Genomic DNA, 576,716 nt, shown 5'->3' on the forward strand with positions numbered 1-576,716 from the left:
AGCTGCTGGCGTGCCTGGGCAGGAACTACATTTACCCAGTGGGCCGTAAAGGAAATATATTGTCCTTGACTATAGTTATAGCTCCACACGTTGGTGCTGCCATGAACTGTACCAGACACCGCCAGGCTCAAGGACTGGCCCACCTTCTGCTGTATTTATGTATGCAGTGCTGGTACAGCATTTTTAGAGTTATGAAGGCTTGGAACTTTCCACCTTCGATCAGCAGAAGCAATTAATTTTCTGAAATGTACAGAGTCAACCACATGGAAAGGGAGGGAATGTAGTACCAGTAATTTGGCCAGAAGCACGTTTAGCTTCTGTGCCATTGGAGGAGTGCACTCATGTTGTTGTCTTTTTGTAATTGCCTCGGTGATTGATTGCTGGCGAAACACGTGACGAGGAGTAGGAGGAGGAGCATCAGGAGCAATAGACGAAGGAAAGAAACGGCAGCTTCCTTCTCTTGAGGTTAAAGATCCCTGACTGCTAGAAAAGTGGTGTAGGCCACTGGGAGATGCAGCAGTTGCTGCGTCAGGCTGTACCATTACATTAGAGCCAAAGTTTTCCCATGTGCTCCACATGTTGACGCAGGACTGTGGTGCCGAAAATAGCACCCTGGCCGTACTTCACCTTCTTCCCATAGATCCTGCATACTGTCATGTTAACGTCCTCCAACAACTTGATTAAAAATTCCAACACTGGCGAGTATAGCGTTTTACCACCACCACTGGCTGTGATGACTGCCTGCCGCCGCCTCTATGAAGCCATGCACCGCTAGTTGTTTCTGGACAGATAGTCTCCTGAGAAGCAGACGATTTATCCAAAGCATGTTTGGCTCCAGATCTCACACTGTTGCCACCCTGCTGTCTCACGGCAATGTTTGAACCCTGTTAACTCAGCAGAATGCTGCCACCTTCCCGCTGTCTCACGGGCAAGCTGCTACCCTCACCCCCTGATGGTGATGAAACCCCATCTTCACCCAGCTCCCACGTGCGATCAGCTACATTATCATCCACTACTGTCTAGTCATCACTTATGTCACTCTCACCAGTCTCATGGCCAGGTTCCTGACTGCCCACAACACCTGCTCCCATGCGACTGTCATTATCGCTACTTGCACGTCTATGGGAGGATGCAGAGGACTTCTCTTCCAATTCTGGGCTGGTCTGTAGCTGCTGACCATCCTCACTAAGCTCGTCCTTGCTGAAAAGCAGAGCAGCAGAGGAAAGAGGCAGGTTCAGAACAGGGAAGGACACAGAGCTTATTCCTGTGCCATGTCAACTAAGTGTGGTGTCAGAGGAAGCCACCAACTCTTGGCTGTGGGTGTCTGATATCAGTTGAGATGATGTTGAAGACTGAGTCAAACATTCCAGGACAGTGAAATTGGTTGTCAAAACATGACAACTGGATGACAGTGGCAGCTCTGGCCTATTGTTGCAGCGCCTGCTACTTGTGTCAGCTACTGCAAAATTTTTGCCACATTCCCTTTATTTTGGAGGGCCCTGGCAACTGTCTGTTGGACATACTGTGCAGTAACACTAACTGTATATGTAAAAAAAAAAACATTTTTCAATGTCAGTGTGGAAACCCCAACAACAGTAGAACAAGACAGTTTATTCATCCCAATTTGAGAATCAAGACGTAATAGAATTGTATATCCATTAAACAGGGTGGACTCCCCCATAACAGTAGAAAAAGACAAGTCATTCACCCCAATTTGATAAACAAGGCCTAAGAGAATTGCATATCTATTAAACAAGGTCGACACCCCAATAACAGTTGGAGACAGGTTATTCACCACTTTTTTTTTAATCAAGGCCTAATGGAATTATATATGTATTAAATAAGCTTATACACCCCAAAAACAACAGACCAACACAAGTTATGCACCCCAATTTGAGAATCAGGGCGTAATAAAATTGTTTATCTATTAAACAAGGTGGACACCCCAATAACAGTTTAAGGAGACGGGTTATTTTCCCAAATTTGAGAATCAAGGCCTAATAGAATTGATTATCTATTAAACTATGTGGACACCCTAATAACAGTAGCACAAGACAAGTTATACACTCTAATTTGAGAATGAAGGCCTAATGGAATTGTTTACCTATTAAACAAGATGGACGTTCCAATAACAGTTGAAGGAGACTGATTATTCACCCAAATTTGAGAATCAAGGCCTAATAGATTTGTTAATCTATTAAACAAGATGGGCACCTCAATAACAGTTTAATGAATGGTTATTCACCCAAATTTGGGAATGAAGACTTATTAGAATTGTTTATGTATTAAACAAGGTGGACACCCCAATAACATTAGAATGAGATAGGTTATCCACCCCAATTTCGGAATCAGGACCCAAAAGAATTGTTTTTCTATTATTCACTGTGGACACTGTTCAATTAGATATCTCTGTGCCCTACCCCGAGATTGATTCAGACTGCACTGTCTCCTATGCATCCCTTTAGCCTTAGATTACAGTCCCTGCACTATCCCTGGGCTGTCCCTTTCACCCTGGCAATTCAGTATTTACTTTTTCTACAGATTGTCAGCACTACTATCCCTAGCTCAACAGAGCTTCCACGCCTCTCCCTATGCTCAGCTCACAGTGAAATGGCAGAGATCGCACGGGATGAGGCTTTTAAAGGGCTGTGACATCACAGGGGGTGGCTATCTGCGGGTTTGCATTATAATCTTGTGTTCCCAGGCTTCTTACTTTCACTTTGTAATACGTGTAACACAAAAAAAAAACTGATTCATTACCATGAAGCATGAGAAAATTCGGAATTTTTCCTAAACTTCAGATTAAATTCCACATTGGATACTTTGATTCACTCAACACTAGTTACCACAAAGCGCTAGGGAATTCGGATTCGTGCCAAATCAAAAATTTTCTGGAAAATTTGGATTGAATTCCACTTTGTTAACTTCGTTCGTTCAACAGTAGTAACTACTATATTAAAACCATACAAACTAAAATCTAAAGATAAAATACATAATAAATGCCACATATAGGGATGGTTGAATAGTAACAATCTCTTGTATCACAGAGTAACTGGTATAAGTGTAACCAACTGAAGAGTTGTTAGTAATGATGCGCTTCACTGTCCCGTGCGCACATTGGAATAGTCCATGAGTTTGCTAACTCGTATGTGCTGCTCCAGTGTTCATATGACAATTAAGCAAATGAGTCAAACAGTTCCTGCTCCTATACGGACACGTACCTCGGTGTCCTAGGGTACCGGTAATACAATCAAATTGCCATGCGCATTCAGATGGTATGCCTCATCGCATACAATTTGCAGGTATAATATTCCTACCTTCCACTCAAATCTCATGGACGCCTCTATGGACGTGTGCGGTGGATAGGCGGCGTGGAACAGTTCCGGCGTCTGGCTTGTAGCTGCCTGAAGTTCGCTGTTCCCGGATCTCGCGGGATTTCGGAAGCATTGTGTATCCTGGACAACACAGAGCACTACTTGGCAGATTCTGTACTCGGCGTCCTGGAAATTTAGATTCTTCCGATTATGGTGATATTTGCATGGCCATGCATAAGGTGCGGAGATATTTCTGTCACAGGTGTGCGGCCCAGACGCGTTTCGGGAACTCTTTCCCTTCGTCAGTGGAAGGTAGGAATATTATACCTGCAAATTGTATGCGATGAGGCATACCATCTGAATGTGCATGGCAATTTGATTGTATTACCGGTACCCGTATAGGAGCAGGAACTGTTTGACTCATTTGCTTAATTGTCATATGAACACTGGAGCAGCACATACGAGTTAGCAAACTCATGGACTATTCCAATGTGCGCACGGGATAGTGAAGCGCATCATTACGGGATGAGGCTTTTAAAGGGCTGTGACATCACAGGGGGTGGCTATCTGCGGGTTTGCATTATAATCTTGTGTTCCCAGGCTTCTTACTTTCACTTTGTAATACGTGTAACACAAAAAAAAAACTGATTCATTACCATGAAGCATGAGAAAATTCGGAATTTTTCCTAAACTTCAGATTAAATTCCACATTGGATACTTTGATTCACTCAACACTAGTTACCACAAAGCGCTAGGGAATTCGGATTCGTGCCAAATCAAAAATTTTCTGGAAAATTTGGATTGAATTCCATTTCGTTAACTTCGTTCGTTCAACAGTAGTAACTACTATATTAAAACCAAACAAACTAAAATCTAAAGATAAAATACATAATAAATGCCACATATAGGGATGGTTGAATAGTAACAATCTCTTGTATCACAGAGTAACTGGTATAAGTAGGGTTGTCCCGATACCACTTTTTTAGGACCGAGTACAAGTACCGATACTTTTTTTCAAGTAGTCACCGATACCGAATACCGATACTTTTTTTAAATGTCATGTGACCGTTTTGGGGGATCTGTGGATCTGTGGATGTCACGGCTGAGGATGGGGGAAATCCTCAGCCGTGTGGAGCCCGGTGATGTTACGGCTGCTTGGCCATGAAGACAGGATTAGGGAGCAGGTCACCTCCTAAACGCATCCCTAACCTGACCCTGGCTCCTAGCTACATGAGCCAACCTTGATGGTAGGAGGGCCCATGCTCCGGAACCTAAAAGTCCCTGCTAGCCCTCAAGATGACCCTCACCTAGGAGCTGAGTAAGACAAGCCCACTCCTCCTAGACACGGAGGAGCAGGAGTCTCAACGGCCAAGCTGCAGGAAAAGGGGAGACATAAACAGCTCTATGGATATGGCAGGTGAACAAAGAGTTCCACCTACCTGCCACAGCCTTGGATCCCTGTGTTAGCAGGGTGCAGATCACAAACGCATCCCCACACAGGGACCCAGATCCATAGCTGCACAAAATCACATATAAAACATCACACGGACATCACACATAACTAGAAATAACTTAAAGCGACATTATGGTTATGACATTAAGGTTTATGACCACAGGGGTGGCTCTTACTGGCAGGTAATAAATACATGAGGCTGCTCTCAGCTAAGCATGGCTGAAGCAACCTGAAGGCCTGCAAAAGCAGTGAGGCTTTATAGGCCAAGAAGCCACACCCCACAGTCGGACACACCCAGTGCACACACACACTAGGAAGGAGATTAACCCTTCCAACACCAGGGAAGGGAAAACACCACTTAAAGGGAACGTGCACACAATAACATAAAACACAGTGCACACATCCACACATCACACACAAAACCGCATGCGCAGCGTAGCGAGCTGCATGGCACAGCTCAGCCTGCTACGCTGCCACATACATACTGTTGCCAGCGGCAACCACAGGTGAGGCCAATACCACAGCCCTCACCTGTGATTGAACACCAATGAAAACCGCTGACAACCGCATGCGGTTCAGAAGTCACGGTCATAGCCATGGCCGTGACAGTGGATGACGCACTGTCATGTGGGGGATCTGTGGATGGCACTGTTATGGGGGACCTGTGGATGGCACTGTTATGGGGGATCTGTGGATGGCACTGTTATGGGGGATCTGTGGATGGCACTGTTATGGGGGATCTGTGGATGGCGCTGTTATGGGGGATCTGTGGATGGCACTGTTATGGGGGATCTGTGGATGGCACTGTTATGGGGATCTGTGGATGGCACTGTTATGGGGGATCTGTGGATGGCACTGTTATGGGGGATCTGTGGATGGCACTGTTATGGGGGATCTGTGGATGGCACTGTTATGGGGATCTGTGGATGGCACTGTTATGGGGGATCTGTGGATGGCACTGTTATGGGGGATCTGTGGATGGCACTGTTATGGGGGATCTGTGGATGGCACTGTTATGGGGATTTGTGGATGGCACTGTTATGGGGATCTGTGGATGGTACTGCTATGGGGTGGGATATCTGTGGATGGCATTGTTATGGGGATCTGTGGATGGCACTGTTATGGGGGATCTGTGGATGGCACTGTTATGGGGGATCTGTGGATGGCACTGTTATGGGGATTTGTGGATGGCACTGTTATGGGGATCTGTGGATGGTACTGCTATGGGGTGGGATATCTGTGGATGGCATTGTTATGGGGTGGGGGGATCTGAGGATGGCATTGTTATTTGGTGGGGGATCTGTGGATGGTGCTGTTATAGGGGATCTGTGGATGGAACTGTTATGGGGAGGATCTGTGGATGACACTGCTATATGTCATCCACAGATCCCCCTCATAACAGTGTCCCCCAATACACCGGGCCCCGCCGCTCACCGAAGTATTTATAAACGTGAATCCTTATCCTGTTATTAAGTTGAACTAACGCTGCCCTCTCCCATGTTCCCCTGTATCCCCCTGTATCCCCACAGCACTTACTTAAGCTTCCATAGCAGGCAGAGCGGACGGCACCAGTAACGTCACTCACTGACGTCGCGCGTCTGCTCCGCCTGCTTCATTCATAAAGTGGGCGGAGCAGGCGCTCTACGTCAGTGAGTGACGTTACTGCTGCCGTCTGCTCTGCCTGCTATGGAAGCTTAAGTAAGTGCTGTGGGGATACAGGGGGATACAGGGGAACATGGGAGAGGGCAGCGTTAGTTCAACTTAATAACAGGATAAGGATTCACGTTTATAAATACTTTGGTGAGCGGCGGGGCCCGGTGTAAGAGTACAGTGACTGCACCGGGCCCCGCCCATAGTTACGGACTCCAGCCCCTCCTCTCTCCCGATGCTGCATCTTTGCCGGGCCGCAAAAATATTCATTGCGGGAAAAAAAAAAAGTATTCTATTTATGTATCGGGGCGGGGTATCGGCGGCTGAGTACCGCCGAGAAAACTCGGAATCGGTCCCGATACCGATACTAGTATCGGTATCGGGACAACCCTAGGTATAAGTGTAACCAACTGAAGAGTTGTTAGTAATGATGCGCTTCACTGTCCCGTGCGCACATTGGAATAGTCCATGAGTTTGCTAACTCGTATGTGCTGCTCCAGTGTTCATATGACAATTAAGCAAATGAGTCAAACAGTTCCTGCTCCTATACGGGTACCGGTAATACAATCAAATTGCCATGCACATTCAGATGGTATGCCTCATCGCATACAATTTGCAGGTATAATATTCCTACCTTCCACTGACGAAGGGAAAGAGTTCCCGAAACGCGTCTGGGCCGCACACCTGTGACAGAAATATCTCCGCACCTTATGCATGGCCATGCAAATATCACCATAATCGGAAGAATCTAAATTTCCAGGACGCCGAGTACAGAATCTGCCAAGTAGTGCTCTGTGTTGTCCAGGATACACAATGCTTCCGAAATCCCGCGAGATCCGGGAACAGCGAACTTCAGGCAGCTACAAGCCAGACGCCGGAACTGTTCCACGCCGCCTATCCACCGCACACGTCCATAGAGGCGTCCATGAGATTTGAGTGGAAGGTAGGAATATTATACCTGCAAATTGTATGCGATGAGGCATATCATCTGAATGTGCATGGCAATTTGATTGTATTACCGGTACCCTAGGACACCGAGGTACGTGTCCGTATAGGAGCAGGAACTGTTTGACTCATTTGCTTAATTGTCATATGAACACTGGAGCAGCACATACGAGTTAGCAAACTCATGGACTATTCCAATGTGCGCACGGGACAGTGAAGCGCATCATTACTAACAACTCTTCAGTTGGTTACACTTATACCAGTTACTCTGTGATACAAGAGATTGTTACTATTCAACCATCCCTATATGTGGCATTTATTATGTATTTTATCTTTAGATTTTAGTTTGTATGGTTTTATTATACACGTGAGATATATTGTGATTTAATAAAAATTTTAAAAATATTTTATTTACCATCAATTTTGTCAAGTGTTGAGTGCTCGCCCTAACTTTGATTTTAGCTATATTTACTACTAGAGGAGGGGTGTTCCTCTATATTGGGCTAGAAGCACCTAATCCAGAACCCCGCCTGAGGTGAGCCACCATTTTGAATCTATAGTAACTACTATATACTGTAAAGTAGTCATTTTGTTGTTTAGTTACCAAATAGTCTTTTGAGAGCAGCTTTATATGGTAATTTTGTAATAGTCTAAGTAACTGTAACTATCGTTGTGTACTAGTCTGTCTGTTTGTAATATTTATTTATTTGATGTTCCACGATATCTCAATATATACTCAGAAATAATAATATTTGTAATATACATTTTTCCACACTGTACAATATACAGATGTAGCCAAGCTAAAATTGACTCTGATTAATTCTCATAACACGTCAGTGATATCTCATGCCATCTTGTGACAAAAGCCATGGAAATACATAGAAGAGTTGGTTAACCTTTTTGTACAATTTTTTACTTAATGTGTTAACTATCAAGTTTAGCTCGGCTGCATTTGTACATACGGATGGAGTAGAGTTAACACTCCTGTTTTCTGATATTTTGAGTTGTGTTATCTAATCTAAGCAAACACCTTCAATTGCTTTCAATGGCTTTTGTCTCAAGATAACGTGATGAGTTAAGAAATTTGAGTTAAGAGCTGGAGTGCTAACCCTGCTCCATCTGTACCTTTTATAATCTCACTCTTGTGTCCCATTTATGACATACAATTTAAATAATCAGACTCAATAAGAGGGTATATTTTATATAGTATATACAGTATGTAATAAATGTTTATAAATAATAATTTCTTACACCCATAGCTATAGTATGTATGTCAGTGTCACTCAGACATGATTTACTATTGCTGTCGTTGCATTCAAAAGCTTGAAAAGAGGGGTAGAAAAAGAAAAAGTTAATTAAAAAGTAATGAATAGAGATAACATGTTTTCCTAAAAAGAAAGAGACCAAGTAGACTCATGAGTGTTATACCAATAAATATACCAATTTCCAGAGGAATTGGAGCCAATTTGGTTTGGCCTGAACGATTTGGGTCCAAACAGAATTTTTAAAAAATTTGGCTAACCTGAAGTTCCTGAACCGCACCTCGACAGGTTTGCTTATCTCTAATTCTTTATACTTTAAGACGTTTAATTATCCTGTTGCCTGGTTACTATTTAAAGTGCCTACAACTTATCCTTAAATAGGTTATTCCATGTGCGCTAATAGCAGCTGTGCCAGTGAGGGAGTTTTACAGGATCCTGAGCCCCAGCTATGGTAAAAGCAGTTGCTGAAAGCTACTGCTCATGCCGGCGGCTGTTCAATAAGTTTAAATGGAGCTGTAGTGAGGGGCTGGAACGGGAGAGGCTGAGCATGTGTGAATATGCAGGCTCCCGTGTACCCGGCCGGCCAGCCGACACAGAAAAAGAAGAAGACACCACACAAGCGCAGCCACCACTGTGGTATCACTGCGGTGGCCGTAACCAATGACAATTATGTGTAAACACAGCTCAGGAAAAGTAACAAATATGTAGAAAAAGAGGAGAAATCGATAATTACATGTAATGAGTAAGTTGAAAGTTGTGGTATAAGGAATGCCATAAATGCTACTTGACAAGATGGGACTTTTAAAGCGGTTTTACAAGACTTTATAACTGATGAACTCTCCTCTGGAAAGGTCATCAGTATCGCATTGGTGAAGGTATGACATCCGGGACCCCTGTTGTTGTAAATGGGTCTGAGCGTGATGTTAAGAAAAGCCGCTGTACAATGTACGATCCTGTGCTTTGTGAGCTGAGAGATGGCCACGGTGCTCTCAGGAACACTGGTGCCTTCTCAAACAGCTAATTGTGAGGGTCCCGGGTGTCAAACTCCCAATGATCAGATACTGATGACCTATTCAGAGGATCATCTCACTCCTTCATATTCTACTAAGATTGATGGGTCCTAAATAAGGATGAGCAAACCAGTTCGGACAGAATTGGGTTCAGTCAGAACTTTGCTATTTTTCAGATGCCAGATGAACCCGAATCATTTCAGGTTAGTCTCAGACAAATCCACAAAAACAGCGCATTGCGCCATTTTAGTGCACATGTCTGTGGGAGGAAGAAAGCACTAGGGAGGAAGAAGAAGAATGCTCACATGACCCTGAGAGGAAGTGTGAGGGGGGCTTGCCCTGATTGGCTCTCAGGCTGACAGACAGCCTGGATGAGCCAATCAGTGTTGCAGAAAGAAGGAAGGTGCCCTAACAGAATAAGCAGAAAGTCATTCTGTGCTGGGCTATGAATGAGGTTGGCTTACAATGTCAGGAAACCAATCTTAGGGAGTCATGGAGAGGGAAAAAAACAATCTGGAACATCTCAGAAATCAATTAAGCTTGTATTCTACTGCCAGGGAGAGTGAAAGGAAAGGTTAAAATTGCAAAAAGTAAGAAAAATTGTGTGTGTAGCACAAGCAGGGAAGTTGTCAGCCAGAAGGAAGGAGTGAGGAGCTGTGGCTGCTGTGCATCCTAGCAGAACTGCAGCTGCCGCAAAACTCAAAAGCAGCTACCTGCAAGTAAATCCTTTAATTTATTTTCCCCATTTTCACAGAAATTCTATTTTTCTGGGGGTGGAATAGGTGGAAACTGCACAACATGTGTGCTACCATCAATGTAGCATAGCATGTAGAATACTAGTGTCAGATCATCCCACATAATTAATAAAAATAAAAAAAAGTTTTTTGTTTGAAAAACCACATAGATCAGTGATTGAGAATGAAATATTAGGGCTAAATATGTTTATTATCTCCACACATAGACACAGTTCAGTTCCAATTTTTCTTTATGGGGGGTATTGAATTTAGTGAAAACAGCATATAGGTGATCAGTACACCAATACACACTAGGGTAACAATTTACCAGTGACTGTTAATGCGATATTAACGGTCAGGCCTCAATCATCTGTTTCCATTGTAGGAAGGCGCAAGAGTCCGTCATTGACGGAAGGTACGTGTCACCGAGGTTCCTGGCCTCGGTGAGATGAGAACCGGTTATTTTATGTGTCAGCCGCAGCTAGTGCTTGCTGACACTGTTTATTCTTAGTGTGGCTGAAAAGCTGATTCGGGCCGGTTCTTATTGGGAGCAGCCAAAGAGCAGGGTGGGTGGCTGTTCCCCACGTCCAGGCCAGGTTTTGGGCTGGGGTTTAAAAACCCAGCCAGCAGCTCAGCTGGGGGTGGATTATCCTCCATGGCAGAGGAGCTGAGGAGTCTGTGGTTTGAGACACTGAGGCGTTTGTTTGTGAGAGCCATAGGCTTGGGAAACAGGCCTCTAAAGCCTGCAGCGGACTGTGGGTGAAAATCATCTGCTGACAAGGTGAAGTCTTTTTGCACTGTGAACTTTGTGTGGTGTGAACAGGCACCAAAAAATGAACACTTACTTTTGGCTTGTTTTCTTTCTGTGTGAGAATAAACACTGAACTTTGATTTACAACCTTGTTTTTGCCTCTGTACTGCGTCCGCTTACCCTGCCTACCAGAGCGAATCCCCACAATTGGTGGCTTGGAGCGGGCAAGCGCAGTGAGGCTGGCGTGAACGCCAAAATTTTATTTTTTCTCTCACGGTTGTATGTCATTTATCAAACCGGCTAGATTCAAACCGGTGTCAAGAGACAAAATGGAGGCTGTTATGAAGGCCCTCGTGGAGGCTAACCTGCAACAATGCGAGGCTAATAAGCAGCAGCAGGAGACCAACCAGTTGCTGCTACAACATCTAATGGCGTTACAGTCAGCAGGAGCAACCCCAAGCGTACACGATGCCCGGAAAGCAGTACGTGCAGCGATCCCTAAAATGACCCCCGCAGACGACATCGAGACCTACCTGGCGATGTATGAAAAAGTGGCCACCAGGGAAAAGCTGCCCCAAGACCAGTGGGCTGAGATCGTCGCTCCTTTTCTGACATCAGAGTCCCAGCGGGTGTTTTTCGACTTGCCTGATGATCAAGCGGCCGACTACCCAAAGGTAAAGGGGGAGATTTTGGCAAGACTGGGGGTGAATGTGCTGGTCCGGGCCCAGCGGGTGCATCAGTGGGGGTTCAACCCGGCGGAGCCTGTGAGACCCCAGTATTATGACCTGCTTAACCTGTTACAAAAGTGGCTACAACCTGATGTGTTGAGCCCCACAACTATGTTGGACCGGTTATTAGCAGACAGGTTCTGGAGGGCTCTGCCACCCCCTCTCCAGCAATGGATTGGCCAGGTCTCCCCAGGGAATGCTCTGGAGATGGTCGACCTGGTGGAGCGCTATGAGGCTATCTGGAACTTACAGGGGGGTTCTGTTGGGAGGGGGGCAGTCAGATCCCGTAACTCTCCACCCCGGACCCAACAACCGGTGCCCATCAAACCTGCCCGGGATATAACCCCTGTGGACCCCGCTCCAATAATCTGCTGGCGGTGTCGAGAGCCAGGCCATGTTCGAGCGGACTGTCCATGTCAGGGGGAACCCATGGACACAAACTGTGGCTTCCGTCAGTCCTTATATGCCAGGAAACTGTGTGCAGTGGGTGCTCCGGAGTCTCTGAACCACCTGTGCCAGGTTGAGGTGGGAGACACTCCAGCGGAGGCTCTGTTGGACTCAGGAAGTCTGGTGACCCTGGTAAGGGCTTCCCTAGTACGCTCCACTGAGTACACCGGCCGTAAGGTTGGAGTCATGTGTATCCATGGGGACTTGAAAGACTATCCTACTGCTATAGTGTCTCTGTCTACGGTTTCCGGCAGGTGGATCCACGAGGTGGCTGTTGCAACCCACCTCCACTATGAACTTATAGTAGGGAGAGACTTCCCGGGTTTCACGGCACTGTGGCCGGTTCCGAGAGTGACTGATACGCATGATACAGGTGTAACCCTAGCAGAATGGCCCGGCTCAGGGGGGAGACCAGAACTCTGGGAACCTGAGTCTGAAGGTCCCGCGGTAGGGGTGACCGCCACTTTGGTGGAAGAGGGGGAAACAACCCCGCTAAGTGTAATGGTGGGAGACATGGAAGACTCGCCACCGGGGCCTGAGCTGGCAGACCTCAATGTCTCAGGGGATAATTTTGGTACCGCACAACACCGGGATCCAACCTTATCCCGAGCCTGGGAAAATGTACTAATAATAGATGGTGAACCACAACATCCAGGGGCAGAATCAGTGTTTCCCCGTTTTGTGGTTCATCAGGATATGTTGTATCGGGTAAATCAGCTGCGAGGTGAATCCGTTGAACAGTTGGTGGTGCCCCAGGCTTATCGCAAACTCGTGTTAGAGTTAGCCCACCAGCATGTTCTTGGGGGTCATCTGGGAATGCAGAAAACACAGGACCGGATACTACAACGGTTTTACTGGCCCAGTGTGTTTAAAGAGGTGGACGAGTTCTGTAAGTCTTGCCCGACCTGCCAGGCAACTAGCCCCCAGCACCTTTTCCGCAGTCCCTTGGTACCCCTCCCGATCATTGAGGTACCGTTTGAGCGAATCGCTATGGACCTAGTAGGTCCTGTACCAAAGTCTGCTAGGGGACACCAACACATCTTGGTTGTCCTTGATTACGCTACTCGGTACCCGGAGGCAGTGCCACTGCGACATACTTCAGCAAAACTTATAGCTAAAGAGCTAATGGAGATGTTCTCCCGAGTGGGGCTACCTAAAGAGGTCCTGACTGATCAGGGGACCCCTTTTATGTCCAAGGTCATGAGGGAACTCTGCAAGTTGCTGTGTATAAAACAGTTACGGACGTCCGTGTATCATCCACAAACGGACGGACTGGTGGAAAGGTTTAATAAAACTCTAAAAACCATGTTAAAAAGGGTGGTGACCAAAGATGGGAAGGATTGGGACCTTCTTCTGCCCTATCTCATGTTCGCAGTGCGAGAGGTGCCCCAGGCCTCTACTCGGTTCTCGCCCTTCGAATTGCTATATGGCAGACATCCTCGTGGCTTGTTGGATGTAGCCAAAGAGGCGTGGGAACAACAACCCACTCCGCATAAAAGCGTCCTGGAATATGTTACTAAGATGCAACAGCGGATAGAGACCGTTTTGCCTCTTGTCAAGGAACATATGGAGGCCGCTCAGCGAGCCCAGAGTCGGATCTATAATCGTCAGGCTCGGGTCCGGAACTTTAACCCGGGTGATCGGGTTTTGGTTCTGGTGCCGACAGTGGACAGTAAGTTCCTAGCCAGGTGGCAGGGGCCCTACGAGGTACGTGAAAAAATAGGAGAAGTAAATTACAAAGTACACCAGCCGGGGAGGCGAAAACCGGAGCAGGTTTACCATGTTAATTTGCTAAAACCTTGGAAGGATAGGGAAACCTGTACGGAAGACAGTCCGCGGCCGGGCTTTCTTGGACAAGAGATTCCGGCTCCTAGGTCTGATGCGAGGGAAGCGGTTGCCAACATAAAAATTGCTGACAGCCTCTCCTCTAAACAGGCTCAGGAAACCAGGGAGTTCGTTAGTCGGAACACGAATGTGTTCTCAGACCTCCCTGGACGCACTTCCGTAATCCAACATGACATTGTCACTGAGCCTCAGGCAAAAATCCAGTTAAAGCCATACCGAGTACCCGAGGCTCGGCGAAAAGCCATCTCGGAGGAAGTGCAACTCATGTTGCGGCTGGATGTCATTGAGGAGTCTAAAAGTGAGTGGGCTAGTCCTATAGTCTTAATTCCCAAGCCAGACGGGTCGTTACGATTTTGTAACGATTTTCGGAAATTAAACGAGATATCAAAGTTTGATGTATATCCAATGCCTCGGGTGGATGAACTAATTGAGAAATTAGGTCAAGCCAGGTATTTTTCTGTTCTGGACCTCACCAAAGGGTACTGGCAGGTACCCTTGACGGAGGCTGCCAAAGAGAAAACTGCCTTCATTACACCAGAGGGGCTGTACCAGTATAAAGTCTTACCCTTTGGCCTGCATGGCGCCCCCGCCACTTTCCAACGTCTAATGGACATTGTACTTCGTCCACATCGGCGGTACGCCTCGGCTTACCTGGACGATATTATCATCCACAGTACAGACTGGGAAAGTCACCTAACCAAAGTACAGGCCGTAGTGGACTCCCTTCGAAAGGCGGGGCTAACGGCTAACCCAAAGAAATGTGCGATAGGGTTAGAGGAGACTAAATACCTTGGGTATGTCATTGGACGCGGAGTCATAAAACCCCAAGTGAGCAAGATAGAGGCGATACAGAATTGGCCCCGACCTGCCACCTCTAGACAAATAAAGTCGTTCCTGGGAATGGTGGGCTATTACATGAGGTTTGTCCCCCATTTTGCCACTTTAGCGGCTCCGTTGACAGGGCTCTTAAAGGGACGTAAGTCCGTGATAGTCCGCTGGAATGACCAGGCGGAAGAGGCTTTCTCCGCTTTGAAGTCGGCACTGTGTGGGTCCCCGGTTTTGGTGACGCCCGACTTCAAGAGGGAATTTGTGGTACAGACTGATGCCTCCGAAGTGGGCCTCGGTGCGGTACTGTCTCAGGAAGTCAACGGGGAGGAGCATCCCGTTGTCTTCCTCAGCCGTAAGCTCACTCCAGCGGGGACCCGGTACAGTATAGTGGAGAGAGAGTGCCTGGCCATCAAGTGGGCACTCGAGTCTCTCCGCTATTATCTGTTGGGGAGGAAATTCCGTCTGGTGACCGATTACTCCCCTCTTAAGTGGATGAGCCAGGCCAAAGAGAGGAATGCTCGGGTCACCAGGTGGTTCTTATAGCTGCAAAACTTTAAGTTCACAGTAGAACACAGGGCAGGCCGGTTACAGGGAAACGCGGATGCCCTGTCCCGAGTACACTGTCTGGCGTGTGTTCACCCCCTCAGGGTTGAACAAAGGGGGGAGGTATGTAGGAAGGCGCAAGGGTCCGTCATTGACGGAAGGTACGTGTCACCGAGGTTCCTGGCCTCGGTGAGATAAGAACCGGTTATTTTATGTGTCAGCCGCAGCTAGTGCTTGCTGACACTGTTTATTCTTAGTGTGGCTGAAAAGCTGATCCGGGCCGGTTCTTATTGGGAGCAGCCAAAGAGCAGGGTGGGTGGCTGTTCCCCACGTCCAGGCCAGGTTTTGGGCTGGGGTTTAAAAACCCAGCCAGCAGCTCAGCTGGGGGTGGATTATCCTCCATGGCAGAGGAGCTGAGGAGTCTGTGGTTTGAGACACTGAGGCGTTTGTTTGTGAGAGCCATAGGCTTGGGAAACAGGCCTCTAAAGCCTGCTGCGGACTGTGGGTGAAAATCATCTGCTGACCAGGTGAAGTCTTTTTGCACTGTGAACTTTGTGTGGTGTGAACAGGCACCAAAAAATTAACACTTACTTTTTGGCTTGTTTTCTTTCTGTGTGAGAATAAACACTGAACTTTGATTTACAACCTTGTTTTTGCCTCTGTACTGCGTCCGCTTACCCTGCCTACCAGAGCGAATCCCCACACCATATATTCAGTTTCCACACGGTTGGAATTATATAATTTTTCAGGATGCTATAGTACCATTGTAGCAGCGCCTTGTACTCTTACATGGCAGAGAATGTGGGCCACTCCTTGCGATACTCGCTGTGCGGCAAGCTTCACTCCACAGTGGACACCTGGAGCAGCTGTTACGGCTAGGGACAGGACATATCTTTCACGGCCCACTTAGTCAATGTTTTTTTGCTGAAGTGGAAAGGCAGCAGCCCAGCAAAATGACCAGGTCCTTTTGACTCCCTCCCACCCACCATACCATGGGGCTGGCTCCCACAGCAGGCACTTATCTGCCTTCTCCACCTCCTCCTCCATGGACACAGTCCCATGACTAACAGCAGCAGGGAGGAGTGTCGCTCGCACTACCCCTCCTTCCTAGCAGATATGTTAAGTTAAGCATTGCCACGTCGTGTTGGAAGTGATCAGCTTGGGTGAGTTAAGCCACACTGGCAAGCAGTTGCAGTCATAGCACATTAAGCAACAAACATCCTGCTGGCTGTCACCCTCTCTCAGCGACAATGGGTGCAACATCCTGGCCGCCCTGAACCTGAGAGAAATAACACATGCTTTCTACATGGCCTTTTTTTAAAGGTACTGGCAATGTCCCTTTTTCCAGACTTTCTTACATGGTGAGGCATGTTCTCCTGGATTTGCAGCAACAGAAAATTCTGTAGCTACACAGTTTAATCTGCGATGTTCCAACTCGCTGAAGTTCAAGATTTCACATGCTCGATTATCTGTACAAACAGCGGAAAATCATGAACGTTTTGGTCATGCACAATACCGCTTCAGCAGAGAGCATATGTTGTTTCCAGGTCAGGCAGTGGCATCTCATGCCGTTCATGCTACAGCTGTCCATCATCAAGCTCATATGTATTTTTGAAGAGACGCTGATGCTCATCCAATAGGTGGAGATGAAGAAGGAGGAAGAACAGCTAACACATCTTGCTGTCCACCCTGTCGTTGTTGGGGACCCACAATGAGAAACTTCCATGGGGAGGAGGAGGAAGATGAATCGGAGTTGGAGTAGAATAAGAATGATGATGGTGACACCGGCTACACATTTTAAAATTGCCTACCTTTAGTAACATAGTATATTAGTTGGATATCAATAAAAGTTAAAGGGGTAATCCAATCTTGCTACTTCATCCTCAATTTCTGCCAGCTAGCTGTTCACTTCCTGATTTTCTGCTGCTAAGGCTGGGCGGGCTTAGGAAGTTTGAGTGAAGGCCGGCCACTTCTCCTTATGACATCACACTGAGAACTCAGTCCTTGCGTGCTAGTTCATGTGAAGAGTATGACTCATCAGTCTGGCAGCCTGCAGTGTCTGTGAGGCCCCTCCCCCTGCTGGGGAATCATCAGAGAGCCATGTGAAGTGAGCTCAGTGCACAGTAACAAGTGGCTGTTCTGCAGTTTTACACACAGAATCTCTGTCTGATCTTTTACAAACCCATTCTGTGCATCAAAAACTATAATTCCATAGTATACATTAGCTCAAAAGCTTGACCAACCCCCACCCACCAGCACTGATGCAGATTTGTTTCCATTACAGCTGTACTCTAGTTGTGTAGAAACCTTACACTATGTATCTTTATAGATGCATATACAGCTCAGCTACATGTGTCTTCTCCAGTCCCCTAACAACGCTGAATGGCTTCCTATACAGCCCTGCTACATCTTTATTCCACTCCCCCACTAGCACTGTGTCTGAAAAGCTTAATATATAGCTCTGCTACATCTGTCTGTTTATCTCTTCAACCAGCACTGTGTCAGAACAGCCGCCTATTCAGCTCTGCTACATCTGTTTATCTCATCCACCAGCATTGATGCTGACCCGCCACATATACAGCTCTGCTACATCTGTCTATTCCCTTCCCCATTAGAACTGTGTCTGAACAGCAGCGTATTCAGCTCTGCTACATCAGTTTCTCTCTTCCACCAGCATTGATGCTGACCCGCCACATATACAGCTCTGCTACATCTGTTTCTCTCTTCCACCAGCATTGATTTTGACTCGCCACATATACAGCTCTGCTACATCTGTCTATTCCCTTCCGCATTAGAACTATGGCTGACAGCAGCATATTCAGCTCTACTACATCCATCAGCCCCCCATATGCCTCCATCAGCCCAAGTGCCTCCATCAGCCCCCATGTGCCTCCAACAGCCCCCCATATGCCTCCATCAGACCCCCATATGCCTCCATCAGCCCCCAAGTGCCTCCATCAGCCCCCAAGTGCCTCCATCAGACCCCAAGTGCCTCCATCAGCCCCATGTGCCTCCATAAGCCCCCATATGCCTCCATAAGCCCCCATATGCCTCCAACTGCCTCCAACATGCCTCCAACTGCCCCCAATATGCCTCTATCAGCCCCCCATGTGCCTCCATAAGCCCCCATATGCCTCCATAATCCCCCATATGCCTCCATCAGCCCTCCATATGCCTCCAACAGCCTCCCATATGCCTCCATAAGCCCCCCATATGCCTCCATCAACCCAAGTGCCTCCATCAGCCCCCATGTGCCTCCAACAGCCCCCATATGCCTCCATCAGCCTCCCATATGCTTCCATAAGCCCCCAAGTGCCTTCATCAGCTCAAGGGCCTCCATCAGCCCCCCATATGCCTCCATCAGCCTCCATATGCCTCCAACAGCCCCCCATATGCCTCTAACAGCCCCCCATATGCCTCTAACAGCCCCCCATATGCCTCCATCAGCACCCCAAGGGCCTCCATCAGCCCCCCATATGCCTCCATCATCACCCCATATGCCTCCATCATCCCAAGTGCCTCCATCAGCCCCCATGTGCTTCCAAAAGCCCTCTTATGCCTCCATTAGCCCCCAAGTGCCTCCATCAACCCAAGTGCCTCCATCAGCCCCCATGTGCCTCCAACAGCCCCCCATATGCCTCCATCACCCCTTTATGCCTCCAACAGCCCCCCATATGCCTCCAACAGCCCCCCATATGCCTCCATAAGCCCCCATATGCCTCCATCAGCCCAAGTGCGTCCATCAGCCCAAGTGCCTCCATAAGACCCCATGTGCCTCCAACAGCCCTCATATGGCTCCAACAGCCCCCAAGTGCCTCCATCAGCCCCCAAGTGCCTCCACCAGCCCCATGTGCCTCCAACAGCCCGCCATATGCCTCCAACAGCCCGCCATATGCCTCCAACAGCCCCCCATATGCCTCCATCAGCCCCCCCAAGTGCCTCCATCAGCCCCCTAAGTGCCTCCATCAGCCCCCCAAGTGCCTCCATCAGCCCCCAATCGTGGGTGGAATTTGTGGTGCACGTAGAAATAATACTCACCCACCGCTTATGTCCTCCGACCCTGTCCGCACTGTCTCTTCCCTGCACGAACTGTTCGGGCAGCCACGCATGAGCAGAACTATATTAGACGCGGCTCAAAAGAATATGGATCCGCACATGCACGGCCGGCCGGCGATGTGCGCGCTCACAGTGTGAGTGAGAGGCCAGCCGCAGCATCGCAAGGGAGACCACTGCGCAAGTGCGGCGCATGGATGCGCCCGGCGAGCGGTGGCCGTATCTATGGGCAGCGAAAATCAACAATGGATAGTGACAATTCAATTTGAAAGAGAACAGTTCGATTTTTTTAATCATATATATTTAGAAAAAAGTTCAATGGGGGATTAATTATTTTATCAAATATCATTAAGAAGATGGGAATACCCCTTTAAGTCTTAGGTAGTACAAAGGTGTAGGATTAAGAGGTGTGATTATAGTCTAAAGGACAACAGTGGTGTTAGTACACCGGCCACAACACCCAATTGACTGCCGCCAGTGTGTCTGAAAGGGAGGCCCCTCTCCTCCCCCCTGCAGAGTCACCCCCCTCCCACGGCCACGGGCAGCAGGAGCCACAGCAACAGTAGCAGCAGCCATTTCAGTCTCCTCAACATGATGGAGCAGTTTTTCCACATGCAGCGCCAGGCTAAGGTCAGTCAGCAAGCAGACTGCTCCCATCTCAATCCCCCTATATAAACTCTGTCAAGTCTCTGGTGCATACCCTATTCTCTGATCCCATGGATCTCTGGGCAGGAAGACTGGAACAGTGGCATCAACTAAGAAAGCATGTTATCTTTTTTCTTTCTTGCCCACTGTCCAGTGTCCTCTCGGAGAGGGCTTTCAGCGCCACAGGGGGCATGGTCCACTGCCATCAAGTCACTGTTGCGACCTGCCTGCCATCATGTTTTGTATGGCTGCTGCTGCCGCCTCCATCATGACATTCCTGTGACCTTCCTACCATCACATTCTGTGCGACTGCTAAAGCTGCCTCCATCATGACAACTGCTGCAACTTGCCTACCATCACATTCTGTATGGCTCCTACTGCTGCCTCCATCATGCCACTGCTGTGACCTGCCTACCTGTCACAGTCCCCAAGTGACTGATGTCAGGAAATCAAGAAGATTGGCTGAGCGTGGAGTAATCTAACAGCCTCCTTGATTTCTCTTGATTCAGTGTTGATAGGGTTAATGACCGCTTCCCTTTTCTCAGCTGTTGCTCACCACTCATCACTTCTAACCTTTATAGTCTCACCACACCCTTCTGACTATGCGGTAGATAGCTTCATTTGGGTTTTGCTGAGCTGGTGAGTGATCCTCTCTGGTGTTCCGGTTCTTCCATCTCTACAGAAGTTAAGTGTCACATTTGTTTGTTTGCATTTGTTATATTCCCTGTTGTATCTTGGCCTGAGACAGAGACTTCCATTCATCCATCTTGGGAGGAATGGGTTGTCTCTGGTCCTATACTTATTCCAGGGCTTTATAGGGAAATCAGGGCCTAGGTATCCTGCTTATGAATATTCCTACCTTCAAGGTCTATTTATATTGATAGGTAGTGTGAGACAGTGACAGGCAGAGTGATAGATGGCAGATATTTTTCCCCCAGAATCCTGTCATATGCAGCTTAAGCTCCAGGGAATGCCCAGCATGTAGTGGAAAGCCCAAGCTTTCCTGAGGTGGCTTTGTGAAAAAGCCGGTATAGGGCCTGGAGTTTGGATTGGGGAAGAGTTGGGCGGGTTTCCCAGTCCGCAGTCCACTTCTGGTAAGTGTGCTAGCCTGCTGTCTCTGATTAGCTGCACCTGCAACACTTGCATAAAGAGAACCCGGGCAGAGAGTCTAGGCCTGAGAGCTGGATTATATCGTCAGGGCCGTCAGGGTAGCGTCAGGGCCATTGCCGGCGTGGGGGCGGCCGCTGGGGGGCCGCCAGCTTCGAGTACACCCACGGTGGTCTCATGTGGGACTTCGGCGTCCGTTCAGACGCAGGTAGGTGGGTCTGATCAGGAGGATGTAATGCGGTTAGACGATAGGGCTAAGGGGGAAGTTTATGTTTGTTTCGAGGGCCCGTTGGGGGCACATTTGAAGCAGGAGGTTAGGGAGCGCATTTGGAAAGGGGAGTATGTGGATATATTTTCCTTACTCCCTTTGGACAGGTTCAATTTGGATAGGGCGCGAAAGGATGAGGGTAAGAGGGAGGACGAGGAGAAGCGTAGGCACCGACTGATACCGCGGACGTTCCCTAACTGGTTGCAGGCGTTCGCGATATTGGCCAGTGTGATAGGGGAGAAGGCGCCGGAGTGCTGCTCCGCGCTTTTTTGTTGGATGCTATTGGGGAAGCTTACCGGGTGTATGGGGGTATGGCCTGGCTGCGTTACGACGAACAGTTTAGGCAGCGGAAGGCGGTACGCCCTAGCATCAAATGGGACCACAAGGATATCGCTTTGTGGCTCAAAGTGACGGCGCCGGTTCGGTCGGGTCAGCCCTTTCGGAGCGAATCAGGGGCGGGGGGACAATCCGGATTCGCGGCAGCATCTGCGAAGGGGTTGTATTTTTTATTCAATGAAGGGGGGTGTAAATTTGGAGCCAAGTGCAAATTTAAGCACGAATGTTCCACCTGTGGCGGGTCTCACGGAGCCACGCGCTGCTTTAGAAGGGCAAGACAGAAGGGGGGCGAGAGTTCTGGGAAAGGGGGAGACGCCAGTGCGTCTGGAAGAGATGGACCGGTTTCTCGCTAGATATCCGGATAGGGGGGCTGCGCAATTGTTGCGGGAAGGTTTTTCGGGGGGGTTTAAAATTCTGTTTGTTCCATCGGGGCCCGTGTTGCTTAAGAAGAATTTGCAGTCGGCAAGGGAGCACCCTGATGTGGTGACCAAAAAGTTAGAGAAGGAAGTTAGACTGGGAAGGATGGCTGGCCCGTTTTTGGAACCACCTTTGCAGAACTTGCGTGTGTCGCCTCTGGGGGTGGTCCCAAAAAAGGAGGCGAATACGTTTCGCCTGATTCAACATCTATCCTTTCCTAAGGGATCGTCGGTCAACGATGGTATTGACCCGACGCTGTGCTCGGTAGTCTATACCTCGTTTGATGCGGCAGTGAAGTGGGTTAGGAAGTTTGGGAGGGTGCATTGATGGCGAAAACAGATATTGAGTCAGCATTTAGGTTGTTGCCGGTGCACCCAGAGAGCCTGCATTTGTTGGGAGGGTAAGTTTTTTGTTGATCGTTGTTTGGCAATGGGGTGTTCGTTGTCCTGCGCGTATTTTGAGAAGTTCAGCTCTTTTCTAGAATGGGCGGTAGTGGATTCTTCCGGATGTGAATCACTTATTCACTATCTGGACGATTTCTTATGTATTGGCCCTCCGGGATCCAGGGTGTGCTCTTTACTGTTGCACACGATGGAGGCGTTGTTTGATTCCTTCGGGGTTCCCTTGGCGGCAGGGAAAACGGTGGGGCCGACCACGGAATTGAGCTTCCTAGGCATAGTGATTGACTCAGTGAAGATGGAATGTAGGCTGCCCTTGGACAAGGTTGAGGATTTGAAAATGGAGGTCGACAGGGCGAGGCGACTGCAGAAAATCCAATTGCGGAGCCTACAGTCACTCCTGGGGAAGCTGAATTTCGCCTGTAGGATTATCCCCATGGGTAGGGTATTTAGTAGGCGTTTGGCGGCGGCAACGGCAGGGGTGGCGGCGCCGCACCATTTTATTAGATTGGGGAAAGAACTTAGGGCGGATTTGCAAGTTTGGGCATCGTTTCTGGAGTGTTATAATGGCAGAGGTCTGTTTATGGGTGAGGCGGTAGACTCCTTTGATTTTGACCTTTTCTCTGACGAGGCGGGGGGAGGCGGTTTTGGGGTCTATTGTGGGGGGCAGTGGTGTGCAGGGGGTTGGCCTGATACCTGGGTGGAGAGAGGCTGGGTCAAGAATTTAGCGTTGCTGGAATTGTTCCCCATTGTGGTGGCAGTAATGTTATGGGGGGAGGAGTTTAGGAACAAGAAGGTTCGTTTCCATTGTGACAACTTGGGGGTGGTGCAAGCGATTAACGGGCTGTCGGCTTCTTCACCGTTGGTGGTGCGTCTATTGCAGAGGCTGGTGCTGGAGTGCTTGTCACTCAATGCTTGGGTGGTAGCAGCGCATGTACCAGGGGTTGATAACTGTATTGCTGATGCTCTCTCTCGTTCACAGTGGGAGCGTTTCCGCCAGCTAGCCCCGGGGGCAGAGGAGCGCGGGCTGGACTGCCCGAGTTGCCTGTGGGAACTTCTGGAGACACCGTAGCGGGTCTCATACGGGCTTCACTTGCACCCGGTACGTGGGAGACATACGATAGTGCATGGCAATGCTGGGAGGATTGGAAGACCAGGTTGGCTGTTGTGTCGGATGACTTTGAGATTCCCTTGCTATTGTTCATTGGGCATTGTAGAGAGGAGGGGTGGTCTGTCTCTAGGATTAATAGTTGTGTTTCAGGATTGGCTTTCGGTTTTCGTCTTAGGAATCTGCCGGACGTCACCAAGTCTTTTCTGGTGGTGAGGGCTTTAAAGGGTTGGCGGCGTTCTCAGTCAGGGCAGGATGACCGTAGGCCGGTGTCTTTTGCTTTGCTGTTGAGGTTGGGGGATCAACTAGTTGACGTTTGTGCCTCGCCGTGGGAGTTACGTTTGTTTCGGTTGGCTTTTTCACTGGCATTTTTTGGGGCCTTGCGTTTGGGCGAGTTGGTTTCTCCGTCGGTTAAGAGACAGGGTGGTTTGTTTAGGGACGATGTAGACCTTTTTCAGGACAGGGTGGAGTTTCGTATTAGGTGGTCTAAAACTGATGTGGAAGGGAGAGGTCGGAAGGTTGTTTTGTTTGCGGTCCCGGGTTGCGCAATGTGTCCGGTATGTTGCTTGAGGGAGTACGGGGTTGCGGTGGTGGGGACGAATTCCCCTCTCTTAGTGCATGCGGACGGGTCTTTCCTTTCCCGTTTCCAGTTCCCGGCGGTCTTTAAGCGGTGTCTAGGGCAGTTGGGCTTAGCGCTTGGGGGTTACTCTAGCCATTCTTTCAGAATCGGGGCAGCGACGGAGGCGGCCAGACGCGGGTTGAGGCAGGACGTGATCATGCGGATAGGAAGGTGGGAATCGATTCGCTTTAGATCATATATTCGTCTAGATCGGTTGGGATATCGCATTGTATTCTGTCTCATCCCGCACGGTATGCTTTTGTTATTGTTATTTCGTTGCAGGTTTGGACCCAGCGCTAATCTGGATAATGGGTCACTCCTATGTTTTCTGGGGAGCCATCCGGGCAGCGGTTCGGCCGGATGGACAACAGTTGGGGATTGACCGGTCGGTAGCGGTGGTAAGATGGTTGGGGCGTAGGGGAATGGTGTGGGGGGGCGTGTTACCTGAGGTTCACAAGTTTGTTAGGTTGGATAGGGTGCCGGATGTGTTGGTGTTGCACGTGGGGGGCAACGATTTGGGGGCGCGGCCGTTGCGGGAATTGGTGAAGGACGTTAAATTCGACCTACTCCGGTTGTGGGCGCTGTTCCCGCGTCTTATTTCCGTTTGGTCGGACATTGTTCCCCGCAAAGTGTGGAGGGGGGCGCGTTCGGTGGAGGGGATAAATAAGGCTAGGATAAAAGCTAACCGGGCCATAGGGCGGTTTATGGCAAGGAATGGTGCAGTGGTAGTACGGCATACCGAACTGGAAAAAGGGGTTGGAGCTTTTTGGCGGTCTGACGGCGTTCACTTGAACGCAGTGGGGATTGACATGTGGTGTCTGGCAATACAGGAGGGCATTGAGACAGCTTTGCGGATGTGGAGGGACGCACAGGCTTAAGGTGTCAAGCATGTGCGTTCGTGCCGGTGGGAGGTCCTTGAAGTTGGAGAGATTCAGGTGACGAGGATGGGAGGGCTCCACGGTTGGGGCTGGACTCCTATGGCTGGTGGTCGGTTGTGGCGGAATTTGGGCGAGCCGTCAGTGGTGCCTCCGAGCTGGAGCTTAACGGCTGGGGGCAAGTCGGCTCAAAAAAGGATACTGGGAAAATTCCGAGGTTTGGGGCTTCCAGGACCTCCCCCGTGTTACTCAGGTGAATTAAGTTGGTTATATCTTATGGGGACGTTTTGTGGGAAATAAAAGGTTAATTATTCATGTATATGTTTTCAATAAACGGCTGCTGTGGCCGATATAATCCAACTTGGTGTCCGTGTCTTATTGGGGTTCTGATAGGGCCAGTTTAGAAGGTTAGGGCTTGTGGTAAGTGAGTCAAGGGTTAGTAAGTGACTGATCATGAGGGGCAAGCGGGTAATAACCAATACCCCGTCATGCGAAAGTGGCTACAACCAGAGGAGTCAACCCCTGCACAGATCGTGGAGAAAGTGATGCTGGACAAGTACATCAGTTCCTTACAACCAAGGATCCAGTGCTGGGTCGGTCAAGGAGACCCAACAGACGCCAATCAGCTGGTCAACCTTCTGGAAAGATACAGAGCGACTGAGGATCTACTCCAAGAAGTGCCTGCTGGTCACACTAACCCTCGGAACAGCAAAACGCACGGACCACCCGGTAAGACTGTTCCTTTTCATAAAGGGGTAAAAAGTGCCATTAAGGGAGGTGGCTCTGAGGGGGAATTACTGATTGAAGGTTCCAGAGGGACCCCGATTACTAGAACAGGTTCTAAATTTGGGGACCAGGGCAGCATACAGTGCTGACAGTGTCTTGGACATGGTCATATTGCTGTAAACTGTCCCCTGACTACTGAGCCCATGGAGTGTGATACAGCCACATGACTGTCTTTGTTTGCACGTCCGGTTTGCTCTGCTGAAACTGTTTCTGAGACTGAACCGCAAATGCATGCCTTAACAGTGAATGGATGTACTGTTAATGCTCTACTGGACTCTGGAAGTTTAGTTACCCTAGTGCATGGCAGTCTGGTAGACCCGGGGGTTCATTGGATTGGGGTTTTGTGTATTCATGGGGACACAAAAGAATACCCCACAGCCTTGGTCACACTAGAGACTGAATGTGGTACTGCCTGTCATAAGGTGGGCGTGGTCAAGTCTCTGATGCACAGTGTGATCCTGGGGAGAGACTTTCCATTGTTCTGGAACTTGTGGGGATGAAAAGTGTGTGCTCCACTGTGATGGTCCCTGAGGACAATAATGTGTGCCCTGTGATAAGCCCTGTGCCCTTTGACAAGGATGCTGAGGTGCCAGCAGTAGGGGCAAACACCGAACCCAATAATTTTCCCTTAGAGGTTCTTGCTGGTGAAACAGAGGAGCCGGAGAAAAGGATAGATATGCCGGATTTAGAGGTATTCCGAGATAATTTTGGCATGGCGCAACTCAGAGATCCCACACTATTAAAGGCCAGGGAAAATGTTAAGGTCATAAATGGTGTGCCGCAATTTCCAGGGGCTGATAAAATGTTCCCCCACATGGCCATTAAACAAGAAATGTTGTACCAGGTTGATACAATACGTGGGGAAGTTGTTGAGCAGCTTGTGGTGCCACAGCCATACTGTAGAATGGTAATAGATCTAGCTCATAAGCATGTGCTTGGGTGACTCCTAGGCTGTGAAAAAAACAGAGAGCTCATTTTCCAGAGATTTTTCTGGCTTGGTGTGTATACTGAGGTACAAAGGTACTGTGAGTTCTGCCCTGAGGGCCAGCTGACTGCGCCTATGCCAAATTTTAGGAGTCCACTGATTCCTCTAACTATCATAGAGGTTCCTTTTGACAGGATCGCCATGGATTTGGTTGGCCCTTTAGTAAAGTCCGTTAGGGGGCATCAGTATATCCTGGTGGTGTTAGATTACGCCACCCGCTATCCTGAGGCATTCCCGCTATGAAACTCCTCGTCCAAGACCATAGCATGAGAATTGTTTAACATGTTTACCCGTAATGGTATACCGAAAGCGATACTTACCAACCAGGGCAGCCCCTTTATGTCCAGAGTCATGAAGCAGTTGTGTAAACTGTTAAAAATTAAACCCATACGTTCATCTGTGTATCACCCACAAACTGACGGTCTCGTAGAAAGATTTAATAAGACACTAAAAAGTATGTTACGGAAGGTGGTCAGTAGGGATGATAAGTATTGGGACTGTCTTTTACCATATCTTATGTTTGCCATCCGTGAAGCTCCTCAGTCATCCACAGGTTTTTATCCCTTTGAACTGGTGTATGGCAGACATCCACGTGGTCTCCTTGATATAGCAAAGGCTCAAAAGGCCCAAAGCAGGGTATATAACAGGTCCACTAGAATAAGAACCTTTGACCCAGGGGACCGAGTGTTAGTTTTAGTGCCCACGGTAGACAGCAAATTTCTCGCTAGATGGCAGGGGCCTTATGAGATAATTGAGCGAGTGGATGAGATAAACTATAGGGTGTACCAGCCTGGTAAAAGAAAGCCATGTGAACCTCATCAAACCCCGGTAATAAAGAGAGGCTAGGTCAGGTGTGAGTTCCCCCTGCAGTGGAACTCCTGAAGTGCATGTGTCAGACTCCTTGTCAAAGTCACAGAGACAGGAGGCCAAGGAGTTTGTGCAGAGGAACACTGACGTCTTTTCAGAGTTGACAGGGCGGACAAACATCATTAGGCATGACATTGTCACCAATCCACATGTACGGGTCCATTTAAAACCTTACAGGGTCCCTGAAGCCTGCTGACAGGCCATATCTGAAGAGGTCAAGAAAAGGTTAGCCCTGGGTGTGATTGAAGAATCAAAAAGTGAGTGGTCCAGTCCCATAGTGTTAATTCCTAAACCCGATGGCACATTACACTTTTGTAATGAGTTCCGTAAGTTGAATGAGGTGTCAAAGTTTGACGCATATCCTATGCCACGAGTTGATGAACTCATTGAGAGACTCGGTCAGGCTAGATATTCCTCCACTCTTGACCTAACCAAGGGCTATTGGCAAGTTCCTCTCACTGATAGTGCCAAAGAGAAAACTGCATTTGTTACCCCAGATGGGCTCTACCATTATGTCTGCTTATCCTTCGGGTTACATAGGGCTCCAGTGACCTTTCAAAGATTAATGGACATAGTCCTTAAACCCCATCCTCGGTATGCTTCAGCATATTTGGACGACATATTTATCTTTAGTGATGATTGGGAGAGCCACTTATCGAAAGTACAAGCGGTAGTAGATTCTCTCCGAGCGGCAGGGTTAACAGCCAACCCTAAAAAGTGTACTTTGGGCCAGGAGGAAGCAAGTTACCTGGGGTACATAATTGGCAGGGGAGTGGTAAAGCCTCAGATAAATAAAGTTGAGGCTATCCAGCAGTGGCCACGTCCTTTAACCAAAAAGCAGGTGAAAGCTTTTTTAGGAATTGTGGGATACTACCGCAGGTTTATTCCTCACTTTGCCAGTACAGCAGCCCTGTTAACAGTCCTTACTAGGGGAAGTAAGTCTGTCATGGTCCAATGGAGTGCCAAGGCTGAAAAGGCGTTCCAAGAATTAAAGAGGCTCTATGTAAACAGCCGATCCTAGTCACATTAGACTTCAGAAAGCAGTTTGTCATCCGGACTGATGCATCTGATGTAGGGCTAGGTGCTGTCCTGTCACAGAAGATTGGCGGTGAGGAGCATCCTGTGACATATCTGAGCAGGAAGCTTACTCCCGCTGAGAAAAATTACAGCATTGTCGAATGAGAATGCTTAGCAATCAAGTGGGCCTTGGAATCTCTTAAGTACTACCTGTTGGGGTGCCACTTTAGGTGGTTTCTCGCTTTACAAAATTATAATTTTTCCGTTGAGCTCAGAGCACGGAAGCTGCAAGGAAATGCAGATGCTCTGTCTAGGACACATTATCTTATAGCTAAAAGTGTCCGACCTCACAGGTTTGATAAGAGGGGGAGGGTATGTGAGATAGTGACAGGCAGAGTGATTGATGGCAGGTAGAGATGTCCTTGCAGTTCGCCCTGCGGTCTTTTCGCGGTGAACTTTGCTTGCTCGCTGTTTGCCAAACGGACGAACATATGGCGATATTCGCGCCCGCCATATTCTTTTACATTATGAAGACCTTTGACCCATGACACATCCATCAGGTGGTACAGGACAGCCAATTGAGATGTTTCAGCACATGGACATACCCCCTACCTTATAAATAAACCTGATCTGGGCGCCATTTTACATTCAGTCTTTTGCCAGTGTAGGGAGAGGTTGCTGTGTGGAGCAGGGATAGACTGTTAGGGACACAAAATGCTAGCTAATATGGCCACAAAAGTCCTTTTAAGGACTGGTATAGGTGTGCTATTGATACTGAGGGGTGTCATATACTTATAATATACTTTCTAACATATAATGTATATCATAGTGCAATTGTATTGTGCAGCAGTTGTGTGCGGTTCTGCTGCATTACCGCATCTACACAGAGTGAAAAACACTGTTTTAAGAAATAATTTCTATTGGTGTGATTTACCAGTTGCCCTCCCCCCCCCCCCCAAAAAAAAAAAAATGATTGAAGCAGGGGTGCTATATACCAATAATAAACTTTCTATATAGTGCATTTAGTTACTGCAGCATTTGTTTTTGTTTTTTTGTTTTTTTTCGTTACTGCATCTACACAGAGTGAAAAACACTATTTGAAGAAATAATTTCTACTGGTGTGATTAACCAGTTGCCCCCCAAAATAACTGATTGAAGCAGGGGTGTTATATACCAATATTATACTTTCTATATAGTGCATTTAGGTAGTGCAGCATTTGTCTGCGGTTTTGCTGCGTTACCGCATCTACACAGAGTGGAAAAAACACTATTTGAAGAAATTATTTCTACTGGTGTGATTTACCAGTTGCCCCCCCAAAAAACTGATTGAAGCAGGGGTGTGATATACCAATAATATACTTTTTATATAGTTTATTTGGGTAGTGCAGCATTTGTTTGCGATTTAGCTGCGTTACCTCAGCTACACGGAGTGACAAACGCCATTGGAACAAATAATTTCTACTAGTGTGATTAACGAGTTGCCCCCCAAAAAAACTGATTGAAGCAGGGGTGTTATTTACGCTAAAATCATTTGCAGTCATTTCTTGTCAAAAAGCATAGGGTGGTATTTCAGTAATACAAAAAACATTTAAGCGCACTGCACGGTTGCATTCATTTCTGGTGAAAGAGTAAAGGGGCTTATTTCATTAAAAAAAAAAAAATACATACGCACTGCTGGTGAAAGCGTACAGTGGCCTATTTCAGTCCTAGAAGAAATATATATTTTTAGTTCACTTTTGCAGTTATTTCTGTTGAAAGCGTATAGGGACGTATTTCAGTAAACAAAGAAAAATATATTCTCAGTTCACTTCTGCAGTTATTTCTGGTGAAAGTGTATAGGGGCAAGTTTCAGATTCTTGGGAGTTCATATTAGTCAGGACCTATCATGGATAAAAAACACAACAGAAATTACCAAAAAAAGGCCTTCAGAGGCTTTATTTTCTGAGGAGTCTGAAGAAAGCACAACTCTCAAAACAGCTGCTAGTCAATTTTTACAGGTGCACCATCTGTTATCACATACTGCATTACAGTGTGGTACTCCGGCTGCTCTTCTGAGGACAAGAAGACCCTCAAGCGCATTATCAGAATGGCTGGCAGAATCACTGGTACTCAGTTACCATCACTGGATGACATCTTCACTGCTCGCTGCAGCAACAGGGCAAAAATTATCGGCGGGGATCCAACTCACCCCGGCCACAGCCTTTTCATTCCCCTACCCTCTGGTAGGCGTCTTAGAGCCCTACATGCCCGCACCACTAGGCTGAAGAACAGCTTTTACCTCAAAACAATCAGTCTCCTAAATGCTCGGAGATTATTGCCCCTTCCTAGGATAGAAACTACCACAGACTGAAAGTGACTGCTGCATTCATGAACCCATGATGATCTCTTGTCTGCAGTGGTGTCTGAATCGGTGTGTATATATACTCATAAGCACTTCCTACTTTGCTCTTGCTATATATATGCTGTGAACTGTGAATAGTAATGCTTTCTAGTGCAATGTTTTGTTATTTCTAGTGTAATGCTTTAGTTTAAATGTCAGTTCTTGTTCCTCTGTCCATGGCATCTAGGATTGCTCCAAACAACATTTCATTGTATTGTACATTGTATTGTACATGTTATTACATTGTATTGTACAGTGACAATAAAAGCATCTTATCTTATCTTCAGTACTACAAGAAAAATATATTCTCAGTTCACTGTTCGCCATTCGCTGGTGCACTTATATGTAGAAAAACCTATATTGACGTATATCAGTAGAAAAATAAGTATACATTTGCCATTCGCTGCTGCACTTATATCTTGAAAAACATTTATTGACGTATATCAGTAGAAAAATAAAATATATTCAGCTTTCACTGTTGCAGTTATATGAGGTAAAGCCTTTAGTGGTGTATTTCTGTACAAAAATAAAGATATATTCAGCATTCAGCGCTGCAGTTATATGTGGGAAAGTCCTTTTTGCGGTATTGACTGAATTACGTTGTGTTAAAATTTTGTATTTACCTTTCACACACTGCACACTTACGTGACGACGTCCATAAGAGTGGCGCACCGATACAGGTGAATACACTATGCACTAACCCTGCACAAAAATGCAAACTAATTCACACCAGCCCGCATCTATCTACAGTATTGCTTACTAGACACTACGGGGACTTTTATGCAGCACAGAAACCGCACAAGATCCACATCTCGCTCTAAAAAAAAACTTGTATTCGGCATTAAGCGCTGCACTGATTTGCGCTAAAATCTCTTTTGAAATATTTGGGTGGCAAAAAATCTTGTATTCAGCGTTAAGCGCTGCACTGATATGCGCTAAAATCTCTTTTGAAATATTTGGTTGGAAAAAAACCTTTCTGTATTCTGCATTAAGCTCTGCACTTACATGCGGTAATATCTTTTGTGAATTATTTCGGTGGAAATAAAAATTTCCACCTCCTCCATTAACTTCCTAATCTCTTCATTAACATCAGACACACTAACTTTACACCCCCCCCCCCCCCCCCAGCTATATATCTAGGTGGTTCCTGCACCACCTAGGAGCGAATAAAGGTAAATTATACTGCCTGCCTGCTAAAGGGAACTACAGCATGATACCACAGTACATTTGATATGACATTAAGCAAGAGTTTAAAGTGCCAACATATAGCACATAGCGGGAAACTGCATCAAGATGGATCAGCCAAGATTTCAACACACCACTGCCTGATGCATCAGACTAGATCATCCACACTAGCATTTTGACAAAAGAGACAGTTTTCTTCTGGCTACCTGCCTCAGCTACTATTCTGATGCTGTTACCCGCCTGATGCCAAACATCTGATGCCAAGTGCTCCTTCTTTCACCCACCATCTTCAGTGAGTACTAGTATTGCCACCCATCTCCAAACTGTCACCTTGCCACTCTGTGGCCTACTGATGCTGCCATGTCCACACTATGTCACCTTGCCACTATGTGGCCTCCTGGTGCTGCCATGTTTACACTATGTCACCATATCACTCTGTTGTATCATGCTGCTGCTGCTGCCATGTCCACACTATGTCACAGTGCCACTCTGTTTTATCATGCTGCTGCTGCCATCTCCACACTATGTAACCTGGCCACTCGCTGGTCTCCACATACTGCTGCCAACTACATACTCTGTGATTGTGCCACTCTGTGGCCTCCTCATACTTCTGCCACCTCCACACTGTCATTGTGCCACTCTGTGGCCTTCTGATGCTGCCACCACCTCCAGACTTTGTCATTGGGCCACTGTGTGGTCTCCTCATGCTGCTTCCACCTCACCACTCTGTTATAGGGACACTCTGTGGACTTCACATGCAGTTCAAACTCCCCACTTCATGACTGTGCCACTATTTTTGCCTGGCTGACATCAACAGATCCTGTCTGTTTAGCAGCTGTAAGGCCTGTATGGTCCCATCAGAATAGGCTTATGATCTGGTAGACAAAAGCAGGAGTAGGTACAAAACACAGAAGACATGCAAATATTCCATTCACGTGTCATCTCTGTTTTAGATCCACGCCTGTTTTAATTGGCATTAGCAATACTGAGCAAATGCTGACCGAGTAAAGGCGTATGCTCCAAAGACAGGATCCGTTTTTTGTGGGTTATTGTTCTGACGGATCAGAGGAAGGGCGAATTAATCAGTGACGTCAACACAAACTTACTGCTGACACCCTCTCCACTCTGTCAGGGGGGCTCTACTTGTATAAGTGTGTAATAGAACAGGTTCTGTAGACATCTATGTGGAATCAGCTGTCAAGGGTGTAAAAGGAGTGCACTTCTTCTTGACACTAACATCGACCTATAAGGCAGAGTTCATACTTGAGTTATTAGGCCAGGTTTGGCAAATTTAAGTATACTTTCTTATAATTTTAATCAAGTTTTGGTTTAATAAAATGAATGTTAAAATATTTAATAAATTGAATAATAAAAATGTAATGTTGCGTAAGACAGGAGAGAATCGGACAGTCTGCTGTCTTTTTCGTAAAAGTTTGGGTTCGGTGTTCGGCGCTTTCTTGGAGCCTTTTGAAAGGCTGCACAGCAGCCAATCAACAAGCGGTTAACTGTCTGACCTTAGAAGCCATCACTGCCATGCCTACTAATGGCATGGCTGTGATTGGCCAGAGCAGCATGTGACCCAGGCTCTATATAAGCTTGAGTCATGTAGCGCTGCACGTCACTCTGCTGTTACAAGTGTAGGGAGAGGATGCTGCTGGACTTGTGATTTCAGGGAGAGAATAGGAGAGAATCTAACTCAGCGATCTATAGAGAAATAGTTGTGTGGGTGCAGGACACAATCGTTTTACCCTGCCCTAAAACTTTTATAATTCTGTTAGTTAGGTGGGTGGCGGCGGCGGCCATTTTATGCAAGCTCAGTGCACCAGCACTGCATCTGAGCTTTTGGGACATTGCAAAGTCACAATTTTTTGGGCAAACTACAACATCTGGATTAGTCAGTGTGCAATTTAAGCTAGAAATACACCCATCATTTTCTGGGGTTTTGAAAACACACCATTTTTTTCAAAAAACTGTATTTTCAAGATCTGCAAGTGTTAAATTCACGTTTCAAATATACAGCTTTCATATTCTGTTACCAAAAAAAGACTTTTTGGGCAATCTACAACATCTGGATTAGTCATTGTGCAATTTAAGCTTGAAATACACCCATCATTTTCTGTGGTTTGAAAAACACACTTTTTTTTAAAATACAGCCATTTGAAATACAGCCATTTTGTGCAAAGGAATATTTACTTCGGGCCTACACTGGTTTAGGCCCTGTGAGATACACCCTCTACATACAGGGGTTTGAAACAGGCATTTGAAATACAGCCATTTAGGGCAAATAAATATTTAGTTCAGGCTATCATGTTTCTCATGATAGCTCTACTTGGAATAGAAAGGAACTGTACAAAAAAGATGGTTTGCATCTTTCTCTCAAAGGAACAAATGTACTTAGTGAACAACTCCAAGAATTTGCGAAAGAGTATTTAAACTAGGAAGGGGGGGCAAAAGAGTGAAAATAAAAGAGTCCATTTGCCCCCCGAAACAATGCCAGAACAGGTCAGAAGCACAGAGGTTAAGAAATGATAAGCTCAGAGTCCTGTCTACAAATGCTCGCAGTTTAGGTAAAAAAAATCAATGAACTTGATTCAATAATGGCATCTGAGAATGTAGATTTAGTGGCTGTTACGGAGACATGGTTTAATGAAAGAAATGACTGGGACATAACCATACCAGGGTACTCTTTATACAGAAGAGACAGAGAAGGCAAGAAAGGAGGAGGAGTGGCCCTGTATGTGAAAGATAGCATTAAATCTAACCTAATACAAGTTGGTGAGGCCAACATAGAGTCAGTTTGGGTTACGTTGCAGTTTGCTAACCATGCAGTAACTCGTGTAGGTGTGATATATAGACCACCTGGTCAAGTTAAAGAACTAGATGATCTACTAGTTGAAGAAATAGCTAAAATGACAATGAAAGGAGAAGTTATCATTATGGGAGATTTCAATCTCCCAGATATAAACTGGAAAACCAAAATAGCAAGTTCTACCAGGAGTACAGATATTCTAAATTCCCTACTGGGGTTATCTCTACAACAAGTGGTTGAGGAGCCAACCCGGAGGGAGGCCATTTTGGATTTGGTATTCACAAACGGGGATTCGGTATATGATGTCATTGTAGGCGAAATCTTGGGAACTAGTGATCACCAGTCAGTGTGGTTTAATATAAGAACTGTGAAAGAGTCCCACCACACAAAAACAAAAGTTTTAGATTTTAGAAAAACAGACTTTTCAAAAATGAAATTAGTCATAAATGAGTCCTTATCAGACTGGAACGGATTACATGGAGTCCAGGAGAAATGGGACTACTTAAAAGGTGCATTATTGAAGGCAACAGAAAATTGCATTAGACTTGTCAGTAAAAGCAAAAAAAGGAGGAGACCACTGTGGTACTCAGCAGAAGTGGCCCAAATCATTAAAAATAAAAAGCTAGCATTTTGTAATTATAAAAAAACCCAGAGCAATGAAGATAAGGAAATCTACAAGATTAGGCAGATAGAGGCCAAGCAAGTTATAAGAACATCTAAAGCGCAGGCAGAAGAAAAACTAGCTCAGTCTATGAAAAAAGGGGATAAGACATTCTTCAGATATATAAATGAAAAAAGGAAATTAAAACAAGGAATAACTAAATTAAAAACAAAGGACGGAAGGTATGTAGAAGAGAATAAAGGGCTAGCCGACTACCTTAATGAATACTTCTGTTCAGTTTTTACAAAAGAAAAAGGAGAAGGACCTCCACTAGAAACAATGACTAATAAATCGTTTGATGCATGTATCTTTACAGAGGAAGATGTTTTAAGTTTGCTGTCTAAGGTGAAGACAAATAACTCACAGGGGCCTGATGAAATACACCCAAAATTATTAAAAGAGCTTAGTGGTGAGCTGGCAAAACCGTTAACAGATTTATTTAACCAATCATTAGTAACAGGAGTCGTCCCGGAAGATTGGAAATTGGCTAATGTCGTGCCCATTCACAAGAAAGGTAGTAGGGAGGAATCGAGCAACTATAGACCAGTGAGTCTGACATCAATAGTAGGCAAATTAATGGAAACCCTATTAAAGGATAGGATTGTGGAACATCTAAAATCCCATGGATTGCAAGATGAAAAACAACATGGGTTTACTTCAGGAAGATCATGTCAAACAAATCTTATAGATTTTTTTGACTGGGTGAATAAAATAATAGACGGTGGAGGTGCAGTAGACATCGCATATCTAGATTTTAGTAAGGCTTTTGACACTGTCCCACATAGAAGACTTATCAATAAACTGCAGTCATTGAGCATGGACTCCCATATTGTTGAGTGGATTAGGCAGTGGCTGAGTGACAGACAACAGAGGGTGGTAGTCAATGGAGAACATTCAAAACAAGGTCATGTTACCAGTGGGGTTCCACAGGGATCTGTACTGGGACCGATTTTGTTTAATATCTTCATAAGTGATATTGCAAAAAGCCTCGCTGGTAAGGTTTGTCTTTTTGCTGATGACACAAAGATAGGTAACAGGGTTGATGTTCCTGGAGGGAAACGCCAAATGGAAAAGGATTTAGGAAAACTAGAAGAATGGTCAGAACTCTGGAAACTGAAATTTAATGTGGATAAGTGCAAGATAATGCACCTGGGGCGTAAAAACCCAAGGGCAGAATATAGAATATTTGACACAGTCCTGACCTCAGTATCTGAGGAAAGGGATTTAGGAGTAATTATTTCAGAAGACTTAAAGGTGGGAAGACAATGTAATAGAGCAGCACGAAATGCCAGCAGAATGCTTGGATGTATAGGGAGAGGTATAAGCAGTAGAAAGAGTGAAGTGCTTATGCCGCTGTACAGAACACTGGTGAGACCTCACTTGGAGTATTGTGCGCAGTACTGGAGGCCATATCTCCAGAAGGATATAGGTACTCTAGAGAGAGTTCAGAGAAGAGCTACTAAACTAGTACATGGATTGCAGGATAAAACTTACCAGGAAAGGTTAAAGGACCTTAATATGTATAGCTTGGAAGAAAGAAGAGACAGAGGGGATATGATAGAAACTTTTAAATACATAAAGGGAATCAACTCGGTAAAGGAAGAGAGCATATTTAAAAGAAGAAAATACTACCACAAGAGGACACAGTTTTAAATTAGAGGGGCAAAGGTTTAAAAGTAATATAAGGAAGTATTACTTTACTGAGAGAGTAGTGGATGCATGGAATAGCCTTCCTGCAGAAGTGGTAGCTGCAAATACAGTGAAGGGGTTTAAGCATGCATGGGATAGGCACAAGGCCATCCTTCATATAAGATAGGGCCGGGGGCTATCCATAGTATTCAGTATATTGGGCAGACTAGATGGGCCAAATGGTTCTTATCTGCCGACACATTTTATGTTTCTATGTTTCTATGTTTCTACACTGTAGATTGGGTTGCTGACAGTGGATCCAGTTCCTTCACATTGTCTCCCACCCAGTCTCCTGCTGAAAGACCACAGTTGGCACCTGCAGCTGATGTCCATCAGTCTTTCACTTCCCCCCCTTGCAAATCAGCCAAGCAGTCTGAGCCCCAAGTCATGCAGCAGTCTATTCTGCTTTTTGATGACTCTGTTAGCAGGGTTTCCCAGGGCCATCCACCAGCCCTGCCCCAGAAGTGGAATTGATTGAGTGCACCGATGCCCAACCACTTATCTTTCAAGATGAGTACATGGTAGGACCATCGCAGAATGTCGCGGATGATGATGAAACACAAGTGGCAACTGCTGGGGCTTTCGAAAGTGTGCAGACCGACAAGGAAGGCAGAGGTGAAGACTGGGTGGAAGATGATGTGGAGGACGATGAGGTCCTCGACCCCACATGGAATCAAGGTCATGCGAGTTACCTAAGTAGTTCGGAGGAAGAGGCGGTGGTCGCACAGAGCCACCAGCACATCAGAAGAGGGAGCAGGGTGCAAAAGCGGAGCGGCCGTCCTCTAAACAGTACGCCTGCTACTGCCCACCGCAGCAAGGGACCGAGCACACCAAAGACAGCTCCAAGGAGTTCCCTGGCGTGGCAGTTCTTCAGACAATGTGCTGACGACAAGACATGAGTGGTTTGCACGCTGTGCAATCAGAGCCTGAAACGAGGCATAAACATTCTCAACCTGAGCACAACCTGCATGACCAGGCATTTAAGTGCAAAGCACGAGCTGCAGTGGAGTAGACACCTCAAAAACAAAGAAATGTCTCTGGCTCCTCCTGCTTCCTCTTCTGCTGCAGTCGCGGCCTCTTCATCCACCTCTAGAGTGACAGTGCCACCTGCCACCCCACAAACAGAGGATCTGCCAGCAACACCAACACCTGGGTCACCAAGCATCTCCACAATGTCCCACGGAAGCGTTCATCTCCCAAATGCTGGAGAGGAAGAGGAAGTACCCCCCTACCCACCCGCGATCCCTAGCCCTGAATGCCAGCATTTCTAAATTACTGGCCTTTGAAATGCTTTCATTCCGTCTGGTGGAGACGGATAGTTTTAAAGGCTTTATGGCGGTGGCTGTCCGACAGTACGTCGTGCCCAGCCGCCACTACTTCTCAAGGCGAGCCATCCCTTCCCTTCACAACCAAGAAAGGGACAAAATCAGGTGTGCACTGCGCAACGCCATCTGTGGCAAGGTGCACCTGACTATGGATACGTGGACCAGTAAGCACGGTCAGGGCCGTTATATCTCCATAACAGCACACTGGGTAAATGCAGTGGCGGCTGGGCCTGAGGCGGATAGCAGTTTGGAGCATGTCCTTCCACCACCCAGGATTGCAAGTCGCTTCAGTATGCCTCCTGTTGCTTCCTCCTCCTACTCTGCTTCCTCATCCTCTACCAGCTCCTCATCCGGTCAGCGTAACACATTCACCACCAACTTCAGCACAGCCAGGGGTAAGCGACAGCAGGCTGTTTTAAAACTTATCTGTTTGGAGCTGTGGACGGGCCTTGGACAACAGACCGATGAGTGGTTTGTGCCAGCGAGCCTCAAGCCCGGCCTGGTGGTGTGCGATACAGGGTGAAATCTCGTAGCAGCTCTGGGACTAGCCGGTTTGACGCACATCCCTTGCCTGGCGCATGTGCTGAATATGGTGATGCAGAGATTCCTTAAAACTTTCCCCGATATGTTAGAGCTGCTGCATAAAGTGCGGGCCGTCTGTGCGTGCTCTCGGCGTTCTCACCCTGCTGCAGCTCGCCTGTTAGCGCTGCAGCGTAACTTCGGCCTTCCCGCTCACCGCCTCATATGCGACGTGGCCCAAGAGGTGGAACTCCACCTTGCACATGCTGGCCAGACTGTGCGAGCAGCAGCAGGCGATAGTGGATTTTCAGCTGCAGCACGCATGGGTGAGTCGCTCGGCGGAACAGCACCACTTCACCACCACTGACTGGGCCTCCATGCGAGACCTGTGTTCCTTGTTGCACTGTTTAGAGTACTCCACCAACATGGCCAGTGCCGATAACGCCGTTCTCAGCGTTACTATCCCACTTCTATGCCTCCTTGAGAAAACGCTCCTGGCGATGATGGAAGAGGATGTGGCACAGGAGGAGGAGGAGGAAGAGGGATCATTTTCGTAGGGTTTCCGGTCAGTCATTCACAAGTGGCTCCGAGGGTGGGTTCCTGCACCCACAAACACAAGGTACACAATTGTACAGCCAGGGCACAGTTCTGGAGGATGAGGAGGTGGAGGAGGAGGAACCATGTTCACAGCAGGATGGCACCCAGACCAGCTCATGGCCATCACTGGTGCGTGGATCGGGGGATACAGAGGACACAGACGATACACCTCCCACAGAGGACAGCTTTTCGTTGCCTCTGGGCAGCCTGGCACACATGAGCGATTACATGCTGCAGTGTCTCCGCAACGACCGCCGAGTCGCCCACATTCTAACTTGTGCTGATTACTGGGTGGCCACGCTGCTGGATCCCCGTTACAAGTGTAACATCCTGAAGTATGTCACTAAACTTCTTTCACCCTGCCTCATAATGTTAGGTGTACATGTGCATTTCCATCTGGTGTGATATACCTGTGCATTGCCATGATATGTATTTCTATGCCTGTTTTATATATTTGCTGTAATTCTCAATGTACACCAGCAGGTGGCAGCAGTATGAAACAGGATCATAGCTAGTTAAGTATTCCTAGACTGGAATAGACCATTCCAGGCTAGCTTCCCCCTATCTGAGGAGGAGTGGGATGTTCCCACATCCTACTTCAGGGGATGAAGGAAAGTTCTAGTCAGGGTAACCAGCCCCCCTGCTGGGGTAGGCTGTGTTAGTAGGAGCTCCCAGAAACAGGGATCCCAACCTAGGATCCAAGCCTCGGCTGAGGCCCAAGATCAACCTTCCCAGCCTGAGTCCCTTACCTCAGCTGGTGGACAAAGAAAGCAGCTCTTCACAGACATATAGATTTCCAGGAAGACAAGACCATTCCCTGCGAGCAGTTCTGTAAGTACAGATCCAAAGACAAAGAGAAGATAAGTACCTCTTCAGCTAGTCAGACCCAAACTAAGCAGACTAAAGACAGAGCAGAAGATATATACCTGCCAGATTCTACTAGGCGTATGTATAAGAAGCAGAATACATATAAATTCCTGCCACATATTGCCATTACCTGCTGGGACCCTAGACTATTGCTGTACACTGTATGGATCAAAGCTGCATAACACCAAGTAAAGACAAGTTGGACCCTATTATCTGTGTGGATTTCCATCATTCCTTAATTACTCCTATTAACAACACTCATTTTGTTGCATGTGAGCCGGGATACAGGAGTCCAGCCGTACCAAGGTAGGAGACACCGTTGACACTACCATATCTGCTACACAGAGACATTATCCCCCTCTGGCATTCCTCACCTGGTACGTGAGTTATAACATCTTAAAGGGCCCTGCTATAGTACCTGCGCAAGCTGCAACTGGCGTCACGAACTTATACACATATAAACTGACCCACTGCATAGCATTCCCACTGACCCAGTGTCCTGCTCATTGCACAAGGACAACGTACCGTCCTTAATTCCGTCACTGGAGCGTTATCGTAAGATGCGTGAGTACAGATGCGCTGCTGGTGGCAATCCCACCTGACAGCAGGGGCACAGTGGGAGCACAAGGCGAAGGCAGAGGACAAGGAAGAGGTCGCCAACGCAGCTGGGGCACCGCCAGCACCTCAGAAGGCAGAGTTAGCATGGCCGAAATGTGGAAAAGCTTTGTCAGCACGCCACAACAACCAGCACCACCAGCTGATATGGAACGTCTTAGCAGGAGGCAGCATTTCACCAACATGGTGGAGCAGTATGTGTGCACACGCCTGCAGGTACTGAATGACGGGTCTGCCCCCTTCAATTTCTGGGTCTCCAAATTGGGCACATGGCCTGAGCTTGACCTTTACGCCTTGGAGGTGCTGGCCTGCCCTGCAGCCAGTGTATTATCTGAACGTGTGTTTAGCACGGCAGGGGGCGTCATCACAGACAAGCGCAGCCGCCTTTCCACAGCCAATGTGGACAAGCTCACGTTCATTAAAATGAACCAGGCATGGATCCCTCAGGACTTGTCTGTACCTTGTGCAGAATAGACATGTATACCGGCACTAAGCAGCTATTTTTATACTGCAGCGCAATTGCTCATGTTTGTATTTTGGATATTTCACACTCTTTTGGAGTGTACCTTAGTTTTACAAAATTAAATTAAAACCAAAAACCTGTGTTGGCTATTTCGTCCTCCTCCAACGCCGCTTCCACCTACTCCGCTATGTCCACCGCCTCCTCTAACTCCTACTCTATATGGAACTCCACCTCATAAATCCATTTCTTTTTTTGTACGTGTTTTATTTTATATCATTTCACTACTTTGTAATTTACATTTTCGGGTAAAATTCACAAATTTTTGGGTGTACTGTATAGTATCACTGCTATACCTAGTAGGACGGTTAAAAAAAAAAATTGTCATTAACATTTTCTGGTAAAATTAACAAATTTTTGGGTTTATAGTACCACTGCTATACCTAGTAGGCCGCTTAAAAAAAAAATTCTCATTAACATTTTCGGGTGAAATTCACCAATTTTTGGTTCTATAGTACCACTGCTATACCTAGTAGACCGGTAAAAAAATATATAAAAATTGTCACTTACATTTTCTGGTGAAATAAACAAATTCTGGGGTTTATAGTACCACTGCTATACCTAGTAGACCGGTAAAAAAAAATATAAAAATTGTCATTTACATTTTCGGGTGAAATTAACCAATATTTGAGTGTATAGTACCACTGCTATACCTATTAGACCGGTAAAAAAAAATACAAAAAAATTGTCAGTTACATTTTCGGGTGAAATTCACAAATTTTTCGGTGTGATGTACTACTGCTATACTGAGTAGACAGGTAAAAAAATAATAATAATTTGTCTGTTAAATTTTTTGGTGAAATTCACCAATTTTTGGGTGTAATATACCCTTCCTCTACCTAGTTGACAGCTTAATAAAATACATTCTTGGGTTGACAGGGAATAATATTTTATATATTATTCAGTAATTAATGCACGCCACATCCTTTCATTCAATGCTTAAACTTTGAAAAGTTGTCACACTTTTACGCTTTAATAATTTTTCCCATATTTCAACTCTATAATTTAAAATTTTAAAAAATGAATCCTACCTTGGATGTGGTCTCTCTTTCTCACGCTCCCTCTCTGGCCTGGAACCCTGATTCCCCGCCAACCGTGATCACCATGGTAGGCGCATAAAAGAACATCGAAAGTTGATAGAGCTGATATCAAATTGGATAGTGAACATCACGGGGACGTGCAACATGGTGGGGCACTAAGTGTGCACACACCTACATGAACTGACTGACAGGGGTCAGCCCCTGCAACTTCTGGGTTTCCAAATTGGGCACATGGCCTGAGCTTGCCCTTTACCCCTTGGAGGTGCTGGCCTGCCCTGCAGCCAGTGTATTGTCTGAACGTGTGTTTAGCATGACTGGAGGGGGTTATCACAGGTTATATTTCCTAATGTTTTGGGGTGTACCCAATTTTAAAAATAAAATTTAAAACCAAAAACCAGTGTAGGCTACCTCCTCCTCCTCCACCGCCGCTTCCACCTACACCGCCACATCCACCGCTTCCTCAACCTCCTACTCCATATGGACCTGGTCCTCCTAGATCAAGATTATTATTTTTTATTTTTACGTATTGTATGTTATTTTAAGTCATTTCCCTATCCACATTTGTTTGCAGAGCACTTGCCATGCTCTTAAGCACATTTTGACGCCATTTGCAGCCCTCTAGCCCTTTACATGACATTTTTACAGCCATTTTAGTGCTCAAAAGTTGGGAAGGAGGGCATCCTTATTATATTTAATAAATTTTATAATAAAATTTTGAATACATTTTATAATAAAAATTAAATTTTTCCTAACACTGGAGGAGGAGGACATCCTGTGGTACACAGAGATGGAGATGGTATTCGTATTCCCACACAGACGTCTCAGAAATGAACCTCGGCTTCCAAAAGCAGCTCCTGGGAAGATCTTGGAGCGTCCAGATCATCCGTCATATATTCGCCCCACTTTATTTTGCAAGTGTGTAGAACCTGTGTGGGACCCCCACGCTGCAGATTGATCATGGAGACACCGAATTTTATAATATATATTTAATTAATTTCATAATAAAATGTTTAATAAATTTAATAATAACATTAAATTTTTTTCTTAGGAGAGAATCGGCCAGTCTTCAGGTTATTCAACGACGTGGAGGGTGTTGCGATGGAGAAAGCATTCCAAAAAAACTATTCCTCTACACCTGGAGCCGAATCCTGTCAAGATTGATGCAAGTGCGGTATTGGCTGCTCATCCAGCAAGATATTTCTGGGGTACAGTGTTCATTTTAGGACATGGTCAGATATCATAGTCAAGTATCAAAATAATGCCAATCTGACACCTGACCCTGACACTAGTGTTGAACGCGAATATTCGAAAAGCAAATTTTTTTCGCGAATATCGCAATTTCGCGATTTCGCGAATATTTCGAATATAGTGCTATATATTCGTAAAAACGAATATTCTTTTTTTTTGTTTGTTTTTTTTTTCCACAAAATTACAGTACACATATAATTGATTGTTTCCCAAAGGTCCAAAAACTCAGATCTTACTCACATTGCCGAGAAAGTGATTGAGGTGCGAATGTTCGTAATGCGATTATATTAGCGCACATGCGAATATCTGCACTTGTCCCAGAACAGAGGCAAAGGGCTTTGCATTCATACAATTGAGTTGCGAATCCTCGTAAGGCGATTATATTAGCGCACAGGCGAATATCTGCACTTGTCCCCAGAACAGAGAGGCAAAGGCCTGTGCATTCATATAGTATAGCACCATATTCGCGAATATTTAGAACTTCGAAAAATTCGATTTACGAATATTTGTATTTTTTATTTTAGTTTCCACCGTACAGATTACATTGATCTGTACTCTGTCAACTACTGTCATCACCCCCCACTGTATCTCGATTGATTCCCAAAAGTCCAAAAGCTCAGATCTTACTCACATTGCCTAGAAAGTGATTGTGGTGCGAATCTTCGTAAGGCGATTATATTAGCGCATAGGCGAATATCTGCACTTGTCCCAGAACAGAGGCAAAGGGCTTTGCATTCATACAATTGAGTTGCGAATCCTCGTAAGGCGATTATATTAGCGCACAGGCGAATATCTGCACTTGTCCCCAGAACAGAGAGGCAAAGGCCTGTGCATTCATATAGTATAGCACCATATTCGCGAATATTTAGAACTTCGAAAAATTCGATTTACGAATATTCATATTTTTTATTTTAGTTTCCACCGTATAGATTACATTGATCTGTACTCTGTCAACTACTGTCATCACTCTCGATTGATTCCCAAAAGTCCAAAAGCTCAGATCTTACTCACATTGCCTAGAAAGTGATTGAAGCGCAAATTTTCGTAAAGCGATTTTATTAGCGCACATGCGAATATCGGCTCTTCGTGAGGACACTAATCCCTCCCTCATTTTAGATTGTGGGCCAATGAGAAGGAATCCAACAGGTTAGCAACATCCCTAGCAACCAATCAGAAAGTTGCCCACCCCATTACTATATAAGAGTTTGTCACGGCAGCCATTTTGTGCAGTTTCATGTGGTGGTGATTGAGAGAGGAGCTTGGAACTGTGCAGTGCTTTGCTTTTTTAAAAGCAAATTCTAAATCAAATTAATTGTTGAATCTGATAGTTTTAGATAGGGTAGGTTAGTGTAGCTGATAGGTTAAAGATTAGGGTACAGAGTTAGGAGAAAAATAATCATTTATTTAGGTTAGTGAATAGATTAGTGTAGCTGATAGTTTCTAGTGCAGGGTGCAGTGTAGGGCCTAGTTAGGAGAAAAATAATCATTTGTTTAGATTAGTGAATAGATTAGGGCTCTTTCACACTTGCGTTCTTGTCTTCCGGCATAGAGTTCCGTCGTCGGGGCTCTATGCCGGAAGAATCCTGATCAGGATTATCCTAATGCATTCTGAATGGAGAGAAATCCGTTCAGGATGCATCAGGATGTCTTCAGTTCCAGAATGGAACGTTTTTTGGCCGGAGAAAATACCGCAGCATGCTGCGCTTTTTGCTCCGGCCAAAAATCCGGAACACTTGCCGCAAGGCCGGATCCGGAATTAATGCCCATTGAAAGGCATTGATCCGGATCCGGCCTTAAGCTAAACGTCGTTTCGGCGCATTGCCGGAGCCGACATTTAGCTTTTTCAGAGTGGTTACCATGGCTGCCGGGACGCTAAAGTCCTGGCAGCCATGGTAAAGTGTAGCGGGGAGCGGGGGAGCAGTGTACTTACCGTCCGTGCGGCTCCCCGGGCGCTCCAGAGTGACGTCAGGGCGCCCCAAGCGCATGGATCATGTGATCACATGGATCACGTCATCCATGCGCATGGGGCGCTCTGACGTCATTCTGGAGCGCCCCGGGAGCCGCACGGACTGTAAGTATACCGCTCCCCCGCTCCCCGCTCCTACTATGGCAACCAGGACTTTAATAGCGTCCTGGGTGCCATAGTAACACTGAACGCATTTGGAAGACGGTTCCGTCTTCAAATGCTTTCAGTACACTTGCGTTTTTCCGGATCCGGCGTGTAATTCCGGCAAGTGGAGTACACGCCGGATCCGGACAACGCAAGTGTGAAAGAGGCCTTAGCTGATAGTTTCTAGTGCAGGGTGCAGTGTAGGGCCTAGTTAGGAGAAAAATAATCATTTGTTTAGATTAGTGAATAGATTAGCTGATAGTTTCTAGTGCAGGGTGCAGTGTAGGGCATAGTTAGGAGAAATATAATTATTTAGGTTAGTGAATAGATTAGTTAGCTGATAGTTTCTAGTGCAGTGTGTAGTGTAGTTATAGGTTTTAGTTGTTTTTTTTAGTTTTCTAGTTTAGTTTAGTGTCTGTAATAAAAAAAAAAAAAGTTTATTAGTTTTCCTTTATTACTGTTTAGTTTGTGTCGTGTCAGTGTCTACGTCCTTTGTTAGTTAAAAAAAAAAAAAGACAAAAAAAAGTTTATTAGTTTGTGTTTTTCTTTTACTGGTTATTCGGTGTATTGTCCGCGTCAGTGTCTACGTCCTTTGTTAGTTAAAAAAAAAAAAAAAAAGGCAAAAAAAAGTTTATTCGTTTTCGTTTATTACTGTTTAGTTTGTGTCGTGTCAGTGTCTACGTCCTTTGTTAGTTCAAAAAAAAAAAAAGACAAAAAAAAAAGTTTATTAGTTTTAGTGTTTTTCTTTTACTGCTTATTCGGTGTATTCCCTTACGTCCTACCAACAGCACAGATGGGGTTAACTACCCCTGTGGACTGGTAGGACCGGCGGAATTTTAATGAGCCCAAGAACCAATAAACGATCTTCAGCTCCCTGAAAGGGAGGAGATCACCCCCCAGCCCACCGTGTTTTTTTCTGTCCTCTGGAAGGGTGGACTGGCGTGTCGCTCCCCCTCAGGGAGCTGAAGAGTGCTTAGGGGCTCTTTTTTCCTTAATCTAAAAGATCGCCCCTTCTTGGCTGTCATTGCCTTTATTATAGGCCTTATCGCAGCGCTTTTTGTCTCTGGGGTACCGTCGGGGAGAGGGGTGTCCCCTCCCCTCTTCTTCCAACTCGGTTGCGGTGTCCTGTCTCTCCATTGCCGCATGTGTGCGGCGCTATGGGCGCCGCCATCTTCCGGAAGTGACACGCACTAGGTGCGCTACGTCACTTCCGGTTTTCCGTACCGATGCGGTGAGGTTTCTAAACCTCACCACTTCTATTAGATCTGTCTCCCTATAAACATCCTGGGATCCAGGATTAATCGGGGGAGACACATAGGGCAAGCTGAGCCAGTATAGGCTCTGTTATCTCTCTGGGCTAGTCAAGATCGAGGGCCCGCCCAGGGGGCGGGGCTTCCTCCTTTTAAGCGCCCAGAGCCTGTCAGTCAGTGCTCTGGTTGCATCGCTTTCACAAGCTAGCTCCAGAGTTCCCTGTGCCTTGAGATATTCTTGTAGTATTGCTTGGCTTGGGTTTGTTGTTCCTCTTTCACAGCTCTAATTTCTTCTAGTGCTGGTGGGCCCCCATAAGGTCTTGTTTCACCACCTCCAGGTATTTGTAGGTGTCATGACCTGTTTTCTTTCTAATTACAGACTATGGCTTCCCCTAAGGATCCGGATCAGCGGAAGGCTGGGGCCAAGAGGAAGCATTTGGCGTGTTACGAGTGTAACACACCCTTAGACGACAGCTGTCCTTACTCTAGATGTGAGAGTTGTCGCACGGCATCCACGGAACCCACGATGCAAGAAATGTTTCAGTGGATGAAGACATACGTGGATGATTCAATTAAGGGAGTGGTGCGGCTGCTTAATGAGAGGCTACCAGGATCCTCTCAGACTCCCATGGATGTGGTCGCACCGGTCGAGAGACCTACCCCCTGTTCTGTGGGGTCTTCTTCTGAGGAAGAAGAATTTACTTCTTGCTTTTTTCCTCCAGAAAAGACGCAGAAGTTACTCAAGTCCATCAGGTCGGGGGACCAGGATGTTGACATGGGGGAGTCCTCCGATCCCGCCGGACGGACACAGCGTGTCTTTAGAGCGGATGAGACCCTTCTCTCTGTGATGCGCACAGAGTGGAGAAAGCCTGAGAAAGGTCCAGTTCTCACCAGAAAATTCAAGCTCATGTACCCGATAGCTAAACCCTTGGTGGAATCGTGGGGTTCCGTTCCCAAGGTGGACATGGCTATAGCCAAGTTGTCCCGGCGCACTCTAGTCCCTGCAGACGATGGGTCTAGTCTGCAGGACCCTCTAGACCGGAGGGCAGAGTGCATCCTTAGAAGGGGTTACGCGGCGGCCGCTGCCTCCGCATCAGCTTCAATTGCGGCCACTGAGGTAGCCTCCTATTTACGCTCTAAGCTCAACCTGATCCAGACGGACGTGGACCAGAGCGTTTCAAAAGATGATATCCTGGCAGCCTTCAAATCAGCCAATCTGGCTATGGACTTCCTGGTCGATTCCACCCAGATACAGCTGAAGCTGGCCGCCAAAACTATGGCCCTAGTTTCAGCTGCCCGCAGACCACTTTGGCTGAAACCTTGGATCGCGGACAACGCGTCCAAGTTCAATTTTTGTGGGCTCCCCTTCAAAACGGATAGGCTATTCGGGTCCGAATTGGACAAGATAATGGAGGGGCTCTCCGATAAAAAGGGGAAGAGCCTCCCCCAGCAGCCCTTTCAGGGACGCCCCAGACAAGAGAAGAAAGGCGGAGGTCGTCCAGGTCAGCAGTCTAGGCGCAGAGATTGGGGGGGACCGTCTCGTAAATATTCGAGACGCTCCCGCAAACCCACCAGGGAGGCAAAACCCTCCTGACTATGGGCCTCCTCGAGGCTCTTGGATAAGCCCTGCTGCCCCTGCAGTGTCTCCTCTAGATTTTCCCGTACCCCTCCTTCAGATCCCCGTGGGGGGCCGTCTCTCCCATTTTAAAGACTCTTGGAGCCGGTTGATTGCAGACCCCTGGGTTCAGGACATAGTTTCCGTCGGATACCGGGTAGATCTTATCTCTCTCCCCCCAGAGAGATTCATCGCCACACGAAACTTCGGGTCTGCCAAACAAGTGGTCCTAGAATCTTACATTCAGGACTATATCTCCAAGGGAACCCTAGAGGAGGTGCCGGCAGGGGAGAGAGGCCTAGGGATTTATTCTCCAGTGTTCCTGGTTCTCAAGAAGACAGGAGATTTCCGGATGATCATCTCAATCGATTTATAAGGAAAACAAGGTTTCGCATGGAAACCATAAGGTCAGTCAGCCATATCGTCAACCTTGGGGATGTCATGGCTACTCTGGACCTCAAAGATGCGTATCTTCACATTCCGATCCATTCCGCTTCCCGGAAACTCCTCAGGATCGCGGTCCAGTTTCTAGGGGTTTGCAGGCACTTTCAGTTCACCGCGCTTCCCTTTGGAATCTCTTCCGCCCCCCTTATCTTCACCAAGGTGGTGGCGTCGGTGGTGGCGGCTTTGAGACTTCAAGGACTGACTATTATTCCTTATCTGGACGATTGGCTCTTCATAGCCTCTTCAGTTCCGGTCCTTACCCACCATCTTCAGATCGCAATCTCCTTTCTACTCCGGCTGGGCTGGATTATCAACTGGCAGAAGTCGAATGTGAGCCCATCGACTTCAATCCATTATTTAGGATTCGTGGTCGACTCTGTGGAGATGTCCCTCCGGTTGACTCTAGAAAGGAGAACACGGATTCAGGACCTCGCAAGAGTCCTTTTTGTCCCTCGTCGAGTCTCTATTCGGACTCTCATGAAGATGCTGGGGCTCATGTCAGCGGCTGCGGACGCAGTCCCTTGGGCGCTATGGCACCTCCACCCTCTTCAGTCGGAGGTCTTACACCTATGGAACGGCAGCCCTGCGGGGCTAGATTCCCTGTGCTCCCTGTCCGGTCAAACCAGGAATTCCCTCAGATGGTGGTTTCAGCTACCAGCAGGGAAGTCTATGACCCAACCAGCTTGGGTCATATTGACTACAGACGCGTCCCTTGTAGGCTGGGGCGCTCACCTGGACGGATCCCCAGTACAGGGATCTTGGTCCCCCCTGGAGCGCCGTCTTTCTTCCAATCTTCGCGAGATGCGAGCTATCCGGCTAGCCCTCCTTCACTTCGCCCCTCAGATCCGGGGCAAAGCAGTGAAAGTCCAGTCAGACAATATGACTGCGGTTCTCTATATAAACAAGCAGGGAGGCACAAGATCATTGCCCCTTCTGTCAGAGATCGGGGTGATTCTCCGGTGGGCAGAGACAAACCTTTCCCATCTATCTGCCATTCATATTCGAGGCTCCCTCAATATGATAGCGGACCGCTTAAGTCGAGGATTACCGACCATGGAGTGGTCTCTGCATCCGGAGATCTTCAGGCAGCTAGTTCACAGATGGGGTATGCCAGAGGTGGATCTCATGGCGACCAGGTTCAACGCCAAGGTGCTGAGGTTCTGTTCCCTGTACAGGGAAGACAACCCCCTGGCGATAGATGCTCTGTCGATACCGTGGAGGTTCAGGCTGGCTTACATCTTCCCTCCGTTTTCCATGATACCGAGGGTATTGATGAAAATCCGTCAGGATCAGGCCTCGGTAATAGCCATCATACCGTTCTGGCCTAGGAGATCCTGGCTTACCCAGCTCATTCAGATGAGTCGGGGACAATACTGGAGACTCCCCCCGGAGCAGACCCTGGTGTCGTGGGACACTCACCTCTGCCCAGATCTGCACAGGTTCAACCTGACAGCCTGGAGGTTGATCATTCCCTTCCCAACATAGAAGGGCTTTCCGAGTCGGTCCTGAGAACTTTGTCGCATTCCCGAGCAGAGTCTACAAAGAAGGCCTACTCCAGGATCATGAGAATCTTCGTGGCATGGTGTGATTCCAAACAGGTGGCGTCCGCAGATCCGCCCCTTCCTGCGATACTACAATTTCTTCAAGATGGATTAGATAGAGGCCTATCTCCAGCTACTTTGAAGGTACAGGTTTGTGCCATCTCGGCCTGTCTCAACAGGCCACATTCTCGGGACCCACTCATTAAACGCTTCCTGAAGGGAGCGGAAAGACTAAAGCCTACTATACTGAAACCTATCCCCCAGTGGGATCTTTCAGTAGTGCTCAGGGGGCTAGCATCTCCCCCCTTCAAGCCCTTGGAGGAGGTAGATTTCAAACTTTTGACTTTAAAAATGGTCTTTCTTCTGGCTATAGCTTCAGCCAAAAGAATCTCTGAATTGCAGGCTTTCTCTGCAATTCACCCGTACATTATTTTCTTACAGGATAGAGTACTCCTGAAGTTTTTACCATACTTCAGACCTAAGGTGCCTACCTTCCAAAATATCAATCAGGTAATCTCTTTACCAGTTTTGTTTACAGCCTCCTCCTCTGATACTCCAGCTAGAGACCCGCTGGATGTTTCAAGATGCCTCCAGATCTATGTGGATAGATCTAGAGAGTTCAGGATAGATGAGAATCTCCTTATCCTGTTTGCCGGTAAGTCTAAAGGCCGCAAAGCGTCTAAAGCTACCATTAGTCGCTGGATCAAGGAGGCCATTAGGGAAGCTTTCGTCTCCCAATCCCTAGATCCTCCTGAGTTTGTGAGAGCCCATTCCACTAGGGCGGTCTCCACCTCGGTTGCGGAGAGAAGACTTCTCCCCTTAGAGTTGATCTGTAAGGCGGCCTCCTGGAGCTCTGAGTCAACCTTCATCTCCCATTATAGGATAGATGCTAGGATGGCAGAGTTTTCGGCTTTTGGGCAGACAGTTCTTAGTTCTGCCAGGCATGAGGACCCTCCCTAGGGGATTCTTCTTGCTATCTCCCCATCTGTGCTGCTGGTAGGACGTAAGGGAATCGTTAATTTCTAACGATAATTTGTTTTCCCTTAGTCCTAACAGCAGCACACAAATATCCCACCCTAGATACATTATGCTTGTTAAAAACACGGTGGGCTGGGGGGTGATCTCCTCCCTTTCAGGGAGCTGAAGATCGTTTATTGGTTCTTGGGCTCATTAAAATTCCGCCGGTCCTACCAGTCCACAGGGGCAGTTAACCCCATCTGTGCTGCTGTTAGGACTAAGGAAAAACAAATTATCGTTAGAAATTAACGATTGTCCGCGTCAGTGTCTACGTCCTTTGTTAGTTTAAAAAAAATATATATTTTCGTTGATTTATTATATATAAATTTGGTTTTCTTTATTGTACGACAGTCCCCATCTCAATAAACTTTTTCCCTAAATCACATTATATAATTTAATTTTTGTATAAATAAAAAAAAATAATAATGAGGTCTTCACGATCGATCAGCAGGGGTAGGAGAGTAGTTGGTCCCAGTGCTGGACAGCTGCTAGCACGGGGCCGCTCCTCTACCCACCGAGGTGCGGACACAGGTGTCAGGGGCGTCCGCCTTATTCGTGATTTTTTTGGCACTGGCAGCAGGAGAATTACCTAACAGGATGCCGAGGAAGTTATGTCTCTCGTGGCACAAGCCAGTGCCACAGAGTCCTCTGCCCCGGCTCCGAGCAGCAGCTGCAGTTCGTCTCCTGTAGGACCAACCCCCAGCCCCCAAGAATCGTCCCTGCTCCTGTTTGACAGCGACAGTGAGAGGGACACCTTGGGGGAGGTAATGCAGGAGGCTGATTTTCACTTCAGTCCTGAGGGTCAGGACCTTATGGAAGGGATGGAGGAGGAGATGGAGGGGGTACCACCTGTATGTACCCCAGTGACATCCCTTCCAACAGGTGCGGGCGGTTTCAGCCAGCGAAACCCCACACCTAGTCAGACCCAGGCGTCAGCGAGGGGACAGAGGAGCCAGGTCAGGGGCCCCACGTCTGCTGTTCCCCTCAGTCCACCACTGGTTGGCCCTGTGTCTGACATATCGGGGGACGAAGAGGAGGGTGATAGAGAATGGGTGCCACCTCCCTTGTCAGGCATCAGCAGCACTGATGAGGAGGAAGGTAGGCACCACAGGCAAATGGTGCGACAGGTTGCTAGTGAGCCCAGAGTCAGGGGCTCGACTGGTAATGGCAGTAGGAGGAGGCAGCAGCAGCCACCTCCACCTGTCCGCACCGAGCCCAAGCAGGCGCAAGTCAGCACCACCCCATCTGACAGGAGGGTGGTGCGTAAGTCGCCTGTTTGGGCTTATTTCACCCTGGCACCAGATGATGCCACAATTGGCATTTGTAATCTGTGCCATGCCAGGGTCTGCGGCTCGGCTGGGTACCACTGCCCTCACCCAGCACAAACGAGTCAACCACCGGCGGGAGTGGGAACAGATGCGGGGTGGTCACAGCAGTGGCGCCACCAGCAGTGCGCAGGGGACAGCAGCTCCTGCCACTGTTCTGCAGCCACCCCAACCACTTCCAACAAGGCGTTCCCACTCCTCCTCTCCCTCTCCTAGAGGTACTGGTACCGGCAGCCAGACCTCTGCCTCCACCGCACCCTCCTCTATGTCCTCCACTGCCGTCCGGCGCCAGCCCACGGTTGCTGACCTTTTTGAACGCACCGCGCCCTATGCCCCCGGGGACCGACGCGTGCGTTCACTCAATGGGCTCCTGGCAAGGGTTATCGCCCAACATCTGCTGCCCTTCAATCTTGTGGACAGCAATCCATTCCGGCAGATGTTGGAGCAGGCACAACCCAGATGGCGTGTCCCCAGCCGCCATTTCTTTGCCAGGACTGGCGTCCCTGCCCTACACCAGCACATTGTGCAGAATGTATCCCTGTCGCTGGATCATGCTGTCAGTGACAGGGTGCATCTGACAATGGATGCTTGGACCAGCAGGCATGGGCAGGGATGCTATATCAGCTTTACTGCCCATTGGGTTTCCCTCCGAGGCGCCGGGGAGGGAACGGCGGCATCTGACTTTGTGGTGCCGCCCCGGGGTGTCCAGGGGAGAACTGCTGCTCTCCCCTCACAAGCCACTGTCTCCACTGCTGCTAAGCCCCCCAGCAAGCGTCCCCGTAGCTACGCAAGTGTGGTGCACGTCCGCTGCCAGGCCGTGCTCCAGCTTGTGAGCTTAGGGGAACGGAGACACACTGGACCTGATGTTCTGGCCGCACTACAGGCTCAGGTCCAGAAGTGGCTGACACCCCGAAGGCTCCAGGCAGGTATGGTTGTCTGTGACAACGGCAGCAACCTCCTCGCCGCCCTCCATGCTGGCAGTCTTACCCACGTACCCTGCATGGCACATGTCCTCAACCTAGTTGTGCAGAAATTCCTCAGAACATACGAAGGGTTGAGTGACATTGTGCCAAGGGTACAGAGGATTGCCAGCCACTTTAGACGCTCCCCAACTGCTGCCGCGTCCCTGTCCAGACTGCAGCGGGACAACAGCCTGCCACCTCACAGGCTGATTGTCGACAGCGTGACGTGGTGAAACTCCACCCTCCACATGCTGGAGAGGTTGTGGGAGCAGCGAAGGGCGGTGAGGGAATACCTGCTGGACCAAGGCACTCCAGGACCAACCCACACACTCCCATACATCACTAATGCGGAGTGGGGGCAGATACAGCAGGTCTGCCACGTGTTGGCCCCATTTGAGCAGGCGACCAAGATGGTCAGCGGGGAGCATGTCGGCCCCAATGACGTGCTCCCCATAGTGTTCCTGCTGGACAGGACACTAGGTCACCTGCTTGAGGCTGGGGAGAGTGCCTTGGTGGAGCAAGAGGAGGCAATGCTTCACCAGGACCAGGACGAGGAGGAGGAGGATGATGATGTGGACGTCCAGGAGTCTGGGCCTGGTCAGGAGGGAGAGACGGTGTTGGGGGCACCGTTAGTCCGGGGGTGGGGCAGCTCCGACCGGGAGCATCAGCAACAGCAGCAGGAGGACCAAGAGGTCATGGTCCTGGACAGCCATGAACAGTCACAGCGGGCTGTCCTCTTCCCTATGGCTGCCCACATGCTGCGATGCCTCCGGAGGGACCCCCGGATCAAGAGAATCAAGGAGAGGGAAGATTATTGGTTGGCCACCCTTTTAGACCCTCGCTGCAAGGGGAAACTGGAGCAGTTCATCCCAGCCAGCCGTAGACAGGCCCGGATGGATCAACTGCGGGCCTGTCTGATCAAGCGGCTGGAGCAGGCCAACCCTCGGCCTCACGCTCCAGTTATCCCCGCCCATTTCACCCAGCAGGTGGCTGGCACTAGCAGCACCAGCCGAGCAGGTGACCTTATGGGTGAGATGCGGTCGTTCTACCAGTCTGCGCGACCCAGTAGCAGCAGCAGCAGCAGTCACCACCAGCGGCTGGCCCGCATGGTGGCAGACTACATGGGGTCCGTTGGTGCTTCCGACAGCATGAGCACCGACGACCCCATGGAGTACTGGGTCGCCAGGCAGGACACCTGCCGCGAGCTCGCTCAGTATGCGCTGGAGTTACTATGTTGCCACCCCTCCAGCGTACTGTCTGAGCGGACTTTCAGCGCGGCAGGTGGGGTGGTCACGGACAAGCGGACCCGTCTTTCCACAGACTCAGTGGACAGACTTACATTCATTAAAATGAACGAGTCCTGGATCGGCAGTGACTTCTTGGCCCCCACTGTCGGTTCAGGCCGTTGAAGGGTCCCTTGTCCATCCCTCTCCTTGTCTCTCCCTCCTAAACTATGTTGTTTTTTAAAAATTTTAAAAATATTTATTTATATATTTACTTATTTATATATTAGAAATTTTTAATTATGAAATTTGTCTAATTTGTATTTATTGTTGTGTCTGAATTATGAATTATTAAATTATTGATGAATTATTAAATCTTATTATTGATGTATATATTACTTTTTAATTAAAGCTTTTATTTTAATATTATTTATTTTAATGATTTGATATATTATTAGATTAATTTATTTACTTAATGTAATTTGACTTAAATTGATTGATAAATTAAGTAGACACGACGCATGCATCGGTAGTCAACAATTTATTCTTTAAAGCATATTGAGTCAGTATCAGAACACTGCGGCTACACAGCCAGCCTAACCGTGTGATGATTCCTACACGCCAGAGGGCACTAGTAGTGATGGTGTTTATCAGCGGCTATCTCATCCTCCTTTTGTCTGTGAGGAGTAATGGGTACGGCCGCTCTCCACACCCATACATGATCTTCACTGCAAACACGCTGTGCTCCAGGCCCACGACAGGACCTATCCATCCTGTACCCGTATGAGCACAGAAGGCACAGATGAGGCAGCTCTCCTGGGCCAGGGTCTTGAAGTGTCCCCTGCTCATGCGCCTGGATTAGTTCACCTTCTCATCATCGAAGACTCAGCTGTGTTCCCCTGGCTGCTGTGGGTATCACAGGCGTTTGGGTTCAATGCGCATCCTGGATGAACTATTGCACGTCATGGTGCAGAATAAGACTTAAAATGTGAGGCTGAATGTATTGAATTTATCAATAATTTTTGGTGTGGAAGCAAAATCTTAATATAATCAAAATAATCATTCATTATTATGCATGTCATCGCATTTCCTCAGCACACTGAATACCTGCTGCTGTCAGAGTTGCATTTTTCTTTAAGTTATGGGATAACGATGGCCTGTTGGTTTCCCATTCAGGAGTACATATTGCTGCTGCCAACTTTTAACGTGCTGCTGTCTGACATGTCATATTTTATTTATGGGCTTACCATGGCCTGTTGGTTTCCCATTCAGGAGTACATATTGCTGCTGCCAACTTTGAACGTGCTGCTGTCTGACATGTCATATTTTATTTATGGGCTTACCATGGCCTGTTGGTTTCCCATTCAGGATTACATATTACTGCTGCCAACTTTGAACGTGCTGCTGTCCGACATGTCATATTTTATTTATGGGCTTACCATGGCCTGTTGGTTTCCCATTCAGGAGTACGGACGCGGATGCGGACATGGTCGTGGTGGTGTTAGTGGACCCTCTGGTGCTGGGAGAGGACGTGGCCGTTCTGCCACAGCCACACGTCCTAGTGAACCAACTACCTCAGGTCCTAGTAGCCAGCAGAATTTACAGCGATATTTGGTGGTGCCCATTGCCGTTCTAAGGATGGTAAGGCCTGAGCAGGTCCAGGCACTAGTCAATTGGGTGGCCGACAGTGGATCAAGCACGTTCACATTATCTCCCACCCAGTCTTCTGCAGAAAGCGCACAGATGGCGCATGAAAACCAAGCCCATCAGTCTGTCACATCACCGCCATGCATATCAGGGAAACTGTTTGAGCCTCAAGTTATGCAGCAGTCTCTTATGCTGTTTGAAGACTCTGCTGGCATGGTTTCCCAAGGGCATCCACCTAGCCCTTCCCCAGGGGTGGAAGAGATAGAATGCACTAACGCACAACCACTTATGTTTCCTGATGATGAGGACATGGGAATACTACCTCAGCACGTCTCTGATGATGACGAAACACAGGTGCCAACTGCTGCGTCTTTCTGCAGTGTGCAGACTGAACAGGAGGTCAGGGAGGAAGACGATGCAGGGGACGATGAGGTCCTAGACCCCACATGGAATGAAGTTCGTGCCACTGACTTTCAGAATTCGGAGGAAGAGGCAGTGGTGAGACCGAGCCAACAGCGTAGCAAAAGAGGGAGCAGTGGGCAAAAGCAGAACACCCGCCGCCAAGAGAGTCCGTCTGCTATTTGCCACCGCCATCTGAGACCCAGCACCCCAAAGGCAGCTTCAAGGAGTTCCCTGGCGTGGCAGTTCTTAAAACAATGTGCTGACGACAAGACCCGAGTGGTTTGCACGCTGTGCCATCAGAGCCTGAAGCGAGGCATTAACGTTCTGAACCTTAGCACAACCTGCATGACCAGGCACCTGCATGCAAAGCATGAACTGCAGTGGAGTAAACACCTTAAAAACAAGGAACTCACTCAAGCTCCCCCTGCTACCTCTTCTGCTGCTGCCACCGCCTCCTCGGCCTCTTCCTCCGCCTCTGGAGGAACGTTGGCACCTGCCGCCCAGCAAACAGAGGATGTACCACCAACACCACCACCACCTCCATCACCAAGCATCTCAACCATGTCACACGGCAGCGTTCAGCTCTCCATCTCACAAACATTTGAGAGAAAGCGTAAATTCCCACCTAGCCACCCTCGATCCCTGGCCCTGAATGCCAGCATTTCTAAACTACTGGCCTATGAAATGCTGTCATTCAGGCTGGTGGACACAGACAGCTTCAAACAGCTCATGTCGCTTGCTGTCCCACAGTATGTTGTTCCCAGCCGCCACTTCTTCTCCAAGAGAGCCGTGCCTTCCCTGCACAACCAAGTATCCGATAAAATCAAGTGTGCACTGCGCAACGCCATTTGTGGCAAGGTCCACCTAACCACAGATACGTGGACCAGTAAGCACGGCCAGGGACGCTATATCTCCCTAACTGCAAAACTGGGTAAATGTAGTGGCGGCTGGGCCCCAGGCGAAGAGCTGTTTGGCGCACGTCCTTCCGCCGTCAAGGATCGCAGGGCAACATTCTTTGCCTCCTGTTGCCTCCTCCTCCTACTCTGCTTCCTCCTCCTCTTCTTCCACCTGCTCATCCAGTCAGCCACACACCTTCACCACCAACTTCAGCACAGCCCGGGGTAAACGTCAGCAGGCCATTCTGAAACTCATATGTTTGGGGGACATGCCCCACACCGCACAGGAGTTGTGGCGGGGTATAGAACAACAGACCGATGAGTGGTTGCTGCCGGTGAGCCTCAAGCCCGGCCTGGTGGTGTGCGATAATGGGCGAAATCTCGTTGCAGCTCTGGGACTAGCCGGTTTGACGCACATCCCTTGCCTGGCGCATGTGCTGAATTTGGTGGTGCAGAAGTTCATTCACAACTACCCCGACATGTCAGAGCTGCTGCATAAAGTGCGTGCCGTCTGTGCGCGCCTCCGGCATTCACATCCTGCCGCTGCTCGCCTGTCTGCGCTACTGCGTAACTTCGGCCTTCCCGCTCACCGCCTCATATGCGACGTGCCCACCAGGTGGAACTCCACCTTGCACATCCTGGACAGACTGTTCGAGCAGCAGCAGGCCATAGTGAAGTTTCAGCTGCAGCACGCACGGGTCAGTCGCACTGCGGAACAGCACCACTTCACCACCAATGACTGGGCCTCCATGCGAGACCTGTGTGCACTGTTGCGCTGTTTAGAGTACTCCACCAACATGGCCAGTGGCGATGACGCCGTTATCAGCGTTACAATACCACTTCTATGTCTCCTTGAGAAAACACTTAGGGCGATGATGGAAGAGGAGGTGGCCCAGGAGGAGGAGGAGGAGGAAGAGGGGTCATTTTTAGCACTTTCAGGCCAGTCTCTTCGAAGTGACTCAGAGCAACAGCAGAGGCCAGGTACAAATGTGGCCAGACAGGGCCCACTACTGGAGGACGAGGGGGACGAGGATGAGGAGGAGGTGGAGGAGGATGAGGATGAAGCATGTTCACAGCGGGGTGGCACCCAACGCAGCTCGGGCCCATCACTGGTGCGTGGCTGGGGGGAAACGCAGGACGATGACGATATGCCTCCCACAGAGGACAGCTTGTTCTTACCTCTGGGGAGCCTGGCACACATGAGCGACTACATGCTGCAGTGCCTGCGCAACGACAGCAGAGTTGCCCACATTTTAACGTGTGCGGACTACTGGGTTGCCACCCTGCTGGATCCCCGGTACAAAGACAATGTGCCCACCTTACTTCCTGCACTGGAGCGTGATAGGAAGATGTGCGAGTACAAGCGCACGTTGGTAGACGCGCTACTGAGAGCATTCCCAAATGTCACAGGGGAACAAGTGGAAGCCCAAGGCGAAGGCAGAGGAGGAGCAAGAGGTCGCCAACGCAGCTGTGTCACGGCCAGCTCCTCTGAGGGCAGGGTTAGCATGACAGAGATGTGTAAAAGTTTTGTCACCACGCCACAGCTAACTGCACCACCACCTGATACGGAACGTGTTAGCAGGAGGCAACATTTCACTAACATGGTGGAACAGTACCTGTGCACACCCCTCCACGTACTGACTGATGGTTCGGCCCCATTCAACTTCTGGGTCTCCAAATTGTCCACGTGGCCAGAGCTAGCCTTTTATGCCTTGGAGGTGCTGGCCTGCCCGGCGGCCAGCGTTTTGTCTGAACGTGTATTCAGCACGGCAGGGGGCGTCATTACAGACAAACGCAGCCGCCTGTCTACAGCCAATGTGGACAAGCTGACGTTCATAAAAATGAACCAAGCATGGATCCCACAGGACCTGTCCATCCCTTGTGCAGATTAGACATTTATAACTACCTCCCCTTAACCATATATTATTGTACTACAGGGCATTTCCTCATTCAATCCTATTTTTATTTTCATTTTACCATTATATTGCGGGGCAACCCAAAGTTGAATGAACCTCTCCCCTGTCTGGGTGCCAGGGCCTAAAAATATCTGACAGTGGCCTGTTCCAGTGTTGGGTGATGTGAAGCATGATTCTCTGCTATGACATGAAGCCTGATTCTCTGCTATGGGACCTCGCTCCTCTGTCTGGGTGCCAGGGCCTAAATATATGACAATGGACTGTTCCAGTTTTGGTTGACGTGAAGCCTGATTCTCTGCTATGACATGAAGACTGATTCTCTGCTGACATGAAGCCTGAATCTCTGCTATGGGACCTCTCTCCTCTGTCTGGGTGTCGGGGCCTAAATATCTGACAATGGACTGTTCCAGTTTTGGCTGACGTGAAGCCTGATTCTCTGCTGACGTGAAGCATGATTCTCTGCTATGACATGAAGCCTGAATCTCTGCTATGGGACCTCTCTCCTCTTTCTGGGTGCCGGGGCCTAAATATCTGACAATGGACTGTTCCAGTGTTGGGTGATGTGAAGACTTATTCTCTGCTATGACATGAAGACTGATTCTCTGCTGACATGAAGCCTGAATCTCTGCTATGGGACCTCTCTCCTCTGTCTGGGTGCCTGGGCCTAAATATCTGACAGTGGCCTGTTCCAGTGGTGGGTGACGTGAAGCCTGATTCTCTGCTATGACATGAAGACTGATTCTCTGCTGACATGAAGCCTGAATCTCTGTTATGGGACCTCTCTCCTCTGTCTGGGTGCCGGGGCCTAAATATGACAATGGACTGTTCCAGTTTTGGCTGACGTGAAGCCTGATTCTCTGCTATGACATGAAGACTGATTCTCTGCTGACATGAAGCCTGATTCTCTGCTATGGGACCTCTCTCCAATTGATATTGGTTAATTTTTATTTATTTAATTTTTATTTGAATTCATTTCCCTATCCACATTTGTTTGCAGGGGATTTACCTACATTTTTCTGCCTTTTGCAGCCCTCTAGCCCTTTCCTGGGCTGTTTTACAGCCTTTTTAGTGCCGAAAAGTTCGGGTCCCTATTGACTTCAATGGGGTTCGGGTTCGGGACGAAGTTCGGGTCGGGTTCGGATCCCGAACCCGAACATTTCCGGGAAGTTCGGCCGAACTTCTCGAACCCGAACATCCAGGTGTTCGCTCAACTCTAGTCCTTACACTAAATCATTAGATTTAAATGTTGATTATGCATTTCCTACTGAGTTGTGCCAAGTTATGTGTAGACCTTATGTAGACCTTGTTGATGCTGAATCTGTCAGTCCTGAACATGTAGTTATAATTACTCTTTATTCTCAAATTTTAACATTACATTAAGATGCTGCCTGTCCTGCAGGGTTAGGCAAACTTGGTGTAGACCTTTTACTATGGTGTTTACATTTACCTGCTTTTGTATGCCCTGTTCCTGCAGAGTTTAATTTAGCTATGTGTGTCCTTTAGACAACAGATTTTTCTATTTTAATGGTAGTTTCAGTAGTTATCCTTTATTGTTTGGGCCTTTGATTTGTATGCCTTCTACTGTTGCGTTACTATTTTACTGCTACTGTCTGGCCTAATGCTGCAAAGTAATGTGTCTGAAATATAGTAAATTATTAAAATCTAACTGTGGAATTTTTTTGTTGAGATCATGCAAAGGAGAACTAGCATGGAGCACTTATTAGCCCTTGTAATATGACAAGTATTGAGTATTATTATTTTCATAAAATGGTGTTCATGTTTAATATTTGCGAATGTGCACTATTCATCGTATATTGTCAAGAATTTGATTTGAATATATATTGAATAAAAACGTTTTCATTTAATAAATTCATGTGGTTTTACGCTTCATTCACCAAAATAATTTATTTAGTTTTTTTTTTAATTTAATTTTGCTTTAATTGGGTTTTTGGCGTCCATGTTGTGATTTAAATTAGCATTAAAGTAAAAATGGGCATGGGGTACAGAGGGTTAATGTTTCTAAATATGTGATGTATACATAATTAGAATGATGTGTGCACATATTTACCCTCCTGTTGCGGGGTGGTAACTAATGCCTCCTCCTCTTCATCCGGAGCTGGGGTGGGGATATCCTCCTCTGCAGGAGCTGGCACAGATGTTTTCGGCCCTTCTGAGGGTCCTGGCTCATCAGCTGCCACCTCCACATCATTCCCCACATCAGGTGGGTTGGTGGCACCTACATGACTGTGGGAGGGGCCCGCCTGCTCATCCTCCTCTGCGGAGACCTCCACCACATCTAAATCCGCCGTCGTGATACGTCGGCAGACCGTTGGCACTGGAAGCCCTGTAGTCACACAACGATACAAGGATTATTAATAAATATCATCCAAAACAAAGCAAAAAGTATTTGTTAGAGGGTGGAAATATTATATTTAAGGTTCACGTTATAAGATCAAATGGTTTTCCTGTTGTATGTGTGTGGGGTCTGAGCAATAGGATATTGGCCAGCTGAGCAGAGATGTACCTGTCTAGTGAAGTGACGGTACGGTATGGGGTGTACATCTGGTTCGCCTCCCCGTGGTGCACCCTGGGTAACGCTAAATGAACCAGCAAATAATGACAGGAAGAAATTTTTATTTTTTCTCCAGACCAACAAGACATAAACTCTAATATATAGACCATGTGTTTGTGTTTGCGTGTGCTATACAGTGTGTGGTATACAGTGTGTGGTATACAGTGTGTGGCAGGAAAATGTATATGCAATGTGCATGTGCTTGATATTTCTTTGCTGTCCATACATACATACTTGCTACAGAAAAAGTGCTGTGATGGCAAAACAATACTTATTACAACAATGATGAATATCTAATCAGACATCATAAAAGATGAAGTTATATTTAGTGCAAAAATATATTCGTTCTTTTTTTTTTAAGAACTGAAATGTGGACCCAGAAGTGCGGGTCCGCTCTTCTGGAGACGGGACGCACATCGCGCGGCCCCCTTAGAGATGAATGGGTCCTCAAGTCAGTTCAGAAAAATAAATTATGAAATTGAGCACGTGTGAATGGGCCCTTAGAGAAACAAGTCAGAACTAATAAGAAATGCTAAGTAAGGCTATTTTCACAATAGCAGCAGAGAGCCCAGGATCCTTGGATCCGTCCTGCCGCTAGTGTACGTGTGTCTCCAGAATACCGCTCCGGACCCATTGACTGTAGTGGGAACGGGGCATCATACAAAGGCTGCAACTATAAAACATGACGAGAGGTGCACAGAATAAAACTACAACACGTCGTCATGGTTTTCAGATGTTCATGCCCAGGAATAACGCCACGATCCCTTGAAAGTCAATGGTGATGGAGCTGTAGTATGGGGCCACACGTACACTAGCGGCAGGACGGATCAAGCTGTTCACACATGACGGAACAGCCTGGCGACGTCCATGCCGCTATTTTGAAACTAACCTAAGTAGGGGATGTATGTAATGTAATGATGGATGGGGACTTTTGTTGTAAGGCTCCTTTCACACAAGCGAGTTTTCCGCGCGGGTGCAATGCGTGACGTGAACGAATAGCACCCACACTGAATCCTGACCCATTCATTTCAATGGGTCTGTGTACATGAGCGTTGTTTTTCACGTATCAGTTCTGCGTTGCATGAAAATCGTAGCATGTTCTATATTCTGCGTTTTTCAAGCAGCCCTGGCCCCATAGAAGTGAATAGGGCTGCGTGAAAAACGCATTGCATCCGCAAGCAAGTGCAGGTGCGATGCGTTTTTCACTGATGGTTTCTAAGAGATGTGGTTTGTAAACCTTAAGTTTTTTATCTCGCGCATGAAAAACGCTTTAAAACGCATTGCACCCGTGTGTAAAAAAACTGAACGCAATCGCAGATAAAACTGAGTCAACTTTCTTAGGCCTCTTTCACACTTGCGTTGTTGGGATCCGGCATGCACTTCCGTTGCCGGAGGTGCCCGCCGGATCCGGAAAAACGCAAGTGTACTGAAAGCATTTGAAGACGGAACCGTCTTCCAAATGCTTTCAGTGTTACTATGGCAGCCAGGACGCTATTAAAGTCCTGGTTGCCATAGTAGGAGCGGGGAGCGGGGGAGCGGTATACTTACAGTCCGTGCGGCTCCCCGGGCGCTCCAGAATGACGTCAGAGCGCCCCATGCGCATGGATGACGTGATCCATGCGATCACGTGATCCATGCTCTTGGGGCGCACTGACGTCACTCTGGAGCGCCCGGGGAGCCGCACGGACGGTAAGTACACTGCTCCCCCGCTCCCCACTACACTTACCATGGCTGCCAGGACTTTAGCGTCCCGGCAGCCATGGTAACCATTCAGAAAAAGCTAAATGTCGGCTCTGGCAATGCGCCGAAACGACGTTTAGCTTAAGGCCAGATCCGGATCAATGCCTTCCAATGGGCATTAATTCCGGATCCGGCCTTGCGGCAAGTGTTCAGGATTTTTGGCCGGAGCAAAAAGCGCAGCATGCTGCGGTATTTTCTCCGGCCAAAAAACGTTCCGTTCCGGAACTGAAGACATCCTGATGCATCCTGAACGGATTTCTCTCCATTCAGAATGCATTAGGATAATCCTGATCAGGATTCTTCCGGCATAGAGCCCCGACGACGGAACTCTATGCCGGAAGACAATAACGCAGGTGTGAAAGAGCCCTTACAAATAAGTGCGAGTTTCACTGAACGCACCCTGGACGTATCTGGACCTAATCCGTCCATGTGAAAGGGGCCTAAGGGCTGTTTCACATGAGTGGATGCCGTGCGTGACATCCGCTCCGTGAATGACAGCCAAGACCCGATGCGGACAGCAGAAGCACGGAGCATTAACATGATTGATAATGCTCCGTGCCTCTCTGTGATCTCTATACTACGAAATCACAATGACAACTTTATCTCACTGTGATTTCGTAGTATAGAGATCACAGAGAGGCACGAAGCATTATCAATCATGTTAATGCTCCGTGCTTCTGCTGTCCGCATCGGGTCTTGGCTGTCATTCACGGAGCGGATCTCAAGCACGGCATCCGCTCATGTGAAACAGCCCTAATACAGATTGATGATTGCTGTTTATCTAGATATACACACACACATATATTTATTATTATGTGTGTGTGCAAAGTACAAAATCAGCCGGTTACATCATACATCACTACCGCGCTGTGTGGATAAATATATATATATATATAAATATATATATATTTATGGGAGAGGCTTAACTGTGATGAGTGGGTGAAGCGCTTCCCCTGACCTAGCTGGCTGTGTTGTGCCGGAAGCCAGGAGCGAGGGTAAGCCTAGTAGTGGGCGTACCCTAAAGGGAGTGTTTGAGAACAGGGGGGGTGGGTGGGTGTGAACAGAAGCGCCCTGAGGAGCTGGGGGCTGGAGCTTAAAAAGGTAAGATGCCCCTCCCACAAATTCAGGCTGACTTTTCAGCCTTCCACATATATATACACTCACAGCGAGGGAGAGATGTATGAGGTAAAGGGATGATTTGCTATGTTTCACAACAGGTAAAAATAAGTAATAATTTGTAACGGGTGATAAAAAAAAAAAGTACCAGGGCAGACTCTGTGACTGATCTCATCGACCCAGTCCGGGTGCCTCCGTTTCAAATCAGACCACTTCTTCACAATCTGCAATTCGTCGTGGCTACGTCCAAATTTTTTTTTTAACACCTTGACGACCCCCAAGATGATCGCCCTCTTCTCAGCCTGCTTCCGGGTCCGATCATAACCCTTCTTCAACATGCGCTGCAGGATAAAGATGCAAACATGTATTACAAAATTTAGGAAATACAAGGATTATTAATAAATATCATCCAAAACACAGCAAAAAGTATTTGTTAGGGCTCTTTCACACTTGCGTTGTTGGGATCCAGCGTGCACTTCCGTTGCCGGAGGTGCCTGCCGGATCCGTAACACCGCAAGTGAACTGAAAGCATTTGAAGACTGATCAGTCTTCAAAATGCGTTCAGTGTTACTATGGCAGCCAGGACGCTATTAAAGTCCTGGTTGCCATGGTAGTGGTGGGGAGCGGGGGAGCAGTGTGCTTGCCGCCCATGCGGCCCCTGGGGCGCTCGGGGTGGCGTCGGGGCACCCCATGCGCATGGATTGCGTGATCCATGCGATTGCGTGGTCCATGCGCGTGGGGTGCCCTGGCGTCGCTCTGGGGCGCCCCGGGGGCCACGCGGACGGTGGGTGTGCTGCTTCCCCGCTCCCCACTACACTTTACCGTGGCAGACAGGACTTTAGCGTCCTGGCAGCCATGGTAACCATTCAGAAAAAGCTGAACGTTGGATCCGGTAATGCGCCGAAACAACATTTAGCTTAAGGTCGGAACCGGATTAATGCCTTTCAATGGGCATTAATTTCGGATCCGGCCTTGCGGCAAGTGTTCAGGATTTTTGCCCAGAGCTGCGGTATTTTCTCCAGCCAAAAAACATTCCGGTCCTGAACTGAAGACATCCTGAATGGATTTCTCTCCATTCAGAATGCATGGGGATAAAACTGATCCGGATTTTTCCGGCATAGAGCCCCGACGACGGAACTCTATGCCGGAAAAGAACAAGTGTGAAAGAGCCCTTAGAAGGTGGAAATATAATATTTAATGTTCACGTTATAACATCAAATTGTTTTCCTGTTGTATGTGTGTGGGGTCTGAGCAATCGGATATTGGCCAGCAGAGCTGAGATGTACCTGTCTAGTGAAGTGACGGTACGGTATGGGGTGTACATCTGGTTCGCCTCCCCGTGGTGCACCCTGGGTAACGCTAAATGAACCAGCAAATAATGGCAGGAAGAAATGTTTAATTTTTCTCCAGACCAATAAGACATGGGGCCAGATTTATCATTAGCTCAAGTCAGAATATTTGAGTGAAAAAGTCTCAAGAAAATGCGCAAACGCTAAAACTGCGCACAAATTTGCGACTTTTTTCTGCTCTGCGCTATGCTCGCCAGTTTTCTGAAAGTGGGCGTGTTTTCTTATGTAAATGAATCTCTAAACACGTTTACTATTGGGACTATTTAAAAAGTGGCAAAAAAGTGGCAACAAAAATGCGCTAGTTCACTCCAGTGAGGACCATGCTTATCTTATGAGAGTTTTTAATAGTACATGCGAGTTTTTCGTAAGGACGTGCGACTTTTGTAAAGCTGCTTACTGACGGATAAACTGCTACCGTCAAAGCACATTTATTACAGTCTTAAATGGCCGATCATAAATCTGACTTTGCTAAAACTGACTTTAGACATATGTGAAAGTGGAGTGAGCTGTCAGAGTAATGATAAATCTGGCCCGTTTGTGTTTGCGTGTGGTATGCAGTGTGTGGTATGCAGTGTGTGGTATGCAGTGTGTGGCAGGAAAATGTATATGCAATGTGTGTTGTACTTACAGTGTTGTACTTACAGTTAGCAGGAGTTCATCCTCTTCATCGTGGAATTTGCTGCCCACCATTTTCTCTGGTCAAGATTCACTCTTAAAATGGATCTGACGCACTCGCGATAAACCGCGCCTATAATGCGTGCGCGCGTGCGTGCGCACGTGCGCGCGCACGCATCACACTATTATTAACTTGGGTGGTGTTATGTAGCGATACTAGCGAATAAACGAATAAGCGAATATAAGAAATAGGCGAATATTTGAAAAATACTATTAACCCTGTCACAGTAGTTAAAATATACCGTCGGAACTTAGTTTTCACGAACGTATGGAAAACTCAGATCCGATGGTATATTCTAACCACACAGTGAAGTGACGCTTGTCGGGGAGGAGTATGTTAAATGCATCTAAATTCTAATTATCGCATATGCGATAAATTATCGCATATGCGATAAAATAGCGAATTCGAATATTCGCGAATATTTGATGAATATTCTTTCGAATATTCGTGAAATATCGCGAATTCGAATATGGGACATGCCGCTCAACACTAACAGTGAGAAGGTCGCGCCGCTGCCTTCTCAAACAGCTGATCGGCGGGGGTCCTGGGTGTCGGACCCCCGCCGATCAGATGCTGATGATCTATCCAGAGGATAGATTATCAGTTAAAACAAAGTGCAGAACCCCTTTAACTTTAATAATTTAATTTATTTTCATTTTGAGGGATATCTTTTCCATTCACACGTCCGCAAAATGGGTCCGCATCCGTTCCGCAATTTTGCGGAACGGGTGCAGACCCATTCATGTTCAATGGGGGCCAGAATGTGCTGTCCGCATCCGCATTTGCGGATCCGCATCTGCATTTGCGGATCCGCACTTCCGCATCTGTGCTTCCGTTTCCGGAAAAAAATAGAACATGTCTTATTCTTGTCCGCAATTGCAGACAAGATTAGGCATTTTCTATCATAGTGCCGGCGATGTGCGGTCCACAAATTGCGGAATGCACATTTCCGGTGTCCATGTTTTGTGGATCCGCAAAACACTTACGGACGTGTGAATGGACCCTCATAGTAAAATTATTAAAGGTTACTTTTTTTTCTTTATGTATATTCTAATGGATTGCCTTCCTTGTACAATGTTATAATATACTTTCTATGTTAGAAAGTATATTATAGTGCATTTGTATTGTGCGGCAGTTGTGTGCGGTTCTGCTGCGATACTGCAGCTATATAGAGGGACAAGCGTTATTGGAACAAATTATTTCTACTGGTGTGATATACCAGTCACCCCCCAAAAAAATGATTGAAGCGGGGTGTTATATACCAATATACTTTCTTTATAGTGCATTTGGGCACTGTATAGTGCATTTGCGCATGCGTGTACGCGAAAAATATATTGCCGATATTTTGCATTGAAAAAAATAATAAATGGAGATCGCAAATTCGAATAATACATCTGGTATGTCACTGTCCATGTTGTGGGACTATTTGTGCACTTCTAGTAATTATTTCTTGTCTGCAAATATGAGCTGAAGGTTTTTCAGGTTCGCCTGCCTTTAAAATGAATGGGACCCGCCACGAACTTGCTGTTCGCGAACATTTGATCGTGTCTGAGCGATCGCGTTCGCGAACCGTCCCGGCAGATGTTCATCCATCACTAGTTACATTCTTGGGTGATATTTTATCATTTTTGCTGTGAATAAACCCCTGCTCTGCATAGGTGACAGAGACCTAATTTTTGTAAAATCGTCTGTTCAATTGGTGGGTGACAGGAATACAGTTTTGCCATGCATAAACCCCTGCTTTGCATAGTTGATAGGGATCAAAATTTTAAAAAATCGATTGATCCATTGGTGGGTGACATTATCCCATTTTTGCCAATGAAAAACCCCTGCTCTGCATAGGTGACAGAGACTTAAATTTCTAAAATGTGTCTTTAATTGACGCACGCCACTTTATTTCATTCGATCCTTCCACTTTAACAACTTGACCCACATTTCTGCTCGATCACATTTCAGCCATCGACCTCCCTTGGATGTGGTATCCCTTTCTCACACTCCCTCTCCGGCGTGGAACCCTGATTCGCCGCTAACCGTGATCAACATGGTAGGCACAGAAAAGAACATCGAAAGTTGATAGAGAAGATATCCAATTGGATCGTGGACGTCACGGGGACGTGCGATCAAGCAGAAGTTATCTAGAGTCAACAAAGCGTCAGCAGGGCCTCTTCTGTCTAACGTTTCCAAATCCAAAATACCCCAGCGACATTCCTTATAATTTTTTATTAATCATTCCAATAACAGGGCATCTTAAGAGTCCTGTATTGTTATTTATCATCACTACCTCCCCGAGTCGGGAATGGGTAATTGCCACGCGCCCCCTCCTTTACTTAGAAGCTTCGGCTTCAATAATTTGTCCCACATTTCTGCTCGATCACATTTAATTTCATCCATTGACCTCCCTTGGATGTGGTATCCCTTTCTCATGCTCCCTCTCTGGCGTGGAACCCTGATTCGCCGCTAACCGTGATCAACATGGTAGGCACAGAAAAGAACATCAAAAGTTGATAGAGAAGATATCCAATTGGATCGTGGACATCACGGGGACGTGCGACATTGTGGAGCAGTATGTGTGCACACGCCTACACGTACTGACTGATGGGTCTGCCCCGTCAACTTCTGGGTCTCCAAATTGGGCACATGGACTGAGCTTGCCCTCTATGCCTTGGAGGTGCTGGCCTGCCCTGCAGCCAGTGTATTGTCGGAATGTTTGTTTAGCATGGCTAGAGGGGGTTATTACAGGTAATATTTCCCGATTTTTTGGGGTCTACAAAAATAAATAAAAAATAATAAAATAAAATAAAAAACAAAACCAAAAACCAGTGTTGGCTACCTCCTCCTCCACCCCTGCTTCCACCTACACCGCCACATCCACCGCCTCCTCAACCTGCTACTCCTTATGGACCTCATCCTCCTAGATCAAGATTATTATTTTTTTATTTTTACGTATTTTATGTTATTTTAAGTAATTTCCCTATCCACATTTGTTTGCAGAGCACTTGCCATGCTCTTAACCACATTATGCTGCCATTTGCAGCTCTCTAGCCCTTTCCATTACTTGTTTAGAGCCATTTTAGTGCTCAAAAGTTCGGGTCCCCATTGACTTCAATGGGGTGCGGGGTGGAGTTTGGGTCAAGTTCGGGTCCCGAACTAGAAACTTTTTTGTGAAGTTCGGTCGAACCGGAACATCTAGGTGTCTGATCAACTCTAATTTTTATCCATTACAGAATAAAGGATTCAATATATTCCAAATCAATGCTAGCACTTGCAGGCCAGCATTCTAATAGTATATAAGGCTAAAAAAAGACATGTGTCTATTCAGTTTGGCCTGTTATCCTGCAAGTTAATCCAGAGGGAGGCAAAAAAGAAACTATGAGGTAGAAGCCAATTTTCCCCACTTAAGGGGAAAAAAATTCCTTCCCGACTCCAATCAGGCAATCAGAATAACTCCCTGGATCAACGACCCATCTCTAGTAGCTATAGCATGTAATATTATTACACTCTAGAAATACATACAGGCCCCTCTTGAACTCTTTTAGTGAACTTACTATCATCACCTCCTCAGGCAGAGCGTTCCATAGTCTCACTGCTCTTACTGTAAAGAATCCTCTTCTGTGTTTGTGTAAAAACCTTATTTTCTCCTGTACAAACCTTCTTTCCGTGTAGTAATAGACCTGGAAGCCTTGTACAGGCTCAAACCTATTACTACTATGGAATGCCTTTGCCAATCTAAGCAAGTGGGAGATGTTCCAGGTCATGAAGCGCTTGGCTTCCATTTTTAACACTATCAGATGCAATAGTCACATTTGACCGTGGCATCTGATCAGCATTATCAACAATCACACACATTAGCTCCTGATATTTTAAAATGACGCCCGCTCACGAGTGCAGTGGGCACTATAGCCGCTGGGTCTCTTTTGTCCTTAAAGGGGTATTCCACAGATATGGTTGGACAATCATCTATTGTGAATGGTGGATCCTGTCTTATCTATACACAGAGATGATATTTCCTTATCATTACAGCCAGGTTTAGAATAATATATAACTGCAGTAAAGTGATCTGTTCAAACCAACAAGTGGCCCATCTATTATACTTAGTGGCCAGTGTGAAAACTGCAGGATTTTATGGCTTTTGTTTACATATAGATATTGACATGGAAAATTAAAAATTACATTATCAAAAACTCCTCCTGAGAAAGCGATCACACGCGAAACGCGCGTCGAGGAGCGCCACCACCTTGTCTTCATTTCTCTCTTTATTGGTATGTTGCCATTCATGCTGCATGTGTAATTTAGCAAGTAAAACTTGTTAGTTATTTTGCTGCTCGTATTATGCACAGGTCACTTTCTGGCATACTTACCAATGCATACGCACTTTATATATATATGACCGTTTTCACCCTGTATATGGGATATGTTATTTACATCTTCAGAGGTCGTTTTTCATTGCTGCTAATTGCTATAGTCTAGAGGCTATTATCGAGGTGGTGTGCCACTGTGTTTTTGTGCCTGCTTCTTCACAAGTTTGTATTGTGGATAATATTTTTATCATTGTTATTAATAAATATAAAATTTTATCATTCATTTATGGTGTGTTTTTGCACTCCTTTCTGTTGTTATTAATTTATGTATCGGGAGTGTACCGTTCAATTGAGACCGTTTGGTGATTTAATTATCAAAAACTATTTAAAAATATGTTACATAAATCACATAAACAATAGGTCATTTTCTGATGACCTTTAAATGTGCTATCACAGTGGCTTAGATTGTATGATACATTTTACATATCTACATGTAGGCTTAAGCCGAGTTTTAGTTGTCTTGTTTTCTTTCAGATTTTTATGCCAGAAATGGATGCATTTTGGAATGAAAAAAATAGCATTTTAAGCCATGCTAAACAACGCCCCCTTGTTAAAAAAAAAATCTCGAAAACAGATGGTCAAAATGAAACACATTTCTAGACAAAATTGAGGCTCAGGGTCAATAATGAATCTGGGCCATTGATTCCATATTTGTTGAATTATCTGAATAGTACTAAACAGTAAGATATACATAATGTAAAACAGGGTCTCAAGCTTTTGAATATATAGAAACACCCAAAACACAATAATAATGTTTAGGTGGTGTGTGACCCTTCATATGTAGGGATTAGCGAACCCGTGAAAGTTTGAGTTTGCCGGGTTCATCCGAACTTCAGGTTAAAGTTCAGGTTGAGGACCCGAGCTTGACCCTGAAACCCATTGAAGCCATCGCGCACATCGCAGGTCCGTTGGCAGGTGCTGCTAAATGAAGGTATAAGAGACTGCTGCAGTGTGATCAAGTGGATGAGGAGATTTTTTTTTAAACCCGTAAATGGCCATATTATTTTGCATTCTGTCTTAAGAATGCTATTATTTTCCAATATAAGGGTAGGTTCACACTAGCGTTATAGAGTCCGCTATGGCTTTCTGTTATAACAGGGGTATAACTGAACATAACGGAATCCATAGGATGAAATGTAAAATGGAAGCCTTTAAGAGGCATTCCGTTTTGCTCTGTCCTAATAGAAGTCTATGGGAAAACATAACGGATCCGTCTGGGTCCTGTTATGCAAGACGGAAAACAAAGTCCTGTTGACAGAACTTTGTTTTCAGTCTTGCATAACGGGAACCAGACGGATCCATTTTGATTCCCATATACTTCTATTAGGACGGAGAGCAAACAGAATGCCTTTTAAAGGCGTCCGTTTTGCATTCCGTCATAATGCAAGTCTATGGGCAGCAAAACGGATCAGCCCTTCCGTCTTATGGATTCCGTTATGTTCCGTTATAACCCTGTTATAACGGAAAGCCATAATGGACTCCATAATGCTAGTGTGAACCCACCCTAACCATGTTATAACGGAAAATAATAAAATCACCCGAACACCAAACCCGGACATCAGTGAAAAACTCTGGGTTTGGGTCCGGGTACCCGAACTTGTAGTTCGGGTTCACTCATCACTATTTATATGTTTACTTTTTTCCAAGAACAAACACAAATCTGGATGCTTGTGGTATCAGAGCATACTATATTTTGATGGAAGAATTAAAAATACACTGCTACAATATATTAATGTAAAAGTATAAAAATAAAGGTTTACATTTTTTATCGATTGAAGGAAGCCTTTATTATCATTATATTTCTATAAGTTAGCATTTTGGCATTTATTGCAAATATCACTTTGCCAGAATGGAGCAACTGTATAGTACAGAAAATAGCAAAAATGTAATGACTCTTTTTCTTTTTCCATCATGTCCTGCGAGAATGGTAAATAATGAACTACATGCTTCATTCTTTTGGAAATTATAATGGTAATTAAATCATCATAATTTATATTATGAATTGATACTCTACTGCTATAGGAGAGAATACTGCTTTTACCAACTCAGTGCTTCCATTAGCATCCAAAAGCTACTAATTATTTTTCTTCCTTAATGGACTGTAACTTTAATTAATAGGATTAACAGTCTAATAGGAAAGTCTTTAGCTATATTTAGGTCAATGAGCAGTCACATTTTATCTTTAATAAGAGGTTTGCAGTAAATGTTTCTTTACCAATGTTTTCAATATTTTTCATTCCAGGACTATATAATTTTTTACAAAGCTGTATAGTTATGATTGAAATATATTAAAGACATTCTTTGTGCAAGACATTGTATGTTATATAATTACTAGCAGAAGGACCCGGCTTCGCACGGGTATATTTTATCTATTTCATTTTATGTTTCCGTGTGTCGTAAAAAAAATCAACAGTTTAACTGTGACTTTCACAGAGACCGCCCCTTTAACAGTGACCGCCCGTTTAACAGTGACTGTCACAGTGACCGCCCTTCAACAGTGACTTTCACAGTGACCGCCCCCTTAGCAGTGACTTTCACAGTGACCGCCCCCTTAGCAGTGACTTTCACAGTGGCCGCCCCTTTAACTGTGACTTTCAAAGTGACCGCCCCTTTAACTCTGACTTTTACAGTGACCGCCCCTTTAACTGTGACTTTCACAGTGACTGCCCCTTTAACTGTGACTTTCACAGTGACCGCCCCTTTAACTGTGACTTTTACTGGGACCGCCCCTTTGACTATGACTTTCACTGTGACCGCCCCTTTAACTGTGACTTTCACAGTGACTGCCCCTTTAACTGTGACTTTCACAGTGACCGCCCCTTTAACTGTGACTTTTACTGGGACCGCCCCTTTGACTATGACTTTCACTGTGACCGCCCCTTTAACTGTGATCGCCCCTTTAACTGTCACTTTCACCGCCCCTTTAACTTTCACTGTGACTGCCCCTTTAACTGTGACTTTCACTGTGACCGTCCATTTTACTGTGGCTTTCACTGTGACCGCCCCTTTAACTGTGACTTTTGCAGTGACCGCCCCTTTAACTGTGATTTTCACAGTGACCGCCCCTTTAAATGTCACTTTCACTGTGACCGCCCCTTTAACTGTCACGTTCACTTTCACCGCCCAATTTAACTGTGACTTTCACAGTGACCGCCCCTTTAACTGTGACTTTCACTGTGACCGCCCCTTTAACTGTGACTTTCACTGTGACCGCTACTTTAACTGTGACTTTCACTGTGATCGCCCCTTTAACTGTGACCGCCCCTTTAACTATCACTTTCACCGCCCCTTTAACTTTCACTGTGACCGCCCCTTTAACTGTGACTTTCACTGTGACCGTCCATTTTATTGTGGATTTCACTGTGACCGCCCTTTTAACTGTGACTTTCACAGTGACCGCCCCTTTAACTGTGACTTTCACAGTGACCACCCCTTTAAATGTCACTTTCACTGTGACCGCCCCTTTAACCACCTCCGGACCGCCTAACGCAGGATCGCGTTCCGGAGGTGGCAGCGCTGCGCAGAGTCACGCATATACGCGTCATCTCGCGAGGCATGCGCATCGCGGGCCGGCAAAAGTTAAAGAACAAGTTCGTCACCAGCCTGCCAGCAACGATCATTGGCTGGCAGGCTGGCGATTTTCAAAAAATCCAATCACAAGCCATATAACAGATCATATTAGTAAATATGATCTGTTATATGGCTTCTCTGCTCCTCTGCTGGTCCTTTTCGTCGGTTGGATCCAGCAGAGGAGCAGACTGAACTGTGAGTACACCAAACACTTCACTGTAGCCCCAGATCACCCCAGTGCACCCCAATTAACCCTTTGATCGCCCCTGTCAATCACTAGTGAAAGACAAAAAGTGATCAGTGTAAACTGTCACTTTTTTTTTTCACTAGTATTGGCTGTTAGGTTTTAGGGATAGTTTAGGCCCCTTGGTTAGGTAGTTAGCGTCAGTTAGCGCCCACCCCACCGCAGTCACTTTTATTCGCTGATTAGCGTATCGCTAATCAGCATTTGTACTTTTATAGTATCTGTAAGTGATCAAAACTGATCACGGTCAGATCTATAATTGTATTAGTGTCACCTTAGCTCGCCCTCCACTCAAAACGCAGTGTTTGCCCGATCAGGCCTGATCGGTCGCCCACACGTGCGTTCACCCACGCCCGCCCCACCGCAGTGACAAAAAATTATTATTTTTTGATCACTGCACATTCACTTTACACGCACTGCGGCGATAAAAAAAATCAGTTTTGATATTTTTTATCAACCGCAGCGGCCTCCGGTACTTAGCTAGCCTCCCCTTTGTAAGACAGGCTTGCTTTTTTTCTTGGGTAGTCTCAGGGAATACCCCTAAATTTAGTAGTCCAAAATGTCAAACAGGGGGTATTCTTCTGAAGAGGCCTACAGGATTCTGACCCAGTCGGATGAGGAGTGGGAACCCTCATCTGACGAATCTAGAGGGTCAGAATATGAACCTGTGGAAAGCAGTGGCTCTCTGACCCAAAGTTCGGACGAGGAGGTGGAGGTCCCTGATAGCACCAAGCGTACCAGGCCCCGTGTCGCTAGACCACAGGTTGCGCAGGATCCGCTTTAAGAGCAGCAGAGTGGGGCTGTCGCTGCCGGATCACGTGGTGAGGCATACACCAGCAGCGCAGCCCTTCCTGGACCTAGTACCAGCACTGCTGTACAACCTGGTGAAGTAGCGAGCACCAGAAGGGCAGTTGAAGCTGGTACGGTGGCACGTGCAATAGTTACCCCGTCGCAGCCACTGCACAGACAGGCCCGTAGAGCCCCTAGAATCCCTGAGGTGCTGGCAAACCCTGATTGGCAGTCACCAACTTCAGCCGCACCAGTAGTTCCCCCTTTCACCGCCCAGTCTGGAGTTCGGGTTGAGACGGCTCAAATCGGTTCGGCCCTGGGATTTTTTGAGCTGTTCTTGACTGCGGAGCTCTTGGACTTAGTCGTGGCAGAGACAAACCGGTATGCCACACAATTTATAACCGCAAACCCGGGAAGCTATTATGCCCAGCCTTTCCGGTGGAAACCAGTCCAAGTTTCCGAACTTAAAATTTTTCTGGGCCTTCTCCTCAACATGGGCCTGACAAAAAAGCATGAATTGCGGTCATATTGGTCCACGCACCCGATTCATCACATGCCCATGTTCTCTGCTGCTATGTCCTGGACACGATTTGAGACCATCCTGCGTTTTCTACATTTTAGCGACAACACCACCTCCCGTCCCAGAGGCCACCCTGCTTTTGACCGGCTCCACAAAATTCGGCCCCTCATAGACCATTTCAACCAGAAATTTGCAGATTTGTATACCCCTGAGCAAAACATCTGCGTAGACGAGTCCCTAATACATTTTACCGGGCGCCTTGGCTTCAAACAATACATCCCAAGCAAGCGTGCCCGGTATGGGGTCAAATTGTATAAGCTCTGTGAAAGGGCCACAGGCTATACCCACAAATTTCGGATCTATGAGGGAAAAGATCAGACCCTGGAGCCGGTCGGTTGCCCTGACTACCTGGGGAGCAGTGGGAAGACAGTCTGGGACTTGGTGTCACCCTTATTCGGCAAGGGGTACCATCTTTATGTAGACAATTTCTACACAAGTGTGGCCCTCTTTAGGCATTTGTTTCTAGAACGGATTTGCGCCTGTGGCACCGCGCGATCTAGTCGCGTGGGCTTCCCCCAACGGCTTGAAACCACCCGTCTTGCAAGGGGGGAGAGGGCTGCCTTGTGTAACGAAGAACTGCTCGCGGTGAAATGGAGAGACAAGCGTGACGTTTACTTGCTCTCCTCCATTCACGCAGACACGACAATCCAAATTGAGCGAGCAACCCGTGTCATTGAAAAGCCCCTCTGTGTCCACGACTATAATGCGCTCATGGGAGGGGTGGACTTCAATGACCAGATGTTGTCTCCGTATTTAGTTTCCCGCAGAACCAGACGCTGGTATAAGAAGGTGTCTGTATATTTAATTCAATTGGCGCTGTATAATAGTTTTGTTCTCTACAGTAAGGCTGGGAGAACACGATCCTTCCTCAAATTCCAGGAAGAGATCATCGAGAACCTCCTGTATCCAGAAGGTTCCGTGGCCCCATCCACCAGTGTAGTTAGCCGTCTACACGAGCGACATTTCCCCAGTGTCGTTCCTGGTACCTCAACCCAACCGTCACCCCGAAAAAGATGTCGTGTCTGTAGCAGGAGTGGAATAAGGCGTGACACCCGCTATTTCTGTCCTGACTGTGCTGACCACCCTGCCTTATGCTATGGAGAGTGTTTCCGGAAGTACCACACACAGGTACACTTAGCATAGGGATTGCTTTTCACAGGACAGGCACACAGGGCTATTAGGGCCCTTTTACTCACAGCTGCTGCAAACCTCTCCTTTCACCTGGGATAAAGTGCATAACGTACTTTGCCACATCTTTGGGCGATTTGCGCTTTGCACATTGTCCCATGGGGAAGGAGAGGTTTGTTCTATAAAGGTAAAAAAAAACTAAACAAAAAAAAAATTACCGGTAAGTAAAAAAGTTAAAAAAGTTAATATGTTCTGTTCTAAAGTTAATAAAGTTATTGCGTTGCGGCCTGGTTTTTTCTTTTTTGTTTTGTTTTTTTTTCCTTCCAGGTGGACCAACCGATCGACTAGCTGCAGCACTGATGTGCATTCGGACAGAAGCATTGCGCTGCTGTCAGATTACACGCAAGTCGGTGTATGCGGCGCTGCAAGACGAGATTTCTCCTCTGCAGTAAAAGATACGTTTGCCGAGGCATATGAGCTGAGGAGGTGGCGGTGTTCATATACTTTGGCAAACACTTTGTATATATAAAAAAAAAAATCCCGGCAATGATTTATTCATCCACATCGATTGATGTGAATAGAGAAATCTGGTTTGCCAGGGCATACGAGCTAAGTGGGTATGGATGTTGGGCGGAGCTCCTATGTCCTGGCAGACGACTTTCCCCTCCTTTTTTTTTTTTTGGCAGAGATTTTTTCATCCACATTGATCGATGCGAATGAAGAAATCTGTGCCGTTCATTTTTTTCTTTCAGCCCAGAGGCTGAACGGAAAATAAAAATCTCATTACCTGTATGCTCAATATAAGGAGAATAGCAGAAACTCCTAATGCTGGGCATACATGTAATGAAAGGAAAATGCCAGGGCAGTATAACTACCCCACAAGTGACCCCATTTTGGAAAGAAGACACCCTAAGGTATTCCGTGAGGGGCATGGCAAGTTCCTAGAATTTTTTATTTTTTGTCACAAGTTAGTGGAAAATGATGATTTTTTTTTTTTTTATACAAAGTCTCATATTCCACTAACTTGTGACAAAAAATAAAAACTTCCATGAACGCACTATGCCCATCAGCGAATAGCTTGGGGTCTCTTCTTTCCAAAATGGGGTCACTTGTGGGGTAGTTATACTGCCCTGGCATTCTAGGGGCCCAAATGTGTGGTAAGGAGTTTGAAATCAAATTCTGTAAAAAATGACCAGTGAAATCCGAAAGGTGCTCTTTGGAATATGGGCCCCTTTGCCCACCTAGGCTGCAAAAAAGTGTCACACATCTGGTATCTCTGTATTCAGGAGAAGTTGAGGAATGTGTTTTGGGGTGTTTTTTTACATATACCCATGCTGGGTGAGATAAATATCTTGGTCAAATGCCAACTTTGTATAAAAAAATGGAAAAAGTTGTCTTTTGCCAAGATATTTCTCTCACCCAGCATGGGTATATGTAAAATGACACCCCAAAACACATTCCCCAACTTTTCCTGAGTACGGAGATACCAGATGTGTGACACTTTTTTGCAGCCTAGGTGGGCAAAGGGGCCCATATTCCAAAGAGCACCTTTCGGATTTCACTGGTCATTTTTTACAGAATTTGATTTCAAACTCCTTACCACACATTTGGGCCCCTAGAATGCCAGGGCAGTATAACTACCCCACAAGTGACCCCATTTTGGAAAGAAGACACCCCAAGGTATTCCGTGAGGGGCATGGCGAGTTCCTAGAATTTTTTATTTTTTGTCACAAGTTAGTGGAATATGATGATTTTTTTTTTTTTTTTTCATACAAAGTCTCATATTCCACTAACTTGTGACAAAAAATAAAAACTTCCATGAACTCACTATGCCCATCAGCGAATACCTTGGGGTCTCTTCTTTCCAAAATGGGGTCACTTGTGGGGTAGTTATACTGCCCTGGCATTCTAGGGGCCCAAATGTGTGGTAAGGAGTTTGAAATCAAATTCTGTAAAAAATGACCAGTGAAATCCGAAAGGTGCTCTTTGGAATATGGGCCCCTTTGCCCACCTAGGCTGCAAAAAAGTGTCACACATCTGGTATCTCCGTACTCAGGAGAAGTTGGGGAATGTGTTTTGGGGTGTCATTTTACATATACCCATGCTGGGTGAGAGAAATATCTTGGCAAAAGACAACTTTTCCCATTTTTTTATACAAAGTTGGCATTTGACCAAGATATTTATCTCACCCAGCATGGGTATATGTAAAAAGACACCCCAAAACACATTTCTCAACTTCTCCTGAATACAGAGATACCAGGTGTGTGACACTTTTTTGCAGCCTAGGTGGGCAAAGGGACCCATATTCCAAAGAGCACCTTTCGGATTTCACTGGTCATTTTTTACAGAATTTGATTTCAAACTCCTTACCACACATTTGGGCCCCTAGAATGCCAGGGCAGTATAACTACCCCACAAGTGACCCCATTTTGGAAAGAAGACACCCCAAGGTATTCCGTGAGGGGCATGGCGAGTTCCTAGAATTTTTTATTTTTTGTCACAAGTTAGTGGAAAATGATGATTTTTTTTTTTTTTCATACAAAGTCTCATATTCCACTAACTTGTGACAAAAAATAAAAATTTCCATGAACTCACTATGCCCATCAGCGAATACCTTGGGGTCTCTTCTTTCCAAAATGGGGTCACTTGTGGGGTAGTTATACTGCCCTGGAATTCTAGGGGCCCAAATGTGTGGTAAGGAGTTTGAAATCAAATTCTGTAAAAAATGACCAGTGAAATCCGAAAGGTGCTCTTTGGAATATGGGCCCCTTTGCCCACCTAGGCTGCAAAAAAGTGTCACACATCTGGTATCTCTTCATTCAGGAGAAGTTGAGAAATGTGTTTTGGGGTGTCTTTTTACATATACCCATGCTGGGTGAGATAAATATCTTGGTCAAATGCCAACTTTGTATAAAAAAATGGGAAAAGTTGTCTTTTGCCAAGATATTTCTCTCACCCAGCATGGGTATATGTAAAAAGACACCCCAAAACACATTCCTCAACTTCTCCTGAATACAGAGATACCAGATGTGTGACACTTTTTTGCAGCCTAGGTGGGCAAAGGGGCCCATATTCCAAAGAGCACCTTTCGGATTTCACTGGTCATTTTTTACAGAATTTGATTTCAAACTCCTTACCACACATTTGGGCCCCTAGAATGCCAGGGCAGTATAACTACCCCACAAGTGACCCCATTTTGGAAAGAAGAGACCCCAAGGTATTTCGTGATGGGCATAGTGAGTTCATAGAACTTTTTATTTTTTGTCACAAGTTAGTGGAATATGAGACTTTGTAAGAAAAAAAAAAAAAAATCATCATTTTCCGCTAACTTGTGACAAAAAATAAAAAGTTCTATGAACTCACTATGCCCATCAGCGAATACCTTAGGGTGTGTACTTTCCGAAATGGGGTCATTTGTGGGGTGTTTGTACTGTCTGGGCATTGTAGAACCTCAGGAAACATGACAGGTGCTCAGAAAGTCAGAGCTACTTCAAAAAGCGGAAATTCACATTTTTGTACCATAGTTTGTAAACGCTATAACTTTTACCCAAACCATTTTTTTTTTACCCAAACATTTTTTTTTTATCAAAGACATGTAGAACAATAAATGTAGAGCAAAATTTATATATGGATCTCGTTCTTTTTGCAAAATTTTACAACTGAAAGTGAAAAATGTCATTTTTTTGCAAAAAAATCGTTACATTTCGATTAATAACAAAAAAAGTAAAAATGTCAGCAGCAATGAAATACCACCAAATGAAAGCTCTATTAGTGAGAAGATAAGGAGGTAAAATTCATTTGGGTGGTAAGTTGCATGACCGAGCAATAAACGGTGAAAGTAGTGTAGGTCAGAAGTGTAAAAAGTGGCCTGGTCTTTCAGGGTGTTTAAGCACTGGGGGCTGAGGTGGTTAACTGTGACCGCCCCTTTAACTGTCACTTTCACTTTCACCGCCCAGTTTAACTGTGACTTTCACAGTGACCGCCCCTTTAACTGTGACTTTCACTGTGACCGCCCCTTTAAGTGTGACTTTCACTGTGACCGCTACTTTAACTGTGACTTTCACTGTGATCGCCCCTTTAACTTTGACCACCCCTTTAACTATCACTTTCACCGCCCCTTTAACTTTCACTGTGACCGCCCCTTTAACTATGACTTTCACTGTGACCGTCCATTTTACTGTGGCTTTCACTGTGACCGCCCCTTTAACTGTGACTTTCGCAGTGACCGCCCCTTTAACTGTGACTTTCACTGTGACCGCCCCTTTAACTGTGACCGCCCATTTAACTGTCACTTTCACCGCCCAGTTTAACTGTGATTTTCACAGTGACCGCCCCTTTAACTGTGACTTTTACTGGGACCGCCCCTTTGACTATGACTTTCACTGTGACCGCCCCTTTAACTGTGATCGCCCCTTTAACTGTCACTTTCACCGCCCCTTTAACTTTCACTGTCACTGCTCCTTTAACTGTGACTTTCACTGTGACCGCCCCTTTAATTGTGACTTTTGCAGTGACCGCCCCTTTAACTGTGACTTTCACAGTGACCGCCCTTTTAAATGTCACTTTCACTGTGACTGCCCCTTTAACTGTCACGTGTACTTTCACCGCCCAGTTTAACTGTGACTTTCACAGTGACCGCCCCTTTAACTGTGACTTTCACTGTGACCGCCCCTTTAACTGTGACTATCACTGTGACCGCTACTTTAACTGTGACTTTCACTGTGATCGCCCCTTTAACTGTGACCGCCCCTTTAACTATCACTTTCACTTTCACCGCCACTTTAACTTTCACTGTGACCGCCCCTTTAACTGTTACTTTCACTGTGACCGTCCATTTTACTGTGGATTTCACTGTGACAGCCCCTTTAACTGTGACTTTCGCAGTGACCGCCCCTTTCACTGTGACTTTTACAGTGACCACCCCTTTAAATGTCACTTTCACTGTGACCGCCCCTTTAACTGTGACCGCCCCTTTAACTGTCACTTTCACCGCCCAGTTTAACTGTGACTTTCACAGTGACCGCCCCTTTAACTGTGACTTTCACTGTGACCGCCCCTTTAAGTGTGACTTTTTACTGTGACCGCTACTTTAACTGTGACTTTCACTGTGATCGCCCCTTTAACTTTGACCACCCCTTTAACTATCACTTTCACTTTCACCGCCCCTTTAACTTTCACTGTGACCGCCCCTTTAACTGTGATTTTCACTGTGACCGTCCATTTTACTGTGGCTTTCACTGTGACCGCCCCTTTAACTGTGACTTTCGCAGTGACCGCCCCTTTAACTGTCACTTTCACTGTGACCGCCCCTTTAACTGTCACTTTCACTGTGACCGCCCCTTTAACTGTGACCGCCCATTTAACTGTCACTTTCACTTTCACCGCTTAGTTTAACTGTGATTTTCACAGTGACCGCCCCTTTAACTGTGACTTTCACTGTGACCGCCCCTTTAACTGTGACTTTCACTGTGACCGCTACTTTAACTGTGACTTTCACTGTGATCGCCCCTTTAACTGTGACCGCCCCTTTAACTATCACTTTCACCGCCCCTTTAACTTTCACTGTGACCGCCCCTTTAACTGTGACTTTCACTGTGACCGTCCATTTTACTGTGGCTTTCACTGTGACTGCCCCTTTAACTGTGACTTTCACTGTGACCGCCCCTTTAACTGTGATTTTCACTGTGACCGCCCCTTTAACTGTGACTTTAACTGTGACCGCCCTTTTAACTGTGACTTTCATTGTGACCGCCCCTTTAACTGTGACTTTCACTGTGACCGCCCCTTTAAGCAGTAAAGAAATATGGCTGGGTTGTTATGGAAACCTGGAGTAAAACTGTGTTTATGGCAGTTGGGCTTTGAAGAGAAAGAATTGCAGGCTTGTATTTGGTGCGGGGTAATTTTTTGGGACTATCTCAGGAACGGTATGTCCTAGAGAGCTGAGACCCGGTCTAAAACCTTCCTGGACACCTGATGTACCTGTGTGCCAAATTTGGTGAAGATCGGTCCAGTCGTTTGGTCGTGCATAAAGAACGTCTAGACAGACAGACAGATAGACAGAAACTCAATTTTATATATATGTAAGAGATATAATTTTTACATTTGGATAAATTTAAAGTGACCCTCAAGTTCAAGAAAAAAAAAAAACATGACTGGAAAACAAACAAAACACTTACCTGGTGTCCTCCACATTGCTTCTCAGACTGAATCTCAATATGCATTTGGTAGCCCAATGTACTTCCTGCTGTCCTCAGATTGGTAGACCCTGCTGGCCCAATCAAAAGCAGGGCTGGACAAGCAGGAAGTGTCTTGGACTACTGATGCCTGTATGCATGAGGTAGTTGGATAATAGAAGAGGAGCTAGGAAATAGGTGAATATGAAGCTGAAAAGATGTGAGGAATTATGTAAGGGTCCATTCACACGTCCGTAAGTGTTCTTCGGATCCGCAAATTCCGGAACCGCAAAACATGGACACTGGCAATGTGCATTCCGCAATTTGCAGACCGCACATCGCCGGCACCATAATAGAAAATGCTTAATCAAATTGCGGATCCGCAAAACACGGACACAGGCAATTAAAGATGTCCCAAACTATTCGCCGGCGAACAGTCCCCGGTGAACATCGCTTGTTCGCGTTCGCCGTGGCGGGCGAACATATGCGATGTTCGGTCAGCCCCTTATACGTCATCATTGAGCAAACTTTGACCCTGTACCTCACAGTCAGCAGACACATTCCAGCCAATCAGCAGCATACCCTCCCTCCCAGACCCTCCCACCTCCTATCAAAAAGCATGGGCAGCATCCATCTTAGATTCATTCTGAAGCTGCAGTGTTAGTGAGAGGAGGGACAGTGCAGCTGCTGCTGATTTAATAGGGAAATCGTTAGCTAGGCCAGTGTTCTGTGTCCACTCCAGTCCTCAAAGACTCATCTGATCTGCTGTAAGGACAGCGTCCTGACAGCACCCCAAAAAGCCCTTTTTAGGGCTAGTAAATCAGCCTGCTTTTTTTTTTTCTCTGTAATATAATTGCAGTTGCCTGCCAGCGTGTGTGATAGGCCCACAGAGTGTACTGTGCCCACTGCCAGCACCCACCACTCATATCTGGTGGCACAGTAGCTTGCATTTAAAACAGTAAAACAATATTTTCTCTGTAATATAATTGCAGTTGCCTGCCAGCGTGTGTGATAGACCCACAGAGTGTACTGTGCCCACTGCCAGTGCCCACCACTCATATCTGGTGGCACAGTAGCTTGCATTTAAAACAGTAAAACATTTTTTTCTCTGTAATATAATTGCAGTTGCCTACCAGCGTGTGTGTCAGGCCCACAGAGTGTACTGTGCCCACTGCCAGTGCCCACCACTCATATCTGGTGGCACAGTAGCTTGCATTTAAAACAGTAAAACAATTTTTTCTCTGAAATATAATTGCAGTTGCCTGCCAGTGTGTGTGTCAGGCCCACAGAGTGTACTGTGCCCACTGCCAGTGCCCACCACTCATATCTGGTGGAACAGTAGCTTGCATTTAAGACAGTAAAACAATTTTTTCTCTGTAATATACTTGCAGTTGCCTGCCAGTGTGTGTTAGGCCACAGGGTGTACAGTGCCCACTGCCCACCATTCATATCGGGTGGCACAGTACCTTGCACGCATAGTACCACTAATCTAAAAAAAAATTACAGGCAGAGGCAGGCCACCACGCAGGGGCCGTCGTGGTCGTGGTGCTGTGATTTTGGAACTAGAATAATGCCCAGTGTTCAGAGGCCACGTACCCTGAACTCGAAAAGTTCTGAGGACATAGTTGACTGGCTAACACAGGACACCCAATCTTCTACAGCTTCCGCTCGGAACCTTGACGCACCATCCTCCTCCAGCTCAGCTTCGGGCACCTCTCAAGTTACCACTCGCCCGCCTGCCGCCATAACCAACACTAGCACCACAGCCGCTTCACTTGATCTGTCAGAGGAGTTATTTACACAGTTGGAAGAAATGAGTGATGCGCAACCATTATTGCCAAAGTAGATAACAGGGATATGTCTCAGTCCGGCAGCATTACACACATGGATGAATGGTGTGATGATGATGATGTTGTACCCGCTGCTGCTTCCTTTGCTGAGTTGTCAGATACAAGTGAAGCGGTTGATGATGACGATGTGTCCGTGGATGTCACGTGGGTGCCCGCTCGAAGAGAAGAAGAACAGGGGGAAAGTTCAGATGGGGAGAGAGAGAGGAGGAGGAGACGAGTTGGAAGCAGGGGGAGGTTGTCGCAAGGAGCTAATGGCACAGTCAGACAGCATGTATTGGCACCTGGGGTCAGCCAGACAGCACGCCAATCAACGCATGCTGTTGCCACCACCAAAATGCCGTCTTTGCAAAGCTTAGCAGTGTGCCACTTTTTTTGTGTGTCTGCCTCTGATAACAGCGATGCCATTTGCAACCTGTGCCAAAAGAAACTGAGTCGTGGGAAGTCCAACACCCACCTAGGTACAACTGCTTTGCGAAGGCACATGATCTCACATCACAAACGCCTATGGGATCAACACATGATGAGTACAAACAGCACACAAACTCAAAGCCACCATCCTCCTCCTGGTCCAGAATCTTCAGCCACGTCAACCACTGCTGTCCTCCTTGCCCCCTCTCAACCACCCACCACTCCACCTCTCACCTTCAGCAGTTCCTGCTCATCTGCCCACAGTCAGGTGTCAGTCAAGGAAATGTTTGAGCGTAAGAAGCCAATGTCACAGAGTCACCCCCTTGCCCGGCGTCTGACAGCTGGCTTGTCGGAACTCTTAGACTGCCAGCTTTTACCATACAAGCTGGTGGAGTCTGAGGCCATAAAAAATTTTTTAGCTATTGGGACACCGCAGTGGAAGGTACCCGGCCAAAAATTTTTTTTCACAAAAGGCAATCCCCAACCTGTACTCTATTGTGCAAAAGGAAGTCATGGCATGTCTGGCACACAGTGTTGGGCAAGGGTCCATCTGACCACTGATACCTATTCTGCAAAGCACGGTCAGGGCAGGTATATCACGTACACTGCGCATTGGGTAAACCTGCTGATGGCTGCCAAGCATGGAATGCGTGGCTCTGCAGAGGAGTTAATGACACCGCCACGACTTGCAGGCAGGCCTGCTGCCACCTCCTCTACTCCTCCTACTCCATCCTCTTTGCTAACCTCCTCGGCTGAGTCCTCTTCTGCTGCTGCGTCTTGCTCCACATCAACTGCACCCCCTCAGCTCCCCAGGGGCTATTCCACATCCCGGATATGACAGTGTCATGCCATCTTGGGGTTGACTTGCCTGAAAGCAGAGAGTCACACCGGACCAACACTCTTGTCCGCCCTGAAGTTAACGCACAGGTGGATCAGTGGCTGACCCCGCACCAACTGGAGATCGGCAAAGTGGTGTGTGACAATGGAAGCAATTTGTTGGCGGCATTGAATTTGGCCAAGTTCACACATGTGCCGTGCATGGCACATGTGTTGAATTTGATCGTACAGCGCTTTGTGCATAAGTACCCAGGCTTACAGGACGTCCTCAAGCAGGCCAGGAAGGTGTGTGGCCATTTCAGGCGTTCCTACACGGCCATGGCGCACTTTTCAGATATTCAGCGGCGAAACAACATGCCAGTGAGGCGTTTGATTTGTGACAGCCCGACACGTTGGAATTCAACACTCCTAATGTTCGACCGCCTGCTCCAACAAGAAAAAGCCGTCAACGAGTATTTGTATGAACGGGGTGCTAGGACAGCCTCTGCTGAGCTGGGTATTTTTTTGCCACGTTACTGGACGCACATGCGCAATGCCTGTAGGCTCATGCGTCCTTTTGAGGAGGTGACATACCTAGTCAGTCGCACCGAAGGCACCATCAGCGACATCATCCCATTTGTTTTCTTCCTGGAGTGTGCCCTGCGAAGAGTGCTGGATCAGGCCTTAGATGAGCGTGAAGAGGAAGAGGAAGAGTTGTGGTCACCATCACCACCAGAAACAGCCTTATCAGCATCGCTTGCTGGACCTGCGGCAATGCTGGAAGAGGAGTCTGAGGAAGAGGAGTCAGAGGAGGAATGTGGCTTTGAGGAGGAGGAAGACCAACCACAGCAGGCATCCCAGGGTGCTCGTTGTCACCTATCTGGTACCCGTGGTGTTGTATGTGGCTGGGGGGAAGAACAGACCTTCAATGAGATCAGTGAGGACGAGGAACGGGACATGACGAGTAGCTCGGCATCCAACCTTGTGCAAATGGGGTCTTTCATGCTGTCATGCCTGTTGAGGGACCCTCGCTACTAGACCCCCGGTATAAGCAGAAAGTGGCTGAAATGTTACCGAATTACCAGAAGTCGGAAAGGATGCAGCAGTTCCAAAACAAGCTAAAAAGTATGCTTTACACAGCGTATAAGGGTGATGTCACAGCACAACGGGAATCTAACAGGGGAAGAGGTGAAAGTAATCCTCCTCCTGCCATGACCACGCCGGCAAGGACAGGACGCTTTACAGATGTGTTGTTGATGGAGGACATGCAGAGCTTTTTAAGTCCAACGCATCACCACAGCCCTTCGGGGTCCACCCTCAGAGAACGACTCGACTGACAGGTAGCAGACTACCTCGCCTTAACTGCAGATATCGACACTCTGAGGAGCGATGAACCCCTTGACTACTGGGTGTGCAGGCTTGACCTTTGGCCTGAGCTATCCCAATTTGCGATAGAATTTCTGGCCTGCCCCGCTTCAAGTGTCCTGTCAGAAAGGACCTTCAGCGCAGCAAGAGGTATTGTCACTGAGAAGAGAAGTCGCCTAGGTCAAAAAAGTCTAGATTACCTCACCTTTATTAAGATGAATGAGGCATGGATCCTGAAGGGACTGACAGTGCGGGATGCATTTGACTAACAAAGGCCTGATGAGATGCCTTGGGCTAAAAATGGTCCACATGCTGCTGTATTTAATCTCTGCATGCTGGATGACTTGCGTGACTTCTCCGCCACCAACTAGGCTTCAAGCCGCAATGTTTTAGTGCACTTTCTGCCTGGAAAACATAATTTTTTCCGGCCGCTGCTACAGCAGTGGTTGCAACAATACCTAATTTTTCAGGCATGTGTACAAGCCTAATTTTTCTGGCCTCTGGCACTGTGGCTGCAAAAAAAAAAAAAAAAAGGCACATACATGTGTCAATTCTTCTTCGTGATCGTTACCTTGTTGTGGTGAAGGGGCTTGCGTATCACAATGAAGCGATCACCTCTATGAGTGTGTTAGCAGTGGCAATGTAGGCACACCCCAGATGATAAGGTCGTTGCTTCATTGTGAACAGACCAAAAGCGATCGGCTGGATAATTTTGCATAGAAAAAACACTCATTTTCTTTGTGATCATCTAAGGTGATCATTAAAGCCTACTAGTCCAAAAATGGGCCCACACTGCAGAATCATTGTTTTCTGGGTCACTTAACTGTCACTGAACTACCTCAGCACGACCATAGGCTTTGAAAAACCACCATCGCCTGCAATCTCCCAAACGTGCGCACGAGCACAGTCATCACTACACCAAGATTGACGCATAGAGGAATAAAATTTATGTCATGAGTGTGTCAACTATTGACAACTCTTTGCGGTTGTCTAAACTCTATTCAATACATGTCCGCTGATAGGGGACGTAACAGGGATAAAACTGATAGGAATAGTACTACTTAACATACCACTCATATAGGGTAGCACAGTACATTGCACGGCGCACGCGCAGTGCCCCAAATTGGAAGTAAGAGGACCGACCAAGCATCTTTTTCCATCTCCCGGTTCCTAAAATCTATTCCATACACCACACCGGCCCCTGATAGGGGACATAACAGGGATTAAACTGATAGGAATAGTACTACTTAACATACCACTCATATAGGGCAGCACAGTAAATTGCACGGCGCACGCGCAGTGCCCCAAATTGGAAGTAAGAGGACCGACCAAGCATATTTTTCCATCTCCCGGTTCCTAAAATCTATTCCATACACCGGCCCCTGATAGGGAACAAAACAGAGATTAAACTGGTAAGAACAGATTTTTTTTAATTTGAAAAAAAGAGGACAGCCTCTGCGGAGCTGGGTATTTTTTGGCCGCGTTACTGAACGCTCATGCACAATGGCTGTAGGCTCATGCGTCTTTTTGCGGAGGTGACAAACCTGGTCAGTCAAACCCAAGGCAACATCATCGACCTCATCCCATATGCTTTTTTTCTGGAGGGTGCCCTGCGAAGAGTGCTGGATCAGGCCGTAGATGAGCAGAGAAAGGAGTCTGAAGAAGAGGAGTCAGAGGAGGAAGGTGGCTTTGAGGAGGTGGAAGACCAACCACAGCAGGTGTCCCAGGGGGCTTGTTGTCACCTTTCGGGGTCCCTTGGTGTTGTACGTGGCTGGGTGGAGGAAGAGACCTTCAATGACACCAGTGAGGACAAGGAACGGGACATGGCTAGCTTGGTATCCAACCTTGTGCAAATGGGGAGTTTGCGGTTGTGCAAATGGACTGTTTGCGGTAGTTTGCGGTGCATTAAACGGGGAGTTTGGCCTGTCAGAGTTTGGTCTGTCACTGTGAAGCGGGCGTAACCCTTACACTACCTGATCGATACAACATCATACCTGATGTTTTAAAGCACGTTATTCCAAACAATTTAGGAATGTTAGGTGATTTATGCCCTTTATGGATTAAAACCTGACTCTGCGTCAACTACGTAATTTTCCATAGGAGTTTTGCCATGGATCCCCCTCCGGCAGGCCACAGTCCAGGTGTTAGTCCCCTTGAAACAACTTTTCCATCACTATTGTGGCCAGAAAGAGTCCCTGTGGGTTTTAAAATTCGCCTGCCTATTGAAGTCTATGGCGGTTCGCCCGGTTCGCCCGTTCGCGAACATTTGCGGAAATTCGCGTTCGCGAACGGAAAATTTTATGTTCGCGACATCTCTACTGGCAATGTGTATTCCGCAATTTGCGGACCGCACATCGCCGGCACTATAATAGAAAATGCCTAATCTTGTCCGCAATTGCGGACAAGAATAGGACATGTTCTATTTTTTTGCGGAAACGGAAGCACGGATGCAGAAGTGCGGATCTGCAAATGCGGATGCGGACAGCACATTTTGCGGACGTGTGAATGGACTCTAAGTGTACAGTTAATTTCCTAGTTAATGTGTTTTTTTTCTTGAACTGATAGTTTTATATAACAACTAGAGATGAGCGAATTTTTCAAAAATTCGATTCGCCGTTTTGTCAAGTTTTTCGGGAAAAATTTGGTTAGATCCGAATATATTTGCGGGGAATTATGTTAAAAAAACTGATATTTCCTGGATGATGAGAGCCTTTATAGTGGTGTAGAACACTGAACCTTTTTGTAACACGCATAGGGAGTCTGCTTTGTTAGTGAAATTATACTGTGAGTCAGTAAGAGATGCAGATGACAGGCATTGCTCTTAGAATCACTGCACACTTCACTTCCCAGGGCAGTCAAGGGGCCAAAACTGAGCAAATAACTCAAGCATGAACTCAACCTTACAGGTTGATGTTAGTGCCAAGAAGAAGCACACTCCTTTTACACCTTTGCCAGCTGATTCCACATAGATGTCTACAGAACCTGTTCTATTAAATGCGTATGCAAGTAGAGCCCCCGGACAGAGTGGAGAGGGTGTCAGCAGTAAGTTTGTGTAAACGTCACTGATTAATTTGCCCTTCCTCTGATCCGTCAGAACAATAACCCACAAAAAATGGATCCTGTCTGTGGAGCATACGCATTCACTCGGTCAGCATTTGCTCAATAATCTATCAGTATTTCTAATGCCAAAAAATCAGGAGTGAATCTAAAACAGAGATGACACGTGAATGGAATATTTGCATGTCTTTTGTGTTTTGTACCCACTCCTGCTTTTGGCTACCAAATAATCATAAGCCAATTCTGATGGGACCATACAGGACTTATAGCTGCTACACAGAGAGGATCTGTTGTGTGTCTCATTTTTCCTTCCGTCTGACAGATCATAAGGAGGGTCAAATAAATGATGTCAGCCAGGACGAAAAGCAAAATAGTGGCCCAGTCATAAAGTGGGGAGGGTGGGAACAGCATGAGAAATTCACAGTGGCCCTCTGACATAGTGGTGAGGTGGAAGCCGTATGAGAAGACCACAGAGTGGCACAATGACAGAGTCTGGAGGTGGCGGCAGCATCAGGAGAAGGCCACAGAGTGGCACAATGACAGTGTGGAGGTGGCGGCAGCATCAGGAGGCCACAGAGTGGCACAATGACAGAGTGGAGGTGGCAGCATTAGGAGATCACAGAGTGGCATGGTGACATAGTGTGGAGGTGACAGCAGCATCAGGAGACCACAGAGTGGCAAGGTGACATAGTGTGGAGGTGGCATCAGCATCAGGAAACCACAGAGTGACCCGGTGACAGAGTGGGGAGGTTGCATCAGTATCAGGAGACCACAGAGTGACCTGGTGACAGAGTGTGGAGGTGACAGCAGCCTCAGGAGACCCCAGAGTAGCATGGTGACATAGTGTGGAGGTGACAGCAGCATCAGGAGACCACAGAGTGGCAAGGTGACATAGTGTGGAGGTGGCATCAGCATCAGGAGACCACAGAGTGGCAAGGTGACATAGTGGGGAGTAGAGATGTCCCGAATAGTTCGCCGGCGAATAGTTCCCGGCGAACATAGCTTGTTCGCGTTCGACGCGGCGGGCGAACATATGCGATGTTCGGTCCGCCCCCTATTCATCATCATTGAGTAAACTTTGACCCTGTACCTCACAGTCAGCAGACACATTCCAGCCAATCAGCAGCAGACCCTCCCTCCCAGACCCTCCCACCTCCTGGACAGCATCCATTTTAGATTCATTCAGAAGCTGCATTCTTAGTGAGAGGAGGGACAGTGTAGCTGCTGCTGATTTAATAGTGAAATAGAAAGCTAAGCTAGTGTATTCAGTGTCCACTACAGTCCTGAAGGACTCATCTGATCTCTGCTGTGAGGACAGCACCCCAAAAAAGCCCTTTTTAGGGCTAGAACATCAGTCTGCTTTTTTTTTTTTTCTGTGTCATCTAATTGCAGTTGCCTGCCTGCGGCTGACAGCGTGTGTGTCAGGCTCACAGCGTATACTGTGCCCACTTGCCCAGTGCCACCACTCACATCTGGTGTCACAATAGCTTGCATTTAAAAAGAAAAGAAAGCTTTTTTGACTGTGAAATAATAGCAGTCATTTTCCTTCACAAGTGTGCGTTTCAGGGCCTGCAAGGGCACAGTTTCACCAGTGCAACTCATATCTGGTGTAACAGTGGTGCACATTTAAAAACAAAAATGACTTTTTGGACTGATATAATAGCAGTCATTTTCCTTCACAAGTGTGCGTTTCAGGGCCTGCAAGGGCACAGTGTCACACCAGTGCAACTAATATCTGGTGTAACAGTGGTACACATTTAAAAAAAAACAACACTTTTTGGACTGAAATAATAGCAGTCATTTTCCTTCACAAGTGTGCGTTTCAGGGCCTGCAAGGGCACAGTGTCACAACAGTGCAACTCATATCTGGTGTAACAGTGGTGCACATTTAAAAAAAACAAAACACTTTTTGGACTGAAATAATAGCAGTCATTTTCTTTCACAAGTGTGCGTTTCAGGGCCTGCAAGGGCACAGTGTCACACCAGTGCCACTCATATCTGGTGTAACAGTAGTGCACATTTAAAAAAAAAATACAATTTTGACTGTAATAGATTGAATAGCAGTTAGTTGTCTGCAAGCGTGTGTGTCAGACCTACAGCGTCTACTCTGCCAACTTCTGCAGGGTGCACAGTGCCACTCATATCTGGTGTCACAGTAGCTTGCACGCATAGTACAACTTAACTAATCTAAAAAAAAATGACAGGCAGAGGCAGGCCACCCCGCAGGGGCCGTCGTGGTCGTGGTGCTGTGATTCCCTTTGGCCCTAGAATAATGCCCGGTGTTCAGAGGCCACGTACCCTGAACTCAAAAAGTTCTGAGGACATAATTGACTGGCTAACACAGGACACCCAATCTTCTACAGCTTCCGCTCGGAACCTTGGCGCACCATCCTCCTCCAGCTTAGCTTCGGGCACCTCTCAAGTTACCACTCGCCTGCCTGCCGCCACCACCAACACTAGCACCACAGCTGCTTCACTTGATCTGTCAGAGGAGTTATTTACACATCAGTTGGAAGAAATGAGTGATGCGCAACCATTATTGCCAGAGGATGTAGATAACAGGGATATGTCTCAGTCAGGCAGCATTACACACATGGACGTACGGTGTGATGATGATGATGTTGTACCCGCTGCTGCTTCCTTTGCTGAGTTGTCAGATACAAGTGAAGCGGTTGATGATGACGATGTGTCCGTGGATGTCACGTGGGTGCCCTTTCAAAGAGAAGAAGAACAGGGGAAAAGTTCAGATGGGGAGACAGAGAGGAGGAGGAGACGAGTTGGAAGCAGGGGGAGGTCATCGCAAGGAGCTAGTGGCACAGTCAGACAGCATATATCGGCACCCGGGGTCAGCCAAACAGCACGCCAAACAACGCAGGCTGTTGCCACCACCAGAATGCCGTCTTTGCAGAGCTCAGCAGTGTGGCATTTTTTTTTGTGTGTCTGCCTCTGACAACAGCGATGCCATTTGCAACCTGTGCCAAAAGAAACTGAGTCGTGGGAAGTCCAACACCCACCTAGGTACAACTGCTTTGCGAAGGCACATGATCGCACATCACAAACGCCTATGGGATCAACACATGAGTACAAGCAGCACACAAACTCAAAGCCACCATCCTCCTCCTGGTCCCGCATCTTCAGCCACATCAACCACTGCTGTCCTCCTTGCCCCCTCTCAACCATCCGCCACTCCGCCTCTCACCTTCAGCAGTTCCTGCTCATCTGCCCACAGTCAGGTGTCTGTCAAGGAAATGTTTGAGCGTAAGAAGCCAATGTCACAGAGTCACCCCCTTGCCCGGCGTCTGACAGCTGGCTTGTCTGAACTCTTAGCCCGCCAGCTTTTACCATACGAGCTGGTGGAGTCTGAGGCCTTCAAAAAATTTGTAGCTATTGGGACGCCGCAGTGGAAGGTACCCGGCCGAATTTTTTTTTCACAAACGGCAATCCCCAACCTGTACTCTATTGTGGAAAAGGAAGTCATGGCATGTCTGGCACACAGTGTTAGGGCAAGGGTCCATCTGACCACTGATACCTGGTCTGCAAAGCACGGTCAGGGCAGGTATATCACCTACACTGAGCATTGGGTAAACCTGCTGACGGCTGCCAAGCATGGAATGCGTGGCTCTGCAGCGGAGTTGGTGACACTGCCATGACTTGCAGGCAGGCCTGCTGCCACCTCCTCTACTACTCCCACTCTATCCTCTTCGCTAACCTCCTTGGCTGAGTCCTCTTCTGCTGCTGCGTCTTGCTCCACAACAACTGCACCCCCCCAGCTCCCCAGGGGCTATTCCACATCCCGGATGCGACAGTGTCACGCCGTCTTGGGGTTGACTTGCCGGAAAGCAGAGAGTCACACAGGACCAGCACTACTGTCCACCCTGAACGCACAGGTGGATCAGTGGCTGACCCCGCACCAACTGGAGATCGGCAAAGTGGTGTGTGACAACGGAAGCAATCTGTTGGCGGCATTGAATTTGGGCAAGTTGACACATGTGCCGTGCATGGCACATGTGTTGAATCTGATCTTACAATGCTTTGTGTATAAGTACCCAGGCTTACAGGACGTCCTCAAGCAGGCCAGGAAGGTGTGTAGCCATTTCAGGCGTTCCTTCACAGCCATGGCGCACTTTTCCGATATTCAGCAGCAAAACAACATGCCAGTGAGGCGCTTGATTTGCAACAGCCCGACACGTTGGAATTCAACACTCCTAATGTTCGACCGCCTGCTCCAACAAGAAAAAGCCGTCAATGAGTATTTGTATGACCGGGGTGCTAGGACAGCCTCTGCGGAGTTGGGTATTTTTTTGCCATGTTATTGGACGCTTATGCGCAATGCTTGTAGGCTCATGCGTCCTTTTGAGGAGGTGGCAAACCTAGTCAGTCGCACCGAAGGCACCATCAGCGACCTCATCCGATTTGTTTTCTTCCTGGAGCATGCCCTGTGAAGAGTGCTGGATCAGGCCGTAGATGAGCGTGAAGAGGAAGAGTTGTGGTCACCATCACCACCAGAAACAGCCTTATCATATCGCTTGCTGGACCTGCGGCAACGCTGGAAGAGGAGTCTGAGGAAGAGGCGTCAGAGGAGGAATGTGGCTTTGAGGAGATGGAAGACCAACCACAGCAGGCATCCCAGGGTGCTCGTTGTCACCTATCTGGGACCCGTGGGGTTGTACATGGCTGGGGGGAAGAACAAACCTTCAATGAGATCAGAAGAATGAAAGAAAACCCGGCACTCCCAAAAATCTTTGCTGGTGATAGATTTATTGGTCACTCATATAAACAAAACAGGTTTAAATTACCCGCCCCTGGTCATGTGATGATGACATCACGTTGCCGGGGAGACACATAAACAACAATGTGAGTGGACGCCTCCTGTTGAGTCTTGACACAGAGGTCACACCCTGGAAAGTAAATTTCAGATGCACTGTGAAGAGAAACATTGTTGCAAGTAAGTGACACAAATTGTGCATATGAACATATCCTAGTAGCAACATTCATTAATTGCTATATATTGCAACAGTGCGCAACCAACAAAGAGAGAGAGAGGCAAAAAAGAGGACTAAGCGGTCTTATAAAAAATCTTATAAGAAGCTGTTAAACGCATAGTCCCGGTTTCAACCCTTTAGGAGCCAGTGTCTGTAGCCGATGGATCCAAAAAGCCTCGCGTCTGAGTAACATTTCTATATGGTTCCCACCCCGTCTAGGTAAAGTGACTTCTTCAATGATCTGAAACCGAAGTTGTGAGGCATTGTGTCGCTGCTAGTGAAAGTGTTGAGGAATGGGGAGTAATAAATTCTCATTGCGTATGGTAGATCACATAACACAGACCGCAGGGGCACTTCAACAGGTAGACAACAAAGGAGCTGTCACATGGGATCTGCTCACTTGTGTGGGGATGTGAGATACATGCCCCTTTAATGACACTTGAGCAGTGGATGCAATTGAGACAAGGGAAGGTGCCCTTTCTGACAGTGGCAAGTGTCCTTTGTCTAATGTTTAGTTTATTGCTGCCTATGTCGGCCCTAATCACCATGTAGGTGAAGAATGCCTACTGGTCACATATGATGTATCCAGTTTATACACATCTATAAGCCATGCAAAGGGGATAGCGGCAGTTAAATCACTACTAGACAACAGTCATTACAATACCGACCAGAAAAATTTCTTCACCTCATTGCTTACCATTGTACTAGAAAAAAACTACTTCTTATTTCAGGACACATACTACCAACAATGCTGCGGGACCCCGAGATGGGATCTAACGCCGCACCGCCGTATGCAAATACGTATATGTCACAGTTGGAGAATGATTATATATATACAAATCCCATTTTTAATCAAAATTGCAAATTTTGGAAAAGATTTATAGATGACATATTTTGCATATGGCGGGGCGGCGTAGAAACCTTACAGGAATTCACTGACTCCATCAATAATATTTGGCCTGAACTAAAATTCACACTCCACTTTGATCCTCACAGAATATCCTTCTTGGACACTTGGGTTATAAAGGGGACTGACGGCAAGTGTATAACAGACCTTTACACCAAAGAGACTGACCGTAATAGTTTACTCAATTATGACAGTAACCATCCCCCTGCAGTAAAAAAAATCCTTACCCTACTCCCAGTACAAAAGAGTCCACAGAATTGTCAGTGATCCCACAACTCGTGACACACGATTGAGTGAGATGACTGACAAATTCAAACAAAGAGGATATCCCAGTTCTGTTTTATTACAACAAAGGGCCAAAATCAACAGTACTGATGCAACACCAAAAAAATCCAACCCCAAAAGAATTCCATTTGTGGTCAAATATCATCCGTGGATTAATCGCATCAGATCTGTCGTGTATAAACATTGGAATATAGTTAAATCCTCTCACCCCACTGTTGCAGAACTCCAGAACCCTCCCATGATCTGCTACAAAAGGGCAAGAAACATCAGGGACATGGTGATTAGGGCCGACATAGGCAGCAATAAACTAAACATTAGACAAAGGACACTTGCCACTGTCAGAAAGGGCACCTTCCCTTGACTCAATTGCGTCCACTGCTCAAGTGTCATTAAAGGGGCATGTATCTCCCATCCCCACACAGGTGAGCAGATCCCAGTGAAGGGACACTTCACATGTGACAGCTCCTTTGTTGTCTACCTGTTGAAGTGCCCCTGCGGTCTGTGTTATGTGGGTGAGACCAGCATGTGCATGAAGGAACGCTTTGGTAAACACAAATCTACCATACGCAATGAGAATTTATTACTCCCCATTCCTCAACACTTTCACCAGCAGCGACACAATGCCTCACAACTTCGGTTTCAGATCATTGAGGAAGTCACTTTACCTAGACGGGGTGGGAACCGTATAGAAATGTTACTCAGATGCAAGGCTTTTTGGATCCATCGGCTACAGACACTGGCTCCTAAAGGGTTAAACCGGGACTATGCGTTTAACAGCTTCTTATAAGATTTTTTATAAGACCGCTTAGTCCTCTTTTTTGCCTCTCTCTCTCTGTTGGTTGCACACTGTTGCAATATATAGCAATTAATGAATGTTGCTACTAGGATATGTTCATATGCACAATTTGTGTCACTTACTTGCAACAATGTTACTTTCCAGGGTGTGACCTCTGTGAAGTCTCAAAAGGAGGCGTCCACTCACATTGTTGTTTATGTGTCTCCCCGGCAATGTGATGTCATTATCACATGACCAGGGGCGGGTTATTTAAACCTGTTTTGTTTATATGAGTGACCAATAAATCTATCACCAGCAAAGATTTTTGGGAGTGCCGGTTTTCTTTCATTCTTCTGATTTTGGGATTACGTCCACACAAACCGAGCACCCCTCAACCAGTACGCTGTGCCGCATAGAAAAAACACTCATTTTCTTTGTGATCATCTAAGGTGATCATTAAAGCCTACTAGCCCAAAAATGGGCCCACACTGCAGAATCATTGTTTTCTGGGTCACTTAACTGTCACTGAACTACCTCAGCATGACCATAGGCTTTGAAAAACCGCCATCGCCTGCAATCTTCCGAACGTGCGCACGAGCACAGTCATCACTACAACAAGATTGACGCATAGAGGAATAAAATTTATGTCATGAGTGTGTCAACTATTGACAACTCTTTGCGGTTGTTTGCGGTGCATTAAAAGGGGAGTTTGGTCTGTCATAGTTTGGTCTGTCACTGTGAAGCGGGCGTAACCCTTACACTACCTGATCGATACAACATCATACCTGATCGTATTCACACACTGGATGTTTTAAAGCACGTTATTCCCAACAATTTAGGAATGTTAGGAGATTTTTGCCCTTTATGGATTAAAACCTGACTCTGCGTCAATTACGTAATTTTCCATGGGAGTTTTGCCATGGTTCTCCCTCCGGCATGCCACAGTCCAGGTGTTAGTCCCCTTGAAACAACTTTTCCATCACTATTGTGGCCAGAAAGAGTCCCTGTGGGTTTTAAAATTTGCCTGCCTATTGAAGTCTATGGCGGTTTGCCCGGTTCGCGAACATTTGCGTAAATTCACATTCGCCGTTCGCGAACGGAAAATTTTATGTTCGCGACATCTCTACTCTTCAATTGCTGTCCTCTAGAGCATAAAACAATCCAATAGTGAAGAGCCGCTGTTTACTTTTTAAAAAATATGCACAAGGATAAGTTAGTATAAAACCAATAAAACAATTCACAGCAATGTGCTCCTGCCCAGTAGAGTAGAACCTTAACCAGCAGGTTGTGGCATACTTGGTGTGCACCCTGCCACCCCACATCGAAGATTAACTAAACTACTAGGCAGCCAAACTGAATTTGTGGCTGCAACTGGCCGAGTTTTCCCTTGACAAGCTTTCCTGCCAGCAGTGTAGCATCAGAGTGGGTGTTTAGTGCGGCAGGGGCCATAGTTACCCCAAGGAGAACTTGTTTGTCCACCCAAAATGTGGAGAAACTGAACTTTGTGAAGATGAGTCAGGCATGGATCAGCTAGGATTTTTAAACACCAGTGCCTGATGCATCAGACTAGATCATCTATCGTGCCACACCAACACTTTGACAAAAGAGATGCATTTCTTCTTGCTACCTGCTTCAGCTACTATTCTGATGATGCCACCTGCCTGGTGCCACACCTGCTGCCAGGTGCTTCTACTGCCAGCCACCATCTTCAGCTTGTACTGGTATTGTCCCCCACCTCCCCACTCTGTCACTGGGCCACTCTGTGGTATAATCATGCTGCTGCCACATCATCACTCTGTGGTTTTCATCATGCTGCTGCTACCTCAACACTATGTCACTGGGCCTCTCTGTGGTCTTCTCATGCTGCTTCCACATCACTACTCTGTTTACTCCTCATGCTGTTGCCAAATCACCACTGTGTGGTCTCCTCATGCTGCTGCTACCTCAACACTATGTCACTGGGCCACTTTGTGGTCTCCATCTGCTGCTGCCACTTCACCACTCTGTGGTCTCCTTATGCTGCTACCACAACACTACTCTGTGGTCTCCTCATGCTGATGCTACCTTAACACTATGTCACTGGGCCACTCTGTGGTCTCCTCATCCTGTTGCCACTCCACCACTCTGTGGTCTCCTCATGCTGCTGCCACATCACTACTCTGTGGTCTCCTCATGCTGCTGCTACCTCACCACTATGTCACTGGATGACTCTGTGGTCTCCTCATGCTGCTGTCACTTCACACTATGTCATTGGGCCACTCTGTGGTCTCCTCATGCTGCTGCCACTTTACTACTCTGTGGTCTCCTCATGCTGCTGCCACTTTACCACTCTGTGGTCTCCTCATTCTGCTGCCACCTCACCACTCTGTCATTCGGCCACTCTGTGGACTTCTCATGCTGTTCCCACCCTCCCCACTCCATGACTGGGCACTATTTTGCCCTTTTGGCCTGGTTGACATCATCATTTATTTGACCCTTCTTCTGATCTGTCAGAAGGAAGGAAAAATGAGATGCACAACGGATCCTGTTTATGTAGCAGCTGTAAGGCCTGTATGACATGGTCTCTATTTTGCATCAGAATTGACTTATTATTTAGCAGACAAAGGCAGGAGTGGGTACAAAACACAGAAGACAAATATTCCATTCACGTGTCATCTCTGTTTTGGATTAACTCCTGTTTTTTTTGGGCTTTAGCAATACTGATGTATTACTGACCAAATTCTGACCGAATTAAGGTTTTTTGTGGGTTATTGTTCTGGCGGATCAGAGGAAGGGCAAAATGATCAGTGACGTTAACATAAACTTACTGCTGACACCCTCTCCACTCTGTCGGTGGGCTCTACTTGTATAAGTGTTTAATAGAACAGGTTCTGTAGACATCTATGTGGAATCAGCTGATGACGGTGTAAAAGGAGTGTGCTTCTTCTTGGCGCTAACATCGACCGGTGAAGCTGAGTTCACATTTGAGTTTTTTTGTTAGTTTTGGCCCCGAAACTACCCAAACAAAGTGTGGAGTGATTCTAAGAGCAACGCCTGCCATCTGCGTGTCATACTGATGTCGTCGCAATTCATGTGACTCTCCTTCTTCTTTGTGTGGTTCCATATCAATTAGAAGTATAAGTATGTGCATGCCATACAGCTTTATAATGAGACCAGACACGCTAGGTGGTTTCATGAAAGCATCTTCTCATCTTCCTTGAGCATGGTAGAAGAGCAGGCGAGCCTTTTATTCACAGTACATTCACTTAAATAGCAGACATGACATCACAAAAGGGGTGTTCCTTAAGAAGAGACTATTGGCTCCTTAACCTGATAGGAGTGGTTTCAGAATCCCCTCTTCCCCCTCCCTCATTGACCTTCTCATACATATGGTTTGCAGCCATCTAGTGGACAGAAATGTGTACTACAGAATATTCTCATTATATATTCATAAAATCATAAATCCTTCTCTCACAAATCCCTCCTTTTGCGGGAAATAGACCAGAGGTGAACAGGCAAAAGTGAGGTACTCTCCCAACGCCCTAAACAGCGAAGAGCTGGACTTTCCTTATTGCTTCACCAGGTCCCCTCAACTCCCTTTTGGGTTTGCCTTCACCTTGTCCTATTTACACCGCAACCATCAACAAGGTTTTATTTACTTAAGGATGGAATAATCTTTGTCTTTGACAGGGGCACAGCACATATACATAGTGTGGGCATGGATGTATTATACATTTTCAAAAACAATTTTCCTAAAATGTAGAACTATATGACAGCCTGTTATAACCAAATTCTAATAACATTGTAGTCGCTGAACCAGTTCCCAAAACATTATTCTGGCCATGATATTAATTTCAGAATTTTTCCCGTCAGTTCATTTGATAAAGTTCATCAGTTTCTTCAGATCCTTGGTGATCCTTCCATCAGTTTCTTCAGATCCTTGGTGATCCTTCCATCAGGGGCAGTGTTGTCCGGGATGTAGATGCAGCAGTTCCTGTAGACCCCTCCTTTTTCTGCTGTCAAGGACCAGTCGGTTCTGTAGAGTCATCACTGGAAAAGAGCTCAGTTGTTCCACCATTCTCTGCACAGCATCACAGATATAATTCACAAATCTCTGTTGATGACAATAGATATGTTAATCCAATCAAAAAAAATTATTATTAATTTTTTTTTATACTACTAATCATGGGAATTAATGACTCGAATCCTGCAACTATCTGACTTTTAGCTTTAAATTAATCAGAAACTCTACTACAGACTCCTATGGCATCCATGTATCCATGTATAAACGTGAGTCAAAGGATGTAGGCAGTGACCTCCTTAGTCGTGACCGGACATTGTTTTCTGATTTGATCCTACTCAGGAGGTGAGAATAGAACAAATGGCATCAGTACCCGATCAGGACTTGATCAGGGTACTTTGGCCACTTCATTCCACCTGCATCCTGGGTTGGAGTTTTAAATCTCCACACAATCACCAGATATCTGCGTTTTGATCATTTTGGTTGATAAACCAACTGTCAGAGTAAACGTTAGAGTCACTACTTGTCTTCTTCAGCTGAATTATGTAAGAACAATATCCTGGAGGGAAAACACCAAAGGGCTTTCCTGTATAAATCCTGTCTCTAAGGTCAGTTTGTCATTATATTTTAAATTTGGCCAAATATTTAATGTCAATTATAGGTAAGGATGTAGGAGCCACAGAAGCAACTGAACTTTGAGATTTCTCCCTTACCAACATTCTAAATTTGCCTAGGGGATCTTGGTCACTTACACATGCTCCTAACACATATATCCCCAAATCCTGTTGTATAGGATTTCTAATGGACAGGAACAGAGGATTACACTCATCATGTTTACAACTGTTTGGTGGGGTTCCCTTCAGGATAGTCATTCTTTGGGACAAACCTTCGCCTTTACTGACTCTAGAGGTAGTTTCCACTGGTATATATTCCTAACACTTTAGACTAGTACTCCATTCGGTTAATTTCCAATATCCACAGTTGGTATGGTCATATTTAAATACAATTACCATAGACTGGGTCAGTCCCCGTCACACAGATGTACTTATCAGACCAAAACCAAGTGTCCTATCTGTCATCTGTCTTACAGTCCACTATACTGCAAAAGTCAACTTAGTTGTTCCTGACTCATCTTGATAATATAACACCGTTGGAATTTGATTTGACTGTGATTTCCCCTTTGTACAATATGGAACAAACAATAAGGCATGAAACAACATTATGGCTCTTATAGTCCTGGCACTTGATTGCAATACGATCAGTTTTTCCTTGCAATTCGACAGCAGTGGCGGCGGTTATCAGGACTTGATGTAGATCTTCAAACCGTAGCTCTAGGACTTTCCACACGTCTCTCGTTTCACCACTATCCAATCTCCTGATTGTGAAGAATGAATCGCTTCTATACAGTCTGGATTCTAGGAAACAACTAAAACTTGGAAATACACATTAGACAATAAACTTGTGCAACAGACAACATAATTTGGAAAACTACTATGCTGCATCTGGAACAATTGGGGAAATAGACACCTAATCCAGGAGCATTCCCAAAGAGTACTTCATAAGGACTTAGGCCTATCTTCCGGTTAGATGTATATCGGATGAAGAAAAACCCCAGGGATAGGTACTCTCACCTCAGTCAGTATCTTTTAGCTGTAGCCTTCGCTACAGGCCAAATCTCCGAATATCCTGGAAAGAGATCAATATAGACACAGACATATTCACACTGTTCCACCTTTGTTCCGAATGTAGTCAATCCGCAGTCTCTGAAATGGGTAAGATGACCTTGGCATATGCCTTCCTGGAACTCCCATAGTTCTCTCATCATTATTACAGCAACTAACCCAGTGGCAGCATTGTTGAACCCAGGAGTCATCCACCACAGAACCCAATCACACCTTCTCTCTCTCGATTTGCCCATGTCCTCTTTAGGTAGAGTGCCCTCTGAAGGAAGAGTTTCTTACTAACTCTCCAGAGTCCTATTATCACTTCTACCTTTATCCTTTGATGTTTCCTTTCAGCCTCTGTAACCTGTATCTGAAAAAGACAAACTTTTTGGAAGTCCACTGGCCTTAAGCCATCCTCTTTCACACAGATTTCCACTTAGGGTAGACTTCAGGTAATAATGTAACCTCTACCTTCTCAGGCAGTATCAGGGCATCAAACATCTTTCATACACTCAGCATTCATTATTGATGGGCTTACCCATGGATCCAACAAAATCTCTGCTTCACTAGATTAGACCATAATAATGAGTGATACCGAAGGCATACCTGGATATTAGCAGTCTTACCCTCAGCCATCTTACCAACCTCAGCGAGTGTCTTCAGCTCTGTCTCCTGCACTACCATTGCTGGACGGAGTGGTTCCTTCTTGACAACATCAGATTAAGTAGGAACAGCATATCCTGTCCGAAATGATCCATCTTCCAGGAACCTGAAATGATCTACCAGAAACTCAAAAATGTGGTTATTAATTGGAGATATTAAATTTGAATTTTTAATATTTTATATTTTTATTTACTACTCCCAGCCTCCCCCCTTCCAGATGCAGCAGAGTGATCGGATCTAATTTTTGCACACCCTTAAGACGGTGATTAATTAGTGAGAGGATTAGGAATTGCATTACTATATGCTCCTACACATGTGATACTACCCTCAGTCATGAGAGATCTTGGAACATGTTTGCTATGAGGCAATGGAATTAGATCCTAAGGACTGTATAGAATAACAGGGATCCAGTATTTGATTCTGGGTTGTTAATTTCCTATGGGTGTTTCATTTGAAGGGGCTGAACATTTGTCTTCCTCCCACAGGCGAGGAAGTGGGCAAGTACATACAAAGTCTTCCCCCCCCCCTTGTGGGGAGGGACTGATTGGCAGCCACGCCCACCTTAGGTCTTTGTTTGATTTAACTTTAACAATATGACAAAATAGGGACAAAATGAATTTCTCTCAAGCCTAGCCAACACTAGACCTTTCTAGATGATTCTCAAGATCATACACAAAGGCAGCACTTAGGATTTTCTCATGCATAGCTAAAGTAATCTCAAAAATCCAAATCCACCAAACTTTTCTGGAGTCTAGTGAAAACTTTCTCCACACACTCTGTCCTGAGGACAATGTGACTGACCGATGATCTAAACACTTCATCACAGACTCACTGATCTTCACTATGCATTAAATCCCCAGCTCTACATTGGACTCAATTTTCCAAATCTCATAAATAATATGAGAAAACTCTCCATATTTTAACTAATTTTCTATAAAGCAGCATAAGTAAGTCCTCTGAATTGGGAATTCTATTCATCATGGCAAAATTGATGTTACTACTGGGTGTAATATATGTCATATATCATATGCAGGTACATTTTTAACTGATGGGACATACAATTGGGAAGGGTTATTTTCAGACATCACTGGATATAATCCAGTGTTGGAACTATGATAGGATTGTGTAAAGTCTTTGAGATCCACAAACACACAACATGTTACTTGCACACACACTCATCCCCCATAAGGCCTAAGGAAAGAGTAGAAGGCACAGTGGGTGGTGCTGATTAGCACATTCCAGCACTTGGAGTAGAGGAGTGGCTGACAGAAAAAGCAATAGGTAGTCTTTGATGGACCACAAGACCCAGGATTACTCTTTTTTTTTTTTTTTTTTTTAAAGTTACAACACATGTGGTGGGGGGAAGGGAATGCCGCATGGCCAACTCTCTTTGTTCCCTATCACACCCAAATCCTCCATCTTACTATAGCAATATTGTCCATTCTCCTCAATTTCTTTCAACTTTCCATCTACAGTTTTCCACAAACTTTAATTTAATCTATCTCCTACTGCATTTGCAAACTCTAGGGGGAACTTTTACACAAAACTGCATATTTACGGATAATACCGGAAATCGCTGCTACTTAGTATGACAGAATGCTTTCAACTTTTATTTCTAACTGAAACTTTTCCTTTCTTTTCTCGCATCAACTGAGCCGCTGTTAATATCTCTTTTCACTCTGTCCTGCAACATTCGAATTTCCCATTATTGTAGTTGCACGAAGATCAAACAATTGCTACTTATCAAACCCGCAAACTTAAGCGTAGTTGCACAAAGATCAAACGGAATCCGATTACTATAAGTAATCGCCACCGAACCCACTAACTCAAGCGCAGTTGCACAAAGATCAAATGATATAATAGTATTGAGCCCACAATCTCTCAAAGTGAAGACCCCTAGTCAATTCACCGGGATACAAAATCTTAATAACTTCCAATTGCCTATGGCAATTAGTATTAACCCTTATCTCCAGATTCTCGTCAGAATCTTGGGCTGGGAAACAATTCTACGTCACAGGATATCCGGCTCAGCTGTCTAACAATTTCCGTTTAGTTTCAGCATGTTCTACCACACAAAGAAGGAATATTTCAACAGGTTCTTTCTAACAGACAGATCAGCTATAACTTGAACCCTTATATCGCGATAACACCAATTCAACTCTTGAGAACCCACAAAAGCGGAAGTTTCAGAGGAGATTCGTAAGAAATAAAGCTTTCTTACCTTGCCGGCATGTGATCTCGTCTGATGGTTCCGTTTAAGTCGCTCTCGTGGCGTTTGAATCGGAAGTTACGCAAGCTGTCTGCCCCACGCTCGGCGCCATTTTGTTAGCGCAATTCATGTGACTCTCCTTCTTCTTTGTGTGGTTCCAAATCAATTAGAAGTATAAGTATGTGCATGCCATACAGCTTTATAATGAGACCAGACACGCTAGGTGGTTTCATGAAAGCATCTTCTCATCTTCCTTGAGCATGGTAGAAGAGCAGGCGAGCCTTTTATTCACAGTACATTCACTTAAATAGCAGACATGACATCACAAAAGGGGTGTTCCTTAAGAAGAGACTATTGGCTCCTTAACCTGATAGGAGTGGTTTCAGAATCCCCTCTTCCCCCTCCCTCATTGACCTTCTCATACATATGGTTTGCAGCCATCTAGTGGACAGAAATGTGTACTACAGAATATTCTCATTATATATTCATAAAATCATAAATCCTTCTCTCACACTGACTCACAGTATTGTTTCACTACCACGGCAGACTCCCTATGCATGTTGCTGCAAGGCACAGTGTTCTACACCACTATAGATTCTCTCTGCAGCCAGGAAATAGCTGTTTTTTAACGCTATTTGCCACAAATAAATTTAGATCGAATAGATTCTTTTCTGAAAATTCGGCGAACCGACTGAATCGAATTTTTAAGAAATTCGCTCATCTCTAATAACAACCCTTGAACTGTCTGGAGATGCTCTGTCCCAGATTTTGGAGTAGTATTTCTGCTGTTTTCTTTGATAGGTTTAGAACTCTAACCTCTGTATTGTAAAACATGCATTGTACACTTGTATTGCTATTTTCGAAAAAACTAAAAAACTCTTGATCTGTCTGTAGATGCTCTATCTCAAATTTCATACTATTATTTTCACTGAGATTTAAAAGACTACTATCTACAATCATGTGTTGTACAGTTGTATTGAGCTTGTTACCCCCACACCAACACTTGAGAAAAATAGCTATATTTCTTTTCAAATAGGAAGAAAAGATGTTCCTGCAAGTATTTGATTTGAGATTGTTCAGCAACTGCATCTGTCCTGGAAGGCACTGGCTAGCACACCCAGACTCACCTTCTCACTCATAACAACTCACTGGTTCAAAGCTTTCCCTGCCTTTCCCTATTCTGCACAATTATTTTTCTTTCTTACCTTTCTCTTCACTCTCCCTCACACTAGAATAGAAGCTTGATTGTGACTTTACACTGACCCTAAGATAGTTTTCTGTCAGACACTGCATAGACCTTACCACCCTCATCCACAGCCCAACACAGAATGACTTTCCACTAATTCTGCAAGGGCACCTTCCTGCCTAATGCTGAACTGATCGACTCATCCAGGCTGTCTGTCAGCTTGTAAGCTACAATCAGGGCAAGCCTCTCAACCCCCCCTCCCTGACTACTATGCAGCATTTTTCCCCAAACTTTTGCACAGCACTGCAGGTGAGTGTCAACCAGTGCTGAATGTTCCCTTCTCATGATCCTCTTGTTTCTAATGATGTATCTCTATTGGTTTCTTTCCTTTAATGAAAACTTCTGGCTCTTGAAATGCTCCGGCAGCGTTATGGGCATACACCCTAACGTATCTTCTTTCCTTTTCTTCTGCATGGACTACTGTTTGGGATGGTGGTGGGGGTGTCAGCACTAAGTGGCCAGGGATCAATGAGCTATACCACACAAATTCCTTAGAATGTCCTAACACTTAGTGATATCATATATGCTGGACCTGGCCAGGCCTTCTTGATACCATGAGCCCCATAGCAGCCGCTATGGCTGGTACAGCAGTAGTTCCACCTCCAACTGATATATTATGCGCTAATTGACAAAAAATACCACACAAAGATAGAAATGTCAGTGTCATGACAGGCCTTCCAACTGGAATTTTTATTAGCTGGACAATGCTCACCACACACAGCAAGGGTTGCTTGCTTCCTTTCACCAAATTAATTGCCATTCAAGCATTTATAGGACCAGATATGATGCCAGTTTTGGCAACCTAGGAGTATGCAAGATCTAGAGGCCCAGCTGCAACGTCTGATGGCAAATGTACCACAGGATATGATGCGGAACCTGTATGTATCCATGCCAAAATGCATATTTTGTATCCAGGCTAGAGGTGGCCCAACAGGTTACTACAGTCTCCTTTCAATTGTACAGTTTTCCCCAATTTGTTTATCCTTTCACTGTAATAACTTGCATACAGTATATCACCATTACATTCAAACATAAAGTTTAATTCGATTCAACCTACTTCTTGATGCGTAACTTGATGCATTATTTCTTTGTCAATGAGTGTATATTACACATATTATACTGTATCTGTGATAACATTTTTGTATTACAGATCAAAGGTTCCCCCCTTAGCATGATATGGGTAATATTTGCACTCTTTTTATCAAATAACTTTAGCTTAGCTAATCTCATGATAAGACTAATGAGGAAATTCACAAACAGAGATCTATACACAATTTAAACAATACTCCACAATAATGATATAGAAAATGAGTTTTCCTTATAAACATGCCATTGGTATAAACTTTAAAAATAAAGGTTCTTTATATGATGCAATTTCTAATGGTAAGAATAAAAACTAATTGAGCGTGTATATAGCATTAATAAAGTCTGCATGATGCACAGTCATTTTATCTCTTTACTTTTGACTGAGTTTTTGTACTTAAGTGCGAAATTTCACAAGGCAGACTTATTTTTTGAATAACTTTGCTGGTTTTATGTATGTACGCTGAAATGGAAATTAAATATGACTGCATAATAGAAGCCATGCTGGTATTATTATTATTAGCAAATTACTGAAATGTAGTTTCAGGCTGTAGGTAGTTCAATTGTATTCTCATGATTTTGCCATTAAATGTATTTGCTGCACTGCTGGGCTTGATACTACATTCATGCCGTGAAAAGAGCAAAATTGCAAAAAGTCTGCAATTTTTAAAATGGTGTGGGTAATTTTGACATTTGTAGCTGAACCGAATATTTACAGTACATTGTTATTTCTCTGTCTTTTTATTGCTCGCTGACATTATTGAATCTAACAGCTTATTCCATTCTCCACCTTTATTTCCTTTCAATGCATCCACTAAAATTATTGTGTTATTTCCCTCCTCATTTATTCTACATGAAAGTGGAACTTCAACAGGCAATGTTCTACTTGGAAATAAAAACACTTTACTTTGTAATACTGTCTCCTCAGCTGCTCTCTGCTATTTAGATAATGATTTAGAAATCATAATGCATAGGCACAATATGTTAATTATAATATCAATTATTAAAATATTGCAGTTTACTAAATAATATATTCTAATGGATATAATTTTCTGTAATATCCTTAAAGAGGACCCTGTAATATGCTGCTGTATCTAAGGACAGCATGTACTAATGACAGGTCCACTGGCCTTTTGTTATATATTTTGCATGTCAAAAGCCTTTGTAGAAAAAAGAAAAAAAATTCAAATCTTACACATGCAGAGTCCAAGAAAATGGGAGTGAGCTACAGTAGACCGGCACTGCTTCTATATAGTGGATGGAGCCTTCTTCTAAGGCTACATGCACACGACCGTGCTGTTTTCCGCGGTTCGCAAACCGCGGATCCTCAAAAAACGGAAGCTGCCCGTGTGCCTTCCGCAATTTGTCCGCAAAACGGACAAGAATAGAAAATGCTATATTTTTTTGCGGGGCCAAGGAACAGTGCAAGGGATGCGGACAGCACACGGAGTGAATGGGTCCGCATCCAAGCCACAAAAACGGCGGCTCGGATGCGGACCAAAACAACAGTCGTGTGCATGAGGTCTTACAGCTCTGTCCACTGTTATGCTTTCATTGCCACAGGCTGCCACAAACAATCAGCAGAAGGTGTCAGGGGTCAGATCTCGACCGATATAATATTGATGACCTATCTAGAGGATAGATCATAAATATTTAAAAGGTGGAAAACCCTTTAAATGATATAAGCAAATGTTGCGCTTCACCTAGGATCTAGGTAAAAAACAATCAGGAGACTTCTCTCTTAGAGATGTCGCGAACATAAAATTTTCCGTTCGCGAACGGCGAACGCGAATTTTCGCAAATGTTCGCGAACGGGCGAACCGCCATAGACTTCAATAGGCAGGCGAATTTTAAAACCCACAGACACTCTTTCTGGCCACAATAGTGCTGGAAAAGTTGTTTCAAGGGGACTAACACCTGGACTGTGGCATGCCGGAGGGGGATCCATGGCAAAACTCCCATGGAAAATTACGTAGTTGACGCAGAGTCGGGTTTTAATCCATAAAGGGCATAAATCGCCTAACATTCCTAAATTGTTTGGAATAACGTGCTTTAAAACGTCCAGTGTGTGTATACCATCAGGTATGATGTTGTATCGATCAGGTAGTGCAAGGGTTACGCCCGCTTCACAGTGACAGACCAAACTCTGACAGACCAAACTCCCCGTTTAATGCACCGCAAACAACCGCAAACAGTCCATTTGCACAAGGTTGGATACCAAGCTAGCCATGTCCCGTTCCTTGTCCTCACTGACGTCATTGAGGTCTCTTCCTCCACCCAGCCACGTACAATACCAAGGGTCCCCGAAAGGTGACAACAAGCCCCCTGGGACGCCTGCTGTGGTTGGTCTTCCACCTCCTCAAAGCCACCTTCCTCCTCTGACTCCTCTTCTTCAGACTCCTCTCTCTGCGTTGCCGCAGGTACAGCAATCGACGACGACAAGGCTGCTTCTGGTGGTGATGGTGACCACAACTCTTCCTCTTCATGCTCATCTACGGCCTGATCCAGCACTCTTCGCAGGGCACGCTCCAGAAAAAACGCATATGGGATGAGGTTGATGATGTTGACTTGGGTTTGACTGACCAGGTTTGTCACCTCCGCAAAAGGACGCATGAGCCTACAGCCATTGTGCATGGGCGTTCAGTAACGCGGCCAAAAAATACCCAGCTCCGCAGAGGCTGTTCTCTTTTTTTCAAATTAAAAAAAATCTGTTCTTAACAGTTTAATCTCTGTTTTGTCCCCTATCAGGGGCCGGTGTATGGAATAGATTTTAGGAACCGGGAGATGGAAAAAGATGCTTGGTCGGTCCTCTTACTTCCAATTTGGGGCACTGCGCGGACGGCTTGCAATGTACTGTGCCACCAGATATGAGTGGTGTGTTTAAGTAGTACTATTCCTATCAGTTTAATCCCTGTTATGTCCCCTATCAGGGGACGTGTATGGAATAGATTTTAGGAACCGGGAGATGGAAAAAGATACTTGGTCGGTCCTCTTACTTCCAATTTGGGGCACTGCGCGTGCGCTGTGTATTGTACTGTGCAATCCCAATATGAGTGGTATGTTAAGTAGTACTAATCCTATCAGTTTAATCCCTGTTACGTCCCCTATTAGGGGACGTGCATGGAATAGATTTTAGGAATCGGGAGATGGAAAAAGATGCTTGGTTGGTCCTGCTACTTCCAATTTGGGGCACTGCGCGTACGCCTTGCAATGTACTGTGCCACCAGATATGAGTGGTGTGTTAAGTAGTACTATTCAAATCAGTTTAATCCCTGTAACGTCCCCTATCAGAGGACGTGTATGAAATAGATTTTAGACAACCGCAAAGAGTTGTCAATAGTACTTTTTAATTTATTCTGGAACTGCTGCATCCTTTCCGACTTCCGGTAATTCGGTAACATTTCAGGCACATTCTGCTTATACCGGAGGTCTAGTAGTGTGGCCACCCAGTACAGGTCGTTCTCCTTCAGCCTTTTTATATGAGGGTCCCTCAACAGGCACCACAGCATGAAAGACCCCATTTGCACAAGGTTGGATGCCGAGCTACTCATGTCCCGTTCCTCGTCCTGAGTAATCTCACTGAAAGTCTGTTTTTCCCCCCAGCCACGTACAACACCACGGGTACCAGATAGGTGACAACGAGCACCCTGGGATGCCTGCTGTGTTTGGTCTTCCTCCTCCTCCTCAAAGCCACATTCCTCCTCTGACTCCTCTTCCTCAGACTCCTCTTCCAGCGTTGCCGCAGGTCCAGCAAGCGATGCTGATACGGCTGTTTCTGGTGGTGATGGTGACCACAACTCTTCCTCTACCTCTTCACGCTCATCTACGGCCTGATCCAGCACTCTTCGCAGGGCACGCTCCAGGAATAAAACAAATGGGATGATGTCACTGATGGTGCCTTCGGTGCGACTGACTAGGTTTGTCACCTCCTCAAAAGGACGCATGAGCCTACAGGCATTGATTATGAGCATCCAGTAACGGAGCAAAAAAATTCCCAGCTCCGCAGAGGCTGTCCTAGCACCCCAGTTATACAAATACTCGTTGACGGCTTTTTCTTGTTGGAGCAGGCGGTCGAACATTAGGAGTGTTGAATTCTAACATGTCGGGCTGTCGCAAATCAAGCGCCTCACTGGCATGTTGTTTCGCTGCTAGATATCTGAAAAGTGCGCCATGGGCGTGTAGGAACGCCTGAAATGGCCACACACCTTCCTGGCCTGCTTGAGGACGTCCTGTAAGCATGGGTACTTATGCACAAAGCATTGTACGATCAGATTCAACACATGTGCCATGCACGGCACATGTGTCAACTTGCCTAAATTCAATGCCGCCAACAAATTGCTTCAGTTGTCACACACCACTTTACCGATCTCCAGTTGGCGCGGAGTCAGCCACTGATCCACCTGTGCGTTAAGGGCGGACAGGAGTGCTGGTCCGGTGTGACTCTCTGGTTTCAGGCAAGTCAACACGAAGACGGCGTGACACTGTCGTATCCGGAATGTGGAATAGCCCCTGGGGAGCTGGGGGGGTGCAGTTGATGTGGAGCAAGACGCAGCAGCAGAAGAGGACTCAGCCGAGGAGGTTATCGAAGAGGATGGAGTAGGAGGAGTAGAGGAGGTGGCAGCAGGCCTGCCTGCAAGTCGTGGCCGTGTCACCAACTCCTCTGCAGAGCGACGCATTCCATGCTTGGCAGCCGTCAGCAGGTTTACCCAATGTGCAGTGTAGGTGATATACCTGCCCTGACCGTGCTTTGCAGACCAGGTATCAGTGGTCAATGGACCCTTGCCCAACACTGTGTGCCAGACATGCCATGACTTCCTTTTGCACAATAGAGTACAGGTTGGGGATTGCCTTTTGTGAAAAGAAATTTCGGCCGGGTACCTTCCACTGCGGTGTCCCAATAGCTACAAATTTTTTGAAGGCCTCAGACTCCACCAGCTTATATGGTAAAAGCTGGCGGGCTAAGAGTTCTGACAAGCCAGCTGTCAGACACCGGGCAAGGGGGTGACTCTGTGACATTGGCTTCTTGCGCTCAAACATGTCCTTGACAGACACCTGACTGTGGGCAGATGAGCAGGAACTGCTCAAAGCGAGAGACGGAGTGGCGGATGGTTGAGAGGGGGCAAGGAGGACAGCAGTGGTTGACGTGGCTGAAGATGCTGGACCAGGAGGAGGATGGCGGCTTTGTGTTTGTGTGCTGCTTGTACTCATGTGTTGATCCCATAGGCGTTTGTGATGTGAGATCATGTGCCTTCGCAAAGCAGTTGTACCTAGGTGGGTGTTGGACTTCCCACGACTCAGTTTCTTTTGGCACAGGTTGCAAATGGCATCAGTGTTGTCAGAGGCGAACACACAAAAAAAATGCCTCACTACTGAGCTTTGCAATGACGGCATTCTGGTGGTGGCAACAGCATGCGTTGATTGGCGTGCTGTCTGGCTGACCCCGGGTGCCGATGCATGCTGTCTGAATGTGCCACTACCTCCTTGCGACGACCTCCCCCTGCTTCAAACTCGTCTCCACCTCCTCTCTGTCTCCCCATCTGAACTTTTCCCCTGTTCTTCTTCTCTTCGAGCGGGCACCCACGTGACATCCACGGACACATCGTCATCATCAACCACTTCACTTGTATCTGACAACTCAGCAAAGGAAGTAGCAGCGGGTACAACATCATCATCATCACACCGTACGTCCATGTGTGTAATGCTGCCTGACTGAGACATATCCCTGTTATCTACATCCTCTGGCAATAATGGTTGCGCATCACTCATTTTTTCCAACTGATGTGTAAATAACTCCTTTGACAGATCAAGTGAAGCAGCTGTGGTGCTAGTGTTGGTGGTGGCGGCAGGCAGGTGAGTGGTAACGTGAGAGGTGCCCGAAGCTGAGCTGGAGGAGGATGGAGCATCAAGGTTCCGAGCGGAAGCTGTAGAAGAATGGGTGTCCTGTGTTAGCCAGTCAACTATGTCTTTAGAACTTTTCGAGTTCAGGGTACGTGGCCTCTGAACACTGGGCATTATTCTAGGACCAAAGGGAATCACAGCACCACGACCATGACGGCCCCTGCGGGGTGGCCTGCCTCTGCCTGTCATTTTTTTTAGATTAGTAGAGTTGTACTATGCGTGCAAGCTACTGTGACACCAGATATGAGTGGCACTGTACACTGGCAGAAGTTGGCAGAGTAGATGCTGTAGGCCTGACACACACGCTTGCAGACAACTATTACAGTCAAAATTGTTGTTTTTTTTAAAATGTAATCTACTGTGACACCAGATATGAGTTGAACTGGTGACACTGTGCACTTGCAGGCCCTGAAACACACGCGCGTGCAGGCAACTGACTGCTATTATTTTACAGTCAAAATTTTATTTTTATTTTTTAAATGTAATCTACTGTGACACCAGATATGAGTTGCACTGGTGACACTGTGCACTTGCAGGGCCTGAAACACACACGTGTGTAGGCAACTGACTGCTATTATTTTACAGTCAAATTTTTTATTTTTTATATTTTATTTTTGTAATCTATTGTGACACCAGCTATGAGTTGCACTGGTGACACTGTGCACTTGCAGGGCCTGAAACACACATGCGTGCAGGCACTGACTGCTATTATTTTACAGTCAAAATTGTTGTTGTTTTTTTAAATGTAATCTACTGTGACACCAGATATGAGTTGCACTGGTGACACTGTGCACTTGCAGGGCCTGAAACACACACGCGTGTAGGCAACTGATTGCAATTATTTTATAGTCAAAATTGTTGCTTTTTTAAAAAATGTAATCTATTGTGACACCAGCTATGAGTTGCACTGGTGACACTGTGCACTTGCAGGGCCTGAAACACACACGCCTGTAGGCAACTGACTGCTATTATTTTATAGTCAAAATTTTATTTTTATTTTTTAAATGTAATCTACTGTGACACCAGATATGAGTTGCACTGGTGACACTGTGCACTGGCAGGGCCTGAAACACACACGCGTGTAGGCAACTGACTGCTATTATTTTATAGTCAAAATTGTTTGTTTTTTTTTAAATGTAATCTACTGTGACACCAGATATGAGTTGCACTGGTGACACTGTGCAGTTGCAGGGCCTGAAACACACATGCGTGCAGGCAACTGACTGCTATTATTTTACAGTCAAAATTATTATTATTTTTTTTAAATGTAATCTACTGTGACACCAGATATGAGTTGCACTGGTGACACTGTGCACTTGTAGGGCCTGAAACACACAAACGTGCAGGCAACTGACTGCTATTATGCTATTATTTTACAGTCAAAATTGTTGTTGTTTTTTTAAATGTAATCTACTGTGACACCAGATATGAGTTGGACTGGTGACACTGTGCACTTGCAGGGCCTGAAACACACACGCGTGCAGGCACTGACTGCTATTATTTTACAGTCAAAATTGTTTTGTTTTTTTAAATGTAATCTACTGTGACACCAGATATGAGTTGCACTGGTGACACTGTGCACTTGCAGGGCCTGAAACACACACGCGTGTCGGCAACTGACTGCTATTATTTTACAGTCAAAATTGTATTTTTATTTTTTAAATGTAATCTACTGTGACACCAGATATGAGTTGCACTGGTGACACTGTGCACTTGTAGGGCCTGAAACACACACGCATGCAGGCACTGACTGCTATTATTTTACAGTCAAAATTGTTTTTTATTTTTTTAAATGTAATCTACTGTGACACCAGATATGAGTTGCACTGGTGACACTGTGCACTTGCAGGGCCTGAAACACACACGCGTGTCGGCAACTGACTGCTATTATTTTACAGTCAAAATTGTTTTGTTTTTTTTAAATGTAATCTACTGTGACACCAGATATGAGTTGCACTGGTGACACTGTGCAGTTGCAGGGCCTGAAACACACACGCATGCAGGCAACTGACTGCTATTATTTTACAGTCAAAATTGTTTTTTGTTTTTTTAAATGTAATCTACTGTGACACCAGATATGAGTTACACTGGTGACACTGTGCACTTGCAGGGCCTGAAACACTCACGCGTGCAGCCAACTAACTGCTATTATTTTACAATCCAAATTTTTTATTTTTTTTTAAATGTAATCTATTGTGACACCAGATATGAGTTGCACTGGTGACACTGTGCACTTGCAGGGCCTGAAACACACACACGTGCAGGCAACTGACTGCTATTATTTTACAGTCAAAATTGTATTTTTATTTTTTAAATGTAATCTACTGTGACACCAGATATGAGTTGCACTGGTGACACTGTGCACTTGCAGGGCCTGAAACACACACACGTGCAGGCAACTGACTGCTATTATTTTACAGTCAAAATTGTTGTTGTTTTTTAAATGTAATCTACTGTGACACCAGCGAAGTGAGTGGATTATTATTATTATTATTATTATTATTATTATTGGATTATTATTAATACATATATTATATTTTATTTTATTTATTTTATTCATTCATCTATTTGTCCTATTCATTGTTTTATTGCATCCTACCTTATTTTACTATATAACATATAGTTTGACCCCACATGCGACTCACAAGTGTCTGTGGGTAGTGCAACTCGTAGCATCATAACTTCACCTGCTATTCTATCTGACATTCTTGAGACTGGCGCTCATTTCCTAACGTTTTCATCGTCAACGGTGTTATACTCGGGGTGGGTCTCTTCCCCTTGTTTTCCACCTTGTTGCTGATTCTTTTTCGCATTCCTTTGGTGTTGAGCCTCACCAACAATAGAGCAGCCTTCTTCACCATATCACCATCTCCCACTTTGCTTTTTCACCTCACGGTCCTGTAGGCGCCCCTTGTTTATCCTTGTCCTTCAAGGACATACCCCAGTCCTTTGAAGCCTTTGGATAACCTCCTTGTTTTTTCTTTTGCTTTCATGTAACAACTGAAAATGCTGACAGGTTGACTCATAAAAATTAACAAGGACTGGATTGACCCTGACTTCTCGACTCCACCAGAGGAAAGCTGACGAACATAAAGGCACTTTAAATGTGTTGTTTATAATGTACTGAATACACTTTGTGCTCGGATCGGCTCATGATGAGAGGGTCCCCTACCTAAGCCTATACTCCCCCTCCTACCTAGAAGCAGCAGAGTTATGCCGGAACTGCTTATCGAAGGGTAGCCTAAAGAGGGCCACACCAATGATGAGTCCTGAGAAGAAGGGAGGGCTTCTGGGTGGGTCGAAAGCATTCGAACCGACAAGTGGGGGCAGGAGAGCCAGGTTTAAATAATTAAAGCCCCGCCTCCCCTCACACAAACACGGCACTCTTAATTGCCTACCACTAGTGCTCGGATCGGCTCATGATGAGAGGGTCCCCTACCTAAGCCTATACTCCCCCTCCTACCTAGAAGCAGCAGAGTTATGCCGGAACTGCTTATCGAAGGGTAGCCTAAAGGGGCCAAAAGAACCATGCATAGGAGTTTGAAAAGACTTGGATAACAGAAACTACAAAACCAAAACTCGAAAGCCAGTGACATTTCGTATTAAGGATCCGGGATATAACGCATGGAACACGCGGAACTGCGACGACCCAACCGTTTGATGACATGTACTGGCACCTTATGCATGGACGCCACAGCTGCCGCGCCCATGCGGAAGGAATGTCCTGTGCTCCAGAGAGGACCGACCCCTGAACCTGTCAACTAAACTCGAATGTACCTAAGAAAGGCCGCGGTGGTTAGCCAGGCATTGCCTAGTTCGAGTACGGGAGAACATGCCGGCTTGGACTAAATACTACGCAGCCAAGCCTCCAAGGCCTGCACCGGACACCATCTGCTGTCCGTGGGAAAGTATCTGACCGCCACCGATTCCCCCGGCCATGACGTCTTGGACGAGGCCAAGGTGAGGACATAGATGGACCCGCGCCGGATGAGCTGACCTTTCCGCAAGCACCCAGCCAGCGTATTGGTGCCCATTAGATCGCCTGACCTGAGGAATCCATGGAAGGCCAGGTACCAGGCTGTTTCTACCAGAGCGCTAACCTGCGGCCCGAACGGTTTACCCTGCAGTTTGTCTGTCACGGCCTGAACAAGCTACCGGTAAATGGCTGACGCACATGTTGTTTCACAACAGACATCTTGCGCAAACCCTTCAATGCCGCTTTGATCGGGTGGGCGGAGAAGAGTGACGGTAGGTCCGGATGTAGCATGTACCAATGGTGCTGAATACCTGCCAGGTATAGTTAACAGTGCTATAGGACAGGTTTAATTGAGAGTGGCAAAACCCAGACGAAGCCCAATAGATGAGTGATAGGCCCGCCTGGTAGGTGTTCTCATATCTCTGAAACAGGCGCCAAGCTGTCTTGTAAGCCCTCAGAGTATTACTGGCCAAGGAATTGGCCATCAGTCTCTTAGCTATGGTGAGATGAGAGACTAGTCCCAGCGCAGCTGGGCCTGGTGAGGAATTTTTTATTAATTTTTTTACCTCCATGCGTGAGAGACTCTAATGGTGGAGTCATCTGTGTAAACCTAAAGCGGAGAAGCCATGCGCGAGAGACTAATGGCGGAGCCATGCGTGAGAGACTAATGGCGGAGTCATATGTGTAAAACTAAAACGGAGAAGCTCTGCGTGAGAGACTCTAATGGCGGAGTCATATGTGTAAAACTAAAACGGAGAAGCCATGCGTGAGAGACTAAGATGGCGGAGTCATATGTGTAACTAAAACGGAGAAGCCATGCGTGAGAGCCTCTAATGGCGGAGTCATATGTGTAAACCTAAAACAGAGAAGCCATGCGTGAGAGCCTCTAATGGCGGAGTCATATGTGTAAACCTAAAACAGAGAAGCCATGCGTGAGAGACTCTAATGGCGGAGTCATATGTGTAAAACTAACGCGGAGAAGCCATGCGTGAGAGACTCTAATGGCGGATTCATATTTGTGTAAACCTAAAACGGAGTAGCCATGCGTAAGAGACTCTAACGGCGGAGTCATATGTGTAAAACTAACGCGGAGAAGCCATGCGTTAGAGACTCTAATGGCGGAGTCATATGTGTAACCTAAAACGGAGAAGCCATGCGTGAGAGACTCTAATGGCGGAGTCATATGTGTAACCTAAAACGGAGAAGCCATGCGTGAGAAACTCTAATGGCGGAGTCATATGTGTAAACCTAAAACGGAGAAGCCATGCGTGAGAGACTCTAATGGCGGAGTCATATGTGTAACCTAAAACGGAGAAGCCATGCGTGAGAGATTCTAATGCCGGAGTCATATGTGTAGCCTAAAACGGAGAAGCCATGCGTGTGAGATTCTAATGGCGGAGTCATATGTGTAAACCTAAAACGGAGAAGCCATGCGTGAGAGACTCAAATGGCAGAGTTGTATGTGTAAAACTAACACGGAGAAGCCATGCGTAAGAGACTCTAATGGCGGAGACATATGTGTAAACCTAAAACGGAAAAGCCATGCGTGAGAGACTCAGATGGCGGAGTCATATGTGTAAACCTAAAACGGAGAAGCCATGCGTGAGAGACTCTAATGGCGGAGTCATATGTGTAACCTAAAACGGGGAAGCCATGCGTGAGAGAACATTTATTTTTTTTTATACTATAAACCACTTAAGCAGCTCCCGTATGGGCACAGCTCTGAGTACGAGCATGAAGAGCATGGTATAACGCAGATCACCTGCACGGACTAACTAACATCCTGTGCTAAATAACCCCCTTGGAACCTTATGTACGGCCGGCAGCAGGAAGCCAGCCACCGCCTATGATCTGCTCTCCCTGACCAAGCCTAGTATTCCTTCCCCTGATCCCTGCCTACCTAACGGCACGCCGGCCCGTGCCAGACTTTATTGAAGATGAGGAGCCTTTACCCCCAGCCGCGTGGGGAGCTCACGCTGCTCCCTGGCAGAATGCACCAGTGCAGGGGACCCCCCCCCCCCCTCAGCTAGGGCCGACCCACCGCCGGCTAGACACTCATACCGCGTGGGGAGCAGCGCCGCTCCCTGGCAATGTGCACCGGATCAGAGGGAGCCCTTCCTTTACCGAGGGCCCCGGCCCCCGCTGGTTTGAATCGTGTGCCGCGTGAGGAGCCGCACAGCTCCCTGGCATTGTGCGCCGGTGCAGGAGTGCCCCCCCTCGCCTAGGGGCTGGTTGTTGTGACTGGAACCCGCTGGGAGACTGAAGCCTGACCGGACCTACCTGTGACCGTGAAGGCTGACCTCCCAGGCCGTGGCTGACCCGCGTGCGTAGATGTGACGCAACTACCCGTAGATGCCCACCCAGTGCCTGTAGTCAACGGGAGTGCGACCGAGTCTGTGGATGTGACCGACTAGCCCCTGTAGTCGTGAGGGGACCCTACATCGAGAGTAGCGGTAACGGACCATCGTGTGGTAGTATTACCTCACGAGTCTGTTGTCGTATGACTACTGCCTGCAGTTGTGGCCGGCCTTTATAATGAGTCTGTAGTCGTAACAGATTTGTGCCTGCAGTCTTGGCAGGGCTTTAGAGCGGGTCTGTAGTCGTGACAGACTGATGCCTGCAGTCGTGGCAGGGCTTTATAACGGGTCTGTAGTCGTGACAGACTGATGCCTGCAGTCGTGGCAGGACTTTATAACGAGTCTGTAGTCGTGACAGACTGATGCCTGCAGTTGTGGCAGGGCTTTATAACGGGTCTGTAGTCGTGACAGACTGATGCCTGCAGTCGTGGCAGGACTTTATAACGAGTCTGTAGTCGTGACAGACTGATGCCTGCAGTCGTGGCAGGGCTTTAGAGCGGGTCTGTAGCCGCGACAGACTGATGCCTGCAGTCGTGGCAGGGCTTTATAACGAGTCTGTAGACGTGACAGACCTGGCAAAGCAAATTTCTATCTAAATAATTTGTATATTTTTTTTAACTTCCCACCAAAGGCCACGACTGTAGGCGCCACCCTGCAAGACATGCGCCAGTGGCCTGCAAGACTCGGTGGCCTAAGTTTGGACTTAGTGGCTGGAGACTCATTACGAGACCTACGGACCAGTAGGAGGTGGACTATAATATCTTCGTATGAACATTACGTTTCAGCGAATTCTACCTCTGGTAAATGGATGATTTTTCAGTTCTCTGTATTTGCAGGATTTAATTACTGACACTTATTGTTTATTTAGAGCGCGTTTATCGCACCTTTTGTTTTTAAGCTCACATACAGGCCAGCACGTCAAATCTTTTACAGGGTCAGCTCACCTGAAGGCCATCGCATTTATTTTTTTAGAGGGTCAGCTTACCTGCAGGCCTGCACTTCAAAACTTTTACTGGGTCAACTCACCTGAAGGCCCTCGCATATAATGTTTTACAGGGTCAGCTCGCCTACAGGCCATCGCATATAATGTTTTACAGGGTCGGATCACCAGCAGGCCCTCACTTACAATCTTTTACAGGGTTAGCTCACCTATAGGCCCTCGCATATATTTTTTTAGAGGTTCAGCTCACCTGTAGGCCCTCATATATAATTTTTTAGAGGGTCAACTCAATAGCAGGCTCTCACCAACAATCTTTTACAGGGTCAGCTCACCTACAGGCCCTCACCTACAATCTTTTCAGGGTCATCTCACCTGCAGGCACTCGCATATAATTTTTTAGAGGGTCAGCTCACCTGTAGGCCCTCACATAATTTTTTAGAAGGTCAGTTCACAAGCAGGCCCTCACCTACAATCTTTTACAGGGTCAGATCATCTGTAGGCCCTCGCATATAATGTTTTACAGGGTAAGATCACCTATAGGCTCTTGCATATCATGTTTTACAGGGTCAGCTCACCTGCAGGCCCTCGCATATAATGTTTTACAGGGTCAGCTAACCTGCAGGCCCTCACATATAATGTTTTACAGGTTAAGCTAGCCTACAGGCCCTCACCTACAATCTTTTAAAGGGTCAGCTCACCTGCAGGCCCTCGCATATAATGTTTTACATGGGCAGCTCACCTGAAGGCCCTCACATATAATTTTTTACAGGGTTAGATCACCAGAAGTCCCTCACCAACAATCTTTTACAGGGTCCGCTCACCTGCAGACCCTCACCTACAATCTTTTACAGGGTCAAATCACCTGCAGGCCCTCGCATATCATGTTTTACAGCTTAATCTCCCCTGTAGGCCCTCGCATATAATGTTTTTCAGGGTCAGCTCACCTGCAGGCCCTCACCTACAATCTTTTGCATGGTCAGCTCACCTATAGGCCCTCGCATATAATTTTTTAGAGGGTCAGCTCACTAGCAGGCCCTCACCAACAATCTTTTACCGTGTCAGCTCACCTGCAGGCCCTTACCTACAATCTTTTATAGGGTCAGCTCACCTGCAGGCCCTCACCTACATTCTTTTACAGGGTCAACTCACCTACAGGCCCTTACATATCATGTTTTACAGATTCAGCTCTCCTGTAGGCCCTCTGTAACGGGGTTCCGAAGGTACACTCGGTTCCCTATTAGCCGCAGACCTGCTGCTTAGCTTTCGGAACGAGGATCTGTGTTTTACCTCGTTCCCAGGGCGGCTTTACTAGCTGGGTGGCTCCCTGCTCCTAAGTCTGCCTTGAGCGCCGAGCTGATCACTCGGTGCTCGACTGGTTGGTTTGTCGGTCATGTGACGCTGGCCGTGTCACATGACCCTCACTCCCCACTATAAATACATGCAGCCTGCTGGCCACAGGTTGCCTGTTAATTTAGGTTCCACCTGTGATTTGGTCTTTCCTGGCGTACTTACCTCCTGCTGAATTCCTGACGATCCTCTGCCTACTCCTTGTGTACTTTGCTGCTCTCCTGGTATTCTGACCCCGGCCTCCTCCTGACGATCCTCTGCTGACTCCTTTGGTACTTCACGTCTCTCCTGGTATTTATGACCCCGGCTTCTCCTGACTATTCTCTGCTTGCTCCATTTGTACTTTGTAGCTTTCCTGGTATTGACTCGGTCCGTTCACGTCCTGTTGTTTGTCTGTCTGTCATCCCTGCACTTATTCCAAGTTAGGGATTGCCGTCCAGTTGTCCCCTGTTATTAGGACTCGCGAGGCAAGTAGGCAGGGCCAGGGGTAAGGGTGGAGCACAGTGGTCACTTCCCTCCCCCCTGTGTGTGTGTGTACGCGACCGTTACAGATTAACAGGCCCAATAACCACTGTATAATGAATCCTCTGGTGACCCTGACTGACCATGTCTCTAATCTGACACAGATGGTGCAGGAGTTAGGGGAAAAACTCAGTTCTTTTGAGTTAGGGCAAGGTTCTTCCACTCCTCAGGCCTCCAGTCCGCATTTTGAGTCCCAGATTAAGCTCCCAGAACCCTTTTCTGGAGACCGGAAGAAGTTTCTCTCTTTTAAGGAGAATTGCAAACTGTTCTTCCGTTTGCGCCCCGTGTCCTCTGGCCCCGAGAGTCAACGCGTGGGCATTATCATTTCCCGATTACAGGGTGATCCCCAGGACTGGGCGTTCTCTTTACCTGCTGGCGCCAGTTGTTTATCTTCTGTGGAGGGGTTCTTTCAGGCCCTGGGTACCCTCTATGATGAACCAGACAGGGCTCTAGTAGCCGAGACGGCTCTAAAGGCACTGGTTCAGGGCAATCTACCAGCGGAGGATTATTGCACCCAATTCAGAAGGTGGTGTGTCCCCTCAGGATGGAACTGACCAGCCCTGAAGAGTCAGTTCAGGTCAGGTCTGTCTGATAAATTAAAGGATCTTCTGGTCAGTTATCAACTTCCAGAGACCTTAGAGGAGATGATGACCCTTGTTATCCGACTTGACCGACGGGTTAGAGAGAGACGACAGGAACAACAGTTCTCTTCCCAGATGGTGGTCCAGCCAGAGGCCTATCCCAGAGACAATGCTGAGGTCTCCACCGAGGAACCCATGCAGGTTGGCATGACCCGAGGGAATCTTCGCCGCAGACGTGGAGAATGCTTTTACTGTGGAGATCCTGACCATTGGATCAACCAGTGTCCTAAGAAGGTCCTCTCTGTCAAGTCTCCTAAGGCAAGGCAACCTAAAGACCAGGTACACCGTGATTTTTCTAAATGTAAGCTTTCGGTACCCATTACGATTTCTCTGGGAGTAGATAAATGGCCGGGTAAGGCCTTTATTGATTCTGGCTTAGCGGCTAGCTTTATTGACTCCGAGTATGCTGTAAGATTGGGTATTCCTATGTTTGCCTTACCAACTCCTATTCATGTCATGGCTATTGATGCTACTCCTCTTATTGGTGGTACGGTGAGCTTATGTACCTCGAAGATTTCTCTAACCGTGTCAATTCTTCTGCTGGGGTTTCACCTTTCTTTTGTAACCATGGTTTCCATCCCCGTTTTCATTCTGGGTCATCCGTCTCCTCCTCTAACCCTGAGGCGGATAGGTTCTCCTCTGAACTGTGCACAGTTTGGGCCCGGGTTCAATCGAACTTAGAAAAGGCTCAAAGTTCTCAGAAACTCAAGGCCGATAGGAGATGTTCAAGGGGGGTGAATTTTCAGGTTGGGGATAAGGTATGGTTGTCCTCCAAGAATCTCTCTCTTAAGGTAGATTCTAAAAAGTTTGCTCCTCGTTTTATTGGACCATATAAGATCATGGAGGTGATTAACCCGGTATCATTTAGGTTGGAGCTGCCCGAGTCATTCCACATTCATAATGTGTTCCATAAATCTCTACTTAAAAAATATTTTGAGCCGGTAGTACCATTGAAAGCCTCGCCTCCGCCGGTTCTTGCTAATGATGCTGTCGAGTATGTGGTGTCTAAAATAGTGGATGTCAGGAAGGTGTGTAATTCCTTGCAGTACCTGATTCACTGGAAGGGGCATGGACCTGAAGAGAGATCTTGGGTATCTGCCAGGGAGGTTCATGCTCCTAGACTTGTTTGAAAATTTCATTTAGAACACCCTGAAAGGCCATCGCCTGAAGTCTTGGGTCCGGTGGCCCCTCGTAAAAGGGGGGGTACTGTAACGGGGTTCGGAAGGGTCCTGACTATTCTCTTCTTGCTCCATTTGTACTTCCTGGTATTGACTCGGTCCGTTCACGTCCTGTTGTTTGTCTGTCTGTCATCCCTGCACTTATTCCAAGTTAGGGATTGCCGTCCAGTTGTCCCCTGTCATTAGGACTCGCGAGGCAAGTAGGCAGGGCCAGGGGTAAGGGTGGAGCGCAGTGGTCACTTTCCTCCCCCCTGTGTATGTGTGTACTCGACCGTTACACCCTCGCATATAATGTTTTTCAGGGTCATCTCACCTGCAGGCCCTCGCATATTATTTTTTATATGGTCAGCTCACCTGTAGGCCCTCGCATATAATATTTTAGAGTGTCAGCTCACCTGTAGGCCCCTGCATGTAATTTTTTAGAGGGTCAGCTTAACAGCAGGCCCTCACCTACAATCTTTTACAGGGTCAGCTCACCTATAGGCCCTCGCATATAATTTTTTCAGGGTCAGCTCACCTGCAGGCCCTTGCATATAATGTTTTACAGGGTAAAGCTCATCTATAGGCCCTCACCTACAATCTTTTACAGGGTTAGCTCATCTGTAGGCCCTCGCATATCATGTTTTATAGGGTCAGCTCACCTGCAGGCCCTCGTATATAATGTTTCATAGGGTCAGTTCACCTGCATGCCCTCACATATAATGTTTTATAGGGTCAGCTCACCTAGAGGCTCTCACCTACATTCTTTTACAGGGCCATCTCACCTGCAGACCCTTGCATATCATGTTTTACAGGGTTAGCTCACCTGCAGGCCCTCGCATATAATGTTTGACAGGGTTAGCTCACCTGCAGGCCCTCACATATAATGTTTTACAGGGTCAGCTCACCTGCAGGCCTTCGCATATAATGTTTTACAGGGTCTGCTCACTAACAGGCCCTTACCTACAATCTTTTATATGGTCAGCTCATATGTAGTCACTCGCATATAATCTTTTACAGGGTAAGCTCACCTAAAGGCCCTCGCATATAATTTTTTAGAGGCTGAGATCACCTGTAGGTCCATGCATATAATGTTTTATAGGGTCAGCTCACCTGCAGGCCCTCACATATAATGTTTTATAGGGTCAGCTCACCTATAGGCCCTCACCTACAATCTATTACAGGGTCATCTCACCTACAGAACCTTCAATATAATGTTTTACAGGGTTAGCTCACCTTCAGGCCCTGGCCCTCGCATATAATGTTTGACAAGGTTAGCTCATATGCAGTCACTCGCATATAATTTTTTAGAGGGTCAGCTTACCTGTAGGTAGAGTTGAGCGGACACCTGGATGTTCGAGTTCGATGAGTTCGGCCGAACTTGAAAAAAAAGTTCGGGTTCAGGACCCGAACTTGACCCCGAACCCAAACCCCATTGAAGTCAATAGGGACCCGAACTTTTGGGCACTAAAATGGCTCTAAAATAGTCCTGGAAAGAGCTAGAGGGCTGCATCAAAATGTGCTTAATAGCATGGCAACTGTTCTGCAAACAAATGTGAATAGAAAAAATGACTTAAAATAACATAAAATACAGAAAAATGTAAAATAACAATCTGGATCTAGGAGTAGGAGGTTGAGGAGGCGGTGGATGTAGCAGGGTAGGTTGACGTGGCGGTGTAGGTGGAAGCGGCAGTGAAGGAGGAATAGGTAGCCAACACTGATTTATGTTATTTTTTATTTTTAAATTGGGGTATCCCCCAAAATATTGGCACATATATAACAAAATAAAACAAAGAATAATTGCACTTGAGTACAAGAATGGATGGTTGAGGCTGGTATAAATGTCTATTCTGCACAAGGTACGGACAAGTCCTGTGGGATCCATGCCTGGTTCATTTTAATAAACGTAAGCTTGTCCACATTGGCTGCGGCCTGTGATAATGCTCTCTGCCGTGCTAAACACACGTTCACACTATACACTGGCTGCAGGGCAGGTCAGCACCTCCAAGGCTGACAAAGCTTTTCCACATTTTGGCCATGCTAACCCTGCCTTCTCAGGTGCTGGCGGTGCCCCAGCTGTGTTGGCGACCTCTTCCTCTGCCTTTGCCTTGTGCTTACACTGTGCCCCCGCTGTCAGGTGGGAATGCCATCAGCAGCGTGAGCTTGTAGTAGCGCATCTTCCGATCAGTAACAGATGTTTTCACTAAATTTAGTTCCCTGTCAGCAATGCAGAGCAGGGGTTCATTCACGGCAAAAGGGGGTTCATGTCACCCAGCAATAGAACAGACGATTTTGAGAGATTTAGGCCCCTGTCACCCAGGCACAGCAGGGGTTTATTCAAGGCAAAAGGGGGATCTTATCACCCAGCAATAGAACAGACGATTTTGAGAGATTTAGGCCCTTGTCACCCAGGCACAGCAGGGGTTTATTAACGGCAAAAGGGGGTTCATGTCACCCAGCAATAGAACAGACGATTTTGAGAGATTTAGGCCCCTGTCACCCAGGCACAGCAGGGGTTCATTTACGGCAAAAGGGGGATCTTGTCACTCGGCAAAAGAACAGAGGATTTTGAGAGATTTAGGTTCCCCGTCACCCAGGCACAGCAGGGGTTCATTCACGGCAAAAGGGGGTTCATGTCACCCAGCAATAGAACAGACGATTTTGAGAGATTTATGCCCCTGTCAACCAGGCACAGCAGGGTTTCATTCACGGCAAAAGGGGGATCTTGTCACCCAGCAATAGAACAGACGATTTTGAGAGATTTAGGCCCCTGTCACCCAGGCACAGCAGGGGTTCATTCACGGCAAAAGGGGGTTCATGTCACCCAGCAATAGAACAGACTATTTTGAGAGATTTAGGCCCCTTTAAATTTGCAATAGACTGCAATGATTTACCATTGCAGTCTAATAGAAGAATCAGTGCATTCCTTAGCCATAGGCAGGCCTTTGAGCCTACAGAATGCCCCAGGGAGCCATAGCAATTGTATGGCCCCCAAAATCTTGTTACACTAGCAATTAACACATGAAAAGGCTGTTTGATACCCGCTACCATTTATCTATAGTCTTAAACAGTGGATATAAATACACACCCCTGTTAGGCTACTTTCACACCTGCGTTCAGGTGTCCGCTCGTGAGCTCCGTTTGAAGGGGCTCACGAGCGGTCCTGAACGCAGCCGTCCAGCCCTGATGCATTCTCAATGGAGGCGGATCCACTGAGAATGCATCCGCCTGCCAGCGTTCAGCCTCCGCTCCTTTCTGAACGGATGCAAGCGTTTGCATTATAGGAGCGGATCCGTCTGTGCAGATACCAGACGGATCCGCTCCTAACGCAAGTGTGAAAGTAGCCTTAAAATGTCAGGTTTCTGTGATGTAAAAAAAAAAGAGAAATCATTTCAGAACTTTTTCCACCTTTAATGGGACCTATAAACTGTACAACTCAATTGAAAAACAAACTGAAATCGTTTAGGTAGAGGGAAGAAAAAATATAAAAATAAAATAATATGGTTGCATAAGTGTGCACACCCTTAAACTAATACTTTGTTGAAGCACCTTTGGATTTTATTACAGCATGGCACATTTTGACTTGGCAAGATTTGCCTACTGTTCTTTGCAAAAACACCCCAAATCTGTCAGATTGCGAGGGCATCTCCTGTGCACAGCCATCTTCAGATAACCCCACAGATTTTCAATTGGATTCTGGTCTGGGCCATTCCAAAACTTAAATCTTCCTCTGGTGAAGCTATTCCTTTGTTGATTTGGATGTATGCTTTGGGTCGTTGTCATGCCGAAAGATGAAGTTCCTCTTGATGTTCAGCTTTTTAGCAGAAGCCTGAAGATTTTGTGCCAATATTGACTGGTATTTGGAACTGTTCATGATTCCCTCTTGCTTAACTAAGGCCCCAGTTCCAGCTGAAGAAAAACAGCCCCAAAGCATGATGCTGCCACCACCATGCTTCACTGTGGGAATGGTGTTCTTTTGGTGATGTGCAGTGTTGTTTTTGCATCAAACATATCTTTTGGAATTCTGGCCAAAAAGTTCAACCTTGGTTTCATCAGACCATAACACCTTTTCCCACATGCTTTTGGGAGACTTTAGATGTGTTTTTGAAAAATGTAGACTGGCTTGGATGTTTTTCTTCGTAAGAAAAGGCTTTCGTCTTGCCACTCTACCCCATAGCCCAGACATATGAAGAATACGGGAGATTGTTGTCACATGTACCACACAGCGAGTACTTGCCAGATATTCCTGCAGCTCCTTTAATGTTGCTGTAGGCCTCTTGGTAGCCTCCCAGACCAGTTTTCTTCTTGTCTTTTTGTCAATTTTGGAGGGACGTCCAATTTTTGGTAATGTCACTGTTGTGCCATATTTTCTCCACTTGATGATGACTGTCTTCACTGTGTTCCATGGTAAATCTAATGCCTTGGAAATTCTTTTGTACCCTTCTCCTGACTGATACCTTTTAACAATGAGATCCCTCTGATGCTTTGGAAGCTCTCTGTGGACCATGTCTTTTGCTGTGGGATGCGACTAAGACAATTTCAGGAAAGACCAACTAGAGCAGCTGAACTTTATTTGGGGTTAATCAGAGGCACTTTAAATGATGGCAGGTGTATGCTGACTCCTGTTTAACATAATTTTTTATGTGATTGCTAATTTCTGAACACAGCTACATCCCCAGTTGTGCACACTTATGCAACCACATTATTTTAGTTATTTTTTTTAGTTTTCTTCCCTCCACCTAAAATATTTCAGTTTGTTTTTCAATTGAGTGGTACAGTTTATAGGTCACATTAAAGGTGGAAAAAGTTCTGAAATGATTTATCTTTGTCTCATTTTTTTACAGCACAGAAACCTGACATTTTAACATTTTATATCCACTGTATGTTGCTATAATTTTTACATAACTAACGCTGTCCTGGCATTAAAGAGCTTGAATGGGGTTGGGTACAGTTTCGTGAGACCTCATATGTTGCACAGGTCCTTTCAGGGTAGTTAGGGCATCTTCAATTCAGACTGAATTTACTTTGGTTGTTCCGCTTGCCGTTATATGATTAGATATGAGACCTTTTCAAATTCACAGAGCGATAGAGAATTCCGGATTGTGCACTATATTTCTTGCAATACAGAGGCAGTTGTCTAATATGCAGAATGTCCATGTGGCCCGATTTATATAGGGATAACATTGATAGCCCTAAAGATCAGAGTTTTGGAGCATACACGAGACATAAAAGCGGCAGGGGAAATAAGTGATCTGGATAAATTTAAAAAACTTAAGCCCATTGCCAAACATTTTATTTGGGCCCATAATAGATTATATAGATCTGGAACTCCAGCACGTCAACAAGTATATCTGCAAGAGCAGCCACTGAGCATGGCATTTTAACCATTAGGAGATGGTCTAATGAGTTTAAGTATAGTGGAGACCATTCAATATAGTGGTCGAATAATGTGACATCTATGATCTGGACCATTGAAAACAGTGGAGATTATTCAAAACAACATCTTGGAGATATAAGTGGTTAAATGATTGTGTCTACATTGACTTTTATGTATTTATTGGGTTATTGATTGACATGAATTTATGTCTTTATAATATTTATGATATTGAATCATGCTTTTTTCACTGCTTTAATCTTAGGGCTTATATCATCACTATCACATTTATTATCTTTTTTATTTTTTGTGTTGTTTTCACTAATCATGTTCAATTATAATAATATTTTGCACTGTCACTTTAAGTTTCATATTATTATGGCATTATCATTCGCACTGTCACTTTAGGTTAGTATCCATATTGGGGACGTATGTCATTAATTTCACTATTGGTGGTGACATTATGGTTTTGCACTTGAAGTTGCCACTTTAGGGTTACTTTGATATTGTTAGAAGTATTATATATTTTTGGTCCATAGTAGCATTTGTATACAGTACCGTTTAAGATCTGTTAGATGATTGGTGGAGTTCCTGCTTTGATTTGTTATGGCCTCGGTTTGTTTATCTCATTCCTAGGCAACTGATTTGGGTGCGGCATATACAGGTTGGTGGAGCGCGTCACCGCGGTGTGCTGCATGTTGGTCACGTGGGAGCGCCGTGACATGTCCTTGGGGGTGGGCTGGATCGATTGATATGTAGTCCACCCCTCCCCTTGATGATGTCAGCGCTTCAGCTGTGATGTGATGCGCAGCACCCGGTGGTATGCGCCACATACTTACTACCTGTTTTCTTATTATCACTTTTGGCGCCAAGTGGTGTTTAAAAGGACACAGTATCAGTATGATTGTTAGCCACCTGACAAAGCAGAGGAAGCGAAACACGCGTCAAGGTGTTTTCTGGCCATTTTGGTCTCTTTACTCCTGTCTACAGGTAGGTTTTTGTGGGTGGGAGATTTTTGGTTAATATGTGACTGAGGTAGCCTCTTTTTATATTATATTTGGAGGGTTTAGTGGACGTCCCCTTATTTTGGATATTTAATTAGTTTTGTGTGCTACCATTATCTAGGAGTGTAATCATATTCTATTCCCCCCCCCCTCCCCCCCTCGTTTTACCTTGATCTGACTTGTTTTAGATCTTTTCAGGTGCATTGAAACCAGTGGTCAGTGATTTAGTACAGCCATATTATTTTTTCTGATGTTCTGTCCAATTTTTATGTCTTTTTATTATCATGTATTTGATTATCTATATAATACATTGATGATATATTCATATATTTCTTTGGGCATGGTTAGAGTTGAGAAGACACCTGGATGTTCAGGTTCACAAAAAAGTTTGAGTTCGGGACCCGAACTTGATCCCGAACCTGAACCCCATTGAAGTCAATGAGACCTGAGCTAAATGGCTGTAAAAAAGTCATGGAAAGGGCAAGAGAGCTGCAAATGGCAGCAAAAAGTGGTTAAGAGCATGGCAAGTGCTCTGCAAACAAATGTAGATAGGGAAATGACTTAAAATAACATAAAATACATAAAAATAAAAGATAATAATCTTGATCTTGGAGGACGAGTAGGAGGTTGAGGAGGCAGTGGAAGTGGCGGTGTAGGTGGAAGCAGCGGTGGAGAATGAGGAGCCTACACTGCTTTTTTTTATTTATTTTTTTTAAATTAGGGTACACTCCAAAAACATTGGGAAATATAACCTGTTATAACCCCCTCCAGCCGTGCTAAACAAACATTCAGACAATACACTGGTTGCAGGGCAGGCCAGCACCTCAAAGGCGTAAAGGGCAAGCTCAGGCCATATGCCCAATTTGGAGACCCAGAAGTTGAAGGGAGCAGACCCATCAGCTGGTACGTGTAAGCGTGTGCACACATACTGCTCCACCATGTCGCACGTCCCTGTGATGTCCACGATCCAATTGGATATCTGCTCTATCAACTTTCAATGTTCTTTTCTGCACCTACCATGTTGATCACGGTTAGCGGCGAATCAGGGTTCCACGCCGGAGAGGGAGCGTGAGAAAGGGAGACCACATCCAAGGGAGGTCAATGGCTGCAATGTGATCAAGCTGAAATGTGGGACAAATTATTGAAGCCAAAGCTTCCAAGTAAAGGAGGGGGCGCGCGGCAATTACCCACTCATGACTCGGGGAGGTAGTAATGATAAAAACACAATAAAGAACTCTTAAGATGCCCTGTTATTGCAATGATTATTAATAAATTATAAGGAATGTCACTGGGGTATTTTGGATTTGGAAACGTTAGACAGGAAAGGCCCTGCTGCTGCATTGTTAACTCTAGATAACTTCTGCCTGATCCAATTGGATATCTTCTCTATCAACTTTCAATGTTATTTTCTGGGCCTACCATGTTGATCACGGTTATCGACGAATCAGGGTTCCACGCCGGAGAGGGAGCGTGATAAAGGGAGACCACATCCAAGGGAGGTCAATGGCTTTAATGTGATCGAGCTGAAATGTGGGTCAAGTGGAAGAATCGAATTAAAGGGCCAATTAAAGACGAATTTTAGAAATTTAATTCCCTGTCACCAATGCAGAGAAGGGGTTTTTCATTGCCAGAAATGGGTTAATCTCATCCACCAATGGAACAGATGATTTTTAAAAATTTCTGTCCCTGTCACCTTATGCAGAGCAGGGGTTTATTCATAGCAAAAATTGTAAATTGTCACCCAACTATGTAGCAAAAATTTGTGAAATTTATTAAACTGTCAACTATGTAGAGCAGGGGTATATCACAGCCAAAAATTGGTCAATGTCACCCAACAATGTAACAGAAAAATTAGTGAAATTTATTAACCTGTCAGCTAGGTAGAGCAGGGATATATCACAGCCAAATATTGGTTAATTTCACCCTGAAATGTAACAGACAAATTAGTGAAATTTGTTTACCTGTCTACTAGGTAGAGTAGGGGTATATCACAGACAAAAATTAGTGAATTTCACCTGAAAATGTAACAGACAAATTAGTGAAATGACATAAAATAAAATAAAATACGTACAAAAATAAAATAAAAAATCTTGATGTATGAGGTGGAGGTCCATATGGAGTAGGAGGTTGAGGAGGCGGTGGACGTAGCGGTGTAGGTGGAAGTGGCGGTGAAGGAGGACAAGGTTGCCAACACTGTTTTTTGTTGAAATTTTTTACATATATATATTTTTCAATTAGGGTACAGCCCAAAAGAGTGGGAAATATCAAAAATACAACAATGAGCAATTGCGCTGTAGTATAACAATGTCTGGGTAAGGCCGGTATACATGTCTATTCTGCACACGGTACGGACAAATCCTGTGGGATCCATGCCTGGTTCATTTTAATCAACGTGAGCTTGTCCACATTGGCTGTGGACAGGCGGCTGCGCTTGTCTGTGATAACGCCCCCTGCCGTGCTAAACACACATTCAGATAATACACTGGCTGCAGGGCAGGCCAGCACCTCCAAGGCGCAAAGGGCAAGCTCAGGCCATGTGCCCAATTTGGAGACCCAGAAGTTGAAGGGGGCAGACCCGTCATTCAGTACGTGTAGGCGTGTGCACACATACTGCTCCACCATGTTGCTGAAATGCTGCCTCCTGCTAAGACGTTCCATATCAGCTGGTGGTGGTGGTTGTTGTGGCGTGCTGATTAAGATTTTCCACATTTCGGCCATGCTAAACGTGCCTTCTGGAATTAAGGATGGTACGTTGTCCTTGTAACGGGGATCCAGCAGCGTGGCCACCCAGTAATCAGCACAAGTAACAATGTGGGCAACTCGGCGGTCGTTGCGGAGGCACTGCAGCATGTAATTGCTCATGTGTGCCAGGCTGCCCAGAGGCAACGACAAGCTGTCCTCTGTGGGAGGTGTATCTTCTGTGTCCTCTGTATCCCCTATGAGCTGGTTTAGGTGCCACACTGCAGTGAACAAGGTTCCTCCTCCTCCATCTCCTCCTCCTTATCCTCCACCTCATCATACTCCAGAACTGTGCCCTGGCTGGACAATTGTGTACCTGGCATTTGTGGGTGTAGGAACCCACCCTCTGAGCCACTTGTAAATGACTGGCCGGAAACCCTATGAAATGATCCCTCTTCCTCCTCCTCCTCCTGTGCCACATCCTCTTCCATCATCGCCAGAAGCTTTTTTTCAAGGAGGCATAGAAGTGGGATAGTAACGCTGAGAACGGCGTTATTGGCACTGGCCATGTTGGTGGAGTACTTGAAACAAGGAGCACTGGTCTCGCATGGAGGCCCAGTCATTGGTGGTAAAGTGGTGCTGTTCCGCAGAGCGACACACCCGTGCGCGCACCAGAGCGACTCCGCTATTGCCTGCTACTGCTCGCACAGTCTGTCCAGCATGTGCAAGGTGGAGTTCCACCTTGTGGGCACATCGCATATGAGGTGGCTAGCGGGAAGGCCGAAGTTACGCTGCAGCGCTGACAGGCGATCAGCAGCAGGGTGATAACACCAAAAGCGCGCACAGACGGCCCGCACTTTATGCAGCAGCTCTGACATATCAGGGTAATTTTTAAGGAATCTCTGCATCACAAAATTTAGCACATGCGCCAGGCAAGGGATGTGCGTCAAACCGGCTAGTGCCTGAGCTGCTATGAGATTTCGCCGATTATAGCACACCACCCGGATGTGCTTGAGGCTCACTGGCACCAACCACTCATTGGTCTGTTGTTCCATGCACGTCCACAGCTCCTGCGGTGTGTGGGGTTTGTCCCCCAAACAGATACGTTTTAAAACTGCCTGCTGTCGTTTACCCCTGGCTGTGTTGAAGTTGGTGGTGAAGGTGTTACGCTGACCGGATGAGGAGCCGGTATAGGATGAGGAAGCAGAGTAGGAGGAGGAAGCAACAGGAGGCAAACTGAAGCGCCCTGCAATCCTCAGTGGTGGAAGGACATGCACTAAACTGCTATCTACCTCAGGCCCAGCCGCCACTGCATTTACCAAGTGTGCTGTTAGGGAGATAAAACGTCTCTGACCGTGCTTACTGGTCCACGTATCCGTAGTTAGGTGGACCTTGCCACAGATGGCGTTGTGCAGTGCACACCTGATTTTGTCCCCCACTTGGTTGTGCAGGAAAGTTTCTCCGAACTAGACAGGTCACTCGCATGACCTTGATTCCATGTGGGGTCGAGGACCTCATCGTCCTCCACATCATCTTCCAACCAGTCTTCACCCCTGCCCTCCTTGTCGGTCTGCACACTGCAGAAAGCCACAGCTGTTGGCACCAGGTGTTTCGTCATTATCCGAGACATGCTGCGGTGGTCCTCCCATGTACTCATCTTGAAACATAAGTGGTTGGGCATCGGTGCACTCAATCTCTTTCACTTCTGGGGCAGGGCTATGTGGATGGCCCTGGGAAACCCTGCTAGCAGAGTCATCAAAAAGCAGAAGAGACTGCTGCATGATTTTGGGGCTCAGACTGCTTGGTTGATTTGCAAGGGGGTGAGGTGAAAGACTGATGGACATCGGCTGCAGGTGCTAACTCTGATCTTTCAGCAGGAGACTGGGTGGGAGACAATTTGAAGGATCTGGAGGCACTGTCAGCAACCCAATCTACTATCGCCTGTACTTGTTCTGGGCTCACTATTCGTAGAGCCGCATTAGGCCCGACCAAATAACGCTGAAGGTTCTGTCGCCTACTCGCACCTGAGGGAGGTGTTTCACTTGTGCGTGTAGCTGGCACAGATTGACCATGTCCTCTCCCTGCAACAGGAGCTCCACCAGCATTTTTTTTTTTATAACAGAAGATAACAGCAGTATCTAACGCTTGTATTTCACATTGACAGATGCAGCAAAGGCTGCAAATTTAGTATTTTGCCCAAAAAGGGTGTTTTTTAAAACCCAGAAAATTATTGCAGAATTTCAAGATTATATTTCACACTGAGAAATGCAGCATAGGCCCCAGATGTAGTGTATTGCCAAAAATGGGTGCTTCTTTAAACCCCAAAAAGTATTGCAGTATTTCAAGCTTGGATTTAACAATGACAGATGTAGCAAACGCCGCAAATTTAGTATTTTGCCCAAAAAGGGTGTTTTTTTTAAACTCAGAAAATTATTGCAGTATTTCAAGATTGTATTTCATACTGACAAATGCTGCAAAGGCCACAGATGTAGGATCTTGCAAAAAATGGGTGATTTTTTTAAACCCAGAATATAATTGCAGTATTTCAAGCTTGTATTTGACTGTCACAAATGCACATATGCTGTGCTAGTGCACTGAACTTGAATAAAATGGCCGCCGCCGCCCACCTAACTAACAGACGGATAAAAGTTAGTTTTCTGTGTCACTGAGCTCAGGGCAGGGTAGAAAGATTGTGCAGTGCACCCACAAAACTAAATCTAAGTAGATCACTGAGTTAACAAGCACTTCAGAATAAAAATTATTTTCTATTCTCTCCCTTACAGCAGCAGTATCCTATCCCCACACTAATCAGAGCAGAGTGACGTGCAGCGCTACGTGACTCCAGCTTATATAGAGGCTGGGTCACATTCTGCACTGGCTAATCACAGCCATGCCATTAGTAGACATGGTTGTGATGGCTTCTAAGGGCACACAAGTTAAACACTTGTTGATTGGCTGCTCTGCAGCCTTTCAAATAGCGCCATTAAATCACCGAACAACGAACCCAAACCCGAACTTTTACTGAAAAGTTTGGGTTCGGGTCTGGGGTCCAAAAATCTTTATGGCATGGTGTCTTTGTGCTCCTCTGTGGAGTATTTGTTGTAGGTTTGGTTCTAGTGAGTGGACACGCCCACATAATAAATGTTCATGAGCCTCTGTGTTTTCTTTGAATTTATTTGGGACCTAATCGAACTTGAAAAGAATTTTGAGAAATTTGCTTTGTGTAATAGGGCATTCTATAATTTTTTTTTTATTGAGGGTGATTTGCCTCAAGGTAGGCCTCTGCATTAGATACATGGATAGTAAAGGTGGCCACAGTGGAAGACATTGTCTAGTTCTGACCAGTAAGGCTTGTGTCACATAAATATTTTCTAGCATTTTTAGGGAAAAAAATTAGTGCATTTTTGCTGTTATTTTAGGCCTCTTTCACACGACCGTATGGCTTTTTCTGTATTTTGCGGTCCGCTTTAAAACGGATCTGTTTTTCAGTTTTTTTGTTTCAGTAGTGTTTCCGCTTCTGTTCCGTTTTTCCGTTTCGTTTTTCGTTTGGTTTTCGGAAACGGAAGCATACAATAATGTTTAAACAGTAAGTACATAAAAAAATTGGGCTGGGCATACAATTTTCAATAAATGGTTCTGCAAAATGGAACGGATACGGAAGACATACAGATGCATTCCGTATGCATTCAGTTTTTTTTGCAGAACCATTGACACGGAACGTGATTTGGGAGCAATAATAGGACATGTTCTATCTTTGAATGGAATAAAAATACAGAAATACGGAAACTGAATGCATACGGAGTACCTTCCGTTGTTTTTGCGTACCCATAGGAGTAAATGGTTCCACATACGGACCGCAAATGGAACACAAAAAAACGAAACTGAAAAGAAAAATGTTCGTGTGCAAGAAGCCTTATGCTGAGTTTTGTAGGCAAAGCCTGACAGCTCCGGACAATGTATTGACTTCTATTGGAAACACATGGAAATAAAAAGGCGTTTTCTTGAGGTGTGTTTTGGGGTCTATGTTTTTTTTCAAAATCACAGCATGGTCTAGGTTTGGCATTTTTTTTCTTTTAAAAAAAATTATGTGTAATGTGTGTCTTTTAATAGCGTTTTACATAGCCAATGTTTTTTTTCCATACAGCTCTACAGAAAACGTCACATTACAGGGGAACTCATACTTTCTTCTAAAAGAACACTATGCATTAAAAAAGTCATTAAAACACAGTATGTGGCCAAAAATGCCTAAAAACACACTACAAAAATGTTAATAAAAAAAAAGGCTAGGACCAAAACAATGCGTGAAGGAGTCCTTATAATATTACCAACACATGCCATTACTGCTCCAAACTCTGGACCTCCCACCAGGACACAATTTGTTCCCTATATGTTGTTTCTAGATCTGTAAATGCTGCACGGAACGAGGGGGTATATTTTTTTCTGCAGAAAATTTTTACCAAGCTGTCCCTTAAAATTTTACACAAAATCAAACATAGATAATTTTAAATGCAGATTAATCCATATACAGTTGGTGGTTTTAGTGAGACAAGTTCAATCCATCAAGGCATACTGTACTATGTTTGGATTACAAAAAGATATTGATTGTTCCTAGTCTTGGAAGCTGTACTGGTTTTTAATGTTATTTAAAGTGAAAAATAGAGGAAGCAAAAAGAGATTTGGAGAGTTGGTAAACAAGGGAATTGAAGCTGCTGCATTTACTTCATCCAAGAGTTGATGCAATTTGAAATGTAAAGGCAATAAAAAACAAACTAATATGAAATAGAAATATTCGCTGCTTAGTAATTAGTACATTTCGTTAGAGTTGAGCGAACACCTGGATGTTCGGGTTCGAGAAGTCAATGGGGACCCGAACTTTTGGACATCAGCCGTGTAGAGCCCGATGATGTTATGGTTGGCTAGGTGGGAATTTACGCTTTCTCTCAAATGTTTGTGAGATGGAGAGCTGAACGCTGCCGTGTGACATGGTTGTGATGCTTGGTGACGCAGGTGGTGGTGTTGGTGGTACATCCCATGTTTGCTGGGCGGCAGGTGCCAACGTTCCTCCAGAAGCGGAGAAAGAGGCCGAGGCGGCGGCAGTAGCAGCAGAAGAGGCCGAGGCGGCGGCAGCAGCAGAAGAGGCCGAGGCGGCAGCAGCAGAAGAGGTAGCAGGGGGAGCCTGAGTGACTTCCTTGTTTTTAAGGTGTTTACTCCACTGCAGTTCATGCTTTGCATGCAGGTGCCTGGTCATGCAGGTTGTGCTAAGGTTCAGAACGTTAATGCCTCGCTTCAGGCTCTGATGGCACAGCGTGCAAACCACTCGGGTCTTGTCGTCAGCACATTGTTTGAAGAAGTGCCATGCCAGGGAACTCCTTGAAGCTGCCTTTGGGGTGCTCGGTCCCAGATGGCGGCGGTCAGTAGCAGGCGGAGTCTCTTGGCGGCGGGTGTTCTGATTTTTCCCACTGCTCCCTCTTTGGCTATGCTGTTGGCTCGGTCTCACCACTGCCTCTTCCTCCGTACTGTGAAAGTCAGTGGCACGACCTTCATTCCATGTGGGGTCTAGGACCTCATCGTCCCCTGCATCGTCTTCCACCCAGTCTTGATCCCTGACCTCCTGTTCAGTCTGCACACTGCAGAAAGACGCAGCAGTTGGCACCTGTGTTTCGTCATCATCAGAGACGTGCTGAGGTGGTATTCCCATGTCCTCATCATCAGGAAAAATAAGTGGTTGTGCGTTAGTGCATTCTATCTCTTCCACCCCTGGGGAAGGGCTAGGTGGATGCCCTTGGGAAACCCTGGCAGCAGAGTCTTCAAACAGCATAAGAGACTGCTGCATAACTTGAGGCTCAGACAGTTTCCCTGATATGCATGGGGGTGATGTGACAGACCGATGGGCTTGGTTTTCATGCGCCATCTGTGCGCTTTCTGCAGAAGACTGGGTAGGAGATAATGTGAACGTGCTGGATCCACTGTCGGCCACCCAATTGACTAGTGCCTGTACCTGCTCAGGCCTTACCATCCTTAGAACGGCATTGGGCCCCACCAAATATCGCTGTAAATTCTGCTGGCTACTGGGACCTGAGGTAGTTGGTTCACTAGGACGTGTGGCTGTGGCAGAACGGCCACGTCCTCTCCCAGCACCAGAGGGTCCACTAACACCACCACGACCATGTCCCTTATTAGATGTTTTCCTCATTGTTCCCGTTCACCACAATTTTGAGAATGGCAAATTTGGGAATGCTTTTTCAAACCAGAAAAAAAAGTGTGCTTTTACGGTCACTACAAATAACTTGACCAGCTAAAACAGTGCAGATTTGGTTGAATAGAGATGTGAGACCTGTTTTTTTTTGCGCTGTGTGACAGGTATAGCTTTAATCACAGAATCACACTTCTATCAGCACGCTAGCGTGTGTCTTAGGTTTTTATGAATGACACTATCAATACCTTCAATGTAAGATTTTCTTTTTGGGATAGATTTCAAGTAGGCCTCAAATACCAGAAACTAGTTATTTTGAGAATGGCAAATTTGGGAATGCTTTTTCAACCCAGAACAAAAAGTCTGCTTTTACGGTCACTACAAATAACTTGACCAGCTAAAACAGTGCAGATTTGGTTGAATAGAGATGTGAGACCTGTTTTTTTTTTGCGCTGTGTGACAGGTATAGGTTTAATCACAGAATCACACTTCTATCAGCACGCTAGCGTGTGTCTTAGGTTTTTCTGAATGACACTATCAATACCTTCAATGTAAGATTTTCTTTTTGGGATAGATTTCAAGTAGGCCTCAAATACCAGAAACTAGTTATTTTGAGCATGGCAATTTTGGGAATGCTTTTTCAACCCAGAACAAAAAGTCTGCTTTTACGGTCACTACAAATAACTTGACCAGCTAAAACAGTGCAGATTTGGTTGAATAGAGATGTGAGAACCTGTTTTTTTTTGCGCTGTGTGACAGGTATAGGTTTAATCACAGAATCACACTTCTATCAGCACGCTAGCGTGTGTCTTAGGTTTTTCTGAATGACACTATAAATACCTGCAATGTAAGATTTTCTTTTTGGGATAGATTTCAAGTAGGCCTCAAATACCAGAAACTAGTTATTTTGAGAATGGCAAATTTGGGAATGCTTTTTCAACCCAGAACAAAAAGTGTGCTTTTACGGTCACTACAAATAACTTGACCAGCTAAAACAGTGCAGATTTGGTAGAATAGAGATGTGAGACCTGTTTTTTTTTGCGCTGTGTGACAGGTATAGGTTTAATCACAGAATCACACTTCTATCAGCATGCTAGCGTGTGTCTTAGGTTTTTCTGAATGACACTATCAATACCTTCAATGTAAGATTTTCTTTTTGGGATAGATTTCAAGTAGGCCTCAAATACCAGAAACTAGTTATTTTGAGAATGGCATATTTGGGAATGCTTTTTAAACCCAGAACAAAAAGTCTGCTTTTACGGTCACTACAAATAACTTGACCAGCTAAAACAGTGCAGATTTGGTTGAATAGAGATGTGAGACCTGTTTTTTTTTTGCGCTGTGTGACAGGTATAGGTTTAATCACAGAATCACACTTCTATCAGCACGCTAGCGTGTGTCTTAGGTTTTTCTGAATGACACTATCAATACCTTCAATGTAAGATTTTCTTTTTGGGATAGATTTCAAGTAGGCCTCAAATACCAGAAACTAGTTATTTTGAGAATGGCAAATTTGGGAATGCTTTTTCAACCCAGAACAAAAAGTCTGCTTTTACGGTCACTACAAATAACTTGACCAGCTAAAACAGTGCAGATTTGGTTGAATAGAGATGTGAGACCTGTTTTTTTTTTGCGCTGTGTGACAGGTATAGGTTTAATCACAGAATCACACTTCTATCAGCACGCTAGCGTGTGTCTTAGGTTTTTCTGAATGACACTATCAATACCTTCAATGTAAGATTTTCTTTTTGGGATAGATTTCAAGTAGGCCTCAAATACCAGAAACTAGTTATTTTGAGAATGGCAAATTTGGGAATGCTTTTTCAACCCAGAACAAAAAGTCTGCTTTTACGGTCACTACAAATAACTTGACCAGCTAAAACAGTGCAGATTTGGTTGAATAGAGATGTGAGACCTGTTTTTTTTTGCGCTGTGTGACAGGTATAGGTTTAATCACAGAATCACACTTCTATCAGCACGCTAGCGTGTGTCTTAGGTTTTTCTGAATGACACTATCAATACCTTCAATGTAAGATTTTCTTTTTGGGATAGATTTAAAGTAGGCCTCAAATACCAGAAACTAGTTATTTTGAGAATGGCAAATTTGGAAATGCTTTTTCAACCCAGAACAAAAAGTCTGCTTTTACGGTCACTACAAATAACTTGACCAGCTAAAACAGTGGAGATTTGGTTGAATAGAGATGTGAGACCTGTTTTTTTTTGCGCTGTGTGACAGGTATAGGTTTAATCACAGAATCACACTTCTATCAGCACGCTAGCGTGTGTCTTAGGTTTTTCTGAATGACACTATCAATACCTTCAATGTAAGATTTTCTTTTTGGGATAGATTTCAAGTAGGCCTCAAATACCAGAAACTAGTTATTTTGAGAATGGCAAATTTGGGAATGCTTTTTCAACCCAGAACAAAAAGTCTGCTTTTACGGTCACTACAAATAACTTGACCAGCTAAAACAGTGCAGATTTGGTTGAATAGAGATGTGAGACCTGTTTTTTTTTTGCGCTGTGTGACAGGTATAGGTTTAATCACAGAATCACACTTCTATCAGCACGCTAGCGTGTGTCTTAGGTTTTTCTGAATGACACTATCAATACCTTCAATGTAAGATTTTCTTTTTGGGATAGATTTCAAGTAGGCCTCAAATACCAGAAACTAGTTATTTTGAGAATGGCAAATTTGGGAATGCTTTTTCAACCCAGAACAAAAGGTCTGCTTTTACGGTCACTACAAATAACTTGACCAGCTAAAACAGTGCAGATTTGGTTGAATAGAGATGTGAGACCTGTTTTTTTTTGCGCTGTGTGACAGGTATAGGTTTAATCACAGAATCACACTTCTATCAGCACGCTAGCGTGTGTCTTAGGTTTTTCTGAATGACACTATCAATACCTTCAATGTAAGATTTTCTTTTTGGGATAGATTTCAAGTAGGCCTCAAATACCAGAAACTAGTTATTTTGAGAAAGGCAAATTTTGGAATGCTTTTTCAACCCAGAACAAAAAGTCTGCTTTTACGGTCACTACAAATAACTTGACCAGCTAAAACAGTGCAGATTTGGTTGAATAGAGATGTGAGACCTGTTTTTTTTTGCGCTGTGTGACAGGTATAGGTTTAATCACAGAATCACACTTCTATCAGCACGCTAGCGTGTGTCTTAGGTTTTTCTGAATGACACTATCAATACCTTCAATGTAAGATTTTCTTTTTGGGATAGATTTCAAGTAGGCCTCAAATACCAGAAACTAGTTATTTTGAGAATGGCAAATTTGGGAATGCTTTTTCAACCCAGAAAAAAAAGTGTGCTTTTACGGTCAATACAAATAACTTGACCAGCTAAAACAGTACAGATTTGGTTGAATAGAAATGTCAGGTCTATTTTTTAGGCGCTGGGTGACAGGCTCAACTTGCCCCTGATGTAATATATGGCCAAAAAATAACCACACTGTTGATGGTTAAATGCACTTGGGTGACACAGGCTCAGCCTGCACCAGATGTAGTATATGGCCAAAAAATAATCAGACTGTTGATGGTTAAATGCACTTGGGTGACACAGGCTCAGCCTGCACCAGTTGTAGTATATGGCCAAAAAATAATCAGACTGTTGATGGTTAAATGCACTTGGGTGACACAGGCTCAGCCTGCAGCTGATGTAGGATATAGCACAAAATAACCACACTATCGATGGTTAAATACACTTGGGTGAGACAGGCTCAGCCTGCAGCTGATGTAGTATATGGCCAAAAAATAATCAGACTGTTGATGGTTAAATGCACTTGGGTGACACAGGCTCAGCCTGCAGCTGATGTAGTATATGGCCAAAAAATAACCAGACTGTTGATGGTTAAATGCACTTCGGTGACACAGGCTCAGCCTGCAGCTGATGTAGGATATAGCACAAAATAACCACACTATCGATGGTTAAATACACTTGGTGATAGCTCGTGCTGGCGCACCACAAGTCACAAAATGGCCGCCGATCACCCCAGAAAAAAAGTGATCTAAAAACGCTCTGGGCAGCCTCAAAAAAGTGAGCAAGTCAATAATAGCACTTCATTGATCCACAGCTGCAGATCGATCACAGAATGAAGTCTTTTGGAGGAGTTAATCTGCCTAATCTCGCCCTAACGTCGCAACTGCAACCTCTCCCTATACTGATCATAGCAGAGTGACGTGCGGCGCTACGTGACTCCAGCTTAAATAGAGGCTGGGTTACATGGTGCACTGGCCAATCACAGCCATGCCAATAGTAGGCATGGCTGTGATGGCCTCTTGGGCCAAGTAGTATGACGCTTGTTGATTGGCTGCTTTGCAGCCTTTCAAATAGCGCCAAGAAAGCGCCGAACACCGAACCCGGACTTTTACGAAAATGTTCGGGTTCGGGTCCGTGTCACGGACACCCCAAAATTCGGTACGAACCCGAACTATACAGTTCGGGTTCGCTCATCCCTACATTTCGTACATCACAAATGAACATTGTAATTATATTAAGAATTAAGATATATGATAGAGCAATGTGTCAAATCACTTATTTTAAATACATATTTTTAACATGTAACTTTTTGAAATTTTATATGACCATATAAAACCCTGATCATATAACTTGCTATTGAAGCTTGAATCTAAGATCCTACAATTGTGTTCCTGAGAGATTCCATTTATAACTCTCAGTTAGCATCACTTGGTTCTTTTTGTGCATGAACTAGCTCTTGAACTCTTTGGTTAGTTCTTCTTTGGAATACATATTAAAGCCTTTAAACCAAACAACTGGACTACTTTCATTGCTATTCTGTGCTTCCCAATGTAATTCAGAGAGACCCGAGCTTTTGATTTCTATAAAAACCCTTTTTCCTTGTTCTGACTTCATTCTTGGCAGTCACATAGATTTTTGATATACTGTACATATGATTTAATTTTGCATACAGGATAAAACTTTATAAAAAACTTTACTCTGTAGAATTTTAACAGTATTTTTTACATCCTATATAAATATATATATATATATACACTGCTCAAAAAAATAAAGGGAACACAAAAATAACACATCCTAGATCTGAGTTAATTAAATATTCTTCTGAAATACTTTGTTCTTTACATAGTTGAATGTGCTGACAACAAAATCACACAAAAGAAAAAAATGGAAATCAAATTTTTTAACCCATGGAGGTCTGGATTTGGAGTCACCCTCAAAATTAAAGTGGAAAAACACACTACAGGCTGATCCAACTTTGATGTAATGTCCTTAAAACAAGTCAAAATGAGGCTCAGTAGTGTGTGTGGCCTCCACGTGCCTGTATGACCTCCCTACAACGCCTGTGCATGCTCCTGATGAGGTGGCGGACGGTTTCCTGAGGGATCTCCTCCCAGACCTGGACTAAAGCATCTGCCAACTCCTGGAAAGTCTGTGGTGCAACATGACGTTGGTGGATAGAGCGAGACGTGATGTCCCAGATGTGCTCAATTGGATTCAGGTCTGGGGAACGGGCGGGCCAGTCCATAGCATCAATGCCTTCATCTTGCAGGAACTGCTGACACACTCCAGCCACATGAGGTCTAGCATTGTCTTGCATTAGGAGGAACCCAGGGCCAACCGCACCAGCATATGGTCTCACAAGGGGTCTGAGGATCTCATCTCGGTACCTAATGGCAGTCAGGCTACCTCTGGCGAGCACATGGAGGGCTGTGCGGCCCTCCAAAGAAATGCCACCCCACACCATTACTGACCCAAAGCCAAACCGGTCATGCTGGAGGATGTTGCAGGCAGCAGAACGTTCTCCACGGCGTCTCCAGACTCTGTCACATCTGTCACATGTGCTCAGTGTGAACCTGCTTTCATCTGTGAAGAGCACAGGGCGCCAGTGGCGAATTTGCCAATCTTGGTGTTTTCTGGCAAATGCCAAACGTCCTGCACGGTGTTGAGCTGTAAGCACAACCCCCACCTGTGGACGTCGGGCCCTCATATCACCCTCATGGAGTCTGTTTCTGACCGTTTGAGCAGACACATGCACATTTGTGGCCTGCTGGAGATCATTTTGCAGGGCTCTGGCAGTGCTCCTCCTGTTCCTCCTTGCACAAAGGCGGAGGTAGCGGTCCTGCTGCTGGGTTGTTGCCCTCCTACGGCCTCCTCCACGTCTCCTGATGTACTGGCCTGTCTCCTGGTAGCGCCTCCATGCTCTGGACACTACGCTGACAGACACAGCAAACCTTCTTGCCACAGCTCGCAATGATGTGCCATCCTGGATAAGCTGCACTACCTGAGCCACTTGTGTGGGTTGTAGACTCCGTCTCATGCTACCACTAGAGTGAAAGCACCGCCAGCATTCAAAAGTGACCAAAACATCAGCCAGGAAGCATAGGAACTGAGAAGTGTCTGTGGTCACCACCTGCAGAACCACACCTTTATTGGGGGTGTCTTGCTAATTGCCTATAATTTCCCCCTGTTGTCTATTCCATTTGCACAACAGCATGTGAAATTGATTGTCACTCAGTGTTGCTTCCTAAGTGGACAGTTTGATTTCACAGAAGTGTGATTGACTTGGAGTTACATTGTGTTGTTTAAGTGTTCCCTTTATTTTTTTGAGCAGTGTATATATATATATATATATATATATATCCTATATATACAGGTGAAACTCGAAAAATTTGAATATCGTGCAAAAGTCCATTTATTTCAGTAATGCAAATTAAAAGGAATTGCATGAATGCAGCTTAAAATTTGAATTTTGTGAAAAGGTTCAATTTTCTAGGCTCAAAGTGTCACTCTCTAGTCAGCTAATTAATCCATACCGCCTGAGCAAAGGGTGCCTCAAAATTGTGACTTTGGGGTTTCATAAGCTGTAAGCCAAAATGATCCAAATTCTAACAAATAAAGGCTTTAAATATCTTGCTTTGCATGTAATGAGTCTATCTCATATGTTAGTTTCAACTTTTAAGTTGTATTACTGAAATAAATGAACTTTGCACGATATTCTAATTTTTCGAGTTTCACCTGTATACACACACACACACACACACACACACACACAAGAGTAGATAACCCCTCCCAGAACAGTGACTGTAATAGAAAAAGCATTCACTTAAAGGCGTTGTTACATTTCAGCAAATGGCATTTATCATGTAGAGAAAGTTAATATAAGGCACTTATTAATGTATTGTGATTATCCATATTGTTATATACACTGCTCATATTCAGGGTGGCTGTAATCCCTGGATATGAGCAGTGTATAATGGGATGGAAAAATGAATTAAGCCCGCAAAGAAAATAAATATTGACAATGCCTTGTATTAACTTTGTCGTTAATGATAAATAGCATATGCTGAAGAGAGGCAACCCCTTTAAGGGTAAAGTACTTGTCAAAGGTCAAATACTGCAATATACTGTATATATGTATGTATATATATATATATATATATATATATACTGTATATGAGTGTATATATACACTGCTCAAAAAAATAAAGGGAACACTTAAACAACACAATGTAACTCCAAGTCAATCACACTTCTGTGAAATCAAACTGTCCACTTAGGAAGCAACACTGAGTGACAATCAATTTTTTACATGCTGTTGAGCAAATGGGATAGACAATAGGTGGAAATTATAGGTAATTAGCAAGACACCCCCAATAAAGGAGTGGTTCTGCAGGTGGTAACCACAGACCACTTCTCAGTTCCTATGCTTCCTGGCTGATGTTTTGGTCACTTTTAAATGCTGGCGGTGCTTTCACTCTAGTGGTAGCATGAGATGGAGTCTACAACCCACACAAGTGGCTCAGGTAATGCAGCTTATCCAGGATGTCACATCAATGCGAGCTGTGGCAAGAAGGTTTGCTGTGTCTGTCAGCGTAGTGTCCAGAGCATGGAGGTGCTACCAGGAGACAGGCCAGTACATCAGGAGATGTGGAGGAGGCCGTAGGAGGGCAACAACCCAGCAGCAGGACCGCTACCTCCGCCTTTGTGCAAAGAGACACAGGAGGAGAACTGCCAGAGCCCTGCAAAATGACCTCCAGCAGGCCACAAATGTGCATGTGTCTGCTCAAACGGTCAGAAACAGACTCCATGAGGGTGATATGAGGGCCCGACGTCCACAGGTGGGGGTTGTGCTTACAGCCCAACACCGTGCAGGACGTTTGGCATTTGCCAGAGAACACCAAGATTGCCAAATTCGCCACTGGTGCCCTGTGCTCTTCACAGATGAAAGCAGGTTCACACTGAGCACATGTGACAGACGTGACAGAGTCTGGAGACGCCGTGGAGAACGTTCTGCTGCCTGCAACATCCTCCAGCATGACCGGTTTGGAATTGGGTCAGTAATGGTGTGGGGTGGCATTTCTTTGGAGGGCCGCACAGCCCTCCATGTGCTCGCCAGAGGTAGCCTGACTGCCATTAGGTACCGAGATGAGATCCTCAGACCCCTTGTGAGACCATATGCTGTTGCGGTTGGCCCTGGGTTCCTCCTAATGCAAGACAATGCTAGTCCTCATGTGGCTGGAGTGTGTCAGCAGTTCCTGCAAGACAAAGGCATTGATGCTATGGACTGGCCCGCCCGTTCCCCAGACCTGAATCCAATTGAGCACATCTGGGACATCATGTCTCGCTCTATCCACCAACGTCACGTTGCACCACAGACTGTCCAGGAGTTGTCAGATGCTTTAGTCCAGGTCTGGGAGGAGATCCCTCAGGAGACCGTCCGCCACCTCATCAGGAGCATGCACAGGCGTTGTAGGGAGGTCATACAGGCACGTGGAGGCCACACACACTACTGAGCCTCATTTTGACTTGTTTTAAGGACATTACATCAAAGTTGGATCAGCCTGTAGTGTGTTTTTTCACTTTAATTTTGAGTGTGACTCCAAATCCAGACCTCCATGGGTTAAAAAATTTGATTTCCATTTTTTAATTTTTGTGATTTTGTTGTCAGCACATTCAACTATGTAAAGAACAAAGTATTTCAGAAGAATATTTAATCAATTCAGATCTAGGATGTGTTATTTTTGTGTTCCCTTTATTTTTTTGAGCAGTGTATATATATATATATATATATATATATATATATATATATACATACACACATTATATATAAATATCCATGGTGTTATTGATGATTATTGATTATATATTCTGGGCACAGGAACCACAGATCCAAGAGGTGTCTACATTATATACTATAAGGTGTCAAGTCTCCCTCTATATATATATATATAGATGCCTTAGCATGTCATGTGGTCATTCAAGCACATGGTGGCAGTATTTTGGTTACAAACTGACACAGGACATGATAAACTTTGCTAAAATAAAATGTTAAAAAAGCTAATTTTTCCCCATCAATCTGCACTAAATACACCACAATGAGAAAGTGAAAACCGAATTTTAGAATGATTTGCAAATTAATTAGAAAGAAAAAAAACTGTTGTTCAATGGATTAGGCAGTGGCTGAGGGACAGACAACAGAGGGTTGTAGTCAATGGAGTATATTCAGACCATAGTCTTGTTACCAGTGGGGTACCTCAGGGATCTGTTCTGGGACCCATATTGTTTAATATCTTTATCAGCGAAATTGCAGAAGGCATCGATGGTAAGGTGGGTCTTTTTGCTGATGACACAAAGATTTGTAACAGGGTTGATGTTCCTGCTATACACCAAATGGAAAAGGATTTAGGAAAACTAAAGGAATGGTTAAAAATCTGGCAACTAAAATTTAATGTTGAGAAGTGCAAGATAATGCACCTGGGGCGTAAAAACACAAGAGCAGAATATAAAATCAGTGATACAGTCCTAACCTCAGTATCTGAGGAAAGGGATTTAGGGGTCATTATTTCAGAAGACTTATAGGTAGGCAGACAATGTCATAGAGCAGCAGGAAATGCTAGCAGAATGCTTGGGTGTATAGGGAGAGGCATTACCAGTAGACAGAGGGGGGCGCTCATGCCACTCTACAGAGCACTAGTGGGACCTCATTTGGAGTATTGTGCGCAGTACTGGAGACCATATCTCTAGAAGGATATTGATACTTTGGAGAGAGTACAGAGAAGAGCTACTAAACTAGTACATGGATTGCAGGATAAAACTTACCAGAAAAGATTAAAGGACCTTAACATGTATAGCTTGAAAGAAAGACGAGACAGAGGGGATATGATAGAAACTTTTAAATACATAAAGAGAATCAACAAGGCAAAAGAGGAGAGAATATTTAAAAGAAGAAAAACTGCTACAAGAGGACATAGTTTTAAATTAGAGGGGCAAAGGTTTAAAAGTAATATCAGGAAGTATTACTTTACTGAGAGAGTAGTGGATGCATGGAATAGCCTTCCTACAGAAGTGGTAGCTGCAAATACAGTGAAGGAGTTTAAGCATGAATGGGATAGGCATAAGGCCATCCTTCATATAAGATAGGGCCAGGGGCTATTCATAGTATTCAGTATACTGGGCAGACTAGATGGGCCAAATGGTTCTTATCTGCCGACACATTCTATGTTTCTATGTTTCTAAACTAAACATTTGCATGGACATAAATATTCAGACCCCCTTTGCTCTGGCACTTGAAAATGTCTGGGGGGTCTCCCATTTCTCTTGATCATATTTGAGATGTCTTTACATCTTGATTGAAGGCCATCTGTGGTAAATTCAGTTGATTGGACATGATTTGGAAAGACACACCCCTGTCTATATAAGTTTCCAAGAGCATAATGGCCTCCATAATTTTTTTATAAAATAAGTTTTACACAACCAGAACTCTTTCTATAGCTGGCTGCCTGACCAAACTAAGTAATTGGGGTATAAGAGGCTTGGTAATAGAGGTGACCAAGAACCAAGTGGTCACTCTAGCTGAGTTCCAAAGATCCTGTGTACAGATGGGAGAATTTTCCAGAAGGTCAAGCATCACTGCAGCACTCCATCAATCTGGGCTTTGTGGCAGTGTAACCAGAAAGTAGCCTCTCCTCAGTAAAAACATGAAAGTCCAGCTTGCCAAAAGGAGTTTGCCAAAAAAGCACCTAAAGGACTCTTGGACAAAATAAGAGTCTCTTGTCTGATTAAACCAAGATTGAACTTTTTGGCCTCAGTTCTAAGGGTTATGTCTGGAGGAAGCCAGGTTCTGCTCATTACTTGCCCAATAGTACCATTCCTACAATGAAGCATGGTGGTGGCAGCATCATGTTGTTGGGTGTTTTTTTTAGCAGCTGGGACAGGGAATCTGGTCAAGGCTTAGGGAAAGTTGAATGAAGCAAAGTAGAGAGAAATTCTTAATGAAAACTTGGTCCATAAATCTCTGGACCTCAGACTCGGCTAAAGATGCACCTTTGTAGAAGACAATGACCCTAAACACACAGCCAAGACAATAAATGCGTGGTTTAGGGATAAATCTGTGAATGTCCTTGGGTGGACCAGCCAGAGTCCTGGTTTGAACCCAATCGAATACCTCTAGAGAGACCTGAAAATGGCATGCTCGAGTTTCCTCCCCACACGTTTTGCGGTTGCTAAGCAGGTTCGCCTCATTACAAGTCAGGGAGAGCTGCGCTTAGGAAGGGACAGATAGTGTAGAGAGATGTCACGACCATGGTCATGGTCGTGACTCTGGACCCGCATGTGGTTGACTACAGTTTGGTAGTTGTCAACTACATGGTGAGGGCTACTTGTTTGTTGCCTCACGTGTGGTTGCTGCTGGCAACAAGATTGTGTTTGGCGGTATAGCATCCTGAGCTTGCTGCCAAGTGCATGCGGTAGCTCCTGGTTTGGTTTGTATGGTGTGCACTGTTACACTTTCCGTCACTTGTGGTTGCCCGTGGCAACGTGTAGTATTGTGTGCGTGTGTGGCAGTGTCTCGGCCTGCTGGCTGATTCCCAGGACATGAATGCCACGCATGCCGTTGCCGGCGGTAACTGGTGTGGTGTGTTATTTATGTGTGCACTTTCCCAGTTTGTGGTGTGTGAGGTTTAGTTATGTATGCACTTTCCCTTTAAGTGGTTTCACTTCCCTCCTTGGTGTTGGAAGGGTTAATTCCCTTTCCACTGTGTGTCTGTGTGGGTATGGCCACTTTGGGCTATATAGCCTCAGTTGAGACCTGATGTCTGAGGGGTACTCCAGCCTTGTTTGTAAGCTGGAGGCACCCTCCTGGTCCCTTATACCATCTGCCAGTGAGGGCCACCCTTGTGGTCATAAATGTATTTATGTGATGTTAAGTTGATATGGCTTTCCTTTCATGTTTAATGCAGCTATGGATCTGGGTTCCTGTGTGTGTATGTGTGTTTGCTGTGTCCGTTTATATATGGTCTGGACATCAGCTTGTTAGCACGGGATCCAGTCAGCAAGGCTGTGGCAGGTAGGTTTGAACTAGAGTTGTTCTCCTGCCATATCCATAGGTCTGTTTATGTACCCCATCTCCTTGCAGCTTGGCCACTTTAGACTCCTGTTTCTCCGCATCCAGGAAGAACGGGCTGTCTACCCAGCTCCTAGCTCAGGGATCTGCGGAGGGTTAGTAGGGATCCGAGGTTCCGGAGCATGAGCCCTCCTACCATCAAGGTCGGCTCATGCAGCTAGGAGTCAGGGTCAGATTAGGGATGCGATAGGAGGTGACCTGCTCCCTAATTCTGTGGTCCTGGCCAAGTAGCGACCTACCATCTCCTGGCATCGCACGGCTGAGGGTTTTCCCCATCCTCAGCCGTGACAAGAGATTGTAATCTCAATATATTTCAGTGAATAACATTTCAAAGACCCAAAAGTCCTTATAAGGACTATTGTGTGTGTGGTGGCAGCAATTTAATTGTGCAAAGTTGTACTCAATTTTTTTTTGTATACTTTGCGAAATAGCGATTATTTTGCTATATAAAAGGTGTCTGCAGTGACTTGTGACATCTGTGAAGCAAGGGGGAGGGATCCGCAGCACCACAACAGGCTGGAAGAGGCAGTAGGGTTGCAAAAGGGAGAAGTCAGCCCACACCAAACAGGCTCGCAACTGTTACACTGAGCACCCCCATGCGTAAATCTATCTTGCCAAGGGGTAGGTGTTCCGCAGTATGGCACTTTTTTTAGGAAAGTGCAGACGACAAAAGAGTGGTAGTTTGCAACCTGTGCCATACCAAAATGAGCCACGGCGTGAACACTAGCAACCTCACCACCACCAGCATGGTCCGCCACATGGCATCCAAGCACCCTAACAAGTGGGCCGAACGCCTGGGTCCACAATATGGGTTTGCAGGTCACACCACTGCCTCCTCTTCCCCTGTGTTATGCACTGCTGGCCAATCCCCTGTCAAAGGCGCAGGCCTGGATGCCCCTCGCCCTGCCCCTGGACCTGCACCTGGACCTTCGCATGAACAATCAGCAACAACATCCACTTCCCTGTCCCAGCGCAGCGTCCAAATGTCCATAACACAGTCATTTGAACGCAATCGCAAATACCCACCTACCCACCCACAGGCCATAGCATTAAATGTGCAACTTTCGAAATTACTGGCCCTTGAAATGTTGCCATTTAGGCTTGTGGACACTGAGGCCTTCCGCAGCCTGATGTCGGCGGTTGTCCCTCAGTACGCAGTCCCCAGCCTTTACTATTTTTCACTGTGTGCCGTGCCCGCCTTACACCAGCATGTGTCCCAGAACATCACCCTTGCCTTAAACTAAAGCACTTACTGGGAAGGTCCACTTAACCACGGACACATGGACAAGTGCATTCGGCCAGGGACGCTACATTTTTCTCTAACCGCACACTGGGTGAATGTTGTGGAGGCTGGGAGTGAGTCGTACCCTGGGATGGCACAGGTGCTACCCACGCCGAGGATTGCGGGCCCTACATCCATCAGGGTATCCACCAGCAGCTATATTACTGGCTCCAACCCCCACTTCTCCTCCGCCTCCTCCTCCACTTCCATCAGCAGTCAGCCATTAGTCGCTAGCTGGAAGCAGTGTAGCACTGCTGTTGGTAAGCATCAACAGGCTGTGCTGAAGTTGATCTGTTTAGGGGACAAACAGCACAACGCCGCAGAGCTATGGCAGGTTATAAGGGACCAAACTGAGCTGTGGTTCTCGCCACTCAACCTACAACCAGGCATGGTTGTGTCTGACAATTGCCGTAACTTGGTGGCGGGACATTACACAGGGTGATTGCGAGCCCACCCTATTTTCGTCTTCTCAGCGTGAATTGGACCATGAAGAGGAGGAGGAGATGGAGACAGTTGCCTCTGCTACAGATGGTAGTACCCATGGAACTTTAATTCCATCTGTTCAGCGTGAATGGGCAGAAGAGGAAGAGGATGAGGAGATGAAGAGTCATCCTGATGTCGACATCGACGTCTTGCCTGTTGGCACTCTGGCACACATGGCTGACTTCATATTAGGCTGCCTTTCCAGCAACCCTTGCGTTATACGCATTTTAAATAACACGGATTACTGGGTGTTCATCGTACTCGACCCCCGCTACAAAGAGAACTTCTCATTAGGTTTAAGCGAACCGAACTTTAGGATTTTTGGACCCCAGACCCGAACCCAAACTTTTCAGTAAAAGTTCAGGTTCGGGTTCATTGTTTGGCGAATTAATGGAGCTTTTTGAAAGGCTGCAGAGCAGCCAATCAACAAGCGTTTAACTTGTGTGCCCTTAGAAGCCATTAAAGCCATGCCTACTAATGGCATGGCTGTGATTGGCCAGTGCAGCATGTGACCCAGCCTCTATATCAGCTGGAGTCTAGGGATAGGATTAGTGTTTAGGGATTAGTGTAGGGATAGGATGCTGCTGCTGCGAGGGAGAGAATAGGAAAGAATCTTTAATCTGAAGTGCTTGTTAACTCAGTGATCTACCTAGATTTTGTGAGTGTGAGTGCAGTGCAGTGCACAATCTTTTTACCCTACCCTGAGCCCAGTGACACAGAAAACTAACTTTAATCTGTCTGTTAGGTGGGCGGCGGCAGCCATTTTATGCAAGTTCAGTGCACTAGCACAGCATATGTGCATTTGTGACAGTCAAATAGAAGCTTGAAATACTTCAATTATATTCTGGGTTTAAAAAAATCACCCATTTTTGGCAAGTCCCTAGATCTGTGGCCTTTGCAGAATTTGTCAATGTTAAATACAAGCTTGAAATACTGCAATAATTTTCAGGGTTTAAAAAAGCACCCATTTTTGGCAATACCCTCCATCTGGGGCCTATGAAGCATTTGTCAGTGTGAAATTTAAGCTTGAAATACTGCAAAAATTTTTTGGGTTTTGGGCAAAATACTAAATTTTACAACCCTTGCTGCATCAATCAGTATGAAATACAAGCGCTAGATACTGCTGTCATGTTCTGTTATTAAAAAAACACCCATTTTGGGCAAAATACTAAATTTGCAGCGTTTGCTGCATCTTTCATTGTTAAATACAAGCTTGAAATACTGCAATAATTTTCTGGGTTTAAAAAAGCACCCATTTTTGGCAATATGATACATCTGGGGCCTATGCAGCATTTGTGTAATGACCCGCGTCACGGGAAGGCCCTGTCCAAGGGAGAGGGAAAGATGGTGACCCCTGACTCACCTTGCGGCTGGCACCTGACTGCCCTGACGTCCCTAGACGGGTTCCTCACTCGTACGCCAATCACGTGCCTAAACCCTGGCTTTCCCTAAGATGAGCCCTATGTAGTGAACGAGGCGGTGGGATCACTAGTCCGCACCACTGATACTAAGAGGAAAACACCAAGGAGAGGACAGACAATACAGACAAACATATAATCCCAAGTGGGCGACAACAGCAGACCACCAAGGCCCAACAGGGATCCGGAGGGTAACGTTCTGGAACAACAACCAGGGAACACAGCTACACAGCTCCAGTGGGTCAGTATAGAAGTCCAGGCAGAAAGCTCTATATCTGGCAACCAGAGAAGTGAGAGATGGGAATATAAGGAGGTTGGGATTGCTGGACAAGAAACAGCTGAGGAGGGGAAGCTACGGATCCCTGAGTGAGCCAAAAAGGATTGCAAGGCAAACCCAGAAAGCTACCATTAATAAACAGCACTGTCTTTAGACATAGAGCGCGCAGCCACCCGCTGCGACTTCCTGACCCCGGGTATAACGGAGTCAGGCGTGGCTCTTGACACCCTCGTGACAGTACCCCCCTCTCTACGAGGGGCCTCCGGACACTCAGGACTAGGTCTCTCAGGATGAGAGGCATGAAAAGCCCGAACTAACCTGTCGGCGTTTACCTCAGACGCTGGAACCCACATTCTTTCCTCGGGACCGTAACCCCTCCAATGCACCAGATATTGAAGAGAGCGGCGGACCCGACGAGAATCAACAATTTTGGATATTTGAAACTCTAGATTACCATCCACAACAACAGGAGGAGGTGGCAGCGGTGACGGTTCTAGAGGTGGAACATACTTCTTGAGTAACGACTTATGGAAGACGTTATGGATTTTAAAAGTCTGAGGTAGCTCCAGGCAAAAAGCCACGGGGTTAATGATGGCTACTATTTTGTAAGGGCCAATGAACCTAGGACCCAGTTTCCAAGAGGGAACCTTTAATTTAATATTCCTAGTAGACAACCACACATAGTCATTCACTCCTAGGTCCGGACCTGGCGACCGTCTCTTATCAGCCATGCATTTATATTTACCTTCCATATTTTTCAAATTAGCTTGCACTTTCTGCCATACAGAAGAAAGAGATGACGAAAACCGTTCCTCTTCGGGAACCCCAGAAGACCCCCCCTCTTTGAAAGTACAGAATTGGGGATGAAAACCGTATGCACCAAGAAATGGTGACTTGCCAGTAGATTCCTGATGGCGATTATTTATGGCAAACTCGGCTAACGGTAAATATGATGACCACACCTCTTGGTTTTCAGACACAAAACATCTTAGATATGTCTCAAGGTTTTGGTTGGTACGCTCAGTCTGTCCATTCGACTGAGGATGGAAAGCTGAGGAAAAGGACAAGTGTACCCCCAAACGGGAACAAAAAGCTTTCCAAAATTTGGAAATAAACTGGGTTCTTTGATCCGAAACAACATCGGAAGGGACCCCGTGAAGCTTCACGATTTCACTGATGAATACCTGAGCAAGAGTCTTAGCATTAGGTAGTCCGGGTAACGCAATGAAGTGTACCATTTTGCTAAACCTGTCCACTACTACCAAGATAACTGTTTTCAGGGGCGGGCTGGGCCGGGGGGCAGGGAGGCAATTGCCCCCCAGGCCGCCCGAAATAAACGGCCACTGGGCCGACCGTCTTAAAAAAAAAAAAAATTTTTTTTTTTTTTTTTTTTTTTATTCTTCAGGGCCGCACCGCCGATCATCACCACAGGCGGCGCGGCCCTGGATGTCATTGCGGCCGTGCTGTGTGCTGTGGGGCAGGGGAGGGAGAGGCGTGTCCCTCCCCTGTTCTTCTGATAGGCCGCAGGCACTAATGCCTGCAGCCTATCAGAGGCCGGCTCAGGCAGAGCAATGACGTCATTATCATTGCGACGCCTGAGCCAGCACACAGCAGGGACACAGGCCAGAAGAGGCTGCATCGCTGCTGATGGAGGTAAGTATTAGTGTTGTTTTTTTTTCTTCTTTGCAGGGGGCTGGCACTATTGGGGGGGATCTGGCACTATAAGGGGGGCTGGCACTATGGGGGGATCTGGCACTATGGGGGGGGATCTGGCACTTTGGGGGAGCTAGCACTATGGGGGGGCACTATAGGGGGAGCTGGCACTATAGGGGGGGCTGGAACTATGGGGGAGCTGGCACTATGGGGGGGCTGGCACTATGGGGGGCTGGCACTATAGGGGGAGCTGGCACTATGGGGGGCTGACACTATGGGGGGCTGTCACTATAAGGGGGCTGGCACTATGGGGGAGGAGCTAACACTATGGGGGGGCTGGCACTATAGGGGGGCTGGCACTATGGGGGGGGGGATCTGGCACTATGGGGGGGATTTGGCACTATGGGGGGATTTGGCACTAAGGTGGGGAATCTGGCACTTTGGGGGAGCTAGCACTATGGGGGGGGGCACTATAGGGCTGGAACTATGGGGCAGCTGGCACTATGGGGCGGCTGGCACTATGGGGGGCTGGAACTATGGGGGGGGCTGACACTATGGGGGGGGCTGACACTATGGGGGACTGGCACTATAAGGGGGCTGGCACTATGGGGGGGGCTGGCACTATGGGGTAGGAGCTGGCACTATGGGGGGGCTTGCACTATAGGGGAGCTGGCACTATGGGGGGGGCTGGCACCACGGGGGGGGGGCTGGCACTATGGGGGAGCTGGCACTATAAGGGGTCTGGCACTATGGGTGAAGTGGCACTATGGGGGGGCTGACACTATAAAGGGGCTGGCACTATAAGGGGGCTGGCACTATGGGGGGGGCTGGCACTATGGGGTAGGAGCTGGCACTATGGGGGGGCTGGCACTACGGGGGGGGCTGGCACTATGGGGGAGCTGGCACTATAAGGGGGCTGGCACTATGGGTGAAGTGGCACTATGGGGGGGCTGACACTATAAAGGGGCTGGCACTATAAGGGGGCTGGCACTATAAGGGGGCTGGCACTATGGGGGGGGTGGCACTATGGGGTAGGAGCTGGCACTATGGGGGGGCTGGCACTACGGGGGGGCTGGCACTATGGGGGAGCTGGCACTATAAGGGGGCTGGCACTATGGGGGGGCTGCCACTATGGGGGGCCTGGCACTATGGGGGGCTTGTACTATGGGGGGGGAGCTGGCACTATGGGGGCATTTCTTGCTGGCACATTATGGGGGGGCACCATGGGGGAGAGGAGCACTATGGGGGTATCTGGGGGCTCTAAAGGGGCTTTTTTTTAATTATTGGCACATTCTGGGGGGCACTATAGGGGAGGGCAGCACTATGGGGCATCTGGGGTTACTATAGGGGCATTATTTGGGGGCACTATGGGGAAGTGGGGGCTCTAAAGGGGCCTTTTGTATTGGAACATTATGGGGGGCACTATGGCATTTGGTAGCACTAAGGGGGCATTTTTTACTGGCACATTATGGCAGGCACTATAGGGGAGAGCGGCACTATGGGGCATTATTTGGGGGCACTATGGGGGAGTGGAGCACTATTGGGGCATATGGTGGCACTAAGAAGGGAAATTTTTTTACTGGCACATTGTGGGGGAGAGGAGCACTATAGGGGCATCTGCTGGGGGTACTAAGGGGCATTTTTTTACTGGCATATTATGGGGGACACTATGGGGAAGGGGGAGAGGAGCAGTATGAGTGCATTTACTGGGGCACTATATAGGGGTATTTTATACTGGCATACATTATGGGGACATTAGCTCAACTGCGGGCACTAAGCGGGGGTATTTCATGTACTGTCATATTATAGGGAAAATTAGTACTACTAGGGGGTATTATGGGGAGCTTTACTACTACTGGGGGGCTATGAGGAACATGATTACTAGGGCACTATTGGGGCATTATTACTACTAAGTGTGCTCTGGCAGATAATTATTTCTATTGGTGGGATTTTGGGGGGCACTGTTACTTTGGGGGCACCCTAGCACAGTATCAGCTTAGCACAATTATTTTTGGGGGACATTATCTTTATACTATTAGTGTCTGGGCGCAGTTATTTTTTAGAGCACTGTGTGCCAATAATTGTTTAAGGGGGCACTATCTGTGTGGTAGTAGTATTCCCAGGGGTACTGTTTCTGCAGTATAGTATTGGGGGTGGCAGGAAACTAATGTCTGTTTCTCAATCTCTGCAGAGACGGGAGATGGCTGAAAAATCATCATGGCGGTCTGGTCTGAATGGAGAAGATGAGGAAAAAGAACGTCTACAACAAAGGTGACATTGGATGTAAGAGGTATGTGGTGCTATGTAGGAGAGGAGATGCTCCGGCTCCTCCCCCTGCCATTTGCAGAAGGAGGATTCAGAGCTGGGTGAGGATGACGAAAGGGGGCAGCAGGCCACGGGCGGGTGGCAGATGGTGGGGGGGAACCACAAGCCTTAAGCAGGATCTGGGGAGGGAGGAGAGCGGAGGAGCTTCCTGGCTGTAGCTTGTTGTATAAGCAGGCAGTGCAGCCAGGACAGGTCCTCCCCTCTTCGTATGATGTGTAGACAGGCCTCAACTATAGAATGTCAGCTGTACAGTGTGTGTTGGGAGTGGCCTATTAAATGTAGGAGGGGCTTTTAATAATGGGCGGGGCTAAAAATGGGCCACTTGACTGGATTTGCCCCCCAGGACTAAGGCTGCCAGCCCTCCCCTGACTGTTTTACCCGCAGACAAAGGTAAGTCAGTGATAAAATCCATTGACAGATGTGTCCATGGCCTATTGGGAATGACAAGTGGCAATAAAGACCCTGCAGGACGTGTATGAGAGACTTTCGCGCGCGCACAAGTAGAACAGGAAGACACAAAATCCATTACATCCTTACGCAACCTTGGCCACCAAAAACGACGAGACAATAGCTCCAAGGTTGCTTTACTACCCGGGTGCCCAGCAAGTGCCGAATTATGATGTTCCTTTAATAATTCGAGACGCAAGTTTAACGGTACAAACAATTTCTCTGAGGGGCAAGAGACCGGGGCGTCCCCCTGGGCCTCTAACACCTTCCCCTCCAGAACAGAGTGTACCGCAGAGACAACCACTCCTCTTTGTAGAATGGGTACTGGATCACTCACATTACCCCCTCCAGGGAAACAACGAGATAGTGCATCTGCCTTGGTATTTTTTGCCCCATGACGATAGGTAATAACAAAGTTAAACCTGGTAAAAAATAGCGACCACCTAGCTTGTCTAGGGGTGAGACGCTTAGCTGATTCGAGGTACAGAAGGTTTTTGTGGTCCGTAATCACAGTGACGGGGTGGATTACCCCCTCTAAAAAGTGACGCCATTCTTCAAACGCTAGTTTAATAGCTAATAGTTCCCTATTGCCAATATCATAGTTCTTCTCTGCTGCAGATAGTTTTTTTAGAAAAGAACGCACAAGGACGCCATTTGCCAGGAGACGGACCCTGAGACAGCACAGCCCCCACTCCCACCTCTGACGCATCAACTTCAACAATAAAAGGCTGGGAGACATCAGGTTGGATTAGTACAGGTGCCGAGGTAAACCTCTCTTTTAGAGAGGAAAAAGCAATTTTAGCGGCGTCAGGCCATTTAGAAAAATCAGTCCCCTTCCTAGTCATGTCAGTAAGGGGTTTTACAATCACCGAATAATTTTTAATAAACTTTCTATAGAAATTTGCGAAGCCTAAGAACCGTTGCAGTGCTTTGAGGTTCTCAGGAAGATCCCAATCTAAAATTGCCTGGACCTTCCTAGGATCCATACGGAAACCTGAAGCAGATAATAAATAACCTAGGAACTGTATTTCCTAAACGGCGAAGACACACTTTTCAATTTTAGCATATCATTTATTTGTCCGTAGGACCTGCAGTACCTGTCTGACATGCACCTCATGTGTTTTCAGATAAGACGAATAAATTAAAATATCATCTAGGTATATCACCACAAACCTGCCGATAAGATGACTAAAAATGTAATTAACGAAATGTTGGAAGACAGCAGGAGCATTGGTCAGACCGAAAGGCATGACTAGATTTTAATAATGCCCCTCAGGGATGTTAAAAGCTGTCTTCCACTCATCCCCTTCCTTGATACGAATCAGATTGTAGGCCCCCTAAGATCAAGTTTGGAGAACCACCTAGCACCCGCAATCTGATTAAACAGGTCAGGAATGAGAGGAAGAGGGTATGGGTCTCGGATGGTTATCCGGTTTAATTCGCGAAAATCTAGGCAAGGACGTAGGCCCCATCTTTCTTTTTAACTAAGAAAAACCCTGCAGCCACTGGTGAAGAAGAGGGTCTGATGTGTCCCTTAGCCAAGCTCTTGGAGATATAATCTTTCATGGCTTGTCTCTCCGGACCCGAAAGATTATATAACCTGGTCTTGGGTAATTTCGCACCGGGAATTAGGTTAACCGGGCAATCATAAGGACAGTGAGGTGATAACTTCTGGCAACCTTTTTCAGAAAAAACATCCTCAAAGTCTGAAACAAATGTAGGTAGGGTAGCTATGGAGGCGACTAAGCAATTGCTATTTAAGCAATTTTCTCTGCAATGCTCACTCCACTCCAATATCTCCCTGGCCTGCCAATCCACCACTGGATTGTGCGCTACCAACCAGGGAAGACCCAACACCACAGGAGTGGGAAGCCCCTCCAGAACATAACATGAACGCCACTCGTTATGGTGGTCCCCTACCCGAAGGTGTAAGTTATGGACAATGTGAGTGAGGTTTCTCTGAGACAGAGGAGCAGAATCAATAGCGAATATGGGAATAGGTCTCTGTAGCGTACAGAGAGACAAACCCATAGTCTGGGCAAAATGGACATCTATCAAATTTACTCCTGCTCCACTGTCTAGAAAAAAAGAAATAGTCTCCGTCTTAACACCAAAAACAACAACCGCTGGCAACACAAATTGCGATGTTCGTATGGAGGAAACGTATACCCCCCGGCTGACATCCTCCACACAGCCTGGGGTTAGTAGTTTTCCGACGGTCTTTTGTTTTTGAGAAAGGAAGCACAGACATTAATAAAATGACCCCTCTCCCCACAGAAAAAACAAACCCCACGCCTACGGCGAGCCTCAGGAGGACGGACCTGACGAGTAGTTCCTCCTAGCTGCATAGGCTCGTCTAAGTCCGTACAGACTAACTGCTGCTTGGGAGGGGTTACCAGTTGCTCTGGATTTTTCAATCTGTCCCTAAGACGTCTATCTATCCTGATAGAAAGGGACATAACAGCATCAAGGGAAAAGGGAGTCTCATACAGCGCAAGCGCATCCTTAATCCTTTCGGATAACCCAGAGCATAACTGACTCCTGAGAGCCGGGTCGTTCCACTGGGTATCCGTAGCCCACCTACGGAACTCTGAGCAATACTCCTCTACTGGCCGCTCTCCCTGTAGGAGTCTCCGTAACTTTGATTCAGCCAGTGCGATTCGGTCAGGGTCATCATATATGAGACCCAAGGCCCCAAAAAATTCATCCACTGACCGGAGAGCCTGGGAATCAGTGGGTAAAGAGAACTCCCAGGATTGCGGGTCCCCCTGCAGCAGGGAAATAACAACCCCCACCCGATGTTCTTCATTACCAGAGGAGTAAGGGCGCAGTTTAAAATATAATTTACAGGCCTCACGGAATGTCACAAATTTGTCCCTTCCCCCAGAAAATCTGTCAGGAAGAGCAACCTTGGGTTCCGCAACAACCTGGTTACCTGTAGCAACCGCTGGGCTTGCGGTCTGTAGCAATTGCTGCTGTTGCTGGAGGACCGACGCCTTCAATCCTGCCACCTCCAAAGACAGGCCTTGCTTTGACAAAGCAGCAATTGTATCCATACTGGATTCTAAGTAGGTAGAAAGAAATTTTTTTTTTTTTTTTACCTACACAAAATAAGGGCCAGATATAATGTAATGACCGGCGTCACGCAAAGGGAGGGAAATGGGAAGGCCCTGTCCAAGGGAGAGGGAAAGATGGTGACCCCTGACTCACCTTGCGGCTGGCACCTGACTGCCCTGGCGTCCCTAGACGGGTTCCTCACCCGTACGCCGATCACGTGCCTAAACACTGGCTTTCCCTAAAATGAGCCCTATGTAGTGAACGGGGCGGTGGGATCACTAGTCCGCACCACTGACACTAAGAGGAAAACACCAAGGAGAGGACAGACAATACAGACAAACATATAATCCCAAGTGGGCGACAACAGCAGACCACCAAGGCCCAACAGGGATCCGGAGGGTAACATTCTGGAACAACAACCAGGGAACACAGCTACACAGCTCCAGTGGGTCAGTATAGAAGTCCAGGCAGAAAGCTCTATATCTGGCAACCAGAGAAGTGAGAGATGGGAATATAAGGAGGTTGGGATTGCTGGACAAGAAACAGCTGAGGAGGAGAAGCTACGGATCCCTGAGTGAGCCAAAAAAGATTGCAAAGCAAACCCAGAAAGCTACCATTAATAAACAGCACTGTCTTTAGACATAGAGCGCGCAGCCACCCACTGCGACTTCCTGACCCCGGGTATAACGGAGTCAGGCGTGGCTCTTGACACCCTCGTGACAATTTTCAATGTGAAATTTAAGCTTGAAATACTGCAATAATTTTCTGTGTTTTAAAAAACACCCTTTTTGGGCAAAATACAAAATTTGCAGCCTTTGATGCATCTGTCAGTGTGAAATACACACGTTAAAAACTGCTGTTATCTTCTGTTATTAGAAAAACACCCATTTTGGGCAAAATGCTAATTTTGTGGCATTTGCTGCATCTGTCATTTTTAAATACAAGCTTGAAATACTGCAATAATTTTCTGGGTTTAAAAAATAACCCCTTTTTAGCAATACCCTACATCTGGGGCCTATGCAGCATTTGTCAGTGTGAAATTTAAGCTTGAAATGCTGCAAGAATTTTCTGGGTTTTAAAAAACACCCTTTTTGGGCAAAATACAAAATTTGCAGCCTTTGCTGCATCTGTCAGTGTGAAGTACACACGTTAGATACTGCTGTTATATTCTGTTATTAAAAAAAACACCCATTTTGGGCAAAATACTAAATTTGCAGCCTTTGCTGCATCTGTCAGTGCGAAGCACACACAATAGATACTGCTGTTATATTCTGTTATTAAAAAAACACCCATTTTGGGAAAAATACAAAATTTGCAGCCTTTGCTGCATCTGTCAGTGTGAAATACATGCGTTAGATACTGCTGTTATATTCTGTTATAAAAAAAAACACCCATTTTGGGCAAGATCCTAAATTTGCGGAGAATGAGTAGAGCGTCGAATAAGGGACGTGGCTCCGGTCATGGTGCTGCTGGTAAAGCTCCTGTTGCAGGAAAAGGACATAGTCGATCTGTGCCAGCTACACGCACAAGTGAAACACCTTACTCGGGTGCGAGTAGGCGACAGAACCTTCCGTGTTATTTGGTCGGGCCTAATGCGGCTCTACTAATGGTGAGGCCAGTACAAGTACGGCGATGGTAGATTGGGTTGCTGACAGTGCCTTCAGTTCCTTCACATTGTCTCCCACCCAGTCTCCTGCTAAAAGATCAGAGTTAGCACCTGCAGCCGATGTCCATACGTCTTTCACCTCACCAAGCAAATCAGCCAAGCAGTCTGAGCCCCAAGTCATGCAGCAGTCTCTTCCATTCACATAGCCCTGCCCCAGAAGTGAAAGAGATTGAGTGCAACGATGCCCAACCACTTATATTTCAAGATGAGTACATGGGAGGACCAAAGCAGCACATCTCGGATAATGACGAAGCACAGGTGTCAACTGCTGTGGATTTCTGCAGTGTGCAGACCGAAAAGGAGGGCAGGGGTAAAGACTGGGTGGAAGATGATGTGGAGGACGATGAGGTCTTAGACCCCACATGGAATCAAGGTCATGCGAGTGACCTGTGTAGTTTGGAGGAAGAGGCAGTGGTCGCACAGAGCCACCAACACAGTAGAAGAGGGAGCAGGGTGCAAAAGCGGATCGGCCATCCCCTAGACAGTACGCCTGCTACTTCCCAACGCAGCAAGGGACCGAGCACACCAAAGCCAACTCCAAGGAGTTCCCTGCTGTGGCAGTTCTTCAGACAATGTGCTGACGACAAGACAAGAGTGGTTTGCACACTTTGCAATTAGAGCCTGAAGCGAGGCATAAACGTTCTCAACCTGAGCACAACCTGCATGACCAGGCATCTAAGTGCAAAGCACGAGCTCCAGTGGAGTAGACACCTCAAAAACAAAGAGAAGTCTCTGGCTCCTCCTGCTTCCTCTTCTGCTGCAGTCTCGGCCTCTTCATCCACCTCTAGAGTGACAGTGGCACCTGCAACCCCGCAAACAGAGGCCCTGCCAGCAACACCACCAACTGAGTCACCAAGCATCTCCACAATGTCCTACGGTAGCGTTCAGCTCTCCATCTCCCAAACACTGGAGCGGAAGAGGAAGTACCCCCCTACCCACTCGCGATCCCTGGCCCTGAATGCCAGCATTTCAAAATTACTGGCCTTTGAAATGCTGTCATTCCGTCTGATGGAGACGGAGAGTTTTAAAAGACTTATGGTGGTTGCTGTCCCACAGTACGTCGTGCCCAGCCACCACTACTTTTCCAGGCGAGCCATCCCTTCCCTGCACAACCAAGTGGGGGACAAAATCAGGTGCACTGCGCAACGCCATCGGTGGCAAGGTCCACCTAACTACGGATACGTGGACCAGTAAACACGGTCAGGGACGTTATATCTCCCTAATAGCACACTGGGTAAATGCAGTGGCGGCTGGGCCTGAGGCGGATAGCAGTTTGGCGCATGTCCATCCACCACGAGGATTGCAGGGCGCTTCAGTTTGCCTCCTGTTGCTTCCTCCTCCTACTCCGCTCACTCATCCTCTACCTGCTCCTCATCCGGTCAGCGTAGCACCTTCACCACCAACTTCAGCACAGCCAGGGGTAAACGACAGCAGGCAGTTTTAAAACTTATCTGTTTGGGGGACATACCCCACACCGCGCAGGAGCTATGGACGGGCATGGAACAACAGACTGATGAGTGGTTGGTGCCAGTGAGCCTCAAGCACGTCCGGGTGGTGTGTAATAATCGGCGAAATCTCGTAGCAGCTCTGGGACTAGTCGGTTCGACGCACATCCCTTGCCTGGCGCATGTGCTGAATTTGGTGGTGCAGAAGTTCCTTAAAAATTACCCTGATATGTCAGAGCTGCTGCATAAAGTGCGGGCCGTCTGTGCATGCTTTCGGCATTCTCACCTTGCTGCTGCTCGCCTGTCAGCGCTGCAGCGTAACTTCGGCCTTCCTGCTCACCGCCTCATATGCTACGTGCCCACAAGGTGGAACTCCACCTTGCACATGCTGGACAGACTGTGCGAGCAGCAAAAGGCGATAGTGGAGTTTCAGCTGCAGCACGCACAAGTGAGTCGCTCTGCGGAAAAGCACCACTTCACCACAAATGACTGGGCCTCCATGAGAGACCTGTGTACCTTGTTGCACTGTTTCGAGTACTCCAGCAACATGGCCAGTGCCGATAACGCCGTTCTCAGCGTTACTATCCTACTTCTATGCCTCCTTGAAAAAAACGCTTCTGGCGATGATGGAAGAGGATGTGGCACAGGAGGAGGAGGAGGAAGAGGGATCATTTCATAGGGTTTCAGGCTAGTCATTCACAAGCATCTCAGAGGGTGGTTTCCTGCACCCACAAACACCAGGTACACAATTGTCCAGCCAGGGAACAGTTCTGGAGAATGACAAGGTGGAGGATGAGGAAGAGGAGATGGAGGAGGAAGAACCGTGTTCACAGCAGGGTGGCACGCAAACCAGCTCATGGCCATCACTGGTGAATGGCTGGGGGTATACAGAGGACACAGACGATACACCTCCCACAGAGGACAGCTTTTCGTTGCCTCCACAATGACCGCTGAGTTGCCCACATTCTAACTTGTCCTGATTACTGGGTGGACACGCTGCTGGCTCGCTTTTACAAGAACAACGTACCGTCCTTAATTCCGTTACTGGAGCGTGATGCGCAAGTACAAGCGCACACTGGTAGACGCGCTGCTGGTGTAATTCCCACCTGACAGCGGGGGCACAGTGAAAGCACAAGGTGAAGGCAGAGGAGGAGGAAGAGGTCGCCAACGCAGCTGGGGCACCACCAGCACCTCTGAAGGCAGTGTTAGCATGGCCGAAATGTGGAAAAGCTTTGTCAGCACGCCACAACAACCAGCACCACCAGCTGATATGGAACGTCTTAGCAGGAGGCAGCATTTCAGCAACATGGTGGAGCAGTATTTGTGCACACGCCTACACGTACTGAATGACGGGTCTGCCCCTTTCAACTTCTGGGTCTCCAAATTGGGCACATGGCCTGAGCTTGCCCTTTACGCCTTGGAGGTGCTGGCCTGCCCTGCAGCCAGTGTGGACATGCTCACGTTGATTCAAATGAACCAGGCATGGATCCCACAGGACTTTTCCGTACCTTGTGCAGAATAGACATGTATACCGGCCTTAACCAGCCATTGTTATACTACAGCGCAATTGCTCATTCATGTATTTTGGATATTTCACACTCTTTTGGAGTGTACCCTAATTAAATAAAAATTAAAAATTAAAACAAAAAAACAGTGTTGGCTACCTCGTCCTCCTCCACCGCCGCTTACACCTACACCGCTACGTCCACCGCCTCCTCAAACTCCTACTCCATATGGACCTGGATAAATCAAGTAAAAAATTTTTTATTTGTATGTATTTTATTTTAGATCATTTCACTAATTTGCCTGTTACATTTTCGGGTGAAATTCACCACTTTTTGGGTGTGATATACCCTGGCTGTACCTAGTAGACAGGTAAAAACATTTCACTAATTTGTCTGTTATATATTCGGGTGAAATTCACCGAATTTTTGGGGTGTGATATATCCCGGCTGTACCTAGTAGACAGGTAAAAACATTTCACTAATTTGTCTGTTAGATTTTCGGGTGAAATTCACCAATTTAGGGCTGTGATATACCACTGCTATACCTATTAGACAGGTAAAAAAAGTTTCATTAATTTGTTTGTTACTAGTGATGAGCGAGCATGCTCGGCCGAGTACCGGTTCGGCTCGAGCATCGCTATGCTCGGCAGATCCGAGCGCTCGGCCGAGTACCAAATGTGCTCGAGCGCCATGCTCGAGTCTCCTTCCCGCATGTTTGGTGCATTCAAAGCAGCCAATAAACATGCTGGTAAGTATTGCCATCACTGTAATGCTATCCATGTTTTCTACTGGCATTACAGTGATTGGCTGGCCGGCACACGTCATCGGGTGCTATATAGCACCCGGTCATGCGGGTTCGGCTCATTGCGAGTCAGGGAGAGCTGCTGTTAGGAAGGGACAGACAGTGTAGGGAGATTGTGATCGCAAATGACTCTTTCTCAAGACGTTTCAAAGACCCAAAAGTCCTTTTAACCCCTTAGGGACCGGGCTTATTTTCACCTTAAGGACCAGGCCATTTTTTGCAAATCTGACAAGTGTCACTTTATATGGTGATAACTTTAAAATGCTTTGACTTATCCAGGCCATTCTGAGATTGTTTTTTCACCACATATTTTACTTCATGACACTGGTAAAATGGAGTAAAAAAAAATCATTTTTATTTATAAAAAAAATACCAAATTTGCCCAAAATTTCGAAAAATTTGCAAATTTCCAAGTTTAAATTTCATGAAGTAAAATAAGGTCCAGTTCAGGTCTGAAGTCACTTTGTGAGGCTTACATAATAGAAACCACCCAAAAACGACCCCATTCTAGAAAGTACACCCTTCAAGGTATTCAAAACTGATTTTACAAACTTTGTTAACCCTTTAGGTGTTCCACAAGAATTAATGGAAAATAGAGATACAATTTCAAAATTTCACTTTTTTGGCAGATTTTCCATTTTATTTTATATTTTCCAGTTACAAAGCAAGGGTTAACAGCCAAACAAAACTCATTATTTATGGCCCTGATTCTGTAGTTTACAGAAACACCCCATATGTGGTCATAAACTGCTGTACGGGCACACGGCAGGGCGCAGAAGGAAAGGAATGCCATACGGATTTTGGAAGGCAGATTTTGCTGGACTGTTTTTTTTACACCATGTCCCATTTTAGGCCCCCCTGATGCACCCCTAGAGTAGAAACTCCAAAAAAGTGATCCCATTTTAGAAACTACGGGATAGGGTGGCAGTTTATTTGGTACTAGTTTAGGGTACATATGATTTTTGGTTGGTCTATATTACACTTTTTGTGAGGTAAGGTAACAAGAAATAGCATTTTTTTTTGTTTTGTTTTTGTTATTTACAATAATTATCTGACAGGTTAGATCATGTGGTATTTTATGTTCATTTGAGGGGTTCGGTCATGTGATATGTTTATAGAGCCGGTCGATATGGACGCGGCGATACCTAATATTTTTACCTTTTTTTTTTTAACTTTATTTGGGGAAAATTACGTTTTTGTTTATTTTTACTTTAAACTTTTAATTTTATGGGGGAAAAACTTTTTTTTTCAACAATTTTTTTTACATTATTTTTTGTCCCACTTTGGGACTTTGGGTGTCTAATCCCCTTTACAATGCATTACAATACTTCTGTATTGGAATGCATTAGCTGTATGTTTAATACAGTGTGTATTACTCATACAGCTTCTGACCTATGAGATCCAGCGGGCTGGATCTCACAAGCTTGTCACCGGAAGGCAGCGCTGATGCCTAAGGAAGGCAGCCGCACGGGGACCCGATGGCACCGCCGCCCGCCGCAACCTGTAAAAGCCGCAAACCGCAGGTCTGAATTGACCTGCGGTTTGCGGCGATCGCCGACACGGAGGGGGGGGTCACAGGACATTGTCGCATTGTCCCCGGGTGCCTGCTCAATGATTTGAGCAGGCACCTTGTTCCAATCACCGCCCGCCAGGCGGCGTGGATCGGAACTACACATGACTTACCGGTACGTCATGTGTCCTTAAGTACCGTGACATCATGCCGTACCGGTACGTCATGTGTCCCAAACAGGTCAAGGATTACTGTGTGTGTTGGCAGCAATTTAAAGTGCAGATTTTCACTTTTTATTTATTTTATTTTTATTTAAAAAAAATTGCTTCATTAGCTATCTTAATAGGTGTCTGCAGTGACTTCTGACTCTCTGTGCAATAGCTTCTGTGTATCAGGGGCATAGATAGGAAGAATATCAGTGAAAACAATATTTTTTGGTCCCAGAATCTAACATCATTTTTGCTGTCAGCTGTTTAACCCATTAATCTCAGTGCTCTACATTAGAATACCGTCTGTGCACTTCAGGGCCATATATTGGGAAAAAGGGAAAATCAATATACTGTATATACAAATTTCACTGATTCTGCACACAGTTTTCTTGTCTGCGCTAGAAACCGTTTATCGAAGCGCATTGTATTTCTATACCGTCTGAGTGCTTTAATCCCATATATTGGGAAAAAGTGAAAATCAATATATATACAAATTTCACTGAATCTGCACACAGTTTTCTTTTCTACGCTAGAAACCGTTTATCGCAGTGCATTGCATTTCTATACCGTCTGAGTGCTTCAATCCCATATATTGGGAAAAAGTGAAAATCAATATACAGGGTGGGCCATTTATATGGATACACCTTAATAAAATGGGAATGGTTGGTGATATTAACTTCCTGTTTGTGGCACATTAGTATATGTGAGGGCGGAAACTTTTCAAGATGGGTGGTGACCATTGCGGCCATTTTGAAGTCGGCCATTTTTAATCCAACTTTTGTTTTTTCAATAGGAAGAGGGTCATGTGACACATCAAACTTATTGTTTTTCTTGTGAAATTCCCAATAAGTTTGATGTGTCACATGACCCTCTTCCTATTGAAAAAACAAAAGTTGGATTCAAAATGGCCAACTTCAAAATGGCCGCCATGGTCACCACCCATCTTGAAAAGTTTCCCCCCTCACATATACTAATGTGCCACAAACAGGAAGTTAATATCACCAACCATTCCCATTTTATTAAGGTGTATCCATATAAATGGCCCACCCTGTATATACAAATTTCACTGAATTTGCACACAGTTTTCTTGTCTGCGGCAAAAAACGTTTATTGCAGCGCATTGCATTTCTAAACCGTCTGAGTGCTTCAATACCATATATTGGGAAAAAGTTAAAATCAATATATATACAAATTTCACTGATTCTGCACACAGTTTTCTTGTCTGCGGCAGAAACCGTTTATCGCAGCACATTGCATTTCTATACCGTCTGAGTGCTTCAATCCCTTATATTGGGAAAAAGTGAAAATCAATATACAGGGTGGGCCATTTATATGGATACACCTTAATAAAATGGGAATGGTTGGTGATATTAACTTCCTGTTTGTGGCACATTAGTATATGTGAGGGCGGAAACTTTTCAAGATGGGTGGTGACCATTGCGGCCATTTTGAAGTCGGCCATTTTTAATCCAACTTTTGTTTTTTCAATAGGAAGAGGGTCATGTGACACATCAAACTTATTGGGAATTTATTGTTTTTCTTGTGAAATTCCCAATAAGTTTGATGTGTCACATGACCCTCTTCCTATTGAAAAAACAAAAGTTGGATTCAAAATGGCCAACTTCAAAATGGCCGCCATGGTCACCACCCATCTTGAAAAGTTTCCCCCCTCACATATACTAATGTGCCACAAACAGGAAGTTAATATCACCAACCATTCCCATTTTATTAAGGTGTATCCATATAAATGGCCCACCCTGTATATACAAATTTCACTGAATTTGCACACAGTTTTCTTGTCTGCGGCAAAAAACGTTTATTGCAGCGCATTGCATTTCTATACCGTCTGAGTGCTTCAATCCCTTATATTGGGATAAAGTGAAAATCAATATATATTGGTCAGCCAACTCCTCGCTCAGATCATCCTTCCTCCCACCATGGAGAGGCCTGCCAAACGAGTGATCCCATACTCGGATATTCCCAGGAGCTCTTTTTAGCTCCACTATTAGATTTGGCCTTCGCGGCCAGCATGCTTGAAGAGGGACCTGAGATATTGTGCCCTGATTCCCAACCTCTTGAGCCTTCACAGTCTCAAGAAGATGACGGTGGTGAACGTAAATCATTAGTTCACGAGGTGGATGACGATGAGACACAGTTATCAATCACTGAGGTTGTGGTTAGGTCAAGAGAGGAGGATGATCAGAGTGAGGAAGTGGAAGAGGAGGTGTTGGACTATCAGGTCATTGACCCAACATGGGAAGGTGAAAAGCAGAGTGAGGACAGCAGTACAGAGGTGGAGGGATCCGCAGCACCGCAACAGGCTGGAAGAAGCAGTGGGGTTGCAAAAGGGAGAAGTCGGCCCACACCCGTTACACCAATCACCCCCATGCGTAAATCAACCTTAGGAAGTGTTAGGTGTTCCGCAGTATGGCGCTTTTTTTGAGGAAAGTGCAGAGGACAAAAGAGTGGTAGTTTGCAACCTGTGCGGTACCAAAATGAGCCGAGGCATGAACACTAGCAACCTCACCACCACCAGCATGATCCGCCACATGGCATCCAAGCACCCTACTAAGTGGGCCGAACGCCTGGGTCTACAATCTGGGTCTACGGGTCACACCACTGACTCCTCTTCCCCTGTGTTACGTGCTGTCCAAGACGCAGGCCCGGTTGCCTCTCGCCCTGCACCTGGACCTTCGAATGAACCAGCAGCAACAACATCCACTTCCCTGCTTAATCCCATATATTGGGAAAAAGTGAAAATCAATATACAGTCCTGATCAAAAGTTTAAGACCACTTGAAAAATGGCAAAAAATCATATTTTACATTGTTGGATCTCAACAAGGTTCCAAGTAGAGCTTCAACATTTAACAAGAAAAAATTAGAGTGAGACAAAACTTTTTTGAGCATTCAATTAATTGAAAATAATGATTAAACTGAAACAGGCTGTTTTTCAGCTGATCCAAATTTTAGGACCACATGCCTTTAAAAGGCCAAATCTGTGCAAAGATGTGGATTCATTGTCATTTTCTGTTAGGTAGTCACACGTTGTGATGGCAAAGGCAAAAAACTCTCCCTTTTTGAACGTGGTCGGGTTGTTAAACTGCATAAGCAGGGTCTCTCACAGCGCGCCATCGCTGCTGAGGTGGGACGCAGTAAGACCGTCATTTGGAATTTCTTAAATGATCCTGAGGGTTATGGAACAAAAAAGTCAAGTGGAAGATTTAAAAAAATTTCATCAGCAGTGAGCCAGAGGATCCAATTGGCTGTCCGTCAAGACACTGGACGATCCTCGACCCAAATTAAGGCCCTTACTGGTGCTGACTGCAGCCCCATAACCATCAGATGGCATCTGAGACTGAAGGGCTTCAAAAACAAAAAACGTCTTCAAAGACCTTGTCTCCTTGAACGCCACAGAACTGCTCGTTTGGACTTTGCAAGAGAGCACCAAACATGGGACATTCAAAGGTGGAAGAAAGTTTTATTCTCTGATGAGAATTTTTTTTACCTTGATGGTCCTGATGGTTTCCAATGTTACTGGCATGACAAGCAGATCCCACCTGAGATGTTTTCTATGCGCCACAGTGGAGGGGGCGCCATAATTGTCTGGGGTGCTTTTTCCTTCAGTGGAACAATGGAGCTTCAGGAAGTGCAGGGGCATCAAACGGCCGCTGGCTATGTCCAGATGTTGCAGAGAGCATTTCTCATGACTGAGGGCCCTCGTCTGTGTGGTAACGACTGGGTTTTTCAACAGGACAACTCTACAGTACACAATGCCCGCAGGACAAGGGACTTCTTCCAGGAGAATAACATCACTCTTTTGGCCCATCCTGCGTGTTCCCCTGATCTAAATCCAATTGAGAACCTTTGGGGATGGATGGCAAGTTTACAAAAATTTACAACAGTTCCAGACAGTAGATGGCCTTCGTGCGGCCGTCTTCACCACTTGGAGAAATGTTCCCACTCACCTCATGGAAACGCTTGCATCAAGCATGCCGAAACAAATTTTGGAAGTAAAAAAACAATAACGGCGGAGCTACTCATTTCTGAGTTCATGTTTGGAAGTTGGATTTCTGTTTTGGGGGGGTTTATATTTTTTTTTGGACGTGTGGTCCTAAACTTTTGATCAGCTGAAAAACAGCCTGTTTCAGTTTATTCGTTGTTTTCAATAAATTGAATGCTCAAAAAATGTTTTGTCTCACTCCCATTTCTTCTTGTTGTATGTTGAAGCTCTACTTGGAACCTTGTTAAGATCCAGCCATGCTAAATATGATTTTTTGCCATTTTTCAAGTGGTCTTAAATAGAGTTGAGCGAACCCGAACTGTAAAGTTCGGGTTCGTACCGAACTTTAGCTTTTTTTGGACCCGGACCCGAACCCGAACATTTACGTAAAAGTTCAGGTTCGTGTTCAGTGTTCGGCGCTTTTTATGGCGCTTTTTGAAAGACTGCAAAGCAGCCAATCAACAAGCGTTTAACTGTGTGCCCTTAGAACCCATCACAGCCATGCCTACTATTGGCATGGCTGTGATTGGCCAACTGCAGTATGTGACCCAGTCTCTATATAAGGCTGAGTCACGTAGCGCTGCACGTCACTCTGCTATTCTAAGTGAAGGGATAGGATGCTGCTTCTGTCAGGGACAGATCAGGGATAAATACTAAGAAGAACTGCCTTATAACTCAGCGATCTCAATTCAAATGTGTTTTGTGGGTGCAGTGCACAGGTTTTTTTAAGCCTGCACTGAGCCAACTTCTGTTGAAAAAGCATTTTTTTTTTTTTTTACTTCAATTTGTCACTATGAATACCTAATCGGCAGCCATTTTATGCAGACATGCTGGTGCAGCACTATCTATCTGCATGTCTGCTAGTCCAGAAATACAGCTTTTTTGCTGACTGTGCTTAAAAAATAGTTTTTTTCATATAGTGCACCAGCAGACTAGATGGGCCAAATGGTTCTTATCTGCCGACACATTCTATGTTTCTGACTACAAAGCAGCAGTATCGCAGCAGAACCGCAACACAACTGCCGCACTAACTCAAAGACAGTGATAATATCGAAGATACTGCGCTCTGGCTCGTATAGATCGCAGGACCTAGTGTCCCCACCTCCTAGTACAGAAGCACTCCACAAGCTCAGTGGACTGTGCATTGCCTGGTGGATGGGCTTCGTATATCACATGGGGTGCGGTGGGTGATCCTTGGATGTTGCAGGCAAGGGTCGGGTGCTATTGGAACGCAGAGTCGCGCCCCGGCCGGTGGCGAGGCTCTTGAGACCCTACAGTGGTTCGCGCTCGCACGGAGCGAGAGTGACATCACTACTATGATGAGCCAAATAGTTCTTATCTGCCGACACATTCTATGTTTCTATGTTTCACTATCTATCTGCATTTCTGCTAGTCCAGAAATCCAGCTTTATTGGTGATTGTGCTTAAAAATGTTTGTTTTTTTTCATATAGTGCACCAGCACTATCTATCTGCATGTCTGCTAGTCCAGAAATACAGCTTTTTTGCTGACTGTGCTTAAAAAATATTTTTTTCATATATTGATCATCTTTGATTACATGTGCATAAGTGACAGTCACATTTAGGCCACAATTACGGCCATTCGTTTACTGCGGTTGAAATAAACCGTGTGTTTATATACTGCTCTTTTTGAATTTAACGTACATAGAATACAGTCTCATTTAGGCCACAAATACGGCCATTCGTTTACTGTGGTGCAAATAAATCGTGTGTTCAAATACTGATCATTTTGGAATTAACATACATCGAATACAGTCACATTTAGGCCACAAATACGGCCATTCGTTTACTGCGGTTGAAATAAACCGTGTGTTCATATACTGCTCATTTTGAATTTAACATACATAGAATCCAGTCACATTTAGGCCACAAATACGGTCATTCGTTTACTGCGGTTGAAATAAACCGTGTGTTCATATACTGATCATTTTGGAATTAACATACATCGAATACAGTCACATTTAGGCCACAAATACGGCCATTCGTTTACTGCGGTTGAAATAAACCGTGTGTTCATATACTGCTCATTTTGAATTTAACATACATAGAATCCAGTCACATTTAGGCCACAAATACGGTCATTCATTTACTGCGGTTTAAATAAACCGTGTGTTCATATACTGGTCATCTTTGATTACACGTTCATAGGTGACAGTCACATTTAGGCCACAAATACGGTCATTCGTTTACTGCGGTTTAAATAAACCGTGTGTTCATATACTGCTCATTTTGAATTTAACGTACATAGCATACAGTCACATTTAGGCCACAAATACGGCCATTCGTTTACTGCGGTTTACATAAACCGTGTGTTCATATACTGGTCATCTTTGATTACACGTGCATAGGTGACAGTCACATTTAAACCACAAATACGGCCATTCGTTTACTGCGGTTGAAATAAACCGTGTGTTCATATACTGGTCATCTTTGATTACACGTGCATAGGTGACAGTCACATTTTTAGGCCACAAATACAGCCATTCGTTTACTGCGGTTGAAATAAACCGTGTGTTCATATACTGCTCATTTTGAATTTAATGTACATAGAATACAGTCACATTTAGGCCACAAATACGGTCATTCGTTTACTGCGGTTGAAATAAACCGTGTGTTCATATACTGCTCATTTTGAATTTAACGTACATAGAATACAGTCACATTTAGGCCACAAATACGGCCATTCGTTTACTGCGGTTTAAATAAACCGTGTGTTCATATACTGGTCATCTTTGATTACACGTTCATAGGTGACAGTCACATTTAGGCCACAAATACGGCCATTCGTTTACTGCGGTTGAAATAAACCGTGTGTTCATATACTGCTCATTTTGAATTTAACGTACATAGAATACAGTCACATTTAGGCCACAAATACGGTCATTAGTTTACTGCGGTTGCAAATAAACCGTGTGTTCATATACTGCTCATTTTGAATTTAACGTACATTGAATACAGTCACATTTAGGCCACAAATACGGTCACTTGTTTACTGCGGTTTAAATAAACCGTGTGTTCATATACTGCTCATTTTGAATTTAACGTACATAGCATACAGTCACATTTAGGCCACAAATACGGCCATTCGTTTACTGTGGTTGAAATAAACCGTGTGTTCATATACTGCTCATTTTTAATTTAACGTATATAGAATACAGTCACATTTAGGCCACAAATACGGCCATTCGTTTACTGTGGTGCAAATAAATCGTGTGTTCAAATACTGCCCATCTTTGATTACACGTGCATAGGTGACAGTCACATTTAGGCCACAAATACGGCCATTCGTTTACTGCGGTTGAAATAAACCGTGTGTTCATATACTGCTCATTTTGAATTTAACGTACATAGAATACAGTCACATTTAGGCCACAAATACGGCCATTCGTTTACTGCGGTTGAAATAAACTGTGTGTTCATATACTGGTCATCTTTGATTACACGTGCATAGGTGACAGTCACATTTAGGCCACAAATACAGCCATTAGTTTTCTGCTGTTAAAATAAACCGTGTGTTCATATACTGCTCAATTTTGAATTTAACGTACATAGAATTCAGTCACATTTAGGCCACAAATACGGCCATTCGTTTACTGCGGTTTACATAAACCGTGTGTTCATATACTGCTCATTTTGAATTTAACGTACATAGAATTCAGTCACATTTAGGCCACAAATACGGCCATTCGTTTACTGCGGTTGAAATAAACCGTGTGTTCATATACTGCTCATTTTTAATTTAACGTACATAGAATACAGTCACATTTAGGCCACAAATACGGCCATTCGTTTACTGTGGTGCAAATAAATCGTGTGTTCAAATACTGGCCATCTTTGATTACACATGCATAGGTGACAGTCACATTTAGGCCACAAATACGGCCATTCGTTTACTGCGGTTGAAATAAACCGTGTGTTCATATACTGCTCATTTTGAATTTAACATACATAGAATACAGTCTCATTTAGGCCACAAATACGGTCATTCGTTTACTGCGGTTTAAATAAACCGTGTGTTCATATACTGGTCATCTTTGATTACACATTTATAGGTGACAGTCACATTTAGGCCACAAATACGGCCATTCGTTTACTGCGGTTGAAATAAACCGTGTGTTCATATACTGATCATTTTGGAATTAACATACATCGAATACAGTCACATTTAGGCCACAAATACGGCCATTCGTTTACTGCGGTTGAAATAAACCGTGTGTTCATATACTGATCATTTTGGAATTAACATACATCGAATACAGTCACATTTAGGCCACAAATACGGCCATTCGTTTACTGCGGTTGAAATAAACCGTGTGTTCATATACTGCTCATTTTGAATTTAACATACATAGAATCCAGTCACATTTAGGCCACAAATACGGTCATTCGTTTACTGCGGTTTAAATAAACCGTGTGTTCATATACTGGTCATCTTTGATTACACGTTCATAGGTGACAGTCACATTTAGGCCACAAATACGGTCATTCGTTTACTGCGGTTTAAATAAACCGTGTGTTCATATACTGCTCATTTTGAATTTAACGTACATAGCATACAGTCACATTTAGGCCACAAATACGGCCATTCGTTTACTGTGGTTGAAATAAACCGTGTGTTCATATACTGCTCATTTTTAATTTAACGTACATAGAATTCAGTCACATTTAGGCCACAAATACGGCCATTCGTTTACTGCGGTTTACATAAACCGTGTGTTCATATACTGCTCATTTTGAATTTAACGTACATAGAATTCAGTCACATTTAGGCCACAAATACGGCCATTCGTTTACTGCGGTTGAAATAAACCGTGTGTTCATATACTGCTCATTTTTAATTTAACGTACATAGAATACAGTCACATTTAGGCCACAAATACGGCCATTCGTTTACTGTGGTGCAAATAAATCGTGTGTTCAAATACTGGCCATCTTTGATTACACATGCATAGGTGACAGTCACATTTAGGCCACAAATACGGCCATTCGTTTACTGCGGTTGAAATAAACCGTGTGTTCATATACTGCTCATTTTGAATTTAACATACATAGAATACAGTCTCATTTAGGCCACAAATACGGTCATTCGTTTACTGCGGTTTAAATAAACCGTGTGTTCATATACTGGTCATCTTTGATTACACATTTATAGGTGACAGTCACATTTAGGCCACAAATACGGCCATTCGTTTACTGCGGTTGAAATAAACCGTGTGTTCATATACTGATCATTTTGGAATTAACATACATCGAATACAGTCACATTTAGGCCACAAATACGGCCATTCGTTTACTGCGGTTGAAATAAACCGTGTGTTCATATACTGATCATTTTGGAATTAACATACATCGAATACAGTCACATTTAGGCCACAAATACGGCCATTCGTTTACTGCGGTTGAAATAAACCGTGTGTTCATATACTGCTCATTTTGAATTTAACATACATAGAATCCAGTCACATTTAGGCCACAAATACGGTCATTCGTTTACTGCGGTTTAAATAAACCGTGTGTTCATATACTGGTCATCTTTGATTACACGTTCATAGGTGACAGTCACATTTAGGCCACAAATACGGTCATTCGTTTACTGCGGTTTAAATAAACCGTGTGTTCATATACTGCTCATTTTGAATTTAACGTACATAGCATACAGTCACATTTAGGCCACAAATACGGCCATTCGTTTACTGTGGTTGAAATAAACCGTGTGTTCATATACTGCTCATTTTTAATTTAACGTATATAGAATACAGTCACATTTAGGCCACAAATACGGCCATTCGTTTACTGTGGTGCAAATAAATCGTGTGTTCAAATACTGGCCATCTTTGATTACACATGCATAGGTGACAGTCACATTTAGGCCACAAATACGGCCATTCGTTTACTGCGGTTGAAATAAACCGTGTGTTCATATACTGCTCATTTTGAATTTAACATACATAGAATACAGTCTCATTTAGGCCACAAATACGGTCATTCGTTTACTGCGGTTTAAATAAACCGTGTGTTCATATACTGGTCATCTTTGATTACACATTTATAGGTGACAGTCACATTTAGGCCACAAATACGGCCATTCGTTTACTGCGGTTGAAATAAACCGTGTGTTCATATACTGATCATTTTGGAATTAACATACATCGAATACAGTCACATTTAGGCCACAAATACGGCCATTCGTTTACTGCGGTTGAAATAAACCGTGTGTTCATATACTGATCATTTTGGAATTAACATACATCGAATACAGTCACATTTAGGCCACAAATACGGCCATTCGTTTACTGCGGTTGAAATAAACCGTGTGTTCATATACTGCTCATTTTGAATTTAACATACATAGAATCCAGTCACATTTAGGCCACAAATACGGTCATTCGTTTACTGCGGTTTAAATAAACCGTGTGTTCATATACTGGTCATCTTTGATTACACGTTCATAGGTGACAGTCACATTTAGGCCACAAATACGGTCATTCGTTTACTGCGGTTTAAATAAACCGTGTGTTCATATACTGCTCATTTTGAATTTAACGTACATAGCATACAGTCACATTTAGGCCACAAATACGGCCATTCGTTTACTGCGTTTTACATAAACCGTGTGTTCATATACTGGTCATCTTTGATTACACGTGCATAGGTGACAGTCACATTTAGACCACAAATACGGCCATTCGTTTACTGCGGTTGAAATAAACCGTGTGTTCATATACTGGTCATCTTTGATTACACGTGCATAGGTGACAGTCACATTTTTAGGCCACAAATACAGCCATTCGTTTACTGCGGTTGAAATAAACCGTGTGTTCATATACTGCTCATTTTGAATTTAATGTACATAGAATACAGTCACATTTAGGCCACAAATACGGTCATTCGTTTACTGCGGTTGAAATAAACCGTGTGTTCATATACTGCTCATTTTGAATTTAACGTACATAGAATACAGTCACATTTAGGCCACAAATACGGCCATTCGTTTACTGCGGTTTAAATAAACCGTGTGTTCATATACTGGTCATCTTTGATTACACGTTCATAGGTGACAGTCACATTTAGGCCACAAATACGGCCATTCGTTTACTGCGGTTGAAATAAACCGTGTGTTCATATACTGCTCATTTTGAATTTAACGTACATAGAATACAGTCACATTTAGGCCACAAATACGGTCATTCGTTTACTGCGGTTGCAAATAAACCGTGTGTTCATATACTGCTCATTTTGAATTTAACGTACATTGAATACAGTCACATTTAGGCCACAAATACGGTCACTTGTTTACTGCGGTTTAAATAAACCGTGTGTTCATATACTGCTCATTTTGAATTTAACGTACATAGCATACAGTCACATTTAGGCCACAAATACGGCCATTCGTTTACTGTGGTTGAAATAAACCGTGTGTTCATATACTGCTCATTTTTAATTTAACGTATATAGAATACAGTCACATTTAGGCCACAAATACGGCCATTCGTTTACTGTGGTGCAAATAAATCGTGTGTTCAAATACTGCCCATCTTTGATTACACGTGCATAGGTGACAGTCACATTTAGGCCACAAATACGGCCATTCGTTTACTGCGGTTGAAATAAACCGTGTGTTCATATACTGCTCATTTTGAATTTAACATACATAGAATACAGTCACATTTAGGCCACAAATACGGCCATTCGTTTACTGCGGTTGAAATAAACCGTGTGTTCATATACTGCTCATTTTGAATTTAACGTACATAGAATACAGTCACATTTAGGCCACAAATACGGCCATTCGTTTACTGCGGTTGAAATAAACTGTGTGTTCATATACTGGTCATCTTTGATTACACGTGCATAGGTGACAGTCACATTTAGGCCACAAATACAGCCATTAGTTTTCTGCTGTTAAAATAAACCGTGTGTTCATATACTGCTCATTTTGAATTTAACGTACATAGAATTCAGTCACATTTAGGCCACAAATACGGCCATTCGTTTACTGCGGTTTACATAAACCGTGTGTTCATATACTGCTCATTTTGAATTTAACGTACATAGAATTCAGTCACATTTAGGCCACAAATACGGCCATTCGTTTACTGCGGTTGAAATAAACCGTGTGTTCATATACTGCTCATTTTTAATTTAACGTACATAGAATACAGTCACATTTAGGCCACAAATACGGCCATTCGTTTACTGTGGTGCAAATAAATCGTGTGTTCAAATACTGGCCATCTTTGATTACACATGCATAGGTGACAGTCACATTTAGGCCACAAATACGGCCATTCGTTTACTGCGGTTGAAATAAACCGTGTGTTCATATACTGCTCATTTTGAATTTAACATACATAGAATACAGTCTCATTTAGGCCACAAATACGGTCATTCGTTTACTGCGGTTTAAATAAACCGTGTGTTCATATACTGGTCATCTTTGATTACACATTCATAGGTGACAGTCACATTTAGGCCACAAATACGGCCATTCGTTTACTGCGGTTGAAATAAACCGTGTGTTCATATACTGCTCATTTTGAATTTAACGTACATTGAATACAGTCACATTTAGGCCACAAATACGGCCATTCGTTTACTGCGGTTGAAATAAACCGTGTGTTCATATACTGCTCATTTTGAATTTAACGTACATTGAATACAGTCACATTTAGGCCACAAATACGGCCATTCGTTTACAGCGGTTGAAATAAACCGTGTGTTCATATACTGCTCATTTTGAATTTAACGTACATTGAATACAGTCACATTTAGGCCACAAATACGGTCACTTGTTTACTGCGGTTTAAATAAACCGTGTGTTCATATACTGCTCATTTTGAATTTAACGTACATAGCATACAGTCACATTTAGGCCACAAATACGGCCATTCGTTTACTGCGGTTTACATAAACCGTGTGTTCATATACTGGTCATCTTTGATTACACGTTCATAGGTGATAGTCACATTTAGGCCACAAATACGACCATTCGTTTACTGCGGTTGAAATAAACCGTGTGTTCATATACTGCTCATTTTGAATTTAACGTACATTGAATACAGTCACATTTAGGCCACAAATACGGTCACTTGTTTACTGCGGTTTAAATAAACCGTGTGTTCATATACTGCTCATTTTGAATTTAACGTACATAGCATACAGTCACATTTAGGCCACAAATACGGCCATTCGTTTACTGTGGTTGAAATAAACCGTGTGTTCATATACTGCTCATTTTTAATTTAACGTACATAGAATACAGTCACATTTAGGCCACAAATACGGCCATTCGTTTACTGTGGTGCAAATAAATTGTGTGTTCAAATACTGGCCATCTTTGATTACACATGCATAGGTGACAGTCACATTTAGGCCACAAATACGGCCATTCGTTTACTGCGGTTGAAATAAACCGTGTGTTCATATACTGCTCATTTTGAATTTAACATACATAGAATACAGTCTCATTTAGGCCACAAATACGGTCATTCGTTTACTGCGGTTTAAATAAACCGTGTGTTCATATACTGGTCATCTTTGATTACACATTTATAGGTGACAGTCACATTTAGGCCACAAATACGGCCATTCGTTTACTGCGGTTGAAATAAACCGTGTGTTCATATACTGATCATTTTGGAATTAACATACATCGAATACAGTCACATTTAGGCCACAAATACGGCCATTCGTTTACTGCGGTTGAAATAAACCGTGTGTTCATATACTGATCATTTTGGAATTAACATACATCGAATACAGTCACATTTAGGCCACAAATACGGCCATTCGTTTACTGCGGTTGAAATAAACCGTGTGTTCATATACTGCTCATTTTGAATTTAACATACATAGAATCCAGTCACATTTAGGCCACAAATACGGTCACTTGTTTACTGCGGTTTAAATAAACCGTGTGTTCATATACTGCTCATTTTGAATTTAACGTACATAGCATACAGTCACATTTAGGCCACAAATACGGCCATTCGTTTACTGTGGTTGAAATAAACCGTGTGTTCATATACTGCTCATTTTTAATTTAACGTACATAGAATACAGTCACATTTAGGCCACAAATACGGCCATTCGTTTACTGTGGTGCAAATAAATTGTGTGTTCAAATACTGGCCATCTTTGATTACACGTGCATAGGTGACAGTCACATTTAGGCCACAAATACGGCCATTCGTTTACTGCGGTTGAAATAAACCGTGAGTTCATATACTGCTCATTTTGAATTTAACATACATAGAATACAGTCACATTTAGGCCACAAATACGGCCATTCGTTTAATGCGGTTGAAATAAACCGTGTGTTCATATACTGCTCATTTTGAATTTAACGTACATAGCATACAGTCACATTTAGGCCACAAATACGGTCATTTGTTTACTGCGATTTAAATAAACCGTGTGTTCATATACTGCTCATTTTGAATTTAACGTACATAGCATACAGTCACATTTAGGCCACAAATACGGCCATTCGTTTACTGCGGTTTACATAAACCGTGTGTTCATATACTGGTCATCTTTGATTACACGTGCATAGGTGACAGTCACATTTTTAGGCCACAAATACAGCTATTCGTTTACTGCGGTTGAAATAAACTGTGTGTTCATATACTGCTCATTTTGAATTTAACGTACATAAAATACAGTCACATTTAGGCCACAAATACGGTCATTCGTTTACTGCGGTTTAAATAAACAGTGTGTTCGTATACTAGTCATCTTTGATTACACGTGCATATGTGATAGTCACATTTAGGCCACAAATACGGCCATTCGTTTTCTGCGGTTGAAATAAACCGTGTGTTCATATACTGCTCATTTTGAATTTAACGTACATAGAATACAGTCACATTTAGGCCACAAATACAGCCATTCGTTTACTGCGGTTGAAATATACTGTGTGTTCATATACTGGTCATCTTTGATTACACGTGCATAGGTGACAGTCACATTTAGGCCACAAATACAGCCATTAGTTTTCTGCTGTTAAAATAAACCGTGTGTTCATATACTGCTCATTTTGAATTTAACGTACATAGAATTCAGTCACATTTAGGCCACAAATACGGCCATTCGTTTACTGCGGTTGAAATAAACCGTGTGTTCATATACTGCTCATTTTGAATTTAACGTACATAGAATTCAGTCACATTTAGGCCACAAATACGGCCATTCGTTTACTGCGGTTGAAATAAACCGTGTGTTCATATACTGCACATTTTTAATTTAACGTACATAGAATACAGTCACATTTAGGCCACAAATACGGCCATTCGTTTACTGTGGTGCAAATAAATCGTGTGTTCAAATACTGGCCATCTTTGATTACACGTGCATAGGTGACAGTCACATTTAGGCCACAAATACGGCCATTCGTTTACTGCGGTTGAAATAAACCGTGTGTTCATATACTGCTCATTTTGAATTTAACATACATAGAATACAGTCACATTTAGGCCACAAATACGGTCATTCGTTTACTGCGGTTTAAATAAACCGTGTGTTCATATACTGGTCATCTTTGATTACACGTTCATAGGTGACAGTCACATTTAGGCCACAAATACGGCCATTCGTTTACTGCGGTTGAAATAAACTGTGTGTTCATATACTGCTCATTTTGAATTTAACGTACATTGAATACAGTCACATTTAGGCCAAAAATACGGCCATTCGTTTACTGCGGTTGAAATAAACCGTGTGTTCATATACTGCTCATTTTGAATTTAACGTACATAGCATACAGTCACATTTAGGCCACAAATACGGCCATTCGTTTACTGCGGTTTACATAAACCGTGTGTTCATATACTGGTCATCTTTGATTATATGTGCATAGGTGACAGTCACATTTAGGCCAAAAATACGGCCATTCGTTTACTGTGGTTGAAATAAACCGTGTGTTCATATACTGCTCATTTTGAATTTAACGCACATAGAATACAGTCACATTTAGGCCACAAATACAGCCATTCGTTTACTGCGGTTGAAATAAACCGTGTGTTCATATACTGGTCATTTTGAATTTAATGTACATAGAATACAGTCACATTTAGGCCACAAATACGGCCATTCGTTTACTGTGGTGCAAATAAATCGTGTGTTCAAATACTGGCCATCTTTGATTACACATGCATAGGTGACAGTCACATTTAGGCCACAAATACGGCCATTCGTTTACTGCGATAGAAATAAACCGTGTGTTCATATACTGCTCATTTTGAATTTAACGTACATAGAATACAGTCACATTTAGGCCACAAATACGGCCATTCGTTTACTGCATTTTTAAATAAACCGTGTGTTCATATACTGGTCATCTTTGATTACACATGCATAGGTGACAGTCATATTTAGGCCACAAATATGGCCATTCATTTACTGCGTTTGAAATAAACCGTGTGTTCATATACTGCTCATTTTGAATTTAAAGTACCTAGAATACAGTCACATTTAGGCCACAAATACGGCCATTCGTTTACTGCATTTTTAAATAAACCGTGTGTTCATATACTGGTCATCTTTGATTACACATGCATAGGTGACAGTCACAATTAGGCCACAAATATGGCCATTCATTTACTGCGTTTGAAATAAACCGTGTGTTCATATACTGCTCATTTTGAATTTAAAGTACCTAGAATACAGTCACATTTAGGCCAAAAATTACGGCCATTCGTTTACTGCGGTTGAAATAAACCTTTTGTTCATATACTGGTCATCTTTGATTACATGTGCATAGGTGACAGTCACATTTAGGCCACAAATACGGCCATTTGTTTACTGTGGTTGAAATAAACTGTGTGTTCATATACTGCTCATTTTGAATTTAACGTACATTGAATACAGTCACATTTAGGCCACAAATACGGCCATTCATTTACTGCGGTTGAAATAAACCGTGTGTTCATATACTGCTCATTTTGAATTTAAAGTACATAGAATACAGTCACAATTAGGCCACAAATACGGCCATTCGTTTACTGCGGTTGAAATAAACTGTGTGTTCATATACTGGTCAACTTTGATTACACGTGCATTGGTGACAGTCACATTTAGGCCACAAATACGGCCATTCATTTACTGCGGTTGAAATAAACCGTGTGTTCATTTACTGCTCATTTTGAATTTAACGTACATAGAATACAGTCAAATTTTGGCCACAAATACGCCCATTCATTTACTGCGGTTTAAATAAACCGTGTGTTCATATACTGATCATTTTGGATTTAACGTACATCGAATACAGTGACATTTAGGCCACAAATACTGCTGTCATATAGAGTACCCTACATCAGGGTTTATATTGGCGGTTAATTATTTTTAACATACTTAACTTTGCTAAATTTGAGGCAAACATCTAATAAGGGACGCGGGCATGGTGACAGTGGTGGTGTTGGTGGAGCCTCTGGTGCAGGGAGAGGACGTGGCTGTTCTGCCACAGCTACACGTCCTACTGAACCTACTACCTCAGGTCCCAGTAGCCACCAGAATCTACAGCGATATTTGGTCAGGCCTAATGCCATTCTAAGGATGGTAAAGCCTGAGCAAGTACAGGCGCTAGTCAATTGGGTGGCCGACAGTGGATCCAGCACGTTCACATTATCTCCCACCGAGTCTTCTGCAGAAAGCGCACAGGTGGCGCCTGAAACCCATGCCCATCAGTCTGTCCCATCACCCCCGTGCATATTGGGGAACCTGTCTGAGCCTCAAGTCATGCAGCAGTCTCTTATGCTGTTTGAAGTCTCTGCTGGCAGGGTTTCCCAAGGACATCCACCTAGCCCTTCCCCAGGGGTGGAAGACATAGAATGCAATGATGCACAACCACTTATGTTTCCTGATGAGGACATGGGAATACCACCTCAGCACATCTCTGATGATGACAAAACACAGGTGCCAACTGCGTCGTCTTTCTGCAGTGTGCAGACCGAAAATGAGGTCAGGGAGGAAGACTGGGTGGAAGACGATGCAGGGGACGATGAGGTCCTAGACCCCACATGGAATGAAGGTCGTGCCACTGGCTTTCAGAGTTCGGAGGAAGAGACAGTGGTGAGACCGAGCCAACAGCGTGGCAAAAGCGTGAGCAGGGTGCAAAAGCAGAGCAGCTGTCGTCGAAACAGTTCGCCTGCTACTGGCAACTGCCAGCAGGGACCGAGCACACCACAGGCAGCCTCAAGGAGTTCCCGGGCATGGCACTTCTTCACACAATGTGCTGACGACAAGACCCGAGTGGTTTGCACGCTGTGCCATAAGAGCCTGAAGCGAGGCATTAACGCTCTGAACCTTAGCACAACCTGCATGACCAGGCATCTACATGCGAGACACGGGCTGCAGTGGAGTAAGCACCTTCAAAACCAAGAAAGGGCTCAGGCCCCCCCTGCTCCCTCTTCTGCTGCTGCCTCGGCCTCTTCCTCCGCTTCTGGAGGAACGTTGGCACCTGCCGCCCAGCAAACAGAGGATGTGCCACCAACAACACCACCTCCGTCACCAAGCATCTCCACCATGTCACACGGAAGCTCTCCATCTCACAAACCTTTGAGAGAAAGCGTAAATTCCCACCTAGCCACCCTCGATTCCTGGCCCTGAATGCCAGCATTTCTAAACTACTGGCCTTTGAAATGCTGTCATTCAGGCTGGTGGAGACGGACAGCTTCAAAAACAGCATATGTTGCTTGCTGTCCCACAGTACGTCGTTCCCAGCCGCCACTACTTCTCCAGGAGAGCCGTGTCCTTCCAGCACAAACAAGTATCGAATAAAATCAAGTGTGCACTGCGCAACGCCATCTGTGGCAAGGTCCACCTAACCACAGATACGTGGACCAGTAAGCACGGCCAGGGATGCTATATCTCCCTAACTGCACACTGGGTAAATGTAGTGGCGGCTGGGCCCCAGGCGGAGAGCTGTTTGGCGCACGTCGTTCCGCCGCCAAGGATCGCAGGTCATTATTCTTTGCCTCCTGTTGCCTCCTCTTCCTACTCGGCTTCCTCCTCCTCTTCCACCACCTCCTCATCCGCTTAGCGACAGACCTTCACCACCAACTTCAGCACAGCCCGGGGTAAACGTCAGCAGGCCGTTCTGAAACTGATGTGTTTGGGGGACAGGCTCCACACCGCGCAGGAGTTGTGGCGGGGTATAGAACAACAGACCGACGATTGGTTGCTGCCAGTGAGCCTCAAGCCCGGCCTGGTGGTGTGCGATAATGGGCGAAATCTCGTTGCAGCTCTGGGACTAGCCGGTTCGACGCACATCCCTTGCCTGGCACATGTGCTGAATTTGGTGGTGCAGAAATTCATTCACAACTACCCCAACATGTCAGAGCTGCTGTGTAAAGTGAGGGCCGTCTGTGCGCGCTTCCGGCGTTCTCATCCTGCCACCGCTCGGCTGTCTGCTCTACAGCGTAACTTCGGCCTTCATCCTCATATGCGACGTGCCCACCAAGTGGAACTCCACCTTGCACATGCTGGAGAGACTGTGCGAGCAGCAGCAGGCCATAGTGGAGTTTCAGCTGCAGCACGCACGGGTGAGTCGCACTGCGGAACAGCACCACTTCACCACCAATGACTGCGCCTCCATGCGAGACCTGTGTGCACTGTTTCGAGTACTCCACCAACATGGCCAGTGGCGATGACGCCGTTATCAGCCTTACAATACCACTTCTATGTCTCCTTGAGAAAACACTTAGGCCTCATGCACACAACCGTTGTGTGCATCCGCGTCCGTGGTTTCATTTTCCGTTTTTTTTTCGCGGACCCATTGACTTTCAATGGGTCTGTGGAAAAATCGTAAAATGCACCGTTTGGCAGCCGCATCCGTGATCCGTGTTTCCTGGGCGTGAAAAAAATATGACCTGTCCTATTTTTTTCACGGTCAACGGTTCGCGGACCCATTCAAGTCAATGGCTCCATGAAAAATCACGGATGCACACAAGATTGTCATCCACATCCGTGATCCGTGTCCGTGATCTGTGTCCGTTTTTTCCTATCATTTCAATGGCAAACTTGACTTAGATTTTTTTTTTCATTTTTCATGTCTGTGGATCCTCCAAAAATCAAGGAAGACCCACGGAAGAAAAAACGGGACCACAAAAAAAAATGGTCGTGTGCATGAGGCCTTAGGGCGATGATGGAAGAGGATGTGGACCAGAACGAGGAGGAGGAAGAGGGGTCATCTCTAACACTTTCAGGCCAGTCTTTTAGAAGTGGCTCAGAAAGAGGATTTTTGCAACAGCAGAGGCCAGGTACAAATTTGGCTAGCCAGGGCCCACTACTGGAGGATGATGAGGAGGAGAGGGATGAAGCATGTTCACAGCGGGGTGGCATCCAACGCAGCTCGGGCCCATAACTTGTGCGTGGCTGGGGAAATATGGAGGACGCAGACAATACGCCTCCCACAGAGGACAGCTTGTCCCTACCTCTGGGCAGCCTGGCACACATGAGCGACTACATGCTGCAGTGCCTGCGCAACGACAGCAGAGTTGCCCACATTTTAACGTGTGCTGACTACTGGGTGGCCACCCTGTGTGGATCCCCATTACAAAGACAATTTGCCGTCCTTAATTCCCTCACTAGAGCGTGATCGGAAGATGCGCGACTACAGGCGCACGCTGGTAGACGCGCTCCTGGGAGCATTCCCGACTGACGCCGGGGGACAAGTGGAAGCACAAGGTGAAGGCAGGGGAGAAGGAAGAGGTCACCAACGCAGCTGTGTCAGCGCCAGCACCTCAGAAGGCAGGTTTAGCATAGCCGACATGTGGAAAAGCTTTGTCACCTCACCGCAACAACCGACCCCAACTGCTGATATGGAGCGTGTTAGCAGGAGGCAGCATTTGAACAACATGGTGGAACAGTACCTGTGCACACGCCTACACGTACTGACTGATGGTTCTGCCCCATTCAACTTCTGGGTCTGCAAATTGTCCACATAGCCAGAACTTGCCCTGTATGCCTTAGAGGTGCTGGCCTGCCCTGCAGCCAGTGTACTCTCTGAACGTGTATTTAGTACGGCATGAGGCGTCATTACAGACAGACGCAGCCAACGTGGACAAGCTCACGTTCATTAAAATGAACCAGGCTTGGATCCCACAAGACTTGTCTGTACCTTATGCAGAATAGACATTTATACCACCATCAAACATACATTCTTGTACTCAAGTCAAGTGCAATGATTCTTTGTTTTCTTTTTTTTTATTTGTCCCAATATTTTGGGGGCTACCTACCCCAATAAAAAATGTAAAAAAACCATTGTTGGCTGCCTCCTCCTCCTCTATTGCTGCCTCCACCTACAACACCACATTCATAGCCTCCTCAACCTCCGACTCCATATCCACCTCCTTCTCTGAGTTGCAGGTTAATAATTTTTAGTTATTTTATATTTTAAGTTATTTCCCTTTCCACATTTGTTTGCAGAGCAGTTGCCATGCTCTTAAGCACATTTTACTGCCTTTTACATCCCTCTAGCCTTTTCAAGGACTATTCTTATTTTCAATTGTCGGGTGACATTTTAACATTTTTGACGTATACAAACCCCTGCTGTGCCTGGGTGACAAGGGCCTAAATCTCTCAAAATCGTCTGTTCTATTGCTGGGTGACATGAACCCCCTTTTGCAGTGAATGAACCCCTGCTGTGCCTGGTTGACAGGGGCCTAAATCTCTCAAAATCCTCTGTTCTATTGCTGGGTGACATGAACCCTCTTTTGCCGTGAATGAACCCCTGCTGTGCATGGGTGACAGGGGCCTAAATCTCTCAAAATACTCTGTTCTATTGCTGGGTGACATGAACCCCCCTTTGCCGTTAATGAACCCCTGCTGTGCCTGGTTGACATGGGCCTAAATCTATCAAAATCGTCTGTTCTATTGCCGGGTGACATGAACCTCCTTTTGCCAAGAATGAACTGGTTGACAGGGGCCTAAATCTCTCAAAATCCTCTGTTCTATTGCTGGGTGACATGAACCCCCTTTTGCCATGAATGAACCCCTGCTGTGCCTGGTTGACAGGGGCCTAAATCTCTCAAAATAGTCTGTTCTATTGCTGGGTGACATGAACCCCTTTTGCTGTGAATGAACCCCTGCTGTGCCTGGTTAACAGGGGCCTAAATCTCTCAAAATAGTCTGTTCTATTGCTAGTTGACATGAACCCCCTTTTGCCGTGAATGAACCCCTGCTATGCCTGGGTGACAGGGGCCTAAATCTCTCAAAATTGTCTGTTCGATTGCTGGGTGACATCAACCACTCTCATATATGTGTCAGAGCCATCTCCCGCCTCGATATCGTGATGTCCCATTTGTTGGTGGGGTTTTACTGATAGACCTTGTTTCCTATAGTCTGGGTTACTCTGATTTTATCCATCCATGTTGGGTTGGGTTTGTCTGGGTCGACCCCATGGACGGCCGTTGCTGCCGGTGGTGCCGCCCCTGACACTCCCATCCCATACTTTTGTTATTATTGATGTAGCCATCTAATCATTCCTTGATGCACCTACCATGCGGCTTCTATGAGCACTAGGGAACTTATTTTACTTTTTATATTTATTAATTATGTGTTACTGTATACACTCAGTCAGAGCCATCTCCTGCCTCGATACTGTGATGCCCCATTTGTTGGTGGGGTTTTACTGATGGACCTTGTTTCCTATAGCCTGGGTTATTCTGATTTTATCCATCCCTGTTGGGTTGGGAGTGTCTGGGTCGACCCCATGGGCGGCCGTTGCCGCCGGTGGTGCCGCCCCTGACACTCCCACCCCCATACTTTTGTTATTATTGATGTAGTCATCTAATCATTCCTTGATGCACCTACCATGCGGCTTCCATGAGCACTAGGGAACTTATTTCACTTTTTATATTTATTTATTGTCACTGTATACACTCACCTTTCATGCCTATATGATATGTCTCCTTTCAATTATGAATACATAATCCTGTTTTGAATTATAGGGATCATGTCTTGACCAATAATTGTATTATCGTATTTATTCTTAGTACTGTACGTGTGGTCTACCATTGGTTTACATTGATCATGTTTGATCACTGTTTGATCATTGTTTGATCATTTCATATGGTACTATTTCTATTCTTCCATTTTTTGATCCATATGAATTACGTTTTAATCATGTGATATATTGCTATATATGGTATACTATATTGTTAATTTTGAATATTTTAATTATGCTTTTGATATTGATTATGGATCATACGGATTATATGCATATTACTGTACGGAGTATATATTTATTCATATTATACGCATATCATTGTATGGAGTATACATGCATTCACATATAATTGTTATATTCTTCTTTTTCTCCTTTTTCCTTTTTGTATCCTTCTCACCATTCACACACGACACTTTGGTTCCATTTATTATGGTTCCTCTGTATTCACTGTAGGTCCCACTGTGTGGGCGGGTCAGAGTACCTATTTGCATAGAGTTAGATGTATGGTTTCTGTCCCATACACATATATATATTTTTCTCACTTTTTCACTTGGCAAGTTCTTCTCGCTGGTTTTATGCATCATAGCTTATATGGGACCCAATATGGATATATAGAAGTGTGGTGTTTCAGTTCTGGCTACATCACTTACGCGATTGCGCCCATCTCCAGCCCCTTATCCATCCACCGGAAGTTGCGGGTCACCTGCGTTCCACTGGGCCGCGGACTGCGCATGCGCTGCACGTCGCCATCTCGACGCGCTCTGTGACGTCTGTAAGCGCCGCGCATGCGCGATGTGCAGACGTGGACGCGCTGAGAGATGGTGGTGTGGATCATGGAGTTCTCCGCGCCCGATCGTGTGGACCACAGGTGCCTCGCATCCAGGTAATAACTTCCTATCGTCCCACCCCCATTCTAGCCTATATATACCCTGCCTGTATATCACTCAGTACCTCCTGACGAAGCCGCTGAGGTGAAACGCGCGTCGAGGTCTCACGCTCAGGGTCTGGCATCCCATTTGTCACCATGTCTTCAGGTACGTCCTGTTACTAGTACAGCCTTATATTTCCCATTGGGTACCTCCGTATATATCCATAGTGGGTCCCTTACTTTTAGGTGTATGTTGCTACCTTTGAGACTCCGATATTGACTCTCATTGTGGACTCACTATTATACCGGTCTGTTTCGGTGCCTATGTATTTTGGGATGTGAGGGATTACTCATGGTTTACCAAGTATGGTCACTTGTACTTTTTGTACATAGCCCCATCACGGCTATCCTCTGTGTCATACCATCCTGGTCATCCTTGAGTTAATGCCCTGATTTTTTGACTGTACTTATCTGTGTTCCACATTGCAAATTTTATGGTGTCATTGGCCCTCTGCTTCTCCGTACACTGTATACCATCCTGTTGTTTCCCCATACTTTATATTTTATAATAAATGATATTTCGGTACATTACTTCCACTTGTCTGTTTTAGTCTAAGACTGAGTCAACTTAGCCTCAATTTCCTCCTTCTGACTCTGCAGCTCTACTAACTGTGACTCTAACCTAGCCACCTGCGCATCTCGGTCGACGGTAGACTGTACATTCTCTGCCAGCTGTGCCCGCAATGCCGAAATCTGGTCCGAATTACTGGCACAGTACTGGCAGCGAATGGTCGGAGGAATTGTCTCAGTTGACCGAGACACCAGCGCAACTTCCTTTGGCTTGCAGATGCTAGCCTCAAACGTATGAACCAGTTTGGCTAACATCTGAAGTCGCTTTGTGGATTCATTTAACACTGTCCGTTTGTTAACACATAGCTTGTCATAACTACAAGCCTGTGCTAACAAATCGGACCACAGAATTTCTGCTGACTTGTATGTGGTGCGGAGGATGGGATTGAAAGTGCTGTGTCTGCTCAAGTGTTGCAGTGTGGAGAAGTCCATACTCACTTTTTGTTGAGCGTCCATCTTCTCAAGGTTAAAAGGTGCAACAAAGGAACAGGCACAACTTGGCGTGGGATAGCAAAAGCAGGCAGGAGGTCTTGGAAACAAACTTGGCTTCGTTGACTTTAATACTTCAGTGGTTAACACCTACCACTGAGCCGTGGATAAACTGGCAGCAGCAACAAAGGACCAGAAAACATAGGACTCCTGTCCTGGAAGGGTTAAGCTTTCAACATCATCTTTTCTAACAAAATAAATCAAAGGCCTAGCAGGCTGATTCACAGGGGTATGTCATAATTACCCGGCTCTGCTGGCAAGTACGGCCTGTAGTAGTCCTCTACAGGAGGATGTGCCCACATAACGGTGTCAGGGGGCAGCTGCAAAGTAAAGGGGCCCCTAATAGGTATTGGCCCCATGGGCCTAGGGGTAGACCCTCTTGCGGACCGTACCGGTCCCGGCACAATGATTGTGGGTTGTGCTGCATTGGGTACCGCCGCCGCAAGCGGTCTGGTGGGCTCAGTGCAGCAGTTCACAGCACTAGCGGGTCCTCTTTGGGGCCGCAACGGAGCGGGGGTGACAGAAGGTGGTCTACGGGTGGTGACAGGCACCCTTACCTCATCCTCCTTAGGCGGCGTCCGGATCCTGGCGGTGGCAATCTTGCGCAGCTCCCGCAACTTTTCCTCCAGCCGGACGATCTGGTCACCAATGCTCTCTGTGTCGGAATCGCTGTCCTCTGCTGGCGCCGCCGGCGCAGGTACAGTCAACGATGGCTCGGACGCGGCCTTTGCAGATTCCGGTGGCGCATCGGGTCTCCTACCCTTCCGGATATTCTCCAAGGTAACCCGAAGTCCTTTTAAATTCTCCATGTCTTGTACGGTCTTCTCCCGACGAGGCAGCTCGGGGGAAGGATAGGGGCTCACCCATTTTTCCAACACGGTTGGCTGCCAGAAGACATTAGGCCCAATGAAGGAGCCCCGCTCTTGGAAGGCGTGATGGGCCGGCTCTGGAGAGCGTTCAGGTTCCCGCTCGCAGCCAGAGTAGTCTTCTTCTGCCTCCCAGTCCTCAGGTTCTCGCTTGGGACGGGTCACGGCAGTTGCATAAGGGCCTCTCAGGCTCTCGGCAGGGGTGAACTCCACTTCCTCTCCCTCGCGGAGGCTGTGCTGATAGGAAGGGAGGTAGTCTCTCTTGACAGATCTTCTGTTAACATACAAGTCTCTGCCAGTTAGATAATCTTGGATGAACCCGTAGCCACGGGTTTTGTCAAAGGACACCACCAACCCCTTTCTCCTTTCCAGGCGGGGTTGGGTGTTTGTGTGTCGTTCATGGATAGTCTTGGTCAGTTCCTCATAATATATTTTAGTCTTGGTATTCCGCTTTATAGCGGCCTCCCGGATCTCTGCCATTAATGAGGACCATTTGAAAGAGGGCTGAAAGAAGTCTCTCCAAGAGCCATAGCAGGGCTCTGGTTCTTTCTCCCGTGGCAGGCAGGCGGGTCTCTCCGGTCCCGGAGAGTAGGCCGGTGGAGCCTCCTCTGGCTCGACACCAACAAAATCCATTTTCGATATTTCAGGCGCGGACGTTGCAGCAACGCAGTGCTCACTCTCCAACATGCTCGATCCTTCTCTGGAGAGCGATAGGGTGGCGCCAATAAGATCAGCCAGCTCCTCCCATTGCACTGGGAGGCCGCCCCCCAGGTATTCCAGTATATGGAAGGTGGAGTCCATGCTGGCCGACATGCAAATGTCCAGATAAGCAGTGGCGCCTGACCTTGAACTCCTTCCCGCTATTTCTTCAAAAAGGCGCCAATTTTTCCCGCTTTTTCGGGATGAAGATGACGCAGCAGCTATTTCAGTAGCCTCAGCGGCCATCTTTAGAAAAACCCGCTGTCTATTCACTGACAGCAAGCAGGATGGTAAAAAGTCCATAAAACCACACTCCGATGTGGCGATTTCTTTCCTCTTGATAGCGCAACACTGCACAGCGCTTTTTGGAGGTTTTAGGCACACTTTGGGTATGTTTTTCAGTCCACAAAGTCCACTTTAATAAAACAGGCAATTTGTCACTTTGGTCACAGGGCAACTGTATAAGGCACAAAGTTCACGCTTCTTGCACTATAAAGCGTGCGTATCCTGTTCGTGACGCCAAAACAGAGGTGCAGCGTACTCAAGTTAGGTTTAGAAATGTTCCTGGGTGTTGTAGTGCAATAGACACTCACCTGAGACGGCTGACTCTCTGCAAGGGCAGGTGATGATGAGAAATGTTCGTGACGCCAGTGCCAATTAAACGGTGGCACGCCGTTTGCTGATAGCAGGAATAACTGAGGAACCACGTGATGTTAAAACAGAATTCAAACTTTAGTAGTCATCATATAGGGACATTGACGGAAGCGCAGTTCCTTTGAAGACAGTTGATTTTCAATACAGTTGATGCAGGCAATATATATATATATAGCAAGGTGACTTTAGAGTGTTAAACACAGGACTTGCAGTACAGGCAGCTTGCACTCTATTCCTGACTGATCCTGGAACATAGAAACTCTTCTCCAAGGTCCAATGCCCTAGCTCTGGTGTATATCCTTGGTTTTATCTCTATCCAGTACCTCCTCTGTAGTCTTGAGTACCTCTTGCTTTTCTTGACATGCCTCTGTCTCTCTCTCAGCTTCCTCAGGCTCTAGAAACTTCTGAACTCCCTCAGTGTCCTCAGGCTGATTAGCTGTGGTGTTCCTGCTTCTGCATATATATATTCAGGAGGGGAACCTTTTCCTTGGATCTGGAACCCGGTTACATGGACTGCATTACCCTCTCCTGGTCCACAGGCTTCAGGCCTGGACCTGACTCTGACATAGCCTAATCTCTGGTTAGACTAGACTACAGACTTCAGACTCCAACCACAACTTTAGACTCCAACTCCAGACTGACTTTTCCTTCTCTGACTGGGCCTTATATATCCTAGGACTCCCTAGCTCCCTCTAGTGACTAAGAGCTAGAATGACACCCCTAGCAGGCCTGTACATGCACATTTTACAGCAACAGGGAAATACATAGCATTACATTACATTACATTTTATAAAGATGACTTATACCAACTTCCCCATAAATAAGGGGGACGACAGCACACAAGTGACCCTTCTGTAGTGACGGGCATTACAGTCCCTGTACACTACACTCTTCTCTCTTGCAACACTCGAGCGATGAAGTGACCGTGTAAAGCAAATATAAAAATATTAATACACAGATAGAATATAGATTCTCTGCTAAAGATTTTGATCTGCGTTTGGTACTATAAGGAAGAGTCGTGTTACCTGTCCGAATTATCAGGTCCTAGACACTCAGACCGCTGACCGCGTCTCTCTTGCCTGATAATTCACAGTATAACCGACCTCTAGCCTCAAAATCAAACACAGATTTCAAAATCTAAGCAGTGGGCCTGGCTCGCCAATGTAAAGGGAGAATATTAATTACCAATATTTATGCAAATATCGATAATTAATATTCATAAATAGGAGGAGCCGTCTATTGATGACTCCGCCTGTGAGGAATATGGATTAATATTTACTGTCAGCCATGTCCTCACACCCCCATGTGCTGACAGATAGCAGAGGTAGTGAACTCCACAGGAGGGCCCTGCTTCCCTGCTTCAAAGCCCCAGGCCTCTTGGCATACTCAGTGTACATGCAAAATTAGTTTCCACCCCCCCCCCCAGGGGGTCCAGGCTTCAAGGAGAAGGTCACACCTCACCTCCACCAGTTTGGAGCCAAAGGAATATTGCAGGAAAACCCCCAGCAGGGGGTATCTGCCTTTGCCCAGGATCAATGAGACCTCCCAGACATGTTGGCACCTACCGTTCATAAGGAATTATGAACCGCCTGGCCATCGCAGGCGCAAACCGGATACATATTTGTGTCTCGGTGGCCACGAGGTACGTTCCCATGGTCTTTGTTTATTGAGACTAGGTCAGGGTAGAGAGATATCCATATCTCCCCATAGAAACCACATAACGGTATCAGGTTTGGGCTCTACTTGTAGCCGGAACCCAGGCAGGTCCATTGGTCCCAGAACCATCTCCCTATGACCCTCTGGTCTGGAGCTATGAACCCTAAAGGGTTTTGTGGGTCATTTGCTGCCAGCCCAGAAGAGGGGGAGTGGACCCCTCCCTGAGGCCGGGAGGGGAGGGGCCGGCTACAGGTTAAAAGTCTGGTGCCAGCAAGTAGGCGGGTCTTTTCTCTGAAGAGGGGTCACATCCTACACATGTGTTTAGAGGGACCCAGGAAATAGCTGAGTTCATGGCCCTTCATGTGGACTGCAGCAAAGAACATCACAAGGAACTTTCATCATACTTGGTAACTGACTTTTACCCTGCTTAACCCTGTTGTAACCATATAACCTGTAATCTGTAACCTCAGACCACTGTATATATTGTCTGTGTATATTGTGTATTATCTAGTGTGCCCATACGGCGATTAAATCTATAATTTAATCTTGTGCTATCTTGTATCTCGATCACGAATCCCCACGTCCGTGTTTTGGCCTAGTTATAAGCTACCGCGGGTTGGTTTCTGACCCGATATAATCCCGTTAGCGGACCGGGCTTATATAAAACTAGAACTGGTGGCAGATACCCAGGCTGAGGAGTCGCTGTTTCACTGCGGCAGTGAAAAGGCTCTCTCAGCTTGTTGCCTTTCTGTGCCCGCGTGGACAGAAGGTGTGTGTAAGCTATACCAACCTGACCTTACGTGCTCCCCTGGAGGGCGTAACTTCACGTTTTTGGTAAACCCTGTGATCATACCAGGTCTCGCGAGCTCGACGTGGTTGACGTCAGCGGGCACGAGGGGTGGTATTCATCACATATTGGTGGCAGCAAAGTGGGATCGAGATACTAGTGTGTGTGTGAGTGTGAGACCCATACTCCCAGACACTAAAGACAACCAGCAGTAGCTCTTGCCGCTGGAGTCTTAAGATCAGCTCAACACTAGACAGTCTGAGTGCAGATACAATAAGGTGTGTGGGCATCAGGTTGCATGACGGCCAGTATCACAAGGAGAAAAGCGAGGGAGATGGCCGATGCTTTGAATGGTGGCGGAGAGGAGGTGGAAGGCGAGGGGGAGCACAGCCAAAGCCCCCCAAGGAGCCAGTCGCCAGAGGTGAGGTCCGCGGTGGACCTCACTCCACCTGCCCATCCCCCCAGCCAAGCTGGCTCAGCTGCTCTCCTACAAGCTGCCATGGACCGTCTTCAGGCTGGAGACCAGGCAGCCTCTGAGCTCCTCCTCGCGGCTGCGGAGCGTCGCGAGCAAGCAGAGGCTGCAGAGCGTCGCGAGCAAGCAGAGGCTGCAGAGCGTCGCGAGCAAGCAGAGGCTGCAGAGCGTCGTGAGCGAGCAGAGGCTGCAGAACGTCGCGAGCAAGCACAGGCCGAGCGTGAGCACCAGCTACAAATGCTCCAGCTGAAGCTTCAATTCCAGCAGCCCTCCCCAGTTCAAGCTGAATCTCCAGAGGTCCGGATTCCCAAACTGCGGGCGGAGGACTTTCCCCTACTGGACAAAGATGGGGACTTGGACACCTTTTTGTTGGCATTTGAGACAGCCTGCCATCAATACCAGCTGCCAGAGGACCAGTGGGTCAGATTCCTCACGCCACGGCTCAGGGGAAAAGCCCTTGAAATCTTCGGGTACCTGCCCAGCGAGACCCTCCTGAGCTATGAGGACATCAAGCAGGCTCTGGTCAGGCAGTATAACTTAACCCCTGAGTCGTACCGGAAAAGGCTCAGGAATTTGCAGCGGGGTTCTACCCAGAGCTGGGCCGATCACATGCGGGCCTTGCTGAGAGCGGTCGACCAATGGACCACAGGATTGGAGCTCACCACCGTCCAGCAGCTGAAGGAGCTCATCGCCACAGAACAGTTCTTGTGGAACTGCCCAGAGGATCTCCAGCAGTACCTCCGTGACCGGAAGCCAAAGGGGGCCTCCGCAACAGCAGCCCTGGCCGATGAATACACCAACAACAGAACTTCAGAGGCCCGGAAACCGGTCGGCTGGAGAGGGGGTAAGACGCACGCTGCACCTGCTACCCCTGCCCCTAGGCCCAAGTGGGCACCGGCCCCTGCTGCACTTTCCACGTCGGTGGGGGAACCCCGCCTGTGTCACCTGTGTAAGCAGCCAGGACACTTCAAAGCCATGTGTCCCCAGCGCCCGAGGGATCCGTCCCAGTCATCAACCCGGAAACCGTCCACTGTGTTGTGTGTGGGTGGGGGTGGTGGGAGGTCCCTTGACAATGTTCAACCGGTCACCGTGGGCCAGGCCGTGGCCATGGGACTTAGAGACACCGGCGCTGAAATGACACTGGTACGGCCTGAACTGGTGGCACCCCATGATTTACTGCCCGGGAGATCCCTCATTGTCTCCGGGATTGGAGGGGTAGAACCGGCGCTGCCCGTCGCCAAGGTCTATTTGGACTGGGGCGCCGGTCGAGGAGTAAGGGAGGTGGGGGTATCCGCAAATATCCCCGCCAGTGTTTTGCTGGGGACAGACCTGGGGCGGCTTGTGTCTAAGTATGTGGCCGCTGACCCCCCGATGTCCGATTCCCCAGAATGTGATGTACCTGTAATGCCCCCCCCCTGATGATACTGTGAATGTACCTATCATGCCTGTTTTTGGGGATGTGGGGGTGGGGGCTGTAATGAGTGCCTCTCCCCTTAGTGGGGAGGGGTCATTGCTGCCAGCTGGGCTGAAACCCCAGGCTGTGGCCAGCAAGCCTGCTGGACCCTGTTGTCCTCCAGTGTGGTGACTGAGGAGACAAGCAGGGGGCAGACAGCTGCGGGGGAAGAGGATGCAAATGAGGTCAGGGCTGTCCCAGGAGAAGTAGGGCTGCCAGGTGAAGCCTCAGTGCAGGGTTCCTCCCCCACTGGGATGTCAGAGGGCCAGGTTAGTTCGTCTGGACTGGCGACATGGTCGGGAGCCAAGGGAAAGCAGGCACTACCAGCAGTGGCAGCGGCCATAGCCGCTGTCACGCGCAGTGGGAGTGCTGGGGCCCTAGGGGCCCCTCAGGGGTCTGATGGCTTTCCCCCTTCCGACCAAGTGGCTGCCGAGTCAGAGGGAGGCCAGGAGACAGGTCCCGGGGACCTGACAGGGGACGTGGCAGTCTCGTCTATTCTGGCCACGTCCAGTCAGGAGTTTCAGGCAGCCTTAGCGGCTGACGCCAGCCTGAGCGCTCTCAAGGAGCAAGCGGAACAGCCTCCTTCGGACTCAGACCTTGAGCGGATGGTCTGGGACCAAGGACGGCTGTACCGGGTCACAGTCCAGCCGGGCTCACGGGAGGCGTGGCCTAGGGACCGACAGCTAGAGGTACCCTATCAGTTCAGGACGGAGTTGTTGCAGGTTGCGCATGAGATTCCGATGGCTGGACACCTAGGGATCGCTAAGACAAGGGCCAGATTAGCCCAGCATTTCTACTGGCCAAAGATGGGGGCTGATGTGGTTGCCTACTGCCGTTCATGTGACACCTGCCAGCGGGTGGGGAAGGCGGGGCGGCGCCCCAAAGCCCCACTGGTAACGCTGCCCATAATTGAAGAGCCTTTCAGGAGGGTGGCTGTGGATCTCATTGGACCGCTGTCCATTCCCAGCAGCTCTGGGAAACGCTTCATATTGACGGTAGTAGACTATGCCACCCGGTACCCGAAGGCGGTAGCCTTGTCATCCATTCGGGCCGACAAGGTGGCTACTGCCTTGCTGGAGATTTTCTCCAGAGTAGGCTTTCCCCAGGAAATGCTCACCGACCGGGGGACCCAGTTCATGTCGCAATTGATGGAGTCCCTCTGTAGGCAAACACAGGTGCAACATCTGGTGACCAGCCCGTACCACCCACAGACCAACGGCCTGTGTGAACGATTTAATGGCACCTTAAAGCAGATGCTTAAGATGTTGGTCGACTCCCACGGGCGTGACTGGGAGCAGTACCTCCCACATCTACTGTTTGCCTACCGAGAGGTCCCACAGGCCTCCACGGGGTTCCCCCCCTTCGAGCTCCTGTACGGGCGACGTGTGCGGGGGCCCCTGGCTCTGGTGAAAGAGGCCTGGGAGGGAGAGGTAGCCACCCCTGGAGTGTCGGTCGTCGAGTATGTCATGCGCTTCCGGAACAAGATGCAGGCCTTGTCGCAGCTGGTGCACGATAATATGGAGCGGGCCCAGGCCGACCAGAAGCGATGGTATGACCAGAATGCTTGTGAGAGGACCTACCAGGTGGGTCAGAAGGTATGGGTACTGGTCCCCGTACCTCAGGACAAGCTTCAGGCGGCCTGGGAAGGCCCGTACCTCGTGCATCAGCGCCTCAATGCCGTGACGTACCTGGTCACCCTGGACCACGCCCGAGGAAGGCAGAAGGCCTTCCACGTGAACATGATGAAGGCTCATCATGAGAGGGAGGCATGTGCCCTCCCTGTCTGCAACCTCCCCGAAGAGGGGGAGGAGGAAACCCTCCTGGACATGCTCACCCAGGTGAAGGCGGGTGGGTCCATCGAGGATGTGGAGGTGGGCCAACAGCTCTTGAAGGACCAACGGTCCCAGCTATGGGCCACCCTTCACCCCTTCCGGGAGTTGTTTAGCAACAAGCCCGGAAGGACTGAGTTGGCCGTCCATCACGTGGACACTAGGGATCACCCCCCAATCCGGCGTTCAGCATATCGGGTTTCCTTGGAGGTGCAGCAACACATGCGCCAGGAGATTGACGAGATGCTGAAGCTGGGGGTCATCCAGGCATCCAACAGCGCTTGGGCCTCGCCTGTGGTTCTCGTCCCAAGGAAGGACCGGACCACCCGGTTCTGCGTGGACTACAGGGGACTCAACGCTGTCTCGGTCACCGATGCGTACCCTATGCCACGCATCGATGACCTGCTCGATCAGTTGGCCGGGGCCCGGTACCTGACCATCATGGATCTGAGCAGGGGGTACTGGCAGATTCCCCTGACCCAGGAGGCGCGGGAACGCTCTGCCTTTATCACTCCCTTTGGATTGTACGAATCCACAGTAATGCCGTTCGGCATGAAGAATGCCCCTGCCACTTTTCAGCGGATGGTCAACACGCTGCTTAAGGGACTTGAAGAGTACGCGGCCGCGTACCTGGATGACATTGCCGTCTTCAGTCCCACCTGGGAGGATCACCTACAGCACCTGACGCAGGTGCTGGGGCGGATCCACCAGGCAGGCTTGACCATCAAGCCGGAAAAGTGCCAGCTGGGCATGAGCGAGGTCCACTACCTGGGGCACCGGGTAGGCGGGGGGACCCTTAAGCAAGAGCCGGGGAAAGTGGATGCTATCGCATCCTGGCCCACCCCCAGGACCAAGAAGCAGGTGATGTCCTTCCTGGGCACCGCCGGGTACTATAGGAGGTTCGTCCCCCACTATAGTAGCCTCGCGAAGCCCTTGACGGACCTCACCAAGAAGAAGCTGCCCTCCGCAGTCGATTGGACGAACGACTGCAAGACGGCCTTCCGAGCGCTGAAGGCCGCCCTCTCGAGCTTCCCTGTACTACAGGCGGCCGACTTCACGCTGCCGTTTATAGTGCAGACCGACGCCAGTGATTTTGGCCTCGGTGCCGTACTCAGCCAGGTTGACACTACGGGCCAGGAACACCCCGTTCTGTACCTGAGTCGGAAGCTCCTGCCGAGGGAGGTGGCGTACTCCACTATGGAGAAGGAGTTCCTGGCAATTGTCTGGGCCCTGCAACGGTTGCAGCCGTATTTATACGGGCGCCGCTTCACGGTGGAGACCGACCACAACCCCCTCAGCTGGTTAAACACTGTATCCGGGACGAATGGGAGGCTGCTACGCTGGAGCCTAGCTCTCCAGCAGTATCACTTGACCATTCGCCACAAAAGGGGCCGTGACCACGGGAACGCCGATGGGCTATCCCGACAAGGAGAGGGTGCGGATGGGCGCACGGGGGAACACAGGAATGTGCTGCCCCCTGGCGCCCTCTAAAAGGGGGAGGTGTGAGGAATATGGATTAATATTTACTGTCAGCCATGTCCTCACACCCCCATGTGCTGACAGATAGCAGAGGTAGTGAACTCCACAGGAGGGCCCTGCTTCCCTGCTTCAAAGCCCCAGGCCTCTTGGCATACTCAGTGTACATGCAAAATTAGTTTCCACCCCCCCCCCCCAGGGGGTCCAGGCTTCAAGGAGAAGGTCACACCTCACCTCCACCAGTTTGGAGCCAAAGGAATATTGCAGGAAAACCCTCAGCAGGGGGTATCTGCCTTTGCCCAGGATCAATGAGACCTCCCAGACATGTTGGCACCTACCGTTCATAAGGAATTATGAACCGCCTGGCCATCGCAGGCGCAAACCGGATACATATTTGTGTCCCGGTGGCCACGAGGTACGTTCCCATGGTCTTTGTTTATTGAGACTAGGTCAGGGTAGAGAGATATCCATATCTCCCCATAGAAACCACATAACGGTATCAGGTTTGGGCTCTACTTGTAGCCGGAACCCAGGCAGGTCCATTGGTCCCAGAACCATCTCCCTATGACCCTCTGGTCTGGAGCTATGAACCCTAAAGGGTTTTGTGGGTCATTTGCTGCCAGCCCAAGTCTGGTGCCAGCAAGTAGGCGGGTCTTTTCTCTGAAGAGGGGTCACATCCTACACATGTGTTTAGAGGGACCCAGGAAATAGCTGAGTTCATGGCCCTTCATGTGGACTGCAGCAAAGAACATCACAAGGAACTTTCATCATACTTGGTAACTGACTTTTACCCTGCTTAACCCTGTTGTAACCATATAACCTGTAATCTGTAACCTCAGACCACTGTATATATTGTCTGTGTATATTGTGTATTATCTAGTGTGCCCATACGGCGATTAAATCTATAATTTAATCTTGTGCTATCTTGTATCTCGATCACGAATCCCCACGTCCGTGTTTTGGCCTAGTTATAAGCTACCGCAGGTTGGTTTCTGACCCTATATAATCCCGTTAGCGGACCGGGCTTATATAAAACTAGAACTGGTGGCAGATACCCAGGCTGAGGAGTCGCTGTTTCACTGCGGCAGTGAAAAGGCTCTCTCAGCTTGTTGCCTTTCTGTGCCCGCGTGGACAGAAGGTGTGTGTAAGCTATACCAACCTGACCTTACGTGCTCCCCTGGAGGGCGTAACTTCACGTTTTTGGTAAACCCTGTGATCATACCAGGTCTCGTGAGCTCGACGTGGTTGACGTCAGCGGGCACGAGGGGTGGTATTCATCACACCGCCTATTTATACCTTTATAATAATAACAACACAATACTTTCACTATACTTTGCCTTATGCTAATCACTAAACTAGCTGCATGCGCCTTACTGAACTAACTATCGCTAATAACCACACGTTATACAGATAGTTACAAGTAAAACAAGATATTTATTAATACCTAGTACACTACGCACGCAATACACTAACAATACAGCACTATGAATACAATACTAAACTACACTACACGGTTCCCAAATTCCACCCACAAAGCTATCTATACAATACACTTACACAAATATTAGCAGCCCACTCCACCTGGTTCCATTCCTGTCCCTAAGGGAACGACGAGGGTTAATGGTGGCCCTGCAGGGGTGAATGCAGGCCACAGACACAGATTAGGGAGCAGGGATGCTCCTGTAGGGTAAGGATAGGGATTCAGCAATGCAAGGGTTAATACCCTGCAAGTGTATGATGGGGTACAAGGGTATTATAGGGGTAGATTGTGGGGGTTAGGATCAGGGAGAGGGATGGTTGGGATGGTGGTGAGGGTTGGGATACAGCAATGCAAGGGTTAATACCCTACAAGTGTGTGAGCAGGTAGGGGAATGGTGGGGGTGCGTTGGTGGGATAGAGGATATGGGCAAGGGGTTATAGGGAAATCGTTGGTGGGATAGTGGTAGGGGTTAATCAGGAATCAGGGGAAATCATTGGTGGGGTAGCGGTAGATCAGGGGTGTAGGGGTTATTCAGGGGAAAATACTCAGCGCTTTGTTGCTCGTTCGTCTAGGGGGTGCTCGTTGTCCAGGTGGATCCTCTCCAGGGGGGTCGGCTCGGCTTCTCTCCTTGAGTGCAGGGGCCGCCGGATATTTATGTCCGGCGGCCCGCACTGCCGCACCGCCCACATGGTGGAGCGCGCCACCTTCAGGGACACGTGGGCCGGCACAGTGAGATTACGTCACTGCGCCGGTCCGCGCGTCACCGAACGAGCACATCGGGGCCGCGCCATTTGCTAACAGGTGGGAGAAGCCTTTGATCTCCCGCCTGTAGCACTTTGCATTCCGGGCAGCGCGATGGTAATCGCGCTGCCGGAATGCGCAGGTTTCTCCCTCCCTTCTATCATGCATAATTATCTCCAGCAGTGCTGGAGATAATTAGAACAAAGGACTCAGATTCTGTTGAACCTGAGTTCTTTGTAGCCATCAGGATGACCGGACCCTTGTCCGGTCATTCTGATGCGATCACCCAGATTGCATCAGTGTGAATGCTTGGGGCACATTCACACTGATGCACCTGGTTTCAGGTAAAGGGGCCTATGGAGGGGGATATATGTATAATATACATGTATATGGATGCTTGGGGCACATCCATACACATGTATACACTGATATTGGGGTATATTATAAGGGGGCACAGATTATATAAGGGGGCACAGATCAACCAGGGACCACATATTTCCCACAGGGGCCACAATGAGCCCCTGTGGGCGACCAAGGGCAGATGTGCGCAGATGCTGGGCACATCTGTGCACATAATTCTATGATGTGGCAGTCAATGCATGTGTATATATATATATCATACATGCATGCACGTGTTTGGATGCATATAAGGATTTATATGCATACGTCTCAACCCTTCCTCAACATTAACCTACACCGCCACATCCACCCATCCACCGCCTCCTCAAACTCCTACTCATAGATCCAGATTTTTATTTTTTATTTTTCTGTATTTTATGTTATTTTAAGTCATTTCCCTATCCACATTTGTTTGCAGAACAATAGTCATGTACTTAAGCACATTTTAAAGCCTATTGCAGCCCTCTAGCCCTTTCCAGGACAATTTTAGAGCCATTTTAGTGGCCAAAAGTTCGGGTCCCCATTGACTTCAATGGGGTTTGGGTTCTTTTTTTTCAAGTTCGGCCGAACCTGCCGAACCCGAACATCCAGGTGTCCGCTCAACTCTAGTCTTAACTCTTTTGATCAGGACTGTATATACAAATTTCACTGATTCTGCACACAGTTTTCTTGTCTGCGGCAGAAACCGTTTATCGCAGTGCATTGCATTTCTATACCGTCTGAGTGCTTCAGGCCCATATATTTGGAAAATTTGAAAATCAGTATATACACATTTCACTAAATCAGCACCTAGTTTTCTTGTCTGCGTTTTAAAACATTAATCGCAGTGCATTGGATTTCTGTACCGTCTGTGCGCTTCAGGCCCATATATTGGGAATAATATAGTCATAAATATAAACAACATCATAAAACAGTGTCTGTACTGCAGATTACAATAATCTGGCTAAAATACTGTCCAAAATCTGTGCTGTTCTGTGTTATATACTGCCCTGTATCTGAAAACTGTCTTTTATGGACAGAAAAAAAAACAGCGTCACAAGCAGTAAAAAATCCATAAATATGAAGAAGGCCAGCACTAAGGGACGGGGAAGTGGGCGTTATGCTGATGGTTCAGGCAGAGGTCGTGGCACTGGGCGCAATGAAAGTGTGCCTGCTGCCAGTGCATCAAAAAAAAAGTAATAAAACCGTACCCAGCTTCATGTCCAACTTAGCTAGGTGGCGCACGACAACACTGTCCAAGTCAGACCAGTTGGTCGGTTGACTTGCTGATAATAATGCTTCCAGTCGGCTAAGCACCGCCCTCTCTTCCACCAAGTCCAGTCTCTGTAGCCAAGAGCCTGGTCAGCCAACTCCTCGCTCAGATCATCCTTCCTTTCACCATGGAGAGGCCTGCCAAACGAGTGATCCCACGCTCGGATATTCCCAGGAGCTCTTTTTAGCTCCACTATTAGATTTGGCCTTCGCGACCAGCATGCTTGAAGAGGGACCTGAGATATTGTGCCCTGATTCCCAACCTTTTGAGCCTTCACAGTCTCAAGAAGATGACGGTGGTGAACGTCAATCATTAGTTCACGAGGTGGATGACGATGAGACACAGTTATCAATCACTGAGGTTGGGGTTAGGTCAAGACAGGAGGATGATCAAAATGAGGAAGTGGAAGAGGAGGTGTTGGACGATGAGGTCATTGACCCAACATGGGAAGGTGAAAAGCCGAGCGAGGACAGCAGTACCGAGGGGGAGGGATCTGCAGCACCGCAACAGGCTGGAAGAGGCAGTGGGGTTGCAAAAGGGAGAAGTCGGCCCACACCAAACAGGCCCGCAACCGTTACACCGATCACCCCCATGCGTAAATCAACCTTAGCAAGTTTTAGGTGTTCCGCAGTATGGAGGAACAGTATGAGGAAAGTTCAGAGGACAAAAGAGTGGTAGTTTGCAACCTGTGCGGTACCAAAATGAGCCGAGGCATGAACACTAGCAACTTCACCTCCATCAGCATGATCCGCCACATGGCATCCAAGCACCCTACTAAGTGGGCCGAACGCCTGGGTCCACAATCTGGGTCTGCGGGTCACACCACTGGCTCCTCTTCCCCTGTGTTACGTGCTGTCCAGTGCCCTGTCCAAGACGCAGGCCCTGATGCCTCTCGCCCTGCACCTGGACCTTTCGAATGAACCAGCAGCAACAACATCCACTTCCCTGTCCCAGTGCAGCATCCAAATGTCCATACCACAGTCATTTGAACGCAAGCGCAAATACCCACCCACCCACAGGCCATAGCACTTAATTGCAAAATTAAAAAATTACTGGCCCTTAAAATGTTGCCATATAGGCTTGTGGACACTGAGGCCTTCCGCAGCCTGATGTCCGCAGTACGCAGTCCCCAGCCGCCACTATTTTTCACGGTGTGCCGTGCCTGCCTTACACCAGCATGTGTCCCAGAACAACACCCGTGCCCTGACCAACGGAGTTACTGGGAAGGTCCACTTAACCACGGACACATGGACAAGTGCTTGTGGCCAGGGACGCTACATTTCCCTGACCGCACACTGGGTGAATGTGGTGGAGGCCAGGAGTGAGTCGTACCCTGGGATGGCACAGGTGCTACCCACGCCCAGGATTGCGGGCCCTACATCCATCAGGGTCTCCTCAAGCAGCTATGTTACTCCAACCCCCACTTCTCCTCCTCTTCTGCCTCATCCTCCTCCACTTCCACCTCCATCAGCCATCAGCCATCAGTCGCTAGCTGGAAGCAGTGCAGCACTGCTGTGGGTAAGCGTCAACAGGCTGTGCTGAAGTTGATCTGCTTAGGGGACAAACAGCACACCGCCGCAGAGCTGTGGCAGGGTATAAGGGACCAGACCGAGCTGTGGCTCTCTCCACTCAACCTACAACCCGGCATGGTTGTGTCTGACAATGGCCGTAACTTGGTGGTGGCTTTGGAGTTCGGCAACCTGACACACATCCCATGCCTAGCCCACGTCTTAAACTTAGTGGTTCAGCGGTTTATCAAAACATACCCCAATTTTCCAGAGCTACTAGTGAAGGCGCACTGCGTGTGTGCCCATTTCCGCAAGTCGTCCACAGCTTCAGCCGGCCTGTCAATGCTGCAGCAGCGCTTGCGGCTTTCAGCTCACCAACTGTTGTGCGACGTGAGCACACGCTGGAACTCTACGTTCTATATGTTGGCCATGCTTTGTGAGCAGCAGAGGGCAGTTGTGGAATACCAGCTGCAACATGGTCGTCACCTTTCAAGTCAATTGCCACTATTCACAAGCGAGGAGTGGGCATTGATGTCAGACCTCTGCGAGGTTTTAAAAAACTTTGAAGAATCCACACAGATGGTTAGTGGTGATAACGCTATTATCAGTGTAACCATCTCACTGCTATGTCTACTCAAACGATCATTGCTCACAATTAAGCACGACGCTCTGAATGTGGCAGACGAGGAATTGGGGGAGGACATCAAACAGGGTGATAGCCAGACCACCCACAGTTTGTCTTCTTAGCACGAATTGGACCGTGAAGAGGAGGAGGAGATAAAGAATGTTGCCTCTGCTGCTGAGGCTAGTACCCATGGAACTTTAATTTCATCTGTTCAGCGTGGAAGGGCCGAAGGGGAGAAGGAGGAGGAAGAGGAGATGGAGAGTCATCCTGATGTCGACACGTTGCCTGTTGGTACTCTGGCACACATGGCTGAATTCATGTTAGGCTGCCTTCCCCGCGACCCTCGCGTTATACGCATTTTAGATAACACGGATTACTGGGTGTTCATCCTTCTTGGCCCCCGCTACAAAGAAAACTTCTCATCTCTCATTCCTGTGGTGGAGAGGACGAGTAAAATGGTGCAATACCAGAAGGTACTTGTTGAGAGATTGCTCCGGAATTTTCCATCTGACAACGCTGGCCGCACAGTCTGTACTTCCTTAGCCAACCGGGGAAGGGAGACAATGGGAACACACAGCAGTTCCAACAAAGGCAGGGCAACACTGTCCAAGGCATCGGACACTTTTATGACACCCCGCCAGCAACCTCACCCTGAAGCGCGGCCTAGTGGTAAAAGGAGGGAAAAGTTTTGGAAAATAGTGAAGGAATGCATAGCAGACCGTGTCAGCGTCCTAAATGATCCCTCAGCGCCTTACAACTACTAGGTGTCCAAGCTGGACACGTGGCACGAACTTGCGCTCTACACCTTGGAGGTGTTGGCCTGCCCTGCAGCCAGCTTTTTGTCTGAGCGTGTATTTGATGCTGCTGGTGGCATCATAACAGATAAGCGTATCTGCTTGTCCACTGGCAATACTGACAGGTTGAATCGGATAAAAATGAACAAGGCCTGGATTGCCCCTGTCTCCACTCCACCAGTGGAACGCTAAGCTAATGAGGAACAAACACGCAATTGAAATGTATGCTTTACAATGTACTCAATCCACAAGATTCAGATGCACCCTTTTCACCTCCAAAAAAGGGTATATGTTTGAATCTTGTTTACTTATCCTCCTCCTGTTTAATACAGTATATATGCCCTCAGTACAATGTTTCATACGGTATGCTAACCTGTAGGCCCTCACTACAATGTTTCATATGGTCTGCTCACCTGTAGGCCCTCACTGAAGTGTTTTATGGGGTTCGCTCACCTTCAGGCCATCACCTCCAATGTTTTCCAGGGTCAGCTCACCAGCAGGCCCTCAACCATAATGTTTAAGAGGGTCAGCTGAGCAGCAGGCCCTCACCCGTAATGTTTTAGAGGGTAACCAGCAGCCCCTTACTCCTAATGTTTTTTGAGGGTCAGCAGCAGGCTTTTATTAATATTTTTTAAAGGGTGTGTATGATGCCCTCCTTTATGTGTAATAAAAGGTGCATTGGAGTGAGTGCCTGTTGCTTGTAATTTTTGGCAGGCCTTTTACTTAGTGCATAGGCTGTATGAGTGTAGGCGTCCCACTACCTGAACAATTGTAGCACCATGTGAATGAGGCCCTCCTTTATGTGATATAGAGGCTGTATCTCTTTTTCTTTGTAATTTTTGGCAGCACTTACACTGCATATACAAATGAATCTACAGGAAAGAATGTTTCCTACCAATTTTTACTCTAAAAATGTTTTTTTTTTGTGGGGGCGGAGTTTTAGGCATTTTTTTGTCAGTCTGTAAAAGTGGCGTACAACTCGGACAGCATGGTTCCCAGCAGCGACATTGATGTCCAAGATGCATCCAGACATAGTCCCCCTGCTGTTCCTGATCAATTTCAGAGGTGTTTCCATCACTTTCAGACCTTTTCCTATGAACTAGGCACCCTCATCAAAACAGAGGGTGCCTGGTCGCCTCCATTTGACTTCCATTATACTCGGGTGCTCGGCCAAGCGCATGAATATCGCAATGTGTTCGGACCGAACACACGAACACTTTGGTGCTCGCTAATCACTATCTGTTACATATTCGGGTGAAATTCACCAATTTTTGGGTGTGATATACCACTGCTATACCTAGTAGACAGGTAAAAAACATTTCATACATTTGTCTGTTACATATTCAGGTGTAATTCACCAATTTTGGGTGTGATATACCCCTTCTCTACCTAGTAGACAGGAAACGTTTTACAAATTTTTCTGTTACATATTCTGGTGTAATTCACCAATTTTTGGGTGTGATATACCACTGCTATACCTAGTAGACAGGTAACATTTCACTAATTTGTCTGTTACATTTTCGGGTGAAATTCACCAATTTTTGGCTGTGATATACCCCTTCTCTACCTAGTTAGGTAATAAATTTCACAAATTTTTCTGTTACATTCTTGGGTGACATTTTAAAATTTTTGCCGGGAATAAACCCCTGCTCTGCATAGGTGACAGGGACCGAAATTTTTAAAAATCATCTGTTCCATTGGTGGGTGACATTAACCCATTTCTGGCAATGAAAAACCCCTGCTGTGCATAGGTGACAGGGAATAAAATTTGTAAAATTTGTCTTTAATTGGCCCTTTCATTCGATCCTTCTGCTTTAACTCCTTAAGGACACAGCCTTATTTCACCTTAAGTACCAGGACATTTTTTTGCAAATCTGACAAGTGTCATTTTAAGTGGTGATAACTTTAAAACGCTTTGACTTATCCAGGCCATTCTGAGATTGTTTTTTCGTCACATATTGTACTTCATGACACTGGTAAAATGAAGTAAAAAAAAAAAAACATTTTTATTTATAAAAAAATACCAAATAGTTATTACTTTACATTCCCCATTTGTCTACTTCATGTTTGGATCATCTTGGGAATGATATTTTATTTTTTGGGGATGTTACAAGGCTTAGAAGTTTAGAAGCAAATCTTGAAATTTTTCCGAAAATTTCAAAAACCCAATTTTTAGGGACCAGTTCAGGTCTGAAGTCACTTTGCGAGGCTTACATGAAAGAAACCACCAAAAAATGACCCCATTCTAGAAACAATACCCCTTAAGGTATTCAAAACTGATTTTACTAACTTTGTTAACCCTTTAGGTGTTCCACAAGAATTAATGGAAAATAGAGATACAATTACAAAATTTCACTTTTTTGGCAGATTTTCCATTTTAATAATTTTTTTTCAGTTACAAAGCAAGGGTTAACAGCCAAAACAAACTCAATATTTATAGCTCTGATTCTGTAGGTTACAGAAACACCCCATATGTGGTTGTAAACTTCTGTACGGGCACACGGCATGGCGCAGAAGGAAAGGAATGCCATACGGTTTTTGGAAGGCAGATTTTGCTGGACTGGTATTTTTGACACCATGTCCCATTTGAAGCCCCCCTGATGCAACCCTAGAGTAGAAACTCCATAAAAGTGACCCCACCTAAGAAACTACATCCCTCAAGGTATTCAAAACTGATTAAACAAACATTGTTAACCCTTTAAGTGTTCCACAAGAATTAATGGAAAATAGAGATACAATTTCAAAATTTCCCTTTTTTGGCAGATTTTCCATTTTAATATTTTTTTTACTTTTACAAAGCAAGGGTTAACAGACAAACAAAACTCAATATTTATGGCCCTGATTCTGTAGTTTACAGAAACACCCCATATGTGGTCATAAACTGCTGTATGGGCACACGGCAGGGCGCAGAAGGAAAGGAATGCCATAAGGTTTTTGGAAGGCAGATTTTGCGGGACTGTTTTTTTTTTACACAATGTCCCATTTGAAGCCCCCCTGATGCACCCCTAGAGTAGAAACTCCAAAAAAAGAAACCATTGTAGAAACTACGGGATAGGGTGGCAGTATTGTTGGTACTAGTTTAAGGTACATATGATTTTTGGTTGCTCTATATTACACTTTTTGTGAGGCAAGATGACAAGAAATAGCTGTTTTGGCACCGTTTTTATTTTTTGTTATTTACAACATTCATCTGACAGGTTAGATCATGTGGTATTTTTATAGACCAGGTTGTCACGGACGCGGCGATACCTAATATGTATACTTTTTTTTTATTTATATAAAATTTGCACAATGATTTCATTTTTGAAGCAAAAAAAAATCATGTTTTAGTGTTTCCATAGTCTGAGAGCCATAATTTTTTCAGTTTTTGGGCGATTACCTTGGGTAGGGTGTAGAGTTGAGCGAACACCTGGATGTTCGGGTTCGAGAAGTTCGGAACTTCGCCCATTCAACCATTCAACTTTGGGTTGCCCCGCAATATAATGGTAAAATTAAAAAAGAGGATTGAATGAAGAAGTGCCCTGTAGTACAAGAATATGTTGTTAAGGGGAGGTAGTTATAAATGTCTCAACTGCACAAGGGATGGACAGTTTCGAGAAGTTCGGCCGAACTTCCCGAAAATGTTCGGGTTCGGGATCGGAACTTCGCCCCGAACCCGAACCACATTGAAGTCAATGAGGACCTGAACTTTTCGGCACTAAAAAGGCTGTAAAATAGCCCAGGAAAGGGCTAGAGGGCTGCAAAAGGCAGCAAAATGTAGGTAAATCCCCTGCAAACAAATGTGGATAGGGAAATGAATAAAAATAAAAATAAAAAATATATAAATTAACCAATATCAATTGGAGAGAGGTCCCATAGCAGAGAATCAGGCTTCATGTCACCCACCACTGGAACAGGCCACTTTCAGATATTTAGGCCCCGGCACCCAGACAGAGGAGAGAGGTCCCATAGCAGAGAATCAGGCTTCATGTCACCCACCACTGGAACAGGCCATTGTCAGATATTTAGGCCACGGCACCCAGACAGAGGAGAGAGGTCCCATAGCAGAGAATCAGGCTTCATGTCATAGCAGAGAATCAGGCTTCATGTCACCCACCACTGGAACAGGCCACTGTCAGATATTTAGGCCCCGGCACCCAGACAGAGGAGAGAGGTCCCATAGCAGAGAATCAGGCTTTATGTCACCCACCATTGGAACAGGCCAGTTTACGATATTTAGGCCCCTGGCACCGAGACGGAGGAGAGGTTCATTCAACTTTGGGTTGCCCCGCAATATAATGGTAAAATTAAAAAAAGAGGATTGAATAAAGAAGTGCCCTGTAGTACAAGAATATGTTGATAAGGGGAGGTAGTTATAAATGTCTCAACTGCACAAGGGATGGACAGGTCCTGTGGGATCCATGCCTGGTTCATTTTTATGAACGTCAGCTTGTCCACATTGGCTGTGGACAGGCGGCTGCGTTTGTCTGTAATGACGCCCCCTGCCGTGCTGAATACACGTTCAGACAAAACGCTGGCCAACGGGCAGGCCAGCACCTCCAAGGCATAAAAGGCTAGCTCTGGCCACGTGGACAATTTGGAGACCCAGAAGTTGAATGTGGCTGAACCATCAGTCAGTACGTGGAGGGGTGTGCACACGTACTGTTCCACCATGTTAGTGAAATTCTGCCTCCTGCTAACACGTTCCGTATCAGGTGGTGGTGTAGTTAGCTGTGGCGTGGTGACAAAACTTTTCCACATCTCTGCCATGCTAACCCTGCCCTCAGAGGAGCTGGCCGTGACACAGCTGCGTTGGCGACCTCTTGCTCCTCCTCTGCCTTCACCTTGGGCTTCCACTTGTTCCCCTGTGACATTTGGGAATGCTCTCAGTAGCGCGTCTACCAACATGCGCTTGTACTCGCGCATCTTCCTATCACGCTCCAGTGCAGGAAGTAAGGTGGGCACATTGTCTTTGTACCGGGGATCATGCAGGGTGGCAACCCAGTAGTACGCACACGTTAAAATGTGGGCAACTCTGCTGTCATTGCGCAGGCACTGCAGCATGTAGTCGCTCATGTGTGCCAGACTGCCCAGAGGTAAGGACAAGCTGTCCTCTGTGGGAGGCGTATCATCATCGTCCTCCGTTTCCCCCCAGCAACGCACCAGTGATGGGCCCGAGCTGCGTTGGGTGCCACCCCGCTGTGAACATGCTTCATCCTCATCCTCCTCCACCTCCTCCTCATCCTCGTCCTCCTCATTCCGCAGTGCGACTAGCCCGTGCGTGCGGCAGCTGAAACTCCACTATGGTCGCCCCTGGGCAGAGGGCCTAGCCTCAGGGCATGCATCCAGGGAAAGTTCCCCTATCGAGGTGATTAGCTGCCTTAATCCTGGTGGATCCATGTACATCGGGACATCAGTGGACCTGTCTGTTGTGTAATTATTATTAAAATTAAATCTCTTTATAAGGGTTATTACCTAGCTGGACTTTAGTATTCTCTACCCCTTAACCCATTATATATAATCCTATTTAAAATTGCTGGACTTTAATTGAAACTCCACTATGGCCTGCTGCTGCTCGCACAGTCTGTCCATCATGTGCAAGGTGGAGTTCCACCTGGTGGGCACGTCGCATATGAGGCGGTGAGCGGGAAGGCCGAAGTTACGCTGTAGCGCAGACAGGCGAGCAGCAGCAGGATGTGAACGCCGGAAGCGCGCACAGACGGCCCGCACTTTATGCAGCAGCTCTGACATGTCGGGGTAGTTGTGAATGAACTTCTGCACCACCAAATTCAGCACATGCGCCAGGCAAGGGATGTGCGTCAAACCGGCTAGTCCCAGAGCTGCGACGAGATTTCGCCCATTATCGCACACCACCAGGCCGGGCTTGAGGCTCACCGGCAGCAACCACTCGTCGGTCTGTTGTTCAATACCCCGCCACAACTCCTGCGCGCTGTGGGGCCTATCCCCCAAACATATGAGTTTCAGAATGGCCTGCTGACGTTTACCCCGGGCTGTGCTGAAGTTGGTGGTGAAGGTGTGTGGCTGACTGGATGAGCAGGTGGAAGAAGAGGAGGAGGAAGCTGAGGAGGAGGCTACAGGAGGCAAAGAATGTTGCCCTGCGATCCTTGGCGGCAGAAGGACGTGCGCCAATGAGCTCTCCGCCTGGGGCCCAGCCGCCACTACATTTACCCAGTGTGCAGTTAGGGAGATATAGCGTCCCTGGCCGTGCTTACTGGTCCACGTATATCTGTGGTTAGGTGGACCTTGCCACAGATGGCGTTGCGCAGTGCACACTTGATTTTAATCGGATACTTGGTTGTGCAGGGAAGGCACGGCTCTCTTGGAGAAGTAGTGGCGGCTGGGAACAACATACTGTGGGACAGCAAGCGACATAAGCTGTTTGAAGCTGTCTGTGCCCACCAGCCTGAATGACAACATTTCATAGGTCAGTAGTTTAAAAATGCTGGCATTCAGGGCCAGGGATCGAGGGTGGCTAGGTGGTAATTTACGCTTTCTCTCAAATGTTCGTGAGATGGAGAGCTGAACGCTGCCGTGTGACATGGTGGAGATGCTTGGTGACGGAGGTGGTGGTGTTGGTGGTACATCCTCTGTTTTTGTCTGGCGGCAGGTGCCAACGTTCCTCCAGAGGCGGAGGAAGATGCCGAGGGAGCAGCAGACGAGGTAGCAGGGGGAGTTCCTAGTTTTTATGGTGTTTACTCCACTGCAGTTCATGCTTTGCCTGCAGATGCCTGGCCAAGCAGGTTGTGCTAAGGTTCAGAACGTTAATGCCTCGCTTCAGGCTCTGATGGCACAGCGTGCAGACCACTAGGGTCTTGTCGTCAGTACATTGTTTGAAGAACTGCCACGCCAGGGAACTCCTTGAAGCTGCCTTTAGGGTGCTCGGTCCCAGGTGGTGGTGGCCAGTAGCAGGCGGAGTCTCTTGGCGGCGGGTGTTCTGCTTTTGCCCACTGCTCCCTCTTTTGCTACGCTGTTAACTCGGTCTCACCACTGCCTCTTCCTCTGAACTCTGAAAGTCAGTGGCACGACCTTCATTCCATGTGGGGTCTAGGACCTCATCGTCCCCTGCATCGTCTTCCACCCAGTCTTCCTCCCTGACCTCCTGTTCAGTCTGCACACTGCAGAAAGACGCAGCAGTTGGCACCTGTGTTTCGTCATCATCATAGACGTGCTGAGGTGGTATTCCCATGTCCTCATCATCAGGAAACATAAGTGGTTGTGCGTCAGTGCATTCTATGTCTTCCACTGCTAGGGAAGGGCTAGGTGGATGCCCTTGGGAAACCCTGCCAGCAGAGTCTTCAAACAGCATAAGAGACTGCTGCATAACTTGAGGCTCAGACAGTTTCCCTGATATGCATGGGGGTGATGTGACAGACTGATGGGCTTGGTTTTCAGGCGCCATCTGTGCGCTTTCTGCAGAAGACTGTGTGGGAGATAATGTGAACGTGCTGGATCCACTGTCGGCCACCCAATTGACTAATGCCTGTACCTGCTCAGGCCTTACCATCCTTAGAACGGCATTGGGCCCCACCAAATATCGCTGTAAATTCTGGCAGCTACTGGGACCTGAGGTAGTTGGTTCACTAGGACGTGTGGCTGTGGCAGAATGGCCACATCCTCCCCCAGCACCAGAGGGTCCACTAACACCACCACGACCATGTCCGTGTCCCTTACTAGATGTTTTCCTCATTGTTACCATTCACCACAATAAGAAAAAAATTATTTGGCCCAATGTATTGAATTCAAATTCAGGCCTTTTTTTTACAGGCACCTAACACTATCTGGCTATCTATTTAAGTACCGTATTACACTAATACAGGCACAGTAGTAACCACAGATTTAGAGGAATATAAATTATAGGCTAGTATTTAGGCCCTGGATGAAAGGTATCCTTTTACGGACAGAATTACACTTGGAGATGCACGGTAGCGTGTGAAGGATTGAGGATGACCCTATCAGCACTTGAATTTGCACCTTGAATGTAATATACCCTTTTACAGACAGAAATACACTTTGTGAGATGCACAATAGTATGTGCAAATTTAAAGGCTTATGCTTTTTTTAGCAACTGTAATTTAACAGTTTGTGTAATATACCCTTTTGCGGACAGATTTAAACTTGGCCTGCAACAGCAGAAACCACTGATTAAGGCTGGGTTCACACTTGAGCATATTTGATATGCGCGTTTAACGCGCGTTTGTGTCACGCGTTTTTGTCGCGCGTTTTTGTCCATAGTCAACGCGCGTATTACGCGTGTTTGTGTGATTAACAGCAGTGCCCTATGGCTGAAAACGCGCGACAAAACGCCCCAAAGAAGCTCAAGAACTTGTTTGAGCGTAGGGCGTTTTTCAGCGGTTCAAACGCGCTGTAAAACGCTCAAGTGAGAACCAGGGCCATAGGGAAGCATTGGTTTTCATGTGTTGAGCGTTTTACAGCGCGTTTGAACGCGCTGTAAAACGCTCAAGTGTGAACCCAGCCTTAGGGTATTGCTATTTTGGGAATTGAATTTCAACCCAGAACAAAAACTATGCTTTGACGGACACTAAAAAACTTGTCCAGCCTCAGCTGGAACACCAGATTTAGGGTATTGCTATTTTGGCAATTGAATTTCATCCCAGAAAAAAATATATCCTTTGCCAGACAGCAGACAGTATTACACTTGGCTAGCCACAGCTGGAACACCAGATTTAGGGGATTGCTATTTTTGCAAGTGAATTTCACCCCTTATTAAAATATAGAAAATTCTATCCTGAGTTTCTAGGGGTGACAATATGCACAGCCAAGCCCCTGATGTAGGATATAGCAAAAAAAAACAACCTACTATTGATGGTTAAATGGACTTGGTGGCAGCTTGTGCTGGCGCACAACAAGACACAAAATGGCCGCCCATCACCCCAGAAAAAAAGTGACAGAAAAACGCTCTGGGCATCCTAAAAACAGTGAGCAATTAACTAGCAGAAGTTGAATGATTCACAGCTGTAGATCGATCATTTCATTAAGTGTTTTTGCTAAATTAATCCCTGCCTAATCTCGCCCTAACAGCAGCTGCATCCTCTCCCTACACTGATCAGAGCAGAATGACGTGCGGCGCTACGTGACTCCAGCTTAAATAGAGGCTGGGTCACATGCTGCACTGGCCAATCACAGCCATGCCAATAGTAGATATGGCTGTGATGGCCTCTTGGGGCAAGTAGTATGATGCTTGTTGATTGGCTGCTTTCCAGCCTTTCAAAAAGTGCCAAGAAAGCGCCGAACACCGAAGCCGAACCCGAACTTTTACATAAATGTAAACTATACAGTTCGGGTTCGCTCATTCCTAGTAGGGTATGATTTTTGCGGGATGAGATGACGGTTTTATTGGCACTATTTTGGGGTGCGTGTGACTTTTTGATCGCTTGCTATTACACTTTTTGTGATGTAAGGTGACAAAAAAAGGTTTATTTAGCACAGTTTTTATTTAAATTTTTTTACGGTGTTCATCTGAGGGGCTAGATTATGTGATATTTTTATAGAGCCAGTTGATACGGAAGCGACGATACCTAATATGTATACTTTTTTATTTATTTATGTAAGATTTACACAGTAATATCATTTTTGAAACAAAAAAAAAAATCATGTTTTAGTGTCTCCATAGTCTGAGAGCCATAGTTTTTTCAGTTTTTGGGCGATTATCTTAGGTAGGGTCTCATTTTTTGCGGGATGAGATGTCGGTTTTATTGGAACTATTTTGGGGTGCATATGACTTTTTGATCGCTTGCTATTACACTTTTTGTGATGTAAGGTGACAAAAAATGGTTTATTTAGCACAGTTTTTATTTTTAATTTTTTACGGTGTTCATCTGAGGGGTTAGGTCATGTGATATTTTTATAGAGCCAGTCGATACGGGCGCGGCGATACCTAATATATATACTTTTTTTTATTTATGTAAGTTTTACACAATAATATCCTTTTTAAAAACAAAAAAAAAATGATGTTTTAGTTTCTCCATATTCTGAGCCATCTTTTTTTTATTTTTTGGGCGATTGTCTCAGGTAGGGGCTCATTTTTTGAGGGATGAGGTGACGGTTAGATTGGTACTATTTTGGTGGGCGAACGCCTTTTTGATCGTTTGCTGTTGTACTTTTTGTGATGTAAGGTGACAAAAAAATGGTTTATTTAGCACAGTTTTTATTTTTTATTTTTTACTGTATTCATCTGAGGGGTTAGGTCATGTGATATGTTTATAGAGTTGGTCGATATGGACGCGGCAATACCTAATATGTATACTTCCCCCCCCCCCCCCTATTTCTTACCAATTTGTTTTTTACTTTATTTGGGGAAAATGAAGTTTTTGTTTATTTTTACAAGCCGGATTCCAAAAAAGTTGGGACACTAAACAAATTGTGAATAAAAACTGAATGCAATGATGTGGAGATGGCAAATGTTAATATTTTATTTGTAATAGAACGTAGATGACAGATCAAACGTTTAATCCGAGTAAATGTATCATTTTAAAGGAAAAATACGTTGATTCCCATTTTCACGGTGTCAACAAATCCCCAAAAACTTGGGACAAGTAGCAATAAGAGGCTGGAAAAAGTAAATTTGAGCATAACGAAGAGCTGGAAGACCAATTAACACTAATTAGGTCAATTGGCAACATGATTGGGTATAAAAAGAGCTTCTCAGAGTGGCAGTGTCTCTCAGAAGCCAAGATGGGTAGAGGATCACCAATTCCCACAATGTTGCGCAGAAAGATAGTGGAGCAATATCAGAAAGGTGTTACCCAGCGAAAAATTGCAAAGACTTTGCATCTATAATCATCAACTGTGCATAACATCATCCGAAGATTCAGAGAATCTGGAACAATCTCTGTGCGTAAGGGTCAAGGCCGTAAAACCATACTGGATGCCCGTGATCTCCGGGCCCTAAAACGACACTGCACCACAAACAGGAATGCTACTGTAAAGGAAATCACAGAATGGGCTCAGGAATACTTCCAGAAACCATTGTCAGTGAACACAATCCACCGTGCCATCCACCGTTGCCAGCTGAAACTCTACAGTGCAAAGAAGAAGCCATTTCTAAGCAAGATCCACAAGCTCAGGCGTTTTCACTGGGCCAGGGATCATTTAAAATGGAGTGTGGCAAAATGGAAGACTGTTCTGTGGTCAGACGAGTCATGATTCGAAGTTCTTTTTGGAAATCTGGGACGCCATGTCATCCGGACCAAAGAAGACAAGGACAACCTAAGTTGTTATCAACGCTCAGTTCAGAAGCCTGCATCTCTGATGGTATCGGGTTGCATGAGTGCGTGTGGCATGGGCAGCTTGCATGTCTGGAAAGGCACCATCAATGCAGAAAAATATATTCAGGTTCTAAAACAACATATGCTCCCATCCAGACGTCATCTCTTTCAGGGAAGACCCTGCATTTTTCAACAAGATAATGCCAGACCACATTCTGCATCAATCACAACATCATGGCTGCGTAGAAGAAGGATCCGGGTACTGAAATGGCCAGTCTGTAGTCCAGATCTTTCACCTATAGAGAACATTTGGCGCATCATAAAGAGGAAGGTGCAACAAAGAAGGCCGAAGACGATTGAACAGTTAGAGGCCTGTATTAGACAAGAATGGGAGAGCATTCCTATTTCTAAACTTGAGAAACTGGTCTCCTCGGTCCCCAGACGTCTGTTGAGTGTTGTAAGAAGGGGAGATGCCACACAGTGGTGAAAATGGCCTTGTCCCAACTTTTTGGGGATTTGTTGACACCATGAAATTCTGATTCAACATATTTTTCCCTTAAAATTGTACATTTTCTCAGTTTAAACTTTTGTTCAGTGATTTATGTTCTATTCTGAATAAAATATTAGAAGTTGGCACCTCCACATCATTGCATTCAGTTTTTATTCATGATTTGTATAGTGTCCCAACTTTTTTGGAATCCGGTTTGTACTTGAAACTTTTAATTTTTTGGGGAGAAAGCTTTGTTTTTTCACCATTTTTTTTTCACTAAATTTTTTGTCCCACTTTGGGACTTGAACTTTTGGGGGTCTAATCCTTTACAATGCATTCCAATACTTCTGTATTGGAATGCATTGGCTGTATGAGTAATACTGTGTGTATTACTCATACAGCTTCCGGCCTGTGAGATCCAGATGGCTGGATCTCACAGGCACGTCACAGGAAGGCAGCCGATGCCTTCCTTAGACATTGCGCTGCCTTCCATGCCATCGGGTCCCCCCTACAGCCGCATGGGGACCCGATGGCACCGCCCGCCGCCGCAATAGGTAAAAGCCGCAAACCGCAGGTCTGAATTGACCTGCGGTTTGCGGCGATCGCCGACATGGGGGATCACGGGACCCCCCGGGCATTTAGCCGAGGTACGCCCTGCGTCCTTAAGTACCAGGACATAAGGGCGTACCTGTACGCCCTGTGTCCTGAAGAGGTTAATAACTTGGCCCACATTTCAGCTCGATCACATTGCAGCCATTGACCTCCCTTGGATGTGGTATTCCTTTCTCACACTCCCTCTCCGGCGTGGAACCCTGATTCGCCGATAACCATGATCAACATGGTAGGCCCAGAAAAGAACATCGAAAGTTGATAGAGCAGATATCCAATTGGATCGTGGACGTCACGGGAACGTGCGATCAGGCAGAAGTTATCTAAAGTCAACAAAGCGGCAGCAGGGCCTCTCCTGTCTAACGTTTCCAAATCCAAAATAACAACAGTGACATTCCCTATAATTTTTTATTAATCATTCCAATAACAGGGCATCTTAAAAGTCCTGTATTGTTATTTATCGTCACTACCTCCCTGAGTCGGGAGTAGGTAATTGCCACGCGCCTCCTCCTTTCCTTCTATTCTTCCGTTTTAATAGCTTCTCCCACATTTCCGCTCAATCACAATCAAATTTCGTCCATTGATCTCCCTTGGATGTGGACTCTCTTTCTCACGCTCCCTCTCCGGTGTGGAACCCTGATTCGCCGCTAACCGTGATCAACATGGTAGGAGCAGAAAAGAACATCGAAAGTTGACAGAGCAGATATCCAATTGGATTGTGAACATCACTGGGACGTGCAACATGGTGGGGCAGTATGTTTGCACACGCCTACATGAACTGACTGATGGGTCTGCCCCCTGCAACTTCTGGGTCTCCAAATAGGGCACATGGCCTGAGCTTGCCCTTTACGCCCTGGAGGTGCTGGCCTGTCCTTCAGCCAGTGTATTGTCTGAATGTGTGTTTAGCACGACTTGAGGGGGTCATCACAGGTTATATTTCCCAATGTTTTGGGGTGTACCCTAATTTAAATTTGTAAAAAAAATTTAAACCAAAAAGCAGTGCTACCTCCTCCTCCTCCACCGCCGCTTCCACCTACACCACCATATCAACTGCCTCCTCAACCTCCTACTCCATATGGACCTCGTCCTCCTAGATCAAGATTATAATTATTATTTTTTTACGCCTTTCATGTTATTTCAAGTAATTTCCCTATCCACATTTGTTTGCAGACGACTTGCCATGCTCTTAACCACATTTTGCTGCCATTTGCAGCCCTCTAGCCCTTTCCATGACATTTTTACAGCCATTTTAGTGCTCAAAAGTTCGGGTCCCCATTGACTTTTTGTGAAGTTCGGCCGAACCAGTCGAGCCCGAACATCCAGGTGTCCGCTCAACTCTACTTGCAAGCATATATACCATTTAATATGTGGTGGCCGTGTTGCTGATGGTGCACGCAGAGGCCGTGGCCCTTGGCGTGGTGAAACTGTGCCTGCTGCCAGAAAACAAGAAACACACTCATCCACGATACCTAGCTTCATGTACCAGTTTGCAGGGTGGCGCAGGACACTACTCTCAAAGTTAGACCATTGCGACCAAGTGGTCGGTTGAATTGCAGCAGATAATGCTTCCAGTCGGTTAAGCACCACCCTGTCTTCCACAAAGTCCCGTCTCAGTAGCCAAGAGTCTGGTCAACAGAATCCTCATTCTGATACTCCTTCCTCCCACTATGGAGAGTCTTGGCAAACAAGTGATCCCACACTCGGATATTCCGAGGAGCTCTTTTCATTGCCGATCCTTGATTTGAGCCTCTCGACAAGCCCGCTTGAAGAGGGACATGAGGAGATACTGTGCCCTGGTTCCCAAACTCTTGAGCATCCACAGTCACAAGAAGATGACGGTGGGGAACCGCAATTAGTGTTTCACGAGGTGGATGATGATGATTCTTTCTGATACCAGCTGATGTTAGACATACTAATTTGCATAAACATTGTAAGAAAGTTTGAGTAGTGTTGCCTAGCCAAGAAGATTCATCACATATACAGTACTAAGTTGTCTCCATAATAATAGAAACAGCACTTAGCCTAAGGTCTCCCCACGGCTTCTCAGCTACAAAAGTAGATTCTGTCATCTTTGGTTTGCTAAAGGTCCTTTGTCCTGGAAGAACTATTAGTCTACTCTTGGATGCCTGTTTAAAAGGCTGAACAATAAGTCTGTGGCTATGCTGTATTAGAAATTGTGTATTGCTCAGCTTTCTAATTCCTTTTGCAAAGAAAGCTAAAATGCATGTTTTTTATGTGCAGGTTTCTCTTTTCTTTTGTACCTGAAATGAATCACAGAAAATCTGGGTTTGCAAAGAATAAATTTCAAATTGATAGATTGGATGTGTTTATCTCTAGTATGTATCTCTATACAAACCTCATAGATCAAATTTTGGTATGAAAAATGAAAGGTGGAATCAGATTTGTTGTTAAGGACAACTAAGCCAGTTCTACTTTACACCAGTTTGAAAAATGATGGCTAATGCCGTAGCCTTGTTGGTTAATGCCATTACAGTGATTGGCTGGCCGGAACACGTGATCGGGTGCTATATGTGTTTTCAGCTCATTATTAGTCAGGGAGAGCTGCGTTTAGGAAGGGACAGATAATGTAGGGAGTGTGATCGCAATCTATTTGGTTGAAAAACGTTTCAAAGACCCAAAAGTCATTTTAAGGACTATTGTGTGTGGTTGTCACGCCCTGCCCTGTGAGTGATCTGAGAAGATATATCAGACTTGCTGCACTTGAATCTATCTGACAGATTGCTTTGTTGTGGCTTTGGGCAGTATCCCACCCCCTCACAGACTCTGCTTATTAGTTAGTTAGTGATGCTATTTATACCTGCTTTTCACTATAGCCCTTGCGGTTTATAGTTTCTCCTGGAGTTCTCTGTTGGTGTTTGGTGGATCTCCTGCTCCCAGTTCATCTTCAGTTAAGTCTTCCTTCCTTCCCTTCTGTTGTTTTTACTGGCTAGGCCTTAGGTAAACGCTGGTTCCTTCATCTTGTGCAAGGAATCGGTTCAAGTTTCAATAAATTATTATTTTTTATCTTCGGAGGTGCGGTCTAGCTATGGTATTTCTTTATTTGGTTTTGTTCATAAACCGCCCATACTGTAATTTTTTTCCCCTTGCTCAGTGCAAAATGGAAGCTGTTTATACTCTGGTTTATCGCATGCAGGAATTATCTTGGAAGGTAACAGACCTCTGTAATTCAGTTGTACTGTGTCAGAGATCTCTGGCGTCTGGCGCCGCTGGTGGGAACCAGGTCAGCCTTGAACCAAAGGTCGCTCTCCCAGATAGGCTTTCTGGGGTAAGTGATAACTTTGTTTGTTGAGTCTTGTAATTTATATTTTCGTCTGCGTCATCTGGAGATGAAAATCAAAGAGTGGGGATTATCATTTCTCTGCTAAAATGTGATGCTCAGTCCTGGGCTTTTTCTCTGCCAATCGGTTTCGCAGTCCCTCCGATCGGTGGATGAATCTTTCAGAGCCCTGGGCCTGATTTATGATGACCCAGACCGGGTCTCTCTCGCCGAATCTTAGCTGCGTAGCTTGTTTCAGGGAGAACATACGGCTGGGTCATATTGTGCTGAATTTAGAAGATGGGCAACTGAGTCGGAGTGGAATGACCCTGCACTCCGTAGTCAGTTCTGTCAGGGGCTGTCTGAGAAACTAATAGACGCCTTGCGTTTCATGAAAATCCTAATTCTTTGGAGGCGGCCATGGCTCTAGCTGTAAGGATTGATAGACGTCTGAGGGAGAGGTGCAAGGTTCCCCTCAGGTAGGAGGCACTGTCATTTGGGGAATCTGTCCTTCGGGGTACAGTGACACTTGACTGTAGCGGAACCTATGCAGTTAGGTTCAGGTCTCTTCTTGCCTTGGTAATAGGAACTCTAGAGTGCAGAGAAGACTGTGTTATTTCTTTGGTAAAGAAGGACATTTCATTAATGTGTGTCCTTTTATTAAGCCTCAAAGTGGTAACAAAAAACAAAAGGGAAGTTCTTTAAAAATAAAAATAAAAATTCCCTTACTCTTTGTAGCGTTAATGAAGAGTCAGAACAGGTATATTTGTATTCTACCTGCAGTACCCGATTCCTCCTGCCTTCCATGGTGACACTAGACTCTGAAAATATTGAATTAGAAGTATTTGTTGACAGTGGCGCAGGGGTTAATCTTATTGATTATCAATTTGTTCAGAGTCGTCGTTTTAGAACTGGCGCATTCAGGGCCGGATTAACGTAGGGGCTGATGGAGCTGCAGCTCCAGGCCCCTACCATAAAATAGGCCCATCTGCCAGCCAAAAGGCCGTCGGGAGGGTTAAAAGTCCTCTGTTGTACACAGCGCAGCTTCACACAGCACACAGACAATGCAGAGACGCTCACCTCACGCTGGCAGCAGGGAGCCTGAGGGAGGGACTCGGGAGGAGCGTAATATGATCCTAGAGTGGAAGCTGCTTCTGCCAGCCCCTCCCCTCCCCGCCCACCAACCAATCAGAGCTGAGGCAAGGCAAGCACTAGCAGCTCTGAGTCGTCTGAGTAGTACAGAGTCTTCACAGGTCCTGTAAGGGAACTGCTCAGTGTAAAGTGTAGTTCCCAGGTTAGAACAGTGCATCTGTCAGGACCTGTGATGACATCATCTTCAACATCACAGGTCCTGCAGATTCTAGCAAAGGAACTGCACCAAAAATGGTGTAGTTCCTAGGTTTGAAAGGTACATCTGTCCTTCAACCCCTAACAGCAAGTATTAGAAGTTCACAATCAGCTCTGCATTGATCCATACAGACTGGAATGGAGTGGTAAGAGGAGGTCCTCCACTTTTCATCATTTACCCCCCCCCCCTCCATGCCCTGTTTTTACTCATTGCTCACTGTATAATGCTGTATAATACTTCAGACAGGTACAGTGACCACAACCTCATGTACTTCACACACACAGTTACTATAATGCATAACTGACCACATATTTCTATAAACACTGCATCTACAGTATTATACCTTGTATGCCTCACATCTATATATATATATATATATATATATATATATACACACACACTGCATATATTAAACAGTATTATAGATGCAATATGTACAGATATATAATATATATTGCAGTGTACTGATATGTGAGGTACAAGGTATAATATATGCAGTGTGTATAGATATATTGTATATACAGCAGTGTACTGATACACTGCGTGCAGAATTATTAGGCAAATGAGTATTTTGACCACATCATCCTCTTTATGCATGTTGTCTTACTCCAAGCTGTATAGGCTCAAAAGCCTACTACCAATTAAGCATATTAGGTGATGTGCATCTCTGTAATGAGAAGGGGTGTGGTCTAATGACATCAACACCCTATATTAGGTGTGCATAATTATTAGGCAACTTCCTTTCCTTTGGCAAAATGGGTCAAAAGAAGGACTTGACAGGCTCAGAAAAGTCAAAAATAGTGAGATATCTTGCAGAGGGATGCAGCACTCTTAAAATTGCAAAGCTTCTGAAGCGTGATCATCGAACAATCAAGCATTTCATTCAAAATAGTCAACAGGGTCGCAAGAAGCGTGTGGAAAAACCAAGGCGCAAAATAACTGCCCATGAACTGAGAAAAGTCAAGCGTGCAGCTGCCAAGATGCCACTTGCCACCAGTTTGGCCATATTTCAGAGCTGCAACATCACTGGAGTGCCCAAAAGCACAAGGTGTGCAATACTCAGAGACATGGCCAAGGTAAGAAAGGCTGAAAGACGACCACCACTGAACAAGACACACAAGCTGAAACGTCAAGACTGGGCCAAGAAATATCTCAAGACTGATTTTTCTAAGGTTTTATGGACTGATGAAATGAGAGTGAGTCTTGATGGGCCAGATGGATGGGCCATGGCTGGATTGGTAAAGGGCAGAGAGCTCCAGTCCGACTCAGACGCCAGCAAGGTGGAGGTGGAGTACTGGTTTGGGCTGGTATCATCAAAGATGAGCTTGTGGGGCCTTTTCGGGTTGAGGATGGAGTCAAGCTCAACTCCCAGTCCTACTGCCAGTTTCTGGAAGACACCTTCTTCAAGCAGTGGTACAGGAAGAAGTCTGCATCCTTCAAGAAAAACATGATTTTCATGCAGGACAATGCTCCATCACACGCGTCCAAGTACTCCACAGCGTGGCTGGCAAGAAAGGGTATAAAAGAAGAAAATCTAATGACATGGCCTCCTTGTTCACCTGATCTGAACCCCATTGAGAACCTGTGGTCCATCATCAAATGTGAGATTTACAAGGAGGGAAAACAGTACACCTCTCTGAACAGTGTCTGGGAGGCTGTGGTTGCTGCTGCACGCAATGTTGATGGTGAACAGATCAAAACACTGACAGAATCCATGGATGGCAGGCTTTTGAGTGTCCTTGCAAAGAAAGGTGGCTATATTGGTCACTGATTTGTTTTTGTTTTGTTTTTGAATGTCAGAAATGTATATTTGTGAATGCTGAGATGTTATTTTGGTTTCACTGGTAAAAATAAATAATTGAAATGGGTATATATTTGTTTTTTGTTAAGTTGCCTAATAATTATGCACAGTAATAGTCACCTGCACACACAGATATCCCCCTAAAATAGCTAAAACTAAAAACAAACTAAAAACTACTTCCAAAAATATTCAGCTTTGATATTAATGAGTTTTTTGGGTTCATTGAGAACATGGTTGTTGTTCAATAATAAAATTAATCCTCAAAAATACAACTTGCCTAATAATTCTGCACTCCCTGTATGTTAGGTACGAGGTATAATAGATGGTGTGTACAGGTATATTGTATATACAGTATTGGATTGATATGTGAGGTACGAGCTGTAATTTATACCTCATATATCAGTACACTGCTGTATATACTATATACCTGAACACACTGCATATATTATACCACGTTCCTCACATATCAGTACACTGCTGTATATACTATATACCTGTACACACTGTATCTATTATACCTCTTTTGTGTGCCAGGCCTGTTTTGTAATCCCAATCCGGCCCTGATGGCATGAATTATAAAACAGCAGCGAACATAGTTCATGGAGCAAAGAGAGAGGCCTGGAATGGGTAGTGGGAGGGGCTATGAAAGGGGAATGGGGGCCCAATTTAGATTCTTGCTATGGGGCCCAGTGATTTCTATGTACGCCTTTGACAGGAGCAGAGAGATAAGAGAAGTGACAGATGACACAGAGTTTAGATTACAGGTTGAATTAACCCTTTAGGATCAAATTGGCTTCTCAGGAGATATATATGTTAAAGGCATCTCATTCAGTAGCTATATAACTAAGGGTGGGTTCACATCTCCTTTATGGATTCCGTTAAGTGGGGACTGTGGGGACTATTTTATTATCAGCCAGTGACTGTGTTACTGTAATACTGTTATCAATTCAGCACATAGTTTTCCCTGTGCGTGCATTCACATTTCACTTCACTTGGTTCGTTGTACTACTGTCAGTGTCCGACTGTTGTCACTGTGGGTAACAATGCACAACAGACAACAATACACACCACAGTGACAGCTCCTGAGTCCTCCTGCCCGGCGTCAGCCTCAGCTTCCCTTCACTATCACTATAATCAATCGCTCTTCCTGATCCGGACTCACTCATTAGAGAGCTGCAGAGCCGACTGAGTCAGCAGCAGCAAGTGAATCGAATGGATAGCATCTGCGCATGCGCACCGGCACCTAGAGTCTTCGGTTCACTTGCGAGTCAGCTCAGCAGTCAGTGACCCAGCAAGTGAACCGAAGATCCGATTCATCTGAAAGATCCGAACTTCCCATCACTATTGTACACAGCGCAGCGTGCAGGAGGGATAACCGCGGGCGCACTGAGGTCATATCCGGCGGGCCGCGGCATTACAGGAACAGCACCAGCTGCTCTGACGTCCTGCCGCCGGATATACGTCACAGGATATCCGGCGGCAGGACGTCAGAGCAGCTGGTGCGGTTCCTGTAATGCCGGCCCGCCGGATATGACCTCAGTGCGCCCGCGGTTATCCCTCCTGAACGCTGCGCTGTGTACAACCTACTCAGCAGTTTCGACCAGCACACGGCCCACAGCGCTCAGCCACACCAGCCCGTGAGACAGCAGGAGCTTCTGGAGCAGGGCAGGTATCAGATAAACTCATCCAGTTGGAAGGGAGGGCAATCATAGTGCTGTTATGATTTATGGACACAGCTCTCAGCATGCTTAGCCAGCCTTCTATCTGGATGTTTCTGAGCCTGTGGACTGTGACTCTCAAGAAGCACAGCCAGATAGAAGGCTGGCTAAGCATGCTGAGAGCTGTGTCCATAAATCATAACAGCACTATGAAAATTACTGACTGCCTAAGCATGCTGAGAGCTCAGTCTCTATAACATAACACATTAAAGAAATTACTGTTTCTAGCTGCTAGTCCACAGCAGCTAGAAACAGTAATTTCATTAAAGGGATTCTGTCACCAGGTTTGACCCATGTCAGCTAAAAATATGCTGATGTTCAGGGCGTCTTCACGATTCCTAATGTGGGCTTATAAATGTCATCTGTGGGCTTATTTAGCTAAAAAACAGCTATTACTAACCTGTCAGTCAAACAAATAAGGTGCCAAGGGGATGTTAATGGGTGCAAGATGCCGGCCGCACCCGCCGCCGTTCGTGCCCAGCGCCGCCTTTCCGGACTTCTGCGCCGCCTCCTAATCCTCTGTGCCGCCTCTCGCTCTCCCTCCCTCCCCCCTCCTTCTGCTGTAAGATCTCACGCTTGCGCACAGGGCTCTGCATGATGCGCCCGTGCGGACTTCTCCATTTGGCTTCTTACAGCGAAGTGCGCATGCGCCGGCACTTCGCTCAACCCCTGTATGTGCGAGATCTTACAGCAGAAGGAGGGGGGAGGGAGGGAGAGCAAGAGGCTGCACAGAGGATTAGGAGGCGGCGCAGAAGTCCGGAAAGGCTGCGCTGGGCACGAACGGCGGCGGGTGCAGCCGACACCTTGCATTCATTAACATCCCCTTTGGCACCTTATTTGTTTGACTGACAGGTTAGTAAAAGCTGTTTTTTAGCTAAATAAGCCCACAGATGACATTTATAAGCCCACATTAGGAATCGTGAAGACGCCCTGAACATCAGCATATTTTTAGCTGACAGGGGTGAAACCTGGTGACAGAATCCCTTTAATGTGTTATGTTATTTAGACACAGCTCTCAGCATGCTTAGCCAGCCTTCTATCTGACTGGCTAAGCATGCTGAGTGCTGTGTCCATAAATCATAACACAGCTCTATGAAAATTACTGTTTCTAGCTGCTGTTGTCCACAGTCCACAGCAGCTAGAAAACAGTAATCTTCATAGTCATGTTAAATGATCACTATAGTGTCAGGAAAACAAAGCGGTTTTCCTGACACTATAGTGCCCTGAGGGTGCCCCACCCTCAGGGTCCCCCTCCCGTGGTCCCCCTCCATGTTGACAAGATAGACGCCAAATGAAGGGGTAGTTGCAGGAACAAAATACTTTAATGGTATCGATAAAATATATATGTAATTAAGACACTGAGTGCAGTTCCATAAAAAGGCCCAGCAAAATCCTCAGCACCAGGCCCATGATGCTCTTAATCCGGCCCTGGGCGCATTAAGCAAAGAGATATCAGTGTTTGCTATAGATTCTGCTGCTCTCTCGCAAAAATGTCTAACTCATATTGTGCAGAATATTCATTTGAGGGTGGGTGATTCTCATGTTGAATCCATTTATTGTTTTGTTCTTAAAGGTTTGCCTGCTCAGCTGGTTCTGTGTTTACCATGGTTGACCAAGCATAATCCTACCATTGATTGGCAAACTAGACAAATCAGTAATTGGAGTGATTTTTGTGTAGATAACTGTTTCGGCACCTCTGTTTCTTTCAGATTTTTCGGAGGTATTCTCAGAGGGTGGAGATCAGGAGTTGCCCCCCCACCGAGAGTATGATTGTCCGATCAATCTTATTCCCGGAGCAAAATTGCCAAAATCTCGGTTATATAATCTTTCCCAACCTGAAAGAGTAGCTATGCGGGAGTATATTGCCGAGAGTTTGACAAAAGGACATATTAGACCATCTAAATAACCTATGGCCGCTGGCTTCTTTTTCGTAAAGAAGAAAGACGGATCCCTTAGACCGTGCCTAGATTTCTGGGAACTGAATCTCATTACTGTCCGTGACCCTTATCCCCTTCCCTTGATTCCGGATCAATTTGATCAGATTGTCGGTGCCAAGGTGTTTTCTAAGTTGGATTTAAGAGGAGCTTATAATTAGAGTTGAGCGAACACCTGGATGTTCGGGTTCGAGAAGTTCGGCCGAACTTCCCGTAAATGTTCGGGTTCGGGATCCGAACCCGATCCGAACTTCGTCCCGAACCCCATTGAAGTCAATGGGGACCCGAACTTTTGGGCATTAAAAAGGCTGTAAAACAGCCCAGGAAAGAGCTAGAGGGCTGCAAAAGGCAGCAACATGTAGGTAAATCCCCTGCAAACAAACGTGGATAGGGAAATGAATTAAAATTAAAATTAAAAAAATAAAAATGAACCAATATCAATTGGACAGAGGTCCCATAGCAGAGAATCTGGCTTCACATCAGCAGAGAATCAGTCTCTTCATGCCATAGCAAAGAATCTGGCTTCATGTCAGCAGAGAATCAGTCTCTTCATGCCATAGCAGAGAATCTGGCTTCATGTCAGCGCAGAATCAGTCTTCATGTCATAGCAGAGAATCAGGCTTCACGTCACCCACCACTGGAACAGGCCACTGTCACACATTTAGGCCCAGGCACCCAGGCAGAGGAGAGCGGACCCGTAACAGAGAATCTGGCCTTATGTCAGCGCAGAATCTGTCTTCATGTCATAGCAGAGAATCAGGCTTCACGTCACCCACCACTGGAACAGGCCACTGTCACACATTTAGGCCCAGGCACCCAGGCAGAGGAGAGAGGTCCCGTAACAGAGAATCTGGCCTTATGTCAGCGCAGAATCTGTATTCATGTCATAGCAGAGAATCAGGCTTCACGTCACCCACCACTGGAACAGGCCACTGTCACACATTTAGGCCCAGGCACCCAGGCAGAGGAGAGAGGTCCCTTAACAGAGAATCTGGCCTTATGTCAGAGCAGAATCTGTATTTATGTCATAGCAGAGAATCAGGCTTCACGTCACCCACCACTGGAACAGGCCACTGTCACACATTTAGGCCCCGGCACCCAGGCAGAGGAGAGAGGTCCCGTAACAGAGAATCTGGCCTTATGTCAGCGCAGAATCTGTATTCATGTCATAGCAGAGAATCAGGCTTCACGTCACCCACCACTGGAACAGGCCACTGTCACACATTTAGGCCCAGGCACCCAGGCAGAGGAGAGAGGTCCCGTAACAGAGAATCTGGCCTTATGTCAGCGCAGAATCTGTCTTCATGTCATAGCAGAGAATCAGGCTTCACGTCACCCACCACTGGAACAGGCCACTGTCACACATTTAGGCCCAGGCACCCAGGCAGAGGAGAGAGGTCCCGTAACAGAGAATCTGGCCTTATGTCAGCGCAGAATCTGTATTCATGTCATAGCAGAGAATCAGGCTTCACGTCACCCACCACTGGAACAGGCCACTGTCACACATTTAGGCCCAGGCACCTAGGCAGAGGAGAGAGGTCCCGTAACAGAGAATCTGGCCTTATGTCAGCGCAGAATCTGTATTCATGTCATAGCAGAGAATCAGGCTTCACGTCACCCACCACTGGAACAGGCCACTGTCACACATTTAGGCCCCGGCACCCAGACAGAGGAGAGAGGTCCCGTAACAGAGAATCTGGCCTTATGTCAGCGCAGAATCTGTCTTCATGTCATAGCAGTGAATCAGGCTTCACGTCACCCACCACTGGAACAGGCCACTGTCACACATTTAGGCCCCAGCACCCAGGCAGAGGAGAGAGGTCCCGTAACAGAGAATCTGGCCTTATGTCAGCGCAGAATCTGTATTCATGTCATAGCAGAGAATCAGGCTTTACGTCACCCACCGCTGGAACAGGCCACTGTCACACATTTAGGCCCCGGCACCCAAGCAGAGGAGAGAGGTCCCGTAACAGAGAATCTGGCCTTATGTCAGCGCAGAATCTGTATTCATGTCATAGCAGAGAATCAGGCTTCACGTCACCAACCACTGGAACAGGCCACTGTCACACATTTAGGCCCCGGCACCCAGGCAGAGGAGAGAGGTCCCGTAACAGAGAATCTGGCCTTATGTCAGCGCAGAATCTGTATTCATGTCATAGCAGAGAATCAGGCTTCACGTCACCCACCACTGGAACAGGCCACTGTCACACATTTAGGCCCAGGCACCCAGGCAGAGGAGAGAGGTCCCGTAACAGAGAATCTGGCCTTATGTCAGCGCAGAATCTGTCTTCATGTCATAGCAGAGAATCAGGCTTCACGTCACCCACCACTGGAACAGGCCACTGTCACACATTTAGGCCCAGGCACCCAGGCAGAGGAGAGAGGTCCCGTAACAGAGAATCTGGCCTTATGTCAGCGCAGAATCTGTATTCATGTCATAGCAGAGAATCAGGCTTCACGTCACCCACCACTGGAACAGGCCACTGTCACACATTTAGGCCCAGGCACCTAGGCAGAGGAGAGAGGTCCCGTAACAGAGAATCTGGCCTTATGTCAGCGCAGAATCTGTATTCATGTCATAGCAGAGAATCAGGCTTCACGTCACCCACCACTGGAACAGGCCACTGTCACACATTTAGGCCCCGGCACCCAGACAGAGGAGAGAGGTCCCGTAACAGAGAATCTGGCCTTATGTCAGCGCAGAATCTGTCTTCATGTCATAGCAGAGAATCAGGCTTCACGTCACCCACCACTGGAACAGGCCACTGTCACACATTTAGGCCCCGGCACCCAGGCAGAGGAGAGAGGTCCCGTAACAGAGAATCTGGCCTTATGTCAGCGCAGAATCTGTATTCATGTCATAGCAGAGAATCAGGCTTTACGTCACCCACCACTGGAACAGGCCACTGTCACACATTTAGGCCCCGGCACCCAAGCAGAGGAGAGAGGTCCCGTAACAGAGAATCTGGCCTTATGTCAGCGCAGAATCTGTATTCATGTCATAGCAGAGAATCAGGCTTCACGTCACCAACCACTGGAACAGGCCACTGTCACACATTTAGGCCCCGGCACCCAGGCAGAGGAGAGAGGTCCCGTAACAGAGAATCTGGCCTTATGTCAGCGCAGAATCTGTATTCATGTCATAGCAGAGAATCAGGCTTCACGTCACCCACCACTGGAACAGGCCACTGTCACACATTTAGGCCCAGGCACCCAGGCAGAGGAGAGAGGTCCCGTAACAGAGAATCTGGCCTTATGTCAGCGCAGAATCTGTCTTCATGTCATAGCAGAGAATCAGGCTTCACGTCACCCACCACTGGAACAGGCCACTGTCACACATTTAGGCCCAGGCACCCAGGCAGAGGAGAGAGGTCCCGTAACAGAGAATCTGGCCTTATGTCAGCGCAGAATCTGTATTCATGTCATAGCAGAGAATCAGGCTTCACGTCACCCACCACTGGAACAGGCCACTGTCACACATTTAGGCCCAGGCACCTAGGCAGAGGAGAGAGGTCCCGTAACAGAGAATCTGGCCTTATGTCAGCGCAGAATCTGTATTCATGTCATAGCAGAGAATCAGGCTTCACGTCACCCACCACTGGAACAGGCCACTGTCACACATTTAGGCCCCGGCACCCAGACAGAGGAGAGAGGTCCCGTAACAGAGAATCTGGCCTTATGTCAGCGCAGAATCTGTCTTCATGTCATAGCAGAGAATCAGGCTTCACGTCACCCACCACTGGAACAGGCCACTGTCACACATTTAGGCCCAGACACCCAGGCAGAGGAGAGAGGTCCCGTAACAGAGAATCTGGCCTTATGTCAGCGCAGAATCTGTATTCATGTCATAGCAGAGAATCAGGCTTCACGTCACCCACCACTGGAACAGGCCACTGTCACACATTTAGGCCCAGGCACCCAGGCAGAGGAGAGAGGTCCCGTAACAGAGAATCTGGCCTTATGTCAGCGCAGAATCTGTATTCATGTCATAGCAGAGAATCGGGCTTCACGTCACCCACCACTGGAACAGGCCACTGTTACACATTTAGGCCCCGGCACCCAGACAGAGGAGAGGTTCATTCAACTTTGGGTTGCCCCGCAATATAATGGTAAAATGAAATTAAAAATAGTATTGAATGAGGAAGTGCCCTGGAGTAGAATAATATATTGTTAAGGGGAGGTAGTTAATATCTAATCTGCACAAGGGATGGACAGGTCCTGTGGGATCTATGCCTGGTTCATTTTTATGAACGTCAGCTTGTCCACATTGGCTGTAGACAGGCGGCTGCGTTTGTCTGTAATGACGCCCCCTGCCGTGCTGAATACACGTTCAGACAAAACGCTGGCCGCCGGGCAGGCCAGCACCTCCAAGGCATAAAAGGCTAGCTCTGGCCACGTGGACAATTTGGGGACCCAGAAGTTGAATGGGGCCGAACCATCAGTCAGTACGTGGAGGGGTGTGCACAGGTACTGTTCCACCATGTTAGTGAAATGTTGCCTCCTGCTAACACGTTCCGTATCAGGTGGTGGTGCACTTAGCTGTGGCGTGTTGACAAAACTTTTCCACATCTCTGCCATGCTAACCCTGCCCTCAGAGGAGCTGGGCGTGACACAGCTGCGTTGGCGACCTCTTGCTCCTCCTCTGCCTTCGCCTTGGGCTTCCACTGGTTCCCCTGTGACATTTGGGAATGCTCTCAGTAGCGCGTCTACCAACGTGCGCTTGTACTCGCGCATCTTCCTATCACGCTCCAGTGTAGGAAGTAAGGTGGGCACATTGTCTTTGTACCGGGGATCCAGCAGGGTGGCAACCCGGTAGTCCGCACACGTTAAAATGTGGGCAACTCTGCTGTCGTTGCGCAGGCACTGCAGCATGTAGTCGCTCATGTGTGCCAGGCTGCCCAGAGGTAAGGACAAGCTGTCCTCTGTGGGAGGCGTATCGTCATCGTCCTGTGTTTCCCCCCAGCCACGCACCAGTGATGGGCCCGAGCTGCTTTGGGTGCCACCCCGCTGTGAACATGCTTCATCCTCATCCTCCTCCACCTCCTCCTCATCCTCGTCCTCCTCGTCCTCCAGTAGTGGGCCCTGTCTGGCCACATTTGTACCTGGCCTCTGGTGTTGCAAAATACCTCCCTCTGAGTCACTTCGAAGAGACTGGCCTGAAAGTGCTAAAAATGACCCCTCTTCCTCCTCTTCCTCCTGGGCCACCTCCTCTTCCATCATCGCCCTAAGTGTTTTCTCAAGGAGACATAGAAGTGGTATTGTAACGCTGATAACGGCGTCATCGCCACTGGCCATGTTGGTGGAGTACTTGAAACAGCGCAACAGGGTTCACAGGTCTCGCATGGAGGCCCAGTCATTGGTGGTGAAGTGGGTCTGATCCACAGTGCGACTGACCCGTGCATGCTGCAGATGAAACTCCACTATGGCCTGCTGCTGCTCGCACAGTCTGTCCAGCATATGCAAGGTGGAGTTCCACCTGGTGGGCACGTCGCATATGAGGCGGTGAGCGGGATGGCCGAAGTTACGCTGTAGCGCAGACAGGCGAGCAGCGGCAGGGTGTGAACGCCGGAAGCGCGAACAGACGGCCCGCACTTTATGCAGCAGCTCTGACATGTCGGGGTAGTTGCGAATGAACTTCTGCACCACCAAATTCAGCACATGCGCCAGGCAAGGGATGTGCGTCAAACTGGCTAGTCCCAGAGCTGCAACGAGATTTCGCCCATTATCGCACACCACCAGGCCGGACTTGAGGCTCACCGGCAGCAACCACTCATCGGTCTGTTGTTCTATACCCCGCCACAACTCCTGTGCGGTGTGGGGCCTGTCCCCCAAACATATGAGTTTCAGAATGGCCTGCTGACGTTTACCCCGTGCTGTGCTGAAGTTGGTGGTGAAGGTGTGTGGCTGACTGGATGAGCAGGTGGATGAAGAGAAGGAGGAAGCTGAGTAGGAGGAGGAGGAGACAGGAGGCAAAGAATGTTGCCCTGCGATCCTTGGCGGCGGAAGGACGTGCGCCAAACAGCTCTCCGTCTGGGGTCCAGCCGCCACTACATTTACCCAGTGTGCAGTTAGGGAGATATAGCGTCCCTGGCCGTGCTTACTGGTCCACGTATCTGTGGTTAGGTGGACCTTGCCACAGATGGCGTTGCGCAGTGCACACTTGATTTTATCGGACACTTGTTTGTGCAGGGAAGCCACGGCTCTCTTGGAGAAGTAGTGGCGGCTGGGAACAACATACTGTGGGACAGCAAGTGACATGAGGTGTTTGAAGCTGTGTGTGTCCACCAGCCTAAATGACAGCATTTCATAGGCCAGTAGTTTAGAAATGCTGGCATTCAGGGCCAGGGATCGAGGGTGGCTAGGTGGTAATTTACACTTTCTCTCAAATGTTTGTGAGATGGAGAGCTGAACGCTGCCGTGTGACATGGTTGAGATGCTTGGTGACGCAGGTGGTGGTGTTGGTGGTACATCCCATGTTTGCTGGGCGGCAGGTGCCAACGTTCCTCCAGAGGCGGAGGAAGAGGCCGAGGCGGCGGCAGCAGCAGCTGAAGAGGCTGAGGCGGCAGCAGCAGAAGAGGTAGCAGGGGGAGCCTGAGTGACTTCCTTGTTTTTAAGGTGTTTACACCACTGCAGTTCATGCTTTGCATGCAGGTGCCTGGTCATGCAGGTTGTGCTAAGGTTTAGAACGTTAATGCCTCGCTTCAGGCTCTGATGGCACAGCGTGCAAACCACTCGGGTCTTGTCGTCAGCACATTGTTTGAAGAAGTGCCATGCCAGGGAACTCCTTGAAGCTGCCTTTGGGGTGCTCGGTCCCAGATGGCGGCGGTCAGTAGCAGGCGGAGTCTCTTGGCGGCGGGTGTTCTGATTTTGCCCACTGCTTCCTCTTTTGCTACGCTGTTGGCTCGGTCTCACCACTGCCTCTTCCTCCGAACTGTGAAAGTCAGTGGCACGACCTTCATTCCATGTGGGGTCTAGGACCTCATCGTCCCCTGCATCGTCTTCCACCCAGTCTTGATCCCTGACCTCCTGTTCAGTCTGCACACTGCAGAAAGACGCAGCAGTTGGCACCTGTGTTTCGTCATCATCAGAGACGTGCTGAGGTGGTATTCCCATGTCCTCATCATCAGGAAACATAAGTGGTTGTGCGTTAGTGCATTCTATCTCTTCCACCCCTGGGGAAGGGCTAGGTGGATGCCCTTGGGAAACCCTGCCAGCAGAGTCTTCAAACAGCATAAGAGACTGCTGCATAACTTGAGGCTCAGACAGTTTCCCTGATATGCATGGGGGCGATGTGACAGACCGATGGGCTTGGTTTTCATGCGCCATCTGTGCGCTTTCTGCAGAAGACTGGGTGGGAGATAATGTGAACGTGCTGGATCCACTGTCGGCCACCCAATTGACTAATGCCTGTACCTGCTCAGGCCTTACCATCCTTAGAACGGCATTGGGCCCCACCAAATATCGCTGTAAATTCTGCTGGCTACTGGGACCTAAGGTAGTTGGTTCACTAGGACGTGTGGCTGTGGCAGAACGGCCACGTCCTCTCCCAGCACCAGAGGGTCCACTAACACCACCACGACCATGTCCACGTCCGCGTCCCTTATTAGATGTTTTCCTCATTGTTCCCGTTCACCACAATTTTTTGAGAATGGCAAATTTGGGAATGCTTTTTCAACCCAGAACAAAAAGTGTGCTTTTACGGTCACTACAAATAACTTGACCAGCTAAAACAGTGCAGATTTGGTTGAATAGAGATGTGAGACATGTTTTTTTTTTGCGCTGTGTGACAGGTATAGGTTTAATCACAGAATCACACTTCTATCAGCACGCTAGCGTGTGTCTTAGGTTTTTCTGGATGACACTATCAATACCTTCAATGTAAGATTTTCTTTTTGGGATAGATTTCAAGTAGGCCTCAAATACCAGAAACTAGTTATTTTGAGAATGGCAAATTTGGGAATGCTTTTTCAACCCAGAACAAAAAGTGTGCTTTTACGGTCACTACAAATAACTTGACCAGCTAAAACAGTGCAGATTTGGTTGAATAGAGATGTGAGACCTGTTTTTTTTTGCGCTGTGTGACAGGTATAGGTTTAATCACAGAATCACACTTCTATCAGCACGCTAGCGTGTGTCTTAGGTTTTTCTGAATGACACTATCAATACCTTCAATGTAAGATTTTCTTTTTGGAATAGATTTCAAGTAGGCCTCAAATACCAGAAACTAGTTATTTTGAGAATGGCAAATTTGGGAATGCTTTTTCAACCCAGAACAAAAAGTGTGCTTTTACGGTCACTACAAATAACTTGACCAGCTAAAACAGTGCAGATTTGGTTGAATAGAGATGTGAGACCTGTTTTTTTTTGCGCTGTGTGACAGGTATAGGTTTAATCACAGAATCACACTTCTATCAGCACGCTAGCGTGTGTCTTAGGTTTTTCTGAATGACACTATCAATACCTTCAATGTAAGATTTTCTTTTTGGGATAGATTTCAAGTAGGCCTCAAATACCAGAAACTAGTTATTTTGAGAATGGCAAATTTGGGAATGCTTTTTCAACCCAGAACAAAAAGTCTGCTTTTACGGTCACTACAAATAACTTTACCAGCTAAAACAGTGCAGATTTGGTTGAATAGAGATGTGAGACCTGTTTTTTTTTGCGCTGTGTGACAGGTATAGGTTTAATCACAGAATCACACTTCTATCAGCACGCTAGCGTGTGTCTTAGGTTTTTCTGAATGACACTATCAATACCTTCAATGTAAGATTTTCTTTTTGGGATAGATTTCAAGTAGGCCTCAAATACCAGAAACTAGTTATTTTGAGAATGGCAAATTTGGGAATGCTTTTTCAACCCAGAAAAAAAAGTGTGCTTTTACGGTCAATACAAATAACTTGACCAGCTAAAACAGTACAGATTTGGTTGAATAGAAATGTCAGGTCTATTTTTTAGGCGCTGGGTGACAGGCTCAACTTGCCCCTGATGTAATATATGGCCAAAAAATAACCACACTGTTGATGGTTAAATGCACTTGGGTGACACAGGCTCAGCCTGCACCAGATGTAGTATATGGCCAAAAAATAATCAGACTGTTGATGGTTAAATGCACTTGGGTGACACAGGCTCAGCCTGCACCAGATGTAGTATATGGCCAAAAAATAATCAGACTGTTGATGGTTAAATGCACTTGGGTGACACAGGCTCAGCCTGCAGCTGATGTAGGATATAGCACAAAATAACCACACTATCGATGGTTAAATACACTTGGGTGACACAGGCTCAGCCTGCAGCTGATGTAGTATATGGCCAAAAAATAACCAGACTGTTGATGGTTAAATGCACTTCGGTGACACAGGCTCAGCCTGCAGCTGATGTAGGATATAGCACAAAATAACCACACTATCGATGGTTAAATACACTTGGTGATAGCTCGTGCTGGCGCACCACAAGTCACAAAATGGCCGCCGATCACCCCAGAAAAAAAGTGATCTAAAAACGCTCTGGGCAGCCTCAAAAAAGTGAGCAAGTCAATAATAGCGCTTCAATGATCCACAGCTGCAGATCGATCACAGAATGAAGTCTTTTGGAGGAGTTAATCTGCCTAATCTCGCCCTAACGTCGCAGCTGCAACCTCTCCCTATACTGATCATAGCAGAGTGACGTGCGGCGCTACGTGACTCCAGCTTAAATAGAGTCTGGGTCACATGGTGCACTGGCCAATCACAGCCATGCCAATAGTAGGCATGGCTGTGATGGCCTCTTGGGCCAAGTAGTATGACGCTTGTTGATTGGCTGCTTTGCAGCCTTTCAAAAAGCGCCAAGAAAGCGCCGAACACCGAACCCGAACCCGGACTTTTACGAAAATGTTCGGGTCCGTGTCACGGACACCCCAAAATTCGGTACGAACCCGAACTATACAGTTCGGGTTCGCTCATCCCTACTTATAATCTGATCAGAATCAGGAAAGGGGATCAATGGAAGACGGCCTTCAATACCACTAAGGGTCACTTTGAGAACCTCGTTATGCCCTTTGGTTTAACTAATGTCCGAGCCAGCAGTCTTCCAGCATTTTATCAATGACATTTTTCATTATTTGGTGGGGAGGTTTATCGTTATTTACCCCGATGACATACTGATTTACTCACCCGATATGTAGACACATCAGGATCATTTAAGACAAGTATTATTAATCCTTTGGGAGAATGAATTGTATGCTAAGTTGGAAAAATGTGTGTTTGCTGTTCAGGAACTGCAGTTTCTGGGTTACTTACTATCTGTCTCAGGTTTTCAATGGATCCCGAAAAGGTCCGGTACTAGAATGGGACCGGCTCGAGAATCAGAAAGCTCTGATGCACTTTTTAGGATTTACTAATTACTACAGGAAGTTCATCCTGAATTATTCGACTATTCTCAAACCTTTGATCGATATGGCTAGGAAGAGCTCTGACTTCTCTGTCTGGTTGGAAGAGGCATTACAGGCTTTTTCTTCAATTAAGGAATGTTTTGCTTCCGCTCCCATTCTGATGCAACCCGATGTGTCTCAACCCATCATTGTGGAGGTTGATGCTTCAGAAGTGGGAGTCGGAGCAGTTTTGTCGCAGGGTCCCTCTCCTAGCAAATGGCGTCCGTGTGATTTTTTTTTCTAAGAAATTCTCTGCTGCCGAAAGAAATTATGATGTTGGGAATAGAGAGTTGTTGGCCGTCAAATTGGCCTTTGAGGAATGGCGTCATTGGCTAGTAGGAGCGATTCATCTGATTACGGTAATTACTGACCATAAGAATCTGGCTTACCTGCAATCAGCAAAGCATCTGAACTAGAGGTGGGACGAATCCAATTTTTTTCGAATCCGAAAAGGTTCTCGAATATATCGAATCTTTCGAATCTCGAATCCTACGAATCCTGTACATAATTGTGTGAACGCACGGTGTAAGAAACAAAGTCAGACCGCGTCAGTTTGTCTGAACCTCCACCTCCCGGTCACGGTCGCACCCTATATGACCGCGATGACCCCTGCTATGACCCCTGCTCCTATCACTACAGAACATACAGGGTAATACAGCGCCACATACCTCTTACATCCAGTGACATCTCCTTTGATGTAGATGTTCTCTTTCCTCATCTTCTCCTTTCAGACCTTCAGACCAGACACCATTTTTCGGCAATTTTTCGTCTCTGCAGTTTGACAAAAAAAAAATCTTAGTTTACTACTTTTCCATCATCCTCCCATCTTCTGGACAAATCATCCTAACACCCCCAATACTGTTCCGCTGTGCTCCCCAATACTATACTGCAGAAACAGATAATACCCCTGATAATACTAGTACCACACAGAGCCCCCGATATAAAATACCCCTTCTTTGTGGCCTCAGTAGATGCCCCCATAGTGCCCCCCAATAATGTGCCAATAAGAAGTGGCCCCACAGTGCCACCCAATAATGTGCCAGTAAGTGTCCCCATAGATGCCCCCCTAATCATGTGCCAGTATCAAGTGTGGAGTGCCTCTCTCCTCCCCCCATGTGCCGGTATCATAGTGCCATCTCCCCCCCCCCCCAATGTGCCAGTATTATAGTGCCATCTCCCCCCATAATGTGCCGGTATCATAGTGCCATCTCCCCCCCCCAATGTGCCAGTATTATAGTGCCATCTCCCCCCATAATGTGCCAGTATCATAGTGCCATCTCCCCCCATAATGTGCCAGTATCATAGTGCCTCTCCCCCCCCCCCCAATGTGCCAGTATCATAGTGCCTCTCACCTCTCCCCCTGGCATCCACAGCCCCCCCCCCACCCCATAACAGTGCCATCCACAGACCCCCCCACCCCATAACAGTGCCATCCACAGACCCCCCACCCCATAACAGTGACATCCACAGACCCCCCCACCCCATAACAGTGACATCCACAGACCCCCCACCCTATAACAGTGCCATCCACAGACCCCCCCATCCCATAACAGTGCCATCCACAGACCCCCCCACCCCATATCAGTGACATCCACAGACCCCCCACCCCATAACAGTGCCATCCACAGACCCCCCTCACCCCATAACAGTGCCATCCACAGACCCCCCACCCCATAACAGTGCCATCCACAGACCCCCCACCCCATAACAGTGCCATCCACAGACCCCCCCACCCCATAACAGTGCCATCCACAGACCCCCCCACCCCATAACAGTGCCATCCACAGACCACCCCCCCACCCCATAACAGTGTAATCTACAGACCCCCCATTGCCGCTCCAGTACAGTTATAAAATGTGTAATTTAGTTAATAATGAATGATTCATGCTGCCCCCTCTGTCTGTAGTACATTCAATATATCCAACTTACAGGGCTCCTGATATTGTAATGAAGGCCCGCCGGGCAGACGAGCGGCAGAGTGACTGACTGACTGACGTCACCTGCCTGCGCCGCCTGCTTTATGAATGAAGCAGGCGGCGCAGGCAGGTGACGTCAGTCAGTCACTCTGCCGCTCGTCTGCCCGGCCGGCCTGCATTACAATATCAGGAGCCCTGTAAGTTGGATATATTGAATGTACTACAACGGGGGCAGCATGAATTATTATTAATACTTACAATTACACATTTTATAACTGTACTGGAGCGGAGGGGCTGGAGCACAGTGAACACACCGGCCCCCAGCTCCTCCTCCCAGTCCCTCCCACCGGGATTCGTCGGATTTGTTTCAGGCAAATTACGTCAGGATTCGAGTCCACGAATCCCACGAACTCAGCAAGATTCGAGGGATTCGTGGATTCGACGAATCCCCCGTCCCATCTCTAATCTGAACCATAGGCAGGCCAGATGGTCATTGTTCTTTACCAGGTTTCATTTTGTGGTCACTTATCGTCCTGGGATCAAAAACGTCAAAGCGGATGCTTTGTCACGTAGCTTTCCTGGGGGGGGAGATTCGGAGGATCCCGCTCCGATTTTGGCTGATGTGGTGGTTGTATCCGCTCTTTATCCCAAACTGGAGGCGGAAATGTTGGGGGCTCAAGGTGAGGCACCTGATTCCTGTCCTTCAGGGAAGTTGTTTGTTTCTTCAGAACTGCAACACAAGGTGCTCAAGGAACATCATGATACTGTCCTTGCGGGAAATCCTGGGAGTAGATCCACGGTGGATCTTATTTCCTGGAGATTCTGGTGACCGGGTTTGCGTAAATGTGTTGAGGGCTGTGTAGCAGCTTGTGAGACCTGTGCACGCGCTAAGGTGGCTCACACTCGGCCATCAGGATCTCTTCTTCCTTAGTCCATTCCATCTTGTCTTGGACACATTTGTCCATGGACTTCATCACTGATTTACCGAGTTCTTCTGGGAAAACTGTGATTTTGGTGGTGGACCGCTTCAGTAAGATGGCTCACTTTGTACCATTATCAGGTTTGCCCAATTCTAAAACTCGCGTTCAGGTGTTTATTGATAACATTGTGAAATTACACGGCTTCCCTTCTGATGTGGTGTCTGATAGCGGGACGCAATTTGTGTCCAGGTTTTGGAAGGCGTTTTGTACTCGACTGGGTATTCAGTTGTCTTTCTCTTCAGCTTTCCATCCTCAGTCGAATGGACAAACTGAGCGCACTAACCAGAACCTGGAGACTTAGTTGAGGTGTTTTGTCGCTGAGAATCAGGAAGAATGGACCTCGTTTTTGTCCTTGGTTGAGTTTGCCTTGAATAACCGTAGACAGGAGTCAACTGATAAGTCACCATTTTTTGGCGCATATGGTTTTCACCCTCAGTTTGGTACTTTTTCTGCGATTGAATCTTCTGGTATACCTAAAGAGGAAATCATGAAAAGTGTGAGACCACTTGTTCAATGCCGCTGGCATATGTTTAAGTCCTAAGGATTGATAATATTCTTTTTATTGAATTCAAGTCAACGCGTTTCAAGGGAGGAACGCCCCCTTCATCAGGACAATTTACAGAGGACTTATCCATATGCCAGCAGCGCCGAACAAGTGGTCTCACACTTTTTATGATTTTTTCTACATAACCTTTTCCTGGAATTCTTGGAATTGAGACAGGAAGAGACCCAGGCAGCAGCACGGCATCCCCTGATGCTGGTGGGGATAGATACCTGCTAAGGCATATATAGTTATTGTGACTCCTCACAACAGCCTCCGGTAAGCGAAATATGCACCATAAAACTATATTATTCTTAAGGCGGTACCATACATGAGGCGCTGTACTTTTTTGTCGTTCTCTGGTATACCTGAAGAGAAGAGATTATCTTCTTCATTGTTTTCTATCTGGCGGAAGATTCAGGTTAATTTGAAAAAGATGGGCGAAAGATATAAACGGATGGCTGACAAAAGACGTATGACTGGTCCGGACCTGTGTGTGGGTGATTTGGTGTGGTTGTCCACTAAGAACATTAAGTTGAAAGTACCCTCTTGGAAGTTAGGCCCAAGATTTATTGGTCCTTACAAAATCTCGGCCATTATTAATCCGGTGGTGTTTCGTCTGGAACTTCTGCAGGCCTGGAAGATCCATAATGTGTTTCACAGGTCCTTGTTGAAGAAGTATGTTGAAACTGCTGAACCATCTTCTTTGCCTCCTCCTCCTGTCTTGGTAGATAGTAATCTGGAGTTTCAGATCTCCAGAATACTCAACTCGCATGTTCTTCGGGGTTTCCTTCAATACCTTGTGCATTGGAGGGGATACGGTACTGAGCAAAGAATGTGGGTCCCGGATACCGATGTCAATGCTAGCCGCCTTGTGAACGCCTTTCACAGGGCACACCCGGATAAAGTTGGTCCTGGGTGCCCGGAGGTCACCCGTAGAGGGGGAGGGGGGTACTGTCACGCCCTGCCCTGTGAGTGATCTGAGAAGATCTGTCAGACTTGCTGCACGTGAATCTATCTGACAGATTGCTTTGTTGTGGCTTTGGACAGGATCCCACCCCCTCACAGGTTCTGCTCATTAGTTAGTTAGTGATGCTATTTATGCCTGCCTCTCACTATAGCCCTTGCAGTTTATAGTTTCTCCTGTAGTTCTCTGCTGGTGTTTGGTGGATCTCCTGCTCCCAGTTCATCTTCAGTTAAGTCCTCCTTCCTTCTCTTCGTTGTTTGTACTGGCTAGGCCTTAGGTAGACGCGGGTTCCTTCATCCTCTGCAAAGAAAAGGTTGTCTTTTCGCCTGCTACCTAGCTGAGGGTTTGTGTCAGTTGCAGCAGGGCTTAGGTTGGAGTGCATGAACACTTCTACCATCAAGATTTGTTCATGTTGGTAGCAGTCAGGGAAAAGCTCAGGGATTGTCAGGAGGTGACATTTCTCTGTTTCCTAGCTGTGGGGCCTAGCCTGCTGTTTTGTTTAATTTTGTTGTGTTTGGTTTGCTTCCCTTCTCTCACCTTCCGTGACAGTGGTGGCAGCAATATAATATAGCCATCAATTTATTTTTTTATATTTTTCCATACTTTTTCTATAGAGGGTGTCTGCAGTGACTTGCGACATCTATGCAATACCTTCTGTGTGTCAGGACAAGAGTTAGAAAAAGTGAAAACTAGTATTTTTTTTCATACTTTTCCCTACTTTTTCTATAGAGGGTGTCTGCAGTGACTTGTGACATCTGTGCAATACCTTCTGTGTGTCAGGGCTAGAGAAAGATTAAATATGAGTGAAAACTAGTATAGTTTTTTCATAGTTTTCCATACTTTTTCTATAGAGGGTGGTGTCTGCTGTGACTTGTGACATTTGTGCAATACCTTCTGTGTGTCAGGGCCAGAGATAGGAAAAATATGAGTGAAAACTAGTATATTTTTTCCATACATTTCCATACTTTTTCTATAGAAAGTGTCTGCAGTGACTTATGACATCTGTGCAATACCTTCTATGTGTCATAACAAGAGATGGAAAAAAATATAGGTGAAAACTAGTATATTTTTTCCATACTTTTTTTTATAGAGGGTGTCTGCTGTGACTTGTGACTGTCATGCCCTGCTCATGCTATGTGCGGAGGTCTGATTAGCAGCACGTGTCTAGCCTTTTGTTTTGTTTTGGAGTCAAGCTAGATCCGCCTCCCTTCAGGTGCACTGGGTGGGGTCGTTGGTTTCAGTTTAAATCACACCCACTCCCAGTGTTCCCTGTGGGTTATAGCTTCTGTCTGGGTCTGTGTATGCAAGGAAGGAAGTAAGGATTGGCTGTTCCTGCTCAGAAAGATAAGTTGGTTTTTTGTTCTCTTGTGGTTTGCTGTCTAGGCTGTTAGAGAGACACCTTCCCCTCCAGGTTCTGAGGGAGCAGGCTGCCTCTATTCCCCTTTCACCATCTTAGGGTTTTTAGGGTATTCTCAGCCCAGGCACGAGGACACGTTATTCCCACATTAAGGGTCTGAACGTGGGCATAGCAGAATAGGGAGAGCTGGTAGGGATTTGCCAGGAGGTGACCTTGATCCCCAGCTTCTCGCCTAGAAACTTGTTTGTTCATCTTTCTGTGTATCTTATACCCTGTCCGCCGTGACATTATAACCCGCCAATACTTTGACTGCCATTGCTCAGCGGTTGTGAGATGGAGTTAATTGATGCGCTAGTTGATCACATGCAGGGATTATCCCTGGAGGTTGCGGATCTGCGTAATTCGGTCACACTGTGTCAGAATGCTCTGGCATCAGGTGCAAGTCAAATTTATGGGGAGCCTAAAGTCGCTCTCCCTGATAGATTTGCAAGGGGGTGTGGATGACTTTATTCGCTTTAAAGAATCATGCAAGTTGTATTTTCGGCTGCGTCCATCTTCATCTGGTGATGAGAGTCAGAGGGTTGGTATAATCATTTCTCTGCTTAAAGGGGACGCGCAATCCTGAGCCTTTTCTCTGCCGCCCGGTTCTCTGGCCCTCCGGTCGGTGGAAGAATTTTTAAAGCCTTGGGATTAATATATGATGATCCTGATCGGGTCTCGATGGCGGAATATAAATTGCGCAATTTATTACAAGGTGAACATACTGCAGAGGCTTACTGCGTTGAGTTTAGGAGATGGGCTACCAAGTCAGAGTGGAATGACCCCGCGTTACGTAGTCAGTTTTGTCAGGGGTTAAAGATGATTGAAAGATGCCCTTGCCTTTCATGAGTACCCGGATACATTGGAGAATGCAATGTCTTTGGCAGTACGGTTAGATAGACGTATTAGAGAGAGGTGTAAAGCTCCCTCCGCGCAAGTCATCCCTCCTGTGAGTGGTTTTGTCTCACCTGTTCCCCAGGGTGATATTACATGTAACTCTGGGGTAGGGGAGGAACCCATGCAGCTGGGTCAGGTATCTTTCCGTTCTGGTAGTAGAGACTTTAGGAGGTTGCATAAACTTTGTTATTACTGTGGAAAAAGTGGTCATTTTATTTTTTCTTGTCCTTTTGTTAAACCGCATGTTGATGAGTAAGAATCAGAAAGAGGTTTACTTAAAGAGAAAAAGAAAACATGCCTGACTCTTGGTAGTGTGAATGGAGTGGTGGCGCAAGCAGGTATGCAAGCTCACTGTAGTACTCGTTTTCTCCTTCCAGCTATGGTGGCGCTAGACTCAAGAAACATTTTTGTTGAAGTATTCATTGACTGTGGTGCTGGGGTAAACCTTATTGATTTTCTTTTTCTTCAAAATCTGGGTCTAAATACTTGCACTTTAGAAAGAGAGATTCCGGTTTTCGCAATTGATTCTTCCCCTCTTTCTCAAAGGAGTCTCACTCATATTGCTCATGGTATTCTGTTAAGGGTGGGTGATTCACATGTTGAGATTATGTCTTGTTTTGTCATAAAGGACTTGCCCGCTCCTATAGTCTTAGGGTTACCGTGGTTGACAAAACATAACCCAATTATAGATTTGCAAGCAAGACAGATCATTGGTTGGAGTGAGTTTTGTACAGATAATTGTCTTGGCACATCTATCTCTGGTGTGTCTACTACGGCTCTACCTCTGTATCTCTCAGATTTTACGGATGTCTTTTCGGAGGGTGGGGATCAGGATTTGCCCCCTCATCGTGACTATGATTGTCCAGTTAATCTCATCCCAGGGGCTAAGTTGCCAAAGTTTCGGCTTTACAATCTTTCTCAACCTGAAAAAGAGGTCAAGCGGAAGTATATTGCCGAGAGTTTGGCAAAAGGTCATATTAGGCCATCTAAGTCTCCAGTGGCAGTGGGTTTATTATTTGTAAAGAAAAAGGATGGATCGCTGAGACCTTGTTTGGATTTCCGTGAAAATGAACCGTATTACGGTCCGTGATCCGTATCCCCTTCCTTTGATCTCCGATCTTTTTGATAAGATTGTTGGAGCCAAGGTGTTCTCCAAGTTGGATTTAAGAGGGGCCTACAATCTGATCAGAATCAAGGAAGGGGATGAGTGGAAAACGGCCTTCAACACGCATGAGGGTCATTTCGAGAACCTGGTTATGCCTTTTGGGTTAACGAATGCGCCAGCGGTATTTCAGCGATTCGTCAATGACATTTTCCATCATTTTGTGGGGAGGTTTGTGGTAGTTTACTTGGATGACATTTTAATTTACTCTCCTGATCTGGAGACCCATCAGGATCACGTGAGACAGGTTTTGACGATCCTTCGGGAGAATAAATTATATGCCAAATTGGAGAAATGTGTGTTTTCTGTGCAGGAGCTTCCGTTCCTGGGATATCTGCTTTCTGACTCTGGTTTTCATATGGACCCCGAAAAGGTCCGGGCAGTTCTGGAATGGGACCGACCAGAGAATCAGAAAGCTTTGATGCTGTTTTTGGGGTTTACTAATTATTATAGAAATTTTTTTTCAAACTATTCTACCACTGTAAGACCTCTGACCGATATGACTAAGAAGGGCGCCAATGTCTCTGTCTGGTCGGATGAGGCATTGCAGGCCTTTTCGACTATTAAGGAATGTTTTGCGTCTGCTCCCATTCTGTTGCAGCCCGATGTGTCTCTGCCATTCGTGGTGGAGGTTGATGCATCAGAGGTGGGGGTTGGAGCAGTGCTGTCGCAGGGTTCATGTCCTGGCAAATGGGTTCCGTGTGCTTTTTTTTTCCAAGAAGCTCTCGGTCGCCGAGAGGAATTATGATGTAGGAGATAGAGAATTGCTAGCCATCAAATTGGCCTTTGAGGAATGGCGTCACTGGTTGGAGGGGGCGTCTCACCCCGTTACAGTATATACGGATCATAAGAATTTGGCATACCTACAATCTGCCAAGCGTCTAAACCCTAGACAGGCCAGATGGTCACTGTTTTTTACCAGGTTCAATTTTGTGGTTACTTTTCACCCAGGGGTTAAAAACGTTAAGGCTGATGCGTTGTCTCGCAGTTTTCCTGGGGGATGTGATTCAGAGGATCCTGCTCCGATTTTGGCTGATGGGGTGGTGGTCTCCGCTCTGTACCCCGAATTGGAGATGGAGGTGTTGGGAGCCCAGGAGGGGGCTCCTAGTTCTTGTCCCCCAGGGAGGTTGTTCGTTCCTGACGGACTGCGATACAAGGTATTCAAGGAACATCACGATACTGTCCTTGCTGGACATCCTGGTGGTAAGTCCACCTTTGATCTTGTGTCCCGGAGGTTCTGGTGGCCCGGGTTACGTAAGAGCGTTGAGGATTACGTGGCAGCTTGTGAAACCTGTGCACGGTCAAAGGTTGCTCATACTCGACCTGCTGGTTCACTTCTTCCTTTGTCTATTCCGTCTCGTCCTTGGACGCACTTGTCTATGGACTTTATTACGGATCTGCCGAGTTCCTCCGGGAAGACAGTAATTTTGGTGGTTCTTGACCATTTTAGTAAAATGGCTCACTTTATATCGTTAGCTAGTCTGCCCACTGCCAAGACTCTTGCGCAGATTTTTGTGGATAATATCGTGAAATTGCATGGCATTCCTTCGGATGTGGTTTCTGATAGGGGCACACAGTTTGTCTCCAGGTTTTGGAGGGCGTTCTGCTCTCGGCTTGGCATTCAACTTTCGTTCTCTTCGGCTTTTCATCCGCAGTTGAATGGGCAGACAGAGCATACTAATCAAAACCTGGAGACCTACTTGAGGTGCTTTGTGGCTGAGAATCAGGAGGACTGGTCCATATTCTTGTCCCTAGCAGAGTTTGCTTCGAATAACCGTAGGCAGGAGTCCACGGGTAAGTCGCCATTTTTTGGCGCATACGGTTTTCATCCTCAGTTTGGTACCTTTTCTGGGACTAGTTCCTCTGGGATGCCAGAGGAGGAGAGATTTTCTTCTTCCTTGTCTTCTATCTGACGGAGGATCCAAGTGAATTTGGAGAAGATGGGTGAGAGGTATAAGCGAATGGCTGACGAGAGACGTATGACTGGTCCAGACCTGTGTGTGGGTGATCTGGTGTGGTTATCTACTAAAAATATTAAACTGAGAGTACCATCTTGGAAACTGGGTCCAAGATTTATTGGACCGTCCAAAATATCTGCGGTGGTCAATCCAGTAGCGTTTCGGCTGGATCTTCCGCAGACTTGCAGGATCCATGATGTGTTCCACAGGTCTTTACTGAAAAAATATGTGAAACCGGTGGAACCATCGCCATTGCCTCCTCCTCCTGTTCTGGTTGATGGAAATTTAGAGTTCGAGATCTCCAGGGTTCTTGACTCAAGAGTTTTTCGGGGTTCCCTTCAGTACCTGGTACACTGGAGGGGATACGGCCCTGTGGAAAGGATGTGGGTTCCGGCTCTGGATGTTAGTGCCAGCCAACTGGTGAAGGCTTTTCACAGATCCCAACCGGTTGGGCTGGGGTGTCCGGAGGTCACCCGTAGAAGGGGGGGTACTGTCATGCCCTGCTCAGGCTATGTGCTGAGGTCTGCCAGATTATCAGCACGTGTCTAGCCTTTTGTTTTGTTTTGGAGTCAAGCTAGATCCGCCTCCCTTCAGGTGCACTGGGTGGGGTCGTTGGTTTCAGTTTAAATCACACCCACTCCCAGTGTTCCCTGCGGGTTATAGCTTCTGTCTGGGTCTGTGTATGCAAGGAAGGAAGTAAGGATTGGCTGTTCCTGCTCAGAAAGATAAGTTGGTTTTTTGTTCTCTTGTGGTTTGCTGTCTAGGCTGTTAGAGAGACGCCTGCCCCTCCAGGTTCTGAGGGAGCAGGCTGCCTCTATTCCCCTTTCACCATCTTAGGGTTTTTAGGATATTCTCAGCCCAGGCACGAGGACACGTTATTCCCCCCTTAAGGGTCTGAACGTGGGCATAGCAGAATAGGGAGAGCTGGTAGGGATTTGCCAGGAGGTGACCTTGATCCCCAGCTTCTCACCTAGAAACTTGTTTGTTCATCTTTCTGTGTATCTTATACCCTGAGCGCCGTGACAGTGACATTTGTGCAATACCTTCTGTGTGTCAGGACAAGAGATGGAAAAAAATATAGGTGAAAACTAGTATATTTTTTCCATACTTTTCCATACTTTTTCTATAGAGGGTATATGCAGTGACTTGTGATGAGCGCCAGGGGCTATATTCGAATTTGCGATATTTGACTAATATTTTGTAGAATATTCATCATATTCACGAATATTCGAAAAAAAATGAATATATAGCAATATATTATATATATTGCTACAGTATATATTAGTTTTTAGAATATTCGTCATTTTTCATCATCCATCTATAGTGAACAGTACACATGATTCCTCCCTTAGGGTGTCTGGTTCCAAAAAAAACTGTTCTTATCTGTCCGGGCTCCCTAGGATTTCAGCCCGCTCCAGTCAGTGCCCGTTGCCGTGCACATGGAGCATCCCCATCACCATGGGAACGCCTCGAGGTTAGAATATACCATCGGATCTGAGTATTCATGATCTCACAACAGCGAATAGTCTTGTCATAAGACTATGCAACTAATAGAGGGCGCTGTTCATGAGTTATGAACAGCGCCCTTTATTGGTTGCATAGTCTTACGACAAGACTATTCGCCGTTGTGGGATCATCTCACAACAGCGAATAGTCTTGTCATAAGACTATGCAACCAATAGAGGGAGCTGTTCAAAACTCATGAACAGCACGATCTATTCGCTGTTATGAGATCGTGAAAACTCAGATCCGATGGTATATTCTAACCCTGAGGCATTCCCATAGTGATGATGATGCTCCATGCGCACGGCCATGGGCACTGACTGAAGCGGGCTGAAATCCTAGCGAGCCTGTACAGATAAGAACAGTTTTTTGGGAACCAGACACCCTAAGCAGGGAGGAATAATGTGTACTGTTCACTTCAGAGGGATGATGAAAAATGACGAATATTCTAAAAAACTAATATATAGCACTGTATTAAATATAGTGCTATATATCAATTTTTTAGAATATTCATAAATTTTTTCCATCGGAACTCATGATTCCTCCCTGCTTAAGTTGCTTATGGGCCAATGACTCATTGGCCCACAAGCAAGAAGCAGGGAGGAATCATGTGTTCAGATGGAAAAAATGACGAATATTCGAAAAACAAATATATAGCACCAATTTCAAAATATTTGCGAATTCAAAGTGCCGATATTCGCGATTCAAATTCATAATTTGAATATTCGCACTCAACACTAATTGTGACATCTGTGCAATACCTTCTGTGTGTCAGGGCCAGAGATAGGAAAAAAATAAGTGAAAATTAGTATATTTTTTCCATAAGTTTCCAAACTTTTTCTATAGAGGGTGTCTGCAGTGACTTGTAACATCTGTGCAATACCTTCTGTGTGTCAGGACAAGAGAAAGATTAAATATAAGTGAAAACTAGTATAATTTTTACATACTTTTCCATACTTTTTCTATAGAGGGTCTCTGCTGTGACTTGTGACATCTGTGCAATACCTTCTGTGTCTCAGGGCCAGAGATAGAAAAAAAATATAAGTGAAAACTAGAATATTTTTTCCATACTTTTGCATACTTTTTCTATAAAGGGTGTCTGCAGTGACTTTTGATATCTGAGCAATACCTATTGTATGTCAGGACAAGAGATAGAAAAAAATATAAGTGAAAACTAGTATATTTTTTCCATACTTTTTCTATAGAGGGTGTCTGCAGTGACTTGTGATATATGTGCAGCACACTGCTAGTCAATTGCACAAAGATATAAGAAAATACAAAATGAAAAATAAGCTGCTTGATGGCCATACTTACTGCAAGGGCAGTTAGAAGCTCTTTGCGCATATAATTGATCAAAAATATGTCGGGCAGATCTATCGAACGACATGCCTCTCCTAGGCTTACAGCCTACACGCTGGGCAAAGTAGCACCCAGCTATATCCTACACATGTCTCTTCCAGGCTGTCAGCCTGCAATATGGGCAAAGAAGAATACAGCTATACAATCTTTCTAATTAAAAGCACATGATAAATGGGCGGTGGTGCACGGTTCAAACTCAGCAACTGGGGGCACCACCCCCCAATGGCAGTGACAATAGGAATAGAGTTGAGCGAAAGCAGCCAATCAAAAAGTGTCATACTACTTGCACCAAGAGGCCATCACAGACATGCCTACTATTGGCATGGCTGTGATTGGCCAACTGCAGCATGTGACCCAGCCTCTATTTAAGCTCGGATTAGTGTAGGGATAGGCTGCAGCTGCTGTGAGGGAGAGATCAGGGAGGAATCTTATTAAGAACTGCTTCTTTACTCAGCGATCTACAGCAAATGTGTTTTGTGGGTGCAGTGCACAATTGATTTAAGCCTGCCCTGGGCCAACTACTACTGAAAACAAACTTTTTTTCCTTCAGTCAATACATAAACGGCAGCCATTTTATGCAACGATAGTTCACCAGCACAGGATATCTACATGTCTGCAAGTCCAGAAATACTGCTTTGAGACATTGAAGTTAAAAAAAAAACTCTGTTTCATATAGTGCACATCTAGGATTATCGCTGCATAAGTGACTGTTCAATTTAGGCCAGAAATACGGCTTTCTCATACTGGGGCATACTGGGATGAAAAAAAACCTCTGTTTCATATAGTGCACATCTGTGATTATAGGTGCATAAGTGAGTGTTACATTTAGGCCAGAAATACGGCTTTCTCATACTGGGGCATACTGGGTGAAAAAAAACAACTCTGTATTATATAGTGAACATCTAGGATTATAGGTGCATAAGTAAGCATTACATTTGGGCCAGAAATACGGATTTAACCACCTCAGCCCCTATGGCTTAAACACCCTGAAAGACCAGGCCACTTTTTACACTTCTGACCTACACTACTTTCACCGTTTATTGCTCGGTCATGCAACTTACCACCCAAATGAATTTTACCTCCTTTTCTTCTCACTAATAGAGCTTTCATTTGGTGGTATTTCATTGCTGCTGACATTTTTACTTTTTTTGTTATTATTCGAAATTTAACGATTTTTTTGCAAAAAAATGACATTTTTCACTTTCAGTTGTAAAATTTTGCAAAAAAAACGACATCCATATATAAATTTTGCTCTAAATTTATTGTTCTACATGTCTTTGATAAAAAAAAAATGTTTGGGTAAAAAAAAATGGTTTGGGTAAAAGTTATAGCGTTTACAAAGTATGGTACAAAAATGTGAATTTCCGCTTTTTGAAGCAGCTCTGACTTTCTGAGCACCTGTCATGTTTCCTGAGGTTCTACAATGGCCAGACAGTACAAATACCCCACAAATTACCCCATTTCGGAAAGTAGACACCCTAAGGTATTCACTGATGGGCATAGTGAGTTCATAGAACTTTTTATTTTTTGTCACAAGTTAGCGGAAAATGATGATTTTTTTTCTTTCTTTTTTTTCTTACAAAGTCTCATATTCCACTAACTTGTGACAAAAAATAAAAAGTTCTATGAACTCACTATGCCCATCAGCGAATACCTTGGGGTGTCTTCTTTCCAAAATGGGGTCACTTGTGGGGTAGCTATACTCACCCAGCATGGGTATATGTAAAATGACACCCCAAAACACATTCCCCAACTTCTCCTGAATACGGAGATACCAGATTGTGACACTTTTTTGCAGCCTAGGTGGGCAAAGGGGCCCATATTCCAAAGAGCACCTTTCGGATTTCACTGGTCATTTTTACAGAATTGGATTTCAAACTCCTTACCACACATTTGGGCCCCTAGAATGCCAGGGCAGTATAACTACCCCACAAGTGACCCCATTTTGGAAAGAAGACACCCCAAGGTATTCGCTGATGGGCATAGTGAGTTCATGGAAGTTTTTATTTTTTGTCACAAGTTAGTGGAATATGAGACTTTGCAAGAAAAAAATAAAATAAAAAAATCATCATTTTCCACTAACTTGTGACAAAAAATAAAAAATTCTAGGAACTCGCCATGCCCCTCACAGAATACCTTGGGGTGTCTTCTTTCCAAAATGGGGTCACTTGTGGGGTAGTTATACTGCCCTGGCATTCTAGGGGCCCAAATGTGTGGTAAGGAGTTTGAAATCAAATTCTGTAAAAAATGGCCAGTGAAATCCGAAAGGTGCTCGTTGGAATGTGGGCCCCTTTGCCCACCTAGGCTGCAAAAAAGTGTCACACATGTGGTATCTCCGTATTCAGGAGAAGTTGGGGAATGTGTTTTGGGGTGTCATTTTACATATACCCATGCTGGGTGAGATAAATATCTTGGTCAAATGCCAACTTTGTATAAAAAAATGGGAAAAGTTGTCTTTTGCCAAGATATTTCTCTCACCCAGCACCCAGGTGGGCAAGGTGCTCTTTGAAATGTGGGCCCCTTTGCCCACCTAGGCTGCAAAAAAGTGTCACACATGTGGTATCTCCGTATTCAGGAGAAGTTGGGGAATGTGTTTTGGGGTGTCATTTTACATATACCCATGCTAGGTGAGAGAAATATCTTGGCAAAAGACAACTTTTCCCATTTTTTTATACAAAGTTGGCATTTGACCAAGATATTTATCTCACCCAGCATGGGTATATGTAAAATGACACCCCAAAATACATTCCCCAACTTCTCCTGAATACGGAGATACCACATGTGTGACACTTTTTTGCAGCCTAGGTAGGCAAAGGGGCCCAAATTCCTTTTAGGAGGGCATTTTTAGACATTTGGATACCAGACTTCTTCTCACGCTTTGGGGCCCCTAAAATGCCAGGGCAGTATAAATACCCCACATGTGACCCCATTTTGGAAAGAAGACACCCCAAGGTATTCAATGAGGGGCATGGCGAGTTCATAGAAAAAAAAAATTTGGCACAAGTTAGCGGAAATTGATTTTTTTGATTTTTTTCTCACAAAGTCTCCCTTTCCGCTAACTTGGGACAAAAATTTCAATCTTTCATGGACTCAATATGCCCCTCAGCGAATACCTTGGGGTGTCTTCTTTCCAAAATGGTGTTATTTGTGGGGTGTTTGTACTGCCCGGGCATTTGAGGGTCTCCGCAATCATTACATGTATGCCCAGCATTAGGAGTTTCTGCTATTCTCCTTATATTGAGCATACGGGTAATGAGATTTTTTTTTTCCGTTCAGCCTCTGGCTGGCACAGATTTCTTCATTAGCATCAATCAATGTGGATGAAAAAATCTCTGCCAAAAAAAGAAAAAGGAGGGGAAAGGCGTCTGTCAGGACATAGGAGCTCCGCCCAACATCCATACCCACTTAGCTCGTATGCCCTGGCAAACCAGATTTCTCCATTAACATCAATCGATGTGGAAAAATAAATCATTGCCAGGATTTTTTTTTTTTTATATATATACAAAGTGTTTGCCAAAGTATATGAACACCGCCACCTCCTCAGCTCATATGCCTCGGCAAACGTATCTTTTACTGCAGAGGAGAAATCTCGTCTTGCAGCGCCGCATACACCGACTTGCGTGTAATCTGACAGCAGCGCAATGCTTCTGTCAGAATGCACATCAGTGCTGCAGCTAGTCGATCGGTTGGTCCACCTGGAAGGTAAAAAAAACAAAACAAAAAAGAAAAAACCAGGCCGCAACGCAATAAATTTATTAACTTTAGAACAGAACATATTAACTTTTTTTTAACTTTTTTAACTTTTTTACTTACCGGTAATTTTTTTTTTGTTTAGTTTTTTTTTACCTTTATAGAACAAACCTCTCCTTCCCCATGGGACAATGTGCAAAGCGCAAATCGCCCAAAGATGTGGCGAAGTACGTTATGCACTTTATCCCAGGTGAAAGGAGAGGTTTGCAGCAGCTGTGAGTAAAAGGGCCCTTATAGCCCTGTGTGCCTGTCCTGTGAGATGCAATCCCTATGCTAGGTGTACCTGTGTGTGGTACTTCCGGAAACACTCTCCTAAGCATAGGGCAGGGTGGTCAGGACAGTCAGGACAGAAATAGCGGGTGTCACGCCTTATTCCACTCCTGCTACAGACACAACATTTTTTTCGGGGTGGCGGTTGGGTTGAGGTACCAGCAACGACACTGGGAAAATGTCGCTCGTGTAGACGGCTAACTACACTGGTGGATGGGGCCACGGAACCTTCTGGATACAGGAGGTTCTCGATGATCTCTTCCTGGAATTTGAGGAAGGATCGTGTTCTCCCAGCCTTACTGTAGAGAACAAAACTATTATACAGCGCCAATTGAATTAAATATACAGACACCTTCTTATACCAGCGTCTGGTTCTGCGGGAAACTAAATAGGGAGCCAACATCTGGTCATTGAAGTCCACCCCTCCCATGAGCGCATTATAGTCGTGGACTGAGAGGGGCTTTTCAATGACACAGGTTGCCCTTTCAATTTGGATTGTCGTGTCTGCGTGAATGGAGGAGAGCATGTAAACGTCACGCTTGTCTCTCCATTTCACCGCAAGCAGTTCTTCATTACACAAGGCAGCCCTCTCCCCCCTTGCAAGACGGGTGGTAACGAGCCGTTGGAGGAAGCCCACGCGACTAGTTCGCGCGGTGCCACAGGCGCAAATCCGTTCTAGAAACAAATGCCTAAAGAGGGCCACACTTGTGTAAAAATTGTCCACATAAAGATGGTACCCCTTGCCGAATAAGGGTGACACCAAGTCCCAGACTGTCTTCCCACTGCTCCCCAGGTAGTCAGGGCAACCGACCGGCTCCAGGGTCTGATCTTTTCCCTCATAGATCCGAAATTTGTGGGTATAGCCTGTGGCCCTTTCACAGAGCTTATACAATTTGACCCCATACCGGGCACGCTTGCTTGGGATGTATTGTTTGAAGCCAAGGCGCCCGGTAAAATGTATTAGGGAATCGTCTACGCAGATGTTTTGCTCAGGGGTATACAAATCTGCAAATTTCTGGTTGAAATGGTCTATGAGGGGCCGAATTTTGTGGAGCCGGTCAAAAGCTGGGTGGCCTCTGGGACGGGAGGTGGTGTTGTCGCTAAAATGCAGAAAACGCAGGATGGTCTCAAATCGTGTCCTGGACATAGCAGCAGAGAACATGGGCATGTGATGAATTGGGTTCGTGGACCAATATGACCGCAATTCATGCTTTTTAGTTAGACCCATGTTGAGGAGAAGGCCCAGAAAAATTTTAAGTTCGGAAACTTGGACTGGTTTCCACCGGAAAGGCTGGGCATAATAGCTTCCCGGGTTTGCGGTTATAAATTGTGTGGCATACCGGTTTGTCTCTGCCATGACTAAGTCCAAGAGCTCCGCAGTCAAGAACAGCTCAAAAAATCCCAGGGCCGAACCGATTTGAGCCGTCTCAACCCAAACTCCAGACTGGGCGGTGAAAGGGGGAACTACTGGTGCGGCTGAAGTTGGTGACTGCCAATCAGGGTTTGCCAGCAACTCAGGGATTCTAGGGGCTCTACGGGCCTGTCTGTACGGTGGCTGCGACGGGGTTAACTACTGCACGTGCCCCCGTACCAGCTTCAACTGCCCTTCTGGTGCTCGCCACTTCACCAGGTTGTACGGCAGTGCTGGTACAAGGTCCAGGAAGGGCTGCGCTGCTGCTGCTCTTGAAGCGGATCCTGCGCAACCTGTGGTCTAGCGACACGGGGCCGGGTACGCCTGGTTCTATCAGGGACCTCCACCTCCTCGTCCGAACTTTGGGTCAGAGAGCCACTGCTTTCTACAGGTTCATATTCTGACCCGCTAGATTCGTCAGATGAGGGTTCCCATTCCTCATCCGACTGGGTCAGAATCCTGTAGGCCTCTTCAGAAGAATACCCCCTGTTTGACATTTTGGACTACTAAATTTAGGGGTATTCCCTGAGACTACCCAAGAAAAAAAGCAAGCCTGTCTTACAAAGGGGAGGCTAGCGAAGTACCGGAGGCCGCTGCGGTTGATAAAAAATATGAAAACTGATTTTTTTATCGCCGCAGTGCGTGTAAAGTGAATGTGCAGTGATCAAAAAAAAAATTTTTTTTGTCACTGCGGTGGGGCGGGCGTGGGTGAACGCACGTGTGGGCGACCGATCAGGCCTGATCGGGCAAACACTGCATTTGGGTGGAGGGCGAGCTAAGGTGACACTAATACAATTATAGAGCTGACCGTGATCAGTTTTGATCACTTACAGATACTATAAAAGTACAAATGCTGATTAGCGGTGCGGTGGGCTGGGCGCTAACTGACGCTAACTACCTAACCAAGGGGCCTAAACTATCCCTAAAACCTAACAGCCAATACTAGTGGAAAAAAAAAGTGACAGTTTACACTGATCACTTTTTGTCTTTCACTAGTGATTGACAGGGGCGATCAAAGGGGTAATTGGGGTGCAGGGGGGTGATCTGGGGCTAAGGTGTAGTGTTGGTGCTACTCACTGTGAAGTCTGCTCCTCTGCTGGATCCAACCGACGAAAAGGACCAGCAGAGGAGCAGAGAAGCCATATAACAGATCATATTTACTAATATGATCTGTTATATGGCTTGTGATTCGATTTTCTAAAAATCAGCAACCTGCCAGCGACGATCATTGGCTGGCAGGTTCCTGATGCAATTCTCCTCGAACTTTTGCCGGCCCGCGATGCGCATGCGCGGGCCGGCTGTGACCGAGATCTCGCGTCTCGCGAAAGGACGCGCCAGCGCGTCCAGGCGGAATGAAACAACCACCTCCAGGACGCGTCGCTGCGTTCGGCGGTCCGGAGGTGGTTAATATACTGGGCATACTGGGTGAAAAAAAACCTCTGTTTTATATAGTGCACATCTAGGATTATCGCTGCATAAGTGACTGTTCAATTTAGGCCAGAAATAAGGCTTTGGCATACTGGGTAAAAAAAAGAAAACTCTGTTTCATATAGTGCACATCTAGGATTATAGGTGCATAAGTGAGTGTTACATTTAGGCCACAAATACGGCTTTAGCATACCGGGTAGGAAAAAAAAATGTTTTATATACTGCACACCTGTGATTATGGGTGCATAAGTTACTGTGAAATTTAGGCCACAAATACGGCTTTTGCTTACTAGGGTTAAAAAAAAACTCTGATATACTGCACATCTGGGATTAGAGGTACATAAGTGACTGTTCAATTTAGGCCAGAAATACGGCTTTCTCATACTGGGGCATACTGGGTGAAAAAAACAACTCTGTTTCATATAGTGCACATCTAGGATTATTGGTGCATAAGGGACTGTTCATTTTTGGCCAGAAATACGGCTTTCGCATACCCGGGTGGAAAAAACACAGTTTTTTATACAAACCGGATTCCAAAAAAGTTGGGACACTATACAAATCGTGAATAAAAACTGAATGCAATGATGTGGAGGTGCCAACTTCTAATATTTTATTCAGAATAGAACATAAATCATGGAACAAAAGTTTAAACTGAGAAAATGTACCATTTTAAGGGAAAAATACAGGGAGTGCAGAATTATTAGGCAAATTGTATTTTTGAGGATTAATTTTATTATTGAACAACAACCATGTTCTCAATGAACCCAAAAAACTCATTAATATCAAAGCTGAATATTTTCGGAAGTAGTTTTTAGTTTGTTTTTAGTTTTAGCTATTTTAGGGGGATATCTGTGTGTGCAGGTGACTATTACTGTGCATAATTATTAGGCAACTTAACAAAAAACAAATATATACCCATTTCAATTATTTATTTTTACCAGTGAAACCAATATAACATCTCAACATTCACAAATATACATTTCTGACATTCAAAAACAAAACAAAAACAAATCAGTGACCAATATAGCCACCTTTCTTTGCAAGGACACTCAAAAGCCTGCCATCCATGGATTCTGTCAGTGTTTTGATCTGTTCACCATCAACATTGCGTGCAGCAGCAACCACAGCCTCCCAGACACTGTTCAGAGAGGTGTACTGTTTTCCCTCCTTGTAAATCTCACATTTGATGATGGACCACAGGTTCTCAATGGGGTTCAGATCAGGTGAACAAGGAGGCCATGTCATTAGATTTTCTTCTTTTATACCCTTTCTTGCCAGCCACGCTGTGGAGTACTTGGACGCGTGTGATGGAGCATTGTCCTGCATGAAAATCATGTTTTTCTTGAAGGATGCAGACTTCTTCCTGTACCACTGCTTGAAGAAGGTGTCTTCCAGAAACTGGCAGTAGGACTGGGAGTTGAGCTTGACTCCATCCTCAACCCGAAAAGGCTCCACAAGCTCATCTTTGATGATACCAGCCCAAACCAGTACTCCACCTCCACCTCGCTGGCGTCTGAGTTGGACTGAAGCTCTCTGCCCTTTACCAATCCAGCCACGGGCCCATCCATCTGGCCCATCAAGACTCACTCTCATTTCATCAGTCCATAAAACCTTAGAAAAATCAGTCTTGAGATATTTCTTGGCTCAGTCTTGACGTTTCAGCTTGTGTGTCTTGTTCAGTGGTGGTCGTCTTTCAGCCTTTCTTACCTTGGCCATATCTCTGAGTATTGCACACCTTGTGCTTTTGGGCACTCCAGTGATGTTGCAGCTCTGAAATATGGCCAAACTGGTGGCAAGTGGCATCTTGGCAGCTGCACGCTTGACTTTTCTCAGTTCATGGGCAGTTATTTTGCGCCTTGGTTTTTCCACACGCTTCTTGCGACCCTGTTGACTATTTTGAATGAAACGCTTGATTGTTCGATGATCACGCTTCAGAAGCTTTGCAATTTTAAGAGTGCTGCATCCCTCTGCAAGATATCTCACTATTTTTGACTTTTCTGAGCCTGTCAAGTCCTTCTTTTGACCCATTTTGCCAAAGGAAAGGAAGTTGCCTAATAATTATGCACACCTGATATAGGGTGTTGATGTCATTAGACCACACCCCTTCTCATTACAGAGATGCACATCACCTAATATGCTTAATTGGTAGTAGGCTTTTGAGCCTATACAGCTTGGAGTAAGACAACATGCATAAAGAGGATGATGTGGTCAAAATACTCATTTGCCTAATAATTCTGCACGCAGTGTATGTTGAATCAGAATTTCATGGTGTCAACAAATCCCCAAAAAGTTGGGACAAGGCCATTTTCACCACTGTGTGGCATCTCCCCTTCTTCTTACAACACTCAACAGACGTCTGAGGACCGAGGAGACCAGTTTCTCAAGTTTAGAAATAGGAATGCTCTCCCATTCTTGTCTAATACAGGCCACTAACTGTTCAATCGTCTTGGGCCTTCTTTGTTGCACCTTTCTCTTTATGATGCGCCAAATGTTCTCTATAGGTGAAAGATCTGGACTGCAGACTGGCTATTTCAGTACCCGGAACCTTCTCCTACGCAGCCATGATGTTGTGATTGATGCAGAATGTGGTCTGGCATTATCTTGTTGAAAAATGCAGGGTCTTCCCTGAAAGAGATGACGTCTGGGTGGGAGCATATGTTGTTCTAGAACCTGAATATATTTTTCTGCATTGATGGTGCCTTTCCAGACATGCAAGCTGCCCATGCCACACGCACTCATGCAACCCCATACCATCAGAGATGCAGGCTTCTGAACTGAGCGTTGATAACAACTTGGGTTGTCCTTGTCCTCTTTGGTCCGGATGACATGGCGTCCCAGATTTCCAAAAAGAACTTTGAATCGTGACTCGTCTGACCACAGAACAGTCTTCCATTTTGCCACACTCCATTTTAAATGATCCCTGGCCCAGTGAAAACGCCTGAGCTTGTGGATCTTGCTTAGAAATGGCTTCTTCTTTGCACTGTAGAGTTTCAGCTGGCAACGGCGGATGGCACGGTGGATTGTGTTCACTGACAATGGTTTCTGGAAGTATTCCTGAGCCCATTCTGTGATTTCCTTTACAGTAGCATTCCTGTTTGTGGTGCAGTGTCGTTTAAGGGCCCGGAGATCACGGGCATCCAGTATGGTTTTACGGCCTTGACCCTTACGCACAGAGATTGTTCCAGATTCTCTGAATCTTCGGATGATGTTATGCACAGTTGATGATGATAGATGCAAAGTCTTTGCAATTTTTCGCTGGGTAACACCTTTCTGATATTGCTCCACTATCTTTCTGCGCAACATTGTGGGAATTGGTGATCCTCTACCCATCTTGGCTTCTGAGAGACACTGCCACTCTGAGAAGCTCTTTTTATACCCAATCATGTTGCCAATTGACCTAATTAGTGTTAATTGGTCTTCCAGCTCTTCGTTATGCTCAAATTTACTTTTTCCTGCCTCTTATTGCTACTTGTCCCAACTTTTTTGGGATTTGTTGACACCGTGAAAATTGGAATCAACGTATTTTTCCTTTAAAATTATACATTTACTCAGATTAAATGTTTGATCTGTCATCTACGTTCTATTACAAATAAAATATTGACATTTGCCATCTCCACATCATTGCATTCAGTTTTTATTCACAATTTGTTTAGTGTCCCAACTTTTTTGGAATCCGGTTTGTATACTGCACATCTGTGATTGTAGGTGCATAAGTTACTGTAAAATTTAGGCCACAAATACGGCTTTTGCTTACTGGGGTTAAAAAAAACCTCTGATATACTGCACATCTGGGATTAGCGATGCATAAATTACTGTGAAATTTAAGCCACAAATACCGCTGTCATATAGAGTTAAAAAAATAATAATTTGAGTGCTATACCCTACATCAGGTTTTTATTGGCGGATAATTATTTTTAACAGACTCAACCACTTTTTACTTTGCTTGGTGACCCCTAACTATGAGGCAAACATCTAATAAGGGACGCGGTCATGGTCGTGGTGGTGGTGCTGGTGGAGCCTCTGGTGCAGGGAGAGGACGTGGCCGTTCTGCCACAGCTACACGTCGTACTGAACCTACTACCTCAGGTCCCAGTAGCAGCCAGAATCTACAGCGATATTTGGTCGGGCCTAATGCCGTTGTAAGGATGGTAAGGCCTGAGCAAGTACAGGCGCTAGTCGATTGGGTGGCCGACAGTGGATCCAGCACGTTCACATTATCTCCCACCCAGTGTTCTGCAGAAAGCGCACAGGTGGCGCCTGAAACCCATGCCCATAAGTCTTTCACATCACCCCCGTGCATATCGGGGAACCTGTCTGAGCCTCAAGTCATGCAGCAGTCTCTTATGCTGTTTGAAGACTCTGCTGGCAGGGTTTCCCAAGGGCATCCACCTAGCCCTTCCCCAGGGGTGGAAGACATAGAATGCACTGACGCACAATCACTTATGTTTCCTGATGAGGACATGGGAATATCACCTCAGCACATCTCTGATGATGATGAAACACAGGTGCCAACTGCTGCGTCTTTCTGCAGTGTGCAGACCGAAAAGGAGGTCAGGGAGGAAGACTGGGTGGAAAACGATGCAGGGGACGATGAGGTCCTAGACCCCACATGGAATGAAGGTCGTGCCACTGACTTTTAGAGTTCGGAGGAAGAGGCAGTGGTGAGACCGAGCCAACAGCGTAGCAAAAGAGGGAGCAGGGTGCAAAAGCAGAGCAGCTGTCGCCCAGAAATTTGCCTGCTACTGGCCACTGCCACCAGGGACCGAGAACACCAAAAGCAGCCTCAAGGAGTTCCCTGGCATGGCACTTCTTCACACAATGTGCTGACGACAAGACCTGAGTGGTTTGCACACTGTGCCATCAGAGCCTGAAGTGAGGCATTAACATTCTGAACCTTATCACAACCTGCATGACCAGGCATCTACATGCGAGACACGGGCTGCTGTGGAGTAAGTACCATCAAAACCAAGAAAGGGCTCAGGCCCCTCCTGCTCCCTCTTCTGCTGCTGCCTCGGCCTCTTCCTCCGCCTCTGGAGGAACGTTGGCACCTGCCGCCCATCAAACAGAGGATGTGCCACCAACACCACCACCTCCGTCACCAAGCATCTCCACCATGTCACACGGAAGCGTTCAGCTCTCCATCTCACAAACCTTGGAGAGAAAGCATAAATTCCCACCTGGACACCCTCGATCCCTGGCCCTGAATGCTAGCATTTCTAAACTACTGGCCTTTGTAATGCTGTCATTCAGGCTGGTGGAGATGGACAGCTTCAAACAGATCATGTCGCTTGCTGTCCCAAAGTACGTAGTTCCCAGCCGCCACAAGCTGTCCAGGAGAGCCGTGCCCTCCCTGCACAACCAAGTATCGGATAAAATCAAGTGTGCACTGCGCAACGCCATCTGTGGCAAGGTCCACCTAACCACAGATACGTGGACCAGTAAGCACGGCCAGCGACACTATATCTCCCTAACTGCACACTGGGTAAATGTAGTAGCGTCGTGGCCCCAGGTGAAGAGCTGTTTGGCGCATTTCCTTCCACCGCCAAGGATTGCAGGGCATCATTCTTTGCCTCCTGTTGTCTCCTCTTCCTACTCAGCTTCCTCCTCCTCTTTTACCACCTCCTCATCCGGTCAGTAGAGATGTCCCGAACTATTCGCCGGCGAACATCGCTTGTTCGCGTTCGCCACGGCGGGCGAACATATGTGATGTTCGGTCGGCCCCCTATACGTCATCATTGAGCAAACTTTGACCCTGTACCTCACAGTCAGCAGACACATTCAAGCCAATCAGCAGCATACCCTCCCTCCCAGACCCTCCCACCTCCTATCAAAAAGCAAGGACAGCATCCATCTTAGATTCATTCGGAAGCTACAGTGTTAGTGAGAGCAGGGACAGTGCAGCTGCTGCTGATTTAATAGGAAAATAGTTAGCTAGGCCAGTGTTCTGTGTCCACTCCAGTCCTCAAAGACTCATCTGATCTGCTGTAAGGACAGCGTCCTGACAGCACCTCAAAAAGCCCTTTTTAGGGCTAGTACATGAGTCTGCTTTTTTTATCTTTTTTTCTCAATAATATAATTGCAGTTGCCTGCCAGCGTGTGTCAGGCCCACAGCGTGTACTGTGCCCACTACTGCCAGTGCCCACCACTAGGGATGAGCGAACCCGAACTGTATAGTTTTGGGGTGTCCGTGACACGGACCCGAACCCGAACATTTTCGTAAAAGTCCGGGTTCGGTGTTCGGCGCTTTCTTGGCGCTTTTTGAAAGGCTGCAAAGCAGCCAATAAACAAGCGTCATACTACTTGCCCCAAGAGGCCATCACAGCCATGCCTACTATTGGCATGGCTGTGATTGGCCAGTGCAGCATGTGACCCAGCCTCTATATAAGCTTGGGTCACGTAGCGCTGCACGTCACTCTGCTGTTACAAGTGTAGGGAGAGGTTGCAGCTGCGACGTTAGGGCGAGATTAGGCAGTGATTAACTCCTCCAAAACACTTAAGACAGTGATCGATCTACAGCTGTGGATCATTGAACTGCTGCTATTCAATTGCTCACTGTTTTTAGGCTGCCCAGAGCGTTTTTCAGTCACTTTTTTCTGGGGTGATCGGCGGCCATTCTGTGGCTTGTGGTGCGCCAGCACAAGCTGCCACCAAGTCCATTTAACCATCAATAGTGTGGTTATTTTTTGGCTATATCCTACATCAGGGGCAAGCTGCCACCAAGTCCATTTAACCATCAATAGTGTGGTTATTTTTTGGCTATATCCTACATCAGGGGCAAGCTGCCACCAAGTCCATTTAACCATCAATAGTGTGGTTATTTTTTTGCTATATCCTACATCAGGGGCAAGCTGCCACCAAGTCCATTTAACCATCAATAGTGTGGTTATTTAAATCTATCCCTAAAAGGGTATATTAGATTCAAGGTGCTGATAGGGTCATTCTCAATAACTTCACACACACGCTACTGTGCAATTCCAAGTCTAATTCTGTGTGTAAACGTATACCTGTCACCCAGCGCCTAAAAAATAGGCCTCAAATTTATATTCATCCAAATCTGTCATTATTGCTTTAGCTGGTCAAGTTATTTAGTGTCCGTCAAAGCACAGTTTTTGTTCTGGGTTGAAATACAATTCCCAATTTTGCAATTCTCTAAATTAGTGGTTTCTGCTGTATCAGGCCTACTTTAAATCTATCCCTAAAAGGGTATATAAGATTCAATGTGCAGATAGGGTTATTCTCAATAACTTCACACACACGCTACTGTGCAATTCCTAGTCTAATTCTGTCCGTAAACGTATACCTGTCACCCCGCGCCTAAAAAATAGGCCTCAAATTTATATTCATCTAAATCTGTCATTATTGCTTTAGCTGGTCAAGTTATTTAGAGTCCGTCAAAGCACAGTTTTTGTTCTGGGTTGAAATACAATTCCCAATTTTGCAATTCTCTAAATTAGTGGTTTCTGCTGTATCAGACCTACTTTAAATCTATCCCTAAAAGGGTATATAAGATTCAAGGTGCAGATAGGGTTATTCTCAATAACTTCACACACACGCTACTGTGCAATTCCAAGTCTAATTCTGTCCGTAAGCGTATACCTGTCACCCTGCGCCTAAAAAATTGGCCTCAAATTTATATTCATCCAAATCTGTCATTATTGCTTTAGCTGGTCAAGTTATTTAGTGTCCGTCAAAGCACAGTTTTTGTTCTGGGTTGAAATACAATTCCCAATTTTGCAATTCTCTAAATTAGTGGTTTCTGCTGTATCAGGCCTACTTTAAATCTATCCCTAAAAGGGTATATAAGATTCAATGTGCAGATAGGGTTATTCTCAATAACTTCACACACACGCTACTGTGCAATTCCAAGTCTAATTCTGTGTGTAAACGTATACCTGTCACCCCGCGCCTAAAAAATAGGCCTCAAATTTATATTCATCTAAATCTGTCATTATTGCTTTAGCTGGTCAAGTTATTTAGAGTCCGTCAAAGCACAGTTTTTGTTCTGGGTTGAAATACAATTCCCAATTTTGCAATTCTCTAAATTAGTGGTTTCTGCTGTATCAGGCCTACTTTAAATCTATCCCTAAAAGGGTATATAAGATTCAAGGTGCAGATAGGGTTATTCTCAATAACTTCACACACACGCTACTGTGCAATTCCAAGTCTAATTCTGTCCGTAAGCGTATACCTGTCACCCTGCGCCTAAAAAATTGGCCTCAAATTTATATTCATCCAAATCTGTCATTATTGCTTTAGCTGGTCAAGTTATTTAGTGTCCGTCAAAGCACAGTTTTTGTTCTGGGTTGAAATACAATTCCCAATTTTGCAATTCTCTAAATTAGTGGTTTCTGCTGTATCAGGCCTACTTTAAATCTATCCCTAAAAGGGTATATAAGATTCAAGGTGCAGATAGGGTTATTCTCAATAACTTCACACACAGACTACTGTGCAATTCCAAGTCTAATTCTGTCAGTAAACGTATACCTGTCATCGAGTGCCTAAATACTAGGCCTCAAATTTATATTCAGCTAAATCTGTCGTTACTGCTGTGCCTTTATTAGTGTAATACGGTACCTAAATAGATAGCCAGACAGTGTTAGGTGTCTGTAAAAAAAGGCCTGAATTTGAATTCAATACATTAGGCCAAATAATATTTTTCTTATTGTGGTGAACGGTAACAATGAGGAAAACATCTAGTAAGGGACGCGGACGCGGACAAGGTCGTGGTGGTGTTAGTGGACCCTCTGGTGCTGGGAGAGGACGTGGCCGTTCTGCCACAGCCACACATCCTAGTGAACCAACTACCTCGGGTCCCAGTAGCCAGCAGAATTTACAGCGATATTTGGTGGGGCCCAATGCCGTTCTAAGGATGGTAAGGCCTGAGCAGGTACAGGCATTAGTCAATTGGGTGGCCGACAGTGGATCCAGCACGTTCACATTATCTCCCACCCAGTCTTCTGCAGAAAGTGCACAGATGGCGCATGAAAACCATGCCCATCAGTCTTTCACATCACCCCCATGCATATCAGGGAAACTGTCTGAGCCTCAAGTTATGCAGCAGTCTCTTATGCTGTTTGAAGACTCTGCTGGCAGGGTTTCCCAAGGGCATCCACCTAGCCCTTCCCCAGGGGTGGAAGAGATAGAATGCACTAACGCACAACTACTTATGTTTCCTGATGATGAGGACATGGGAATACCACCTCAGCACGTCTCTGATGATGACGAAACACAGGTGCCAACTGCTGCGTCTTTCTGCAGTGTGCAGACTGAACGGGAGGTCAGGGATCAAGACTGAGTGGAAGACGATGCAGGGGACGATGAGGTCCTAGACCCCACATGGAATGAAGGTCGTGCCACTGACTTTCACAGTTCGGAGGAAGAGGCAGTGGTGAGACCGAGCCAACAGCGTAGCAAAAGAGGGAGCAGTGGGCAAAAGCAGAACACCCGCCGCCAAGAGACTCCGCCTGCTACTGACCGCCGCCATCTGGGACCGAGCACCCCAAAGTCAGCTTCAAGGAGTTCCCTGGCATGGCACTTCTTCAAACAATGTGCTGACGACAAGACCCGAGTGGTTTGCACGCTGTGCCATCAGAGCCTGAAGCGAGGCATTAACGTTCTGAACCTTAGCACAACCTGCATGACCAGGTACCTGCATGCAAAGCATGAACAGCAGTGGAGTAAACACCTTAAAAACAAGGAAGTCACTCAGGCTCCCCCTGCTACCTCTTCTGCTGCTCCCGCCTCGGCCTCTTCTGCTGCTGCCGCCTCGGCCTCTTCCTTCGCCTCTGGAGGAACGTGTGCACCTGCCGCCCAGCAAACATGGGATGTACCACCAACACCACCACCTGCGTCACCAAGCATCTCAACCATGTCACACGGCAGCGTTCAGCTCTCCATCTCACAAACATTTGAGAGAAAGCGTAAATTCCCACCTAGTCACCCTCGATCCCTGGCCCTGAATGCCAGCATTTCTAAACTACTGGCCTATGAAATGCTGTCATTTAGGCTGGTGGACACAGACAGCTTCAAACAGCTCATGTCGCTTGCTGTCCCACAGTATGTTGTTCCCAGCCGGCACTACTTCTCCAAGAGAGCCGTGCCTTCCCTGCACAACCAAGTATCCGATAAAATCAAGTGTGCACTGCGCAACGCCATCTGTGGCAAGGTCCACCTAACCACAGATACGTAGACCAGTAAGCACGGCCAGGGACGCTATATCTCCCTAACTGCACACTAGGTAAATGTAGTGACGGCTGGGCCCCAGGCGGAGAGCTGTTTGGCGCACGTCCATCCGCCCCCAAGGATCACAGGGCAACATTCTTTGCCTCCTGTCTCCTCCTACTCAGCTTCCTCCTCCTCTTCTTCCACCTGCTCATCCAGTCAGCCACACACCTTCACCACCAACTTCAGCACAGCCCGGGGTAAACGTCAGCAAGCCATTCTGAAACTCATATGTTTGGGGGACAGGCCCCACACTGCACAGGAGTTGTGGCGGTGTATAAAACAACAGACCGACGAGTGGTTGCTGCCGGTTGAGCCTCAAGCCAGGCCTGGTGGTCTGCAATAATCTCGTTGCAGCTCTGGGACTAGCCGGTTTGACGCACATCCCTTGCCTGGCGCATGTGCTGAATTTGGTGGTGCAGAAGTTCATTCACAACTACCCCGACATGTCAGAGCTGCTGCATAAAGTGCGGGCTGTCTGTTTGCGCTTCCGGCGTTCACATCATGCCGCTTCTCGCCTGTCTGCGCTTCAGCGTAACTTCGGCCTTCCCGCTCACCGCCTCATATGCGACGTGCCCACCAGGTGGAACTCCACAATGCACATGCTGGACAGACTGTGCGAGCAGCAGCAGGCCATAGTGGAGTTTCAGCTGCAGCACGCACGGGTCAGTCGCACTGCGGAACAGCACCACTTCACCACCAATGACTGGGCCTCCATGCGAGACCTGTGTGCACTGTTGCGCTGTTTCGAGTACTCCACCAACATGGCCAGTGGGGATGACACCGTTATCAGCGTTACAATACCACTTTTATGTCTCCTTGAGAAAACACTTAGGGCGATGATGGAAGAGGAGGTGGCACAGGAGGAGGAGGAGGAAGAGGGGTCATTTTTAGCACTTTCAGGCCAGTTTCTTCGAACTGACTCAGAGGGAGGTTTTTTCCAACAGCAGAGGCCAGGTACAAATGTGGCCAGACAGGGCCCACTACTGGAGGATGAGGAGGACGAGGATGAGGAGGAGGTGGAGTAGGATGAGGATGAAGCATGTTCACAGCGGGGTGGCACCCAACGCAGCTCGGGCCCATCACTGGTGCGTGGCTGGGGGGAAACGCAGGACGATGACTATACGCCTCCCACAGAGGACAGCTTGTCCTTACCTCTGGGCAGCCTGGCACACATGAGCGACTACATGCTGCAGTGCCTGCGCAACGACAGCAGAGTTGCCCACATTTTAACATGTGCAGACTACTGGGTTGCCACCCTGCTGGATCCACGGTACAAAGACAATGTGCCCACCTTACTTCATGCACTGGAGCATAATAGTAAGATGCGCGAGTACAAGCGCACGTTGGTAGACGCGCTACTGAGAGCATTCCCAAATGTTACAGGGGAACAAGTGGAAGCCCAAGGCGAAGGCAGAGGAGGAGCAAGAGGTCGCCAACGCAGCTGTGTCACGGCCAGCTCCTCTGAGGGCAGGGTTAGCATGGCAGAGATGTGGAAAAGTTTTGTCACCACTCCACAGCTACCTGCACCACCACCTGATACGGAACGTGTTAGCAGGAGGCAACATTTCACTAACATGGTGGAACAGTACCTGTGCACACTCCTCCACGTACTGACTGATGGTTCGGCCCCATTCAACTTCTGGGTCTCCAAATTGTCCACGTGGCCAGAGCTAGCCTTTTATGGCTTGGAGGTGCTGGCCTGCCCGGCGGCCAGCGTTTTGTCTGAACGTGTATTCAGCACGGCAGGGGGCGTCATTACAGATAAACGCAGCCGCCTGTCTACAGCCAATGTGGACAAGCTCACGTTCATAAAAATGAACCAGGCATGGATCCCACAGGACCTGTCCATCCCTTGTGCAGATTAGACATTAACTACCTCCCCTTAACCATATATTATTGTACTCCAGGGCACTTCCTCATTCAATCCTATTTTTATTTTCATTTTACCATTATATTGCGGGGCAATCCAAAGTTGAATGAACCTCTCCTCTGTCTGGGTGCCGGGGCCTAAAAATATCTGACAGTGGCCTGTTCCAGTGGTGGGTGACATGAAGCCTGATTCTCTGCTATGACATGAAGACTGATTCTCTGCTGACATGAAGCCAGATTCTCTGCTATGGGACCTCTCTCCTCTGACTGGGTGCCCCGGCCTAAATATGTGACAATGGACTGTTCCAGTGGTGGGTGACGTGAAGTCTGATTCTCTGCTATGACATGAAGACTGATTCTCTGCTGACATGAAACCTGAATCTCTGTTATGGGACCTCTCTCCTCTGTCTGGATGCCGGGGCCTAAAAATATCTGACAGTGGCCTGTTCCAGTGGTGGGTGACATGAAGCCTGATTCTCTGCTATGACATGTGCAGCACGCCAGACCTGCAGGGTATAGCGAAGTGAGGTCACGGTCATGGGCAATCGAGGGTTGCTCACTGTATTGGAGAACCCTGGGCAGGCATGCGGCAGTGAAGGAGAGGTAGACACAGTTCCTCTGGGGCACACTCTGTATGTAGGGACCAGGCCTGATGTTGGATGAGGTGCCCTGGATGTTACAGGTATTTTGAGTGCCTGGGGCAAGGTCCCTTTTGGATTCGTGACGCCTGTGCCTGTAACGGTGGCACACCGATTCATAGTTGGAATAAGTGAGGTACACATGTGGTATAGTGAACCAAACGTTGCTTTACTTAAACAGTCCAACTTTGTACATCGAGATAGTAATGCAGTCCTTTATATCACAAGCTTCACAAGCAGGCTTATATCACAAGATGGCAGGTAGTGATCATGCAAGATACTCGGAGGGTAAATCCACAACACACTCAGAATCAGGTTGTACCTTTCCTCAGAAATAGTGTACGCTGTTCTTTAGAACTCCTGTCTGGTTTCTATCCCAAGGCCCGGATGCCTAAATGCTGGCTTAAATCCTTGGTAAATATATATCTTCCTCCCGTATTAATCCTTGCTTTGCTTTATAGTTCCTCTGCCTATTAGTGTACTTATCTTGGCTGGAAATATCCTTACTTGGCTTGAGGATGACTGCAGGTTTTCTCCCAGGAGGTCCTGTCCTTCTACTGGGGTATCTTCTGAGCTAACTAAGGCTCTCTGGATCTTCAGGCAGGCTAGGGTTCTTCACTAGCCTCCTGGTCATAGCTAGCAGCCAGGGCTATCAAGCTGCATGTCAGGAGGAGGCCCTCAGCATATCTCTGGCTGGTGCCTTCTTACTTCTGTATCCACAGACTCCTGACTCTGAACACTCTCCTCCCTGTCTGGGCCTGAACCTTTATACTAGGGGCTCCCTATCTCCCTCTAGTGTATGGGATGTCTAACTACACCCAACTAGGCCTGCTAAGCATTAACACAGGGGAACATTGTATATAAAAACACATTAGAAAATACATTAAATGCATAGTTAAATATAACATTTCTGTCCCTTGTGAGTAGGAGTACACGCACACCAATTGACCCTTGTGTAGTGCCCACGCCTATCTAGTGGGACACTACATACCACCACGCTATAACGTTGCCCGTCCTCGGCGCAACATGGAGGGGCCCTGCCCAGCTGGATACTGCACCGGAAAAAGAGAAAATAATGCAAAGCAGGAAAAATTTGTCTACATTTGCAAAAATACATTATATGCATAAATCAGGCAGTTCCACTGGCTTAGGAACAAGTTCGGTGAAAAGGGGCGTCGTTCTCTTCTCTCAGGATAATGTAAGGGAACAGGGGTGCTGACCTGGTGCAGCGTATCAATAAACCAGGATAGTCCATAAGTGTAAATTGGCCATAATAGAACAGTAGACAAAATATAAAACAATTAAAAGTTCTTGGAGGCTCAAGGAGCAAACATGAGTCCGTACCCAGGTTCCTTTCTTATTTAGAGCAAGTGTTACCAACAAGCCAGCAGAGGTAGAAGATCACAGAGGCTCACTTACAGTGGAGTCCATCTCTGGGCACATTTCTTTTAAAATAGCAATATCTCAGAGGCTCACGTGCATTTGAGTCTATCTCCGGGCACATTTCTTGAAATTTAATGTTGCACAATAAAAAGACAGCACATAAAAATAGCCCACATTATTCCATTGGCATACATATAAAAAATAAGTGCTGCAACACCCTTAATCAACCTGAAAAGGGGGTTAAAGGGTTAAAGGTGCAACATAAAAATAGGCACAACTTGTTGAGATAATGTAGAAGCAGGCAGGAGGTCCTGTAAACAAAATGGCTTTGCAGCAATTGGTGTTTCAGTGGGTGACCATACCACTGAGCCGTGGGTAACTGGCAGCAGCAACAAAGGACCAAAACAAAGGACTCCTGTCCTGGAAGGATTAAATCCTTTTTGAAGTAATCCCTTGGCAAAGAAAACAAATCAAGGGCCTAGCAGGCCAATTCACAGGGGCATAGGAGGTAATGAGATCCGCACTCCCTATTAAGTGAAGGGTGCCCACGGAGGACGAGGGGTCGTCACGTAGTAAGTGAAGAAATTCGTGGCACACCAAAGTAGATTCAATGCAATTTAATAATTAGTTGATGTTTTACATCATTTCATATTCCATATGTTCACATATATAATCAATACATCCGGGTAGGAGCAGTGTACAGTTGTATAGTGTGTCCCAACGTTTCGGCCATATGTCTGGCCTTTGTCAAGGGATCTATAAGAAATTATATCAATTAGAATCATTTTTAAGTTCTGATACATGAAATGAGAGTCATATAAAATTAGTAGAAAAATCAATTAGAGGTCAAACGTCTGTCAAAGCGAAAACAATGTACATAAAAGAAGAAAGAAAGTTCCCTGAGTATCATCATAGCAGCAAGACGTAGTAAGGCATTAATGGACAACACATATGGGGTAGCAGTCATGTCACTTTATGTCACCAAACTATAGATCAGTGGAGGCCACTGTATATAAGCATATTGGTAAAGTATTCTCATATAAATCAAGTGGTCTGGCTGGGACCCCCTAATGTGCTGTCCAGAGATGGCTATAAAAATATAGAGGCTTGGTAAACAGCCTCCTACTATATTCCAGTAACCACCCAAAAGCCACTAAGAAATCATTACCACGCTCTCAACTAACTCGCGTAGAACGCATTGTTAGTGATTCTTCCACTAAAACAAAGAGATTAGATGAAATGACCAAGAAATTTGTTGAGAGAGGTTACCCCAATCATTCCTTTACACAGAAACCCAAACCCTCAGACACGACCAACTCACAGTCGCAATCGTCCAGACGTATACCTAGTATACTCACATACCATCCTCTAACACCTAAAATACAACATATACTTAAACGGCACTGGCACATACTGACACAAGCTTACCCAGGAATAGCAGAATTCCAAACACCGCCATTAACTTGCTACAAACGTACTAAAAATATAAGGGATGGACTGGTTCGAGCAGACATTGGTCCACTGACAAAACTGCCACGCCAGAGATTCTTAGGCACCCCACAATCAGGTACCTTCCCTTGCCTCCACTGCGCACAGTGCTCCAGTGTGATTAAAGGGAACACAGTGACACACCCACATTCGGGTAAACGTTACACTATCAATGACTTCTTTACATGTGATTCCACAAATGTGGTGTATCTCATCAAATGCCCATGCGGACTATGTTATGTGGGTGAAACTACCCAGCATATCAGAGATAGGATCTCGAAACATAAGTCCACCATAAGAACTAACCAACTACTCTTACCAATCCCTGCCCATTTTAAGGAACGGAACCATCAGATCTCATCTTTGAGATTTCAGGTACTAGAACAGATAAAAACCCCACGGAGGGGTGGAAACCAAATACAATTACTCAAACAACGGGAATCATACTGGATCCACCGCCTGGATACATTGAGCCCCAGAGGATTAAACCGGGAATGCGACTTTTTCTTTAATACATAATGGACTCTACGTTGTTATTGCTGTATTCCACTTGTCTATCTCTTTAATAATGATTATTATATGTTTTTCCTCACAGATTCGATAAAATTGGAGTATAGATCTAGACCATATGGGTGAGACAAACCTCCCCCTCCCGTTCCCCCACCTTCCTTCCCTCCCTTCCTCTACCCCACTTACCCTCTTTTCCCTCCCCTTTTCCCCTCATCCATATAACCTAATAATCATTATTTACTATTATCATATTATCAACAGTGATTATTGTAATATGATGTCATCCATATTTTCATCTATGTGATGTTTCTATTTATGTGCTTCCTTTGCTTATGTGCCTCTTCTCTGGGTGATGTCCTAGTTCTCCATGATTACACACACCAACCAGATCAGACAACAATAGTGACCCATCAGTGTCTCTCTTATAGTCAAAACGTCAAACTATTTATATAGTGCAGGCTGCGTTTGTTGTATTTTGTAGTAAGGGCATCTTCTATGCCCTCACTTGTCCGATATTCACCATTGCGCATGCGCCAACGGCATGACGTCATCGCGCATGCACGTACGCCGTCACCACTGAGATAATACACTCTAGCCTCCTTTATAAATCCCAGCGTGCGGCACGCAGCGTTCACATCCGGTCAATGTCTCCACAGTGAATAACTACAGGTAATCGCTGATCTCTTCCTCCACAGATTTTTTACCAAGCCTCTATATTTTTATAGCCATCTCTGGACAGCACATTAGGGGGTCCCAGCCAGACCACTTGATTTATATGAGAATACTTTACCAATATGCTTATATACAGTGGCTCCCACTGATCTATAGTTTGGTGACATAAAGTGACATGACTGCTACCCCATATGTGTTGTCCATTAATGCCTTACTACGTCTTGCTGCTATGATGATACTCAGGGAACTTTCTTTCTTCTTTTATGTACATTGTTTTTGCTTTGACAGACGTTTGACCTCTAATTGATTTTTCTACTAATTTTATATGACTCTCATTTCATGTATCAGAACTTAAAAATGATTCTAATTGATATAATTTCTTATAGATCCCTTGACAAAGGCCAGACATATGGCCGAAACGTTGGGACACACTATACAACTGTACACTGCTCCTACCCGGATGTATTGATTATATATGTGAACATATGGAATATGAAATGATGTAAAACATCAACTAATTATTAAATTGCATTGAATCTACTTTGGTGTGCCACGAATTTCTTCACTTACTACGTGACGACCCCTCGTCCTCCGTGGGCACCCTTCACTTAATAGGGAGTGCGGATCTCATTACCTCCTATACTGACGAATCTGCAGATTCAGCACCCCAAGGTCAGATGTCGTCAAATACATTTTCGTATGACATCGAAACCACGAATAGTATCATCTCTCAAGTCCAGTTTGGCAACGATTATTTACAGATACCAGCTCAGGAATGGAAGACAAGAGATTATACACGTGACCTACGTAGATTAACCTCTCTGATACTACACTGTAGCACCCTTACAGAGTATCACAAGAGTAATCGCATACCGAGAGGTCTACGCTCACATTTACGTCCGACATTATTCAAGGACGACACTGACTTTTGTGACCGCTTTGAGAACATTCTCAACAAATGCTCATTTGACCTTATGCTACTAACTATCGACAAAGCCCGGCACACCATAGAAGACCTTCAGAAACAAATTACAGCAACGGAAGAACAACTATCAAGTATACTACCCACGGAAGCGTGGACAACATTAAAGGAGAAAACATCCAAACAAATTTCCGAATACCAGAAATACACAGAAGGAACCAAAAGGGCCAAATTTATCCGGGACGCCGAGGATTACAGGTTGAACAGGGTATACAGATGGCGCGACCCCAATTCACAAGCAGGCTGGGACAACAGACATCACGACTTCTCCTCAGGACAAAGCTCATCCGGTTCAGAAAGCGGAAGGATCAATACCCAACGCCGCCAACATTTTTTAGGATCAGGCCGCAACCGTTACAGACAAGGAAGAGGCGACCGCGGAGAAGCCAGAGGAGGAGATCCAGACAATCGCGTGCAGACCAGATCACAGGTAATATGAACAATTTAGTGATGAACATTTCCTCTGTGATTCTCTCACCTGCTCAAATCTCAGTACTTCAAAAGGGCTTATCATTCTGTCCCACCACCCCATTAAATACTTTTATTTTGGAACAAGAACTACAACGGTTCTACCGAACCATTAGACTAAAAACACATTTTGGCCAAGGTGACCAACAAAATGTGGTACAGGGTGGAAACACGAATGATTCACTGGCACTACAAACACTAGGCCTTAGGAACAAAAGCTCCTATATGCCACCTAAATCATATCACCCAGCTGAGACCTACATCTCATTTACTAAGCAAACTATACAACAGACCCTGGATTCATATACCAGGGGCGAGTTTAAACACTCGTCTAACTTGACGGTGGAGGAACGGAGAGCTATAAAGGAACTACAAACAAACACGAAAATTATGATTAAACCAGCAGACAAGGGAGGGGCCATAGTGGTTATGGATAAAATAATGTACATCACAGACATTTCCAACCAATTAAATGACCGAGACACATATGAACCCCTCACAACCGACCCTACCCCAAATATTGCTAGAAAAATCAAAAATATACTCCAACATTATCAAGAGCAAGCAATTATAGATGATAAGACCGTCACTTTTTTGACAAAACAACACCCAATCACGCCAGTTTTCTACACCCTTCCAAAGGTCCACAAAAACCTCAATAATCCCCCAGGGAGACCAATAGTTGCTTCAACGGATTCGATACTATCACCCCTATCAATTTATCTAGACAAGATTTTGACCCCACTTATTAAGAAATCACGTTCTTTTTTACTTGACACCCAGGATTTCATTACTAAATTAAGTCAGAATATACCGACAGTGAACACAATACTAATAACCATGGATGTTAATAGCTTGTACACGTCCATAGAACACCAGAAGGGCATTGAAGCAACAGCTAATCTACTCCAAACACAATCTATACTTACTGGTCAACAACAAGCATTTTGTCTAGCCCTTCTCTCCACAGTACTACATGAGAATTTCTTTCTCTTTGGTGACACATTTTATATACAGAAACGGGGTACCGCGATGGGGGCGAATGTGGCCCCCCCGTATGCTAATGCCTACATGACCCACTTTGAGGAGACGTACGTGTACCAACATCCTCTTTTCCAGCAACATGCCCAGGTGTGGCTACGCTTCATCGACGATATTTTTTGTCTATGGAGCGGACCCACTTCCAGTGCAGAAGCCTTTCACCAGCATCTTAACAATATATATCCCGAATTGAGCTTCACCATGCAAATTGATAATAACAAAATTAGTTTCCTGGACACCCTAGTACTCAAAGATGAAGATGGCAACATATCTTTTGATTTATATAACAAACCGACCGATAGAAACAGCCTCCTACTATATTCCAGTAACCACCCAAAAGCCACTAAGAAATCATTACCACGCTCTCAACTAACTCGCGTAGAACGCATTGTTAGTGATTCTTCCACTAAAACAAAGAGATTAGATGAAATGACCAAGAAATTTGTTGAGAGAGGTTGCCCCAATCATTCCTTTACACAGAAACCCAAACCCTCAGACACGACCAACTCACAGTCGCAATCGTCCAGACGTATACCTAGTATACTCACATACCATCCTCTAACACCTAAAATACAACATATACTTAAACGGCACTGGCACATACTGACACAAGCTTACCCAGGAATAGCAGAATTCCAAACACCGCTATTAACTTGCTACAAACGTACTAAAAATATAAGGGATGGACTGGTTCGAGCAGACATTGGTCCACTGACAAAACTGCCACGCCAGAGATTCTTAGGCACCCCACAATCAGGTACCTTCCCTTGCCTCCACTGCGCACAGTGCTCCAGTGTGATTAAAGGGAACACAGTGACACACCCACATTCGGGTAAACGTTACACTATCAATGACTTCTTTACATGTGATTCCACAAATGTGGTGTATCTCATCAAATGCCCATGCGGACTATGTTATGTGGGTGAAACTACCCAGCATATCAGAGATAGGATCTCGAAACATAAGTCCACCATAAGAACTAACCAACTACTCTTACCAATCCCTGCCCATTTTAAGGAACGGAACCATCAGATCTCATCTTTGAGATTTCAGGTACTAGAACAGATAAAAACCCCACGGAGGGGTGGAAACCAAATACAATTACTCAAACAACGGGAATCATACTGGATCCACCGCCTGGATACATTGAGCCCCAGAGGATTAAACCGGGAATGCGACTTTTTCTTTAATACATAATGGACTCTACGTTGTTATTGCTGTATTCCACTTGTCTATCTCTTTAATAATGATTATTATATGTTTTTCCTCACAGATTCGATAAAATTGGAGTATAGATCTAGACCATATGGGTGAGACAAACCTCCCCCTCCCGTTCCCCCACCTTCCTTCCCTCCCTTCCTCTACCCCACTTACCCTCTTTTCCCTCCCCTTTTCCCCTCATCCATATAACCTAATAATCATTATTCACTATTATCATATTATCAACAGTGATTATTGTAATATGATGTCATCCATATTTTCATCTATGTGATGTTTCTATTTATGTGCTTCCTTTGCTTATGTGCCTCTTCTCTGGGTGATGTCCTAGTTCTCCATGATTACACACACCAACCAGATCAGACAACAATAGTGACCCATCAGTGTCTCTCTTATAGTCAAAACGTCAAACTATTTATATAGTGCAGGCTGCGTTTGTTGTATTTTGTAGTAAGGGCATCTTCTATGCCCTCACTTGTCCGATATTCACCATTGCGCATGCGCCAACGGCATGACGTCATCGCGCATGCACGTACGCCGTCACCACTGAGATAATACACTCTAGCCTCCTTTATAAATCCCAGCGTGCGGCACGCAGCGTTCACATCCGGTCAATGTCTCCACAGTGAATAACTACAGGTAATCGCTGATCTCTTCCTCCACAGATTTTTTACCAAGCCTCTATATTTTTATAGCCATCTCTGGACAGCACATTAGGGGGTCCCAGCCAGACCACTTGATTTATATGAGAATACTTTACCAATATGCTTATATACAGTGGCTCCCACTGATCTATAGTTTGGTGACATAAAGTGACATGACTGCTACCCCATATGTGTTGTCCATTAATGCCTTACTACGTCTTGCTGCTATGATGATACTCAGGGAACTTTCTTTCTTCTTTTATGTACATTGTTTTCGCTTTGACAGACGTTTGACCTCTAATTGATTTTTCTACTAATTTTATATGACTCTCATTTCATGTATCAGAACTTAAAAATGATTCTAATTGATATAATTTCTTATAGATCCCTTGACAAAGGCCAGACATATGGCCGAAACGTTGGGACACACTATACAACTGTACACTGCTCCTACCCGGATGTATTGATTATATATGTGAACATATGGAATATGAAATGATGTAAAACATCAACTAATTATTAAATTGCATTGAATCTACTTTGGTGTGCCACGAATTTCTTCACTTACTACGTGACGACCCCTCGTCCTCCGTGGGCACCCTTCACTTAATAGGGAGTGCGGATCTCATTACCTCCTATACTGACGAATCTGCAGATTCAGCACCCCAAGGTCAGATGTCGTCAAATACATTTTCGTATGACATCGAAACCACGAATAGTATCATCTCTCAAGTCCAGTTTGGCAACGATTATTTACAGATACCAGCTCAGGAATGGAAGACAAGAGATTATACACGTGACCTACGTAGATTAACCTCTCTGATACTACACTGTAGCACCCTTACAGAGTATCACAAGAGTAATCGCATACCGAGAGGTCTACGCTCACATTTACGTCCGACATTATTCAAGGACGACACTGACTTTTGTGACCGCTTTGAGAACATTCTCAACAAATGCTCATTTGACCTTATGCTACTAACTATCGACAAAGCCCGGCACACCATAGAAGACCTTCAGAAACAAATTACAGCAACGGAAGAACAACTATCAAGTATACTACCCACGGAAGAGTGGACAACATTAAAGGAGAAAACATCCAAACAAATTTCCGAATACCAGAAATACACAGAAGGAACCAAAAGGGCCAAATTTATCCGGGACGCCGAGGATTACAGGTTGAACAGGGTATACAGATGGCGCGACCCCAATTCACAAGCAGGCTGGGACAACAGACATCACGACTTCTCCTCAGGACAAAGCTCATCCGGTTCAGAAAGCGGAAGGATCAATACCCAACGCCGCCAACATTTTTTAGGATCAGGCCGCAACCGTTACAGACAAGGAAGAGGCGACCGCGGAGAAGCCAGAGGAGGAGATCCAGACAATCGCGTGCAGACCAGATCACAGGTAATATGAACAATTTAGTGATGAACATTTCCTCTGTGATTCTCTCACCTGCTCAAATCTCAGTACTTCAAAAGGGCTTATCATTCTGTCCCACCACCCCATTAAATACTTTTATTTTGGAACAAGAACTACAACGGTTCTACCGAACCATTAGACTAAAAACACATTTTGGCCAAGGTGACCAACAAAATGTGGTACAGGGTGGAAACACGAATGATTCACTGGCACTACAAACACTAGGCCTTAGGAACAAAAGCTCCTATATGCCACCTAAATCATATCACCCAGCTGAGACCTACATCTCATTTACTAAGCAAACTATACAACAGACCCTGGATTCATATACCAGGGGCGAGTTTAAACACTCGTCTAACTTGACGGTGGAGGAACGGAGAGCTATAAAGGAACTACAAACAAACACGAAAATTATGATTAAACCAGCAGACAAGGGAGGGGCCATAGTGGTTATGGATAAAATAATGTACATCACAGACATTTCCAACCAATTAAATGACCGAGACACATATGAACCCCTCACAACCGACCCTACCCCAAATATTGCTAGAAAAATCAAAAATATACTCCAACATTATCAAGAGCAAGCAATTATAGATGATAAGACCGTCACTTTTTTGACAAAACAACACCCAATCACGCCAGTTTTCTACACCCTTCCAAAGGTCCACAAAAACCTCAATAATCCCCCAGGGAGACCAATAGTTGCTTCAACGGATTCGATACTATCACCCCTATCAATTTATCTAGACAAGATTTTGACCCCACTTATTAAGAAATCACGTTCTTTTTTACTTGACACCCAGGATTTCATTACTAAATTAAGTCAGAATATACCGACAGTGAACACAATACTAATAACCATGGATGTTAATAGCTTGTACACGTCCATAGAACACCAGAAGGGCATTGAAGCAACAGCTAATCTACTCCAAACACAATCTATACTTACTGGTCAACAACAAGCATTTTGTCTAGCCCTTCTCTCCACAGTACTACATGAGAATTTCTTTCTCTTTGGTGACACATTTTATATACAGAAACGGGGTACCGCGATGGGGGCGAATGTGGCCCCCCCGTATGCTAATGCCTACATGACCCACTTTGAGGAGACGTACGTGTACCAACATCCTCTTTTCCAGCAACATGCCCAGGTGTGGCTACGCTTCATCGACGATATTTTTTGTCTATGGAGCGGACCCACTTCCAGTGCAGAAGCCTTTCACCAGCATCTTAACAATATATATCCCGAATTGAGCTTCACCATGCAAATTGATAATAACAAAATTAGTTTCCTGGACACCCTAGTACTCAAAGATGAAGATGGCAACATATCTTTTGATTTATATAACAAACCGACCGATAGAAACAGCCTCCTACTATATTCCAGTAACCACCCAAAAGCCACTAAGAAATCATTACCACGCTCTCAACTAACTCGCGTAGAACGCATTGTTAGTGATTCTTCCACTAAAACAAAGAGATTAGATGAAATGACCAAGAAATTTGTTGAGAGAGGTTGCCCCAATCATTCCTTTACACAGAAACCCAAACCCTCAGACACGACCAACTCACAGTCGCAATCGTCCAGACGTAACATAGTAACATAGTAACATAGTAACATAGTAACATAGTACATAAGGCCGAAAAAAGACATTTGTCCATCCAGTTCGGCCTGTCATCCTACAAGTTGATCCAGAGGAAGGCAAAAAAACCCTGTGAGGTAGAAGCCAATTTTCCTCACTTTAGGGGAATAAAAAATTCCTTCCCGACTCCAATCAGGCAATCAGAATAACTCCCTGGATCAACGACCCCTCTCTAGTAGCTATAGCCTGTAATATTATTACACTCCAGAAATACATCCAGGCCCCTCTTGAATTCCTTTATTGTACTCACCATCACCACCTCCTCAGGCAGAGAGTTCCATAGTCTCACTGCTCTTACCGTAAAGAACCCTTTTCTATGTTTGTGTACAAACCTTCTTTCCTCCAAACGCAGAGGATGTCCCCTCGTCACAGTCACAGTCCTGGGGATAAATAGATGATGGGATAGATCTCTGTACTGCCCCCTGATATATTTATACATAGTAATTAGATCTCCCCTCAGTCGTCTTTTTTCTAACGTGAATAACCCTAATTTTGATAATCTTTCAGGGTACTGTAGTTGCCCCATTCCAGTTATTACTTTAGTTGCCCTCCTCTGGACCCTCTCCAGCTCTGCTATGTCTGCCTTGTTTACAGGAGCCCAGAACTGTACACAGTACTCCATGTGTGGTCTGACCAGTGATTTGTATACCTAGTATACTCACATACCATCCTCTAACACCTAAAATACAACATATACTTAAACGGCACTGGCACATACTGACACAAGCTTACCCAGGAATAGCAGAATTCCAAACACCGCCATTAACTTGCTACAAACGTACTAAAAATATAAGGGATGGACTGGTTCGAGCAGACATTGGTCCACTGACAAAACTGCCACGCCAGAGATTCTTAGGCACCCCACAATCAGGTACCTTCCCTTGCCTCCACTGCGCACAGTGCTCCAGTGTGATTAAAGGGAACACAGTGACACACCCACATTCGGGTAAACGTTACACTATCAATGACTTCTTTACATGTGATTCCACAAATGTGGTGTATCTCATCAAATGCCCATGCGGACTATGTTATGTGGGTGAAACTACCCAGCATATCAGAGATAGGATCTCGGAACATAAGTCCACCATAAGAACTAACCAACTACTCTTACCAATCCCTGCCCATTTTAAGGAACGGAACCATCAGATCTCATCTTTGAGATTTCAGGTACTAGAACAGATAAAAACCCCACGGAGGGGTGGAAACCAAATACAATTACTCAAACAACGGGAATCATACTGGATCCACCGCCTGGATACATTGAGCCCCAGAGGATTAAACCGGGAATGCGACTTTTTCTTTAATACATAATGGACTCTACGTTGTTATTGCTGTATTCCACTTGTCTATCTCTTTAATAATGATTATTATATGTTTTTCCTCACAGATTCGATAAAATTGGAGTATAGATCTAGACCATATGGGTGAGACAAACCTCCCCCTCCCGTTCCCCCACCTTCCTTCCCTCCCTTCCTCTACCCCACTTACCCTCTTTTCCCTCCCCTTTTCCCCTCATCCATATAACCTAATAATCATTATTTACTATTATCATATTATCAACAGTGATTATTGTAATATGATGTCATCCATATTTTCATTTATGTGATGTTTCTATTTATGTGCTTCCTTTGCTTATGTGCCTCTTCTCTGGGTGATGTCCTAGTTCTCCATGATTACACACACCAACCAGATCAGACAACAATAGTGACCCATCAGTGTCTCTCTTATAGTCAAAACGTCAAACTATTTATATAGTGCAGGCTGCGTTTGTTGTATTTTGTAGTAAGGGCATCTTCTATGCCCTCACTTGTCCGATATTCACCATTGCGCATGCGCCAACGGCATGACGTCATCGCGCATGCACGTACGCCGTCACCACTGAGATAATACACTCTAGCCTCCTTTATAAATCCCAGCGTGCGGCACGCAGCGTTCACATCCGGTCAATGTCTCCACAGTGAATAACTACAGGTAATCGCTGATCTCTTCCTCCACAGATTTTTTACCAAGCCTCTATATTTTTATAGCCATCTCTGGACAGCACATTAGGGGGTCCCAGCCAGACCACTTGATTTATATGAGAATACTTTACCAATATGCTTATATACAGTGGCTCCCACTGATCTATAGTTTGGTGACATAAAGTGACATGACTGCTACCCCATATGTGTTGTCCATTAATGCCTTACTACGTCTTGCTGCTATGATGATACTCAGGGAACTTTCTTTCTTCTTTTATGTACATTGTTTTCGCTTTGACAGACGTTTGACCTCTAATTGATTTTTCTACTAATTTTATATGACTCTCATTTCATGTATCAGAACTTAAAAATGATTCTAATTGATATAATTTCTTATAGATCCCTTGACAAAGGCCAGACATATGGCCGAAACGTTGGGACACACTATACAACTGTACACTGCTCCTACCCGGATGTATTGATTATATATGTGAACATATGGAATATGAAATGATGTAAAACATCAACTAATTATTAAATTGCATTGAATCTACTTTGGTGTGCCACGAATTTCTTCACTTAATTCACAGGGGCATGTCATAATCACTTTGCATCTCAGTGGTGCTCCCTGGCTCTGCATGCAGATGGGGCCTGTAGTAAGCATCCACAGGCGGATGTGCCCACAACACTGTATTGGGGGGCAACTGTAGCATAAATGGACCCCTAATAGGTATGGGCCCCATAGGCCTAGGGGTAATCACAGTTGGGGACCGCATCGGTCCAGGCATAACTATTGTAGGCTGTGCTGGCCTAGGTACCGCTGCTGCAAGCGGTTCAGCGGCTTCCTGGACAACTGGCTCTACACGTCGGTGCACAGTATAAGAGGGCCTCCTTGGGGGCCTCAACGCAGCTGCAGGTACAAAGGGTGGCTGAACGGCAGGGACAGGTACCCTTACCTCTGACCCAGCGATGTTCGAGTACTGAAGGCGGACCTCTTCCTTCTTAGGTGGCGCCTGGATTCTGGCGGTGGCAAGCCGGCGCAGTCCTCGCAGCTGTTCCTCCAGGCGGACAATCTGGTCATCTAGGCTCTCGGACTCGGGATCGCTGTCTTCCGGAGCTTCCGCTGGTACAGGTAGGAGAGTCGCATCCTGCGCAGCCGCTGCAGGCTCAGGTGACGCATCTGGCCTTTTACCCTTCCGGATATTGTCCAGGGTCGCGTGGAGTCTTTCCAGGTTCTCCATCTCTTTAATCGTTTTCTCCCGGCGAGGCAGCTCAGGGGACGGATAGGGGCTCACCCATTTCTCTACTACCATTAGCTGCCAGAAAACATTCGGGCCAATGAAAGAACCCCGCTCTTGAAACGCATGATGGGCCGGTTCTGGAGAGCGCGCTGGTTCGCGCTCGCAGCCAGTGTAGTCCTCATCTGCTTCCCAGTCCTCCGGTTCTTTCTTGGGATGGGTCACGGCAGTGGCATATGGGACTCGCAGGCCCTCGGCAGGGGTGAACTCCACCTCTTCTCCCTTGCGGAGGTTGTGCATATATTGTATATAAAAACACATTAGAAAATACATTAAATGCATAGTTAAATATAACATTTCTGTCCCTTGTGTAGTGCCCACGCCTATCTAGTGGGACACTACACATGAAGACTGATTCTCTGCTAAGTCGCTGACATGAAGCCTGAATCTCTGTTATGGGACCTCTCTCCTCTGTCTGGGTGCCGGGGCCTAAAAATATCTGACAGTGGCCTGTTCCAGTGGTGGGTGACATGAAGCCTGATTCTCTGCTATGACATGTAGACTGATTCTCTGCTGACATGAAGCCTGAATCTCTGTTATGGGACCTCTCTCCTCTGTCTGGGTGCTGGGGCCTAAAAATATCTGACAGTGGCCTGTTCCAGTGGTGGGTGACATGAAGCCTGATTCTCTGCTATGACATGAAGACTGATTCTCTGCTAAGTCGCTGACATGAAGACTGAATCTCTGTTATGGGACCTCTCTCCTCTGTCTGGGTGCCGGGGCCTAAAAATATCTGACAGTGGCCTGTTCCAGTGGTGGGTGACATGAAGCCTGATTCTCTGCTATGACATGAAGACTGATTCTCTGCTGACATGAAGCCAGATTCTCTGCTATGGGACCTCTCTCCTCTGCCTGGGTGCCTGGGCCTAAATATCTGACAATGGACTGTTCCAGTGGTGGGTGACGTGAAGCCTGATTCTCTGCTATGACATGAAGACTGATTCTCTGCTGACATGAAGCCAGATTCTCTGCTATGGGACCTCTCTCCTCTGTCTGGGTGCCGGGGCCTAAATATATGACAATGGACTGTTCCAGTGGTGGGTGACGTGAAGCCTGATTCTCTGCTATGACATGAAGACTGATTCTCTGCTGACATGAAGCCTGATTCTCTGCTGTGGGACCTCTCTCCAATTTATATTGGTTAATTTTTATTTATTTTATTTTTTATTTTTATTCATTTCCCTATCCACATTTGTTTGCAGGGGATTTAACTACATTTTGCTAACAGTGGTAACAGCATCAGAATAGTAGCTGAGGCAGGTAGCCAGAAGAAAACAGTCTCTTTTGTCAAAATGTTGGTGTGGCACAATGGATGATCTATACTGATGCATCAGGCATTGGTGTGTTGAAATCCTGGCTGATCCATGCCTGATTCATATTGATGCAGTGTCCCACTATGTGCTATATGTGGGCACTTTAAACTCTTGCTAATAATGTGATTCATTACCACGAAGTGTGAGGAAATTTTCATTAGTTCAGAATCAAATTTTTCCTGAAATTCAGAACGAATTCGTCTTCGTCAGCTTCGATTCGCTCATCTCTAATCACAACAGTTGCAATTAGTTGTTCCGATAGCGTTTGTCCCTCTGTATAGCTGCAGTATCTCAGCAGAATCGCACACAAATGCTGCACAATACAAATGCACTATATATAAATGAAATTATAGGTATATCACACCCCTGCGTCAATAAAAAAAATTGGGGGGCAACTGGTAAATCACACCAGTAGAAATGATTTGTTCCAATAGCGTTTGTCACTCTGTAGATGCGGTAACGCACCAAAACCGCAAACAAATGCTCCACTACCTAAATGCCCTATATAGAAAGTATATTATTAGTATATAACACCCTTGCCTCAATCAGTTTTTTGGGGGGGCAACTGGTAAATCACACCAGTAGAAATTATTTGTTCAAATAGTGTTTTTCATTCTGTGTAGATGCGGTAACGCACCAAAACCGCAGACAAATGCTGCACTACCTAAATACACAATATAGAAAGTATATTATTGGTATATAACACCCCTGCCTCAATCAGTTTTTTTAGGGGGCAACTGGTAAATCACACCAGTAGAAATTATTTGTTCCAATTGGCACTCTGTGTGGCTGCAGTATCTCGCAGCAGAACCGCACACAACTGCTGCACAATGCAATTGCACTATAATATATTTTCTATGTTAGAAAGTATATTACACCCCTCAGTATGTCACACCTATCAATAGCACACCTATACCAGTCCTTAAAAGGACTTTTGTGGCCCTATTAGCTAGCGTTTTGTGTACCTAACAGTCTGTCCCTGCTCCACACAGCAACCTCTCCCTACACTGGCAAAAGATTGAATGTAAAATGGCGCCCAGATCAGGTTTATTTATAAGGTAGGGGGTATGTCCATGTGCTGAAACGTCTCAATTGGCTGTCTTGTACCAACTGATGGATGTGTCATGTGTCAAAGTTCTTCACAACGTAAAAGAATATGGTGGGCGCGAATATCGCCATATGTTCACCTGTTCGGCGAACAGTGAACGAGCAAAGTTTGCCACGAAACGACCGCCAGGTGAACTGCAAGGCCATCTCTATTAATAGGAAATATACTTAAGTCCTATTAACCGTTCTGCGGTGAAGTTACATTTCTATACAGCCAATTACGAGGTGTTATAATAGAACATATGCGTACGTCCTATTAGCCGTTCTGCGTTGAATTTACATTGTTCTACAGTTTTTTGGAACATTGAAGTTACATTGCTATACACCCATTTACGGGGTTTTATGATAGGAAATATACGTATGTCCTATTAACCATTCCGATGTGAATTTACATTGCTATATAGCCATTTACAGGGTGTATTAATAGGAAATATACCTACATCCTATTAGCCGTTCTGCTGTGAATTTACATTGTTCTACAGTTTTTTTTCAGGTGAATTAATAGGAAACAAAAATTTCTTATTTGCCGTTCTGCAGTGAATTTACATTGCTATACAGCCATTTATGGGGTATATTAATAGGAAATATATGTACATCCTATTAGCCGTTCTACGGTGAAGTTACATTGTACTACAGCCTTTTTTGGGTTGTATAAATTTACTTTTAATTTAATTATTTTATTTTACAGTAAGTGACAGCCTATTCAAAGGGAACGGGCAGTGGCCAAAATGTTTCTGTTGCAGGCAGAAGTAGCAGCAGAAGAAGGGGGGTCGCAGCAGGAGTCGCAGCGAGAGGCCTGAGCTCCCAGTGTCATCTAGCGGTCGTGTCTTGGCCAGCAACCTAGGGGTGCTTGAATGGTTGACTCGGTTTCGACTTCGTCGCAAGTGACATCAGACACTCCCATCCAAGAGTTCCTCGGACACAACGCTTAGTTGGCATGGCCCGGGAGCAGGCCATGTGCCCCCAACTGTCCTCAACCTGCCTCTGTCATTTTCTGTTTCCTCAGATCGAGAAGTATTATATGCCGTAGGCTCGGGTCAAATTTTCAGCGAGTACGAGCTACTAGATGTCAGCAGCTACTGCCCAGCCAAGATCTGGAGGAGACATCCGCCGCTTCCTCCGGTAGCAGAAGGAGGTGAACATGGCCATTTGCCAAATTTGTGGGCAGAAGGTGAAGCATGGCCAGGGTTCCCATTTTGGCACCATAGCCCTGCGTCAACACATGTAGCATCACCATAAAGTGGCCTGGGAGAACCATGGCTCCGATGTGGTGGTCCCGCCTGCCGCAGTAACCGCTGCATCACCCAGTGGCACGCACCCGTTTTCATGCAGTCAAGGCTCCACCACCTCAGCCGAAGGGAGCTGTCTGTCATTCCCATCATCTGCTGGTCCTGATGCTCTTGCTCCTCCTACTCCTCATCAGTCATTTCATCAGGAGTTTATCATCAAAGCGATTGTCAAGAGACAACAATACGCGTGTGCTCATCCAACGGCGCAGAAGCTAAACGTGCTCCTGGCCAAGTTGCTGGTACTGCAGTCCCTCCCTTTCCAAGTGGTGGACCTTTCAGAGAACTGATGCCTTGTGTCGAGCCAAGGTGGAGAGTCCCAAACCATCATTTCTTTGCGAAAAAGGCATTACCAGTCCTGCACACATATGTAGAACAGAAGGTGGGACAGTCTTTGAGCCTGTCAGTGTCTGACAAAGTGCACGGCAGTGCCGACGTGTGGAGCTGTAACTGCGGTTAAGGACAATATATGTCCTTTATGGCTCACTTGGTAAATGTTGTGACTGCCCAGCCACACCAGCAACTTGGCCAGGTGACGCTGCTTCCGCCTCCACGTTCTCACACCATTGGTCCTGCGACAATGTCCACCTCTGCCTCCTCATCCTCCACAGTGTCCTCAGCCTCCACTGCAGGGGCAATTTACTGTGCTCCTCCAGCATACCACATGTGCAGGGCACGGCAGTGTGATACTGTTCTGCACCTAGTTTGCTCTGCATCCTTCATCAAGAAATGGAATCCTAGATTTCTCCGCGACAACTCAAAATCGGAACCATGGGGACCGACAATGGTAAGAATGTAGTGTTGGCGGTGCATCAAGGAGGGCTGAGCCATGCGCCCTGCATGGCGCACGTGTTCAATCTGGTTGTAAAGCGGTTCCTTAAGTCTTCACCCCATCTGCAAGACATCCTGAAAATGGCCAGAAAACTTTGCATGCACTTTAGCCACTCGTACACTGCAAAGCACATCCTCCTTGAGCTGTAGCACAGAACAGCGTCCCCCAACATACGCTAAACTAATATGCGAGGTTTCTACCCCTTGGAATTCCACCCTCCGTATGTTGGACCGATTATATGAACAGAGAAAGGCCATAAACAATTTATTGATGATACAGGAGGACAGAGGTACTCCACTGTGTAACTTCGATGTCAGCCAGTGGCAGCTCATGCATGAAACCTGCCGTTTGCTCAGGCCCTTTATTTGTCAATCACCAGGACTACAGGATGAATAATGTCATTCCACTGATTCATGTCCTGGAACAGATGCTGCTAAATCTGGCTGGCCAGGGTACAGGAGACATGGTGACTACATCCCACGGCCACATAAGCCCTGTAGGGGCTGAACTAGAGGAGGAGGACATTCGAGCACAAGCAATTCGTAGAAAAATGGGTGATTTTTCTACACAGGTGACAAGAGAGGAGGAGCAGGAGGAGCAAGAGCAGCCAGAGGAGCTATAGGGCGATGAGGAAGACAAGGCAGATGACCCAGACACACTGTGGCAGTATGCAGTGGAGATGGAGGTAGAGAGTCCCTCCGAGTCACCTGCGTAAATGGCCTGATGAATGCTCAGTTGCTTGCCTAGTGACAGCCAAATTGTCACCATTCGGCAGAGGGATGACTGCTGGCTCTACACCATGTTAGACCCTCGCTTCCGGTCCAAAATGGGTGCCTTTTTTACACCCTCTGAGAGGAGGACAAACTGAACTACTATCAAGACATCCTACGTAGTCAGTTGGCCACTGCCTATGTGCGCCTTCGCCCATCGTCACGCAGGTCTGACAGGGGGGGCTCTCTGTGCTCATGTTCCACTGCTATGGTTGCTCTTGGGGGGTGCAGGAGCAGTACCATCTCCATCAGCAGCAACGTAAGTCTAGAGTCGCTGATCAGCAGTTTTCTTCACCCACCTACTGAATAAACTACTCACCAGCAGCAGCAGCTAGACATAGATCAGAACCTGAACCAGCAGGTTGTGGCATACTTGGACTGCACCCTGCCACCCCACATCAAAGATCCAAACTCGATTTGTGGGCACAACCGGCCGAGTTTGCCATGGACAAGCTTTCCTGCCCGGCCAGCAGTGTGGAATCAGAGAGGGTGTTTAGTGCTGCAGGAGCAATAGTTACCCAAGGAAAACTCGTCTGTACACCAAAAATGTGGAGAAACTGACCATTGTGAAGATGAATCAGGTGTGGAGCAGCCAGGATTTCCACACACCAGTGCCTGATGCATCAGACTAAATCATCCATGCTGTCACACCTAAACTTTGTCAAAAGAAACTTGCTTCTTCTGGCCATCTGCTTCAGCTACTATTCTGAAGATGCCACCCGCCTGATGCCACACACCTGCTGTCCGGTGCTCCTACTGCCAGCCACCATCTACAGCTGGTACTGGTATTGCTTCCCACCTCCTTACTTTGTCAGTGGACCACGCTGTGGTCTCCTCATGCTGCTGCCACCTCACCACTCTGTGCTCTCCTCATGTTGCTGCCACCTCACCACTATGTGGTCTTCTCATGCTGCTGTCACCTCGCCACTATGTCACTGGGCCACTCTGTGGTCTCCTCATGCTGCTGCCACCTCAACACTATGTCACTGAACCACTCTGTAGTCTCCTTATTCTGCTGCCACCTCACCACTCTGTGGTCTCCTCATGCTGCTGCCACCTCACCACTCTGTGGTCTCCTAATGTTGCTGCCACCTCACCACTGTCACTGGGCCACTCTGTGGTCTCCTCATGCTGTTGTCACCTTAACACTATGTCACTGGGCCACTCGGTGGTCTCTCCATGCTGCTGCCACCTCACCACTCTGTAATCTCCTCATGCTGCTGCCACCTCACCACTTTGTCACTGGGCCACTCTATAGTCTTCTTATTCTGCTGCCACCTCACCACTCTGTGGTCTTCTCATGCTGCTGCCACCTCACCACTCTGTGGTCTCCTCATGCTGCTGCTACCAGAACACTATGTCATTGGGCCCCTTTGTGATCTTCTCATGCTATTGCCACCTCACCACTATGCCACTGGGTCACTCTGTGGTCTCCTCATTCTGCTACCACCTCACCATTATGTCAATGGGCACTCTGTGGGCTCCTTGTGCTGGTGCCACCACACCACTCTGTGGTCTCCTCATGCTAATGCCACCTCACCACTCTGTGGTCTCGTCATGGTGCTGCCACCTCACCACTTTGTGGTCTCCTCATGCTGCTGCTACCTCATCACTCTGTCACTGGGCCACTCTGTGGACATCTCATGCTTTTTTCACCCTCCCCACTCCATGACTGGGCCACTATTTTGCCTTTTTGGCCTGGATGACATCACCGTTTATTTGACTCTTTTTCTGATCTGTGAGAAGGAAGGAAAAATGAGACACACAACAGATCCTGTCTATGTAGCGGCTGTAAGGCCTGTATGACATGGTCCCTATTTTGCATCACAATTGGCTTATGATTTAGTAGCCAAAAGCAGGATTGGGTACAAAACACAGAAGACATGCAAATATTCCATTCACATGTCATCTCTGTTTTGGATCCACACCTGCTTTTTTTGGCTTTAGCAATACTATTGAATTACTGACCAAATGCTGACCGAGTGAAGGCGGATGCTCAACAGACAGGATCCTTTTTTGCAGGGTTATTGTTCTGACAGGTGAGAGGAAAGGCAAAATAATCTGTGACGTCAACACAAACTTACTGCTGACACTCTCTCCACTCTGTCAGAGGGGCTCTACTTGTATAAGCATGTAATAGAACAGGTTCTGTAGACATGTATGTGGAATCAGCTGATGGTGTAAAAGGAGTGCGCTCTTTCACGCTATAGTAGGATCTTGGATCTCTGCACAGTTTTTTATACCTGGCGCTAACATTGACCTGCAAGGCTGAGTTCACACTTGAGTTATTTGTTCAGTTTTGGCCCCGTGACTGCCCAAAAAAGTGAAGTGTGCAGTGATTCTAAGAGTGACGCCTGTTATCTGCGTGTCATACTCCCTCACAGTATTGTTTCACTACCATAGCAGACTCCCTATGCATGTTACTGCAAGGCACAGTGTTCTACACAACTATACAGGCTCTCTGCAGCCAGGAAATAGCTGTTTTTAAACGCGATTCGCCACAAATAAATTCAAATCAAAGCTTTTTCAGGAAATTCGGCAAACCGGCCGAATCGAATTTTTGAGAAATTCACTCATCTCTAATTGATAGTAACACATTGTAACGGACCGTTTCAGCAGACAAGGGGTTAAAATCCGTTTAGGCGATATGCCCCTTTCTGAGAGACAGGCACAGCTACTGCAGAACACCAACTCCCGAACTGGATACAAAGTAGCACTCCAAACTGGAACCTCACGAATAGCTGCTAGCAGACGAACAGGAAAAGCATACAATCCTGGCAATCGGTCTTCTAACAGCATACAGTGAATCCCCCCAATAACGAGACAAGGCTCCGTTTTGAGGGTCAAGCAGTGGTCTGACTGTACTTGAAGTACAGCCTCTTTTATTCACAAAAAACAAACATAGTACTGCCCACAGGGGTTTGAAATACAACCAATCAGTAATTAACAACACATACAATGTAACTACAGCAACCAATCGTTCACGCCCCCAGAGGACCAGAATGAAGACTGTAACATAGGACAACATATCCCCACAATGCATCATGGTTTCCTCCTCTCTGTCCAGACAACCTGAAGAGCAATCCAATTATCTCTGAGGACAAAAGGAGATCGCCAATACACATGTGAGGACAACAGAACAGACATCACCATTTTAAACACACAATGGGACAATAGAAACACACCCAGCATATTCCCTCCCCTTATCCTGAGAGGAGACTCAATTATACATACAGTTAAACATACTTTCTACCCAACTTTCATAACTCTAAAACCATACATCACATTCACATAAAAATTACATATTCGCAATCAATCCATTCAGGGGAACAACATATTAAAAAATGGCCTGAATCAGACCAGGGGATCAAAAGTTAGTAAAATATCTTTTGGGCCCTGGCTGGCACATGGCTATCTGGCTCAAACCAGTTTTACAGAGCCCTCTTTCCTGGAGACAATGGGAAAATAATCAAATTATATCCAGGGATAGAGGCAGACTCCATTGAGCACATGGTTGCAAAAAGACATAAAATACAATAAAATACACAAGGTTACATTTACTACATAAAATAAAGACATGCAACATATCCCCAGATAGCTTAGGTCTGAGCGCATATTATTGAATGGCGCTCAGACCACACACATACAGTTCAATTGCCATGGAGCTTAAGTTTTGTATGGGCTGATGATAGGGCCCATAATCCTGGGGCAAGAGGCCAGCAGCCAGTCCTCTCCAAAGCCCAGTGGCGAGGTTGGTTTCGCCACACACATCAATATGGATGTTTCTGTACGTAATGGCAAAACTAAAATTTTATGTCAAGACACGGAGGCTCCTATTGCTTAACCCTTTCTTTACTGAACCACACAGCAGCAAAGAAATTCAATAACATAATCATCCAATGGGCGAATAGCCCCTCCTCCTAACCACAGTATAAAGGGAAGTCCTCTCAAGTCCATCTTCCTCTTTCTTTGCTGCTGCCACTCAGTTAAGTACCTCACTCACCTGCCTGCAGGTGTTGGTGGGGTTAATTTTACATTTGTGGTTTATCTGTGATATATATTTAATTCCGTTTATTCCCCAGCGGTGTTATTTGCCTTAGTTTCCTGCTGAGGTATATATATATATATATAGATATATAGTTTGTGGTTTGGGGGATCTGTTTTTTCCCCCCCCCCCCCCCCCCTTTTAGGTTCTCATTGCAATTTGTCTTCCCCTGCTTACCGCTTGCGACCGTTTTCGTTTTTCCCGATTTTGTGCTTATCAGCTTTCTTACCTTCTCTCTTCACCGCTTCACCGTCGCGCCCGAGATCTCGCGGTTATTCGCGGGATCTCGGTCGCCATTTTGCCTTTGGTTTCTGCTTGTTCCCGCCGGCGCTCGTAATCTCGCGGGATTTCGGGCACCATCTTAGGAGTGCCGCACCGCTGCTTTCATTCGGTGGGCGGCCTCTACAGTGTTCACACTGCCGGCATTCTTCCTCCTCAGGTGAAGCATGGTGACTAACCCTGCTTAGTTTAGTATTTAGGTCTAATATAGATTAGTTTAGGGACATCGTCTATTACCCCTCTCTTAGTATTATTATCAGTGTTTTGCACAGAGGGCATAGCTCATTGCACTGCTGCTGATTATTACCTCATAAAGAAGAGCTTCTAATTCCTATCAAGTCGTCCCAGAAGGCACCACCTTCGGCTCAGGGGACCCCTTGTCAAGGGGACAATCCCTCCCCTTTACCAAATCTGGGATTTGTGCCAGTATCAGGAGGATTAGTTCCCTTATCTTCTGATACGCAGGCCCTGGCTCTGCAAAAGTCTATATCTGATGCCATTATCTCAGCCATGGGATCCATGTCTTCAGTGTTGACACACTCCATCTCCCAGGTTCTGATTGCCAATCCATCATCTAGTTTGGCCTCTAACCCAATACCTGTACCAGCCCCAATTGCCTCCAGAAGTGATGTGAATGATGGCTTAGTCCCATCCAATGACAGCGCGCTTAGGCCACGCAAACGAGCCTGTCCGCGCCAGGCAGAAAGAGCACGGCATTGGAAGTCGGCCCGGTCCCAACCCGAGTCCGATTCTGACTCTGTGAGTGAGACCGAGGAGGAGGCATTTATGGAATCTCATCACGATTCCGAGGATTTAGACATTGATAGGTCACCTACCCAGGGACCATCTGTGTCTTTTACGCCAGTGTCCCTACGACCGTAGGAGGTCGAACCGGCAACTAACCTCGGTCAGTCCGCTTCCCTTATGGACCCGTCGGGCGACCCGTTATTCGACCCGGACTCCCTTCATCACTCTAGGTCCGCAGAATGGCTACCAGCCCCTCATGTGACAAGTTATTTGGAGTCAGTGGCGTAGGGATCGCCATAGCAATCATAGCAGTGGCTATGGGGCCCTACGCCACTGGGGGCCCGTCCGGGCCGCCTTCTGTTGATTTTTTTATTATTTATTTACATACACACTACACACAGGCAGCCAGGCCCGAGACGCGGACCGCTCGCCCACTACACTAGACTAGTTTAGTGGGCGGGGCGCGGGCGGTCCGCAGCTCGGGCCTGGCTGGGGAGGAGTCAGGACTGGAGCAGGGCGCACGCAGGGCGCACGCAGGGCCGGGCCGACACAGTGGCTGGGGAGGCTCCAGCCAGGCCACTGAGTAACTCAGAAGATCCGATAGTATATTCTAACCCCCAGGCGTTCCCATGGTGACGGGGACGCTTGCCTGGGGGTTAGAATATACCATCGGATCTGAGTTTTCACAAGCTCAGTGAGATCGTAAAAACTCAAATCCGATGGTATATTCTAACCCCCAGGAGTTCCCATGGTGACAGGGACGCTTGCCTGGGGGTTAGAATATACAGGGCCACGCCGCTCACAGCAGTATATTTATAAACTAATCAGTAACTACTTTAACTTTAATCATTGCTCATTGCTGATCTCTTTACTTGGATTATTTGGATATCTTACTCTGTCTTAGCTCCGGTAACAGCAGGCAGTGCGGGCGGGCGGCGCTCACTCACTGACGTCACGCGTCTGCTCCTCCCACTAGGCGGCGCAGGCATGTGACGTCAGTGAGTGAGCGCCGCCCGCCCGCACTGCCTGCTGTTACTGGAGCTAAGACAGAGTAAGATATCCAAATAATACAAGTAAAGAGATCAGCAATGAGCAATGATTAAAGTTAAAGTAGTTACTGATTAGTTTATAAATATACTCCTGTGAGCGTCGGGGAGGGGGATCTGTGGATGGCACTGTTTAGGGGGATCTGTGGATGGCACTGTTTAGGGGGGATCTGTGTGTTTAGGGGGGAGATCTGTGGATGGCACTGTATAGGGGGGATCTGTGGATGGCACTGTTTAGGGGGGAGATCTGTGGATGGCACTGTTTAGGGGGGAGATCTGTGGATGGCACTGTTTAGGGGGGAGATCTGTGGATGGCACTGTTATGAGGGGGGGATCTGTGGATTGCACTGTTTAGGGGAGGGGGGATCTGTGGATGGCACGGGGGGGGGGGCCATACATTTTTTTGCTATGGGGCCCATGCATTTCCTGTTTGGAGTCCATGGTCCGTAAGCCCCTTAGTAAGGAGGCACGGAACAAGCTCCGGGCTGAATGCCCTCTTCCGGCTATACCTAATAAGGTGTGCGAGACGCCGGTCGTGGACCCAAAAATGGACCAATTTTTGTCCAAATCGGGGTTTAGCCCCCGGAGAGGCCTAGACTCGGCTCTCAAAGCTTGCCAGGACAAGTTACTGGACATTATGGGGCCCCTTGCAAAAATTTTTGATATGGCAGAATCTGCCAAAGCGGAAGGTCAGCAGGTCGACCCGGAAGAACTCCGTGGTTGGGCCCAAAGAGCCATTTGCATGGCAGGAAATGCAAACACTTCCCTAGCTATTGAGCGCCGGAAGGCATTTTAATGAAGATAGAGCCTAAGCTGACCAATATGGCTCTGTCAGAGTCAGGGAAAGATGCCCAAGGCTTCCTCTTTGGTGATCCTTTCATCAAAAAACTTGGAAAATTTGTAGGGACCTTTACCGCCCTGGATAAAGCTCAGGCTTCTATGCGCAGGGTATTCAGCGGTAGGGTTTCCTCCAGGGCCGGCAGTGCTAGGGGCCGTCTGTCCGGCCGCTCCTCATTTCGAGGCTCCTTCTCATCTTACCATTCACCGGCTCAAGAACAAAGACACCAACCGTCCTTTTTCCCATCCCGTGGCTCTACAGGACGGGGGAGACCAAACATAGGAAATCCAAACCTCAGACGACCCTTCGGTAAGTCTCCTTCCCCATCCCCTTTTTTCAATTATGTCGGAGGCAGACTCCAACATTTTACTCATGTTTGGGTGTCCATTACCAACGACCCCTGGGTGTTGTCCACGATTCAGGGTTTTCATATAGAGCTGGTGGGTCCTCCGTTGGTCGCGTCTCTGCTTAATCCCGCAGTCAGGTCACAGGAATCGCAGCGTCTCATAGACGCAGAATTACAGGCTCTATTTCACAAGGGGGCCGTAGAGCCGGCCCCTCACGATCACGACAGGGTGATCAGCAACATTTTCTTGGTGGAGAAAAAAGGAGGCCAACTTCGTCCCGTCATCAACCTCAAGGCCCTCAATACCTTAGTCAGGTATCGTCATTTCAAGATGGAGGGCATCCACTTGCTGAGGGACATGCTTCGTCCGGGCGACTGGATGGCCAAGTTAAACCTCAAGGATGCGTACTTGACGGTCCCGATAGCACCTTCTTCCAGGGATCTACTTCAATTTCAATGGCAAGGGGCTGTTTGGCGCTTCATGTGCCTTCCTTTCGGACTCTCGTCCGCCCCCTGGTGTTTTACCAAACTCATGCATCCGGTAGTGGCATGGCTCCGTTATCGGGGGGTGAGACTCTGGACGACATTCTGATCATGGCCGAGGACCGTGTTTCTCTCCAATCACACCTTCAGATGTCGGTTCAGCTCATATCCGCCCTGGGCTTTATAGTCAAACGCGAGAAATCCTGTCTTACTCCTTCTCAAACCATGGATTTCCTTGGGTTCATGGTGGACTCCGTCTCCTTGACCCTCAGCCTCCCTCCAGCGAAGGTACGGTCGATCCGCAAGGAGTTGCGACGCACCCTAACTTTGCCACAGATTTCACTTCGACATCTAGCCCGAGTGATAGGTCTTCTGTCATCTTCCATTCAGGCGATATTCCCGGCGCCTCTGCACTATCGAGCCCTGCAGCGCCTCAAGATCGCTCACCTGCAGGCCGGTGCATCCTATGCGGATCTGATCTCCTTGGACTCGGAAATGAGGGACGAGTTGCAGTGGTGGATTGGCAACCTTTCCGCTTGGAACGGAAGAGCCCTGTTTGGTCCACGTCCGGATATCGTCGTGGAGTCAGACGCCAGCCTCCACGGCTGGGGCGCCCACTGCGAGGGTGTTTCCACAGGAGGCCCTTGGTCTGCAGTAGAATCCCATTTACATATCAACGCTCTGGAGCTACTAGCGGGTTCCTTTGCGATTCGGAGCTTCACAAGTGGGAGAGTCAGAGCATGTATTCTTTGGATGGACAATGTCTCTGCTGTCCGTTACATCAACTCCATGGGAGGTACCCGTTCCACTATGTTGACACACTTGGCGAAGGACTTCTGGGATTATTGCCTGACCAACGACATTTCGGTGGTGGCGGAATACCTGCCTGGTCTACACAACACGTTGGCTGACTGGAACTCACGCTACATTTCGGATGCCAGCGACTGGAGATTAGATGTGGAAATCTTCTCCACCATCGCGTCCTGTTGGGGCCCGTTTTCGATCGACCTATTTGCATCTCGCTGGAACGCCCAACTCCCCAGGTATTTCAGTTGGAGACCGGACCCGGCCGCGGAGGCGGTGGATGTTTTTCTTCAACAATGGTCAGAAGACGTGATGTATGCTTTCCCGCCGTTCTCTCTTATTCCGCGGATTCTAGTCAAGATACGTCTCCAAGCCTCGGAGCTTGTCCTGATACTTCCTTTCTGGAGCACTCAGTCGTGGTTCCCTCAACTGTTGGAGTTACTGGTGGAAGTGCCCCTGTTGCTTCCTATCAATCCATCTCTCCTACTGGATCCACTGAATCAGCCACATCCGCTGGTGCTGGAGGGTTCGCTGCGTCTGCTAGCCTGAAGAGTGTCGGGGTGTCCTGGCAGACCAAAGGACTTTCGGAAACAACTAAATTCCTGCTGGAGAGCGCGTGGGCCCCGGGAACCAGAAGAGCCTATCGAGCAGCTTGGCAATCTTGGACTGGTTGGTGCCTTCTTCGGAACCTGGATCCCACTACGGCAGCTGTGACCGATGTGGTTCAATTCCTCACTTCTCTTTATGAGGAAGGTAAAGCCTACCGCACTATCAATGTGTTTAGATCGGCTATTTCCTCTGGACATAGGGGATTTGAGGGTTGCCCTGCTGGACGTCACCCTCTGTTGTGTAGGTTGCTTAAGGGGTCCCGGCTCACTCGGCCCCCTAGACCTCGTTTTACTAGCTCTTGGGACGTCTCCACGGTTTTGTCGTTCCTTTCAGCTTGGCAGACCAATGAGGAACTGTCACTTCGCCAGTTGTCTGCCAAGTTGGTTACTCTCTTTTGCCTTATTTCCTGCAAGAGGGTTTCGGACGTCCGAGCGTTGGTTCATGACGCTCGGTCGTTTACTCCAGATGGAGTGACATTTAACATCTCGCGTTGTACAAAAAACAATATCACTTCTGTGTCTTATCCTACGTTTCCTTTATCTGTGGCGCTCTGTCCGGTCACATGTCTGAGGGAGTATGAGTCCAGGACTAGGTCCTTGCGACCTCACAGTTGTTTATCTCTTTTCGTAGACCGTATGCTGCGGTTTCTGCAGTCACTCTGTCACGATGGGTAAAATGGATTTTGTCTCTCTCTGGTATAGACACTTCTATTTTTACTGCGCACTCCGTTCAGGGGGCTTCTGCCACTTCTTTGGCTATGTCTGGAGCACGCTTGGAGGATGTCATGAAGTTGGCGGACTGGTCTCGAGTCTCCACTTTTAAGGAATTTTATTTTAGGCCAGACCCTCATGTCTTCGCTTCTATTGTAAATCGGCTTTAAACTAGCAATAGGGGCCTCCGTGTCTTGACATAAAATTGAATGATTTTCCTAAATTATGACATAAAGTCATGATTTTATGAAAGACACGGAGGCGAGTATTGCCCCTCCCATGTTTTATTTAATCCCCCCCATGTGTTATTCGGGTACATTAATGATTGTCTGATATTCTATGATTATTTGATTATTTATTTCATTATAACTGCATCTGTTCCACATTGATATTGAAGAGATAGACGCTTTATTGCGTTACATGTACTGTTACCTGTTTTATTTCTTTTTATGGTTGATGCTGTTCAGATTCGGATGGAAGGCGGTTTCCGGCTTATGCGGATGTTGTTTGCTGTCAGTTTCCTTTTTTCGGTTTGGAAGCATGACAACGGAGCGAGGCGCAGATGTAGCGCAGTGTAAATTGACTGAAAGGGGGAAGTTTCTAGGCCAGGTTAGGGTTAAGGTGGTTGGGAAGGGGTGGAGTGTTTTAGGGGAGGGTTTGGGGGGTGGCTTGGCAGTTCGCGCGCTGTATATAGTCTGGGGTAGAGGCGGGAACGGTACCAGTGTCCGTTGCGTCTTGCGAGTTGGTAGTGGCGGTGGAGTGTAGGATAGTTTGGGGTTATGGCATCTTTGGAGGATTTGATGGTGGCGGTGCGGGCAGCGGCAGAACAGCGTGGTTCTGACTGGCTGGTGAGTAGTTTGCAGGCTGCGGTGGGGGCCCCTAGTGTGCCTCTGGTTGCTGCGGGGGGAGGGTGAGGGCCGGGAGATCGGTGCCGCCTGAACGGTTGAGCCCGGAGGCGACCCCTCGGGTGCGGCGGCGTTTGAGGAGCCCCCCTGGGGACCCTCCGCTGCTGCCAGCTGGAGTGCCAAGTGTTTCTGCCAGCCGGCGCAGCGGGAGGATTCCGGCGCCGCGTCGTGCGCTTGCTGGGGAGGTGAGGGGTAGTATCCGGCTAGTGTCTCATTCCCGGCGGGGGGGGGGGGGGCGCAGCGGTGCGGCTGGTCGAGGCCTTGAGTGTGCGGGCGGCCAGGTCGATAGTGGGCAGGGGTCCGGTGGTGGCAGCGATGGGGGTGGCCGGCTGGATGCGGCTTCACTGACTGGCGGTGGGGGCCTTGTGGTCGGCCGATCCTCCAGGGGGCAGCGGGCGGCCCCGCGGTCTGAGCTGGTGATCGGCGGTAGCCGCGAAGTGGGGTGACAGGTGGATGTGGCCTCACTTACCTCTGGTGGGGGCCGGGCTGCGGGCGGAGACTCCAGGATGCGGCGGGCGGCGTCACGGTCCGGGTCTGCAGGACGGCAGCAGTCTTCTGATGTGCAGCATCGCCGGGATTGTGCTGGAATGTCGCCACCTGCTGGTCGATCCTCGGCACCAGGCAGTGGTAGGAGGAATGAGGCGATGTCGCCACCTGCTGGTCGGTCCTCGGCATCAGGCAGTGGTCTGAGGAGTGCTGCAATGTCGCCACCTGCTGGTCGGTCCTCGGTACCAGGCAGAAGTTTGAGGAGTGATGCGCTGGCTGGGGGCCAGGATGTGGCTCTGCCCCAGGTGCAGCTGGTTGACGGTTTTCCTACGGGGGATCAGGTTGCGGCTCGCGGTGGACAGGCCGTGGAGCTGGGGCTGGTTGTTCCTGAGTCGAGAGATGATCGGCGGCGGCGGCCACTTGGCGGTGGGCCGGCGTGCAGGGAATTGGCGACTACGCAGCCACGCCACGTTGATTCTGGCGGGGGTTTCACGGCGGATCAGTCTTTGGAAAAAGGAGAAGTCAGCCAGGAGGCGTGGGAGATCGGGAGTCGGATGGATGATGCGGACAGCGCATGTCCTTCAACGTCCAGGTCATCAGCTGGGTCGACGCTGAAAGGAGCATCGGTGAGGTCGGCGGCTGCTGGGAGGATGCCCCAGGGACAGCCAGGTGAGAGGACGTTGGGTCAGGATCCTGTGGGGGGTGGATGTATTGTCGGGGGAGGAGGGGTTGGCGCATGAATTGTTGACGGGTATGTGGTCTTTGTTGTCGCGTTGGAAATCTGGGGCTGTGTCGTCTCCAGCCGCAGTTTGGGCTGCTGCGCCTGCGGTTGGGGAAGGGGTGTGTTGTAGTGCGGCTGGCGTTGGCGACACCCCTGCCATAGTGGCGGGATCTGCGGTAGTGGAAGTCGCCGGGAGCGGAGGCAGTAAAGGGACTGCCGGGGAGGAGGTCCGGTTAGCTGATGCTGCAAAAGGGGAGGTATACGTGTGCTTTGAGGGGCCGTTGGGGGCTCATTTGAAGAGTGATGTCAGGGAAAAGATTTGGAAGGACGAGTATGTCGAGATATTCTCGTTACTTCCGTTAGACAAATTTAATTTGGATAGGGTGAAGCCGGATGAGAGTAAAAAAGAGGAGGAAGAGAAGCGGAGGTACAGGTTGATTCCGCATACTTTTTTCAATTGGCTTCAGGCTTTTGCTATGCTCGCAAGTGTGGTGGGGGAAAAGGCGCCTGAACACTGTTTGGCCCTTTTTTGCTATATGGACGCCATAGGGGAGGCGTATCGGACGTATGGTGGGGTGGCGTGGCTCAGGTATGATGAGCAGTTTCGCCAGAGGAAGGCGGTTAGGCCTAGTATTCGTTGGGACCATAAGGACATTGGTCTGAGGATGCGGTTATTGGCGGCGCCGAAAGGGGTTAGCCAACCCTTTCGTGGGGCGGCCGGGGGTCCCTCGGCGTCCGATGCGGCTGGAGGGAACAAAAGGGGATGTTGCTGGCAGTTCAATGAGGGATACTGCAAGTATCTTTCCGATTGCCGTTTCAAACATGAGTGTTTCGGTTGCGGTGGAGACCATAGTTTGGCGCGGTGTTTCAAGCGCGGTAGAGGGAGGGGATTTGAGGTTACGCAGAAGAGGGGTGACCCCGGTGAGGGTGGACGTGATGGAGCCGTTTCTAGAGAATTATCCAAATGGAGAGGCGGCGGCGGTGTTATTGGCTGGTTTTCGAGACGGTTTTCGGATTCCGTGTACTGCAGTGGGTTCGGGGGTTGCGGTGCGTAATTTGGCTTCAGCGTTGCAGCGGCCGGAGGTGGTGTCTGACAAGATTGCGAGGGAGGTGGCTGCTGGGAGGGTAGTGGGCCCCTTTGTAGAGTGTCCGTTGCCGGACTTGTGGGTTTCGCCTTTGGGATTGGTTCCTAAGAAGGAACCTAACAAATTTCGGCTCATTCACAACTTGTCTTACCCGGTGGGGTGTTCCGTGAACGACGGCATTGATGAGGAGTTGTGCTCTGTGTTGTATACGTTGTTTGACGAGGCGATTAGGTGGGTGCAGCGTTTTGGGCAAGGGACATTGTTAGCTAAGACGGATATTGAGGCAGCGTTTCACCTGTTGCCGATTCATCCGGATAGTTTTCGTTTGCTTGGTTTTAAATGGGAGGGGCAGTTTTTTGTGGATTGTTGTTCACCCATGTGGTGTGCGATTTCGTGTTCTTTGTTTGAAATGTTTAGTTCATTTTTGAAATGGGTGGTGCGGCAAGAGGCGGGATGGAGTTCGGTGTTGCATTACCTTGACGATTTTCTGTTTTTAGGCCCGGCGGGGTCGAGGGTGTGTTTGGTGTTGTTGCATACCATGGAGCGGGTGGCGGCGAGTTTTGGGGTTCCTTTAGCGCGAGAAAACTGAAGGGCCGTCTACGACGGTGACGTTTTTGGGGATTGTGATCGATAGTGTGGCTATGGAGTGTAGGTTGCCTGAGGATAAGGTGGTTGATTTGTGTAGTGAAGTGGGGTTTTTGCGTAAGGCGAGGAAAGTGCAGCTCAGACGGGTGCAGTCGGTTTCGGGTAAATAGAATTTTGCCCATGGGGCGGGTTTGTTGTAGGCGCTTGTCCAGGGCCACGGCGGGAGTGAAGGCTCCCTTTCATTTTGTGCGGTTGGGGTGTGAGGTGCGTGCAGATTTGGAAGTGTGGGAGCGTTTTTTGAGGGAATTTAACGGTCGTTCTGTTTGGATGGAGGCCCCCATTTCTAATGTGGATTTGGAATTGTTCACGGACGAGTCAGGAGCATGTGGCTATGGTGCCTTTTGTCAGGGGCAGTGGAGTGCAGGGATTTGGCCGGAGGAATGGAGGGTTGCCGGGTTGCTTGGGAACTTGGCGTTGCTGGAGTTGTTCCCTATAGTTTTGGCTACCGAGTTGTGGGGGGAGTTGTTGAGGAATAAGCGGGTGTGTTTTTGTTGCGACAATTTGGGGGTGGTGCAGGCGGTGAATAGTCAGTCGGCCAATTCCCCACCAGTGGTTCGGTTGCTTCGGCACTTGGTTCTGAATGGTCTGAGATTGAATGCTTGTTTTGTGGCAGTGCATGTTCCAGGTGTTGATAATTGCATAGCTGATGCTCTCTCTCGTTTCCAGTGGGATCGTTTTCGCAGATTGGTTCCGGGCGCGGAAGTGCCGGGTCTGCTGTGTCCTCAGTGGCTCTGGAGCGTGGCCTTGGGGTCTCGTTAGATCTGATTCAGCGGTCCATGAGTAGCAGTACGTGGTCGGCTTATTCTTCTGTGTGGTCTCTGTGGGAGCGTTTGATAGAGCAGGTGGGGGGGTGCAAAGGGGTTGATGATTTTCATTTGTTGCTAGTGTACTTTGTGGGTGTGTCGTTTAGTGCAGGTTTGTCGTTCTCAGCTGCGGCGAGAAGGGTGGCGGCGGTAGTCTTCTGGTTGAGGTTGCGGGGTTTGGCTGATGTTTCCAGAAGTTTTTTAGTGCGGCAGGCCTTGAAGGGGTATCGTCGAAGTGGGGTGCGGAAGGATGTTTGACGTCCGGTTTCTTTTCAGGTGTTGCAGTCGTTGTGGGACCGGGCGGGGAAGGTGTGCACGTCTTGGTATGAGGTGTGTTTGTTTCAGGCGGCGTTTTCATTGGCATTCTTTGGGGCCTTTCGGGTTTCGGAGCTTGTGGCTAACAGTCGAGTGTGTGGTGGTGGTTTGCTGTGGGAGGATGTGAGTGTTGGGGGGGATGGATTGCGGTGTAGGTTGCGTAGGTCTAAGACAGACCAGGTGGGTAGAGGGGTGTGCATTTTGTTGCGGCCTCTGCCAGGGTCGGTGGTGTGCCCAGTGTGGTGTTTGGAGGATTTTCTTGCGCTTCGGCCGGAAGGGGCGGCTTCGTTGTTGGTTCATATAGATGGTTCGGCTTTGTCTCGTTACCAGTTTGTTGCGGTTTTCCGGAAATGTTTGACAGCGGCGGGTTATTCGGCGAGTGAGTTTGCGTCTCATTCCTTTTGTATTGGTGCGGCAACCGAGGCCACCAGATGGGGTCTGGGTGATGAGGCTATTATGAGGATTGGCAGGTGGGAGTCCGCTTGCTTTCGTTCGTATATTCGTCCTCATATGTTGTTGTTTTGCGGGTGGATGGTGTGTGCTGTCGGTTTTAATTTGTTATTGCAGGTTTGGGTTCTAATTTCTTTTGTTTGTTTGCAGGATCGCCTTCTTGTTTGGCCTGGATTTTCGGCCATTCTTATGTGTATTGGGGAGCGTTGAGAGCAGACGTGAGGAGGAGCGGACGGCAGTTAGGTGTCCAGCCGGATGATTTGCAGGTCCGGTGGATTGGGGTGCGGGGTATTCTGTGGGGGCGTGTATTACTTGTATTTCATGAATACGTTTCCTTGGATAGGTGTCCTGACATTGTGGTTTTGCATGTGGGCGAGAACGATTTGGGTGTCCGCCGCTCGAGGGATGTCATACGTGATGATAATTTGGATTTGTTGCGTTTGACGGAGGAGTTCCCGGATTTGTTGGTCGTGTGGTCGGATGTGGTGGCGAGGAGTTTGTGGCGTTTTGCGAGGTCGGTAGATCGCATTAACAAGGCGCGAGCAAAGTTGAACAAGGAGGTGGGGCGCTTTGTGCGGCGACAGGGCGGTTTTGTGGTACTTCACAGGGAGTTGGAGGTTGCTTCGCCTCAATTCCTCAGGGCTGATGGGGTTCATCTTAACGAGATTGGGATGGACTTGTGGGCACTGGGGCTTAAGGAGGGTTTGGAGACAGCGTTCAGGGTGTGGCGGGACGTCCATAGGTGAGGTGTCTCCTATGTACGTCGATGGCAGGTTAACGGGGGGTCCTGGAAGGCAATTCTACGTTTTAATAGGTGCATGACACGTTGGAACGTGCATCTTATGTGGTTTGGTAAGCTGAAAGCTGGGAGGCTCCTGTTGGGCTAAAAGGCCTACAGGGGTAGAGGAAGATATTGATTCTGGAGGATTCGGTGCCCTTGGGTCGGAGAGTGTGGCCGAGGGTAAAGATAAGATGTGTGGAGTGAAGATAGCAGCTTGCTTGGGTTGCCTTCCGCAAAGTGAATGTTGGTGCATTGTATTTAGATGTTTACATATATATTAATGTATGCATTATAATGATGTTGGATAATATTGTTGTTTAATAAACGGCTGCTATGGCCTTTTCCACCAAGAATTCTGGTTCCGTATGTTTACTGGGGAAGGGAGGAGTTGGTGGTGGGAAAGGTCTGGAATGATCTTACCTCCTTAAGTCAATGAGTTTGGCTCTACGTTGGAGTTGATCGGTTCCGGTTGTTCCAGTTTCTGTCGGATGGAGATGTTGTAAAGACAAAGAAAGAGGAAGATGGACTTGAGAGGACTTCCCTTTATACTGTGGTTAGGAGGAGGGGCTATTCGCCCATTGGATGATTATGTTATTGAATTTCTTTGCTGCTGTGTGGTTCAGTAAAGAAAGGGTTAAGCAATACTCGCCTCCGTGTCTTTCATAAAATCATGACTTTACGTCATAATTTAGGAAAATCATTCAATTAGCTCTGTGAAACAGTATCAGTGCCTTTCCTAAAAGCAATACAGTTCTTGTGCTCTGAATTTTTTGGAATATACCCAAGAGATAGACTGTCAAGAGCTGAAAGCTATACCTAATACTGCAAAGCACTTTAGACAACAAGTCAGATCAACACACTCAAGGCTCTTTTTTATTCATTTTTTTATTGCACACAGAAGTAGCAAAATGGCTTTGAAGATGCCTTCTTGTTTTTAGTGATCTGAAAAAATTGTCTTGAAACTATATGAACTAATTGCCATTGATTTCAGTAGTGCTTTCTTGGGAGGGCAGACTGGGGCTTGTGCTAAAGGCCATTCTGCTATAAAATGTGCTTAACTGTTTTTCTTTTTTTTTTCCCATTGCTTAATCCCATCAAAGCTTCTATTTCTCACTAATCCATTTCAGTCCCAAAGGAAAATAAGTTAAGGTTTAATTGTGAAATTTGCATAGCAACTCTGCAAATTAATTTTCTATATCCCTTAGAGTCATTCAGCTGACAGGGACTTATTTTACTTAAGTTTAACCCCGTTACTAATAGATAGCATGGAGGTTCTTTTTTAATTTAGCATTTGCGATGTAGAGGACACACAAAAATGAACTTAAATTAGTAATTATAAATTATACTTAATACATACTTTTATGTTAAAAATAAGTGATGTGATCTTTGTGACTGCAGACAGCCACATAATATGTAAGTGATAGAATAAATGCAGTCAGTGCTCTCAATTTCTTATTTAGATGTATTGTTTTTTTTATCTTGTACAAAAATACTAGTTTTTATTATTTATTACTATTATTACATATTATTTTGTACATAATTTATGTTTCACTTGTCTCATATTTGTCTCTAACTTTAACCCCTTAAGGACCCTGCCATTTTTCACCTTAAGGACCAGGCCATTTTTAGCAAATCTGACATGTGTCACTTTATGTGGTGATAACTTTAAAACGCTTTTACTTATCCAGGCCATTCTGAGATTGTTTTCTCGTCACATATTGTACTTCATGACAGTGGTAAAATTGAGTCAAAAAAAGAAATTTTTATTTATAAAATTTTTTGAATGACATTTTATTTTTTGGGGACGTTAGAAAGCTTAGAAGTTTAGAAGCAAATATTGAAATTTTTCAGAAAATTTCTAAAACCCACTTTTTCAGGACCAGTTCAGATCTGAAGTCACTTTGTGAGGCTTACATAATAGAAAACAAATCACTGACAAATATCTGGTGTTAGGTATACGCTCCACCTATCAAAATTATATCACTGTCGTCGGGAACGCTATGAAAATTAGGTAAAACGAATACTTTATTATTTCACAAAAAAGGGGAAAAGGGAGGGGGAACTACAACCTATATTGAAATTCTAGCACACCACCTACCCACAGTGTGAGTCGGATCAAGATGGCGCATGAAGCCGCATGACGCGGTAACGCTCAAATGTGAATAGGGTCGCTAGAAAGTCCACTGCTTGTGCGTTACTAGAGGCTGCACCACTAGGCCAGCTGGCCGTGTTGGATAGACTCAGCCAGAAGTATGCACCCTGGTGCGGACAGAGTACTCTGCTCCAAAACCAGCTAGGTGTGCCCTGGACTAAAATTAATGTACTAATCCATTGATAAACATCTGCCCGTATACGCCGACCTCATGAAGAACCATCTGTTCAGTAGTGAACCAGATGTCTGAGTGCCGGCCCTACAAGCACGAATCAAGGGACACTAGTCTTAGCTGTATGGAGCAAGAAAAGCTTGATCGCAACTACTCATCAACTGCAGAGGGCTGGGATGCCACAGACCTCAGCTGCAGTGTGAGTGCAATACAAGTTACATGTGTGAGACATGTGTTTGTCCCCACTCATCGCTCGACGCGTTTGGCCATGTGTGGCTCGTCAGGAGCATAGAGATGTGGGTATGAGACAAACAAAGTAAGCTGCTAACCTCCGTAACAGAGGCTGCAGCTGTCAGCACAGAGTGGCCGTACGCGGCCGCTCTGACGTGCACTATATAAGGAGAGACCTCCTCCCCTCCTCTGAGTCACGCCTCTAGGGCGGCCAATGGGAAAACAGGAGGCGCGGCACCGCCGCATCAGCCATCCCGCCCCATCAACCCGCCCCCTCTGTAAGACGAACTCAGATGAATGTCAAAACATTCATATGCTAAATATAGAGATGATACAAACGGCGACTGTACATTAAACGGCAGCATGGTATTGCAGGAACCAGGGTAAGGATTATATGATAGTATATGGTCCAGTGTGTTCATGACAGTATTGATTGCAATTGAGATGACGCGGCAAGGACAAGAAAAAGCCCTGTCACATCTCCCATTGCGGGTGGTGCTTATGGCGACTTAGCGAATATTCACAAAAAACCTTTTAGTGCCTACAAAGGATCGGGTGTCTACTATAAAGTGGCAGGAACATGCCAGAAGTTGTGAGTACACCCCTTCTAATCCATGACAAAACCTAAAGGGAGTAGCAAATCTAGTAGCCAATTGACAACAGATGGTCATTTAGTCCATATTATTGGAGTACAGGGATCAAAGAGAGTCATAAGCGGTCATGCCCTAATATTCCACCCGTTGCACTCCATATAATTTTTATTCATATGTGCAGGGATCAGAGAAAGCAAACAAAGGAGTTGTACTCATTCAATCCCTGAGGTTGGAGTGCATGTAAGCGGTAGATCCACTGTGTCTCTTTTTGTAATAGTCACCTATCAAAGTCACCTCCTCTTGGGGATCTTCTCACCACCTCGACAGCCTGAAATTTTATCACATCCGCATCACCACCATGTAAAGTGGATATGTGTCTCGCAATAGGAGTGTCGGCACCTTTGCGGATGTCATTAAGATGTTCTGCGACTCTTCTGCGGAATTCCCTAGTGGTTTTGCCCACATACTGTTTTCCACAAGTACAAGTGGCCAAGTATACCAACCCTCTCGTCTTACAGTTGACAAAGGATCTAATGGCAAATGTCCGCTCAGTGACACTACAAATAAATGTAGCGCCTAACTGAATAGCAGGACACGCCACGCACCCTCCACATCGGAAGGTCCCTTTTAGGTTGGTACTCAACCAGGTGGTTGTGGTAGGGGCCTGAAAGAAGCTGTGGACCAAACGATCTCCCAGATTGCGTCCACGTCTATACGTTATAAGAGGAGGTGACTTTGATAGGCGACTATTACAAAAAGAGACACAGTGGATCTACCGCTTACATGCACTCCAACCTCAGGGATTGAATGAGTACAACTCCTTTGTTTGTTTTCTCTGATCCCTGCACATATGAATAAAAATTATATGGAGTGCAACGGGTGGAATATTAGGGTATGACCGCTTATGACTCTCTTTGATCCCTGTACTCCAATAATATGGACTAAATGACCATCTGTTGTCAATTGGCTACTAGATTTGCTACTCCCTTTAGGTTTTGTCATGGATTAGAAGGGGTGTACTCACAACTTGTGGCATGTTCCTGCCACTTTATACTGGACACCCGATCCTTTGTAGGCACTAAAAGGTTTTTTGTGAATATGCGCTAAGTCGCCACAAGCACCACCGGCAATGGGAGATGTGACAGGGCTTTTTCTTGTCCTTGCTGCGTCATCTCAATTGCAATCAATACTGTCATGAACACACTGGACCATATACTATCATATAATCCTTACCCTGGTTCCTGCAATACCATGCTGCCGTTTAATGTACAGTCGCCGTTTGTATCATCTCTACATTTAGCATATGAATGTTTTGACATTCATCTGAGTTCGTCTAACAGAGGGGGCGGGTTGATGGGGCGGGATGGCTGATGCGGCGGTGCCGCGCCTCCTGTTTTCCCATTGGCCGCCCTAGAGGCGTGACTCAGAGGAGGGGAGGAGGTCTCTCCTTATATAGCGCGTGTCCAAGCGGCCGCGTACGGCCACTCTGTGCTGACAGCTGCAGCCTCTGTTACGGAGGTTAGCAGCTTACTTTGTTTGTCTCATACCCACATCTCTATGCTCCTGACGAGCCACACATGGCGAAATGCGTCGAGCGATGAGTGGGGACAAACTCATGTCTCACACATGTAACTTGTATTGCGCTCACACTACAGCTGAGGTCTGTGGCATCCCAGCCCTCTGCAGTTGATGAGCAGTTGCGATCAAGCTTTTCTTGCTCCATCCAGCTAAGACTAGTGTCCCTTGATTCGTGCTTGTAAGGGCCGGCACTCAGACATCTGGTTCACTACTGAACAGATGGTTCTTCATGAGGTCGGCGTATATGGGCAGATGTTTATCAATGGATTAGTACATTAATTTTAGTCCATGGCACACCTAGCTGGTTTTGGAGCAGAGCACTCTGTCCGCACCAGGGTGCATACTTCTGGCTGAGTCTATCCAACACGGCCGGCTGGCCTAGTGGTGCAGCCTCTAGTAACGCACGAGCAGTGGACTTTCTAGCGACCCTATTCACATTTGAGCGTTACCGCGTCATAAGGCTTCATGCGCCATCTTGATCCGACTCACACTGTGGGTAGGTGGTGTGCTAGAATTTCAATATAGGTTGTAGTTCCCCCTCCCTTTTCCCCTTTTTTGTGAAATAATAAAGTATTAGTTTTACCTAATTTTCATAGCGTTCCCGACGACAGTTACATAATAGAAACCACCCAAAAATGACCCCATTTTACATACTACACCACTCAAGGTATTCAAAACTGATTTTACAAACTTTGTTAACCCATTAGGTGTTCCACAAGAATTAATGGAAAATAGAGATAAAATTTCACTTTTTTGGCAGATTTTCCATTTGGATCCATTAGGTAAAACGAATACTTTATTATTTCACAAAAAAGGGGAAAAGGGAGGGGGAACTACAACCTATATTGAAATTCTAGCACACCACCTACCCACAGTGTGAGTCGGATCAAGATGGCGCATGAAGCCGCATGACGCGGTAACGCTCAAATGTGAATAGGGTCGCTAGAAAGTCCACTGCTTGTGCGTTACTAGAGGCTGCACCACTAGGCCAGCTGGCCGTGTTGGATAGACTCAGCCAGAAGTATGCACCCTGGTGCGGACAGAGTACTCTGCTCCAAAACCAGCTAGGTGTGCCCTGGACTAAAATTAATGTACTAATCCATTGATAAACATCTGCCCGTATACGCCGACCTCATGAAGAACCATCTGTTCAGTAGTGAACCAGATGTCTGAGTGCCGGCCCTACAAGCACGAATCAAGGGACACTAGTCTTAGCTGTATGGAGCAAGAAAAGCTTGATCGCAACTACTCATCAACTGCAGAGGGCTGGGATGCCACAGACCTCAGCTGCAGTGTGAGTGCAATACAAGTTACATGTGTGAGACATGTGTTTGTCCCCACTCATCGCTCGACGCGTTTGGCCATGTGTGGCTCGTCAGGAGCATAGAGATGTGGGTATGAGACAAACAAAGTAAGCTGCTAACCTCCGTAACAGAGGCTGCAGCTGTCAGCACAGAGTGGCCGTACGCGGCCGCTCTGACGTGCACTATATAAGGAGAGACCTCCTCCCCTCCTCTGAGTCACGCCTCTAGGGCGGCCAATGGGAAAACAGGAGGCGCGGCACCGCCGCATCAGCCATCCCGCCCCATCAACCCGCCCCCTCTGTAAGACGAACTCAGATGAATGTCAAAACATTCATATGCTAAATATAGAGATGATACAAACGGCGACTGTACATTAAACGGCAGCATGGTATTGCAGGAACCAGGGTAAGGATTATATGATAGTATATGGTCCAGTGTGTTCATGACAGTATTGATTGCAATTGAGATGACGCGGCAAGGACAAGAAAAAGCCCTGTCACATCTCCCATTGCGGGTGGTGCTTATGGCGACTTAGCGAATATTCACAAAAAACCTTTTAGTGCCTACAAAGGATCGGGTGTCTAGTATAAAGTGGCAGGAACATGCCAGAAGTTGTGAGTACACCCCTTCTAATCCATGACAAAACCTAAAGGGAGTAGCAAATCTAGTAGCCAATTGACAACAGATGGTCATTTAGTCCATATTATTGGAGTACAGGGATCAAAGAGAGTCATAAGCGGTCATGCCCTAATATTCCACCCGTTGCACTCCATATAATTTTTATTCATATGTGCAGGGATCAGAGAAAGCAAACAAAGGAGTTGTACTCATTCAATCCCTGAGGTTGGAGTGCATGTAAGCGGTAGATCCACTGTGTCTCTTTTTGTAATAGTCACCTATCAAAGTCACCTCCTCTTGGGGATCTTCTCACCACCTCGACAGCCTGAAATTTTATCACATCCGCATCACCACCATGTAAAGTGGATATGTGTCTCGCAATAGGAGTGTCGGCACCTTTGCGGATGTCATTAAGATGTTCTGCGACTCTTCTGCGGAATTCCCTAGTGGTTTTGCCCACATACTGTTTTCCACAAGTACAAGTGGCCAAGTATACCAACCCTCTCGTCTTACAGTTGACAAAGGATCTAATGGCAAATGTCCGCTCAGTGACACTACAAATAAATGTAGCGCCTAACTGAATAGCAGGACACGCCACGCACCCTCCACATCGGAAGGTCCCTTTTAGGTTGGTACTCAACCAGGTGGTTGTGGTAGGGGCCTGAAAGAAGCTGTGGACCAAACGATCTCCCAGATTGCGTCCACGTCTATACGTTATAAGAGGAGGTGACTTTGATAGGCGACTATTACAAAAAGAGACACAGTGGATCTACCGCTTACATGCACTCCAACCTCAGGGATTGAATGAGTACAACTCCTTTGTTTGTTTTCTCTGATCCCTGCACATATGAATAAAAATTATATGGAGTGCAACGGGTGGAATATTAGGGTATGACCGCTTATGACTCTCTTTGATCCCTGTACTCCAATAATATGGACTAAATGACCATCTGTTGTCAATTGGCTACTAGATTTGCTACTCCCTTTAGGTTTTGTCATGGATTAGAAGGGGTGTACTCACAACTTGTGGCATGTTCCTGCCACTTTATACTGGACACCCGATCCTTTGTAGGCACTAAAAGGTTTTTTGTGAATATGCGCTAAGTCGCCACAAGCACCACCGGCAATGGGAGATGTGACAGGGCTTTTTCTTGTCCTTGCTGCGTCATCTCAATTGCAATCAATACTGTCATGAACACACTGGACCATATACTATCATATAATCCTTACCCTGGTTCCTGCAATACCATGCTGCCGTTTAATGTACAGTCGCCGTTTGTATCATCTCTACATTTAGCATATGAATGTTTTGACATTCATCTGAGTTCGTCTAACAGAGGGGGCGGGTTGATGGGGCGGGATGGCTGATGCGGCGGTGCCGCGCCTCCTGTTTTCCCATTGGCCGCCCTAGAGGCGTGACTCAGAGGAGGGGAGGAGGTCTCTCCTTATATAGCGCGTGTCCAAGCGGCCGCGTACGGCCACTCTGTGCTGACAGCTGCAGCCTCTGTTACGGAGGTTAGCAGCTTACTTTGTTTGTCTCATACCCACATCTCTATGCTCCTGACGAGCCACACATGGCGAAATGCGTCGAGCGATGAGTGGGGACAAACTCATGTCTCACACATGTAACTTGTATTGCGCTCACACTACAGCTGAGGTCTGTGGCATCCCAGCCCTCTGCAGTTGATGAGCAGTTGCGATCAAGCTTTTCTTGCTCCATCCAGCTAAGACTAGTGTCCCTTGATTCGTGCTTGTAAGGGCCGGCACTCAGACATCTGGTTCACTACTGAACAGATGGTTCTTCATGAGGTCGGCGTATATGGGCAGATGTTTATCAATGGATTAGTACATTAATTTTAGTCCATGGCACACCTAGCTGGTTTTGGAGCAGAGCACTCTGTCCGCACCAGGGTGCATACTTCTGGCTGAGTCTATCCAACACGGCCGGCTGGCCTAGTGGTGCAGCCTCTAGTAACGCACGAGCAGTGGACTTTCTAGCGACCCTATTCACATTTGAGCGTTACCGCGTCATAAGGCTTCATGCGCCATCTTGATCCGACTCACACTGTGGGTAGGTGGTGTGCTAGAATTTCAATATAGGTTGTAGTTCCCCCTCCCTTTTCCCCTTTTTTGTGAAATAATAAAGTATTAGTTTTACCTAATTTTCATAGCGTTCCCGACGACAGTTACATAATAGAAACCACCCAAAAATGACCCCATTTTACATACTACACCACTCAAGGTATTCAAAACTGATTTTACAAACTTTGTTAACCCATTAGGTGTTCCACAAGAATTAATGGAAAATAGAGATAAAATTTCACTTTTTTGGCAGATTTTCCATTTGGATCCATTTTTTCCAGTTACAAAGCAAGGGTTAACAACCAATCAAAACTCAATATTTATGGCCCTGATTCTGTAGTTTACAGAAGCACTGCATATGTGGTCGTAAACTGCTGTACAGGCACACGGCAGCTTGCAGAAGGAATGGAATGCCATCTGACAGGATAGATCATGTGATATTTTTATAGAGCAGGTTGTCACGGATGCGACAATACCAAATATGACTAATTTTTTGGGTTGTTTGTTACAGTTTTACATAACAAAGCATTTAAAAAAAAAATTATGATTCTTTAGTCTCTCCACATTCTGAAAGCCATAGTTTTATTTATTTTTTGGGCGACTGTCTTGCTTAGGGGCTAATTTTTTTTCGGGATGAGTTGACGGTTTAATTGGCACTTGGGGTGCGTATGACTTTCTGACCGCTTGCTATTACACTTTTTGTGAAGTAATTTTTTACACCTTTTTTATTATTAGCATTGTGTGGCAGCTCGTTCACGTCTGGGTAAACAGGAAAAGGTGCCAGGCGAATGCTGGTGCTCACGGTAGGATCAAACTTGCTGCACAGGACTCACACTGCGGTCCTCGATTTGCAGTGTTCTGGGACGAAGGGGGTTGGGCGCTAATAGTCGGATGATGGTGGTTAGGATGGTTGCCCGCCGTTTCTATAAACATTATTTTATGGGCAAGCATGTGTCAACGGTTCCGTGCTATGTTTATGTCAATTTATTGGCGTTGCATCTGGGTTTATGTTTCAACCACGTTTGTTTTTCTTAGGCCAACACGAGGTGGTGTTGTGGTGACCATCGATATAAAAATAATAAAAAATACAATAAAAACACTCCTGCAGCATCATGTGGAGGTTCGTTCGCGCCTGGGCAATGGCAGAAGGTGCCAGGCGAGTGCTGGCATTCACGGTAGGATCGCACTTGGTTACACGGTCCATGACTTGTAGCGCTCTGGGGCGAAGGGGGTTGGGTGCTTATGGTCGAATGATTGTGGTTAGTATTGTTACCTTCAAAGCTACGTCCGTGTGTCTGCATTTACATTTTGTCCTATACACCATTCACTACTAGAGCTGCGTTCATGCGTCCGATGTTGCATTACATTAATACTCTGCTCACTTTCAGATTGCATTCATACGGCTGCTTTATACCATGCTTCATACTCAGAGCTGTGCCCATACCATGTTTTTAGGCACCACTCACATCCAGAGCTGCATTCACCCACTTGTTCTTACATCATGTGTTATCATACTCTGCTTCCACTTAAAGCTGCATTTCTTTTCATTGCTACATTATGGTTACTCAGTATTCTTACTAGGGCAATCAGCACACCGCTCTGATACTGCTCTTCCAATAAACATAGCTGCTTTCTTTTCAGGCTTACGTTTCTTTCCTCGGTGGTTTGTTACATTCCATAGGCCTACCTTTTCTGTTCACTTCGAAAATAAAAAATAAAAAAAAGAAACATTTTTTTGTGGTGTTCTTTAGTCCTGGTTTGCATTCACTCAGACTGGTCTCCTTTACTTCTGGTTCGCATTCACTCAGATTGGTCTCCTGCCCTAGTTAACCAAATAGCTCCCTAGTGGTCAGTGGGCCAATAGGAGTAAGTTCCTACTATGTTTTCACAGTTGTTCATTCGTTTGTCACGACAAGGGTCTTCTCTTAGTGAACTGCAATGCCTCCGGCTCTTGTTTTTCTCCCATCTGTTTCAATTTCACGGTTCGCGGTCGTTTATGCACGTGGTTCGGATCACTAATGTCAATGCATTTTCCATTAGGTCTGGCTCACGTTTTAATTACTTATCGTCACTGTAAGGTCATCCAGTTCAGTCTCTTGGCTTCGGGGGGCATCATGGCTTCGGGGGCCCGATGACCGTTCTTCATGTTGTTCGTTAGGTGTACAATATGGTTGTAGGCTGGTTAGCGTCCTAGGTTTATTGTCAGAGAGGGTCATGGTTATGCGAGTCCCCAAGTCATACTGATGCTGCATAAGTGGTTTATATTTAAAAAAATAATAATAATAATAATCCGCCATTAGTCTCGCACGCATGGCTCCGCCATTAGAGTCTCTCATGCATGGCATCTCCGTTTTAGTTTTACACATATGGCTCCGCCATTAGAGTCTCTCACGCATGGCTTCTCTGTTTTAGTTTTACACATATGACTCCGCCATTCGAGGCCGGCTGCGTGGTCCCACCACAAGTAGGTTCCATGTCTTTTTCTGCCTTCAGACCTGCTCGCATGGCTCGGTCATCTGTGGCTCGCAATACAATTTTTCTTTTGGTGGCTCGCACGCATGGCTTGTGCCATTAGAGCCTCACTCACATTATTGTTTTTCTCTGACTTTTATTTTCTAGGTTGTTGGGTCTAAAAGAAAAATCATTGTTTTCTTTATAAGAAGTCATCCCAAGCCTGCCTTTGCGGACATCACCTTCTCCCCGGCATGCTTACTTCATCTACAAACTCGGGCTGAGGGTGTTGGTGTCCGGCCTAAGTCCTGGGTATCGGTCTGTCTTCCAGTAGGAGGTACAGTAATAAGGCGCAATTTACAAAGTCTGTCACGTCTACAGACACGACAAATCCTATCACGACTACAGGCGCAGCATACTTAGTTTATCACGACCTTAAGCTTATTTCCTGTCACAACTGCAGGTATGGTGTGTACGTTCTGTCTTTATTACAGGCAACATTAGCTCGTTAATTGAAATAGCCATGTATTCCTGTTTATGGTTCCCCAGGCCTGGTGGGTTTACACATTTCACTTAATCTACTACTAGAGTAAGACGGCATACGCCATGTTCTAACTTTTGGGTCCTTCATATATAAAAAAAAAAAGTGTGGCCTGGGGAATAAGTAGAGGTGAAGTATTTTGCCACCAGGAACAGTTGGTGTCCGATCAGGGCCCTTGGCGAATGGTTGGAGTTCATTTAGGCCCTTCCAACAGATTCACCATTGTTTGTTTCAGTCTGCAGCTCTCAGGATTCAGACCTTCTCGTAATATGTTCATATGTTGTTAGTTAACATAAGAGTAAATCGTTTATGGCTACCGGCCACTCTTTCAATCGCATCAGCATTAGCCACCTCCAAGAACGATGTGCCGGTGCACATGACAAAGAGGTAAGGTATATGGAAGTCACTGTGATATATACGTTATATTCCGCACCTTCATCGTGAAAGGTCTTTTGCGTTCAAAAGTGGGTGTCGTAACGGTATGTATATATTTACTCTAAGCTAAGGTCTGCACTTTTTGGCCCCTTTAGGCTGCAGTTATGGCATAACTCCACTGCTTGTTGTAGATAGGGTTAGATAGGTTAGGTTCACCTTTCTGATAGCCGATCCGACCACAAATGTAACTTTTCAGCCATCAAAGAAAACGCTATGTCTGGCGCAAACCCAACACATCACATCACCCCCACAGTGAAACATGGTGGTGGCAGCATCATGCTGTGGGGATGTTTTTCGGCAGCCGGGACTGGGAAACTGGTCAGAGTTGAGGGAAAGACGGACAGTGTTAATTACAGGGATATTCTTGAGCAAAACCTGTACCACTCTGTGCGTGATTTGAGGCTAGGACGGAGGTTCACCTTCCAGCAGGACAATGACCCCAAACACACTGCTAAAGCAACACTTGAGTGGTTTAAGGGGAAACATGTAAATGTGTTGGAATGGCCTAGTCAAAACCCAGATCTCAATCCAATAGAACATCTGTAGTCAGACTTAAAGATTGCTGTTCACAAGCGCAAACCCTCCAACTTGAAGGAGCTAGAGCAGTTTTGCAAGGAGGAATGGGCAAAAATCCCAGTGGTAAGATGTGGCAAGCTCATACAGACTTATCCAAAGCGACTTGGAAAAGTGGCTCTAAAAGTATTGACTTTAGGGGGGTGAATAGTTATGCACAGTGACTTTTTCAGTTATTTTGTCCTATTTGTTGTTTGCTTCACAATAAAAAAAAACAAAAAAAACACATCTTCAAAGTTGTGGGCATGTTCTGTAAATTAAATTATGCAAATCCTCAAACAATCCATGTTAATTCCAGGTTGTGAGGCACCAAAACACGAAAAAAGTCAAGGGGGGGGGGTGAATACTTTTGCAAGGCACTGTGTGTATGTAGTCAGAGATGCTTACCACCTAAATATAATTTTAGAGGCCTGACTGCTGTGAAAGTCTTTATTAGCCTTTTGGCTCTTGCATATGACCATTGGGTGTTTTATGGTCCAAAAATTGCAGAGCGGCAGTGTGCATTCTGTGTTTTGCAGAATGGAAGGACTGGCCCCTAATAGAACAGTCCTATCCTTGTCTGTAATGCGGACAATAATAGGACAGTTCTATTTTTGTGCGAAACGGCCATGCGGACATATGGACATGGATTGCACACGGAGTAATTTCTGATTTTTGCAGCCCCATTGAAGTGAATGGTTCCAAAAAAAATGGACATGGAAAAAAATACATTTGTGTGCATAAGCCCTTTCTCTTCTGTCAACATACTGCCAGGTAGCTCTGAACAGAACAGATGAGTCATAGTCAAGTGGTGGTTCGAACAAAGTACAGTGCTTGCTTTTTAATGTTATAATGGGCTTAGGACAGAAATTTCTGATAAATATATATATTTTTAATTTTGTCATGTACCACTATTAATATTGAGGCCATGGCTTCATGTTCTTGCTGTTTAGGGCCTGTAACCTAAACCATACCTTTCTCTAACTCTTAAGCATTTAGACAAGTAGTTAAACATTTAGGCAGTTAATGACACAATTGCATTTAGCAATTTAGAGCTGATGACAGACAAGCATTTTCATGCAAACACTATTATGTACAAATCTGTTCACATAAGATCAGATTGTTTACTTGCTTAAATCAAGGATCGTTCCATATATTTAAATAGCACATCACTGAAAGACAAATCACTTTCACAAATCACTTTGCATAAACATTTTACAAGTGTTGAGCAAGCGTTTTCAGTACAAATATTTAATTTGCTATATACATTTGCAGTACACTAATATCGCCCAACACGAATTGCTAGTGTTCGAATTGTAACCATTATATGCTCGACTAAATGCACCTTTTCTCATTAAAACATATATATGTGTGTGTGTTTGTCGTTTCTTGACTCCATCAATAATTGGCTAACTTGCCTTACAACTTGAGATTTCATGTATTGCTCATCAATCTGCAAATGTTTTGTACCCAGATAAAAGCTGCAGCTTTTATTTCCCATGCTAATTTCCAAGTTGTTCACAACAGCACTGCTCCATTTTTATTGCCAAAGCAGGAATCAGCCAAGGCCTAGTAAAGGAGAGCAGACAACCTTTGTAATGACTTGATTTATTGTCCAAACTAGGGCCTACTGCAACATAGAGGAGGTGGGTGATGGAAGAGGGAGAAGGCTTATTATTAGGGATTATTAGATCTCCCAGCCCCCCGCCCATTCAGGGGCTCAGCCTTCCCTACCAACAGCTTGGGCCTGCTGTAAGTACACTCCAGTGCATTTTAGCACCAGCCATAATGTGATAATCTTGACCTGTTAAAGCAAAGTGGTTGCAAAATCTGTGAGGACTTCTTCACTTACAGGATTTACGGTGCTGCTGTACATCTGATCTACTGTATAATATGGTCCCTGAGTAGTGTACAGAACAGTACATACTTTGTTCATAGGACTATAAATTAGGGGCAGATCAGGGATGTAACTCCAACCCGGGACAGCAGGCAAGCAGGCACTGATGACAGATATAATTCATGTTTCACTTGTCTCAGATTTATCTTTAACTTTAAATATATGCATGTAGTCAGAGATGTTTACCACCTAAATATAATTTTAGAGGCCTGACTGCTGACTATAAATTCGGGGCAGATCAGGGGTGTAACTACCGCCTGGGACAGCAGGCAAGCAGGCACCAATGACAGACATAAGTATATGGTCGCTGAGTAGTGTAGTCAGTTAATTATTGAGTACAGGGGCCGCCACCAGTGGCAGCAGGGGACCTGGTGGCATACAGGCTCCTCTGTACAGTGCTAGAAATCATCAGGGGGGGGGACTAGTTCCCCACTTCCAGGTTGCCACTGGGGAGCTGGTTAATTCCACAGTGGGCCTCCAAAAGAACAAGTGTGCATTCCTATTTTACGGCTCACTACAGTGCCCCACTCTGCAATAACAAGGTCTACAGAGTAGGGCCCATCTCCAGTCTTCATTGGCCCGCCTTTCTCCTGAGCATGGAAGATACAGTACAGACCAAAAGTTTGGACACACCTTCTCATTCAAAGAGTTTTCTTTATTTTCATGACTATGAAAATTGTAGATTCACACTGAAAGGCATGAAAACTATGAATTAACACATGTGGAATTATATACATAACAAACAAGTGTGAAACAACTGAAAATATGTCATATTCTAGGTTCTTCAAAGTAGCCACCTTTTGCTTTGATTACTGCTTTGCACACTCTTGGCATTCTCTTGATGAGCTTCAAGAGGTAGTCCCCTGAAATGGTTTTCACTTCACAGGTGTGCCCTGTCAGGTTTAATAAGTGGGATTTCTTGCCTTATAAATGGGGTTGGGACCATCAGTTGAGTTGAGGAGAAGTCAGGTGGATACACAGCTGATAGTCCTACTAAATAGACTGTTAGAATTTTTATTATGGCAAGAAAAAAGCAGCTAAGTAAAGAAAAACGAGTGGCCATCATTACTTTAAGAAATGAAGGTCAGTCAGTCAGCCGAAAAATTGGGAAAACTTTGAAATTAAGGGCTATTTGACCATGAAGGAGAGTGATGGGGTGCTGCGCCAGATGACCTGGCCTCCACAGTCACCGGACCTGAACCCAATCGAGATGGTTTGGGGTGAGCTGGACCGCAGAGTGAAGGCAAAAGGGCCAACAAGTGCTAAGCATCTCTGGGAACTCCTTCAAGACTGTTGGAAGACCATTTCAGGGGACTACCTCTTGAAGCTCATCAAGAGAATGTCAAGAGTGTGCAAAGCAGTAATCAAAGCAAAAGGTGGCTACTTTGAAGAACCTAGAATATGACATATTTTCAGTTGTTTCACACTTGTTTGTTATGTATATAATTCCACATGTGTTAATTCATAGTTTTGATGCCTTCATAGTCATGAAAATAAAGAAAACTCTTTGAATGAGAAGGTGTGTCCAAACTTTTGGTCTGTACTGTATGTGCCATACCATGCTTCTCAGGGACCATGCTGCCTCAAACATCTCCTATAGGCAGTTCTTCTTTAGTAAACAAAAAGGGCTGATTAATTGGAGGAAAGTGCTGATTGGATGAGTTCCTATCAGCCAAAAGTACTGACACTCTCTCCTCTGCTGAATCAGCCCTCCGACTCACTAAGGAAAGACTGCCTGTGTCACTCTGGAGCCCTGCCGCTATGAGGGTAGGAGGCCTATCTCAGGACCTTAGAGCAACACACCTTCCAGAAGCCCATCATATGAAAAATAGGTAAGGAATATATGTGTACTGTAAAACTGGGCCTGTATATGTAAAAGTGTGTGTGTATGTGTAAACGTGTCTGCATTTGAAGAAGTACAGTATGTGTATAAAAGCCCACCTGCATGTGTAGAAGTATGTGTGTAAAAGACTGCCTGCATTTATAGAAGCAGGACTGCACCTAGCCTTTCTGATGCTTGAAGCAATTTTTTTTACTGTGCCCCCCTCCAGCCCTACTGTTAAAGGTATACTGTGATACAGTTGACTACAGAGAGATGAGCACTTTCACAATAAAAGAGCTAATTTCCCATGGCCCTGCCACCACCCCCACTTGTCACCAGGTTTCACCACCTGAGGCAGTCGCCTCACCTGGCCGTATTGGAGGTGCACCCCTGTATAAGTACGCATGTACAAACCTGCCTGCAAGTATTGAAGTATGTGTGTAAAAGCCTGCCTGCATGTGAAAAAGTATGCGTGTAAAAGCCTGCATGCATGTAGGGAAGTATGCATGTGAAAGACAACCTGCATGTAAAAAAGTATGCAAGTAAGTCTGCCTTCATGTATAGAAGAATGTGTGTAAAAGTGTGCTTGCATGTGAACCGGTATGCATGTAAAAGTGTGCCTGTATCCATAGAAGTATGTGTTTTAAAGCCTGTCTGCATGTGAAAAAGTATGCTTGTAAAAGTTTGCCTACATGTGAAAGCTTGCCTGCTTGTGTACAAGTATGCGTATAAAAGCCTGCCTACATATGTACAAATATGTATCTAAAAGCCTATGGTAAACTTCAATTGCTGACTACGGCACACTGCATTATTTGCATAACTGATCTAAAGTAATGTAAATGAGCAGTGCACTATACAAGTAGTATATGTGTTCTACCATATGATTAGTGCTGCTTGCGGCAATTGCAAAAGAAAGCTGGCCTGTGTGGGTAGAAGGATCACTATGAAAGAATGTGTTTATTAGTGATGAGCGAGCATGCTCGGTCGAATACTTGTTCGGCTCGAGCATCGCTATGCTTGGCACATGGCAGTACTCGGCCGAGTACCACATGTGCTCGAGCGGCATGCTCGAGTCTCCTTCCCGCACGTTTTGCAGCTGCTACGCAGCCAATAAAAGTGCAGGTAAGTACTGCCATCACTGTAATGGCAGTAGCCATGTTGGCTGCTGGCATTACAGTGAGTGGCTGGCCGGAACGCGTCATCGGGTGCTATATAGCACCTGATGACACGGTTTCGGCTGATTGCGAGTCAGGGAGAGCGGCGCTTAGGAAGGGACAGATAGTGTAGGGCATTTGTGATTGTATTTTATTCAAGTGAATAACGTTTCAAAGACCCAAAAGTCATTTTAAGGACTATTGTGTGTGGTTGGCAGCAATTTATTTTAGCAAAGTAGTACTCCAATTTTTTTTTACATACTTTGCAAAATAGTGATTCTTTTTCTATATACAGGGTGTCTACAGTGGCTTGTGACATCTCTGCAATACCTTCTGTGTGTCAGGGGCAGAGATAGGAAGAATAATAGTGAAAACAATACGTTTTTTTCCCATAATCTATCCACATTTTTGCTGTAAAGGGTGTCATCCGTGAGTTGTCAGATCTGCGCTGCAATACCTTGTGTGGTTGTCAGGGCCAGATATAGGCAAAAAATTTGAATACAGAAAACACTATTTTTTTTCCCATAATCTATCCACATTTTTCTGTCAACGGTGCAATCCGTCTATTGTGTGATCTGCGCTTCAGTACATTGGGTGGTTGTCAGGGCCAGATACAGGGAAAAAATTAGAATACAGAAAACACTTCCCCCCCCCGCCCATAATCTATCCACATTTTTGCTCTCAATGGTGCAATCAGTGATCTATGCTTCAATACATTTTGTGGTTGTCAGGGCCAGATATAGTGAAAAATATAAACTACATCAGAAAACAGTGTCTGTACCGCAGATTCCAATAATCTGGGCCTAAAATAGTGTCCATATTCTGTGTGTTTCTGTGACATATACTGTCCTGCATCAGAAAACTGTTTCTTTAGAGCAAAATCCAAATATTTGGGCATCATCTAGTGTCCATATTCTGTGTGTTTCTGTGACATATACTGTCCTGCATCAGAAAACTGTTTCTTTAGCGGACTGTAAAATATTCTGCGCCACATCTAGTGACAAAAAAATTAAAATAAAGAAGGCGAGCACTAAGGGACGGGGAAGTGGGCGTGATGCTGATGGTGAACGCAGAGGCCATGGCCCTGGGCGCAATGAAACTGTGCCTGCTGCCAGTGCACCAGAAAAAAATAAAACATCCACTGTACCCAGCTTTATGTCCAACTTAGCTGGGCGATGCAGGACAACACTGTACAAGTCGGACCAGTGCGAACAGTTGGTCGGTTGGATTGCTGAAGATAATGCTTCCAGTCGGTTAAGTACCACCCTCTCTTCCACCAAGTCCAGTCTCTGTAGCTAAGAGTCTGGTCAACCGAATACTCTCTCTGATCATCCTTCCTCCCACCATGGAGAGGCTTGCCAAACGAGTGATCCCACACTCGGATATTCCGAGCCCTCCTATCCAGCAACACTATTAACGCTGTCTGTCAACGCTGCAGCAGCGCTTGCGGCTTCCAGCTCACCGGCTGTTGTGTGACGTGAGCACGCAACTCTACGTTCCACATGTTGGCCAGGCTTTGTGAGCAGCAGAGGGCAGTTGTGGAATACCAGCTGCAACATGGTCTTCGCCTTTCGAGTCTACTGCCACTATTCACAAGCGAGGAGTGGGCATTGATGTCAGACCTCTGTGAGGTTTTAAAAAACTTTGAATCCACACAGATGGTTAGTGGCGATAACACTATTATAAGCGTAACCATCCCACTGCTGTGTCTACTCAAACGATTGCTGCTCACAATTAAGGACGACGCTCTGAATGTGGCAGACGAGGAAATGGGGGAGGACATTACACAGGGTGATAGCCAGCCCACCCTCAGTTTGTCTTCTCAGCGCGAATTGGACCATGAAAAGGAGGAGGAGGAGGAGGAGGAGCTGGAGACAGTTGTCTCTGCTAAAGAGTGTAGTATCCATGGAACTTTAATTCCATCTGTTCAGCGTGGAAGAGCAGAAGAGGAGGAGGAGGATGAGGAGATGGAGAGTCATCCTGATGTCGACATCGATGTCTTGTCTGTTGGTACTCTGGCACACATGGCTGACTTCATGTTAGGCTGCCTTTCCAGCGACCCTCGCGTTATAGGCATTTTAGATAACACGGAATACTGGGTGATCACCCTTCTCGACCCCCGCTACAAAGAGAACTTCTCATCTCTCATTCCTTTAGTGGAGAGGATGAGCAAAATGGTGCAATACTAGAAGATCCTTGTTGGAAAATTGCTCCAAAATTTTCCATCTGACAACGCTGGCGGCCGTACTTCCTTAGGCAACCGAGGAAGGGAGACAAGGGGAATACACAGCAGTTCTAACCAAGGCAGGGCAACACTCTCCAAGGCATGGGACACTTTCTTGCCACCCCGTCAGCAATCTCACCCTGAAGCGCGGCCTCGTGGTACAAGGAGGGAAAAGTTTTGGAAGATGGTGACGGAATACATAGCAGACCGTGTCAGCGTCCTAAATGATCCCTCAGTGCCTTACAACTACTGGGTGTCCAAGCTGGAGATGTGGCACGAACTTGCGCTCTACTCCTTGGAGGTGCTGGCCAGCGTTTTGTCTAAGCGTGTATTTAGTGCTGTTAGTGGCATTATAACAGATAAGCGTATCCGCTTGTCCACTAGCAATGCTGACTGGTTGAACAAGGCCTTAATTGCCCCTTACCTCTCAACTCCACCAGAGGAGAGCTGAGCTGATGATGAACATAAAGGCAATTTCGATCTATCATTTATAATGTACTCAATCTACTGTAGTGTATTCCAATGCACCTTTTCCACCACAAAAAAAGAGTATATGGCTGAATCTCGTTTTCTCGTCCTCCTCCTCCTCATCCAGATTGTCTATATTCCCTCCACTCAAATTTTTTTTATGGGATCAGCTCAACTGCAGGCCCTCGCCCCTAATGTTTTAGAGGGTCAGCTCAGCAGCAGGCCCTCGCCTATAATGTTTTAGAGGGTCAGTTCGGCAGAAGGCCCTCGCCCATAATGTTTTAGAGGGTCAACTCAACAGCAGGCCATCGCATATAATGTTTTAGAGCATCAGCTCAGCAGCAGGCCCTCGCCCCTAATGTTTTAGAGCAGGCATCCTCAAACTGCAGCCCTCCAGCTGTTGTGAATCTACAACTCCCACAATGCCCTGCTGTAGGCTGATACCTGTAGGCTGTTCGGGCATGCTGGGAGTTGTAGTTTTGCAACAGCTGGAGGGCCGCAGTTTGAGGATTCCTGTTTTAGAGGGCAAGTTCAACAGCAGGCCCTCGCCCCTAATGTTTTAGAGGGTCAGCTCAGCAGCAGGCCTGCACCTAAAATCTTTTACTTGGTCAGCTCACCTGCAGGCCCGCAACTCAATGTGAATGAGGCCCTCTTTTATGTGATATACAGGTTGTATCGGAATGCCTATTCATTGTAATTTTTGGCAGGACTTGCACTTTATATACAAGTAAATATACAGGAAAGAATGTTTTCAATAAATTTTTCCTACAAAATAAAAAAATTTGTTTGGTTTCGTGCGTAAAACCTTAATTAGATTGTGGGCCTGGTGATCAGTTTAAGGCCTTTTAAGCAGCATCAGCAGCAGGAGCACGGTGATAAAAATCAGTGGCAAGGTGACATGGTGTGGAGATGGCAGCATGAGGAGGCCACATAGTGGCACAATGACTGAGTCTGGATAAAAGACTAAGGCCACAGATTGCTTAGAAAGATGCAGATGGAAAGAAATCTGTAGAGCTGTATCACCGTCACCTGCAGATTAATGCAGCCATCAAATTCAAGTTGGGTTTGTCGGTTCCACCTCAGCTCACCAGCAGGCCCTCACCTAAAATCTTTTACAGGGTCAGCTCACATGCAGGCCCACAACTCATTCTGATTTGCTTTGAAGTAGTACCTGTAGCAGTTTATCAGGCTCCCTCTCCGAAATCGAACTATGATTCCCCGTTATCGTTGATCAACATGGTAGGCACATAAAAAAACATCGAAAGTTGATAGGGAAGATATCCAAATGAATCGTGGACGTCACGGGGACGTGCGATCAGGCAGAAGTTATCTAGAGTCAACAAAGCGGCAGCAGGGCCTCTCCTGTATAACGTTTCCTCGTCCAAAATACCGCAGTGACATTCCCTGTAATTTTTTATTAATCATTCCAATAACAGGGCATTCTTAAGAGTCCTGTATTGTTATTTATCGTCACTACCTCCCCGAGTCGGCAGTGGGAAATTGTCACGCGCCTCCTGCCTTGCTTTGATTTTTCTGCTTTAATAACTTGACCCAGCATCTCCACCCAATCAGATTTCAGCCATTGACCTCCCTTGGATATGTTATCTCTTTCTCATGCTCCCTATCCAGCATCAAACCCTGATTCCTTATTACCCGTGATCACCATGGTAGGCGCAGAAAAGAACATCAAAAGTTGATAGGGCAGACATCCAAATGGATCGTCGCCGTCATGGGGACGTGCAATCGCCCAGAGGTTATCTAGAGTCACTAATGCGGCAGCAGGCCCTCGCCCCTAAGGTTTTAGATGGTCAGATCAGCAGGCCCTTGCTCCAAATGTTTTTGAGGGTCACCAGCAGGCCATCAATCATAATTTTTCAAGGGTGTGTATGATGCCCTCCTTTATGTGTAACAAAGGTTGTTTTGGAGTGCCGGCTCCTTGTAATTTTTGGCAACCCTTTCACTTAGTGCATAGGCTTTATCAGTGTAGGAGTCCCCACTACGGGAACAATTGTACCACAATGTGAATGCCCTCCTTTATGTGATATACAGGCTGTTTCAGAGTGCCTCTTGCTTGTAATTTTATTGCAGCACTTGCACTTTATATACAATTGAATATACAAGAAAGAATGTTTCCTAACAATTTTTCCTGTAAAATTGATTTTTTTTGTGGGGGGTTTTGTGCGTATTTTTGTCAGTCTGTGAAAGTGGCATACAACTCTGACAACATGTTTCCCAGCAGCTACCTGGGAGTCCAAGATGCATCCAGACATCGTCCCCATGGTGTTCCCGATCCATTTCGGTGGTGTTTCTGTCACTTTCTGACCTTTTCCAATGGAATCAAGAACGTAAAAAAGAAAAATGAAAACGAGGTTATCCCAACTCTATCTAGGGATCAACTGAATGCCCCTGAAGAGAAGGAAAGAAGGGCGCCAACAGGACTGTGATAATGTGAAGATAGGGTTAAAAAGTCACTAGAAAGAAGTAGGCAGCTCAAATCAGTGTAAACAGAGTTTTAACACCAAGTCAATGAACATGAAACAGAAAAAACAAAATCCGTAACCCGTGAAGTGATAGAAACGACACCGGGGAGGAAAAGGATGAGCGCCAAGCTTCCAGTCTGTGATGTATATATAGGAAAATAGTGAATGGATAGGTAAATACCCCAATAGATAAACATACAAGACAGACGAATATAGTATTGATATCGTTGGTTCTTGTCGGTATTAGCGCCAAAAAGGCCTTCACTATAATGAAATATAGTTCCAACTAAACCAAGACCCAAAATCTGGATACTTCTCAGCAGAAGAAGTATATCAAATGGAGCTCAAAGGAAAATTGGTACATATATGTAAATATATATATAGGTGATAAATACGTAAAAACAAGTAATAAGAGCTTAGAGCTTTTCTACTCACTTCACAAGGGGGGTCACCTCCAGGATAAACTTAAGACACCTGGGGTGATACCCCCCTGATCCGAGGTCGTTCGTAGAATGGTAGAGATCCAGCTAAGTGGACCAAATCTGCGGTGAAGATGGAAACAGCAGGCGGATCCTTTACTTCATGAAATCTCTCTTTATTGAGAATAAAACAAGCTCAACGCGTTTCGAGGGTCCATATAATATCCCCCTTCCTCAGGAGCAGATAGAGAAGGTGAGTAATTGTCTACAGATACATATATACCAAATTAACAAATCAAAACAAATCGAAAATCGGCGCCAAATTCTTGTGGGCGTGGCTACGGAAGTGACATCACTGAAATCAATCTATATCAGTTTTACAGCAGTTCCTTAGGGGGACAAACGATGTTACAAAAAACCAACAATACCTAAATCAAAAATGGGAGAAAAATATATAAGAATTCTGAACTTAGTTCGGTAGCTGCCGGAAAAAAACGGATGTGACGTCAGTGGAACGCATAGAATTTGCATAAAGGTGTTCCATCAGGCCTTAGAATAGATGTAGATAACAAGTTCATACACATACATATAACATATAACATATAACATACTGCCATACATAAAGACATATATTACCTCTCCAGAATGGAGATATTCAAGATTGTAGCTGCGTGTCGGCAAAACAAAAAGGGAAGAGGGGCGGGACCTGTGGAACGCACACAGTGATGCGTGCGTTCCACTTGGACAAACCGGAACACCAAGAAAACATGTAGCGTCAAGAGACGAGAGGCCCCATGGGAACTATGGCAACCGTGGAACGCACGCGGGTCAGCGTGCGTTCCATTCCGCTGCCAGACCGGATGTCAGCAAGTCGAGCGCCCGGAGCTTCAAATGGTGGGAGGCCCCATGAGATCCATGACGACTGTGGAACGCACACTTGTCGGCGTGCGTTCCATCTTCTGTCAGTCCCAAACAACGTATTGGGTTGGGGCAGAAGGAGCCGATGCCCCTGTATTGAATCTCAGGAGGGCTCACATGTATATAAAAAATACATATATACAGTACAGACCAAAAGTTTGGACACACCTTCTCATTCAAAGAGTTTTCTTTATTTTCATGACTGAAAATTGTAGATTCACACTGAAGGCATCAAAACTATGAATTAACACATGTGAAATTATATACATAACAAACAAGTGTGAAACAACTGAAAATATGTCATATTCTAGGTTCTTCAAAGTAGCCACCTTTTGCTTTGATTACTGCTTTGCACACTCTTGGCATTCTCTTGATGAGCTTCAAGAGGTAGTCCCCTGAAATGGTTTTCACTTCACAGGTGTGCCCTGTCAGGTTTAATAAGTGGGATTTCTTGCCTTATAAATGGGGTTGGGACCATCAGTTGTGTTGAGGAGAAGTCAGGTGAATACACAGCTGATAGTCCTACTGAATAGACTGTTAGAATTTGTATTATGGCAAGAAGAAAGCACCTAAATAAAGAAAAACGAGTGGCCATCATTACTTTAAGAAATTAAGGCCAGTCAGTCAGCCGAAAAATTGGGAAAACGTTGAAAGTAAGGGCTATTTGACCATGAAGGAGAGTGATGGGGTGCTGCGCCAGATGACCTGGCCTCCACAGTCACCGGACCTGAACCCAATCGAGATGGTTTGGGGTGAGCTGGACCGCAGAGTGAAGGCAAAAGGGCCAACAAGTGCTAAGCATCTCTGGGAACTCCTTCAAGACTGTTGGAAGACCATTTCAGGGGACTACCTCTTGAAGCTCATCAAGAGAATGCCAAGAGTGTGCAAAGCAGTAATCAAAGCAAAAGGTGGCTACTTTGAAGAACCTAGAATATTACATATTTTCAGTTGTTTCACACTTGTTTGTTATGTATATAATTCCACATGTGTTAATTCATAGTTTTGTTTCCTTCATAGTCATGAAAATAAAGAAAACTCTTTGAATGAGGTGTGTCCAAACTTTTGGTCTGTACTGTATATATGTGTATGCAAAATAATATGCAAAGTAATAATAATAATATGCATAATGATATATATGTTGAGGATCACTGGAGGAGACAAAAACACATATTTAAAAAACTTTAGTTAGTCAAAACAACTGTTTTTACATATAAAATAAAAAATTATAATAATATGTATTATGGTACCTACAATTCTGACAAGACAATATGGTTAAAAATCTAGGGGGAGGGATATCTCTCTCTCTCTCTCTATATATATATATATATATATATATATATATATATATATATATATATGAATTGAATATAAATATATTAATAATGCTTTGATATTAAATTAATTATATAAAATCAATTTTATAAAACGATTTCTATGGGGGGAAGGGTTATAAGAATATTTTATTTAAATAAATCTTTTTTTTTTTATATTTCATTTGAAAAATATTTTTAAAAAAATATAAGGAATCGATTATTGAATAAAATTGTGTATGAAACAGAGTATTATATGACTAAAAATGGTTTACAGTGTTTTAAAACATAAAACAGAAAGAAATCAGTAATTTGTATATTCTAGTTATTCATTTAGACCCAAGGGCGACAGGGTATTTAATTTAAAAATCAAATCCATTTTTTCCGGCAGCTACCGAACTAAGTTCAGAATTCTTATATATTTTTCTCCCATTTTTGATTTAGGTATTATTGTTTTTTTGTAACATCTTTTCCAATGGACCAGGCACCCTCCCCTCTTCAGAGCAGGGGGTGCCTGATTGTCTCCCATTGACTTCCATTATACTTGGATGCTCGGCCGAGCACACGAATATAGCAATGTGTTCGGCCCGAACACCCGAATACTTTGGTGCTCGATCATCACTAGTGTTTATGTGTGTCAGAGCCTTAAGCTGTCTGTGTGACTGGATGAAAGAGATCCTGACACTTTTGGTTTAGGACTATATTTCACTATTAGGGCCCTGATCAATCTGTTCTTCTCTATGCCATTTTAAGTCAAAAGGATTCCCATCAAAAGTGGAAAATTCTGTGCCAGCTGCATGCAATTTAACCACCTCAGCTCCCCTAGCTTAAACCCCCTTAATGACCAGACCACTTTTTACAATTCTGCACTACACTACTTTCACGGTTTATTGCTCGGTCATACAACTTACCACCCAAATGAATTTTACCTCCTTTTCTTCTCACTAATAGAGCTTTCATTTGGTGGTATTTCATTGCTGCTGACATACATTACTTTTTTTGTTATTAATCGAAATTGACCGAAATTTTTGCAAAAAAAATTACATTTTTCACTTTCAGTTGTAAAATTTTTCAAATAAAACTACATTTCTATATAATTTTTTCTCTAAATTTATTGTTCTACATGTCTTTGATAAAAAAAAATGCAATAAGTGTATATTTATTGGTTTGCGCAAAAGTTATAGCGTTTACAAACTATGGTACAAAAATGTGAATTTCTGCATTTTGAAGCTGCTCTGACTTTCTGAGCACCTGTCATGTTTCCTGAGGTTCTACAATGCCCAGACAGTAGAAACACTCCACAAATGACCCCATTTGGGAAAGTAGACACCCTAAGGTATTCGCTAAAGGGCATAGTGAGTTCATGGAAGTTTTTATTTTTTGTTAGCGGAAAATGATTTTTTATTTTATTTTATTTTTTTCTTACAAAGTCTCATATTCCACTAACTTGTGACAAAAAATAAAAACTTCCATGAACTCACTATGCCCATCACGAAATACCTTGGGGTGTCTTCTTTCCAAAATGGGGTCACTTTTGGGGTAATTATACTGCCCTGGCATTTTAGAGGACCTAAAGCGTGAGAAGTAGTTTGGAATCCAAATGCATAAAAAATGCCCTGTGAAATCCTAAAGGTGCTCTTTAGAATTTGGGCCCCTTTGCGCACCTAGGCTGCAAAAAAGTGTCACACATGTGGTATCGCCGTACTCAGAAGAAGTAGGGCAATGTGTTTTGGGGTGTATTTTTACATATACCCATGCTGGGTGAGAGAAATATCTCTGTAAAATTCTACTTTTCCCATTTTTTTTATACAAAGTTGTCATTTTAGAGAGATATTTCTCTCACCCAGCATGGGTATATGTAAAAAGACACCCCAAAACACATTGCCCAACTTCTCCTGAGTACGGCGATACCACATGTGTGACACTTTTTTGAAGCCTAGGTGCGCAAAGGGGCCCAAATTCTAAAGAGCACCTTTAGGATTTCACAGGGCATTTTTTACGCATTTGGATTCCAAATTACTTCTCACGCTTTAGGTCCCCTAAAATGCCAGGGCAGTATAAATACCCCACAAGTGACCCCATTTTGGAAAGAAGACACCCCAAGGTATTCCGTGAGGGGCATAGCGAGTTCCTAGAATTTTTTTTTTTTGGCACAAGTTAGCGGAAAATGATATTTTTTTTATTTGATTTTTTTCTTACAAAGTCTCATATTCCACTAACTTGTGACAAATTTTTTTTTTTACAAGAACTCGCCATGCCCCTCACGAAATACCTTGGGGTGTCTTCTTTCCAAAATAGGGTCACTTGTGGGGTATTTATATTGCCCTGGCATTTTAGGGGACCTAAAGTGTGAGACGTAGTTTGAAATCCAAATGCGTAAAAAATGCCCTGTGAAATCCTAAAGGTGCTCTTTAGAATTTGGGCCCCTTTGCGCACCTAGGCTGCAAAAAAGTGTCACAAATGTGGCATCTCCGTACTCAGAAGAAGTAGGGCAATGTGTTTTGGGATGTATTTTTACATATACCCATACTGGGTGAGAGAAATATCTCTGTAAAAGTCAACTTTTCCCATTTTTTTATACAAAGTTGTCATTTTACAGAGATATTTCTCTCACCCAGCATGTTTATATGTAAAATGACACCCCAAACCACATTGCCCAACTTCTCCTGAGTACGGCGATACCACACGTGTGACACTTTTTTGCAGCCTAGGTGCGCAAAGGGGCCCAAATTCTAATGAGTACCTTTTAGGAGGGCATTTTTAGACATTTGGATTCCAGACTTCTTCTCACGCTTTAGGGCCCCTAAAATGCCAGGCAGTATAAATACCCCACATGTGACCCCATTTTGAAAAGTAGACACCCCAAGGTATTCCGTGAGGGGCATGGCGAGTTCATAGAAGATTTTTTTTTTTTGGCACAAGTTAGCGGAAATAGATTTTTTTTTTCTCACAAAGTCTCCCTTTCCACTAACTTGGGACAAAAAGCTCAATCTTTCATGGACTCAATATGCCCCTCAGTGAATACCTTGGGGTGTCTTCTTTCCAAAATGGGGTCATTTGTGGGGTGTTTGTACTGCCCTGGCATTTGAGGGTCTCCGCAATCATTACATGTATGGCCAGCATTAGGAGTTTCTGCTATTCTCCTTATATTGAGCATACGGGTAATGATATTTTTTTTTTTCCGTTCAGCCTCTGGGCTGAAAGAAAAAATGAACGGCACAGATTTCTTCATTCGCATCGATCAATTTGGATGAAAAAATCTCTGCCAAAAAATGTGCAAACTCGATTTCTTCATTCACATCAATCGATGTGGATGAATAAATCATTGCCGGAATTTCTTTTTTTTATAAAAAATGTTTGCCAAAGCATATGAACGCCGCCCCTAAGCTCATAAGCCTCGGCAAACGTATTTTTTTTACTGCAGAGGAGAAATCTCGTCTTGCAGCGCCGCATACACAGACTTTTGTGTAATCTGACAGCAGCGCAATGCTTCTGTCAGAATGCACATCAGTGCTGCAGCTGGTTGATCGGTTGGTCCACCTAGAAGGTAAAAAAACTTTATTGGACTTTTGGAACATTAACTTTTTTGCTTACCTGTGATTTTTTTTTTTACCTTTATAGGACAAACCTCTCCTTCCCCATGGGACAATATGCAAAGCGAAAATCGCCCAGAGATGTGGCGAAGTACATTATGCACTTTGTCCCAGGTGAAAGGAGAGGTTTGCAGCAGCTGTGAGTGAAAGGGCCCTAGGACCCCTGTGTGCCTGTCCTGTGTCACGCAATCCCTATACTAATAGTGTACCTATGTGTGGTACTTCCGGAAACACTCCCCTAAGCATAGGGCAGGGTGGTCAGGACAGTCAGGACTAGAGTTGAGCGAACACCTGGATGTTCGGGTTCGAGAAGTTCGGCCCGAACCTGAACCCCATTGAAGTCAATGGGGACCCGAACTTTTCGGCACTAAAAAGGCTGTAAAACAGCCCAGGAAAGAGCTAGATGGCTGCAAAAGGCAGCAACATGTAGGTAAATCCCCTGCAAACAAATGTGGATAGGGAAATTAATAAAAATAAAAATAAAATAAATAAAAATTAACCAATATCAATTGGAGAGAGGTCCCATAGCAGAGAATCTGGCTTCACGTCAGCAGAGAATCTGGCTTCACGTCACCCACCACTGTAACAGTCCATTGTCAAATATTTAGGCCCAGGCACCCAGGCAGAGGAGAGAGGTCCCATAACAGAGAATCTGGCTTAATGTCAGCAGAGAATCAGTCTTCATGTCATAGCAGAGAATCAGGCTTCACGTCACCCAACACTGGAACAGTCCATTGTCAGATATTTAGGCCCAGGCACCCAGGCAGAGGAGAGAGGTCCCATAACAGAGAATCTGGCTTCATGTCAGCAGAGAATCAGTCTGCATGTCATAGCAGAGAATCATGCTTTACGTCACCCAACACTGGAACAGTCCATTGTCCGATATTTAGGCCCAGGCACCCAGGCAGAGGAGAGAGGTCCCGTAACAGAGAATCTGGCTTCATGTCAGCAGAGAATCAGTCTTCATGTCATAGCAGAGAATCAGGCTTCACGTCACCCACCACTGGAACAGGCCACTGTCAGATATTTTTAGGCCCCGGCACCCAGACAGAGGAGAGAGGTCCCATAACAGAGATTTAGGCTTCATGTCAGCAGAGAATCAGTCTTCATGTCATAGCAGAGAATCAGGCTTCATGTCACCCACCACTGGAACAGGCCACTGTCAGATATTTTTAGGCCCAGGCACCCAGACAGAGGAGAAGTTCATTCAACTTTGGGTTGCCCCGCAATATAATGGTAAAATGAAAATAAAAATAGGATTGAATGAGGAAGTGCCCTGGAGTACAATAATATATTGTTAAGGGGAGGTAGTTAATGTCTAATCTGCACAAGGGATGGACAGGTCCTGTGGGATCCATGCCTGGTTCATTTTTATGAACGTCAGCTTGTCCACATTGGCTGTAGACAGGCGGCTGCGTTTGTCTGTAATGACGCCGCCTGCCGAGCTGAATATACGTTCAGACAAAACGCTGGCCGCCGGCCAGGCCAGCACCTCCAAGGCATAAAAGGCTAGCTCTGGCCACGTGGACAATTTGGAGACCCAGAAGTTGAATGGGGCCGAACTATCAGTCAGTACGTGGAGGGGTGTGCACAGGTACTGTTTCACCATGTTATTGAAATGTTGCCTCCTGCTAACACGTTCCGTATCAGGTGGTGGTGCGGTTAGCTGTGGCGTGGTGACAAAACTTTTCCACATCTCTGCCATGCTAACCCTGCCCTCAGAGTAGCTGGCCGTGACAAAGCTGCGTTGGCGACCTCTTACTCCTCCTCTGCCTTCGCCTTGGGCTTCCACTTGTTCCCCTGTGACATTTGGGAATGCTCTCAGTAGCGCGTCTACCAACGTGCGCTTGTACTCGCGCATCTTACTATCACGCTCCAGTGCATGAAGTAAGGTGGGCACATTGTCTTTGTACCGTGGATCCAGCAGGGTGGCAACCCAGTAGTCCGCACACGTTAAAATGTGGGCAACTCTGCTGTCGTTGCGCAGGAACTGCAGCATGTAGTCGCTCATGTGTGCCAGGCTGCCCAGAGGTAAGGACAAGCTGTCCTCTCTGGGAGGCGTATCGTCATCGTCCTGCGTTTCTTCCCAGCCACGCACCAGTGATGGGCCCGAGCTGCGTTGGGTGCCACCCCACTGTGAACCTGATTTATCCTCATCCTCCTCCACCACCTCCTCATCCTCATCCTCCTCGTCCTCCAGTAGTGGGCCCTGTCTGGCCACATTTGTACCTGGCCTCTGCTGTTGCAAAAAACCTCCCTCTGAGTCATTTCGAAGAGACTGGCCTGAAAGTGCTAAAAATGACCCCTCTTCCTCCTCCTCCTCCTGGACCACCTCCTCTTCCATCATTGCCCTAAGTGTTTTCTCAAGGAGACATAGAAGTGGTATTGTAACGCTGATAACGGCGTCATCGCCACTGGCCATGTTGGTGGAGTACTCGAAACAGCGCAACAGGGCACACAGGTCTCGCATGGAGGCCCAGTCATTGGTGGTGAAGTGTGTCTGATCCGCAGTGCGACTGACCCGTGCGTGCTGCAGCTGAAACTCCACTATGGCCTGCTGCTGCTCGCACAGTCTGTCCAGCATGAGCAAGATGGAGTACCACCTGGTGGGCACGTCGCATATGAGGCGGTGAGCGGGAAGGCCGAAGTTACGCTGTAGCGCAGACAGGCGAGCAGCGGCAGGATGTGAACGACGGAAGCGCGAACAGACGGCCCGCACTTTATGCAGCTGCTCTGACATGTCTGGGTAGTTGTGAATGAACTTCTGCACCACCAAATTCAGCACATGCGCCAGGCAAGGGATGTGCGTCAAACCGGCTAGTCCCAGAGCTGCAACGAGATTTTGCCCATTATCGCACACCACCAGGCCAGGCTTGAGGCTCACCGGCAGCAACCACTCGTCGGTCTGTTGTTCTATACCCCGCCACAACTCCTGCGCGGTGTGGGGCCTGTCCCCCAAACATATGAGTTTCAGAACGGCCTGCTGACGTTTACCCCGGGCTGTGCTGAAGTTGGTGGTGAAGGTGTGTGGCTGACTGGATGAGCAGGTGGAAGAAGAGGAGGAGGAAGCTGAGTAGGAGGAGGAGGAGGAGACAGGAGGCAAAGAATGTTGCCCTGCGAACCTTGGCGGCGGAAGGACGTGCGCCAATCAGCTCTCCGCCTGGGACCCAGCCGCCACTACATTTACCCAGTGTGCAGTTAGGGAGATATAGCGTCCCTGGCCCTGCTTACTGGTCCACGTATCTGTGGTTAGGTGGACCTTGCCACAGATGGCGTTGCGCAGTGCACACTTGATTTTATCGGATACTTGGTTGTGCAGGGAAGGCACGGCTCTCTTGGAGAAGTAGTGCCGGCTGGGAACAACATACTGTGGGACAGCAAGCGACATGAGCTGTTTGAAGCTGTCTGTGTCCACCAGCCTAAATGACAGCATTTCATAGGCCAGTAGTTTAGAAATGCTGGCATTCAGGGCCAGGGATCGAGGGTGGCCAGGTGGGAATTTACGCTTTCTCTCAAATGTTTGTGAGATGGAGAGCTGAACGCTGCCGTGTGACATGGTTGAGATGCTTGGTGACGCAGGTGGTGGTGTTGGTGGTACATCCCATGTTTGCTGGGTGGCAGGTGCCAACGTTCCTCCAGAGGCGGAGGAAGAGGCCGAGGCGGCGGCAGCAGCAGAAGAGGCCGAGGCGGCAGCAGCAGAAGAGGTAGCAGGGGGAGCCTGAGTGACTTCCTTGTTTTTAAGGTGTTTACTCCACTGCAGTTCATGCTTTGCATGCAGGTGCCTGGTCATGCAGGTTGTGCTAAGGTTCAGAACGTTAATGCCTCGCTTCAGGCTCTGATGGCACAGCGTGCAAATCACTCGGGTCTTGTCGTCAGCACATTGTTTGAAGAAGTGCCATGCCAGGGAACTCCTTGAAGCTGCCTTTGGGGTGCTCGGTCCCAGATGGCGGCGGTCAGTAGCAGGCGGAGTCTCTTGGCGGCGGGTGTTCTGCTTTTGCCCACTGCTCCCTCTTTGTCTTTTGCGACGCTGTTGGCTCGGTCTTACCACTGCCTCTTCCTCCGAACTGTGAAAGTCAGTGGCATGACCTTCATTCCATGTGGGGTCTAGGACCTCATCGTCCCCTGAATCGTCTTCCACCCAGTCTTGATCCCTGACCTCCTGTTCAGTCTGCACACTGCAGAAAGACGCAGCAGTTGGCACCTGTGATTCATCATCATCAGAGACGTGCTGAGGTGGTATTCCCATGTCCTCATCATCAGGAAACATAAGTGGTTGTGCGTTAGTGCATTCTATCTCTTCCACCCCTGGGGAAGGGCTAGGTGGATGCCCTTGGGAAACCCTGCCAGCAGAGTCTTCAAACAGCATAAGAGACTGCTGCATAACTTGAGGCTCAGACAGTTTCCCTGATATGCATGGGGGTGATGTGACAGACTGATGGGCTTGGTTTTCATGCGCCATCTGTGCGCTTTCTGCAGAAGACTGGGTGGGAGATAATGTGAACGTGCTGGATGCACTGTCGGCCACCCAATTGACTAATGCCTGTACCTGCTCAGGCCTTACCATCCTTAGAACGGCATTGGGCCCCACCAAATATGGCTGTAAATTCTGGCGGCTACTGGGACCTGAGGTAGTTGGTACACTAGGACGTGTGGCTGTGGCAGAACGGCCACGTCCTCTCCCAGCACCAGAGGGTCTACTAACACCATCACGACCATGTCCGCGTCCGCATCCGCGTCCCTTACTAGATGTTTTCCTCATTGTTACCGTTCACCACAATAAGAAAAATATTATTCGGGCCAATGTATTGAATTAAAATTCAGGCCTTCTTTTACAGACACCTAACACTATCTGGCTATGTATTTAGGTACCGTATTACACTAATACAGGCACACCAGTAATGACAGATTTAGCTGAATATAAATTTGAGGCCTATTATTTAGGCGCTGGGTGACAGGTATACGTTTACGGACAGAATTAGACTTGGATCTGCACTGTAGCGTGTGTGTGAAGTTCTTGAGAATTACCCTATCAGCACCTTGAATCTAATATACCCTTTTAGGGATAGATTTAAAGTAGGCCTGATACAGCAGAAACCACTAATTTTGAGAATTGCAAAATTGGGAATTGTTTTTCAACCCAGAACAAAAACTGTGCTTTGACGACACTAAAAATAACTTGACCAGCTAAAACAGTAATGACAGATTTGGATGAATATAAATGTGAGGCCTATTTTTTAGGCGCTGGGTGACAGGTATACGTTCAATCACAGAATTAGACTTGGATCTGCACTGTAGCGTGTGTGTGAAGTTCTTGAGAATTTCCCTATCAGCACCTTGAATCTAATATACCCTTTTAGGGATAGATTTAAAGTAGGCCTGATACAGCAGAAACCACAAATTTTGAGAATTGCAAAATTGGGAATTGTTTTTCAACCCAGAGCAAAAACTGTGCTTTGACGGACACTAAAAATAACTTGACCAGCTAAAACAGTACAGATTTGGATGAATATAAATGTGAGGCCTATTTTTTAGGCGCTGGGTGACAGGTATACGTTTAATCACAGGCTCAACTTGCCCCTGATGTAGTATATGGCCAAAAAATAACCACACTATTGATGGTTAAATGCACTTTGTGACAGGCTCAACTTGCCCCTGATGTAGTATATGGCCAAAAAATAACCACACTATTGATGGTTAAATGCACTTGATGAAAGCTTGACCCTGATGTAGGATATAGCAAAAAATAACCACACTATTGATGGTTAAATGTACTTGGTGGCAGCTTGTGCTGGCGCACCACAAGCCACAAAATGACCGCCGATCACCCCAGAAAAAAGTGACTGAAAAACGCTCTGGGCAGCCTAAAAACACTGAGCAATTGAATAGCAGCAGTTCAATGATCCACAGCTGTAGATCAATCACTGAATGAAGTCCTTTGGAGGAGTTAATCACTGCCTAATCTCGCCCTAACGTCCCAGCTGCAACCTCTCCCTACACTTGTATCAGCAGAGTGACGTGCAGCGCTACGTGACCCAAGCTTATATAGAGGCTGGGTCACATGCTGCACTGGCCAATCACAGCCATGCCAATAGTAGGCATGGCTGTGATGGCCTCTTGGGGCAAGTAGTATGAACCCGAACTATACACATGCTGCGCCCCCCCATGTGCCCTCCCAACTAAAATGCCCCCCCCCCCCCTAAGTGAGCCGCCGCTTCCATTGCGCTCATCTCCATTGTAACCTGCCTGTGCCAGCGGAGGTGCAGGGGAGGGAGAGGCGTGTCCCTTCCCCTTCCTCTGATAGGCTGCAGGCACTAGGTCGGGTGTCACGCCTTATTCCACTCCTGCTACAGACACAACATTTTTTTCGGGGTGGCGCTTGGTTTGAGGTACCAGCAACGACATTGGGGAAATGTCACTCGTGTAGACGGCTCACTACACTGGTGGTTGGGGCCACAGAACCTCCTGGATATAGGAGGTTCTCGATGATCTCTTCCTGAAATTTGAGGAAGGATCTTGTTCTCCCAGCCTTACTGTAGAGAACAAAACTGTTGTACATAGCCAATTGAATTAGGTATACAGACACCTTCTTATACCAGCGTCTGGTCCTGTGGGAGAGTAAATAAGGAGCCAACATCTGGTCATTGAAGTCCATGGGACTAACCGACGAAAAGGAACAAGCAGAGAGCACAGAAGGCATTTAACACATTATATTTATAAATATAATGTGTTAAATGGCTTCTGATTCGATTTTTTAAAAGTCACCAACCTGCCAGCGCCGATCATTGGCTGGCAGGCTGGTGACGAACTTCTCCTGCGCCTTTTCCCATCCGGCTATGCTCGAAATCTCGCGTCTCGCGAGAGGATGCGCCCAGGAGGAATAACCCAGCCGCCCACAGGACGCAATCCTGCGTTAGGCGGTCAGGAGGTGGTTAACGGGAGGCATGTGTAATCACAACAACTCTAGTGTTATCAGACATATTATACGCTACTATTTATGGGTGGTATGGTTCTGTACACATTTTATGATTGTGACTGCTCTTCCTTTATCTAAATTAGCTTGGTTCTGTTACTGTATCTATGCACACATCATGTTTCTGTTTCTGTTACTGTACCTATGCGCGCAGCTTGGTAAAGTTAATGTATCTATGTACACAGCTTGGTTCTGTTACTGTATCTATACACACAGCATGGTTCAGTTTCTGTTACTGTATCATGAACGCAGCTTGAATACTTGAGAAAGGCTAACGTCGTATTTGTGTGTGCACTCTGGTCCCCAATAAAAGTCACACTGGATATGCTGCTGTGCTACCTTCTTTGAACCGTTTAAGTCCATGGGACGGCGTTGGATTGGCTGTCCCTCCACGGCCGGTGCATTCCATACAGGCCAGAAGGTCAATTTTTGTGCTGCTCTACAACTACTTTTATTACGCAGCTTGATTATGTTACTGTATCTATACACAGCTTGGTTCTGTTACTGTATCTATACAGATAGCATGGTTCTGTTTCTGTTACTATATCTCTACATGTAGTTTGGATCTATTACTGTATCTGTACATGCAGCTTGGTTCTGTTACTGCATCTATGCATACAAGGTGGTTCTGTTTCTGTTACTGTATCTATACACAAAGCTTAATTCTGTTACTGTATCGTGGCACACAGCTTGGTTTTGTTTCTGTTACTGTATCTATGCATGCAGATTAATTTCATTACTGTATCTATGCACAGCTTGGTTCTGTTACTGTATCTATGCACACAGCCAGGGACGGATTGGCCATAGAGCCTACAGAGAAATTTCCCGGTGGGCCGATGCCCAGGGGGCTACTCAAACCCTCTTGATGGCCCGAGGCCAGGTAAATAATGATCTGATGCTCAACGGCCACAGGTGCCCTCCTGAACTCAACTGTATTACCGTCCTCATGACAGTGATATAGTTGAATACTGTTATTGGGGCAGCAGCTTCCATTGCGCTCATCTCCATTGTAACCTGCCTGTGCCAGCGGAGGTGCAGGGGAGGGAGAGGCGTGTCCCTTCCCCTTCCTCTGATAGGCTGCCGGCTTAGTGCCTGCAGCCTATCAGAGGCCGGCGCAGGCGGAGCGATGACGTCATCGCTCCGCCTGAGCCTTACAGCGCGGGACACAGGAAGAGTCTGCATCGCATCGCTGATACTGAGGTAAGTATAAGTGGTTTTTTTTTTGTTTGTTTTTTTACAATAGTGTTACTGGCACATTGGGGGGGCTTATTACAATGGGGGGGACTTAATACTGGCACATGATGATGGGGGGACTTAATACTGGCACATGATGGGGGGGACTTAATACTGGCACATGATGATGGGGGGGACTTAATACTGGCACATGATGATGGGGGGACTTAATACTGGCACATGATGGGGGGACTTAATACTGGCACATGATGATGGGGGACTTAATACTGGCACATGATGATGGGGGGACTTAATACTGGCACATGATGGGGGGGCTTAATACTGGCACGATGGGGGGCTTAATACTGGCACGATGGGGGCCTTAATACTGGAACATGGGGGGCTTAATACTGGCACGTAATGGGGGGCTTAATACTGGCACGTAATGGGGGGCTTATTACTGGCACGTAATGGGGGGCTTATTACTGGCACGTGATGGGGGGCTTATTACTGGCACATTGGGGGGCTTATTACTGGCACGTGATGGGGGGCTTATTACTGGCACATGATGGGGGGCTTATTACTGGCACGTGATGGGGGCTCTTGTTACTGGCACGTGATGGGGGCTTATTACTGGCACATTGGGGGGCTCTTGTTACTGGCAGTGGCACGTTATTGAGGGCACTTATTACTGGCACATTATTGGTGGGCACTATAGGGGCATCTACTGAGGCCACAAAGAAGGGGTGTTTTATATGGGAGGCTCTGTACAGTAGCATTTTATACTGGGACACATTATGGTGGGTACTATGGAAAAGGGGAGACAGGAGTACTATGGAGTCATCTACGGGGGGCACTAAGAAGGGGTATTTTATACTTGCAAATTATGGGGGACACTGAGGGCATCTACTGGGGCACGATATATGGGGCATTTTATACTGGTACATTATGGGGGCACTAGCAGGGAGGGGGGAGAGGAGCACTATGGAGGCATTTACTGGGGCACTATATAGGGGTATTTTATACTGGCACATTATGGGGGACATTAGCTCAACTGGGGGCATAAGGGGGTATGTTTTGCACATTATAAGGAGAATTATTTCTACTGGGGGGGCATTATGATGGGTTTTATTACTCCCCCATGGTATGACCCCCTAGTAGCAGCACCAGCCTCTCTCTGCTCTACTATCCCTCTGCCCCTTCTCCAAATCCTTATTATGAAATCTTTCTCATTAGGATAAAGCACAACATCAGCTCCACCGAGCCCCCGGCCAAAGTGTTGAAGTGGCGTCCGAGATCCCCAAGGACCAAGCCAAGTAACTGTAAGTGTTCATGTGAAATATGTTTATTTTATATATGTACACTCCTGTGAGAGGCGGGGAGGGAGATCTGTGGATGACACTGTTATGGAGGGGGAAATGGGGATGACACTGTCATGGGGTGGATCTGTGGATGACACATATAGCATAAGATGCTATATACGGTATGTGGCATCCACAGATCCCTCCCATAGCAGTGTCATCCACAGATCCCCCTCTCTATAAAAGTGTCATCCACAGACAGCTGGACTTTTCTTCCCTGTTGCGGTTTTAGGTATTGGGTAAAGTATTGCAGCATTTCTAAGCGTACTTGTGTAAATGTATCGTTGTTATAGCTGCCCCCCCTACTTTTGTCCTGGCCCCCAGTGTGCCCCCCCAAAATTTGAAAGCTAGAGACGCCACTGCTGCCCTGTGGTATTTGGTTCTGATGGGGCAGTATTCTGTGCTACACTATGGTATTGCAGGCCCTGCCTACTTGTTTTGTCCTGTCTTCTGTCAATTTGGACCTGCCTACAACATGGGGCCACTTTAAAAAAAAAAATTCCCGAGCCACTTTAAGTTTCCAATATGCCCCTGCACGCAGCTTGATTCTGTTACTGTATCTAAGCACAGCTTGGTTCTGTTACTGTATCTATGCATGCAGCTTGGTTCTGTTACTGTATCTATGCACACAGCGTGGTTCTGTATGTTACTGTAACTATACATGCAGCTTTGTTCTGTTACTGTATTTATGCCCACAACATGGTTCTGTTTCTGTTACTGTATCTATGCACACAGCTTGGTTTTGTTCTTGTATCTATGCACACAACGTTTTTTCTGTTACTGTATCTTTGCACACAGCTTGTTTCTGTTACTGTATCTACACACAGCGTGGTTCTGTTTCTGTTACTGTTTGTATGCACAGCTTGGTTCTGTTACTGTATCTATGCACACAGCGCGGTTCTCTCTCTGCTACTGTATTTATGCATGCAGCTTGGTTCTGTTACTGTTTCTGTGCACACAGCATGGCTCTGTTTCTGTTACTGTATCTATGCACAGCTTGGCTCTGTTACTGCATCTACGCAGAAGGCATGGTTCTGTTACTGTATCTATGCACGCAGCTTGATTACTGTATCTATGAACACAGCGTGGTTCTGTTACTGTATTTATGCACACAACGTGGTTCTGTTTCTGTTACTGTATCTAAGCTCAAAGCTTGGTTATGTTACTGTATCTACGCATATGGCTTGGTTCTATTACTGTATCTATGCACACAGCGTGGTTCTGTTACTGTATCTATGCACGCAGCTTGTCTCTGTTACTGTATTTATGCATACAGCTGGGTTCTGTTGCTGTGTTTCTTTTTCTGTTACTGTATCTATGCACACAGCCAGAGACGGATTGGCCATAGAGCCTACAGAGAGATTTTCCCGGTGGGCCGATGCCCAGGGGGCCACTCAAGCCCTCTTGATGGCCCCAGGCCAGGTGAATAATGATCTGATGCTCAACGGCCACAGGTGCCCTCCTGAACTCAACTGTATTACCGTCCTCATGACAGTGATATAGTTGAATACTGTGATTGGGGCAGCAGTATTTTGTGCTGCCCTGTGGTATTTTGTTTAGAGATGTCGCGAACATAAAATTTTCCGTTCGCGAACGGCAAAAGCGAATTTCTGCGAATGGGCGAACCGGGCGAACCGCCATAGACTTCAATAGGCAGGCGAATTTTAAAACCCACAGGGACTCTTTCTAGCCACAGTAGTGATGGAAAAGTTGTTTCAAGGGGACTAACACCTGGACTGTGGCATGCCGGAGGGGAATCCATGGCAAAACTCCCATGGAAAATTACATAGTTGACGCAGAGTTAGATTTTAATCCATAAAGGGCATAAATCACCTAACAATCCAATTTTTTTTTTGAACAATGTGGTTTAAAACATCCAGTCTGTGTATACGATCAGGTATGATGTTGTATTGATCAGGTAGTGTAAAGGTTACGCCCGCTTCACAGACATTGACAGACCAAACTCCCCTTTTAATGCACCGCAAACAACCGCAAACAGTCCATTTGCCCAACCGCAGTCCATTTGCACAAGGTTGGATACCAACCTAGCCATGTCCCGTTGATGTCATTGAAGGTTTCTTCCTCCACCCAGCCACGTACAACACCAAGGGTCCCCGAAAGGTGAATTGAATTGATTTTTTGAACGGGGAGATGGTTAAAAAAACGCTGGCTCCCTCCCCTTTGTTTGAATCCACGCCACGGTCACTGCGTCTGCGACGTGCAATTTACTGTCACACCCGTGAGTGGTATTTTTTGTAGTACTATTCTCATCAGTTTAATCCCTGTATGGTCCCCAATCTGGGATCCATTTATTAAATAGATTTTTCGAACGGGGAGATGGTTAAAAAAACGCTGGCTCCCTCCCCTTTGTTTGAATCCACGCCACGGTCACTGCGTCTGCACCGTGCAATTTACTGTCACACCCGATATAAGTGGTATTTTCTGTAGTACTATTCTCATCAGTTTAATCCCTGTTACGTCCCCAATCTGGGGTCCATTTATTAAATAGATTTTTCGAACGGGGAGATGGTTAAAAAAATGCTGGCTCCCTCCCCTTTGTTTGAATCCACGCCACGGTCACTGCGTCTGCGCCGTGCAATTTACTGTCACACCCGATATGAGTTGTATTTTCTGTAGTACTATTCTCATCAGTTTAATCCCTGTTACGTCCCATATCAGGGATTGCCTTTTGTGAAAAAAAAATTTGGCCGGGTACCTTCGACTGCCTTCACAGTGACAGATCAAACTCTGATACACCAAACTGAATTGATTTTAGGAACCGGGAGATGGAAAATGCAGCTTGGTCGGTCCTCTTACTCCCAAGTTGGGGCACTGCGCATGCACGGAGCAATGTGCTGTGACACCCTATATGAGTGGTGTCTTAACTAGTACTATTCCTATCAGTTTAATCCCTGTTACGTCCCCTATCTGGGGACGTGTGTCGAATTGATTAACCATTGTCGAATTAACGAACCATTACGACATCCTGCAATAATTTAGTTCTGAGCTTTGTACTTGCTTTGTATTGGAATTGATGGGGATTTTTTAAATTGTCTGCATTATTTCTAATAAACTATTAAGAGACTTTATTCAGATTTTTTTTTATTTTATGTATTAAAAACCCACACATGCAACTTAAAAAAAAAAAAAGTATGTTTTTTCTATGAAAAATTATCCAGCCGATCGCTTTTGGTCTGATCATAATGAAGCAACGGCCTTATCACCTGGGGTGTGGCAACATTGCCAACACAATCATAGAGGTGATGATCGCTTCCTTGTGATATGCAAGCCCCTTCACCACAACAAGGTAACGATCACAAAGGGAATTGACACTTGTATGTGCCTTTTTTTTTTGTTTTGTTTTTGCAGCCACAGTGCAGCACCAGAGGCTAGAAAAATTAGGCATGTACACATGCCTGAAAAAAAATGTTATTGTTGCAGCCGCTGTTGTAGCAGCGGGCGGAAAAATTGATGTTTTCAAGGCAGAAAGGTGACTAAAACATTGCGGCTTTAACCCTAGTTGGTGGCGGAGAATTCACGAAAGTCATCCGATATGCAGACATTAAATACAGCAGCGTGGGGATTATTTTGAGGCCAAGGCATGTCATCAGGCCTTTTGTTAGTCAAACGTATCCCTTCGGGATCCATGCCTCATTCATCTTAATGAAGGTGAGGTAATCAACACTTTTTTGACCGAGGCGACTTCTTTTGTCAGTGACAATGCCTCCTGCTGCACTGAAGGTCCTTTCTGACAGGACACTTGAAGCGGGGCAGGCCAGAAGTTCTATCGCAAACAGGTCAAGCCTGCACACCCAGTAGTCAAGGGGTTCATCGCTCCTCAGAGTGTCGATATCTGCAGTTAAGGCGAGGTAGTCTGCTACCTGTCGGTCGAGTTGTTCTCTGAGGCTGGATCCCGAAGGGCTGTGGCGATGTGTAGGACTGAAAAAGTTCTGCATGTCCTCCATCAACAACACATCTGTAAAGTGTCCTGTCCTTGCCGCCGTGATCGTGGTAGGAGGAGGATTACTTTCACCTCTTCCCCTGTTAGATTCCCGTTGTGCTGTGACATCCCCCTTATAAGCTGTGTAAAGCATATTTTTTTGTTTTGTTTTGAACTGCTGCATCCTTTCTGACTTTCGGTAATTTGGTAACATTTCCGCCACTTTCTGCTTATACCGGGGGTCTAGTAGCGTGGCCACCAAGTACAGGTCGTTCTCCTTCATCCTTTTTATATGAGGGTCCCTCAATAGACATGACAATATGAAAGACCCCATTTGCACAAGGTTGGATGCCGAGCTACTCATTTCCCGTTCCTCGTCCTCACTGATGTCATTGACAGTCTGTTCTTCACCCCAGCCACGTACAACACCACGGGTCCCAGATAGGTGACAACAACGAGCACCCTGGGATGCCTGCTGTGGTTGGTCTTCCTCCTCCTCAAAGCCACATTCCTCCTCTGACTCCTCTTCCTCATACTCCTCTTCCAGCGTTGCCGCAGGTCCAGCAAGCGATGATGACAATGCTGTTTCTGGTGGTGATGGTGACCACAACTCTTCCTCTTCCTCTTCACGCTCATCTACAGCCTGATCCAGCACTCTTTGCATGGAACGCTCTAGGAAGAAAACAAATGGGATGAGGTCGCTGATGGTGCCTTTGTTGCGACTGACTAGGTTTGTCACCTCCTCAAAAGGACGCATGAGCCTACAGGCATTGCGCATGAGCGTCCAGTAACGTGGCAAAAAAATTCCCAGCTCCGCAGAGGCTGTCCTAGCACCCCGGTCATACAAATACTCGTTGACGGCTTTTTATTGTTGGAGCAGGCGGTCGAACATTAGGAGTGTTGAATTCCAAAGTGTCGGGCTGTCACAAATCAAGCGCCTCACTGGCATGTTATTTTGGCGCTGAATGTCTGAAAAGTGTGCCATGGCCGTGTAGGAACGCCTGAAATGGCCACACACCTTCCTGGCCTGCTTGAGGACGTCCTGTAAGCCTGGGTACTTAGACACAAAGCGTTGTACGATGAGATTCAACACATGTGCCATGCACGGCACATGTGACAACTTGCCCAAATTCAATGCCGCCAACAAATTGCTTCCATTGTCACACACCACTTTGCCGATCTCCAGTTGGTGCGGGGTCAGCCACTGATTCACCTGTGCGTTCAGGGCAGACAGGAGAGCTGGTCTGGTGTGGCTCTCTGCTTTCAGGCAAGTCAACCCCAAGACAGCATGACACTGTCGTATCCGGGATGTGGAATAGCCCCTGGGGAGCTGGGGGGGAGCCAGACGCCGCAGCAGAAGAGGACTCAGCCAAGGAGGTTATCGAAGAGGATGGAGTAGGAGGAGTAGAGGAGGTGGCAGTAGGCCTGCCTGCAAGTCGTGGCGGTGTCACCAACTCCGCTGCAGAGCCACGCATTCCATGCTTGGCACCCGTCAGCAGGTTGACCCAATGCGCAGTGTAGGTGATATACCTGCCCTGACCGTGCTTTGCAGACCAGGTATCAGTGGTCAGATGGACCCTTGCCTCAACACTGTATGCCAGAGATGCCATGACTTCCTTTTCAATCCCAAACCCAGTAGAGGTTTGGGATTGCCTTTTTTTTTTTTTTAATTCGTCCGGGTACCTTCCACTGTGGTGTCCCAATAGCGACAAATTTTTTGAAGGCCTCAGCTGGTATTGTAAAAGCTGGCGGGCTAAGAGTTCCGTCAAGCCAGCTGTCAGACGCCGGGCAAGGGGTTGATTCTGTGACATTGGCTTCCTACGCTCAAACATTTCCTTTACAGACACCTGACTGTGGGCAGATGAGATGGAACTGCTGAAGGTGAGAGGCGGAGTGGCGGGTGGTTGAGAGGGGGCAAGGAGGACAGCAGTGGTTGACGTGGCTGAAGATGCTGGACCAGGAGGAGGATGGTGGCTTTGAGCTTGTGTGCTGCTTCTACTCGTCATCATGTGTTGATCCCATAGGCGTTTGTGATGTGCGATCATGTGCCTTCGCAAAGCAGTTGTACCTAGGTGGGTGTTGGATTTCCCACGACTCCGTTTCTTTTGGCACAGGTTGCAAATGGCATCGCTGTTGTCAGAGGCAGACACACAAAAAAAATGCCACACTGCTGAGCTTTGCAATGACGGCATTCTGGTGGTGGCAACAGCATGCGTTGATTGGCGTGCTGTCTGGCTGACCCCGGGTGCCGATACATGCTGTCTGACTGTGCCACTAGCTCCTTGCGACGACCTCCCCCTGCTTCCAACTCGTCTCCTCCTTCTCTCTGTCTCCCCTTCTGAACTTTCCCCCTCTTCTTCTTCTCTTCAAGCAGGCACCCACGTGGCATCCATGGACACATCGTCATCATCAACCACTTCACTTGTATCTGACACCTCAGCAAAGGAAGCAGCAGCGGGTACAACATCATCATCATCATCACACTGTACGTCCATGTGTGTAATGCTGCCTGACTGAGACATATCCCTGTTATCTCCATCCTCTGGCAATAATGGTTGCACATCACTAATTTCATCCAACTGATGTGTAAATAACTCCTCTGAGTGATCAAGTGAAGCGGCTGTGGTGCTGTGGTGGTAGTGGTGGTGGTGGCGGCGGGTGGGAGAGTGGTAAACAGGTTACCAGGTGACCAAAGCTGAGCTGGAGGAGGATGGTGCGTCAAGGTTCTTAGCGGAAGCTGTTGAAGATTGGGTGTCCTGTGTAAGCCAGTCAACTATTTTCTCCGAATTTTTGGGGTTCAGGGTACGTGGCCTCTGAACACTGGGCATTATTCCAGGGCCAGTGGAAATCACAGCACCAAGACCACGACGGCCCCTGCGGGGTGGCCTGCCTCTGCCTGTCATTTTTTATTAGATAAGTGTTACTATGCGTGCAAGGTACTGTGCCACCCTATATACAGTCAGGTCCATAAATATTGGGACATCGACACAATTGTAACATTTTTGGCTCTATACACTGCGTGCAGAATTATTAGGCAAATGAGTATTTTGACCACATGATCCTCTTTATGCATGTTGTCTTACTCCAAGCTGTATAGGCTCGAAAGCCTACTACCAATTAAGCATATTAGGTGATGTGCATCTCTGTAATGAGAAGGGGTGTGGTCTAATGACATCAACACCCTATATTAGGTGTGCATAATTATTAGGCAACTTCCTTTCCTTTGGCAAAATGGGTCAAAAGAAGGACTTGACAGGCTCAGAAAAGTCAAAAATAGTGAGATATCTTGCAGAGGGATGCAGCACTCTTAAAATTGCAAAGCTTCTGAAGCGTGATCATCGAACAATCAAGCGTTTCATTCAAAATAGTCAACAGGGTCGCAAGAAGCGTGTGGAAAAACCAAGGCGCAAAATAACTGCCCATGAACTGAGAAAAGTCAAGCGTGCAGCTGCCAAGATGCCACTTGCCACCAGTTTGGCCATATTTCAGAGCTGCAACATCACTGGAGTGCCCAAAAGCACAAGGTGTGCAATACTCAGAGACATGGCCAAGGTAAGAAAGGCTGAAAGACGACCACCACTGAACAAGACACACAAGCTGAAACGTCAAGACTGGGCCAAAAAATATCTCAAGACTGATTTTTCTAAGGTTTTATGGACTGATGAAATGAGAGTGAGTCTTGATGGGCCAGATGGATGGGCCCGTGGCTGGACAGTGTCTGGGAGGCTGTGGTTGCCGCTGCACGCAATGTTGATGGTGAACAGATCAAAACACTGACAGAATCCATGGATGGCAGGCTTTTGAGTGTCCTTGCAAAGAAAGGTGGCTATATTGGTCACTGATTTGTTTTTGTTTTGTTTTTGAATGTCAGAAATGTATATTTGTGAATGTTGAGATGTTATATTGGTTTCACTGGTAAAAATAAATAATTGAAATGGGTATATATATTTTTTTTTTAAGTTGCCTAATAATTATGCACAGTAATAGTCACCTGCACACACAGATATCCCCCTAAAATAGCTAAAACTAAAAACAAACTAAAAACTACTTCCAAAAATATTCAGCTTTGATATTAATGAGTTTTTTGGGTTCATTGAGAACATGGTTGTTGTTCAATAATAAAAATTAATCCTCAAAAATACAACTTGCCTAATAATTCTGCACTCCCTGTACACCACCGCAATGGATTTGAAATGAAACGAACAAGATGTCCTTTAACTGCAGACTGTCAGCTTTAATTTAAGGATATTTACATCCAAATCAGGTGAACGGTGTAGGTATTACAACAGTTTGCATATGTGCCTCCCACTTGTTAAGGAACCAAAAGTAATGGGACAATTGGCTTCTCAGCTGTTCCATGGCCAGGTGTGTGTTATTCCCTCATTATTCCAATTGCAATAAGCAGAAAAAAGGTCCAGAGTTCATTTCAAGTGTGCTATTTGCATTTGGAATCTGTTGCTGTCAACTCTCAAGATGAGATCCAAAGAGTTGTCACTATCAGTGAAGCAAGCCATCATTAGTCTGAAAAAACACAACAAACCCATCAGAGAGATAGAAAAAACATTAGGCGCGGCCAAAACAACTGTTTGGGATATTCTTAAAAAGAAGGAACGCACCGGTGAGCTCATCAACACCAAAAGACCCAGAGGACCATGGAAAACAACTGTGGTGGATGACTGAAGAATTATTTCCCTGGTGAAGAAAACACCCTTCACAACAGTTGGCCAGATCAAGAACACTCTCCAGGAGGTAGGTGTATGTGTGTCAAAGTCAACAATCAAGAGAAGACTTCACCAGAGTGAATACAGAGGCTTCACCACAAGATGTAAACTATTGGTGAGCCTCAAAAACAGGAAGGCCAGATTATAGTTTGCCAAACATCTAAAAACGCCTTCACAGTTCTGGAACAACATCCTATGGACAGATGAGACCAAGATCAACTTGTACCAGAGTGATGGGAAGAGAACAGTATGGAGAAGGAAAGGAACTGTTCATGATCCTAAGCATACCACCTCATCAGTGAAGCATGGTGGTGGTAGTGTCATGGCGTGGGCATGTATGGCTGCCAATGGAACTAGTTCTCTTGTATTTATTGATGATGTGACTGCTGACAAAAGCAGCAGGATGAATTCTGAAGTGTTTCGGGCAATATTATCTGCTCATATTCAGCCAAATGCTTCAGAACTCATTGGACGGCGCGTCACAGGGCAGATGGACAATGACCCAAAGCATACTGCAAAAGCAACCAAAGAGTTTTTTAAGGGAAAGAAGTGGAATGTTATACAATGGCCAAGTCAATCACCTGAGCTGAATCCAATGGAACATGCATTTCACTTGCTGAAGACAAAACTGAAGGGAAAATGCCCCAAGAACAAGCAGGAACTGAAGACAGTTGCAGTAGAGGCCTGGCAGAGCATCACCAGGGATGAAATCCAGCATCTGATGATGTCTATGTGTTCCAGACTTCAGGCTGCAATTGACTGCAAAGGATTTGCAACCAAATATTAAAAAGTGAAAGTTTTATTTATGATTATTATTCTGTCCCATTACTTTTGGTTCCTTAACAAGTGGGAGGCACATATGCAAACTGTTGTAATTCCTACACCGTTCACCTGATTTGGATGTAAATACCCTCAAATTAAAGCTTGCAGTCTGCAGTTAAAGCACATCTTGTTAGTTTCATTTCAAATCCATTGTGGTGGTGTATAGAGCCAAAAATGTTAGAATTGTGTCGATGTCCCAATATTTATGGACCTGACTGTAAGTGGTGGGCAGTGGCCACAATACAGTCTGTGTGGGCCTGACACACACAGGCTTGCAACTGTGATTATATCACAGAAAAAGATTAAATATAATTTTTTTTTATCTGCGAGGTATTGGTGAGTGAATGACACCCTGTAACGGTATGAGTGGAGGCCTAGCCACTAGCCATTGGCCACAATACAGTCTGTGTGGGCCTGACACACACGGGCTTGCAAATGTGATTATATCACAGAAAAATATTAAATATAATTTTTTTAATCTGAAAGGTATTTGAGTGAGTGACACCCTGTAACGGTATGAGTGGAGGCCTAGCCAGTGGCCACAATACAGTCTGTGTGGGCCTGACACACACTGGCTTGCAACTGTGATTATTTCACAGAAAAAGATTAAATAGAATTTATTTTTATCTGCAAGGTATTTGTGAGTGAGTAACACCCTGTAACGGTATGAGTGGAGGCCTAGCCACTAGCCAGTGGCCACAATACAGTCTGTGTGGGCCTGACACACACTGGCTTGCAACTGTGATTATATCACAGAAAAAGATTAAATATAATTTTTTTTTATCTGCAAGGTATTTGTGAGTGAGTGACACCATGTAACGGTATGAGTGGAGGCCTAGCCAGTGGTCACAATACAGTCTGTGTGGGCTTGACACACACGGGCTTGCAACTGTGATTATATCACAGAAAAAGATTAAATATAATTTTTTTTTTATCTGCGAGGTATTTGTGAGTGAGTGACACCCTGTAACGGTATGAGTGGAGAACTAGCCAGTGGCCACAATACAGTCTGTGTGGGCCTGACACACACTGGCTTGCAACTGTGATTATATCACAGAAAAATATTAAATATATATTTTTTTTATCTGCAAGGTATTTGTGAGTGAGTGACACCATGTAACGGTATGAGTGGAGGCCTAGCCAGTGGTCACAATACAGTCTGTGTGGGCTTGACACACACGGGCTTGCAACTGTGATTATATCACAGAAAAATATTAAATAGAATTTTTTTTTATCTGCGAGGTATTTGTGAGTGAGTGACACCCTGTAACGGTATAAGTGGAGGTCTAGCCACTAGCCAGTGGCCACAATACAGTCTATGTGGGCCTGACACACACTGGCTTGCAACTGTGATTATATCACAGAAAAAGATTAAATAGAATTTTTTTTTATCTGCAAGGTATTTTCTGTCACACCCTGTATGAATGGTGTGCACACAGTACTGTCTGTGACTGAGCCTGCAGCCTCTCACACACGGGCAGGCAACTGCAATATATATATATATACACTCACCTAAAGAATTATTAGGAACACCATACTAATACGGTGTTGGACCCCCTTTTGCCTTCAGAACTGCCTTAATTCTACGTAGCATTGATTCAACAAGGTGCTGATAGCATTCTTTAGAAATGTTGGCCCATATTGATAGGATAGCATCTTGCAGTTGATGGAGATTTGAGGGATGCACATCCAGGGCACGAAGCTCCCGTTCCACCACATTCCAAAGATGCTCTATTGGGTTGAGATCTGGTGACTGTGGGGGCCATTTTAGTACAGTGAACTCATTGTCATGTTCAAGAAACCAATTTTAAATGATTTCAAGCTTTGTGACATGGTGCGGTATCCTGCTGGAAGTAGCCATCAGAGGATGGATACATGTTCTCATTCTGCTTACGCCAAATTCGGACTCTACCATTTGAATATCTCAACAGAAATCGAGACTCATCAGACCAGGCAACATTATTCCAGTCTTCAACAGTCCAATTTTGGTGAGCTCGTGCAAATTGTAGCCTCTTTTTCCTATTTGTAGTGGAGATGAGTGGTACCCGGTGGGGTCTTCTGCTGTTGTAGCCAATCCGCCTCAAGGTTGTGCGTGTTGTGGCTTCACAAATGCTTTGCTGCATACCTCGGTTGTAACGAGTGTTTATTTCAGTCAACGTTGCTCTTCTATCAGCTTGAATCAGTCGGCCCATTCTCCTCTGACCTCTAGCATCCACAAGGCATTTTTGCCCACAGGACTGCCGCATACTGGATGTTTTTCCCTTTTCACACCATTCTTTCTAAACCCTAGAAATGGTTGTGCGTGAAAATCCCAGTAACTGAGCAGATTGTGAAATACTCAGACCTGCCCGTCTGGCACCAACAACCATGCCACACTCAAAATTGCTTAAATCACCTTTCTTTCCCATTCTGACATTCAGTTTGGAGTTCAGGAGATTGTCTTGACCAGGACCACACCCCTAAATGCATTGAAGCAACTGCCATGGGATTGGTTGACTAGATAATTGCATTAATGAGAAATAGAACAGGTGTTCCTAATAATTCTTTAGGTGAGTGTATATATACAGTTGCAAGAAAAAGTATGTGAACCCTTTGGAATGATATGGATTTCTGCACAAATTGGTCATAATATGTGATCCGATCTTCATCTAAGTCACAACAATAGACAATCACAGTCTGCTTAAACTAATAACACACAAAGAATTAAATGTTTCCATGTTTTTATTGAACACACCATGTAAATATTCACAGTGCAGGTGGAAAAAGTATGTGAACCCCTAGACTAATGACATCTCCAAGAGCTAATTGGAGTGAGGTGTCAGCCAACTGGAGTCCAATCAATGAGATGAGATTGGAGGTGTTGGTTACAGCTGCCCTGCCCTATAAAAAAACACACACCAGTTCTGGGTTTTCTTTTCACAAGAAGCATTGCTTGATGTGAATGATGCCTCGCACAAAAGAGCTCTCAGAAGACGTACGATTAAGAATTGTTGACTTGCATAAAGCTGGAAAGGGTTATAAAAGTATCTTCAAAAACCTTGCTGTTCATCAGTCCACGGTAAGACAAATTGTCTATAAATGGAGAAAGTTCAGCATTGCTGCTACTCTCCCTAGGAGTGGCCGTCCTGTAAAGATGACTGCAAGAGCACAGCGCAGACTGCTCAATGAGATGAAGAAGAATCCTAGAGTGTCAGTTAAAGACTTACAAAAGTCTCTGGCATATGCTAACATCCCTGTTAGCGAATCTACGATACGTAAAACACTGAACAAGAATGAATTTTATGGTAGGATACCACAGAGGAAGCCACTGCTGTCCAAAAAAAAATTACTGCACGTTTACAGTTTGCACAAGAGCACCTGGATGTTCCACAGCAGTACTGGCAAAATATTCTGTGGACAGGTGAAACTAAAGTTGAGTTGTTTGGAAGAAACACACAACACTATGTGTGGAGAAAAAGAGGCACAACACACCAACATCAAAACCTCCTCCCATTACCAACTGTGAAGAATGGTGGTGGGGGCATCATGGTTTGGGGCTGCTTTGCTGCATCAGGGCCTGGACAGATTGCTATCATCAAAGGAAAAATGAATTCCCAAGTTTATCAAGACATTTTGCAGGAGAACTTAAGGCCATCTGTCCACCAGCTGAAGCTCAACAGAAGATGGGTGTTGCAACAGGACAATGATCCAAAGCATATAAGTAAATCAACAACAGAATGGTTTAAACAGAAGAAAATATGCCTTCTGGAGTGGCACAGTCAGTGTCCTGACCTCAACCCGATTGAGATGCTGTGGCATAACCTCAAAAAAGCGATTCACACCAGACATCCCAAGAATATTGCTGAACTGAAACAGTTCTGTAGAGAGGAATGGTCAAGAATTACTCCTGACCGTTGTGCACTTCTGATCTGCAACTACAGGAAACGTTTGGTTGATGTTATTGCTGCCAAAGGAGGTTCAACCAGTTATTAAGTCCAAGGGTTCACATACTTTTTCCACCTGCACTGTGAATGTTTACATGGTGTGTTCAATAAAAACATGGTAACATTTAATTCTTTGTGAGTTATTAGTTTAAGCAGACTGTGATTGTCTATTGTTGTGACTTAGATGAAGATCAGATCACATTTTATGACCAATTTGTGCAGAAATCCATATCATTCCAAAGGGTTCACATACTTTTTCTTGCAACTGTATATATATATATATATATATATATATATATCCGTTCCTTCACTGTGTAAATTGTAAGTACATGGTGAAGGGACGTGATTTCATTCATCCGAATACTGGAGTTTCATATCCACTTAAATTTTATTTAACTTGTGATTCTTGTTACGTTATATATGTTTTATGGTGTCCCTGCAAGCTTTTATATGTAGGTGAAACCACATGTGACTTCAAATCCCGCTTTAATCAGCATCGCTTTTCGATACGAAAAAAGCGAAAAGATTTGCCAGTCTCCCATCACTTTGCGAATATGGGACATGGGGAAAGTGATCTAAAGTTCATGATTAGTGTTGAGCGAACAGTTCGAGCATAGTTCGGGTCCGTACCGAATTTTGGGGTGTTCGTGACACGGACCCGAACCCGAACTTTTTCGTAAAAGTTCGGGTTCGGGTTCGTCGTTCGGCATGTATTTTGGCGCATTTTGAAAGGCTGCAAAGCAGCCAATCAACATGCATCATACTACTTGCCCTAAGATGCCATCGCAGCCATGCCTACTATTGGCAAGGCTGTGATTGGCCAAGTGCAGCATGTGACTCAGCCTCTTATAAGCTTGTGCGCACGTCGGGACGTGCTCACTCCCGATGTGAATAGAACAGGGTTAGACGCAGCTGATGCTAGGGCGAGAATAGGCAGGGATAATTGAATAACTGGAAGCAAATTTCTATCCTCCACCTGTGATTCATCTGAACAACTGCAGCTGAGCTGCTTTTTTGATAGGGATTGGCTATTTTTAGAGTGGCCAGAGTGATTTTTCCATCCACATGTACCCGGGCTGACCGCCGGCCGCCATTTTGCGACTTGTAGTGCTGCAGCAGAAGCTGCCACAGTGTGCATTCCAAAGCTCCAAACAAGTCAGACATCTACACCTGGGATTCAGACCAATAGCGATTTAGCAGCACAGTCCAAGGCTATTTTTTTTAAAGGTTGTGCAGACCATTTTGTGGCACATGTTACTGGGCTGATAGGCGGCGGCTATCTTGGGACTAGTGCTGCAGCACAATCTCTCCCAACGTCCATTAATCACTTGTAATAGTGGTCTGTGCCATAGAAATCCTACATCAGGGACTTGGGTGTGATTGTGTCACCCCTACTAATACCAGTCCACCTGTAATCCATACAGTGAAAAGCCATAAAGTATTCCAGTGAGGGAATTTTTTTTTTATTTAAAAAAGGCCAAGTTAGTTTATCTGGCGTTCAATATACTAGATACAGTTAGGCCTGCGTTTCATACATCTGGAATTAGCAAACTAATGTGCTGGGGTTGGGAAAACATATATGTACCCATACTAGAATCTGTCAAAGAAAGCGGTACTCACATATAACAGTCATTCCATCTGTAATCCATACAGTCAAAAGACTGAAAGTATTCCAGTGAGGGAATTTTTTTTATTTAAAAAAGGCCAAGTTAGTTTATCTGGCGTTCAATATACTAGATACAGTTAGGCCTGCGTTTCATACATCTGGAATTAGCAAACTAATGTGCTGGGGTTGGGAAAACATATATGTACCCATACTAGAATCTGTCAAAGAAAGCGGTACTCACATATAACAGTCATTCCATCTGTAATCCATACAGTCAAAAGACTGAAAGTATTCCAGTGAGGGAATTTTTTTTTTATTTAAAAAAGGCCAAGTTAGTTTATCTGGCGTTCAATATACTAGATACAGTTAGGCCTGCGTTTCATACATCTGGAATTAGCAAACTAATGTGCTGGGGTTGGGAAAACATATATGTACCCATACTAGAATCTGTCAAAGAAAGCGGTACTCACATATAACAGTCATTCCATCTGTAATCCATACAGTCAAAAGACTGAAAGTATTCCAGTGAGGGAATTTTTTTTATTTAAAAAAGGCCAAGTTAGTTTATCTGGCGTTCAATACACTAGATACAGTTAGGCCTGCGTTTCATACATCTGGAATTAGCAAACTAATGTGCTGGGGTTGGGAAAACATATATGTACCCATACTAGAATCTGTCAAAGAAAGCGGTACTCACATATAACAGTCATTCCATCTGTAATCCATACAGTCAAAAGACTGAAAGTATTCCAGTGAGGGAATTTTTTTTATTTAAAAAAGGCCAAGTTAGTTTATCTGGCGTTCAATATACTAGATACAGTTAGGCCTGCGTTTCATACATCTGGAATTAGCAAACTAATGTGCTGGGGTTGGGAAAACATATATGTACCCATACTAGAATCTGTCAAAGAAAGCGGTACTCACATATAACAGTCATTCCATCTGTAATCCATACAGTCAAAAGACTGAAAGTATTCCAGTGAGGGAATTTTTTTTATTTAAAAAAGGCCAAGTTAGTTTATCTGGCGTTCAATATACTAGATACAGTTAGGCCTGCGTTTCATACATCTGGAATTAGCAAACTAATGTGCTGGGGTTGGGAAAACATATATGTACCCATACTAGAATCTGTCAAAGAAAGCGGTACTCACATATAACAGTCATTCCATCTGTAATCCATACAGTCAAAAGACTGAAAGTATTCCAGTGAGGGAATTTTTTTTTTATTTAAAAAAGGCCAAGTTAGTTTATCTGGCGTTCAATATACTAGATACAGTTAGGCCTGCGTTTCATACATCTGGAATTAGCAAACTAATGTGCTGGGGTTGGGAAAACATATATGTACCCATACTAGAATCTGTCAAAGAAAGCGGTACTCACATATAACAGTCATTCCATCTGTAATCCATACAGTCAAAAGACTGAAAGTATTCCAGTGAGGGAATTTTTTTTATTTAAAAAAGGCCAAGTTAGTTTATCTGGCGTTCAATATACTAGATACAGTTAGGCCTGCGTTTCATACATCTGGAATTAGCAAACTAATGTGCTGGGGTTGGGAAAACATATATGTACCCATACTAGAATCTGTCAAAGAAAGCGGTACTCACATATAACAGTCATTCCATCTGTAATCCATACAGTCAAAAGACTGAAAGTATTCCAGTGAGGGAATTTTTTTTATTTAAAAAAGGCCAAGTTAGTTTATCTGGCGTTCAATATACTAGATACAGTTAGGCCTGCGTTTCATACATCTGGAATTAGCAAACTAATGTGCTGGGGTTGGGAAAACATATATGTACCCATACTAGAATCTGTCAAAGAAAGCGGTACTCACATATAACAGTCATTCCATCTGTAATCCATACAGTCAAAAGACTGAAAGTATTCCAGTGAGGGAATTTTTTTTTTATTTAAAAAAGGCCAAGTTAGTTTATCTGGCGTTCAATATACTAGATACAGTTAGGCCTGCGTTTCATACATCTGGAATTAGCAAACTAATGTGCTGGGGTTGGGAAAACATATATGTACCCATACTAGAATCTGTCAAAGAAAGCGGTACTCACATATAACAGTCATTCCATCTGTAATCCATACAGTCAAAAGACTGAAAGTATTCCAGTGAGGGAATTTTTTTTATTTAAAAAAGGCCAAGTTAGTTTATCTGGCGTTCAATATACTAGATACAGTTAGGCCTGCGTTTCATACATCTGGAATTAGCAAACTAATTTGCTGGGGTTGGGAAAACATATATGTACCCATACTAGAATCTGTCAAAGAAAGCGGTACTCACATATAACAGTCATTCCATCTGTAATCCATACAGTCAAAAGACTGAAAGTATTCCAGTGAGGGAATTTTTTTTATTTAAAAAAGGCCAAGTTAGTTTATCTGGCGTTCAATATACTAGATACAGTTAGGCCTGCGTTTCATACATCTGGAATTAGCAAACTAATGTGCTGGGGTTGGGAAAACATATATGTACCCATACTAGAATCTGTCAAAGAAAGCGGTACTCACATATAACAGTCATTCCATCTGTAATCCATACAGTCAAAAGACTGAAAGTATTCCAGTGAGGGAATTTTTTTTATTTAAAAAGGCCAAGTTAGTTTATCTGGCGTTCAATATACTAGATACAGTTAGGCCTGCGTTTCATACATCTGGAATTAGCAAACTAATTTGCTGGGGTTGGGAAAACATATATGTACCCATACTAGAATCTGTCAAAGAAAGCGGTACTCACATATAACAGTCATTCCATCTGTAATCCATACAGTCAAAAGACTGAAAGTATTCCAGTGAGGGAATTTTTTTTATTTAAAAAAGGCCAAGTTAGTTTATCTGGCGTTCAATATACTAGATACAGTTAGGCCTGCGTTTCATACATCTGGAATTAGCAAACTAATGTGCTGGGGTTGGGAAAACATATATGTACCCATACTAGAATCTGTCAAAGAAAGCGGTACTCACATATAACAGTCATTCCATCTGTAATCCATACAGTCAAAAGACTGAAAGTATTCCAGTGAGGGAATTTTTTTTTATTTAAAAAAGGCCAAGTTAGTTTATCTGGCGTTCAATATACTAGATACAGTTAGGCCTGCGTTTCATACATCTGGAATTAGCAAACTAATTTGCTGGGGTTGGGAAAACATATATGTACCCATACTAGAATCTGTCAAAGAAAGCGGTACTCACATATAACAGTCATTCCATCTGTAATCCATACAGTCAAAAGACTGAAAGTATTCCAGTGAGGGAATTTTTTTTATTTAAAAAAGGCCAAGTTAGTTTATCTGGCGTTCAATATACTAGATACAGTTAGGCCTGCGTTTCATACATCTGGAATTAGCAAACTAATTTGCTGGGGTTGGGAAAACATATATGTACCCATACTAGAATCTGTCAAAGAAAGCGGTACTCACATATAACAGTCATTCCATCTGTAATCCATACAGTCAAAAGACTGAAAGTATTCCAGTGAGGGAATTTTTTTTATTTAAAAAAGGCCAAGTTAGTTTATCTGGCGTTCAATATACTAGATACAGTTAGGCCTGCGTTTCATACATCTGGAATTAGCAAACTAATGTGCTGGGGTTGGGAAAACATATATGTACCCATACTAGAATCTGTCAAAGAAAGCGGTACTCACATATAACAGTCATTCCATCTGTAATCCATACAGTCAAAAGACTGAAAGTATTCCAGTGAGGGAATTTTTTTTATTTAAAAAAGGCCAAGTTAGTTTATCTGGCGTTCAATATACTAGATACAGTTAGGCCTGCGTTTCATACATCTGGAATTAGCAAACTAATGTGCTGGGGTTGGGAAAACATATATGTACCCATACTAGAATCTGTCAAAGAAAGCGGTACTCACATATAACAGTCATTCCATCTGTAATCCATACAGTCAAAAGACTGAAAGTATTCCAGTGAGGGAATTTTTTTTATTTAAAAAAGGCCAAGTTAGTTTATCTGGCGTTCAATATACTAGATACAGTTAGGCCTGCGTTTCATACATCTGGAATTAGCAAACTAATGTGCTGGGGTTGGGAAAACATATATGTACCCATACTAGAATCTGTCAAAGAAAGCGGTACTCACATATAACAGTCATTCCATCTGTAATCCATACAGTCAAAAGACTGAAAGTATTCCAGTGAGGGGATTTTGCTTATAAAAAATAATATATTTCATTGTGGTGCGAGTTGAATCGCAACAATGAAGAAAAATACTATTAAGGGACGAGGACGCGGTCGTGGTGGTGTCCGTGGAGCCTCTGTTGCTGGTAGAGGACGTGGCCGTTCGGCCCCAGGCGCACACAGTAGGGAACGAACTCCCTCAACTAGCCGGCAGAATGTACCGCAATATCTCGTGGGGCACAATGCCGCTCTTAGGATGGTAAGGCCTGAGCAGGTACAGGCATTAATCGATTGGGTGGCCGACAGTGCTTCCAGCACGTTCACCACATGGTCTTCCACCCAGTCTTCTGCGGAAAGCGCACAGGTGGCACCTGAAAACCAAGCCCATCAGTCTGTCACATCACCCCCAAGCATATCAGGGAAACGGTCTGAGCCACAAGTTATGCAGCAGTCTCTTCTTCTGTTTGAAGACTCTGCTTCCAGGGTTTCCCAGGGGCGTCCACCTAGCCCTTCCCCAGTGGAGGAAGACATACCATGCACTGACGCACAACCACTTATGTCTCCAGATGAAGAGGACATGGGAATACCACCACAGCAGAGTCACCGACTCTCTGATGATGACGAAACACAGGTGCCCACTGCCGCGTCTTTTTGCAGTGTGCAGACTGAACAGGAGGAGGTCAGGGAGGGAGACTGGGTGGAAGACGATGCAGAGGACGATGAGGTCTTAGACCCCACATGGACTGAAGGTCGTGGCGATGACTTTCACAGTTCAGAGGAAGAGGTAGTGGTGAGACAGAGACAACAGCGAAGCCAAAGAGGGAGCAGGGGGCCAAAGCAGACGAGCCGCCGCCCCCAGAGTTCGCCTGCTACTGGACATCGCCAACAGGGACCCAGCCCCACAAAGGCAGCTTCAAAGAGTTCCCTGGCATGGCACTTCTTTAAACAATGTCCTACCGACAAGACCCGAGTGACTTGCACGCTCTGCCATCAGAGCCTGAGGCGAGGCATTAACGTTCTGAACCTCAGCACAACCTGCATGACCAGGCATCTACATGCAAAGCATGAACTGCAGTGGGGTACACACCTTAAAAACCAGGCACTCGCTGAGGCTCCCCCTGCTCCCTCTACCGCTGCTGCCTCGGCTTCCGCCTCGAGAGGAATGTTGCCACCTGCCGAGCAGCAAACAGAGGATGTGCCACCGACACCACCACCACCGCCACCGTCAACTAGCGTCTCCACTATATCACACAGCAGCGTTCAGCTCTCAATATCTCAAACCTTAGAGAGGAAGCGCAAATTCCCCCCGAGTCACCCTCGAGCCCTTGGCCTGAACGCCAGCATTTCTAAACTGCTGGCCTTTGAAATGCTGTCATTCCGGCTGGTGGACACAGACAGCTTCAAAAAGCTGATGGCCATGGCTGTCCCGCAGTATGTGGTTCCCAGCCGCCACTACTTCTCCAAGACAGCCGTGCCTTCCCTGCACATGCAAGTGTCCGATAAAATCAAGTGTGCACTGCGCAACGCCATTTGTGGCAAGGTCCACCTAACCACAGATACGTGGACCAGTAAGCACGGCCAGGGACGCTATATCTCACTAACTGCACACTGGATGAATGTAGTGGCGGCTGGGCCCCCGGCGGACAGTTCCTTGGCGCACGTCCTTCCGCCCCCTAGGATCGCAGGGCATCATTCTCTGCCTCCTGTAGCCTCCTCCTCCTACTCGGCTTCCTCCTCCACTGCTTCCACCAGCTCATCCGGTCAGCCACACACCTTCACCACCAACTTCAGCACAGCCCGGGGTAAACGTCAGCAGGCCATTCTGAAACTCATATGTTTGGGGGACAGGCCCCACACCGCACAGGAGTTGTGGCGGGGTATTGAACAACAGACCGACGAGTGGTTTCTGCCGGTGGGCCTCAAGCCAGGCCTGGTGGTATGCGATAATGGGCGAAATCTCGTGGCAGCTCTGGGACTAGCCGGTTTGACGCACATCCCTTGCCTGGCGCATGTGCTGAATTTGGTGGTGCAGAGGTTCATTCACCACTACCCCAACATGTCAGAGCTGCTGCATAAAGTGCGGGCCGTCTGTGCGCGCTTCCGCCGTTCACATCCTGCCGCTGCTCGCCTGTCTGCGCTACAGCGGAACTTCGGCCTTCCCGCTCACCGCCTCATATGCGACGTGCCCACCCGGTGGAACTCCACCTTGCACATGCTGGAGAGACTGTGCGAGCAGCAGCAGGCCATAGTGGAGTTTCAGCTGCAGCACGCTCGCGTCAGTCGTACTGCCGAACAGCACCACTTCACCACCAATGATTGGGCTTCCATGCGAGACCTGTGTGCCCTGCTGCGCTGTTTCGAGTACTCCACCAACATGGCCAGTGGCGATGACACTGTTATCAGCGTTACAATACCACTTCTATGTCTCCTTGAGAAAACACTTAGGGCAATGATGTTAGAGGAGGTGGCCCAGGTGGAGGAGGATGAGGGCTCGTTTCTAACACTTTCGGGCCAGTCTGTTCGAAGTGGCTCAGAGGGAGGTTTGTTTAAGCAGCAGAGGACAGGTTCACAAGTCGCCAGCCAAGGCACTGTACTGGAGGACGAGGAGGATGAGGAGGAGGAGGTGGAGGGGGACGAGGATGACGCAAGTTCACAGCGGGGTGGCAGCCCAGGCCCATCACTGGTGCGTGGCTGGGGGGATACGGTGGACGATGACGATACGCCTCCCACAGAGGACAGCTTGTCCTTACCCATGGGTAGCCTGGCCCACATGAGCGAATATATGCTCCAATGCCTGCGCAACGACAGCAGAGTTGCCCACGTTTTAACGTGTGCAGACTACTGGGTGGCCACCCTGCTGGATCCCCGGTATAAAGACAATGTGCCCACTTTAATTCCTGAACTGGAGCGCGACCGTAAGATGCGCGAGTACAAGCGCACGCTGATAGAGGCGCTCTTGAGAGCATTCCCACATGTCACAGGGGAACAGGTGGAAGGTGAAGGCAGAGGAGTGGCAAGAGGTCGCCAACGCAGCTGTGTCACGGCCAGCTCATCTGAGGGCAGGGTTAGCATGGCAGAAATGTGGAAAAGTTTTGTCTCCACGCCACAGCTATCTGCACCGACACCTGATACGGAACGTGTTAGCAGGAGGCAGCATTTCACTAACATGGTTGAACAGTATGTCTGCACACCCCTCCACATCCTGACGGATGGTTCGGCCCCATTCAACTACTGGGTTTCGAAATTGTCCACGTGGCCAGAGTTAGCATGTTATGCCTTGGAGGTGCTTTCCTGCCCGGCGGCCAGCGTTTTATCTGAACGCGTATTCAGCACGGCAGGGGGCGTCATTACTGACAAGCGCAGCCGCCTGTCCACAGCCAACGTGGACAAGCTGACCTTCATAAAGATGAACCAGGCATGGATCCCACAGGACCTGTCCCTCCCTTGTGCAGAGTAGTCCTTATTAACTGCCTAAAACATGTCTTGTTGTGCTACGGGCCACTTCTTTATTTGATACAAATTTTATGAAACCCACAGTTGAATGAAACTCTTCTCTGTCTGGGCGCCGGGGCCTAACCAGATGAAAGTGGCCGGTTAAACTAACGGGTGACATGAAGCCATAACCTCTGCCATGCTACCTCTGTCTTCTGTCTGGGTGCTGAGGCCTAAGTCAAATAAAGCGGTCTTCTGCTGTGCTGGGGGATATGAAGCTAATCTCTGACCTCTCTCCTCTGTCTGGGTCCAAAGGCCTAAATCACTGAAAGAGGCCTTCTCCTGTGGTGTGTGATATGATGCCAGAATATGTGCTGTGGGGCCTCTCTCCTCTTCCTGGGTGCAGGGGTCAAATAAACTAAATTGTGGCCTACTCCTGTGGTGGCTGATATGATGCCAGAATATGTGCTGTGGAGCCTCTCTCCTCTTCCTGGGTGCAGGGGTCAAAGTAACTAAATGGTGGCTTCTCCTGTGGTGGCTGATATGATGCCAGAATATGTGCTGTGGGGCCTCTCTCCTCTGTCTGGGTCCAAAGGCCTAAATCACTGAAAGAGGCCTTCTCCTGTGGTGTGTGATATGATGCCTGAATATGTGCTGTGGTGCCTCTCTCCTCTTCCTGGGTGCGGGGGTCAAAGTAACTCAATGGTGGCTTCTCCTGTGGTGGCTGATATGATGCCAGAATATGTGCTGTGGGGCCTCTCTCCTCTTCCTGGGTGCAGGGGTCAAAGTAACTCAATGGTGGCTTCTCCTGTGGTGGCTGATATGATGCCAGAATATGTGCTGTGGTGCCTCTCTCCTCTTCCTGGGTGCAGGGGTCAAAGTAACTAAATGGTGGCTTCTCCTGTGGTGGCTGATATGATGCCAGAATATGTGCTGTGGGGCCTCTCTCCTCTTCCTGGGTGCAGGGGTCAAAGTAACTCAATGGTGGCTTCTCCTGTAGTGTGTGATATGATGCCAGAATATGTGCTGTGGTGCCTCTCTCCTCTGTCTGGGTCCAAAGGCCTAAATCACTGAAAGAGGCCTTCTCCTGTGGTGTGTGATATGATGCCTGAATATGTGCTGTGGTGCCTCTCTCCTCTTCCTGGGTGCGGGGGTCAAAGTAACTCAATGGTGGCTTCTCCTGTGGTGGCTGATATGATGCCAGAATATGTGCTGTGGGGCCTCTCTCCTCTTCCTGGGTGCAGGGGTCAAAGTAACTCAATGGTGGCTTCTCCTGTGGTGGCTGATATGATGCCAGAATATGTGCTGTGGTGCCTCTCTCCTCTTCCTGGGTGCAGGGGTCAAAGTAACTAAATGGTGGCTTCTCCTGTGGTGGCTGATATGATGCCAGAATATGTGCTGTGGGGCCTCTCTCCTCTTCCTGGGTGCAGGGGTCAAAGTAACTAAATGGTGGCTTCTCCTGTGGTGGCTGATATGATGCCAGAATATGTGCTGTGGGGCCTCTCTCCTCTTCCTGGGTGCAGGGGTCAAAGTAACTCAATGGTGGCTTCTCCTGTGGTGGTTAGTATGATGCCAGAATATGTGCTGTGGGGCCTCTCTCCTCTTCCTGGGTGCAGGGGTCAAAGTAACTCAATCGTGGCTTCTCCTGTGGTGGCTGATATGATGCCAGAATATGTGCTGTGGTGCCTCTCTCCTCTTCCTGGGTGCAGGGGTCAAAGTAACTAAATGGTGGCTTCTCCTGTGGTGGCTGATATGATGCCAGAATATGTGCTGTGGTGCCTCTCTCCTCTTCCTGGGTGCAGGGGTCAAAGTAACTAAATGGTGGCTTCTCCTGTGGTGGCTGATATGATGCCAGAATATGTGCTGTGGTGCCTCTCTCCTCTTCCTGGGTGCGGGGGTCAAAGTAACTCAATGGTGGCTTCTCCTGTGGTGGCTGATACGATGCCAGAATATGTGCTGTGGGGCCTCTCTCCTCTTCCTGGGTGCAGGGGTCAAAGTAACTCAATGGTGGCTTCTCCTGTGCTGATTGATATAAAGCTGATGGTTGTGCCATCTGACATGGTTGCCAGGGTCTGATTCAATGGGGGCCTACTCCTGTGGTGGGTGATCTAAATGCCTGATTCTCTGCTGTGAAACCTCTCTCCTCCGTCTGGGTGTAGGGGTCAAAGTCTTTCAAAGTCGCCTTCTCCTGTGCTGATTGATATGAAGCTGATGGTTGTGCCATCTGACATGGTTGCCGGGGTCCCATTAAATTGTGGCCTACTCCTGTGGTGGTTGATATGATGCCTGATTCTCTGATGTGGAACCTCTCTCCTCTGTTTGGGTGAAGGGGTCAAAGTAACTAAATGGTGGCTTCTCCTGTGGTGGCTGATATGATGCCAGAATATGTGCTGTGGGGCCTCTCTCCTCTTCCTGGGTGCAGGGGTCAAAGTAACTCAATGGTGGCTTCTCCTGTGGTGGCTGATATGATGCCAGAATATGTGCTGTGGTGCCTCTCTCCTCTTCCTGGGTGCGGGGGTCAAAGTAACTCAATGGTGGCTTCTCCTGTGGTGGCTGATATGATGCCAGAATATGTGCTGTGGTGCCTCTCTCCTCTTCCTGGGTGCGGGGGTCAAAGTAACTCAATGGTGGCTTCTCCTGTGGTGGCTGATATGATGCCAGAATATGTGCTGTGGTGCCTCTCTCCTCTTCCTGGGTGCAGGGGTCAAAGTAACTAAATGGTGGCTTCTCCTGTGGTGGTTGATATGATGCCTGATTCTCTGCTGTGAAACCTCTCTCCTCCATCTGGGTGTAGGGGTCAAAGTCTTTCAAAGTCGCCTTCTCCTGTGCTGATTGATATAAAGCTGATGGTTGTGCCATCTGACATGGTTGCCAGGGTCTGATTCAATGGGGGCCTACTCCTGTGGTGGGTGATCTAAATGCCTGATTCTCTGCTGTGAAACCTCTCTCCTCCGTCTGGGTGTAGGGGTCAAAGTCTTTCAAAGTCGCCTTCTCCTGTGCTGATTGATATGAAGCTGATGGTTGTGCCATCTGACATGGTTGCCGGGGTCCCATTAAATTGGGGCCTACTCCTGTGGTGGGTGATCTAAATGCCTGATTCTCTGCTTTGAAACCTCTCTCCTCCGTCCGGGTGTAGGGGTCAAAGTCTGTCAAAGTCGCCTTCTCCTGTGCTGATTGATATAAAGCTTATGCTTGTGCCATCTGACATGGTTGCCGGGGTCTGATTCAATGGTGGCCTACTCCTGTGGTGGGTGATCTAAATGCCTGATTCTCTGCTGTGTAACCTCTCTCCTCCGTCTGGGTGTAGGGGTCAAAGTAACTAAATGGTGGCCTACTCCTGTGGTGGGTGATATGATGCCTGGTTCTCTGCTGTGGGACCTCTCTCCTTTGTCTGGGTGCTGTGGTCAAAATAATAGTAAGTGACCTTCTCCATTGGTGGGTGACTTGAAGCCTGATTCTGTGCTATGGGACCTCACTCCAATTAATATTGTTTAATTTTTATTTATTTTATGTTAACTCATCATTTCCCTATCTACATTTGTTTGCAGGGGATTTAACTACATTTTGCTGCCTTTTGCAGCCCTCTAGCCCTTTCCGGGTGTGTTTTACAGCCTTTTTAGTGCCCAAAAGTTCGGGTCCCCATTGACTTCTATGGGGTTCGGGTTCGGGATGAAGTTCGGGTCGAGTTCGGATCCCGAACCCGAACATTTTTCGAAAGTTCGGCCGAACTCGTCGAACCCGAACATCCAGGTGTTCGCTCAACTCTATTCATGATCCTAGACCATGTCCCATTGCCACGCACAGGAGGTAACCGCATTAAAATGCTTAAAAAGCGTGAATCCGAGTGGATCTTTAAATTACAATCTATTAAGCCGAACGGCCTAAATGTAGAGTACAAACCTTGGTTATTCATATGATGACACGTTCTTGTATCCTTGTCGATCCCAGTAATGAGAAATTTGTTATGTTTTTAACCAAAATATATTTGGATAATATATTTTTTTATTATTCACATTTTTCACTTTTTTATTCCACATATAGGACCTATGGATGGACGGGTTCAGCTCAGCAGGAGGACAGATGTTCTGGATATGCGCGGTTCATCCCGGACTACATTGCATTTTCTTTTGTAATCACATGAATGCGTCTTTTGTATGCGTTTTCTTCTTTTGTTATGGTCAATTCTGGAAGTCTTTTGCCCGGTAAGGGTTAATGTAGGGAACGTTAGGGCATCAGCAGATGCTGTCCCCTCCTCCCTCATTTACACAACCCGAGTGATAGTGCATCGTTTGATAGCACATCACCCGATCCTGTTCCCTGGGAAAAGCCTCCTGAATGACATTTGACCTTAGATGCTACTCTGTATTGATATCGAAACATCTTGTTTATGGTGCCGGTGACGCGGCGATCATGTGACACACCATTGTGAACACGTGACAGCCTTTTCAATGACGTCACGGACATGCGCAAATCTAGTTCCGGGACGCCGCTTCCACGAGACACAGCATGGAATCCTGTGTCCACCTGTAACCTGAGCTTGCCCGATTCCATACCAGGCCCTCCTACAACGTCACATTTACAGGTGACAATTATTTAATTTTGATCATCACTTTAGTGTTATAAGTATATATTTTATGCACTGATGGTTTCCTATATCTGAACTACATGTATTCATGCATTGGACTGCATCGTCTCTCTTATATGATGTTCGGATGTATGTACTCAAAATGTATTGTATTTTATTTGCACTATTTTGTTTAAGTACCACTTATGTATGTAAATTGAGATGACCACATAAAAACCCGCAATTGTAATGTATGCATTGCTTGAAAATGGTCCCAGTAAGCGGACCGAAACGTCGCTACCTGGGTGAATAAAGGATCCCACCACTTTTCACCAGACGGATGTGCTGCGGTGTACTTATTTCTTTATATATATATATATATATATATATATATTTGTGGCCGGGGCTATATGTGGAAAGAACCTATCCCTCTAAGGTACGTCCCAACAGAACTAGCGGCTTGAGTTGTGCCATAACCGCTTCCGTCGAGAGTACACCTGAAAGAGGCCATACCCTATGGGAGAGTAAAAGGAAAAGGGCGGGCTGGGAGGGGAACACTGCTGCCGTCCGTCCCCTGGAGAGAGGTGCGTGCTAGATATAGGGCAGGGCGCCCCTCCCACAAATGCAGGCCAATGAATCGGCCTTAATACTTGTGGCCGGGGCTATATGTGGAAAGAATCTATCCCTCTAAGGTACGTCCCAACAGAACTAGCGGCTTGAGTTGTGCCATAACCGCTTCCGTCGAGAGTACACCTGAAAGAGGCCAAAAACCCAGCATGAGAATACAAAGCGTGTTTATTGACAAATCACAACACCAAATTCTGAAAGGCACAATAAATCTCGCTAACGGGGTTTGGAACATATCGGCTGTAACAAGAGGATCGCCACCGACCCAACTTACGTATGATGTGCGTAGGCACCTGATTCCTGGAAGCGGCCGAGGCTGCCCCTATCCTGAACGAATGTCCTGACACCGTGAGGGGGTCCAGCCCTAGGTTGGCCGCGAGTATACCCGTGTGCGCTATGAATTGGGAGGTGGACAAAGCTGCTGCCCCGAAGGGTAACAAGGGGGTATCAGCGCCGCGATCGGCCAGTGCCCCTGATAATTTCTGCAGGACGTGGACCGGACACCATTTGTGAGAAATGGGGAAGAATTTGATTTGGATGGGGGGACCTGACTGGGAGGTCTTGGTCACAGGCAAGGACAAGATGAAGCCCTCCGGGCTAGGGGCCAGCTGACGGCGGGCTAGGAAGGGGCCACTAAGTGACAGTGACGTGAATTCCCCTGGCCTCATGAATCCGTAAAAGGCAAGGTAGATGGCAGTTTTGAGCACTAAGCTTTGTAGAACTCCGAAAGGGCTTAGATCTAACAGATCGGTCATGCCTCGGAACACTGGGCCGGAAATGGGCTGTCTACGGGGGCTGACCCCTGGGGTACATTTCTGTAGACCCCTCAGCGTGGCCTTGACCATGTGACTGGAAAACAACGATGTTCTTCCTGGATGGGAGCGGGACAAATGATGTTGGACCCCCGACAGGTAGGTTTTGACGGTACTGTGAGACAGGTGCATGTGCTCATGACAGTACCCGATAAATGATAATATGAAATCAACATGGTCAAGGCCGCCTTGAGGGTGTTCCCGCTTGAATTTGCAGTACAACCGCCAGCCAGTGTTATATGCCCTGGCGGTATTAGCCGAGAGTGACCTGGCAAACAGCCCATGAGCCGTAGCCAAGAATTTTTTCAGCTGAGGATGAGCGCGGACGGATGAGGAGACGGGGTCCTCGACGTATCGGCTTCGGGGCAAACCTGAGAAAACAAAGAGTAATTCTGCTTAGCTAGCGCGTCGACTGCTACTACCTGCGCATCATGTACGAGGGAGCCACAGAACAAGAAATTGTGTAGGAGTGACAGCTGAACCAGACGTCTCATCAAGGACATGGCCAGTTGAGACCTGGATTTGCCACTGTCAAGGATAGCCACGGTGGGGGGGCTATCCAAGACAAAGACCACGGTACGGCCTGACCAAAGGTTACCCCAAACCTGCGCTGCTGCTACCACGGGATACAAGTCCCTGGCCTCCGTTGCCTGGGAAGTTCCAGCGGCCTCGCACAACTCCTCCGGCCACGCCCCATTCAGCCAGTGGGAGCCAAAAATAGCAGCGAAACCAGTGCTGACCCCGCTGCTGGAGAATATGACGGGGGAGCTATTCGAGACCGCCGGGACAAACATGGACACGCCGTTCCAATGGCTCAAGAAATGGTCCCACATGCTCAAGTCTCCTTGCGCTTGACTGTCCAGGAATACTGGACTATCCTGACAGGGGGCTGCTGAGAGAAGTGGTAACAATCTGGCTACAAAAGACCTACCCTGAGGGATGACGCGCATCGCAAAATTCAACATGCCTAACAAGGACTGCAGTTCTACCTTGGTGGTGACCCTACCAGTGACGAAACCGTGAATGACTGCCCGGACCCTAACCAACTTATCTTCCGGCAACCTAGCTGACATGCTCTCTGTGTCTAAAACGATGCCCAGGAAGGTGATGGTGGTCGCAGGACCATCCACTTTTTTGGGGGAAAAGAGGATCCCCAATTGAGCGAAGCATGCTAACAGGCTCTGGAGATCGCGCCGCGAGCCCTGTGGAGATTCGATCAGCAAAAAATCGTCCAAGTAATGGATGACATGTTCACAACCAAACCTGTTCTCAAGGATCCAATGCAAAGCTTTCGCCAGCTGATCGAAAATCCAAGGGCTGCTACGGGACCCGAAAGTCAACTTAGTTGCGAAATAATAAAGGGAATTCCACTTGATCCCGTGCCACTGCCATAGCTCTGGCCTGATCGGCATCAACTTGAAAGCGTCGGAAATGTCCGCTTTAGACAGGATCGCTCCAGGGCCTGTGGCAAGGATGAGTGCAATAGCCTGATCGATGGAGGCGTACACCATGCTGACTTCCTCGGCTGGAATGAGCGAATTCAGACTTGGTGTAGTTAACCCATGAGGCGCTGATAGATCGAAAATCAACCTTTCTTTGTGGCTGAATTTTCCCGTGACTACCCCTATGGGGCTGACCCTCCAGCGTTCGAACGGGGAAGACGAAAAGGGGCCGATGATGTACCCTTTGTCTAACTCCAACTGGAGGAGTCTATCTATGGTCCCTGGGTTATGTGATGCAGATTGCAGGTTTCTACACTCATAAGTGTCGTCCGGTAACGCTACAAGACCTGTATGAAAACCATTAGTGAAGCCTGACACAAGAAAGTCGCGAAAGGAAGCATCCTCATGCTCCTGCAAGTAAAGTTCAAGAAAGGTCTACATTTACCACACTCATGTAATGTTTATCGGTTTTTAATGAGCACACAACCTTCGGGTGGGCTCGGAAGCAGTTGACGCAAATGTGTAACAGACGGCACTGACTATAATTGCAAGTTGCGAAATTAAAGTTATTACAAATTTGTGACCTGCCCAGGTACTTGATTGGGCGGCCGAGTTTGTCAACCGTAGAGTTCTGCTGGACGCCAGCCGATGGACCAGGGATAGGGGGAGAAGAGTTGGACCTCGGGGCACTCGCAGCATTATGACACCATTCTCCAGTGTGATAGATAGATTGGCACGAAGAACACGCTGGGGCTTTAAGGCCAGCGAAATGCCTGCAGAAAATTTCGGTGTCAATGTTCGCCCAGTTGGTGGTAAACTGGAACTGACAAAGCGCTGCTGCCGCCTTTGCGGAGAACGAGCAATGGTAGTCATAAAACCCGAAGCCTGCGTACTTGTAGCCCAACTCAGTGACCCTGAACAAATACAGGTCCAACTCCTCTCTCCAATCTGGCCGTACAGAACAGACGATATCTCGGTTGAGACTAAAGGCGAGTACAAACTCTGGAATTGTTAATTTCCTGCTAAGCCTAAGATCGCGTCCCTTCAGGACAACAGAAACATCGCCGCATGCGATGACCCTGTTGTCCGACAGGTCACGAGTGGCAATTAGGAGGGAGGCTAGGTTCACGTCTCTGCCATCGAGGATGTCCTTTTTGATATTTGCCGGGATGAAATGGGCTGGAGTGACATTGGGCACTGAAACAAAGTTACCTGAGGTACTGGCAACAGGTGCCGTTGCTATCGGTAACAGAGTGGTGGGTGAAGATAAGGCAGTGACCCTAGTCTCAACCGACTCAAACCTGGATTGCACACCAGACATAGAGGAGGTGAGGCTATTCAGCATGACGTGGAGCTACGTTAGGGAGGTCTGAACCGTGGCCATAGAGACCACCTGATGACTTGGCTCTGCAGGGGTGGACCCCAGCAGTCGGTACAACTCCGCCTTCCGGGCAGCGGCCGGAAAAGGAATGCCTCTTTTGTTTAGTTCAGACATGAGCTTGGGCACAGTCCAATTACGCAGAGATGGCATACTGCCGGATTCCGATGCCCTGGAATCCAAGTCTTCGCCAGAAGCATCCACGATATCTGAGACGTGGGACATGACCAGACTGAAAAAACAAGCAAAATGACGGACCGTCACTAACACTGTCTGGCACCAATTAACTAACCCCGTGCCTAGACACCACCACCGGTACTGCAGAAACCGTCATGCAAAGGCAACCAACCCTGGTGACCACCAGACAGCGGAGGTAAGGAGAAAGAGGAGACGTGACAGTGAAATAATAGGAGCCAAAGAAGGAGGACCTTACCGAACCGGACACGATGCTGATATGAGAATAGTAACAAGGAATCAACCGTAGAAATAGACCTGTTCGCAGGATTTAAGCAGAATAAGTATAAAAAAAATTTATTTTTTTTTAAAAACAGTGCTGGCGCTTGCGTTCAAACGGCCTGAAGCTGGACGACGAGACCTGAGAGTCAGATCACCGCGGTGCCGTGGCGTCGGCTGAATGGCTGACGGGCCAACATTCAAATAAACACACAACTACCTAATTAGCAAGCAAATTGCGACAGGTGTATAGGTAACGAGAAAAACTGCACACCTGAGACAAAAGCAACTGAAGAAATGCCATGCAACGTGAGGGGTCTGGCGCGCCCCTACTAGCCAGGCCTAGGGGCGCCTGTTACTATGGGGCTACCCCCACCTACTCCTCACCATCACATTGCACGGCATTACCCCCTACCTATCTGATAGCACGGCGGCCCGTGCCAGACTTTGACTCTCATAAAACACTATATGTGTATCCTCTTATGACCAGTTTCCCAGGCATCATATCTTTCAGTGAAGTACAATTAAAAGTGAAAGGTAACAAACCAAAGAACACACCTCCGGCAGCCACGTGGCCTGCCGCCAAAGTACTATTAGGAGGCTACGCCTGGTTAAGGCCTGGATTCTGCAAACTACCCCCAGCGCCTCTGAGCTCACCGTGCCACAGATGACGTCACTGTCATCGGTATGCCACCTGGAGCATAGAAACTGGTGCGCTACTGCTCCGCTGTGACAAATAGCCCCCCACTCCCCCCTTTTATATCACTGCATTCATGTACTTAACTCCTACTAACCCCCCTAAGGTCCGGTATGCCACAATACTCCCCTGTGTGACTAACATCATTTGTAAATGAAACGAGAACGGAGTGCCGCTGACTCCTGCTGCCTGCGTGCCAGTCACGTGGGAGCGGGGCGTGCTGCCAGACGGTCGAGCCGGTGTGGGGATGTCCCTCTCTTACCTTAGAGAGACCGACCCCACCGACCGGACTAGCGAGGCGACGTATGGAGAGGCAGAAGTTACTTACCCGCCACACGAGGAGCAAACCGGACGCCGGAGCACGAAAGAAGCGCTTGACCGGAAGTGACGCACTGTTGTCTGGGAAACGCTGACGCCGACGGCCGGAACAGGAACACTGCTGCCGTCCGTCCCCTGGAGAGAGGTGCATGCTAGATATAGGGCAGGGCGCCCCTCCCACAAATGCAGGCCAATGAATCGGCCTTAATACATATATATAAAAAAGCAGACTGATGTACCAGCCCTGAAAAGTGATTTTTGGGGTGCTGTCAGGACGCTGTCCTTACAGCAGATGAGTCTGTGGACACAGAACACTGCCCTAGCTAACGCTTTCCCTATTGAATCAGCAGCAGCAGCACTGTCCCTCCTCTCACTGAGAATGCAGCTTCCGAATGAATCTAAAATGGATGCTGTCCAGGAGGTGGGAGGGTCTGGGAGGGAGGGTCTGCTGCTGATTGGCTGGAATGTGTCTGCTGACTGTAAGGTACAGGGTCAAAGTTTACTCAATGATAATGTATAGGGGTGGACCGAACATCGCATATGTTCGCCCGCCGCGGCGAACGCGAACAAGCTATGTTCCCCGGGAACTATTCGCCGGCGAACTATTCGGGACATCTCTAATTTGGTTCTGATGGGGCAGTATTCTGTGCTACACCCTGGTATTGCAGGCCCTGCCTACTTGTTTTGTCCTGTCTTCTGTCAATTTGGACCTGCCTACAACATGGGGCCACTTTTAATTTTTTTTTTTCCCGAGCCACTTTAAGTTTCCAATATGCCCCTGCACGCAGCTTGATTCTGTTACTGTATCTATGCATGCAGCTTGTCTCTGTTACTGTATTTATGCATGCAGCTTGGTTCTGTTACTGTATCTATGCACACAGTGTGGTTCTGTATGTTACTGTATCTATACATGCAGCTTGGTTCTGGTACTGTATTTATGCACACAACATGGTTCTGTTTCTGTTACTGTATCTATACACACAGCTCGTTTCTGTTACTGTATCTACACACACAGCGTGGTTCTGTTTCTGCTACTGTTTGTATGCACAGCTTGGTTCTGTTACTGTATCTATGCACACAGCGTGGTTCTGTATGTTACTGTAACTATACATGCAGCTTGGTTCTGTTACTGTATTTATGCACACTACATGGTTCTGTTTCTGTTACTGCATCTACGCACACAGCGTGATTTTGTTTGTTACTGTATCTATGCACACAGCTTGTTTCTGTTACTGTATCTACACACACAGCGTGGTTCTGTTTCTGTTACTGTTTGTATGCACAGCTTGGTTCTGTTACTGTATCTATGCACACAGCATGGTTCTGTTACTGTATCTATACATGCAGCTTGGTTCTGTTACTGTATTTATGCACACAACATGGTTCTGTTTCTGTTACTGTATCTACGCACACAGCGTGATTTTGTTTGTTACTGTATCTATGCACACAGCTTGTTTCTGTTACTGTATCTACACACACAGCGTGGTTCTGTTTCTGTTACTGTTTGTATGCACAGCTTGGTTCTGTTACTGTATCTATGCACACAGCATGGTTCTGTTACTGTATCTATACATGCAGCTTGGTTCTGTTACTGTATTTATGCACACAACATGGTTCTGTTTCTGTTCCTGCATCTACGCACACAGCGTGGTTCTGTATGTTACTGTAACTATACATGCAGCTTGGTTCTGTTACTGTATTTATGCACAGAACATAGTTCTGTTTCTGTTACTGCATCTACGCACACAGCGTGATTTTGTTTGTTACTGTATCTATGCACACAGCTTGTTTCTGTTACTGTATCTACACACACAGCGTGGTTCTGTTTCTGTTACTATTTTTATGCACAGCTTGGTTCTGTTACTGTATCTATGCACACAGCTTGTTTCTGTTACTGTATCTACACACAGTGTGGTTCTGTTTCTGTTAGTTTGTATGCACAGCTTGGTTCTGTTACTGTATCTATGCACACAGCGCGGTTCTGTTACTGTATCTGTGCACACAGCATGGTTCTGTTTCTGTTACTGTATCTATGTATGCAGCTTGATTTTATTACTGTATCTATGCACTGTTTGTTTCTGTTACTGTATCTATGCCAGAAGGCATGGTTCTGTTACTGTATCTATGCACACAGCTTGATTACTGTATCTATAATCACAGCATGGTTCTGTTACTGTATTTTTGCAAACAACAAAGTGGTTTTGTTTCTGTTACTGTATCTAAGCTCAAAGCTTGATTATGTTACTGTATCTACGCACATGGCTTGGTTCTGTTACTGTATGTATGCACACAGCGTGGTTCTGTTACTGTATCTATGCACACAGTGTGGTTCTGTTTCTGTTACTCTATGTACAGCTTGCTTCTGTTACTGTAGCTATGCACACAGTGTGGTTCCGTTACTGTATCTATACACAAGCTTAATTCTGTTACTGTATCTATGCACACAGCCTGGTTATGTTTCTGTTACTGTATCTATGCACACAGCTTGTCTCTGTTACTGTATTTATGCATACAGCTGGGTTCTGTTACTGTATCTACAAACACAGTGTGGCTCTATTTCTATTACTGGATCTATTCAAGCAGCTTGATTATGTTACTGTCTCTATACACATAGCATGGTTCTTTTTCTGTTAGTGTATCTATGCATGCAGCTTGGTTCTGTTACAGTATCTGTGCACACAGCATGGTTTTCTTTCTGTTACTGTATCTATGCACACAGCTTGATTCTGTTACTGTATCTATTCACACAGCATGGTTCTGTTACTGTATCTATACATGCAGCTTGGTTCTGTTACTGTATTTATGCACACAACTTGGGTCTGTTTCTGTTACTGCATCTATGCACAAAACTTGGTTTTGTTTCTGTTACTATATCTTTGCGCAGAGCTTGGTTTTGTTACTGTATCTATGCAAACAACTTGGTTCTGTTACTGTTAGGGTTGAGCGAACCCGAACTGTAAATTTCGGGTTCGTACCGAACTTTACAGTGTTCGGCACCCGAACCCGAACATTTTAGTAAAAGTTCGGGTTCGGTGTTCAGGTAATATTAATACACCATCAGATCAGAGTTTTCTCCAATCCGATGGTATATTTTAACTTGAAGTGTCCCCATCACCATGGGAACGCCTGTATGTTAGAATATACCATCGGATTTGAGTTAATCATGAAAACTCAGATCCGACAGTATATTCTAACACAGAGGCGTTCCCATAGTGATGGGGGCGCTTCAAGTTAGAATATACTGAGAACTGTGGACATAACGGCCCACTGCTGCCTGGCAGCACCTGATCTCTTACAGGGGGCTGTGATCCGCACAATTAACCCCTCAGGTGCCGCACCTGAGGGGTTAATTGTGCGTCTCACAGCCCCCTGTAAGAGATCAGGTGCTGCCAGGCAGCAGAGGGGGCCAGACCCCCCTCCCTCCTCAGTATTAAAATCATTGGTGGCCAGTGCGGCCCCCCAACCCCCACCCCCCTGTCACGAGGGTATCAAGAGCCACGTCTGACTCCGTTATACCCGGGGTCAGGAAGTCGCAGCGGTTGGCTGCGCGCTCTATATCTAAAGATCACGGTGTTTCTTAGTGATTGTTTTCTGTGTTTGCCTTGCTATCCTTTTTGTCTCTCTCAGGGATCCGTAGCTTCTCCTCCTCAGCTGTTTCTTGTCTGCCACTCCCTACCTCCTTATATTCTCCCCTCACACTTCTTGTCATGGTCTCACCTGCTTGCTGCTCTCCTTCGTTTGACATGTGCTGGCGGCCATCTTGGGTCCTGGGTTTCTTGTAGCCTTCCACCCTGCGGCTCCTCCTTCCCCTGGGAGGAGCTGGATGCCTAGCTCATATATATAGGAGGTCTGTGGCTTCAGTTCCTTGCTTGGTCCTCTTGTGTTCACATGCTTCTAAGACTGCTGCTGCTTCTGGTTCCTGATCCTGGCTTCGTCTGACTACCCTGCTGGTTCCTGATCCTGGCTTCGTCTGACTACCCTGCTGGTTCCTGATCCTGGCTTCGTCTGACTACCCTGCTGGTTCCTGATCCTGGCTTCGTCTGACTACCCTGCTGGTTCCTGATCCTGGCTTCGTCTGACTACCCTTCTGGTTCCTGACCTCTGGCTTCGCAAAGACTCTGCTCGGTTTCACCATCCGTTTGGACTTTTGCTTTACAGCTTTATTTTCAATAAAGCCTTCTTATTTTCACTTATCTCTTGTTGTACGTCTGGTTCATGGTTCCGTGACATTAGGACCAAGCCATGAATTCTGACGGTACAGGGCCATCCTCGCTACCCACGCTGGTTGCCAGACTTGATCAGCAGGATCACCTGTTGGGTCGGTTCGCTGTGGCGTTGCAAACCCTGCTTGAACGCACGGCTCATTTCGCTTCCGTTGCCGATGGGTCGGTTGTCGCTCCTGGGCTCGCTCCTACTGCCGCTCCGGTTGTTGCGCCAGAGTCTACCCCGACACCTGTTGTTGCGCCTGCGGTGTTTCGGGGTATGACCGGTTCTGCCCCTCTTCCACAGCGCTTTGGGGGAGAGCCAACTCAGTGCCGAGGTTTCCTTAACCAGGTGGGCATTTATTTCGAGTTGCTGCCACATGCCTTTCCTACTGAGAGATCAAAGGTGGGCTTCTTCATCTCGCTGCTCTCGGACAAGGCCTTGGCCTGGGCCAGCCCTTTATGGGAGAACAACAATCCGGTGGTTGCCGAGTTTTCCGGTTTTGTTGCTTCTCTTCGGAAGGTATTCGATGTGCCGGCTCGTGCTGCCTCTGCTGCGAAGCTCCTTATGTCCATCAGACAGGGTTCACGATCCGTAGCTGAATACGCCATTGAGTTTCGTACCCTGGCAGCAGAGGTGGGCTGGAATAATGAGGCTCTGGTCGCTGCTTTCTCTCATGGTCTCTCGGATGCCTTGAAGGATGAGGTTGCAGCTAAGGACCTACCAGTTGAGCTCGAGTCTCTTATTTCTTTCCTGATTTTGATTGACACCAGACTCAGGGAGAGACCTTACTTTAAGGAGAACCTGCGGAGGTCTTCTAATAGATTGGTGCCTACGTTTGCTGTCCCACCCGTGCCTCCCTCTCCTCCCACGCCTCCTGGGGATGACTTGTCTGGGGGTGAACCCATGCAGCTGGGGTTTGCTCGCCTGTCCGAGGGGGAGAGGGCACTCCGGAGACGCGAGGGCCGATGCATGTACTGTGGTCTCGGTGGGCATTTTCGGTTGGCATGTCCGAACCGTCCGGGAAACGCTCGTACCCTGAGATCCTGTCGGGGGCAGATCTTGGGTGGAGTCTCCTCGTCCCCGGTTTCCCGTGTTGACAAACCACTGATCACTGTTGTCCTCTCCTGGGTCGGGGGCTCGGTGACGACCCAGGCGTTGGTGGACTCTGGTGCTGGTGGTTTGTTCATTGATAGTGTGTTCGCTGCCGCCAATTCCATTCCTCTGCAGGCTCGAGGTTCCCCACTGGCTCTTGAGGCGATAGACGGCAGACCCCTTCTGCCGCCACACGTGACTCATGAGACCCTTCCAGTGGGGATAGCCATTGGTGCCGTTCACAGAGAGTCGGTCTGCCTCCAGGTTATTTCGTCTCCACACTACTCGGTGGTCTTGGGGTACCCCTGGCTCCAGAAGCATAATCCGACTTTCGATTGGAGATCGGTCGAGATCCTCTCGTGGTCACCGCAGTGTGGGGCTAGTTGCATCCATGGGTCTGTCAAGTTGCTGTGTACTTCCTCGGACTATCTGTTGCCTCCTGAATACGAGGAGTACCGGGATGTATTCGATAAGGTGCGCGCGGTTGCCCTACCTCCGCACCGCCCATACGATTGTGCCATAGAGTTACAATCTGGTGCCGTTCCTCCTCGTGGCAAAGTCTATCCACTGTCAGTAGCGGAGAATGAGGCCATGGAGGAGTACGTGAGGGAGGCGCTTTCACGCGGACACATTCGCAAATCTTCGTCCCCGGCAGGGGCTGGATTTTTCTTTGTGAAAAAGAAGGGCGGTGAGTTGAGGCCTTGCATCGATTACAGGGGTCTCAATCGCATCACGATCAAGAACGCTTACCCGATACCCTTGATTTCCGAGCTGTTCGATCGCCTTAAAGGGGCCACGGTCTTTACCAAACTCGACCTGAGGGCGGCATATAACCTGGTAAGGATCAAGGCGGGCGATGAGTGGAAGACCGCGTTTAACACCAGGACCGGTCATTACGAATCCTTGGTTATGCCCTTTGGGTTGTGCAATGCGCCCGCAGTCTTTCAGGAATTCATCAACGATGTTTTCCGTGACCTGTTGCAGCAGTGTGTGGTAGTCTATTTGGATGACATCTTGGTATATTCTGAATCCATGGAGGCCCACATTCTGGATGTCAGACGAGTGTTGCAACGGTTACGAGAGAACAAGCTGTTCGGTAAGCTTCAGAAATGCGAATTTCACCGATCCCAGGTAACCTTCTTAGGTTACATCATTTCCGCTGAGGGGTTCTCCATGGATCCTGAGAAGGTTTCGGCTGTCTTACAGTGGCCCCAGCCCAGTGGTCTTCGTTCCCTGCAGCGCTTTTTGGGCTTCGCCAATTATTATCGGAAGTTCATCAGGGACTTTTCCATGCTGGCCAAGCCTCTCACGGATCTGACCAGGAAGGGCAGTAATTCCCAGGTCTGGCCGCTCGAGGCCATCCGAGCTTTTGAGGCCCTAAAGTCCGCCTTTGTGTCGGCTCCGATTCTGTCGCATCCCAACCCTGGGTTGCCCTTTGTCCTCGAGGTGGACGCGTCTGAGACGGGAGTAGGCGCCCTTCTGTCTCAGCGTAGAACACCAGAGGGTCCTCTGCTTCCTTGTGGGTTTTACTCCCGGAAACTGTCTTCCGCGGAGTGCAACTATCAGATTGGTGACAGGGAGTTATTGGCCATCGTGCAGGCCCTTAAAGAATGGAGGCACTTGCTCGAGGGTTCGGTGGTTCCGGTTCTCATCCTGACGGACCACAAGAATCTGACCTACCTTTCTGAGGCCAAGAGATTGACACCACGTCAGGCCAGATGGGCTCTGTTCTTGTCACGTTTTAATTACGTGGTCTCCTACCTACCCGGTTCCAAGAACATCAGGGCGGATGCCTTATCACGGCAGTACTCCGAGCTGTCCAGGGAGGAGTCGATTCCGACTTCCATCATACCTCCGAATCAGATCCTGGCCGCCATTCGCACCAGCCTGACCTCTCCCCTGGGTGAGCAGATTTTGGCGGCTCAATCTGGTGCTCCCTCTGGGAGACCCAACGGCAGATGTTTTGTGCCTGAGGAGTTGCGCACTCGGTTGTTGCGAACCTACCATAACTCCAAGACCGCGGGGCATCCTGGAAAGAATCAGCTGTCCTGGGCTGTTTCACGTCTGTTCTGGTGGCCTTCCCTACGTTCCGACATCGCCGCATATGTAGCGGCATGCTCCGTTTGTGCCCAGAGTAAGTCCCCTCGGCACCTTCCGTTGGGCCTTCTGCAACCCATAGCCACCGGGGAGCGCCCATGGTCACACCTGGGGATGGATTTCATTGTGGACCTCCCTGCATCCCGAGGCCATACGGTCATTCTCATGATTGTGGATCGGTTTTCCAAAATGTGCCACTGTGTTCCTCTCAAGAAGTTACCCTCTGCACAAGAGTTGGCCACGATTTTTGCCAGGGAGGTCTTCCGGTTGCACGGTTTGCCTAAGGAGATTGTGTCGGATCGGGGGAGTCAGTTTGTGTCCAGGTTCTGGCGCGCCTTTTGCTCCCAGTTGGGGATTCATCTCTCCTTCTCCTCGGCCTACCACCCTCAGTCCAATGGGGCCGCAGAACGATCCAATCAGGCCTTGGAGCAATTCCTTCGTTGCTATGTCTCCGATCACCAAGACAATTGGGTTGACCTCCTGCCTTGGGCTGAGTTTGCCAGGAACACGGCGGTGAACTCTTCCTCTGGGACGTCTCCCTTCATGGCCAATTATGGGTTCCAACCTGCCGTGTTACCGGAGGTATTCTCTCCCCAGGATATTCCGGCTGTGGAGGATCACCTTTCCGTCCTACGTGCTTCTTGGGTACAGATCCAGAAGTCCCTTGAGGTCTCTGCGCAGCGCCAGAGATTCCAGGCTGATCGCAGACGAGCGCCTGCTCCTTCCTACCAGGTCGGAGACCGTGTATGGTTGTCCACCCGCAACCTCAACCTTCGAGTGCCCACTCCCAAGCTGGCGCCTCGCTTTGTTGGTCCCTTCCGAGTGCTTCGCAGGGTAAACCCGGTAGCCTATGCCCTTGCGCTTCCTCCTGGCATGCGGATCTCCAACGTGTTTCATGTCTCCCTGTTGAAGCCACTGGTGTGTAATCGTTTCACTTCCTCGGTTCCTCGGCCTCGTCCGGTCCAAGTGGGCAATCGTGAGGAATATGAGGTGAGCAATATCCTGGACTCACGCCTGGTCCGCGGTCGGTTGCAGTTTTTGGTCCATTGGCGTGGTTATGGTCCAGAGGAGCGTTCCTGGGTTCCCTCCGCAGATGTCCATGCTCCTGCCTTGCTCCGAGCCTTCCACGCACGCTTCCCTCAGAAACCGTTTTGTGCTCCGCGGAGGAGGGGCCCTTGAGGGGGAGGTACTGTCATGGTCTCACCTGCTTGCTGCTCTCCTTCGTTTGACATGTGCTGGCGGCCATCTTGGGTCCTGGGTTTCTTGTAGCCTTCCACCCTGCGGCTCCTCCTTCCCCTGGGAGGAGCTGGATGCCTAGCTCATATATATATACATGCTTCTAAGACTGCTGCTGCTTCTGGTTCCTGATCCTGGCTTCGTCTGACTACCCTGCTGGTTCCTGATCCTGGCTTCGTCTGACTACCCTGCTGGTTCCTGATCCTGGCTTCGTCTGACTACCCTGCTGGTTCCTGATCCTGGCTTCGTCTGACTACCCTTCTGGTTCCTGACCTCTGGCTTCGCAAAGACTCTGCTCGGTTTCACCATCCGTTTGGACTTTTGCTTTACAGCTTTATTTTCAATAAAGCCTTCTTATTTTCACTTATCTCTTGTTGTACGTCTGGTTCATGGTTCCGTGACACTTCTCTAGTGGCCAGTTATAATATCACGGTCGGCGTGGCTATCACATACGTGACACAGAGGGAGGGAACGAGGAAGGCCCTGCCCAAGTGAGAGGGAAGATGGTGACCCCTGACTCACCTGGCGGCTGGCACCTGGCTGCCCTGACGTCCCTAGACGGGTTCCTCACCCGTACGCCGATCACGTGCCTAAAGCCCTGACTTTCCCTGAGCTGAGCCCTAGGTAGTGAACAGGGCGATGGGAACACTAGTCCGCACCACTAACTCTAAGGGAAAACACCAAGGGGAGGACAGAGCTTCCTGCCTGGACATCTATACTGACCCACTGGAGTGGTTAATCCTGGTTGTCGTTCCTGAGTGCTACCCTCCGGATCCCTGTTGGGCTTATTGTTGTCTCCTGTGGTCGCCCACCTGGGAATATATGTCGAGTCTGTGTTGTCTGTCCTCCCCTTGGTGTTTTCCCTTAGAGTTAGTGGTGCGGACTAGTGTTCCCATCGCCCTGTTCACTACCTAGGGCTCAGCTCAGGGAAAGCCAGGGCTTTAGGCACGTGATCGGCGTACGGGTGAGGAACCCGTCTAGGGACGTCAGGGCAGCCAGGTGCCAGCCGCCAGGTGAGTCAGGGGTCAGCATCTTCCCTCTCACTTGGGCAGGGCCTTCCTCGTTCCCTCCCTCTGTGTCACGTATGTGATAGCCACGCCGACCGTGATACCCCCCTATTAAAATCATTGGTGTTTAGTGCGGCCCCCCCCTATTAAAATTATTGGTGTCCAGTGCGGCCTCCCCTCTCCCCCCCCCACCCCTAATTAAAATCATTGGCCACAGGTTAACAACCCCCCCCCCCCCATCATTGGTGGCAGCGGAGTGGCAGTTCCGATCGGAGTCCCAGTTTAATCGCTGGCGCTCCGATCGGTTACCATGGTTACTTAGCACTTTTAGCAGCATTATACTTACGTGTGCTGTCTGTGGCTGGCCGGGCACTCCTCCTACTGGTAAGTGAAAGGTCTGTGCTATAAGCAATTCGCCGCACAGACCTTTCACTTACCAGTAGGAGGAGCGCCCGGCCGGCCACAGACAGCGCATGTAAGTATAATGCTGCTAAAAGTGCTAAGTAACCATGGCAGCCAGGACTGCAGTAGCGTCCTGGCTGCCATGGTAACCGATTGGAGCCCCAGCGATTAAACTGGGACTCCGATCGGAACTGCCGCTCCGCTGCCACCAATGATGGGGGGGGTTGTTAACCTGTGGCCACTGCCACCAATGATTTTAATTAGGGGTGGGGGGAGAGGGGAGGCCGCACTGGATACCAATAATTTTAATAGGGGGGGGGCTGCACTAACCACCAATGATTTTAATAGGGGGGGCGCACTGGCCACCAATGATTTTAATACTGGGGAGGGAGGGGCGTCACCTGAGGGGTTAATTGTGCGGATCACAGCCGCCTGTAAGAGATCGGGTGGGGGCAGTTATGTACACAGTTCTTAGTATATTCTAACTTGAAGCGTCCCCATCACCATGGGAATGCCTCTATGTTAGAATATACTGTCGGATCTGAGTTTTCACGATCGTGAAAACTCAGATCTGAAAAAGCTAATACTATTATTTTCCGTTATAACGGAAAATAATAAAGTGAAGTTCGGGTCTCCATTGACTTCAATGGGGTTCAGGTCCAAGTTCAGATCAAGTTCGGGTCCCGAACCCGAACTTTTTTTTAAAGTTCGGCCGAACTCCCCGAACCCGAAAGTTTAGGTGTTCGCTCAACTCTAGTTATCTATGCACACAGCGTGGTTCTGTTACTGTATCTTTGCACACAGCGTGGTTCTGTTACTGTATCTATGCACACAGCGGGGTTATGTTATTGTATCTAATATATGTATAGCACGCAAGGAAGAGAATAGACCCAGTGTAAGGGGATCTAACCTTGCAAAGCGAGGTACCTGGGATAGATAAAAATATATATATATGTGGTAACCCTTTAAAACATAACGTTTATTAAATCAATCAATAAAATAAGCCCCACCACTGTGAATGGTGAATATGAATACCAGTAGCATACAGGGTGCGCATACACTGTTAATTAGAGACCAAAGGAGGCATAAGATGTGAAAATGGAAAAGATACAGGATCGGGTCTCTCAGACCTGTAGTTGCCCTGCATCTACCTCATAAACAACCCCCTCAATCTCTCCCTCAGACTGTCCCTGAGTGCGGCGCCAAGGTGGGCTGTCTGTCAAGAGGTACAGAAAGATGGTAACAACACTGAGCCGTCAAGGCCTTGACGCTCAGGTACACTAAACAATGAACAAGTTACGTTCCAATGCGTTTCTTAAGCATTAAGCCTATTCATCGGGGGACCATAAAGACAATACAATAAACACTTAGTTAGAGCATGCCTGTAAAGGAAAGATAAGTAGAAAACAGTCAGAGGTTAAGTCTCTCTTAAATACTTATTAGTAAATCCCAGGCCGAGCTCTCATGTGGTGCGCAACAGGGAAGCAATGTCCAGATGAAATGCGCTCACGGCGCCTCAACAGTATTACACCAGAGGCGCCTGTTGTGCTGCATATGACAACCGATAGTCACTGCGCTTACCTGAGTATAAATAGGAGCGCGCAGTGAAGGGAGATCCGCCCATGTAGTCAATGGGTAAATTCAGACTCCAGCACTCACTTTTTTTCGAAGTATCAAGTTCTCCACTTTATTTAATAGTTGCACACGGACAGTACAGGGCTCAAGATCTCTCTTGGTACAGGCTGTTTGACGCGTTTCGAAAAGTCTTATTCGTAACAGTGGAGTGCATTTGGCGCTTTCAGGTTTAAATAGGAAGTCAAGTGTGTTTGATTGACGCTATAGTTACTCCCACCTGTGACTATGCACTGGGTGGAGAAAGGAAATAGCATGGGGCGATCAAAGTTACTCCCCTTTGCACTACACTTGTTTTCAATAGTCATCACCTGGAGCGGCAAAATCATTCCAATCAAATGTCTGACATACATAAAGTTACATAACATTTCATTAAAAACAAAGTTGTTTCAGTATGTACAGATATCTCTTCCGACATATTAAAATTGCATAGCATGGAAAAATAATACAAAAAAAGGAAGAGACTGACATGGAAAGAAAAGAAAACTCTGCTGGGAAAAAACACTGCGTTAAATCGGGATCCATTCACATTATATGTGCGTTATTTTTTGGTTTCTTTTTCGAGAAAAATTGTTGAGAAACATACTTGTAATTGTATACATCAATAAGATTGATGCACAATATAAGTGCAAAACAGAAAGAGGAACAGGAGAAGGGCATAAATATGTTGAACCATTTGTCACCGTAAAAAATCAGTAGAAGTGCATGATCTTGTCACGAGGGTATCAAGAGCCACGTCTGACTCCGTTATACCCGGGGTCAGGAAGTCGCAGCGGGTGGCTGCGCGCTCTATATCTAAAGATCACGGTGTTTCTTAGTGATTGTTTTCTGTGTTTGCCTTGCTATCCTTTTTGTCTCTCTCAGGGATCCGTAGCTTCTCCTCCTCAGCTGTTTCTTGTCTGCCACTCCCTACCTCCTTATATTCTCCCCTCACACTTCTCTAGTTGCCAGTTATAGAGCTTCCTGCCTGGACATCTATACTGACCCACTGGAGTGGTTAATCCTGGTTGTCGTTCCTGAGTGCTACCCTCCGGATCCCTGTTGGGCTTATTGTTGTCTCCTGTTGTCGCCCACCTGGGAATATATGTTGAGTCTGTGTTGTCTGTCCTCCCCTTGGTGTTTTCCCTTAGAGTTAGTGGTGCGGACTAGTGTTCCCATCGCCCTGTTCACTACCTAGGGCTCAGCTCAGGGAAAGCCAGGGCTTTAGGCACGTGATCGGCGTACGGGTGAGGAACCCGTCTAGGGACGTCAGGGCAGCCAGGTGCCAGCCGCCAGGTGAGTCAGGGGTCACCATCTTCCCTCTCACTTGGGCAGGGCCTTCCTCGTTCCCTCCCTCTGTGTCACGTATGTGATAGCCACGCCGACCGTGATATTATAACTGGCCATTACTTTTTGAGAAAAATAAAAATAAAAATTTTTATAATTTTTTGTTTGTTGTTTTTTTTTTTTTTTCTCTCTCTACTTAGAATCCAATATGGATCCTATTGATGCCTTGGCAGAACAGCTTCAAAGCCTGTCTTTGGAGGTGGCAGGATTGAAGGCGTCTGTTCTCCAACAACAGCAGCAAATGCAGCAGACCGCACCCCCAGCGGTTGCTATGGGTAACCAGGTTGTCACTGAACCCAAGGTTGCTCTTCCCGACAGATTTTCTGGGGGAAGGGACAAATTTGCGACGTTCCGTGAGGCCTGCAAATTATATTTTAAGTTGCGCCCTTACTCCTCAGGTCATGAAGAACAGCGGGTAGGGATTGTCATTTCCCTGCTTCAGGGGGATCCGCAATCCTGGGCGTTCTTGTTACCCCCTGGTTCTCAGGCTCTTCGGTCAGTGGAGGGATTTTTTGGGGCTTTGGGTCTCATATATGATGACCCTGACCGAGTCGCCCTGGCTGAGTCGAAGTTACGGAGACTCCTACAGGGAGATCGGTCAGCAGAGGAATATTGCTCAGAGTTCCGTAGGTGGGCTACGGATACTCAGTGGAACGACCCGGCTCTCAGGAGTCAGTTCTGCTCTGGGTTATCTGAAAGGGTTAAGGATGCACTGGCGCTGTATGAGACCCCCCTTTCCCTTGATGCTGTTATGTCCCTCTCTATCAGAATAGATAGGCGTCTTAGCGAGAGATCGAAAATTCCGGAGCAATTGGTTACCTCTCCCAAGCAACAGTCAGCCTGTACTGACTTAGATGAGCCTATGCAGCTAGGCGGAACTTCTCGTCAGGTCCGTCCTCCCGAGGGGGGGGCTTGTTTTTTCTGTGGGGGGAGGGGTCATTTCATTAATGTCTGTCCCTCCTTTCTCAAAAACAAAAGACCGTCGGAAAACTACTAACCCCGGGCTGTGCGGAGGATGTCAGCCGGGGGGTATACGTTTCCTCCATACGAACATCTCAATTTGTGTTACCAGCGGTCATTGTTTTTGGTGTTAAGACGGAGTCTATTTCTGTTTTTCTAGACAGTGGAGCAGGGGTAAACTTGATTGATGCCCATTTTGCCCGCACTATGGGTTTGTCTCTCTGTACGCTGCAGAGACCTATTCCCGTATTCGCTATAGATTCTGCTCCTCTGTCTCAGAGAAACCTCACCCACATTGTTCGTAATTTACACCTTCGGGTAGGGGACCACCATAATGAGTGTCTTTCATGTTACGTTCTGGAGGGCCTTCCCTCTCCAGTGGTATTGGGTCTTCCCTGGTTGGTAGCGCACAATCCAGTGGTGGATTGGCAGGCCAGGGAGATATTGGAGTGGAGTGAGCATTGCAGAGAGAATTGCTTAAATAACAATTGCTTAATCGCCTCCATAGCTTCCCTACCTACATTTATTTCAGACTTTGAGGACGTTTTTTCTGAAAAGGGTTGTCAGAAACTACCACCTCATCGTCCTTATGATTGCCCGGTTAACCTGATTCCCGGGGCAAAATTACCCAAGTCCAGGTTGTATAATCTTTCGGGTCCCGAGAGACAAGCCATGAAAGATTATATCTCCGAGAGTCTGGCTAAGGGACACATCAGACCCTCTTCTTCACCCGTGGCTGCAGGGTTTTTCTTTGTTAAAAAGAAAGATGGGGGCCTGCGTCCTTGCTTAGATTTCCGTGAGTTAAACCAGATAACCATCCGTGACCCATACCCTCTTCCTCTCATTCCTGACCTTTTTAATCAGATTGCGGGTGCTAAGTGGTTCTCCAAACTTGATCTTAGGGGGGCCTACAATCTGATTCGTATCAGGGAAGGGGATGAGTGGAAGACAGCTTTTAACACCCCTGAGGGGCATTATGAAAATCTAGTTATGCCTTTCGGTCTGACCAATGCCCCTGCTGACTTCCAACATTTCGTTAATGATATTTTTAGTCATCTCATCGGCAGGTTTGTAGTCATATACCTAGATGATATCTTAATTTATTCGGCTGATCTGAAAACACATGAGGTGCATGTCAGGCAAGTACTGCAGGTCCTACGGACGAATAAATTATATGCGAAAATTGAAAAATGTGTCTTCGCTGTTCAGGAATTACAGTTCCTGGGATATCTATTATCTGCTTCAGGTTTCCGCATGGATCCTGGGAAGGTCCAGGCAATTTTAGATTGGGATCTTCCTGAGAACCTTAAAGCCCTACAACGGTTTTTGGGTTTCGCTAATTTCTATAGAAAGTTCATTAAAAATTATTCAGTGATCGTTAAACCCCTTACCGACATGACTAGGAAGGGGACGGATTTTTCCAAATGGTCTGACGCCGCTAAAGATGCATTTTCCTCTCTAAAGGAGAGGTTTACCTCGGCACCTGTTCTAATTCAACCTGATGTCTCCCAGCCTTTTATTGTCGAGGTAGATGCGTCAGAGGTGGGAGTGGGAGCTGTATTGTCTCAGAGTCCGTCTCCTGGCAAATGGCGTCCTTGCGCTTTCTTTTCCAAAAAATTATCTTCTGCGGAGAAGAATTATGATATTGGAAATAGGGAACTGTTGGCGATTAAACTGGCGCTTGAAGAGTGGCGTCACTTCTTAGAGGGAGCAATCCACCCCGTCACGGTGATTACAAGTCACAAGAACCTTCTGTACCTAGAATCGGCTAAGCGTCTCACCCCTAGACAAGCTAGGTGGTCGCTATTCTTTACCAGATTTAACTTTGTAATCACCTATCGTCCTGGGGCAAAAAATACCAAGGCAGACGCATTATCTCGTAGTTTCCCTGGAGGGGGTAATGTTTGTGATCCGGTACCTATTTTACAAAGAGGAGTGGTTGTCTCTGCTGTACACTCTGTTCTAGAGGGAAAGGTGTTAGAGGCTCAGGGGGACGCCCCGGCCTCTTGCCCCTCAGAGAAATTGTTTGTACCGTTAAACCTGCGTCTTGAATTATTAAAAGAACATCATAATTCGGCACTTGCTGGACACCCGGGTAGTAAAGCAACCTTGGAGCTTTTATCTCGTCGTTTTTGGTGGCCAAGGTTGCGTCAGGATGTAATGGATTTCGTGTCTACTTGTTCTACTTGTGCACGCGCGAAAGTCTCTCATACACGTCCAGCAGGGTCTTTATTGCCACTTTTCATCCCCAATAGGCCATGGACACATCTGTCAATGGATTTCATCACTGACTTACCGTTGTCGGCGGGTAAAACAGTTATCTTGGTAGTAGTAGACAGGTTTAGCAAAATGGTACACTTTATTGCGCTACCCGCACTTCCTAATGCTAAAACTCTCGCTCAGGTGTTTATCAGTGAAATCGTGAAGCTTCACGGGGTCCCTTCCGATGTGGTTTCGGATCGGGGAACCGAGTTTATTTCTAAGTTTTGGAAAGCTTTTTGTTCCCGTTTGGGGGTTCACTTGTCCTTTTCCTCAGCTTTCCATCCTCAGTCGAATGGACAGACTGAGCGTACCAACCAAAACCTAGAAACATATTTAAGGTGTTTTGTGTCTGAAAACCAAGAGTTGTGGTCATCATATTTACCGTTAGCTGAGTTTGCCATAAATAATCTATATCAGGAGTCCACTGGCAAGTCACCATTCCTTGGTGCATACGGTTTTCATCCCCAATTTTGTACTTTCAAAGAGGGGGGGTCTTCTGGGGTTCCCGAAGAGGAAAGGTTTTCTTCATCTCTTTCATCGGTATGGCAGAAGGTGCAAGTTAACTTGAAAAAGATGAGTGGTAAATATCAATGCATGGCCGATCAGAAACGGTCGCCAGGTCCGGACCTAGGAGTGAATGACTATGTGTGGTTGTCTACTAGGAATATTAAGTTGAAGGTTCCTTCTTGGAAACTGGGTCCTAGGTTCATTGGTCCCTATAAAATAGTAGCCGTCATTAACCCTGTGGCTTTTCGCCTGGAGCTACCTCAGACTTTTAAGATCCATAACGTCTTCCATAAATCGTTACTCAAGAAGTATGTTCCACCTCTAGAACCATCGCCGCTGCCACCTCCTCCTGTCATTGTGGCTGGTAATCTGGAGTTTCAAATAGCCAGAATTGTTGATTCTCGTCGGGTCCGCCGCTCTCTTCAGTATCTGGTGCATTGGAGGGGTTACGGTCCCGAGAAAAGAATGTGGGTTCCAGCGTCAGAGGTAAACGCCAACAGGTTAATTCAGACTTTCCATGCCTCTCATCCGGAGAGACCTGGTCCTAAGTGTCCGGAGGCCCCTCGTGAAAGGGGGGGTACTGTCACAAGGGTATCAAGAGCCACGTCTGACTCCGTTATACCCGGGGTCAGGAAGTCGCAGCGGGTGGCTGCGCGCTCTATATCTAAAGATCACGGTGTTTCTTAGTGATTGTTTTCTGTGTTTGCCTTGCTATCCTTTTTGTCTCTCTCAGGGATCCGTAGCTTCTCCTCCTCAGCTGTTTCTTGTCTGCCACTCCCTACCTCCTTATATTCTCCCCTCACACTTCTCTAGTTGCCAGTTATAGAGCTTCCTGCCTGGACATCTATACTGACCCACTGGAGTGGTTTATCCTGGTTGTCGTTCCTGAGTGCTACCCTCCGGATCCCTGTTGGGCTTATTGTTGTCTCCTGTTGTCGCCCACCTGGGAATATATGTTGAGTCTGTGTTGTCTGTCCTCCCCTTGGTGTTTTCCCTTAGAGTTAGTGGTGCGGACTAGTGTTCCCATCGCCCTGTTCACTACCTAGGGCTCAGCTCAGGGAAAGCCAGGGCTTTAGGCACGTGATCGGCGTACGGGTGAGGAACCCGTCTAGGGACGTCAGGGCAGCCAGGTGCCAGCCGCCAGGTGAGTCAGGGGTCACCATCTTCCCTCTCACTTGGGCAGGGCCTTCCTCGTTCCCTCCCTCTGTGTCACGTATGTGATAGCCACGCCGACCGTGATAGATCTCCCTTCTTAGGTTAAGGCCCTTTGGATATCTTGTCTCCAATTTAAATATCCAATAGGCCTCTCTCAAATTAACTTGATGTTTTATGTCTCCTCCTCTAATAGATGTTTTTACCTGTTCTATGGCATATGTTTTGAAATATTTGGGGCTACGATTATGTCTATCAATGAAGTGTCTGGCAGCATTTGATATATTGGTATAAGAGGGATTATCTATATAATTCAGATGTTCTAAGATACGGTTTTTAAATTTCCTTATGGTGCATCCTATGTACATTTTGTTGCAGTATTCGCAGAGGATCACATAGACTACTGCTTTTGTATTGCAATTTATGTAGGACTTTATATTATAAGTCTGTGTCTGATCTGCATTGCAAAAGGTTTTTGTATTTAGTACGTAGTTGCAAGTTCGGCAACGCTGGCTGCCACAGCGTGTAAACCCCTTGTATGTCAGCCATGTGTCTGTTTTTGGACAAGGTTCACGTGTAAACATGGACGGAGACAAGGAATTTCCTATTGTTTGTGGTCTTTTGGATACAATCCTGCAACCCTCATTGAGTACAGTATTGAGTATATTGTCCTCATGTAAAACTGGGAGATATTTTTTGACAATATTACGTATTGAATTATATTGGCGACTATATGTCAATACTAGAGTAGGCTGTGGTTTTTTAATTTCATTTTTGTTATTTTCATTTGGTTCTTCTTTTGTACCTTTTAATTCCACAGTATTATTGTTAGTTCTTGCAGTATAATCTGCTTGTTTTTGTATCCTTTCATTTCTACATTTGTTTTTGCCATGTTTGCTTTTAGTAGTATTGTTGTTTTTGTTTTTCTTATTTTTGTTTTTGAAGAGCAATGATTCCCTAGTATTATTTTTGGCTATTTGTAATCCTCTTGAAATCATCCACTAGTCAGTGGTATAGGGTCTCTAACTGAAAGATTAGGCAATTGGTTGGACTGTATAATCCAACCTATGGTCAAGAGGACACCGGGTTACATCAAGGACCAGGGCCGATCCTAGGGTCACAGGCGCCTGGGTGCAGAAATATTTCTGGCGCCCCCACATGGGCGTGGTTATCTTACTAACTCCTCCCCTTTACAATGTTTCTATGGCAACAACTTCAGCCCCCAACTTCAGCCCCACCAATTTGCTTTGACAATAACTTAGTCAACGGCTTTGACAAGTCAAAATAAATGTCATGTGCCAGTAGCCAGAGCCCCCCCATATCATGTGCCAGTAGCCAGAGCCCCCCATATCATGTGCCAGTAGCCCCCCTTATGTGCCAGTAGCCCCCCTATGTGCCAGTAGCCCCCCTTATCATGTGCCAGTAGACCCCCTTATCATGTGCCAGTAGCCCCCTTATCATGTGCCAGTAGCCCCCCTTATCATGTGCCAGTAGCCCCCCATATCATGTGCCAGTAGCCAGAGCCCCCCCCTTATCATGTGCCAGTAGCCAGAGCCCCCCCCATATCATGTGCCAGTAGCCAGATCCCCCCCATTATCATGTGCCAGTAGCCAGAGTGCCCCCATATCATGTGCCAGTAGCCAGAGTGCCCCCATATCATGTGCCAGTAGCCCCCCATATCATGTGCCAGTAGCCCCCCTTATCATGTGCCAGCCCAGTAGTCCCCCCTTATCATGTGCCAGCCCAGTAGTCCCCCCTTATCATGTGCCAGCCCAGTAGTCCCCCCTTATCATGTGCCAGCCCAGTAGCCCCCCTTATCATGTGCCAGCCCAGTCACATTCGATCCTAGGGTCACAGGCGCCTGGGTGCAGAAATATTTCTGGCGCCCCCACATGGGCGTGGTTATCTTACTAACTCCTCCCCTTTACAATGTTTCTATGGCAACAACTTCAGCCCCCAACTTCAGCCCCACCAATTTGCTTTGACAATAACTTAGTCAACGGCTTTGACAAGTCAAAATAAATGTCATGTGCCAGTAGCCAGAGCCCCCCCATATCATGTGCCAGTAGCCAGAGCCCCCCATATCATGTGCCAGTAGCCCCCCTTATGTGGCAGTAGCCCCCCTATGTGCCAGTAGCCCCCCTTATCATGTGCCAGTAGACCCCCTTATCATGTGCCAGTAGCCCCCTTATCATGTGCCAGTAGCCCCCCTTATCATGTGCCAGTAGCCCCCCATATCATGTGCCAGTAGCCAGAGCCCCCCCCTTATCATGTGCCAGTAGCCAGAGCCCCCCCCATATCATGTGCCAGTAGCCAGATCCCCCCCATTATCATGTGCCAGTAGCCAGAGTGCCCCCATATCATGTGCCAGTAGCCAGAGTGCCCCCATATCATGTGCCAGTAGCCCCCCATATCATGTGCCAGTAGCCCCCCTTATCATGTGCCAGCCCAGTAGTCCCCCCTTATCATGTGCCAGCCCAGTAGTCCCCCCTTATCATGTGCCAGCCCAGTAGTCCCCCCTTATCATGTGCCAGCCCAGTAGCCCCCCTTATCATGTGCCAGCCCAGTAGTCCCCCCTTATCATGTGCCAGCCCAGTAGTCCCCCCTTATCATGTGCCAGCCCAGTAGTCCCCCCTTATCATGTGCCAGCCCAGTAGCCCCCCTTATCATGTGCCAGCCCAGCCCAGTAGTCCCCCCTTATGTGCCAGCCCAGTAGCCCCCCTTATGTGCCAGCCCAGTAGCCCCCCTTATCATGTGCCAGCCCAGTATTGTACCTATATAAAAAAATTTAAAAAAATAATACACTTATACTTACCTCCAGCAATGCGATGCGATGCAGGCCGCCTCTTCCGTCTGTGTCCCTCGCTATACGGCTCAGGCGACGCGATGACGTCATCGCGCCGCCTGCACCGGCCTCTGATAGGCTGCCAGCACTAAGCCGGCAGCCTATCAGAGGAACAGGAGGGGACACACCTCTCCCTCCTCTGCCGCAGCACAGGCATCTGTATTGCCGTCCTGAGGACGGCAATACAGATGACTATGGAGATGAGCGCTTCCGCAATGGAGGCGCTCATCTCCTGCTCTGCCCTGCCGCCGGCCGCGGCCGCCCCCACTTGTCACCAGGGCCGCGGCCTTGCGGCACTCAGGCTTGCCGGCCCACCGGGAAATTTCCCGCTATCCCGGCAGGCCAGTCCGGCCCTGCGCTCGGCGCCTTTCGGGTGACAGCGCTGGGGTGCGGGGCACCCACTGCACCCCGTGTAGGATCGGCCCTGTCAAGGACACATCAGAAGTCCTGCGATCATTTTATAAAAAAAATGGAATTCTGAATACAAATGGTTGACGGTAGATGTGGTCGCATTATATCCCTCTATCCCACATCCCATTGCACTTGAAGCATTGGAGTATCATCTCCACAAGTACAGTGGTTATGGAAATGAATTTATAGATTATGTCCTGGATGTAACCCGTTTCCTCATGTGCCACAATTATTTTTTTTTTGATAATGTGTTCTACCTCCAAACAAAAGGTGTTTCAATGGGGGCCAAATATTCCCCAGCTCTTGCCAATTTAACCATGATTTACTGGGAGCAAAAATATATATATAATGTCAATAACCCTTTTGCACACTGTTTGAACTGGTATGGCAGGTACATCGACGATCTGCTCATAATTTGGAGTGGCGATGTACCTGCCATACATAAGTTCGTACAGTATATTCAAAATAATAATTATAATCTCAAATTTACATACAGTGAGGATTCTAGCACGATGAATTTTTTGGATTTAAAACTGACAGGTATTCCTAATAAGGTCATACAGACAGAAACGTACCGCAAAGATATTGCGGGGAATACAAATCTAAGGGCGGACAGTCATCACTGCCACCATACTATTAAATCTATCCCAGTCGGAGAATTTATACGGGCTAGGAGAAACTGTAATACACTGGAGGCCTTCAAACGTGAATGCCAAACTATATGGAGGCGCCTCTTGGAAAGAAAATATCCTGAGTGGATGATTTCAAGAGGATTACAAATAGCCAAAAATAATACTAGGGAATCATTGCTCTTCAAAAACAAAAATAAGAAAAACAAAAACAACAATACTACTAAAAGCAAACATGGCAAAAACAAATGTAGAAATGAAAGGATACAAAAACAAGCAGATTATACTGCAAGAACTAACAATAATACTGTGGAATTAAAAGGTACAAAAGAAGAACCAAATGAAAATAACAAAAATGAAATTAAAAAACCACAGCCTACTCTAGTATTGACATATAGTCGCCAATATAATTCAATACGTAATATTGTCAAAAAATATCTCCCAGTTTTACATGAGGACAATATACTCAATACTGTACTCAATGAGGGTTGCAGGATTGTATCCAAAAGACCACAAACAATAGGAAATTCCTTGTCTCCGTCCATGTTTACACGTGAACCTTGTCCAAAAACAGACACATGGCTGACATACAAGGGGTTTACACGCTGTGGCAGCCAGCGTTGCCGAACTTGCAACTACGTACTAAATACAAAAACCTTTTGCAATGCAGATCAGACACAGACTTATAATATAAAGTCCTACATAAATTGCAATACAAAAGCAGTAGTCTATGTGATCCTCTGCGAATACTGCAACAAAATGTACATAGGATGCACCATAAGGAAATTTAAAAACCGTATCTTAGAACATCTGAATTATATAGATAATCCCTCTTATACCAATATATCAAATGCTGCCAGACACTTCATTGATAGACATAATCGTAGCCCCAAATATTTCAAAACATATGCCATAGAACAGGTAAAAACATCTATTAGAGGAGGAGACATAAAACATCAAGTTAATTTGAGAGAGGCCTATTGGATATTTAAATTGGAGACAAGATATCCAAAGGGCCCTAACCTAAGAAGGGAGATCATGCACTTCTACTGATTATTTACGGTGACAAATGGTTCAACATATTTATGCCCTTCTCCTGTTCCTCTTTCTGTTTTGCACTTATATTGTGCATCAATCTTATTGATGTATACAATTACAAGTATGTTTCTCAACAATTTTTCTCGAAAAAGAAACCAAAAAATAACGCACATATAATGTGAATGGATCCCAATTTAACGCAGTGTTTTTTCCTAGCAGAGTTTTCTTTTCTTTCCATGTCAGTCTCTTCCTTTTTTTGTATTATTTTTCCATGCTATGCAATTTTAATATGTCGGAAGAGATATCTGTACATACTGAAACAACTTTGTTTTTAATGAAATGTTATGTAACTTTATGTATGTCAGACATTTGATTGGAATGATTTTGCCGCTCCAGGTGATGACTATTGAAAACAAGTGTAGTGCAAAGGGGAGTAACTTTGATCGCCCCATGCTATTTCCTTTCTCCACCCAGTGCATAGTCACAGGTGGGAGTAACTATAGCGTCAATCAAACACACTTGACTTCCTATTTAAACCTGAAAGCGCCAAATGCACTCCACTGTTACGAATAAGACTTTTCGAAACGCGTCAAACAGCCTGTACCAAGAGAGATCTTGAGCCCTGTACTGTCCGTGTGCAACTATTAAATAAAGTGGAGAACTTGATACTTCGAAAAAAAGTGAGTGCTGGAGTCTGAATTTACCCATTTTCTATGCACCTGAACCAGGAGGTTGAAAAACCAGGACACCGAGCACGCGGATACATTCTAACCGCAGATATAGTGAGCTGGTATTTCACATTACACCGCCCATGTAGTCACCTGATCAATCATGTGATCCCTCATGTGATACTCAGGAATCATGTGATCACACCCATAATGTGAGGGATCATGTGATCGCAGGTCCTGCACAAAGTGAAACAAAGTACAGGATCCGCATTAAAGATCAGTGGGCGGTATTCAAACATAGGTAGAGGGAAAGAGGTCAGGTGTAAATTTTTTTTTTTCAAATATTGGGGCAAAAATTGTATGATCGCTACCCGAACATAATTAGATGGGTAAATGGCAGGAGTAAGTATAAGTATAACGCAAATAGGAAGAGGGAGCAGAATAAAGGAAAAAGTCTAGCTGTAACACCCAAATAGCATTTGTTCATTCAGGCTATTAGGGACAAAAGTTCTCAATTCATAGATCCACCACACTTCACGCTGCAAAACTTTATTTCTCCCAGTCACCCCCTCTAACTGGGGGGGGGGGGGTACTTGTTCAATGCCCATAAACCGTACCTTGAAGGAGTCCCCATTATGCATCACTCTCATATGGGTAGGTAGGGGACTTTCTCTCTGGTGCTTGATGTCACCCAAATGTTCCCCCACCCTCCTCCGTAGCTCACGAGTGGTCTTCCCTACATATTCGAGGCCACATTCACAGGTTGCTTTGTAAATGACCCCTTTGCTGCGACAGTTTATGAAGTGTTTTATGGCATACGTTTTACTTGTAAGAGCATTTGTGAAACTGCGACCTTGAATAATGTTTTTACATGCAACGCATCCGCTACAGCGGAAACACCCCACCACTCGTGGAAGCCAGTTCTTATTATCAATTAATGGCTCACGAAAGTCGCTATGTATCAGGCGGTCATGCAAATTTCGACCACGTCTGTATGTGATTTGGGGTGTCCCTGCAACAACTTTGCTGATGTCAGGGTCCATTTTAAGGATATCCCAATGTTTACCCAGCACCTGTCTCATTTCGTTCACTGCTATATCATACGTGCCTACTAGTCGAATAAAGCCTGGTGTAGTCTCTCTGCGTTTCGGGTGCAATAGAGCAGTACGGTTACTACTGCACGCCCTATGATACGCTACACGAAGTGTAGAGTCTGGATAGCCTTTTTCCAGAAAACGTCTGCGGAGGTCATCCGCCTGTTCCTGGAATACTATGTCATTGGAGCAATTTCTTCTCATTCTTAAGTATTGGCCTGTTGGGATGCCACTTTTCAATGACAACGGATGATGGCTATTCCAGTTCAGAAGTGAGTTAGTGGAAGTTGGTTTCCTAAAGATCTTGGTTTCAAATGGACCTATATCATTTCTGGTGATTTCAACGTCTAAGAATGGAAGGACATCCCTCTTAAATTCAAACGTGAAGCGCATGCCAATGTTATTACAATTCAATTCTTGCACAAACCTCTCAAAAGTTCCATGCCAAATCAGGAAAATATCATAAATGAATCTATTCCAACTAATGACACTTTCTGTCAGTATTTTGGGGGAGTCACAGAACACTAGGGTCCTCTTTTACCAGCCCAGGAACACGTTAGCATACGACGGGGCACACAAACTCCCCATCGTGGTGCCCTTGAGCTGGTAGTAGTAGGACCCTCCAAACACAAAGAAGTTGAAAGTCAAAGTAAAGTTAAGTAGTTCCAGCACAAATTTGTTATGTGCTCGATATTGGCAGCCTCTGGTGGCCAAAAAGCTACTGACCGCTTCTAGGCCCAAGTGATGGGGAATAGAGGAATAAAGAGCCTCAACATCTATGGAAGCTAAGGCCATATCATCATACAGCGAAACCCCCTCTAGCTGTGCCAGCAGATCACTTGTATCTCTCACGTACGAGGGTAAGGCCTTAACAAAGGATGCCAAAATCTGATCCACATAGATGCCTACATTGCGAGTTAAACTGTTGATACCAGCCACGATTGGACGTGCCTTTAGGGGCATAACCCCTTTATGGATCTTGGGGAGACTGTAGAAAGTTGCCACAGTGGGGTGTCCGTTAAATTAAACAAAAATCTAAACTCCTCCTCGGATATAAGTTCATCCTTCTTGGCTGTATTCAAAATATCTAACAGTTCCTTTTGATACCTCGCAGTAGGATCTGATTTCAATCTTTCATATGTATAACGATATCGAAGGAGATCAAGGCACATGTTCTTGTAGTCAGTAGCCTTCATAATCACTATATTGCCCCCCTTATCGGAGGGCTTATTAGTGACTTGCTGATCTTTTTCAATGGAACACAAGGCATCAAATTCAACTTTGGAGCAATTGAACACAGGTTTCCTCACTGTTAGTTTTTCCAAATCGCGTGAGACTCGCGCAACAAATACTTCTATACAAGTGGGATCACCCTGTGGGGGCATCAAGGTACTCTTAGGTTTTAAAGTAGAGAAGGGACCCTTTCCCTCATGTGGGCCACTCTCACTCAAATCGTATAAGAGATGCACATCCCTCAGAATCTCAAGTGGTACCCCTAATTCCTTACTCTCAGGTTTGTTCTTCAGTGAGAAGTATTTATGCCATTGCAATTTACGCGCAGATAAATTTAAGTCCTTTATCCAGTTAAAAAGGTTGAAACTGGATGTGGGGACAAAGGAGAGGCCCTTTTGGAGGATACCCATTTCAGATGATGTGAGTAATTTATCACTGAGGTAAATTATTTGTTTTTTTGCGTCCTGGGTCGTGTTGGAGTGGGCAGTTGATGTCTTCGGCTGATTTTGGTTGTGCAGCTGATATACACCCCCTTCTAAAAAACATTGTTCCCCTCCGTCCCGTCTACCTCTGGACCCCCTCGCCCTTTGGCAGCCTCTTCCTTGCCCTCGATTACTCTGGGTGCCTTCTCTCTCACTTTCAGATGCCTCTGTATCACTAGTAGTTAAATCAGAATCCTGGGTGTGCCTAGAATGTGTTCCACAATCCTTAGCTACATACACCCGATCCCTAGCTACATACTAATGGCATGGCTGTAATTGGCCAGAGCAGCATGTGACCCAGCCTCTATATAAGCTGGAGACACGTAGCGCTGCACGTCACTCTGCTGTTACAAGTATAGGGAGAGGATGCTGCTGGACTTGTGATTTCAGGGAGAGAATAGGAGAGAATCTAACTCAGCGATCTACCTAGAAATAGTTGTGTGGGTGCAGGGCACAATCGTTTTACCCTGCCCTAAGCCCGGAGGCCATATTATGCAAGCACTGCATCTGAGCTTTTGGGACATTGCAAATCACAATTTTTTGGCAATCTACAACATCTGGATTAGTCAGTGTGCAATTTAAGCTAGTGTGACAGGGTGTCACAATGTTTTGCAGAGAAAGTGCTGGATGGTGTGTACATTGCACCAAGTTTCCGGCACTTCATGTGTTAAAAGGCTCCAGGAAGGTTTGGTTTTCTTTGTATCCAGAAGCTTTCTGGGAAAAAGAAAGCCAGTTTAGGGTCCTGGAGCCGGTCAGGGAAGAGTTGGGTGGGTTCCCTGACCACCCGGAGCCAGTCCGGGTTTTACCTGCCTGGGGGACTGCTCACACAGATGTACTAATTAAGTCAGCAGCCCTGACCCAGGAGCTCTCTCTCTGGCAGTCTGTTTGAGATGCTGCAAGACTAGGAGCTCTGAGAGTGGTTGGCTTCTCCACCTAACTACTGATCTGCAAGTTGCTCTGTTTTCCCCTTGAAAATGCTCTTTGTGTTTTGTGTTATGAGTTTAGCTAGGGCTGCCGAGTGAGATAGGCAGGAGCCAGACAGCTATTGTTGTTTTGTTTTTTTGTTTGTTATTTTAAACAACTTGCAAAATAAATTAGCAACAGTGTAACGCACAAGCTACAAAGGTGTCGATTGTTCCTGTTTCTGCCCAAAACAACCCCGCAGGAAGGTGTAACAGTTCACAAATTGGTGGAGGATGCGGGCAGACGGATCCCTGCCAGATACCATCCATCTAGCAACTTGAATTGTATTTCATCTTATCACCCAATACGATGGAAGACCTGGTGTTGAGGTTGGTACAAGCCTGTGCAACCCAACAAGAAGCAAATGCAGTCCAGCGAGAGACTAATGCCAGATATGAAAAGGCTTTGGCGGCACAAGCTGAAGCTGCTAGGAAAGACAGAGAAACTCTTACAGAGGTTCTGCAGCAGCTGGCGAATTCGGGTCAGGATCGACCTAGCAATAGTGGGTTGATCAAAGCAAGCCACTTTCTTCAGAAAATGACCCCACACGATGACGTGGAAGCGTTTCTGAAAACGTTTGAACGTACCGCAGATCGGGAGGCGTGGCCTAAGACTCAGTGGGCGGGGTTGGTTGCTCCGTTTCTAACGGGTGACTCTCAGAAAGCGTATTTTGATTTGTCTGCTGAGGATGCCCAGGACTACGAGAAGCTAAAGCTAGAAATTCTCCGCCGTTTGGTTGTCACTCCTGCTGTGCGGGCCCAACGAGTGCACCGCTGGAATTACCAATCTAAATAAGTCTCCCAGGTCACAGATGCATGACCTAATTTATCTGGTACGAAAGTGGTTGCAACCTGAGATACTCACGGCACCCCAGATTGTCGAAAGGGTCACAATGGATCGCTTCCTGACAGCGCTGCCGTATGAATTAAGAAAATGGGTCAGTCACGCTGATCCAAAGTCTGCCAATGAGTTAGTTGAGATGGTTGAACGCTACCTCGCAGCAGAGGGGTTTTTGGCAGGGGGGTCTGACCCCGAGAACTTGCCTGTAAAGCGGCGTCTGCCCGCAGTGGCGGGGAGAGGCGCCTCAACCTTAAATGCTGATCCTGGTTTGAAAACGTGGGTGAAGACCAACATGGATACTAGGCTGCTGAAAGAGACCCTACCAGGCTCCGGTGTCCAGTGCTGGAGGTGCAAAGCCCGGGGGCATGTGGCTGCTAAATGTCCTGACGTCCCAGTACCTATGGAGTGTGGAGCCGCTCGCCGCCTTTCCTTCTTTGCTCATCCAGCGTGTCTGACATCCGCGCTGGCTCACATGGCACAGGTCAAAGTGGATGGAAGGAGTGTCCAGGCCTTGCTGGATTCTGGGAGCCTCGTTACGCTTGTACATTCAGACCTGGTAGCTCCAGACCAGCTGAAAAAGCAGTGCATGGGTGTTGTGTGCATACATGGTGATGCAAAATGTTATGGTACAGCGGTGGTCCCCATTGAGACTCAGTTTGGTGTGACGTCCCATGAGGTTGGAGTATCTAAATCCCTGATGCATAGTGTCATACTAGGGCGGGACTTTCCTTTGTTCTGGGACCTGTGGGCGGTCGAGTTTCCACCTCAAGTTTCCCTAAGTGTGAGGGATGAAACTCTGGCTAGCCTGCCTAACTTTGGGGATTCCGGTTCTGAAGTACTAGCCGGTGGACTGGCCCCAGTTGAGCCTGACCAGTTCCCCTTCTCTGTGCTAGTGGGGGAATCCGAGAGACTTCAAGAGTCTGTGGAAGAGTTACCTATGCCAGAAATAAACTGCTCTCAAGATAACTTTGGCACATCCCAACTGAGGGACCCAACGTTAGCTCACGATTGGGAAAATGTGGCTGTGGATAATGAGCTTGCCCACAGTACGGGCTTGGAGAAGGTGTACCCTCACTTTGCTGTCAACCATGATCTTCTCTATCGTGTTGATAATATAAGGGGTGAAGTCGTAGAGCAACTAGTTCTTCCCAAATCGCATAGGAAAGTGGTACTTGACCTGGCTCATAAAAACCCCATGGGAGGACACCTGGCAGCTGAGAAAACGCAGCAACGGGTACGCCAGAGTTTTTTTTTGGCCTGGCATATTTGCAGAAATCAAACGATTCTGTTCGTCTTGCCCAGAATGTCAGTTGACGTCCCCTGCGCCTCATTACCGGGGACCCTTGGTACCAACATCCAGTTTCAACCAAGGTCCAAGCGGTGGTAAACTCAATTCGGCAGGCTGGTCTGTGCCCTGGGCCTTGAAGAGGCACGATACCTAGGGTACATTATTGGTAAAGGCCTCATCAAGCCTCAGGCTCAAAAGGTACAGGCAATTAAGGAGTGGCCTGAACCTTGCACAAAAATACAGGTGAGGACGTTTCTGGGCATGGTAGGGTATTACCAGAGGTTTATTCCAGATTATGCCACCATAGCTGCTCCACTTACGGACCTAATCAAGGGCAAAAGCTCAGGGGGAATTTCTTGGAACAAAGATGCTGAGGTTGCGTTCTGTAAACTCAAGGAGGTGTTATGCAGTAGGCCAGTTTTGATCGCTCCTGATTTCAAAAAAAAGTTTTTGTTCAAACAGATGCTTCCAATGTGGGCCATGGGGCCGTGTTGTCACAGTTGGTGCATGGAGAAGAACACCCAGTGATATATTTGAGTAGGAAGCTAACCCCGGCTGAGAAAAACGATAGTATTGTGGAGCACGAGTGTTTGGCCATCAATTTGTCGTCAATTTCAGTTAGTGACAGATCACTCCCCTCTTACCTAGATGTCACGGGCCAAAGATCATAATGCAAGGGTGACCCGCTGGTTCCTGTCACTACAGGACTATAATTTCTCAGTAGAGCACAGAGCAGGAAAGCTGCAGGCCAATGCTGACGCTCTCTCCCGAACTCATTGTATGTTCTCGGCAGGAGCCAGACGGCTATTGTTGTTTTGGTTTTTTGTTTGTTATTTTGAGCAACTTGCAAAATAAATTAGAAACAGTGTGACGCACAAGCTACAAAGGTGACGATTGTTCCTGTTTCTGCCCAAAACAACCCCTCAGGAAGGTGTAACAGTTCACACTATAAATACACCCATCATTGTCTGGGGTTTGAAAAACACACTTTTTGGTCAAAAAACAGTATTTTCCTGATCTGCAAGTGTTTAATTCAAGTTTAATATATACAGCTTTCATATTCTGTTACCAAAAAACACTTTTTTGGCAATCTACAACATCTGGATTAGTCAGTGTGCAATTTAAGCTAGAAATACACCCATCATTTTCTGGGGTTTGAAAAACACACTTTTTGGTCAAAAAACAGTATTTTCCTGATCTGCAAGTGTTTAATTCAAGTTTAATATATACAGCTTTCATATTCTGTTACCAAAAAAAAAACACTTTTTTGGCAATCTACAACATCTGGATTAGTCAGTGTGCAATTTAAGCTAGAAATACACCCATCACTTTTTTGACAAAAAAACACTATTTTCAGACCTTGCAGCATCTGCACGTGTGAAATTACAGGCTTATATACTGCTGTCAAATTCAGTTGTTAAACAAACACTCGTTTGGGCACAAAATATTTAGTTGGCAGCCTTTGATGCAGATGTCATTGTGTGATACATCCTTAATACATTTGGGTTAGATTCAGAGATTTTAAATACCACCATTTGATGCACCAATATTGAATTCAGGCCTACACTGGTTAAGACTACATACAGGGGTTTTATTCAGGCATTTGAAATTCAGCCATTTGAAATATAGCCATTTTTGCCAAAGAAATATTTAATTCAGGCCTACACTGGTTCAGGCCCTGTGAGATACACCCTCTACATACAGGGGTTTGATTCAGGCATTTGAAATACCGCCATTTGGTGCAACAATATTGAATTCAGGCCTATACTGGTTCAGACCGTGTGAGATACACCCTCTACATACAGGGTTCGATTCAGGCATTTGAAATGCAGCCATTTTGTGCAAAGAAATCTTTAATTCAGGCCTACACTGGTTCAGGCCGTGTGAGGTACACCCTCTACATACAGGGGTTTGATTCAGGCATTTGAAATACAGCCATTTGAAATACAGCCATTTTGGGCAAGGAAATATTTAATTTAGGCCTACACTGGTTCAGGCCCTGTGAGATACACCTTCTACATACAGGGGTTTGATTCAGGCATTTGAAATACAGCCATTTGAAATACAGCCATTTTGTGCAAATAAATCTTTAATTCAGGCCTACACTGGTTGAGGCTGTGTGAGATACACCCTCTACATACAGGGGTTTGATTCAGGCGTTTGAAATACAGCCATTTTGGGCAAAGAAATATTTAATTCAGGCCTACACTGGTTCAGGCCGTGTGAGATTCACCCTCTACATACAGGGGTTTGATTCAAGCATTTGAAATACAGCCATTTGGTGCACAATTATTGACTTCAGGCCTACACTGGTTCAGGCCGTGTGAGATACACCCTCTACATACAGATGTTTTATTCAGGAATTTGAAATACAGCCATTTTGTGAAAAGAAATCTTTAATTCAGTCCTACACTGATTCAGACCGTGTGAGATACACCCTCTACATACAGGGGTTTGATTCAGGCATTTGAAATACAGCCATTTTGTGCAAAGAAATATTTAATTCAGGCCTACATTGGTTCAGGCCATGTGAGATACACCCTCTACATACAGGGGTTTGATTCAGGCATTTGAAATACAGCCATTTGAAATACAGCCATTTTGTGCAAAGAAATCTTTAATTCAGGCCTACACTGATTCAGGCCGTGTGAGATACACCCTCTACATATAGGGGTTTTATTCAGGCATTTAAAATACCGCCATTTGGTGCAACAATATTGAATTTAGGCCTACACTGGATTAGGCCGTGTGAGATACACCCTCTACATACAGGGGTTTGATTCAGGCATTTGAAATACAGCCATTTTGTGCAAAGAAATCTTTAATTTAGGCCTACACTGGTTCAGGCCGTGTGAGATACACCATTTACATACAGGGGTTTCATTCAGGCATTTGAAATACAGCCATTTGAAATACAGCCATTTTGTGCAAAGAAATCTTTAATTTAGGCCTACACTGGTTCAGGCCGTGTGAGATACACCATTTACATACAGGGGTTTGATTCAGGCATTTGAAATACAGCCTTTTGAAATACAGCCATTTGGTGCACAAATATTGAATTCAGGCTTACACTGGTTCAGGTCCTGTGAGATACACCCTCTACATACAGATGTTTGATTTAGGCATTTGAAATACAGCCATTTTGTGAAAAGAAATCTTTAATTCAGTCCTACACTGATTCAGACCGTGTGAGATCCACCCTCTACATACAGGGGTTTGATTCAGGCATTAGAAGTACCGTCATTTGGTGCATCAATATTGAATTCAGGCCTACACTGGTTCAGGCCGTGTGAGATACACCCTCTACATACAGGGGTTTGATTCAGGCATTTGAAATACAGCCATTTTGTGCAAAGAAATTTTTAATTCAGGCCTACATTGGATCAGGCCATGTGAGATAGACTCTCTACATACAGGGGTTTGATTCAGGCATTTGAAATACAGCCATTTGAAATACAGCAATTGTGTGCAAAGAAATCTTTAATTCAGGCCTACACTGGTTCAGGCCGTGTGAGATACACCCTCTACATACAGGGGTTTGATTCAGGCATTTAAAATACAGCCATTTTTGGCAAAAAAAATCCTTAATTGAGGCCTAGTCTGGTTCAGGAAGTGTGAGATACAACCTTTACATACTGTCGTTCTATTCTACTATTAATTAAACACCCATTTAGGGCAAGAGCCTAAATTTGAAAAATATGAGGAGAGCGTCAAATAAGGAACGTTCCCCGGGTCGTGGTGCTGCTGGTGGAGCTCCTGTTGCAGGGAGAGGACGTGGTCGATCTGTTCCAGCTACACGCACAAGTGAAACCCCTTCCTCAGGTGCGAGTTGGCGACAAAACCTGCAGTGGTATTTGGTCGGGCCTAATTCTGGTCTACGAATGGTGAGGCCTGAACAAGTACAGGCGATAGTAGATTAGGTTGCTGACAGTGGATCCAGTTCCTTCACATTGTCTCCCACCCAGTCTTCTGCTGAAAGACCACAGTTGGCACTTGCAGCCGATGTCCATCAGTCTTTCACCTCACCCCCTTGCAAATCAGCCAAGCAGTCTGAGCCCCAAGTCATGCAGCAGTCTCTTCTGCTTTTTGATGACTCTGTTAGCAGGGTTTCCCAGGGACATCCACCTACCCCTGCCCCAGAAGTGGAAGAGATTGAGTGCACTGATGCCCAACCACTTATCTTTCAAGATGAGTACATGGGAGGACCATCGCAGCACGTCTCGGATGATGACGAAACACAGGTGCCAACTGCTGGGGCTTTCAAAAGTGTGCAGACTGACAAGGAAGGCAGGGGTGAACACTGGGTGGAAGATGATGTGGAGGACGATGAGGTCCTACAACCCACATGGAATCAAGGTCATGCGAGTGACCTATGTAGTTCGGAGGAAGAGGCGGTGGTCGCACATCAGAAGAAGAGCCACCAGCACATCAGAAGAGGAAGCAGTGTGCAAAACGGAGAGGCCGTCCTCTAGACAGTACGCCTGCTACTGCCCACCGCAGCAAGGGACCGATCACACCAAAGCCAGCTCCAAGGAGTTCCCTGGCATGGCAGTTCTTCAGACAATGTGCTGACGACAAGACACGAGTGGTTTGCATGCCGTGCAATCAGAGCCTGAAGCGAGGAATAAATGTTCTCAACCTAAGCACAACCTGCATGACCAGGCATTTAAGTGCAAAGCACGAGCTGCAGTGGAGGAGACACCTCAAAAACCAAGAAAGGTCTCTGGCTCCTCCTGCTTCCTCTTCTGCTGCAGTGCCACCTGCCACCCCACAAATAGAGATATCCCGAACTATTCGCCGGCGACCAGTTCCCGGCGAACATCGCTTGTTCGCGTTCGCCGCTGCGGGCGAACATATGCGATGTTTGGTCCGCCCCCTATTCGTCATCATTGAGTAAACTTTGACCCTGTACCACACAGTCAGCAGACACATTCCAGCCAATCAGCATCATACCCTCCCTCCCAGACCCTCCCACCTCCTGGACAGCATCCATTTTAGATTCATTCGGAAACTGCATTCTTAGTGAGAGGAGGGACAGTGTAGCTGCTGCTGATTTAATAGGGAAATCGACAGCTAGGCTAGTGTATTCAGTGTCCACTACAGTCCTGAAAGACTCATCTGATCTCTGCTGTAAGGACAGCACCCCAAAAAGCCCTTTTTAGGGCTAGAACATCAGTCTGTATTTTTTTTTTTCCATCTCCCGGTTCCTAAAATCTATTCCATAATCGTCCCCTGATAGGGGACGTAACAGGGATTAAACTGATAGGAATAGTACTACTTAAACACACCAATCATATTGGGATTGCACAGTACATTGCAAGGCATACGCGCAGTGCCCCAAATTGGGAGTAAGAGGACCGACCAAGCATCTTTTTCCATCTCCCGGTTCCTAAAATCTATTCCATACAGGTCCCCTGATAGGGGACGTAAGAGGGATAAAACTGATAGAAATAGTACTACTTAAACACACCACTCATATTGGGATTGCACAGTACATTACACGGCGCACGCGCAGTGCCCCAAATTGGAAGGAAGAAGACCGACCAAGCATCTTTTTCCATCTTCCAGTTCCTAAATCTATTCCATACACCGGCCCCTGATAGGGGACAAAACAGAGATTAAACTGTTAAGAACAGATTTTTTTTAATTAAAAAAAAAGAGGACAGCCTCTGCGGAGCTGGGTATTTTCTGGCCGCATTACTGAACGCTCAAGCACAATGGCTGTAGGCTCATGCGTGCTTTTGCGGAGGTGACAAACCTGGTCAGTCAAACCCAAGGCAACATCATCGACATCATCCCATATGCGTTTTTTCTGGAGCGTGCCCTGCGAAGAGTGCTGGATCAGGCCGTAGATGAGCATGAAGAGGAAGAGTTGTGGTCACCATCACCACCAGAAGCAACCTTGTCGTCGTCGATTGCTGGACCTGCGGCAATGCAGAGGGAGGAGTCTGAAGAAGAGGAGTCAGAGGAGGAACGTGGCTTTGACAAGGTGGAAGACCAACCACAGCAGGCGTCCCAGGGGGCTTGTTCTCACCTTTCAGGGACCCTAAGTGTTATACATGGCTGGGTGGAGGAAGTGACCTTCAATGACGTCAGTGATAACTAAGAACGGGACATGGCTAGCTTGGTATCCAACCTTGTGCAAATGGGGAGTTTGCGGTTGTGCAAATGGACTGTTTGCGGTTGTTTGCGGTGCGTTAAACGGGGAGTTTGGTCTGTCTCTGTGAAGCGGGCGTAACCCTTACACTGAATCAAAAATCAAATAAGCTGTCGCACTCGAAAAAATGGACCCCAAATTGGTGCACCTGTGTATTGAGACCACTCACTCAATGCAATAGGTAAATATTAAACAGTGTAACAGGGCACTCAAGAAATCGTGACCATGTGGTACAGTTAGATATCTTTATTACTATTATGAATAATGTTACTCAAACAAATCAATTGTAATGATCGATAGATGAGTCGATAAAATATTTGACAATATTGGATAAATGAGTTGATAAATTATTTGACAATATTGGATAAAAATAGTCAATTTCCACAAGGGCTCAGAATAATATAGTGCAAATATCGGCAGTCATAAAATGCAATCTCAAATTTAAATGTTTAGTCCAAATTTGGTATATACATCTGGGTATTGGTGCAGTCCAATCGAATATTGTTATGTCCCACTTCCAATTGCAGCAGCGTCCCGCTGAAAATGAAGTAGATAGCGGCGTCCCGCTATAAAATTACTTGCAAGTAAAATTTACCTTATATCAACCGAAGGTTCTCCAGACTTTAGACTTTGGATCCTCTCCTCTCCTCAGAAGTGTCTATGACACAATGTATCAAGAGGCTTTCTTAGACGACTCTGTATTTCTGTTAGATTTAACTGCCAAGTCCACCAGATCTCAATCTGTTGGTGGAAAGTCTGCAATGGCGTTTGTAGCAGAGATGTTCCGTCAAAGGAGGCTTCCAAATGTAGTCTGTAACTCGGTCGATTTGGGGTACTTTGTTTCTTCAGTATACAGATAGGGGGTGTACACTGTTTAATAGTAACCCTTACACTACCTGATCGATACAACATCATACCTGATGTTTTAAAGCACGTTATTCCAAACAATTTAGGAATGTTAGGTGATTTATGCCCTTAATAGATTAAAACCTGACTCTGCGTCAACTATGTAATTTTCCATGGGAGTTTTGCCATGGATCCCCCTCCGGCATGCCACAGTCCAGGTGTTAGTCCCCTTGAAACAACTTTTCCATCACTATTGTGGCCAGAAAGAATCCCTGTGGGTTTTAAAATTCGCCTGCCTATTGAAGTCTATGGCGGTTCGCCCGGTTCGCCCGTTCGCGAACATTTGCGAAAATTTGCGTCCACCGTTGGCGAACGGAAAATTTTATGTTCGCGACATCCCTACCCACAAACAGAGGATCTGCCAGCAACACGAACACCTGGGTCACCAAGCATCTCCACAATGTCCCACGGAAGCGTTCAGCTCTCCATCTCCCAAACGCTGGAGAGAAGAGGAAGTACCCCCCTACCCACCCGCGTCCCTAGCCCTGAATGCCAGCATTTCTAAATTACTGGCCTTTGAAATGCTGTCATTCCGTCTGGTGGAGACGGATAGTTTTAAAGGCCTTATGGCGGTGGCTGTCCCACAGTACGTTGTGCCCAGCTGCCACTACTTTTCAAGACGAGCCATCCCTTCCTTGCACAACCAAGTAGGGGACAAAATCATGTGTGCACTGCACAACGCCATCTGTGGCAACGTGCACCTGACTACGGATACGTGGACCAGTAAGTATGGTCAGGGCCATTATATCTCCATAACAGCACACTGGGTAAATGCAGTGGCGGCTGGGCCTGAGGCGGATAGCAGTTCACCAATTTTTGGATGTAATATACCCCTCCTCTACCTAGTTGACAGCTTAATAAATTTCAATAATTTTTCTGACATTATACAATTTTAAAAATGTGGGGGATTCAGTCAGCACAACCCTGTATGCAGGTGCACATCGCTATGGCTTATAACCCCGTCCGGTGTCGTGACAGCTTTCATCGGATCCAGGGATGCAAGTACCAACATGCATGCTGAGCCCACTATATACTTCTCCTGGAGCCAAATGGCTACTGGTAGGTACTGTAAAAGTAGACTCAGTTTTATACTGACTTTAAAACCATCCTCCAGGGCAGACTAACTGGTCAGGTGTGCATGACTGCATGGAGATCACCACGCCTCCAATATATACTGCAAAGAAAAAATGTGGGGGATTCAGTCAGCACAACCCTGTATGCAGGTGCACATCGCTATGGCAAAATACACATACAAACACAAAAACACAAATGCAATAGCTTTCTGCAACCAGCACTCTGCCCTGCCTCTAGGCTGGATGTTGAATGAGGCATTGGTGTACATTTTGGCCAAAGCGTAATAAGCCACTCACCACGTCAAGTTCGCCTCTATGAGTGGTCCCTAACACTAGTTCCTACCTGTTTATGGGCCATGATAGCAACACAAAGTCCAGGGAGCGCAGGTACAGCATGCACGCCAGGCACACTCTGCTTATAACCCCGTCCGGTGCCGTGACAGCTTTCATCGGATCCAGGGATGCAAGTACCAACATGCATGCTGAGCCCACTTGTCACGGGGTTCCGAAGGAGCACTCGGTCCCCGATTGCCCGCAGAACTGTTGCTTAGCTTTTGGAATGAGGTTCTGTGTTTGACCTCATTCCCAGGGCGGCTTTACTAGCTGGGTGGCTCCCTGCTCCTAGTCTGCCTCGAGCGCCGAGCTGATCACTCGGTGCTCGACTGGTTGGTCTGTCGGTCATGTGATGCTGGCCACGTCACATGACCCTCACTCCCCACTATAAATACAGACAGCCTGCTGGCTACAGGTTGCCTGTTAATTTCTAGGTTCCTGGCTATTTGTTGGACTACTGAATATTTACCTGATCCTGTTCCCTGACGATCCTCTGCCTGCTCCTCCTGTACTGCGCATACATCCTGGTATTGTGACCTCGGCTCCCACCTGACTACTCTCTTAGGACTCCTCTTGTACTTCGCTACTCTCCTGGTATTTGACCCCGGCTTCTCCTGACCATTCTTTGCTTAATCCGTTGTACTGCGTAGCTCTCTTGGTTCTGACCCGGTCCGTTCATGTTCCGTATTTTGTCTTGTCTGTCTTACCTGCACATATCCTAAGTTAGGGACTGCCGTCCAGTTGTCCCCTGTCATCAGGACTCGTGAGGCAAGTAGGCAGGGCCAGGGGTGAGGGTGGAGCGCAGTGGTCACTACCCTTCCCCCTGTGTGTGTGTGGACGTGACCGTTACAGATTAACAGGCCCAATAACCACTGTATCATGAATCCTCTTACTACCCTGACTGACCATGTCTCTAACTTGACACAGAGGGTGCAGGAGCTAGGAGAGAAACTCCGTTCTTGTGAGTTAGGGCAAGGTTCTTCCACTCCTCTGTCCTCCAGTCCATATTTTGAACCCCAGATCAAGCTCCCAGAACCCTTTTCTGGAGACCGGAAGAGGTTTCTCTCCTTTAAGGAGAATTGCAAACTCTACTTCCGTTTGCGCCCCGTGTCCTCCGGTCCCGAGAGCCAACGCGTGGGGATTATAATTTCTCTACTACAGGGTGATCCCCAGGACTGGGCATTTTCGTTACCTCCTGGGGCCAGTTGTCTAACTTCTGTGGAGGGGTTTTTTCAGGCCCTGGGTACCCTCTATGATAAACCAGACAGGGCCCTGGTAGCCGAGACAGCTCTTAGGGCACTGGTTCAGGGCCATCTCCCTGCGGAGGAGTATTGCACCCAATTCAGACGGTGGTGTGTCCCCTCAGGATGGAATGAACCAGCCCTGAAGAGTCAGTTTAGGTCTGGTCTATCTGATAATTTAAAAGATCTATTGGTCAATTACCAAATTCCTGAGACCTTAGAGGAGATGATGACCCTAGTTGTCCGACTTGACAGACGAGTTAGAGAGAGACAACAAGAACGACAGTTCTGTTCTCAGATGGTGGTCCAGCCAGAGGCCTTTTCCGGGAACAACACTGAGGTCTCCACCGAGGAACCCATGCAGGTTGGCATGACCCGGGGTAATCTTCGTCGCAGACGCGGAGAGTGCTTCTACTGTGGAGATCCTGGCCATTGGATCAACAAGTGTCCTAAGAGGGACCTCTCTGACAAGTCTTCTAAGGCAAGACAACCTAAAGACCAGGTACACCCTGATTTTTCTAAAGGTAAGCTTTTGGTACCCATAACAATTTCTCTGGGGGTTAATAAGTGGCCGGGTAAGGCCTTTATTGACTCCGGTTCAGCGGCCAGCTTTATTGACTTTGAGTTTGCTTGTAAATTGGGTATTCCAATGTTTGCTTTACCTACACCTATCCATGTCATGGCTATTGATGCTACTCCCCTGATTGGTGGTACGGTGAGGTCATGTACCTCTGAAATTTATCTGTCCGTGGGTGTGTGCCACTCTGAGAGATGTTCTCTTCTAGTCCTGGAGAACCTACCGGTTGAGGTGGTACTAGGGTTGCCTTGGCTCCGTTTACATAACCCCACAATTGATTGGTCCAAAGGAGAGTTGGTGAAATGGGGACCTAAGTGTGACTCATGCTTGTCCGTGGTCCAGGCTGGGGTTTCAGTAAGGTCTAATACATTACCCTCTGTTATTAAGGAATATTCTGATGTGTTCTCGTCCCTTACTCCAGAGGTTCTACCCCCCCATAGACCTTATGATTGCGCCATAGAGCTAATTGAGGGTGCCGAATTTCCTAAGGGTCGAATTTATAATCTTTCAGGGCCCGAACGCAAGGCTATGGAAGATTATATTAAGGAGAGCCTTGCTAAAGGGCATATTAGACCTTCAGTCTCTCCTATGGGAGCAGGGTTTTTCTTTGTTAAAAAGAAGGATGGTGGTCTTAGGCCTTGTACTGATTACCGGAGATTAAATAAAATCACTGTCCAAAATAGATACTCTCTCCCATTGATTCCGGATTTATTTAACCAGGTTTTGGGGGCAACCTGGTTTTCCAAGATTGACCTGAAAGGGGCATACAATCTAATCCGAATCAAGGAGGGAGACGAATGGAAGACAGCGTTCAATACTCCGATAGGACACTTTGAATATCAGGTGATGCCTTTTGGACTCAGCAACGCCCCAGCTGTGTTCCAAAACTTAATGAACGATATTCTTAGGGAGTTCTTAGGTAAATTTATTATTGTCTATCTTGACAACATTTTGATATTCTCTCCTGATTTCGAATCTCATGTGTCCCATGTCAAACAAGTATTAGAGGTGTTGAGGGAGAACCAGCTATCCGCTAAGCAAGAGAAATGTGTCTTTGGTGTACAGGAGATACTGTTTCTAGGGCATGTTTTGACTCCTCACGCCTTTAAGATGGATCCTGGTAAGGTTTTAGCAATTAAGGAATGGGTAAGGCCTTCATCCTTAAAGGCTTTACAACGGTTTTTGGGTTTCGCTAATTACTACCGTAAATTTATCATGAATTTTCCTGTAATTGCTAAGCCATTGACCGACCTTACTAAGAAAGGGGCGGATTTGGAGAATTGGTCTAGCAAGGCCATTTCTTCATTTGAAACATTAAAAAAGGCATTTAGTAGCGCTCCCATTCTGATCCAGCCTGATCAGGAGAGACCCTTTATTGTGGAGGTGGATGCGTCCGAGGACGGCGCAGGAGCAGTCCTTTCACAAGGTCCTGCTAGCCTCACGAACCTGAGACCGTGTGCCTTCTTCTCTAGGAAATTCTCTCCCACGGAGAGAAACTACGACATAGGGAATAGGGAGCTGTTGGCCATTAAATGGGCATTTGAGGAGTGGAGACATTTTTTGGAGGGGGCAAGGCATCGAGTAACTGTTGTCACTGACCATAAAAACCTAATGTTTCTCGAGTCCGCTAAGAGGTTGAATCCCCGACAAGCCCGATGGGCTCTGTTTTTTACCCGTTTTGATTTCTCCATTACGTTCAGGCCCGGAAGTAAAAATGTGAAGGCAGACGCATTATCTCGGAGCTTCCATGCTTTTCAACCCACTGAGACGCCGCCTGAATCCATCCTACCAGCAAACATCTTCTTAGCGGCTCTAACCCAGGATATCTCGGCTCGCATTAAGGCTGAACAACATCTGGCACCGGCATCCACCCCAACAGATAAGTTGTTTGTTCCCGTACAATTTCGTCTCCAGCTGTTGGGTGAGTGTCACGATTCTGCCTTTTGTGGACATCCGGGTATTGAGGGCACTAAGGATCTGGTTTCTAGATCTTATTGGTGGCCCACTCTGACCAGGGATGTCAAGTCCTACGTGTCAGCCTGTGAGGTTTGTGCCAGGTCTAAGACACCTAGGACTCGCCCTGCTGGTAACCTACGACCCCTACCCATTCCCAGTAGACCCTGGTCCCATATCTCGATGGACTTTATAACTGACCTACCGCTGGCGGAGGGTAAGACTGTGGTTTGGGTAGTGGTCGATAGGTTTAGCAAGATGGTTCATTTCATTCCCCTGTCTAAACTTCCGAATGCTAAAACCCTGGCGTCTATTTTTGTGAGAGAGATTGTTCGTTTACATGGCATCCCGGAAAATATTGTTTCGGACAGGGGTGTGCAGTTTGTGTCCAAATTCTGGAGGGCCTTCTGTCAAAGATGCAAAATTTCGTTGTCTTTTTCTTCCGCCTACCATCCTGAGAGTAATGGGCAGACTGAACGCCTTAATCAGTCTGTGGAACAATTCCTGAGGTTGTATGTTGCTGATGACCAGCAATTATGGGTCAAATTCCTTCCGTTGGCTGAATTTGCTCTGAATAACCGTGTCAATTCTTCTGCTGGGGTCTCCCCTTTCTTTTGTAACCATGGTTTTCATCCCCGTTTTCATTCTGGGTCGTCCGTCTCCTCCTCTAACCCTGAAGCTGATAAACTCTCCTCCGAACTGTGCACAGTTTTGGCCCGGGTTCAAACGAACCTAGAAAAGGCTCAAAGTTCTCAAAAACTCAAGGCCGATAGGAGACATTCAAGGGGGGTGAACTTTCAGGTTGGGGATAAAGTATGGTTGTCCTCCAAGAATCTATCTCTCAAGGTAGCTTCTAGAAAATTTGCTCCTCGTTTTATTGGTCCATATAAGATCACGGAGGTGATTAACCCGGTATCATTCAGGTTGGAGCTGCCCGAGTCATTCCACATTCATAATGTGTTCTATAAATCTCTACTTAAAAAATATTTTGAACCGGTAGTACCATCGAAAGCCTCGCCTCCGCCGGTTCTTGTTAATGATGCTGTCGAGTATGTCGTTTCTAAAATAGTGGATGTCAGGAAGGTGCGTAACTCCTTGCAGTATCTGATTCACTGGAAGGGGTATGGACCTGAAGAGACATCTTGGGTACCTGCCAGGGAGGTTCATGCTCCTAGACTGGTTCGTAAATTTCATTTAGAACACCCTGAAAAGCCATCGCCTGAAGTCTTGGGTCCAGTGGCCCCTCGTAAAAGGGGGGGTACTGTCACGGGGTTCCGAAGGAGCACTCGGTCCCCCATTGCCCGCAGAACTGTTGCTTAGCTTTTGGAATGAGGTTCTGTGTTTGACCTCATTCCCAGGGCGGCTTTACTAGCTGGGTGGCTCCCTGCTCCTAGTCTGCCTTGAGCGCCGAGCTGATCACTCGGTGCTCGACTGGTTGGTCTGTCGGTCATGTGATGCTGGCCACGTCACATGACCCTCACTCCCCACTATAAATACAGGCAGCCTGCTGGCTACAGGTTGCCTGTTAATTTCTAGGTTCCTGGCTATTTGTTGGACTACTGAATATTTACCTGATCCTGTTCCCTGACGATCCTCTGCCTGCTCCTCCTGTACTGCGTATACATCATGGTATTGTGACCTCGGCTCCCACCTGACTACTCTCTTAGGACTCCTCTTGTACTTCGCTACTCTCCTGGTATTTGACCCCGGCTTCTCCTGACCATTCTTTGCTTAATCCGTTGTACTGCGTAGCTCTCTTGGTTCTGACCCGGTCCGTTCATGTTCCGTATTTTGTCTTGTCTGTCTTCCCTGCACATATCCTAAGTTAGGGACTGCCGTCCAGTTGTCCCCTGTCATCAGGACTCGTGAGGCAAGTAGGCAGGGCCAGGGGTGAGGGTGGAGCGCAGTGGTCACTACCCTTCCCCCTGTGTGTGTGTGGACGTGACCGTTACACCACTATATACTTCTCCTGGAGCCAAATGGCTACTGGTAGGCGCTGTAAAAGTAGACTCAGTTTTATACTGACTTTAAAACCAGCCTCCAGGGCAGACTAACTGGTCAGGTGTGCATGAGTTTTAAAGGCCTTATGGCGGTGGCTGTCCCACAGTACGTTGTGCCCAGCCGCCACTACTTTTCAAGGCGAGTCATCCCTTCCCTGCACAACCAAGTAGGGGACAAAATCAGGTGTGCACTGTGCAACGCCATCTGTGGCAAGGTGCACCTAACTACAAATATGTGGACCAGTAAGAATGGTCAGGGCCATTATAGCTCCATAACAGCACACTGGGTAAATGCAGTGGCGGCTGGGCCTGAGGCGGATAGCAGTTTGGCGCATGTCCTTCTACCACCGAGGATTTCAGGGCGCTTCAGTTTGCCTCCTGTTGCTTCCTCCTCCTACTCTGCTTCATCCTCCTCTACCAGTGTACCACTGCTATACCTAGTAGACAGGTTTTTAAAAAAAAAATTGTCAGTTACATTTTTTGGTGAAATTCACCAATTTTTGGATGTAATATACCCCTCCTCTACCTAGTTGACAGCTTAATAAATTTCAATAATTTTTCTGTTACATTCTTGGGTTGACATTATAAAATTTTAGACGTGAATAAACACCTGGTATGCATAGGTGACAGGGAATAAAATGTAATATATTATTCAGTAATTAATGCGTGCCACATCCTTTCATTCAATGCTTAAACTTTGAAAAGTTTTCACACTTTTACGCTTTAATAATTTCTCCCATATTTCAACTCTATAATTTTTAATTTGAAAAAATGAATCCTCCCTTGGATGTGGTCTCTCTTTCTCACGCTCCCTCTCTGACCTTGAACCCTGATTCCCTGCCACCCGTGATCACAATGGTAAGCACATAAAAGAACATCGAAAGTTGATAGAGCAGATATCAAATTGGATCATGAACATCACGGGGACGTGCGACATTATGGGGTAGTAAGTGTGCACACGCCTACACAAACTGATTGACAGGGGTCAGCCCCTGCAACTTCTGGGTCTCCAAATTGGGCACATGGCCTGAGCTTGCCCTTCATTCCTTGGAGGTGCTGGCCTGCTCTGCAGCCAGTGTATTGTCTGAACGTGTGTTTAGAATGACTGGAGGGGGTTATCACAGGTTATATTTCCCAATGTTTTGGGGTGTACCCTAATTTGAATAAATACAAATACATTTAAAACCAAAAAGAAGTGTAGGCTACCTCCTCCTCCTCCCCACGCCACTTCCACCTACACTGCCACATCCACCGCCTCCTCAACCTCCTACTCCATATGGACCTGGTCCTCCTAGAGCAAGATTATAATTTTTTATTTTTATGTATTTTATGTTATTTTAAGTCATTTCGCTATCCACATTTGTTTGCAGAGCACTTGCCATGCTCCTAACCACATGTTGACAACATTTACAGCCCTCTAGCCCTTTAAATGACATTTTTACAGCCATTTTAGTGCTCAAAAGTTCGGGTCCCCATTGACTTCAATGGGGTTCGGGTTCGGGGTTAAGTTCAGGTCCCGAACTCTAACTTTTTTCTGAAGTTTGGTCGAACCCGTCGAACCCGAACTTCCCGGTGTCCTCTCAACTCTAGTTACCACGTATATATATTTTTTGTTATTGTATCTATGCAGAAAGCCTGGTTTTGGTACTGTATCTATGCACAGATTGGTTCTGTTACTGTATCTATGCACACAGCTTGGTTCAGTTACTGCATTTATAAACACAGCTTGGTTCTGTTACTGTATCTTTGCACATAGCTTGGTTCTGTTACTGTATCTATACACAAGCTTGGTTCTGTTACTGTATCTATGCACACAGATAGGTTCTGTTACTGTATCTATGCACACAGCTCAATTCTCCTTGGGGTAACTATGGGGGATCTTTTATGTGGGGTGGCAGGGTGCAGTCCAAGTATGTCACCCCCTGCTGGTTCAGGTTCTGCTCCATGTCTCCATGCAGCTGGTGAGTAGTTTCTTTACTAGACGGGTAAGGAAAACTGCTCATCAGTGACTCTAGACTTAATTTGCTGCTGATGGATTGGATTCACTCATCTCTAGTCGTAACTAGAGTTGAGCGAACACCTGGATGTTCGGGTTCCAGAAGTTCGGCCGAACTTCCCGAAAATGTTCGGGTTCGGGATCCGAACTCGACCCGAACTTCGGTCAATGGGGACCCAAACTTTTCGGCACTAAAAAGGTTGTAAAATAGCCCAGGAAAGGGCTAGAGGGCTGCAAAAGGCAGCAAAATGTAGGTAAATCCCCTGCAAACAAATGTGGATATGGAAATTAATTTAAAAAAAATTAAAAAAATTAACCAATATCAATTGGAGAGAGGTCCCATAGCAGAGAATCAGGCTTCATGTCACCCACCACTGGAACAGGCCACTGTCAGATATTTAGGCCCCGGCACCCAGACAGAGGAGAGAGGTCCCATAGCAGAGAATCAGGCTTCATGTCAAAGCAGATAATCAGGCTTCATGTCACCCACCACTGGAACAGGCCACTGTCAGATATTTTTAGGCCCCGGCACCCAGACAGAGGAGAGAGGTCCCATTGCAGAGATTCAGGCTTGGGTGTGTCTGGTGTCTGCAGCTGAGGTGAAAAAGTGTGTGTCTGCAGCAGCTCCTGAATCTCCACAGCACAGGCTTCTCCGGGGAGTTTCCTACCATCTGCTCCCCAGGAGGAGTTCCAGGCTTGCGGAGGAGTGTGACACCTTTTCCCCCAGCCCAGGCCCTGCCTCTCCCTAGGGAGCTGGTGGGGTCCTGTGGCCATGGCATCTCGGAGGGACGCCCCTGCTCCCCGGCTTAGGTCGGTGGGGAGTAAGGGGTCTCAGCGACCGACCCTGAAGGATGGCGGCGAGGGGGCAACTACACCAGGACGCGGTAGTGGCAGCCGAGTCCCCCCTGAGGACCCAAAGACGCCAGGAGGAAGGAGTCAGCCTGCAGAGGGCTGGGAGGTGTCGTCCCAGGTAGGTTGGGGGTCTCGGCGGGAGGGAGAGAATACCTCCACCTACAGCTCTCGCTTGGCCGCCCACCTGCGTGAATATGATGAGCTGGGACGGCACCTCAGAGCCCTGAGGAAGGAGCTAAAAGAAACTAGGGCTAAAGCTACTATTTCTGCAAAGAAAAAGAGGCCCCCCCTAAATGAAAAAATTAGGGGATTGAAGGAGGAGTTGGAGGTCTCCCAGAGGCGGCATCAGCAGCTGCTGGAAGGCAGTGGCCCCTTCAGGGAGAAACTGGAAAATGGAGACCGATTCAGGGAAATGGAGGCCGTGAGGAGAGGGGAGTCATTCGGGGGTGTGGAGAGTAAGAGTGATGAGTTGGAGGGCTCCGAGTCTCAAACACCCCTGGCAGGTCCCCAAACCTTACAGCATGAAATGGCCCCCCCACCTGTGACCCCGGTGCAGGAAGCATACAGTGACATCCCACCAGAGCAGGTGTGCTTGCCTTTACCAGATGAGGCCTCAGGCATGGAGGAGAAGGGCAGTGAGGAGGACGACGGTGGGCTACTGAAGGAGATCAGGATGCTGGAATCACCTAAAGTGGACTTTCAAAACTTTGCTTTTGGAGACGATCTGCTGGACGAAAGTTGCGGCAAGAAAAAAAAAGAAAAAAGAGAAAAGCACAGAGTGGAAATTCGTTATGTCTATGTGTCTAATACACGCTTGGTGGGGGCTGAAAAGTCCACACCAGGCGTGTATCCCGCTAAACTCCCCGGCTCGGCATCTGTGGTGGTGTCTGAGCGGAGGAGCGGGGAGATGAAGGGGTCCAAAATGGCGCCGGACGACGTCCCTGCTTGCGGAGGCGGGGAAGAGGTGCCGGCAGGGAGAAGGAGCCAGCGGTTACCTATTGAAAGTGGAGGGGGTGGGCAGGAGCATCGGGAGGCCCTGCCCACCACTCCACCTGCCGCTTCATCCACCGGTCTGGCCGCTGCTCTGCCTGCCATTCCGGCATGTAGGGTGGTGCTGGGGCGGTGTAGTGGGGTCGCCATCCCTCCCACACAGGGCGGTGATGGCCCTGAGTCTCTGTCTGCAGCCGTAAGTGTGCGGCGGGGATCAGGGGGGGTGGCGGTGGGCGGGGTTGGGAGCGCGGCCAGGGTGTGTCTGGGGGTGTGTCCGGGCATCCTCCTATCGGCGCGCATGTTGGCGTGGCGGGGGGGTGCCCGGCCGGGCCTCTGGACGCACTCCCGGAGTGGAGAAAGAATGCGCGGGCGCAGTAAACAAGCGCCTGCACATTGAAGAACCAGGGGCCGGAGCTGCCGGAAAAGACAAGTCTGCGGCGCTCCGGTCCTCTGCTAAGAAAGGTGTTATTGCACCGGAACATGTGGGGATGTACATCGCCGCTGGACACGCCCCCTCTGTCTCTGCCTCCTCCTCCAGCGCTGAATTAAGTGCTGGGGAGGGGAGGAGCATGGTCATCAGTGCCCAGGTCTTAAGGGCAGTAGGAGGGGGCGGGGGCTTGGCCGGTGGCGATGAAAGTGTCTGTGTAAATAATAATAAAGTAATTAATAATAAAGTTAAGGAAAATAAAGACAAAGGTAATAAAGATAATAAAGGAAATGTGATGACATATGCTGCACCAGCTGTCCCAGCAGGGGGAGAGGGTGTATGTGAGCAGGGTGGTGGTAGGGGTGTTGGTGAGGGTGCTGCGTTGGGTCCCAAAGGTGGGATGGATGCTGGGAGTCGGCGGGCTGTCGCTGAAAAAGTGTCGGCTGCGGCTCCTGGTGTTCACCTTCCGGAGGGATCCGATGTGGCATCCGGTACTAGTGTAATGGGGGGGGCGGTTCGGTTGCCCCTCCCGCGGCCGTAACACCTGGCAGAAGTTATGCCAGTGTGGCTGCAGCTGTGGGGGGGGAGGGGCTGGCTTCTTTGGCTTCCTCGCTCTCAGGGTCTGGTAATGGTGACTTGCAGCGGCGACTGCTGGAGGCCCTCAAAAAGGGGGATAGCTCCTTTTCCATAGAGGGGAAGAAGGTGGAATGTTCATTCTGGTTCAACAGACATGACGTTCGGACCTTCCGAGAACAGGACGGGGGCGAGACCACCTGGTCTTCACCCACAACCGGCCCTGGAGCCAGACGGAATGTGGTCTGTCTCAAGTGGAGTAGCGATGAAGCTTGCCCTACTAGAAAGAGGGTGGTGGAGCTCCTGCTTGGGATGGGTTTCCAGGCTACTGACATCTTTGCCTTGATCCATCCTTTTGACTCCAAGGAGTTTGACATCAGCTTTGTCCTTCCGGAGGGGCTTGAGCTCTTCTGGTCCGGATATGAGCTGGTGAAGAACATGCCGGACTGGCGTGGTTTCGTTGCAAAAGCGATAACCCGCCAGAATGAGGTCAAGAGAGTGACCGTGCTGACCCGTAATGGTCTCTCTTGTATTGACATCATGACCTGGCTGGGTAGGTATGGAGAGGTCCAGGGAATACCAGCTAAAAACCTGGATGAGTTTGGCATTTGGTCGGGTGCCTGGACGTTTAATATCAAGCTTAGGCGTCTGGGCAGTACAGTTTCCCACATTCCATCATCTGCCTTTATCGGCCGAGACAGGATCTTGGTTTTCTACAGGGGGCAGCCTAAGCTCTGTCACAAGTGCGGCAGCCCCACACACTTCAGCGCCAGCTGCCAAGTGCAGAAGTGCGCGTTATGTGGGGGGACAGGTCATCTAGCTGCATCTTGTGAGGAGATTAGATGCAACCTGTGTGGGGAGCTCGGGCACCCCTTCAGTCGCTGTCCTCTCTCTGAGGCCAATGCGGCCCGAGCTCGTGCAGGAGCGGGCCAAGAGGTCCCTTTGGCTGAGGCGGGTACTGGCAAAGGCAGTGGAGTTAAGGGGTCAGTGAGGAACCTGAACAACCCGTCCCGGCAGAGGCGGAGAGAGAGGCGTCAGGCGGAGAGGGAGGGGGAAGAACCCCGTCCTGGGGTGATGCCCGCTCCTTCCCAAACGACTGCCCCTCCTGAATCCGAGACCCTAGGGGGCAGTGAGCTGGAGGAGGAGATTGAGAGACTGGATCGGGCCGAAGAGACTCTGTCCTCGCACTACGAAAGTTCTGCAGAGGGTAGTGGGGCAGAGTCCCAAAGTAGACGGAAACGGCGTACTAAAAAAAGATCTAGCCCGACCAAAGTTGCCAAGGAAGGTGTAACCGGCTCCCCTCTGGAGCTCTCCAACCGGTACCTCATCTTGGATGAGACCTCTGCCTCCTCTGCTGAGAAGGGGGTTGAAGGTGAGGGGCCGGGGGCGAAGGAGGGAGAGCCTTCAGGGGGCCCCGCGCCCCCCTCTGGTGGGGATGCAAGGTCCTCAGGAGGGGTGGCCCTGAGACTGAGAAAGCCAGGAGCGGTGGGCAGAGGGAGGTGGTGGTGGCAGAGATGGATACCACTATCTCCCTCAAGAGAGGTCGTGCTGCTCTAGAAGGCAGCCCCGGGAGGGGGGAGAAGGATGGGAATAAGGCCGTCTAATTTAACTACTCTTTATGGCGGTACCCGCTCTGCTGACTCTGGCGACCACTTGAACAGGCCACTGTCAGATATTTAGGCCCTGGCACCCAGACAGAGGAGAGAGGTCCCATAGCAGAGAATCAGGCTTCATGTCATAGCAGAGAATCAGGCTTCATGTCACCCACCACTGGAACAGGCCACTGTCAGATATTTTTAGGCCCCGGCACCCAGACAGAGGAGAGAGGTCCCATAGCAGATAATCAGGCTTCATGTCACCCACCACTGGAACAGGCCACTGTCAGATATTTTTAGGCCCCGGCACCCAGACAGAGGAGAGAGGTCCCATAGCAGAGAATCAGTTTTCATGTTACCCACCACTGGAACAGGCCACTGTCAGATATTTAGGCCCCGGCACCCAGACAGAGGAGAGAGGTCCCATAGCAGAGAATCAGGCTTCATGTCATAGCAGAGAATCAGACTTCATGTCACCCACCACTGGAACAGGCCACTGTCAGATATTTTTAGGCCCCGGCACCCAGACAGAGGAGAGAGGTCCCATAGCATAGAATCAGGCTTGGGCGTGTCTGGTGCCTGCAGCTGCGGTAATCAGACGTGTGCTGAGAGAGCTCCTGAACTTCCAGAGACTTCCAGGGTGATTTTTCCATCTGCTTGCTTTCCATCCCCTGTGATGAGATCCAGACTTGCGGGGAGTTTTTCCATCTCTCCCCAGCCCAGGCCCTGCCTCTCCCTTGGGAGCATGTAGGGCCCTGTGGCAATGGCATCCAGGAAGGGAACTACAGCGACCGGCAAGGAGTGACGACGGCGAGGGGGTAGTATCATCAGGACGTGGCAGAGGCAGCCGAGTCCCCCCTGAGGACCTGAAGTCGCAAGCAGAGGATCAGGAGGTGTCGTCCCAGGTAGGTTGGGGGTCCCAGAGGGAGAGGGAGACCACCCAGACCTACAGCTCCCGCGTGGCATACCACCTCCATAAATTCAAGGAGCTGGGACGACACCTCAAGAGCCTAAGCCAAGAGCTGAAACTGCTTAGGGCAAAGGCCAATGTTACGAGCAATAAGAAAAGAGCCCCAAAACAGCTGGAATCCCCTGTCCAGTTCCAGAACTTTGTTTTTGGTGATGAGCTGCTAGAAGAAACCAGCAAAGAAAAGAAGAAAAACAAGAAAAACAAGAACAAGAGCAAGAATAAGAAAAAACAGCAGGCAGTGGAGACACACTTCATCTATGTCCCTGCGGAGCACTTGGTGCAGGCTGAAAAGTCTGTGCCAGGTACTCCGCAGGTTAGTGTCCCCAATTCACTGCCTGTTAATACTCAATCCAAGATGGGGCCGAATGCCGACATAGGAGGTAAAAGAGGCGGCAAAGATCTAGTTCAAGCGGGAGCCTCGGGTGCTGATGGCCACTCCCCAGTGGGAGGGGGGGGTGGTCCGGCGCTGGAGTTAGCTCCCGTGAAGGAGGTGGCCCCGCTCGCCGCTCTGGCTACTGCCCTGCCTGCCGTTCCGGTATGTAGGGTGGTGCTGGGGCGGTGTGATGGGAGCACCGTCCCTCCCACACAAGGCGGTGACAGCCCTGAGTCTCCGCCTGCGGTTGCGAAAGTGCGGCGGAGATCAGGGGAAGCAGCAGCGAGTGAGGCTGGAGGTGCGGCTGGGCTGCCTCCAATCGGCGCGCATGTGGGCGTGGCCGGGGAGGTGCCCGGCCGTGCTTCCGGATGCGCTCCTGGTGTTGTGAGTGAGTGCGCAGGCGCAGTGAGTAAGCGCCTGCGCACTGAAGAATCAGGGGCCGGAGCTACCAGAAAAGAGTTGTCTGGGGCACTCCGGTCCTCTGGTAAGGCGGAAAAGAAAGGAAAGGAAGGGTATATTACTCCAAAATATATGGCCATGTACGTTGCCACTGTCTCTGCCTCCCCCTCCAGCGCTGAATTAAGTGCTGGGGAAGGGAGAAGTGTGGTAACCTATGCCCAGGTCCATGGGGCAGCGGAGGTGGGGAGGGGCATGGCCAGGGGCGGTGACAGTGGCAATGTTCATACTGTTAAAAATACTGTTAAAAGGGCTGATGAAAATAATAAAAATAATGATATGGTGACACCTGCTGCACCAGCTGTCCCAGCAGGAAGAGAGGGTGAATGCAAGCAGGGTGTTGGTAAGGGTGTTGGCGGAGAAGGTGCTGCATTGGGTCCCAAAGGTGGGAGGGATGCTGGGGGTCAGCGGACCGTCGCTGAGAAAGCGGCAGCTGCGGTTCCTGGTGTCCGCCCTCCGGCGGGGGGTCCAGTGTGGCATCTGGTACTAGTATAGTGGGGGGGGGGGGGGGGGGGGCGGTTCGATTGCCCCTCCTGCGGCCGTAACACCTGGCAGAAGTTATGCCAGTGTGGCTGCGGCCGTGGGGGGGAGGGGCTATCCTCGTTGGCTTCCTCATTCCCAGGAGTCGCGGTTGGTGACTTGCAACGGCGACACCTGGAGGCCCTCAAAAGGGGGGAGAGTTCAATGATAGTAGAGGGTGAGAAGGTGGACCTATCCTTATGGATAAGGCTACTTTCACACCTGCGTTTGGTGCGGATCCGTCTGGTATCTGCACAGACGGATCCGCACCAATAATGCAAACGCTTGGATCCGTTCAGAACGGATCCGTTTGCATTACCATGAACAAAAAAAAAATATAAAAAATTATTATTTTTTTTTTTTGTTCATGATAATGCAAACGGATCCGTTCAGACTTTACATTGAAAGTCAATGGGGGACGGATCCGTTTGAAAATTGAGCCATACTGTGTCAACTTCAAACGGATCCGTCCCCATTGACTTACATTGTAAGTCTGGACGGATCCGTTCGCCTCCGCACGGCCAGGCGGACATCCGAACGCTGCAAGCAGCGTTCAGGTGTCCGTCTGCTGAGCGGAGCGGAGGACAAACGCTGCCAGACTGATGCATTCTGAGCGGATCCGCCTCCACTCAGAATGCATTAGGACTGGACGGATCCGTTCGGGGCCGCTTGTGAGAGCCTTCAAACGGAACTCACAAGCGGAGCCCCGAACGCTAGTGTGAAAGTAGCCTAAACAGGCATGGCCTGCAAGCTTTCCGAGAGGAAAAGGGGGGCGAGACCACCTGGTTCCTGCCCACAACCGGCCCTGGGACCAGACCTAATGTAGTCTGTCTCAAGTGGAGAAGCAATGATGCCTGCCCTACGAGAAGTGCGCGATGTGTGGAGGGACAGGTCACCTTGCCGCAACTTGTGAGGAGATTAGGTGCAACTTGTGTGGTGTGCTCGGACACCCATTTAGTCGCTGTCCCCTCTCTGAGGTCAATGCGGCCCGAGCTCATGCAGGAGTGGGCCGGGAGGTCTCTTCGGCTGAGGCGGGTGCTGGCGGAGACAGTCAAGTTAAGGGGTCAGTGAAGACCAAGAGCGGTCCGTCCCGGCAGAGGCGGAGGGAGAGACGCCAGGCAGAGAGGGAGCAGAAGGAACCCCGCAACAATGGGGTGATGTCTGCCCCTCCCAAAGTGGCTGACTCCCGTAGTTCGGAGACCCTAGGGGACAGGGAGCTAAGGGCGGAGACCAGGAGACTAGAACGAGCCGATGAGACCCAGTCTTCACACTACGAAAGTGCAGCAGAGGGTAGTGAGACTGGGTCTAACATCAATAGAAGGAAACGGTACTCAAAAAAAAAGAGCCCGACCAAAGTAGCCAGGGAAGGCGAAACCGGCTCCCCTCTAGAGCTCTCCAACCGGTATCTCACTTTGGATGAGACCGCTGCCTCCTCTTCATCTGAGGGGGAGGTAAGAAGTGGGGTACCGGGGGCAAAGGAGGGAGGGCCTTCAGGAGGCCCCGTGCCCCTCTCTGGTGAGGATGTAAGGTCCCCAGAAGAGGAGGCAAATCCGATTCCTGGAACTGAGAAAGCCAGGGGCGGTACGCAAGAGGGAGCAGTGGTGACAGATGGAATGGACACCACCGTCTCCCTCAAAAGAGTGCGTGCCGCTTTAGAGGATAGCCCCGGGAGGGGTAAGAAGGTTGAGGACATCTAGCTTAAACACCAAGTATGGCGGTACCCACTCAGCTGACACTGGCGACCATTAATGTCGCCAGCATTAAATCTGATGCGGCTCGTTACACAGCCTTTGATTTTTTTCAGCCGAGTTGAAGCTGATGTTTTATTTTTGCAGGAGACCAGACTGTCAAACTTGGCAGAAGTCCATAAGGCGAAGAGGGAGTGGAGATCTGGGCCTTCCTTCTGGTCTCTTGCGGCTGAGCCGTATAGCGGAGTGGCGGTTCTTTTCACCGTACCGGTAGAATGCCGACGGGTGGTTGAGCTGGAAATGGGGAGGTGTTTGATCTTGGATATCCTCATGAAGGGACAGGAACTGCGCCTGATCAATATCTATGGGCCCCAGTCCAGGTGGGACAGGAAATGTCTCTTTATGAGGATCAAGCCTTTCCTTTTTACAAGCCGGCAAGTGGTCTTTGGTAGGGACTTTAACACCATCATGAGGTCCCAAGATAGGGGAGGCACCAGAGACCGGCTGGCTTATGATAGTATAGCTTTAAATAGGATAGCTAGTGAGGCTCGTCTGGTGGATGTCCACATTAGGCACACCCCAGACCACGGGGGTTTCACTTTCTATAGAGGAGATAGGATTAGGTCTAGAATAGACAGGGTTTTTTTGAAGGAGGAGGCTACTTTCTCGCCCTTAAGGGTTGTGGAGGTAGAATTCTCCAACCACTGTCTGATTATGTTCTCTCTGAATATTTCAGAATCCCCCCAAATGGGAAGAGGTTACTGGAAGCTGAATGCGGGAGTCCTGGAGGAAGCAGAGGTGAGACAATCCTTTGAGGACTTTCTTCAGAGTCAGGTAGCTTTGCTGGATCTCTGTGACACTAAGTCAGAGTGGTGGGAGGTATTCAAAGACCGGGCCGCAAAGTTCTTCCGCCAGCTCTCGAGCCTCAGGTCCCTGGACAGGTACCGCCTGTATCAGGGTCTGAGGAGGAAACTCGAAGATCTGGTCTCGACTGGAGGTTGCCGCGAGGATATCTCCAGGGTGAAATCTTTGCTCAAGAGGTGCCAGTATGATAGGCACACATCTTTAGTTTTTGAGAGGGACTTCGGAAGGTACCGCTCGCCCGACCCCTACAGAAACTGTAAGATGTCAGTGAAGAGTAAGTTATTGACAGAACTGGTTGACAGTACGGGTTCCCTGAACAGGTCCAGATCAGGGATCCTGGAAGTCGTCAGATCCTTTTACTCGTGCCTCTTGGGAAAGAGGGATTTGGATCGGGACAAGATGTCGGCTTTCCTTGCTGAAATCACCACTGAGTCAGAAGCTCACCTCTCTTTTGACGTTTTGGTAGAAGAGATCAGGAAGGAGGAAGTTATCCTGGCAGTGGAAGGGTTAGCTCTGAAGAAGTCGCCAGACCCGGATGGCTTAACATCCGAGTTTTATAAGACCTTTAAGGACTCTTTATGTCCCCTCTTGACTGAGGTATTCAATGAGTGTCTATCCTCGGGCACTCTGCCTCAGTCAATGAGGAGGTCAGCCCTGATCCTCCTATCAAAGGGTAAAGATCCGAGCCGTATTGAGAACTGGCGTCCCATAGCACTTCTCAATACGGACAGAAAGATTCTGGCCAAGATACTGTTTAACAGGCTGGTGAAATTTGCGCCTCAACTCCTTTCGGTGGCTCAGCATTGCTCGGTTCCAGGCCGCAGCACTTTTAGTGCTGTGCTCGGTGTCCGAGAGGCAGTGGAACAGAGTAGAGCAGACCACTGGAGGGGGTACATGCTGTCCTTAGATCAAGCAAAGGCATTTGATCGGGTGAACCATGAGTACCTCTGGTCGGTCCTTCTGAAGTATGGCCTGCCAGGGGGGTTTGTCGATTGGTTAAAGATCTTGTATGCGGGGGCGGAGAGTTTCCCGCTTGTGAACGGTTGGTCTGGCTTCCCTTTTGAGGTTGGGTCTGGCGTTCGCCAGGGTTGTCCTTTGAGCCCGCTTTTATACGTGTTTGCGATTGATCCCTTTCTTAAGAGGGTCAATCGTGGACCGTTGGCGGGAGTCGGGATGGATCCGTCGGCGCCGGAAGCCACTCTGAGGACAGTAGCGTATGCCGACGACGTCACCATTTTCGTGTCCTCGAAAGGGGAGGCGGAATACGTGATGTCTGAGGTGGACCGCTACTCGGAGGCATCCGGGTCCATGATTAACCTGGATAAGTGTGAGAGTCTCTGGCTGGGAGGGGGCGATCCAGCTTTCGATCTCCCGGACACCCTCCCAGAGCCCCAGTCGTCAGCCATTTCGGCATCCATTTCGGCCATGGGGATTATCCCACCCAAAATTGGGACGACAGGCTTAAGATCGCCGCTCAGAAGGTCGACCAGTGGAAGGGCTGGTCTTTGACCCTCAGGGAAAGGGTGCACCTGATCAAAGCTTTTCTGCTCCCTTTGTTGATCTATTTGGGCAGTGTGTGTATCTTGCCAGAGCCTCTCTGGACTCGGGTTTACAGTCTGTTTTTCCAGCTCTCTGGGGGAATAGACTGAACCTGATCAAGAGGGAGGTGACTTACCGCACGAGGAGACTAGGGGGGTTATCTATGGTCAACCCCGTGGTGTTTTTTGTGAACACATTTGTTAAGGTCAATCTGGCAAGCCTCTGGATGGAGAGGGCTTCTCCGTGGGTAGTCTCCTGCCGGGGGTGGTTTCGGCCTTTCTTCCAGGAATGGGGGACAGGAGGACAAGTGAAGGACTTGCGTATGCCTCATGGATATCTTCCGGCTTACGTCACCCCGATTCTGAAGGTAATCCGCCGGTGGGGTTTGGAGGTAGGGGAGATCAGGACTCTGTCAAGGAGGTCCCTTGACGAGAGGGTCTTGTTGTCCCACTTCCAGAAGCCCCTGGCCCTCAAGGATTGTCCAAGCCGGGATCTAGACAAGGGGTTACAGTTGCTAAATTCTGCAAGGATCCCCTTGAAGTTTTGGGATTTGAGTTGGCGCTGCTTTCACGGGAGGCTGTATGTAAGGGACAATCTGAAGTACAGGAACTCTGATGAAAGGGGTTGTCCCCGGGAGGAGTGCTGCTCCATACTGGAAAGTATGGAGCACTTCCTGCTTCAGTGTCCCTTTAATACAGAGGTGTACAAACGGGTGGGAGCTTCCATTGGCTGGCCTAGGCTAGCCAGCTTCTCCTATGCGGAGTGGGCCTATGGAGTGCTCAGAGACCTGGGCAGAAGGGACCTGTGCACATGTTTTTTAGTTAGCATAGTGGTTGGGTACTACACGTGGAACACACAGTGTTTAGTTTCAACAAGGCAGAAAGTCCTCCCAGTGGATGAGGTGTGTAGGAACATTCTGGGGGACCTGGTGAAGGTACGTTCTCTTGAGTACGAAAGACTGGGTACCAGCAGGGCCTCTCTCCTCTGGAGAGGTTTTGCTTTTAGTGTACCATAGCCTAGTAGTACTCTTCCTGGTGGTGGGCTGATACTCTCACCATAGATTTTTGTTTTGGATAAAGTGTATGGTTTTGAAAGGCTTGCAAAGGCTGAACATGTTCCTTCGGGAGTGGTTATGTGTGGTTGTAGTAATGTTTATTGTATGTTTATTGTATGGTATATTGTATATATTGTGTATATTATGTTGAAGGATAGGGTAAGCGGGGGTTAGTTAGTTAGGTTGGGTGGGTTAGGGTGAGGGGGGGACACTTATAAAGTGTGGGGAGGCCTACATCCAGTTCTGGACTACGCGGACATGGGAGGACATGGGGCGAGGGCTGGATGTGGGTGGTGGAGGTAGGGCTGGCCTCGGACTATGCGGACATGCAGAGGGCATGAGGTGGAGGTCAGTCCTGGGGGTTTTAGTTTTAGTTTAGGATAGGGAATGGCTAGGGACAGGTTAGGTTAGGGTAAGTTTGTAGTTTGCAGTTTCTAGTGTTGTTTATATATATTAAAAAAAAAATTGTTTTTTTGAGTTACGGCGAAGTAGCCATATTTTCGTTTGAGTTTGATTTTTATTCTGTGTTTTATTTCAATTTATTTGGGTTAGGTTATTTCGGCCGAACCGGCTGGGTAAGTTTTATTTATTGTAGGTTATTTATTGTAGGTTATTTATTGTAGATTGTAGGTTTGTAGTTTTATGTGTAGGTATGAATGTGTGTGTGAATGTGGCTGGGGCAGCTGGAATGCTGTCTATGTTTAAGTTTTGTTTGTCTGTACTTATTATTTATGTAACGTTTTGTAATTTTATAATAAAAAAGAGTTCCCATAGCAGAGAATCAGGCTTCATGTCACCCACCACTGGAACAGGCCACTGTCAGATATTTTTAGGCCCCGGTACCCAGACAGAGAAGAGAGGTCCCATAGCAGAGAATCAGGCTTCATGTCACCCACCACTGGAACAGGCCACTGTCAGATATTTTTAGGCCCCGACACCCAGACAGAGGAGAGAGGTCCCATAGCAGAGAATCAGGCTTCATGTCATAGCAGAGAATCAGGCTTCATGTCACCCACCACTGGAACAGGCCACTGTCAGATATTTTTAGGCCCCCGCACCCAGACAGAGGAGAGGTTCATTCAACTTTGGGTTGCCCCGCAAAATAATGGTAAAATTAAAAAAAGAGGATTGAATGAAGATGTGCCCTGGAGTACAAGAATATATGGTTAAGGGGAGGTAGTTATAAATGTCTAATCTGCACAAGGGATGGACAGGTCCTGTGGGATCCATGCCTGGTTCATTTTTATAAACGTCAGCTTGTCCACATTGGCTGTAGACAGGCGGCTGCATTTGTCTGTAATGACTCCCCCTGCCGTGCTGAATACACGTTCAGACAAAACGCTGGCCGCCGGGCAGGCTAGCACCTCCAAGGCATAGAAGGCTAGCTCTGGCCACGTGGACAATTTGGAGACCCAGAAGTTGAATGGGGCCGAACCATCAGTCAGTACGTGGAGGGGTGTGTACACATACTGTTCCACCATGTTATTGAAATGCTGCCTCCTGCTAACACGTTCCGTATCAGGTGGTGGTGCAGTTAGCTGTGGCATGGTGACAAAACTTTTCCACATCTCTGCCATGCTAACCCTGCCCTCAAAGGAGCTTTCAGTGACACAGCTGCGTTGGCGACCTCTTGCTCCTCCTCTGTGTCATGGTCTTACCTTCTTGCTGTTCTCCTTCGTTTGACATGTGCTGGCGGCCATCTTGGTTTCTGGGTTTCTTGTAGCCTTCCACCCTGCGGCTCCTCCTTCCCACTGGGAGGAGCTGGATGCCTAGCTCATATATATAGGAGGTCTGTGGCTTCAGTTCCTTGCTTGGTCCTCCTGTGTTCACATGCTTCTAGACTGCTGCTGCTTCTGGTTCCTGATCCTGGCTTCGTCTGACTAGCCTGCTGGTTCCTGATCCTGGCTTCGTCTGACTACCCTGCTGGTTCCTGATCCTGGCTTCGTCTGACTACCCTTCTGGTTCCTGACCCCTGGCCTCTCAAAGACTCTGCTTCGGTTTCACCATCCGTTTCGACTTTTGCTTTACAGCTTTATTTTCAATAAAGCCTTCTTATTTTCACTTATCTCTTGTTGTACGTCTGGTTCATCGTTCCGTGACATTAGGACCAAGCCATGAATTCTGACGGTACAGGGCCATCCTCGCTACCCATGCTGGTTGCCAGACTTGATCAGCAGGATCACCTGTTGGGTCGGTTCGCTGTGGCGTTGCTAACCCTGCTTGAACGCACGGCTCATTTCGGGTCGGTTGTCGCTCCTACTGCCGCTCCGGTTGTTGCGCCAGAGTCTACCCCGACACCTGTTGTTGCGCCTGCGGTGTTTCGGGGTATGACCGGTTCTGCCCCTCTTCCACAGCGCTTTGGGGGAGAGCCAACTCAGTGCCGAGGTTTCCTTAACCAGGTGGGCATTTATTTCGAGTTGCTGCCACATGCCTTTCCTACTGAGAGATCAAAGGTGGGCTTCTTGATCTCGCTGCTCTCGGACAAGGCCTTGGCCTGGGCCAGCCCTTTATGGGAGAACAACAATCCGGTGGTTGCCGAGTTTTCCGGTTTTGTTGCTTCTCTTCGGAAGGTATTCGATGTGCCGGCTCGTGCTGCCTCTGCTGCGAAGCTCCTTATGTCCATCAGACAGGGTTCACGATCCGTAGCTGAATACGCCATTGAGTTTCGTACCCTGGCAGCAGAGGTGGGCTGGAATAATGAGGCTCTGGTCGCTGCTTTCTCTCATGGTCTCTCGGATGCCTTGAAGGATGAGGTTGCAGCTAAGGACCTACCAGTGGAGCTCGAGTCTCTTATTTCTTTCCTGATTTTGATTGACACCAGACTCAGGGAGAGACCTTCCTTTAAGGAGAGCCTGCGGAGGTCTTCTAACAGATTGGCGCCTACGTTTGCTGTCCCACCCGTGCCTCCCTCTCCTCCCACGCCTCCTGGGGATGACTTGTCTGGGGGTGAACCCATGCAGCTGGGGTTTGCTCGCCTGTCCGAGGGGGAGAGGGTACTCCGGAGACGCGAGGGCCGATGCATGTACTGTGGTCTCGGTGGGCATTTTCGGTTGGCATGTCCGAACCGTCCGGGAAAACGCTCGCACCTGAGATCCTGTCGGGGGCAGATCTTGGGTGGAGTCTCCTCGTCCCCGGTTTCCCGTGTTGACAAACCACTGATCACTGTTGTCCTCTCCTGGGTCGGGGGCTCGGTGACGACCCAGGCGTTGGTGGACTCTGGTGCTGGTGGTTTGTTCATTGATAGTGTGTTCGCTGCCGCCAATTCCATTCCTCTGCAGGCTCGAGGTTCCCCACTGGCTCTTGAGGCGATAGACGGCAGACCCCTTCTGCCGCCACACGTGACTCATGAGACCCTTCCAGTGGGGATAGCCATTGGTGCCGTTCACAGAGAGTCGGTCTGCCTCCAGGTTATTTCGTCTCCACACTACTCGGTGGTCTTGGGGTACCCCTGGCTCCAGAAGCATAATCCGACTTTCGATTGGAGATCGGCCGAGATCCTCTCGTGGTCACCGCAGTGTGGGGCTAGTTGCATCCATGGGTCTGTCAAGTTGCTGTGTACTTCCTCGGACTCTCTGTTGCCTCCTGAATACGAGGAGTACCGGGATGTATTCGATAAGGTGCGCGCGGTTGCCCTACCTCCGCACCGCCCATACGATTGTGCCATAGAGTTACAACCTGGTGCCGTTCCTCCTCGTGGCAAAGTCTACTGTCGGTAGCGGAGAATGAGGCCATGGAGGAGTACGTGAGGGAGGCGCTTTCACGCGGACACATTCGCAAATCCTCGTCCCCGGCAGGGGCTGGATTTTTCTTTGTGAAAAAGAAGGGCGGTGAGTTGAGGCCTTGCATCGATTACAGGGGTCTCAATCGCATCACGATCAAGAACGCTTACCCGATACCCTTGATTTCCGAGCTGTTCGATCGCCTTAAAGGGGCCACGGTCTTTACCAAACTCGACCTGAGGGCGGCATATAACCTGGTAAGGATCAAGGCGGGCGATGAGTGGAAGACCGCGTTTAACACCAGGACCGGTCATTATGAATCCTTGGTTATGCCCTTTGGGTTGTGCAATGCGCCCGCAGTCTTTCAGGAATTCATCAACGATGTTTTCCGTGACCTGTTGCAGCAGTGTGTGGTGGTCTATTTGGATGACATCTTGGTATATTCTGAATCCATGGAGGCCCACATTCTGGATGTCAGACGAGTGTTGCAACGGTTACGAGAGAACAAGCTGTTCGGTAAGCTTGAGAAATGCGAATTTCACCGATCCCAGGTAACCTTCTTAGGTTACATCATTTCCGCTGAGGGGTTCTCCATGGATCCTGAGAAGGTTTCGGCTGTCTTACAGTGGCCCCAGCCCAGTGGTCTTCGTTCCCTGCAGCGCTTTTTGGGCTTCGCCAATTATTATCGGAAGTTCATCAGGGACTTTTCCATGCTGGCCAAGCCTCTCACGGATCTGACCAGGAAGGGCAGTAATTCCCAGGTCTGGCCGCTCGAGGCCATCCGAGCTTTTGAGGCCCTAAAGTCCGCTTTTGTGTCGGCTCCGATTCTGTCGCATCCCAACCCTGGGTTGCCCTTTGTCCTCGAGGTGGACGCGTCTGAGACGGGAGTAGGCGCCCTTCTGTCTCAGCGTAGAACACCAGAGGGTCCTCTGCTTCCTTGTGGGTTTTACTCCTGGAAACTGTCTTCCGCGGAGTGCAACTATCAGATTGGTGACAGGGAGTTATTGGCCATCGTGCAGGCCCTTAAAGAATGGAGGCACTTGCTCGAGGGTTCGGTGGTTCCGGTTCTCATCCTGACGGACCATAAGAATCTGACCTACCTTTCTGAGGCCAAGAGATTGACACCACGTCAGGCCAGATGGGCTCTGTTCTTGTCACGTTTTAATTACGTGGTCTCCTACCTACCCGGTTCCAAGAACATCAGGGCGGATGCCCTATCACGGCAGTACTCCGAGCTGTCCAGGGAGGAGTCGATTCCGACTTCGGTCATACCTCCGAATCAGATCCTGGCCGCCATTCGCACCAGCCTGACCTCTCCCCTGGGTGAGCAGATTTTGGCGGCTCAATCTGGTGCTCCCTCTGGGAGACCCAACGGCAGATGTTTTGTGCCTGAGGAGTTGCGCACTCGGTTGTTGCGAACCTACCATAACTCCAAGACCGCGGGGCATCCTGGAAAGAATCAGCTGTCCTGGGCTGTTTCACGTCTGTTCTGGTGGCCTTCCCTACGTTCCGACATCGCCGCATATGTAGCGGCATGCTCCGTTTGTGCCCAGAGTAAGTCCCCTCGGCACCTTCCGTTGGGCCTTCTGCAACCCATAGCCACCGGGGAGCGCCCATGGTCACACCTGGGGATGGATTTCATTGTGGACCTCCCTGCATCCCGAGGCCATACGGTCATTCTCATGATTGTGGATCGGTTTTCCAAAATGTGCCACTGTGTTCCTCTCAAGAAGTTACCCTCTGCACAAGAGTTGGCCACGATTTTTGCCAGGGAGGTCTTCCGGTTGCACGGTTTGCCCAAGGAGATTGTGTCGGATCGGGGGAGTCAGTTTGTGTCCAGGTTCTGGCGCGCCTTTTGCTCCCAGTTGGGGATTCATCTCTCCTTCTCCTCGGCCTACCACCCTCAGTCCAATGGGGCCGCAGAACGATCCAATCAGGCCTTGGAGCAATTCCTTCGTTGCTATGTCTCCGATCACCAAGACAATTGGGTTGACCTCCTGCCTTGGGCTGAGTTTGCCAGGAACACGGCGGTGAACTCTTCCTCTGGGACATCTCCCTTCATGGCCAATTATGGGTTCCAACCTGCCGTGTTACCGGAGGTATTCTCTCCCCAGGATATTCCGGCTGTGGAGGATCACCTTTCCGTCCTACGTGCTTCTTGGGTACAGATCCAGAAGTCCCTTGAGGCCTCTGCGCAGCGCCAGAGACTCCAGGCTGATCGCAGACGAGCGCCTGCTCCTTCCTACCAGGTCGGAGACCGTGTATGGTTGTCCACCCGCAACCTCAACCTTCGAGTGCCCACTCCCAAGCTGGCGCCTCGCTTTGTTGGTCCCTTCCGAGTGCTTCGCAGGGTAAACCCGGTAGCCTATGCCCTTGCGCTTCCTCCTGGCATGCGGATCTCTAACGTGTTTCATGTGTCCCTGTTGAAGCCACTGGTGTGTAATCGTTTCACTTCCTCGGTTCCTCGGCCTCGTCCGGTCCGAGTGGGCAATTGTGAGGAGTATGAGGTGAGCAATATCCTGGACTCACGCCTGGTCCGCGGTCGGGTGCAGTTTTTGGTCCATTGGCGTGGTTATGGTCCAGAGGAGCGTTCCTGGGTTCCCTCCGCAAATGTCCATGCTCCTGCCTTGCTCCGAGCCTTCCACGCACGCTTCCCTCAGAAACCGTTTTTTGCTCCGCGGAGGAGGGGCCCTTGAGGGGGAGGTACTGTCATGGTCTTACCTTCTTGCTGTTCTCCTTCGTTTGACATGTGCTGGCGGCCATCTTGGTTTCTGGGTTTCTTGTAGCCTTCCACCCTGCGGCTCCTCCTTCCCACTGGGAGGAGCTGGATGCCTAGCTCATATATATAGGAGGTCTGTGGCTTCAGTTCCTTGCTTGGTCCTCCTGTGTTCACATGCTTCTAGACTGCTGCTGCTTCTGGTTCCTGATCCTGGCTTCGTCTGACTACCCTGCTGGTTCCTGATCCTGGCTTCGTCTGACTACCCTGCTGGTTCCTGATCCTGGCTTCGTCTGACTACCCTTCTGGTTCCTGACCCCTGGCCTCTCAAAGACTCTGCTTCGGTTTCACCATCCGTTTGGACTTTTGCTTTACAGCTTTATTTTCAATAAAGCCTTCTTATTTTCACTTATCTCTTGTTGTACGTCTGGTTCATGGTTCCGTGACACTCTGCCTTCGCCTTGGGCTTCCACTTGTTCCCCTGTGACATTTGGGAATGCTCTCAGTAGCGCGTCTACCAACGTGCACTTGTACTCGCGCATCTTCCTATCACACTCCAGTGCAGGAAGTAAGGTGGGCACATTGTCTTTGTACCGGGATCCAGCAGGGTGGACACCCAGTAGTCAGCCCACGTTAAAATGTGGGCAACTCTGCTGTCATTGCGCAGGCACTGCAGCATGTAGTCGCTCATGTGTGCCAGGCTGCCCAGAGGTAAGGACAAGCTGTCCTCTGTGGGAGGCGTATCGTCATCGTCCTCCATTTTCCCCCAGCCACGCACCAGTGATGGGCCCGAGCTGCGTTGGGTGCTACCCTGCTGTGAACATGCTTCATCCTTATCCTCCTCCACCTCCTCCTTATCTTTGTCCTCCTTGTCCTCCAGTAGTGGGCCCTGTCTGGCCACATTTGTACCTGGCCTCTGCTGTTGCAAAAAACCTCCCTCTGAGTCACTTCTAAGAGACTGGCCTGAAAGTGCTAAAAATGACCCCTCTTCCTCCTCCTCCTCCTCCTCCTCCTGGGCCACCTCCTCTTCCATCGTCGCCCTAAGTGTTTTCTCAAGGAGACATAGAAGTGGTATTGTAATGCTGATAACGGCGTCATCGCCACTGGCCATGTTGGTGGACTACTCGAAACAGCGCAATAGGGCACACAGGTCTCGCATGGAGGCCCAGTCATTGGTGGTGAAGTAGTGCTGTTCCGCATTGCGACTGACCCGTGCGTTCTGCAGCTGAAACTCCACTATGGCCTGCTGCTGCTCGCACAGTCTGTCCAGCATGTGCAAGGTGGAGTTCCACCTGGTGGGCACGTCGCATATGAGGCGGCGAGCGGGAAGGCTGAAGTTACGCTGTAGCGCAGACAGGCGAGCAGCGGCAGGATGTGAACGCTGGAAGCGCGCACAGACGGCTACCACTTTATGCAGCAGCTCTGACATGTCGGGGTAGTTGTGAATGAACTTCTGCACCACCAACTTCAGCACATGCGCCAGGCAAGGGATGTGCGTCAAACCGGCTAAGTCCCAGAGCTGCGACGAGATTTCTCCCATTATCGCACACCACCAGGCCGGGCTTGAGGCTCACCGGCAGCAACCACTCGTCGGTCTGTTGTTCAATACCCCGCCACAACTCCTGCGCGGTGTAGGGCCTGTCCCCCAAACATATGAGTTTCAGAATGGCCTGCTGACGTTTACCCCGGGCTGTTCTGAAGTTGGTGGTGAAGGTGTGTGGCTGACTGGATGAGGAGGTGGAAGAAGAGGAGGAGGAAGCTGAGTAGAAGGAGGAGGCTACAGGAGGCAAAGAATGTTGCCCTGCGATTCTTGGCGGCGGAAGGACGTGCGCCAAACAGCTCTCCGCCTGGGGCCCAGCCGCCACTACATTTACCCAGTGTGCAGTTAGGGAGATAGAGCGTCCCTGGTCGTGCTTACTGGTCCACGTATCTGTGGTTAGGTGGACCTTGCCACAGATGGCGTTGCGCAGTGCACACTTGATTTTATCGGATACTTGGTTGTGCAGGGAAGGCACGGCTCTCTTGGAGAAGTAGTGGCGGCTGGGAACAACATACTGTGGGACAGCAAGCGACATGAGCTGTTTAAAGCTGTCTGTGTCCACCAACCTGAATGACAGCATTTCATAGGTAGTTTAGAAATGCTGGCATTCAGGGTCAGGGATCAAGGGTGGCTAGGTGGGAATTTACGCTTTCTCTCAAATGTTTGTGAGATGGAGAGCTGAACGCTGCCGTGTGACATGGTGGAGATGCTTGGTAATGAATGTGGTGGTGTTGGTGGTACATCCTCTGTTTGCTGGGCGGCAGGTGCCAACATTCTTCCAGAGGCGGAGGAAGAGGCCGAGGCAGCAGCAGAAGAGGTAGCAGGGGGAGCCTGAGTGAGTTCCTTGTTTTTAAAGTGTTTACTCCACTGCTGTTCATGCTTTGCATGCAGATTCCTGGTCATGCAGGTTGTGCTAAGGTTCAGAAAGTTAATGCCCCGCTTCAGGCTCTGATGGCACAGCGTGCAAACCACTCGGGTCTTGTCGTCAGCACATTGTTTGAAGAAGTGCCACGCAAGGGAACTCCTTGAAGCTGCCTTTGGGGTGCTCGGTCCCAGGTGGCGGTGGCCAGTAGCAGGCGAACTCTCTTGGCGGCGGGTGTTCTGCTTTTGCCCACTGCTCCCTCTTTTGCTACGCTGTTGGCTCGGTCTCACCACTGCCTCTTCCTCTGAACTCTGAAAGTCAGTTGCACAACCTTCATTCCATGTGGGGTCTAGGACCTCATCGTCCCCTGCATCGTCTTCCACCCAGTCTTCCTCCCTGACCTCCTGTTCAGTCTGCACACTGCAGAAAGGTGCAGCAGTTGGCACCTGTGTTTCGTCATCATCATAGACGTGCTGAGGTGGTATTCCCATGTCCTTATCAACATAAGTGGTTGTGCGTCAGTGCATTCTATGTCTTCCACCGCTGGGGAAGGCTAGGTGGATGCCCTTGGGAAACCCTGCCAGCAGAGTCTTCAAACAGCATAAGAGACTGCTGCATAACTTGAGGCTCAATATATTATTCACAGTTTGAACATAATCCTGTTCAGGGGAATAGATTGTAGAATGAGGTTGTATAACGACAAATTCACAGAACTACCACCATTCTAAAATATAACCTTTATTATTTATTATATAAAAGTAGTAACACCCTTTTTTATATATAGATACAAAATATTAAATAACAAATGAAAAAAGGAAATGGTAAAGACAAAAAGGTATAGGTCTGGTAGTAAGGTCTTACTAAGATTATTTGATAGGGGTAGACGTAGATTAATAGGGGCCTAATGGGATATGTGTCCCTATATCTAGCCCTAATGTAAGATGCCCTACCGAAGCACGGAATAGCCGCCCCGATAGGGGCGATCCCGTTTCTCGTTCCTCCTGGTGACCCTGGAGGACCCTGTAGGGGAGGAGGAGCTGCCCTAATCGACGACCTATACTAAAGTACAAAAATAATAAATAAATAGCAATATAAGTACCCAACAATAGTGACGGTGAATATCCAGGTGAAAAATAACGAAAAAATAGAAAGAGATGCTCAAAACCGTCCCTACACGTTTCGCCTGGTTGTTATCAGGCTCATCAGGGGACAAAATTGATCATGGAAAACCCAACACCAGAGTACCTAATAAATTATTATAATATATAGACTTTAATTCATTTATTTTTGATTTTCAATTAATTTTTGATAATTCATAAAATCATGATAAAGAGCCACTGATTTTAATAAACAAAGATGTGTATCAGCCTCATAATTAGTTCGGAGGAACTGCTCTGACGACCACAACTTCACACATGAAGCATCTAAACTGTTTGGACGTTTTAAACAGAGGGGCTACCCAGATCCATGCCTCTATAAGGCATGGGACTGGACTATGTCTAAGGATCGTACTACTTTACTCCAACCGCAACCTAAGAAATCAAATTCCCAAGATCTAATTAGAATAGTCGGTACCTTCGACTCTGAGTCTGGACAGGTCCGAGATATTCTAAATCGGTATTGGTCCCTTCTCAAGACAGATCCCGACCTGATGCAAGTTTTGCCTGAAAACCCGGCGATCACCTATAGACGAGGACACAATATAGGTGATACATTAGTCCACAGTCACTTTGAGCCCTCAGAAAAGAGCACATGGCTGTCTAACAGACAGGTGGGCCCATTTAAGTGCGGGAAATGCAAGGCATGCGCATTTATAGCCCCAGGTAAAACGTTTATGAACAGCCAGGCAAGCCGGACTTTCTATCCTCGTAACTTTGCCAATTGTAACACTTCTGGGATTGTTTATCTGGCTGAATGTGACTGTGGACTCAAATATGTTGGTAAAACCAAAAGAATTTTTAAAAAACGCATTCTCGAACACATCGGGGACATTCGTAATAAACGAGACAAACCGATATCAAGACATGTGTGGATGAGTCATGGGGGGTCTAATAAATGTATCCATTTTTTCATGATCGAGGTTTTAAAAATGTCTAAGCGAGGTGGTGATCTAGATAAACTATTAAAACAGAAAGAATCTAGATGGATCTTTAGATTAAATACCGTCACACCAGCAGGATTAAACGAAAATATAGACTATGCGTGCTTTATTTGAGGCCGTATCTTTTTGGGATCAACTCATCACTTGTATAATACAACACATGTTGACTGGGTCATTAACCGCCCGGATTTTGATCCCTATATATAAATAAGTAGCTAATCACCCTTGTTAAATCTTATCATCCACTGATAATTTATTATATAAGAATATAGCCATGGATTTAATTAAACATCTGTACCTGGCGTATTCTTATACCCTTATATTGTCACACTATATCTCATTTTTACTACACTATAGTCCCCTTGGGGGTTAACAACTTTTTCCCTTGGCAATAATTACTGGCTATTTTTGCTCTATATCTCCCATTCCCTGTTTGTCCCTGAATTATTGTTGCGTCATAGGCATTTATAACTATGCGGGAGCGGTGGTTATCATATACCATCTAGTCACCATATTGAGGACCTGTAGCTCCACCCAGTCATGTGTCCGGTGCTGTGACCTCACATGTCATGTGATCGGCACTCCCGGTCACATGGGGATCCTGTGGCTACTACGTTGCGGTCCTGTACCTCACGCCCCCGACATTGTGACCTCACTCTGGTCACATGAGCGGCCACGGCACTTATCCAGTTACGTCGTGACGCTTGACGTAACACGTCACGCGCTACACAGATCACATGGGCCTTCAATCCTATCAGGTATCTAGTGGCACTATTTAAAAAGGAATACCGCCGTCTCCTCGCTGCTATCCTATCGACCGGACGCCAGCACATCTTAGTGCCACTCGAATCCATCAGCAGGCACTGGCATCCTCATCCATGGTTATCGCCACTGGCCCATCAGCTCTCTCTGGGGAACGCAAGTATCGCTCATCATGATAGCGCTATCTGACCATTGTCAATGCTGTATTATGCATTGATATTAGATGTGTGATCCCCTATATACTGTGTAACTGGCCTAATATTGGTGATCTTCATGCCACAGCTGATGGCTATACCTCTATACCACTTAGGTTTTATAATTGCCTTAAATTCTTTGGTTTTACTATAAACTAATAGTCTATATGGGATATAAGTGTGCATCTGTAAACTGATATATCGGTATTTAGCCATATTTTGGATTGTGAGATAGAAGAGTCAGTCCCGATTGGACTATACATCTTTTTGACCCCATCTCTCAAACCCTTAATAGGCATGATATAAATTTCTTTGGGACTTGCCTACTAATTATGAGGCTGATACACATCTTTGTTTATTAAAATCAGTGGCTCTTTATCATGATTTTATGAATTATCAAAAATTAATTGAAAATCAAAAATAAATGAATTAAAGTCTATATATTATAATAATTTATTAGGTACTCTGGTGTTGGGTTTTCCTTGATCAATTTTGTCCCCTGATGAGCCTGATAACAACCAGGCGAAACGCGTAGGGACGGTTTTGAGCATCTCTTTCTATTTTTTGGTTATTTTTCACTTACATATTCACCGTCACTATTGTTGGGTACTTATATTGCTATTTATTTATTATTTTTGTACTTTAGTATAGGTCGTCGATTAGGGCAGCTCCTCCTCCCCTACAGGGTCCTCCAGGGTCACCAGGAGGAACGAGAAACGGGATCGCCCCTATCGGGGCGGCTATTCCGTACTTAGGTAGGGCATCTTACATTAGGGCTAGATATAGGGACACATATCCCATTAGGCCCCTATTAATCTACGTCTACCCCTATCAAATAATCTTAGTAAGACCTTACTACCAGACCTATACCTTTTTGTCTTTACCATTTCCTTTTTTCATTTGTTATTTAATATTTTGTATCTATAAATAAAAAAGGGTGTTACTACTTTTATATAATAAATAATAAAGGTTATATTTTAGAATGGTGGTAGTTCTGTGAATTTGTCGTTATACAACCTCATTCTACAATCTATTCCCCTGAACAGGATTATGTTCAAACTGTGAATAATATATTGTCTTACTCTTACTCTAAGTTATATAAATCAGATATCCATCACAATATCTATGTGATGGCTGGCTTCTTAAGCACGCAGACAAACGAAGACAGGTGGCTAACAGAAGCCAGAGAGATCTTCTCAGACAAAGAGTTAGTTTTATCTAATATAACTACTCCCTCAGTTATATCTATTTTTAAAGACCTTTATGACGTCCACAAGGAGTATATCAAAACATGGTGGGAGATTCAATCCCTTGATAACTATATAAAAAATTCAATTGTTCCTAGTGGCCTCAGAATATATATACGCCCGGCACCACGAATCAGTACTCCAGAACTACTGGCGAAGTGGGAAATTGAAGCCACAGCGAGTTCAATCAGATTTATGGGCTTGCTGCTTGAACAGGAAAAAAGCAATATTGAACTGCTTGAAAAGAAAAAACTGACCCTAACAGAGACAGCATTAAAGTTTAGAGACCACACTGACTTTGCCAACAAAGAACTGGAATTACAAAATAACATAGAAAAATATAGAACAATCCTTGTTGAAAGGAAACACAGACAATTCACAAAGGACTTAACTGAATTTAGAAACAATACGGCTTACAATACTAAAGGGGGGGTCAAAAGGGGTTCAATTACTGATACATCAGCTTCTGAATTAGAAAGCTCAGACCCCGAATCCTCCACCTATCATCCACAGTACCCCAATCAAAGATCTAATTGGAGGGGAAGAGGACGTTATAGAGGTCGGAATAGATATTCTGCCCCTAGATCTAATTGGCGTAACGAACAATATTCAGGTGGTTACGCACCTAAACCATGGGGTCAACAAAACAGGGGCGGATTGGCAAGTGGGGTGAGAACCAACCAGGAACAATCGGAACAGATATGTTATGCATCTGGGTCCTCATCCTCATCAGCCACTCCAACCCCAACCACTCTATCCACGACTACAACTCCTGCGTTTTTTTTAGGCCCACCACCACTGAACATTTATGCGTTGAGAGATCGCCAATTAACGCAATCTCAAGCCAACATCATCAAAAAATAGATAAATGTTATGCAGATAATACTTCAGTCATTAATTTATCAGGAAAAATTTTGTCTGAAGACGAGTTATCAGTATTAAGAAAGGGTCTTACATATGTTCCAACCACTAGATTTGATTGTTTTGAGTGGATTAAGGACATACAATTATTCACCAGAAAATTACGCTGGCATAAAATCTTTGGAACATCTGATCGAAAAAGATGCCAGGAACTAGGCCTAGATATGGGGGATCTAGAGGGTATGGATACCCTTATACACCTTTTAGAAGAAAATGAATGACCAAGGGGGCAGGGTCCCTTCACCACCTTGAAAAACAAAAGCGTAAAAATGCCGCCAAAAACTTTGAATGACTCCAATATTGATATCTTCCTCAAATCAGTAACACGGGACTTGGAAAAAATAAAATATACTACTCCCGAAAAAAACTACACTAGGGTAGAAATATTAGCATTACAAAATCTTAATGCTAATAAGGACATCGTAGTTAAACCCTCTGACAAAGGGGGGAACATCGTCGTTCTCTCGGTACAACAATATAGAGATATGTGTTACTCCCTAGTCTCTGATAAGAACAGTTACGCAGTTTTGAAGGGGGATCCGACTGAGAGATTCCTGGCCGAACTCTCTCAGATCCTTAAAGAGGGCCTAGAAAACAAATGCATAGATCGGAAGGAATATGAATACCTTTTAACCGCTACACCAAAAACAGCGACATTGTACGGACTCCCAAAAATACATAAAGGGACGTCTCCCCTAAAAGGACGTCCCATAGTATCGGGAATAGAGAGTTTGACACATCACTCTGGTGTCTATATTGATAAAGTTTTACGATCTTTTGTTTCAACACTCCCTTCATATTTGCGGGACACGACAGACTTATTACAAAGAGTGGAGGGTGTTACTATAGAGCCTGATAGTTGGTTTGCATCAATAGACGTAGAAGCTCTCTATACTTCTATCCCCCACAACAAGGGTTTATCAGCGGTCAAATATTATCTAGACTCAAGATCGATGGATCTATATCAACATAATCAGTTCACCCTCCAACTACTTAATTTTGTGTTGACACATAATTATTTTATTTTTGAGGACCGCTTGTACCACCAGCTCAGGGGCACGGCGATGGGTAGCCCATGTGCGCCCACCTACGCCAATTTGCTCCTGGGCTGGTGGGAGGACACGGTCGTCTTTTCCGAAGCTATGTTATCTTGGACCAGATTTATCACCTTATGGTCCAGATACATAGATGATATTCTATTACTTTGGTCAGGTACAGCCAGTCAATTTCAACAGTTTATGCATGTCCTCAACTCGAATCATATTGGCCTTTTTTTCACCTCAGAAATACATCGCAACACCATTAATTTTCTGGATGTTTGCCTCATAAGGGATGAACATAACTATATCAAGACGACTTTGTTCAGGAAGAAAACTTCTACCAACAGTCTATTACGTTGGGACAGTTTTCACCCTATTCCCCTTAAGAGAGGCATCCCCAAAGGCCAATTTTTAAGAGTTCGGAGGAACTGCTCTGACGACCACAACTTCACACATGAAGCATCTAAACTGTTTGGACGTTTTAAACAGAGGGGCTACCCAGATCCATGCCTCTATAAGGCATGGGACTGGGCTATGTCTAAGGATCGTACTACTTTACTCCAACCGCAACCTAAGAAATCAAATTCCCAAGATCTAATTAGAATAGTCGGTACCTTCAACTCTGAGTCTGGACAGGTCCGAGATATTCTAAATCGGTATTGGTCCCTTCTCAAGACAGATCCCGACCTGATGCAAGTTTTGCCTGAAAACCCGGCGATCACCTATAGACGAGGACGCAATATAGGTGATACATTAGTCCACAGTCACTTTGAGCCCCCCAGAAAAGAGCACATGGCTGTCTAACAGACAGGTGGGCACATTTAAGTGCGGGAAATGCAAGGCATGCGCATTTATAGCCCCAGGTAAAACGTTTATGAACAGCCAGGCAAGCCGGACTTTCTATCCTCGTAACTTTGCCAATTGTAACACTTCTGGGATTGTTTATCTGGCTGAATGTGACTGTGGACTCAAATATGTTGGTAAAACCAAAAGAATTTTTAAAAAACGCATTCTCGAACACATCGGGGACATTCGTAATAAACGAGACAAACCGATATCAAGACATGTGTGGATGAGTCATGCGGGGTCTAATAAATGTATCTATTTTTTCATGATCGAGGTTTTAAAAATGTCCAAGCGAGGTGGTGATCTAGATAAACTATTAAAACAGAAAGAATCTAGATGGATCTTTAGATTAAATACCGTCACACCAGCAGGATTAAACGAAAATATAGACTATGCGTGCTTTATTTGAGGCCGTATCTTTTTGGGATCAACTCATTAACCGCCCGGATTTTGATCCCTATATATAAATAAGTAGCTAATCACCCTTGTTAAATCTTATCATCCACTGATAATTTATTATATAAGAATATAGCCATGGATTTAATTAAACATCTGTACCTGGCGTATTCTTATACCCGTATATTGTCACACTATATCTCATTTTTACTACACTATAGTCCCCTTGGGGTTAACAACTTTTTCCCTTGGCAATAATTACTGGCTATTTTTGCTCTATATCTCCCATTCCCTGTTTGTCCCTGAATTATTGTTGCGTCATAGGCATTTATAACTATGCGGGAGCGGTGGTTATCATATACCATCTAGTCACCATATTGAGGACCTGTAGCTCCACCCAGTCATGTGTCCGGTGCTGTGACCTCACATGTCATGTGATCGGCACTCCCGGTCACATGGGGATCCTGTGGCTACTACGTTGCGGTCCTGTACCTCACGCCCCCGACATTGTGACCTCACTCTGGTCACATGAGCGGCCACGGCACTTATCCAGTTACGTCGTGACGCTTGACGTAACACGTCACGCGCTACACAGATCACATGGGCCTTCAATCCTATCAGGTATCTAGTGGCACTATTTAAAAAGGAATACCGCCGTCTCCTCGCTGCTATCCTATCGACCGGACGCCAGCACATCTTAGTGCCACTCGAATCCATCAGCAGGCACTGGCATCCTCATCCATGGTTATCGCCACTGGCCCATCAGCTCTCTATGGGGAACGCAAGTATCGCTCATCATGATAGCGCTATCTGACCATTGTCAATGCTGTATTATGCATTGATATTAGATGTGTGATCCCCTATATACTGTGTAACTGGCCTAATATTGGTGATCTTCATGCCACAGCAGATGGCTATACCTCTATACCACTTAGGTTTTATAATTGCCTTAAATTCTTTGGTTTTACTATAAACTAATAGTCTATATGGGATATAAGTGTGCATCTGTAAACTGATATATCGGTATTTAGCCATATTTTGGATTGTGAGATAGAAGAGTCAGTCCCGATTGGACTATACATCTTTTTGACCCCATCTCTCAAACCCTTAATAGGCATGATATAAATTTCTTTGGGACTTGCCTACTAATTATGAGGCTGATACACATCTTTGTTTATTAAAATCAGTGGCTCTTTATCATGATTTTATGAATTATCAAAAATTAATTGAAAATCAAAAATAAATGAATTAAAGTTTATATATTATAATAATTTATTAGGTACTCTGGTGTTGGGTTTTCCTTGATCAATTTTGTCCCCTGATGAGCCTGATAACAACCAGGTGAAACGCGTAGGGACGGTTTTGAGCATCTCTTTCTATTTTTTGGTTATTTTTCACTTACATATTCACCGTCACTATTGTTGGGTACTTATATTGCTATTTATTTATTATTTTTGTACTTTAGTATAGGTCGTCGATTAGAGCAGCTCCTCCTCCCCTACAGGGTCCTCCAGGGTCACCAGGAGGAACGAGAAACGGGATCGCCCCTATCGGGGCGGCTATTCCGTACTTAGGTAGGGCATCTTACATTAGGGCTAGATATAGGGACACATATCCCATTAGGCCCCTATTAATCTACGTCTACCCCTATCAAATAATCTTAGTAAGACCTTACTACTAGAGTTGAGCGAACACCTGGATGTTCGGGTTCGACGAGTTCGGCCGAACTTTCGAAAAATGTTCGGGTTCGGGATCCGAACTCGACCCGAACTTCATCCCGAACCCGAACCCCATAGAAGTCAATGGGGACCCGAACTTTTGGGCACTAAAAAGGCTGTAAAACACACCCGGAAAGGGCTAGAGGGCTGCAAAAGGCAGCAAAATGTAGTTAAATCCCCTGCAAACAAATGTAGATAGGGAAATGATGAGTTAACATAAAATAAATAAAAATTAAACAATATTAATTGGAGTGAGGTCCCATAGCACAGAATCAGGCTTCAAGTCACCCACCAATGGAGAAGGTCACTTACTATTATTTTGACCACAGCACCCAGACAAAGGAGAGAGGTCCCACAGCAGAGAACCAGGCATCATATCACCCACCACAGGAGTAGGCCACCATTTAGTTACTTTGACCCCTACACCCAGACGGAGGAGAGAGGTTACACAGCAGAGAATCAGGCATTTAGATCACCCACCACAGGAGTAGGCCACCATTGAATCAGACCCCGGCAACCATGTCAGATGGCACAAGCATAAGCTTTATATCAATCAGCACAGGAGAAGGCGACTTTGACAGACTTTGACCCCTACACCCGGACGGAGGAGAGAGGTTTCAAAGCAGAGAATCAGGCATTTAGATCACCCACCACAGGAGTAGGCCCCAATTTAATGGGACCCCGGCAACCATGTCAGATGGCACAACCATCAGCTTCATATCAATCAGCACAGGAGAAGGCAACTTTGAAAGACTTTGACCCCTACACCCAGACGGAGGAGAGAGGTTTCACAGCAGAGAATCAGGCATTTAGATCACCCACCACAGGAGTAGGCCCCCATTGAATCAGACCCTGGCAACCATGTCAGATGGCACAACCATCAGCTTTATATCAATCAGCACAGGAGAAGGCGACTTTGAAAGACTTTGACCCCTACACCCAGATGGAGGAGAGAGGTTTCACAGCAGAGAATCAGGCATCATATCAACCACCACAGGAGAAGCCACCATTTAGTTACTTTGACCCCTGCACCCAGGAAGAGGAGAGAGGCACCACAGCACATATTCTGGCATCATATCAGCCACCACAGGAGAAGCCACCATTGAGTTACTTTGACCCCCGCACCCAGGAAGAGGAGAGAGGCACCACAGCACATATTCTGGCATCATATCAGCCACCACAGGAGAAGCCACCATTGAGTTACTTTGACCCCTGCACCCAGGAAGAGGAGAGAGGCCCCACAGCACATATTCTGGCATCATACTAACCACCACAGGAGAAGCCACCATTGAGTTACTTTGACCCCTGCACCCAGGAAGAGGAGAGAGGCCCCACAGCACATATTCTGGCATCATATCAGCCACCACAGGAGAAGCCACCATTGAGTTACTTTGACCCCCGCACCCAGGAAGAGGAGAGAGGCACCACAGCACATATTCTGGCATCATATCAGCCACCACAGGAGAAGCCACCATTGAGTTACTTTGACCCCCGCACCCAGGAAGAGGAGAGAGGCACCACAGCACATATTCAGGCATCATATCACACACCACAGGAGAAGGCCTCTTTCAGTGATTTAGGCCTTTGGACCCAGACAGAGGAGAGAGGCACCACAGCACATATTCTGGCATCATATCAGCCACCACAGGAGAAGCCACCATTGAGTTACTTTGACCCCTGCACCCAGGAAGAGGAGAGAGGCCCCACAGCACATATTCTGGCATCATATCAGCCACCACAGGAGAAGCCACCATTGAGTTACTTTGACCCCTGCACCCAGGAAGAGGAGAGAGGCCCCACAGCACATATTCTGGCATCATATCAGCCACCACAGGAGAAGCCACCATTTAGTTACTTTGACCCCTTCACCCAAACAGAGGAGAGAGGTTCCACATCAGAGAATCAGGCATCATATCAACCACCACAGGAGTAGGCCACAATTTAATGGGACCCCGGCAACCATGTCAGATGGCACAACCATCAGCTTCATATCAATCAGCACAGGAGAAGGCGACTTTGAAAGACTTTGACCCCTACACCCAGACGGAGGAGAGAGGTTTCACAGCAGAGAATCAGGCATTTAGATCACCCACCACAGGAGTAGGCCCCCATTGAATCAGACCCTGGCAACCATGTCAGATGGCACAACCATCAGCTTTATATCAATCAGCACAGGAGAAGCCACCATTGAGTTACTTTGACCCCTGCACCCAGGAAGAGGAGAGAGGCCCCACAGCACATATTCTGGCATCATATCAGCCACCACAGGAGAAGCCACCATTGAGTTACTTTGACCCCCGCACCCAGGAAGAGGAGAGAGGCACCACAGCACATATTCTGGCATCATATCAGCCACCACAGGAGAAGCCACCATTGAGTTACTTTGACCCCTGCACCCAGGAAGAGGAGAGAGGCCCCACAGCACATATTCTGGCATCATACTAACCACCACAGGAGAAGCCACCATTGAGTTACTTTGACCCCTGCACCCAGGAAGAGGAGAGAGGCCCCACAGCACATATTCTGGCATCATATCAGCCACCACAGGAGAAGCCACCATTGAGTTACTTTGACCCCCGCACCCAGGAAGAGGAGAGAGGCACCACAGCACATATTCTGGCATCATATCAGCCACCACAGGAGAAGCCACCATTGAGTTACTTTGACCCCTGCACCCAGGAAGAGGAGAGAGGCCCCACAGCACATATTCTGGCATCATACTAACCACCACAGGAGAAGCCACCATTGAGTTACTTTGACCCCTGCACCCAGGAAGAGGAGAGAGGCCCCACAGCACATATTCTGGCATCATATCAGCCACCACAGGAGAAGCCACCATTGAGTTACTTTGACCCCCGCACCCAGGAAGAGGAGAGAGGCACCACAGCACATATTCTGGCATCATATCAGCCACCACAGGAGAAGCCACCATTGAGTTACTTTGACCCCTGCACCCAGGAAGAGGAGAGAGGCCCCACAGCACATATTCTGGCATCATACTAACCACCACAGGAGAAGCCACCATTGAGTTACTTTGACCCCTGCACCCAGGAAGAGGAGAGAGGCCCCACAGCACATATTCTGGCATCATATCAGCCACCACAGGAGAAGCCACCATTGAGTTACTTTGACCCCCGCACCCAGGAAGAGGAGAGAGGCACCACAGCACATATTCTGGCATCATATCAGCCACCACAGGAGAAGCCACCATTGAGTTACTTTGACCCCTGCACCCAGGAAGAGGAGAGAGGCCCCACAGCACATATTCTGGCATCATACTAACCACCACAGGAGAAGCCACCATTGAGTTACTTTGACCCCTGCACCCAGGAAGAGGAGAGAGGCCCCACAGCACATATTCTGGCATCATATCAGCCACCACAGGAGAAGCCACCATTGAGTTACTTTGACCCCCGCACCCAGGAAGAGGAGAGAGGCACCACAGCACATATTCTGGCATCATATCAGCCACCACAGGAGAAGCCACCATTGAGTTACTTTGACCCCTGCACCCAGGAAGAGGAGAGAGGCCCCACAGCACATATTCTGGCATCATACTAACCACCACAGGAGAAGCCACCATTGAGTTACTTTGACCCCTGCACCCAGGAAGAGGAGAGAGGCCCCACAGCACATATTCTGGCATCATATCAGCCACCACAGGAGAAGCCACCATTGAGTTACTTTGACCCCCGCACCCAGGAAGAGGAGAGAGGCACCACAGCACATATTCTGGCATCATATCAGCCACCACAGGAGAAGCCACCATTGAGTTACTTTGACCCCCGCACCCAGGAAGAGGAGAGAGGCACCACAGCACATATTCAGGCATCATATCACACACCACAGGAGAAGGCCTCTTTCAGTGATTTAGGCCTTTGGACCCAGACAGAGGAGAGAGGCACCACAGCACATATTCTGGCATCATATCAGCCACCACAGGAGAAGCCACCATTGAGTTACTTTGACCCCTGCACCCAGGAAGAGGAGAGAGGCCCCACAGCACATATTCTGGCATCATATCAGCCACCACAGGAGAAGCCACCATTTAGTTACTTTGACCCCTGCACCCAGGAAGAGGAGAGAGGCACCACAGCACATATTCTGGCATCATATCAGCCACCACAGGAGAAGCCACCATTTAGTTACTTTGACCCCTTCACCCAAACAGAGGAGAGAGGTTCCACATCAGAGAATCAGGCATCATATCAACCACCACAGGAGTAGGCCACAATTTAGTTTATTTGACCCCTGCACCCAGGAAGAGGAGAGAGGCCCCACAGCACATATTCTGGCATCATATCACACACCACAGGAGAAGGCCTCTTTCAGTGATTTAGGCCTTTGGACCCAGACAGAGGAGAGAGGTCAGAGATTAGCTTCATATCCCCCAGCACAGCAGAAGACCGCTTTATTTGACTTAGGCCTCAGCACCCAGACAGAAGACAGAGGTAGCATGGCAGAGGTTATGGCTTCATGTCACCCGTTAGTTTAACCGGCCACTTTCATCTGGTTAGGCCCCGGCGCCCAGACAGAGAAGAGTTTCATTCAACTGTGGGTTTCATAAAATTTGTATCAAATAAAGAAGTGGCCCGTAGCACAACAAGACATGTTTTAGGCAGTTAATAAGGACTACTCTGCACAAGGGAGGGACAGGTCCTGTGGGATCCATGCCTGGTTCATCTTTATGAAGGTCAGCTTGTCCACGTTGGCTGTGGACAGGCGGCTGCGCTTGTCAGTAATGACGCCCCCTGCCATGCTGAATACGCGTTCAGATAAAACGCTGGCCGCCGGGCAGGAAAGCACCTCCAAGGCATAACATGCTAACTCTGGCCACGTGGACAATTTCGAAACCCAGTAGTTGAATGGCGCCGAACCATCCGTCAGGATGTGGAGGGGTGTGCAGACATACTGTTCAACCATGTTAGTGAAATGCTGCCTCCTGCTAACACGTTCCGTATCAGGTGTCGGTGCAGATAGCTGTGGCGTGGAGACAAAACTTTTCCACATTTCTGCCATGCTAACCCTGCCCTCAGATGAGCTGGCCGTGACACAGCTGCGTTGGCGACCTCTTGCCACTCCTCTGCCTTCACCTTCCACCTGTTCCCCTGTGACATGTGGGAATGCTCTCAAGAGCGCCTCTATCAGCGTGCGCTTGTACTCGCGCATCTTACGGTCGCGCTCCAGTTCAGGAATTAAAGTGGGCACATTGTCTTTATACCGGGGATCCAGCAGGGTGGCCACCCAGTAGTCTGCACACGTTAAAACGTGGGCAACTCTGCTGTCGTTGCGCAGGCATTGGAGCATATATTCGCTCATGTGGGCCAGGCTACCCATGGGTAAGGACAAGCTGTCCTCTGTGGGAGGCGTATCGTCATCGTCCACCGTATCCCCCCAGCCACGCACCAGTGATGGGCCTGGGCTGCCACCCCGCTGTGAACTTGCGTCATCCTCGTCCCCCTCCACCTCCTCCTCCTCCTCCTCCTCCAGTACAGTGCCTTGGCTGGCGACTTGTGAACCTGTCCTCTGCTGCTTAAACAAACCTCCCTCTGAGCCACTTCGAACAGACTGGCCCGAAAGTGTTAGAAACGAGCCCTCATCCTCCTCCTCCTCCTCCACCTGGGCCACCTCCTCTAACATCATTGCCCTAAGTGTTTTCTCAAGGAGACATAGAAGTGGTATTGTAACGCTGATAACAGTGTCATCGCCACTGGCCATGTTGGTGGAGTACTCGAAACAGCGCAGCAGGGCACACAGGTCTCGCATGGAGGCCCAATCATTGGTGGTGAAGTGGTGCTGTTCGGCAGTACGACTGACGCGAGCGTGCTGCAGCTGAAACTCCACTATGGCCTGCTGCTGCTCGCACAGTCTCTCCAGCATGTGCAAGGTGGAGTTCCACCGGGTGGGCACGTCGCATATGAGGCGGTGAGCGGGAAGGCCGAAGTTCCGCTGTAGCGCAGACAGGCGAGCAGCGGCAGGATGTGAACGGCGGAAGCGCGCACAGACGGCCCGCACTTTATGCAGCAGCTCTGACATGTTGGGGTAGTGGTGAATGAACCTCTGCACCACCAAGTTCAGCACATGCGCCAGGCAAGGGATGTGCGTCAAACCGGCTAGTCCCAGAGCTGCCACGAGATTTCGCCCATTATCGCATACCACCAGGCCTGGCTTGAGGCCCACCGGCAGAAACCACTCGTCGGTCTGTTGTTCAATACCCCGCCACAACTCCTGTGCGGTGTGGGGCCTGTCCCCCAAACATATGAGTTTCAGAATGGCCTGCTGATGTTTACCCCGGGCTGTGCTGAAGTTGGTGGTGAAGGTGTGTGGCTGACCGGATGAGCTGGTGGAAGCAGTGGAGGAGGAAGCCGAGTAGGAGGAGGAGGCTACAGGAGGCAGAGAATGATGCCCTGCGATCCTAGGGGGCGGAAGGACGTGCGCCAAGGAACTGTCCGCCGGGGGCCCAGCCGCCACTACATTCATCCAGTGTGCAGTTAGTGAGATATAGCGTCCCTGGCCGTGCTTACTGGTCCACGTATCTGTGGTTAGGTGGACCTTGCCACAAATGGCGTTGCGCAGTGCACACTTGATTTTATCGGACACTTGCATGTGCAGGGAAGGCACGGCTGTCTTGGAGAAGTAGTGGCGGCTGGGAACCACATACTGCGGGACAGCCATGGCCATCAGCTGTTTGAAGCTGTCTGTGTCCACCAGCCGGAATGACAGCATTTCAAAGGCCAGCAGTTTAGAAATGCTGGCGTTCAGGCCAAAGGCTCGAGGGTGACTCGGGGGGAATTTGCGCTTCCTCTCTAAGGTTTGAGATATTGAGAGCTGAACGCTGCTGTGTGATATAGTGGAGACGCTAGTTGACGGTGGCGGTGGTGGTGGTGTCGGTGGCACATCCTCTGTTTGCTGCTCGGCAGGTGGCAACATTCCTCTCGAGGCGGAAGCCGAGGCAGCAGCGGTAGAGGGAGCAGGGGGAGCCTCAGCGAGTGCCTGGTTTTTAAGGTGTGTACCCCACTGCAGTTCATGCTTTGCATGTAGATGCCTGGTCATGCAGGTTGTGCTGAGGTTCAGAACGTTAATGCCTCGCCTCAGGCTCTGATGGCAGAGCATGCAAGTCACTCGGGTCTTGTCGGTAGGACATTGTTTAAAGAAGTGCCATGCCAGGGAACTCTTTGAAGCTGCCTTTGTGGGGCTGGGTCCCTGTTGGCGATGTCCAGTAGCAGGCGAACTCTGGGGGCGGCGGCTCGTCTGCTTTGGCCCCCTGCTCCCTCTTTGGCTTCGCTGTTGTCTCGGTCTCACCACTACCTCTTCCTCTGAACTGTGAAAGTCATCGCCACGACCTTCAGTCCATGTGGGGTCTAAGACCTCATCGTCCTCTGCATCGTCTTCCACCCAGTCTCCCTCCCTGACCTCCTCTTGTTCAGTCTGCACACTGCAAAAAGACGCGGCAGTGGGCACCTGTGTTTCGTCATCATCAGAGAGTCGGTGACTCTGCTGTGGTGGTATTCCCATGTCCTCTTCATCTGGAGACATAAGTGGTTGTGCGTCAGTGCATGGTATGTCTTCCTCCACTGGGGAAGGGCTAGGTGGACGCCCCTGGGAAACCCTGGAAGCAGAGTCTTCAAACAGAAGAAGAGACTGCTGCATAACTTGTGGCTCAGACCGTTTCCCTGATATGCTTGGGGGTGATGTGACAGACTGATGGGCTTGGTTTTCAGGTGCCACCTGTGCGCTTTCCGCAGAAGACTGGGTGGAAGACCATGTGGTGAACGTGCTGGAAGCACTGTCGGCCACCCAATCGATTAATGCCTGTACCTGCTCAGGCCTTACCATCCTAAGAGCGTCATTGGGCCCCACGAGATATTGCGGTACATTCTGCCGGCTAGTTGAGGGAGTTCGTTCCCTACTGTGTGCGCCTGGGGCCGAACGGCCACGTCCTCTACCAGCAACAGAGGCTCCACGGACACCACCACGACCGCGTCCTCGTCCCTTAATAGTATTTTTCTTCATTGTTGCGATTCAACTCGCACCACAATGAAATATATTATTTTTTATAAGCAAAATCCCCTCACTGGAATACTTTCAGTCTTTTGACTGTATGGATTACAGATGGAATGACTGTTATATGTGAGTACCGCTTTCTTTGACAGATTCTAGTATGGGTACATATATGTTTTCCCAACCCCAGCACATTAGTTTGCTAATTCCAGATGTATGAAACGCAGGCCTAACTGTATCTAGTATATTGAACGCCAGATAAACTAACTTGGCCTTTTTTAAATAAAAAAAATTCCCTCACTGGAATACTTTCAGTCTTTTGACTGTATGGATTACAGATGGAATGACTGTTATATGTGAGTACCGCTTTCTTTGACAGATTCTAGTATGGGTACATATATGTTTTCCCAACCCCAGCACATTAGTTTGCTAATTCCAGATGTATGAAACGCAGGCCTAACTGTATCTAGTATATTGAACGCCAGATAAACTAACTTGGCGTTTTTTAAATAAAAAAAATTCCCTCACTGGAATACTTTCAGTCTTTTGACTGTATGGATTACAGATGGAATGACTGTTATATGTGAGTACCGCTTTCTTTGACAGATTCTAGTATGGGTACATATATGTTTTCCCAACCCCAGCACATTAGTTTGCGAATTCCAGATGTATGAAACGCAGGCCTAACTGTATCTAGTATATTGAACGCCAGATAAACTAACTTGGCCTTTTTTAAATAAAAAAAAAATTCCCTCACTGGAATACTTTCAGTCTTTTGACTGTATGGATTACAGATGGAATGACTGTTATATGTGAGTACCGCTTTCTTTGACAGATTCTAGTATGGGTACATATATGTTTTCCCAACCCCAGCACATTAGTTTGCTAATTCCAGATGTATGAAACGCAGGCCTAACTGTATCTAGTATATTGAACGCCAGATAAACTAACTTGGCCTTTTTTAAATAAAAAAAATTCCCTCACTGGAATACTTTCAGTCTTTTGACTGTATGGATTACAGATGGAATGACTGTTATATGTGAGTACCGCTTTCTTTGACAGATTCTAGTATGGGTACATATATGTTTTCCCAACCCCAGCACATTAGTTTGCTAATTCCAGATGTATGAAACGCAGGCCTAACTGTATCTAGTATATTGAACGCCAGATAAACTAACTTGGCCTTTTTTAAATAAAAAAAATTCCCTCACTGGAATACTTTCAGTCTTTTGACTGTATGGATTACAGATGGAATGACTGTTATATGTGAGTACCGCTTTCTTTGACAGATTCTAGTATGGGTACATATATGTTTTCCCAACCCCAGCACATTAGTTTGCTAATTCCAGATGTATGAAACGCAGGCCTAACTGTATCTAGTATATTGAACGCCAGATAAACTAACTTGGCCTTTTTTAAATAAAAAAAATTCCCTCACTGGAATACTTTCAGTCTTTTGACTGTATGGATTACAGATGGAATGACTGTTATATGTGAGTACCGCTTTCTTTGACAGATTCTAGTATGGGTACATATATGTTTTCCCAACCCCAGCACATTAGTTTGCTAATTCCAGATGTATGAAACGCAGGCCTAACTGTATCTAGTATATTGAACGCCAGATAAACTAACTTGGCCTTTTTTAAATAAAAAAAATTCCCTCACTGGAATACTTTCAGTCTTTTGACTGTATGGATTACAGATGGAATGACTGTTATATGTGAGTACCGCTTTCTTTGACAGATTCTAGTATGGGTACATATATGTTTTCCCAACCCCAGCACATTAGTTTGCTAATTCCAGATGTATGAAACGCAGGCCTAACTGTATCTAGTATATTGAACGCCAGATAAACTAACTTGGCCTTTTTTAAATAAAAAAAATTCCCTCACTGGAATACTTTCAGTCTTTTGACTGTATGGATTACAGATGGAATGACTGTTATATGTGAGTACCGCTTTCTTTGACAGATTCTAGTATGGGTACATATATGTTTTCCCAACCCCAGCACATTAGTTTGCTAATTCCAGATGTATGAAATGCAGGCCTAACTGTATCTAGTATATTGAACGCCAGATAAACTAACTTGGCCTTTTTTAAATAAAAAAAAAATTCCCTCACTGGAATACTTTATGGCTTTTCACTGTATGGATTACAGGTGGACTGGTATTAGTAGGGGTGACACAAGCACACCCAAGTCCCTGATGTAGGATTTCTATGGCACAGACCACTATTACAAGTGATTAATGGACGTTGGGAGAGATTGTGCTGCAGCACTAGTCCCAAGATGGCCGCCGCCTATCAGCCCAGTAACATGTGCCACAAAATGGTCTGCACAACCTTTAAAAAAAATAGCCTTGGACTGTGCTGCTAAATCGCTATTGGTCTGAATCCCAGGTGTAGATGTCTGACTTGTTTGGAGCTTTGGAATGCACACTGTGGCAGCTTCTGCTGCAGCACTACAAGTCGCAAAATGGCGGCCGGCGGTCAGCCCAGGTACATGTGGATGGAAAAATCACTCTGGCCACTCTAAAAATAGCCAATCCCTATCAAAAAAGCAGCTCAGCTGCAGTTGTTCAGATGAATCACAGGTGGAGGAGAGAAATTTGCTTCCAGTTATTCAATTATCCCTGCCTATTCTCGCCCTAGCATCAGCTGCGTCTATCCCTGTTCTATTCACATCGGGAGTGAGCACGTCCCGACGTGCGCACAAGCTTATAAAGAGGCTGAGTCACATGCTGCACTTGGCCAATCACAGCCTTGCCAATAGTAGGCATGGCTGCGATGGCATCTTAGGGCAAGTAGTATGATGCATGTTGATTGGCTGCTTTGCAGCCTTTCAAAATGCGCCAAAATACACGCCGAACGACGAACCCGAACTTTTACGAAAAAGTTCGGGTTCGGGTCCGTGTCACGAACACCCCAAAATTCGGTACGGACCCGAACTATGCTCGAACTGTTCGCTCAACACTACTTACTACCAGACCTATACCTTTTTGTCTTTACCATTTCCTTTTTTCATTTGTTATTTAATATTTTGTATCTATATATAAAAAAGGATGTTACTACTTTTATATAATAAATAATAAAGGTTATATTTTAGAATGGTGGTAGTTCTGTGAATTTAACTTGAGGCTCAGACAGTTTCCCTGATATACATGGGGGTAATGTGAAAGACTGATGGGCTTGGTATTCAGGTGCCATCTGTGCGCTTTCTGCAGAAGACTGGGTGGGAGATAATGTGAACGTGCTGGATCCACTGTCGGCCACCCAATTGACTAATGCCTGTACCTGCTCAGGCCTTACCATCCTTAGTATGGCATTGGGCCTGACCAAATATCGCTGTTAATTCTGGCGGCTACTGGGACCTGAAGTAGTTGATTCACTAGGACGTGTGGCTGTGGCAGAACGGCCACGTCCTCTCCCAGCACCAGAGGGTCCACTAACACCACCACGACCATGTCCGCGTCCCTTACTAGATGTTTTCCTCATTGTTACTGTTCACCACAATAAGAAAAAAATTATTTGGCCCAATGTATTGAATTCAAATTCAGGCCTTTTTTTACAGGCACCTAACACTATCTGGCTATCTATTTAAGTACCGTATTACACTAATACAGGCACAGAAGTATAATACAGGCACAGCAGGGAATATAAATTGTAGGCCTAGTATTTAGGCCCTGGATGAAAGGTATCCTTTTACGGTCAGAATTAGACTTGGAGATGCAGGGTAGCGTGTGAAGTTATTGAGGATGACCCTATCAGCACTTGAATTTGTACCTTGAATGTAATATACCCTTTTACGGACAGAAATACACTATGTGAGATGCACAATAGTGTGTGCAAATTTAACCCCTTAAGGACACAGCCTTATTTCACCATAAGGACCAGGCCATTTTTTGCAAATCTGACCAGTGTCACTTTAAGAGGTGATAACTTAAAAACGCTTTGACTTATCCAGGCCATTCTGAGATTTTTTTTTTCATCACATATTGTACTTCATGACACTGGTAAAATGAAGTCCAAAAAATATATTTTTTTTTGCATAAAAAAATTCCTAATTTACCAAAGATTTGGAAAAATTTGCAAATTTCAAAGTTTCAGTTTCTCTACTTCTGTAATACATAGTAATACCCCCAAAAATTGTGATGACTTTACATTCCCCATATGTCTACTTCATGTTTGAATTATTTTGGGAATGATATTTTATTTTTTGGGGATGTTACAAGGCTTAAAAGTTTAGAAGCAAATCTTAAAATTTGAAAATAAAATAAAAACAGGCACTCACCAGCTGGTATGTCTATAGTAGATTATTTATATAATAAAATCCCACATAAAATAAATATAAAACACAAAATACAATATATCATAAAATCAATATGCACTGGGATCAATGGTCTTGGTACATGTATTTGGATCTTATTCGCTCTATATAGCTAGCGCGTTGAATATATTACTAAATAGCGGTATGCTTCAAGAAATAATTGCTTCCAACAGTTAAATTGATAAAATTAAACTGTGCATTATAAGTGAAAATCAATATCCTGTAAATAAACAATAAATGTCCTGTATAAGGAATAGTATCCTGTGAAAAAATAATATCCTGTGAAAATATATATAAAACGGTGTCCTATAGAAGTAGGATTAATATCCTGTGAAAAAATGTCCTGTGAAGAAAACTTGTAGATACTTAGTATCTTCTTATGTGGAAGTTGTGTCCATACAATATAACGCTGATGTAGCAATAGATTTACTTTTCTTGCATAGGAACTGTATCCAATATAGTGTAGCGCTAATGTAGCAATATAGATCAACAGATTTCACCAGCATACAGAGTCCGCACTCAGGGTTCAGTAAGGCATATATTGAAGTATAAAATCCCTCTTACCTTGCCCTTTAGAATGCCTGTCTATTATTGGTCAATATAGGATCTTTATGCTGATCTGGATGCCAGTGAAAGAGAAACTGGCTTAACTTATCGCAAAATTACGCGATTCCTGCAGAGTGCTTCCTGGAAGGTGACACGCAACGAAACCACGTGAAACGCAGAGACCTGAGAGCATCAAGCAGGAAACTAAAAGTATCGGATCTCACACCGGGAAATATAAAGGACCCAGCGGTCATTGGAGCAGCAATTATACAAGTGACAGGCATTCTAAAGGGCAAGGTAAGAGGGTTGACAAATAGGGGGACGCCCCATTTATAAAACCTGATCACCTTTTATACTTCAATATATGCCTTACTGAACCCTGAGTGCGGACTCTGTATGCTGGTAAAATCTGTTGATCTATATTGTTACATTAGCGCTACACTATATTGGATACAGTTCCTATGCAAGAAAAGTAAATCTATTGCTACATCAGCGTTATATTGTATGGACACAACTTCCACATAAGAAGATACTAAGTATCTACAAGTTTTCTTCACAGGACATTTTTTCACAGGATATTAATCCTACTTCTATAGGACACCGTTTTTTTATATATATTTTTTTTTTCACAGGATATTATTTTTTCACAGGATACTATTCTATATACAGGACATTTATTGTTTATTTACAGGATATTGATTTTCACTTATAATGCACAGTTTTATTTTATCAATTTAACTGTTGGAAGCAATTATTTCTTAAAGCATACCGCTATTTAGTAATATATTCAACGTGCTAGCTATATAGAGCGAATAAGATCCAAATACATGTGCCAAGACCATTGATCCCAGTGCATATTGATTTTATGATATATTGTATTTTGTGTTTTATATTTATTTTATGTGGGATTTTATTATATAAATAATCTACTATAGACATACCAGCTGGTGAGTGCCTGTTTTTATTTTATTTTCATTAGGATTACATTTGTTACATCGGATGAATAGGTGAATCATCCAAAAAACAGAGCACCTTAACCACATTAGCAGATACGGGTGAGCCACGATATAAATATATTCTACCTTTGATAAATCTTAAAATTTTTCAGAAATTTACAAAAACCCAAATTTTAGGGACCACTTCAGCTCTGAAGTCATTTTGCGAGGCTTACATAATAGAAACCACCCAAAAATGACCCCATTCTATAAACTTTACCCCTCAAGGTATTCAAAACTAATTTTACAAACTTCGTTAACCCTTTAGGTGTTGCACAAGAGTTATTGGCAAATGGGAATGAAATTTGAGAATTTCATTTTTTTGCCTAATTTTCCATTTTAACCCATTTTTTCCACTAACAAAGCAAAGGTTAACAGCCAAACAAGACTGTATCTTTATTGCCCTGACTCTGCCGTTTACAGAAACACCCCATATGTGGCCGTAAACTACTGTACGGCCACACAGCGGGGCGTAGAGTGAAGGCAGGTTTTGCTGGACTGGTTTTTTTGACACCATGTCCCATTTGAAGCCCCCCTGATGCACCCCTAGAGTAGAAACTCCATAAAAGTACCCCATCTAAGAAACTACACCCCTCAAGGTATTCAAAACTGATTTTACTAACTTTGTTAACCCTTTAGGTGTTTCACAAGATTTAATGGAAAATAGAGATACAATTTAAAAATTTCACTTTTTTGGCAGATTTTCCATTTAAATTTTTTTTTTCCAGTTACAAAGCAAGGGTTAACAGCCAAACAAAACTCATTATTTATGGCCCTGATTCTGTAGTTTACAGAAACACCCCATATGTGGTCGTAAACTGCTGTACGGGCACACGGTAGGGCGCAGAAGGAAAGGAATGCCATACGGTTTTTGGAAGGCAGATTTTGCTGGACTGGTTTTTTTGACACCATGTCCCATTTGAAGCCCCCTTGATGCACCCCTAGAGTAGAAACTCCAAAAAAGTGACCCCATTTTAGAAACTACGGGATAGGGTGGCAGTTTTGTTGTTACTAGTTTAGGGTACATATGATTTTTGGTTGCTCTATATTACACTTTTTGTGCGGCAAGGTAACAAGAAATAGCTTTTTTGGCACCGTTTTTTTTGTTGTTATTTACAACATTCATCTGACAGGTTAGATCATGTGGTAATTTTATAGAGCAGGTTGTCACGGATGCGGCGATACCTAATATGTATACAATTTTTTTTATTTATGTAAGTTTTACACAATGATTTCATTTTTAAAACAAAAAAAAGTTTTAGTGTCTCCATAGTCTAAGAGACATAGTTTTTCAGTTTTTGGGCGATTATGTTAATTAGGGTCTCATATTTTGCGGGATGAGATGACAGTTTGATTGGCACTATTTTGGGGTGACGCAGCGATACCGACGCGGCGATACCTAATATGTATACTTTTTTTTTTATTTATGTAAGTTTTACACAATGATTTCATTTTTGAAACAAAAAAAATCATGTTTTTAACAGTTTGTGTAATATACCCTTTTACGGAAAAAAAAATAGACTTGCACGCTGAGTGTAATATACCCTTTTTTGGACAGATTTACACTTGGCCTGCAACAGTAGAAACCACTGATTTAGGGAATTTCTGTTTTGGGAATTGAATTTTAACCCAGAACAAAAACTATGCTTTGACGGACACTAAATAACTTGACCAGCCACAGCAGTAACCACAGATTTAGCTGAATATAAATTGTAGGCCTAGTATTTAGGCCCTGGATGAAAGGTATCCTCTTATGGACAGAATTAGACTTGGAGATGCACGGTAGCGTGTGAAGTTATTGAGGCTGATCTCTCCGCTGTCTCTGTCTCCTCAGGTGAGGATAGTGTGGATGAGGAGGACAGTGAATGGTTGGTGAGGAGGAGGAACAAGAGGGGTAAGAAGAGAAACAGTAAGAGAGAGGACAGGAAGGCCTCTCTTGAGTGTGATCCATCCATCCCACTCTCCCTTGACCAGATACCAAGGGAAGTTTCGGATGGTTCCCCTCTTGTGAAGGTCTCCAACTGGTATTGCATCCTAAGTGATACCTCCGAGGCTGGCTTGGCTGAGGGGGGGGGGGGCGAGGGGTGCAGTGCCGGAGGGTGAGAAGGCCTCTTTGCGGGTTGCCGGGCCCTGCCCTTCAGAGGGGAAACCTTCTGGAGGGGGGGCCAAGTCAGATCCTGTGGGCAAAGAGAAATGTGATATGGATGTCTCCCAATGCCTGAAAAGACAGAAAGAAAGTGAGGAATCAGATGGTTGTGATGGTGAGGGTGGCGGTGGGGTTAAAAAGAAAGCTATCTAGTTCAATCACATATGATGGCGGAACTCACCCCGTTGACGCTAGCAAGCATTAATGTTGCTAGCATTAAGTCAGACATGGCTCGTTATGTGGCCTTTGATTTTTTCAGCCATCTTGATGCTGATGTTTTATTTTTGCAAGAGACCTGTTTGACTTCCAGAGTTAATAAAGAAAGCAAAGAGAGAGTGGAGGCATGGTTCATCCTTCTGGTCTCTTGCGGCCGAGCCACGTAGCGGGGTAGCGGTACTTTTTAAAACCGCTGGAAGAGTGGAATGCAGGAAAGTAATTGAACTAGAAATGGGAAGGTGCCTGATCCTGGATGTGCTCATGGGAGGACAAGAGCTGAGGCTCATTAACATCTATGGTCCACAAACTGTGTGGGACCGTAAATGTCTCCTCATGAGGATTAAACCTTACCTTTTTTCCAGCTGTCAGGTGATCTTTGGTGGAGACTTCAACAATGTGATAAGAGTCTGTGATAGGGGAGGCTCCAGAGTCAGGCTGGATACTGATAGCGTCGTATTGAGTAAGATAGTTGAGGAAGCTAGTCTGGTGGATGCTCATTTAAAGCATAAGCCAGACCACGTGGACTTCACCTTTCATCAAGGTAGCCATAGGTCTAGGATAGATAGGTTTTATTTGAAGGGGGAAGCTGTTTTTTCAGTCTTAAAAACTGAGGAAGTGGTTTTCTCTGATCACTGTTTTAATTATTTTTCTTTGAATGTTGCAGAGACCCCCTGTATAGGCAGAGGTTTGTGGAAGTTGAATTCATCTCTCCTGGAAGATGCAGCAATAAGACAATCCTTCGAGGAGTTCTTTCAGGGCCAGGAACCGTTAGTGGACCTCTGCAACAGTAAGTCAGAGTGGTGGGAGATGTTTAAAACAAGGACGTCAAGGTTCTTCCGAGAGCTCTCGTACCTCAGGTGCCAGGACAGAAATCATCTGTACCAGGAACTGAGGAAGAAACTTGAAAATCTTGTCTCGACGGGAGGTAGCTGCGAGGATATCTCTTGTGTGAAGTCCTTGCTGAAGAGGTGTCAGAACGATAGGTACGCATCTTTGGTTGCTGAGGGGGATTTCGGGAAATACCGCTCGCCCAACCCTTATGGCAACTGTAAGATGTCAGTAAGAAGTAAGTTGGTGACAGGCCTGATTGATAGTACAGGATCCCTGAACAGGTCCAAATCCGGGATCCTGGAGGTTGCCAGGTCTTTCTACTCTCACCTCTTGGGTAGGAAAGAACTAGATCGGGACAAGTTTTCAGCTTTCTTAATTGAAGCTGTTCCCAAGGCAGGAATGGACCCCTCTCTTGCCGTTTTGTCTGAACAAATCAGGGAAGAGGAAGTGAGACTGGCCATTGAAGGGCTTAGGCCCAAGAAATCACCAGGTCCAGATGGCTTAACATCTGAGTGATACAGGACTTTTAAGGAACAGTTAGTTCCTCCATTGACTGAGGTCTTTAATGAGTGTCTTTCCTCCGGCACTTTACCAAAGTCAATGGGTAAGTCAGCCCTGATTATTCTGTCAAAGGGTAAAGATCCATCCCGTATTGAGAATTGGAGACCTGGCAAAAATACTTTTTAATAGATTGGTGACGTTTGCACCGAGACTTCTTTCGGGGGCTCAGCACTGCACAGTTCCCAGTCGGAGCGCTTTTAGTGCTGTTCTCAGGCCGTGGAGCGAGGCAGGGCGGGCCTTTGGAAAGGGTTTCTTCTGACTTTGGATCAGGCTAAAGTTTTTGACCGGGTGAACCGCGAGTACCTGTGGTCCGTCCTTTTGTGGTACGGTCTGCCAGGGAGGTTTGTGAATTGGCTAAAGGTCTTGTACAAAGGGGCTGAGAGTTTCCCGTTGGTTAATGGTTGGTCAGGACAGCCTTTCGAGGTTGATTACGGTGTCCATCAAGGATGTCCCTTAAGCCCCTTGCTGTATGTGTTTGCGATCGATCCCTTCATGAGAAGGGTAGATCGTGGACCATTGGCAGGGGTGGGGATGGAACTAGCGGGCGCAAGGGGACCGTCTTTGAGGGTGGTAGCGTATGCGGATGATATCACCATTTTCGCCTCTTCTGGTGAGGAGGTGGGGTGGGTGATGTCGGAAGTGGACCGCTATTCAGAGGTTTCTGGGTCTCGGATCAACCGTGATAAATGTGAAACTCTCTGGTTGTGAGAAGGAGATCCTGCTTTTGATCTCCAGGGCACTCTCCCAGAGCCTCAGAAAACTGTCAAAGTTCTCTGCATCAATTTTGGCCAGGATGAGGACTATCATCAGAAAAATTCGGAAGGCAGACTGAAAGATGTCGGTCAAAAGGTGGACCGCTGAAAGGGTTGGTCTTTGACCCTCAGGGAAAGGGTTCACCTGTGCAAGGCTTATCTGATCCCGGTACTATTGTACTTGGGCACTGTCTGTGTCCTGACAGACTCTCTCTGGGCAACGGTCTACAGACTCTTTTTCCAGATGTTATGGGGAAACAGGCTTAACCTAGTCAAGAGAGATGTCACTTACTGACCAAGGAGACTAGGTGGGTTGGATATGGTCAATCCAGTGGTATTCCTAACGAATACCTTCTTAAAAGCTAACATTGCAAACCTCTGGATGGAGAGGGCTCCTTGGTGGGTAAATTCCTGTAGGGAATGGTTTCGGCCCTTCTTCCAGGAATGGAAGACAGGAGGGCGTGTGAAAGACCTACGCTCGTCAAGGCAGAGATATCTCCCAACTTATGTTGCCCCGGTCCTGAGAATTATAAAGCGATGGGGACTTGGGAGGGGAGAGATAGAGACCAAGTCAAGGTTCGCCCTTGATTTTAGGGTCCTCTCTACCTTCTTACAGCCTCCGTTGGCCTTGAGGGATTGCCCAAGTCGGGATCTAGAGGGCGGGTTGACTTTATTAAATTCGGTGAGGATCCCCTTGAAAGTTTGGGATGTGGCTTGGCGCTGCTTCCATGGTAAGCTATATGTAAGGGATAATGTGAAGTGTAGAAACTCTGAGGAAAGGGGTTGTCCCCAGGAGGAGTGCGGTGCTGTGCTGGAAAGCATGGACCATTTCTTGCTTCACTGTCCTTTTAATATAGAGGTCTACAAAAGGGTGGGGACTTCTATCGGCTGGCCTAGGCTGGCTGCCCTATCCTATGCAGAGTGGGCCTATGGTGCGTTCAAAGATCTGGGTGGACGGGACCGTTGCACTTTATTCCTAGTTAGCGCAGTGGTCAGGTATCACATTTGGTGCGCAAGGTGTCTAGTGTCGATGGGTTGTAAAGTCCTCCCAGTGGAGACGGTATATAGGAACATCATGGGTGATCTGGATAAAATGCGCTCTCTTGAGAACGAAAAGTTGGGTGGCCCTAAGGTCTCTAATCTGTGGAAATGCTTTTGTTTCAGGGTACATTAACTGAGTAACTCTCAGCCCTGGTGGTGGGCTGGCATGACACTATTAGAATCGTGTTTTGTTTTATGATAAAGCAGGATGGTTTGGCTTACAGGCACTGAACCATAGCTGAAAAGTTGGATTTTGTGTCATGTATTGTCTAAGAATTATATGATATGTACAGTCGTGGCCAAAAGTTTTGAGAATTACATAAATATTGGAAATTGGAAAAGTTGCTGCTTAAGTTTTTATAATAGCAATTTGCATATACTCCAGAATGTTATGAAGAGTGATCAGATGAATTGCATAGTCCTTCTTTGCCATGAAAATTAACTTAATCCCAAAAAAATCTTTCCACTGCATTTCATTGCTGTCATTAAAGGACCTGCTGAGATCATTTCAGTAATCGTCTTGTTAACTCAGGTGAGAATGTTGACGAGCACAAGGCTGGAGATCATTATGTCAGGCTGATTGGGTTAAAATGGCAGACTTGACATGTTAAAAGGAGGGTGATGCTTGAAATCATTGTTCTTTCATTGTTAACCATGGTGACCTGCAAAGAAACGCGTGCAGCCATCATTGCGTTGCATAAAAATGGCTTCACAGGCAAGGATATTGTGGCTACTAAGATTGCACCTCAATCAACAATTTATAGGATCATCAAGAACTTCAAGGAAAGAGGTTCAATTCTTGTTAAGAAGGCTTCAGGGCGTCCAAGAAAGTCCAGCAAGCGCCAGGATCGTCTCCTAAAGAGGATTCAGCTGTGGGATCGGAGTGCCACCAGTGCAGAGCTTGCTCAGGAATGGCAGCAGGCAGGTGTGAGCGCATCTGCACGCACAGTGAGGCGAAGACTTTTGGAAGATGGCCTGGTGTCAAGAAGGGCAGCAAAGAAGCCACTTCTCTCCAAAAAAACATCAGGGACAGATTGATCTTCTGCAGAAAGTATGGTGAATGGACTGCTGAGGACTGGGGCAAAGTCATATTCTCCGATGAAGCCTCTTTCCGATTGTTTGGGGCATCTGGAAAAAGGCTTGTCCGGAGAAGAAAAGGTGAGCGCTACCATCAGTCCTGTGTCATGCCAACAGTAAAGCATCCTGAGACCTTTCATGTGTGGGGTAGCTTCTCAGTGGGCTCACTCACAATTTTGCCCAAAAACACAGCCATGAATAAAGAATGGTACCAATACACCCTCCAACAGCAACTTCTTCCAACAATCCAACAACAGTTTGGTAAAGAACAATGCATTTTCCAGCAGGATGGAGCACCGTGCCATAAGGCAAAAGTGATAACTAAGTGGCTCGGGGACCAAAACGTTGACATTTTGGGTCCATGGCCTGGAAACTCCCCAAATCTTAATCCCATTGAGAACTTGTGGTCAATCCTGAAGAGGCGGGTGGACAAACAAAAACCCTCTAATTCTGACAAACTCCAAGAAGTGATTATGAAAGAATGGATTGCTATCAGTCAGGAATTGGCCCAGAGGTTGATTGAGAGCATGTCCAGTCGAATTGCAGAGGTCCTGAAAAAGAAGGGCCAACACTGCAAATACTGACTCTTTCATAAATGTCATGTAATTGTCGATAAAAGCCTTTGAAACGTATGAAGTGCGTGTAATTATATTTCAGTACATCACAGAAACAACTGAAACAAAGATCTAAAAGCAGTTTAGCAGCAAACTTTGTGAAAACTAATATTTGTGTCATTCTCAAAACTTTTGGCCACGACTGTATATGTATAAGTTGATGATATAGGGACTTAATGTTTTGGGGTTAGTCAGGTTGGGAGGGGGGGTTTAGGGGGGGATTATGTATATGTGTATATTTTAAAAAAAAAATACAATTTTACAAAAAATTATAAAAAATAAATAAATAAAAAATTCAAACCGGTAAGTCCCAGTCCGACTGGGCATGAACTATGGAACTGGAGTAGCTCAGGGTTATCCTCTTTGAACTTCTGTGGGAGACCGGTTTGGTGTGTTATGTGGAGACGGGTGATGGGTTAGAAGTTAGATTTAGGGTTAGCAGTTAAGGATAGGTCCTGTATATATTGTTGTCTTTTAATTAATTTATTCTTTTGTCCTACTTAGTTATGTAAATATGTTTAGATGTAAATATGTAAATAGAGCATGGATGTGCATGAATGGGTACTATGAATGTAGAAGGGGGTGTGGGGTGGGAGACTGGCCGGGTTAAGTCCTTTATTGGAAATGGTCCTTGTATTGTTTTGTTATGATTTAAAATAAAAAGTCCTTCCTCAGGTGCGAGTAGGCGACAAAACCTGCAGCGGTATTTGGTCGGGCCTAATGCTGCTCTACGAATGGTGAGGCCTGAACAAGTACAGGTGATAGTAGATTGGGTTGCTGACAGTGGATCCAGTTCCTTCACATTGTCTCCCACCCAGTCTCCTACTGAAAGACCACAGTTGGTACCTGCAGCCGATGTCCATCAGTCTTTCACCTCACCCCCTTGCAAATCAGCCAAGCAGTCTGAGTCCCAAGTCATGCAGCAGTCTCTTCTGCTTTTTGATGACTCTGTTAGCAGAGTTTCCCAGGGCCATCCACCTAGCCCTGCCCCAGAATAGATTGAGTGCACCGATGCCCAACCACTTATCTTTCAAGATGAGTACATGGGAGGACCATCGCAGCACGTCTCGGATGATGACGAAACACAGGTGCCAACTGCTGGGGCGTTCGAAAGTGTGCAGACCGACAAGGAAGGCAGGGGTGAAGACTGGGTGGAAGATGATGTGGAGGACGATGAGGTCCTGGACCCCACAAGGAATCAAGGTCATGCGAGTGAGGAAGAGGCGGTGGTCGCACAGAGCCACCAGGACAGCAGAAGAGGGAGCAGGGTGCAAAAGCGGAGCTGCCGTCCTCTATACAGTACGCCTGCTACTGCCCACCGCACCAAGGGACCGAGCACACCAAAGCCAGCTCCAAGGAGTTCCCTGGCGTGGCAGTTCTTCAGACAATGTGCTTACGACAAGACACGAGTGGTTTGCACGCTGTGCAATCAGAGCCTGAAGCAAGGCATAAACGTTCTCAACCTGAGCACATCCTGCATGACCAGGCATTTAAGTGCAAAGCACGAGCTGCAGTGGAGTAGACACCTCAAAAAACAAGAAAGGTCTGTGGCTCCTCCTGCTTCCTCTTCTGCTGCAGTCTCGGCCTCTTCATCCACCTCTGGAGTGACAGTGCCACCTGCCACCCGGCAAACAGAGGATCTGCCAGCAACACCAACACCTGGGTCACCAAGCATCTCCACAATGTCCCAAGGAAGCGTTCAGCTCTCCATCTCCCAAACGCTGGAGAGGAAGAGGAAGTAACCCTCTGACCACCCGCGATTCCCTAGCCCTAAATGCCAGCATTTCTAAATTACTGGCCTTTATAATGCTGTCATTCCGTCCCACAGTACGTCGTGCCCAGCCGCCACTACTTTTCATGGCGAGCCATCCCTTCCCTGCACAACCAAGTAGGGGACCAAAATCAAGTGTGCACTGCGCAACACCATCTGTGGCAAGGTGCACCTGACTACGGATACGTGGACCAGTAAGCACGGTCAGGGCCGTTATATCTCCATAACAGCACACTGGGTAAATGCAGCGGCGGCTGGGTGTCACGGCTGAGGATGGGGGAAACCCTCAGCCGTGTGCCGGAGGATGATGGTCGCTGCTTGACCAGGACGAACAGGATTAGGGAGCAGGTCACCTCCTAACAGCGTCCCTAACCTGACCCTAACTCCTACCTGCATGGGCCGACCTTGAAGGTAGGAGGACCCATGCGCAGGAACCTCGGATCCCTACTCGCCCTCCGCCGGTCCCTAGGCTAGGAGTCAGAGTAAGACATCCTGTTCCTTCTGGAAACGGAGGAACAGGAGTCTAACTGGCCAAGCTGCAAGGAAGGGAGAACAAGTGCAACCTGTGGCAGTGGCAGGTACTTGCCACAAACATCACACTGATCTGCCACAGACAACCAAGCCTGGAACCCATGTGGGTGTACTGCCCACAGACAGCAGGACTCAGCACACAAACATACAACACACGGGAACCCAGGACCACAGGTGCAATAAAACAACATAAAGCAAACACATCTTCAGACACCAAAGGACATATGTAAGCTTATGACCAGAAGGTTGGCCCCCACTGGCAGTTGGTAAGTAACCAGGAGGCTGTCTACAGCCAGCATGGCTGAAACACCCTCTCTGGCTACTGCCTACAACTGAGGCTATATAGGGCCAAGAGGCCACACCCAACAGTCAGACACACCCCGTGACTCAGACACACAGAAAGGGAGTTAACCCTTCCAATACCACAGAAGGGAAAACATAACATAAAGGGGAAGTGTCAAAACTACAAACACACTGTGGCTGTTGCCGCAGGCAACGACATGGGTGGCAAGCGTGTCCTGGGAGTCAGCCCGAAGGCCGGGACACTGCCACCACATGTACACATACAACCAAACGTTGCCACGGGCAACCACAGTGAAGGGAAGATGTCTGTGCACACCACACACAAAACAGAGTGCACACAGACATACAAAAGTGCATACAAACGTGCACATAACTCCAAGGGAACCGCACACATAGCTGTTGTCCGCGGCAACCGCACCTGAGGCCAACTACATTATGCCTCAAGCTGCGGTTGACACAACAACCCAAAACCGCGGGCAACAGTATGCGGCTCCCAAGGAGTCACGGCCAAAACCGTGGCCGTGACACTGGGCCTGAGGCGGATAGCAGTTTGGCGCATGTCCTTCCACCACCGAGGATTGCAGGGCGCTTCAGTTTGTCTCCTGTTGCTTCTTCCTTCTACTCTGCTTCCTCATCCTCTACCAGCTCCTCATCCGGTCAGCGTAACACCTTCACCACCAACTTCAGCACAGCCAGGGGTAAACGACAGCAGGTAGTTTTAAAACGTATCAGTTTGAGGGACAAAGCCCACACCTCGCAGGAGCTGTGGACGGGCCTTGAACAACAGACCGATGAGTGGTTTGTGCCAGTCAGCCTCAAGCCCGGCCTGGTGGTGTGCGATAATAGGCGAAATCTCGTAGCAGCTCTGGGACTAGCCGGTTTGACGCACATCCCTTGCCTGGCACATGTGCTGAATTTGGTGGTGCAGAGATTCCTTAAAACTTACCCCGATATGTCAGAGCTACTGCATAAAGTGCGGGCCGTCCGTGCGCGCTTTCGGCGTTCTCACCCTGCTGCTGCTCGCCTGTCAGCGCTGCAGTGTAACTTCAGCCTTCCCGCTCACCGTCTCATATGCGATGTGCCCAAAAGATGGAAATCCACCTTGCACATGCTGGCCAGACTGTGCGAGCAGCAGCAGGCGATAGTGGAGTTTAAGCTGCAGCACGCACGGGTGAGTCGCTCGGCGGAACAGCACCACTTCACCACCAATGACTGGGCCTCCATGCGAGACCTGTGTTCCTTGTTGCGCTGTTTCGAGTACTCCACCAACATGGCCGGTGCCGATAACGCCATTCTCAGCGTTACTATCCCACTTCTATGCCTCCTTGATAAAACGCTCCTGGCAATGATGGAAGAGGATCTGGCACAGGAGGAGAAGGAGGAAGAGGGATCATTTCATAGGATTTCCGGCCAGTCATTCCCAAGTGGCTCTGAGGGTGGGTTCCTGCACCCACAAACCCAAGGTACACAATTGTCCAGCCAGGGCACAGTTCTGGAGGATGACGAGGTGGAGGATGAGGAGGAGGAGATGCAGGAGGAGGAACCATGTTCACAGCAGGGTGGCACCCAGACCAGCTCATGGCCATCACTGGTGCGTGGATGGAAAGATACAGAGGACACAGACGATACACCTCCCACAGAGGACAGCTTTTCGTTGCCTCTGGGCAGCCTGGCACACATGAATGATTACATGCTGCATTGTCTCCGCAACGACCGCCGAGTTGTCCACATTCTAACTTGTGCTGATTACTGGGTGGCCACGCTGCTGGATCCCCGTTACAAGTGTAACATCCCAGAGTATGTAACTAAAACTCTGTTCCCCTGCTTCATAATGTTAATGTAAATGTGTTTTATCATCCTGTGTAATATAACTGTGCATTGCCAAAATGTATACTTTTTATGCCTATTTTGTATATATGCTGTAATTCACAATGTACACCAGCAGGTGGCAGAAATATGTAAGTAGACCATAGCTAGTTAACAGACCTAGACTGGAATAGAGCATTCCAAGCTAGCTCCCCCATATCTGAGGAGGAGTGGACTGTTCCCACATCCTACTTCAGGGGGAGGAAGGAAAGTTCTAGGCAGTGTACCAGCCACCCCCTGTTGGGGTAGGCTGTGTTGATAGGAGCTCCCAGAAACAAGGACCCCAACCAAGGATCCAAGCCTCTGCTGAGGCCCAAGATCAGCCTTCCCAGCCTGAGTCCCTTACCTCAGCTGTGGACAAAGAAAGCAGCCATCTACAGGACTACCAGATCTCCAGGAAGCCTCCACCATACCCTGCGAGCAGTCCTGTAAGCAAATATTCCAAGACAAGGAGAAGATAAGTACCTCCACAGCTAGTCAGACCCAAACGAAGCAGACCTCAGACAGAGCAGAAGATAGATACCTGCCAGATTCTAATAGGCGTATGTACCAGATGCAGAATACATAAAGATTCCTGCCACATATTGCCAATACCTGCTGGGACTCTAGACTGAAGCTGTAAACTTGTATGGATCAAAAGCTGCATATCATACCACCAAGTAAAGACAAGTTGGACCCTATTATCTGTGTGGAATTCCATCATTCCTCAGTTACTCCTATTAACAGCACTCATTTTTTTGCATGTGAGCCAGGATACAGGAGTCCAGCCGTACTACAGGTAGGAGACACCGTTGACACTATACAGAGACATTATCCCCCTCTGGCACTCCTTACCTAGTACGTGAGCTCATACCATCTTAAAGGGCCCTGCTACAGTACCTGCGCAAGCTGCAACTGGCGTCACAAACTTATATACATAAATACTGACCCACTGCATAGCATGCCCACTGACCCAGTGTCCTGCTCATTGCACAAGGACAACATACCGTCCTTAATTCCATCACTGGAGCGTGATCGTAAGATGCGCGAGTACAAGCGCACGCTGGTAGACGCACTGCTGGTGGCATTCCCACCTGACAGCAGGGGCACAGTGGAAGCACAAGGCGAAGGCAGAGGACGAGGAAGAGGTCTCCAACGCAGCTGGGGCACCGCCAGCACCTCAGAAGGTAGGGTTAGCATGGCCAAAATGTGGAAAAGCTTTGTCAGCACGCCACAACAACCAGCACCACCAGCTGATATGGAACGTCTTAGCAGGAGGCAGCATTTCACCAACATGGTGGAGCAGTATGTGTGCACACGCCTACACGTACTGAATGACGGGTCTGCCCCCTTCAACTGGGTCTCCAAATTGGGCACATTGCCTGAGCTTGCCCTTGACGCCTTGGAGGTGCTGGCCTGCCCTGCAGCCAGTGTATTATCTGAACGTGTGTTTAGCACGGCAGGGGGCGTCAGCACAGACAAGCACAGCAGTCTGTCTACAGCCAATGTGGACAAGCTCCCGTTCATTAAAATGAACCAGGCATGGATCCCTCAGGACTTGTATGTACCTTGTGCAGAATAGACATGTACACTGCGTGCAGAATTATTAGGCAAATGAGTATTTTGACCACATCATCCTCTTGATGCATGTTGTCTTACTCCAAGCTGTATAGGCTCGAAAGCCTACTACCAATTAAGCATATTAGGTGATGTGCATCTCTGTAATGAGAAGGGGTGTGGTCTAATGACATCAACACCCTATATTAGGTGTGCATAATTATTAGGCAACTTCCTTTCCTTTGGCAAAATGGGTCAAAAGAAGGACTTGACAGGCTCAGAAAAGTCAAAAATAGTGAGATATCTTGCAGAGGGATGCAGCACTCTTAAAATTGCAAAGCTTCTGAAGCGTGATCATCGAACAATCAAGCGTTTCATTCAAAATAGTCAACAGGGTCGCAAGAAGCGTGTGGAAAAACCAAGGCGCAAAATAACTGCCCATGAACTGAGAAAAGTCAAGCGTGCAGCTGCCAAGATGCCACTTGCCACCAGTTTGGCCATATTTCAGAGCTGCAACATCACTGGAGTGCCCAAAAGCACAAGGTGTGCAATACTCAGAGACATGGCCAAGGTAAGAAAGGCTGAAAGACGACCACCACTGAACAAGACACACAAGCTGAAACGTCAAGACTGATTTTTCTAAGGTTTTATGGACTGATGAAATGAGAGTGAGTCTTGATGGGCCATATGGATGGGCCCGTGGCTGGATTGGTAAAGGGCAGAGAGCTCCAGTCCGACTCAGACGCCAGCAAGGTGGAGGTGGAGTACTGGTTTGGGCTGGTATCATCAAAGATGAGCTTGTGGGGCCTTTTCAGGTTGAGGATGGAGTCAAGCTCAACTCCAAGTCCTACTGCCAGTTTCTGGAAGACACCTTCTTCAAGCAGTGGTACAGGAAGAAGTCTGCATCCTTCAAGAAAAACATGATTTTCATGCAGGACAATGCTCCATCACACGCGTCCAAGTACTCCACAGCGTGGCTGGCAAGAAAGGGTATAAAAGAAGAAAATCTAAGGACATGGCCTCCTTGTTCACCTGATCTGAACCCCATTGAGAACCTGTGGTCCATCATCAAATGTGAGATTTACAAGGACGGAAAACAGTACACCTCTCTGAACAGTGTCTGGGAGGCTGTGGTTGCTGTTGATGGTGAACAGATCAAAATACTGACAGAATCCATGGATGGCAGGCTTTTGAGTGTCCTTGCAAAGAAAGGTGGCTATAATGGTCACTGATTTGTTTTTGTTTTGTTTTTGAATGTCAGAAATGTATATTTGTGAATGTTGAGATGTTATATTGGTTTCACTGGTAAAAATAAATAATTGAAATGGGTATATATTTGTTTTTTGTTAAGTTGCCTAATAATTATGCACAGTAATAGTCACCTGCACACACAGATATCCCCCTAAAATAGCTAAAACTAAAAACAAACTAAAAACTACTTCCAAAAATATTCAGCTTTGATATTAATGAGTTTTTTGGGTTCATTGAGAACATGGTTGTTGTTCAATAATAAAATTAATTCTCAAAAATACAACTTGCCTAATAATTCTGCACTCCCTGTATACCGGCACTAACCAGCCATTTTTATACTGTAGCGCAATTGCTCATTCTTGTATTTTGGATATTTCACACTCTTTTACAGTGTACCCTAATTTAAAAAAATAACATTAAAGCCAAAAACCTGTGTTGACTACCTCGTCCGCCTCCACCGCCGCTTCCACCTACACCGCTACGTCCACCGCTTTCTCAAACTCCTACTCCATATGGAACTCCACCTCATAAATCTAATATTTTTTTATTTATTTGTACCTATTTTATTTTATATCATTTCACTACTTTGTCAGTTACATTTTCGGGTGAAATAAAAAAAAATTTGGGTGAATAATACCACTGCTATACCTAGTAGACAGGTTAAACAAAAAAAAATTGTCATTTACATTTTCAGGTGAAATTCACCAATTTTTGGGTGTATAGTACGAATGCTATACCTAGTAGACCCGTATAAACACCGACGTTAATAAACACCTGCTGTGCATAGGTGATAGGGAATAAAATTTAATATATTATTCAGTAATTAATGCACGCCACATCCTTTCATTCAATGCTTAAACTTTGAAAAGTTGTCACACTTTTACGCTTTAATAATGTCTCCCATATTTCAACTCTATAATTTTAAATTTGAAAAAATGAATCCTACCTTAGATGTGGTCTCTCTTTCTCACGCTCCCTCTCTGGCCTGGAACCCTGATTCTCTGCCACCCGTGATCACCATGTTAGGCGCATAAATGAACATCGAAAGTTGATAGAGCAGATATCAAATTGGATCGTGAACGTCATTGCGACATGGTGGGGCACTAAGTGTGCACACGCCTACACAAACTGACTGACAGGGGTCAGCCCCTGCAACTTCTGGGTCTCCAAATTGGGCACATGGCCTGAGCTTGCCTTTTACCCCTTGGAAGTGCTGGCCTGCCTGCCCTGCAGCCAGTGTATTGTCTGAACGTGTGTTTAGTATTAGTGATGAGCGGGAGGTGCCATATTCGATTTCGCGATATTTCGCAAATATTCGATTGAATATTCGTATTATATTCGTCGAAATCGAATATTCGTAACTATTTCATTTATCGCAAATAATATGCGATTAAATTAATCGTACGATTTTTTTTTATTTATTTTTCTGTATAAGGCAACGTTCCTATGACTATGGCTAGGCTAATATGTGTATTTTATGAATATTCTTAATATTGCTCTAACTTAGTCTTTTAGAATATTCGTAATATTCTAAAAGACGAAGTTAGAGCAATATTATGAATTTTCGTAAAATACACATATTACATATTGTAATTTAGCTAATATAGTGCTATAATCCTTTTTTTTTTCTCAAATTTTTTTTTGCCTCTTCTGAACTTCAGTTTTGGAAAATATGTACACTATTAAAAAAAATTACTATAGCATTATATTAGCTAAATTACAATCTATATGTGTATTTTACGAATATTCTTAATATTGCTCTAACTTCATCTTTTAAAATATTCGTAATATTCTAAAAGATGGAGTTAGAGCAATATTTCGAATATTCTAAAAGACAAAGTTAGAGCAATATTAAGAATATTCATAAAATGTGGGTGGAAGAGCGCTTGAGCCAGATGGTCGCGTGAGAAGCTGCTCTCCTGCCTGCATATCCCTCTCTGCACCTCTATCTTAAGCCCACTGGTTCCAAGATGGTTAAAATCGGGGGCCAGAAACCCTCTGAACATCAGGGAAACAATCGATCCAATAACCAAACCGGAGAAATGGAGAAATATGTTAAAAAACCTGCAGCTGCGGCAGTGAGCCGCGAATCCAAGATGGCGCCCGGCACTCCACGCTCCGGTCATAAGCTATCTGCGGCCGCCTGCGATGATAAGGTAGGGGACGATCCCAGAGAGGCAGAATGCCTGCCCATATCCAGAGCTTACCTAAAGGAAGCTCTAACAGAAGCCCTGGGCCCCCTTAGTTTAGACATCGCCACAATAAAAGAAGATGTAAAACATATAGGCCGGAGAGTTGAGGCCCTTGAGGAAACGCAGGCCGCAATCCTGCATCACCAGAGCGGTGTGTCATCTAGCCTGTCACTGGCCCAGGCACATATGAACGCCCTTTATACAACTATGGAAGACCAGGAAAATAGATCTAGACGCAACAACCTGCGCTTCAGAGGGATCCCTGAATCTGTCTCCAATATGGACATTTCTGAAACAGTTATCCAGATATGCCTCAAACTCCTTGGGCCAGATACTGCTCATGAGATCCTGCTTGAACGGGCCCATAGAGCCCTGAGACCGAAGCCTCAAGCAAATGAACCCCCAAGGGATGTGATCTGCAAATTCCTCCACTTCCCGGTAAAAGAAGCCATACTGACAAGTGCCAGAAATGCAAAATCTGTGGACTGGGATGAAAACGATATCACTATTTTCCAAGATTTAGCGCAATCCACTCTAAAAAAACGCAAAGCTGTGAAACCTCTCACAGACTGGCTGCGCCAACACAGAATCATATATAGATGGACATTCCCTTTCGGTTTATCTTTCCAGTATGAGGGCAGACGCATCCACATTTCCTCGTTTACAGATCTGGACAAAGCCTACGATCTTCTGCAGATATCTTCTCTACCTATTGAAAATTGGGACATGGTCCAGAACATGAACTCCCTTCCTGGACTTCCACCGGTGATCCCATGGGAACCCCTGCACACTCCAAAACCTCAAAGAGGCAAAAGAAGAAACTCCTTCTCCACACCTAAACGCCTTGCTTTGGGAGATAATTAACCTAACCTGATTTTTTTTTTTTTTTTTTTTTTTCCCCTAAGATCAGTTTTCTAATATGTTCAGCAAACGGGACTTATTTGTGATAGTTATCACTTTAACGCTCACTAAGTGACGAAAGCCCAATTACTGAGTGGAGAGCTTAGCCTGCATTCTCTTGCTTTCCTTACCCTTACTCAGTAAAAGTGGGTGATACAGTAGGGATTTCTCAACTGAGTTTTCCCATCTGTTTTAAGGTCAGACTAGTCATAGTGACAGTTGAAAAGGCATATACTATTTAAATTGCCTCCCGTATAGTTGGTCCCTAATGTACCTCAGATGCCATAAGGGCTACTTTACTTACCTACATATATTGCCAAGCTCCCCACTTGTTGTTACTATCAATACCAGCGGGTGTGGATGGGGTCCCCCGTCATTGTCCTCCCCATACTTGCTCCAAGGTGGGAAGGACCGTGATGGCTTGACTCATTATTCGACCTCATGACTATAACTATTTTCAAGATCTCCCTATTCTACTATATTCCCTTATATTAATAACATATGAACCACCTTATTCCAGTATATATAACCTTAAAGAGGGAAATGCTTCTGGGTAATATACCCTTTCCCCCTCTGTATGTCGCCTGATCAGTCAGGTGCAGTTAGTACATTCTACTATGTTTGGATGAAACATACTCATCCCTTGTTGTTACTTACTATTTTATTTGGTGTCTTTTGTTACTTTTTTCTTGACAGGTATTCAGCTTCAACTCCGATATTCTTGCTAACGTGTAAGCGGAAATTCGCTCAGACCCAGAACATACGTACTAGGACTTCCCTGGTGACTGGATGCCCTCTGGCTCCCCTCGTGGCCGCACTTTCTCCCCCACATGGCTGCTGGTTGGTTGTTTCTTTTTGGGATGCACCACTTAGATTCTTTCCAACTCCACCCCTCCATAAAAAATTATGGCAGACTTTAAACTAGTCTCATATAATGTTAAGGGCCTGAGATCCCCTTCCAAGAGATGTCAGATACTTTCCTTCCTACATAAGGAGAGGTGTTCTGTGGTCTTTTTACAGGAGACTCATTTCAAACATGGGAAATATCCTAATCTTTCCCACTCCAGGTTTCCCTCTTGGTACCATTGTGGTGCTGGGGGTGCGGCCTCGAGGGGAGTCAGCATTGGATTTGTTAGAGGGCTTCCTTTTCAATATAAATCACACATACAAGACCCTGAAGGCCGATATATAATCCTTATTGGCCATATAGGTCAATCTATGTTTACCTTTGTAAACATATACGCCCCCAATGTGGACCAAATCAGTTGGCTTACCTCATTCCTCTCTCTGATAGAGAAACACAGAGAAGGCTTTTTGATTGTAGCGGGTGACTTTAACATAGCCTTAAACCCTTCCATTGACACCTCATCTAAAAGGTCCCCAACCTCTGGGAAATCTCTCAATCAGTTGCGTACAAAATTACATGACTTGGGACACTTAGATATTTGGCGTTGTTTCAACCCTAATGAAATTGACTACTCCTTTTACTCCCCGGCCAATAACTCATATAGCAGAATAGATTATATTTTAGTTCCAAAAGACAAACTGCAGTTTTGTTCATCCCCAAAAATTGGCAATATTACATTATCAGACCATGCCCCTGTCTTCTGTGTAATAAGAACTAACCAGAGAAATATCAGACCCCCCAACTGGAGATTTAATGAATCTCTGTTAAACAACAATAAACATATTGCCCTTATTTCCTCTTATCTGGAAGAATATTTCCTAACCAACAATACCCCAGACATATCCCCCCAAGTTCTTTGGGACGCTCACAAGGCCTACATTAGGGGCAGACTGATTAGCCTCTGCTCCTTTTTAAAGAGGGAATCGGAAAAAAAAGTCAGTGATCTGCTGTTAAAAATACATCTAGCCGAAAAAAAGCACAAACAATCTATGACAGATCAACAACTAGCGGAACTATCCTCCCTCAGAGCCCAATTAAAGAACATCCTAAACGAACGTTCAGCTAAATTCTTCTTGTCAGCTCAACAAAAAATTTTCGCCCACGGTAATAAGGCTTCTAAATATGTTATGAGTAGAATCAAACAGAGGAGGATCTCTCGATATGTTCAATCCCTTAGCTCTCCACAGGGTACCCTATTGTTTAAGGCTGAGGAGATTGCTGAACAATTTAAGCTGTTCTATAGCTCCCTCTACAACCTTCCAGCCTCTGAACTCCCCAACCCTTCCTTATGCAGAAACTCTAATATTAACTCCTTCCTAGACACTCTCAACCTCCCAACACTAACACTACTACAAAAGGAATCCTTAGCTAAACCATTCACTACCTCAGAACTAAATGCGGCCATTAAATCCACCCCTAAAGGGAAATGCCCCGGACCAGACGGTCTCCCTATATCTTACTTTTCGTCCTTCAAAGAGATATTGCTCCCTTACCTACTTCCTGTTTGTAATCTTGCAATGTCCAATATCCCACTCTCTCCTGAAATGACTAACGCCACCATAATAATTATTCCTAAAGAAGGCAAAGACCATACACTATGTTCTAATTACCGCCCCATCTCTCTTCTTAATGTAGACCTTAAACTTATAGCTAAGATGCTAGCTACTAGACTACAGGATTTCCTACCTGCCCTAATCCATCCAGACCAGGTGGGCTTTGTGAGAGGAAGAGAGGGAAAAGATAATACCGCCAAAATACTTGACTCTTTGTATTATGCCTCAAAAAAAAAGTCACCCTTGGTCCTGATTGGCACGGACGCCGAGAAAGCATTTGATAGAGTGGACTGGACGTATATTAGACTAACTTTGTCAAAATTTCAAATACCGGACCAATACATTAATGCTGTATCCGCTATGTACTCCCGCTCCTCGGCGTCCGTGTCGGTCAATGGGATTCTTTCCTCCCGCTTCTCTATTAGAAATGGGACGAGACAGGGATGCCCCCTGTCTCCTTTACTATTCGTCCTGGTGATGGAATCCCTTCTTCAAGCCCTTAGACAAAATGAGGAAATCAAAGGTCTGAAAGTGGGCTCTCATGAATTTAAGTTAGCTGCCTTCGCTGACGACTTGTTAATATCCACTACCAACCCACTTAAGTCTATGCCCAAGATTTTAATGACACTTAACCTGTTTGGCTCCCTTTCAAACTTCAAGATCAATCCCTCCAAGTCCCAAGTCCTGCATATTGGCCTTTCATCTACTACCCTTTCTTCTCTCCAAACAAACTCCCCATTTAATTGGCAAACCCAACAACTGACTTACTTAGGAGTAAGATTATCCCCTCATCTATCAGACCTTTTCCAACTAAATTATAAACCCCTTCTAGCTTCCATACAGACCCAAATGGATTCTCTAAATTCTCATTATTTCTCTTGGTTTGGCAGAAAGAACATATTTATGTCCCTAATCATGCCAAAACTCACCTATTTGATGCAGGTTCTCCCTATTGAGATCCCAAAATCCTTTTTTACCTCCTTAAATAAAGCAATCCGTAAGTTCATCTGGGAGGGCAAGAGCCCCCGTATTTCCTTTGATACCCTGACCAAGCCTAGATCTAAAGGAGGTATTGGACTCCCTGATCCAGAAACTTATATGGAAGCTATACAACTTTCTAGAGCTTTAGATTTAATTAGAGAACCACCCCATAAATATTGGCTAAAATTAGAAAATGCTCTACTCCCTTCATCTGTTAGGGCCTTAATACTCTCTCGTAGACCACTCTTAACACATAGTTTGACCTCCAATCCTCTCACTCGTAACACCTTAAAGGTTTGGAAAAGATTCTCCTCAAACCCCGTAAATTTTACTCTCCCTTCCCCCCTCCTGCTTGTAAGAGATATGATAGATCTAGCACCCAAAGAACTAAAAGAGAGCTGCCCAATTGTTATAAGAGCTTCAGATGTTTTGGTCTCGCAATTGTTAGACCAGGAAGGCTGTGTTTTTCCTGAGCCTGAAATATGCAAGATACTCGGCACCCAGATCCATAACCCCGCGTTATTACGCTTTATTAAGTCAGAATCACTTCACTGGGCAAAAAACACCCCCCAAACGAGGGAAACAAACTGGTTTGAGGAAATGACCAGTAGTAAGACATATCCATCCAAAACTATTTCCAAAATATATAGGCACCTAAAAACACCCCCTTCCCCTCCTAAACCAGCTATTGTGGGCCTTTGGGAGAGAGACTTACAACGTAACTTATCACCCCAAGAGATCTCCAAGATCTTAATTTTCCCACATAAGATATCTAGGTGCATACGCATTCAGGAAAACAGTTATAAAATTCTTATGAGATGGTACAAGACCCCTGATAAAACATGCCTGTATAGTCCAACCTCCTCTGATACCTGCTGGAGATGCCATATATCTAAAGGTACCTTTATGCATATTTGGTGGTCCTGTGACCTAATCAACCCTTGGTGGCAGGAGATTATCCAGCTATGTAACCAGATTTGTCAATCCTCCCTTCCATGTACATCTGAGCTGGCTCTGCTATCTTTAGGGTTAAGTAGCTTAGGTACACGTAAAGCTTCTCTCTTTACATTTCTGTTGGCGGCTGCTAGACTACTCTTACCCATACACTGGCTGTCCTCTGATATCCCTTGTACCGATCACTGGATTAATAAAGTCGACCAGTTATATAGATTAGAGGAAATCTCCCATTGGGAATCCCACTCGAGATCCACCTTTCTAGAGATATGGTCACCCTGGAAAACATATAGGAAATTTATGTGATATACTTGTATAATGGGCTCCTACTCTCCTGTTGATTAATAATACCCAAAGACGCCCCTCTTATCCCACCGGCCACTCTTCCATTCAGTCTCACCACCAGAGGGTCAAATTGTGCCCCTTGATACCATGCTTACTCTGGAATATCATTATTGCTCTACGTATGCTTATGTCTATACGCTATCGATACCTGTCTATGTTAGACTTTAATACCTGCTAGTTTATTTAAACACTTGACAATCTTAATGATATAGATCTGATTTCCTTTATGTCATTTGTATGGTTTTTTCCAAAACTTGACTTATTGCCTGTAACCTGCTTTGAAAAACAGAAAACAATAAAAATTGTCAATTTAAAAAAAAAAAGAATATTCATAAAATACACATATAGATTGTAATTTAGCTAATATACTGCTAAAGTAATTTTTTTTAATAGTGTACATAAAAAAAAAGGATTATAGCACTATATTAGCTAAATTACAATCTATGTGTATTTTACGAATATTCTAATATTGCTCTAACTTCGTCTTTTAGAATATTCGTAATATTCTAAAAGACGAAGTTAGAGCAATATTACGAATATTCTAAAAGACGATGTTAGAGCAGTATTAAGAATATTCTAAAAGACGAAGTTAGAGCAATAATATTCCACTTTGGCATACTGCTCCCCGACAAGCGTCCCCGTCACCATGGGAATGCCTGTGGGTTAGAATATACCATCGGATCTGAGGTTTTACGATCTCAGGGAAAACTCAAATCCGATGGTATTTTCTAACCCACAGGCGTTCCCATGGTGACGGGGACGCTTGTCGGGGTGTTTGTTGTATGCTGAAGTTGATGAAATAACGATTTTGTCATGCGCTAGGGCACACGTATTAACCATTACGATTTTTCTGTTGTAATATTCGTGAACTCGAATATTATAACCGAGATTATTGGTTTCGATTAGAATAGGACGAATATTCTAAAATTGAATATACAGCAATATATTCTTTATTTCGAATATTCCGGTCCATCTGAAAACGTTTCCTTCCAGCTTCAATTCAGTTGCTTGTGGGCCAATGGCTAATTGACCCACAAGCAAGAAGCAGGGAGGAATCATATATTTTCAGATGAAAATTCGAAATTCGAATATTCGCGCTCAACACTATTTAGCATGACTGAAGGGGGTTATCACAGGTTATATTTCCCAATGTTTTGGGGTGTACCCTAATTTTAAAAATAAAATTTAAAACCAAAAAGCAGTGTAGGCTACCTCCTCCTCCACCGCCGCTTCTACCTACACCGCCACATCCACCGCCTCCTCAACCTCCTACTCCTAAATCAAGATTATTCTTTTTTCTTTTTACCTTTTTTATGTTATTTAAAGTCATTTCCCTATCCACATTTGTTTGCAGAGCACTTGCCATGCTCTTAACCACATTGTGATGCCATTTGCAGCCCTCTAGCCCTTTCCATGACATTTTGACAGCCATTTTAGTGCTCAAAAGTCCGGGTCCCCATTGACTTCAATGGGGTTCGGGTTTGGGTCCCGAACTCGAACTTTTTGCTCACGTTCGGCCGAACCCGTCGAACCCGAGCATCCAGGTGTCCGCTCAACTCTAGTTGTCACTAATATTTTTTGGAATATATCTGGGCCTGACACAAAGACGCTATTGCAGCGCAGATGTGACAATTCACTGCAGACACCGTTTATAGGAAAATTATGGATAAATTATGGAAAAATATATTTGTTGTCACTAATGTTTTTCACAAAATCTGGGCCTGACACACACACGCTATTGCACCATAGATGTGACAATTCACTGCAGGGATTGTTTATAGGAAAAATGTGGATAAATTATGGAAATAATATAATTGTTTTCGCTAATATTTTTCCTAATATATGGGCCTGACACACACAGACGCTATTGCAGCGCAGATGTTACAATTCACTGCATGGACCATTTATAGGAAAATTAGGGATAAATTATAGAAAAAATATATTTGTTGTCACTAATATTTTTTATTATATCTGTGCCTGACACACATGCTATTGCAGCACAGATGTGACAATTCACTGCATGGACTGTTTTTAGGAAAATTATGTATAAATTATGGCAAAAATATATTTGTTGTCACTAATATTTTTCCCAATATCTGGGCCTGACACACAGACGCCATTCCAGCACAGATGTGACAATTGACTGCAGGGACCATTTATAGGAAAATTATGGATATATTAAGGAAAGAATATATTTGCTGTCACTAATATTTTCCCCAATATCTGGGCCTGACACACAGACTCTTTTGCAGCGCAGATGTGACAATTCACTGCAGACACCGTTTATAGGAAAATGATGGATAAATTATGTAAAAAATATATTTGTCACTAATATTTTTCCCAATATCTGGGCCTGACACACACATGCTATTGCACCACAGATTGGACAAATCACTGCAGGGACCGTTTATAGGAAAAATGCGGATAAATGATGGAAAAAATATATTTGTTGTCACTAATTTTCTTTAAATATATCTGGGCCTGACAAAAAGACGCTATTGCAGCGCAGATGTGACAATTCACTGCAGACACCGTTTATAGGAAAATTATGGATAAATTATGTAAAAATATATTTTTCACAATTTCTGGGCCTGAAACACACACGCAATTGCACCATAGATTTGACAATTCACTGCAGGGATTGTTTATAGGTAAAATGTGGATAAATTATGGAAAAAATATAATTGTTATCGCTAATATTTTTCCCAATATCTGGGCCCGACACACAGACGCTTTTGCAGTACAAATTTGACAATTCACTGCAGGGACAGTTTATAGGAAAATTATGGATAAATTATGGAAAAAATATATTTGTTGACACTAATATTTTTCCCAATATCTGGGCCTGACACACATGCGCTATTGCAGCATAGATGTGACAATTCACTGCATTGAATGTTTAAAGGAAAATTATGAGTAAATTATGGAAAAATTGATTTGTTGTCACTAATATTTTTCACAATATCTGGGCGTGAAACACACATGCTTTTGCAGTACAAATGTGACAATTCACTGCAGGGACAGTTTATAGGAAAATTATGGATAAATTATTTAAAAAATATAATTGTTGTCACTAATATTTTTCCCAATATCTGGTCCTGACTTACACACACTATTGCAGCACAGATATGACAATTCACTGCATTGACCGTTTATAGGAAAATTATGGATAAATTAGGAAAAAATATATTTGTTGTCACTAATATTTTTCCCAATATCTGGTCCTGACTTACACACACTATTGCAGCACAGATATGACAATTCACTGCATTGACCGTTTTCGATAATATTTTTCCCAATATCTGGGCCTGACACAGAGATGCTATTGCAGTACAGATGTGACAATTCACTGCAGGGACCGTTTATAGGAAAATTATGAATCAATTAGGAAAAAATATATTTGTTGTCACTAATATTTTTCCCAATATCTGGTCCTGACTTACACACACTATTGCAGCACAGATATGACAATTCACTGCATTGACCGTTTATAGGAAAATTATGGATAAATTATGTAAAAAATATATTTATTGAAACTAATATTTTTCGGAATATATCTGAGCCCGACACAAAGACGCTGTTGCAGCGCAGATCTGACAATTCACTGCAGACACTGTTTATAGGAAAATTATGGATAAATTATGGAAAAATATATTTGTTGTCACTAATATTTTTCACAATATCTGGGCCTGACACACACACGCTATTGTACCATAGATGTGACAATTCACTGCAGGGACCAATTATATGAAAAATATGGATAAATTATGGAAAAAATATAATTGTTATCGCTAATATTTTTCCTAATATATGGGCACGACACATACAGACGCTATTGCAGCGCAGATGTGAAAATTCACTGCAGGGTTCGTTTATAGGAAAATTATGGATAAATTATGGAAAATATATATTTGTTGTCACTAATATTTTTCCCAAAATCTGGGAATGACATACATACGCTATTGCAGCACAGATGTGACAATTCACTGCAGGGACCGTTTATAGGAAAAAATATGGATAAATTATGGAAAAAATATTATTGTTTTCGCTAATTTTTTTCCCAAAATCTGGGCCCAACACACACGCTATTGCAGCGCAGATGTGACATTTCACTCCATTGACTGTTTATAGGAAAATTATGGATAAATTATGGAAAAAATATATTTGTTGTCACTAATATTTTCCCCAATATCTGGGCCTGACACACACACGCTGTTGCAGCACAGATATGACAATTCACTGCAGAGACTGTTTATAGGAAAAATGTGATTCAATTATGGAAAAACTATAATTGTTTTCAATAATATTCTTCCTATCTCTGCCCCTGACACACAGAAGGTATTGCTGAACAGATGTCACAAGTCACTTCAGACACCTTCTATAGATAAAGAATCGCAAAGTGTGGAAAATATTAAATTGCTTCCACCACACACAATAGTCCTTAAAATGACTTTTGTGACTTTTAAATTGAATAAATTGCAATTACAAACTCGCTACACTATATGTCCCTTCCTAAGCGCAGCTCTCTCTGACTTGCAATATAGCACCCGATGACGCGTTCCAGCCAGCCAATCACTGTAGTGCCAGTAGCCAACATGGCTACTGGCATTACAGTGATGGCAGTACTTACCTACATGTTTATTGGCTGCTGAGCTGAGCTCTCAACACTAGTGTTCTATTGATTTTATTATTTTCCCTTATAACATGGTTATAAAGGAAAATAATAGCATTCTTAATACAGAATGCTTACTAAAATGTGGCTTGAGGGGTTAAAAAACAAAAATAAATTAACTCACCCCATACTCTTGTTCGCGTAGCCGGCATCGTCTTCTTTCTTCTTCTTTCAGGACCTGCAAAAGGACCTTTGATGATGTAATCGCGCTCAGCACGTGGTGAGCGCGGGGATGTCAGCGCAGGTCCTGCTGAATGAAGATGGAAGATCCTTCTATCTTCATTCAGCAGGACCTACAGTGATGTCACCATGCTCACCACGTGGTGAGCGCGATTACGTCATTAAAGTTCCTTTTGCAGGCCCTGAAAGAAGAAGAAAGAAGATGATGCCGGCTGCGCGAACAAGAGGATGAGGTGATTTTTTTTTTTTTTAACCCCTCAAGCCACATTTTTGTAAGCATTCTGAATTAAGAATGCTATTATTTCCCCTTATAAGAATGTTGTAAGGGAAAATAATACAGTGATTTGACTTGCTTATCCCTATCATCTCCTAGCAAACATGCGTGATTTTCATGTAGCCCCATTCATTTCTATGGGGCCTGCGTTGCGTGAAAAACGCAGAATATAGAACATTCTGCGATTTTTCACAAAATGCACAAGTGATGCATGACAATCACTGCTCATCTGAACAGCCTCATTGAAGTTAATGGGTCCGGATTCAGTGCGGGTGCAATGCATTTACCTCTCATATTGCACCCGCGCGGAATTCGCGCCTGTGTGAAAGGGGCCTTAGGCTTCTATAGCTGGCAGGCTCCAATGCCTGAGTAAGGCATCGGGATGCCATACCAGTCAACATCCCCCTGTCACTGCAGCGCAGAGGGTCCCTTCCCTCGGCAAACCCAGCACATGACCATGGCATTTGAAGGGTTAATTCACCAGCATCAACATTTTCAGTGATGTCGGCAACAGCCAGGCCAATGCTGCTGATTGAGCAGGCACAGCTCCTGCATCTGCCCGATCAGAACACGTACACGTACGTGGAGATGCAGCAAAAGATCACATTCCCCATGAAGATGTACATAAATATCTATGAAGAGGTTAAAGCCCAAAAGTCCTCGTTTTTAAGGGTTAAAAAATGTAAAAGCTTTTATATAAAGACTAGTTAAAATAGACTTTCAAAGCTGTATTTTCGTAAAAAAAAAAAATTTAAATTAAGAATGCAGTGTTTGTTTAAAATAATAAATATTATAGTGACATATCACAATAAATCACCAATAAGTAAGCCAAAAAAGGGAAATACAAATATACAGTATGTAACTAGTGATCAAAGTGTAGTTAATCATAGTAGACTCTATAGGTGAAGGTTTAAGTCACTAGATAATTGGCAATCACAAAATCTAAATATACTTCTACATTTTGAAGGTCACTTGTTAAAAGAAATTTAGGAAACTGTAGACTCTTTTTCACCACCTTGCAGGTCTTCAGAACTTAGCAATTTTTTTTATCTCCTTTGTGTTCAAACTTAGTGGATTTGATATAGTAGAATGCTCATTAAATAAGACACCTAATTAATTTTTACCTTATTCCACAACACTTATATCCTACAAAAGAATCAATTGAGCATGAAGGGAAGTCAGCAGTAGAATAAAAGCTGCTTGAAAAAGAATCCTTAACTATTTTACCGTTATCTTACTGATAAATACACCAGCATAAAAGAAGCCATCATATTAAACTGCTAATTGCTATATTCAAAAAGTAACTTAATGACCTACCACTATATGCTTAAATGGAATGTATCACCATATTGTTTAATTAAAAAACAAACCGGCATTATACTTTTTTCTTTTTTAATTGTATATGTTTTTATTGTACTTGTTTTATATGATGTCAGTAGCCTTCTTGCCTGAGCTAGAGACTAGTTTCTCGAATAAGTACCTGAACATAAGAAACCTTCACTTTTTCCTCCACTATTTTGCAAGCCTCCTGTAGAGTTGGGGAGTAAGCCATTTATTTTGGATTTGTCCAATTCTTGACTGACTTTAGTATAGAACTGGCTTGCCTAATTAAGACTCTCCTATCTATTAATTATATTAACTTATTAAATTGGATGCTTCTTCCTTGCACTATTTACAGGCACTATTTGTTATTCTATAAGCACAAGTATGTTAACCGCCTTCAAGACCGAGACAATTTTCACCTCCCTGCTCAGGTCTATTTTTGCAAATCTGACATGCGTCACTTTATGTGGTAATAACATTGGAAATTTGGAATGCTTTTACTTATCTCACCAGTTCTGAGACTGTTTTCTTGTGACACATTATACTTCCTGTCATATGTATACTTTATTTTGGCATCATTTTGTATGTTTTAATTTTTTTGGGCTGTTTGAAGGCTTAACATTTTAGAAGCAATTTTTCCGATTTTCACCTATCCACCCATAAATGACCCCATTTTAGAAACGACACCTCTCGAATTATTCAAAACTGATTTTAGAAACTTTGTTACCCCTTTAGGCATTCCACGAGAATACGACACCCCCCGCAGTGCTGAAAACCCCCTTTCAGACGACACTGGAGGCAGGGAAAGAAAGAAGATCAAGAGTGTGCTGTTTCAGTTTGGGCCACTGTTCCAGTTTGCCTGCCCAGAAATCCATGGGTTCATGGAACTGGGTAAGCGACAGAGACTGGCTATAGTTTAGGGAGGCATTAACCTGGGCTTTGAGGCGAGAGCTGTCAAATTGCTGACTGACTTCAGCTGGGTGCAGCACGTGGAAAAACTGCTCCATCATGTTGAGAAGATTGAAGTGGCTGCTGCTACTGCTGCTTGTGGCCACGGAAGGGGGTTAACTCAGCGAGGGATGGAGGGGGGTCACCCCTTAAGACACACTGGCGACAGTCGTCTACTAGCTGTAAGATTAAACAAGCTGCATACACAGTGTTTCTTGGTAGTAACGTAATTTGTCCTCCATTTCTGCCAGAGAAAAACATTCCCCTATTTGGCCTTGGTAGCGAGGGTCTAAAAGCATAACTATCCAGTAATCATCCAGCTGCCTAATGTAAACTAGCAGCCTGTCAGAGCATAAGAAAGCCAGTATACAGGCGGCCATTCTGGCCAGGGTGACCGAGGAGCCACTTCTTTCTGGCTCCGCCCCCACAGAGACAATTGGATGTCTTGGCCCGTGCCATCCACATCATCTTGCAACTTCAACTCCTCCTTTTGCAGTGGTAACTCCTTATCCTCATCCTCTTCTTTGTCATCCTCCACCTCCTTTCTGTGTCCCCAATAACTATAGGGCAGACATCAAGATGCATCAGCTGCTCCTCTTTCACTGTGGTCCCCTGCTGCATGAGTGTAAGCATCTGTTCTAAGATAAATATGAGAGGGATGACGTTGTTCATGCCACAGTTGTCCCTGCTGACAAACTTTGTGGCCTCTTCGAAGGGCTTCAGCACCCAACAGTCATTTTGGATGAGCTGCTACTGCCTGATCTCGAAGCAACACATGCTCCCTGCTGCTGAGGCTGTCTGATGCATGACAAAATTGTTTACGGCTTTCCGCTGCTCGTACAGATGCTCGAGCATGTGCAATGTCGAATTCCAGAGAGTTGGCACATAATGGATTAAGCAGTGTAGCGGTAGGCACCCTCCCCTTCGCTTCTATCAGACTGTGGGATATCATGGTAGGTTCCACCAAGCACAGGCGTCATCATCTTGTACAGGCCAGGGAGCATCTACGCTGGGCCTCAGTGCTGTTCACTGATGAAAAGGATCTGCTGAATTGGCTTGTAGAGGCTCATAACTCCATAACCTCAATGATCTGAGGGATGCCATTCAAGAAGAGTGGGATGCCATGCAGACAATAAGTCGACTTATGAACAGCATGAGACATTGTTGTCAAGCTGTAATTGATGCTCAAGGCCATATGACAAGTCATTGAGGAATTGACATATTTTGTGTGGGTATACCAACAAATGTTTTTGGCTTTTGTTGCAGTAAATTGTTTGAGATGAGAAAATCACCATTGCATGCCCTATTTTCATGATATAATATCACTGTAGCGTGAACTCTTTACATTTTCCATAAATTTCATCCGATATATATATATATATATATATATATATATACTCACCTAAAGAATTATTAGGAACACCATACTAATACGGTGTTGGACCTCCTTTTGCCTTCAGAACTGCCTTAATTCTCAGTGGCATTGATTCAACAAGGTGCTGATAGCATTCTTTAGAAATGTTGGCCCATATTGATAAAATAGCATCTTGCAGTTTATGGAGATTTAAGGGATGCACATCCAGGGCACAAAGCTCCCGTTCCACCACATCCCAAAGATGCTCTATTGGGTTGAGATCTGGTGACTGTGGGGGCCATTTTAGTACAGTGAACTCATTGTCATGTTCAAGAAACCAATTTGAAATGATTCGAGCTTTGTGACATGGTGCATTATCCTGCTGGAAGTAGCCATCAGAGGATGGATACATGTTCTCATTCTGTTTATGCCAAATTCGGACTCTACCATTTGAATGTCTCAACAGAAATCGAGACTTATCAGACCAGGCAACATTATTCCAGTCTTCAACAGTCCAATTTTGGTGAGCTCGTGCAAATTGTAGCCTCTTTTTCCTATTTGTAGTGGAGATGAGTGGTACCCGGTGGGGTCTTCTGCTGTTGTAGCCCATCCGCATCAAGGTTGTGCGTGTTGTGGCTTCACAAATGCTTTGCTGCATACCTCGGTTGTAACGAGTGGTTATTTCAGTCAACGTTGCTCTTCTATCAGCTTGAATCAGTCGGCCCATTCTCCTCTGACCTCTAGCATCCACAAGGCATTTTTGCCCACAGGACTGCCGCATACTGGATGTTTTTCCCTTTTCACACCATTCTTTGTAAACCCTAGAAATGGTTGTGCGTGAAAATCCCAGTAACTGAGCAGATTGTGAAATACTCAGACCAGCCCGCTCAAATTTGCTTAAATCACCTTTCTTTCCCATTCTGACATTCAGTTTGGAGTTCAGGAGATTGTCTTGACCAGGACCATACCCCTAAATGCATTGAAGCAACTGCCATGTGATTGGTTGACTAGATAATTGCATTAATGAGAAATAGAACAGGTGTTCCTAATAATTCTTTAGGTGAGTGTATATATATATATATATATATATATATATATATATATATATATATACAGTTGCAAGAAAAAGTATGTGAACCCTTTGGAATGATATGGATTTCTGCACAAATTGGTCATACAATGATCTGATCTTCATCTAAGTCACAACAATAGACAATCACAGTCTGCTTAAACTAATAACACACAAAGAAATAAATGTTACCATGTTTTTATTGAACACACCATGTAAACATTCACAGTGCAGGTGGAAAAAGTATGTGAACCCCTATACTTTTGACATCTCCAAGAACTAATTGGAGTGAGGTGTCAGCCAACTGGAGTCCAATCAATGAGATGAGATTGGAGGTGTTGGTTACAGCTGACCTGCCCTATAAAAAAAACACACACCAGTTCTGGGTTTGCTTTTCACAAGAAGCATTGCCTGATGTGAATTATGCCTCGCACAAAAGAGCTCTCAGACCTACGATTAAGAATTGTGGACTTGCATGAAGCTGGAAAGGGTTATAAAAGTATCTCCAAAAGCCTTGCTGTTCATCAGTCCACGGTAAGACAAATTGTCTATAAATGGAGAAATTTCAGCACTGCTGCTACTCTCCCTAGGAGTGGCCGTCCTGTAAAGATGACTGCAAGTGCACAGCGCAGACTGCTCAATGAGGTGAAGAAGAATCCTAGAGTGTCAGCTAAAGACTTACAAAAGTATCTGACATATGCTAACATCCCTGTTAGTGAATCTACGATACGTAAAACACTAAACAAGAATGGATTTCATGGTAGGATACCACAGAGGAAGCCACTGCTGTCCAAAAAAAACATTGCTGCACGTTTACAGTTTGCACAAGAGCACCTTGATGTTCCATAGCAGTACTGGCAAAATATTCTGTGGACAGATGAAACAAAAGTTGAGTTGTTTGGAAGAAACACACAACACTATGTGTGGAGAAAAAGAGGCACAGCACACCAACATCAAAACCTCATCCCAACTGTGAAGTATGGTGGTGGGGGAATCATGGTTTGGGGCTGCTTTGCTGCGTCAGGGCCTGGACAGATTGCTATCATCGAAGGAAAAATGAATTCCCAAGTTTATCAAGACATTTTGCAGGAGAACTTAAGGCCATCTGTCCACCAGCTGGAGATGAACAGAAGATGGGTGTTGCAATAGGACAACGACCCAAAGCATAGAAGTAAATCAACAACAGAATGGCTTAAAAAGAAGAAAATACGCCTTCTGGAGTGGCCCAGTCAGAGCCCTGACCTCAACCCGATTGAGATGCTGTGGCATGACCTCAAGAAAGCGATTCACACCAGACATTCCTAGAATATTGGTGAACTGAAACAGTTCTGTAAAGAGGAATGGTCAAGAATTACTCCTGACCGTTGTGCACGTCTGATCTGCAACTACAGGAAACGTTTGGTTGAAGTTATTGCTGCCAAAGGAGGCTCAACCAGTTATTAAATGCAAGGGTTCACATACTTTTTCCACCTGCACTGTGAATGTTTACATGGTGTGTTCAATAAAAACATGGTAACATTTAATTCTTTGTGTGTTACTAGTTTAAGCAGACTGTGATTGTCTATTGTTGTGACTTAGCTGAAGATCAGATCACATTTTATGACCAATTTGTGCAGAAATCCATATCATTCCAAAGGGTTCACATACTTTTTCTTGCAACTGTATATATACTGTATATATATTTCCTAATTATGTAATTATATTTTGAACCCCAAAAAAAGGATTTCTGGATTTCTGGGAAAATGGGGAAATAAAATAAAAATACTTGCCGGTAGCTGTGTATGAGATGCATCTGCACTTCTTATACTAGGCACAGTCACAGGTCCTGTCTCCTCTATCCCTCTCTGTCAGCTGCCCTGCTTCTCTCTATTGTACACAACATATTTGACAACACTTCTTCCTTGGTAGTGCTTTTTTCCCAACCAACCTGTGCACTAAAATGCACTGTTTTAGTGGATTTGTCTGAACCGAACCTGGAAAGATTCAGGTTCTTCTGCAACCCGAAGAACAGCAAAGTTCGGAGCGAACTCTGTTGGGTCCAAACTGGTTCGCTTATCCTTACCCTGATTCTGCAGTTTACTGAAATACACCATTTGTGGTCATAAACTGCTCAATGGGCGCCATATGACTTTTTGGGGGCAGATTTTGCTGGAATGGATTTCAGGCACCATGTAGTATTTCAAGAGACCCTGAAGTACAAGGAAAACTCCAAAAAAGTGAGCTCATTTTGGAAACTACACATTCCACATAAGGAATTTAGGAAAAGTTTGAAAATTTGTCTTTTAGCAGGGTTCACAGCGATACTCTCATCCTGTAATTGTACTGAAAGGAATAAGTTTCAAGAAAGAAGTCAATGTATTGTTTTTCTTGATTTCATCAGTGCACCAGCTAGGGTAACCAGAAGCCTCTTGTTTATTCCTAAGATGCACTTTAACCCTTGGGATACCGGGGGTTTTTTTGTTTCTGTGTTTTAATTTTTCTTCCCTATCTTCCTTGAGCCATCACTTTTTTATGTTTCTGTTCATGTATCCATATGAGGGCTTATTTTTTGCGGGACAAGTTGTACTTTCTAATATGGCATACAATGTATTGGAAAACGGGGAAAAAATTCTAAATCAGGTGAAATTGAAAAAAAAAACACTATTTCTCCACCGTTTTACAGGTTTTGTTCCTATGGCGTTCCCTTTGTGGGAAAACTGACCGCGCACTTCATTCTCTGGGTCAGTACGACCCCCACTTCTCCTCCGCCTCATCCTCCTCCACTTCCACCTGAGGCAACAGTCAGCCATCAGTCGCTAGCTGGAAGCAGTGTAACACTGCTGTGGGTGAGCGTCAACAGGCCGTGCTGAAGCTGATCTGCTTGGTGGACAAACAGTACACCGCCGCAGAGCTTTGGCAGGGTATAAGGGACCAGACCGATCTGTGGCTCTCGCCATTTAAACTACAACCAGGCATGGTTGTGTCTGAAAATGGCCGTAACTTGGTGGTGGCTTTAGAGCTCAGCAACCTGACATACATCCAATGCCTAGCCCACGTCTTAAACTAAGTGATTCAGCGATTTATTAAAACATACCCCAATTTGCCAGAGCTACTAGTGAAGGCGCGCCACGTGTGTGCCCATTTCCGCAAGTTGTCCACAGCTTCAGCCGGTCTGTCAACGCTGCAACAACGCTTGCGGCTTCCAGCTCACCGACTGTTGTGCGACGTAAGCACGCGCTGGAACTCTACATTCTACATGTTGGCCAGGCTTTGTGAGCAGCAGAGGGCAGTTGTGGAATACCAGCTGCAACATGGTCGTCGCCTTTCGAGTCAACTGCCAATATTCACAAGCGAGGAGTGGGCATTGATGTCAGACCTGTGTGAGGTTTTAAAAAACTTTGATGAATTCACACAGATGGTTAGTGGCGATAACGCTATTATTAGTGTAACCATCCTACTGCTGTGTCTACTCAAACGATCGCTGCTCACAATTAAGGACGACCCTCTGAATGTGGCAGACGAGGAAATGGGGGAGGACATCACACAGGGTGATAGCCAGACCACCCACAGTTCGTCTTCTCAGCGGACCATGAAGAGGAGGAGGAGGAGGAGCTGGAGACAGTTGCCTCTGCTACAGAGGGTAGTACCCATGGAACTTTAATTCCATCTGTTCAGCATGGATGGGCGAAGAGGAGGAGGAGATGGAGAGTCATCCTGATGTCGACATTGACGTCTTGCCTGTTGGTACTCTGGCACACATGGCTGAATTCATGTTAGGCTGCCTTTCCCGCGACCCTCACGTTATACGCATTTTAAATAACACGGATTACTGGGTGTTCACTTTTCTCGATCCCTGCTACAAAGAGAACTTTTCATCTCTCATTCCTGTGGTGGAGAGGACGAGTAAAATGGTGCAATACCTGCACTTGTTGAGAGATTGCTCCGGAACTTTCCATCTGACAATGCTGGCGGCAGAGTCCGTATTTCCTAAGGCAACCGGGGAAGGGACACAATGGGAACACACAGCAGTTACAACAAAGCCAGGACAACACTCTCCAAGGCATGGGACACTTTTATGACACCCCGCCAGCAACCTCACGCTGAAGCGCGACCTAGTGGTACAAGGAGGGAAAAGTTTTGGAAGATGGTTAAGGAATACATAGCAGACCATGTCAGGGTCCAAAATGATCCCTCAGTGCCTTACAAATACTGGGTGTCCAAGATGGACACGTGGCACAAACTTGCGCTCTACGCCTTGGAGGTGCTGGCCTGCCATGCCGCCAGCGTTTTGTCTGAGCGTGTATTTAGTGCTGCTGGTGGCATCATAACAGATAAGCGTTTCCGCTTGTCCACTGTCAATGCTGACAGGTTGACTCAGATAAAAATGAACAAGGCCTGGATTGCCCACGATTTCTCAACTCCACCAGAGAGCTGAACTGAGGATGAACATAAAGGCAATTTCAATCTATCATTTATAATGTACTCAATCTACTGTAGTGTATTCCCATGCACCTTTTCCGCCACAAAAATAGTGTATGGTTGAATCTCGTTTTCTGCTCCTCCTCTTCCTCCTCCTCATCCAGATTGTATATATTCCCTCCACTCTAAATTTTTTACTGGATATGCTCAACTGCAGGCCCTCAACTCTAATATTTTTTTAGAGCATCTGCTCATCTGCAGGCACTCGCATGTAATGTTTGAGAGCATCTGCTCATCTGAAAGTACTCGCATGTAATATTTGAGAGCATCTGCTCATCTGCAGGCACTCGCATATAATGTTTTAGAGTGTCAGCTCACCAGCAGGCCCTCACCCCCAATGTTTTAGAGGGTCAACTCAGCAGCAGGCCCTCACCACTGATATTTTAGATGGTTAGATTAGCAGGCCCTTGCACCTAATGTTTTTGAGGGTCACCAGCAGGCCATTAATGATAATTTTTCAAGGGTGTGTATGATGCCTTCCTATATGTGTAACAAAGGGGGTATTGGTGCACGGGTTCCTTGTAATTTTTGGCAGCCCTTTCACTTAGTGCATAGGCTTTATGAGTGTAGGAGTCCCACTACCTGATCAATTGTACCACAATGTGAATGAGGCCCTCCTTTATGTGATATACAGGCTTTTTCGGAGTGCCTCTTCCTTGTAATCTTTTGCAGCACTTGCACTTTATATACAATTTATTATACAGGAAAGAATATTTCCTAACAATTTTTAATGTAAAAGTGTGGAACAACGCGGACAAAATGGTTCCCCGCATCGACCTGGGAGTCCAAGATGCATCCAGACACCGTCCCTATGCTGTTCCCGATCCATTTCGCGATGTGTTCAGGCTGCTCATCACTACTCAAGGTATACAAAACTGATTTCACAAACTTTGTTAACCCTTTAGGTGTTCCACAAGAATGAATCTAATATATAAAGCTGAGTGTATGTGTGTGTGTATGTCCACTAAAGGAATCCGCACCGTCACATTTACCATCACGAAATTTGGCACACATGTACATCCAGTGTCCGGGAAGGTTTTAGAACAGGTCTCAGCTCTCTCGGACGTACCGTTCCTGAGATATTTCCAAAAAATGCATTAGCCAATAGAAGCTTGGTCACATGACCCTTATCAGCCAATAGAAGCTCGCAGGTCCTCCAGCCTCCACATACACAGTTTTATACCAGGTTTCCATAACAACCCAGCCATTTATTTTCACTGCTGTAGGTCAGTTTTAAAGGAAATCTGTCACCAGCATAATCGCTATTGAAGTAAAGCCATGGCCTAATAGCACTTAGTACCTTATTTCAAGATGTGCCTTTGTTCCAGTAATAGATGTTTTTATCCTCGGAAAATCCAGTTTATTTGAAAGGCAAATGAGCCAGTAAGGTGCCCAGACACGCCCCCTGCCACAATGTGTCCACCCTCAAAAGACTTAAAACCCCTCCCCAGGCCCCGCTAACTCACGCCCCTGATCCAGTTAGGCCACGCCCCCTCCCACTCCTGAGCAGACGGGGATTGAAAAAATGAAGGTAAAAATCAACTTCTGTAAGCTGCAGAGGTGGGAGGGAGGGTGACTTTCTCCCTGCAGCTCACACTCAGACAGCACAGTGCTGCTTTATGAGACTGAGCTGTTCAAAAGGATGCGCCCCCCAATCCAGTTAGGCCACGCCACCTCCCACTCCTCAGCCGACAGGGATTGAAAAAATGAAGTTAAAAATCAACTTCTAGGTCCCACAAAGCCAAGCCCCAATCTGGTTAGGCCACACCCCTCCCACTCCTCAGCCGACAGGGATTAAGAAAATGAGGTTAAAAATCAACTTCTGTCAGCTGCAGGGGTGGGAGGGATGGTGACTTTCTTCTTGCAGCTCACATTTAGACAGCACAGTGCTGCTTTATGAGAGTGAGCTGTTCCAAAAGGACATCCTTGTGTCCATCCAGGCCCTACGCCAGATGGAGGACAGAGAGTCTGAAAGCCGGACTGTCCATCCTAAAACTGGACCTCTGGCCAGTTTTAAGGGGACGGGCCCCTGTGGAGGTCACTGTCAAGCGGGTGGTGTGATGTGAAAGTCACTGTTAAAGGGGAAGGCTGCTGTAAAGGTCAAAGTTAAGGGGGTGGGCTGCTGTGGAGGTCCAATTTAAAGGGACGGGGCACTGTGGGGGAATCGGTGTTAAGGGCTGGGGGGATGGGGAGGTCACTGTTAAGGGGGCGGGGTGCTGTAGATGTCACTGTTTTAGTAGATAGAGTTGCTATCTTTTAACAACACACACAAACATTAAATGAAATAGATTAAATATACCCGAGCGAAGCCGGCTCCTTCAGCTAATGGAAAATAAAGATGAAGTTTCAGAATTTAACTTTATTGACAGATTTTCCATTTGAATCCATTTTTTCCAGTTACAGAGCAAGGGTAAACAGCCAAACAAAACTCAATATTTATGGCCCTGATTCTGTAGTTTACAGAAAAACCCCATATGTTAACGTAAACTGCTGTACGGGCACATGGCATTGCGCAGAAGGAAAGGAATGCCATACCGATTTTGGAAGGCAGATTTTGCTGGACTGGTTTTTTGACACCATGTCCCATTTGAAGCCCCCCTGATGCACCCCTAGAGTAGAAACTCCAAAAAAGTGACCCCATTTTTGAAACTACGGGATAAGGTGGCAGTTTTATTGGTACTATTTTATGGTACATATTATTTTTGGTTGCTCTATATTACACTTTTTGTGAGGCAAGGTCACAAGAAATAGCTGTTTTGGCACCGTTTTTATTTTTTGTTATTTACAACATTCATCTGACAGGTTAGATCATGTGGTATTTTTATAGAGCAGGTTGTCACGGACGCGACAATACCAAATATGACAACTTTTTTGGGTTGTTTGTTTCAGTTTTACATAACAAAGCATTTTTGCAAAAAAAAATTTTTTTTTGTGTTTTCACATTCTGAAAGCCGTAGTTTTAGTTCTTTTTTGGGAGACTATCTTGTGTAGGGGCAAATTTTTTACGGGATGAGATGACGGTTTGATTGGTACTAATATAGGGTGCATATGACTTTTTGATCGCTTGCTATTACACTACGCTTTTTTTACACCATTTATTTTAATTTTTTTACGGTATTCACCTGAGGGGTTAGGTCATGTGATATTTTTATAGAGCAGGTTATTATGGATGCGGCGATACCTAATATGTCTACTTTTAATTTAGTTATGTAAGTTTTACACAATGATTTTATTTTTTAAACAAAAAAAATCATGTTTTAGTGTCTCCATAGTCTGAGAGCCATAGGTTTTTCAGTTTTTGGGCAATTATCTTAGGTAGGGTATGATTTTTGCTGGATGAGTTGCCGGTTTGATTGGCACTATTTGGGATGCATATGACTTTTTGATCGCTTGCTATTACACTTTTTGTGATGTAAGGTGACAACAAATGGCTTTTTTTACGTTTTTATAAAAAACAATTATGGTGTTCACTTTAGGGGTTAGGTAATGTGATACTTTTATAGAGCAGCTTATTACGGACGCGGCAATACCTAATACTTTTTTGTATTTACTTAAGTTTTACACAATAACAGCATTTTTAAAACAATAAAAAACTGTTTTAGTGTCTCCATATTCTGAACCATATTTTTTTTTTTTTTTTGGGTGATTGTCTTAGGTAGAGGCTCATTTTTTGCGGAATGAGGTGACGGTTAGATTGGTACTATTTCGGCGGGAATACGCCTTTTTGATCACTTGGTGTTGTACTTTTAGTGATGTAAGGTGACAAAAAAAGGTTTATTTTAGCACAGTTTTTTATTTTTTAAGGTGTTCATCTGAGAGGTTTCATTATTTGGGGGAAAACTTTTTTTTTTTTACTTTATTTTTTGTCCCACTTTGGGACTTCAACTTTGGGGGTCTGATCCCCTTTAAAATGCATTCCAATACTTCTGTATTGGAATTCATTGGCTGTATGAGTAATACAATGTGTATTACTCATACAGCTTCCTGCCTGTGAGATCCAGGGGGCTGGATCTCACAGGCTCTCCACGGAAAGGCAGCCCCGATGCCTAAAGAAGGCATCGGGCTGCCTTCCATGACATCAGGTCCCTGTCACAGCAACACGGGACCTGATGGCAGCTCCAAACCCCGCCCGACATTGCACGTGCTGCGGTCAGCGCTGACCGCGGCACATGAAGGGTTAATGCGCCGGCATCAGTGATTTCACTGATGCTGGCACATACAGCAGGGGTCCGGCTATCAGTGACTGCCGGACCCCTGCCGCGGATCAGGCGGACGCAGCTCCTGCACCCGCCCGATCCCCATGAAGTACATGTACGTCACAGGTCTTTAAGTCCCGCAAAGAAATGACGTACATGTACGTCATGGGTCCTTAAGGGGTTAAATACATTCCTAGAGGTAACAAGTACAAGCAAATAAAATTAAACCCCGCATGACAAGGGCAATAAATGACAAAAATATTGGCCTTTAAAAAATATAAATCGAAAGGGTCAGCTGTAGCCTTTAAAAAGTATAAATAACTAAATAAATTATGTAAGGGGAAGAGTTGAGCGAACCCGTACTGCAAAGTTCCGGTTCGTACCAAACTTTGCATGTTCGGGTACCCGGACCCGAACCTGGACTTTTTCACTGAAGTTCGGGTTCGGTGTTCAGGTGATTTTAATATTTTCCTTTATAACATGGTTATAAAATGTCTATTGAGGGGTTAAAAATTAAAAAAAACCTCACCTCATCCACTTGATCACGCAGCCGGTATCTTCTTTTCTTCAGGACCTGCAAAAGGACCTGCGGTGATGTCCTGAAGAAAAGAAGATACTGGCTGCGCGATCAAGTGGATGAGGTGAGTTTTTTTTTTATATCCCTTAATAGACTTTTTATTTAGCATTCTGTTTTAAGAATGCTATTATTTTCCATTATAATCATGTTATAACGGAAAATAATAAAGTGAAGTTCGGGTCCCTATTGACTTAAATAGGGTCCGGGTTCGGGGTGAAGTTCGGGTCAAGTTTGGGTCCCGTAAGGGGCTAATAAAATCAGCGAGAATACACAATGGAATACAGGTGGCCAAAGAAAGTAAGAACAACCCCAAAACATTCTTCAAATACAAAAGTGCAAAAAAAAAAAAAGTCAGAACATGTAGGGCCCCTAAATGATGGTAACAGGGTCCTACATTTTTTTATTTTAGCTCTGTATATACAAAATAAGAGACAGCATCTCATGAGGGTGGTGTCACTGTTTTAAATACCTTAAATATCATACTTACCTAGTTGACTATAGATATGGTCCTTAATATGCTAAAAAATGTATAGTGAACAAGGCCCCAGGTCCAAATGGATTAAACCCTAGAGTTCTAAAGGAGCTAAGTTCAGTTATTGCTTTGCCTCTGTTCATAATATTTACAGATTCTTCAATGACAAGCATTGTACCAAGAGACTTGTGCAAGGCGAATGTGGTGCCCATATTCAAAAACGGTGCTAGGTCTTCACCAGAAAATTATAACCAATAGGCTTAACATCCATAGTGGGAAAAATGTTTGAGGGCCTTCTACAGGACTAGATACAGGAATATGTAACTGTCAATAATGGTCTTACTAAGAATAGAAGCTGTCAAACTATTGACTAATTCGTTTTTATGAGGTGGTTAGTAGAAGCCTGGACAGAGGGAAGGCTGTCGATATTGTATTTTGGACTTTGCAAAGGCGTTTAATACTGTCCCACATGGACGACTAATGGGTAAATTGAGGTCTATTGGTTTACAAAATATAATTTGTAATTCAAAATTGGCTTCACGATCGTATCCAAAGAGTTGTGGTCAATGATTCCTACTCTGAATGGTCCCCGATTATAAGTGGTATACCCCATGGTTCTGTGCTGGGTCTGCTATTATTTAACTTATTCATAAGTAGAGTTGAGCGAACACCTGGATGTTCGGGTTCGAGAAGTTCGGCCGAACTTCCCGTAAATGTTCGGGTTCGGGATCCGAACCCGAACCGAACTTCGTCCCGAACCCGAACCCCATTGAAGTCAATGGGGACCCAAACTTTTGGGCACTAAAAAGGCTGTAAAACAGCCCAGGAAAGAGCTAGAGGGCTGCAAAAGGCAGCAACATGTAGGTAAATCCATGCAAACAAATGTGGATAGGGAAATGAATTAAAGTAAAAATTAAAAAAATAAAAATGAACCAATATCAATTGGACAGAGGTTCCATAGCAGAGAATCTGGCTTGACGTCAGCAGAGAATCAGTCTCTTCATGCCATAGCAAAGAATCTGGCTTCATGTCAGCACAGAATCAGTCTCTTCATGCCATAGCAGAGAATCTGGCTTCATGTCAGCACAGAATCAGTCTTCATGTCATAGCAGAGAATCAGGCTTCACGTCACCCACCACTGGAACAGGCCACTGTCACACATTTAGGCCCCGGCACCCAGACAGAGGAGAGCGGTCCCGTAACAGAGAATCTGGCCTTATGTCAGCGCAGAATCTGTCTTCATGTCATAGCAGAGAATCAGGCTTCACCTCACCCACCACTGGAACAGGCCACTGTCACACATTTAGGCCCCGGCACCCAGAGAGAGGAGAGCGGTCCCGTAACAGAGAATCTGGCCTTATATCAGCGCAGAATCTCTCTTCATGTCATAGCAGAGAATCAGGCTTCACGTCACCCACCACTGGAACAGGCCACTGTCACACATTTAGGCCCCGGCACCCAGACAGAGGAGAGCGGTCCCGTAACAGAGAATCTGGCCTTATGTCAGCGCAGAATCTGTATTCATGTCATAGCAGAGAATCAGGCTTCACGTCACCCACCACTGGAACAGGCCACTGTCACACATTTAGGCCCAGGCACCGAGGCAGAGGAGAGAGGTCCCGTAACAGAGAATCTGGCCTTATGTCAGCGCAGAATCTGTCTTCATGTCATAGCAGAGAATCAGGCTTCACGTCACCCACCACTGGAACAGGCCACTGTCACACATTTAGGCCCAGGCACCCAGGCAGAGGAGAAAGGTCCCGTAACAGAGAATCTGGCCTTTTGTCAGCGCAGAATCTGTCTTCATGTCATAGCAGAGAATCAGGCTTCACGTCACCCACCACTGGAACAGGCCACTGTCACACATTTAGGCCCAGGCACCCAGGCAGAGGAGAGAGGTCCCGTAACAGAGAATCTGGCCTTATGTCAGCGCAGAATCTGTATTCATGTCATAGCAGAGAATCAGGCTTCACGTCACCCACCACTGGAACAGGCCACTGTCACACATTTAGGCCCAGGCACCCAGGCAGAGGAGAGCGGTCCCGTAACAGAGAATCTGGCCTTATATCAGCGCAGAATCTCTCTTCATGTCATAGCAGAGAATCAGGCTTCACGTCACCCACCACTGGAACAGGCCACTGTCACACATTTAGGCCCCGGCACCCAGACAGAGGAGAGCGGTCCCGTAACAGAGAATCTGGCCTTATGTCAGCGCAGAATCTGTATTCATGTCATAGCAGAGAATCAGGCTTCACGTCACCCACCACTGGAACAGGCCACTGTCACACATTTAGGCCCAGGCACCCAGGCAGAGGAGAGAGGTCCCGTAACAGAGAATCTGGCCTTATGTCAGCGCAGAATCTGTCTTCATGTCATAGCAGAGAATCAGGCTTCACGTCACCCACCACTGGAACAGGCCACTGTCACACATTTAGGCCCAGGCACCCAGGCAGAGGAGAAAGGTCCCGTAACAGAGAATCTGGCCTTTTGTCAGCGCAGAATCTGTCTTCATGTCATAGCAGAGAATCAGGCTTCACGTCACCCACCACTGGAACAGGCCACTGTCACACATTTAGGCCCAGGCACCCAGGCAGAGGAGAGAGGTCCCGTAACAGAGAATCTGGCCTTATGTCAGCGCAGAATCTGTATTCATGTCATAGCAGAGAATCAGGCTTCACGTCACCCACCACTGGAACAGGCCACTGTCACACATTTAGGCCCAGGCACCCAGGCAGAGGAGAGCGGTCCCGTAACAGAGAATCTGGCCTTATATCAGCGCAGAATCTCTCTTCATGTCATAGCAGAGAATCAGGCTTCACGTCACCCACCACTGGAACAGGCCACTGTCACACATTTAGGCCCCGGCACCCAGACAGAGGAGAGCGGTCCCGTAACAGAGAATCTGGCCTTATGTCAGCGCAGAATCTGTCTTCATGTCATAGCAGAGAATCAGGCTTCACGTCACCCACCACTGGAACAGGCCACTGTCACACATTTAGGCCCAGGCACCCAGGCAGAGGAGAGAGGTCCCGTAACAGAGAATCTGTCCTTATGTCAGCGCAGAATCTGTATTCATGTCATAGCAGAGAATCAGGCTTCACGTCACCCACCACTGGAACAGGCCACTGTCACACATTTAGGCCCCGGCACCCAGACAGAGGAGAGCGGTCCCGTAACAGAGAATCTGGCCTTATGTCAGCGCAGAATCTGTCTTCATGTCATAGCAGAGAATCAGGCTTCACGTCACCCACCACTGGAACAGGCCACTGTCACACATTTAGGCCCAGGCACCCAGGCAGAGGAGAGAGGTCCTGTAACAGAGAATCTGGCCTTATGTCAGCGCAGAATCTGTATTCATGTCATAGCAGAGAATCAGGCTTCACGTCACCCACCACTGGAACAGGCCACTGTCACACATTTAGGCCCAGGCACCCAGGCAGAGGAGAGAGGTCCCGTAACAGAGAATCTGGCCTTATGTCAGCGCAGAATCTGTATTCATGTCATAGCAGAGATCCAGGCTTCACGTCACCCACCACTGGAACAGGCCACTGTCACACATTTAGGCCCCGGCACCCAGACAGAGGAGAGCGGTCCCGTAACAGAGAATCTGGCCTTATGTCAGCGCAGAATCTGTCTTCATGTCATAGCAGAGAATCAGGCTTCACGTCACCCATCACTGGAACAGGCCACTGTCACACATTTAGGCCCGGCACCCAGACAGAGGAGAGCGGTCCCGTAACAGAGAATCTGGCCTTATGTCAGCGCAGAATCTGTCTTCATGTCATAGCAGAGAATCAGGCTTCACGTCACCCACCACTGGAACAGGCCACTGTCACACATTTAGGCCCAGGCACCCAGGCAGAGGAGAGAGGTCCCGTAACAGAGAATCTGGCCTTATGTCAGCGCAGAATCTGTCTTCATGTCATAGCAGAGAATCAGGCTTCACGTCACCCACCACTGGAACAGGCCACTGTCACACATTTAGGCCCCGGCACCCAGACAGAGGAGAGCGGTCCCGTAACAGAGAATCTGGCTTTATGTCAGCGCAAAATCTGTCTTCATGTCATAGCAGAGAATCAGGCTTCACGTCACCCACCACTGGAACAGGCCACTGTCACACATTTAGGCCCCGGCACCCAGACAGAGGAGAGCGGTCCCGTAACAAAGAATCTGGCCTTATGTCAGCGCAGAATCTGTCTTCATGTCATAGCAGAGAATCAGGCTTCACGTCACCCACCACTGGAACAGGCCACTGTCACACATTTAGGCCCGGGCAACCAGACAGAGGAGAGCGGTCCCGTAACAGAGAATCTGGCCTTATGTCAGCGCAGAATCTGTCTTAATGTCATAGCAGAGAATCAGGCTTCACGTCACCCACCACTGGAACAGGCCACTGTCACACATTTAGGCCCCGGCACCCAGACAGAGGAGAGCGGTCCTGTAACAGAGAATCTGGTCTTATGTCAGCGCAGAATCTGTCTTCATGTCATAGCAGAGAATCAGGCTTCACGTCACCCACCACTGGAACAGGCCACTGTCACACATTTAGGCCCAGGCACCCAGGCAGAGGAGAGAGGTCCCGTAACAGAGAATCTGGCCTTATGTCAGCGCAGAATCTGTCTTCATGTCATAGCAGAGAATCAGGCTTCACGTCACCCACCACTGGAACAGGCCACTGTCACACATTTAGGCCCCGGCACCCAGACAGAGGAGAGCGGTCCCGTAACAGAGAATCTGGCCTTATGTCAGCGCAGAATCTGTCTTCATGTCATAGCAGAGAATCAGGCTTCACGTCACCCACCACTGGAACAGGCCACTGTCACACATTTAGGCCCCGGCACCCAGACAGAGGAGAGCGGTCCCGTAACAGAGAATCTGGCTTTATGTCAGCGCAGAATCTGTCTTCATGTCATAGCAGAGAATCAGGCTTCACGTCACGCACCACTGGAACAGGCCACTGTCACACATTTAGGCCCAGGCACCCAGGCAGAGGAGAGAGGTCCTGTAACAGAGAATCTGGCCTTTTGTCAGCGCAGAATCTGTCTTCATGTCATAGCAGAGAATCAGGCTTCACGTCACCCACCACTGGAACAGGCCACTGTCACACATTTAGGCCCAGGCACCCAGGCAGAGGAGAGAGGTCCCGTAACAGAGAATCTGGCCTTATGTCAGCGCAGAATCTGTATTCATGTCATAGCAGAGAATCAGGCTTCACGTCACCCACCACTGGAAAAGGCCACTGTCACACATTTAGGCCCCGGCACCCAGACAGAGGAGAGCGGTCCCGTAACAGAGAATCTGGCCTTATGTCAGCGCAGAATCTGTCTTCATGTCATAGCAGAGAATCAGGCTTCACGTCACCCACCACTGGAACAGGCCACTGTCACACATTTAGGCCCAGGCACCCAGGCAGAGGAGAGAGGTCCCGTAACAGAGAATCTGGCCTTATGTCAGTGCAGAAACTGTATTCATGTCATAGCAGAGAATCAGGCTTCACGTCACCCACCACTGGAACAGGCCACTGTCACACATTTAGGCCCAGGCACCCAGGCAGAGGAGAGAGGTCCCGTAACAGAGAATCTGGCCTTATGTCAGCGCAGAATCTGTATTCATGTCATAGCAGAGATCCAGGCTTCACGTCACCCACCACTGGAACAGGCCACTGTCACACATTTAGGCCCCGGCACCCAGACAGAGGAGAGCGGTCCCGTAACAGAGAATCTGGCCTTATGTCAGCGCAGAATCTGTCTTCATGTCATAGCAGAGAATCAGGCTTCACGTCACCCATCACTGGAACAGGCCACTGTCACACATTTAGGCCCCGGCACCCAGACAGAGGAGAGCGGTCCCGTAACAGAGAATCTGGCCTTATGTCAGCGCAGAATCTGTCTTCATGTCATAGCAGAGAATCAGGCTTCACGTCACCCACCACTGGAACAGGCCACTGTCACACATTTAGGCCCCGGCAACCAGACAGAGGAGAGCGGTCCCGTAACAGAGAATCTGGCTTTATGTCAGCGCAAAATCTGTCTTCATGTCATAGCAGAGAATCAGGCTTCACGTCACTCACCACTGGAACAGGCCACTGTCACACATTTAGGCCCCGGCACCCAGACAGAGGAGAGCGGTCCCGTAACAAAGAATCTGGCCTTATGTCAGCGCAGAATCTGTCTTCATGTCATAGCAGAGAATCAGGCTTCACGTCACCCACCACTGGAACAGGCCACTGTCACACATTTAGGCCCCGGCACCCAGACAGAGGAGAGCGGTCCCGTAACAGAGAATCTGGCCTTATGTCAGGGCAGAATCTGTCTTCATGTCATAGCAGAGAATCAGGCTTCACGTCACCCACCACTGGAACAGGCCACTGTCACACATTTAGGCCCAGGCACCCAGGCAGAGGAGAGAGGTCCCGTAACAGAGAATCTGGCCTTATGTCAGCCCAGAATCTGTATTCATGTCATAGCAGAGATCCAGGCTTCACGTCACCCACCACTGGAACAGGCCACTGTCACACATTTAGGCCCCGGCACCCAGACAGAGGAGAGCGGTCCCGTAACAGAGAATCTGGCCTTATGTCAGCGCAGAATCTGTCTTCATGTCATAGCAGAGAATCAGGCTTCACGTCACCCATCACTGGAACAGGCCACTGTCAAACATTTGGGCCCCGGCACCCAGGCAGAGGAGAGAGGTCCCGTAACAGAGAATCTGGCCTTATGTCAGCGCAGAATCTGTCTTCATGTCATAGCAGAGAATCAGGCTTCACGTCACCCACCACTGGAACAGGCCACTGTCACACATTTAGGCCCCGGCACCCAGACAGAGGAGAGCGGTCCCGTAACAGAGAATCTGGCCTTATGTCAGCGCAGAATCTGTATTCATGTCATAGCAGAGAATCAGGCTTCACGTCACCCATCACTGGAACAGGCCACTGTCACACATTTAGGCCCAGGCACCCAGGCAGAGGAGAGAGGTCCCGTAACAGAGAATCTGGCCTTATGTCAGTGCAGAATCTGTCTTCATGTCATAGCAGAGAATCAGGCTTCACGTCACCCACCACTGGAACAGGCCACTGTCACACATTTAGGCCCAGGCACCCAGGCAGAGGAGAGAGGTCCTGTAACAGAGAATCTGGCCTTTTGTCAGCGCAGAATCTGTCTTCATGTCATAGCAGAGAATCAGGCTTCACGTCACCCACCACTGGAACAGGCCACTGTCACACATTTAGGCCCAGGCACCCAGGCAGAGGAGAGAGGTCCCGTAACAGAGAATCTGGCCTTATGTCAGCGCAGAATCTGTATTCATGTCATAGCAGAGAATCAGGCTTCACGTCACCCACCACTGGAACAGGCCACTGTCACACATTTAGGCCCCGGCACCCAGACAGAGGAGAGCGATCCCGTAACAGAAAATCTGGCCTTATGTCAGCGCAGAATCTGTCTTCATGTCATAGCAGAGAATCAGGCTTCACGTCACCCACCACTGGAACAGGCCACTGTCACACATTTAGGCCCCGGCACCCAGGCAGAGGAGAGAGGTCCCGTAACAGAGAATCTGGCCTTATGTCAGTGCAGAAACTGTATTCATGTCATAGCAGAGAATCAGGCTTCACGTCACCCACCACTGGAACAGGCCACTGTCACACATTTAGGCCCAGGCACCCAGGCAGAGGAGAGAGGTCCCGTAACAGAGAATCTGGCCTTATGTCAGCGCAGAATCTGTATTCATGTCATAGCAGAGATCTAGGCTTCACGTCACCCACCACTGGAACAGGCCACTGTCACACATTTAGGCCCCGGCACCCAGACAGAGGAGAGCGGTCCCGTAACAGAGAATCTGGCCTTATGTCAGCGCAGAATCTGTCTTCATGTCATAGCAGAGAATCAGGCTTCACGTCACCCATCACTGGAACAGGCCACTGTCACACATTTAGACCCCGGCACCCAGACAGAGGAGAGCGGTCCCGTAACAGAGAATCTGGCCTTATGTCAGCGCAGAATCTGTCTTCATGTCATAGCAGAGAATCAGGCTTCACGTCACCCACCACTGGAACAGGCCACTGTCACACATTTAGGCCCCGGCACCCAGACAGAGGAGAGCGGTCCCGTAACAGAGAATCTGGCCTTATGTCAGCGCAGAATCTGTCTTCATGTCATAGCAGAGAATCAGGCTTCACGTCACCCACCACTGGAACAGGCCACTGTCACACATTTAGGCCCAGGCACCCAGGCAGAGGAGAGAGGTCCCGTAACAGAGAATCTGGCCTTATGTCAGCGCAGAATCTGTCTTCATGTCATAGCAGAGAATCAGGCTTCACGTCACCCACCACTGGAACAGGCCACTGTCAAACATTTAGGCCCCGGCACCCAGACAGAGGAGAGCGGTCCCGTAACAGAGAATCTGGCCTTATGTCAGCGCAGAATCTGTCTTCATGTCATAGCAGAGAATCAGGCTTCACGTCACCCACCACTGGAACAGGCCACTGTCACACATTTAGGCCCAGGCACCCAGGCAGAGGAGAGAGGTCCCGTAACAGAGAATCTGGCCTTATGTCAGCGCAGAATCTGTCTTCATGTCATAGCAGAGAATCAGGCTTCACGTCACCCACCACTGGAACAGGCCACTGTCACACATTTAGGCCCCGGCACCCAGACAGAGGAGAGCGGTCCCGTAACAGAGAATTTGGCCTTATGTCAGCGCAGAATCTGTCTTCATGTCATAGCAGAGAATCAGGCTTCACGTCACCCACCACTGGAACAGGCCACTGTCACACATTTAGGCCCAGGCACCCAGGCAGAGGAGAGAGGTCCTGTAACAGAGAATCTGCCCTTATGTCAGCGCAGAATCTGTCTTCATGTCATAGCAGAGAATCAGGCTTCACGTCACCCACCACTGGAACAGGCCACTGTCACACATTTAGGCCCCGGCACCCAGACAGAGGAGAACGGTCCCGTAACAAAGAATCTGGCCTTATGTCAGCGCAGAATCTGTCTTCATGTCATAGCAGAGAATCAGGCTTCACGTCACCCACCACTGGAACAGGCCACTGTCACACATTTAGGCCCGGGCAACCAGACAGAGGAGAGCGGTCCCGTAACAGAGAATCTGGCCTTATGTCAGCGCAGAATCTGTCTTAATGTCATAGCAGAGAATCAGGCTTCACGTCACCCACCACTGGAACAGGCCACTGTCACACATTTAGGCCCCGGCACCCAGACAGAGGAGAGCGGTCCTGTAACAGAGAATCTGGCCTTATGTCAGCGCAGAATCTGTCTTCATGTCATAGCAGAGAATCAGGCTTCACGTCACCCACCACTGGAACAGGCCACTGTCACACATTTAGGCCCAGGCACCCAGGCAGAGGAGAGAGGTCCCGTAACAGAGAATCTGGCCTTATGTCAGCGCAGAATCTGTCTTCATGTCATAGCAGAGAATCAGGCTTCACGTCACCCACCACTGGAACAGGCCACTGTCACACATTTAGGCCCCGGCACCCAGACAGAGGAGAGCGGTCCCGTAACAGAGAATCTGGCCTTATGTCAGCGCAGAATCTGTATTCATGTCATAGCAGAGAATCAGGCTTCACGTCACCCACCACTGGAACAGGCCACTGTCACACATTTAGGCCCAGGCACCCAGGCAGAGGAGAGAGGTCCCGTAACAGAGAATCTGGCCTTATGTCAGTGCAGAATCTGTCTTCATGTCATAGCAGAGAATCAGGCTTCACGTCACCCACCACTGGAACAGGCCACTGTCACACATTTAGGCCCAGGCACCCAGGCAGAGGAGAGAGGTCCTGTAACAGAGAATCTGGCCTTTTGTCAGCGCAGAATCTGTCTTCATGTCATAGCAGAGAATCAGGCTTCACGTCACCCACCACTGGAACAGGCCACTGTCACACATTTAGGCCCAGGCACCCAGGCAGAGGAGAGAGGTCCCGTAACAGAGAATCTGGCCTTATGTCAGCGCAGAATCTGTATTCATGTCATAGCAGAGAATCAGGCTTCACGTCACCCACCACTGGAACAGGCCACTGTCACACATTTAGGCCCCGGCACCCAGACAGAGGAGAGCGGTCCCGTAACAGAAAATCTGGCCTTATGTCAGCGCAGAATCTGTCTTCATGTCATAGCAGAGAATCAGGCTTCACGTCACCCACCACTGGAACAGGCCACTGTCACACATTTAGGCCCCGGCACCCAGGCAGAGGAGAGAGGTCCCGTAACAGAGAATCTGGCCTTATGTCAGTGCAGAAACTGTATTCATGTCATAGCAGAGAATCAGGCTTCACGTCACCCACCACTGGAACAGGCCACTGTCACACATTTAGGCCCAGGCACCCAGGCAGAGGAGAGAGGTCCCGTAACAGAGAATCTGGCCTTATGTCAGCGCAGAATCTGTATTCATGTCATAGCAGAGATCTAGGCTTCACGTCACCCACCACTGGAACAGGCCACTGTCACACATTTAGGCCCCGGCACCCAGACAGAGGAGAGCGGTCCCGTAACAGAGAATCTGGCCTTATGTCAGCGCAGAATCTGTCTTCATGTCATAGCAGAGAATCAGGCTTCACGTCACCCATCACTGGAACAGGCCACTGTCACACATTTAGACCCCGGCACCCAGACAGAGGAGAGCGGTCCCGTAACAGAGAATCTGGCCTTATGTCAGCGCAGAATCTGTCTTCATGTCATAGCAGAGAATCAGGCTTCACGTCACCCACCACTGGAACAGGCCACTGTCACACATTTAGGCCCCGGCACCCAGACAGAGGAGAGCGGTCCCGTAACAGAGAATCTGGCCTTATGTCAGCGCAGAATCTGTCTTCATGTCATAGCAGAGAATCAGGCTTCACGTCACCCACCACTGGAACAGGCCACTGTCACACATTTAGGCCCAGGCACCCAGGCAGAGGAGAGAGGTCCCGTAACAGAGAATCTGGCCTTATGTCAGCGCAGAATCTGTCTTCATGTCATAGCAGAGAATCAGGCTTCACGTCACCCACCACTGGAACAGGCCACTGTCAAACATTTAGGCCCCGGCACCCAGACAGAGGAGAGCGGTCCCGTAACAGAGAATCTGGCCTTATGTCAGCGCAGAATCTGTCTTCATGTCATAGCAGAGAATCAGGCTTCACGTCACCCACCACTGGAACAGGCCACTGTCACACATTTAGGCCCAGGCACCCAGGCAGAGGAGAGAGGTCCCGTAACAGAGAATCTGGTCTTATGTCAGCGCAGAATCTGTCTTCATGTCATAGCAGAGAATCAGGCTTCACGTCACCCACCACTGGAACAGGCCACTGTCACACATTTAGGCCCCGGCACCCAGACAGAGGAGAGCGGTCCCGTAACAGAGAATTTGGCCTTATGTCAGCGCAGAATCTGTCTTCATGTCATAGCAGAGAATCAGGCTTCACGTCACCCACCACTGGAACAGGCCACTGTCACACATTTAGGCCCAGGCACCCAGGCAGAGGAGAGAGGTCCTGTAACAGAGAATCTGCCCTTATGTCAGCGCAGAATCTGTCTTCATGTCATAGCAGAGAATCAGGCTTCACGTCACCCACCACTGGAACAGGCCACTGTCACACATTTAGGCCCCGGCACCCAGACAGAGGAGAGCGGTCCCGTAACAGAGAATCTGGCCTTATGTCAGCGCAGAATCTGTCTTCATGTCATAGCAGAGAATCAGGCTTCACGTCACCCACCACTGGAACAGGCCACTGTCACACATTTAGGCCCCGACACCCAGACAGAGGAGAGCGGTCCTGTAACAGAGAATCTGGCCTTATGTCAGCGCAGAATCTGTATTCATGTCATAGCAGAGAATTAGGCTTACGTCACCCACCACTGGAACAGGCCACTGTCACACATTTAGGCCCAGGCACCCAGGCAGAGGAGAGAGGTCCCGTAACAGAGAATCTGGCCTTATGTCAGCGCAGAATCTGTCTTCATGTCATAGCAGAGAATCAGGCTTCACGTCACCCACCACTGGAACAGGCCACTGTCACACATTTAGGCCCCGGCACCCAGACAGAGGAGAGCGGTCCCGTAACAGAGAATCTGGCCTTATGTCAGCGCAGAATCTGTCTTCATGTCATAGCAGAGAATCAGGCTTCACGTCACCCACCACTGGAACAGGCCACTGTCACACATTTAGGCCCCGGCACCCAGACAGAGGAGAGCGGTCCCGTAACAGAGAATCTGGCCTTATGTCAGCGCAGAATCTGTCTTCATGTCATAGCAGAGAATCAGGCTTCACGTCACCCACCACTGGAACAGGCCACTGTCACACATTTAGGCCCAGGCACCCAGGCAGAGGAGAGAGGTCCCGTAACAGAGAATCTGGCCTTATGTCAGCGCAGAATCTGTCTTCATGTCATAGCAGAGAATCAGGTTTCACGTCACCCACCACTGGAACAGGCCACTGTCACACATTTAGGCCCCGGCACCCAGACAGAGGAGAGTGGTCCCGTAACAGAGAATCTGGCCTTATGTCAGCGCAGAATCTGTCTTCATGTCATAGCAGAGAATCAGGCTTCACGTCACCCACCACTGGAACAGGCCACTGTCACACATTTAGGCCCAGGCACCCAGGCAGAGGAGAGAGGTCCCGTAACAGAGAATCTGGCTTTATGTCATCGCAGAATCTGTCTTCATGTCATAGCAGAGAATCAGGCTTCACGTCACCCACCACTGGAACAGGCCACTGTCACACATTTAGGCCCCTGCACCCAGACAGAGGAGAGCGGTCCCGTAACAGAGAATCTGGCCTTATGTCAGCGCAGAATCTGTCTTCATGTCATAGCAGAGAATCAGGCTTCACGTCACCCACCACTGGAACAGGCCACTGTCACACATTTAGGCCCAGGCACCCAGGCAGAGGAGAGAGGTCCCGTAACAGAGAATCTGGCCTTATGTCAGCGCAGAATCTGTCTTCATGTCATAGCAGAGAATCAGGCTTCACGTCACCCACCACTGGAACAGGCCACTGTCACACATTTAGGCCCCGGCACCCAGACAGAGGAGAGCGGTCCCGTAACAGAGAATCTGGCCTTATGTCAGCGCAGAATCTGTCTTCATGTCATAGCAGAGAATCAGGCTTCACGTCACCCACCACTGGAACAGGCCACTGTCACACATTTAGGCCCAGGCACCCAGGCAGAGGAGAGAGGTCCCGTAACAGAGAATCTGGCCTTATGTCAGCGCAGAATCTGTCTTCATGTCATAGCAGAGAATCAGGCTTCACGTCACCCACCACTGGAACAGGCCACTGTCACACATTTAGGCCCCGGCACCCAGACAGAGGAGAGGTTCATTCAACTTTGGGTTGCCCCGCAATATAATGGTAAAATGAAATTAAAAATAGTATTGAATGAGGAAGTGCCCTGGAGTAGAATAATATATTGTTAAGGGGAGGTAGTTAATATCTAATCTGCACAAGGGATGGACAGGTCCTGTGGGATCCATGCCTGGTTCATTTTTATGAACGTCAGCTTGTCCACATTGGCTGTAGACAGGCGGCTGCGTTTGTCTGTAATGACGCCCCCTGCCGTGCTGAATGCACGTTCAGACAAAACGCTGGCCGCCGGGCAGGCCAGCACCTCCAAGGCATAAAAGGCTATCTCTGGCCACGTGGACAATTTGGAGACCCAGAAGTTGAATGGGGCCGAACCATCAGTCAGTACGTGGAAGGGTGTGCACAGGTACTGTTCCACCATGTTAGTGAAATGTTGCCTCCTGCTAACACGTTCCGTATCAGGTGGTGGTGCACTTAGCTGTGGCGTGTTGACAAAACTTTTCCACATCTCTGCCATGCTAACCCTGCCCTCAGAGGAGCTGGGCGTGACACAGCTGCGTTGGCGACCTCTTGCTCCTTCTCTGCCTTCGCCTTGGGCTTCCACTGGTTCCCCTGTGACAGTTGGGAATGCTCTCAGTAGCGCGTCTACCAACGTGCGCTTGTACTCGCGCATCTTCCTATCACGCTCCAGTGTAGGAAGTAAGGTGGGCACATTGTCTTTGTACCGGGGATCCAGCAGGGTGGCAACCCAGTAGTCCGCACACGTTAAAATGTGGGCAACTCTGCTGTCGTTGCGCAGGCACTGCAGCATGTAGTCGCTCATGTGTGCCAGGCTGCCCAGAGGTAAGGACAAGCTGTCCTCTGTGGGAGGCGTATCGTCATCGTCCTGTGTTTCCCCCCAGCCACGCACCAGTGATGGGCCCGAGCTGCTTTGGGTGCCACCCCGCTGTGAACATGCTTCATCCTCATCCTCCTCCACCTCCTCCTCATCCTCGTCCTCCTCGTCCTCCAGTAGTAGGCCCTGTCTGGCCACATTTGTACCTGGCCTCTGGTGTTGCAAAAAACCTCCCTCTGAGTCACTTCGAAGAGACTGGCCTGAAAGTGCTAAAAATGACCCCTCTTCCTCCTCTTCCTCCTGGGCCACCTCCTCTTCCATCATCGCCCTAAGTGTTTTCTCAAGGAGACATAGAAGTGGTATTGTAACGCTGATAACGGCGTCATCGCCACTGGCCATGTTGGTGGAGTACTCGAAACAGCGCAACAGGGCACACAGGTCTCGCATGGAGGCCCAGTCATTGGTGGTGAAGTGGGTCTGATCCGCAGTGCGACTGACCCGTGCGTGCTGCAGCTGAAACTCCACTATGGCCTGCTGCTGCTCGCACAGTCTGTCCAGCATATGCAAGGTGGAGTTCCACCTGGTGGGCACGTCGCATATGAGGCGGTGAGCGGGAAGGCCGAAGTTACGCTGTAGCGCAGACAGGCGAGCAGCGGCAGGGTGTGAACGCCGGAAGCGCGAACAGACGGCCCGCACTTTATGCAGCAGCTCTGACATGTCGGGGTAGTTGCGAATGAACTTCTGCACCACCAAATTCAGCACATGCGCCAGGCAAGGGATGTGCGTCAAACCGGCTAGTCCCAGAGCTGCAACGAGATTTCGCCCATTATCGCACACCACCAGGCCGGGGTTGAGGCTCACCGGCAGCAACCACTCGTCGGTCTGTTGTTCTATACCCCGCCACAACTCCTGTGCGGTGTGGGGCCTGTCCCCCAAACATATGAGTTTCAGAATGGCCTGCTGACGTTTACCCCGTGCTGTGCTGAAGTTGGTGGTGAAGGTGTGTGGCTGACTGGATGAGCAGGTGGAAGAAGAGGAGGAGGAAGCTGAGTAGGAGGAGGAGGAGACAGGAGGCAAAGAATGTTGCCCTGCGATCCTTGGCGGCAGAAGGACGTGCGCCAAACAGCTCTCCGCCTGGGGCCCAGCCGCCACTACATTTACCCAGTGTGCAGTTAGGGAGATATAGCGTCCCTGGCCATGCTTACTGGTCCACGTATCTGTGGTTAGGTGGACCTTGCCACAGATGGCGTTGCGCAGTGCACACTTGATTTTATCGGACACTTGTTTGTGCAGGGAAGGCACGGCTCTCTTGGAGAAGTAGTGGCGGCTGGGAACAACATACTGTGGGACAGCAAGTGACATGAGCTGTTTGAAGGTGTGTGTGTTTACCAGCCTAAATGACAGCATTTCATAGGCCAGTAGTTTAGAAATGCTGGCATTCAGGGCCAGGGATCGAGGGTGGCTAGGTGGTAATTTACGCTTTCTCTCAAATGTTTGTGAGATAGAGAGCTGAACGCTGCCGTGTGACATGGTTGAGATGCTTGGTGACGCAGGTGGTGGTGTTGGTGGTACATCCCATGTTTGCTGGGCGGCAGGTGCCAACGTTCCTCCAGAGGCGGAGGAAGAGGCCGAGCCGGCGGCAGCAGCAGCAGAAGAGGCCGAGGCGGCCGTAGCAGCAGAAGAGGCCGAGGCGGCAGCAGCAGAAGAGGTAGCAGGGGGAGCCTGAGTGACTTCCTTGTTTTTAAGGTGTTTACTCCACTGCAGTTCATGCTTTGCATGCAGGTGCCTGGTCATGCAGGTTGTGCTAAGGTTCAGAACGTTAATGCCTCGCTTCAGGCTCTGATGGCACAGCGTGCAAACCACTCGGGTCTTGTCGTCAGCACATTGTTTGAAGAAGTGCCATGCCAGGGAACTCCTTGAAGCTGCCTTTGGGGTGCTCGGTCCCAGATGGCGGCGGTCAGTAGCAGGCGGAGTCTCTTGGCGGCGGGTGTTCTGATTTTGCCCACTGCTCCCTCTTTTGCTACGCTGTTGGCTCGGTCTCACCACTGCCTCTTCCTCCGAACTGTGAAAGTCAGTGGCACGACCTTCATTCCATGTGGGGTCTAGGACCTCATCGTCCCCTGCATCGTTTTCCACCCAGTCTTGATCCCTGACCTCCTGTTCAGTCTGCACACTGCAGAAAGACGCAGCAGTTGGCACCTGTGTTTCGTCATCATCAGAGACGTGCTGAGGTGGTATTCCCATGTCCTCATCATCAGGAAAAATAAGTGGTTGTGTGTTAGTGCATTCTATCTCTTCCACCCCTGGGGAAGGGCTAGGTGGATGCCCTTGGGAAACCCTGGCAGCAGAGTCTCCAAACAGCATAAGAGACTGCTGCATAACTTGAGGCTCAGACAGTTTCCCTGATATGCATGGGGGTGATGTGACAGACCGATGGGCTTGGTTTTCAGGCGCCATCTGTGCGCTTTCTGCAGAAGACTGGGTGGGAGATAATGTGAACGTGCTGGATCCAGTGTCGGCCACCCAATTGACTAATGCCTGTACCTGCTCAGGCCTTACCATCCTTAGAACGGCATTGGGCCCCACCAAATATCGCTGTAAATTCTGCTGGCTACTGGGACCTGAGGTAGTTGGTTCACTAGGACGTGTGGCTGTGGCAGAACGGCCACGTCCTCTCCCAGCACCAGAGGGTCCACTAACACCACCACGACCATGTCCACGTCCGCGTCCCTTATTAGATGTTTTCCTCATTGTTCCCGTTCACCACAATTTTGAGAATGGGAAATTTGGGAATGCTTTTTCAACCCAGAACAAAAAGTCTGCTTTTACGGTCACTACAAATAACTTGACCAGCAAAAACAGTGCAGGTTTGGTTGAATAGAGATGTGAGACCTGTTTTTTTTTGCGCTGTGTGACAGGTATAGGTTTAATCACAGAATGACACTTCTATCAGCACGCTAGCGTGTGTCTTAGGTTTTTCTGAATGACACTATCAATACCTTCAATGTAAGATTTTCTTTTTGGGATAGATTTCAAGTAGGCCTCAAATACCAATACCAGAAACTAGTTATTTTGAGAATGGGAAATTTGTGAATGCTTTTTCAACCCAGAACAAAAAGTGTGCTTTTACGGTCACTACAAATAACTTGACCAGCAAAAACAGTGCAGATTTGGTTGAATAGAGATGTGAGACCTGTTTTTTTTTGCGCTGTGTGACAGGTATCGGTTTAATCACAGAATGACACTTCTATCAGCACGCTAGCGTGTGTCTTAGGTTTTTCTGAATGACACTATCAATACCTTCAATGTAAGATTTTCTTTTTGGGATAGATTTCAAGTAGGCCTCAAATACCAGAAACTAGTTATTTTGAGAATGGGAAATTTGGGAATGCTTTTTCAACCCAGAACAAAAAGTCTGCTTTTACGGTCACTACAAATAACTTGACCAGCAAAAACAGTGCAGATTTGGTTGAATAGAGATGTGAGACCTGTTTTTTTTTGCGCTGTGTGACAGGTATAGGTTTAATCACAGAATGACACTTCTATCAGCACGCTAGCGTGTGTCTTAGGTTTTTCTGAATGACACTATCAATACCTTCAATGTAAGATTTTCTTTTTGGGATAGATTTCAAGTAGGCCTCAAATACCAGAAACTAGTTATTTTGAGAATGGGAAATTTGGGAATGCTTTTTCAACCCAGAACAAAAAGTCTGCTTTTACGGTCACTACAAATAACTTGACCAGCAAAAACAGTGCAGATTTGGTTGAATAGAGACGTGAGACCTGTTTTTTTTTGCGCTGTGTGACAGGTATAGGTTTAATCACAGAATGACACTTCTATCAGCACGCTAGCGTGTGTCTTAGGTTTTTCTGAATGACACTATCAATACCTTCAATGTAAGATTTTCTTTTTGGGATAGATTTCAAGTAGGCCTCAAATACCAGAAACTAGTTATTTTGAGAATGGGAAATTTGGGAATGCTTTTTCAACCCAGAACAAAAAGTCTGCTTTTACGGTCACTACAAATAACTTGACCAGCAAAAACAGTGCAGATTTGGTTGAATAGAGATGTGAGACCTGTTTTTTTTTTGCGCTGTGTGACAGGTATAGGTTTAATCACAGAATGACACTTCTATCAGCACGCTAGCGTGTGTCTTAGGTTTTTCTGAATGACACTATCAATACCTTCAATGTAAGATTTTCTTTTTGGGATAGATTTCAAGTAGGCCTCAAATACCAGAAACTAGTTATTTTGAGAATGGGAAATTTGGGAATGCTTTTTCAACCCAGAACAAAAAGTCTGCTTTTACGGTCACTACAAATAACTTGACCAGCAAAAACAGTGCAGATTTGGTTGAATAGAGATGTGAGACCTGTTTTTTTTTTTGCGCTGTGTGACAGGTATAGGTTTAATCACAGAATGACACTTCTATCAGCACGCTAGCGTGTGTCTTAGGTTTTTCTGAATGACACTATCAATACCTTAAATGTAAGATTTTCTTTTTGGGATAGATTTCAAGTAGGCCTCAAATACCAGAAACTAGTTATTTTGAGAATGGGAAATTTGGGAATGCTTTTTCAACCCAGAACAAAAAGTCTGCTTTTACGGTCACTACAAATAACTTGACCAGCAAAAACAGTGCAGATTTGGTTGAATAGAGACGTGAGACCTGTTTTTTTTTTTGCGCTGTGTGACAGGTATAGGTTTAATCACAGAATGACACTTCTATCAGCACGCTAGCGTGTGTCTTAGGTTTTTCTGAATGACACTATCAATACCTTCAATGTAAGATTTTCTTTTTGGGATAGATTTCAAGTAGGCCTCAAATACCAGAAACTAGTTATTTTGAGAATGGGAAATTTGGGAATGCTTTTTCAACCCAGAACAAAAAGTCTGCTTTTACGGTCACTACAAATAACTTGACCAGCAAAAACAGTGCAGATTTGGTTGAATAGAGACGTGAGACCTGTTTTTTTTTTGCGCTGTGTGACAGGTATAGGTTTAATCACAGAATGACACTTCTATCAGCACGCTAGCGTGTGTCTTAGGTTTTTCTGAATGACACTATCAATACCTTCAATGTAAGATTTTCTTTTTGGGATAGATTTCAAGTAGGCCTCAAATACCAGAAACTAGTTATTTTGAGAATGGGAAATTTGGGAATGCTTTTTCAACCCAGAACAAAAAGTCTGCTTTTACGGTCACTACAAATAACTTGACCAGCAAAAACAGTGCAGATTTGGTTGAATAGAGATGTGAGACCTGTTTTTTTTTTGCGCTGTGTGACAGGTATAGGTTTAATCACAGAATGACACTTCTATCAGCACGCTAGCGTGTGTCTTAGGTTTTTCTGAATGACACTATCAATACCTTCAATGTAAGATTTTCTTTTTGGGATAGATTTCAAGTAGGCCTCAAATACCACAAACTAGTTATTTTGAGAATGGGAAATTTGGGAATGCTTTTTCAACCCAGAACAAAAAGTCTGCTTTTACGGTCACTACAAATAACTTGACCAGCTAAAACAGTGCAGATTTGGTTGAATAGAGATGTGAGACCTGTTTTTTTTTGGGCTGTGTGACAGGTATAGGTTTAATCACAGAATCACACTTCTATCAGCACGCTAGCGTGTGTCTTAGGTTTTTCTGAATGACACTATCAATACCTTCAATGTAAGATTTTCTTTTTGGGATAGATTTCAAGTAGGCCTCAAATACCAGAAACTAGTTATTTTGAGAATGGGAAATTTGGGAATGCTTTTTCAACCCAGAACAAAAAGTCTGCTTTTACGGTCACTACAAATAACTTGACCAGCAAAAACAGTGCAGATTTGGTTGAATAGAGATGTGAGACCTGTTTTTTTTTGCGCTGTGTGACGGGTATAGGTTTAATCACAGAATGACACTTCTATCAGCACGCTAGCGTGTGTCTTAGGTTTTTCTGAATGACACTATCAATACCTTCAATGTAAGATTTTCTTTTTGGGATAGATTTCAAGTAGGCCTCAAATACCAGAAACTAGTTATTTTGAGAATGGGAAATTTGGGAATGCTTTTTCAACCCAGAAAAAAAAGTGTGCTTTTACGGTCAATACAAATAACTTGACCAGCTAAAACAGTACAGATTTGGTTGAATAGAAATGTCAGGTCTATTTTTTAGGCGCTGGGTGACAGGCTCAACTTGCCCCTGATGTAATATATGGCCAAAAAATAACCACACTGTTGATGGTTAAATGCACTTGGGTGACACAGGCTCAGCCTGCAGCTGATGTAGGATATAGCACAAAATAACCACACTATCGATGGTTAAATACACTTGGGTGACACAGGCTCAGCCTGCAGCTGATGTAGTATATGGCCAAAAAATAATCAGACTGTTGATGGTTAAATGCACTTGGGTGACACAGGCTCAGCCTGCAGCTGATGTAGTATATGGCCAAAAAATAACCAGACTGTTGATGGTTAAATGCACTTCGGTGACACAGGCTCAGCCTGCAGCTGATGTAGGACATAGCACAAAATAACCACACTATCGATGGTTAAATACACTTGGTGATAGCTCGTGCTGGCGCACCACAAGTCACAAAATGGCCGCCGATCACCCCAGAAAAAAAGTGATCTAAAAACGCTCTGGGCAGCCTCCAAAAAGTGAGCAAGTCAATAATAGCACTTCAATGATCCACAGCTGCAGATCGATCACAGAATAAAGTCTTTTGGAGGAGTTAATCTGCCTAATCTCGCCCTAACGTCGCAGCTGCAACCTCTCCCTATACTGATCATAGCAGAGTGACGTGCGGCGCTACGTGACTCCAGCTTAAATAGAGGCTGGGTCACATGGTGCACTGGCCAATCACAGCCATGCCAATAGTAGGCATGGCTGTGATGGCCTCTTGGGCCAAGTAGTATGACGCTTGTTGATTGGCTGCTTTGCAGCCTTTCAAAAAGCGCCAAGAAAGCGCCGAACACCGAACCCGGACTTTTACGAAAATGTTCGGGTTCGGGTCCGTGTCACGGACACCCCAAAATTCGGTACGAACCCGAACTATACAGTTCGGGTTCGCTCATCCCTATTCATAAGTTAAAGGGGTTGTCCGGGATCAAACATTTTTTTTTAAAACTGCTTACTCACTGTTAGTAGCCAAATCTATCTTCCTAAGATGTTTTTAGGTAGCTTTTGCACTGCTGCATGGCTCCTACAGTCCCCAGCAGACTGTTTACATATCTGTTTATGTGCCATCACTTCCTGCTGCAAAGCATTGTGGCTCCCAGTGCAGCTCCTGGTTTCTACAGTGTAAGATCCCCTCCCTGCATCCGCCCCCTCATACATATTCAGCCTCCTCCACATCAGCCACGCCTCCATAGATCCGCCCCCTCTTACATATTCCTCCCCCATAATCTCCTCCTTGCTCTGTCTCTTGCACATGTCATGTGCTCAGTGTTTGCAGACAGTGAACTAACACAGGGAGCAGCTCCATCTTTCCACAATGGTATCTCATTTTTAGTTTTATGTGTGCATTCATCATTACAATAACCAATTATTAGTAATATATCTTAGCATTGCTAATGTTTTACAATTTCCCTAGTTTTGCTCTGCTACACAGTAAGGCTATTTTCACACTCACGTTTGGTGTGGATCCATCATGGATGGATCCGCACTGATAATACAAATTGCTGCATCCGCTCAGAATGGATCAGTTTGTATTATCTTTACCTTAGCCAATATGGATCCATCTTGAACACCATTAAAAGTCAACGGGAGATGGATCCATTTTCTATTGTGCCAGATTGTGTCATAAAAAACAGATCTGTCCCCATTGACTTGAGCACTTGGCAGCTGTAGACATCTCTGTTGGTCCCATGTTCATATGTGCCCGCATTGCTGAGAAAAGTGATGTGAAAAAGGCCTAACATTGTGTGTCAGGACGGATCCGTCTGGCTCAGTTTGGTTATGCGGACACCAAAACACAGCCAGCAGCGTTTTGTTGTCTGCCTCTAATGTGAAATGGAGGCAGAACGGAGCCAAACTGATGCTTTCTGAGCAGATCAATTCAGAATGCATTAGGGCAAAACTGATCTGTTTTGGAGACCTCTTGTGAGATCTAAATCTCCTGTCTGAAAGAAGTCTTAGGCTACTTTCACACTACCGTTCAGAGCAGGGCCGTCTGATGTCTGCTCAGACGGATCCGCTCCTATAATGCAGACGTTTGTATCCGTTCAGAACGGATCCGTCTGCATTATAACTTAGAAAAATTTCTAAGTGTGAAAGTAGCCTGAGCGGATCCGTTCAGACTTTACATTGAAAGTCAATGGGGGACGGATCCGCTTGAAGATTGAGCCATATTGTGTCATCTTCAAACGGATCCGTCCCCATTGACTTCCATTGTAAGTCTGGACGGATCCGCTCGCCTCCGCACGGCCAGGCGGACACCCGAACGCTGCAAGCAGCGTTCAGGTGTCCGCTCACTGAGCGGAGCGGAGGCTGAACGCTGGCAGGCGGATGCATTCTCAGTGGATCTGCCTCCACTGAGAATGCATTAGGGCCGGACGGCTGCGTTCGGGGCCGCTTGTGAGCCCCTTCAAACGGAGCGCACGAGCGGACACCTGAACGCAGGTGTGAAAGTAGCCTTATTGAGGATCGCATTGGTGGATCCGCAATATATGTGCACTGTTCCATTTGCATTATGATTCACCGATGCAGACCCAATCCGCAAATCATGAGATTTGGAATGGGGCACTACGGAGTGTTTCCTGGGGTTCCATTCGATTCCTCTGCACAGAAAAAGGATAGAACTTGCACTATCTTTTTGCTGAACGGATGAATCTTGGACCCATTCAAGTGAATGGGTCCATGATCTGTATGTGGCTGGCCCACGGTCGGTGCACGTGCATTGTGGACCTCAATTTGCGGTCAACAGCACGGGCACGTGAATAAGCCCTTATGCGGCAGTTAAAAAACACGAATGCTGCCTGTGTGCTGTCATAAATTTGTCTAAAAAAACAGTCCATCAGGGCTCATGTACATATAATAAACATTGGTGGCGCAGTGCGCCCCCCCTCAATATAATAAACATTGGTGGCTCAGTGCACCCCCCCTCAATATAATAAACATTGGTGGCGCAGTGCGCCCCCCCCAACAACCCAGTATGATAAACATTGGCGCAGTGCACCCCCCCTCAATATAATAAACATTGGTGGCTCAGTGCGCCCCCCCTCAATATAATAAACATTGGTGGCGCAGTGCGCCCCCCCTCAATACAATAAACATTGGTGGCGCAGTGCGCCCCCCCTCAATATAATAAACATTGGTGGCTCAGTGCACCCCCCCTCAATATAATAAACATTGGTGGCTCAGTGCGCCCCCCCCCCCTCAATATAATAAACATTGGTGGCGCAGTGCGCCCCCCCTCAATACAATAAACATTGGTGGCGCAGTGCGCCCCCCCTCAATATAATAAACATTGGTGGCTCAGTGCGCCCCCCCTCAATATAATAAACATTGGTGGCGCAGTGCGCCCCCCCTCAATAGAATAAACATTGGTGGCGCAGTGCGCCCCCCCTCAATAGAATAAACATTGGTGGCGCAGTGCGCCCCCCCTCAATAGAATAAACATTGGTGGCGCAGTGGGCAGTGCCAATGAGGGTTAAAAAATTAAAAAATAATTCACTCACCTCCTCCAATTGATCGTCTCCTGGTCTTTCTCTAGAACCTGTCAAAGGACCTGTGGTGACATCACTGTGCTCATCACATGATCCATCACCATGGTAATGGACCATGTGATGAGGTCAATGACGTCACCACAGGTCCTGAAGAAAAAAACAGGAGATCGGCAGCTACGTGATCAATTGGAGGAGGTGAGTTAATTTTTTTTTAACCCCCATTGGCACTTCCCACTGTGCCACCAACGTTTATTACACTGGGGGGGGGGGGGCCGCACTGTGCCACCAATGTTTATTATACTGGGGGGGGGGGGGCGCACTGTGCCACCAACGTTTATTATACTGGGGGGGGGGCGCACTGTGCCACCAACGTTTATTACACTGGGGGGGGGCGCACTGTGCCACCAACGTTTATTACACTGGGGGGGGCGCACTGTGCCACCAACGTTTATTATACTGGGGGGGGGCCGCACTGTGCCACCAACGTTTATTATACTGGGGGGGGGCGCACTGTGCCACCAACGTTTATTACACTGGGGGGGGGGCGCCCTGTGCCACCAACGTTTATTATACTGGGGGGGGGGGCGCACTGTGCCACCAATGTTTCTTATACAAATACAGGAGGCGGGTGCCGGAATCAAATAGCCGGCACCCGACCTCTATGACAGGGAGCTGCGATCAGCTACAATTAACCCCTCAGGTACCGCACCTGAAGGGTTAACTCAACTGCAGCTGATCGCAGCTCCCTGTCACAGAGGTCGGGTGCCGGCTATTTGATTCCGGCACCCGCCTCCTGTATTTGTATTACAGGTCATTTTTCTTCATTGGTGGCGCAGTGGTCACAGCCCTCCCCCCCTCCCGTCTCTTCTTATTGGCAGCGGCGAGGGCAGCAGCAGCACAGGGGGAGAGAGAGACTTAGGTCCATAGCAACCAGGACGCCTTTGTTAGGCGTCCGGTTGCCATGGCAACGATCGCGCCGTTGCAATAGCAGCAGCAGGGGCGCGATGGTAGAGAGAGGGAGCTCCCTCCTTCTCAACCACATAGATCTGGATGCCGCGGGTGTTAGCTGTTACAGTTACAGCTAACGCTCTCTGCTGATGGCAGCGGCTCCGTTCCTGAGCCGCTGCCATCAATATCGGCACCGGACTGGAGGGGCGGAGCTTAGCCAGGAGAGTTACTGCCCCTCCTAGACTTTTGAATAATTAATGAGGCTGTCAGTGACGTCACCGGGCTCCCGGAGCAGCGGAAGAGGAAGCTTTCCTCCTCTGCAAGGGACCCTGTACGTCACTGACTGAAAGAAATCTGTTACTTCCTGCCATAAAGGTTTTTGGTAAAAAGGGTACTTTAGAAACATGCTGAAAAGGTAGGACATGGGTGTATGTAAAGTTTGTGCATGTGCAATTTTATTAAACAATGGTCCCTAATCTCAGACAACCCCTTTAAGGGATGGGATTAATAGTGCTGTTTCCATTTTTGCAGATGACACCAAACTTTGTAATATGGTCCAGTCTATGGAACATGTTAATAAGTTACAAGCTGACTTGGACAAACTTACTGTTGGGCAAATGAGGTTCAATATAGATAAAATGTAAAGTTATGCACTTGGGGGCTAATAATCTGCATGCAGCATATGTCCTAGGGGGAGTAAAACTGGGCGAGTCACTTTTTGAGAAGGATCTGGGTGTATTAGTAGATCATAGACTAAATAACAGCATGCAATGCCAGTCAGCTGCCTCTAAGGTCAACAGAATTTTGTCTTGTATTAAAAGAGGTATGGACTCACGGTACATGGATGTAATATTGCCACTATACAAAGTATTGGTACGGCCTCACCTTGAATACTCAGGTCATTTCTGGGCACCAGTCCATACAAAGCATGCCCTGGATTTAGAAAAAGTACAGAGGAGAGCAACTAAACTCATAAAGGGCCTGGACGATCTTAGTTATGAGCAAAAATTAAATGAACTGAATTTGTTTAGCCTTGAAAAAAGACATCTAAGGGGGGACATGATTAACCTGTACAAATATATAAACGGACCATACAAAAAATATTGAGGAAAGCTATTCTGTGGTAAACCCCCTCAAAAAATATGGGGCACTCCCTACACTTGGAGAAAAAATGATTCAGTCATAAGAGGCGAGAAGCATTCTTTACAGTAAGGGTTATACATCTCTGGAATAGTCTGTCACAGATGCTGGTCACAGCAAATACAGTAGATGGCTTCAAAAAAGACTTAGATGACTTTTCAATTCAAAATAACATTGAGGCTTATGACAATGTATAAAAATATTGTTATACACACCCTTTCTGTTTGGCCCAACCCCTTTTTAAAAGGAAGATGGACATTGATCCAGGGATTTGTTCCGTGGATCAATATAGAAGTATTACAGATTGGACTTGATGGACTTTTGTCTTTTTCCAAACTTAACAACTATGTATGTAACAAGATTACTTATGTGGTCAAAATAAAGCCTGTGATTTTTAATATTTCATTTCATTTATACAACTAATTTTCATATGGTTTACAGATCGGAAATTTGCCAAGCCTCAAAAACTGAAGGTTAAAGAAAACACCACACTAGCTATAATGAAAAACAGATACGAACCTGCAGTTGTTAACGACGTTGTGAAGAAGATCATGGAACTCGACAGATATTCAGCACCCCCTTCTAGCAGCAACCAGTGCTCATGTAGGTATTATAAATAGTGTATAGCATTAAATAGATTTCACACTATTCATTGTACTTTTATCAATTTGCTGTATAATTTACTCTAACTTTTTATTTTAGCCTCATCAAATAGAAACGCTAAGACATCATCAGATCATGAATATAAAGTTTGCCCTGTAAAGAACACCAGATCTGCGTCTGCTGTATTGCTCCTGCAAAATGGTCCTGTAACATCTACACCATCATCAGGGGTGTCAAGATATCCTGAAAATGTTAGCATCCTAGACTAGTGATAGGCAAACTGCGGCTCCACCTAGACAGATGTAGGAAATAAAAATACGCTGCTTTTATGCCTCAGCAATCATCACTGGATAACAATAACTTAATCAACACATTACCATCACAAAATGGTTCTGTAAAATTTGCACTATTATCACTGATCTATAAAAACGGGCCAGCAATTAACCCCGGTAAGCCGATTGTTATAACTCCAAACAATACATAGGTTTGTCATAATTTACAACTGTCAGATTCAAATATAGGTACAGCAGCTACCACAAGCAATGTAGGTCAGCAAAGAAGACCCGCTCATGGTACATCTATGAACGGCACATCTACAAAAAAAAAAAAAAAAAATCGTAATTAACTACAACCACTAGAGATGGCCTTGCGTTTCGCCCAGCGGTCTTTTCACGGCGAACTTTACTCGTTCGCAATTTGCCGAACATATGGCGATATTCTCACGCGCCATTTTTTTTGCATAGCGACGAACTTTGACCCATGACACATCGATCAGGTGGGACAGGACAGCCAATTGAGACATTTCAGCACATTAACACACCCCCTACCCTATAAATAAACCTGATCTGGCAGCCATTTTACATTCAGTTTTTTGCCAGTGTAGGGAGAGGTTGCTATGTGGAGCAGGGACTGTTAGGGACACCAAACACTAGCTAATAGGGCCACAAAAGTCCTTTTAAGGACTGGTATAGGTGTGCTATCGATAGGTGTGACATACTTATAATATACTTTCTAACATAGAAAGTATATTATAGTGCATTTGTATTGTGCAGCAGTTGTGTGCGGTTCTGCTGTGATACTGCAGCTAGATAGAGGGACAAACGCTATTGGAATAACTAATTGCAACTAGTGTGATATACCTGTTGCCCCCCCAAAAAAATCTGATGAGGGGTGTGATTTTCCTATAATATACCTTCCAACATAAAAAGTATATAATAGTGCATTTGTATTGTGCAGCCGTTGTGTGCGGTTCTGCTGAGCAGTGATGGACGAACATCGGCAAATGTTCGCGAACCGCAAGTTCGGGGTGGGCCCCATTCACTTTAATGGCAAGCGAACCTAAAAAACCTTCCGGTCATATTTGCAGCCACCAAATACTTACTAGAAGTGCACAAATCATCCCACAACATGGAAAGTGACATACCAGAGGGGGGTCAATAGCAAAAATTCCCACAAAAAATATGTATTTTAATCAGGGGCCATTTTTATGTGCCTTAAAGGGAAACTGTTAAAAATGTGCCCTTGATGGAGCCTAGTAAAATTTTATTTTAGGCCACGGAGTACAGGCCCCAAACTTTAAGCATTCACCGGACAGAAAACATCAAGTGATCATGTGGCTGGAGGTATATTAGACGGTCATTGGATATCAATTTTACTGTAGGCCAGTGGAGTACAAACCCCAAACATTAGGCATTCACCGGACAGAAAACATAAAGTGATTATGTGGTTGGAGGTATATTAGATGGTCATTGGATATCATGTTTAATGCTGGCCAGAGGAGTATAGGCCCAAAACATTAGGCATTCACCAGACAGAAAGCATTAAAGGGGTTATCCGAGTTATTTTTTTGTTCTTTCTATGTTCCTAACTAAGCAAATGTAACAGCTTTCCAATTATCTCCAGTGGCTGGTTATTCAGATTTCACTAAGGGTCACATGACCTGTGATGTCAGCTTTTCTCCCTGCTCTGATAAAGGTCGTTTACATTGCTATCTGCTCCCTCTCCTAAGATTCTTAACCCCTTCAGCTGCACATACTGGCTAGCTGCAGCAGTGACAATTCTGGGCACAGGATCTGACAGACTAGAGAGAGCATTGCACAAGAAGGTAGGGGGAAGATCCTGTGTGTATTAGCAGTGTCATTATACAAGTGGGACTTGTAGTTCTACAATTACAAGTTGCTGTTGATTCTCCCAGCACTCAGGGCAGCTCTTGTATCCACTCCCTTACCAGTGTCATTGTACAGCTGGGACTTGTAGTCCTACACATACAACATGCTGCTGAGTCTCCCAGCAGGCAGACATGTCACTCAGGGCAGCTCTTGTATCCACTCCCTTAGCAGTTCAGGGGGAGTGGCAGAGATTGTTTTTATTGCATGTAAACAAAGGGCCAGAAAAGAACCAGGGAAATGAGGAAATTTTTTTTTTCCTTTTGCATAAAACTTGCTTAGCTTAGTTATATATTGCTGCCCATCAGATTTTCAGTGCTATATTATATTTTTTCATAACTCAGACAACCCCTTTAAAGTGACAGGGAGCAGGGCTCTGGAGGTTAGGCATGTTGCTCACCAGTGCCCTAATGCCTCAGAAGCCCTGTGCTGTGGTATGAGCCGACAGCAGTTGCTATCTGCCGAGCCAGTCGGTGTAAAAACACCCGGACGAGAGACTGCTACACCAATGTGTGACCTTGTGGAGAAGGGCATTCCAGTCCAGGCGTTGTTGGACATAGAGAACCAGGTGATTCTGGTACCTGTCAGCCGGGTGGCTGAGAACTATGTGCAGGACTTTCAAGGAGTTAGCATGAACTGCCTGGTGGCTCTCCCTGAGTGTGAGACTCCTGTGCAATCTAGGACTGTGAACTTTGTGATGCAGTTTCACATATACCTAATGTGTTATTGGGCCGTGATATCATTTTGTTGCTGTGGGGTAAGGTAGACACTTCTGCAGATAGTGACAAAACTCCTGCAGAACCTGTACCTGTCCCTTTAAGTGAAGATCTAAGGGAGCTGCACTTTGACCTCCATGGGGAAAGAATATTGACCATTGAAAACTATGGTGCTGGTAAAGTGCAAAGTGATGGTGACAAGATTGCGGAAATGCATAATGAAAATATGATGTCATATGAAATACAGTCCTGATCAAAAGTTTAAGACCACTTGAAAAATGGCAAAAAATCATATTTTACATTGTTGGATCTTAACAAGGTTCCAAGTAGAGCTTCAACATGCAACAAGAAGAAATAAGAGTGAGACAAAACATTTTTTGAGCACTCAATTAATTGAAAATAACGATTAAACTGAAACAGGCTGTTTTTCAGCTGATCCAAATTTTAGGACCACATGCCTTTAAAAGGCCAAATCTGTGCAAAGATGTGGATTCATTGTCATTTTCTGTCAGGTAGTCAAACGTTGTGATGGCAAAGGCAAAAAAACTCTCCCTTTTCGAACGTGGTCGGGTTGTGGAACTGCATAAGCAGGGTCTCTCACAGCGTGCCATCGCTGCTGAGGTGGGACGCAGTAAAACAGTCATTTGGAATTTATTAAATGATCCTGAGGGTTATGGAACTAAAAAGTCAAGTGGAAGACCCAAAAGAATTTCATCAGCACTGAGCCGGAGGATCCAATTGGCTGTCCGTCAAGACACTGGACGTTCCTCGACCCAAATTAAGGCCCTTACTGGTGCTGACTGCAACCCAATAACCATTAGACAGCATCTGAGCCTGAAGGGCTTCAAAAACAAAAAACGTCTTCAAAGACCTCGTCTCCTTGAACACCACAGAACTGCTCGTTTGGACTTTGCAAGAGAGCACCAAACATGGGACATTCAAAGGTGGAAGAAAGTTTTATTCTCTGATGAGAAAAAATTTAACCTTGATGGTCCTGATGTTTTCCAACGTTACTGGCATGACAAGCAGATCCCACCTGAGATGTTTTCTACGTGCCACAGTGGAGGGGGCGCCATAATGGTCTGGGGTGCTTTTTCTTTCAGTGGAACAATGGAGCTTCAGGAAGTGCAGGGGTGTCAAACGGCCGCTGGCTATGTCCAGATGTTGCAGAAAGCATTCCTCATTACTGAGGGCCCTCGTCTGTGTGGTAACGACTGGGTTTTTCAACAGGACAACGCTACAGTACACAATGCCCGCAGGACAAGGGACTACTTCCAGAAGAATAACATCATTTTTTTGGCCCATCCTGCGTGTTCCCCTGATCTAAATCCAATTGAGAACCTTTGGGGATCGATGGCAAGGGAAGTTTACAAAAATGGACAACAGTTCCAGACAGTAGATGGCCTTCGTGCGGCCGTCTTCACCACTTGGAGAAATGTTCCCACTCACCTCATGGAAACGCTTGCATCAAGCATGCCAAAACAAATTTTTGAAATGATAAACAATAACGGCAGAGCTACTCATTACTGAGTTTATGTTTGGAAGTTGGATTTCTGTTTTCGGGGGGTTTAGTTTTTTTTTGGAGGTGTGGTCCTAAACCTTTGATCAGCTGAAAAACAGCCTGTTTCAGTTTATTTGTTGTTTTCAATAAATTGAATGCTCAAAAAATGTTTTGTCTCACTCCCATTTCTTCTTGTTGCATGTTAAAGCTCTACTTGGAACCTTGTTAAAATCCAGCCATGCTAAATATGATTATTTGCAATTTTTTAAGTGGTCTTAAACTTTTGATCAGGACTATATGTGGTGACAGTGATATACCTTTTCCGTTGCAGGTTGTGTTCAGGGGAGAAGCGCCCCCTGGTGGTAAAAATGTAAATGATAATAAAGCTTTATTTTCTGCATCTGCTATTTTTCAGGAAGATCTATATGACTTGTTCAAAAGATTTGAAGAAATGCATATAAGTACTGTGGAGCAAAGCACAGCTCCAGCTCAGTGTTTGAAGGTGCAGGAAAATATGATAGGGCTAGAGGGTGTACCGCACGTACCAGAGGTGGTTATGCAGTCTCCACAATGTTTGTTGGTTACTAAGGAAGTGTCCCAGGTGGGGATTAGCTTATCGGTGCCCCTAGAGGTCAGAATTAATAATGACACGAGCGGTAGGGGTGACGTATGTGCTGTGACCAATAGCAACTCAGAGAGTGAAGCTACCATGTCAAGGTCCTGTGAAACAAAGGTGGTTACTAGTAGTGACCAGACAGTTATATCTGACAAGATGAGAATTTAGTCGGGTGACGTCAGCCTAGTGTCTGAGGCCCATGTCCAGGCAGTTGTAGATGACCTGACACGACAGTACAGCTGCAAACAGAAGGATGAACTCTCTCTCTCTCCTCACGCTCCCTAGAAACGCTAGAAACGTTAGAGACGGGACTAGCTGTCTTCACAGAGCAACTGGAGAAGGTTTCAGAAATGGCAAAGGAGGAGAGCCAGAAAGAGGATGGTGATACTCCTACATCTGCTGCAGCAGAGCCGAGCGAGGAGCAGCTGGAACCGGAGGCCCAAAAGCGGGGCACTTCCCACAAGCTTGTGCAAAAAGGTGGTTGGTGAGTTGGTGGTTCAGCGCCTGGAGAAAAAGGGTGTGACATACGAAAAGTTGGAGAAAACCAAGACCAAACATCAGCGAGAATTGGATGATCTAATGATGGATCTGGAGCACCAGAAGCAAATTATGTCTAACCTAGCGAAGAAACAGAAGAAGTTTGACTGGCTCCTGGCCAGAGAAATACATCTCGGCTCGATATGCTTGGGAAAAGGAGACCAAGGCCCTCTCCTTGGCTAGAGCCATTGAAGAAGCGCCTGAGGAGCATGCTGAATTTGAGAGGCTGAACAAGCAACTCAGAGCAGAGTTAGATGATCTCATGAGCTCAAAGGATGACGTCGGAAAAAACGTCTATGAGTTGGAGAAGTCTAATTTAGAGCTTAGGCTACTTTCACTACTTTCACACTTAGGCTACTTTCACACTTTCACACGGGTTCAGAGCGGGTCCGTCTGGTGTCTGCACAGACGGATCCGCTCCTATAATGCAGACGTTTGGATCCGTTCAGAACAGATCCATCTGCATTATAGTTTAGAAAAAATTCTAAGTGTGAAAGTTGTTTAGACGGATCCGTCCAGACTTTACATTGAAAGTCAATGGGGGACGGATCCGTTTGAAAATTGAGCCATATTGTGTCAACTTCAAACGGATCCGTCCCCATTGACTTACATTGTAAGTCTGGATGGATCCGTTTGCCTCCGCACTGCCAGGCGGACACCCGAACGCTGCAAGCAGCGTTCGGGTGTCCACTTGCTGAGCGGAGCGGAGGCTGAACGCTGCCAGACTGATGCATTCTGAGCGGATCCGCATCCACTCAGAATGCATTGGGGCAGTACGGATGCATTCGGGGCCGCTTGTGAGAGCCTTCAAATGGAGCTCACAAGCGGAGCCCCGAACGCAAGTGTGAAAGTAGCCTTATTAAGAATGTGTCTGGAGATGGTGGCACTGCGGTGCTGACTGTGGCAGAGAAGATGGAAGATGCTTCTGTTGAACCAGTTGATGGGGCTAATGTGGATGCTGAAGACCACAGACCTGGTAGAGTGTAGCCCAGGCCTGGAAGACATCCCCTCTGCCTACAAGGCCTTCCAAATAGCCAGCAGCCTGCTGGGGAAGAAGTACGAGGAGGTGAACGATCAGTTTTTGGATCCTGGCTATTACGATGGGCCGTCTCCCCTGACTCCTCCCCAAAAGGAGAACAGTGTCCTGGGTGAGCCTCTGGAGAAAATGCCAGAAGACGAGGAGTCTGCTGAAGACCCCGGTGCCTCCTGCCTCGATGAGAAAGAGGGGGAGGAGTTAAGAGGACAAGTGTATGGTGTCATGTCCGAGAAGGATGAGAAGGCAGTCAAAGAGACTGGAGACTCCAAGAAGACAAAGGCTGAAGAAGTTAAGGCCGATGTGTTGGCTGACGAAGTCCCCAGGTGCTGCAGATACCAAAGTTAAGACAAAGGGAGCGGCAGCCGAAGTAGAAAAAGCAACCAAAGAAGCAGAGGTCTCTGAAACTGCCACCCTAGTTGGGAAACTACTGCTGGAAAGAAGGAAGAAGGGACCCAGATGCATGTAAAATAAGCAAGCAGGGGCAAGCATGCTCTGCTGAAGGAGCCCCGAAAAGCAAAGGAGGAAGTGTCTGGACATGACCATGACTGGTAACAATTCAGTCAAGAGCTGCAGCAATCCAAGAAAGGACATGAGGCGCATGTGCGGGAGCCAGAGGATCAAAAAAGAGAGAGAGAGAGAAATCAAAATGTACGAGAGCACATCATTATTACCCGAGAAAGTGTAGAAAAAGAGTATCTGGCCATGAGACGGGCACATGAGGCCTTTAGGCAGTTTATATTAGGCAAGATGTTAGTTTTGGTGATAAACCAAGCTCTGCTGGTGTGGGTCTGGCGGAACAAAGGGAAGGTTGTAGGCCAGGTGGATGCCCTCTTACCAGCCTCCCATGGTTATGCAGGTGTTCACCCTCACAGGCTTGAACAAAGGAAGGGGGGGTATGTGAGACAGTGACAGGTCTCACACAGGTTAGAGGCAAGGAAGGGGTGGATAGTGCAGTCCACACCCCTATTCCACCACAGCTGAGACCAGCTGGAGGTACTCAGGCTGGCATAAAGCACTGCGGTCCACACCCCTATTCCACCACAGGTGAGACCAGCTGGAGGTACTCAGGCTGGCATAAAGCATCTCCCAGGGTGTCAGTAAGGGGGGAGTGTGTTGCCTGTGGACAGATGCCTGAAGGCTCTGTGTGGTCCAAGCCAGGAGGGCTGAGAGACCACTATTCCCCAAGAGACACTGGACTGGAGACAGTGGGCGTACTGTGCTCTGTACAGCCAGGAGGCTGTGGGACATTGGCTGAGAAAGCTGCATGTGTTCACAGGGTGTGAACAGGGACTTAGGTGAATCAGGAATATTATGTTAAGTTAGAGCCTGGACGGGTGAGTGTTTATTATTTTTGTCATTTTGCTTGTGCTGGTGTATCACAATAAATGCACTGTTTGGACCTGAAACCTGGTGTCCTGAAGGCGTATCGGTGTGAATGACCCCTGTAGAAGAGCTAAACCCTCACAATGGACACTATATTATGCCCAGCTATTTGGATTTTGCTCTAAAGAAAAAGTTTTCTGATGCAGGACAGTATATGTCACAAACACACAGAATATGGACAAAAGATTAGGCCCAGATTTTTGGATTTTGCCCTAAAGACACTGTTTTCTAATTTAGCAGGACGGTATATGTCCCAGAAACACACAGTATATTGACACTATTTTAGGCCCAGATTATTGGAATCTGCGGTACAGACACTGTTTTTTTATGTAATTTATATTTATATTTTTCACTATCTGGTCCTGACAACCACAAAATGTATTGAAGCGCAGATCACTGATTGCACCGTTGACAGCAAAAATGTGGATAGATTATGGGGAAAAAAATAGTGTTTTCTGTATTCAAATTTTTTCCCTATATCTGGCCCTGACAACGACTAAATGTATTGAAACGCAGATCACACAATTCACGGATGACACCGTTTACAGCAAAAATTTGAATAGATTATGGGGAAAAAAATTGTGTTTTCACTAATATTATTCCTATCTCTGCCCCTGACACACAGAAGGTATTGCACAGATGTCACAAGTCACTCTATATAGAAAAATAATCGCTATTTTGCAAAGTATGTAAAAAAATAATTTGAGTACTACTTTGCTAAAATTGTTGTCGACACACAATAGTCCTTTAAAAGGATTTTTGGGTCTTTGAAACATTATTCACTTTAATAAAAATACGATCACAAACTCCCTACACTATCTATCCGTTCCTAAGCGCAACTCTCCCTGACTCGCAATGAGCCGAACCCGCCTCATCTGGTACTATAAAGCACCCGATGACGCGTTCCAGCCAGCCAATCACTGTAATGCCAGCAGCCAACATGGCTACTGGCATTACAGTGATGGCAGTACTTACCTGCCCATTTATTGGCTGCTTAGCAGCCGCAAAACATGCGGGGAGGAGACTCGAGCATGCCGCTCGAGCACATGTGGTACTCGGCCGAGTACCGCCATTTGCCGAGCATAGCGATGCTTGAGCCGAACAAGTATTCGGTTGAGCATGCTCGCTCATCACTAATTTGTGTGTATAAACATGAGCAGGCATCTGCCCTGAACAAAAGATAATCGAAGATGATCGGAGAAGCCATCAGGTCTCTGTGCGGCTGTAAGGGGGAGCCGATGGCAAGGAAGGCAGCGCGATGCCTTCCTTAGGCATCGGCACTGCCTTCTGGTGACGAGCCTGTGAGATCCAGCCCCCTGGATCTCACAGGCCGAAGGCTGTATTAGTTATACACACTGTATTACTCATACAGCCAATGCATTCCATAGTGGGACAAAAAGTAAAGTGAAAAAAAAGTTGAAAAGATAAAGTTTCCCCCCCCAAAATTCAAACTTTCAAGTAAAAAAACAACAACAAAACAAAAACGTCATTTCCCCCAAATAAAGTAAAAAAAAAGAAAAGGGAAAAATTGACATATTAGGTATCGCCGCGTCTGTATCGACTGGTTCTATAAACATATCACATGACCTAACCCCTCGGATGAACACCGTAAAAAATAAAAACTGTGCTGAATAAAAAAAAAATTGTCACCTTATGTTACAAAAAGTACAACAGTAAGCGACCAAAAAGGCATAGTACGCCTTTTTGGTCGCTTACTGTTGTACTAACCGTCACCTCATCCCACAAAAAATGAGCCCCTACCTAAGACAATCGCCCAAAAAAATAAAAATAAACTATGGCTCAGAATATGGAGACACTAAAACATTATTTTTTTTGTTTTAAAAAAGCTGTTATTGTGTAAAACTTAAGTAAATTTAAAAAAGTATACATATTAGGTATCTCTGCGTCCGTAATAATCTGCTCTATAAAAATATCACATGACCTAACCCCTCAGGTGAACACCGTAAAAAAATAAAAGAAATCTGTGTAAAAAAATCTATTTTTGTCACCTTACATCCCAAAAAGTGTAATAGCAAGTGATCAAAAAGTCATACGCACCCCAATCAAACCGTCATCTCATCCCGCAAAAATCATACCCTACCCAAGATAAATCGCCCAAAAACTGAAAAAACTATGGCTCTCAGACTAAGGAGACACTAAAACATGATTATTTTTGTTTCAAAAATGAAATCATTGTATAAAACTTACATAAATAAAAAAAATAGTATACATATTAGGTATTGCCGCATCCGTGAAAACCTGCTCTATAAAAATACCACATGATCTAACCTGTCAGATGAATGTTGTAAATAACAAAAAAAAACTGCAAAAAACAGCTATTTCTTGTTACCTTGTCTCACAAAAAAATTAATATGGAGCAACCAAAAATCATATGTACCCTAAACTAGTACCAACAAAACTGCCACCCTATCCCAAAGTTTCTAAAATGGGGTCACTTTTTTGGAGTTTCTACTCTAGGGGTGCATCAGGGGGCTTCAAATGGGACATGGTGTCAAAAAACCAGTCCAGCAAAATCTGCCTTCAAAAAACCGGATGGCATTCCTTTCCTTCTGCGCCCTGCCGTGTGCCTGAACAGCAGTTTACGACCACATATGGGGTGTTTCTGTAAACTACAGAATCAGGGCCATAAATATTGAATTTTGTTTGGCTGTTAACCCTTGCTTTGTAACTGGAAAAAAAAATATTAAAATGGAAAATCTGCCAAAAAATTGAAATTTTGAAATTGTATCTCTATTTTCCATCAATTCTTGTGGAACACCTAAAGGGTTAACAAAGTTTGTAAAATCAGATTTGAATACCTTGAGGGGTGTAGTTTCTAGAATGGGGTCATTTTTGCGTGGTTTCTATTATGTAAGCCTCAGAAAGTGACTTCAAACCTGAACTGGTCTTCAAAAAGTGGGTTTTTGAAAATTTATGAAAAATTTCAAGATTTGCTTCTAAACTTTTAAGCCTCGTAACATCCCCAAAAAATAAAAAATCATTCCCAAAATGATCCAAACATGAAGTAGACATATGGGGAATGTAAAGTAATAACTATTTTTGAAGGTATTACTATGTATTATAGAAGTAGAAAAATTGAAACTTAAAAATTTGCAAATTTTTCAAAATTTTGGGTAAATTTAGTATTTTTTTATAAATAAAATTATTTATTTTTTTACTCCATTTTACCAGTGTCATGAAGTACAATATGTGATGAAAAAACTATTTAAGAATGGCCTGGATAAGTCAAAGCGTTTTAAAGTTATCACCACGTAAAATGTCACTGGTCAGATTTGGTTAAAATGGCCTGGTCCTTAAGGTGAAAATGAGCCCGGTCCCTAAGGGGTTAAAGGCGGAGGAGAGAATCCTAGGAGGGCAGCTCACATAAGGCCTCATGCACACGACCGTTGTGTGCATCCGTGGCCGTTTTCCGTTTTTTTTTGCTGAACCATTGACTTTCAATGGGTCCGTGGAAAAATCGGAAAATGCACCGTTTTGCAGCCGCATCCATGACCTGTCCTATTTTTTTGACGAACAACGGTTCACGGACCCATTCAAGTCAATGGATCCGTGAAAGAACACGGATGCACACAAGATTGGCATCCGCGTCCGTGATCCGTGGCCGTAGGTTACTTTCATACAGACGGATCCGAAGATCCGTCTGCATAAAAGCTTTTTCAGAGATGAGTTTTTACTTCGTGAAAACTCATATCCGACAGTATGTTCTAACACAGAGGCGTTCCCATAGTGATGGGGACGCTTCTAGCTAGAATATACTATGAACTGTGTACATGACTGCCCCCTGCTGCCTGGCAGCACCCGATCTCTTACAGGGGGCTGTGATCCGCACAATTAACCCCTCAGGTGCTGCACCTGAGGGGTTAATTGTGCATATCATAGCCCCCTATAAGAGATCAGGGGCTGCCAGGCAGCAGGGGGCAGACCCCCCTCCCTCCCCAGTTTTAATTTCATTGGTGGCCAGTGCGGCCCCCCCGGCCCCCCCTCCCTCTATTGTAATATCATTGGTGGCCAGTGTGCGGCCTCCCCCGGCCCCCCCTCCCTCCCTTTATTGTATTATCATTGGTGGCCAGTGTGCGGCCCCCCGGCCCCCCCTCTCTCCCTCTATTGTATTATCATTGGTGGCCAGTGTGCTTCCCCCTCCGGACCCCCTCTATTGTATTAATATCATTGGTGGCCAGTGTGCGGCCTCCCCTCTCCCCCCCCTCCCGATCATTGGTGGCAGCGGAGAGTTCCGATCGGAGTCCCAGTTTAATCGCTACTGCAGGCCTGGTTGCCATGGTTACTTAGCAATATTACAATATTAGAAGCATTATACTTACCTGCTGCGCTGTCTGTGACCGGCCGGGAGCTCCTCCTACTGGTAAGTGACAGAGCATTAAGCAATGCGCCGCACAGACCTGTCACTTACCAGTAGAAGGAGCTCCCGATCTAACTCATATCCGACAGTATATTCTAACATAGATTCGTTCCCATGGTGATGGGGACGCTTCAAGTTAAAATATACCATCGGATTGGAGAAAACTCTGATCCGATGGTATAATAGGGACTCCTGACTTTACATTGAAAGTCAATGGGGGACGGATCCGTTTGAAATTGCACCATATTGTGTCAACGTCAAACGGATCCGTCCCCATTGACTTGCATTGTAATTCAGGACGGATCCGTTTGGCTCCGCACGGCCAGGCGGACACCAAAATGACTTTTTTTCATGTCCGTGGATCCTCCAAAAATCAAGGAAGACCCACGGACGAAAAAACGGTCACGGATCACGGACCAACAGAACCCCGTTTTGCGGACCGTGAAAAAATACGAGGCCTAAGATGTAGATTGAGAGGAAATCACACATAAGGCAGTTTGAAGGAGGAATACAGCATATAGTCTGAAACTCATAATAGGTTGCTAACTGAATATCAGGGAATATAAAAATGTATAAATAAAGGAATGAAGATTACAGACTGAAATTGTGTGCAACTTTTTTTTACTCAAGATAGCCATTTGCTAACATATGAAAAGGACAGTACATTTTTTCCCATGTTAAGGGTGTATATAGCCTTTAATGTATAGGTTATGTGCCAGCTATAGGCACATGAGACATAAATTCAAAATCTACAATAAAAAAGTAATATTTTCTGGATGGATTTTACATTTTAATGTGATTGCTAAGGGGTTAATAGACTACACTCTTATAACATTTCTCATATTGCACAATCTTTTAAAAAAAAAGTAAAATAAATAATTCAGTACTGAACAATTTCCAGTTAACTGAGTTTCTTCAGATCAAACTCAGTATGACACTTTTCTGTTACATGCCATTGTATTTTGCTGTAAACCATTGAATATGAATTCCAGGACTAACTTAAACTGCTGACTACTGCTACTTTTTTATATTTTTACATATCTATCATATTGCTTCAGCGGTAAAATTATTTTAGAGTAAAGCTACAGTACAAGTAAACACTAATTTCAAACATATTGGCGTAATTTATAGTATAGACTAAGAAGGACATTTATCAAATCTGATACGCCAAAATGTTGCAAGTGATGCCCATGTGTCAAACTGTACAACATTTGGAGATCCTAACCACTTTTACAAGTGGAGTGATACCACATTAGGACCCATGATTTTAATTACATTCTATGCGACCAAACATGCAGTAGAACACAACGCTACATGCCTATTACATCCAGTGACATCTCCTCCTAGGTTCCTACTTTTCCTCCCACCTTTTTAACACCCCATCCCGCCACCCTCAATACTGTTCCCTCTGTGTTCCCCAATACTTTACTGCAGAAACAGACAGTCCCCCTAAAAATACTAGTGCCACACAGACAGTGTTCCGCCTATAATTATTGACAAACAGTGCCCTGAAAAAAATTGTGCCCAGCAAATCTGACAGTAATAATGCCGCAAACAAAGTGTCCCCCAAAATAATTGTTCTAAGACGATACTGTGCGAGGGTGTTCCCACAGAAATAGTGCTCCCAAAAGTCTCACCAATAGTATTATGGTAATAAGTCTCTCCCAGAGTGCCCTTAGTAGTAATGTCCCCCATTGTGCCCCAGAAGTAATAATGTTACCAATAGTGCTGATAGAAGTAATAATGTTCTCCATAGTCCCCCAATAGTAATAAAACCCACCATACTCCATTTTTCTTCCACTGAAAGGGAATTTAAATTGTAAGCCTGTTTTGGGACTGTGAACAATGACAATGTCTCCTCATCAATACTGTTATAAAAAATAAAAACTTTAAAAAAGCAATGACAGTGTCTGTAAAGGGCAGCATTATAGCATATGTATGGGAAAATGATTAAAAATTAGAAGACTTTCTACTGACAGAGGTCATCAATGGATATATTGCAGTCCAGGGAAATAAAGGCTTTGATTGGGGTACATAGGTTGAAAAAAGGCTCAGGTCCATTAAGTTCAACCTTTCACAGATCAACTATTCAACATTAATTGGAAATCATTGGAATTTATCAAACTTATATTCCTTTTCTTCATGTTGAACAACAGGTTTAGTCGAGAATGCATCTGGAGGTTATGTGTTAATATTAGTATTCTGAGCTATTGACATATTGTTTATATAATTATATGTTATTTTTTTCTCAATTAGTCCTTTAACCTCATAAGGACCCATGATGTACATGTACGTCATATCTGGCCCGGACTTAAGGACCGGTGACGTACATGTACTGCATGGTGATCGGGTGGGTGCAGGAGCTGCGCCAGCCCAATCAGCGGCAGGGGTCTGGCAGTCACTGATAGCCGGTATGAAAACACTGATGCCGGTGCATTAACCCTTGCACTGCCGCAGTCAGCATTGACCACGGCATGTGCGATGTATGGGGAGGGAGCTGTGTAAAACTTAAATAAATAAAAAAAAGTATACATGTTAGGTATTGCCGCATCCATAAGAACCTACTGTATAAAAATATCACATGAACTAACCCCTTAGGTGAACACCGTAAGAACAATAAATTAAAAACTGTGTAGAAAAAAGCAATTTTTTGTCACCTTACATCACAAAAAGTGTAATACCAATTCATCAAAAAGTCATACGCACCCCAGAATCATACCAATCAAGCCGTCATCTCATCCCACAAAAAATGAGACCCTACCTAAGACAATCGCATTAAAAAAAACTGTGCTTCTCAGAATATGGAGAAGACATGATTTTTTTGGGTTTCAAAAATGCTATTATTGTGTAAAACATAAATAAATAAAAGCATACATATTATGTATTGCCGCATCCATAGCCGCGTACAGAACCTTCTGTATAAAAATATCACATTACCTAACCTCTTAGGTGAACGCCGTAAAAAATAATAATAAAAAGCATGTCAAAAAAGCAATTTTTTGTCACCTTACAAAAAGTGTAATACCAAGCAATCAAAAAGACATATGCACCCTAAAATGGTACTAATCAAACCATCATCTCATACTGAAAAAATTGTCCCTACATGAGACAGTCGCCCAAAAAATAAAGAAAACTATGGCTTTCAGAATATGGAGACACAAAAAAAAAAAAATTTTAAAAAAATGATTTATTATGTAATAATGTCATATTTGGTATTTTCGCATCCATAACAACCTGCTCTATAAAAATACCACATGATCTAACCTGTCAGATAAACATTGTGTATAACAAAAAATAAAAACGGTGCCAAAACAGCTATTTTTTGTTACCTTGCATCTCAAAAAGTGTAATATAGAGCAACCAAAAATCATATGTACATTAAAATAGTACTAAAAGAACTGCCACCTTATACCGTAGTTTCTAGTGTTGGGCACGAATATTCAAATCGCGAATTGTAATTGCGAATATCGCCAAATTTGCGAAGATTTAGAATATTGTGCTATATATTCGTATTCGAGAATATTCCAGATTTTTTTTTTCATCAGTAACCTCCCTTCTTGGTTGTGGGCCAATGAGAAAGCTGCAATGTTTTTGTCAGAATTTAGTAACATCCCTAGCAACCAATAGGAAAGTTGACTACCCCTTTACTACAGGGAGTGCAGAATTATTAGGCAAGTTGTATTTTTGAGGATTAATTTTATTATTGAACAACAACCATGTTCTCAATGAACCCAAAAAACTCATTAATATCAAAGCTGAATATTTTTGGAAGTAGTTTTTAGTTTGTTTTTAGTTTTAGCTATTTTAGGGGGATATCTGTGTGTGCAGGTGACTATTACTGTGCATAATTATTAGGCAACTTAACAAAAAACAAATATATACCCATTTCAATTATTTATTTTTACCAGTGAAACCAATATAACATCTCAACATTCACAAATATACATTTCTGACATTCAAAAACAAAACAAAAACAAATCAGTGACCAATATAGCCACCTTTCTTTGCAAGGACACTCAAAAGCCTGCCATCCATGGATTCTGTCAGTGTTTTGATCTGTTCACCATCAACATTGCGTGCAGCAGCAACCACAGCCTCCCAGACACTGTTCAGAGAGGTGTACTGTTTTCCCTCCTTGTAAATCTCACATTTGATGATGGACCACAGGTTCTCAATGGGGTTCAGATCAGGTGAACAAGGAGGCCATGTCATTAGATTTTCTTCTTTTATACCCTTTCTTGCCAGCCACGCTGTGGAGTACTTGGACGCGTGTGATGGAGCATTGTCCTGCATGAAAATCATGTTTTTCTTGAAGGATGCAGACTTCTTCCTGTACCACTGCTTGAAAAAGGTGTCTTCCAGAAACTGGCAGTAGGACTGGGAGTTGAGCTTGACTCCATCCTCAACCCGAAAAGGCCCCACAAGCTCATCTTTGATGATACCAGCCGAAACCAGTACTCCACCTCCACCTTGCTGGCGTCTGAGTCGGACTGGAGCTCTCTGCCCTTTACCAATCCAGCCACGGGCCCATCCATCTGGCCCATCAAGACTCACTCTCATTTCATCAGTCCATAAAACCTTAGAAAAATCAGTCTTGAGATATTTCTTGGCCCAGTCTTGACGTTTCAGCTTGTGTGTCTTGTTCAGTGGTGGTCGTCTTTCAGCCTTTCTTACCTTGGCCATGTCTGTGAGTATTGCACACCTTGTGCTTTTGGGCACTCCAGTGATGTTGCAGCTCTGAAATATGGCCAAACTGGTGGCAAGTGGCATCTTGGCAGCTGCACGCTTGACTTTTCTCAGTTCATGGGCAGTTATTTTGCGCCGTGGTTTTTCCACACGCTTCTTGCGACCCTGTTGACTATTTTGAATGAAACGCTTGATTGTTCGATGATCACGCTTCAGAAGCTTTGCAATTTTAAGAGTGCTGCATCCCTCTGCAAGATATCTCACTATTTTTGACTTTTCTGAGCCTGTCAAGTCCTTCTTTTGACCCATTTTGCCAAAGGAAAGGAAGTTGCCTAATAATTATGCACACCTAATATAGGGTGTTGATGTCATTAGACCACACCCCTTCTCATTACAGAGATGCACATCACCTAATATGCTTAATTGGTAGTAGGCTTTCGAGCCTATACAGCTTGGAGTAAGACAACATGCATAAAGAGGATGATGTGGTCAAAATACTCATTTGCCTAATAATTCTGCACACAGTGTATATAAGAACCTCCCCAGGAGCAATTTTCTGTAGTTTTATGGAGTTCTGAGAGAGACAGCAGCGTCATTGCTGTGTTCTGTGCTTTACTGTTTAATTACATGAGATAGTTATATATATATACACTAACTAACTAACTATCTGTAATATATATATAGTTATATATTATTACAGATAGTTAGTTAGTCAGTGTAGGTTAGATAGTGATATAGCTGTTCTGCTGTCCATACATACATGCTACAGACACAGTGCTGTGATGTCACAAGTTGACAACAATACTTAGTGAACCAATCAGTAAGATGTAGTCAGACCTGCTAAAATGTGAATCATTAATTGCCGATTTGTGAGCATTCTATCCGCATATAAAGCTATTGTACTGTTCTGCCATGCCAACCATTTTTATCCAGTCTCAGGAAACTTCTAGCAGCTTGAAAAATTTAGCAACAGTGACCCACGCCTGTATTGCGCTCGCAAAACGCGCATATTACATTACCGATTTTCGCAATCAAGAAAATAATTTCTTATAAATAATAACATTCGCCCAAATATTCATGAAATATCGCAAATTCGAATATTGTCCCTGTAGCTCATCAATAGTAGTTTCCAAAATGGGGTCTTTTTTTGGATATTCTACTCAAGGGGTCTTCAAATGTGACATGGCTAATTAAAATTATCCCAGTGACATCTGCCATCCAAAAACCATATGGAGTTCCTTTCCTTCTGCGCCCTATCGTGTGCCCGTACAACAGTTTGCGACCACATATGGGGTGTTTCTGTAAACTACAGACTCAGTGTGATAAATATTGAGTTTTGTTTGGCTGTTAACCCTTGCTTTGTTACTGTAAAAAATTTATTAAAATGGAAAATCTGCCAAAATAGTGAAATTCTGAAATTTCATCTACATTTTCCTTTAATTCTTGTGGAACACCTAAAGGGTTAAAAATCCATTTTGAATACCTTGAAGGGTGTAGTTTCCAAAATAGGGTCACCTTTTTGGAGTTTCGACTCTAGGGGTGCATCAGAGGGTCTTCAAATGTGATATGGCAACTTAAAATTATCCCAGTGAAATCTGCCATCCAAAAACCATATGACATTCCTTTCCTTCTGCACCCTGCCGTGTGCCCGTACAGCAGTTTACGACCACATAATGGGGTGTTTCTGTAAACTATACAATCAGGGTAATAAATATAGAATTTTGTTTGGCTGTTAACTCTTGCTTTGTTATTGGAAAAAATGGCTTAACCACTTCAGCCCCGCTAGCTTAAACACCCTTAATGACCAGGCCACTTTTTACACTTCTGCACTACACTACTTTCACCGTTTATTGCTCGGTCATGCAACTTACCACCCAAATTAATTTTACCTCCTTTTCTTCTCACTAATAGAGCTTTCATTTGGTGTTATTTCATTGCTGCTGACATTTTTACTTTTTTTGTTATTAATCGAAATTTAACAAAATTTTTGCAAAAAAATGACATTTTTCACTTTCAGTTGTAAAATTTTTCAAAAAAACGACATCCATATATAAATTTTTCTCTAAATTTATTGTTCTACATGTCTTTGAAAAAAAAAAATGTTTGGGTAAAAAAAATGGTTTGGGTAAAAGTTATAGCGTTTACAAACTATGGTACAAAAATGTGAATTTCCGCTTTTTGAAGCAGCTCTGACTTTCTGAGCACCTTGTTATCTGAGGTTCTACAATGGCCAGACAGTAGAAAAACCCCACAAATAACCCCATTTCGGAAAGTAGAAACCCAAAGGTATTCGCTGATGGGCATAGTGAGTTCATAGAACTTTTTATTTTTTTGTAACAAGTTAGCGGAAAATGATGATTTTTTTTTTTCCTTACAAAGTCTCATATACCACTAACTTGTGACAAAAAAAATAAAAACTTCCATTAACTCACTATGCCCATCACGAAATACCTTGGGGTGTCTTCTTTCCAAAATGGGGTCACTTGTGGGGTAGTTATACTGCCCTGGCATTCTAGGGGCCCTAATGTGTGGTAAGTAGTTTGAAATCAAAATGTGTAAAAAATGACCTGTGAAATCCTAAAGGTGCTCTTTGGAATGTGGGCCCCTTTGCCCACCTAGGCTGCAAAAAAGTGTCACACATCTGGTATCGCCGTACTCAGGAGAAGTTGGGCAATGTGTTTTGGGGTGTCATTTTACATATACCCATGCTGGGTGAGATAAATATCTCGGCAAAAGACAACTTTTCCCATTTTTTTTATACAAAGTTGGCATTTGACCGAGATATTTCTCTCACCCAACATGGGTATATGTAAAATGACACCCTAAAACACATTGCCCAACTTCTCCTGAGTACGGCGATACCAGATGTGTGACACTTTTTTGCAGCCTAGGTGGGCAAAGGGGCCCACATTCCAAAGAGCACCTTTAGGATTTCACAGGTAATTTTTTACACATTTTGATTTCAAACTACTTACCACACATTAGGGCCCCTAAATTGCCAGGGCAGTATAACTACCCCACAAGTGACGCCATTTTGGAAAGAAGACACCCCAAGGTATTTCGTGATGGGCATAGTGAGTTCATGGAAGTTTTTATTTTTTGTCACAAGTTAGTGGAATATGAGACTTTGTAAGAAAAAAATAAAAAGAAAAAAATCATTATTTTCCGCTAACTTGTGATAAAAAATAAAAAATTCTAGGAACTCGCCATGCCCCTCACGGAATACCTTGGGGTGTCTTCTTTCCAAAATGGGGTCACTTGTGGGGTAGTTATACTGCCCTGGCAATTTAGGGGCCCTAATGTGTGGTAAGTAGTTTGAAATCAAAATGTGTAAAAAATGACCTGTGAAATCCTAAAGGTGCTCTTTGGTATGTGGGCCCCTTTGCCCACCTAGGCTGCAAAAAAGTGTCACACATGTAGTATCGACGTACTCAGGAGAAGTTTGGCAATGTGTTTTGGGGTGTCATTTTACATATACCCATGCTGGGTGAGAGAAATATCTCGGTCAAATGCCAACTTTGTATAAAAAAATGGGAAAAGTTGTCTTTTGCCGAGATACTTATCTCACCCAGCATGGGTATATGTAAAAAGACACACAAAAACACATTGCCCAACTTCTCCTGAGTACGGCGATACCAGATGTGTGACACTTTTTTGCAGCCTAGGTGGGCAAAGGGGCCCACATTCCAAAGAGCACCTTTCGGATTTCACAGGTCATTTTTTAACACATTTTGATTTCAAACTACTTACCACACATTAGGGCCCCTAGAATGCCCGGGCAGTATAACTACCCAACAAGTGACCCCATTTTGGAAAGAAGACACCCCAAGGTATTTCGTGATGGGCATAGTGATTTCATGGAAGTTTTTATTTTTTGTCACAAGTTAGTGGAATATGAGACTTTGTAAGAAAAAAAAAAAAAAAGAAAACAATCATCATTTTCCGCTAACTTGTGACAAAAAAAAAAAAATTCTAGGAACTCATCATGCACCTCACGGAATACCTTGGGGTGTCTTCTTTCCAAAATGGGGTCACTTGTGGGGTAGTTATACTGCCCTGGCATTTTAGGGGCCCGAATACGTGAGAAGTAGTTTGAAATAAAAATCTGTAAAAAATGCCCTGTGAAATCCGAAAGGTGCTCTTTGAAATGTGGGCCCATTTGCCCACCTAGGCTGCAAAAAAGTGTCACACATCTGGTATCGCCTTACTCAGAAGAAGTAGGGCAATGTGTTTTGGGGTGTCTTTTTACATATACCCATGATGGGTGAGAGAAATATCTCGGCAAAAGACAACTTTTCCCATTTTTTTATACAAAGTTGGCATTTGACCAAGATATTTATCTCACCCAGTATGGGTATATGTAAAATGACACACCAAAACACATTGCCCAACTTCTCCTGAGTACGGAGATACCATATGTGTGACACGTTTTTGCAGCCTAGATGCGCAAAGGGGCCCAAATTCCTTTTATGAGGGCATTTTTAGACATTTGGATCCCAGACTTCTTCTCACGCTTTAGGGCCCCTAAAATGCCAGGGCAGTATAAATACCCCACATGTGACCCCATTTTGGAAAGAAGACACCCCAAGGTATTCAATGAGGTGCATGGCGAGTTCATAGAATTTTTTTTTTTTTGGCACAAGTTAGCGGAAATTTTTTATTTATTTTTTTTTCTCACAAAGTCTCCCTTTCCGCTAACTTGGGACAAAAATTTTAATCTTTCGTGGACTCAATATGCCCCTCACGGAATACCTTGGGGTGTCTTCTTTCTGAAATGGGGTCACATGTGGGGTATTTATAATGCCCTGGCATTTTAGCTGCCCTAAAGCGTGAGAAGAAGTCTGGAATATAAATGTCTAAAAAAACTTACGCATTTGGATTCCGTGAGTGGTATGGGGAGTTCATGTGAGATTTTATTTTTTGACACAAGTTAGTGGAATATGAGACTTTGTAAGAAAAACAAAACAAAAAAAAAAAAAACAATTTCCGCTAACTTGTGCCAAAAAATGTCTGAATTGAGCCTTACAGGGGGGTGATCAATGACAGGGGGGTGATCAGGGAGTCTTTATGGGGTGATCACCCCCCTGTCATTGATCACCCCCCTGTAAGGCTCCATTCAGATGTTTGTATGTGTTTTGCGCATCCGATCCATGTATCCGTGGATCCGTAAAAAACATACGGACGTCTGAATGGAGCCTTACAGGGGGGTGATCAATGACAGGGGGGTGATCAATGACAGGGGGGTGATCAGGGAGTCTATATGGGGTGATCACCCCCCTGTCATTGATCACCCCCCTGTAAGGCTCCATTCAGACGTCCGTATGTGTTTTGCAAATCCGATCCATTTATCCGTGGATCCGTAAAAAACATACGAACGTCTGAATGGAGCCTTACAGGGGGGTGATCAATGACAGGGGGGTGATCAATGACAGGGTGGTGATCAGGGAGTCTATATGGGGTGATCACCCCCCTGTCATTGATCACCCCCCTGTCATTGATCACCCCCCTGTAAGGCTCCATTCAGACGTCTGTATGTGTTTTGCGGATCCGATCCATGTATCCGTGGATCCGTAAAAAACATACGGATGTCTGAATGGAGCCTTACAGGGGGGTGATCAATGACAGGGGGGTGATCAGGGAGTCTATATGGGGTGATCACCCCCTTGTCATTGATCACCCCCCTGTCATTGATCACCCCCCTGTAAGGCTCCATTCAGACGTCTGTATGTGTTTTGCGGATCCGATCCATGTATCCGTGGATCCGTAAAAAACATACGGACGTCTGAATGGAGCCTTACAGGGGGGTGATCAATGACAGGGGGGTGATCAATGACAGGGGGGTGATCAGGGAGTCTATATGGGGTGATCACCCCCCTGTAAGGCTCCATTCAGACGTCTGTATGTGTTTTGCGGATCCGATCCATGTATCCGTGGATCTGTAAAAAACATACGGACGTCTGAATGGAGCCTTACAGGGGGTGATCAATGACATGGGGGTGATCAATGACAGGGGGGTGATCAGGGAGTCTATATGAGGTGATCACCCCCCTGTAAGGCTCCATTCAGACGTCCGTATGTGTTTTGCGGATCCGATCCATGTATCCTTGGATCTGTAAAAAACATACGGACGTCTGAATAGAGCCTTACAGGGGGGTGATCAATGACAGGGGGTTGATCAATGACAGGGGGGTGATCAGGGAGTCTATATGGGGTGATCAGGGGTTCATAAGGGGTTAATAAGTGACAGGGGGTGTAGTGTAGTGGTGCTTGGTGCTACTTATTACAGAGCTGCCTGTGTCCTCTGGTGGTCGATCCAAGCAAAAGGGACCACCAGAGGACCAGGTAGCAGGTATATTAGACGCTGTTATCAAAACAGCGTCTAATATACCTGTTAAGGGTTAAAAAAATCGCATCTACAGCCTGCCAGCGAACGATCGCCGCTGGCAGGCTGCAGATCCACTCGCTTACCTTCCGATCCTGTGAACGTGCGCACCTGTGTGCGCGCGTTTACAGGAAATCTTGCGTCTCGCGAGATGACGCACGGATGTGTCCAGGAGGAATGAATCGACCGCCTTCAGGACGCATCCGTGTGTTAGGCGGTCCGGAGGCGGTTAAAATGAAAAATCTGACAAAAAAGTGAAATTCTGAAATCTACATCTACATATTCCTTTAATTCTTGTTAAACACTGAAAGGGTTAACAAAGTTTGTAAAATCGGTTTTGAATACATTGAGGGGTGTAATTTCTAAAATTGGGCTATTTATGGGTGGTTTCTATTATGTAAGCCTCACAAAGTGACTTCAGACCTAATCTGGTCCTTAAAAAGTGGGTTTTAAAAAAAATTCTGTAAAATTTCAAGATTTGCTTCTAAGCCTTCTAACATCCCCAAAAAAAAATGTCATTAAAAAAATTATCCAAACATGAAGTAGACATATGGGAAATGTAAAGTAATAACTATTTTAGGAGGTATCACTATCTGTTTTAAAAGCAGAGAAATTAAAATCTTGAAAATTGCGAATTTTTCAAATTATTTGGTAAATTTGGTATTTTTTTTATAAGTAAAAATGAAATAATTTAACTCAAATTTGCCACTGTCAAGACATACAATATGTGACGAGAAAACAATCTCAGAATGGCTGGGATAAGTAAAAGCGTTTTAAAGTTATTACCACATAAAGTGACATAAGTCCGATTTGAAAAAAATTGCCTGGTCCTTACGGTAAAAAATGGCAGGGTCCTGAAGGGGTTAAAAAGTATCTTACTATCAATTTCTGCAAAATTGTATAGATAAAACCAAAAATAGATCTAAACATCTTGTGTCTCCCACTTGCCAAGAGACCCATTTCTTTTTGACTCAACTCCATCTACCATCTGTTCGATCAAGTGCGGTATCTGTATTTGTAGGGGTCAAGGTGGAGGATCTGGGAATCCTTTACATTCACACCTAAGTTTAGCTAGTATTGATCTTATTTTGCCACAGATGGTTATAACTCATTCAGCCTGGGTCAGTGACAGTAATGGTAAGTAGCGTTGATCGAGCACGCTCGGCCAAACACCAGTTCGGCTCGAGCATCTAGATGCTCGGCACATGGCGGAATTCGGCTGAATACTGCATGTGCTCGAGCGCAATGCTTGAGTCTCCTCCCCGCACGTTTGTTGGCTGCTACGCCAACAAACATCATCTGCGGGATATCTCCTGTTTGATGTTTCCCTGAGGAAGGAACAGACAGTGTAGGGAGTGATATACAAATAATTTTATTAGAAAAACTTTTCAGTGACCCAAAAGTCCTTTTAAGGACTATTGTTGTGTGTGACAGCAGCAATATCTATTTTTAGCGCAAACTGCACTAAATATCTAAAACTTTACAGACCCAAAAGTTCTTTTAAGGACTGTTGTGTATGGCAGCAATATCTTTTTTTAGAGCGTCCTGCTCTAAATAACGTGCAATAGTTAGGCCGCTTCTGACAGCGGCATTAGCTGCACCACATCTCCTGTGTAAAGTGTGCGCATCCCAAAAATATCTGTGAAATCCAGTGTACTTTTTCCGTAGAAGGTGTCCGCTGCAGACAGTGACATTAGCTGCGCCATATCTACAGTGTAAAGTGTGCGCATCTAAAAAATATCTGACATACAGTGTACTTTTTCAATAGACGGTGTCCACTTCTGACAACGACATTACCAGTGCCATATCTGCAGTGTAACGTGTGCGCTGAAAAAATTTAGCTGTGAGATGCATACAGTGTACTTTTTCAATAGACGTTGCGGACAGTGACATTACCGGTGGTACCTCGCCTGTATAACGTTTCCTCATCCCAAATATCTGTGACATTCCCTGTAATTTTTTTATTAGCCGCTGGTGAAAGCATTGACATTATCTGCGGGATATCTCCTGTTTGATGTTTCCACATCCTAAATACCTATTTAAATTTTTTTTCGCATACACTTCCAAATCCTACGCTACTGTACTTGTGACATACTTTCAAGCATATATAACATTTAATATGAAGATGGCGAGCAGTAAGGGACGGGTAAGTTGCCGTGATGCTGATGATGCACGCAGAGGCCGTGGCCCTGGGCACGTTGGAACTGTGCCTGCTGCCAGAGCACAAGAAAAACAATCATCCACGATACCTAGCTTAATGTCCCAGTTTGCAGGGCGGCGCAGGACACCACTCTTGAATTCAGACCAGTGTGACCAGGTGGTCAGTTGGATTGCAGCAGATAATGCTTCCAGTCGCTTAAGCACCACCCTCCACCAAGTCCAGTCTCGGTAGCCAAGAGTCTGCTCAACACAATCCTCACCCTGATCCTCCTTCATCCCACCATGGAGAGTCTGGGCAAAGAAGTGATCCCACACTCGGATATTCTGAGGAGCTATTTTCTGCGCCATTCCTTGATATGGCCCTCTCGCAGATCTTGTACCCTGATTCCCAAACTCTTGAACATCCCCAATCACAAGAAGATGACGGTGGGGAATGGCAATTACTGTTTAATGAGGTGGATGATGATGAGACACAGTTGTCAATAAGTCAACAGCAATTACTGCCTCAAGAGGTTGATGAAGAGGATGTTGTCAATCACTGAGGTTGTAGTTAGGTCAACAAGTCAGGAGGATGCGCAGAATGAGGAAGTGGAAGAGGAGGTGTGGACGATGAAGTCACTCACCCAACCTCGGAAGGTGGAAAGCTGAGCGAGGACAGCAGTACAGAGGTGGGATCTGCTGCACCGCAACAGGCTGGAAGAGGCAGTGGGGTGGCAAAAAAGAGAAGGCGGGCCACACTAAACAGGCCCGCATCTGTTCCCCGGAGAACCTCCTTGCGGAAATCTACCTTGCCAAGGGGTAGGTGTTCCGCAATATGGAATTTTTTTGAGGAAAGTGCGGATGACAAAAGAATAGTAGTTTGCAACCTGTGCCGTACCAAAATGAGCCAGGCTGTGAACACTAGCAACCTCACCACCACCAGCATAGTCTGTAACATGACATCCAAGCACCATAATAAGTGGGACGAACGCCTGGGTCCACAATCTGTGTCTATGGGTCACACCACTGCCTCCTTTTCCCAAGTGTTACATGCTGGCCAATTCCCTGTCCAAGGCACAGGGCCGGATGCCTCCTGCCCTGCACCTGGACCTTCGCAAGCACCATCAGCGACCACATCCACTTCTGTGTCCCAGCTCAGTGTACAAATGTCCTTACCCCAGGCATTTTAATGCAAGCGCAAATACCCAGCCACCCACCTACCCACAGGCCATAGCACTAAATGCACAACTCTCCAAATTACTGGCCCTTGAAATGTTGCCTTTTAGGCTTGTGGACACTAAGGTCTTCCGCAGCCTGATGTCGGCAGCCGTCCTGCATTACGCAGTACCCAGACGCTACTATTTTTCAAGGTGTGCCGTGCCCGCCTTACAGCAACATGTGTCCCGTAACATCACACGTGCCCTGACAAACGCAGTTACTGGGAAGGTCCACTTAACCACGGACACATGGACAAGTGCATTCGGCCAGGGATGCTACATTTCCCTGACGGCACACTGGGTGAACATTGTGGAGGCCGGGAGTGAGTTGTACCCTGGGAAGGCACAGTGCTACCGACGCCAAGGATTGCGGGTCATACGTCGATCAGGGTTTCAGCCAGCACCTAGGTTAGTGGCTCCAACCCCCATTTCTCCTCCTCCACCTCCTTCTCCACTTCCACCTCCGAATTATCCGCGTGCAGCACCAGTCCATCATCAGTTGATAGCTGGAAGCAGTGTAGCACTGCAGTGGCCGTGCTGAAGCTGATATGCTTAGGGGACAAACAGGCCATGCTGAAGTTGATATGCTTACTGGACAAACAACACACTGCCGCAGAGCTGTGGCAGAGGATAAGAGACCAGACTGAGCTGTGGCTCTCGCCACTCAACCTAGAACCAGGCATGATTGTGTCTGATAATGGCCGTAACTTGGTGGTGGCTTTTGAGCTCAGAATGCTTACACACATCCCATGCGTAGCCCACGTCTTTGCCTAAGCTACTGGTGAAAGTGTGCCGTGTGTGTGCACATTTCCGGTCTGTCAACGCTGCAGCATCGCTTTAACTTGCCAGTTCACCGGCTGTTGTGCGACGTGAGCACGCACTGGAACTCGAAGTTCCACATGTTGGCCAGGCTTTGTGAGGGGCAGTAGTGGAATACCAGCTGCAACATGATCGTCGCCTTTCCAGTCAGCTTCCGCTATTCACATGCGAGGAGTGGGCATGGATTTCTGACCTCTGTGAGGTTTTAAGAAACTTTGAGGAATCAACACAGATGGTGAACGGCGATAACGCTATTATCAGTGTAACCATCCCACTTCTGTGTCTACTCAAACGCTCGCTGCTCACAATTAAGGACGACGCTTTGCCTGTGGAAGAGGTGGAAATGGGGGAAGACATTACACAGTGTAATAGCCAGACCACCCTCAGTTCGTCTTCTCAGCGTGAATTGGACGATGACGAGGAGGAGGAGCTGGAGACGGTTGACTCCGCTATAGAGGGTAGTACCCATGGAAGTTTAATTCCATCTGTTCTGTGTGAGTGGGCAGAAGAGGAGGAAGAGGATGAGGGGATTGAAAGTCATCCTCCTGATGATGACAGCAAAGTTTTGCCTGTTGGTACTCTGGCACACATGGGAGACTTCATGTTAGGCTGCCTTTCCAGTGACCAGCGCGTTATACGCATTTTAGACAACACGGATTACGGGTTGTTCACCCTTCTCGACTTCCGCTACAAAAAGAACTTCTCATCTCTCATTCCTCCGAGATGAGAAGTCGAGAAGAGAGGACGAGCAAAACTGTGGAATACCAGAAGGTCCTTGTTGAAAAATTGCTCCAAAAATTTACATCTGACAACTCTGGCGACAGAGTCCGTAGTTCCTTGGGCAACCGAGGAGGGGAGACGAGGGGAGACAAGAGGAACACACAGCAGGGCAACACTCTCCAAAGCCTGGGACAGTTTCATGACACCCCGCCAGCACCCTTACCCTGATGCGTGGCCTACTGCCACAAGGAGGGAAAAATTTTGGAAGATGGTGAAGGAGTAGATAGCAGACATTGTCAGCATCCTCAATGATCCCTCTGTGCCTTACAACTACTGGGTGTCTAAGCTGGACACGTGGCACGAACTGGTGCTCTACACCTTGGAGGTGCTGGCCTGCCCTGCGCTAGTGTTTTGTCTGAGCGGGTATTAAGTGCTGCTGGTGGCATTATAACAGATAAGCGTATCCGCCTGTCAACTGAAAATGCTGACAGGTTGACTCTTATAAAAATGGGTGGGACAGGACAGCCAATTGAGACGTTTCAGCACATGGACACACCCCCAACCCTTTAACAGATCCCGATCTGCCAGCCATTTTACATTATGTGTTTTGTCAATGTAGGGAGAGGATGCATTTTGGATCAAGGACAGGCTGTTAGGAACTTGGAGACACCAAACGCTAGCTGATAGTGCCACAAAAGTCTTTTTAAGGACTGGTAACGTTGTGCTATCGATAGGTGTGATACACAGAGGGGTGTGACATACTTATAATACCCAACACTTCCGCTCTTTACCCCGAGCTGGAAATGGAAACCACCACCCCATCAGCCAAAATCGGAGCGGGAAACCCTGAATCTCCCCCCCCCTCCCTCCCAGGAAAACTACGTGACAACGCATCCGCTTTGACGTTTTTAATCCCAGGGCAATAGGTGACCGCAAAATTGAACCTGGTAAAAAAACATTGACCATCTAGCCTGTCTAGGATTTAAACGCTTTGCAGATTGCAGGTAGGCCAGATTCTTATGGTCAGTAAATACCGTAATCGGATAGGTAGCCCCTTCCAGCCAATGCCGCTACTCTTCATAGGCCAATTTGATGGCCAACAACTCTCTATTTCCAACATCATAATTTCTCTCGGCGGCCGAGAGTTTCTTGGAGAAAAAATCACACGGGTGCCATTTGCTAGGAGAGGGACCCTGCGACAAGCCTGCTCCGACTCCCACTTCTGACGCGTCAACCTCCACAATGAAGGGTTGAGACACATCCGGTTGCATCAGAATTGGCGCAGAAGCAAAACATTTCTTAATAGCAGAAAAAGCCTGTAATGCCTCATCCGACCAGACAGAGAAGTCAGCGCCCTTCCTAGTCATATCTGTCAAAGGTTTGACAATAGAGGAATAATTCAGGATGAACTTTCTGTAGTAATTAGTAAATCGTAAAAACCGCATCAGGGCTTCTGATTCTCCGGCCGATCCATTCCAGTACCCGCATGGACCTTTTCGGGATCCATACGAAAACCGGAGGCAGAAGGCAAGTACCCCAAAAAACGGCAGCTCCTGAACAGCAAACACACATTTTTCCAACTTAGCATACAATTTATTCTCCCAAAGGATCAATAACACTTGTCTCAAATGATCCTGATGAGTCTTCATATCGGGAGAGTAAATTTGTATGTCACCGAGGTAAATAACCACGAACCTCCCCACCAAATGATGAAAAATGTCATTGATAAAGCACTGAAAAACTGCTGGAGAATTTGTTAAACCAAAGGGCATGACTAGGTTCTCGAAGTGACCCTCGGGGGTATTGAAGGACGTTTTCCACTCATCTCCTTCCCTGATTCTGATCAGATTATAAGTTCCTCTTAAATCCAACTTAGAAAACACCTTAGCACCAACAATCTGATCAAATAGATCGGGAATCAAGGGAAGGGGATAAGGATCACAGACTGTAATGAGATTCAGAAGAATGAAAGAAAACCGGCACTCCCAAAAATCTTTGCTGGTGATAGATTTATTGGTCACTCATATGACGCGCGGCGTTTCGGCACTCACAGGTGCCTTTTTCAAACAAGAAGTGAGCAGCACTTCTTGTTTGAAAAAGGCACCTGTGAGTGCAGAAACGCCGCGTGTCATATGAGTGACCAATAAATCTATCACCAGCAAAGATTTTTGGGAGTGCGGTTCTCTTTCATTCTTCTGATTTTGGGATTACATCCACACAAACCGAGCACCCCCTCAACCAGTACGCTGTGCCGCCTGACTCATTACACTGTAATGAGATTCAGTTCCGGAAATCTAGGCACGGTCTAAGGGATCCGTTCTTCTTTACGAAAAAAAAAGCCAGCAGCCATAAAAGACTAAAATGGTCTAATATGTCTCTTTGCCAAACTCTCGGCAATGTACTCCCGCATAGCTACTCTTTCGGGTTGAGAAAGATTATATAACTGAGATTTTGGCAATTTTGCTCCGGGGATAAGATTGACCGGACAATCATACTCCCGGTGAGGGGGCAAATCCTGAGCTCCGCCCTCCGAGAATACGTCCGAAAAATCGGAAAGAAACTGAGGCAACACCTTAGTGACCACCGCCGAAATAGAGGCACTAAGACAGTTGTCCATACAAAATTCACTCCAATTCCTGATTTGTCTTGTTTGCCAGTCAATGGTAGGGTTATGTTTTATCAACCATGGTAAACCCAAAACCATCAGAGCAGGCAAACCTTCCATAACAAAACAAGAAATGAACTCAACCACCCACCCACCCTCAAATTAATATCCTAAACAATATGAGCTAGACATCTTTGCAAGAGGGGGGCGGAATCTATAGCAAACACAGCTATCTCTTTGCTTAACCCCTTAAGGACTCAGCCCTATTTCACCTTAAGGACTTGACCATTTTTTGCAAATCTGACCAGTGTCACTTTAAGTGCTGATAACTTTAAAACGCTTTGACTTATCCAGGCCATCCTAAGATAGTTTTTTCGTCACATATTGTACTTCATGACACTGGTAAGATGAAGTAAAAAAAAAAATATTTATAAAAAATACCAAATTTACCAAAAATGAAGTAAAAAATTGCAAATTTCCAAGTTTCAATTTCTCTACTTCTATAATACATAGTAATACCTCCAAAAATAGTTATTACTTTACATTCCCCATATATCTACTTCATGTTTGGATAATTTTGGGAATGATATTTTATTTTTTGGGGATGTTACAAGGCTTAGAAGTTTAGAAGCAAATCTTGAAATTTTTCAGAAATTTTCAAAAACCCAATTTTTAGGGACCAGTTCAAGTCTGAAGTCACTTTGCGAGGCTTACATAATAGAAACCACCCAAAAATGACCCCATTCTAGAAACTACACCCCTCAAAGTATTCAAAACTGATTTTATAAACGTCGTTAACCCTTTAGGTGTTCCACAAGAATTAATGGAAAATAGAGATACAATTTCCAAA

This window comes from Bufo bufo, chromosome 4 (assembly GCF_905171765.1).
Source record: "Bufo bufo chromosome 4, aBufBuf1.1, whole genome shotgun sequence".
NCBI classification, from domain to species: Eukaryota; Metazoa; Chordata; class Amphibia; order Anura; family Bufonidae; genus Bufo; species Bufo bufo.